Below are 576,716 nucleotides of genomic sequence, written 5' to 3' on the forward strand. Positions count from 1 at the left end.
TTTTCATGAGTAGCTGTAGTACATGTAAGCATCCTTTTCAAGGAATGACCTGCTTGTCTCATTATTAGGTTGTCGCCAGAGGGGAGCAATATGCAAACCGAGAGGGGGGGAAATGTAAAATGAATATATATAATGTCTAACTCATTACAAACACTCAGAGTTATGGTGCATTAAATCATGCTGCTCGAAAAGCACTTGAAGTCCTGAAAGGTAAGGATTTTAATTTGTAAATAAACAGTTGCTTCCGAAGAAACAAGGGCTCATTTATTTAATATTTTATAAGCCCTTTATGCCAGTCCATTCATGTAAAACTATTAGCCATTAATATAAAATATATTGTATATATATATTGTATATTAGGCTGGCATTTACTTTCGCACCTTATAATATACCATTCTAAACATCTGCTTTAGTACCTTTAATGCCCAGTAAACAGTACACTTAGTAGCTGGGGCAATGTTCAAAGAAGAACAAGTAAAAAGCACATCAATTAAAATAAAAAGCTAATACAGACAACAATGTTATTGATCCCACTGCCCTAGGAGCAGAAACCAGACGTTTGAGGGAGGTGCTGATGAGAAAACAAAAGAAGGCCTTAATTCCAGTTTTGTTGCTCCACTGCACCAGATTGAAGCCCAGAGAGCTTTCCTCCACTCCCCTGCTGAGACAGGCTGTGGCAGAATAGCTGGGGCTTTCAGTCAGGCTTCACTTCAGGCTCAGAAACAGGGGAGTTGTGAGCTGGTGGGGTTCCTCCTGGGCAGGGGGCGGATGATATTCCAGGACCCCTGTTCGGTTTCTGCTCCGGGTTACACTGGCGATAGTAGGGGGGTTCTTCATCTTTAAGTCCCTAAAGGGTGTCCTTACCCTCTGGTTGAACCTCAATTAAAAAGAGGCTGATATCAAACAGAACCATTCACCCCTTTAATCAGCCTTTAGAAGGACAATGGAGATGGAAAGAAAGAAAGAAAGAAAGAAAGAAAGAAAGAAAGAAAGAAAGAAAGAAAGAAAGAAAGAAAGAAAGAAAGAAAGAAAGAAAGAAAGAAAGAAAGAAAGAAAGAGAAAGAAAGAAAGAAAGAAAGAAAGAAAGAAAGAAAGAAAGAAAGAGAAAGAAAGAAAGAAAGAAAGAAAGAAAGAAAGAAAGAAAGAAAGAAAGAAAGAAAGAAAGAAAGAAAGAAATTTTGACTAATTTAGACTCAATATTAACTGATAGGAGAATTGAATCTATTTCTTTTTCTGACGTATGATATTTATCAAAGACGAAATGCATAAAATTACTTACTTTCTTTTTGAAAAAACATTTTCTGTTTTCTGTCTTACTGAGAAAACAGCCACAGCCAATTTTCAATTGCAAATAGAGCAACATCTTCTTGAAAAATCACATATTCTGAAACTGTAGATGAAAATAAATAAATGCAAATGTATCCTTGCTTGCAAGTTTGCCTGTCATTAACTTTCATTTCTTGACAGTCTGGAGTAAAATGAGAAACAACAACAAAATAAAGCAGTTTTAAACTTTGCTTTTGTCTCCCACACCTTTTTCTGCTCTTGGGGTTAGCTACCTTGTAGGTACAACACAAACACTGCTGGTCTCAATTACATCAACATTGTTGCTACACTTAAGTGCAGTAACCTAATCCCCTCTGAAACAGAAGGGTTTCAACCTTAGCCAGCGGGCTGGGAGGGGAGGAGAGAGCCGAGTACAAGTGGAGGAGGGTGTTGTCACCGCACTTTACACCATTATAGCATACTGTAGAAGTGGTGGGAGCTGGAGGGTCATTTAGATAGGGTTCCTCTACCCGAGGTGTTAAATTCAAAACCACATTTATTATGGCAAAAAAAATGCTTTTTCTTTCAGCATCTGCTCACTTAACTTTAATTATAGCTTCCTTTCAGGGAGCGTAGGCCATTAAGCTGGGCTTGGTCCTTAACTCTATTTCCTCTCAGCATATAGTGTGGAGCACTGTGTCATGGCTGGATACAGCTCTGATACGTGGAAAGGTAAAATTTATTCTTCCTCTTTTGCTGTGCCAGTAAACACTCCACTCGAGATCTACAATCTCATAGGACTGAGACAAACATTTTGAAGTAGATCTTTCAAAAAGGAAGAAAAAAACCAGCAGCAATATGAAAGCCTTGCTTGTAGTCACTGTAAACACAGTGGACTTATTTATGACTATGCCGCGTGTTTGAATGCCACTAAAGTACATACATGCACATTTGTTTGTGCACATATGTGTTTATCTTTCTATAGGCCTTGCACTTGGCCCATATTTTTCTTCATTGTGCTCCCAGTACCCCACTGGGGAGGAAGAAGAGGGAGATTAACTGTGTTTCCTGTTGGTGAGGCTTTGATGTTAAGTCCTGGGGGAAATGCTGTTCACTCACATTTTCCCTTCATCTACTGTGTGTCATTCAACGTGTACACCACCTCCAAAGTCACCAAGCCCTTCACGCTGTTAGCTACCTGCTTTTAGAGACATCAGTTGTGTTGTAAGCCATTACGTTTGACCTAAACTTGGGGGGAAAGTTTTTTTATTCTGCCTGAACTGTTTTCATTAAAAATAAGAGGGAGGTTTAAGGAAGAACAAACAATAAATGATGGCCTGTTGATAGATCTGTAGCACTTAATACACAACGCAGAAATGATCTATTATAAAATAGCCAAAGCTTATGACACAGCATTAATTAGTTGCTGTGAGGAGTGTTTGATGGACACTGGGTGTATTTATGGGTGTAGTTCAGGCAGCTTGGTGGTGCAGCACTCAGTACTGCCAACACATGGCAAGAAACTTACAGAGTTCAAGACATCCGTGTTATGTAAAGCACTTTTTCCCCACTACCCACACACAGGTCCACAACCAGGTTGTTTTGCAAAAACCAGGTTGGGCCCCCTTTGCCTCTAGATCTGCCTTAAATTCTTCATGGCATAGATTCAACAAGGTGCTGCTAAGATTTTGGACCATATTGACATGATAGGATCAAAACGTTGGTGATGCAAATTTCATATTTCACTGGATTTGAGTACAGTGAAATCATTGTCACGTTCAGGAAACCAGTGAGCATTGTGACATTATTCTGCTGGAAGCAGCCATCAGAGGGTCGATACACTGTGGCCATAAAAGGATGAACATGGTCAGCAACAACACTCAGGTAGGCTGTGATGATTATCAGCTGGTAGTAAGAGACCCAAGAAAATATCACCCACACCCTTACAACACCATCACAAGCCTGAACCTTTGATACAAGGCAGGAATGATCCATGGTTTCATGTTGTTAACACAGAATTCTGACCCTGTGTCACAGTTACCATGTGGATGTGGAGGAAGGGAAGAGAGGACCCAAACGCAGGACTTGCAGGCTGGTTGAAGATGAGCACAGTGTTTATTAACAGAACTGAACGTGAACAACTGGACTGACCGGAACTGGAAACACATGCAGAATAGCCGATGATGCGACCAGGAACCGAGGGAAACTCAGTTCCTGGTCGGCTTAAATACACCGGATAATGACAATAACAAGAAACAGTTGAGTACACAGCTGAACGTAATCTAACTAGTGACAGATAGGTAGTAGAACTGAACATAATGCACACAGACAGATGACTAACACAATAAGATGAGAAACAGGGATGGAAAAGTATACAGTGACAAAATCCAACTGAAAACACTGGACCCAGGAACCCTAACACCCTGTGATTCATATGTTGCACCAGAAATCGAGATCAGATAAGTTTTGGTAAGTCTTTGCAAATTGTAGCCAAAGTTCATGGTATTAGGTAGCACTAGCGGCATCTGTTGTGGCCTTTTAGCACTGAAGCCCACCTGCTTCAAGGGCTTGAGAAAGGTTTAATATGTTGTCCGATCAGAGATCATCTTCTGCATACTTTGCTTGTAATGAGTAGTTATTTGAGTTACTGTTGCCATCCAAACAGCCTGAAGCAGTCTGGCCAGTCTCATCTGACATCTAACATCAAAAAAAGGCATTTTTGCCCAGAGAACTGCCGCTCACTGGATATTTTCTCTTTTTCAGAGCACTCTCTCAACAACCGTGCCTCATTCAAAGTCACTTAAATCACCTTTCTTCCCTATTGTGGTGCTCAGCTTGAAATTCAGCAGGTTATCATGACCGTGTCTACATGCCTAAATGCACGTAGTTCCAGCAATGTGATTGACTGTTTAGATATCTGTATTAACATGAAGATGAACAGGTTTAACTTAAGAATGTAGGTAATGAGTGTATGTAAGGCTTATTGTGTTCAAGTGTAATGAAATTTGTTATAAATGACCAGAATAACACTGAAGCACAATAAAACACTTTCATCACACACATTATTCTTACCAAAACCTCAAAATGTTACTGTGACCATCATATAGTTAGCCCATCAGCAGCCCGTGACTGGATCATATTACATCAGTAGCAATCAGACCTCACTTCAAACTGTTGACCCATAAATTAATACTCCTCCTTAAGACTTGTAAACAGACTTTGATGTAAAATCAGTGGCTACACTTTTAATGCAAGGTCTAACCACATTTAGCTTAGGGGCACCTACCTACTGGTTCCCCATGAATTTTCAAGTTACTCAGGCATTTCTGTATGACTCTAGTGATAGTAATTCCATTACACAACCAAAACTTAATTCGTATAGATCTTTAAAAAAAAAAGGAAAAAAAAGTATATATATATATATATATATATATATATATATATATATATATATATATATATATATATATATATATATATGTGTGTGTGTGTGTGTGTGTGTGTGTGTGTGTGTGTGTGTGATACAATATATTCTTCTCATACTAAAGTAATTTCCCCAACAAATTTAATTATCAACTTGGCATTTGCGCATTTGCATTCAACAGCATTTCCTTGTCTTACTTCACCTTGATGACCAAGCGGCCTCTGGGTCCAATTTGTTGGGAGCATTTTTAAATATGCTGTTCTATCTGTTTAAGCAAATGTACTTCAAATAATGTGTTTTGACACTGCAGGATTTATGGTTTTGTGAAGCTACCGCATATCAGCTCTTGATATGCATACGCGGTATTACATCTGCAATCTTCTGAGGAACTTTTCTGCAAAGAGGGTATTTTAATACAGCATTTCAGCTTTTTGCACTCTGGTGATTAGGATGGGGACACTAGATGAGCTGCTGTTCTTTCATGTTGGAGACGACTGTGGAAAGCACAGTACTGCGGCTTTTATTATAAGCTCTGAATACTAGACCTGTCATGACACAGCATATTGAGATCAGAGTTTTAAGGTTAATATGGGAACCTCAAAAGCACAAAAAAGTGAGGAGACAGTTAACAATTTAGATGGTGGCACAGCTGCAAAGGCTTGGGACCAGGAATGATACATATATGCATACATGTCTGTGTTTTCTCTACTTTAGGAAATTCTTTCTTCACTGAAAACTGAAGATAATGTATATTCAAATTAAATAATATATCCATATAAAATACAAGTTAGTCATTTTAGTCATAGATCCAGCTTAATAGGAATGCCACTTATTCTAATTGAAGCACTGTTTAGTGTTATAGGCAAACTATTAAGCCTTTGGTCTCTGTGGCAGCTGGAGCGCTCTTTCGAGCTGTCAGTGAGATTGACGATTGAGACAGTACATGAATTTCAAATCCTAGAGGAACATAAGGGGCTGGCAACATAAACAGGTATGAAACTCCAGTAAAAGGACTCAGAAGAAGGCAATTAAGAGCTCTAAATGTAAATCAGCTGCATGCACCATACTCCCACTTTTCCAGTCTGTGGATCGTGGTGAACTGAAGAGGCCCCCTCCTCTCATTTGTCCAGCCCTCCTGCTCAGTCATCAGGGACTGGCTCAAGAAAAAACAGGGTTCCTGGGCCTTGGCAATCAATTACAGGTCCTCTAACCCCAAAGTAAGAATAGAGGATGCCAGGATGGGGGGTAAATGCAAACAGATAGACATAAGCACGCATACACAAACACAAACAATATTTGTATATCTGAGCATTGAAGTGAAGCCAAGCATGGCTGTGATGACCCCTTTTCACACATCAACAAACACCATTTATCTTGGATGAGTACTGGTCTCATGTTGAGGAGCTTTTGTTGCCTTAAATATCAGTTGTTTATTAAGCGTGAGCGTGTATTTAATAGAGTCCCCTCTCTGTTTATTCACAGAGAATGACAAAAAACCCCAAAGGAATTAGATTTTTTTTTAATGCTGTTAATTTTCTATATAAAAATTTTCCTACCCTCTGGTCTGGTCAAGCTAGTGTATTGATGTCTTTTTTTTGTTTTCCTTCTTTTGAGAGAGAAGGAGACTCCAGATTGGACAGGGTTGATGAGAGGACTACAATTTACCAGATGGCACATTGTGTGTTCTTGTTTCTTGGCAGTCTGACCCTACTGAATATTGAGATGAGACACCAGCTTGGGTTTTCAGGAAAAAAGTGTGAAATTTCTTGGAGTCAGTGTATTGATCTGTCACCTTCTGCATTGGATTGGAGGAACGGTCTTAAAAACTGTCAGGGGAAAAAAAATGTAATGAAGCAAATATGAAATCCTTACGATTAAAATAGGCTGTTGAACAGCTACACGGACACGATTTAATGATTTGCTAAGCTACAGGTCTAAAAAGAGTCACCGTTCTTTATTCATTCTGCATCTGCACATCAATCAAACACTTGCTGTTACTGAACTTTGTGTTTAAGGGGATAGTTTTGACTTCCTTCTCATACGCATTCCTCATTAAACAAAAAAACATATCTGGCTTGCAGACCTGCCTAAGGTTTTACAAAAGCTAACTTGAAAAGGCCTCGGCACAGGTCTTTTCATCAGGGGACCTGGACTCTTTCATTAACCTCTTACAACAGTGCAGGAGACAACAGGCAGCTGGACTGCATTTGGGCACAGATTGGGACCGACCATGTGTTTGGCTGGGAGCGCGGTGATGAGGTGAACTCGGATGTAGAAAAGGAAGTTTCCAAAAATAACGTCCTTGCCACTTAACTGGATCACTGACTCTCATTACAAAGCAAGGGATGCTATATTGTATTAAATAATAACTCATCTAGCTTATGCTTGAGGATAATATATCTTTCAAAATCAGAAAGAAGAATAGATTTGGTCATGGTCATAAATATATATACCCCAAAAGCCCTGGTTAATATCAATGATGCAGTGTGTGTTGGCTGATGACGACATGGCTGTTTATGAGATGCTCTCAGTGGGAAGTAAGGCAGTGGCTGGGGTGCCACCTTGAGGTTTACAAATGTACTCATATTTAGTTTTTCATGTCTGATTGAAGAGTGGAAAAAGCACAGACTGCTAACTGTATTTCAAAAAATGAAAGAAATATTCTTATTTTAAACAGGTTTTAAAATATATTTTTGATTTTTGCATTGCACTAGAAAGGACTGATAGTGGATTAAAAGTGGGATGACTGAGTGAAACCTTTCACTGGGAAATTCTTTGGAAAGTGTTTTCTCCTCAACTTTAGCAACTCGGTGACTTTCCTTATTAGGACTCAAGACCGAGAACACCCAACATCACCCTGCACTACACAGTAGACGTACTGCACCCTCATTCTGTGCCAGACAAAGAAACGGGTGAACTGGAGAGCGCCCCGGCTGTACGTCACAGTCGGAGACAGTGAAAGTGCATCGACAATTCAGCTTCCAACTGCAGGACACATGCTGGTAAATTTATAGAAGTATTAAACATTAAATGCTCTGATGCAATTGCGATTTCATGACAGGGAAATGGGATACTTAATAACTCTCTGAGTGAACAACTTTCAAGCTTGATATGAGCTACAATTAGGTCAAACTGGCTGGTGCATTAGCAGAAGGACAAGAGGCAGTTTTAGGACTTTTCTTCTCTGGGATGGGTGAAACGCAGCATTAATCACAGTAATGTTGCTGCAGTGGCGCAAGAGACAGCCCATGACGCCTTCTCTGCATAATTTTCTAAAGCGAACACTGTGCTCTCCTATTAATTTATGTACTGCTACCGGGGCTGTACAGTAAAGCCTTCTGAAGATGCTTATAGAGATGTGCTTCACAGGCTGGATGATAATACATTTGGCTCACTGCAGAAACTTTGCTGTAGTGCTGCCATATATATATTCACGGACTTTTGTAAAGTCTTCAGTGCACCCAACTTCTGAGAGCACGGGACAAAGAGGAGATTATCCTGTCCACAATAACTTCAGAATGAAGAAAGAGGCACCAAGCTGTCTTTCTGTTTCTGTTCTGCAGCATCTCCCAGCTCATTAATCACTGTAGCATTTCTGTTTATTCACAGTATTACTGCTCATTCCCTCATTTATTTCAGTACTATTTAACAAACTACATTAAATAATGAAGTGTGCCTTTTAAAAAGAAAATTAACTGTCAGAGCCATTCATTTAACTCCCAAATCCTTGTAACTCCAGTGTTATACTAGCTGGGAGTGAAATAATGTGCAAAGTCAGTTTTATGGTGTTTTTTTCAATGCTGAAATATTTTTAATGGACTTAAATCAGCTGTCTCGACATAATAAAATAATAATAAAAAGTTTATGAATGTAGCAGTCCATGATGAAAAACAAGCAAACAAAACTGCCCTTCTAGATAGATAGATAGATAGATAGATAGATAGATAGATAGATAGATAGATAGATAGATAGATAGATAGATAGATAGATAGATAGATAGATAGATAGATAGATAGATAGATAGATAGATAGATAGATAGATAGATAGATAGATAGATAGATAGATAGATAGATAGATAGATAGATAGATAGATAGATAGATGCATTTAAAAATATTGTATATTTTAAATATGGCAATCTACAGGGCTCACTTGACTAAAGATATTGCATAACTATAGTCTTATTGCACTACTATATTTGCACTCATGGATTATGAATGAGGTATCAGTGCAGCAGGATCAGTTCAAGTGCAGTCACTGCAGCACACTTCACAATGTGGTGATCCTATTCACATGTCCAGTGAAAACATTAATAAATAAAACAAAAGGAAGCACACTTTTTTACAACTAAGATTCCGTCAAAATTAAAACAATGTTTGCTTTTATTTCCTCGTTAATAATAAGTTCGGCAAAGTTTCCTCACTTCATTTCTAGCAATTAAAATAATATTACCAAATGTTTCGTTTCTAACAACATGTGTCAGCAGAACAGGACAAAATGAACACAAGACAACGTAGACTGAAATACTAAATCCAATAAGCCATTCTGCATGTTACACAGAACTGAGCAGTTTAGGAAATAGCACACTGACAAAGATGCTCTCCTCTTCTGCATGTCTGCAATGCAAAGGTCCATACAGTTTGTGCTATCCATCGGATCTGCTGAAACAGCAGTGTACCTCTCAGTGCTTCCCATCTTCTGACAGTCAGCCTGATATGGAAGGCAGCATGGAAGAGAGAATCAATTAGAGGCCCATGCACTGGAATGACAGCAGGGATGGAGTAGGTTTGGAGAGCAAGGACTGGAATACTCTCTGGAAATTGTCAGTTAAGCAAAAATAATGACAATCAGATGTATCTTTATCTCTCCTCCAATCAGTCTCGAGATTCTTTTAGAAGTGCACACACAGCAGACTCGCATGCACTGACACACACGCACACACTTTTTTAAGGTACATCAAGTAACAGCATAAACGTGAAAAGCTTTAGAGTAGAAAGGCATTAAGGATTAAATTACAATGTTTAACCAGAATTAAAATACTTCAAGTGTACAGTTACCTATTTCTTTCTTTTTTCTTTTTTTAAATTTACAAATGTGTATATTCATCGATGCAATGGTGCCACACAAAATGCAAACAAAAAGTCAACAGAAAGCAAAAACTACTTGAACTTCTGACCCGGTACCTTGCGCATCACTGGATCACTTCACCTACCACCCTCTTGCCATACTATATAGACAAAAGTGCTAAGCTACCTACACATTACACCAACAGGAGCTGCTGATCCATGAAAAAAATACATGCCATGAAGCTCCCGGTTCACAGGTTTTGTGCTGATGTTAATGTCAGCGAAGGTTTGGCGCTCTGCAGTAACTAAATCAGCAGAGAGTTGACAGTTAGTATGCACTATACACCTCAGCATTCAGTTACTCTGCTATGAAACTTTATGTGGTTTGTTACTTTATGGCTGATTTGCTGTGGTTCCTAAACACTTCCACTTTGTGATAATACCACTTGCACTTAATAGTGGAATATTTAGGTCGGAAGAAATTTAACAAGCTGACTTGTTAAAACAACTGTGGCGTCCTACATCCAACAGTGGTTGTAGGATGCTACTGATCTTTACACTGTGGGTCACATACAGCCCACTTTGATGTGAAGTGGACCAGACCAGAAAAAGGGAAATTATATACGTGTAAAGTTACAGAACTGTCCCCTAATTATACATTTAGAATATAAGTTTTCCAAGTTCACAGAGAATGTACTTGGACTTGATGGATGGATGGATGGATGGATGGATGGATGGATGGATGGATGGATGGATGGATAGCAGTGAAGGATGGGGGTCTTCATCAATAGGAAAAGCTGTCAAAAATATTTAATTACCATTAAAAGTTCAAAATCTATGCACTCTTTAACATTTTAACTGCTTTCTTCCATTTGCGCAACATCTCTAAAATTAGAAATATCCTGTCTCAGAGTGACACTGAAAAACTAGTTCATGCATTTATTACTTCCAGGCTGGACTACTGTAATTCATTATTATCAGGATGTCCAAAAAACTCGCTGAAAAGCCTTCAACTAATCCAAAATGCTGCAGCAAGAGTCCTGACAGGGACTAGAAAGAGAGAGCATATTTCTCCTGTTTTGGCTTCCCTTCATTGGCTTCCTGTTAAATCCAGAATTGAATTCAAAATCCTGCTCCTCACATACAAGGTCTTAAATAATCAGGCCCCATCTTATCTTAATGACCTTGTAGTACCATATCACCCTATTAGAGCACTTCGCTCTCGCTCTGCAGGCCTACTTGTTGTTCCTAGAGTATTTAAAAGTAGAATGGGAGGGAGAGCCTTCAGTTTTCAGGCCCCTCTTCTGTGGAACCAGCTTCCAGTTTGGATTCGGGAGACAGACACTATCTCTACTTTCAAGATTAGGCTTAAAACTTTACTTTTTGCTAAAGCATATAGTTAGGGCTGGACCAGGTGATCCTGAATCCTCCCTTAGTTATGCTGCAATAGACTTAGGCTGCCGGGGGATTCCCATGATGCATTGAGTTTTTCCTTTCCAGTCACCTTTCTCACTCACTATGTATTAACAGACCTCTCTGCATTGAATCATATCTGTTATTAACCTCTGTCTCTCTTCCACAGCATGTCTTTTATCCTGTCTTCCTTCTCTCACCCCAACCGGTCGCAGCAGATGGCCGCCCCTCCCTGAGCCTGGTTCTGCCGGAGGTTTCTTCCTGTTAAAAGGGAGTTTTTCCTTCCCACTGTCGCCAAAGTGCTTGCTCATAGGGGGTCATATGATTTTTGGGTTTTTCTCTGTATCTATGAAGCGCCTTGAGGCGACTTTTGTTGTGATTTGGCGCTATATAAATAAAATTGAATTGAATTGAATTGAATTTTCTAATGCTGCTGAGTGGTTCGGATTGGAGTTTTTGCCAGGGTAATTCTGGCCCCCAGGCCTAATGTTTGACACCCCTGTTTTAGCCCAACCCATTCTTTTGCAAAGTTTATACAGTAAAGACCAGTGTTGGGACTAACGCGTTATTAAGTAACGCGTTACAGTAACTACGTTATTATTGTGGTAACGAGCACGGTAACTAGTTATTATGCCAAAATCAGGAACGCGTTAGTCGTTACTGGGATTTAGATAGGGTCGTTACACGTTACTTCGTGTGGTGGCTATCGCGGAGCTTCCACAGATTCAGTAACATTAGCAAGTGGTGGAGGCCAGCAGGTGGATGAAGGAAAGGGGACGCAGAAGGAAAAGAGACCCGAGGCAGCCGCCGGTCCAAGTGTGAACTGAACTTCAGGTAAGAAGTTATGACCTGCAGTCTCTCTGGGTCAGATATAAACCAAGTTTAGGTGGAGTTTATTTTCGTTATTCTGACTTTTTCCGTACTGCGTGCTAGCTAGCATGACGGAGTTTCTATACAGCTGGGTGGTGCTATGAAGTTAATGATGTTTAACTTTATTTTTTTCATAAGTTATTAGAGTTGCCAACCGTCCCGTCTGGTATTCAGAGAAAATATTACGCGTTTCGTATTGAGGTGAAAAGGAACAGTTTGTCCCGTAATTCAGCTACAATGGAAAAGACACAAAGCTGGAGTTATTCTGTCTTTGCTGCACAGCTGCCTCTTCTTCTTTCATTCTCCCCCCTCCCTCTCCCGTTTCTACTTCAATCATGAAAACTGATCAATGATCAGCTGATCAGCTCTCTTGTTTGTTTATCGCCCACTTTGCGCCAGAAAGAGGAAACCAGCGGATGTCGCGCTAAACAACAGCAGCACGTTTAAGCTTGATCAGCTGTTGTTAGAATTTATTTAATATTAATTTCTAGTATCAGCTGATGTTTGCTGGAGCCACAGCTGTAAACCTGCGGGTCATGATATGGTTTGGTTATCTGGTGAGAGGGAAACATGAAGATGAAACCAGGAGATGTCCTTACTGGATCATCAGAGCTGTGATGGAGAAACAGGTTTACCTTTTAGGTGACATGAATGAGTTGAAGGGAAGTTATGAACTGTTTCTGAGAGACAAATAACACCAGGATCCTTTTTTAGGTAGCTGACAGCTGGTAACTGTGCAGGGGCGGGTCTAGCAAAGTGTTGCCAGGGGGCCAGGTAGGGCATTAACGGGGAAAGGGGGGCACAAAGAAATACTTTTCTTTCTTATTCTCATTTAAAATGTCTAGCTTTTAAAAAATAATTATCTGAATCTTACAACAAACGATTGATAGATTGATGCATATATACCATCAAAACAGTGTTCATCACTGTCACAACAGTGTTTATTTTCATTCAAAGGCTTTATGATTTTTCCTATAATGGTGGGACGGTCTCTAGTCAAAATGCCCGGGCCAATTTTTTGTCCCAGTCCAGCCCTGTATGCAGCTCATCTGCAGTCTGGTGTTACCTACATCTTCCTATTCAGAAGGCAGAATTTCCGAGTTCTGAGTACAATCGAAAGCACCACGACTGCAGTTTTTGTGTTGGATGTAAAAGGCGCACATGACGCTGTGACGTAGGCTAGAATCATGGCAGCAGTCAATGACAGTCCAGGCGTGGGATTTCTCTCGTGGAAATATGCACATTATCTTTTCCTTTCTATTGGTAGGTGGCACAGTGCACTTGTGGCAAGTAAGCAAGCTAGAAGACTGGCAAAGTTATGGGAGAAACACATTAACAAGAGAATTCTGAGTAAAACCAAAGTTACTTTCCCTAGTAACTAGTTACTTTGAAAGTAACGAGTAACTTGAAGTAACTGAGTTACTTTTGAGAGAAGTAACTAGTAATGTAACTAAGTTACTATTTTAAAGTAACTTACCCAACAATGGTAAAGACAGACTGCACGACTAGGCATTTGGTTTTGTACACCCGAGTCAATGGGACTGAAAACGCAAGAATTTTGGACGTGTGCAGTTAGTGCTTTTAGCTTGAATTTCATTTTGGGAATGATTCAGAGTTGCAGAGAGCCAAATCTGGCAAGTAGCCACATTGTTATTGAATAATGTGTTTGTGTGACTAAAAAAACGTATGATGTTCAAATGAGCTGTGAGAGTGTGCCAACACACATGCACCTGTTTGTGCATGTGTGTTGTTTGTGCCCTCAGACACTTCGGGGGCATGACAGTAGAGATCCTTGCTGACAGTTTTGGGGAATGAATTCTTGGTGCACAACCCTGTTAATGTTTTTTTTAGGTGATAAAAGTGCTCCTGTTTGTGCTTTTGACCTAATGCACCGCCTTTGGGTTTGGACACTCAGGACTATTCTGCTGGAGGCTGCTGATCTCTGGATCATAGCCAGTGAGACCCAGGTTTCACCACCAGTGGCTATCCTAAACTGAAAGGTTGGTCAGTTTGACCAAAAGGTTTGATGTCTGCTTTGTGCAACACTGAGATATATGGTAAAATCAAAGATGTGTACACAAAAGTGTTCTTTTAGAGAGTTCTCAAGGGGGGGAAACTGCTGAAAGTAATCCAGGGTGCACAAGGCGGTGAACAGTTCTACTTGTATATAATATATACATGCAGAAAAAGAGAGTTAACATTAAGTAAAAACAATTTAATAACCAATGTAACACCACAATCTAGAACACGATACATAAAGGCAACTTAATACATAGCAATTTATAATTTTTTTGTTAAGAAACTTACCTGCATAGCAAAACAACAGTTTTAGGAAACCTTTCTCATTCTGCTGAATTAAATAGATGCTGTGAGAACAATTCATTTATGTTACAATAACAGAAAATGCACTCAGTGGGTAAATTTTAAAAAACAAACAAATGAAATATAAAACCCTCTCTGACTTGCAGAAAAACAATTTATTTCATGACAAAGAGGGCGCTGAGATGGTACACAAGCCTTCAAAACCTATTTGTGTTGTACAAAAGGAGGCTAGAAGTCACTTCCCACACTCATTTAAATGGAAGTGAGTTCTGCTATAAGAATCTATCCAGTAAAAACAAGGCCATAGATGAACAGGCTTATTTGTGGCACTGAAATGCATACCTTCCACGTGGCACTGCTAAAGCACTCAATCACCTCCATGATTTTCTCTCTATTAGTCCCAAGTATAAGTCACTTAACCACTTTATATAAATTCAAACACTGTAACTTTTTATTTCCAAGTGATAAGAAAATACAGAAGTGTCGTCATACAATGCATTTAATGTTCTACCGCACAGGGCTCTAAAATGCATTTACTGCTCAGTAAATCTTTTTAATAAATGAAAAAGTAGGAAAAAATCAATACTAAACAAATAGAAATTAGAAAGCACCTGACAGCACACACACACACACACACACACACACACACACACACACACACACACACACACACACTGAATATTGTTCATAGCTCTTTTTATTTACTGGAGAATATAACTCATTAACGGACAAAAGCTTATAAGTCTGTACAAGTAAAGTGGCAGAGAATGAATCCATAATAAAATACACATTTTTTATGTTTAAAATGTATTTGCCCCTTTGCACCCAAACACATCCAAACAGCATGCAGACATGTGATATACAGCATGTGAGTGAGTGAAGTAAAACATTAATAGATGCTGGCAAAATTCACTAAAATATCAGTAAATAGCAGCGAGGCAGTGCACAGACAGTGTACAGGTGGGCTATAAAGATCTCTCAGCATGGGTGACATACAAAAGGCAGCAACGACATTCTCTGAAGTGTAGGAAATAACAAACATGTCTGCTTTTAAGTTACACTCAAAAAAACATCATGGCCCGTGACAATGACAGTTTAATTAATGAGTCGGGGTGCCAGTCAGATCCGATGAGTAAAATTAAACTTATACAAAAGAAACAAGATGATGAAAGTGATTTTTTCCTCTTTTTTGTGACTGGTTACAATAAAATGTAACGTTCATGTGGCTCAATAATATGAAATAAGTATCAAAGGTAACAACAAGACATTAACAGCATTTTTGTACACTTGTACATTTGCACATTACCCCCCAAAAAGCCCAAAAACGTCCGGCTGAATTGAGCTGGAGCATTACTGCCTGCATAACTAAGACACAGACCTCATGATGCACACAACACATAAGAGCAACTAAAACTGGGTCTATCAGTGCCGATCCTAGCTGCTCCCCTCAGATACACATTTTGAACTGTACTGATGCAGTTGTCTTTTGTGTTGTTTTCACAGTCACGGTCATTCAGACAGACACTCCTTTCTAGTCTGAGTCACAGACAAGATAAGGATGTTCTATTACAGTCATTTACTGACTTTCGACTCACCCCATCTTTTTTCCTTCTTTTTCTTTTTGCATTACTAAAATGAACAAATGCAACTCAGTTAAAATGAAGATGAAAGGAAATCACATTTAAAGAGAGAGAGTGAGTGTTTGTTCAGCTTGCTAATCATGAGGAAATAGCTGAGCATCATAAAGGGCCGTACCATTTACTACAACGTGCAGTAGCTTACATTCATTTCCACCATACGCATGAGAAGTTGAACATCACAAGTGATACATTTCTTTTTAAAACCTATGCAAAATATTAGTGTTTATTATAAAAGTATTTATCTGTGGTAATTGTGATCAGCTGTTGATTAACATTTGAAAAATCTACACCACACCTACACTGCACGGCAGTAATTTAACATGCAACAGTGAAGGTAATGATGTTCACAGTGATGAACTGTGAACCAGTTGTGGCAGTTCAATGAATGACTGACATATACTTTTATGTATTTAGTTGGGTTGATTAATTTCCCTCACTCATGGTTCCCTGTCAGAATCCACACATTCCCACACTGAGTGCTCGGGCTTTGGATTCCTCAAGAAAGTTCTTCTGGGAGCGAGGCAGCTCTACCAGGCTGGGGTGAAATCCACTAATCGGCTTTCGTGGTCAAACGTGATAAAGCTGCAGCCAGGATCAGGACAATTTGCAGTGCGCCAGTTTCTGCCTGTCCTGTGCGAGCTGCATATCCACAGAGCAGCAGCTCAGCATCTTCCTCTTTTACAAAAAAAAAAAAAGTAAAAAGATTTCATTATTACCAGGGCTGGATTGGCAGACTCTTGTGGAATAACCCTGTTGTGAAGAGCCCGCTTTGCTCATTTCTGCAGCTGGTGGCTCAGTGGAAGCGGAGAGCTAAGATGGAGCTTCTCAGTGTGGGGTCCTTCCAGCAGCTCCGCACACAAGAAAAGGCAGCTATTGCAGCACATCTGTGCAAACGGGGGTTTGTTATCATACAGACAACTGCGGATGGGAAAAGAAATGGTGTATATAAATTTTGAAGAAATGAGACACGAGTGAAACATATAAGTCGTGATATTAAGGCTTGAGTTATTTTTGTTAGCGTTATGATCACTTTCATGTTACTTTTTTATTTTTCCCCCCGAGAGCCAGGATACTGTGGCATTAACTTACAACAAAAATGTTGAAAATGCAAATTGAGTGACAGGAAATCTGACAGGAAGTCTTCTCAGGAACATCTCAAGCACTGATGAAAAAAAAGATAGAAATGGTCTCTTTCATTCAGGCCAAATGTTTTTATTACGGAGGAAATTTTGACGTGTCACGGTAGGGAAAGCAAAGTTTTAAATGGAAAATGGAAAAAAACAGGCTGACTTCGATTCTCTGTAACGGCTTCAGTTTCAACATGCGACTATTGTACATGATGGCTTTCGATAGACACCTGAAAAAACGAACTCATTAGAATGATGATCAAACTGTGCTTTTCTTTCCTTCTTTCCATCTTTCTCTTTTTTTCAGATTTACAGCTACAAACATTCGTTTTTGCAGCTTGCAGGTGTACTGAGCCAACTCTGGATCTGACTGAAATGCTCCAGCTTCTGTGTAACCTGAGATTTTATACAACTTTAGCCATGAAAGCAAAGACAGCTCTGAAGCCTTTCAAGTTTTTATTTTTGTAAAAGAAAAAAAATTTAATTAGACTTTGTACAATGTCAACAAAAGGTCTATTAAATACACAGCCCTTGCATGACCACAAACCTTCAATATTTGATCATTAACATTCCACATTCAGCCATCTCAGCTTTGTACAGACAAAGTTAGCCCGGCTTTGAAAAGACAGTGTCTGAATACCGTGCAGTATTCATTATTGAAATCAACCTCAGACCTGAAAGACTTTAAGTATTGACTTTCACTTTGGTTTAAAGCAGCTCTGGTGCAGCTTTTCCTCAACATCTCGATTAGTAATATGTTCTCCCTCTGAGGCTCATTATCAAGCCCAACACCTGACTTCCTTTTTGTACTTTAGGACCAGACGTGCCCCTTATCAAAGATACCACAAATGTTTCAGGCGCATTTTGTATCCTTATTTAATAAAAGGGAGAAATTTTGTCCAGTGCGGGGACACCTCGTGTTTTAATTAAGAAAGAACTTGTGGTTTAAAAAAATATATATTCACAAAACATAAACAGAGGGAAATTTAAATCCAGATTACAACAAATGAGTTTGTTACACTCTTGGGATCAGCAGCACAAGGTGCACATCAACAGAAAAAAGAGGGAGAAACACTTTATCTGGTTCTTAGACTGATTAATAGTTGCTGAATACTTCAACTCTGGACAGGTTTGCAGTGCAATTAATCACAAGTTTCATTGTAGGTCTTAAATCAAGAGGGGCAATTCTGGACTCAAGTAATTTTTAGAATATTGCTACCATTATTTTTGAACAGGTCCTACTTTCCCCAAAGCCCTTTCCTAGAGAGCAGTTATCTACTTATAGCAGCTGGAGTGTGCACTGAAGCATTTCTGGTGTTAGATCCAGGAAAAGGGAGAGTGCCTGCTCTGACTGTGACCAGAAGATGCTGTGACTCAGCTTGTTCAAAGACAATAAACTTGTGTCTCCAGTCAGTGTAAAATGCATAGAAATATACTTAATATTATTGTATTATTGTGTAGTTTTATTATCATAGGGTGGCAAAGTAAGTGGTCAGCACTGTCACCTCACAGCGAGACGCTCCCTGATTTATTCTGTTTTTCCCACTATGAAAACTGGGATAGGCTCCAGCCCCCCACAGCCTTATGGTGGATGGGCTTTTAGTAAGATGGATGGATTATTATTACAGCTGGTTTTAAAATACCCTTGATTTCTGCAAAGTCAAAGTGTTTTGTGCCCATAGGTGGATAATCTGGACATTATGTCAAAGTTCATAACAGCAGTGGACTAAACACAGTCAACGGTCACCACAGAAGTGAGGTGGGCAAACCGAATGGCTGGCAGCTGCTGGCCTAAATACCTAACCTTCACTGTTACTTTTAGGCTACCGTGAAAAATAAATCTTCAGCTCATACCTTTGGAAATCTATCACAGTATTGCCACGACTGTCATATTATATGATATAAATTTTTATGTTATATAATTTACAGGTTCAGGTCAATTCTTGTTTATACTCACAAAACTCACAACAGAAGTAATATCAGTGTTGTACACTACTGTCTAAAAGTCAGTCACCCTTCATATTTTGCTTCCAGACTTCCAGACTTCTTTTAAAGTGGTCCTGAGCAATAGTTCTCCAAGATTTCTTAAGGTCTTAAGGTAGCTGTCAAGAAGCCATCAAAAGTTATACTGAAAATGAATCCAAACTTGGAGGTTTTTGGTTCACAATAATGATCCAAAACACACTCGCAACGCAGTAAAAGCGTACTTGGATAGACAAACCCACAGTGGAACACTATCAGCCATGGATTGGCCTCCCCAGAGTCTGGACGACAACATTATTGAAGCAATGTGAGATCATCTTGACAGAGAATGGATAAAAAGCATCCAACACCGAAACAAGAGCTTTGAATATCCTTAAAGAAGCCTGCAGAAGTATTCCTGAAAACTGCTTAAGGAAATGACAAGAAAGCTCGTCTAAGAGAGTTCAGGCTGTGTTTAGGAAGGAAGGTGGTCAAAATGGACTTTGAATGTAAAGAGTGAGTATAAAATGTAAAGAGATGAGGAGTGACTAAAGACTGGAAAAGTACTGTATGTATCAGTTATGTTGTAAGGTGAAGACCCTACAAAATTATAGATAGCAGCTCAACAATCTGAAAATCACCTATGAGACCTCGCCAAAAGCAGGCTCACGGAGGGAAGCCATCTGCCATGCGTTGGGTAAGTGGAAAACAGGTGCAGCTTAGATTTTTAAAAGCGATTTTTTTAATAGCACAAAGTTCACACATTGTTGACAAACATGTAAAAATGTATTTTCTGCTTTTTTTAGCATGTTCTTTTTTCTTTTTTTTAAAACTTTTGACTGTTGTGGTTCAGAACAAGAAGAGAAAATGTAAAGAAAAGGGTGGGAGGAAGAAACTTTAAAAGCAGTAAAAACAATAAACATAAAGTAAAAAATAGTTATTTGTGGCAGCAGAGAGGTCGACAGGATCCAGACTGGAGAAGAAAGGTTAATCTAAAAGGTAGATAACTCAATTTAATTATGGTTTAAGGTTAGGCTATTTATCATTTATCAGAGATAATGGCATAAGTGCTACTAAACAATAACAGTGATATAAAAACATCTTTTAATAAGTAAAGGTCAGCTATTACGCTGACTGTTACTACTATGGATCTGTGAAGAAATACTCCAGGTTGAGCTCACTTGAAAAGTAATTTGCTTCATAAAGCCTTCATCTGTTGAAATGTATTTATTCCGGGGGAGTACGTACACTCTCTGTGTCTGAGTAAGTGTTATGCAGTAAAGGAAGAAAAAAGCACAGCATCAACCTGGCATCTCTGGCATTTATTATTCTATCACACTACTACATAAACATCTCTCTGCTTATGCAATTAGTCTTTTATCTGTGGCCAGTCTAATCTGCACAGAAATTATTTATTTAAAGCCACGTCAAAGAAAGAAGGGCTTTAATATTAAAACAAAAAGACAGAAGAAAGGGAATACAAGTGTTTCGAAAAAGAAGAAGACGTTATGGCTGTGTGTACAGTATATGTGAACAGAAGGGGAGCGCCACGATTCTGACATCATTTTCGGATAGTGTGCCAGCTCTGCAGCCAGGCACAGATTTCTTGCCACAGCCCTCACACATCACATGTGTAGACGCAAGGACCCCATGCCCTTTGGGTAAATACATCGCAAGACCAGACTGCACGTTAATATCCACAACACATCGGGTAATATCCGCTCTCTGGTCCACCGGGAAAATAGTACTGTTGACTCTCTGTTTTTGAACTGGCTGTGAACCTTTGCCTCTTATTTTTTCTTTCACTTGCTCCTCCCTAATGTATGAATTTAGGTTTGCAGCGTGGTGTAAAGGGGCAATAACTGTTACATGCTTGTTTAGCAAACACGTCAGCACAAAAAGAAGGGAATGACCGATCTGAGAAGATTTTTTTTCTTCATCTACTCTGTGGTGAGCAAAATGAAATAAACATGGGAGTTTGTTTGGGCTTTTTTTTTTCTGACTGGTTGCAGTTTTGAAGTAATGCTTCTTGGTCAGTGAGTCAGCTTTCTGCCTTTTAAAATGCAAACATCACAAATTTAATTACCCTAAATAAACACAAATTTCACATATTTGACACTCTGCAGTTAGCTGATGGCCATAACAATCAAATAAAAAGAAATTATGGTGGCCATAATAACTAGCCAAAATATTTCTGCTTCTTTTCTCCCCTCTGCTACTCATCCTGCTTAATGGAGTTAGTCCACTATTTTCCTTGTTTCTGTTAACTTCTTCACCGCTGTTGCTTCCTCATCACTAATTTTATTGCTCGTACTTTCTCCTTTGGTTTCATTGCCCCACGCCCTCTCTCGTGTCTACCTCCCCATTCAAAAAAGAAGAAGAAAGAAAACACGGGCTCCGAGGCGTCCTTTTTGTCATTGGCAGCGATGACCTCCATGTTCCCCCTGGCACAGGGTCAATTATTCACTGCTCGGGAAATACACCTGTGTCCCTCGTGAATCTCCCCGACAACCAGCCGCCAGAAAAAAATGAGTCTATTACCATGGTGGTGCCAGGTGATGGATTTCATGTTCACTAGTGGAGTGCAGGTAAAATCCTGGGGAAGCCACTCAAGGTGACCTTCACAGCTAAGGCAACTTTACTAGTCGTGTGTGCAGACATACAGACTCCCATAGGGAAGTATCAGAGGAGTGGATTGGCGCATGTGAGGCTTGTTTGTTTATTGTGGGCATGCTGTAAACCTGAACGACCTTGAGCTGTGAATTCCTCTATAAGACATTCCCTGGTGGACTATGATGCCTGCGTAATAGCTATTAGACCAATAAAACCATAGTCCACAAGCCTTTTGCACTGAGCTGTGACTTAATAAAACCTGTATCACTAAATCTTTGAATTATCCAGTATGAATGATTTCTGCTCCTTTTCAGCTCTAACTGTACAGCATCGCTCAGAATAATATGATAAAACTTTACGACTGCTGTAAAAGAGTATTGTGAAGTGTTAAAAAATGTATTCGAAAGCCGGGGTCTGCTAGGAGTAAAGTATCACCTTCGCTGCACATTCGCATTACCCACTAGTGAGGTGGCATCTGCAGTGCTCAAGGCAGGATGGCAGCAATGCAGGATAGCACCAAACCAAGCTGTTAGGCCTGCTGTCTGCTAATCCATTCCAGTGTGGCAGCACAGCCAGTGACCCCCCTCCCCATGCAAGCAGCACTTCAGGTCAACAGATATGGTCAATACATGTGGTCAGAACATGTGGTCAGGACAACAGTTGTATTGGACCATGTGAGACTCAGTAATAGGGTATTTGTTATGTGACCGCATATGTGTGTGTGTGTGTCATTTTTTGGCTTTGTGTTCTTTCCCTCCCTCCCCTGCCTTCATGTCAGCAGCTATACGCCTTCATGTGTACGTTTAAGGCCGTATGTCCTTTTGTCTTTGTGCACGTATGCATGTTCACATGGAGCATGTTTCCCGGGGGACTTGGCTGAATACATGGACAGGTGAGAGATGTAGGGGGAACAGGCAGGTTTTTGGAACAGCCTCGCCTCTCTGTAACTTTGGACTGTAGATGTGTCTGTCTTAATACCAGCGTGTGTCAGCTGTCCTCAGCATGCAGAGGCACTGGAGTGTACAGCTCCAGTCTGCTGCTCCTCGGCCTCACTTGTTTCCCAGTCGCTCCTGGGCCCGCCAACCAGGCCAGACATGGCACAGGCAGAATACAAACGCCACACGACTCAGGCTTGGTCACCCAACTCTTGCTTTTGTTCAAAAACTAATCCTGTTATAGTTTTTGCTCAAAAATTAAGCTATTTTCCTGGATATGTTCTTACCTTTTTTCACATAAGGGTATTTATGTCCGCGACCCGGCCCCGGACAAAGCGGATGAAGATGGATGGATGGATGGATGGATGGATGGTATTTAATTTATATGCAAAGCTTTCACAAAGCTTGAGAATAATAAAATAAGTTTGGCTTTTTATGGTCAAAATGCAGTTTACTCAATTTCTTCATTAGTTTGAGAGTTGATGTAAAAATGAGACCACCGAGTTTTGAACTACATACAGTGGAAGGGTTCAAGAAACACAAGTGTGAAACATTTATAGTACGCTTACAGTTTTATGGGAAGTTTTATTGCCCATCTGCCTTGGGCACAGCTGCAAGTGATTGAATTTACTCATACAGTATTTCTGAAATTCCTATAGAAAAATAATTAATTGCTCAGTTTATATATTTGAATACCTGCTTAATTTTAATCACCACAGAAATCAGAAGCATTAATGTGGTTTTAGCTTTAATCTATATTTTACCCATGATTATTTTATATCCCTTTCAAACAGGCTTATAAAAGCATGCATAAGTCTGGCTAATAAATTCTCTTATATACTGTTACAAAAACCTCTTTATCTTCTAATCTTGTCATGGGTAATGGTGTCTATGAACATGTTGCTCATCATGACTAATAGGCATGTCAGCTAATGAGATATGAGACAATACGCTTATGCAGCACACTTCAGTATCTGTCATCAATCACTCAGGCCAAGGTCATGTGATTTGGTTTTATACTGACAAAAAAAGGTCCACACAGAGCACATGGTCAGATGCTCAGACCTCCTCAAATACAGATCAGTGCATGTTGATTTCTGTCAGTGTTGTTTAGTAGTCCAAAAGTGGGCAGTTTTTAAATCCATGATAACAATACCAATGTTTTTTTTTCCAGCTAGGCCTAGCTGCAGTACAAATAGATGGATTATATTAAAATTTCATGGTTGCATGCATTTTTTTCTAATGAATGAAGCGCACATTTCTGAACTGCACTGGAGTCTGCTGTACTAGATTAGGGTGGATTTCGGACACAAAGCGAACAGCTCTCACTCGTGAGACTGCCAGGTTTGGATCCAGAGTCCCATCTGTGCTGGTTTGGAATGCATTTCCTATTGCAGCGCTGCTGCGTGAAACACACTGACTTTTCTAACATTTATACAATTCATTCAGATAAATAGTTTAAAAGATCTCTGCAGGAGGACGTGGAGGGGCACAAGTTAGGATTACAGAGTGATAGTGGCTAAAATAGCACCCCCTGAAGGCACGTGGATGAATTATGAATCTGCATGAAAAAGACAAAGCGTGTCTCCACACAAAAGCCCCTGCACACCCACCTACTGAGTATGATGAGCTCAAACAGCTGTTTATTGATTTATTGGGTGCTTAATGACAATAGCCATAATAATGTTGTTGTTATCACTCTTTTGGTAACGAAAAATAGATTTTAATCCAGTGTTTTGAGGGTTGGTAGCCAGGGGAGGAGGGGAGGGCTCCCCTTTTATTTACATTTGTAACACAGAAGGGCATTTAAGCCTCGTCCTCAGAGTTCTGATAATGAACTCGTGTGTTACGACATTTAAACAGGCAGGTCTGAGCAGCTTCTCATAACTCAGAAAGGTTATTCTCTGGCAGCAGATAGAGATAAATGTCAGCAACATTGGTGAGGCTTTATACTGAAATGGAGCAGATATGATGCTGCCTGCTGATATTTACAAAGCCCAGTCTAGTGAAGAATTGGGGGAGATTTGGTTTGGTTCTCACAGTAATTCTTGTCCAGCCCTGGAGCTGATTTAAAGAAGAGGCCGAATGATCCCCTCAAATGTCAATCAAGGTGGGTATTTCTTTCTGTACGGGATGTAAATAAACACAACAGATTTGCTAAATCGGACAAATACAACATTTTGAGGATTCGGTTCATGTATCTGTTGCATTTGGTTAGGTTGTGTCCCCTCTAAGTGACATGGCTTGTAGACCAAAATTCATCTCAGTCTAGTGCCATTAATCCGGGGAGAACCTGAGGCATGTCTCTGCAAGAGGTTAACCCCAGAACTCAAATGAGGGATTGCAGGAGGGAAAAGGAGGAGAGAACAGAGGAAGGCCAATTTGTGCGTTAGCCCAGCAGCAGGAGAGGCAGGCACTTAATTCTGTGGAAGCGCATCATTATATGCACCATTTACCAGATGCCTATTTAACATGCAATAATTAGATCACTCAGTTTGGAGAGAGAGAAAAAAAAGAAAAGCAAGACATGGACTACTTAAATAGGGTCCCTTGCCATAACATTAGCAACCCCCCACAGGGTCACTTGTCAAAACTGCTTGCGAGATTAATTCTTTGGAGTGTTGAGGAGAAAAATGTATAGGCAGGCTCCTTTTTTGTCCTTTGTTCTTTGTTCTAAAGTTATACAATCAAATGAAAAATATCACACGATATAAAGTTTTTACAGTATCACTGACCCATATTTTTAGAAAATGAAAGTGAATTGCATTCAACAATCAATGTACAGCCTTCATAACAAATATTTTATGGTAATGATTGACAAAATGGTGAATAATGATTAAGACTGGATTCCATTTTTAGGATTTATGTTGATCAAAGACGCAGCAGAGGGAGGGCTCTAGAAATGCTCATTTTCCCCCCTCTGTGATTCATTTAAAATGATTTCTTGGAGTCGGTTTATATATTTTTTTCTCAATCATTGCCAGCTGGGAAAGACTCCAGCACCCTACCCAGACCTTCTACAGGATAAAGCAGGTAAAGCTAATGGACAGATAGATCTTTGTGTGTGTTTAACAAATCCCATAATTAGATTTTTAAAGGGGACCTAATATGCTTATCTCCAGCTCCAGATTTTTATTCTGTCACTCCACTAAAGCAGCTCCAGTAAGTAACTGCTAAAGTTCAATTTTATCATAATCGCTCCTAATCTCTCGTGAGATGTCTGCGGCTTCTGCAAACAAAATTTGGTGCTTGTCAGCGCCTCCTTCTTGGCTTGGCATTGCAGTGGTTCTGAAAACAGATTTGAAACCTATTTTTAAAAAAAAACAACAACAACATCATTTCTTATTTTCAAAACAAAATGTATACTTTGATGTGCACACTGCACTCATTCCAATCCCTTTTTCCACCCAAATGAAGGATCTAAAAAATAATGACTTTCTTATTTTATATTCTAATAAGAATATTTGAAATCATGTGTGCCCAGTATGTTTATCGACCAGTACGGGCTGGGCATATGGTTATGTGATATATGACCAACTGGGGAGTGACACATCTAAACTTAGATGTTCTTGGTACCTAAACAGGAAGAGTCCAAATTTGGGGTGATGTTTCAAGTTTTTCATCATCCAGTGTCACAAACCACCACTATGAAAGACACAATAAAAGATTATCATAACAAATAAGTTTAAAACTAAAAGTTGGAAGAAATAAAAACCCACATGACAGTGATTGAACCATAACAATAAACTGCTTACTGACTCATGTAACACACAAATAAAATGTCATAAATAATTGGTGGTTTAAAGCCATAGAGAGCGGAAGCAAAGAAAAAATATGCATTATAAAATTGATTGGAATGAGAGAAAGCTTCCCTCTTCTTACTAAAAGAATTAACATTACCCCAGTCTCCTGGGGTGAGGGGTGGGGCTGTCTGTAGGGAAAAAATAGCTTGTTAGACATGAGCTAAAACCCTTTTAAGTATGCTAATATAACCTCATTAGCCTGCTGTTACTGTTGACCGCTTTTACACTTTAGCCATTAAGTCAACATTGTTGGGGGGGCAAATCTAGGTCTAGGTGTCAGGGTTGTGAGGTCTGCGCTAGAGATGGCACGATACCACTTTTTTATGTCCGATACCGATACCGATATCATAAATTTGGATATCTGCCGATACCGATATGAATCCGATATAGTGTTTTTTAATCAACAAAACTGTTTTTTAAATATCTTGCTGCATTTTGTATAAGTTCATACTCAAGTTTAAAACAACAACTACACTAAAGCTATTCTGTTATACCTGTATGCAAAAAAAAACATTTCATAGTTCAGCAATACTGATCAATCTAATAAACTTAAACCTACACCATCCTCCCTATTCTGGTATTTTAAAGAGTACTTAGCATATATATTAAGCAACCTAACTAATAGAGTTCCAACTCCCAGCAACAAAAATAAATAAATAAAAAATAGGGAACCACCCCTCACGCTCCACCTCATGATGCTTAATCGACGTAATCAACCTTAATTTGATGCAGTGTGAAAAAAAATGCACAGAAATCAATTATTTTTCAAGAAATATTAAATAGATTCAACATCTTTCTTCAACAAAATTGCAGACTGCACAGATGGTACCTTCCCAAAGGAAAAAGTACTATAGCTTACTAGGGTATATATATTAGACTTAATAGTTACTATATACAGTAATTGACTTCTATTCATTTTACATCAAATTAAAACTTTGGGTGTCAGATAATTATTTATTAAAAGCTAGACATTTTAAATGAGAATAAGAAAGAAAAGTATGTCTTTGTGCCCCCTTTTCCCTGTTCATGCCCTATCGGCCCCCCTGGCTAAACTTTGCTAGATCCGCCCCTGCACAGTTACCAGCGTCAGCTACGTAGAAAAAGATCCTGGAGTAGAAAGTAATATTAAATACATTCTAACAATAGCTGATCAAGCTTAAACGTGCTGCTGTTGTTCAGCCGCTGGTTTCCTCTTTCTGGTGCAAAGTGGGCCAAAAGCAAACTAGAGTCACGGACTCGACAGAAAAGCCGATCAGCTGATCGTTAAGCAGTTTCATGATTGAAGTAGCAGCAAGAAGAGGCAGTCGTTTGTTAAGCTTAACGCAGGAATGCTTTACAAACATTCAGAGATGGACTTACACACTTGCTTTACTTCTCTCGGGATAACTTTATCGGAGATGAAATGCCGGGTTGCTAGCGAAGCTCCACATGCTATCCAGACCACCGACAGGTCCCGCATGCCACAGCCGCTGTATCACGTGATGCATACTGCTCCAACGTGCTAACGTTCTGAGGTGAGTTACGGCGTGTTGCAAGTTTTGTGAGGTGCTTTCGTGATATTTAATGGATCGGATTACATTTTTTATTTTTCTCCGATATCCGATCCAGTAATTTAGGTCAGTATCGGACCGATACCGATACGTAATATCGGATCGGTCCATCTCTAGTCTGCGCTCAAGACCTGCTACAACTGATAATGAACAGTGAAGTGGAGAGCACTGATTTTTGGCTGTGTTTGGTTCCAAAAAATAGACTGTACTATTATTACGTTAAATTTATATTCCATGTCTTTTTTTTTCTTTTTTGCAACCAATAAAGCATTTTAAACAGCATTAAAACTTGAACACAGTCCTAAGCGGTGTCAAAATATTTGCAATTCCTGAAAAGTTGATTGATATCCATACATTACTTAAAAGCAGATTTCTGTTTGTGACTAAGATTTAAGGAAGATTCTGCCAGCCGTCGTGAATAGAGCTGGAAACACAGCAGACTAAAAATATGGAAACACATAAAAGGTCCACTCTGAACTCTTTCTGTTTTTGTTTTTTGTTTGTTTGTTGTTTTTTTGCCTGTCCCATTTGGTTCTTTTGCCATCAGAATTATTGTCTAAAGGCAAGGAAAGATGCCCAACGGATTTACTTTACCAAACTGACCATCCCAGCCTTGCCATAATGGTCTATTTGATTCACCTTTTATTGTTTATTTTATTTATTTTTTATTTTCACTTGCTAGATACGGGACAGACTTCAATGAGGAAAACAAAAGGGAGAAAGGAAGAGGGGGAAAACAGCGGAGAAGAGGGACGGGGATAAAGGGCAAAAAAACAAAAACCAACTAAATAAGCAGACAAAAAATACATATATTAATCACCTGGATCACCTGTTGAGAAAGAAAAAAGAAAACAAGCAGAAGAAAACAAGAGCAATACAATAAACAACATCACGATGATATATGGGAATATAACAGTAAATACTAAAAATTAAACATTATTGTGCAGCACGTAATATCGACAGCACACAGTGTGCTTTGAGGTAGGAGCCAAAAAGGGTGTCGTTTGTGTGTGTGAGCACCCGTGTGTACACCTGTGAGCGTGAGCGCGCTTGTTTTTAAAACTCTTTCTGTTTTATATGAATATTTAACTACGTACAGTCACAATTACCTGTTTTACCTCGAGCCTGTCGCTGAGTGCAATACTGTTACCTAACTAACACCTTACAACTTCCTACTGTTGTTATCGGCTTGTTTGTGTGACGTGTCGCGGTCCTCTTCATGTCTCCAATTTCCTCTTTTCCCCCTACCTTCTGTGCTCCCCTGTCTCAGTCTTATTTGTCTTGTAGTACTTCCTGTTTTGCTTTGCAGGTTAGTTGGGGTTTTTTGCCCTCCTTGTTCCTGATTGTATGTCCAGCTTTAAATTGTTTCTGCCTGTACTGTGTTTCCACCAGTGTCTCATTTCCTAATCCCTCTGTGCATATTTAGTCTTGTTTTTTATTTGTCGCTTTTGACATTGATCAGTTGCTTTTCCTTTGATGTCCATCAGCTGTGTTCCTGTGCTTCTCACTCTGTCCCCTGTGTTTAGGTTTAGTTTTTGCATTTTTAATGTCATTTTGTCAGGCTGTGGTAAATCAGCTTTAATTTTAAGAAGAAAGCTCACCTTGGCTGCTTTTCATTGAGTTTTTCATGTGCCTTTGGGTCCTATTCTGAGTAATACTTGATGAGCCAAAACTCGTGCTTTCTGCAAGTCCTAAGAAGCAGATGTTGAGTGCTGTGCCTTTATTGGTCCTGTTATGCAGACATTAATGAAGTAACCTATGGAAGGGAGAAGCCGAAATAGGTCATCATAAACTTTTAGCCCTTTTTGTGGGTGGTCTGTGCTTATTTTAGCCCAGGAGAGCCATGGAGTGCTAGGAACACCCCCTGGGCTGAGGAGAGTGAGTGATATCTGAGGAGGAAATGGCCTGAGGACGACAGTGTCCACCATGCCTATATTCTGTAAAGCTCTATAGAATAGACTAATGCATTAACAGAGGACGGGGCGCGCTTCATTTAGGAGCTGGAAAAGTGTAAAGTGAGCCTGTAGTCATTCACTGAAATCTGAGATGTACAGTAGTGTACATACAGTATATATTAAAATGAAAAACAGTTTTACATCATAAACCTCTGTAATGATCAAAGTAAGATGTTTGGGGGAAAGAATCAGCCAGCCTGAAACTTCACTTCTTTGTCCCAAAAGTCTGCAGTTGAACATTGGCTCCATACCACAACATAAAATATCACTAATTATAACGTGTGATTATAATGCCTAATAATAAATTCTAAGCGTTGCTGTTAGCAAAGTCAACAGACAACTTGATTACTTAAACAAATCCGGTTGTTTTCTGGAAACATCACCAAGCAGTAAGTCAACTCTTCTTTATGTAGAAGTTAAAGGTGTTTTGTTGTTAATGCAGCCATTGTCATCTGAACTGTCAGTGTCAACCTGAAAAGATTTACTCATTTAATAATAGAAAGAGCCTTTATATGACCGTGTCCCTGGGATTGGCCCACTTTGATTGGCCATTTCGCCTTGCAGATAAAATGAAACTACCTTCAACATAATTTATTGATGCAATTTTGTTGGACAGTCCAAAAGCTCATATTTGATTTGACAGTTTGATGTGGGTGTGTGCACGCGCATGTGTGCACATGTAAAAGTGTAATAAATACAGACATTACATTTGAAGCCAGCTGTAATTTGTACAGTTCCTGAAAGTCTGCTGACTTCAAACAAAGTGTTTCAAGCTGATAAAGTTACAATATTGTCACACAACAAAAACTACATCCCCATGAAGCGCTGCCTCGGGTTGTTTAATTTACCGACAACTGACATTAATAAGATTACATACCAAAAACAGACATTATTTAACAAATTAAAAATGGATTTTCCTATTTTCTTGTGACTTTTAGTACAACATTTTACCGTATGAGAGCTTCCCACATGTAGCAATAACAGCCACTTTTTTGTGTAAACCTTGCTAACATTGGGTTGGACTCAGTGTTACCTCAATTCTGCATGGCACAGATTCAACAATGTGCTGGAAATATTCCTCGGTTATTTTATCCCTTATTGACATGATAGCATCACACAGTTCCTGCAGATTTGCCGATTTCCATGAAGCGATTCCCAAAAGTGCACTATTGGAATTAGATCTGGTGATTGTGGAGACCATTTAAGTACAGTAAGGTCATTGTTGTGTTCAGGGAACAACTTCTGGGGTATTTTTAGCTCTGTGACATGGCGTATTATCCTGTTGGAAGCAGTTATCAGAATATGGTCAAAAAGGCAGTACATGGTCAGCAAGAACTGGTAATAAGAGACCTAAAGTGCGCCACACCCTTACATCTCCATCAGCCCGAGCTGTTATGACTCCAAGCTTTCATGTTGTTTACGCTGAATTCTACCTTACGATCTGAATGTTGCAGCAGATTTTGAGAATCCAAGTTTATCATCCAAGTTTGGTGAGCGCTTGTGGCCTCAGTTTCTTGTTCTTAGCTGACCGGAGAAGGTTTGAAGTGTTGTACTTTCAGACATGCCTTCATTGTAATGAACTTTTTTTTATTTTATTTTATTTTTTTTTTTGAGTTAATGTTGTCTTCCTGTCAGTTCAAATCAGTTTTTTCATTCTCCTCTGACCTCTGGGATCATTCAGAGAATTTTGGCTGCTGTTTCTGGACCCTTCTCTTAAACCCTAGAGATGGTTTTGTGGGAAAATCCCAGTAGATCAGCAGTTTCTGAAATATTCAGACCACAGCTTCTGACACCAACAACCACATTCAAAGTCACCTAAAATCACCTTTTTCTCCAGTTCCGATACCCAGTTTGAACTGCAGCAGGTTGTCTCAACCACATCACCATGTCTAAGTGTGCTGAGCTGCTACCATGTGAATAGCTGATCAGATATTTGGGGTGTACCTAATGAAGTGGCTGCAAGTGAATAAGGAAGAAACTGATGAAAACATCAGCGAATTTAAAAAAAATGTTTTCACCATCTAAGACATAATTATTTCAGTATTATCAGTGTCTTGTTCGCAGTACCATGGCTGCAGGTCACCGGAGTGATTAGCATGTGACCTCTCTATAATTCCACGCATCTTTATATAATCAGTACATTATGAAAAGGGCAATGCTGGCTTTTCAACTTGCAGAGACCTTGGAAAGTTAAACCGCTTTCTAGCATGTAAACAGAGTCTATAAATGATGAGCTATGTGAGCATTAAACAGAAAATTACATATATTTCACACCAACACGCTGCTCTTGGACGCGATGTGACAGCATGGTTTGCGCGGGGTTATCTTTACAGACCGAGGGGTCCTATTACTTAAATGAGCGCTATTAGTGTCTCTGTGGGGACTGCTGCATCCACCAAACTCGCAAACCTGCTCACAGACTGAAAAACAGCTTTTGTTATCCCACCCCTCTATTGCCCCGCAGTTTCTTACTGATTTACATACAAATTGATCTTGAGGTAAATCAGATGTCACTTTTCTCCGGGTCACAGAGAACACGCTGAGATAATGAAATCAGGGTCCGCTGAGTGCTACACTTGCACAAGCTACCAGATGGGACTCTCCTTTAATGCAATGCCTCGGTTTCGGTGTGTGCATATGGGTGAGTGCACACACATGTTGGTGCAAATGCACGTATATGCACGTGTGTTTGCTTAGGGAAGAAATTGTTTAACAAATTCTATTTATTTTGCCAATAAAAAGGAAATGTGTGTGCTCATGTGTGATCATTTCCTTGACAGCTCTGTATAGAATACATGCTTCCCCTGTGACTTTGAAGATTGCTCTGATTTGCTCCCTGATTAAATTCGGTGCTTTCTGTCTGCTCTTGCTTGAGATAAAAATTATAAAATCAAAACATTCTGTGATTTTTGTGCTGCTTGATGGCTCCTTTTTTAATATACAGCAGATGGATAGTGTAAAGTTCTTTTTTATCAGCACAGTTAATCGCCCCCTCAGTGGATTCCTCTAGGCTTACCTCAGAAAACTAAATGACAGACAGTCTTTTATGAAGATGGAAGGACCAATGAGGTGACAATTATAAGGAAAAGAACCTGACTAATCATCATACTGCATTAATGCAGAGATAGCAAAGAGCAAACCATTATGCCCCACGTTTTAGGAAATGATAAGTGTTGATAAAAGGCACTGTATCTCCTTAACACAACTTTGGCTCATTTTGGCTATAAATATGCTCAAAAAAATTTTAAAGGGAGGTTTGATCATCTCGGTTTAACACCAAATTAGTTAAATTCAAGGATACCAATTTGTCCAGTAAGGAAGTATTGTTTTTACTGTGAAGTCATTGCACCTGATGTATCTCCCAGCAGTGTCATGAGTGTGGAGGAGACGCCGGGAGACAGAGGTGTAGAAGGATGTCAACTTCAAAGCAGGACCAATATCTGTTCCTCTGTGCCAGGAGAAACAGGAGGAGCACCACCAGAGCCCTACAGCTAAACTGTCAAAATCAGACTCTGTGAGGGCCTGAGATCCTTCAGGGAGACTCATCACATTCTGTGATGATCAGTGTTAGGGCCATTACTCAAAACAAGTAATGCTTTACACATTAGGCTTCACTTTTCTGGAATGGAAAGCAGTGTATATATTTTATTTAATTAGAGTAATTAGAGACCTAAAACGCATTGTCGCATATTACCAATTAACAAGGCTAGATCCCATATGCCAATACTACTGTATCCTAACAAAGACACATAAAATCTTTCTAGTGTTTAAATTTGAAGACAAAGAAGCACAAAGAAGAACCATCAAGAGCATGTCCTACTGTAGTAACATTTACAGGTAGAAATTGAGGCTACGGTGCTTCAAGCCTGACTGCTCATCACTGCTCTCAATACCAGCTGAATTTCAGGTTGTAACTGCTGGGCTGCGCTCAGATTTATCGTCACTCTGGGCTCTTTGCTCATGTATTAGCATGCTGTCTGTACAAATGCTAGCAAAGTTGTGTTAGCAATGTTATTCAGTTACATTTGTCAGTTACTTTGGAACTTATTACCCCCACGATTGGTGTTAGCACATATGGGTGCCAACCTGGGCTGTCTGTGCAATCTGAATGGGCTGCAGGTACATTTTTTTTTTTTTTTGGAACCAGCAGCAACAACAATGCTAGCGAAAAGCAAAACTAGAGAAAACTCAGTAAGCAAGTAATAAGGAGTAACCAGTGGTCTGCAGCCACCACCTGTAAAAGCATTCTTTTTTGTGCTTTATTGCGCTGTTGCCTCTCCAGTTTACCTGTTCTCACTTTCATTCACACCAAAGCAGGTGAAACAGCTTCACGTGCTTGCTAACTGGACAGATTGGTATCCCTGAAGTTTAACTAACTTTTTGTTACACTTTGATGATCGAGTGTCCTCATAGATTTTTTTGACCAGTTTAGAATTTCTAACAACATTGGACAATATTTTTGATTAATGCACTCTTTTCAGCCTTCCAGCAACAAGCATCAGTTCATTTCTGTACGGTCAGAAAACTTGGTGAAACCCATTTGAGTTTTGTCATTTATCATAGTAGACACTATATATATATTACACCTGTCAAAGTTCTGTTTCTCTTATAATCACGTGAAGACTGGTTTCAAGACTTTCAATGCATTGTGTAAGCAATTTAAAACATATTCCCAAGGTTTTCTTTTTCCTCTTTAAAAACACTAAATGTTTGGGTTATTTTATCTAGGTCGCCATAGCTTTAAAAAAAAAAAAGCTCTTTAATAGACAAATCAAAGACTTCAGAGCTTCCAAAAGTGAATCCATTTCACTGCAAACCTTTATAATCAATGCATAGCCACACCGAGATAATGGACTTTTGAAAAAAAAAGGGGGTGAAAAAAGTAGAAGAAAAAAGGAAAAACTAGGCACAGTTCATTGGAATGGATTTAGCTATCTCAAGCAAGTTTCAAGTCTTTTGATTTCCATGCAGCATCTTTGCATGAAAAGCGTGAATAGCTGTCTGGAGGGCAGGGACCAAATTTAAAACACTGTGTGTGCTTTGAAAAATGGTTGAAAATTGCATTAAGCCTGCACAAAACAGGTTACTTCTATAGATCTTGTACATGTTTTCATATTGTTTAAATGCGTATGTCCTTTAGAGGAAAAAGTAACTACAGCTGCAGTTGACAGACAAATGAAGATTTAAAATAAATGAAGGGACTCTGCAGGCCTCCTGTGTTGTAATTCCTCTGCTTCAAATCATAAATACAATGAAAAGAAAGAGAGGAATGATGTAAGGCCTAGAAGTCATCAGTCAGACTGACAACCTTGAAATGGAACAATACCGTTGTCTCCACCCCTCCTGAGCTGCAGATTGTTTTAGTATTTGTTAAATAACTCTTGCATTCATGAGGCTGCTTCCGAGTGCTCGTATACTGTGGCAATCAGGGGAATGTTAAAAATGACTGTTAATCTGTTCGTTTCAGACCACAGCGCTCGCTCATTACAATCGAGGTTCCGAGTAGAATAAATGCAAAAAACAATGATGTGCCCTTTATGCTAATGCATCTTTATCTCACAGCAAAACAAATATTTAATGTTTGAGATATTATAATATAATGACTCATTATACCTGAAGTCATGCTAAAAATAAAGTACATCTTCTTTAAATTCTAGAGTTTTACTAATGAAGACATAATAAAAAGTTATATGTCCTTAGCAGCTCTTAATATGAGATAAATACAACCTCAGGTGGGCTACAACACTTGAAATATTATACTGTGTTGTTATTTACTAAACTGTGATTAAGCAAAAAGGGAGAAGTAATGAAGTGCAGCCTTAGTCCTTCCACAGGAAATAAAAGGGTAGGTAGCTAATCAAATGCACTTGATTCATTAACTGTCAGCAAGTATGTGGACTTCTATAATAACAGGAGTTTTGGCAGTTTTCTTTTCTCAATTATTCAGGGACCAGCAAACACCAGCAATCCGTTAACAGAATACCAGTTTTCCCAGGAGTGGACATCCCAGCTAGTTCATGTTAAGATCATAATGCTCAGAGGAACTGCAAAAACCCACAAGTTACATCTCACACTCTACATGCCTCAGTTAGTATGTTAAAAGTTAAAGGTTTTGGGCAGAACAATTCAAAATAAGACCAATGAAGTATGGCTTGTTTGAAAGGATGTTTCAGGACAGCTTAGCTTTGCTGCATTGCATCTGAATGAACAGCAAGACTTCTGGAACAATATCCTTTGGACAGATGAGGCCTGTCATGGTTACTGATGCTGGACTTATTAGGCAGGACTCTGTACTGTGCAGTCAAACAGTTTATGTACAGCACTGGTGGATAATATACATATATACAGTGATGAAGGGAGAAAAGGTGCCAGGGATTCCAAGGGCAAGTCCGGGGCGGAGAAAGAGGGGTTTGGGTTTGTTTTGCAGCCACAGCAAACTGGTCACCTTGCAGTCAATTCCTCTGGATACCAAAGTATTCTAGAGTTGAATGTGAGGTCATTTGACATCTGACAACTAAACCTTGGCCAAAATTGGGTCATGAAATAAGACTACGATCCCAAGTACACCAACAAGCCTGCAACAGAATGATTTAACAGGAAAAGAATGAATGTGTTGCAATGGCCCGGCCAAAGTTCAGACCCCAAACTGATTGAAATGCTGCGCAGGAGATGTGCATAAATTTACAAACCACAGTGAACTAATGCAATGTTGTAAATAAGTGTGAGCGGACCACAACAATGTGAGAGTGAAAAAGTCCTTCAAAAAATAGTTACTTCAAATCACTGCTACTGCTAAAAGTGGCTCTGCAAGACATCGAATCATGGGGTGTACTTACTTTTCACAGTTCTTTGGCTTTTTTTTTCATGTGTAGTTTGTCTCAGGTCCTGTTTACCTTATTTTAAAACCTGTTAAGGACTAGAGTTTTTTTTTTTAGTTTTTCCAGATATGTAAAACCTGAGAGTGTACTTTCATTTTACCATGGCTGTAACTGAGTTTAAAAAAATGTAATATTATTTAACGTGATGTCATGGTCAATTGGGATAAAATGTGATGAGCGAAGACATTTGAACGACTCAGCATTGATTCCCTCTACATACTGCTGCCAGTATATGAGTACAGTCTAGTATAAGAGAGTTCATAATGAAGCAGTAGTTTATTTTACTCTCAGTGGGCAGTGAGGGCAGTATCTGGCCAGTTTCTCTGCTATGAGGAAGATAAATCAAAGGAACAATAACAAAAATGACCACAGACCTCTCTGGGACCAGGCTGAACTGCTAAATGTGATAAAGGTGAGGCCTGACGAGCTCTGAGCCAATGGCAGTGCAGTTCTCGGCGTAATAAATTTAACACAAATTGCTTGCTTTAATTGGGTTCGTGATCTGTGGACTACAGTGTCAGGAGCCTCCAGTAAAAAGGGCTGACAAATGAGACACACCGATTTCTAGCACCGTTTAGTGTCGTTATAAAGACTGGGAAAATATTGGAGATGTCTGCAGAAAGAGAAAGGCTTTGTATCACCTGGATGGGGAAAACCGGGCAGGAAATACTTTGATTTGTAATAAAGACATGTGGACCCGGAAAAAGATCCTGAATTAGTCTAACAAACTTAACTAGCGGTAATAAAACTGTTTGTGTTCTCATTATCTGCAACATTATTGTATGTTGTAGATAATGATGTCAGCGAGAGACCAGAAATGCAATTAAGAGTTCTGCAAGCAAGTATAGTACAGTCATTCTTCTGGATCTTTTCTATTTAGCTGTGAGCAAGGCACCACAATAGAGCTTCCTGCACTCCATCCTTGTATTTTGAAGCACAGTTGATTATGTTATTGACTTCTTATATTACATCTTGAGCAGAGCTGATACTCAGTATGAGTTCTAGACATAATTTTAAGGTACTCTGTGAAGTTTCTGGCCTCTAGTAGAGATGTCAACCAAAGTTTTACGAAGATTTATATTTAGCCATTCGACTGTGCCGATGGTGTGAAGGCTTCAGACTATTCCTTTGATCTACAACTGAAGGTAATGTAGCAAGAAATATAGCAAGGAGTGAGCAAAGGCAATAAAAAGGAGGACTGCAAAGTCTAGTGCATAAATATGGAAGCAAACACTGCATGTAAAATAATGTTTTTGTAAAGATTTTACAAAGTTTCATGAAGAAAGAGTGCACAGTGCACCTTTGCCTTTAAGTCCAGTGATTGCTCTAAGCGATTATCAGCATTCAAAGCAGTTCAAACAAAGAACCTGTAATCCTGTAGATTAGTTTCATAAGATGTGGTAGATTATTTTTACAAGATGACGGTATAATCATAGTCTGAAAAAGTGCATAATTTTAGAAAAGCTTACTCTTTGTGTGTTTTTTTATGAAAGAAGAATGAAAACATTTCTGAAAAGTCAGTGTGGCGAGACCTAGAATAGCAAGCAGGAGCTACGTCGGGGACATAATGACACGCACCAGCTGGGGTTGCGGAAAACAGCTTGTACTCCTACATCCAGAATCAGCGCGGCCACAGTGTGACAGACACAGGATCACACAGATGAGAAATTCAGTCAGATGTTGAGGAAAGTTGTGAAACTTTTGTGTCATTTTGTGTCACTCCAGACTTTAAAAGTTTGTCTTTGGACACTTGCTGTGTTTTTTTTAATCATTTTCAGTTCAGTCCTAGTACCTGACTGTTTTAAGCCTCTTAAATCTTTTTTTTTTTTTAATCTATGAACAAAGAAAAAGCCTAGTTTGACAGGCATACTACAGCATAAAAATAATAGTGCTATTAGCAAAAAGCCTGACATATCTTGCATGGTGTGGAGCACATCCTTAAAAAATTTGACGAAAGTAGACAAGTGAAGGAAAAGCAAAAAATGTCAGACCTAAAACCTATCTACAGCAGATGAACAGTATCAGAAAGTCATGTTCATAAAAAATAGGGAAAAAATCCAACACGGGAGACCTGACACAGGACCTGAGAGAAGCCTCTGACCCTTCACGCATCTACTGTTCAGCAAAGCATAATCAGAAATGGTCTCAGTGGAGGGGTGTCTGTCAAGAAGCCACGTGTAGGGAATATGTCTGTGAAGGTTCTCAGTCATCCAGATCATCGTAGTCAAGGGAGCTTTCAACGAAAAGCGTCTGGACTTCTTTAAGTTGCTTGAAAACGTTTCACCTCTCATCCGAGAAGCTTCCGAACTGAAGAAGCTTCTTGGGCTGGGTTATGCCAAATTACACAAGAACTGGACCGAAAACCAGTGGCAGCAGATGGAGTGATGTGAAAATCTTAATCATCAAAATCATCATCAATACATATGCAGCACTGTGAAGCACTGTCAGGGTTTTGCTCTAGACTGGGTCTAAACTTCAGTAGTGATCGGGATCTTACTGGTAGAATCATGAAGCCAGCAAAGTAACCTCTGTGCAATGTTCCACCATGCAATACCATATGGGAAACATCTGATTGGAAATAAGGGGTGCCTTGAGACTGTTGCAAATGACCGTATGATATTTCTAGTCTTTGTGCACCAGATATGAAAGTGTATTCAGTGTATAGACCCTTTTTCCCCAAAACCCGTAAACCTGCATAAGCTGTATATAAAAATGTATGGTGATGATTTGTAAACTATATAAACCTTCCCTATGCTCAGCTGAAATTAAATAAGCCTAATGGAACTACTGTGGTGCTGTAGTAGCAGCAAAAGTGTCCAAACTTTCAATATGGCATGACGCACTGGGTCAAGTTAGTTTCATTCAGTCAATCATTCATTCATTGGTAGTAAAATAAAGGGGAAATAAAAGGTACTGGCCATTATTGTCCCAACACGAAGACATGGTATTACAAGCAAGACAGACCCACAAGTGGAACCAGCAAGTAAAAAGAAGTGTTCCTCCGCCCTGAGGCCCAGCTCAATGTCAGTTTTATACAACAACACACACTTGCACACCTGCACACAGACATGCATACGGAGTCTAGACTGGGTCCTGGGGCAACGAGGGATGCGATAAAGAAATCTCTGTCCAGTGATATCTTCCACTGATAACTATGTGTGAAGGTCATTTGTCCCCTGCGTTGGCAAGACTCTCAATAAATCACAGTGGAATTGGCATGATGGGTATTCGCGTAGGCAGCTACTGCCTCCCAGTCTTTCCACCCTTCCATCTTCTCCTTGTCGCCAGTAACCCAAGCAGATGTGTACGATAAATAATGACACATCTGGGCAATTTCATCTGTTACAGTATAGTTGGAGCAGACATTCCATGGTCACTATCCTGTGAGACGACTTCATTTTTTTCTGCCTTCCAGTATTTTGACATTTCAGTGTAGTGAGTTATGGGAACCTACCTTTATTCTGGCTACAGTTCTTTACTTGGCTTTTGACATTGTAGATAATAATAATTGTTCATTTGATGATTATTCCCACATTCACTTCTTATTCATGCTTGTTTAGAATCAATTGCAAAACGTTTGACTGTTTATAAATATTGCAGGGAAAAGTTAATACACCTAAAATGTATTTTAGACATCACTTGATAGCAATTTCTTGTATGTATACAGCACACATATGCCTTTCCTTCTATTTCTTGGCTACAGGCAGTTGCCAGGCAACCAGCAGAGACTCTGGGAGGTTACTGATGCCGGCCAAGAAAAAGTTGCACACTGAGCATTGGAGGTCCTACTAACCAGAATTTTGAAACTAAGCTAAACTAACTGGCTGCTTGCTGCAGCTCCGTTTTTTAACAGCCAGAGAGCAGTTAAGCATATTTCCCAAATGTCAAAGTATTTCATTAACAACTGATGTCAGATGCTTGCTAAAATTAATATGCTTCTCCACAAGTTGTCATGCCAAATGTGACATCTGTTATTGCAGTTTTGGAAACCAGTGGTGAGACATTTTTGTGCACCTTTTTTCGTGCGAACCAGGGGATATGATGCGTTTTGACAGCGAGCACTGATGTTAGGACTTACACTTCACTGAGCAGGCCAAAAAATAAAAAAATCACGATTCCAGGCTCAAGGATGATCTAAAACATTAATGCATTTCACTAAATGAGCTGCTCATTGTAAAGAATCGCTTTCTAGATTATCTATTAATAAGGTTGAATCTTAAATCAGTCCTTTATTTAACCTCTTCACTGTGATGCTTTTGCTGCGTTTCACATAGAGGACAAAGACACGCCAAAGGCATGAAACCAGGCTGAACCAAAATTGTTTTCTCACATTCTTATGCAGATTGCAGTTACATGCGTGTGTGTGTGTGCGTTGTGCATACACATGTGCACACATCTGCTTGTGCATGTGTGTATGAGTGTGTCCCTGTGCGCGCCCAGGCACAACACTCATAACAAGTGAGCGTGCGTGTGTGTGCATGGGGTGTACTTATAAGAGCAGCAGGTTTGGCCCCCGAGGCGATGACAAAGCGATCAAACTCTATGTGTCACATATAAATTGCTTTGACCTTTTTTTCCTCTCAGACTCATGGCTCGATGGCAACAAGGGACATTTTACCCAACTGGAAAGAGTGCTCAAGTCTGCAAAACATGAGGAAATGGCAAGCGAGGAAATTAACAGTGGTAAGTGTTTGTCCTCTACGGGGTCAAAACGCACCACTTTGTTCCCTTGTGTTTATGCTTTGCCAATTTTTCAAGAAGACATCTGAAAAAGCTTACACGTTGATTTCAACACTGTGTTCTGAGAGAAAATTAAATTAGTATACAGACTGCATGATTGTGGACAACAAAATGTTCCTCTGTATTTCAAACTCTTGCTGTTGCCAAGCAGACAGGTCAGCAGTGTTCATTCATTTGCAACAGAGCTGCCCACTTATGTAGCATTTGCTATTATACCACTTAAACCCATTAAGCAGAGTAGCCATTTTGTTTTGGAGCCCATGGTTGTCACACTCTTGACCACTTTCATACATTTCAATTCTTGATGGCCGCATAAGTAGCCTTCAGAAATGAACTTGTTGTCTATGGTGGCCATCTGGCCAAAAGTCATGTATATAAATGGACCTGGAGACACTTGACTTCTGTAGCTATCAGCCGTGATTACTCTCTTGGCCTAATACAATATTCATGCATTAGAGAGGGCTTGCATTACTTTCTTTCTCCTCCTCACGCTGCCATCGGTAATTGAAATTTCTGAAGTGCGGCATGTTTAATAATGGAATTAATTTCCCGTGCAATGTGTATGTGATTGGCCATGCACAAGGAGCTGGGAGAGCCGGCTCCATTTCAAGGAGAAAAAGGCAGACTGTGCCATATTGCTAGATTTATGAATTTATTATTCATTTATGATGATCATATTTAATTCTTTGCTATATAATACTGTCATGAGGACACACGTCTAATACAATTTGACTTTATTTTTTATTCCAGCAGCATAAACAGCTATTATAGGCAAAGGCAGCAGTGTGTGACCGCTGCTGTTTCGGACGGGTTTTGTTTTGGGGTTTTTTTGCTTTTTTTCACCCCCAATACAACAAACATCAATTGCGTGAGGAAAGAAAATGAAAAACAAGCTATAAAGGAGAACATGAAGAAACTAGAAGAAAGGCACAAAGTTATGAGGAGCACTTTAAAATAAATGTAGCAGATGTGGGCGAGAGACCGAGCCTCGTGTGAAGGCTAATGATCAAGCTGGTTTGACTTTTCAAGCAGTTAATGTGGAACAGACTGTTTCTGGCAAGACAAGTCCAAATGACAGGCCATCACAGCAAAAAGAACAAAGGAGGAGCTCTCCTAAGAAAAGTGTTCATGTGGGAATAGTCATGTTTGGAATCTGTTTGGAAGATTTTCTGGATACCTTTGTTCCCCACCCACACTCTGATTGGAAACCTCTTGTCCTTAAGGCAGCTCCTCCCTGTTTGCTAGTTAAACCACAAATAAGATGAGCGCTTCTAAATATCACAGTATAACATAATGATTTTCATGCATTGATTTGTTAGGAAAACACTGGACAAGCGCACAATTAATTTTCCTGCTTTACAGTTGACAGCAAGGGTTGAGGCTGGCACAAGGGGAGGGGTCAGTGCAATGAGAGTGTAATGGAAACCGTGTGCTCAGCACAATAATGCTGTATGTCCCGGCCTGGGCATATTAGACTAATGAAATGTTCACAGGCTGTAATTGGTGTAATGAGAGGGCAGACTGCGACGAAGGGTGAGAAACATAGGGCCGCAATTAAGGGCTGCAGAGCAGAAAGTAGAGAAGGTATAATTTAAGAAATTAGAAAAGTTGGAACTTTATATTTCCACAAAAGAAAATAGGTTCAGTAGCTGAGAAAAATAGTACAAAATGTCCTTTGGAGAACAATTTTGTACTTCAATCAATGATCAGACGTGAACATTACTCAAATTAGCCAGAGGTGATTATTCGATATGGGAACATCTGATAATTGAATTTTCCAAATTCCCACAAAAAACTGCTGCACTTCTTTATAATTTTGTCATTCAATGGCTTTCACTAAACATGTCCTGAGTACTTCATTAAAGCACGAAAATTATGGTTTTTGAGGCAAAAAACAAGACATTTCTGCTCGTGAAACAGAAAAAGTCATATGGTCGTACAGTCGTATTTAGCGACTTGAAGCTACAGCATAGTAATTTCCACCAAATAACCACAAATCTTGCAACTATAAAAGGTACTGCCCACACGCTCTCTGACAATTTCACAGTTCGGGAATGAACATAGACTACCAACAAACACTGACAAATCATAAAATGCAAGGATGCCGTGAGGAACACAAATAATTTAGTACCAGAATGAGTGGGAGGAGGAGAGCAAGAGCAAGAACAAAACGAGAAAGACAAAAGGTGAGAAAGCATCAAAGAATGATGAGACTGGGAGAGAGCGAGTTAAACCGAGACGTTTGTGGGCAAAGTGAGTTCAATTCAAATACCCAATGATTACGTCTCTTAACATGTCAAGTACATTTCCATTTAAAGTGCTTGCTTAAACACCCATGAAGAGGTGCTCTACGGGCGTGCCGCACACAGTAATAGCTGGAGGTCTCCTAAGACCCTGAAGCCTTGTAATGGCCATGTTCTTCCTCAGCACCTTGCCTCTCTGTCACAAACAAGCAGTGTTGGGACTAACGTGTTATTAAGTAACACGTTACAGTAACTACGTTATTATTGTGGTAACGAGCACGGTAACTAGTTATTATGCCAAAACCGTAATCCGATTATTTTTTTCAATTAACGAGTAAAGTAAGGGATTACTATTGCAAAAACAGTAATTAGATTACTGTTACTTTCCCGTAGGAACGCTGCGTTACTGCGTTACTAAAACCGTGATTTTTTTTGCGAGAATGTCTCATGACAGTGACGTAAGCAAGGAAAAGGGAGGCAAGAGGAGAGACCCGAAGCGGCCGCTGGTCCGAGAGTGTCAGGTGAACTGAACTTCAGGTAAGAAGTTATAACCTGCAGTCCATCTGGGTCAGATATGAACCAAGTTTAGGTGGAGTTTATTTTATGCTGACTTTTTCGTACTGCGTGCTAGCTAGCATGACGGAGTTTCTATACAGCTGGGTGGGTGCTATGTTACTGATGTTGAACTTTATTTTGTTCATAAGGTTAATTATTAGTTTCCAACCCTCCCGTAAAAAACGGAATCGTCTGGTATTCAGAGAAAATATTACGCGTTTCGTGTTGAGGTGAAAAGGAACAGTTTGTCCCGGACTTCAGCTACAATGAAAAAGACACAAAGCTGGAGTTATTCTGTGTTTACGCTGCACAGCAGCCTCTTCTTCTCTCATCCTCTCACCCTCCCTCTCCTGTTTCTACTTCAATCATGAAACTGATCAATGATCGGCTGATCGGCTTTTCTCTCTTGTTTATTTATCGCCCACTTTGCGCCAGAAAGAGGAAACCAGCGGATGTCGCGCTAAACAACAGCAGCACGTTTAAGCTTGATCAGCTGTTGTTAGAATTTATTTAATATTAATTCTAGTATCAGCTGATGTTTGCTGGAGCCACAGCTGTAAAGCTGCTGGTCATGATATCGGTTTGGTTATCTGGTGAGAGGGAAACATGAAGATGAAACCAGGAGATGTCCTTACTGGATCATCAGAGCTGTGATGGAGAAACAGGTTTACCTTTTAGTTAACATGAATGAGTTGAAGGGAAGTTATGAACTGTTTCTGAGAGACAAATAACACCAGGATCCTTTTTTAGGTAGCTGACAGCTGGTAACTGTGCAGGGGCGGGTCTAGCAAAGTGTTGCCAGGGGTCCATGTAGGGCATTAAAAGGGAAAGGGGGGCACAAAGAAATACTTTCTTATTCTCATTTAAAATGTCTCACTTTTAAAAAAATAATTATCTGAGTCTTGCAACAAATAATTGATAGATTGATACTAGGGGTGCAACGATACACAAAATTCACGGTTCGGTTCGATACTTTGGTGTCACGGTTCGATATTTTTTCCATACAAAAAAATGTTCATGCCTTTTTAATTTGTCATTTATTAAAATTATAAATATATATTTTAACTCAAAAGTACAGTTTTTAAATTTAACCCTAACCCTTGTGCGTGTTTTTTATTTTGACAGCGAATGCGCACCTGCGGACCACTTATGTGCAGCCCTGGTTATTTAGCTCGTCATATCGCAGCCACAGAAATTATTTTGTCCATGAAACCATAAAGCTGCACTTTCTTTTTGCCTTATAGTCTGATTTGTCATAACTTTTCCGTTTTGTGGTAAGCTTTTCTTTGGCTGTCACTTCTTCACCCTGGCCTCTCTTATTTGGCTCAGCAGAACTGAAATATAAATCCTGCTGCTTTTACACGCACTCACATAACGCTCAGCGATTCTCTGCGCGATCAACCTCTCACATGCTTAAGCTTGCTGCAGGAGATTTCACTTGTCATGTTTGTGTAGTAAGCTAACAATTAATAAGACGATGTCAGAGGAATTGGTGCGCAAATTATCATCACTCACCAATCAGTGCTGTCCGAGCGATTGAAAGCAAAAAACAAGCGCAAATTCAAACGCGATTTCAATATGTCACATATTGACAGTGGCTCACCGATGCCAATGACATAATTACCCAGCTACATTTCTGAAAGAATGCAAAAGCATTGACATATATTTTTCCTTCCTACGATAGCCCGACGGGCAGGGCAGAGATAGATTCTGGTAGCTCGACTGGAAAAATCGCTAGCTCCTGGACGTTGGGCTAGCGATATTGCGAGCCCTGTATCTGATTGAGGAATCATGCATCTTTGGAAAAGAGAGTTTATTACAGAGAAATGGCTCTTTCCAAAATAAAAGCTATACTATACACTTCTTCTGAGCTATATTCTCAGCAGCATATTAAACATATCAGGTCCCCATAAGGAGACTCATGTGCTAACGGCTGTCTAAATGACTCGGCTAAAGTTTGTAGCATGCATGCTTGTTGTTTTTGCACTAGGATGATGTCGGCGTAAATGTGCAGTCATATTCGTTGTGTTCCCACTAGTGCTTTCAAGTTAATCTCGTTGAAATGACGTTAACGCCACAACACGGCAAATCTCCGTTAACGAGCTACCCCTGATCGCCCCGTGCATGGGGCTAGACGGCCAACACGTTAACGAGCTAACTGCGCTAACACATTAGTTCCCACCCATGTAATTGAGCATTGCGTGGCACATCCAACATACTGTTTTACTTTAGTCCATGACTCGCTTACCTTCAGGGTCATACGTCACATGAAAACCAAAATAATTCCAAACGCCAGATCTGAATGAGGGTCAATTTGCCATGTTGCAAGGAGAGCTTAACTTCTGTCTCGCTAGCTTGCCCTGCGCTCTTCCTTCTGACGATGCTGTCTGTGTTGAGCGCTCAGTGGATCTGCGCTCGACAGTGTAGCCTAGGCGGAGTAGTCGAACGCAGATTCACTGAGCGCTCAACACAGACAGCATCGTCAGAAGGAAAATTGATGAAATAAATTACAAATTTTGTATTGTTCATACATATGCATACCGAACCGAAAGCACTGTATCGAACGGTTCAATATCGATACGAATATCGTTGCACCCCTAATTGATACATATATACCATCAGAACAGTGAACATCACTGTCACAACAGTGTTTATTTTCATTCAAAGGCTTTATGATTTTTCCTATAATGGTGGGCCGGTCTCTAGTCAAAATGCCCGGGACGATTTTTTTGTCCCAGTCCAGCTCTGTATGCAGCTCATCTGCAGTTTGGTGTTACCTACATCTTCCCATTCAGAAGACAGAATTTCAGAGTTCTGAGTACAATCGAAAGCACCACGACTGCAGTTTTTGTGTTGGATGTAAAAAGCAGGCTAGGATAGAATCAGGTGTGGGATTTCTCTCGTGGAAATGTGCACATTATTTTTTCCTTTCTATTGGTAGGTGGCACAGTGCACTTGTGGCAAGTAAGCAAGCTAGAAGATTGGCAATCTTGCTGGGTATCCAGTTACGGAAGCAACACATTAACAAGAGAATTCTGAGTAAAACCAAAGTTACTTTCCCTAGTAACTAGTTACTCTGAAAGTAATGAGTAACTTGAAGTAACTGAGTTACTTTTGATAGAAGTAACTAGTAATGTAACTAAGTTACTAATTTAAAGTAACTTACCCAACACTGCAAACAAGGATGCAGTGGACTCAAGAGCAGACTCAATTGCTCGAACTATGTACAATTTATTGAAAGGAAAAAGAACTTAAACAAGACTAGGTCTAACAGAAATCATTCGCAGGAGCTGAGGGAGGCCCGAGGGCGGAGAAACAGACGTTGAATACAAGGAGAACACGGGCGGGAACTTCTGCAAACACAGGAGAAGGGTGGGAAACAATTAAAGGGCAGAGGTGAGTGGTACTAGTGGAGAGTCTTGTGCTTACTTGAAAACACGGGCTAAGGGGTTGCCGTGGGAGCGTCCCAGGGATGGTTGAGAGTGTGGGGAAGCTGGTCCAAGTTCTAAGGTGTCCAGGGAAGTTGTAGTACGGGCTGGAGAGCAGGCTGAGGAGAAGGTGAGTGGGTGGTCCTAGGGTTCTAGGCAGACTGGAGAACAGGATGGAAACAGAACCAGCGCTGCTGATAACGGGTGATGAATCACGGGTGGTAGCAGGACGAACTGGCGAGGAGTGGCAGGCAGTGCCGGCTTAAAAACCCTCTAGATGGAGCCCCGGAAATTGGAAGCAAGTGATGAGCTGGCCAACTCCACCCCAGGGGACGGACAACAGGAACCTGGACCACACCCGACCAGACACTCCCACAGCATATGACACTCTCTAGCTCTGCTTTAAACAGTGTAATGTGTCTGTGCAAATGTAAGTCCAAAATTCCCTTTTCATTATCTTGGTTTAGTTCTCCATCATGCCCTTAAAGGCAAATGGAATAAAATCATCATTTTACTGAGCTCCCCCTTAAGGTGGTCTTCTTTAGCAGCACTGCAACGTTTCCAGTCATTGTTATTTTTTTGTGATTCATGAAAGTCCAGTTCTGACCACTTGCATTTGGGAGTCCATGATCCATGCCGGACCCCCTCTGCTGTGACAAACAGACAATGCCACCCTTCAAATCGCTGGGGTGAGCAAAGATTGTATTTGTGCGGCTTTTCAGCGTCAGCTTTTTTTTCTCTAAATGTACTTCGTCAGAAGCCTCATGGGGGAGATTTTGTGCAAACCACACTGTCACAGGCATTCATGTGCTTACACTAATGACCCAGTGCAATTTAACACTGCTGTTTGATCCATGGGTTGAAGCTACAGTTATGTTCCCCTAATGAAAGTTGGGTGAGTTTTATATTTGCTTGCTTTACTTATTCTCTGAGGAAGTTTGAGGTCCGTGCAAATGGTCAAAAAAGGAGTTTCAGTGACCCTGCTGGCCATCACAATATGCCTGATAGGCTGAGTCTTTATTGTTTCTGTTGTATCTGCTCCCTCTTCAGCACATTTTGAGCATTTTAAGGACATTTCCTATCACTGTTACACAGATGACATTCAGTTGTTTATCTCTTTTAAGTCCCAAGAGGTCACACATCCATGCATACTGTAGGTGCTTAGACTCAGTTAAAAAGTGGATGGCTGATAATATTCTCCAGTTTAATGAAAAGAAAAGAAAAGTCCTTGTTTGTGTCTCCAAAAGATTTCTGTCTGAGATCATAGAAAATCAAGGTCCCCTTGTCATGTTTTGGTAAATCTTCCATCAGCAACCTTGGAGTGACTCTTGATGCTGCTCTCACTTTAGATGCTCACATTAAACCTCTGGTTCACTCTTACTTTTATCACATAAGAAATATTGCCAAGTTGAGTTCCTCTGTGTCACACACCGACTTGGAGATTGTTATTCATGCCCCATCATGTCTGGATTACTGTAATTCATTGTTCACTTGTCTTAACAAAACCCCACTGGAATGTCTGCAGGTTGTTCAGAACTTCAATAATTCAGCGAGTAAATGGTAAAAAGGTAAATGGCCTGTATTTGTATAGCGCTTTACTTAGTCCCTAAGGACCCCAACGCGCTTTACACTACATTCAGTCATCCACCCATTCACACACACATTCACACACTGGTGATGGCAAGCTACATTGTAGCCACAGCTGCTAATCCAGCAGTAGCTAATCCAGTTTCACCGGCTCCCCATCAAGATCACTTTAAGATTCTGGTTTTGACTTTGAGAGCTCTGCATGGACAAGCACCAGCATACATCAGTGATCTTTTACATCCATACAGCCTGAGCAGGACCCTGAGGTCACATGATCAAGGCCTGCTGGCTGTGCATCATTCAAGGCTGAAAACTAAAGGACACTGAGCTTTAAAACTGGAAGAGTTCCAGGATTTCACAGGAGCATTACCCTGATGTGGGCATCAGCAAAATTCAAATCAGGTATGTTTTTTTTTATTTTTTTTAATGGAGAAGATGAGGAACTTAATGATTGAACCTTTTATATTTACTCCACTACAGTATGCTGACTAGCCATTTGCTGACTTTGTTTGTATTTGTTGTTGTTGTAAAGATTGTGTGAAGCAGATCAGAGCTTTTGTTCCCCAAACAGGTGAAAGTGATGCTGAACACAAACAGGAAAACTTGCAGACCATTAAACCAAAACAATGAGGCGAACGATACTAAAACAGAGGTAAAATGCAGTGTTAGGTACTATTTCTCTAATTAGATATATTACGCATAACCTGAGGAAAGGTGACACCAACATTAGCTGCTATTAGTGGTCACACCAGATCTAGTGAAAAAAACTGCATTAAAAAAAAGCAGAAAATGCCTTGTTAATTATCTTCTGGTGCATTATCCTTTCTTTTAAGAGAGGTTTATATGAAAATTATATAAGAAAAATTTGCAAAAATTAAAAACCATGAATTGCTTTATTTTCGATTTTTTTTTAACTGTACACAGGTGTGGAACCACTAAGTGGATTTACCTGACCAAGGATCTGCTTTATTGCCTAGATAAAGTTTCCATTTGCAGTGAAAAACATTACTTTTTTTAAAAAGTTGAGGGAAAAAAACCCAAAATAACCAAATTTACATTAGCATGCCACATTACTGTTCATTATTTATTTGTAAACTTAATGAAACATGAAAGTTTCTTAATCCTGAAGCACATTCACACCAGCGTTCCTGCTGGCTGCATTCAGCATTGATAATCCTGGCACTCCCTGCAGGTCCGTGTATTAAAATGCACCGCTGATGTTTGCCTTTGTGGAAAGGCCTTTATTATTAAAGTGCCCTCACCTGCTAACACATTACAGCCCGTAAACAACATGAATGATGTGCTGAGCACTGCAGCCTAACACACATTTATTAAATTACACTTTTCAGCCACACATCAGCTTTCTCCTTTGATTCATTTCCATTAATGAGTTTGCTGATGTAGACTGGCATGCTGTAATGAAAAGGTAAAGACAAGCAAGCAGGAGAGCCATAAATAAGTCTCAGAGCATGAGGAATAATGACAGGAGTTTAATGTCCAATTAGATTAAAAGGCTCTCTGACACAAAAGCGGGATGCTGAGTGCACTGCTCAATGAGCCTGTGAGCGACATTGATTAACGCTAAACGGATCTATTACTCTCATCCATGGACCTGATCAACAGCTCTACCTGGCACTTCTCTAACACTATAAATGTGTGTACAGTTGTACCTGCAGCTTCGTCTTCTGCTACCTCTTCTTCCTTTGGCTGCTTCCTTTAGGGGTCGCCACAGTAGACTGTCTGCCTCCATACGGGCCTTGTATGGATTATCCTGATCCACATGTTTGATTTAGTAAATATTTTATTCGAGATACACTTAGTGAGACAATTCTCCTTATTTATCCTGTTTCAGGACAACCAAGATGACAAGCTTCCTGTAATCTTGTAGCTGGGTTGTATACTTGTACCCATATATTTCTGCAGGAAAAGTTTTCTACCTATCAGTTGGGCAGATGAACTGGCAACTAATATAAAAAAAATTGTTTGTGCATTTTTCCAAAGACATGCGGGGGATTTTTTTCCCTTAATAATTCTGATGCTTGCAAAAGCAAGGTGGTTTTGGCGTCTATTTCTGCAGATATAAGAGGCAAGAGAGTTTTCTTCTTGTGAAGCCGAGCAGAGGCCTGATAACATTCCACTTTATTCTAGCTGAAAAAACATGATAGTCTGTCTATCATCATATTTGTTTTCAGACACTTGTCAGCCTCAGCTTGCATCTTCTGTTTGAGCTGAACATGAGAGAGAGGGTTGCAGAGGTGTTAAATCTGCTTTGCTGCAGGGGAAGAAAACTACCTTGTAGTTGTGGCTCCTCATTATTCTGCCAGCAGAGCTTTGCTCTGTTGAGGAGAGATAGATGGAAAGATGACAGATGCCCTCCTGTGGAGGAGTATGTCAGCACCTTTGACATAAAACACAGTCTGCATTAACATACACAGTTACCATTGTGTGATGTGCACTGCACCACGGAGATCAAAAAGGCAATATTATATAACAAAAGGCATTGTACGCGTCTAACGTTTGAGGTTTCTCTCTAGGATCTCTACAGTATTTATTATAGGTCAGAAACCATGTGTGAGTCATTAATAATATACTTGAGAGAATGTTAGATGCCTGCTGCCTGACTTTACTTTTTTATTACAATGCAAATGCGCTCTAAATCTTTTTAGAATGACATAATCATCATTGTTCTAAGGTTGATTTTCTAATAAATACAACATGTGTCATGTCCCATTTCCACAATTCATGCATTGTGGGATTATTTTTCCCCCTGCCTGCTGTTACACTAAACAGCAAGGAAGAAAAATTGCACTATGCTTGTGCCAAATTCAAAAAAACGAGGACTCGAAATAGAGAAGCAAAGTGATTCACAATGGGACGAACCACGCTGTGATGATAGAAAATTACAAGGAATAATATGAAGTCACTACAATGCAGACTTGCTGTTAGAGATTTTTCAGGCAACAAAACAAAACCATTTTATAAAATCACTGATTATAATTTCTAGCTCCTTGTTTTGTGTTTTGTTGGCTCGCAGCATCATTTGCAAGACTGTATTAACATTGCAATTTACAATATCATTTGTAACCATCAAATGTTTGGCATTCTGAGATGTTTTTTTCCAGTAATTGGTGGTCATATGTAAAAGGAAATATCTTCCTATTCAAATCAACATCATTAAGTGTGTTGCAGCACAGTGACAAAAAATGGTTGTTATCCGTGGAGGTTGGGAGACACTGACCCTAGTCTTCTCGGCAAGCATCTCATCAGTGATATTCCAGGTAAGTCAGAAATTCTTGTTACGTGGTTTGTAACTGTGAAAATCCATTTCACATTAAAAATGTATACAGAGTAGGCACGAACAAACCACCTCTCCGAGATAATTTATAATAAACACAGCCTGTATTCAAATTCAGATCATGTGCACTCATTTGCATATGTTATTGGTTAATTACAACATGCCAGTCACATAATGTTTTCATTACATATTTGTATCTGAAATTGCTGCTGCCACATTTTAGACTCAGAAGCCTGAAGTCATATTTGCATCAAACAGCACTGAAGAAAATTTTGTTTGGGGACAAAAATGCATTTTGTCTGGTGGTCCGTAGCACAGATAGTCTATCATACCTTTCTCCATTATTTGTGAACCAATCTAATGTCTTCATTTTTTTTAAAAATGCCCCAAGAATGTGTCTAAATTATTTTTCCTTTATAATGGCCAGCTTTGTCTTATTCCATTACACACTGCACAGCAGATAGGATTATGTCTCAGCCCAAAAGGATCCCTGTGCCTCCCCACCTCTGCCTGCAATATATTTAAGCACAGTAACATCCATTAGATTGCCGGGACCCTGAGTTTTCTAGCTGAACATTGTAGTGTAATCACATGGTCTCGTGACTCATTTCACCAGTGGTATTAATGTTGTGCCCCGTCGCTCTAGTTGCTGCAATAACTAGGGCAACTGAGACAAAGTAATCCATTTGTAACTAACAGCTACACAGTCCTAAAATATAAAAGTCTTATAAATAGCTTTGTCTAGTAAATACCTGGGTTATATTTTCACCTCCATCAGTTCTTCAGAAGGGACAATTTAGAGCTGGGAGACACAATCTCTCATCCTGGTCTACCCCGGGGTCTCATCTCAGTAGGACATGCCCTAGAAATCTCACCAAGGAGGTTTTCTAGAGGCGTCCAAGTCAAATGCCCTAACTACATCAAATGGCTCCTTTTGATGGAGAGGAGCTGTGACTTCTCCTCCTCACCCTATTTCTAAGTCTGAGCTCAGACACCTTTTGGAGGAAGTTCATTTCTGTCACTTGTATCTATAATGTTGTTCTTTTAGTCATTAGCCACAGTTCCTGGCCATAGGTAAGGGTGGGAACATAAATAAATCACTGCCTTCGCCTTAACACTCTGCTTCTTCTCCAGCACAGCAGATGGCCCAGCATCCATATCACTGCACATCCTGCACCAACTTGTCTGTCAATCTTTTGCTCCACTTTCCCCCCCCCACATGTGAACAAGGCCTGAAGATATTGAAACTCCTCCACCCACCTGGAGTAGGTGGGTGGAGGATACACGGTATCAGTTGTTTTGGGGTTTTTGTTACTTTCTCAGTGTCCTCTTTCCTGGTAATGGGACAAGTCATCCCCCTCCTCCCCAGACTCTGTGGAGATCATAAATGTATTCCCTCCAACCCCTGACTATGTCCCCAGCTGAGGTCAGCAACACTTCATTGTCACTGCATATACTATTCGGCAGAACACTGCTTCCCCCTCCTGAGTCATCAGACACTTTGCCAGAGTCATTTCAATGCCAGTAGAAAGTCTTTCTCCATGGTCTAGTGTTTTTGCATCAGCCATTGCCAAAGCCACACTCCACTTGGCCCGACTCTGTCAACTGTCTCCACAGTCTCACAAGCTAACCAAGTTTGAATTAATATTCGACCTCAGGCTCCCTTCACCTCTGGTGTCCACTCTGTGGTTCAGGGCGTGCTGACCATCTGCAGATCTGCGCAGCAACCCCAGCAGTACATCTGCAAAACTCAACGAACCAAATTTCACTCAAAATGCTTTTGAAATGATAGTAGTTGAAGATTTTTCAGACCACATTACACCCAAGCCCTAGGGCCCTTTCCATAGGTTGAACACAGACCCGTGTAGTGCTGTCCTTAGGGGATAAGACCAGCAAATAATCAACCATGAGCCCCTCCAGGCTTTGCTCTCAGCCTCTCATGGGCAAGGTGATGTGCTCTGTTAATTTTCTCTTTATAGGGGTCTCGTGGCCCCGCACCTAGAAGTAATTTGCCTTGGAAGACCCTACCAGGGGGGAACTGCCCCTAACGTCATAGTCACTGAGATCACTTGGACACAGAAACCCTTCAACTACAGTAAGATGGTAATTGGTGGAGGAGCACAGAGGGGTTTTTCAGGTCTTATTCTGAACATTCCTGATTTCTGTAGCCCCAAAAAACAGGTTGATAAATTCAGTAAAAGCTATTTATTAATGAGGAGAAAAAACAAGCTAAAATATTCCTGGCTTCAGAGGTTTGTGATAATTATACATCTTCTTGTATGTCTTACCTGGACATCAAATGTTGGAATGTCTTTAAAAAATGCCAAAAAAAAAATCATGAAATTTTAATGAATATAATTTGTGTTCTTCCTTATCCTATTAGTTTAGTTCATCTGAGAAAGCAACAAAACACTGCGGTTTAATGAGTTCTTAATGCTTTGAAAACATTTTGCAAGGCCATGCTTTTCACCTTCTGAAGACTAAATATTGAGCTTTTTTTTTTTTTTTTAAATCCCTTCCCTACCGTCTGCTCAAGGGGTGCAGAAAATAGTGCACTATTAGCACTGGTGGAGCAGAAAACCATTCAGCTGCACTTTTTCCACATAGGTTTGAATCAATTTGTTTTCTCACTCTTCATAAGTGCCTCACCTAGCCAATGTTATTGCTTAATTTATTTCTTGGCAGTGGATAAAGTCACATACACACCCACACGTTTCTATATCTGGAGCTTCCTTTCCACCTCTTCATAGCATTCAAACTTCATATCACCAAGACAACGCCACTGCATAGTTGTGTGTATCTAGCTATGTGCACATAGTGTACTCAGAGAAGTTTCTTTCACTTTCTTCAGTTTTTCTTCTGCTTTTGTTTTTGCAAGAATGTAAATCTCTGACTTAAGAAATATACAACTGAAGTAAGAGTTATATCTTGCACGTTATTGGCGTGTATCGAGTCACAACACAATGTTTTTGCTGGTGGTATATTCCACTTAAAGCATCGTTGCAGAGAAGACGTAACATCCATCAAGTCTTACCTCAGCAGCGGAAGAGAAGTGGCTTTGTGAAGCAGTAAAATTACAAGTTACATTGTTCTAATATCAGAAAAACTTAATTAACTAGGTGAGCCTTAGGGGATCATTCAAAATGCCTCCCCAAGCAACAGCAGAGAGCACGAATGACCCCAAGCTACGACAGACCTGCTTACTGATACAGAAAATGTGATTGCTTTTCATATTCCAGTGAATTTTCAACATTTCCCATTTTACCTCGGGATACTCAGACTCCAAACGCATCAGAATAGGTACGGTGCAGCACGAAGGGGCCGCACGCATGGGCGTTATTAGCTAAATGAATTTTAATAAATAACACCCGAGACATAATGAAACATAAGACAACATGAAAGATGAGATTAAATGCTTGTTGAAATATGTGAGACAGATAATGGGATACGGCGATGAAACAGATGAGTTTAAGGAGGTGCGTAATACTGCGTGTTCAATTTATATGTAAATCAAACCTCCTAATAGAATGACCTCGACCAGGTGCCAGAGGATAGGAAAACGATCCCACCCAAAAGCATTTCTGAATTTTGAAATCTCGTGAGCTTCCACTGGAACACGGTGTCAACCTGGTGCTACAATAACCCATTAGAGAGTAGGCTGATTAGATGATTTATTTTTGTTACCACACCGCACCTACAACAATCTGCACGACACATATCAGTGACAGTCTCTGCTGGGTGTACGTGTACAGGTACTTTCAGCGGGAAGCAGGTTGCTCTCTACACCTATATATGTGTATGTGTAAGGTGAATGGATATGTGACAGACATACCACCACTCTCTCCAAGTGATCTCTGTCACCTTTTTGTCCTGTGCTCATCTCAAACACAGATCATATATGTCTGTCATACCGACCCTCTTTGTTAAGGAGACGGGAGAGGATAATCAGGAGAGGACAAATGATGTGCTGCAAATCCCCTGCTGCGTGACATTTGACCGTGCATGCACTGTAGACAAGCTAGCCTGTCCTCAGACGCTGCATAGCTACAGCCTAAAATGAAAAATAGATCTGAAATTATCAGAAAAAATAGTATGCATATCTCAGCAATTTATTTAAATTAAGAGTTCTTTTAAATTATTTTATTGTGGGTGTTTTCTGTGAAGTCATTATAGTATCTCTGTCTATCAGTCACTAATGGCATGGAGCAGTGGGAGGCCAGGACACCTGCGTCTGCTGCCTGATAATGAATATGATGAAGATGGATAATACTTTACCCTGTCTGAAACCACGCTCTCAGCTAGGGAGTGATTACTCTAGTAATTGGGATCCGTGGTGGCTGCCACTGGAGATGCTTGTGATGAGGCTGTCTCAACTGCAATGTAGATAACATTTACATTATTAAAACCCAGAGACACAACACCACAAATCAGCGCTAACAACCTCAAAATCAGATTTGTGAACTTTCATTGTAGATTTATATGTATAGTATAAGAAATTCTTCCTAGAGTGAGCTTTCGGGGACTCGGTTAAGATATGTTCACATCAGGTTGAAAAAGCTTCAGAATTGATGGGCTCAGTGAAGCAAAAGAACCTAACTGATTCTGACATGCTTCACCTGGGATTTCTCTAAACTTCTCACACAGGAATCCTCTGCCACACCTGTCTGGACACAAGTGCATACTAAAAACAACACTGATATGCTAGTCATATAAAACAGACTGGAACAAAACAAAATACTTTTTTGGCCATTTGTATTAGTTGTGTTAGTCCAACCCGTTCTCACTCCCAAAGCGTTAGTCAGACAGATTGTACACGATAAACAGATATAGCCTCAATTTGATCAATTATGGGTTTGTGAAGTCTCATTTTGAGGCTCAAATCATTAGCTAATGCATCGTCAGCTAATGCTAGCAAGCCTGTTTAGCAAGCTATACACTACTAACTGGTGCAAAGTAACCTTTGAGTAAAATACAGTATTACACTCTAACAAACTAGTATAGATCTAATGGGCAGGCCCTTTTCTGTGACTCAAATTAACCGTGGTGAGCCGTGGTGAGACATATAACAGTTACAGCCACCTTTGACAGCACACCTGTCACTCACAGTGGCAATACTACTAATAATGCAAAACTTTAACTCCTGATCAAATTTGAATGGGTGAAAATCACCCCCTGTACAAATTTCATGTAGGGAGGAGTTACAGATGCTAGACTCAAAGTATGTTTATTTCTGCATTGCATTTTATATTTTAAAATATACCTTGTGAATAAGGGAGTCGTCGAAATTAGTTTCTTTTTTTTTAACTGCAGCTTTGGCTAACTTTTGGGGTTAGCCTCAGGTAGCCATTTGAGGAACTGCTATTAGTGCACTGCGTCATTGGCTTCATTTTATTCTTTGTTGTCTCAGAGTATGAGCTTCTAGTTCATCTAAGAAACCCAGAGACACAACAACACAAATCAGTGTTGACCAGTTTGTGACCTTTCATTGTGTATTTGTGTGACCGCTCCACCTTAGTTTACCACAGTGAACATTCAGCTACATTAGAGCTCCATGGGTATTCTGTTATTTCTGGGGTAAAAAAAAAAAGAGAGAGAGAGATTTATGAAGATCCCAGAGTGGTCATTACCAACTGGCACCACTTTTTTTTCCATTTTAGTGCAGTTTCCCATAATTCCCAAGAGACACTGGGTGCCCTCTAGGAAGTGTCCAAGTGCATAGTGGGTGCCGAGACTAAAGAGGGGGGTGCTGTTAATGACCATCTGCTCAGAGAGCAACCTTTTTAATGAAGACGGATGTTGGGAGGATCTGACCAGGGGGCTACAGGCAGGGGTCTAATGACACATCCTTCTATGTCTGGACCTTCTAGGTTGTCTTACATGACCTGACAGCCCTCACAATCACACTTGTACCAAAGACTTCAAACAAGCTTCCTGAAACTGCAAGTACTCACACACACTTACAAGCTTGCACTGTGTCACTTAATGGTGAATGGTGAGGACACACATCTTAAGCAGTTTAAAACTATAGTAAACTTAGACCCTATAAAGCATACATGATGAAAAAAACAACTGCTATTCAAAGCTTTTCAAAAGTAAAATGTGAGTAGAAATGCATGCTTGTATCTTGTTGTATGCTTAATTTTCATGCTGAGAAGATCAGAGGGGTCACTACAAATGTGCCCACATGAAGAGGCTCTAGGTCTGGTGCACAAAAGTATTACAAGTAAAAAGAAAGCATTAGGCTTTGTGAATGAGCCACATCATGTAATGGTTGACTAACACAGATTTAATTGGATTTCTGTTACTTAAATTAAATTCCTTTTCGCTTTTGATCCACAACTTCTGTTGCCTGATCTTCTTTTCACTCTTTGTGTTTGTATTGAAGCCTTGGGAAATGTTTCTGTTGATTGGGCAGTGTCAGAGTGAACCCTGTGATTGTGCTCGAAAGCTCAGGCCTCTTCGTCCTAGATGTGATTCCAGAGCTTCGGTGGTAATAACATCCAAAAAGGAAGGAGAGAGCTTATAGCACCAACACCCTTAGGCTTCACCCTGAATGTACGCTCAAATTAAAAACAAGCCCATGGCCTTAACAGCACTTCTAAACATGGGGGCTGATGTGTCAGCAGTCTTTTATTAGAGTCATCCTGTTCAGAAACACAGCAGGGAGGGAGGGAAAAAGATGGAGCCCGGCGGAGAAAACATGGAGGCCTACATTCCCTGCTGTCCTTTATTTTATTTCATCAGTCATCACTTTTCTGTAAAGATTATTAGACTAGTCAACTAAGATTGATGGATGGAGATGAAAGATGCTCAGAAGCCCATCTCTTTCACACTCATCTTCATCTGGGTGCTGGTTCTGACAGCAGAGGAGCAGAGGAGGAGATGGATGGATGGGTCTTATCTTCCTACTGTACTTCATGTGCAGCAAAAGGTGCTGCTGCTCTTAAGAGCACACTATTAATAGTTCTTTTTGTTGTTTAGACATCTAACAAAACATTAATTTAACACTTTTGGCTATATAACAACATAAATAATGCTAATTTTTATGGGAAACTTTTAACGCAGTCTCGGTTATGAATACTGTACTCAAGATTTAATATCCTGAGAGAAAGCATGTGAGGTGCCGCAGGCTAATAGGAGCCGTTATAATGAGGGATGATACCAATAAATTGATATCTCCTACACTCGCTACTGTACACCCTCCTGCTGCAGTTAAAAGGATTGACTCAGTCTTCACTAACCTTGTATTTGACTTGAACTGTCATTAGCGAATCAAAAGTAGATTAATTAATCGCGGGTCCACTGGGGTGTACATTACCTTAAGTGACTATTGTAATATAACTTAAAGAGAAATCACCCATGATTTCTCATCTTGACACCAGAATGAATGCTTTGCTACTTCCAGGAGTGCTGATGCTGTCATCAAGAGGCAGAAAATGGATTTTGTAAGTGGTGGAGAGTCTATTACTGCATTAATTCTGCAACAAATGGGAGCTCTTCAGAAATGGTCAACACTTAAATCTCATCAGACCTTTTTTTCATTGTATTGCATTAAGTCCCCTTTCCTTATTCTCCTCCTAACACTTTCTTAAAACCTCCAGAAAGATGTCATGTTTGACACAAGGTGCTCTAACCTGTAAATATCATCCATTATGTGCATATATCAGAGCACTTGTTGACTGCTCCAAGTGGCAGCATTTGGTGCTGAAAAGAACAGTAAGTGCATATCTCTGTTGTTTCTCTGCCTCTGGCTCAGGTGTTTTGCCATCCTGTTACACAATGACTTTTTGTAAACACACTGTGACTTGCTCACTCGAGAGAAGAATAAGCCAAATCGGTGCTCAAAGCAAACAAGATCCCTGAAAGACGGGTATATTTGATATAATTATGCAAAGAAGCAGCAGTCTCTTTCTTTGTGACCTTCGTAAACATCATTCTTTGTCCTTTGTTGCATGCCCTTTTTTCCCCCATATTCTTCTTACTGCATCTGAGAATCTGTGGAGCTATCATCACAACAAGATTTGATCCACTCATTAGTGTACTAACAGTATCCCCTGCTGGCAAAAGAGGGAACACATACACAGCGACCTGTTCTGCACTCACTGTTGTTATTGAAAAGATGGAAATAAAATGTTTGTGAAGGCATCGTGATGTGAAAAATATGTAAAGTGGTCGAGTAAAAGGCAACACTGTGATGAATACATGCAGGGCCTAGTTTGCTTTTACAGATTGAAGTGCAGCAATTAGATATTTTCCCTTTAGAGACCCTGAAGTTAGGCAGGCTACTCGAGTGATCAGCCTCATTCATCAACATCATCAACCAGTTCATAATCAGCTGCTTTCCTGGTGCAAACTTAAAAGTTTTGATGCATGCAGTTTAATTAAAATGAAAAAACTGAGAACAAAACAAAGACCAAGCAACATAGCCGCCTAATTGCTTTATTTGGATAATACAGTGAAAAGCTGATAAGACATAAGGAATTAATGGCTCTTATACAACCCACCATTCTGATCGATGGATTCACAGCAGTGATTATGAGTGACTGTCGACTCCAACTATTCAAGCAGCACTCAGTCTGTGTGCTGTATTTGCTCTTGCATTTTCAGTAAGTCCATGCTGTCTGTCTGACAATAAGTTCATCATTACTACAGATTGCGAATCAGACACCCCCCCACCTCTCAATTTATCTTCCCCTAAAGGGGGGGGGGGGGCAGCCACCTGCCCTCCTTCTATAAACATTCTGGTTTCCATGACAGCCTGGAGCAGGATCCACAGAGCAAACACTGCAGCAGCCAGCAGAAAAGAGCCCAACAATGTGGAGGACTGGAGAAGGAGAAGGAAGAGAAGGAAAGCGTAAGAGGGCGGGTGGGTGTGTGTTTGTGGGGGGGGGCAAGCAGGTACAGCAGGTCCATGCAACACAAAGCAACGTACAAATTATGACTTGTGCTGAATGGCAACCAAGCAAAGGATTTGTAGAGTCAAACTTATAATTAAATCAATATAATTAAATCTGGAGAGGTCCGTCAGCGATACAAAGGAGAAACGAACGAATTTCTGCAATTTGAATTGAGCAAAGTATGAGTTGCAGTAATTGCACTGGAAAAGATTTTTGATTGGATTTTCCTCCTTCCCGGAGCAAACTTAAAAGATTTTTTCAGATCCTCGGCGTAAGCGTGCAATAAAAACATAAATAAATCACCTTTAAAAATAAAAAAAGTAGGCCACTGAGCTGGCTCACACTCTTTCCCTTACTCACAGCTGATGATTTACCTCAAAGTCTTTCACATGACACCAAAGATTACCTGAAGCCATATTAAAATGTGAAATCGGTGCGCGAGGTGGATGTTTAAAAATCTTTCTGCGCTGAAAAAAAATTGAAACGACTTTAGAAAAATAAATACATAGTTGAGAGTTTTTCTGTAACAAGTACATATTTAAATATATATGTGATAAAGAATATGTGTTAAAACTTTATCACGGTGGCGCGTGCGCTCACCTGAACGCGTTGCCTCGCGTGCACGCTCACAAGCACATTAAGGGCTACAAAAAAAATTTAATTATTGACTCTTAAGGTGCACTCAGTCTGAAATGACGTCGCTGATATAATGCCGTGTCAAGGGCAAAAGAGTAATCGGGAAAGTTCCTGGAAACGGAGTGAGCTGGGACGCCGCGGATTCCGCAGAGGGTTCGCTGCCCTGCTCCGCGCACACCGATAGAAACGCGACAGTTGATCACCCGGTAGTTACCCGGATTACAGTCACAGCGGAGGACTGGAGGAGCCATTCATCCTGACATGAAACTTGAGGGGAAAGTATTTGCGACAACAACAACAGCAGCAGCCGCAGGTAAATTCATGCGTCATGAATTATAGCGAACCCAAAACTTCACTGCAGAGGTCATAGTTTTAACCAGTTTGAGCACTTTCTTAGATGAGTAGATGCTTTCAGTATAGAAAAGTGAAAACACTATAGGCTTACGTTACGTGTAAGAAAGTTCCTGTTTATGGTCCTGAATACATTAACACTTACTGATCATGTTTTTATTTGAATTCTAGGATAGCTTTGCTTGATGATCAATATGCTTTTAGGTTTTCAAGAGGAAACATTGTAATCTTATTACAAATATACAGAGCTAGTTATGGTTGAGTGGTTCTGTGCCAAAGTACACAGACTATACATTGTTGGTTTACTTTTAAAATGCTTTATTTAGATATGTTATTGCACACATACAGTATGTTTTATGTTTTGTTGTGCTTGGGTTATTTCCTAGGTGTGAGCCTTGGTTTACCGGTTTCTGTATAAAGCAAACACAACTACTTGAATCAGCTTCCTTCTGCACTCCAGACTTTTGGGAAATCTGTCATAGCCATGAGCGGGAAAGGGTGTCAGCTCCTGGTGTCACCTTGTAGTGTGTCCCCATCGCTAAGTGTGATCAGAGGACACCAGTCCCAGTCCATCAGGATGCCTGTATCTTCCTCTCAGCAGAGCAACCTTAGTTCCTCTTCTGGGAGAATGCAGAAAGTGAAAAGAGGGACGGTTCATTCCTTTGCCTCTGAAGAACAGGGTGAAACTCATGTTATGCTGCCAAGCCTGAGTCTTCGCAGACAGGTGTTGACCAATGGAAAACATCTCAACATGCCGAGTAGATCCCCACACCAGCAACCACCTACTCAACATCCTATAAACACAAAAGGGGCAACTGCCATACAGACAAGACTCTCTGACAGCTTTAAAGGTAAAAAAAAAAAAGTCTACCCAACTGTAACTAACCCACTTGTGTGAGGAAAATGTAAATGAGACTTTCTAGCTTTAAAACAGTGCAATACTCTGAAAGCCCAGCTCAGCACACAATCTGTCTCAATTTTAACTGAGAAATCAGGGTGCACATATCCCATAAAAAAATAAAAAATAAAACAATAGCAATAATGTTTTCAAACTTCTTCCCTTCCCTGGAGCCAAAGGTGTACTTTTCCTCTGCATTCTTGACATCTTCTGTATTTTTTTTCCTTTTGTTAGACATCTTGTTCTCATAATTACTAACAATTTACCAAGCACAGGGCCTAAAAGTGCAGTTTTCCACAGAAAAGTGCAAGCAGATGAAGAGCTCATTAGTGATTAACAGAGCAGATAGTGTCTCTGTCCTGGTTGGTGAGGGAAATAATCTGCTCTATAATATTAGTTAAAGAACAGCCCACTTAATGTGCGGTATTTCAGTTTGAATTATTGTTTTCAGTGGCTTTTCCTGACAGTGGCGTAATGTTATTGCAAAGCTTTAAACTGATTTGTGAACATTTGTTTTTGCTTAGCTTGCATATCCCTTGTGGATATTTTGCTTATTTAATTCTGGGCTTGTGTCCAGCAGATTGCTCTCTGTCTGGGCCTACCATGGATGTATTTGGTCAAGCAGCTGCTGTTAATGTAACAGTGACCAGCAGTCCCATGGCTCTTGTCAAAGGCCAGCCATATACTGCAGGACCCGCAGTGCCTCACCCTCCTCTGCAGTCTCACAGTGTGCCGGTTCCCTACTCTGACACCAGGTGAGTGATATCAGTAAATGTTATGTGCCGATAAAAGAGTTAAGAGTGTTGCTCAAGTGAATCACAACCGTTTTTTTCAGGTCCTTACTGTCCAGAGAATCCTTGGCATCCACCACCCTCAGTCTGTTTGAAACACAGTCAATGTTTAGTGGCAGACATGACTGGCCATATGGTTACCGTGTGCTTCCTCCTCTGGGATTACCTCAGTGCTCTGCCCAAGCCAGCGAGGGCGGCGAGCAGCTCAGCCTTTCTCCTGGCACAGCCATGTCGGGCACGACCATATCCGGTGGCACAAGCACTTCTGCCTCCTTGCCTTCATACCTCTTTGCAGGTGAGGCCGGAAGCCCCAGACAGACACGCGCTAAGAAGAGAGCACTCTCCATGTCGCCTTTGTCAGATGTCATGGGTATAGATTTTAACTCCATTATACGCACATCACCTACCTCACTTGTAGCATATATCAACGGTTATACCTCTCCAGCCTCCCACCCCACACTCTCACCTGTTCAGTCCGAGAGTTACGGTCACTTCCTGGGCGTGAGAGGCCGCTGCATCCCACAGAGCCATCTGTACAGCATGACAGGCTCTTCACAAGCTCTGGCCCCGCAGTCGACATGTGGAAATATGCAGATGCTTGAGGAGGGAATGGGCCTGGAAAGCCAGATGGCTAACATGGTGGTGGAACAGCAGTGCCTCCCAGATGAAGAAGGGGTGCTGGAGAAGACCTCAGACAGCTGCAGCCCAGCCGCCAATAAAATGCTGCTACCTCTACAGTTCAACCCATCGCTGTTGACTCCTGTCTCAGAATCCACTCCTCCACATGGGCCTCCACCACCCTACTACTCACACCAGCACATTCACCTCTCCAGACATCAGTGCAAAAAAAAGCCCCTTACTCAGGAGCCTGTCACAAAGGGTGCCATTCCCCCAGTCCATCCCAGGCACGGGGTCAGTTTTTTACCCCAGATTCCAATGCTGGAGGAAGAAGAAGGAGAACTGGAGGAGTATGGGGCTCACTGCTGCAGGTGGTTGGACTGCAATGCAGTTTATGACCAAAAGGAGGAGTTGGTAAGGCACATAGAAAAGCTGCATGTGGACCAGCGGAAGGCTGAGGATTTCACATGTTACTGGGCAGCCTGTCCACGCAACTTCAAGCCATTCAATGCACGATACAAGCTTCTTATCCACATGAGGGTCCATTCAGGAGAAAAACCCAACAAATGCTCGGTATATCTTGCAGACATTTCTATATTCATTCAAGTTTTCATGCAACTAAATTCAATATTTTACTTTTTTTTTTCATTGCCTTTTGAAAAAACAAAAATGCTGCACGCTATCTCACTTGAAACAACACGCAGATAGCAAAGCTTGCTTTTAATCAGATGAATATTTATTTTACTCAACTGGTGAAAAAAACTGAGTAAATACAGTCAAAGCAAGTAGACAATGAATGTCAAGGCTCGCTGCTTTCAGTTCGGATTGTTGCTTCAAAGCCACCGTGCCTAGTTTCCAGCAAATTCCTTCATGTGCTCTGAGTTTATAGCCAGTGTTTAGATCAGAAATATAGGGTCCCTCTCTTCTTCTAACTTAAGCCATGGAATAATTAGCACAGCTCTGTGATAATTGACATGGGAGTTAACTCCATTATATCCGTATTATATCAGCACAAAGGAGGCACAGAACAGAACTTTAGATCTGGCATGGCACCACAGCCCTCTCGTAGCGACTCTGCCTGTCAGCTGCCAGGAGTTTGCCAGGTCACCATCTGACAAACTTGGCGGTGGTTCTGGGGAGGTTGATGCCCTGTAGTCAGGAGCTGTTTGGCTAGTGAGACAGACTTTATCCATCCATGATTATTGATTGAAGATTTGTGTCTCCGAGATAAGTGATGTAATTCTCTTAGATCTGTTGCAGTTTAATAATCTATTTACTGGTTGTTTTTTTCCATCCTAGAGTCAAAATCCAATGTAAAAACAAGTCTATGAGTCCATATTCACATTGTTGCACCAAATTCCTTCTAGAAGTAAGTCACAAAACTTGGCAGCCATCATTTACCAGTAAAAAATTATACTTCTACCACCATCTTTGCCGTTGTTGTATTCACTCAGAGATTTCAATTCAGGCTGTGCTTTGAGCTAAATGATAACATGTAAATATTAAGCAGATATTATCTTTTCATAAGCTTTTAACAGAAAAATTGTAATACAAAAATTTGTGATAACATCTTCTAGTTTCTTCTAAATTGGCCTGTTGGGATAATGGTAGTTACAAGTCATCCTCATAAGACCACAAAACCCTCTGAAAATATTATAATAAGGTTAGGTCTAAAGATACTTTAAAATGTTTAATGTCTGGCAGTACAGGAGAAAAAGGTTGATGATCAATAACAATAGCCAATATGTCTAGTTATATCAAGTTTTATGTTGCCTTTTCAGTGGACAATTTCCTGTAGTAAACAGCTTGAGTCACCCTGCATTTCTTTATATTTTGCTTGGAAAATTGGAAACAGGCGCAGTGACTAATTTAAACATGCTCAGACATACATGGAAAATTAGTTCATGAGGCAAAAAGACAGTTTATACAATTCTGATGAGCTTGAAAATCAATATTTGGTATGATCGCTGTTATTCACCTTTATTCTTCATAATGGATTGAACTCTCTTAGGCAGCTTTCATGTGATTTATTTAAGTAGTCTTTGTAATAGTTCTACAGAGTTCTTGGAGGACGTTCAATGCGTTTTACTTTTTGTTCTGTTCACTTTCACAATGATCCCAAAGTGCTTCAATAATGTCGAGCTCCGGGCACTGCGGAGGCCAATCCATGACTGATAGTTTGGGCATGCATTCATTGAACTGGCAGTGTGTTTGCCATCAGAGTCATGCTGGAATATGAAGCCACTGGCAGTCAGTTCCTTTCCATATAGCACTGCATGGTGGATTAAAATCTGGTACTTGGTGATAGTATTTTTTGTGTTGACACTGTGACCATCACCAACACCATAACAGAGACAGATGACTATAGGCACTAACTGTTGTACCTGTCTCCTGACATTTTTCATATTGGTGAGGAAAATAATTTAATTTAAAGTATGGAGCAATTTCTTCACAAGACTTGTTGCTACTGATTTTCAGGCCAGTTCTTGTGTAATTTGGCATACTTCACCCTTTTCTCCCTTCCTTAAGAATTTCTGATCAGGCTTCAATGAACAGTAGATGGACCAACTGAAGGGCCAGATGGATCTCTTAGGTCCTATGCCCGGTTTTTGCTGGAAATTTTTTCTGTTTTTTAAGGACGTGACTTTTAGATACTGTTCTGCTTTAGAGTTTGGCCTTTTTTTTTTAAGTTTGCAACTTTTTCTTTTGTCCTTCACATCAGAAAAAAAATACAATTTTATTTTTTGGCATTTTCCATGGACTTATCTTTTTCAGTTATTCAGTTTTACTAAAGAAATGGGAACAAATTACATGTTTTTGTGACAGGCTGCTAGTAAAGAAGTTCACAAAGATACAATTTAAAATTTGTTCTTTGTTGAGTACAACCTGTTCATCCCTTGAGTAAGGTCGCTATTTAGTCTTGTATGATTCATAAATCGATGTCAAGTGGCTTAAGAAACAGGTACAAGGATTAAAACTGAAAATGAGTTTTTTAAAAAGCAATTAATGTCCAAAGAAAACTTTGAAAGCCTGGAGAACTATTACTCAAGACCACTTTAAAAAAAAATTACAACAAAGTCTGGCAAAATATAAAGAAATGAGGGTTGGTTCAAGGGGATCGCTGAAGTAGTGAGGACTCATTGCCTGGATAATGTGGCTCTCTTCAGCCACTATTTGTTGAGATGTTTTATGAAAAGACATAAATGTCAAACTACTAAAATCAGTAGAATATGTTACCTCGGACCATTAAATGTCTGGACCCAACACGTTTGGTAATTGTTGAAATATTAAATTTTAAACCAAAGTAATAAAAAGGTTGATACTATCAACACTTCTTCACTTTTACTTATAGTCAGGCAGGTAAAATAAAATGTTTGAATTGTATTATCTGCTTTGCTTTGTCATCACTCTCGCTGTGAAAATACCAAAGTAAGTTGATTAATTAACAAACCACCGGCCAAACATGCTTCATGTCGCTGCTTTCATCAAGTTAATTTTTAACAGCGTGCATGCCTGCTGTCGACCTTTTGATCCAAAATACTCACTTATTAGTTGAAACCAGGTCTGTTGCCATGGGGCTGCAATCATTGGATGGGTTTGCATTCCCTGTAATCATTCAATAATGATTCAATCCAGTGGGTACAGCCTACTTCCTAAAAGCAGAACTGATACGACGTCTGCAACAGAATAATTCTAAGAATATGGAGAAAACACATTTAAACGTATTGCGCATGTGCCTTAATAAGATATTTTTATTTAAGGTCATGGCTAAACATTATTGCTGTAATTCATTCTTTTTTTTCTCTGCTTATATGACCATATTCATTAACCAGAAAACAATTCAAAGGTTATTAATAAGGTTTTTGCTAGATATTAGAACAAAGTGAGAAAAGTTAGGAGAGCAACTGATACATTTATATTTAGAGAAACTGACATCCAGGATGTAGAGCCTTGCTTTTCTCAGGGAATTACTGGCAGGTAAAAAAAAATGCTTTATAGGTTTATGAAATGTTCAAGCCCGCACCACAACAAAGAGGTAGCTCTTGTTACACAGTAAAGATAGGGCAGGCCCAGACTTGCACCTGATATCTGACAGTCTGTTTAATGATGATTGATGAGTTTGTTAATGTATGCCTGGGTTTGTGCGTCTCTATGATTTAAGCATGTAAGATTTTAAAGGGATAGTTTGAGTCCAAACAACAGATTTTCACAGAAATGATGTGGCAGCAGGATTATTTTTATTTATTTGTTTTTTTATATATATTCTGTGCTGTTTGCACAGATTGCATGGCTCCTCAGGTGGTAGAGACATGCCTCGTTCTCTGGTATGAGTCGCTTGTACATTGTGGAAGCAGTGTTTTCTAATATCACCACAACTCTGAACGTAATAATTTAAAAAATATATCCATCTTACTTACCTTACCTAATTTTCATTAATCAGAATTTGAAATATGACAGACTGATAATAGTGTATATCAAGTAAAAAAAAAGAATTAATTTTTCTTGCTTTTCCTTCAATATCAGCCAGTGTCTTTTTTCGATGTATGATGATGAAATTGGAGTTTCTTCACTTTAAATGTCCTTACATGAGCCACTTGTAACCTGATCACTTGCCAATGCCACTAAAGGCATGCCTGATGAGATTTCAGGTCTGGCAACATTTTAAGAGCCATTTTTACAATAGTTCAGAGTGATCTAACTCAGTCATCACTTCAAAATAATTCATATTATTTTTGTTTGTTTGTGTTTTTCTGAGAGGCTGCAGAGTCTCACTTAAAATGTTAAATTCCATGTGAAATTTAGAAGTAAGTGACGGCAGAGAGAGAAAAAACAATAGTAGTCAATACGATCAAGAAAGGAGCAGAAATATCACTTGTGAAACAGCGAAGAGTGGATTCCAGAGTGAATTGACCTCAGAGTAACACTGGGCACCGGGCAGAGTCTGCTGGCACAGACTGGAGCTGTCATTGTTCAGCCAGGGCATTAGTACCTGCCAGGGCCTGTCAGAAGCTGGCTGTAACACTCATCAACACTGAGGAGCCATACTGCTTTCTTTTCAGGCCAAATGTCCCTTGTTACAGACTAAAAAGCCCCCTATGCTTTATGAGAGCTTCGTGAGACAGACAAGAAAGAAAGAGAGTTACACAGTTACCTTCCCTTCAGATAGTCCTGGAGTCCTGGCAGGGATTCAGCTGCATGCTGGTTCTCACTTGTCTGTCCACTGTGGCTCTGAGAGACTATTTATCTCTGTCTGTGCTGTTTTTTTTTCTAGAGGCAATTTGGTTTGGGGGTATTTTGTTAATTCTTTTCTTTACCGTGTATTTAGGATTGGTCTATTTTGCCAATGCAACCCTTTGTAAGGGAACAATCAGAATTGGAAAGAGTGCTCCATTATTCTCATGCACTGAAAGAGGTTATGTAAAGCATTTGATTGGTTGTTCCATTGTACCGTTTTGTTACGTTTTTAATGCAGTGAATTTGCCTGAAGAAATTATTACGAATTCTTTGTATCCGGTCTTCGGCAGCCTGGACCAAATGCGTTTTCCAGCTTCCGTGCAACGTGCAAAAAATGATCGGCATAACAGCGAGTTGGAACAATAGTTTTGCTGGAAACATTTAGCAAACTGTGATGTGAAAAATATGTTGTTGTGAGGTTAATTGCAAACAGTATGTGCTCGTTAGTGTTCTAGAGAATAGATGTTGATAATAATTAGCAGTCGTGATGAAAAAAGATTAGCAATTAATTTAGCCTCGGCAGTGATGACTGAGAGGTATCAGTATGTGAGGAATTCAGTGTTGGAGGAAAAATAACAATATCAGACATGGTCTATGTGTTTTGTCCATGAGGCTTACTAAAGACATTCAAAACCCCCTGTGAGCAGGAAGAAGGAGAGTAAGGTCCTGGCCTTACCAAAGACAAGCTTTGATGAGTCACATATTTCCACAATGAAGTCAGTGTGGTCACATTATACTGCAGAAGTAGTTGTTTTCTTCGTTGGAATTACCAGGGCATTAGTATTTTCCAGAAACTCCAGCCACTGAGCATGTGGGAGGTCATGTGTATGATGCTGTTGCAGTGTATTTCTTTAATTTTTAGTCATCAGATTTACAGTAAATCTATCAAGTCTACTAATAAGTCAACTTTTTTCTTTTACTTTTTTCTCTTTTTTTTGTTGCAACCAACTGCTGTCAAGGTGATACAAGGCAGAAGATTGAAAACACACAAGAACAAAAACAATAGATGTATGAGTGTAGAAACACTGACCCCTGCTGGTGTTGCTACCAGCATCAAAGGTATTAATTTACCTCAAATTTTGTATTTGTGAGAAATGTAAACCGGGGGGGGGGGGGGACTATGATGCAGAGCTTCAGAGGAGAAGGGTTTATTTAAAAAAAAAAAAAAGTTTATTTTGACAAAGAATGATCTTTTCAGGAGCTTTTACTGTTTCCCAAGGTTGAGCATAGAGAGCGAGGGCTTGTTGAATGGATTACCATTCTGTTATTATTATTAATTATATTTTTATATATAATTATATATAATTATTCCTCTTAATTTCTAGTACTTTTGCAAATTTGTCACACCTAAATATTTCAGATTATCTTAATATTAGGAAAGATTACCTGAGTAAATACAAAATGCTATATAAATCATGCTTTTATGATTTATTTTGTTAAGGAAAAAAGCTATCCAGGGCTACCAGGTCCTATATATGTGAAAAAGGTCACTATACTCAGCTTTCCCCCCAAAAAAATGTGGTTAAGCAGTTAACTCGGAGGGGAGGGGCAGTTACTTTTTCACACAGGGCCAGGTAGGTTTGGATAGTTTTTTTTCCCTTAATAACCAAAATCATTATTTAAAACCATTTTTATTCACTTGGGTTATATTTGTCTAATATTAAAATTTGTTTGATTATCTGAAACACTCAAGAGTGACAAATGTGCAAAAACTAAGAAATGAAAAAGGGATCAAATACTTTTTCAGTGGACTGTAGTTGTATGTGCCTTTTTTCCAACAAAAATAAATCCTAACGCTTTCCAAACACTCAAGACCATTTTTCAAAACATTTGATTTATATGTACAATTCCACACAATGATTACAACCTTTGTACGTAGATGACAGTGTTCTTGCATGATATTAAAAACTGAACTTGCTGTTCACTACAGCAAGTTCTAATTCTGATTACATAACAAACTTGCTGTAAAATCACCTCAGTCTCCCCCAAGTATTTGTCCATTCTGAGGTGTTACTGATTCAGAGCTCATCTCCAGTCATCCATGAAACTAGCAGTGAACAGTAAGGCTTACTTGAATGTCAGCTAAAAATAATGGACAGTAAATTTTCTGTTCAGTATTTCTTCGCTCTCTTAGGTCAGCTGCCTTTTGTCAGACACTGATATGCCAAACACATACTCAACAACACATTGGACTATTTTTTTTAAAGTGCTATTTAAAATGCTGCTAATCTGTGAAAACACTTTTACTGTATTTTCAGTTCGAAGGTTGCAACAAGGCTTTCTCTCGGCTCGAAAATCTAAAGATCCACCTGCGTAGCCACACGGGGGAAAAACCTTACCTTTGTCAGCACCCAGGCTGCCACAAGGCTTTCAGCAACTCGAGTGACAGAGCTAAGCACCAGCGTACACACCTGGACACAGTGAGTGGCAACCCAGCAACAACATATGTACAATTATGCATGGTATTTCAGTAATTTGCATCATCGCGGGCTTACGTGTGTGTTTATACGTGCTTGTGCAGAAGCCATATGCATGCCAGGTGCCTGGCTGTGCAAAGCGTTACACTGATCCCAGCTCCTTGAGGAAACATATGAAATCCCACTCAACAAAAGAACGACACTTACGAAAGAAGGCAAGTACCATGTCTCCATAACACTGCAAAGAGAGTTGTTCTTGCCAATACATTACCTACAATGCAGAGTATTAATACCCAGAAACATCACACTGAGTGAACAACGTACCGATCACTGACTGAAAAATTAAACTGGATTAATAAAAGACCTTATGTGAACCTCAGTGAGTGAGGACTACCACACTTTTTTTCAATTGTTAAATTATGAAGAGAGAAGAGACCACGTTAATGAGAGAGCTACACGTTTCATTTCATTGTGCTTTCTTTTATCTTAATTAACTCAATGTGAAGTGCCTTCCATCCCACTCTGTTTACTCTGCAACTTAAACGTACGCAGAAAAATGTACTTCACTTCAACTTGACTTTTATTAACTTACATGTAGGTGTGCAAGCTGTTAAATAAAAATAACTAGCAATATACTTATGTTAACATTGGCATAACGTGCACAAAAGCTACATGCAGTTTTGTAGTTTGTTCTATTTCGCAGCCTTTATTTTACACTTAAGGCCACTCCATTATATAGTTTCTCTTTAGAGCCCACAAGTGTTGCAGTTTGGATTTTGCCACAAATGGGAGCGATGCTCTTTAGCACCCAAAGATTCTGTCGCCATAGATACGGACAAAAGAAGATAAGTTGTTACTAAAAAAAGGTGACACTTTATAAAAGTCTTGCATCTTCTCAACTTTTTTCATTTAGAAGTTAAATAACGAATCTTTGTTGTACATGTGATTTTCAAGAACAGCTGGATTTTATATTTGTTTGAGATTAACGACACGTGCAGAATCTTTGCCATATACAATATAGCAACACTCACGAGGATCTTATAGCCTTTTTTTTCTCCGTCTTTGTGAATTTATGAAGGCCGTAAATGGGCTTGAGTCCAAAGTACAATTAAAAGGGCTTTCTCAGATACTGAAGTGATGAAACTAGGTCCAGAATGGTTTGGCATGCGTCATATCTTGGCCGGATTCCCACTGAAGATGCTTTGAATTAACCTTAATATAGCTTTTGTTTATTTTCATAGAAAATAATAGCTAAACTTCACTCTGTATGACTGACTTTCCATGTTAGCATTTAAACATTCAAAAAATAACAAGTGCTCAATGTGACCTGTCACATCAGGCATGAAAATAATGTCAAATATGAGAGACTTGAAGGTGTTTTACTCACACATAAAAAGAAAACTAAAGCTCATCACACATTATTTCATAACATTTCAAAACTATTCATTATAAATGTTTAATAGCTGTAGAACTAGACACTAACTATTACAACAATGCCAATACTGAACTGTTATCATCACTCCTTATGTTGTTTGTGTTTACTTTTTATTTGTATAGATAAAATCCACTGCTGATGTGACCCAGGACACCCTGACAGACTGTTTAACCATCCACCCTCTGCAGCCAAGCCTCTCTCCTCTCGCAAAGCTAGACAACAACTTGAGCCTATCGCCTGGTGCCTCCCATGAGTCATACTCCGGTATGTGTAAGCTGTAGCTCTTTGCATTAATGCAAAGTTATATATATATATATATCTCTATCTTTGCATTAAAGGGGGGGGGGGGGGGGGGGGGGTGTAAAGTAAGCATATGTCCCTGCAACCATGTGCACATAATAGGTTTATCCATTAGATTTAGGCTGTGGTGGACAGCCCTGAAGTGTCTGTCATCCCTGTTCCTCAGCTGCTCCACAGGGAGAAGACTCCTGCAGCAATCCTCACCTGGGTCTGTTGATCTCCTCCTCCTTGCAAGATAATTATAGGTACTGCTCCATCTAGATTTTGTTTAATGTCATTATAATCATCTCACTGTTATAGGAATAGCTTCATTTTCATGTTTTATATTTAATACTGTGAAATTAAAACACATTAGCTTCAGTATTGGTGTCGTCTTTTCATTTTGTATTCCCACTGGCACAGTTAGAAGTCTAACCATGACTGATTTAAATTCTTCACAAACCTTTCTCTCTCTCTGTTTCTCTCTCTTGATTAACTGAAACAGTCGACTTAAACATTGGTTGTCATGGATTCAAGACTCTAAGCTCATAATCAGAATAAGTTTAAAAGAAACCACCCTGATGAAGGAGTCCAAAGGCTAGTTGTTTTTTGTTCTTGTTGTTGCCGTTCTTTTTTTATTTGGTGTGTGGGTGGATCATATGGCAGAGGAGAGGCTTCTTTCTTTTTTTTCTTTTTTTCTTTTTTTTGGGGGGGGGGGGGGATGACCAGCAACTCATTTTACTTGTGGACCCATAGGAAAACATCCCTTCATCTATACACTTCAATGCATGTGATAAAGGATTTCTGTCGTCCCGAGCAGCCAGATGCTCACGACTCCTTGCTGGCATTTATTGTCCTAATATCAGCGGTAGGCCGAAGCATTCACTGCAGGACGCGGTGTGGACATTCAGCATGTGAAAGAAAACCTTACTTTGCCTCATTGGTCTCAACTGCTAGCATTAATGGATGCTATAGCCACCGACAAGAGTAGCTGAGGAATTCAATAAGTGAATCATAAAATCCCCAAAAATACAATTTAAGGTTGAATGGGAGGAGAGGGTGCTGTAATTACCTTTTAGACGTTAAATCAATTGTAAAATCCTGGTTGCCATTTTTGTACACTTTTCTGTGTTTCCTTTCAGTTTCCACTCAGTCTGTGGATTGTCTGCAAGCTTTGGCCTGTTTATACTTGATAAACTTGATAGACACAAGCAGACATGCTAATGTGTTACTTGGCCCAAATAAAAGCAGAGGAGTAGACTGCAGTGGGCCTTGGATGATATTTAAATGTACTCTTTCTGCAATTACAAAAAACCCTGTATATTTATAAAAGTAATGTTGATGACTATTTCTGACTGGTAGAAAGTAATATATGAAGATTAAAAGAAAATGCACGTTGCCTGGAGTAAAGCAGGCAGACTGTTTTGCTTACACTGTGATGGTTGATAATAGCATGAATGAGCTTGTGCTGCACAGATTGCAGTGTGTAGATGGCATGGTGTAATACATCATTAGGTACCGACAGAGTACATATGTTATGCTTAGACGAACTACCAATCACAGCGAATGAATCTGCATGAACTCTGTAACTTAAAAACCTGAGATTAGCAGCATTGCACATGCTTTTCCATTCAGAGCAGAAAATAAAGAGCGCACGTGTCTTCACTGGCGAACAAAAGTTATGTTAGGCAGAGAATTAAAAAGAGAAAAAGGTGAAGCCAGCTGCATGGGAAGTCGTGCCACATATGAAGTGAAAGCTGTAATTCTTCATTCATTACATGAATGTAGCAAAGATTGAGTTTGAGATGACAGCAGGAGATGTTCTCCATTCTTTTAAGTGGTTTGTAAAATACAAGCAATATATAAAAAAATAAAAATAAAAAAAGCTAAGCTAATTTATATAAAATGATCTTAATTCTACAAACAAGAGTATTCATTTTACTGTGAAATATTTCAGGTTTGTTGATCCTTCCCCTTGCCAGCTCTTCCCTGGGGACCAGTGCAGACCTTGTTCTTCCACCTGCCTCCCGCATCCTCCCTGTGGGACATCCCTGCAGAACAGCTGTGATTTGAAGCAGGTTAGCCAGCCTCCTGACATGGCAAATCGCAGCCCAGGTTTGAAATCACATTATTCTTCAAGTTTGTCAAAATACTCATGTAAACGCAGTTACGCCCGAAGGGAGGTTTTTTTTTGTTGTTGTTGTTTTTTCTGAGAATGTGAAGAGCCTATTAGCAAATGTGTGGGCGGTTTGACAGTCTGTTTAAATGGATTTTCTCACATGCACAATAATCGTGCAGTTTATCTTTATTTTTATGATGTGTAGCAGGTGGCTGGTGATTTTTCTAGTTAGACATAATCAGGCAGCTTCACTTTGTGTACCTTTAAATAGATATCACCTTACCTCTCCCCCCCTCCCAGTCTTAACAACGACGGTGTTGTTTACAAGGTGTTCAGAAACTGTTTTTTAGGTTTAATGCTGCTTTTCTATTGGATTATAGCATTATAGTATCTAAAAACTACATTCTTAAATTGTGCTCTTTGTCATAGTAAGAATGAAAGGGTGATGTGGCTTGTTCTCTAATGGAATATTTGCTTATGACCGTATGCACATTCATACCTTTAATGACGGCCTCTCTTCAGCTCGTAATCATCCTAACAATGTGAATCAAGCAAATCTTTAAATAACCTCTACATAAATGCATGTATTTTTATATTTCCGTGTGTGCGTGTGTGTGTGTGTGTGTGTGTGTGTGTGTGTGTGTGTGTGTGTGTGTGTGTGTGTGTGTGTGCAGGATTTGGTGTCCACTATCAAGCAGAAACTTTAGCTGCTAATCAAGAATTACATGGAGGGGATTTCTTCAGTGTGATGGACCAGGACACAAGTCACATCTCCTGCATCTATACAGAGGGATGATCTGGCTCACGTGTGGGTTCCTTTCCTTTTGAACCGCTCTGTGTTTAATGAGAAGAAGACATACGTGACACTGGAACCTGGAGGAAGCTTCTTTTACAAAAGAACATTGGATCATAAAACAGCTCCCCTAGTTAAGTCAAAATTGAGGAATTGACTCTTACACCCAACTGCGACTAAATTCCTGTAAATGTACCGTACTGTCTGACTCAACACCCAGGCTCCTATTCTCAGTAATCAATGTAAATTAATGTCTGTGCCTCGAAGATTTTTATGTTTAGAGTAATTTAGGTTATTTCCTCACTTGTGTGCAACAAGTAGTGAGCACTTTGAGTAGTTTATGTTGGCATTTTGCATAATATTGAACACTGCGATCAAAGTATGCAAGGAACCGTTTATTAAGGTTTTTTCTTAGAATCATGGCTGTGTAACTACGTAGCAAGAATGCCTTTGACTATGATGTTCATGAGCTGTTGTTTGAGCTGTGAGTGAACAATGATTTTAAATGTTTTTAAATATTTTTTATTAAGCTTTTTCCTTACTACAGTTTGTGTCCACACAGCAAGAAAATGACATTGTGGAACCCACAACTGGTAAATGAGCCTGTGTGCCAGAATTTGTGAAAATGATGACCTTACTATTTGTGATAAACCATGTGGATCACTTCAGAAGATTCTTTGGTGTGTATCAAACACTAACACCTTCATCTGCACCACTGATTTTAAATGGACATCTAAAAACATGTTGTTGGGTTTTTGTTTTTTTTTTGGGGGGGGGGGGGGGGGGGTTGCTTTGGGTTGAGCTGGTAGTGGAAGGGTTTTTAAGTTTTATTACCACGCAAACAAGCAAGCACAAAAATATATTGTATTCGCAATTGACATAAAGGTACTTTTTAAATCTGCAGCAACCCATATGATTTCAAAATCAGTTAACATCTTGCATGCAAAACCACCGACGTGGTGTTTATGTGTTTTGTTGTTTGGAGGATTGCTTGTTTTAGGAACAGTGGAGAGTAATTAACACGAGTGCTTGGGTCAAATGTGTAAATGATTTGAATGAACAGGCTAATTTTCATCTGCAGTCTAAGGCAGGTTTATGGCATGTATATACATTAAAAGAAAACTCAAAAACAAATGCATGCGAGCACAGATCAAACCTATAAGCATTTATATTATAGAACATGAAAGTGGCACACCAATGGAGAATTTAAAACATTGGTGGTTATGATAACTTACAAAAGCAATGGCACATAAATGCAATCATTACACTGGGAGCAGTTTGTGAAAGAGAAGGTAAATCAAACGTTCTCTTGCTAGGCAGCTCTCAAACACTGTGTGAGTCAGTTCATTCAAGTTTCTGACTGACTTTTTTTTTTTTTTGAAAACTTACCACACTGATCATTTACAAGGACACACGCTTGCTTTTACATATTCAATATCACAGTACTCATATAATACAAAATTAAAGGTACGAGTTGTTGAGTTTTTGTGGCTCACGAAACCATGTGAAAAATAGAAGAATAGTGAATTTATAAAACTGCTTTAAATAACAGCGATGAATCTTATTCAAAGGAAAACTCATGTAACAGTTCTTATGTGTTTGACTCTGTTAGATTATTAACTATACCTAGATTCATTTGCATTATGCAAAACAAGACAAAGTTAAAAGGAACAAGAGATCGACTCCTTTGTGATAAGTATTACAAGGAAATTATGAAGGCAATAAGCTAATGTAAATTACAAAAATAATTAACTGCCAACTGCCGTGCTTCAGTATAAAAAGCGTGCAAGGGTCCATTTGGCTACAGTCTTCACAGCAGTGCTTTCTTCTTGTTTGAAATTGAAAGAACAAACTGTTTTACTTGAAAATAATTTTTAGCAAGAGAGTCATGCTTCAGATGGGGGTTTCAGTAGTTGCTTAGCAACAACAACAACAGCTTTTCTAAAAAGCATCTGTTTAGTACTGTAAATCAAAAAAAAAAAGCAGTGCAGTGTGCAGTGGACACAGGTGGTTGGTTAAGCTTTCTACGCAGTAGGAAGCCTCTTAACAATGCTGTCTTTTGTTTGTTCACTTGTCCCAGTTTTAAACTTGTGCAGGTATTACCAAAATGCTCCTCGTAAAATTAAGGGAGCAATTAAATCAGAACACTTGAATCAAACATCTGATCTTAGTGAATAACATGTTTCAAGTTGAAAATTTTTACTAGCATAGGCCCTGTGATTTGTTGACGATAAAATAAAAAACAGCCTATGGCCTTTTAACTAAAACAACCAATTGTTTTGCAGCATGTCAGAAAGGTCATAACCAAAGACCACGAGGTAGCACAGTAACAATATGCATCACTACAACATATCTGTTCACAAAGTGAGATGCAATGGATAGTAAGAATTTTGGCAGAAATGCTAAATTGTGGTCAGTAAATAGTAAGGAGAACAGTGGAGAATGGCTGTCAAGTAGTGAGTAAGACACACAAAGCATCGACTGTGGACAATTATGAATACAAATCTGCACCCATTGCAGTTTATTAACAGGTTAATAAATTGAGTGATTCACTCAGTTTTAATTTTACAAAAAATCCCCCATTATATCCCAGCACTTGATTATCCTAACAAACACGTTTTATTATATTTTGTTAGTTTTGTTTTTGTTTTTGTTGTTTTGTCAGTATAAATGGTCCCAAAAGGATCATGGCCTGTTCTAAACATAAAACAGTGACAAGCATTTCTTCTCTAAATTCTGAGTCTGATTAAACACAATAGCAAAAGGAAAAACATGTATCTGTAGAAAACTAAACACATTCAATGAGAGAGAAAAGGACTCGAGCCCTTACGAGAGAACTTTGATTCTTGCTGTAACAAATAATAGTTACTGGGATTATTAAAATTTACAATTAACCATATATTAATCTATCTCTATCTTTGATCACAATGCAAATAATAACAATAATATCTTGCAAATTGCAAAATTGCTTACAACAGAATTACACGCTGGAATCACCATCAGCATATGGCCAGATCATAATTATGATAGTACAGAAACGAAGTAATGAAGTCACACTATTAGCGTTATTATGGAGGTCCTAAATCGTGGTTGGATATCCTCATAAAATTTGCCTGAGAGAAACAAAAATCTTAGTTAAAGACTTATATTAAAAGAATACAACATCGTCTTTGCACCTGAAACTAATTGTTAGTAATCTCTTGGTTTCTTTTTTTATTTAACATCCTTATATATAATATGAAGAAATAAATGATTAGATGGTTTTGTGTTTAATTAAGTTTTAGGTGCGCTATAATCTCCTCCCACCTGCCTGTAATGTTGCGCGCTGCAGTTTTATAGCAACTGTTGCCCAGTGAGGCAGCGCCATAGTCACCGTAGTCCTGGCGACTGTAACCCACCAACAACAACCTCTCTCTCCATCATTACCACCTCCTCCACCATCCTCATCTTCATCAACTAGTCCACAGCTCAGGTTTGCTTAAACTCTTTACTATTTTTAGCCAACGCACAGTTCTCTTCTGGCGTCACGTTGTAGTTTGTTTGGTTCTTTTGAAGAAAATATTATCGCTCGGGTTTATGTTTGTCTGCTGATGAATGAAGGCTCGATGAATCGCTGGGGTAGTTTGCTAGCGAGGGTGTTTCTTTGTAACGTGTTAGCCTGCTTGCTAACGTTGCCTGTAATGCCCACTGCTGTGAGAGGTCCTGTTCGCTACCGTTAGCTAGCTACGGCCTCTTACTGCGTTGTGTGAGGCTAAAACTGGCCGAAACGCGTCCAGCTGGACTGGAAATTGTGTTTTCTGCGTAACTTATTTGTTTAAACTTGTCATGCTGAATGGTAGCGTAGGTCTTGGCTAGTCAGTGATGCTAACTGGTCAGCTGGAGCAGGAGCAGGTGTCTGTTGCTAACGCCACCGATGCCTTCTGACAATGCCTGTTGGTATCTCTCTCTTTTTTTTTTTTTCTTTTTTTTTGGGGGGGGGGGAGAGGGTAACGTTATGGGGATATTGCAAGTTTGTGTTTCGGGTGGTTCAGCTGTTTGCTCATACAAGATCAGTGCGTCGATTAGCAATGGAAAGTGCTGTGAGCTAGCCTTCCACACACACACTTACTGCTATTGACAATAGCTAAGCCATTACTTTCCCTTTTGTCTTAGGGAGCAAGATAGCTTCGCTAGCTCTCCATCTGCCCTCTTTGTGGCATCAGATGGCAATGATAAGCTGACTGATAACGCAAGGCTAAGTTTTGCAGTGGGCAGCTTTGAGGAAAACAACACTTAACGGATTATCCTTTAAACAGCGTGATGTTTTCTTGACTCGTTTTGTTAATCTGTATTATTGATTCAGCAAATGGACCGGTAACAGTTAATACACCCCATCCTCACAATAAGAATAATGCAGAATTATTGATTCCGTGTTAAAGACAGAAATTCATTTTTGTATTTCTATAATTCATCTTTTTGTACCCTGAGTATCAAAGAATTGAAGGAGGGTTAAGTGTGTTGTTTTTATTATGGCACTCAACAGAAAGGAGGTTGTTTGGGGGTTTGTTTGTTTGTGGGCATTCCAGGCTGCTTTTGAGTTGAGTAAAACTATTCTGTTTTTGTATTTCATTCACGTTTTGAACATTCCTTAATCTGATTGCAGATTTTTCTTATAAAAAAGTAGGTTTCTTAACGTTGCATCACAATTACTCTCGAGTCCACCTGTTCACCTGCAACCTCTGATTTCCCTTAGGCAAAAGAACAGGTGTGTGTGTGTGTGTGTGTGTGTGTGTGTGTGTGTGTGTGTGTGTGTGTGTGCGCGCGCGCGCGCGTGCTGAGAAGGGAAAGATGGGCACATCTGCAGCATTGTGGGGACTCTTTACCATCTTCATTTATTTGTATGCATCCGTCATAGAGAGGGCATCCAGAAACAATACACAACAACTGTTGGTCATCTTTGGCTTTTTCACTGCGATTGCTTATGTATTTTGTACGAGAAACGCCTGTCTCTCACCTGCAGCTGGACCTCACTGCACCAGAGTAATTCATACCACCTGTAAAATAAAAGCTAAAGCTCAAAATAATGTTAATGTATTAATCTGTTTGCATATACAACCCAAAATAGGTCATCCCTCCCACCAAATGCACACACACATAAACAGGATGTTGGAGACTGCTAGTTATAAGATCATGTTACCACTTACCTGTAGTCCACTAGGGCAGAAATAGTACCATGCCACCTGCTGCCTGGATCCTGTTGCATTTCCAATCACTTAAAGAGGGGCTGATTAATTCAATTATTCAGTCAGCCATTTTCATCGCTCGGCAGCACGTTTGTTTTGTTATTTGCCACAGCTTTTCAATAGTAATGTAAAAAGGGGGACACGTAAAGATTATAAAGGATGCATTTAGATTTTAGATGACCATAGTTATCAGCACTTAATTTTCCAGCTATGCGTTTTTGGGCATATCAGTGTTTTAATGTTTAATGCTTGCCTTTTATTTATGCAGGTTTTTCACATCAAAATCAGAATCGGCAGTCCTTACAAACAACTCCTGCTTTACAATCTTAGAACACAGCTCCTAAACAAACGTGGTACTTTGCATACCCCCTACCCCCTCCCTTTTCAGCTCCCAATTACATCTCACAGGTGCTGTATGAGCGGTGATCGTGGTGCTGTGTTTGTGTGAGAAAGAGAAAGAGCGATAGAAAGCGAGACTTTGAGTGTGGTGTACTTTTCAAGCTTGTTCACCTGTTCTTATGTCTTGGCTTAATGCATAAGAACTCCAACTTTGTCATACATAATCATTAGAGAGGCAAATTATAGTTCTTTGTATTTTCTGGTAGCTGTGACTGTGAACCTTTCCTGCTTTACTATTTGTTGCCTGTGGCATTAGCGGGAGAAACTGAGGAGGGGAAAAAAACTCTGAGCAAAATGTTGCACTCCTTGGTGGCTTTTGTTCCTCTGAGTCTTTGTAGGGCTTGCACTTGCTCAGTGGAGCACAGCATTTAAGTGGGCCACAAGGGAGTGACTGAATGGTGTGGCAGGAGGTGTATGAATGTGTGTGTGTGTGTGTGTGTGTCTTTATGGAGGGGGCTGAGGTGAGGCAGCAAGAGTGTGCTGCGGTGCAGGGTCTATTTTCCTACGATTAGGTGGGATCAGTTGTACTTGAGATTTCCACCTGCATTGTGGAATATAACCCTACGTCCTCTCTCAAAGTAGTTCCTTTCTCAGCATTCATATGCAGATGGTTGACAGATTAAAGGAAAAACCTAAACCCTTGACCCTTGTTATGCTGTGGGGGACATTCTGCTGATGCGGTTTGGGTCCGCTTGCCCCCTTAGATGGAAAGGTCACTACAAATCAATACAAAGTTATTCCAAGTGGTCACCTTTATCTTATGATGAAACATTTCTATTTTGAAGGGAGTGGTGTTTTCTAATATCAGACTCCCCTTTGCACAAGGGCAAACAAGTTTACCAAATAGATCAGCGGGTATGAAAACAATGTGAATTATTAACTGCGGCTTGCCATAACCAGATCATTTGAACATCTATTGTAGATTTCTGATGGACAGTGTTAGACAGTCTGTGCCACCATGACCAAAACAGCAAATGAGGGAAGAATGCCAGTCCTAGAGATACAGAGTCTTGCAGGAATAAAATCAAGACACAATGAAGCCGTGTGAGGAAATGGTGGCTAAACACCTGTGATAGACACCATCATGGTTTTTCCTATGAACTCAAAGCTGAAGTTTGTGAGGTGTGGCCCTTTAATAGGGTTGGTAGCTTGGATTCACCGGCTTTTAAACCAAGTTACTGGTTTGTTGTAGCATGCATGTAAAGGTTTAATCCTGTTGTTAGAATGTCAGCGTATTGTCCTAACTTTCAGTGTCTTAAGGAGATTTTCCTTTTGCCCTGCTATTTCTTTCATTTTCATTGCACCTACTACTGTTGACTCTACCCGGTTGTTTTCATTTGAGGTTAGTCACCTCAACAAGAATCAAGTGATAATTTTTGTCTAAAGAGAGGAGCCAGTGTCAGGTGAAGGGACAGATCGAGCTGTCCCTGCAGAGATTTGAAGCTGTTGGGAGACCCAGCTTAATTAACCAAGAGAGGCTTGTTCATGGAAACTGTGGTGGGAAGGAGGTGGCCTTTCCCTAGAAAGGAAAGGAATGGAGCCGAGCGTAGCCATACTATTATTAACTCACAAACACAGGTTCACCATCGGGTTTGTTCTCCCTATTGTCCTTAATTTCACAAAGTCTGTCTTAGTAGGTATATAAATGCAGTCTTAAATTTAAGATGTAGAATATAGATGTAGAATATAGGTCTCTGGTTAGTACTAAACCCATCTGGTAAAGATCTGTAATGAGGTATTTTGTTCTTGGCAGTTTTTTTGTTTTGTTTTGTTTTGGGGGTTTTTGTTAATACTATTTCATGCAAGTCTTAAGTAACATAAACCTGTAAAAGTAGTGCCGGTTAGAGAAATGAGAAGCAGCATCTGTTTGGAGTTTGTTAAATATTAACTTGGTTTATGGCTGTGAACATGGAGACAGGATCATGCGTCACTGAAGCATGAGGCTCTCGGCACACTGAGTACCAGAGGGCAGAAACAGGTGTTTCCGTAGGATTGGTCTAGAGCTGTTTTATTAGCATTGATTTCAGTAGAACATACAAGGCTCTGTGATGGTACCTAAGGTTTCCTACATTTTATGTCGTGGCCTAACCAAATCATGTGGATTGGGTGGTGCATCAAAAGTATTTGCCTATTAGAACTGGTGTTCATTGATCTTTGATTGCACACTAGTATTAGCTGTGTGCTACACTGATAATTACAAGTAATATAAACCCCCTATTTAGCTGTGAATAGAGTATTACATTTTTTGTTTTTTCGGGGTGGGCAGAAGCATGATGAACACTAAGGTACAGTACCTTTTCTTTTAACAACAATCTATACATGTTGACTGAAAAGTCAGTCGTTAAATTTGAGGAGCAAGCAAAACAGGTATTCCATTCTTGATGTAGGCTTTTTTTTAGCTACTCAAACAGTTTGGGGCCTTATTTGTCATATTTTGCTTTCGTAATGGTCCAGATGATCGAGTCACCAGGTCCAGACTACAGACAGGCCAGTTTAGCAGATTTGAACTCATAACCATGCTATTATGATGCACAATGTGGTTAGGCAGGAAATAAACCCTTTTCTGTAAAAAGATTCCCCAAATCGCAACATATTTTCCCCTCAAAGTTATATATATCACTCAGCATTAATGTGTATTCCATAGATGTGCATTACACTGCCATATTGGCATGCTTGGCTTTTGAAGTGTTTGCATTTAAAAAGCTGAATGGTCTGTTTCTTTTTTTCACTCCAGAGGTGTTTGCTGTTTCCAAAAATCATTTTCCCTGGTCAAACCTCTTTCCACTTTACCTCAATCCGTCCTCCCATACAGAAAACACTATGATTATACAGGGTCTCTTGTTTGTTTTGTTCTTTTTTTATTTGTGTTTTTTTCTTTTTTAAATACATCAACAAACTGTGTTCAAGGACATTAAGTTTTCATGAGTCCATGATTTCATTTTCTCAACTGAGCTGTCCTGTCCTCAATGCAGTACTTCACAAGGCCTTGAAGGTCTTGTCTGTTCAGCCTTATATCACAGATGATGAAACTCCCCCCAGTTTCCTTGTACTTTTACATTGATGAGCTTTAACCTGTACCTATTTGTCCATAAAAGTCTTTCACGCTCAAGGATTCCTCTATGCTGCTGGTGAAGTGACACAATTCACCAGGTTTTATCTTTACATAACTTACCAAGTCTCTTGTTGCTCTGGTCGCAACTTTTTCTAAATGTGTTGCTGGTGCCAAATTCAAAATTTGCACACATTTTTGAGCATAGCTTTTCTTATATTCAGCACTATATTAGATTAAATACATTGTAATTAACAAAACGTTGTCCTGTGTTAATTTTAAACTTCTGTAAAAAGCTGCTTTACAGGTTAGACCATCTGGTCTACAATGATTTAGTGTTTTCCCTTTCTTATTTAGGCGCCATGCAGACCCCTGAAGCAGGCGCTGACTCCACCTCCACTGTCCCTCTTCAGACCACTGTGCCTGTCCAGCCTACTGGCTCCACCCAGCAGGTCCCCGTCCAGCAGCAGGTATGTCCAGCCTGCCTGGTGCCAGTGCACATGAAATGGATGTTTGTATTACTTAGTTCAATATAGAAGTGTAGTAAACAAGTTGATTAATTAATAACCTTTGCGATTTATCTTTCCAGGCCCAGACTGTTCAACAGGTTCAGCATGTTTACCCAGCACAGGTGCAGTATGTCGAGGAAAACAGTGGCGTCTTCACCAATGGCACCATGTGAGTCACTTAGCCAGACTTCTCATACACCACTCCACAGATATTAACGTAAAATCTCTGAAGCCTGTTCTTTCTCCTCCCTGGTCTCTTCACACCATCATTCATGTCACAAGCACATGATGTTGGTGGGAGTGCATGGTTGTTTTTGTGTTAGATTTCTTTTCTTTGTGGTGTGGAGACCTGTGTTTGATGGTGCTTAGTCACCTGAAAATGACCTGAAGTAGTCTTTTCTTTTAAATTGTGAGGCTTTCCAAGAGTCTCTTGAGTCTAGGGAATAGAGTTAGATCCACACTCAATAACAAGCCCAAGCCGATATGTGACGCAAACAAAATGCAGAAGTACGGCTATGCCGTGTTATATCAGCTGCGATAATACAGGATATAAAAGTGTCTTATCATGACATCGTCGCTGTAGCAACTACATGCTTTAATGTTCCCTAGCATGTACAGCAGTGACACAAGCACAGTCATGTCATTGCGTGAGGCCCACCTCAGCGTCCGATGTCGATTTATCTCTAACACAATACTTTGCAAAATATGCAAAAAAAACCTTTTCCACTCAAAGTTTAAACAACAAACATGATTCACCGTTTGACGGAAAAACATACTGTTGAGCACAACCAGGCTGTTCCAGAGGATGTTAGCAGCTGGTCATGTGCAACCCAAAAGTAAACAAATGACTCAAGAAAGCATCAGTATCTGCACTCTTTAGTTGCACTACATGGAACAGGAAGAACAAAGTGTGGATGGACATTATTGATTCGGTTTCATGGTAGAAAAGCATGACTTTAAGCGGCTGGTTAAAAAGCTCGACCCAAGATAGAACATCCCAAATAGAAAATATTTTTCAGTATATAATGTGACAATCAGTGTTGAGCCTTTTTTTCCTATTTTACTTCTAATGTCCAGGGAAAATCTTGCTTAGGCTACTTTTGTGCTTACTTGACTTATGCTATGTCACTGTATACAGTGGGGCAAAAAAGTATTTAGTCAGCCACCGATTGTGCAAGTTCCCCCACTTAAAATGATGACAGAGGTCAGTAATTTGCACCAGAGGTACACTTCAACTGTGAGAGACAGAATGTGAAAAAAAAATCCATGAATCCACATGGTAGGATTTGTAAAGAATTTATTCGTAAATCAGGGTGGAAAATAAGTATTTGGTCAATAACAAAAATACAACTCAATACTTTGTAACATAACCTTTGTTGGCAATAACAGAGGTCAAACGTTTACTATAGGTCTTTACCAGGTTTGCACACACAGTAGCTGGTATTTTGGCCCATTCCTCCATGCAGATCTTCTCGAGAGCAGTGATGTTTTGGGGCTGTCGCCGAGCAACACGGACTTTCAACTCCCGCCACAGATTTTCTATGGGGTTGAGGTCTGGAGACTGGCTAGGCCACTCCAGGACTTTCAAATGCTTCTTATGGAGCCACTCCTTTGTTGCCCGGGCGGTGTGTTTTGGATCATTGTCATGTTGGAAGACCCAGCCTCGTTTCATCTTCAAAGTTCTCACTGATGGAAGGAGGTTTTGGCTCAAAATCTCACGATACATGGCCCCATTCATTCTGTCCTTAACACGGATCAGTCGTCCTGTCCCCTTGGCAGAAAAACAGCCCCATAGCATGATGTTTCCACCCCCATGCTTCACAGTAGGTATGGTGTTCTTGGGATGCAACTGAGTATTCTTCTTCCTCCAAACACGACGAGTTGAGTTTATACCAAAAAGTTCTACTTTGGGAGAATGTCATGTGGTCAGATGAAACCAATCCTCTGCTGTATCATCCATGTGCTCTCTGGCAAACTTCAGACGGGCCTGGACATGCACTGGCTTCAGCAGCGGAACACGTCTGGCACTGCGGGATTTGATTCCCTGCCGTTGTAGTGTGTTACTGATGGTGACCTTTGTTACTTTGGTCCCAGCTCTCTGCAGGTCATTCACCAGGTCTCCCCGTGTGGTTCTGGGATCTTTGCTCACCGTTCTCATGATCATTTTGACCCCACGGGATGAGATCTTGCGTGGAGCCCCAGATCGAGGGAGATTATCAGTGGTCTTGTATGTCTTCCATTTTCTGATGATTGCTCCCACAGTTGATTTTTTCACACCAAGCTGCTTGCCTATTGTAGATTCACTCTTCCCAGTCTGGTGCAGGTCTACAATACTTTTCCTGGTGTCCTTCGAAAGCTCTTTGGTCTTGGCCATGGCGGAGTTTGGAGTCTGACTGTTTGAGGCTGTGGACAGGTGTCTTTTATACAGATGATGAGTTCAAACAGGTGCCATTCATACAGGTAACGAGTGGGGGACAGAAAAGCTTCTTACAGAAGACGTTACAGGTCTGTGAGAGCCAGAGATTTTCCTTGTTTGAGGTGACCAAATACTTATTTTCCACCCTGATTTACGAATAAATTCTTTACAAATCCTACCATGTGAATTCATGGATTTTTTTTTCACATTCTGTCTCTCACAGTTGAAGTGTACCTCTGGTGGAAATTACTGACCTCTGTCATCATTTTAAGTGGGGGAACTTGCACAATTGGTGGCTGACTAAATACTTTTTTGCCCCACTGTATCATGCTGGTGGTTGATGTTTCAATAGAGTCACATTTCAAATTAGGTAGTGTGTAGTGCTAACCAGTGCACCACTGTCGCACTTAATTATCTTAAAAGCACAAAATCCACAATAACACCTATTTTTAAATTGTCTGTTAAATAAATTTACCATGTATAAATGTTTGTAGTTTTTATATCCTTACTTTGGGCACACTGGCTGATTGTTGTCATCTCTTCTAAACAGAAGAACCTACTCCTACTCAGAGCCAGCGCTATACAGCCAGAACAGTGGAGGGAACTACTTTGACACACAGGGCAGCTCAGCACAGGTGTCCACTGTGGTGACGTCACATGGCATGACCAACAATGGAGGAGGGGGCACTGGAGGAATGAGCATGGGTCTGGCGGGGGGTCAGGTAATCAGCAGCAGTTCTGGGGCTTACCTCATGGACAGTGCTGGACCCCACCCTGCAACCCAGACCGCACGAGCTTCACCAGCTACTGTAAGTTGCATAGCATCGACTGTGTGGGTCCTCGGTCTACCTTTCCCTCTTTGCATTTGTGTGTTTGTTTCTTGATCTGAGTAGTGTTATGTAGTTTGTTGTGATTTGGTAACTTATAAATTTTGCCTGGTAAGATCCAGGCCAGTAATAGTTTGCTTGGAATCTCCCTATTAGCATAAATGCTGTTTCTGTCATGCTTCATCTATCTATGCACGAGTTTGATCCGAAATGTGGATCGGCCATTTCTTAATTAGAGTTCCAAATTTAAACTTTGAAGTTATGTCATGTGTGCAAAATTTTCATGTGTGCACATATTGTACCATATCATACATAGACAATTTTAGCGTGCTACTTTTCCTTCATTGTGTGGCGTGTGCTTTATCTCTGGTCATTATGTGGTGCTAATGTATGAAATGCACTGTGTAGGCTGGGAGTTTCTGGAGTGATGTAACTTCTACCGGCAGTGTTCACTATCATCTTTAATGTTATTTGAGCAATATAGGGGTTTGTTTTTATCCCTTATTTTATATGTCTACTATTCCCAATCTTTGAGGAAGAAGACAGGGAAGTGATAAGAGCTAAGAGACAGGTGCAGTAAGGAGGGGAAATTAGGGCATGCTTATGGAAAATCGTAGCCTTTTTATTTTGCTATGATGATCTGAATTCACTGTAAGAAAATATTTTGCATTTTAGAAAATATCTACTCATAAAACAACATGTGCAGTCAGGTTTCACAGGACTATGCAAGTCTATGAAGACCTGCGTGCACCCTTATTGCTTTGCATAGGAATTAAGAGGCTAAGTAGCAGCCAGGTGCCGCTAATTATACGTTATTAATTGATCATCAGCAAGTGTGAGCACCTCTATAAAAGCAGAAGTTTGCTGGTTTGGAGCATTCAGGTGTGGGTTAACACAATGTCACAATCTTTCCAGCAATTTACCCCAAGACTGTGCAATAATTGGAGAAATTGCAAAAAAGAAGAAGAAGAAAATTCATTACCACACAATTAGAAAAAGATTGAAGAAGTATGGTTTGTTGGGAAGGGTCGCCAGGAGAAAGCCTCTTCTCTTTAAAAAGAAGAACATGGTGGCTAGTTTTCAGTTTGCAAAGTTGTATCCGAACAAACCAGAAGACTTCTTCATCACTATCTTTTGGATGGACGATACCAGAGTGGAGATGTTTGACCATATAGCACAGCCCCACATCTGGCAAAAGCCAAACACAGCATATCAGCACAATCACCTCATACCAGCTGTTAGGCACGGTGGTGGAGGGCTGAGGATTCGGGCTTGTTTTGCAGTTTGTAGTGATCGACTTCACCATGAACTCCTCTGTAGACCAAAATACTCTAGAATCAAGTGTCAGGCCATCTGTCCAACAGCTAAAGCTTGCCCAAACTGAGTCATGCAACACAATGATGAGCCCAAGCCCAGCACCAGATCTATAACAGAATGGCTGAAAAAGAAAAGAATGGAGGTGTTACAGTGGCCTAGTCAAAGTCCAGCCCTCAGTCTAAATGAGATCTGGACTTTTATGCAAGAGAGCTGTGCATAACTAAATATCTGCAAACCAGAAAGAACTAAACCAACTCTGTACAGAAGAGTGTGCCAAAATTTTTCCATAACATTGAGAGACACTGATAGTCATACTGAAAAGCTGTTGCTGCTAAAAATGTTTCTACAAGGTGTTGAATCACTGGGTCTATTTACTTTTTTCCTGGACTGTTATGTACACTTCATCTAAATTATTAGCTTTCAAACAGTCTTTTAAGAGTCATATTTCCAACTACTGCATATCTCACTTTGGAAGTAAATGTTCTTGCACTACAATGACCTGCTGAGAACTAAGAGCCAGGCGTACATACTATGCAATCACCCTCACTTGAGCTAAGTGTTTGGTTTTTACTTTAATTTATACTATTGGAATCACGCTGAGACACAGCACATATTTACCAGAAGAGCACTAAATAGTTTTGAACTGAGAATGGTTAACTTTATGCCTCATGTTCATGCCTCCCCTCTCTGTAAAATAAGAGCCAGTCTGGTATTACAGAGTCATTGTCATCTCGAAAGGTTTTCCTGAATGACAGGTTGTCCTGCTCTGCTTGGGTTTAGCGGTGCTTGCTTTGGAGTCTTTTCTAGATTGCATTTTTTTTTTTTTCGCTTGTGGCCTATTCATGTGTGTACATCAACTCTTTATTTTTCTTGCTTTTGTTTTCATTTTCCCCTCTTACATTTTGTTGTCCTGTGCTTCGTGGTTTATCAGATTGAAATGGCGATTGAGACTCTCCAAAAATCTGAGGGTTTATCCAGTCAGAGAAGCTCGCTGCTCAACAGCCATGTAAGTTGCTTTTATGAACGCTCGCCCACGTCTAACCTTAACTTTTGCTAAACTCGCTCTCTTGCTGCCTCCCTCCAGTCTCTGTACATTTAAGTTCAGTGTGGTGCCTGCTATTTTCGTTGCTGGTTTTAATTATTACCGCTTTAAATTTTCTGGCTGCTATAGAAGCTTTTGCAGAGCAGTGATGGAGCAGTATTATATTTACTAACTGTTGGCCTAAGGTTTTTGTAAGGACCAACATGGAAGTCTATTAAGTTAAAAAGGAAGATAAAAAAAAAATGTCATGAAAAACAATTCTTTCTTGCTGTTGTAGCTCCAGTGGCTGTTGGACAACTACGAGACAGCAGAGGGAGTAAGTCTGCCACGATCTACTCTCTACAATCATTATCTGCGCCATTGCCAGGAGCAGAAATTGGACCCTGTAAATGCAGCTTCTTTTGGCAAACTCATCCGCTCCATCTTCATGGGTCTCCGTACAAGACGCCTCGGGACAAGGTTAGCGCCTTTTATCTTCTTAAGTAAAGAAAAGCTGTTACATTAGGGATTTGACATTTTAATCTATTAGAAATATGCCCGCCTCCTCACTGTGAGTCTATCAGTGTGTTTTAACTTTGGGGTTTGTGTTGCAGAGGGAACTCCAAATATCATTACTATGGTATACGTGTGAAACCAGATTCCCCACTCAACAGACTCCAAGAAGACATGCAGTACATGGCACTCAGACAGCAGCCTGTTCAGCAGAAACAGAGGTAGAGCACACACAGCCTGGACTGAAATATTAGCAAGTTGTAGTTTTAGTAGGTAGGAAGCAATGTGATTTTGGTATTGGGGGGTTTTTGTTATTGTTTTGTTTTTGTTTTGTTTTTTTAAGGTTCAAGCCAGTGCAGAAGTTTGATGGTGGCTCTGGGGAGAATTACTCAGGTGGAGGGCAGCACCATCCTGGTGCTGCAGAGCAGACAGTTATAGCACAGAGCCAGCACCACCAGCAGTTCCTAGGTCAGCGGCTTTTCTTTTTATCCAAAAGTCTGAACTGACATATACTGGCTATTATGTCTTTTAGATGATTCTGTTGTGTTCACTTCCAACAGATGCGTCGCGGGCACTCCCCGACTTTGTAGAGCTGGACCTTGGACAGAGCAATACAGAGAACATCAGCCTAGATGATGTGAAAGCTCTCCAGTCCCTTTACAGAGAGCACTGTGAGGTTAGACAAAGTGCTTTTTATATTCAATGCAGCGTCTCACACACACACGGCACACTGGGCACTTAAGTTGATGTCACAAAGGAAACGGGTCAGGATCCTCTTTCATGCTAAAAGATGGCTGAGTAATCCCTTTCAATGTTATCACCTTCATTGATGCGTCATCGTGTGTGTGTGTGTGTGTGTGTGTGTGTGTGTGTGTGTGTGTGTGTGTGTGTGTGTGTGTGTGTGTGTGTGTGTGTGTGTGTGTGTGTGTGTGTGTGTGTGTGTGTGTGTGTGTGTGTGTGTGTGACTATTAACCTGGGCTTAACTTAATTTCTGCAGGGCCCATATTATGTTTTCCACTTATTTTCTAATAAGACTGTTTTTCTCTGTCAAAGTAAGGTCAGTTTTGTTCTCTTTATCAATCATAACACCATCTTTTTTTCTTAATCAAGAACTACAGTAAATGGGCTCTTACTTACATGGTGCTTTTCTACTCACTTTGAGCAGCTAAAGCACTTTCTCACTACAAGTCTCATTCACCCAATCTCAGACACAATCATACAGTGCTTTTTTTTCTTCTTCTTCTTTCTTTCTTTCGATCTGTGTGTAAGCACTTTTTGAAATGTTTTTTTTTTTAAATCTGACATTTGCACTTACGCTCTGATGGATGTATCATGCCCAAGGATACTTCGACACACAGACTAGAGTAGCCAGGGATCGATCCACCAACCTTCAAATGTGTATACCTGCTCTCCCATCTGAGCCACGGCCGCCCCACAAAAAGCTGCTAATACTAAAAATACAGTAAAGTACAGTTTTGCTTAATTTAAAGAAGTCTGTGAATTTAAAGTTTTGTTGGGTTTTTTTGGATTGAGAGTGGGGGAACTTTCGAAAAGATCAGGTGTGACATTTTGAAACAGAACATTCTCCTCAACTCTGATAATGACCCAGAAATTAGGGATCAAATCATCCACAAGTGTTGACCACAGCTCTAACTTTTCATTTTATCCAAATTAAAAAAGTTAAACAAAAAAAAAAATGTCCTTACAAACCCATAGTAGTGTGTAACCTTGCAGATAGTTTGGTATTTTAATGTCCGTGTTAAAGGTTTCCGCTTGTTAATACAAAAGGAATGGAATTTCATTTTAGCACTAAGTGCAATGGAAAAAAAACTGACAATATAACAGAATTGACTAGCAATAGTTTTTAGAAGTCATTATTTTCAAAAGAACAAAGAAAGCAGTATCAGTCATGAATGTTCTCTTTTCATTTCAGGCTATCCTGGATGTGGTTGTCAACCTCCAGTTCAGTCTGATTGAGAAGCTGTGGCAGACATTCTGGCGTTATTCTCCCCCGGACACTGTAGAGGGTGCTACTGTCACAGAAAACAGGTGAGGTCAAGTAAATGATATACATGCAGTATGTTGTGTCTGAAGGATAAATATTAAAATATTTAATGTCAGAAATTTAAAAAAAACAACAACAAAAAAACAGGTTAATCTGGGGTTTTTTTTTTTTTTGTTTTGTTGTGTTTTGTTTTTCATTTTGTAGCAGCATAAGTGAGATTGAAGCGCGGCTCCCCAAATCACAGCTATTGGTGCTGTGCAGAAACGAAACTGTACTCAAGTGGATGAGCACCTGCGACCATTTAATGTACCAGGCCCTTGTGGAGATCCTTATTCCTGATGTCCTGAGACCCATTCCCAGTGAGCCACAGTCACACATGACTCATGCTTTATTTGTTTGTTTGTGTTAATGTTGATGACAGCTCAATCATTAATGCAGTGTTGTCAGATTTGCCTTTCTGTATCATTTGTCAGGTGCCTTGACTCAAGCCATTCGCAATTTTGCCAAAAGCCTGGAAAGTTGGCTCACTAATGCCATGAATGCCATTCCACAGAGAATGATCCAGACCAAGGTATGTTATTGCAGATGTTTGTATTTGGCTGTATGGCTTTCAGATCACATACTTAGAAAGCATGAGTGTGTTCCTCACCCTTAAGTATGCATACATCGAAACCTAAAGACTGAGATCAACAGCAAGGAGATGGTTTGTAAAGTGGCTTGCAGATGTATAGCAATTGTGTGCAGGCTAACTAAGGTGAAGTAGTTCTAACAAAGTAAGATTTGCAGTAGGATGCATTAAAGCTTATCAGGTACATAAATAAAACTTAATTGAATTATGGTGGCTGGCACTGAGCGTAACTTCAAGGCCTGGCTGTAATAACACTACGGTTTAATAATAGATAACATGAATACCTAGAGCAGACTAATGTGTTTACGATACGTATGCATGTGTACTTAAAAAAGATAACATCTGGGCTCTTGTTTCTTTTAACAGATTGCCGCTGTTAGTGCCTTTGCGCAAACATTGCGCAGATATACATCTCTGAACCACCTGGCTCAGGCGGCACGTGCTGTGTTGCAAAACACATCACAGATCAACCAGATGCTCAGCGATCTCAATCGTGTTGACTTTGCCAATGTACAGGTAAGAACTAAAGATCTTAACTACTGTGTCAAAGAATAGACACTTATTCATTTTTTTGTCGATTGTTTTCTGAAAATGTCCAAATACAACCCCTGTGTGACTGTTGCATAGGAGCAGGCATCGTGGGTGTGCCAGTGTGAGGAAGGAATGGTTCAGCACTTGGAGCAGGACTTCAAGGCCACATTACAGCAGCAAAGCTCTCTGGAGCAATGGGCAGCGTGGCTAGACAATGTGGTCACTCAGGTCCTCAAGCCCTACGAGCACCGGCCCAGCTTCCCCAGGGCAGCTCGACAGTTCCTGCTAAAATGGTCCTTCTACAGGTCTGTGGTAGAGGGTGGGAAATAAGTGTATTCTGAGACACACATGAGAGTGTGCAGCATTGTTTTGAAAAGACAAAAACACTTTGGTGTTTTATATTTCTGCAGCTCGATGGTGATCAGGGACCTGACCCTACGCAGTGCTGCCAGCTTTGGTTCCTTCCACCTGATTCGACTGCTGTATGACGAATACATGTTTTACCTGGTGGAACATCGTGTGGCTCAAGCTACTGGAGAGACACCTATTGGTGTCATGGGGGAGGTAAAGATGTTGCATATCTTGTTTTCTCTTTACTCTCTCTGACTTTTTAAAATGATGTTTCATAGTTAGTGCCGTTGTCATACACTATATTAAATAACAACCTGTAAAATCATAGAAAACAACTAAACAGAAAATTCTTTATGATAATTGTTTGTCTTTGCAGTTTGACAGTCTCAACACCTTATCCCTTACTAACATTGACAAAGGTATGTAAAATGATAATATTTGCTACAAATGTTGTGAGATTTTTTTATGTCATTGAATTGTGATGATTTCTGCATCTTCAGTCGTCTCTAAAGCTTCCTTTTAATGCTTGTTTGCTGTTTTCTCCTGTCTAGATGAAACAAGTGGGATGGACAGTGACTTAGAAGAGGACACGGAGGAGTCCGGGGAGCCTCTTGCCAAGCGGGAGAAGTCGGAGCACGAGGTAATCCAGGTGATCCAGGTCGGGGCACTAGAAGATGGGTCCCACCCTGTGGTGGGTGTTGTCCAGCCTGGTGTACTTCACTCTTTGCCGCAGCCCCCACAGGACCACACTGAGCACATCCTTACCCCCTCTGTTGGTACTCCGACCATCCGCCACTGCAGCACCACGGGCAACACCTATGCCTCTGTTTGAGGGTCTGGGGGCACAGCTGACCTTGTCTGGCCTCTTTTTGCCCTGTTACTCTTCACATATCTTTCTCTTTGTAAGTCTTGGTGTTTGTGTCCTTTTTCACACATTGTCTCTGTTTGCACCGGTGTGGATGTGCTCTCCTCTTCCAGCCGGGTCAGTGGAGGAGCAATGAAGTGCTGATACACCGGCCACGCTGTTCTGTCCTTGTCTTACTGCTTAGATTCTGGATGTGCTCGTTAAGTCTGTGCTCGGCAGCTGATGGAAGGGACCTGAAGGAAAAGGACTAATTCGACCCGTTAAATGTTTCCCGTTTCTGCCTCTGTCTGTGTATGCAGATGGGTTTTATCCCGAAGACAAATTACTACTGATAACTACTGATGTCTCAGAGCTCAAATCCATGTCACTAGTCCCAGTGGAGCAAAGGCATTGATTGACTCAAGACCTTACCTATTGTACATAATAGTTTTGCTATAATTTCAATTAATATTACATAAAAAAGAAATCATGGTGCTATCATTGTGTTTTGGGTTTTTGTTTAGTTTTTCCTTAATTTTCTAGTTAATCCTCCTAATTTTAGTATGATTTCATGTTGTCACACATTCCAACTGCTGATACACTTTTGGTTGAACAAAAATGTTTCTGTATGTAGCTAACAAAACTTTATATATGATTTTAAATTAAGGATCATGGGGCAGTTTTTTTCCGTTCCCTTTGAAAATGATTTAGTAGCCACTCAACGATAGACACTTATAGCTTTTAGCCACATAAAAACTAAGGAAAAAAAACCCTAAAGAGATGTCACTGCTGCTACTCTTGTATATAGGAAATTGAGAAGAAAGGCTGTTAAAAAGGAAAAAAAAAGTCTCTAATGCTAGCTTTTCTATGCACTCTGTGCATAACGCTTGCCTTCGTTAATTTTAGATGCTCTGTAATTCTGTTTATGTGACAAGCTGTAATCTTGAAAACAACTCACCCGACACGTTCCCCTGTTTTTGCAATTTCTGTCTTAATGAAATTCCTTAAGTTTGCAGTGGACCAAAAACTAACGCAAGGAAACTGAAGAGTGAGCCAACTGGGGCCGCACAGAAGTTGTTTCCTGTCCAACAGTGCCATGTTGCAGAGCAGAAGGAATGTCAGGGATTTAATGTACCTCGGCTTTATCATAGTGCCTTATCTTTAAATGCAGCTGCCCGTGTAGTCCTGACTGTGTGCTGTAGAGAGCCTACAGCCCTTCTGCATTGTCCAAGCCACAGATTTGGCTTTTCTGGTGACTCGTGGCTGGATTTGGGCTGGCTCATCAGTGTTGAGACCAAGGGATGCAGGCGCAGACACGCCCGTTGTTTCCTCCAGCTCAGCTCTACTTAGCCCGCTACTTATCTGAATCGTGGTCTGTAGCCTCTCCCCTGCCCTCACTCTGCCCTCTCAAGGCCTATTCTTGCATTATTAGCCTTCGTTTTTGTGTGAAGTGTGTGAACGTGCGTGTTTGTGAACATGGATGCTTATGTGTGCGCTGCGTTTTTATGTACGCATGTGTGTGTTTATGCCTGTGCGTCTGTGTGCTTGTGTGTATTTGTTGGAACACATCCATCAGTCACCCTACCTCAAACCAGTGGTGCCAGCCCTTTGACGCGTGCAGCACAGTCACCTAACCTTATTGCACACACACCACTGTACTGCACAAATCTCAACGCGATAGAGAAAGTCTGCATTGCTTTTCTCTCACCTCTGACACACGTTCCTTTCAATTTTTAGCCCGTGACATGCTTCATTCTTTGTTCCCTGTTTAAAGATCATCTTTGTACAGTGGACCAAAAGTAGATATTTTCTGATATTCAAAGAGATATAGAGAGATATATATGTATAGTATATATAATGATGATACACTACATATATTTGTTGTTGGAGTTTTTTTTGTTTTGTTTTGTTTTTTTAACGTGGTTGATCTGATTGTTTCTATGTGAATGTTTCTTATGGTAGCTCATCTGTAATTAGTTCATAGACTGTGAAATGGGAAAGGCATGGTGACTAACTTCTGATTCCTTAGACTACATCTATACTTGAACTGTTATAGCCTTCTATGTTGTGGAGAATATTGAGATTAATCCTCTAAATAGGAACATTTTGTTACTAAAATAAATCTGTTCTTATTTTTTCATGCTTGTTGAAATGCTCTGTACAATTTCTCTGCAAAAATGTTTATTTATTGATATTTATTGTGATTTTTTTTTTCTTTTTGTTAAATTGCTTATGCATATGTTATAATGGGTACTAATGATAACTCTTGATTATTCCGCTGAAAAAAGAGCAGACCTGTACAGAAAGGCTGGATTTTCTTTTCTTTTCTATTTTTTTTTTCTTTTTTTGTCATTTATGTTGATTTAAGGGTAAAGAAAAAAAAATGCTGTTATCACAGCCCTTCAGCGGCTATCTTTAGATGCTAGCAGTACACTGGTACTTTTTGTTTTTAGCCTTGCTTGTGTGCCTGTGTAGAAAACATGCTTAACATTAGGGAAGTGTGGGAAAGTGCAAATGTCTTTTCAGCTATTGGGTCAGTGGACTCTACTTGATGTTCAGCCTTTTGGGGATGAGGATATCTGAAAAGTAAATTCTGACATTTCCAAACCTAGCTTCCTCACCAATTAAACCTATGCTACATCTGTAACACTAGCCCTGCTTGCCCTGCCAACGTGTAACACTAGCCGCACTTGTCCTGCTGGCTTAAGAAAAAAAAAGTCACTGATCGTATTGTAGAACTAGGCTCACATAAATCCAAGATTTTAACTGTATTGAATAGGAACAGCTTGAAAAGTCTCCAAAAAGAGCCAAGCAAACAGAGCGTCGGACGAGACACTGACGCCCTGGCTCTCAATATTAAACTGAGTGCAACTTAAGAGAACAGAGAAAGTAATGAAAAATGTCCAATAAATGGAGAATTTATTAATCTCTTTTATATTGTGGAAATCCTTATATAAATATGTGTTCACGTAATTGAAAAAATGAAATGCACCATTCCCACAGGCTCCTTTCATGGGGTTGTGTCTATAAAATGTCCAAATTTGTTGTAAATCTGGGTGTACTGTTAGGAATAAAGGTTTTGCAGAATACTTTTCTTCTTTGCTTGGCAATGGCATTTTTACCTTTCTCCAGCTGGATTATGTTATCACTCAGAGATGAAAAGTTATTTTGTGCATTCGAAGTGAAAATGGCTTAAAATGAATTTACTGGTTTTCCTTTAGGATCAAAAGTGCTTTCTGGTCTTGCACACCCTGCCATGTGCTGCTAGAAGCTTCTTATTTTTGTATCTCTCTCACTAAGTTTAGCTCTTTACCCAGTTTACTTTTACCAGATTGTGCCAGATGCTGATTTGGCTTTCTCAATCTCAAAGCCTGCCTCTTTCCCAAAAGCTGGACCAATGTTAATGCAGCCAACACTATTATACTTTATTTCTGAGTGTCTTTGAGATTGATGAAGATTGTTTTTGTAACCACTGTTTGCAAATTTCCAAATAAGACCCTGGTGAAAGCTGAGAATTGCCTCTTCAGCTGAACAATATGGCAGCTTCACTGACCCATAGCGGACTCCAGTGCCTTTAATTTCACCCTGGCCAGAGCAGTGGACCTTGGTGACTATTGGGTCTCTGGTGGGCTACAGATAGAGGCTACAGAGCAGACATTTCCTTGCACAGGTGCTGCCACTAAGAATGCTGAGGAAGCATAAAGACGTCCTCAGACTGGACTCCTGATTATTTACTGGATTTGACACACACACACACGCGCGCGCTCATGTTGCTCATGGTAGATTGCCTGCATTTTATTGTACAGAACTGGTTAATGAACCATGATAAAAACTGTAAGTAAAATGCTCTCTCATTAATTTTTTTTTTTCTCATGATCGTGATTTGTTTTGAATATTTTCTGAATGCTGTGACCCGTTTTGAGATTTGTAATTTTCTTTTTTTTTTTTTCTTTCTAAGTGCCATTTGACAGTCTAGTGAGTCGTGGCCATCTGTAGCACCCTCTAATGCAAGCACAAGCATTTGGGAGTGGCGTTTAGGGAAGGTTTCTATTTGGCTTCACCCTAGACAAAAGTGTGTATATATCAAAAACAGAAAAAGTATATTTATTTGTGTCTTAACTATTTCATTTGTTCTTTTGGTGAACATTTTATCTGATATGTTGGCTCAAAGTGCTTTTGTGATTACTTTTCCCCCTTCTTTTTTTGGATAATGTATAGTATCTGATATAATATATACACACAAACTTCATGTGACTTTCCTTTTGTGTGCTGTTAAGTTTTCTTCATATAATGTATATTTTTCAAAATTGGCAAAGCAAACCAACATGTGTAGGATGATTTGTATCGTGTATTTTGCATTAAAAAAAAAAAAAAAAAGCAAAAAAAAAAAAAGGATGATTCGGGGGCTTTTATATTTACGACATTATCATTTAGTGTGTCGTATTGATGATCATAGAAACTATTAAAGACACATGTAGTTTGTTTTTCTGAATATTTCAGATCTCAGCTCAGGCTAGCTTTAGTGTTGTTTTTCTTAAAATTTGTGACTTGTCTTTGCAGTAATAAACGTTTTCTTGTTCAAAGCCGGCGTCCTTTTTAACAAGCTTGATCCACTCACCGAGCGATGCCCATTAAATTTTATTCAACCATATGCATACATATAAACATCAATAGCATTCGAACTCTGTATGTATTCAGATTGTATGGCAGAATTGTAAAGAAAAGCATGAAGTTGCATTTCTTGAAAATTGTACAGCATTTTTTTTTTTTTTTTTTTTTTTTTTTTTTTTTTTTTTTTTTTTTAGAACGGGTGGTTCATCACTGTAAAAGTAGCAAAAAGAGTATAAAATACTGCAACAGCTGTAGGTAAACAGAGCTCCAGATAAAAATATTGTTTGATCAATAATGCTGAACAAAACTAGACTGGTTCTGATAATTTAAACCGAGCTTGTACAAGCGACATAATACTGAAATGACTACGGTCCAATAACCTTTTCGCTTTTTGGCATCAATATGGCTTACACTTCCTCTCACAATTCACCCCTCAGTTACTCAGCTAGAATACGTTAAAATAATGGGTAATTGTGAGCCATCTTAAAGAAATACTCCACCTAAAGTGTCTCTAAAGTATTGAAGTCAGCCAAATACACCAGTCAAACCTGCTGCGGGTGAGTGTTTGAAAGTAAAAACAGATTTTGGGCAGATAGCACATAAACCGCAAGTAGTTTGAAATGAAAACCCTTCAGCTATGCTAACATTATATGATTACGACAAGTAACCACAAATGAGACTATGAAAAAGACAAATTAATTACAAATTAATAAAAGTGCTAAAAGACACTAAGCTAGTAAAAGAAATACAGTAACATATCAACACCGGCGTGAGATTTTTATTTTTACTATTTCCTAATTTCAATGAAAATTTGGCTTTTTCAGTCCAAGCCATTACTTTCTCAGGGTTAGAACAGCCTTGACTGGTTGTTAAAAAAAGGAAAGTTTTATGGCGTTGAAAGAGAAACAGAGTTCATCTAAGATGGGCTTTTCAAAATGCTCTGTTATTACAAAAAAAAAAAAAAATTCAAAAGGAGAATATAAATCATAGCACATCAAACAAGGACTGCCAGCACTGGAAAAATAAGCAAGATTACAGTTTACGAGAGCATGGGTAATGTAGAACATAATTTTACATTAATGTCCAGATCTGTGAGGGGGAAATAACTCCAGGTACATGAAGCCGTATAAGAGAGCCATAAGAGGAGGACTGGACCGGCCGTATACTCCAGCTGAAATCACATTTAGGATGAGTTGGGATCAAACACCTAAATTGTTTGAGAGCCGAATATTTCACTAAATAATTTACGCAAGAAAATGGATGGATTGGCTTCGCACAGCATCAACACTAAAGCTGCACTAATATTCTCAGTGAAAATATTTTCTTTAATTCTTATCATTGTACCTTGAGTGTTTTTGTAACCTCAGCCTTGAGGTTAGAGAGGCACAGGCCGTGTTCGTTTGATGTTAAGCAGCCTCACTTAGTAAACAATCAGCCTCCTTTTTCATGGCCGTCGTCTTCCACTGCGCTGCGAGTCCTCCCAGTGTGACTCACATGTTCCTCCAGCTGTTTGGAAGTCACTGAAACTGCAAACCTGGAGTCTCTCAGAATTCTGGAAACTGCTTGCAGTGCTGGATTTTAAAGAAGTGTGTTTTGGAGTATACTGCTGGCCTTCATGTCCTCCTTCCTACTCCTTTGCAGTCCTCCTTTGGCACTCCAGGCTTATAGTTGGAGTTTTTCTCTTAAGAGTAGAGTCAGATTTTTTTTTGTTCTGTTTTTAACTGTTATTTTTCATTTTTTTAGTTTTTTCCTAATACAGTTCTTATGCTTTAACTCAGTCAAGAGGTTGAGGGTCAGCTATGGGCATGGTGTGCAGAACTTCATCCAGTAGTTGCAGGGCTCGGTGTAAATGGATCTCAATCCAACAGGGTGTCTCTTTAATGCTTTGCCGTGGGTAGTCCGGCCCCCAGCCCTTCACGAAGCTCATCCGGAGGATGCACAGCCTGCGCAGGTCATCGACCCCAATGCCTGCAGCAGCTGACAGACCTGCAGGGGAAATTACAAGCGGCAATTTTTAGATCGACGTGGCACTACAGGCCAAACCAAAGCAGAGAAACGTGAGGCAACTGAATCCGTGTGTCTGTGTAGAACATACTAAGTAGGTACAGTTACCACACAGAGACTATTACTAATATACTCGTTCGTCCCACTCACATCAGGTTGCATATTGTACTGCATTTCCACTAAATTTAATTTAGCCTTCTAGCCTTACTGACTACTCAAAGCACTGCAGACTAAAGGTCATCCATTCATACAGTGCTTTACTCTACACCCTTCAAGCACTTTTTCTACCTTTCATCCATGCACAATTGAGCTAAATTTGCATGTAGCCAGATGAAGCCCACACAGGCACAGGAAGAACATGCAAGACGCACACAGAAAAGACTCAGTCTACCCACTGCACCACCGGTCAGCTATAAAGACGTTTCTTTCATTATCATCATTATCATTGACAGTTAAAGAAAATGAAGTTGTTTTTAAAAAGTCTCACAAAACAGTCTGACAAAACCAACAAATAAAGGAAGGAAAACATTGTTTGCTTTAATGCATAAAAAGACGAACTGTGCATAACAGGTTATGAATAAATACATTTTAGCTCAAAAGTGCTTTGGTCAGAGTTTCTTATCTGATATTTAACATTTACCAAACAAAAATAGAGCTTGTCATAAAAACACAAGTAATCATAACAATATACTTGTTCAAGGCTAAGAGTGGTAGTAAGAAGACTCACTGATTGCAGGGGCGATGCCTCCCACGGAGCCTGGACCTGGAATATTCCCAGCGACTGCAGCTGCTTGCGCTGCAGCTGCTGCCTGAGCCGTCGCTGCCTGCTGCTGCATCTGCCTGTGGCACTGACGCAAGTCAAACACCTGGCAGGGGACAAGGCAAATGCTAAAAATCTGTCTACAAATATTGAGAGACTCCGTGTATATATGGTTAAAATTCTCTACCAGTACAACGAAAAAGGGACACTTCACATAATCTACTGAGATTATCATTAGTCCAAATCTCATAATTATGCTATTCGCACCTTAATGTAAGCACTGGGGTAGATCTTGTGAACTGCGTCGCCAGGTGCACGTCCAGCCTCTCGGTCCAGATAATAGCTCTGCACAAACACTGCGTGATCACTCAGACAGCGCACCCAGACATCTCCTTCACCTTTGCACTCCAGCTGCACGCCTTTGCCGATGTGGAGCCTAACGACATGAAGGACAGGAAGTAAATAGTAACCATATTTGACATGAATTTCTTCACTAAACAATATCATGATATATTTTAAAGTGTGTGACATAGTACCTGGCTCTCTCTATGTTCTCCGTCCTGTGGACATTGCTCAGTTGACCCAAGCAGAAGCGATCCCCTCCTGATGGATCGACATAGCCATCCACAGTCACTATTGGACATGTGGATGGAACTTTAAACGTCTCCCCAACTTGGACATCCATCTCAAAGTATGCAATCGAACACCAGTATTCTGGAGCTGAAACAACCAGCAAGCAACCAGAGGTCAATCAAGTTCACTCATAGCACAATTAGGGATAAAAAAAAATTTAAAAAGCAAACTGTCTTTGATCTTCTTCTTAGTACTTACCAGGGTGGTTGGATATGGGTGGCTGGAATGCAATTTCATTGGTAACAGGCCCTGTAAATCATGTTGAAAATAATTACACGTGTATTTAAACAGAGACATTTTATTTAGAAATGAGTATTGAACACATAGCAGCTAGAAATGACCAAAAGAGGCTAACTCATAAACATAATGCACTGACCAGACATCGATGGTGAAGACTATTTTACTAATTTTCAAATCAACTTTTAAATTTGATAAGCTTAACTCCACTCACACAGAAGTATTATCTCTAATATCTTCAATAACTCATAAATAAACCATCACCTATTTGGCTTCACGTCTCTGTAGAATACTAATGTGTTCTGCTACAGCAGCCAGTCTTTAACTAAACTACTTAACAGGGTTAATTAGCCTAAAAGCACATTTGTCTCCACTGGCTTGAACGCAGAAAATTACAGATGAATTTATCAGATTTGACTTGTCCAAGCTGTGCAGAACTTGTGCATGTTTTATATTCACTCACAGTAATGCCCTGTGTGAGGCATGGGCGGATGATGCTGTAGGTGCCCATTCTGGTGCTGAGGCCCCGCTGGGGTGAAGCTGGGGTTTCTGTTCCAGTTCGGGGTAGGATCTGTAAGCATACATTTAAAACAGCTCCATTAATAAATAGCTTAAAACAAAAGACTAAATAAAAGTAACTTTGGCTAAATAAGTAATCAAATTAATTCATTTCCTTAAAAAATGCTTATTTAAATCTAACAAACCCCAAGTGTAAAACAGCAACATTTAGATTCACAGTGTTTTTAAAGTAGCTGCATTATTTTAATTTTGCAGAAGGTGCTGACACTGTTTCGTGACTTACTTGAGGGTCCGGCACTAATGGTCGAGAAAGCAGAAGTAGAAGCTGAACTGCTGCCCTCTGATGGGGGAAGTAGAGCAGGGCTGTTGAATGTTTCCTGTGGGCCCGGCCTCGACGGTGGATGCTGGATCGTCGGCAGGTGATTTTCAGAGCTGGAGTGAGATGGCTGGTTATCGTAGTCATACTCATCCTTTACTAAGAGTGGACCTAGCAGAACAGGACATGGTTAGAACTGAAGAACATTCACAGAAATCTATGTTGAGCAAACAGAAAATGCTCACCCTACCTGAACTTGAGAGGGTCAGTCCTGATAAGTCTGCAAACACATTTAACAGCGAGACATTTTAATCAGCATCACTCTAAGTGTGGCTTAATAATCAAGAGTAAAAATTAGGCAAGAAACTTGGATATTTTAACTAAATATTATGTATAAATATGAGATATGACATCAAAGAAAATGATCACGTTGAATAAACCGTAACATTCTTATATAAGCCCTTTATTAGTACTCTATATATATATTAATAACTCAAAAATTAAAATCTACTCACCAATTCCAGGAGAGACAACCCTCTCGTAGTGGTATGGGTTGACACAAACATTGTCACACTTCAGGTCAAACGCATACTGGCAATATTTCACGTGTTTTAACTCATTCTTGTGTAGATCAGGCCATCGCCATAATCTGGCATAGACAACGTGGGGAAACCCTTTCCGCCCCGCCACCTAGAGCAAAGAGGTGCATCACATTAGACAGGTCCTTAAGTTTTCCAATTTACAATCACAGGGTGTAACACCAACAAACACAGAAGTATGAATTTGCTACTTTACCTGTAGGCGTCCATCCAGAGTCCGCTGTATGGTGACACACTTGCTAGGATGAGCTCCATTTGTAGTGATGGCTGTAATAAGGGAATCCAGCTCATCTTTCTTCTCCTTGAGCTTCTTGACGAGGCTCTCGATAGCTCGCTTAGCGAAGCTTTCGCTCTCTCCTCCCTGACGGTGGCACATGAGGCTGTGCACAATGCTCAAGCAGGCATCATTACTCGTGGGGGTGCTTGTGATTGACATCTTGCTCCTTAGGTTTCAACCTTGGGGAGGCTTTCCAGCTGTATCCTCTTTACCTTTACCAGAAGAAATGAGAAGGTAAAATTACCGTCGAGTCACTGTTGCCCAAATTTAGCAACCTAAAGCAGGAGGAGAACTGTCTTCAGTGAGAGTTGAGATGATAATCAGGATTTCACACCACAATTCATAAAGTAAAAATCAATCTGTGAATCACCTCATGTGGGGAAGAAAACTAACTGACATAATACTCAATGTACTGGCCACAGAAAGAAGAGTTTTTCTGGCAACTTTTCCAAAGAAGACTGCTCAAGGTTGTCTCTGTATCTTTGATTCAAAACTTTATGCACATATGAACAGGTGCTGATAACAATGTTGTCATTCTGACATCTGAGTTGTAAGGCACATAATTAATTTGTAACCATTGCTTCAAAGTTCCCATTCATCCATTAGCAACACTGCATTGACAAATACAGTGTGTTGTACGGGGAGCAAAATAACTTCAATTTCTGAAAAAATAAATTGATACTCAGTTAAAGTTTTACTTATTACTACAGTCTCACAAAAAAAATGTAACTAGCCTTTGTCCTAATAAAGTCATTCCATCTTAAATCAGTGTAAACATTCTGATTGACCACTTTGTAAAATTTGAACTTAAATGTTTATATGTTTTTCTTTGAACTCTGGGGCCATGCTCGAGATACGAGCATGAAATTTTCTTACCATAAAAGCCAATCAGAGTCTGCAATTTGGGACTAAGATAAAAGAAAAGTTCACATTTCTAATTGTCTGTTTTTGGTATCGGTCACAAATTACAACCCCTAGTTCCCTATAACGCTAAAAGAGGCTAGTGATAATTTCAGGCTTTTATCTTTAATAGTTTTTGATATATTCGTGTTCAAACAAGGCCTCAAATTTCAAAGTGGGGAAAACGTGCTGAAAGTTGACAGATTTTTGAAAAATATGTGTCTTTAAAAGTATTACACATATTTAGCTAAAACTTCACACCCACAATTATACCTGTACAAACTATGGATCATTACATTTTTAGGCATATCGGAGAGGAATGAGCAAAAAAATGTTTTGTTTTGTTGTTGTTTTTAAAACTGGTGATTTAAGATGAAATCACCATATAGCTAATGGAAGCGGGTAACTTTATATTTCCTCTATCCCTTATACCCCAGTATGATGCAGCCCAACCTGGTCGGTACTACATTGCTCGTGATCATGAATAACTGTGTATTCATATTAATGCACGTTTAGCAAATGAACAATTAATGAACAGAATAAGGAGAGCCAGCAATTTCCAGTTCATCCTCTGTTAGCATTAGCTAACACTGGGTTACTCGTCAACTAATTCTATATATAAATCACAACACAAATCAAAGAGGAAATGTTGCGCACTTACAGTGATACCACCGAGCTGTAGCCTTGTTCCTGGATGCAGGAGATAATATATGGTTTACTTTATCTACGAAGTGGCAGCGTTAACTAGCTCGCCTTAGCGTTATTTCGGCTAGCTTGCTAGCACACGCTAACATTCATCAACTTCACGCCTAGCTCGCGAGGGTCTCCTGTGATGGACCCAAACCTAAAAACCTCGTCAAACGTTTCAGTGTAATACTCGCTAAACTCGCACTCGTTTATATGTTCGACTTCTTATACTTCACTGATAATGTGAGGGGGAATATATATGCTAACAACAACGCGTTTTACTAGCTAGTTAGCCACGAAAATAAACAAAAAAAATCTCCACCCACCACGCTCCATCTGCGCATGCCCACGCAGGAGACGACAGGCGTGCCGCTGCGGTGCTGTTTGTTTATTTTACAGTAAAGACAGTGAAAATCGCCGCGCTGCTGTGAGCTTAAAGCTCATATCTGAGAGCGAAAAGTGACTAAATTGTCACAGCGAACCTATTCATTTTTCAAGTATCAAAGTCTCAGTGAGTTCTAGGATATTCTACGTGTACACTGCACCAAATATTAAAAAAAAATTTAAAAAGAGATGTGTTCCTCTGTACTTGATCAGATATTATTTATGTTATTCATACCATGACTTCCTGTCATAAGGCTTTCTTTTGTTACCCCTAGCAAACCAATGTTTTGAACAGCATGGCTTTGTGATCAAAGCCACAATTAACTGTTCCTGAGAGATGCATAGAATACATATAAGCATAGAAAAAAACATTAGTCTTGGGGTTTATTTGTATGCTACATATGCTGGCTTTATTTTGTGAAATTGCTTTATGTTTAACATTAATATCTGTCATTGCTACATATATAAGTTTAAGTATTTAACATTTTTTCAGATGCAGAGTTAAACTGGAGACAATGAGTCATGTCTCAATCTGGGACTGTGATAAATGACCTTTGGTTGGGGGTAAATTAAATGGGCTACACAGAGAGATCATTTAATTGTATCTACTCACATTTACTTTATGTCTCCAGCTATTTTCAGTTATGGTGGATCAAACTATAATCATTAAACAAAAGCTATGATTTCAAATAATTGATTAAAAATAACTGGGACACTTAAACACTAGTTTTTCCAGGAAGATCTTTTCTGGTTCTGCATACAAATAAACATTTATTTCCTGTTGCATGCCACTAGTTTCTACCTTGCAGAGGCGACCGTGGCTCAGGGGGTTGGGAATCGCATCTGTAACCGGAAGGTCGCCGGTTCGATCCCTGGGCTCTCTGTCCTGGTCGTTGTGTCCTTGGGCAAGACCCTTTACCCTACTTGCCTACTGGTGTTGGCTAGAGGGGCCGATGGCGAGATATGGCAGCCTCGCTTCTGTCAGTCTGCCCCAGGGCAGCTGTGGCTACAACTGTAGCTGCCTCCACCAGTGTGTGAATGAATAGTGGCATTGTAAAGCGCTTTGGGTGCCTTGAAAAGCGCTATATAAATCCAATCCACTATTATTGTAAATGCATGACCAATCATGTCCCAGTCAGCTTTAACATGAAGCTAATTCCCACTATTAACAGAGCAGTGTTTTAGTGATGTTTTTCTCAGTTGTTTTGATTCATATGAATAGTTTTACCCTCCCAAATTAGACATCATCAATTGTGTAAGTCAGGTGATCTAAATGACAAAAATCAATCAATATGCTAACAACTCAAATGTGTATTGTAAAACATTTTACAGTAGTAACAATATACTTTTCCTAAAACAGCTCATACATGCAGCATAGCACTATGTATATATAAACTGCAAAAGACCATAACTCATCTCAAATCTGTGATTCATGTGCCAAAATCAAGATTTTTGCATGAGCGTATAAGTCTGTGCAGCCAAAATAAAAAATTCCTTTGGCACAGTGCAAACCAGGGGGGTGGGAACGGTTAGCTATTTTGTCACAATGACTCTTGAAGTGTGTTACTCATTGTCTAATTTCCTAAGAGTTTTGTTCTGCAACGCTTCACTGACATTGAACTCCTGCTGTGCCACACTATTAATTTTCTGAGTATAACAGACTGACATTTTGTAGTAGTTATGAAATGTTGCATTCAAAAGCAAGGTTGGAAAGGAAAAAAAAAATTAGCTTTCATGTCAAAAAGAACGTTTTCACAGGACTCAATGCAATTCTGTGAATAACTAAGGAGATTTTTATTGCTTCTTTTAGTGCTGCTAATCAAATACAAATACTGTACACTCTATGATCATCAGAAAGTGTGAGCATCTTTATAAAAGAAGAAGTTTGAGCACATTCAGCTGTGTGCTAACCCAAAGCCAAGGAGGAAAGAGATCAACAATGACCTTGGAGAAGCAGGAAGGGTTATTTATTATTATTATTATTATCATTATTATTATTATTATTATTATTATTAACCTTTATTTAACCGGGGGAAAAAACTCTTGAGACTAAAAATGTCCTGGCCAAGCAGGACAGCAGTGCCATCACAGTTTCCATAAATTAATAGCACATACACAAACAAATCCATACACCAGCTAAGTGTGTATGGATACATGATCCTAAACACACCAACAAATCTAACAAAGAAATCTGAAAAAGAAACAAATCAAGATGTCCCAGACAAGTCCTCAACCTGGCTGAAGTCCTGTGGCACAACCTTAAAGGAGCTGAGCATAAACAGTTGCCAAGAAAATCTTAATGAACTGAAGCAATATTAAAAATGATGTGGGCCAGAATTCCTCCATAACAGTGTGAAAATTGATACAGTCATACAGAAAACAATCATCTCGAGTTATTAATACTAAAGGTGGTTTTACAATAACAGGCCATACTTAGCTTTTCATAGAAATCCTGGTAAAACCTTTTTACATGGATGGAAACGACAGACACAGTAAGAAAAAGACAGAAATTGTACAGAGCACAGAACAAAATCCTAATGATCTGCAACATGTAAGGCATGGCTGTCGACACAAAGCCTACTGTGTACAATAGTACGTTATAGTAACAACTGGAAATTGAGGGTGATCCTGACGCTTGCCTGGGCAGCAGATTTTCATCCACGATCTTTTCTCCTACATCTTCCTTTATACTGTTGTGCTCTGTTTTTACTTTCCTTTACATTGCTATATCATCACATATCCTTATTCTTATGGGCAGGCTGTTGCCTGCATTAAATGTTTATCTTAGCAGCTCCTCCAACACCACAAATTACTGTAACTCTGCTGCGCTCAAGCTCTATAAAAATGCTTTACAGTCTTCATACTCATGACTTCTAATGTGCGTGTTTGGCAGGTTTTGACAAATAAACAGGCTATTCTGAATATGATGACTCACACAATGCGATAGTGCTGCATTAATTTGGACGATTAAAGTATTGAACTGATATAAATGTCTGTTTCGCTCACAGAGACATAAGCAGGCTGTAACTCTTCACACTGTAAACAATTGCACTTAGTCATTTGCCTTATTATTTATTATGAGCACATGTTTAGGGGGATTTTACATATTTTGAAAACTTCAGCAGAAATATTCGAAAGCAACTCGATCAAAAGAATATATAGAAACTTGCAGATGATGTTTGAAGCACACAGTGCTGTTAGGCCAGCATTACACTGAACGAGAGAACGATGTGTCCTTTACATTATATGCAAATATAATGGCAGAATAAAGCAGAATGCAGAACCACGTGTTCTTGAAGAGTATTTCTTTGAGTACAATACAATAAAAAACACAACAGCAGTCAGCTATCATCACAACATTAATAGTCTGTAATAGCAGCTACTCAGTGTCAGTCAACATATGCAGCACACAATTATTATGGAATTAGAAGGTGAAGAATACACCTACACAGTCCACTATTGTTCTGAAAGAATATGCATTTTTACAACCCTGGTTTTATACAGCATCAAAGTAATTCTGTGACTGAGCGGGTAAAATTTCACTTTGACAGTTAAAACATTTTGGAGGTTAATAGTGTTTTGTTTCATGAATGAACTGTTGTGGAAAGTGCATGTTCAGTACTGAGAAATCTAAAAAGGGGGCCAAGAAACGTGCCAAAGCAGCTGAGAGCAAACATAAAAGAAATGGTCTAACATGAACAGAAAGCTTTTCAAATGTCACGTTCTGTACCTTTAATCTGCAACTGCTGTAACAGCGAGCTTGACCTTTTATGGGTTTCGCTGCCTTGGAAGAAAGGAAAGCCTATTTAATGAATGTTTCGTAGATATTTTAGGCTGAGTAGAAAGTGTTTACATGTAAAATGTTTAACCTTAATGAGATTATGTTTATAATTTAAAAAAAAAACACTTTGCAGAAATGAAAGTTCTTAATGATAAGAAAAACAAACAGTAAGACTTTTTCTTGTCATGAATTTTCATTGAAGCTCTCCTGCTGGCTTCATTCTTGGTATATATTTGTGGCTCATGCTTTATGCTTACAGTTTTTCTCAGTCACTTTGGTGCTTTTCTCAGATCAAAATGAAAATTCTCAAAACTATTAATGCAACCTCCGCAACTTTTAGTCATTTGTGCAATTTCTCCTTCCTCTGAACAAATTGCAAATGCTCTTGGACATGTATCAGGTGCTTTCATACAATTCTCTGCCATCGACAACATTATCATTTGCTTATGTCATGTCAGTCAAAATGAACTATACTTTTGGATGCTAAATAGTAGTTTCCAATAAAACTAATAGTCTTTATTTCATTGCTTGAGTCATTACATATAAAATTGGTGAATTCGTTTTCAAATGCTGTCAAGCAAATGCTATACCTTTTTTTCATTATTTTTTCCTGTCCTTGAAATTGAACAATTTCTCTCATGCCATACTCCCTGAGAATGAGAGGGGTGGATGTCAACTCAACAAGTATTTTGTTGTGTGGGATAATGTCCCTTTTCACTACTCACATCTGGTCAGACAGTGGTTTGCAGCACATGACAGAATACCTGTTGAATATCTCCCTCCCTACTCCCCATTCCTTAATCCGACGGAGGAGTTTTTGTCTGCCTGGAGGTGGAAGGTTTATGACCGGCACTCACATGCACAAATGGCCATGGATGCAGCATGTGACGACATCACAGCAGAGTCATGCAGAGGGTGGATTCACCACTCCAGGAGATACTTTCCTCGCTGCATTGCAAGGGATGATATGCGTTGTGATGTAGATGAGAATATGTGGCCAGACAGACAGGAACGTCTGAATGTGCCAGAATGATTTACGTATGTTCAGTTACAATATGTACTGTTATATTGTTCGCATTTGTGCACAGCTCTACCAAAAGGGTGTTTCTCACGTTTTTTCTAAATACGTGACTGTAGAGTATTTTTCTTTTGCACAATGTTGTAGAATTACAAAAATCCTACACAGTAAAAATGTGAAACATACGTATTCAGTGTCTTGTACTCACTTACTTCCATAACTACAGGAATGTCTAACTTTACTGTATATTTTACTGTACATGGCTGTGCAAAAAATGTATAGTGCTCTCTTGAGCATTTTTAGGTAGTGTCACCGAGTTCTGACCTTTTTTTGCATTGGAAGACACTGAGAGACTACTGTACACTGTCCTAATGAAAACATGACAAAGCCATTTGATTATCTTGTTCATCAAGATGGTGTCAAGACTTCTCATTTTGATGACACTGACAGTTTCATCGACATGAATACTTGCTTTTGAGGAATGGATCATCGATTTTGAGCAAGTGACCTGCTTTTGCAGGTTATCCACTAGGTTTTGCAGTTTGCACTAATTGTTTTGAGAACTACACTAACTGCTGTGCAAATGTTAATAGTGATGTGAGAAAAGCACCAAAGCGACTGAGAAAAACTGTAAAATAAAATATTTCTCACATCCATTTTAAATACTGTAAGTTCCACAATGATAAATTAATCCATTCACTGCCGGTCCGTATCTCTGCCCTGCACACTTGGCCCATGTAAATCTGTTCATTGCGTGAGGATCCTATTAAGTTCCACAGTGTTATTCCATTATTGTTATCTACTTCCGACTGTTAACAGCAAAAGCTAGGTGATGATGTGACATGTATTTTTTCCATTTGTACCGTTGCCTTGGCCTTGATAAGAGTGTAAGCATGCCAGTGTCAAAAAAGGGAAGTGGGAGGGTTCAGAGGGCAGCAGGGAACCTGATGGCAGAATTGTCATTAGGACAAGCTGGCGCTCGAGACCAGGAATCTGACACCACCTTCTCACAAATGCTACCACTTGGAGTGGCGTCTCATCCTGAGTGATGGCCTACAAGACTCCAGGCTCTGACACCTCTTTATCACTCTGGTATGGAAGCAGGCAGAGTGAGGCCCGCCAGGCATGTGGCGCTAGAGGGACGGGGATTACGGCTGACTGATGGGGAGTGCGGTGATTACCTGACAATGAAATATGTTGCACAAGCTCAAAAACTGCTCAGTGAACATATTTGTTTTCAGATATTTTATTTATTTTTTCCCAACCGTATTAGCATTTATGTCGAAAGCCAAAGAGCAAGATATGAATGGTTGGTATAAAGCATGATTTCACAGCAGTCGACTGCAAGATTAAGCAAGAGAAATAACATTTTTCAGACAAGAAGCCCCCGAAGAGCTCCAACATACCGTAAAATCCTCTCCTGGTCAAAAGCCATCGAAAATACATTTTCTGCAAGTATGGCAAGCAAATAGGAGAAAAAATGCCAGTCTTTAAATCATCTGGCTGGCTCCAACATGCCACAGGGCAAAGAAGTAAATTATGTCATTTAGAAATTTGTGGCTGAATATCTCAATATAAAGCATTTCAGCAGGATTGCTATTCAAATAACACATAAGGCTTTTCATAATTTAAAAAAATACGCATTACAGTTTATGTAGTGCATAAAATATGTATAAATTATTGAAATAAATATAGATATTGAAGAAAATGTGGAGACTTACAAAGGAAGTTTTTTGTTTAATTTCTCTAAGAATCCCAAAATATTCAGAAGGTTATTGCTGTTATCTGCATTATTTAGCTTTTTGGCTCACTCCTCATGATGTGGCATGAGACGGGAACAACATTTATACTTTGATTTTCAGATATTTGCTGTCAGACAATCATTTCCTCTCTCTTGTTTTGACTAATAGATGTTTGTGGTTAATGATTTGCAGCATTATATCGAAAGGCTTATAGTCTACATTAATATAAGGATTATTGATTTATCTTTATACAATTGCAAATTTACATCATGTGTTCATTTCTAATTTACAACTAAGTCCTGACCTGTGCTTTTTACACACCAATGCATAAGATCTTAGATAGATAGATAGATAGATAGATAGATAGATAGATAGATAGATAGATAGATAGATAGATAGATAGATAGATAGATAGATAGATAGATAGATAGATAGATAGATAGATAGATAGATAGATAGATAGATAGATAGATAGATAGATAGATAGATAGATAGATAGATAGATAGATAGATAGATAGAGATGTTTCTAAGATGATGACTTTTAGATCCATCACAACACAGTCTTAGTAATAAGTAATACTCTGAGGACTATCTGCAGCCACACTCTGCCACCACCATTCCTTCATACTTGTGGTTGAAAGTAATCGCACCATTATCGTGATAAAGTAGTGAGATTGGCTCCAACTTTGTGGGTACACAGCAGGCACGCGGTGCTCTATCTGGATTCTTTATACTCAGCAGCGTCTGCACTATGGCATGTTTGGTGGGGGAGACCTCAGAAGTCATAGGCGGGTTGCATACGCCATTGCACTTGTACGCTTCGTAGCCCAGAGGTTGGATGATCCATGAATCCCAGCCAATGTCTTTAAAATCCACAAAGAGAGGTGTTCTTTTGCATGACTCGCTCTTAACATTGCGACGGATTCGAGGAGGTGCGTCATAGATAAGGTTGGACCGCGGTCGCATGAGAGACTGCTGGTTTAGCTCGTCCTGTTTAGCATGGCTGTTCTTGTGATTAACATGCTCCCAGAAGGGTTCTTGGCCCCTGCCCATGTTCTCAGGAAGGTCATTCTCGTGGTTAATCATTTGGATGAGCTCTTGTTTGTCCTGTTTGCGGTCTCTGCTCTGATCATCTGAGAACACAATCATTATTGTATTTTGTTTCCCGTCCAAGCTCCTGTCAATGTCCACCAAGGTTTCTGCCTCCTCTGTGGCCTCTTGTGTGGCCCCTTCATCCTCTGACCCCATACATGCAAGATGAACCTCGAGTCTGTGAGTTGCACACCCTGACTTCCACCAGAGTGTAACCACATGCGTCAGTTCAAATGACACCCAGCTATTATCTTTTGCATGGATATGCTTTGTCACCAGTTCCTCCAGATCCTTCATCTCCAACACCTCCTCTTTACCCCTCCTTCTTCCTTCTTTCCCCACCTCTTTAGTCCAAACAACTCCCTCATGTATTTTGTAAATTGTCACCTTGCAATCAAAGCCAGCAGATGGTCTTTGGGCCTTCCAGACCAAAGTGAAAAGTCGAAGTTCAGCTAATGTTATTCGTTCGTGGTGAGGCAAGGAGATATTAAACAGCAAGGGATATATCCTTATACCCCTGGGTGTTATACCGTAGGGGGATGAATCTGAAATTAAAGGATGAAAAAGCGTGCTTCAAACTTTTTGTATGAATGTGCGTGATCAGACTTAAGGCACTCTCACTCATAAACTGTCAGGATGAAATAAAACAATGATAATTAGCATTTACAGTACATCACTTTCTCCTCCATAAGTCAAACTGTTGAATAATTTAAATTCCTGAACACAACATTAAACGTGACAAGAGTGTGCAGAAAGAAAAAATGTAAGTGGTAATATTTAGAAGCTTGTACCTTCATTATTGAAGCTGCGCACAATGTTGGCTGATGGCACAGCAGTCCGGTCATTAGCAAATCGGTTGTACAGCTCAAGCATGTACTCTGGCGGCTCTTTGTGAGCAGCAATTTGCCGGGTCTGGGGCCTCAGCTTTGTGAGGTTCAGCGTAGACAGAAACTGGCTTAGAAAGTCCCGTGCATCAACCAGTGGATTATCAACCACAACACTACCAAGTGATGCCCTGTGATGGTTCTCAGCGGGGTTGATAGGACTGCTCAAGCTCAGATGAATGATCACCAGAAGCAAGTAGATAAACCCAAGGTTGGAGAAAAGTGAAGTGATCATGGCTGAATGGAGGAAATGCTTAATTCCAAAGAGTAGACATCAGAAAGGAAGATGAGAGCCTTTGGAGAAAACACCTTGTTCCAGAGGTTTCTCTGTTAAAGGCCAACAGGTTGCAGTTGGGGACAAAGGGAAAACAGCTTTGCCCTTGTTGAGCTGGTGGTTAGGTTCTGAGGGCAGGGCTGTGCTGACCAATGTGCTGTGCATGTTTGGAGATCGCTAAAGCATGGGCTGCCCTCTCTCTCTGCACAAGGATCTTATGACATTTAGTCCACTGATATTCTCATTTACATGCAGTGAATTTAGGCCAAAAAAAGTTGTAAAATCAGAGCAGAATGTTCCATTTTGAAATCAAATAATCTTCCGTGTGATTTGGGTGGTTTTGCATATTTTTTAACCACAAATTGAATTTTACATATAGCACATAGGCTTTCATATAACTGACGCAACCCATATTTATACTTGATACTTATTATAATCTCATAGATGTCTTGTATTTATTTATTCAAGCTTTACCCCCTGGGTTGCATGAAACATTTCAATTCGTTGTACATTCTGTACGTATTGCAGAAGTAAGAGAAAAGTGGAATTTGACTTTGACTGCACTTGCAAAACGAATTAAAAATAAAATATACTGGAAATGACTTCAGTTTTTGCCTTTGAGAGTTTTTATCCCCACTTCCTGCCTGATGTTGAGACTGATCTCAACATGACTGTGACCCACTAAATGCAGGTAATAGATTACAAATTGACTGATGTATTGACAGTTATTTTTATTGTGTCTTCCTACTGTTATTTTATCTGTGCTGTGATTTTGTTCTTGAAGTCCTTGTAAGGTGTCCTTGAGTGTGGTGAAAGGCACCTATATATAAATTCGATTATTGTTATTAATATTAAATAAAAAGTATCAGCATTTTATGGTTTGCAATCTTCACAAAATGTCTCAATTTTGATTTGCCCTTTTAAATAAGATTAAACATTTTTACAAGGGTGATGAAATCATAATCCTTTTTGTGCATGGTTTTATTTGATTTTTGTATCCACAGCGGAGTAGTTTTGTGAATTAGCCCTGCTCCGGAACACATGTGAAAAAATTCAAAATACTGTTTGTATGTAGGCTGGTTTATGAGATATTTTAAAGACTAATGTCTATATTATATATTACTTTCATCTGTTACCTGTCTAATACAGCTATTAATGGGCTTGTTTAAATAATCTTTGATGTCTTTGACACTATCTTTGAAACTATAGGCACTCTTTTCTTGCTTAAATTATTCTCCTAGCTTTCCTCAAGGAAAACCAAAGCCAAATGTCATTCCCATCATATGTAATGATATCTTGAGGCAGATTATAAGCGTCGCCTGGAGTGCTGCTGTGTTCAAAGTTCTGTAGAAAAGAGTGTCGCAAAATTGCAAACTGAGTGCAAAGCAGACAATGAGCATTCAGTTTCGGCATGCTTGGTAAACAAATTAGTGTCATAGTGTGAATGCTTTCAGAAAGACGGCTTCAATAATCACTGTTTAAGCATTCGGGAAAAAAATCTGTCTGACTAGTGGGAGGTGTTTAATCTAACAGGTGCACACTGATAAAACAGAACACGGCATAAACTTCAGTCTGGAAAATAAAAAGAAAAGCAGAAATGAGAAATTATGCACATAATTTATTTTCATTTTCATTCAACATCGCAATGCAAAAAGGAACACTGCAAAGCAGAGTTGTATTGAATGTAGGATCGCTTACTGGTCTTTGCTAATACACATAAATAACTTTTAATTAATAACATGAGTATTACAATAAACATTACAATATAAATGCCTAAATTTAGAATATTAACAGTCCTTTGTTACACATGTACAATCCCATTTTTCCTCTCATGAAACAAATGGAATAGAGACACAGAGATTGGCAAATAGCCATACAGTTTACTCAGATTAATCGAGAAAAACAAAATTCCAAGTATATTTTTGATGGTTAGGACAGTGATAGCCTTAATCCTCCTACATGTCTCAAACACTTAACAAAAATAGTTCGGAAATGAACTTAGATCAGAATCTATTGTAACCCCAAAACCTACTGATGTGAACAACATCAAATCCACATTATTTTAGAATTGAATAGCTTGAGAAACAAGAAGTATACTGTAGCTAAGGAGTAAAATACAAATTGCACATGTCATATTCTTTGGAGTTATGATTCACCGCAGTTTGCATATTTGGGCTATTTCATATGTCATACTTAATCCCTCGTAAATTTCAGGAATCCAGTACACCTATAGCATCCCGAAAAGCCATAAAATCTATCAGCAAATAAACAAGGATACATGTAGGCGTTTGGCACATCTTATTATTATTATGTAAACAAAGGAAATCATTTTTAAGTGGATCTGTTTGTTTCTCTGTACAAGAATGTTCAGGTGGCACGAGTCCAGGTATCCTCAGTGGAAAATGTCTCTGCAGGATTTGACTGGTTTGATTGGCCGTGCTGTTACGTTTACACCCAGGAGTCCAGTGGTGGAGGTTTGTTATCCATGAGGCCCACAGCAGGCCTGCCAGCTCTGATGAAGTGCTTTCTTTCACTTATCGCCTAGGCCGATTTGCATGAGAAAAACAAGCCACAAGAAAGAAATCCTTCAAAACAAAATTCTGTAACCAAGTTTCAATCTGCTAATCCTACATGCTGTAGCAGTTACTCTGTTAAATTACAGTAAAATGGCAGATATATTTGTCAGTTTTCAGCTGCAACCGTTTGTTTTGTTTTTTTCAGTGCACTGACTGCATAAAGCACCGTTCACACAAGTAGCCCAGCCCACAGCCCAGAAGGCTTCCAGGCATCACATGACAGAAAGTGCACACGAGAATGCAAATGTCTGGTGCTGAGATCTCAAACATTAGCACGTCTTTAACCTGTCAGCTACCTAATAATAAAAAATAATGTGATATTGGAGTGTGCCAATGTGCAATTACTGCAGACATATTTTATATTGTCACGTGGTCAGCCTCCTGAATGGTCTATGCAAACGGCCGATTGAGCACAAACAGCATTTCAAGGAGTATGAATGTCCATGAAGCTGTGTGTTACATGTGAGAAAGGACAACTATATAAACTATCCTGATGAGATTCTTCCTAAAATGTCCAAAGTGCATTTGTGAAAGTTTCTTACTGTAAAAGAAAAATGACTGCACTGTGCTCTGTTGAATACAAGATTTACTGTAAGGTGCTGTAAACTGGTTGGTTGTCATATATTGTTCCTACTGTAATCTCCATAAACAGTTTATCACAATAAAACTGACTGTGTGCACCTGACTCGAGTAACCTGAATTTATTTTCGTGTCTTTTTTCAAACTATGATGATATATCCTTCTCTTTTTCGCTTTATTAAACATTTCATCAGCTACCCTGAGAATGAGAGCAGGGCTCAAAGACATAACATTCGCATAACTGATTTAATAACTGATTAGTAACTACAGGACTCACATAGTTCTCAAAAAATGGAAAAACCGAACCTGCATCCAGAGCAAGGTTTTAATAATGCTTTTTTCTTTAAAGCATCAGAAAAGCATTAAATGAAAGCATTAAAATGAGTAGAACTTAAACATTTAGGCTTTGTGCACTGTTATCCTGTAAAGATGCACAGCCCAGTATCATTTAAAGCTCTTCTTCGGATGTTAGCTGCCTTTTGTTCTGTTCTCTGTCAGATAGATCAAACTTCAATAACGTTGATGTCGGGGCTCTGGGGTGGCCAATCCACGACTGATAGGGTGTCATTGTTGTTGTTTTTCTATGCACGTATGTGTTTTTACTGCGTTGCGAGTGTGTTGGCTAGATGAAACCGAAATTTCCAATTCAGAGTTGAGACTCCATAACTTCTGTTTCCACTGACTTTCAGGCAACTGTTTCTGTTTCCCCAACTACTTTTCTGTAGTTGGGAAATACTTCATTGTTTCCCTTCCTTAAGAAAAGCATCCTGACAGTTATCCTTCCATAGAGACCATTTCTGATGAAGGGCCAAATAAAAACCTTGTGAAAATGGTCAGGTACAAGGACTGGACTAGAAACGAGTGAGAAAGCAGCCAATGTCCAAAGAAAAACTATGAAGGCCCTTCGGAAAGCCCAGAGAACTATTGCTCAAGACCCCTGTGGCTCTTTGGAAGCAAAATATAATGAAATTAACAGGTTACTCAAGACTTCTGCACAATACTACATCTATTTAGCACCAGAAGGGTCCAAGCAAAGTCAGTGTTAAATGTTAAAAAGCCGGATTACCTGAAGAGTGTCTCTTTCCACAACAATGGGCGCCTTTCCATCTCCAATTCTATCATTTGGCTCCAAACTTGAATAAACATCTGCAAGAGAAAAATCCTATTATATCAATAGTATCATTTCTTGAAACTGATACTGATCAGCTTCGTTTTGCATCTCCAGTGACAGCTGTAATCATTATGGTGCTGTGAGCATTACAATAACACCATCTATCCATTTTATTCCACTCCAGGGTCACTGAGGGGCTCGAGCCTCTCCCAGTAGTAACAAGGACAAGGCTATTACACAAACACTAGAATTTAACCTCACCTTAGACATTTTGGGGGCCACTAAAGTGAAGATAATTGCACACTTAGACATGATGATGTGATAATAAGAGTTTATGAGTAGCCTAAAAATCTATAACCATTAATCAGACACGTTTTCAGTCAGTGTGTGGCAGTCTTAATCTAAAAAATCCCATCTTAAATGCATAAATCTTCACTCAACAGGATTTTTTTACTAATAAGCAATTAAGATAAACTATATTCATGTCAATTTCTATGCATGTTATTCATTTATTTAGTATGTGTTTGGGGGGGGGGGGGCACATACACGCTAAAAGGTGTGTAACTTTTACCTTACAAATTTGCTTTGTGCCATTTAAAACCAAAAAGCTCAGAGAAAAACATTTAAATGCAATCATTCACTGAGAAGATTGCCCAAAATCCTCCACCCTTCACCAACCCCTAAAGGATGTTTAAGTGGTGTTTATGTTTTGCAAAACAGCCCTGAGAGAGAACAGAGTAAACCTGTTTAAGGGGAAGCTAGAGGTCGCTCTTGACGTGGGAAAGTGGGTGTCCTTCTGAAATCAAATGTGACTGGTGATGCATGAGCCTGTCCTGCCTCCAGGAGAGACTGTTCAGGCTAATAAGCCGAGTCTGTGCACTGATAACCTTGGCGGCACATCACTGGTTTGGGGGCAGTGTTTAAGAAGAATGTAGTCCAGGACTGCGAATGTTATGTCTTTGTCCGTGACATGAGAAGAACCTCAGTGTGTTTGACAGCTTTTTTACTCCCAGAGCTAGAGGACACTTTTCTCATTTAGATGATGATTTAATAAAAATTCACTGAAGGAATGCACGCTGCAATTTTCTGACCTTGAGTTTTGTCCATGAGAGGCAAAGTGATGTCATCACTTCCTTGCTTTCCGCTCTTGGGTTTTTTTGGCACTCCGGTAGTTGTGGGCTTTGAAGGACGACAAACGTAACATTACTGGATGACAGATGGTTTGCTTTTTGTGATGTTCTAATTTTATAAAGTGGCACGACACTGAAATCCTCTGCTAAGTGGCTTAAAGCTTACTATAAACACTGCTTTTCTGCATATAAATCAAGGCCAAAAATACACTCTCAACCTTTCTTTCTTTACTTTTTTTCCACACAGATCTTCTTGTTTCTTCCTTATAACTATTTGGCAGCATGCATTGCCATGTGTAAAAAGGTCTGAATGATCATGCTTGTGATAAAATCAATCTTTTCTTGAAGTTTTAAATTGGCACAAAATCAACACAGATACCTTAAAGTGGCTCTTGTTCCAGCCGGCTTTGTTCAGAGTGTTTCTCAAGTCCTTGTAGGCCCATATTGTCTGAAGCACATGGGAGGCTGCCTTTGTCTCCCGCGCTGATTGGCTGACAACGGATCATATTAGATATTGTATAAAAAAAGCAGAGGAAATCTCTAAGACAGTAACGTCTCAATGATTAAACTCTAAATGCACTGGAACACGGCGAGACGATGCACTGAGGCAGAAGTCTATTACGGCCAATAAAACTACGATGATACTATCTTTTTTCTGTTTTATCTATAAAAATGTTAGTTGATCAGCCTTTTTTTATTATTTAAGCTTATATATTTAAAAATGTGTAGATGTATAAGATTCGGTTTTTAACCTTGACTTATTGATGGCCACCAGCTTCTGCACAGCATGACCCTGAATGAGCAGCCGCGCGTTCTCTGGGTTATCTGTGATGATCTCGTGAATCGTGTTCAGTATGGACACCACCGTATCCCCCTCGAGATTCTTCGCTGGATGCTGCTGCCCACACGGCAGATTACCGACGAGGTCCCTCAGAGCATAGTTCCCTGCAACCAGAGACAGACAAAGATGAAAATGTTAGCTCGGCTATGCGAATAGAGCCAAACGTATACAGGCGTTAGAAACCTGTACCTATTAAATCTTTGTTTCTTCTGTCCATAGCCAGGTTGCGAAGAGCAATGGCCACAGCTCGCACAGCTTTGTCCACGTCTGAGCGCAGGAGCTCGACCAGAATAGGCAGACCTTTCTCTTTTCTCACTGTCGCCCGGATATAGCTGGACCACTTCAGATGGAAACACAGAAATGAAAAATAGCAGAGGGAAGACGTCGTGGTTTTTGATTGTTTGGTCAGTCTTAATTCTTAGCCCTCATAAACATGAAGCAATATTTTCCAGTGAAATTCCACTGAAATATAAAAAATAAATGTTTGTTTATTCAAATAATGACTGAATAAGGAAAATATGCTTGGTATAAACTGAATGGGTTTAACCAGATTTTTAAGTGTATAAATTTTGAAACTGTAAGGTAGAATACAGCTTTGGCTGCTCCCTTCACAAGGGGGTCACCACAGCGGGTAGCTCCACATACATGATTTGGCAAATGTTTTACACTGGATGCCCTTCCTGAAGGGATTTGCATCTCCAGCTGGGATCAACATGGTTAGGCGAATGTGCCAACCACTACACTGGTAAAATCTAAAAATAAATACATAAATGAATAAGAAATCCAATTATGCACTTTTATCTGCTCTCTTTTGACATGATTAGCTGTAAAAAAAAAAAAAAAAAAAAGTCATTTTATTTTTGGAGCGGCCTTCTTCTTAAATGGTAGTGACATTCATGGTGCACTATATGTTACAAAGCACATTAGTTAGAAGACCTATGGACCCACTTGGGGGGGGGGGGGGGACACAGCGGCAAAAGCTATTTTGGATGCCGATGACACGGTCAGACTAGAGAGTAAGCTGCGTAATGATGTCGCCTGAAAAAACAAAGCCAACCAGTCAAGAAAAGAAAGCTTCGCATATTCCCAAGGAAGGACTTGAAGAGGTTGTCTCTTTTGATTGTGATTGCTGCAGTGATTGGAATAGAGGGTAAATCGATCGCTCCAGTTTAATTCACTTACGGTATTTCTTTAGGATAGAACTTTATTTTAAGCATCTTCTTCTCTTCTCCTAATACACGTGCATTTATTTAGTGACTTTGTAATCTTACTGACCACTCAAAGCATTTCAGACAGCAAGTCACGTTTGAAGCATTACAGTCACGCAGTACTTCATCTAACCCAGATCCACAGCACACAAATCAACCTAACATGCATGTCTTTGGAGCATGCACAATGGAGAGCAAACTCCACACAGAAAGGTTCCAGCTGGGATATGAACCAAGAGCTGTCTTGCTGCGAAGCGACAGTGCCAACCTCTTCAACACCCCTTTTTAAGGCTCTTCTTTAGCTATATTCTTTATAGCTTCTCTATAACAATAGAGAGTATAATCAAAGCAAGTGTCACATTAAAACTGCATTCATTTAAAGTTTAAACACTTCACAACAGCAACCCAGGTAGTTGTGCGTATAAGAGATAACTCTTCTATCTACTCACAGCCCAGTGTCCCGCAGCGAGGTTCTGCAGCGCTCCTGCAGCTGCCTCCAGGGTGTTGTGGTTGTGACTGCAGGTGAGAAGAGAGAGGTAAAGCCTCACCACCTCCGGCTGGTACAGCAGCTCCAACCCTTGAACACAAAGTCAGAGAAATATTACTCTAAAAAACAAAAAGAAGAAGAAGATCCTAAACCAGTTTGCAAATATATGTTTGTGTTCAAGACGTTTGTCTATGTAGGTCAGTTCAGGTCAGCAGGTTGGTAGGTCAGGGGCTAAATATATATTGTTTAATGGAAGAGTGTGGTAGAAAATTACTACTCCAGCTGACTCCCTACTGCAGAGACTTTTTTTTCTGTACTAAGCCAGGGGAGCGGAGGCTGCTGGATGCCTGACAAGTATAATAAAGCTGACCCTGAACCATAACATGCTTGTCATTCTGATTTGCATTCACAGACTGCAGCGTGGGAGGCATAAGCTGTTCTCTGATCTCTTTCCTAATGACAGCCAGATCCACATATACAGTATTCAAGCATACGGTACAATAGCGATTTCTGTTCTTTTCTCTTTTTTTTATCTTATACAATACCACATAAAGACATGTGGGTCATCCAGTGTTTTGAGCAAACGCCAGATAAAACGTTCAGTCTTTGAGTTGATGGGCTATTTTGTTTTAGTAATGAAATTTTCTACAAGTGGCAAAGGTGCTGATGTGTGGCTTTGCATTTCAATGAATTCTCTTTGAGGCCATGCCAAAATCATGCTCGCACAGCAAATAATGTAACGCAGAAAGCAGGTACTGATGACTGATAATAATGATAGACAGTGGAAGTCCTTCTCAATACAGTTACCTTTCAGCTATTTACAGTAAGCCTGATGCAAAGGTACTCTACTTTTGTTGTATTTAAAGTGCAGTGTGAGGCTTATTACTGTATTATTGGATACCTTTCATTAGCTCTGTACATTTTGGCAAATCCAATGTACTGTATTTTCTGTCCATAAATCCATTTTTCCAACCTGCACATCACAGATACACACATGCACACAAACACCGGTTTTTAGTCAGAGATAATGTCAACAAATTGATCATGGTATCACAACATCACCGCTACGGAAAGATTCTGGAGGAATAAGCAGACTGACCTTGATTGAACCACTCTTCTGATTAATGTGATTTGAAGGGAAAGAAGAAAGAACAATGTCAGAACAATGTAATTATGCCGCAAAAACGGACACATCAGCAGAAAACACATGGCTCCTCCGTGTAGCGAGACACTGAGCAACTCATCAGGCTAATGTTTTGCTCACAGGGGTATTTGTCAGCTTTAGCATTGCTGAGAACCATAAAACTTTAAATCACTGTTAACTCAAACCCTAATGGTTCCCCATTAAGTTGTTTCCTTCTCCACAGAGTGCTGCAGCCTATTAATTCTCAGCAACATGTCTAATTTTTATTTAGGTATATAATGTTAAAAATAATGGTCCAGCCTTTGCTGTCCTTATTGTTGCATCAGTGGCATGGTGCAAAAATTGCATAACTGATGTAACAAAACATATCTAGGCGTTTTCCAATTTCTGAACCTTGCATTCCAGCCAAAAAGTAAAATCTATTATCAGCTCCTCTGTCTGCAGGAATATGAAATATTCAGACTCTGAGAGGCATAAAGGGATAATAAAGAAATGTGAGGCCTAACAGCAAAAAAGGCAAAACGAACGATCTGGTCAGAGATTACAGCTGTAAAGTGTGAACAAACAAAATGTATCCCGCTGAATATTAGTACAGAAAATGTGTGCCAAGCACTGAAAAGGGAGGAAGAAGAGAATAAACATTTTGATAGTAAACTGTCCATCCCTCATAAAATTACTGCGGATATGTTTTAGACATTTTCACCTTGTATACAGCATATAGAGTCCTAGTTTTGAGTCACACATGCTATGATGTATCTTACCAACCTTTGGGTCTTTTTCCTGAAAAACAGTCCGTTTCATTTTTCTTTGGATGCCCGATGGATCTCATGAGATGATTTCCGTGGGGCTCCTGAAATCGCTCCACTCCGGGTATTTCTTTGTGAACGTGATAGGACAGGTTCCGAAGGATGCAGACGCAGTTCTCCACCGACTACGTGAAGAGCAGTGATGAAAGATTGCAGTTTAAAAAAGGATGTATAGAAAAATAATTCTTTAAATACCACATCAGAGACATTAGATTAGAGTCTCCTTATAAAAAGGAGAATTTTGAGAAAATCTCAAGAGCTTTGAAGAACCTCATCCATACCTAGATTTGATGACGTTTAATAACCGTCTGAATCTGGTGCTGTTTCCAATATTAACTTAAATTTGAGACTAAAGCAACTTGACTTTCAGTGGATTTTCTATTTCAAGTACTTTATAGTTAAAGTACTTCAATAAATATACTCACAAACCATCCCTAAACTCTAAAAGACAGAACATTTAAAAAAAATAAAATAAAAGCAGAACTTCCACTTAAACAGTAAGAGAGACTAAACACGGGTTTAATTAGAAAGACAGACACTAATAAAGCATTTTTTACCCCTAAACAATGAGCTCAAGTAATAAGCCAACATGACCGGGGTTTAAAGATTTTATGCTCCGGTCTCCCAATAGCAGGATCAGAGAAAAAAAAATCTGTGGCCCGGAGCAATACATCCCGATATACCCCATCCATCACCTGTCCACTGACACTGAAACGAACAAACTGAGAGCAACACAAACAGTTTTCCCTAAGTGGAATTTCTACAAACTGTTGTTTAGAGCAGCACTTGAAATCCCCCTTGTTAAGTTTTATGGGCATTTCATAAAGAGGGGTATTTATACCCATGGTGTACTTGTTGTGCTGTGCAGGTTCAAAATAACTCAAAATACTTTACTAACTGTAATAGTCAAGTAGTAGATAAATATTTTATAAATGAACACTATAGATAGCTATGTTTATTCTACTGCTAAAAGTCATGAAAAGTCGTTTTAAAAGGAAAAGGGCATAGAATTTAAAAGTCAAAATTATGCGGCTAAAACTGTACAAAGATTGGGAGAGCTGTGGAAAAAATAGTTCAATATTTAGTTACATTTCTTGGGTACATGGCTGAGACGTTTAGGTTCTGTGTCCAAATGGTGGAGTAAATGTGAAGTTTACCAAACTGGCCCAAGCACTGACAGGTCAGCTGGGTAAAATGAATTGCAACAATACTAAAGGCCATTTTAAATAAGTTTGGAGCATGACTCGTAGTGTTGAAGAGTTACTGAAGTTCATCTGTCGGGCACGTTTGTTGGGCATGTCCAGTACATCTTTTCATCCCAAGAGCGATACAAGCAATTAATCATTCCATCAAGTGACTCCCACAGACCTGTTTGGATTCACAATTATAAGTACCTCACTACTTTGTTAAAGGGTTGATAAACAGTGGTTGATAAAAATGTATATGACTGTATAGTAGAGGTGTAAGTAGCTATAGGGGTTATTAAGGTAAAAAACTATATGGTGTATAAACATGCAGTCAGTGATAATGTCACAAATATGCAGCTACACTGTTGTATATTAGGAGTCACCAGCATCACCAGTTATGATGTCACAATTTTAAGCATGGTTACATTTCTCTGCAGCTTTGAGAAATAATTGTCATCATTAGAAGCTACATTTAGATTTTTATTTATTCTTAAACTTGAAATAAGAGTAGTGACTGCAGCGACCTTATTGTCTGTGTCCTTGTTGACAACAGCTGACTGAAGGGCATGAAGGAGCGCAGCCACCAACCCCTCACACTCTCTCAGTCTCTGTCGAGCCTCGGCCCCATCTGAGCTGACGTTCCTGCAGAAACAACTTTGTTTGCAAAGCTGCACAAACTCCATCACAAGTGAGCTTTTACCGGCTGTTTGTCATATGTTCCACAACGGCCGGCAGGGTTACCTCAGACACCCAGAGGTGTTCTTGAAGACTGTGGTCCACTCGGCGCTCTGCAGTTTCGAGGGGTCTACTAAGTCTCTCTTCCAGCCTGAGTGTGGGATGATGATTTCATCAGTCAGTGTTTGAAGTCCGTGGTTGATTACCATCATCTTTAGTGGCTCGTGTGATGAGAGGTTCCACAGGGTGCCTGCAGTGATAGAATACAATTATGAATAAAGAATAAAGTTGAAGAAGTAGCTTTAAAAAAAATCAGCAATACCTGTCACTAACTCTTTGACCTCCATGCTGCTGGTCTTCCTCAACAGCCTAACTAAAGCTTGGATTCCATCACAGTTCTTGATGGCCATCTTATTATTGTGGTCTTTCCCGAAAGATATGTTGCGCAGTGCACCGCAGGCCTTGCGGTGGACTTCTGCCTTAGGATGGTCTAATAGTCCCACCAGAATTGGCACTCCATTCAGGTGGCGGACCTCTTGCTTTATTCGGTCATTCTCATAACACAGGTGCTGCAGATAGGCTGCTGCGTTGGACTTGACCGGGTCCATTGGGTGGCTGAGCATGGAGATCACCTCATGCAGGTTGGGATCTCTCCAACGCGGGTCTCTTCGGATACTGTCCAGGCTGACCATGCTGCTTCGTTTGTGGGGTAACTGCAGGGTCTGCGCTCGACACATGGCCTGAAAGAAAGGATTCAGGTTCCCCTCCAGCTGTGCCATGAAGGCGTCGTCGTAGCCACTTCTATAGAGACAGATTTACACACACACATTCATGTGTGTATCAGGATTGATAAAAAATACATCTCATTTATCAAGTCATCTGGAACATGTGTTTACTTCCTTGCTAAAAGTGGAGATTATTAATAAGCGTTTTTTTAGCTAGTACCAGTACCAAAATTAGCCAGTAGCTGCTTACCTCTTCCTCTGTAGCTTAATAAACAATGTGCCTAAATTTGCTTGTGCCTTTTGATTGTGTAGTGGTCACAAATTTAAAACTTTAGCTTTTTTTTTTCATCTTTGAACAAAAGCCAGGTTATCTCTTTGCTCCTGCATACAGAATTTATGCTTAGCTATGCTAACAATCACATAGCTTCAGACTCATAGTACTGTATGTGAGGTGCCATCTTTCGTCTGCATATTCTCAACAAGAAAGTGAACCATTTCCCAAAAAGTATCATATTCTTTAAAATTCAACAGCCTTAATTAAGCAGATTCACATTACAATCACTGTGTCTAATAGATTGAGCTTCAGTAAATTTACAAGTGTTGTATCTTTGGTAAACAGTTCTGTCTGTCTGCGCGAGCGAAGGAAAAGCTTCTGGCAGCCAATAACAGGTGAAACCTCCTTATTTATCAACTTTGCAGCAGGCTGCCATCACCGATTGATACCAGCTGCTACTTAACTGCTGTCCATCTGTCTTTCTATTATCCAGGCTGACTCGAGACTGGAGCAAAGACAGAATCTGGATGTTTGTGCAGGTAAATAATTTAGTATATAGTATTATCATTGATAAAAGATTAGACGTACATATTTAAAATGTTAGGTTGTGAGATTTATAATATTTTTTTCGGAAATTGTCAGGAATTTTTCTAGAAAACGTGTCAATAACCTTTTGCTTTAATCATGCTAGAAAAACTAATCAGTTGTAGTGTGGATATATGCTTGCTATGAATGTCAAAGGTCAACTGGCTTTTCAGATTAGCTTCAGTTTGTAGAGGCCATTTGTAAAAGGTGAACTCTTTACCAGAGACCTTCTTGATATTTCAATAAACCAAACTGCTCCTTCACCTCCGACTAGCCCCTCCTCAAAACACACACATAAATTGCCCTAAATAAACTCACTCCACACCAAACCCGCTCAACTGCTTCACTTAAGAATGTCCTGTTAAATCTTCACCTCTATAGTGTAGAGACTGACTGACAAACCAACACGAACATATTACAAATTACAAATTCTCCCCTCAAATTATCTACATAAGGACTGATCTGTATTTGTCCCCATCTGTAGGCCACAATGCAAAAATAGAAACACACTGTGGGATCCGTAACATGTCATCTAATGTATCATTACCTACCTGGTTCTCGAGGGCTCCCTGAGAAGCTCCATGGTGGTGATTGGCCTAAACTGGTGGATTCCCCCCAGTGTTGGGTAATTTAGAGGTGGGTGGTTGGTCTTCATATCCACAGGGTTTTCTCCCCGTTCACTGTGGCCGTCCTGTTCTGGCTGGCTGCTCAGGCCTGCAGAGGCGTAGCTGTCTCTGAGGAAGGGTAAGGTGTAGTGAGCCCCTGACTGGAAGTTTTTGGCGGACCAGTAGCCATGGAGGTTAATTCGGGACAGGCTTCCATATCCTGCACATAAGTCACCACCGATACCTCTGTAGGCATCAGGTAGGGCGTACACTGCGCTCTGACTGTCTGGGTTAGCTGACTGAGGCTCAGAAGGCTGCACTATCAGCTGGGGTTGTGGGGGTGCCATGGTAGTGCTGATGGTTGTTGTGGTTGGTGTAACAGCCTCAGAGGGCTGAGTGCTTGTTTCAGGAGTAGGTTGTTCAGTGGTAGCGTCATCTCGAACCACTGATGGTGATGTGAGATCAGGTGAGGCTGATGTCTGCAGGTTCTCCTGCTGTATCTCTGTAGATTCTTGGGTCTCACTCGTGGCCTTTTCACCCTCTTGTTCCACAGCCTTGGACTCCTACAAAGATAGACGCGGCTGTTATCCCAGTCTTTTCAGAATCTGTGTTAATCTTCCCACTTTTCTCTCTTTCCTTTTAATCCCAGAAAACTGATGTTTACAGTGACATCGGGAGGTATTTGGTCTGGATGTACTGCAGTTGCACAAAATTGTTTCTGTTACCTGCAGTGTGTTAATCATTTTGTTTTTAACTCTACGGCATATCCCATTTCTTATAGTGATGATCAATCATCATCTTTTTAGCACATCCCTGGCTTAGTGAGCCTACAGTAAATAATGACTTCTTTGTTTCTGCCAAAGGATAATGAATTCCCCTTATTTGAAAATGAGTTCAGATTGGAATCCAGCAAAAGAAGTTGAGGCCCAGCCACTGTTTGGAAGCAGAGTCAATTGCTGGAAATTTAATTGTCTGGTGTAGTAAATTGATTTTTACTTTAACTCTTGGATTGTACAGTGTACGATAACTTATTGTCAAATTAAACTAACCATATTCAATTCAATGACCAATGATTAATACACCTTTTAAGTCTGTGGACTTGCCAATCAATCAAAATCTACATTAACAAGGTGCATTAAGTTACCAGGTGGTGGCAAAGTGTGACCTTAAAGTCATTAACCTCAGTGTCTGTCTGCTGTGGGGTGTCGGTTTCTGTGGAGCTTTCATTGGTCGAGGTCATCACAGAGGCAATGGAAGTGGGCGTGTCCAGTTCGTCACTGGCTGATGGGTTATCCAGAGCTCCTTCTTTGGCTTCCTGGGACAAAGACAGTGGAGGAGGCCCCTCTGCACTCTGCTCCTAAATAATTTAAAAAAAAGAACCACGTAAAGCTTTGTCAGTGATCACATTAATGGTGTGTATTGTGTACAACCCGACCCAATCAATTAGTCAGCGTTACTAGGAAATGCATTGATTAATATGAAAAATGGGGGAAAAATACATAACATTATTCAGAAAAAGTAATTTAGAATAGGTTTTGTGAAACAGTTTGTCCAGCAGCACATGCAGCAGTGTATCAACACAGCTGAGCAGATGATGGTGGGGAGCCAGGCAGTGGCTGTTTTATGAATTGTTAAACAATTGCCCATCATTTTGCTTTGTCACTATACTAACTATAGCGCATTCTATCTTTATATATAGTTGTGGTCAAAAGCTTAAATACACTCATCATAGACAAATGTCATGCTAAAAAAACAAGAATTAAGTGCAGAAGTTTCTGTGGAATCCATAAAGCTTAAAATCATACATACTTGCCAATCAATCAAAAGTATGTACTACAGTGCAACTGTAGTACATCCAGACCAAATTGTCCTTAATAAGTTGCACTTCAACCAGATGCTTTTGGCAGCTAACGACAAGCTTCTGGGATCGTTCTAGGTGGATGTTTGATCACTCTCTTCTTGGCAGAATTGTGTTAGAATTCATTTACAGTGGGGCAAAAAAGTATTTAGTCAGCCACCGATTGTGCAAGTTCCCCCACTTGCTTTTAAGATAATTAAGTGCGACAGTGGTGCACTGGTTAGCACTACACACTACCTAATTTGAAATGTGACTCTATTGAAACATCAACCACCAGCATGATACAGTGGGGCAAAAAAGTATTTAGTCAGCCACCAATTGTGCAAGTTCCCCCACTTAAAATGATGACAGAGGTCAGTAATTTGCACCAGAGGTACACTTCAACTGTGAGAGACAGAATGTGAAAAAAAAATCCATGAATCCACATGGTAGGATTTGTAAAGAATTTATTCGTAAATCAGGGTGGAAAATAAGTATTTGGTCACCTCAAACAAGGAAAATCTCTGGCTCTCACAGACCTGTAACGTCTTCTGTAAGAAGCTTTTCTGTCCCCCACTCGTTACCTGTATGAATGGCACCTGTTTGAACTCATCATCTGTATAAAAGACACCTGTCCACAGCCTCAAACAGTCAGACTCCAAACTCCGCCATGGCCAAGACCAAAGAGCTTTCGAAGGACACCAGGAAAAGTATTGTAGACCTGCACCAGACTGGGAAGAGTGAATCTACAATAGGCAAGCAGCTTGGTGTGAAAAAAATCAACTGTGGGAGCAATCATCAGAAAATGGAAGACATACAAGACCACTGATAATCTCCCTCGATCTGGGGCTCCACGCAAGATCTCATCCCGTGGGGTCAAAATGATCATGAGAATGGTGAGCAAAGATCCCAGAACCACACGGGGGGACCTGGTGAATGACCTGCAGAGAGCTGGGACCAAAGTAACAAAGGTCACCATCAGTAACACACTACAACGGCAGGGAATCAAATCCCGCAGTGCCAGACGTGTTCCGCTGCTGAAGCCAGTGCATGTCCAGGCCCGTCTGAAGTTTGCCAGAGAGCACATGGATGATACAGCAGAGGATTGGGAGAATGTCATGTGGTCAGATGAAACCAAAGTAGAACTTTTTGGTATAAACTCAACTCGTCGTGTTTGGAGGAAGAAGAATACTGAGTTGCATCCCAAGAACACCATACCTACTGTGAAGCATGGGGGTGGAAACATCATGCTATGGGGCTGTTTTTCTGCCAAGGGGACAGGACGACTGATCCGTGTTAAGGACAGAATGAATGGGGCCATGTATCGTGAGATTTTGAGCCAAAACCTCCTTCCATCAGTGAGAACTTTGAAGATGAAACGAGGCTGGGTCTTCCAACATGACAATGATCCAAAACACACCGCCCGGGCAACAAAGGAGTGGCTCCGTAAGAAGCATTTGAAAGTCCTGGAGTGGCCTAGCCAGTCTCCAGACCTCAACCCCATAGAAAATCTGTGGCGGGAGTTGAAAGTCCGTGTTGCTCGGCGACAGCCCCAAAACATCACTGCTCTCGAGAAGATCTGCATGGAGGAATGGGCCAAAATACCAGCTACTCTGTGTGCAAACCTGGTAAAGATCCTGTTTTGGATTATGTGCTGGAGTTTATAGTTTGTTTGTTTTTTTGGAAGGTTATATTTTGGTTCTTGAGTTCTAATTATCATGTCTTTCCTATGTCTTTTTGTCAGCTCTCCATCTTTAATCACTTGGTGTTTAGTACTTACTGTGGTTGGGTCCCTGGGCCTAGGACCCAGTGTTTTCAATGTTATCTTGTTTGTGCATTTCCTGTCTTATCTTTATATTGCTGTACCACCTGATTCTGTTCACCTGTGTCTTCTTTTTCTCATCTGTGTCTTCTCTCCCTAATTACCTTGTGTGTGTATATAAGCCCTCAGTTTTCCTTAGTTCCTTGTCGTGTCATACTGTTGTGTGTCCTCCACATCATTATTCCAATATCTGGACTCTAGCCATGTGAATTTCCTGCCTCAGCCCCAATAAAAGCTCCACTTTGTTTTAGTTAAGTCCTCGAAGTCTGCTTTCTCCACCTTCACACTCCTTATGACAGGTTGAGGTCAAGACTTTGACAAGGCTATTCCAGAGCTTTATGCTAACCTGCTCTATCTATTCCAAAGCCTGTTTTTTGGGAGGATCGTTTCCTGCTGGAACACCAAACTAAAGTGCTATTAGCTATCTAGCTGTTGGTTTAAGGTGAAGTTGAAGAATTTGGAGATAGTCCTAGTCCACTGGGATCAAAACTGTCCAACAGTATAAGGCTCTCACCACCATGTTTGTCAGCTAGTATCGTGTTTTTAGGTTTGAAAGCTTCATCTGTACTCCTCCAAATATACGTCTTGTCAAATAGCTCATCCATTGTCTCTTGACCATAAAACTTCACTTGAGTCTTGGCTATTCCTGAACATCTAACCAATTTCCTTAGATGGGTCTTCTTCCAGACCTTGGGAAAGTGGTGACACATCCAAATGTTTTAAGTACAATTGTCTGCACTAACGATCTTGGAATAAGCAGTTTTTTAGAAATGGCTCCTTCCTAACTTGCATAAATCTCCAGTTTTTCATCTTAGATCTTCACTGAGTTCCTTGGGATTTCTCATTGTTCTGATTATTGGTCAGTCCAGTGAGAGCTATCAAACAAATCATTTTTATGCTGGCAAAGAGAAACTCACTCATGAAAATCATGATCACTAATGAGAATTTAATAAGCCCTGGCCTTGTCCATTTAAAAGACTTAGAACCTTGTGCACTTGTGCAGCCTATTCTTGTATTGTAAAGTGATTAAAGATATGTGCTGTCATTCCACCCTGGAAAAGGAACAACTTGAAGATATCATTTAACACCCCAAATTATCATGACACTCATGCCCATGACGACAGTGTGTAGACGTCTGACCAAAATTCAACCGTATGCATAAGAATATATAGGATATATTTACATATACATATTTGATAGTATATAATTAAATCCAACTGCCTAAAATTGAGAAATATATTGCTGTCCATGCTCTAATGTACATAATTCTTACAATACATTAAAAGGGACATTGCAATTTAGTAAACAACATTATGATAGCATACTGTGTCATTAAAGCAATTGCACATAATAAGGAAGCTGCACTTAATGTTGGGTTGTGAGCAGAGTCAGTGCTGAGAGCTCATCTCCTTTCAATTATCATGTAATTTATGTAATTCAAAACACAAACTGTGAATTCCTGATGAAAAATATACTCACTTTTTAAATTAGACTAATATAAATAATAATAATATAAGTCTGGAGGAAAAAAAACACAACAATCTCTCTGTGTATGAGCTTTTTTGTGAACTGTAATCTAATTGGGCAAAATGTCCACTGGGAAAACAATGACTCAAGCTGGTTCAGGGCAGTTCTGTCCATGATCATGCCCATCATGCACAAAAGAGAGAGAGAGAGAAAGTAAAAGAAACGTAGCGACATAATAAGGAACCCTAAAAGGAAGCCTTATATACATACTAGAGTGCACAATACAGAATCAGTTGGCTTGTTTCTGCCATCTTGTAATCTAATCAAAAATATCTAGAATCCCTGGATATATGCATAATTGCTTTCTTACTTATGTGCACTGGAGTGTGCTTCCATTTGTTTTAGCCGTAATAGGCAATTCCTGAACTTTCACACTCAATTCCTGTTAAAATTGAGAAACTATTCCCCTTATTTAAACTGATAAAGTTATCAGCCAACTTTCTCAGCACTTGTGAAAACTTAAAACATTATGACTTCAGGGAGCTAAATTATCTTTCAATATTAAAAAAATATATATTTGACAGTCATTTTACAAGGAAGCTTTCAAAGACTAAGCAAAGATAGAGTGCTGTGAAAAAGTATTTGCCCTTGATTTCTTAGTTTTTCGCATACTAGTCACACTCAAATGTTTCAGATCATCAGACTATTTTTATTATTAGACAAAGATAACCTGGGGAAACACAATCTAAAGAAACCAAAGAGCCGCTAGGAAACAAAGTCGTGACATCTATCAGTCTAGAAAGCGTTGCAAAGCCATTTCTAAGGCTTTGGGACTTCCCGAACCACCTAATCAAAGCCGTAATCAAAAAAATGGAAAAAACAAGTTGTGAACTTTTCTAGGAGTGGCCAGCCTACCAAAATGACTCCAGGACAGCTCATCCAGGAGGTCACAGAAGAACCCAGAATAACATCTAGGCCTCGCTCACATTGGCTAAGTTCAGAGTTAATGATTCAGCAATAAGAAAGAGACTGAGGAAAAGTGGGATCCATGGAAGAGTTTCAAGGAGAAACCACTGCTGACCAAAAAGATCACAAAGGTTTGTCCCAAATTTTCCAAAAAACATCTTGATGATCCCCAAGACTGATTTGAAAATATTAAAAATAATATACAGTGATGGTCTAGGGCTGTGTTGGTGCTTCAGGATCTGGATAATATACTATAATTGATGGACCCATGAATTTTTCTCTCTACCAGGAAATCCTGAAGGAGAATCACCAGCCATCAGTCCAAGAGCTTACTAAAGTTATTTTAGTCTAATGTTAATTAGACTAAATGTATTCTTAACTATTTTTTCTATGATATTCTGAATCTTGAAAGTGTGAGAAATATGCAGCAAATAAATAAATCAGAAAATGAGGAAGGGGGCAAAAAGCTTTTTTACAGCACTGTATATTTATTACTGCCCCATCTTCGGTGCTTGCAAACTGAAGTGGATGGGATAATGCTGAGTTCCCCAGAATTAAGTATGCATCAGATCAGCTCCACTGGCTGAAACATCATGCAGGTAATACTGGTTCCTCTGTGTTGTTAAAAACTGTATCTACCTTATTCACAATGTGTTAAGTAAGAATTTCTTGAAATGGCCCATTAGCAAAACTCTGAGCAGAGCGACACTGTAATGGCACTGTACGAGTCTCAGACAGTTAATTACTTAAAACAAATCGGTGAAACGTGGTTTAGCATCTCTGAGCCCTGAGCTGTGCTACTGCTCTGGTACAAAATGTGGATATTTCCATAATTTAATCTTGTTTATTTCAGGCAGAAGTTAAATTTCCTCTCCAATTTAACAAAACTGGTTTCATTAAGCAGAGTGGATTAATTATTGAACATCTTGGTCTGAGAAATAACTGGAGGAACTTTTTGACTGTAAACACATTTTCAGCTGACTTTAAACTTCACATTTATTTCAGTATGTGTCTGCAGAAATTTGATTAACGGCTCTGCTCATTGTAATAAATGGCTAATGTACATCCTTGAGTCTTCAAGACCCTCTGAGTGAAGAGTTAAAATTATACAGGCAATAATGAAAGTGCCCAATCAAAACAGTAGAGTACAATTAAAATCTTTTATAATGAAAAAAATCATTCAACTGCATCATCAGTGAACCATCCTCAACAAGTCCTCCGACTAATCGAAATCAATTTTCCCCGTGATCACTCAACGGCACATGCACAATATACTGAGATAAAACAAAATAAACTGTTAAATCTCCCCAAGCTTTCCTCTTTCTGAGGCTGCGGCATTAAACTGAACAAGAGGCGAGAACTAAAACCCACTGCATTAAATCAGGCTGCAGTGAGCAGCTAACTGAATGTGTGGAGAGGGCGAAAGAGAGCCTGATTCGCTTTCAAACACCTCACCTCACAAGAGCCCCTCATATCCATGTGCAAAATGTGTCAGTGGGGAGTGGAGATGAAAGGGTCACCCAGGAGAAACTGGCAGTGAGGGGATGATCCTAGCCTGAACACCTCTGGGGGAGGCTGATTGGATATTGTTAGGCAGCATTAAATGAAGGCCTGGCCAAAAGACAGAAGGGGTACTACTGTCCTCTACAGAAGGCTTGATTAAGGATTTGCAGGATGTTAATAGGCTGGACAGTGGCCTGTGTGCTGTCTCTGTCTGATTCAAGCTCCAGGGAAGGCCAGGCCCCTGTGAGTCAAAGCTCATTTAAATAACTCACTGCACCATCACTAAGTATGCTCGCAGAACCAAATAGGTCAAGATGATGATTCTGAATCCGACTGAGATTTAAAGGGGGAAAAAACGAGTTATAGTATATAGATGTTAGGTGCAGTGGTGCAGGGACAGAATGACATGATTAGAATCTTGTTCCCATCAACTCTCAGAATCGAGGCCAGCAGCAGCAGCAGCACTCAGGGTTTTATTTTGGGAGGAAGAGGCTGATCTAATGCTGACTAAGTTCAGATTTTGGTGACCAGCTCAAGGGCATGACAGACACAAGCCATGATTCAATCTGGTCTCAGGTCTATTTCAAAAAAAGAACAACAGGCATTCTTGATTGCATTTACATGTGAGGGTCAAAGTCATTTAGGAGTGATCAAACTGAGGTATAAATTTGCTTAAACAGACAGCTTGTCTTTATCCGAACGGAGGATTGAAACAGTAATGCTGCCACGGGATAATAAAACATGACATCAGCCTGCTGATGTCAGAAGACATTAGTCACAACTTTGTCACAACTCATCTGCCCTCTACTATCTGTTGAATCAGTGATGCTTAAGCGCAAATGTGCAGAATAATTGCACTGAAATGGCAGACGCTTTAATAAACTCCTCTTATTTGTGGCCAGTTTCCTGCAGAAGGGCCATTATGCAATGCATCATGTTTAAGCTTGATGTAGCCACGCTTCTCTGTTTGAAAGAAATACTGATTCAAAATGACAATCCAGAGTGAAAAAAATGGGGAGAGGAAATTCTTCCTCAACATTTCCATCAGAAGCCAGATTTCACTCCTGATCACAGGCTGATCCTCAAATAGTTAAATGCTGCATGGTCAGATTTAATGTCTCACTGATACAGTACATCATGGCAATGCACTTAGCAGAGTGTGTCCAGCATCACTCCCCCCCCCCCCCCCCCCCCCCCCCCGCCACCCCCCACACCCCTCAAGAGGAACAACCTTTCCTCTTAATGCAATCAGATATGATCCTCCTCATGATATTGCCTACAACAACAAAAAAAAGCATGCATGTTCACACGAGCACACTCACAAACATGCGCACACTTGATGAAGACCTTAGCGTCATGTCCCCATGCACGCAAGGAGACCGCACCGACCAGCAGCGAGAGGTAAGGAGGTGAAGCTACTGATGCCTCTTTCATTCATCATGACAGAGGCAGAATGCAAAGCTGTGGATTGCTACAGTTTTCTCTCTGCAGGAAGAAAAAAAACTGATGGGCCAAAAAAAAAAAAGAGGGAGGGTACAGAGCAAATAGAGCCATTCCACCACACACACTTACCTCTTTCACTTCAGCAGGCATTGCCAAACCTTTTCTGCTTCCCCACAAATGATGAACAAGATGCGTCCCCCAGTGAGACTTCTGTTTCTCTGCCTCTGCTGAATATTGCCTTGACTCTCTTTCAGCATCTGAGGCAGTTCAGACATGAGCAGCCATCCTTCCTCCCTGCTTGCACTAACACACGTCCGCGCGCTCTCTCTCTCTCTCTCTCCCTCTCTCCCTCCCGCTCTCCCTCTCTCTGCCTCTATTACTCTTTCTCTCACAAACACACACTAGACGCACCATGCACACATTTGCTCAACACAGACGTTCCCTCGCATGCGCTCTCTCTCTCACACACACACACACAAATGCACGCACACATGCTCTGAGCGAGAATGAACGCGGGGCTCTCTCTCATTACTGCACTCCTCCTCTGATCTGTACTGCAGTTAATGTGTGTGCTATTAGCGAGGTGCTGAATCAACTGTGTGATGCCGAGCTTAGGTAAGTGCAGAGCCCCGCAATCCCTGTGCTCTCCCCAATATTTTCTGCCAGCTCTGGTCCAAGGAAACACGTGTACACACATGCACTCACACTTACAAGTGTGTATTATGCACACACATGCAGCTACACACCATTCCCTGTGGGCTCACAAGCTGATGCAGCTGGAGCAGAGCAGCCCGCACTAGTTCAGTACTATGTCACCCATGTGCAGCATAACAAGGAACAAGGGGGATTTGAGCAGTGGAGGGATGGTAGCATGGCTAAACACTGCATGCAGCACTGGACAGAGGAACAGGCTCCGTGATTAGTGAACTAAAAGATTAGCTCAGAAAAGTGAAACAAACAAATCAAGCCCCTTTTCACAGCCTATCACTGTCTGCCAGCAAAGCCACCCCATTCTTTACCTGCTCAATTCATTATCATTTAGTTTATATGCCCCCCCCCCCCTCCCCCCCACAAAAAAAAAGAAAAAGCACACTAAAACAGCAGGTGAGGTAAATGCTGCACCTTTTTTAGGTGTCATCGCCATAAAATTTTGAGTTACTCATTGCAGATGTCCTTTGTGAATATCACAGCTGATCTGAGGCATAATCCACCACTCGACTAGATCATGATAAAGTCCTCTGTCTTACTTACTTTCTCAGATGAAAAAAAAAAAAAAGCAGTCCAGGACATCTTCCAATTTTCCACCAGACCACTTGTACTGAGACAGCAGTAATTCACATAAAAAATGATTTGCTATCATCCACAGACCAGTGCTCTCCAGCTGTCTGTCTTATTGATTTAAGAGAACCCCTCGCTATCATTGATCTTTCATATTGCATAGTCTTTCACAGTCTACAGCTTGTCCTTCTCTAATCTAACACATCTGCATCTTTGAAGTGTGTTTCTTTTAACAGTAAGGCAATCATCCTTGCCTCGTTGTCATTTCACGTAATCCTTTGTTAGTGAAAAACCTGTCGTGTGCAATTTCATTTAAAATATACACATCAGTGGAGTATCTACTGAAATCACTCATGTGGCTCTTCCAGAGGAGCCTTCGTTTTTATGTCTCAGAGATCAACAGATTATGCTTAATACAACATTTTCATGAAATTTAAAAAAAAAAAAAGCAAAAGAAAATCAAAGCAACATCCATATATATATATATATATATATATATATATATATATATATATATATATATATATATATACATACACGTACATACATATATCCCTCTCATTTTTGTAAATATTTTGTTATATCTTTTAATGGGACAATATTGAATATATGACACTTTGATACAATGTAAAGCAGTCAGTGTGCAGCTTGTTTAACAGTGTAAATTTGGTGTCCCCTCTAAATAACTCAACACACAGCCATTACTGCCTAAACCGCTGTCAACAAAAGTGAGTACACCCCTTAGTGAAAATGCCCAAATTGTGCCCAATTAGCCATTTTCCCTCCTTCGTGTCATGTGACAAGTTAGTTTTACAAGGTCTCAGGTGTAAATGGGGAACAGGTGTGTTGAATTTGGTGTTATTGCTCTCACACACTCTCATACTGGTCTCTGGAAGTCTAACATGGCACATCATGGCAAAGAATTCTCAGAGGATCTGAAAAAAACAGAATTGTTACTCTACATAAAGATGGCCTAGGCTATAAGAAGTTTGCCAACACCCTGAAACTGAGCTGCAGCACGGTGGTCGAGACCATACAGCAGTTTAACAGGACAGGTTCCACTCAGAATAAACCTCGCCATGATCGACCAAAGAAGTTGAGTGCACGTGCTCAGTGTCATATCCAGAGGTTGTGTTTTGAAAATAGATGTATGAGTGCTGCCAGCATTGCTGCAGAGGTTGAAGATGTGGAGGGTCAGCCTGTCAGTGCTCAGACCGTACGCCACTCACTGCATCACATGGCTGTCCTCCAAGAAGGAAGCCTCTTCTAAAGATAATGCATAAGAAAGCCTGCAAACAGTTTGCTGAAGACAAGCAGACTAAGGACATGGATTACCTGTGGTCTGATGAGACCAAGACAAACCTATTTGGTTCAGATGGGTCAGGGGTGTGTGGCAGCAACCAGGTGAGGAGTACAAAGACAAGTGTGTCTTGCCTACAGTCAAGCACGGTGGTAGGATGTCATTGTTTGGGCTGCATGAGTGCTGCTGGCACTGGGGAGCTACAGTAAATTGAGGGAATGGATTTGTGGATGGCAACATGTACTGTGACATATTGAAGCAGAGCATGATCCCCTCCCTTCAGAAACCTGGCCACAGGACAGTATTCCAACATGATAACGACCCGAAACACGCCTCCATAAAGACCAGTGTCTTGCTAAATAAACTGAGGGTAAAGGTACTTGACTGCCCAAGCATGTCTCCAGACTTAAACCCTATTGAGCATCTGTGGGGCATCCTCAAATGGAAAGTGGGGGAGCGCAAGGTCTCTAACATCCACCAGCTCCATGATGTCATCAGGGAGGAGTGGAAGAGGATTCCAGTGGCACCCTGTGAAACTCTAGTGAACTCCATGCCCTTGTTGCCAATTTTTTTCCCCCTAAAATAATCTTCACTATCACTATCCACTGTAGATATGAAAACTATTACAGCTGTTGAGTCTGGATAGGAGTGCAAAGAGGCAGACTGATATAAACGTACAAGTCAATCAATGTGGATTTTGCAAAATCCATGAACAAAACTAATGAAGTCCTACACACAGTTTAATAAAGTAAAGAACATAAAACCAAGTAAGCAAACAGAATGGTAACCATATGACAAGACAAATTCTCGGGGGAAGGACTATTTATACACATGAGATAATCAAGGAATTGAAATACTAAGGAATGAATGAGAATCAGAATCAAAATATTAAACAAAACTAAGAACCAAATAGTAAACAAAAATTCAAGCCATAAAAACACAAGATCCTGGTACCACGTCAGGGATCATGACAAAGAAAAGTATGGTGCAGGATTTCAGAGAGGGTTTGGTCACAAATCCAAACATGATTATTAGTCAGTTAGCAGATGGCGCAAAACTTTGTGAATGGGACGGAGATGGATTTTTTTAAAAGCTCACAAACCTAGAGAGTGCTCTTTAAACCAAACACCTATTAAATCTTAATCTTACATCTTGACCAAACCTTGTCTCAATTTGTTCCAGTTTGTTTAAAAAAAAACATGAATATATGCAGGCCTATTTCAAGTTATAAGTGACCAGATTTAATATTTGATACTGACAGATGAATTTGAGTTAGTGTGAGAGAATGACGCTGCTGAGCTCTTTAAATGTGAATTATGATGGATGAGGCCTTTTAATGTTTAAAATGAATTTGATGACATTTATTGACATTTACAAGGTTGTGAATTTTGGGAAATTACTTTGACTTTACTACACTTAAGGGTACAGAATGCCAGCTGTATTAATCTGTGAGCCAATCTGTCTTTTTCTGTGGGCTTCTTTCCATATTTCAGATCTTAAACTTGCAACAGATTGCACATAAGCATTAAATAAGTCTAAACCGCAAATTTCACTCAAGGAGTTTTTTCTGTATTTTGTCTACAGGCTGAATAGAGAAATTGCTTCACTGCTGAATGACAGTAAGAGCTGCTGTGGCACAAAGAGTCTGTACCCACCTGATATACACACATCTTTTCAGTGTGACAGCATGTGTTGCCTGCAGGCTCCTTCATTTTTACTGAACTGCTTTTAACTTCCAGCCGTTAACTTCAGCCTGAATTAACCCTCCTACAGTGAACTCATTACTCAGTCCGTCCACTTAAGTGGCCTTTCTGGATTCAAACCCCAAGTGACCATTTACCCTCTCTCACCCATTTGAGCCTCAGCACACCAACTACCATAGACATTTTCAGTGTTTGGAGACCTTCCTCCGCTGGGTTTGCCACATGTTTAATCATCAGGTGTCATTCATCTACCATGACATTCATTTGAAAATAAGCACCAAATAAATATCCAGTACTACAGCAAAACATAATGACAGTAGCAGCAAAAGAAAAAAAAAGAGGATGAGGATGTAATAAATAAGCCACATCAGCTAAATAAATTACTTTTCTCTGCTTTGACCCAGACAGCAAAGTCCAGCTCAAACATGTGCAGACGTCAATACTTCAGCAGCTGTTGATAAAACAGCACGTGGGGGTGTGAAATGGTGTTGCTGAAAGATTTCATGTGTAGGAAATAAATCACCTACTTAAGAATAACATCAAAATAAAAGTATTTCCTGTAGTCCAGGTACACTGAAAAGGGACATGAATTTATTGATTCTAAAAGAAATATTACCAAATTCCTCGATAACATCAGCAAAGTCTTGATGCTGCTCTGCATTTTTATTTGTTTAATCAATTAGTGAACAGATCATAAACGCTGTAGAGTGCCATTAAATATTAGAGAGTGCGGGGGTGTGGGGACATTAACATTCAGGAATTTTCCATGATGTTGCTGCTGTAATCACTGCAAAATGCGTGCAACACACCTAAGACTGCTTGCAGATTTTTGAAGAAAATACTTTCAATTTGTCAGTTTTTAAAGAAATTTTATATTAATATTATGTTTTTTCTTGGATACTTTTATTCAAGACTTTTATTTGTGACAAGAAAAAAAGAAATCAAGGTCTGATCAACAGGGGAACAGGTGCATGAAGATGGGGTGTGACACCATCAAAGGAGACTGTACTGTCAAAAATGACATCAAGACTTACAATTTGCTTGAAAACAGCTGGTAGAGAGAGGAGAGCAGCATTTGGCTTTAAATGGATATAAACCTGGGTGTCATCAGCATAGCAGAGCTGCCCCTAATTAGTGCCTCACTCTGGCCAGCTTGGACTGATCATTTTTTGCTTAAATAAACATTTTTCATTTAATCAGAGAGGACGTGAACCAGTTAAGCACAACCTGAATCAACAGCTTACTAGTGTTGTTTCCATTCCTGTTACTTATTTGGTATTATTTTTGAAAAGCATTAATAATATACAATCCTGCATCTCATGATTTGAGAGATGATTCATTGTTTTACTTATTATTCAATAGATATACAGTACCGTCAAGGGTTTTAAACACACCCATCAATGGGTGGGTTTGTTTTGTGTTGTGTGGTAAAACCACCGCCTGGATTTAACTAAGTAACTGAAAGTATACCACTGAATAATGACTGGAGTTATTAATATACATTGCTGACAACAGATTATTTAATTATGTTTGAATGCATACCTGGTGGGTTGAAAAAGATTTTACTCGATTTCAGGAGGGCCACATTATTAGCCTGCATCAAGTAAATGGAAAATCGAAGGAGGGTGCTGAACTAAATATTGGATTAAGAGCTTATCAGTGCATTATTAAAACTTGGAAGAATCATTTTGAACTGGCAGATTCAAAGAAGAGATGTGCTCTGGAAAAAAATCTTGAAATTGTAAAAAGTCAACTGTAAAAATCACAGCGAAGTCACAGCCAAGCGAAGAGACTCAGAGGATTGGAAATTTGAGAATATCTGGGATGTGCTGGAGAAGACTTTACACAGCGGCCCAATTCTCCAATCGCGATGGCAGATCTTGGTGAAACAAGCTTGTGACATTGCATCAGCTAATTGAAACGATGCCACAGCGAATGTGTGCCACCATGAAAGCTAAAGTCTGTCTAATGAAATATTCAAGTGTACAACTTTTATTGACAGGTCAGTGTATTTATATTAGATATTATGCAAATAAAAAGTCAAAAAAGGAGGGAAAAGTAGGTTATTGTGCCATGCTAAAATAAAATTATAAGTACAATCCCCCATTTTCCATAGACTTCCATAAACATTGCATATGCCTTACACAAGTATATATTTATATACATAAAAATTGAATACTGTGTTAGTCCATGGACTAGATATAAATTTTCACTGTCCTCCCTCGCCATATTTATTCATGTGTCTTTGGTACTTTGCAAACGCTTTTTGCATTTTTTCCCATGTTTTATGTTTATACTTCTTTATTCAGTGACCCTGATTAATGCAATAACAGCCGCATTATTTTAACGTTCATCAACCTGTCTCGCAGTATCCCCTCAGGGTCTGTGGATCATGGTGGAAAACTGCACCATGCATCTAGACAAGAATTCAGCTATCAGTGTGGTTTTGTATTCAGTGACTCTACTTTAGTTTCCAAGGGATACACTGCTCTTAAACCTGAAGCACATCTCAGATCATAATAGCAAGACTACAGTACATTTATGAGAGTTTAAATAATCCATCATTTTGCTGTGTTGTTTAGAAATACGAGAACGGACTTTCTGAGATAAATAGGAGATTTCTCTCTTCTTTGTTTCCATGGTCTCCAATATTTCTTTATTCAATGAGTGCAATTGGGAACAGAATGTAAAACTGGACTCTATCGTTGCTAAAAATACAACAGCCAGCACTATATGCAGAAATTTGTATCCAGTTTGCACATCTATCAGACAAAGACAAATCACTGAAAACTGGGGCAATCTGTGTTTATAGGTAAATGCGTTATTTTACATACTCGGGTCAGATAAATAGATGTTTCTACTGAGCTGCATTGTTTTATAACACTACCACTGCACTATGACAAATCAGAAACCTTTTTAATTCTACCCGTTGCAGCTTTGTGCACAAACAGGCCATTCAAACAAGTCCCTCTTTGAGAATCGCAACATGAAAGGGTTAAAACTTTCCACAGATTCAAGGTTTAACGATTTTTTTTTCACGCCTTTTATGATAGTTTAATAGTCTAACAAGTGCAATTTATTCTTTTGTCACAAACTGATGAATTACAAGACTTTCCTTGAAACTCAGAAAGCCGGGACCCTTTGTGGCGAATACAAAGTATCAGTTAAGGTCATTGTTGAGTGCTTAGAATCTATTTAATATATGAGCATTTGCCAAGACTCTGACCAACTGTTATACCAGGAAATATCTTCATCTCATAGATTTTCTCACATCTTTTATTAATTTCCCACACCTTTACACAAATATGCACATGAAACTATGTTTTCTAAAGTAAAGAGTGAATAGTAACCCTGTTCTGCACTGTTTATTACTTCATCTGAAACACACACGCACACTTCTGCGGTCACACACACCACCTTTAAGTGCATGTGATGAAGGCTACTAAATTGCTTCTACAGTATGGCAGAGATGAATGTAATTATTGCTGCCCATAATCTATACACACAAACACACTGAGGCTGAGCAGTACAGTGCAGCAAGAAGGGTCTGCTGACAAACACCCACAGAGAAGAAAACATATTACATTACATTGTGTATTGTGATACATTAATTGCAATGAAATGCCCACACAGTCTTTGGTGCTCAGCGGGGCATTTCACAACCTTTTCCTGCAGCCGCACAGAGGCACACGTTCAACGCAGACTTCTGTCCTAATTAAACCCCCGCACTACCCACCTCTGCTCTGTTCAGCTGGCATGTGCAGCTGAGGCTAATTCATTTCAATACCGAGACAAAACATCTATAAGAGTTTACAAAAAAGAAAAAAAAAAGCACAGGAAATTGGTGCCAGCAGTGTTGAATGCTGCTCATATTTCAGATGGTGGTGCCACCCAGAGCGCATAATAACGCTGGAAATACCAGAAAAGGTCACCGATTCGGCTCCAGGAGAGAAAGGTCAGCTTTCATATTTTCATATTCAAATATTTAAAGATGATCTACACATTTATTTTCAGCGAGTGAAACTTAAGAAGAAGAAAAAATCTGTGCAAATCCTGCTGCTTCTAGAGGGGCTCCTGTCAGACTGAGAGTCTGTCTTCAGACTATAGATGGCAAAGCTTTACCTTGTGTCCTGACTTTTCACTTTGACTAAATGCTGCGCCCCGTTGGCAGCCTGTAGAAACAGCAATAGCTGCCTCCCAGCATCACCTGCACGGAGAGCAACTTTGCTTCAAGCGGTGCTACGTGGCATCCCCTTCCCAGTGACTTTATAAATAATGTAAATATTATAAAATGTGCCCCCGTCTGACAAAGAAAAAGAGCAAGTGCTGCTATTAATCCAAATCCTCCTTGTCGAGTGTCACTGCAGCGACTTCTTAATCACACCAACAGAGAGCCCGGGGAGGGAAATGAAATGCATCAGTGCCACTGCAGCTGAAAATGACAATCAGCTAGTTCAGCGATGCCTCTGATCATCAGGCATATCAATGAGGTGGAAAGAAATAGAGAGAGAGGGAGGAAGATACCGCTCCACAGTCATTGGCACGAATGTAGGTCAGTCAGCTGCAATTGAAGAAGTTTCATCAAAGATTTAGGCGACTTCCGGATTGATTGGGATCAAATCAGATCATGTAAAGAGGTTAGCACGAGTCCCCATAACATGTATGTGAGAAGACCAGCAGCACTGCAGAAAAGAAGCATTTATCCAGAGGCACAAAGCATATATTACAGAGTACAGCTCAATAGTTTAAGTACTGAATATTAATTGTTATATAATTAGGGTTTTTCTTTTGATTTACACAGAAGCGGTGCTCGGGACACTAAAAAGTGAAGCTACTGCTGCTTTGACTGACACAAAAATAAGACCGAAACATTTCTGATAAGAAAGCCGAGGAAGCACAAAGGAGAAAAAGCCTGCGCTCAAAAACCCGGCGTGGTGGGTTGTGCGTCTCTTCACTCTACAGGGGAAACAATTACAGAAACAAATAACTCTTTCAACGCGCACACAAACCCTTAATGACTGTTTAAAGTTGGATGTGTCATTTAAATCCGCCAGCATGCATATTTGGGGTTTATGTTTTTATTTTTTTGCACAGCAACCAAGCTGCAATAGTTTCGCACTTTGAGATTAAAGCTGAGACAATGTAGATTAGACAGACATGTTTGTAATGGACGGTAAAAATAGCATGATGTAAGATGGAGGGCTTTCCAGACAACACAGCCTGCACAGAATACTTTTGATCCCTTTCCTCTAACTCAACAACCTGCAATCCCGTCTTTGCACAGCATCCCTGTCATTACCGTCATTATCACTTTACCCCCGGCTAGAAAAAAAAAGGAGGCTGGAGATGGGGAGACGGGGGAGGAGGGCGAGACAGCAAGAAAACAACAGAGCGAAGGAGGAAAAAACATCACATCATGGCATCCAAATGCATTTCATTAAAGTGAGTGATTTCTACAGCACACGCATGAGTAAGATTTGAAGTCGAAAGGGTGAAAAGTGGAAAATATGAAAACCACAAGAATGATGTATGCTTCTGGATATGTAGCCTCAAATGAAATGCATAGCACATGCATGTGATGTGATGTGTGGGTTTCTGCTACTGTGTTGTGTGCTCATCTGTCACAATGGGATTGTGATGCTTCATTGTGTCCCTGATGTACATTTGAACAAGTACAAGGCATTAGCGCTTTAAATTAAACCACCCTTGAGAAGAAAACCTGACCAAGTGTGAAAATCGTCGCCGAGATTTGTTCGTGTGTTGATTGATGCCATTGTTTTAAGTTTCAATGGAGCAGAAACAGAAACGTTTTCTCCCTTTTAAGCCCGTGGCATCCGTCTCAGCGCTGAGCTGTCTTATTTTTTAAAAACATGTGATGTTTGCCCACGCTGTTTCCCAGACATTTTCATAACGACATCTGTCCAGAGTGGAAAGAAAAATCTCAATTCAGCCACAAAAATTTTATTTGTTTTCTTTTTCATCTTCTTTGCATTTGGCAAACAAAACTATGCATCACAGCCTACATCTGCCGAGTGGAACAGACAAGGCAGCAACTCAATTACTGTCATTTTAAAAATCTTGACATTATCCAATTAAAGTCTACACTCACTGGCCACTTTATTAGGTACAACTTGTACCTTACTTTTTGGCTAATTTTTCATGGGACCGATTCAACAAGGTGCTAAAAACATTCCTCAACCAACTGTTGTCATAAAAGGATGGACGTGGTCAGCAACAACACTCAGGTAGGCTGTGCATGGCATTAAAACGAGGCTCAGTTGGGCCCAAAGTGTTACAAGAAACTATCCTCCGTACCATTACGCCACCAGCAACCTGAAATTTGTGTGGTTGATACAAGGCAGGATGGATCCATGCTTTGATGTTGTTTACACCAGATTCTGGCCCTATGATCCAAATATCACAGCAGAAACCAAGTCTTAGCTGAACAATTGTCCAATTTTGGTGAACCGGCGCAAATTGTAGCCTCTGTTTCCTGTTCTTAGCTGACATCAGTGGGATCTGTGTGGTCTTTGCTTGCTGTAGCCTTCAAGATGCTTCAAGAGATGCTCTTCTGCATGCTGTGATTGTAACACGTGGTTACCTGATTTACTGCTCCCTTCCTTATGCTCAAAGCAGTCTGATCGTTTTCCTCTGCTATCAGCAAGACATTTTCACCCAGAGGACTGCTGCTCGCTGGATATTTTCTCTTTTTCAGATCATTCTCTGTAAACCCTAGAGGTGGTTGTGTGGTGAAAATCTGAAACACTCACACCAGCCCGTCTGACATCAACAACTATGCTATGTTCAAAATCACTTAAACCATATTTCTTCCCCATTCTGATGCTCTGTTTGAACTTCAGCAGGTCGTCTTGATCATGTCTGCATCTTTAACTGCTTTGAGGTGCTGCCAAGGAAGCTCTTTTTTTCCTACTGCTACACATCCAACCAGTCCTCACTGGGTTGTTTTACTTTACGTACTCTGAAGCTTCACCTTTTTAAACTTTAGCCAGCTCAGTGTTTACATATTAAAAGAGCGCTGCCTACTAGCTCTTACATTAGTAGCCAAGGAAACAGCAAGTATAAACCTGAATCAGAGCTTTAGAGAAGAAATGTGCCTGTTATCTTAAAAAAGTGATATTTAATAACCCGATCCTTTTACATTTAAGCTGAAAAGGCTTTTAAAGAGGAATTGGAAATGCCTCGTCACGATTGACCCGATTGAGTCTTTTATGGCTTTTTACGACTGTAGTGTTGGGCTTTGCAACGTTTCACTGCTGCACATTTGTTGCTACTGCAAATAAATAAAAGCGCACTTCTAAAAAAGTGGCATGGAGCACTGGTTCGCAGCTCCTTGACAAGAATATGTCAGTGACTCGTATAATTTGCAGCTTATTCATATTCCTCCTGGATTCTCGCATTGCTTTTAAGGTCCCGACATTGTCTGTCATCCTCCCCCCTCTGAGTTTCTCACTGTCATCTTCACAGTCTTCACAGAAAAGGCTGTGTAATGCAATCTGTAAACGTGTTAGACATTTTTGCCAATAACAAGCACTCTGATGACTGCCTAACAATGTTGTTTACATTTTAATTGTTGCACTCTGGCACCGTAATGGAGAGGCTTCCTTTTTGTGTGTGTATGTGTCATGTTTCACGTCTTTTGTTGTCAGGTCTTTAACTAAGCTGCGAAGCGTGAGCTTTTTTGAATTTACCACACTGGTGAGAGATCTGTCAGCAGTGCTGGAAGTTCCTGCCAGCACTTTAAATCATTCAAGCCTTTCAAGACTTTCTGTCATCTTTGCACTTCTGTCCGCCCTGAGGTCAAACGCAACAATAACTCACCTGCAAACTTGGCCTCAGAGCGTTGAATCTTGTCATTTATTGCCTAAACAAAGACAGTCTATCCGGGCTCGACGTAGTAAAAGTTCCTGTTATCAGAAATATTTCTGCCAGAAACACTGAGTTAGTCATAAGTTTGCTCTGGCGCTGAAGGTCGACCAGAAGAACGGACCCGTTTAAGCTGTCGGAAGCAGAAAAAAATAGAAAAATCTGTCACTTGATTCTTCATCTGATGCTTGTGAAGCATTAACACCACCTCTTGTAGATGAATGAAGTCTTGGTGACATTTCTTTTTTCTTTCTAATTAACTTAATGTGACCCACTCGTACTATGTAATAAAACTGCATTTGAGCTAGAGCCTCCTATGGTCTTTTCCATTACTCGTAGCCCCTGACATAGACATCATCATGCTGTTTTCTGGCATTTTACCCAAAACTGCATCATCTGCTGGATCATGCTGCTCTAGCTGAACATTATGCCTCCTTCTGAAATTGTTCACTAGAGGGTGCCGTGCACAAATTTGGTGCAGAGAGTGGCAGTATGGAGCCACTACCCTAATATACCTATCGCACTCCTTACGGACTCATGATATAAATATTTTTATCCACTTGTATTATCATCATTGCTAAACAAATATGTGTTCTAGCAATTTCTATTAAAGCCTGAGGTTTTTTATTATTATTATCTTTATTTATTTTGCCTTTTTCAGTTTTATTACACACTCTGCAGGCTTTCATTTATAGCAGGTGTGGTTAAACTTTACATAGAAGGGAAGTAAAGCACTTTATTCTCACGTCCTGCTGGAAATACTGTTATTTTGCTTGTGACGTGATGTGTCGCAGTCATATCAGAGTTTCGATTGGCCCAAACATGGCTGGCAGTAGAGACACAACTGCTCATTTTATAGGTTCCTATGAGTATATCCACAGTTTGTTTGTTTTTTGGTATTATAGAAGAATTTTATAATTTATAGCGAAATATTATTGTGAGACCCTTTATACTGAATGAACTGCTGGAACCCTGGATGGTGTTTTAGTGGCAATTCACATCACAAATAAATAACATAAGTGGAAATTACAAAATAGGTTTATTCATATAAACAGCTACAAAATTCTACTAAACAGGGAGTTTTCTTTTTTTGTTGTTCAGGAGGAGGCAAAGTGTATTGTTACACTGTTTCACAAAAGTATTATCAAATGACATACAAACAAATAAGTTAATCTGTATTCTTCACAAAGCTCTTCTGAGTTTATAGAGCTCCCTCTGTCTGTAAGAGGAGGCACAGCTATCCTGAGATTCACAGGGTTGTTTTTTTTTTTATTTGTTCAAACTTACATGACCTTCCAAGAATATAGTTTCTATGTGTATCCATCATTGTGTATTTATTTGTCCCACACCCTCCTACAAAGGGAAGTCCCAAATGGCTTCTTATTTACACGCTGCGGAGCTGTGAAGACTGAGACTAACGCTGCATAGATGAGTCATTCACACCACCAGAAACATGACTCTTTCCTTCTTTTCTTTTTTCATTTCAGGGCTCCCAAAGTGACAGAGTCTTTCCCCTCGCCGGAGTATGGGAGAGAGGAACGTTTCGTGTTGGCATAGGAGGCGTACAGGGGGGCAGAGGAGGTTGAGGAAGAGGAAAAGCGGGGCAGGGTGGACGTAGAGGAAGGGAAGCCTGGGGCCGGCCTCTCGGGAGGGTAACAGGCCGGAGAGGAAGACCTGCCCCTGCTTTGTAGGCTGCTGCTGCTATTCTGCAGAGGAGAGCTGGAGGTTTTTGGACCATGTGTGAGAGAAGATGTTGACGAGCTGGAGAGAGGTGAGGTCCTGATGTTGTAACCTAGGACGCCCGTACTCATGAGAAACTCCCTGGAGCCGTAGGCTGGCGGAGTTGGTCCCCGGGAGCCCAGAGGTCGAATGTTGTCCGGTGGTAAACTTCTCCTGCTTGGGATGTCATAGATCCCCATATCAGGGCTGAAGAGCGCCTGGGTCCTCACCTGGCGACGGAGCATCCTCTCCCGCTCCTCCAGCTCCCGTCTCTCATGAATAGAAGCCATGATGGCTTTTGAAAAGTTATCATAGCGCGCAGCAGCAGACAGCGGAGGTGTCATGTCTGGAGGAATGAGATCCCGAAGACTACCTCGAGGACTCTGAGAAGCAGCATCTCGCATCGCCAAACCCAAAGGTGGGACATCTCGCGACATTACGCTTTGGGATGCAAGGTCTCTTGGCAACAGCCCTTGGAAAGCAGGAGAAGGGACTCTTTGAATAAAACCTTGGAAAGAAGGCGAGGCATCCCTGGAGGTTAGACCCTGCAAAGAAGGTGAGGGATCTCGAGGCTGAGGAGACTGTCTGCTGATGCCCATAAACACGGGACTGTATGTGCGAGGATGCGACCGCTGCAGGTTCCCGTCTGTGCCCAGGGTCATAAAGTGATGGGGGTAGCTGACTGGAGGGGCCCCTCTCTGAGCCATGGCCTGAGGGTCTGTAGGAATGACATTATCATAGGAGATGCTGCTGCTGCTGGTGTTGTGGTTGGCCAGCAGGCTGGAAGAGGACAGGATGCCAGGCCGGGGACTGGATTCCAAATTGTCAGCATGCATGGCTGGCAGCTGGGATTTGCTGCCACTGCGACTGGTGTGTTTCAGGGTGAGAGAACGGGAGTTCAGCGGCAGAGAGTTGAGCTGCAGCGAGCTGGAGACAGCGCTGGTCTGGAGGGAAGGCTGGACAGGCAGGCTGGCCTGTTGGCTGCATCTCACAGGGCTTCCTTTAGACTCAGAGTGGAGGTCAGGACCTTTGTTGCTCCCTTGCTGATCTGACGTCTTCAGCAACTTAAGCACAACAATACAAAACAGACAGCAGAGTCTTTCAGACACAAATCAAAACCAAAACTTATATACTGAGGAATAAACTCTGAAAGTCACCTGTTCTGGAGGAACAGGCGATGATCCTCTGGATATAGCCTCAAGGACAGGTCGTAGCTGTGGCACGGTGGGAATAGATGCAGGAAGGACGGTTTTATTATGATGCCCCGGATCTAAAAAAGAAGTCAGCTTCAGATTAATGGCATGCAACAGCAAACGTATGGAATAAAACCGCCAATGCATCTGAGCAAAGATGGCTTAAAGGAGTTCTTGGTTTTTCATCATCAACAAATCCCATGGAAAAAAATAAAAAACAAACCAACAGTGCATTAGTTTGTCTCTAAATACTTTCCATAATCTCTCTAAAGCACACACGCCAAAAGCCCTCTGATAGATAATATAGATGTAAACCTATGAAAAGTGGGTCACAAGTTTCCATTTTACCGATTTCGAAAACCAAAAGTACTTCCAATAACAGAAGATGTATCTTTTTAAAAAAGACTTGATAAAAAAAAAACCTTTTAAGATGTAATTATTGCACATTTGGTGCAGTAATCATTGCAGTTTGCACAGGAAGAAGAGTATGAGCCCACAATCCAACAGTACATGTTTATTTATCAAATTATAATTAAGTCCTCAAAGTGTCCCTCTTTTCTCTTACTTAATTAAAAAAAATGTTACAAAAAATGTGGCCGCTTCACTTTACAGATGCATGCTTATCACAGGATATAAGCATATGTGTCATTTTAAATTACCATCCATGGCAGCTACTTGGCTCTTCAACAGACCGTGGTCTGGTTTCGGAGGCAGCGGCGGTGGAGTTTTCGGTTGTTTGATGTCTGACAGCTTGACAGCTCCGGTTGAGGTTTGCTGGCAGAAGAAAAAAAAAGCCAGAGACATGAGAGATATAGCTCATACATCATATATCACTTGATAAGTGTGTGAAAATATTAAGCTCTTCGTGCTTACCTTATTCTGGAGACTCTGTATCCCGTTGCCTCTGACTTTCACTGGCATCTGCCTTTCAATTTCTGGCCTCAAAAACGGAGGCTGAATGTGGATGACTGCTTTCCTACAGGGCCTTGCTGTGTACCTGGTGTCCCAGGACAAAGACAGACAGCAAAACAAAGTTAGTTTAAAGGTTTAAATTAAGCAGAAGATGTAGGAGGAGAACGTTTCTTACTTTGGAGAAATGGGACTGCAAACTAGATGCTCCAAGTTGTTACAGCAGCCACGTGTAAAAGGGTTTACTCCTCCCTGAAACTTTCCAGTTACCTGTGAAAATATGAGGAAGTATATTAGAGTTTTTACGTGTATACATACAGTACTGTGCAAAAGTCATACATTTTGCTATGAAAATGGGAAATAGCTGCAGTGATTTATTGAAATGTGCAAACCTACATGGAAGCACAGTCTTCAGTAATAGTTCCCCAGGACTCTGAAGGACATCAAAGCTTTTGTTCTGCTCTCTGTCAACATGATCCCACACTGCTTCAGTAATGTTGAGGTCCACTGAAGAGGCCGATCCATAACTGATAGCGTTCAGTTGTGTGCTTTTATATCAAGCTATACTTTTATAGTAATAGCAGTGTGTTTTTGTCATGCTGAACAGTAAAGATTATTCCCAACACCAGCAACTGAAATACAGCCCAAACCATGACAGAGCCTCCACCGTGTTTTGCAGACAGCTGTAGACACTCAGTCTTGTTCCTCTCTCCTGACCTCCACACATATTGACAATTTAAACAACTTCTCATGTGGATTCATCACTCCATCAGCCACTGATTTCTAGTCTAGTTCTTGTGTAATTTGGCATACCTCAGCCTTTTCACCTTGTTTCTCTTCCTTAAGAATGGCTTCTTGAAAGCCAGCCTTGCACTGAGACCATTTCTGATGAGGCTTCAGTGAACAGCAAATGGATCAGCTGAAGGGTCAGATGCATCTCTCAGGTCCTGTGTCAGTGCTTTGCTATATTTTCACCTATTTCATACGGACCTGACTTTATGATACTTAATACTCCATCTGCTGTAAGTAGTTTTTAGACTTGCCTCTTCTGTACTTCTATACTATTTTATGCTTGTCAAACTGTGTTATCTTTGGCATTTTTCATAGACTCGGCTAAAGAAATGGGAACAAATGATGTGCATTTGCCACAAGCTGCTAGTAACAAAGCACAGATACAGTTTAAAACTGATTCTTTGCCAAGTTGTCTGTCTTATGTAGATAGTTAGGTGCTTTTTTACACTTGGACAATTTATAGGTCATTGTTCAGTGGCTTAACAATATTTTTTAAAAGAAACATTCCTCTGGAAATAGTCAGTTAAAAGCCCTGGACTGAAAATAATTGAAGACAATCAGCCCTTGTCCAAAGGGAAAGTTTGAAAGACCCTCAGAAAACATGGAGAACTATTGCTTCAAGACAACTTTAAAAATTAAAATTCTGGCTCCTTGGAAGTAAATGACTTTTGCACAGAATTGTACAATACAACATCATTAAGTCCTTCAGTTTCATTCATATGCTTCTATGTTCCCAACAGTAATGTACATGTATGGAAAAAACTGACTTGTTCATTGGTGGTTCGTCCTCTGGATACCAGATACAAGTGGAATCCAGTGAGACCGAGGACAGGGATCAGAAACAGCCCCGATATACTGATCACTACCAAACTGGGAAAAGCAATGATAAGGAAAACTACTTCTAGTTAGAATCAGTTAGACAAAATAGTCAAAATATGCAAGCAAAGATAGCTGCACACATATATTGAGTGTGCATAAGGATACGTGACAGTGCAGTGCAGCTTCCATAATTCATCCATGTGGTGCAGCACGTATATGAGGCCAAAAGTGAAGACACCAATCATGTGAAAAGTCAGTGACAAGAGAAACAGAAAGAAGTAGCGGTAGTTTCGCCTCCCGATGCAGTTGTTCACCCAGGGACAGTGATGATCAAAGTCCTGAAAGATTGAGAAAGGGGGAAAAATACTAAAAATCAGTTTTTCGCTGGTATGGTGTAGAACAGTTTGTATGTATGTATGTAGCATGAAACAGTATCCCGTACTGCAGCATTTATGGCTTAAGCTAATTTGCGATGCTGATTCAAAACAGGGCCTTTAAAATGCAAAAAGCACACAAGTACACCGAAAATTCTATAAAACACGAGCTACACAACAGAAATATAAAGACACAAAGCTCACAGCACAATAAAAACACAGAAAATGAGAGAAAAAATAAAAAAGGCAGCTATAGAACAGTAATACCTGCTGTGCTTTGTAAACACATACTTTTCAGTAGATGCTGTCTGAGCCCGTTTTTCAAATTGTATTTCTACTGAGTCCACAAAGGATCTGAGGAAAGGATTAACCTGATTAATGAGATCTCTCCCTCTCTCTCTCCAACACCCTCTGGCCATCATTCACCCTGCAGAAATCCCCCTTATTGACTTTCCTCCCGACACACTGCTACACTCACTCAGAAGCAACAACTCATTTTCCCTCTTGATCTGTCCCTCCGTGCCTTCCACACCCTTATCACACAATTCCTCCATTTCAATTTCCCACCGCATTTGTTTTTGTGTTTTTTGGTTTTTTACCCTCTCAATCATCTAGTTTTTCTTCCGCTCACCTCCACACAGTGATCACAGATGCTGCAGTGGGAGCAGCGTGGAGGTCTGTAGAAATGGCAGGACGCGCACCACTTCATCCGCACCTGGACGCCCTTCACGTTCACGTTCTTGTACAGCGGAGCGCGGAACTCATCATCCTTGTCTTCATCCTCGCTGGCTGGGAAACAAGATGTGAAGTTGCTAAAATAAAACTCCCAAATAAACTAGTGATCTAGTCTGCTGTAAACATAATAAACATGACCCCTTCGCTTTGATTACTAACCCACTGGGAGCACGCCGGCATCCATAAAGGTTGCCATGGTAAAGTTGGCCAGCACGAAAAGGAAAAGGACGGCACAGCATGGCGGCACCGCAGGGCAGATGGTCAGAGCCAGCCACGGGCACCTGAACACAAACACACACATGAGAATATTCATAAACACAATTTCCTGCAGTTGCACTTATGCAAATCCAAATTCCAGCTGTAATAACTGGATGGGTGTTTTTGAGCCCTGCAAGCATGCAACACTTAGAGGTTAATTTTAACGCAGCTATCAAAATTTTAAAAAAAAGAAAACGATTGTAAGGGATCATCTTCATCCCATTTATTGTGATGAGAGCTGTGGATTCCAAAAGTAATTGTTTACAGTGACAGATAAGCATGTATTAGCGTGTGCTCAGCAGTGCCCACAACAGGAGATTAAACGATGGAGGTCTCTCCTTGCACAGAATCCTTCTGCACCTTGTGCCTCGTTACACAGCAGGGTTTGAACGATAGATAACTTTCATTACCGAATAATCTGTCGATGACTTTTGAATCGTTTACTCTTTAAAAAGTCAGAAAATAGAACGACAGCCACCGCGACATCCCTGATCCCAGCACAATGATGTGAAAGTTAGTGTCTATGTGATGAGGCAAAACAAAAAAAGCTGCAGATAATTACCCTACTAACTCATTAAATGTTCAGCCCTCTAACAACAGCCTGCACACTGCTACTAGACAGAGAACTACAATAAAGGGTGGCTCATATGGATATAACTATTAATATTATAACTATAATAAGCAATTAAATGGACAGAAAAAATGTCAAAAGAAGATTTGGCGGATTTAACGTTAAGTTGGATTTTGATCTGTTTAATTGCATAAAATGTTGCAAACTATGAGCGCTACTAACTAATTAAAACCGTTGTGAATGATTCTACTCTACTGCATGAGATTAGAGCGAGAGAGAGACTAATATCCACTGGATTATGTTAGCAGTGTTTGATTGAACATCAGTTGATTGGACTATCTACTCTATGAGTCTTTTGCTTATGGATTTATCAGTATGGGTTCAGATCAATAATAAAATACTATAACATGATGTATCTTTTAGGACTGAAAGGGAAAACGTGTCAAAACAGGTTACGTGATTTATTTATTTATTTCGAACATGACTTCATGGAACATAGTTGATTAAAAACGAAGTCTGATTTAAAGTGAAAACGCCACAAAATTAAGAGTCCTCCAATCCCCAAACCCCCCTCTCAAACCTACCCACCAAACCCACACCCAGGCTGGTTTTAGGGCAGGGGTGGGGGAGGGGTCTCGCCCCGCAGGAGGAATGCCTGCTGATGCCATGCCAGCTGCAAACACAGTAATCCCTGGATTATGAACTCTGGATTACAGACAATTTCTGTCAGTCCAGTTCATTGTGGATTCCTCACATCAGATGCTTAACACACAGAATACGCAGTCAAGGCGACCATATATCACACAACATGATACTATATATTCTATAACATGGCATAAAGCCACTACATTTATTGTTGTGAGGGAACTTCTCACAAAACTTGCAATCCTTGTTCAGCGCTTTCAGAGCAAAACACGTCTTTTGAGATATGAAAAAATGCCGCACAATGAAAAGATTTGAATCTTAAAATATAAAAATATGTGAGAAAAACATTAAGGAGCAGAATACGAGCCTCCAGCCCACATAGTTTTTTAGGGATTTGTGTCCAAGTTCTTCTCACATAGTGTGGTCATGTTTCACGTCCTTAAACTGTCATAGTTTATTGGTTACGTTAAGCAGAGTAACACTGCTCATTGTCATTTGCAGTTATCTCTTAAATTACAAGCACAAACCACGTTTTAACCGAAGAGAAGCTAGATATGGACCAGACTGTAATGTGGATGCATCCACCAATTGATCTGAGACCATCTGGACCGCAGGGAGGGACAGTTCATTACGCCGCAGGCCCTACCTAATGAAACAGTCTGGGCAGGGGCGCTATTAAATCACGCAGAACAGTAAGCTGCTCTGCAATCTGCACACTGCGCTCATCCCTGCAGTGGGTCAGTGGCACGGCAGACACCACTCAGTCGGTCAAGCTGCAATTTCACTACTGCCAGTAGCCAGGGCTCCTTTTGTGAGCGCTGCAGTTACATAAATGACATCATAATCTGTCAGATTTCTAGAGACAATAGCCGTGCAGAAAATGCCGCTCGTGAATACATTCTCCACACGCAGTGTGAATGCATTTTTGCACCTTTAGCTTGGTGTTTTGAATTTCAGTGAAAAACTTAAAATAGCAATTTATCAATAAAATGTCAGATTAATGGGATCAGTACACTCAAAGGTTTTGGTAGTGCAGCATAAACTTGGTCTAGTATGACCGTGAGAGGCTGAAGGTGATCAGCCAACTTTGAAAAGTCTTTACTGTGTAAGTTATTTAAGCGTTAAGCATATTATAACTGTCTTCGTTTGACTATTGTGAAATAGTCAACTGCTGCTAATAAGCAGATCACATGCAAGATCTTGAGAAATTTAAAACCAGGATTTTTGGAGTTAGGGGCCCATTTAAGCAACTGTAGCTTTTTTAAATGTCAGTATTTGTCAATGCAAAAATGCTTGCATCCTAGCAGACTGGAACACAGCACAAGGGGGATTTCTGCTGCTCTTTCTCATTTCTGCTCTTTGTTGGTGGTCTGGCAGTGTTCAACAATGCACCACACCTTAAACACTGACCCAAACAAAAGTTCACGGTCAGAGGAACAAAAGCAGGAAACCGGTTAACTGGTGAATTTTATCAGGCAAAGGAAGACAAAGGAGCCGCCACGGATATAAAGGTCGTCCTCTGACACTCCCAAAGCCCGACTGGAAACAGAAATGAATGTATGCATGCTGGTACTGCTAATGCTCATAGAGAGCTGCTGACGCTGATAATTGCATGAATATTAGCAGATGAAAGGAGATGTGGCTGCAGGGTAACTGCGATTTCTGGAGAGGAATTTTCATGTCACCTTGCTCTGGTTTAAAAGCTAAAAACACTTTAAAAACATGAACAATGATACTGTGAATGTGCACGTGAGCACACACAAAGGACATAACTTCAAGGGTGCAAGGCCGTCCTGGCTGGTATTCTCTAACTACTGTGTGTTTCCATGATTCACAGGAACCAAAACGATGATGTTATGGCAGATGACAACGATGTCCCTTTGATTCAGTGTTACAGGGGACGGGCTGAACAGAGTGCAGCACCTGTCCATCTCTGCTTTTCGAGGAAAAAATATATGATAAACAAGCTATTTAACCGGCAGTCCACAAAACTCAGTGTCTGCTGTTTATTCCTCAAACAAGATGTTTCTGCTTAAGGCAGTTGTGAGTGACCTTTAAGTCTGCTTTAGCTGCATGCAGTATGTACGACCGCACAGCTAGAAGAGCATTTTAGACACTTACATTAAATTGCACAAATAATAACAAAATGTTATACTGTTGGTCGGTAAGACAGACATATTGTTTTGTTGTTTATCTAAAGATTGGGATACAGTCTGTGGGATTCAGAGGTCCTGTGGTCAGAATATGTCGATCTCTGTTCTGCAGAAATGTGATAATTAATTAAAAGTGTATGTTATAAGGTCGCTTCAGCTGACTTGCACTCACTTTCAATCACTTGCAGTGTCCTAGTTTTGCTGGTTTGGCATTGCAGTCCCAATTAAGCAGTCTCTTTTCAATCTATCATGTCAGGAGTTCATCGACTTCTTTTTTCTCTCATAGGATATAGATGGTCTGCAGGGATGCTCAAGAGTTTCTGGCCTATGAGCTCTATGTCTCTATACGTCTCAGGCCTGAAGAGTTTTCCCCGTTTGCAACATCTCTGTATTCTAACATTTAAAAACTTCTGAATAAAGGAAATCATTCCACATTAAAACACTCCATAATAAGAATGCAATACAGAGACAATGATCAGCCCCAGCATCAAAAAACACTGAGCATTGCAGTTGATTTTACTTTGATATGCAGCACCCACTTAAACACTGTTGCACCCCACCCACCAATGGGAATGATGCTCCAACAGCACCAACCTCACACAGCTGTACAATGTGACCATAGACTGTATATAAAAGAAGGACATGGCTTCCGTGTGTGAGAGGTGAAGCCAATGCATTTCCCACATCCCATGATGCACTGAATGTTTCTTCTTCACTCAGCTCTTTTCACTGTGTGTGTGTTAATAAAAAACTTTGCATTTAATCATTAGTTATTATTAATCTCTGACTCTCTTCCACAGTGTGTCTTTTGTCCTGTTTTCCTCCCCTCACCCCCAGATGGGAGAGTTGAGGCTGAAATTTATGGTTTTCGGGGGGGTTTTATGGTTAACTCAGTCTTTTCCCGTGTTGTAGTTGTGTGTCTTATTTTGAAAGAAATATTTACACGTTACCATAGCGACCAGAGAGCATTAAGGGGCAGAGAGGAGGATGTTACTCTCAATGTTGTTGGTGCATTTCAGGAGGACGCTGCTAATAAAGTTACACAATTACACAGTGAATTTGCATTTACTATTATATTTACAAAATACCACAGTGTTTGTCTAGGTCGTATCATTTTATTTAGTTCTATTTATCCGCGACACCTTAATCACCAGTCCGTGAAAATTTTGTCGGACATTAAACCACTCCACGGTGCAAAAAAGGTTGGGGACCGCTGCTTTAAAGAGGGCCTAACTTGTGGGTGACATGGTGCCACTGTATGCCCCTTGTTTTTTAAGTTAGATCTGAGCTAACACACCAAGGCCAAAATGCTCGGCTTGAGGCTTAAAAGCTGGACTTCACAAACCAGTGGGTGGCCTAATGGCAGCTGTGTCTATGTATGTGTATAGACAAATCTCAAAAATTACTCAAGAGCAGAGCCCAGTCTCCTCAACCTCCAACAATCCCAAATCCAATCCAACTGACCATCCACAAGGTGTACCAAAACAAACCAGAGACTCCACTCCTCAACACACATGACCCAAAGGTTCAGCTGTCAATGTTCTGGTGCCAGCACCACAGGATACCCCTAAAGGTCACTTATTCATGCCCTAAATAATTAGATCTCCTTCAGAAGTACAGGAAGAACCGAAAATATTAGGCAGATGGTTTTAATGTTGTGGCTGATCCACCCACACGGATTTCTACAGCTACATCTCTGCAGATTAACCAGATTAAAGGTGCATAGTTTTAAACAGGAGAGCAAGAATTTAATTTTCACATTCTTCTAAAGCAAGGATATTTAAAACATTTCAGTCACATACACAGGAAAAATATTGCAGGAAACTATCAAAGAAAAAGGAATTGCAAAACTATCCCTTCGCATTTACAGTAAACATTTTCACTTATTCGGACTCTTATCTCCAAATAACCTATTGTGAACTCAAAGATTGCAGACTTGGTTTTCCCAGATGGGGGATGACATGACATCAACCAGAGGAATCTAATCCCATACCCCCAATCTGGTGTCAGATTCCAGTGGAAACAGTGCACAGCCTGAGAATAGAGAGAAAAACTAGGGCAGATATGGCTACAGAGATTGAGGGGTCAGAAGGCTGACATATAGCCTATGATGTGGGAGCCTGCAGAAAGTCAATGATGAATATGGAAAAGCTTTATTATTTAGTGCATTAGTATTACTTTGTAGTTCTCTGTGTAGCTTTGAAATGTTTGGACAAATTACACAAATTTATAGTCATCGTTTAAATTGGATTCTCAGGGTATTATAGAATATTATATTCAAATTTGGCTTGGGTGGAGTCTTTTCAGTCTTGGACATAACCTCAATTTCCTCACAAATAGGTCAAAGCCAGTATGACTGAAACATCATCTCTAACATCTCTATTGCATATTTAAAACTATATTTTCTTTAGTTTGTCACATATTGCGAGAAACCTTGCAGTGAATTTCCAGGGCTTTTGCAAGAGGGGTAGCCTCTTTTGATTTCCTTTAGCTAAATTTATGACACATATGGGTCACGGTGACACACTGAGACATGCTGATTGTGGGTGGCTTATCCCGTAAAGTAACTGTGCTCACACTTGGGTCCTTAGGGTGCACCGGGCAGGCGCCCAGACCCAAGTCCAAACTGCCAGCTAACCAGGTCAGATGTTAGCAGCCCCGGCGGGTCTGCCAGCAGAGTGAAGACAGTGCAAAGGAGAGGAAATTTTGCTCTTTTTTTAACAGCTTCTTGGATTTTCAAAATAAAATGTTAATTTAAAAACGGGAGAATAAAAGTGGAGTAAATTGCATTCAGTTTAATAATCTTTAGCTGTGCCAGAGAGGACACTGGGGGTATGTGTGATATTTTTCTAACGCTTAAACAGATCTATTTGATATTTAGTAGCTGTGGATGACAGGTGTCTGAATGCATGGCTCAGCTGAATGATCCGTGCAGTAAAACACCAGTTTCCCGTGACTCTTTCGTACTTACGTGAAGACGAAGAACAGGGAGGAAGAGCCGACCAGGAGGCAGGCGGCCGTGCACACCGGGATGAAGGCGCTGGGTTTCAGCGAGTCGGCGCCGCTGGCGGGCATCCTGTCCTCTCCACGCTCATCAGTGTCTCATACCGACGAAACGCACGGCGAATACACCGCAAAAGTCCCTGCTGGTTTGTTTGCAAAGCCCTTCATAAATCGACAATCAACGACAATCATAGTTAAGGGGTGAGGAAGAAGAAAAAAAGCCCGAAAGCTCAAAAAAACAAAATACAAATAAAAGCCCGCAGAGCCGCTCCTCACTCCTGCGTCCCGGTTGGTCTGTCCCGGCCGCCAGCAGCGCACAGATGCCGCCTCTCGTCTGTCCCAAAGGTGGTGCTTTTACTCATCAATGACGTGAAGCACTACTACACTTGGCCGACTGAGACCCCCTGCTGTGATCTCATGAACTACTTCTTTTCCTCCAGTTCTCCCACCATTGTTGCACATGACCACTGCTGCTCATACCAGTGCTTAATAACACCACTGAAATAAGATCGGTGAAGGGTTTGCAGTGATGAAGTTAGTAAGTTATTTACTGGTGCGTGTAAGAAATTCGTTCATTTTCACTTAAAAAATTCACTAAAAAATTCTTTGCCTTGTCTTGAAGGCTTTTCAGGGGTGTTTCCACTAGGCAGGAGAGGGCGTGAGGGAGGGGGTCCCGGAAATCGCAATAATCAGAAATTAATTGTGCCCTGTGTCCTTTTACAGATTTATTACGTTAAAGTGGCAATCATTTTGTATTGATTTGTAAAGTGAAAAAAACAGCATTTAGTCGTTATATCTACGATAAAAATTTGTTTAAAGGACCACATGCGCAAAAGTGTCATTCCACATAATGAGTATGTGTAGGGGCAATTTTCAAAATCGTGCACACTGTATTATTTTAGCTTTGTAACCAATTATCTTAGTTTCTTGCTGAGTAATTTGAGCTATAATAATGCAATTTATCAGCAGATTAATAAAAAAAATACATCTTTAAAAACTGGGGGGAGGGGCTGGTGCCACCTCTACCCCACCAGACACGCCCCTGCTGTGGTTTAACCAGGAAGACCAAGGGATTAGAAGATTTAAGGATGCACAACAGTTATATTTTCAAGATTTAGCAGGCAGAGGCAGAAACTTTGTAAAATTAAAAGGACAATGTTCCTTCTCTAATCGTTAAAAAAAATCATGGAGAAAATCACAAAGTCTAGCTACAGTACAAAAGATGATAATTAGGACACTTTTGTCATGATTTCCTACGCACCAAAGATTAGTGCCGATAAACTCTCAACTGCTGGCAGGAATTCGTTCGGTCAGAGCTCCATTCACATGTCTTTGAACAAGCTTTACTTGGATTGTTGGGAAATTATGCATTTGGTGCCCGGGGATGACTGAGTGTTTCTGTTCTTTGTCTCCATATGATGTCAATTATCAGAGGACTCACAGCTTTGGCTGCTGGCCCTTTAATCTCACTGTTTGTTCACTGAACTTTCAGATTTGGCTTTGGATTTACCTCTTTCTGTGTTTTACTCAGATGGCAGTTTCTATAATCTACCAGGGGAAGTTTCCTGGGAAGGCATGACATGAGAAACACACGTCCATCTCAGTGGGACTGCACAATGAAAGCTCCATGGGGTTGGGCCATTTCTCCCCTCCTCTATAAATGTCTAAAGCTAACAGCATCCTCCTCAGATTATATAAAGGTTGTGAAGCTCCCACACTGATCTAAAGGCTGACAAGTTGTTGCCTGATCTTGTGAAACAATGGAAGAGTTGATTGAAGCCATCATCAGAGCACTCATGTTTATTGCAGGGATCCTGGGAAACAACTGGCTGGCTATATGCTCCCTGCCCAGGCACAAATCCAGCATCCGCACAAACGAGGTCCTTTTCATCAATCTGGCCATCTCCAACCTCATCACCAACTACCTGGTGGACCTGCCTGACACCATGGCAGATTTTGCTGGGCGGTGGTTCCTGGGGAAGACCTACTGTGGAGTGTTTTGCTTCTGTGCTGGCCTCTCTGAAACCAGCAGCATCTTTACAACCTTCTTCATCAGTGTTTTCTGGCACCAGAAGCTGGTCGGCTCCCTGAAACGAGGCGGCGCACCGGTGCAGATGGACAGCCTGTGTCTCGTGGGCTGTCTGCTTGCTGGGAGCTGGATGGTGGCTGTGGTCTTCAGCGTCCCACACTTCTTCTTCTTCACACTGGAGGTGGCAAATGACAGCCACGAAGATTGCATAGAGATCTTCCCTAATCCAAATGCTAGGCAAATATATGAAGCAATTTATTTAACCCTGGCTAACGCTTTACCTATGGCTGGGATTGTATTCGCCAGTGCCCAGATTGTCATCACTCTGCTTCAAAACCACCAACGTATAAGGAGTCATAACTCTGATCAAACCAAGGAGATGGTTAAAGAGGAACGAAAGAGATTTGAGAGCAAACGCAACAAGGCATCGGTCAGCATCATCTCTGGTCCAACCACCTCAAAAGATCTCAGAGATTCTACATCTACAAACCACATTTATACAGGTGTGCCTGCTCCTTCCTCTCCAAACCGACAGCCATCGGGCCATAGTCTCCACAATGCTCCCCAGAACTGCAGCGTTGGAGCTCAGCCAAATCTCTCGAGGCCCTCTCAGATACCATCTAAACCCCATCCGAACTCAAGCACTCAGGTGAGAGCGGCCAAGAGCGTGGTGGCTGTAGCCAGCGTGGTGCTGGTATGCTGGCTGACTCATTTGCTTCTGCACATTACTAACAACATCCACACTTCATCAATAGTAGTGGAGGTGTCCAGCTACATCGCAGCCTCCTACACGTGCATCATTCCCTACATCTTCCTGCACGGAGTGAAAAAACTCACTTGCTCATCCAAAAGATAAAAAAGACACCCAGCTCTTTCTCTTGAGCCTCAGTGTACTCTCTTTTTACTCAGCTGTCCAACACATTATATCAAACCGCTTCACTGTTTATTCATCTGCATTTATTTATACATTTTATTTCTCCTGCACTATAAAAGGCTAGATCCAAATCGGTCAGCACACTGTTTTACAAAGAGGACAGAGGAGTCAGAACTCAGACCTATTTTAAGCAAATTTTTCGAAGGCTTTGCAATGCCCACAGTTGCCTCTAAACCTCTGAGAGAAGCACGATATCTTCAAGACCTCCTGACTATCATTTAAAGAGCAGAAAATTCAATATGACAAGTGGCCCTCACCTACTTAGAACAAGCTCTCTGGTCATTTCAGAGTGACAGAGTGTGAATAGTTTCACTGTGACTGGTTGTACGCTTAACAGAAGGTACTGTCATCTTTATTGTATCTGAGATTACATCGTCACAAATAAAAGATGGCTTTTTGCTTGTACCAACAGTTTGCCATATGTTCAGTTTGCTACTTTTCAGCTATAAAAACACATATCTGACAATCATGGGTCTAAAACAATCAAATGGAAAATGTTTACACATACTCCAGGAAAACCCTGTATTTGTTCTGGCTTAGGTTTCTACAAAAACATTCAAGCATTAGGAAAACAGATGCAAACCTTCAGACATTTTCCCTCACAGACATTATGCATGGCTTACTATACTGGAGCGTGTGCAAGTATACCAACAAAAATAAACCCAACATCAGGTCAAAATCTGTTTATTTCTCATGAGGCTAAGAATCAAAACACAATTGTGTACTCCAACACACAGCTAATTGTAATTTAGCAATTACTGCCTTGTAGGGTTGATGTTTCTAAGAAAGCATGAGTGAGGGAGTCAATTAAAGATAATTATGTAAACAGTGTCACATCCACCCAAAGCAATTAAATGCCCCTTTCTGCTGATCATTTGTAGAGTTTCACACAGATATATCTCAACCAAGAACACGTGTGTGTCTAGTTCACAGACAACACCTAGTTTCTGTGTAGTGTTTTGAAAACATCCTCAAAAGTTCTGTTTTATTTCATTAAAAATGAGTTTTATTTATTTTTCTTCCAAGTGGGCCAAAGTTTGCAGAGTTAAAAAATCGTTCTGCTTTCAAAACAATCACAAAAAAAGCACTCACACACAATGGCACCATTAAATCTAACGCCCAAGCAGACAAAACATTCATTGTAAATAATAAAATGAAATGTGTAAATGACTTGTGGCAGAAACGACGGCATTATGGACAAGTTATGTACATAATTACAACATATAAAACTAAACTGTTTGCAGACAGGCAATAGAACAATCAAAATCATTCCCCTGTGAAGAAATGGCTTCAGTTGGGGACATTTTACCAGAAAAATCAACCATCACATAACTGCATTTCCACTATAACCAATAAGCTGTAAAATTTAAAGGGATTTCATATTTGTGATGAAAAAAGTGTCTTCTCATCTTTAGATATATGACTGTTATTTGCACACAATGCAAATAACAGTCATTCTTTCCAAGGTTGTATTTCTGCATAATGTTTAAACTAACAAAATGTATCAAATAAGTTATAAAAACCTGTCTCTCCAAGCTGCAAAACAAACTGGAGGGGAAAAAAGAGCCAAACTCTACTTTGTAATACAAACGTCATCATCATATTGTCCTTTGCTGACAATGTAAACACACTTTAAATCAGCAGTTTTCACTTAAGGCCAACAGGGCAACACCAACAAGTCACCCGTCTCTTGACCACAGTTACATCAGTGGAGTTTCTCCAGCTTTGCCTGCAGGGACTTGAAGTTGCCGATGGTTTGTTGAAGGACAGAGTTTGGGCTCAGGGACTGCAGCTCCACGAGGTAACCGCAGATGTTGTCAAGACACACGTTAGTGAAGCGACGTCTGCAAAAAACAAAACAAAAACAACTTTGCAATGTTTGGAAATGGGATGCTTCATATAGTCTTAGTGAACTCTGACCTGAATAAATCACAGAGAAATGATCAAAGTGCAAACTAAACATCACATGTGGCCAAACGAGGTGAGGTTTTACATGTTTGTCCACGGTATCTGACTGCCTGCTGGGAGCTGGCATGATGGGCATGATCTGTTGCTTAGAAACAGCAAAAATGCATCACACTGAAGAGGGGGGGGGGGGGTACAAAAAACACTAGTGTGATCAAGATAAGACCTGTATTTAAAGCGTGATCATTTTGCTCCTTTTATGGAACATTTAATACATTTTCTATTTTTGGTGTAAAATTAGAAAATGTATTCACTTACTTAAAAAAAAAAGTTCAGCGTCATTACTCTCTGTTACGCTTTTTAAGTACTTTCTTCCTGTGCTCACAGCATTTAAAATTTAGCTTAAGATTTTATCTAAAGTCTTGAAAATAAACCAAGATCATACTTTCCGGTGTAAATGTCTCGCCAGACTCGTCCCTGGAGAATTTATATTTTAACGTACCAACTACACATGTGCATAGCCAGCAGACTACCAGAAGGAAGACTACAGGAATGCCTGCTCGTGCATTGGATCTGCAGCTGTCCTTGTCCAAAATGGAGAATAATCTGGGCCTGAGAGGTTCTCAGTTCTGATCTTCACCCCCAATGAGTAAACAAAAGCATGCCTCTTATGACTTCTTTGTATGTAATCTCGGTTAAAGTTTCACAGGTTCATCTGTAGTACAAGAGAGATTAAGGGATTGTGTTTTAACTGCCTCTGCGCAAACTTAAACTCCCTATTCCAGTACTATTTAATATTAGTGGTTTTTATTGTATATGGTTCATTTTCATGGACTTTTAAATGGCTTTAAACAGTGTGCTCTTTTTCCTTTCAACATCTGTCCAGGGGACAAAAGTTCAACAGAGATTTAACCAACACTGGCACATGTACAGTAATGTTGATGAATGTGTATCGTCTCTAAAAGAAATAAAATAATCAGCTTACACACTGACTGATGGCAACAGTTGTGATAGTAATGCTCACTGGGGACCTTAGGTTAATGCTGTGAACACTACCGCAGCCACTACAGGCCAGGAGCTGAACAGACCGTAATTACCTGTCATAAGTTGGTACCCTGCTGGGGTCTTCTACATATCCTGAGAGAAGTACATGGATACACTCCACTAAATGAAGCGGTTTCCTCAGACGTTGCCAGCAAGGATCCTATGAAAAATTTAGAAACAAACAAACAAAGGGTTGGTTTTTTTGATTCATTGAGATAGGTGGATCATTACTGAACAGACTAAAAGAAAGTTCAGCTTAAAAAGTCACAGGGTACTGCATGTACCCGAGTTTTGAAGAGCTGGTCATAGACTTCCAACAGACGTGGCAACTGCACTCCAATCTCCTGCATAGTGGATGTAACGAATCCCACATCCCAGTTGAGCCGGCAAACCTCCTGCTCCAGGAACTTTACTAGAAACTCTGCAATCACAGGATACATCAGCTCCTTAGCATCGCATACTCAGCAATATGTTCACTCCCGGGTACGTAATTGATTATGTGCATGCATGCAAGTACCGATGATTTATATAAAATTAATAAATGCCTCCATAGGCATGACAAGCTTGAACATGCTGGTTATAAAAAGGAGGATAATTAAACAATTGCCTTAATCACCAACATGACCCTACAGACCTGCACACCAGAGACATGCTGACATAAATGATGCTAAAGGGAACTCCAATTATATTACTGTTGACAAAATTTTAAAGTGCAAGCTGGCAAATTTTAATCAGACTAAAACTCAATGTAATTACAGCTTACCCAAAGGGAAATATCTCGGTGTTCCAGCATAAATCTTTCCAAGCGATACCAGCTTCAGATTAAGAGACCTCATTCTATCTACTGGACTCATGGCCACAGTATCTTCCAGTTCTGAAAGAGAGAAGAGGTATAAGTGAGATATAAAGCATGCAAAAAAATACATAAATATAAAGCAGAAAGGGTGTGTGTGGGTGTGAGAGAGGGGGGGGGGGGGGGGGGGGGGTGTCCCAGGTTGCATTTTTGCAGGATCTTGACATTTCGCTCACCTTTCTCCAAAATCTCCTGCCACAGCGAGTGCACCAGGATCGGGTCAGAGTGTCCAGCGCAGTGAATGATGGCCAGTTTGCATTCAGACAATTTGAAATGATCGGCAAACTCTCCATAGAGCTATGCAACAAAAACAGTTCCACAAACAAATTTCTATTCACTGTAAAAACAAAACTCTTTATCCATCACCTTTAAATTAGGGCTAGCGTGTTAAAATACTCCTAAAAACACTCTTCTCTGTTCCACAGTTGCACGTTACCTTTGTGATGTCCATTAGTTCCGAGTCCAACTGAGAGATGACATTTTTCACAGAGGGATGATGGGAGTACTGTCTGATCAAGGTTTCCTGTATCTGTACTTGGATACGCACAAGCTATGGCAGACAGGAAGTAGACAGAGCGTGAGCAGAATGTGCTGAATTTCAGGCTAGGATTTCTTTCACTGTAAGCGTTACAACGTCAGGGTTACCTCCATCTTCTCCTCCAGCTCATGGAGGAACTCTCCGTCAGATGCCTGAGCTGAGATAGAGGATGAACTCTTCGCAGACAGGATGGCTCGAGCGATGTACTCCAAACGCTGCTTCAGTGAGATCTCCGTGCTACATGATCAGAGTGCAAACATCAAGGTACTTTTTCTAAATTGTTTTTTAATAAGTTGAATATAACGTATACACTTGCTGAAGGAGTCAGTGTTGGAGGTGGCCAATTTTCCATGTAAATGTGTTGCATGTTGTGGCGTTGGCATTGTACTGCTGTGTCCGAACCTGTGCATGTCGGCGAGGCGGGCCAGTACGTGGGCAGCTTTGCCAAAGTTACGATTCTTCTCGTAGTAGCGCCACAGGAGGTCCATATTATGAACTTTACTCTGGTCCTGCTTGATCATATGCATCAGATGTTCTTCCAAGTATGGAGAATTCACCTGGACCGCAGAGCACAGGGACAAACACGGGTATCATATACTGGTGTGCAATCACCATGACAATGCCAAAAGGCATCTTCAATTTGTTCATACACAAATGTGTGGAGGTGTAAAAAATAAAACTGCAAGAATCAGAGTAAAACAACACTGAATATGCAGTAAAATGTTAGATTTAAACATTTTTTTATTCATTTTTTTATTATTTTAGGGGAGTTTTTACGTCAAGTGAAAGACATTTTAGGAATCAAACATTTTTTATTTTTTTTAAAAAAAATGTAGTTTCAACTTGCCTTGATAAGTATTTAAATCGGTTTTAATTCTCCTAGTTTTTTTACACACCAGTTCATTTATATATTTTTTTCATAAAAAATTTCTTTGAATGAAATTGAGGTGCAAAAGCTTTGGATGAATCAATAAAAAGGAGATGTGAAACATTCATGAATAAATAGAAAGGTCATTTGGGAAAGCAAATAAATGAGGAGCTTTATTTAAAAATCTAAATAATAATCTACAAACAAATTAAAACTAGAAATTAATTCATTACTTGATTAATTTGAATTTAAAGAAACTATTTTTTCCTTTCATTTGTTCCCTTATAAATTTCAGATTTTCTCAGCACCTGTCTTCCATGTATATTAGCTGTTATGTTTGGGGCAATAAAATCTGGTTGAAAATAGAATCTAAACCATGGGTGGGCAACTCCAGGCCTCGAGGGCCGGTGTCCCAGCAGGTTTTAGATGTGTCCTTGAACCAACACAGCTGATTTAAATGGCTAAATTAGCTCCTGAGGTTCTCCAGAGGCCTGGTAATGAACTAATCATGTGATTCAGGTGTGTTGACCCAAGGTGAGATCTAAAACCTGCAGGACACCGGCCCTCGAGGCCTGGAATTGCCCACCCCTGATCTAAACTGATGTAAGAACCGATGTCTGCCAACTAAAAAGAGAAAGAAAAATGAAAAGGTAAAACAAGCTTTACTGAAACAAAACATTTACGAGCAAGCAGACAGTACCTCGAGCAGCTTGTCAGTCAGGTCGGCCTGAATCAGCCAGTTGTAGAGCGCGATGTGAAACAGCTCGTCCTGAGACCTCTGGGCCAAACCCAGCATCTGCTCAAACTACACAGGAACAGATTTTTATTAGAAATGAAGATGATACACAGTGCAGCAGAAAGAAATGAGAGAAACTCCTACTCACATGAGCTGTCGCTTCCTCATTGCTGAGCATGTTGGGGTCAGAGGTCATGACAGGAGGACCGGGCTGTTTAGGGACACTGGGGGACTGTGGGGCAGCTTTGCTCTGGTTCACCAGCTCCTGCATGGTGTCTGTGATGCACTTATAACATGAAAGTCTGGAGGTTTAAAAAGCAAAGATAAAGAACGGTGATGACTACATCTCTGATGTGGGTGATTTGTTTAAGGCTTCTTCTACCTTTCCTGGAAGGCCTGCTGTCCCACTCTGTCCTGCTCAGGTTCTCCATTCTTGTAGAAATGAGGCCCTAGCCTCTGTGGATCCTTCTTCTCTGCCGCAGTGAGACACAACTCCAGGATTCCCTCGTAGAAACGCACTGAGAAGATAAGCAGCGTTAGAAAATAAATCTCACGAACAGTATATATATATATATATATATAAATATAAACAGAGATAGTGGAGATGTCTTGCATCTCCTTACCCTGTCTGTACTGGGAGCAAACAAGTGGGAGGTCTGTGTGCTGGCTGATCTGTTGGTAGAGCCGTAAAGACTCTCTCAGTGTTCTCTCTTTATCTGCTTTATTCTGGATCTGCTTGGAGCTCTGCAGCAACTCATTAGCCTGAGTGGGGGACAAGAGCAAATTCAGTGCTGAGACACATGAATCGATGTGGATAAATCAATAACCTCTTAGTACAAGACCTCATTGCCTTAAAAAATACCATGATTATAAGAAATGTGAAAACAAGACGCACACATCAATAAAGTAAGAATGTGATACCCCTGAAGCAGCAATAATTGTAACTATACTTAACACAGAGGTGGAAAAAAAAAAAGGTGTGTGTACGAACCTTGGAGCAAACGCTGTCATCGCTGCTGTACAGCAGCGGACAGATGTCGCGCAGGTGATTGCTGATAGCATCCACGGAGGCGTTATCTTTGATATAGACATTAATGAGTCCTGTGATGAGCGCTCCAGATAACTCCTTGCCCCTTATCACAACATCTTTAAAACTTGCTCCCTTCATCTGCTCTTGAAACTCCTGCAAATAACAAGAAATGGCAGAATGACAAAGGAGCACTCCAAAAACAACGGGGAGCTTCAATTGAATACCAGGTTTTACTGCAGGGGTATGAGCATCTGTTTGCAGTGCACATATGCACCTTTGGCAGCTCAGACATAATGAGGCTGAACTGATGATCACAGAGAAGCTTCCAGAGGGCCAGAGTCTGATATGAGCGATGCACTAACTGCTGGATGGCCTGCAGGGACACTTTCTCATAGACTTGAGCCTTGGCTGGAAACGGAAATGACAAAGGAAAAAAAAAAAAAAAACTTACACTGTGTTTCCTTTCCCACATTTATATATAGTGTAATAAAAAAAATATTCAGGGGAAAAAATGAAGCCTGTATTCATGACTCACTGTGATATTTCCTCTGGAGTTCCTGCTGAACCTGCTGAGAGCTGGCTCCATCAGGACGCATGAATCCCAGCAGCCTTTGCTGCAGGTTGGCAGGGGAGCTGAAGATAAGAGGAAACAACACAGATGTTATACAAGAGAGATAGGAAACAAGAGTCTGTTGAAGTATATTTTTATCTTTTTAGCATCTACAGATCCTGTTTTGTGCATTAACATCAAAAAGGAAAGTGTTTTGGTTTTTTGAGGGTTTTGAACAGAAGCTAGTTTGAGGGGACGTCTCATCTAAACAGAACTTCATTTGATACCTTTTTCAGTCCTTAATCACCTGAGCTGAACTGTTCTCCGCACACTAAAACATTCAGCAAAGTTAAACCATCTGTTCATATCCCAGCTGGTGTTACATCATGTATTCTGCTCACTGAACTGAAGGAAATCTTTAATTCTTTTTACATTTATATTATTCTACTCCTTTAATTTGAAGGCAATGTTGCAAAAGATCTAACAACTTTCTGAGGTATCAATACAGCTATTAACTCAAAATAAGAATAAACAAATCTGTAAGGAGCTTCACCTTGCAGCACCGAGAGAGGAGGGACTGAACTGAGAGTTTTTATCCAGAAACTCCTGCAAGCCGCAGAGCTCGTGAAGGACTGACTCCACATCAAATGAATTAACACTGCTTTCCAACTGTGGGGGTAAAGGATGAAAGCTAGTGTTAATTATTAACAACATGTAAGAGATAGGAATAGTTTTATTTACTTAGCGCCATTCAAAATAAAAATCACAAGGAGCTTCACATCAAATAAAAACCACAAAAGAAGGACAATAAGGACAAATAAAATGCTAAATGAATCCACTGAGCTCACAGATTGAATTCTAAACTTGATTGGGAGCAATGAGATCAGTAGAGGTATGACATGGGAACGTTTGGGAGGATCTTCTGTAGATCATCCAAACTGCAGACGATCTACCTGCCTCAGTAAAAGCTCGTTAAAGAGTGAATTACAGGACAGATTTAGAAATAAAACTAATATTTCTCAGCTGACGAAAGCAAGAACAAACCAGGTCCTTAACATGCAAATCCAGTGGCAAGCACCAATCAAGTGTCAAAGACAAGATCTCTAATAAAAGGAAAGCTAATCCAGATTTCGAATGAACCAGGGGGACGGGCTGACAGGGGCACAAATTTTATTTCCATTCAACCGGAGAAAATTATCTTGACATCCAAGATTTTTTTTACAATCCAAACAATTCTGCTGTGAGTAAATGTAACTGTAATGTTACTTACAATACTGACAGTCTGATTCCCTTTGCTGATAGTTTTCTCGACAGCAAGGCTGCCATCCCAAATATTTCTGTTCAGAGTCAGCAGGAAAACAGGAGAGGAAGACATGTGACTCAGCAGTTTAAGGACAACATCAACACACATCAGCAACCAAAGCTTTGAATCAGAGGCTGAGTATTTAAGCTGTGACCCAGAAAAATGTGACAAATGATAACAGGCTTTACTAACCCGAGAATGCGTGCAAAGTAGATGCAAATGCCGTTGTGCTTCCCGGAGAAAATCACCTCAGGGCCAGCTGACATAGGTGTGATGGGGGCAGAGCCAGACTGCATTGATGCAAAGGGTGTGGCCAGTGCTGGGGGTATAATACCTGAAGGGGGCATTAATAATGCACGATGGTAAATATTATAGTTAGCGATTAAAATGATTGTTTTCTTCACGTACAGATCTTGTTTTGCATGATTTGGTCACATCCCACCAGCCAGGTGGACACAGCAAAATGTTTGTTCATTTACCCGGTGCTGGAGAGCTCATCACAGGCCCAACAGTACTGGGTGACGCCAAGGCTGCAGGAAATCTCATCTGTGCTTCTCCTCCATATCTGATCAAAATAGTAAAAAACAGCACTGACTTTAGTTTGTGCACACTGTGAACGACTGGAAATATTTACATATATCAAACCATTAACTGACCTGAAGAAGGCTCTGGTAGCCCATTGTGAAACCTCTCTGTCGCAAGCAGCACTGGAGCAAGCGAGGATTAAGGCTGTGGCACAAGCCTGCTCCTCCTGTACAGAAAACAGTAATGATTCAAAAATATGTTGCATGTGATGAAGGTGTCTGTGTGTCACAAAGGCTGCTAGCTAGTCACATGCATAGGCTTACTGCTACATGGTATGATAAGGGGATTATAAAACATTACACAGTGATTGTCATTGTGATTTTACCCGGTGGAGCTTGAAGAAGCGTTCAATTTCTTCACTTTCCCCTCCAGCACAGCTCACCAGGAGGTGACGGAGCTGATCTACTGGTCTCAGCTTTTGAAAAATATGACTCCCCTGAAGGAGATTTGACACTTTTAGTTGTACAGTTATGATAATGTCTTGTCACACTGTAACAAGATTAAGTTTACGTATGCAACATGAAGCATCATGACAACAATTTTAACCTTTGCAGAGAGGAGGACAAACTTCTGTGGAGGGATGTTGTGCTGCTGGACCACCACAGGAGAACTGGTGATGGGGATATGGTCCTTGTTCAGCGGAGTAAAAAAATTGGCCGGTCGCTCCTCATTAATGGCACAAAGAGCCCAAGAGTGTCCATCTACATTAGACATCATCTGCAATGCAACATGTGCAGCGAACATGACAGATAAACTGATCAGTATCTAACAAAGTGCCAAAGAAAGGGAAAACATACATTTAATTTATTCATTGCATGACTTTTTTTGTGCTAACCTGCGTCTCCATTAAGGGCTTCTTGAATGGAAAGGAGTCGTGATTGATGCACCACAGAATGTCACTGTCCTCTGTCTCAGAAGCAGCCATAAGAAGAACACCTGATAGATTTCAAATGTATTAAAGACAGATGTGGTTCCTTGCCAACAAAGCCCCGGTACGTTACTGAACGAACAAATAAATGATTCAGGATCTGAGTGCCATTTGCTTATTACCTTTGCTGTGTAGTGCCTTATGTACTTTGGAGGGTTTCTGGAGGGTAGAGGAGGCAGAAAAACCTGGAGGAAGGCGAACGTGTACCATAGCTAGTAGGCTAGGTCGCACTGCAACGTTCTTCTGGTGCGGAGGTGCAAAAGGTGTAGTGCTGAAGTAGAGACGCACACCTGCAGAAACACAGTATCAGTACAGACCGATACATAATGCACGTATTCTAGTATTTCATCTCATACTGATTAATATTTCATAACATACCTGCGTGGGTGACGGCAAGAAGATGGCAATCTGAGGACTCTGATCTGTCAATCACAGAGATCTGTACGATGGGTTTGAAGACCGAACGATCTATTGTCCTGAAAATGGAAAAACTGAATTTTTCAAATAGGCAGAGAAAAAAAAGAAATACTCTCCTCTGAGCGGATAACAACACAAAAAGAAGCTTGATTGATGTTTATTAAACTAAAACATGCCTCGCAATGTTTCCAGCAGCCGCAACAATTGAACTCTGTGACATTGTTGCCACGCGACTCATTCCTTGCCCGTCAGCACCCAGGTCATACACCTGAAAAATATGAAAGTATTTCATTATTTAAAACGACAGGTGATTACTGCACATTTATTGCTTTCCGGGCCGATCAGAAAGATATGTACGCACAAAATGTGCCTCATACCTGAAGGACACCTTTTTCTGAGCGTGTGAAAAGTGTGTTACGAGAGTTATCTATTGCAATCTGCACAATGGGATCTGTGGAGAGAAGCAACAAAATGTTCCAGTCAGCTTTAATCAGGCAGATATATTTCACTCCACCTGGAAACGTGAACCTGCTCCTTACCATCTTCAGAGAAGGAGAACTGAAGAACAGAAGGGATTAGGAAGGACAGAGAGCTCTTAGAGTGGTTGATTTTTCTGCAGCGTTGGCTCAGCCAGCCTGCCTCAGCCTGGTAAGCGATCTCATAGAGGCAGCCGTCCTTCCCCGCCATAAAGATGCGTCCCAGATCTGTGGAGGTGATGGATAGGATGTAGGTGTTGTCTGTGGGGATTGAGAACAGAGGGTCTGGTAGCAGCTGCATCCCACCAGACATGCTGTCATTCAACCCTGAAACAAGAGAGAGACACAAATATGACCCAGATAAACCAGCATAAGCACATCATGATATCATAGGCACTACTCCCATTACCCAACTCTGACATCCATACAAATATCCTCACACCGATTCTTAAAAGTGTGCTTGTCTGGCATTTGTTGTTATATAGCTGACAATGTAAATGGTAACAAACTGAATACATGCCTTTAAAACAGCTGGATATAATTTAATGTACTGCTGCTTAATACCAGGGTTGCTGCAGGATTTGAGATGGAATGTGTAACTATTAATGTTAAAAGGAAAACCTTTTCTTTTACCTACAAAATATTACAAAAATTCTGATGAGGAATCACTTACCAGCTTGACCTTTGGGGAAACTGAGCCCAAGGATGACCACGTCCACAGAAGTGGCCAATACTAAGAGGTAGTGAATGTGTGGCTGTAAAATCCCTGAGAAAAGAAAAACAGAACCCATAAGAATTACTCAAACAAAAGATGACAAATGCTTTGCGAGTGCCTAGGCGTACCTTGTTTTGGTTTTACTAGGCCGACTGCCAAAATAGTTTCAATCAGGCCATCAAAATAGGCCACGTCTCCTCTGCAAGGAATAAAAAAAGAGAAAAAAAATGCCTCAACTCCTGGTTTTATCATCAATAAAGACTCTCAACAAAAATATTATTACTAATAATATTAGCAGAGTTTGTGCACTCGACTTGGTTTGTAAAAGTCAGTCAGTCCTGTTTTATCCAAGAGGTACGCACCCATCTTCGTAATTCCACAAAAAGATGTCATTGTCGATTGTAAGCCACGCTCGAGAAATTTCAGGGAAAACTCCCATCATGCAGTTGAACTGCATGTCTACAAGTTGGTTAAGCTGAAACTCGTATTACTTGTGGAACAAACACAAGTGCAATGAACATATTTTCTACTCGATATGTCAGATGAAAATCATTGCATTTGTTTTTCCTGAATGAACGAAAGGATACGGCTGAATTGCTCCACGAGCTCAGGTGGCAGAGGGACTCGGCGGACTGCACTGAGCTCTGGCAGGTTAGGCACACTGAGTAAACCAGGCCCCTGGAGTGGGTAGTCCATATCTGACACCCCGGAGAGGGACGGCATATCTGTGAAGAACAACAGGAAGTCTGTTTATAGTATTAAGTTTTTCTCCATCACTGTAAAATAAGGTAAGCAATATAGTTGTTGAAATATATAAAGATGTTACACTGAAAGGTGTTAAGACAATGGTTCATTCTATATCAACTGACCAAATGCATCAAGCTTGGCCGTCTCTGGTTTTCCTGAAGAAAATTCCAGGACTACACTTCCAAATAAGGAAGCTGACAGGCTTTAGCTTTTAGCCTAGTGCATGACACTCACATTGTGAAATTTAAGCTCTCTTAAATACCATCTGTAAAAATATATATTTTTTAAAAGTCATGCTGAGAAAGTGAGGCTGAAGTTATAAACAAAGACACCAAATCTTTGCAAAAAAAAGAAAAAAGAAGAAGAAGTAACAATTAAGTTGTTACGGTGATGTTTTGGCGGGTTTTCTGGGGGGGCGGGTCTGGAATATCAACGAACCATTCATCTGATATGAGTAATTTGGTAGTACAGAAAACACCTCATATATGGAAATCTGTGTTCCAAAAACTATTAAAATTTTCATCAAAATTCACGCTGTCAGAAATATATGTTGAACTTCAGCTACACTTTTGAAATTCCATATTCCTTCAGTCACATCAGCAGATATTTGGCCTAAAATATTTGAACGACTACTTAGCTACTAGGAGAACTACCTACAATATATGAAAATGGCTCCACAGAAAATGGTGTCTTAAAAATGCCCCCTAAACACAAAAACAAACTGATAATAAGGAGCGCAGTTAGCACTGTTGTCTCACAGCAAGAAGGCACCGGGTTCAAATCCAGTGTGGCGTTTGCATGTTCTCCCAGTGTCCCCTGGTACTCCAGCTTCCTCCCACAGTCCAAAGACATGCATGGGGTTAGGTTAATAGGTGATTGCCTAAACTTCTAAAGGTGTAAATGTGAGAGTTAATGGTTGCCTGTCACTATCTGCTAGCCCTTCAACAGACTGGAAACATGTCAAAGGTGTACCCTGGCTTTCGAATTTTTGTCAGGAAAATCAGAGATGGTTAGGCTGAGAATTTTATCCAAAACTTGGTCAAGTGATATGAAATAATTCCAATGTGAACTTTGCATTTCCCTTATCTATCTTTTTAACTACTGAGCAACAGAATAATTTAGCCCCTTAAAATAAAATACCATGATGCAAGCGTAACATAGAGATGCTTCATTTGCTTATAAATCTGTGGAGCAGATTTCGCTTTCCTCCTTTTACAGTTAAATAAAATAATAATAATAACCAAACAAAAAAAGAATCACATATGGAGAATACATTCTTACAATGAGATGATCTACGGGAGTTTAACCAAATATTTTGATAAAGCTTTTTGCCTTAAATCATTTAATTAAAAAAAAACCCCTAAGTGCTAAACCTTCACATTTTCATGCTTTTCAACACATCACCCTGAACTTTTTAAACTGTCTCTCTTCACCCAAACACATCCATATTTCCCACAGTCACTCCTGAAATCTGTATTTTACACACACATGAGCAACAACTGCTGCTCAGATCCTCTGTAGGAAAGTTTTGTCCAAAACCTCCTGCAACATTTGCTTTCACCGACATTATCCATCCCAGTTTTTCCTCTACTCTTAGTGTTGCATGAGCTGTAAACAAACAGCTATCATTAGGTCTTTCCTTCGCCTTAGCTTACTGTGTGAGGGGACTCCGAGCAGTTCTGACAGGTCGGGAAAGCATCGGTCATCCTGCAGGTGTCTGTCGATGAGCCGTGAGGAGTTCTCCAGGGCTTCAGCGAGCGCAGCGGCGGGGCTGCTGGGTCCAGCGGGGGACGGCATGGCTGGGCAACCACCGCTCACCTATCCTATCTGCACAAAAAGCAGTTCACAATTAATCGACTGCACAATTTGGCCAGATGCCCTCCGTAAATACCCGAGAGAAATAATCAAGCGATACACCAAAAACTTTAACTTTTTTTTTTTTCCAGTTGCTGCTAGCTAATGTTAGCTAGTTGACAGAACACCGGTTAGCTTTCTGCTGCCACTAAGAACCTATTATTTAGCATACAGATAACTGCCAGCTAAGAGTGAAATAAAGCATTTAAAAGTGCGGTCATTGCTTTACCCAAATGAAACGATTCCGCGTGTTTCTGGTGTGTTAGGTCAACGAGTTGAGCTGATCAGTTGAGCAGCAAAATTCAAAGAATTACCCCCAATACACATATACAGCTAGCAGCCCGCCAACCTCATGCACAGGAGTAGAGAAAGGGTTATTTCCGGTGTAACTTCTTCTTCGTCTCCTTCAGAGTGTGTTGTACTGCCATCCACCAAAGATACACAAGAAGAGCTGTAAAATATTCCGCAAAATAACCACTTAAACCATTGAAAGACGTGCTGTATTCTGTTTCATCTGCAGTGCTGTTTCAAATAACGATGTTTTCAAATCTACGTATTCAATTGTTCTTGTAAATTTGATTTTTTTTTTAAACGTGAGACGCTCATTCTACAAAGGTCAGCAGTTTTAGTTTCTCAAGCAGAAACGCAACTTTTATGTTTTATTATGCATTCAAAAAAGGTTTGCAATCAAAAATTAAACCTTCGAGTGTAACATAATGTTTTATTGCAAAAAATAGTGATTAATTATGAATATGTGTAATGTGTGCTGAATCTCATGATACAACGATAAACTAATGACAGATACTAAGTATGGTTTTATTTCAAACAGATCAACATCACTGGCATTATTAAACTAAACACGTCACAAACTCCCTAGACAAAACAAACAAACAAAAAAAAACCCAGTGTGTTTGGGCTATCAAGAAAGGCGTTTTATACAATAGATCATGATATTTTAATAACAAATAATTGATTCAGTGGCATTACGGTGTAGTTTTAAATTTGGTTGGGAGTTAGTTAAGAAACAAACAATAGTTTGTGAAGTTAAATGATTGTTACTCCGTATGTATGGACATTGCTTGTGGCCTCCCCCAGGGGTCAGTGTTGGGCCCCAATTGTTGTTCAAAAGTTACACAGTACATCAATGTGAGGTGTCCACCGTGTTAAAAATGCTAGTTTTTGTTGATGACACTAATATGTTCTTCTCTTGTATTGATTTGTAATATGTACTGGATGAGATGATGATAAATATTTGATCTGAAGATCTGGCTTGATTAAAAACAAATTATCATTCAATTTGATCAAAACTAAATTAATGTGATTTGGAAATAGTAGATTCAATACAAATGTAAAGATTCAGAAAAATTGGGCTGATTGTAAGAGTCAAAAACAGATTGCTTGGGATAACAATGTTATTGTACAGTACGATCTACTGTACAATATAAAGCGCCTTGAGGCGACTGCTGTTGTGATTTGGCGCTATATAAATAAAATTGAATTGAATTGAATTGACACATGGCATGTATCTCATGCATGGATTTTGTGGGATTTTCCCACACAACCATCTCTAGGGTTTACAGAGAATGGTCCAAAAAAGACAAAAAAAATCCAGCAAGCGGCAGTTCTTGGGGCAAAAATGCCTTGTTGATCCCAGAGGTCAGATGACAGGCTAGACTGCTTTGAGTCGAAAACAAGGCAACAGTCACCGTAATAGCAACTCCTTACAACCAAGCTGTGCAGAAGAAGATCTCTGAATTCACTGAAATCTGAAGCAGATGAACAGTGGCAGAAGATCACACCAGGTGCCACTCCTGCCAGCTAAACACAGAAAACTGATACTACACTTCACCACAACTCGACAAAAGAAGACTGAAAACATGTTACCTGGTCTGATTAGTTTCAATTTCTTATGGTAAGAATTTAGGGTAAACAACATAAATAAACACCCATCCTGCACTGTATCAACAGTTCAGCCTGCTGGTGCTGTAATGGTGTGAGGGATATTTTCTTGGTACACTTTAGGTCCCTTAGTATCAACTGAGCATAATTTAAGCACCACAGCCTACCTGATTATTGTTGCTGACCATCTATCTCTTTATTATCACAGTGTACCCATCTTTTGATGGCTGCTTTCGCCAGAATAACACAACAGGCCACAAAGCTCAAATAATCTCAAACTGGTTTCTTGAACATGACAGTGAGTTTACTGTACTAAAACGGCCTTCACAGTCACCAGATCTCAATCCAATAGGGCACCTTTGGGATGCAGTGCCAAGAAATCTTCAGCAACTGTGTGACACTGTCAATACGGATCAAAATATCTGAGGAATGTTTCCAGCTCCTTGTTGAATCTTTGCCCCCCCCCAAATTAAAGCACTTCTGAAGGCAAAAAGGGGGTAAACTCAGTGGTAGAAAGGTGTACGTAAAAAAACTGCATATACCTATTAGTATGATTATATTTACACTAATACTTATAAAACACACAAGCTCGTTAGACAGGAACAAAGTGCCCACAGCAGATTAAAAATTCGTACCTTTTATGACAAATTTTGCTCAATAAATTGAACGTGGTAACATATTATGAATCATTGACAGATGAGTTTAATCTTTCTGTCACATGGGCTTATGTGCCTTTTTGAAATTAACTTCATAGAATCACTTCTATTTATCTGTGTCAAACACACAGTGGGAAAATAAAAACCAAGCACATTACACGGTCTGATGCCTGCAGGAGAAAAAAACGCAAACAAGGAACAAAGATGTAAGAAAAATTTATTGCAGTATTTATTCCATCAGAAGAGCAGGCGCTCACTCTTTTTTGTTCCTCTGTGCTCTATAACATCAAAAATCTATATTAAAAACAATAATGGCACAGATACTGCACTTGTCTGAACATAAATAAATTATATCAAAGATAGTCCATTATAGAATGAAGGTAATAAACAAAAATGTCTAAACAGGAGAAAAACGAAAGTTAGAAGTTGTGGAAGTTCAGGTCAAGTGAATAAATCCATCTGGTGCTAGTTTAAATTCAAAAACCACTTTATTAAGAACATCATCAATACACTAATTTCCAACATTCACTTTGTTTTTTTTTTTTTACAGAATTATGTTCAGATATAAACACGTTTTTTTAGTTCATCTATAATACAGTGGGAGTAAAAATCAAACAACCAAGTTGCTGCACAACAGCGAAGGAACTCCCACACAATGTTTTCCTAAACATTTCCTTCTTGTCTTTTTCTTGCCTTTGAACACGTGTGTATTTAGACAGACGTGTTTACAACACTCTTCCACCACCAGGACGTTAATCTAACTTCTGTGTATGTAACATATTGGATCCATAGTGTTGAGCTGTGCAAGATGTTTCACTAATCTCTTTGATTAACTCTTAGTCCCCTCCTTGGCAGCATACAGCGCCCGTAACGTCTGTGCCACTTTGTTCGTGAGCTTCTGTCCGCTTGTCAAAGAGATTTTCTTGCAAATAATGTCCGACTCCTTGATATTGTCAACCCAAGGCACCTTTTTGCGGCCGTCCCGTTTCTTTGCGACAGCCCAGGATCCAGAGTAAGATCCAGTCATCCAGTGTATACTGTAGCCATTTCTGGTCTTCTGGACGACCCTGGCAATCTGCGGTCTGTCTTTGTATTTGCGACAGTAGATGGCTACGATGTCCATTACCTCTACTGTCTCGTTCATGTTACCTGAATCCTCTGCACAGTCTCCACCTTTCCTTGGCTTTCGCTGTGAATGACAGGCAGTGTCAGAAACTCTTATTTATGTGGGGATAATACGTTAATGGATATGCTGTAGATACAATGCACTGTTAAACACTGAAAATCATTCTTCACGTCTGTTGTTTGTAAACATTAATATAAATGTACAGTACAACTTTGTAATATTGGCGGTGTTGAAGTAATCTACTGTAATTTATTTGGTTATGCTTTGCAGGGTTTAAGTACAGTGATCTGCCCTGTGGCTAAGTTCCTGCTGTATAAGTATGCTGCTAATCGAATGCACTTTAAAGCTGATCGTCAGCAAATTTGAGCACCTTTGTAAAAGCAGAGGTTTTAGCTGTTTTCTGCTCTAGAGCATTCAGATGTGTGTTAACATAGCGTCACATAGTGCCATGGACATTCCAGCAAAATCACCCCAAGGTCAGATTGTGCAATCCTTAAGAGAAACTGCAAAAAAATCCAAAAGCTACATCTCAGACTCTACAGGCCAGTAGAAAGTTAAATGTTAAAGTTCATTAGCCAAAAGACTAAACAAGTACTGCTTGTTTAGAAGGGTTCCCAGAAGAAAGCCTCATCTCTCTAAAAAGAACACGGCCGCAGGGCTTAGATTTGCAAAACTGCATCTGAACAAACCACAAGACTCCTGGAACAATGTCCTTTGGACAGATGATGCCAAAGTGGAGATATTTGTTCATAATGCACAGCACCATGTTTGATGAAAACTAAGTGAGGATTTAGGTTTTGCAGCTACAGGATCTGGACACCTTGCCGTCGACAATGAACTCTTCTTTATAACAAAGTATTCTAGAGTCAAATGTGAGGTTGTCTGTCTGGCAGCTGACAGCAGCTTGGCTCAAACTGGGTCATACAACAGGGCGATGATCCTGAGCACGTTAGTAGAAAAAGAATGAAAAAGAAAAGAATCGCGGTGCTGTAACGGTCCAGTCAAATTGCAGACCTCAGCCTGACTGAAATGCTGTGCCGGGACCTTAAAAGAGCTGCGTCTAAATGAATGCCTGCAAACCTCAATGAACTGAAGTAATGTTTGGGCCAAAACTCTTCCATAAAAATGTAAGAGGCTGATAAAATCACACAGAGTTATTGCTGTGTTATTGCTAAGTTATTGCTGCTAAAGGTGGTTCTACAAGGTGTTGAATCATGGGGTGTTTTTCACAGGACTCCAGTCTGCTGAAAGCCCTCTTTTACACATGATTTTTATATCTATAATATTTGTCTGACCTCTGTAGAAGTGCTCAAATCATAACACTGTACATACTAACATTACCATAAGCCCCTCTCTACAGAGGAAAATCCAATAAATGTTCAATGGTGTGGGCGTCTTTATGTGTATGCATGCAATAAAAGTCAGTTTGCTTCAATCTGTCATTTTCTGGCACCTTTAACCCAGCATAACAAACACCACCACATATTTCCAGCATTGTAGCAGATACCATGAGGAAAACAAATAAAGTTCTTACAGCAGGGGGATCTTCATCCTCGCTCTCCTCATCATCTGTCTCCACTGGAGCTGCATGATTACTGTGGTTGTGGTTTCGGGGTTTTGGACCCCTCAGCAGTGAAGTAATGGCTTTGTTTCTGGCATTGGCATTTGCTTCACCGTCCTCGTCCTCTTCATCCCGATCCAAATGATCCATTAGAACCTTGAACTAAGAAATTGAAGGCAGAAAAAATGTAATAATGATCATTTCTACCCTGCACGTGTTTTACAAACAAGGACAAACAGTTTCTCGGACAGAAAACCAATAAGACTTCCCGTCATTATTACATGCAGACTAACGGACACAGCTACTGCTTATGTTTCCAAACGGAGACACGAGTATATTGAAAGCTTACATCCAAATACTGTTTTGCAATGTTCTTCTTGGCCTCGTAGCTGAGATCTGTGTTGGCCAGATCACTCCTTAGGTAATCCAGTGTCTGACTAGGGTTGAAGTGCACCTTAGATTTCCTGTTCACTGTCTTGTCATATACTTTGGCAGACTCTGTCGGTGAATACTTCTGGATTTTGCTGTAACACAAACAAAATTGCTCAGTAAAGTGATTTGCATTGCTCACAAAGAGATAATAAAAGATTAACATTTTCTCCGAGGCCCACCTGTCCGAGAAGCCGTACAGATTCTTCAAATGCTGTTTGAGCACCAGCACCAGCAAAATGCCCTGTGACGCACTAGCAAACTCCAGCAGAGGTTTGGTGTTTTCAGGCAGACGGTCCATCACTGCGTCCTCATCGTCCAGGTCAGAGTCGGAATCGGAACCCTTTTTCCTCTGCACTACATCTTCCTCCTCGTCACTGCTGCTGGATGTGCTGCTGCTTTCATCATCCTTTTCATCATCGTCGTCGTCATCAGAGCTGTAGCTCTTTCTGCGAGAATGCTTCTTCTTTTTCTTTTTCTTATTCATCTTCATCTTCTTTTCATGCCTTATAGGCTCTTTCTGTAAACACTGCACAAATGACAAAAGAAAGGTCAGATATGCATCTTCTCTTGAGCACAGCGACCAAGCATAACAACTGATAAACAAAACTAGACAAAGCTTTGCACCTCTTTAAATGACTGGAGCAAGTTGCTACCAGAGACAGACAGGGTAATGTCTATATGATGCATGATGAAAAGAGGTTCCTCCTGGGTCTGATAAGGGAAGCAGGCCAAGTTATCTGCTATGAACAGCAGCATGTTCACCTCTGTTTTCTGCAGGAGACAAAGTCAAAAACGCACATTTTTAAATAACAAACAGGTGTAATTGCTCTTCTGAGGGCAAATACAGCAACCTAAATATCTCCTGACAAAGGCCAATCGTGCCAAAGTAAAGAGATGAACTTACAGAGCTGTCGTCAAACAGGTTGAGCAGGGAAATTAGAAAAGCCCGTCTATGTTGGCGGTTCCCACGGACCATGGTGTAGAGATGAGAGCAGAGAGCCGAGTCGGAGTCGTCGTGACGGAAACCACGAATGACAGCGTGTTTGGATCCATTTATGGCCTGTTGCACCTGATAAGACATCTTCAGCCCTGCGACAGCCTTCATCTGCAAACCCCCCCCCCAAAAAACAGTGAGATAACTCATTAGGTGGGCACGTTAAATGATGACATTTGAAATACAATTTATTTTTAAAGCCTGAGTTTTTTAAGTAAGGTGTGAGTTAAAAAAACAAAAACAAATTGCAGAATGTAATAATAATATAAAAGTATTAGATGTAAATACATTTATTACACAGAAAGTTCTATTTTCCCACCTTTTTTTACACTTTCACATTTTTCCAGTTGTCAAAAACCACAAGCCAACTCACATGAATAAAGCCTGAGTATTTTTTGTCGATCTCCACCAGCTGCTGATCGGCCTTGTTCTTCATTGTTGGCTCCGGGTCTGTTCCCATAGCGATCAAGTAGGGCACACACTGAAACAACAATTTACAATTTACGAGTATGCAAACTGCAAAACATAAAAAATAAATTTCAAAAACCCACCTAAAAAAATATTCAGAAAATGTAAATAAACCTTATCAGGCTATACTGATGTAAGACTGTGAACACACCTGTACAGGGTGAATGAGGCCCTGACTAAGAGTCAGGGTGATGACACTCAAGGCAAAGTGCCGAACTGTGGACTGCGAGTGGAAGAAGGACTCCAGAACCTGCTTTAAATAAATCTGCATTATGGAGCTGCTCATGCCCGATGAGATGTCCCCCATTTCCTTGAGATCCTCTTGCTTGGCTTTATTCTTCCCTGAAGAAGCAAAAACATCAGCCTGGTGAGTGCGCAGGTGTCACGTTAAGTGGCTGCCATGTTTCACTGCATGTGCATGGATAACAATGGACGTGAGCTGGAACTGTTAAACTCACATTCACGGTCAGCCTCCTGCATTCGAGAGTCCTCCTCCTGCAGGTATGTCTGCAGGTTTTTGAGGACCTGGATCTTCAAATTGACTGAACTGTTCTCGTCCGACAGGATGCTGTTATAAAGAACCTTCAACTCCTGCACAAACATGAGCTCTGGGTGCATGATGAACTGAAACCCTTGGAAGAGAGGAATTGATTTAAAATACAGATTTACAAAGAAAACAAAAGTCAAAGTTAAAGGAAAGCTGTAAACATTAAGTGACACTATAAACACATCTATACGAGCCTTTTCTGAGGTGTAGGATATATACCTAAACCTATGATTGCCTTGATCTGGACCTCCTCCTCTTCGTGAGTAGTGAAATACAGCAGAAGCTCCAACACTTTGTCTTTGATGACAATCTAAGAAACAAAGAGACCCAGCAATCAAAATAGCTCTTGCAGTCTTCATTCACATTCATTCATGCTGGGTACCCTTCATGCTGAAACTCTGCCTCCCAGTCTCAAAACAGGTCGATCTTTCATGAGTTAAGAGAATTTCTTAACAACAACTCCATGGAGCCACTACAACATTCAAGCGAAGGGCCAGGGTTTACCTTGTTAGCACCTTTGAACTCTTCTTGATCGAAATCAAAGTGTCGACACAGAGCCCCCACAGTGAAGAGCGAGCGCAGAAGAGTGGGTTTGTTAGCAGCCAGGGTGGAGCTGGTGGGATCCTCTTGGTGCTGTGTCTTGAGTTTTGCTAACGCTCCTATAAGATAACACAAACAGTCAAGTGAGCTTTAATGTGAAGTAATAAGTCGAACGACTGCATTTCCTGACCTGCGCTTATATAGTTTAGGTTTTCACAGAGCTTTTCATTTCAGGAGAATTTTTATTATCCACCAATTTGTACCTTTTCTGCTTTATTTCACAGTAGAAATGCCTTTGAAACAAAAAACTCAAGCATTAAGTGACAGTTCAGCATAAAGTGGAACACATCACGGTGAGGTTCTCAGAGACAAAAACAAAGACATGAAACAAGTAGGCAACGATTCCTTAGTAACAGTTCACAGACTAGCAACAACCCTTTTAAACCTGTAAAAAGGAGCTCACAACTAACTAGCTTTTGAGAGGAGAAAAAAAATCATAATATCAGCCATCATCCTTTTTCTTTCTGGCTGCTTATGGATCCACAGCGACAGAGGAAAGGCTGTGATCTACTGACTGAAATCATAACATTGTGTTTTGTGCATCAGCTTGGCACAAACTCATAACTGGCTTAAAGTACTGGCTCTATTAATACCTGATATTGATAATTTGTCGATATTTTGTTACTAACATTTATAACAGCCGATGACTGACAATTTAAAAGCAAGCAGGAGAGAGAACAAACACATTTTAACCATGTTGATGTTGGATAGTTTGCCCACCAGAGGGCACTCTGCAACTTCCCTATTGGCAAAGGTTTTCTGAGTCACAAAGAAAACAACCAGCTCGTCTGAGAGTGTGTGTTTGTTTTTAAACTCCACTGTCATATTAGATTAGTAAGGACTCTTAAATAACTAAACACAACAAATGTTTGGGAAATGTGGTTGTGTTTTGTCTTAAAAAAAGAAGAAATCCTTACCATAGTACCGATTAAAACAAGCCCAAACAAACTTGTAGTTGTGTGTGACCTTGTTCACGATAGCACCAAGACAGCTCACACAGTGTTGCACAACCTGGGGAGCACAAAAGGATGTATCAGAACAACTGTCTCCCACGCTGTTTGTGGTTTTTAAAGCTACCTCTGAAAGCAGCGAGCTGCAAACGAGACCTACCGTCATGCCGTATTTGATGATAAGCTTCATTAGGTCTTCTTCGATGGTAGTGAGGAAAGTCGCACTCGGGTGTTCCATCAGAGGCACGACCAGCTCCAGGATCTTAGCCACGTTGCATATCACCATGAAGTCGTTCTGACTCTGACAGATGACAGCACAAAAACACATGGCAGCTTCACTGTCCAGGTCCATGTTTAGCTTGCCTGTGAGTATCTCAAACATTCGAAAAATAAAAAAAAACTATCACAGTACTTACATTGCACTTGGTGGTCAGGTAGGGCTGCATAGTCATGGCATGCTTAACCATTAACTCTGCCCTGATTTTACTAAACAGGTAGAGAGTGGTGATGCACGCTACCAGACGACCTGAGCTGACCCCTTTGTCCTCACAATCTGAGACACAAACACAACAGGGTTATTATCTGTAATAAGACTTTTAGAAGCAAATACACACCTATGTTTGTTCTTTTTTTAGCAAAATACATTTACCCGCAAGAGACTCCTCATATTTTAGTATATGTTCCACTAGATTGTCCACTAGCTGAACACAAGCCTTCCCTGCAGGTTTGTACGAAGCATCCTCCTCTGATTTCAGCAGCTAAAAAGAAAAAAAAAAAGAAAAATGACCCAACACAGTAATTAAAAAGAGTGCCAAATGAAAAAATGCAGACAAGCAGCTTCTGAGACAGCAACAAAGTCAACTAACATTTTGGAGAAGCTGCTCAAACCAGTCGTAGCCTGAGTCTTTACATGCCAACACCTGGAATAAAAAAAAAACAAAAAAAAACAAACACACAAGTTAGTTCATTTTACTTATTTAAATAAGATCACTTTTTGTTTTTTTGTTTCTCCCTTTTGTCCTGATAATACACACCACGTCTGTGATGTTCAGGATCTTTCTGGTCATGGCTTCTTTGTCGTGGCTCGGCGTCGGGGAGAACCAGAGTTTCTGGAATGTCTCATTCACCAGTTTCTGCAGAGGAAAAGATGTTTAGTTAGACACACTGTATATGAACGCTACTTCCAACAGTCGACTGTAAAAATGTACATTAAACAAAAACAACAACAAAAACACCAGCCTTGATCCCTTCCTCATCGTTGACCCTCCGGATCATCTTCACGCACATCTCGGTGATCTTGTGGAAGTCTGGCTGCTCTAGACAAATATCCCTCATGATCTTAATGACTCTTTTTCTCACACTGATGCCTGTGTCCTGACAAAGACGAAGGAACAACTGAACATTAGTTTCCTTTTGTTGTGACTTATGGAGTAAATCCAAAAGTATTACTTATCCAGTGTGTGTGTGTGTGTGTGTGTGTGTGTGTGTGTGTACATATATACATATATATATATACATATATATATATATATATATATATATATATATATATATATATATATATATATATATATATATATATATATATATATATATATATATATATATATATATATATATATAACACTGAAAATGATAGATAAATATAATGGCAAACAGGAAGAATAAGAGAAAATAATAACAGAAATATATTCCTGCAGTTCTTCACTTGATCTTTAGGTGGCACTGTAGGAAAAAAATGTTTTAAACTCTTATGAACTTTTGTATTTTGAATTAAACTTTCCAGGACAAATTTCTCTTTACAAACCCATAAAAGAACACATGTTGTGATTAAAGTAAATCTAGACTTTAGCACATCAATAGGTTAACACTCATGTAGTTAAAGGACTGGAGGAAAGAAGAAGAAGTTACCAGTATCCTTTCAATGAGCATGTCATAGTACTGCTCAATGAGCTCAGGTCGACTTAGCACAAAACGGCCGAGGAGCTCCACAGCAGCCTCTCGCACACTGGTGGAGTTGTCCATGAGGCGACAATGAACCCCACGTTGCATGTCCAGCTTAAAAAAATAAAGAAGGAAAATTAGTTTAGGACAGTGACAGGACAGAACTATAGCTATCAATCTCTGTGGCATCGAGCCATGAGCAGCACGTTAGCAAGGCAGCATTTACAGCTCTGGTGCTCAGTTGCGGACAAATCTGCACAGTCACAACAGCTGAAACACGTTCTGTGTCAGACAAGCTGCAAGAGCCAAGTAGCAGTCGATACTGAATGACCTACCCGTGCCAGGATACTTGGATCTACAGCCACTACTTCAGAGAGACACTTCATAGCTTTAGTTCTGACTGCAATAGCACTCTCTCCCAGCACTCTCAGGATCTAGTTTGAAGCCATAGAGAGAAAAAAATTAATGACAGCTGACACAATATAAACAGTCACTGGTGTTTAAGCTAATTCAAGCTAATGATCATCTTACCTGTGATAAATAAATATCAAAGCTTTGTGCAAACGGCCTCATGGAGGCCAGATATCTAACAATCAGACAGGAGTCGTTGTAGTTTATTGTGTCAGAGTTCATCCTGAAAGAAAAGTCGAGAGGATCGTTTACTATAAGGATGAGAGGACAAACGAGCAATGTGGCGAAGTAGTGTCGTGAGTGAAGCACTATTTACCTTAGGGAACTGAAATGCGATGTTGACGTCTTGACGGCCTTGCGGAGGAATTTCTTCCTTGCCTCCGCCTTCTGCATGATCTCGGCGGTCGAGTCAACATCCCTGGAATGATGGTGACCTTTCAAGTCCTCGTCGTCCTCACTTTGAGACTTCATTGCCTTTTCTGCCTCACTTGTAATGTCCCTGAACCACTGGGCAATATAAAACTTCCTAGCAAACTGGATGAAACAAACACATAAATATATAAGGGCAGAGTATAATACATCTTTTTAAAACACAAAAGCAGTTCCGTAGATTTTAGTTCATGAAAAATCTAGTTAAAAACACACCACCAATGATGGATCCGTCTCAATGTTCTCATCTAGGTAGCCGAGCAAAGCCTTCTGTAGTTTTGGTATCTCGTTGCTGCCTTCAGTCTGTGAAAAAATGCCAAAAGCATTTTAAAAGCAGATCGACATCTTGGTTGGTTTTTTATCTGTTAAACAAATTCTGTTAGTCTACCTCTCTGAGGATGCGGTCAATAGCCTTTTGGTCCATCTTGCTAGTGACAGCATCTTTACGCAGACGGGAAGCGACAGTGCCAAGGTAGTCCAGCGATGCCACCCTAAGTGCCATTTCTGTCTGCTTGTTACTGAACTGGTGCACCTGGAACACAAGACAAGGAGGAGAAATGTCATAAGAAAACCAAACATCTGCAACTTTTTCCTAGTGGGCAGATGACGAGTGGTGACACTCACCAGCAACCGGCCCAGTAAACTCAGGAGCAGCTCAGCAGCAGGCCACTCAGGCTTGTTAACTGTAGACAGCAGGTCATGAACAAAGTTCTCAAACAGCGGCCTGTAATCCTCCTCTCCCTGTTTACTGCCACACCTGAAACATGCAGAGTACTTACAGAATAGCAACACATGCAGTGCAGCTTATTCCACAGAAAAAGATACAACATATAAGGAGTCACAGTCACACAGACATGACAGGTTATAGCAAGAGTAGGAACAATGACTTACTTCTTGAGGAACACAGATAAGAAGTTCTGAGCTGTCCTCATGGCAGTTTCATAAGAGTTTGTAATAAGAACATCTTTATCCACCTAGACAATAAATACCCAATAAAAAACAGTTTTAGCATTTCTTAAAATACATGTTTTGGGTATTTATTGAAGGCAAATATGGTTTTAAAAAATCTATTAAAACCTTAATGTCACCTTCTTATTGTGCTCATCCTCTGTCTCTTTCTCAGAGGGAAGGTGGACCACACACTGGATGAGCTGAAGAACAAGGGCTGTGACCATCTGGATATACAAAGGTTCTCCATCTGAGTCACTGCTGTTCAGCCTGGGGAGTATGAGACATCAGTGTCCTTATGTTACACTGGGGGCCTCAATAAACATCTGATATTGAGCAAATATTTACTCTGGTTGTAGTTACCTGAAATTCCTCAGGCTGCGTTTACTAGTCGGCAGTCTGGCCAGGGAGGTGAAAATCTCTTCAAGAATGAGCTGCCTGTGCTTCTTGTAATGAGAAAACACCTACACGAGAGTCAAACAAGAAACAACCGCATCAAAATACACCAGTCCAGACGTCACACTGAAGCATCCCATCAAAAACTTAATCCAAATCAATTTCAGAAGCACCTATAGTAATACTCACCGCAGTCACTAGTGTGATGGCACATAACTGCAGTTCACTAACATTCTCCACAAAAAATGGTGTAATGCCAAGGGTGGACACCTAAAAGATGGGCACAAAAGCAGTGAGATATGAGTTAACTCAACAGCCAAGGTGACATGAGGACACAAATCTGAGTGATGTGAAGGCAGATTCAAAACTGCACCTGCAGAATTGTGGTGTCAGTAAGCAGCTGGATTTCAAGGAGCTCAGAGATGCTGCTGATGATATCGCACACTTTGTTGTAGAGCAGGACTACCACCTTCTGTTTGTGGGTAGAACATTTGGCTCTCTTGGACTTTGAAGTATGCATGCCACCTGGGTGAGGAAGATCCGATAAATAAACAAGAATAAATTATTTAAACAAAAAACCCCAGAAGTAATATGTTAGAATTTCTCAGATATTCTGACACAATCTTTAGATTCAAATCCAGGGTCTTAACATCAGCTGATAAGAAATACTTGATGTTACAGCCCACAATGTACCGTATGTTACATGGGAGGAACTTTGGTAAAGGTAAATGCATTAGTTTTAGATTTAAAATGATTTGTGGCCAAAAGGAGGACAAGAGAATTTGAAATGTATAAAAAAACTTCTATTAGTCACACCAAAAGTCACTGGCTTTATTATCAAGCACTACCAAAATACCGTAAGAAATTCAAGTAAGTAAAGTTTTAAAAACTCCTAAATGCTAAAATACACACATTTTTTTAATCTCTTGGAAATCATGATTATTGCTGTACGTGTTAAAACAGCTAAAAAGAACGTAATAAAACTGTGGCTGACCTCCGTGGGGATCCACTCTGTAGACTGGGTCATACTGAGGGTACAAAGAGTTTTGCAGATGGAACTTGGTGTACTGCAGCACCCTCTCAATCACATCTTCTATATAAACAGCCTTTGGCATGTGCGGAGACGTCATTATGTTGAGTGCAGTCAAACAAGCATCGGCCGACTTGGTCACTCGCTCCATGATGAGGTTGCGCCACAACCGCTCCTCATCCATGGAGTCATTACCCTATGATTCAGTTTTTTAAAAAAGGAAATAAATTTCACATTTTGTGCCTGAACAGCATAACTAAGATCAGGCTGAGAACTTACATGGTTCATTAGTGTAGAAAGTTTGACGCTGTCCTGAATGTTCCTCTCCAAAATATTCAAAAACTTCACCAGTTTACTAGAAGAAAACTGCAGAAAAAAATAATTGGTTACTTTAACCGTACAGTAGGTGTCATTTAAGGTTGTTTACAATGACAAAATGCTGTCACCATGAGTGTAACAATTTAACACTGCAAGAACATGTCCTTCTCACCTTGTTAGAGATGCCCATAGCTTTAATCTTAGCAGAATCGCTGCCCAGCTCACTCAGCTGCTGCTTTCCAAGTAAGAGCTCTTGAGGTATTTCATCATCATCTGGCACAGAGTTACAATGTCACTATTTTTTAATGTGACACTCGATAAATGTCAAAGAGTCTGAAAACAGCAGAGTAAATCATAACTACCTGCGGCAGTGAGGTCCACGTCTTCGAGATTCTCAAGAACGCTGTCAATATTCGATGCAAATCTCTTAAATGTGGAGGAGTCCATCATCTCTGTTAGATTAACGTCATTGAGAACTGATTAATACAAATACATTATGTTTTAATAAAATTAATTATGAATTAATTATAAAAGAATTCAAAGTGCCAGGTCAATACCCTCTGGTGTCAACTTGGAATCATAAATCTTCCTGTTTTTCAGTTTATCCTTTTTCTTCTGCTTTCTGGCAACTAAACACACACACACACACAATAGTACCCAAATCAGCAGCAGCAACAACCAACCCTCAAGCCATCAACAGAGAAACAAATTGATGTTGTATTCTACACACCCCAGGAACTGGAATGACCAATTATTTTAAATAACGATAATCTGAATGACAGGACAGCTGTAATCTAATCAAAAAGTGAAAGCACGGGCTTCACTGGCCACCACATTATTTGATTATCCACTTATCCACTGGTAAGCGTATGCAAAAAAAATAAAAATAAAAATCTGACCATCACTCAGGCTCGGTGGGAGAGAGCCTTCATCTGAATCTTCATCTCTCCAGTCGCGCTGACGGCTACCAGACCCTCGGCGAGCGTTATGAAAACCTCCACTTCGACGGTGTTCTCCAGAACCTCTTCTCTCTTCATGCTTCCACGTCTTATCGTGGTCTTTCTTTTTCTTTTTCCTTGCATCTAAAAAAACAACAACAGAGAAGAGTACACGTTGAGACAGCATCTGCATTGTAAAGTTACTGCTTTACATGCAATTAGGGCTATAATTTATAATTAGGTCTAATTTTTAGGAAAAAGTTACATTTTTGTAATTTTGCTTTTGCACACCAACACTGGTGACTTTAACTCAAACAGTCAAGGTGTGACTGAAGTGCACACTTTGAGCTGTAATCCAAGAGGTTTTGTAAAAGTACTGCATTAACTCCATTGTTAGAGGGTCAAAAGTTATTGGACAAACTAATACAAATGTAAAAATAAGGATTGTTTTTAATACTTGAAAAGACTCTGCAGTCTAAAGGTTTTATTGTCATTCTGACAGGTTTTGTTTTGTTTTTCCCGCCTAATGATGGCGTCTTTCTCTCATTACTCTTTGGACCTCATGCTAAGTTCCAATTAAAAGCTACCAAATTCAAGTTAAGTACTTGGGAGTTAGACATTTTATCTGATTCATCTGTCATTAAATAACAAGGGAACTGGCTTCTTCTGGCCACGAACCTGCTTTTATTTCAACTGTCCACTTGCTTTTGAGCCTCTGAAAATAGAGGACTATGTATAAAAATGGCCATAATTCCTAAAAAATTCATGTAATACTTTTGTTAAATACTGGTTTGACTTAAAATGCACAATAGTGGTGCACAAAGAAAACAAAAAAAATGCATCACTGTCAAAATACTGTAAATAAATAAAAGGAAATTCCATCAGAAGTAGAGACAGTAAAGCACTTTGGTAGATTTTACAGAATTCCCATGTGCTCTTCTAAAAACTTGCAATTTTTAAGGCCTAACATTATCACTAATTTAACTGTAATTGAGATTAAACATGCTTCAATAGTGGCCTGGACAAGTGGGCAGCAGACACTTTAACAATATTAAACAAAAACAGATAGAAAAGCAAGTGTAACACACTACAAAAGGATGAACACAATTGCCAGAACACATGCAATGCTCAAGGTCAAAACAGGAACAATTTCAATTAAATTTCTGTGCAACTTTAAGAGGAAGCACATCCACCAGGAGTAATATTTTCTCTTGAACTGAACCATAGCAACAGGTACTGACTATTTCAGGTCCTTATGCAGATCGTGGAAAAAATGAGCAGCATTTTTAGAAGCTACTGTGGGAGCAGAGGCGATACATGATTTCAGTTTTTACACGACTGAGAACATGAGATTATAAAAGGCAGCGATACTCACGCTCATTGTCAGAGTCTTCATCGTCATCCTTGTCTTGGTCATCATCCGAGGCCAACTCAGCATATTTGGATCTCTTGCTAATCATACTGTGGCTTCGCTTGTTTGTCCTCTCACAAAATGACCAGTTCCTGGATCTGGAGCCGTGCGCGTTCCTGCTTTCCTTAATGATCTTTTTCACCTCATCAACGCTGAGTTTTTTAACCACGACAACGGGTTTAGCTCCTTTGTTTAAGTTATCTACCAATGAGACTCTCTCCAGCCTTACTCGCGGTTCGCTCCAGCCTTCTACTAGTTTATTTGGGGGATCTTTATCTTTTCCATCTCGTTTCAATTTAGGAATCACAAAGTTCTTCAGGGTCCCTGACTTGCCACCCAGCAGGTACGAGGGGAATTCGCTCGGTTTGGCCTCAAAGGACTGACGTTTGTCTCCAGCTTGGCACTTAATGTTGCCGTCCTCGCTTGTCTTTTGGTCCTTATTTTGGGGATTTTTAAGGCTGGAATTGCCTGTCCTCTGTCGACTATTGGGGTCAGCTGATTTTTTGCTTCCATCGTGCTTTAGTCTGGTGCTGTCAGGTTTAGTATGCGGGTCAGCTAAGTTTCGACTGCAGTTTTCTCTTAACATCTTCTGTTTCCTGTCCCTGTCCTTGGCTTTGTCTCTCTCTTTCTCTTTTTCTATGTGTCTGTCTTTGTCCCTGTCTCTCTCTTTTTCTATGTTTTTTTCTTTGTCCCTGTCTCTCTCTTTTTCTATGTTTTTTTCTTTGTCCCTGTCTCTCTCTTTCTCTTTGTGTCTGTCTTTGTCCCTGTCTCTCTCCTTCTCTTTTTCTATGTTTCTCTCTTTGTCCCTGTCTCTTGCTCTATCTCTATCCTTGTGTCTTTCTCTGTCCTTATCCCTGTCTCTATCCCTGCCTTTGTCTTCTCCATGTCTCGAGCGCTCTGTCTTGCTCGTGTTTTTTGGGGTGTCGGGTCGGTTTTCAAGCATTCGGTGGCTGTTGTGATTCTTTTCCTCTTTGTGGCGTGACTTTGAATGCTTGTCAAGTTTCTGCCGTGAGGGGTCTGGCCTTCTGTCATCTGACGGTCCCTTGCTGCTGTCACTTTTGTCGTCATGTCTGTGTTTTGATTCACGCTGGCTTTCCTGCTTCTGTTTATACATTTCCGGTTGTCCATCTGAGCCAGACTTCTGGAGAGTGTCAGCATGCTGCTTGATGATCCCAGGTCTGTCATCACCAACCCTTTTGACCTTTCCATCGGGGTTTGACTTCAGACGACGTAGGTGATCCTCACACAGCGGCTGTGATTCCAAGACCACTACAGGCTGTCCTATTACTCTGCCAGCTTGCTGTAGATCGATACTGACCATCAAAGCAGGCCGACTGGCACCATTACTTGCAGCATTCGTCTTCTTGGGTGTCATCTTGCTGACACTGTTGCCCCCATGAATGGCAGCCCCATCATTTGACTCTGTCCCGGGTTCCTGGGGATAGGAGTCTTGTTTCCGTTTCTTCAGCGGCTTGTCTGAAAGAAAGAACACTACAACTTAGCACCTCTACACAAACAACCTAACAGATGAGAAAAACATGCTAAGAAGCACAGGGGAAAAACAAACACAGATTTTCACCTTTGTCCTGAACTTCTTTAGACCATCGTTCTCGGTCACTGGCTGACTCGCGTTCTATCCTCTCAATCTCTGCAAGTGTGTCTATCTCTGTATCATCAAAGGAAACTCTGCCAGTGACACCAGTTTCAATGGTATTTGACCGCACAGCAGCCTGTTGACAGTTTGCTTGATCGTCAGCTCCTAACTTGTTTGGAACTTCCTGGGCAGGTTTTGATAACTGGTTATTATTATTATTATTGATCATAACTGTTTCATGGTCCAATTCCATATGTGCCTCAGGGGGAAGCTCCTCAGATTGATCCACGTCTTGAACCTTTACTCTGGACAGTTTTAAGGTCAGCTTGGTCGAGTCTTTTGGTGAACTAACTATATCGTACAAGGCATTTTTTTCCATCGGATCACTTTCTTCTTTACTCCTCTCCTTATGTTTCTTCTTGCGATCAGACGAGGTGAGGATTTGGTCAGGCGGTGCACCTTGTGGCACATCAGCTGGAGGCGACTGCATTATGAGGGAAGGCCTAGACCCTGCAGAAACACAAAGTATTTGATGGAATTGTGAAGACCACAGATTTAAGCCAAACGTGATTTCTGTAGCAGTGTATTAGGTTTTTTTGCGAAGACACAAAAATGAAGAATTAACTTGTTGCTAAGGCAGCATACTTTGTACAGTCTCTTCACTCCCAGCTGGAGAACATGCCGACTGTGGGGATCTCACTGAAAATGCAGCAGCCTTCATTGGAGAATCATGCTCCTATTGAAACACAAGACATTTCTTATTATTTTAACAGTCAGCTAGATGTAAGAGTCACCAGACACGATACAATATTTTTCTGATTTTTTATATTTTGGGATATCCCGAGTATTGCAATAACACATATTGTGATTTATCACCTTTTTCAACTGCAAATTACATCCTCAAAGTTAACCTTTGTCAATATCTGCTTTATCCAATAATTTACCTTACTTTAGTTGTGACAAAATTAGATTGTTAAGCACACACTGCCATAAATGTTGCCATAAGATGGGCTCAGTCTGCTTTCAGTCTGTGACTGAATGGGATCAAGTTAACTGTCCTGTTTTTACTCATTAGTTGACCCATTAGCTTGCTCTGAATTAGTCGGTAGCGTTGTCAAGCTAAATGTGTCTAGTGCTGGGTAGTTTTTTGGTTGAGCTGATTTAATTGAAGTTTGCTCAGCTAGCATCATCTCATCTGCATGAGACGAACCATTTTGTTTATAGTATTTCCAGAGTATTTTAATTTATTAAGTCAAATATCAATATTTGGTCTCCCTGTATTGATGCAATAATGCCATGTAAAATATCCCAACACTGTGCTCTATTTATTTTTTCACCCACGCCTAGTTTGAGCTGAGGTCCAGTTCATGATATCTTGAATTTCCACATTACCTCATTTCCCAGTCTGTGAGCCACGTTCATGTAGTCTTCATCTGAGCCCAGTCTTGCATTGTGATTCGATAAATCAGTTGATAGATGTCCAGAGACTTTGCTGTCATGGATATTTCTCAAGCCACTCGTAACTGAAACGAAAATGAAATTAAAATTCTAGTTAGATATTTGCTCATTTTCTCACCACTTAACGGTGTATATAAGTTAGTAATGTTATTAGGGATCAGTTAAGTAATTTGCATACAACCAGCTAGGTCTATCCAAGTCACCATGTGCACTGTTACTGGTTGCTGAAGTACACAAATGCACATAAAACTTCAGTTTGCTATTTTCTGTCGTTACTAAAAGCAATTCGACATGCAGCTTATGTGATACTTTTCTCTTGACCAAACATTACACTCACCTTGCTGAGCGTGTTGGTGTTGGGAATAACTGGGTGGATTGTACTGCATGTAGTCCGCGGGACTCTGGGGTGTGTAGGGACTAGGTATAGGGCTGTTCTGCTGGGGTACAAAGCGTGGCCCTGAACCAGACTGCGGTGATGTAAAGCATCTGCAGATGAGGAAAGCAAAGGAAAAGAAGCCTTAGCTGAGGAATACATGCCTCTGATTTTCATCATCAGACAATACGGTGGCACTGCTTTACCCAGAGGGGCTCTGAGGGACAGTGGTTTGCTGATAGTTTGAGGCTGGACTCCCATGGACCTGATTCTGAGTAATCTTATACTGCTGCACTATTGGCTGCAGCATTACACCTATGAGATAAAGACAACAACAAAAATTAGACACATATCAAACAAGAAGCTCAGCATGTGCATTTCTCCAGCTAAACCAAGCCTGCCTACTGAGTAGGAATACTGGGTTCACTATATTATAATATAAAGCAGGTTATTTTTCTCATTCCAGGATATTAAGTCTATAATAAGTCTTAGCAAATAAGTATTTTATAAATTATCCTGATCCTGTTTAAACATAATAATATATATTTTCTCTACCACTGAGGCATGAGGAAGAAAGTTGCAACATTAAATATGCAGGATGAAAAACTGTGTTAAAGACAACATTTCAGATGCAAAATAAAGTGAACACTTAATACAACAGGTCTGCTACAATCTTGCCCATCCTTTTCCATTAACCATGCAGGAAAGGTGTCCATTCCAGTCTGCGATCATTTTGAGGGCATGTTTAGTGATGGTGGTTGCATTACACAAAACATGGTTTCACAGTCCTAACAGTGGGGTGATTGTCTCATAATGCAAGTTTGTTTGCAATGTCAGAGCGTTTGGTACTAAACTGCAGGAGCAGCATTATATTTTCAAGTAATGAAAATAAAATCTGACAAAGTGAATTTCAGAGTGACGAAGAAAGAGGTTAGTATGGCGAGAATAAACCAAAGCGGGAGGCTATGTACATTATCATCCATTAGCATTAAATGATGCTTGACTCCACATTTTTACGGGCCGTGAGTGTGGTCATTACCACAAACACTTGTTTACTTTTTCTTGTTTTCATTTTGCATTTGCCACTGTCCTCAATAATGATGCCTAAATGTTTGCTTTAATATTATTATAATATTATTAATAATTGCTACAATTACCACCTGTGACTGTGAGATATTGCGGCTGTTCCTATAATAATAAAACTTTCCCAAGCTAAAGCCAAAGCCAAATATGAAAATGTCTATGGCAATGAGCAATCTAGCCGATGACAACAAAACAAACAGAGCTAGGCTGTTTCTCTCTCTGGCTGTAAATTTTTTTGACAGATCCTATTTATTATTAATTCCAGAGACCCGAATTATATTAGGGTGAATAAACATCAACAGGTATTTTTTAACCTAATGAAGACATCAAAAAATAGTGTTCTGTTTTTGTTTGTTTTTTTAATTATCTGAGTTTATAACCAATATGAAGATAGATTTAAAGGGCTTTTTCACACAAGTCCCAACGAAGAGCTTAACCTCTAATGGGAAGCCAGATTTTGAGACATTTGTCTACCAGATTTATACAGCTACTGCAATCCACTAGAAACAAATGAAAAGATAAAAATTCCCTACTTTAAATAATCAACAGACCTGGATAGAAGAAACAGTCTCTGTAAAAAAAAAAAACTAATTAAAGGATGTGCTAAACAATAAAATTGTATAAAAGATATTTCTTTGGTCCTATAGCTTAGACCTTTAATGTAGTTTCACTTGACAAGCTAAAGATTCCTGGTTTGACCCCAGAAGGAGACACAAAACCCTTTGAGGTTTGCATCTGGCAAATAAAAACAATCAAAAAATTCTGCCAAATTAAACATCCGGAGCTACCCACTGTGGTGAGCCCTTGCAAATAAGGGAACATAGCTTCATTTAAAGACTAGGACTTTAAAGACTAAAGTCTTTAAAGACTTTAAAGACTAGGAGATAAAAGAGCCAGGATCTGTCCAAACAACTAGGTGAAGATGCCTTGTGACTGCCGAAACTGATTTAAGACAATTATTTTATGCACGCTGTAGGCAATTGACTAGAAAGCTGGTCACCAAAACAAAGAATAGCCCTGTTTTTGTTGTTAGTTACGAGACAGCGCAAACCTGGCCATCCCACGACAAACACAAAACTTACTGGACCATTACTGTTGTTGATCAAGTGATTAAGATAACTTCTTCAAATTCCATACAGGGGCTGTTTTTCACTTTCTACAGGCTGATCTATCGGTGCAAAGGGCAAATACACAAGTATCTGTAGTTAACATTAGCATTTGTCCTCACCTTTTGTGCTGAAACAATGTAACCGCCAATGCTCACCCATTAAAACTAAACCTGCATTTATACAAAAACTCGGCAACACACTTGCCAGTGGTTTCCATATTTGTCTTGCCACTCCCTAGTATGTCTTACAAGGGGGGAAAAAACAAAACAAAAAACATCAATGACAGCTCAGTTCTTGTAATCAGCGCGATGCAATCCAGCAGTAACAGTGTGAATAGTTGCACTTTCCTGTAACAGGCTAAAATGCTTATTCTGTGTGGTGTGGTGATTCCAGAGTTTCCTCCTGTGGTGACAATGACTGCAGTGTGGGAATCACACAGGATGAAACAAGGCCTAAGTAGCACATCCAGCAAAAGATATGCTCAGGTGAATAATTAAGCTAAACTAAGGTACCCGCAGAGAGAAAGCATGCAGCAAGATCAACTGCAGAGTCAACAGCAATGTCTCAGTGTCTCCTCCTTACCACCCAGAACCTTGTGCTGGGTTTGCATACTTTTGTCCCTGAAGATTTTGGGATTCCTGGACAGCAAAGTTTGTAGGAGCATTGGCATGTCGCCCTCGGGTTCATCGTTGCCCAAGTTGTCCTTCAACTCTCTGGAAAATAAACATAAGAACAATCTATGTTACAGGTAAGAGCCACCTATTCCCAAAAGCCAGCTACTGTAATGTGCTCACTGGCATTAAATTGGCAATACCCGACTATAGTACTGAGCTAAACAGTCATTACTCTGAAATAACACACTGTCAGGGCAATAGTTTATGTGCAATTCAAAAATAATTTAAGAGTTAAAAAAACAAAAAAACAAAACAGTACTGCAGCGAGGTATGAAAGATCAGCGAGTGAAACTTACATGTGTTCGGTGGAAACCTGGTTAAGGCTATGCGCCAGCTGAGTCACTAGACTCTCGTCTCGACACACCAGCAGGCTGCTGACCTCTTCTGAGATCCTTCCATTGTAGAGGAGGCTCTTAGCAGTGGTGGCAGGTAGGGGAGAAGGCAAAGGAAGCTGGTTCAACACTGAAAGGACAGTTAAAAGAAAATCATGGCATAAAACTGTACAGGGAAACGCCTGTAAGGATGCCCAACTTACATGCACTATGTAGAAGTAATGTAAAAGTAACACTTTGTTTGGCAATGCACTATTTAAATTTGCAGCAACATTCTAATCTGGATAAACAATCCAAAGGTTTCAGAATGTGTATTAAATGCAATGATGCACACAATATATTTTACATATGTTTCTTTTTTTCATTTCTGAAACTGATATAGGGCACATAAATCTATAACCTCTGAATTGACAATAACTAGTATTCAGGCGTTCTTATAACTACATGCCCAGTTAATTTCGGCCTGCTTGGCATTCAAGTAATCACTAGTCTTGCCTCATTTTAGTCTGAATTCTAGTGTTTAAGCTGTGATGATGTTGCACTTACAGTCTGTTAGGCTAGCAATTCCAGCAAGAGTAGTGATGGGAACATGAGGCATGTCACCATTCATGCTGAAGATGAGGTCAAGAGGTCGTGTCAATGCACAGGTTGGTCAATATCACCAATCGTCCTATATGTCACATCGCCAAAGTGCTGCAAAAGACAGAAAAAAAAGTGGCAACAAGACTGAATTAAGAAATGGCCCATTATTTTTACAGACAGCTATAGTGTACTTGCTCTGGGATGGGGATTAGAAATGGTATGAGTTCACGAGTGGGCATTATTACAGTGCCAGCATAACTGAATCTCTGAGGTACACGAGTCACACAGGCCCCACAACAAGCCTGGGCATGGCTTTATCAGTTATTGATTTAAGGCTCTGTTGGAAATGCTACCTTGCTCCCCGGTACAATTTCCCCTTATATATATACACAACTTGAGGATATGCAATCCAGTTGCGAAATTTCAACCTGCTCTAAATCGAAAATACAGTGAGAGCGGAAACACACCGGCAATCAACTACATTAGATCTCAAACGCACGTCGTGCACTGGCAAGTAGACTCGAGTGGTGACAGCTCTCATTTAATCACTCATTTAAAAAAAACACAATAAAGTGACACCGATTGTGTTTCTGTGTGTTGTTTTTGTGTCTCTGGCATCTTGAGCTTGCTTGTCCGTGTTTATACTTTCAGTTTCGCCGACGGAACATACAAAACAAAATCCAAAGGCGATTTAAAAAGAAAAAGCCACTGTTAGCTAATTATGTCTCAAAATTCTTCTTTTGTTTCAGAGCCAGTTAAGATTCCCGGGACTGCCCGGAAACAAAACAGAGACATTAGCTCGTCTTGACAACACTTATAACTACATTAATACTCTGTTGTTATTATTTTTGTTGTTTCATACCCTTGCTATGAGGAAGAGCGGAGCGACGACGTCTGTGAAAGTGACAAAAATGAACTCGCGGTTAGCCGGCTAGCAACAACTGAAGATGTAGCTAATGTATGCTAACTGGCTAGGTGTAGCCTTATCTGTAACTTGCATTAGCTAGCATCACCGGGAGTGCATCAAACCCGGTTAGCCGTGTGCTGCTTATTCGATATCGCTCTTTTTACCGCACGGGTCGCGTATCGCTTTAGATTAGCACTTCGCACTTGCTGTGGCCTTCATCGTCGCATCTCCAGCTATGAAAGTGGACCTCGGACTTGCCTAAGGAAGCGTAACCCCGACCCGACGCCAAGGAGGCAGGGGTACAAAGCACAGACCCCCCATCACAAATCAGAATTACCCCCTCGGCTGATTTCTGTAACGGCTCCCGGTGGCTGTCTGACGGCGGAAAACGCGCAGGGAGGTAAACAATCTGCCCGAAAAGAGGCTGTAACAGTTGAACCTAGCTTATTTACCTCTGGATGTGATGAGAAAGAGAAGTGGTTCTGGTGGAGAGGAGGAGGAGGAGGAGGGGGAGGAGCAGGAGTAGGATGGCAGCTGGAGCAGGAGAAGAGTCTCTAGCTCCCTCTCCGTCCCACTGTTCAAACAGCTCCCTCGGAACTGACACATAATCCCTGGCTGGCTTTTCTTTTTTTTTACCCCTTCTTTCTCACGGCGGACATATCTGCCGTGAGGGGAGAGGAGCTTGGTTAGAGGCGATGCTAACGAGTATCAGGTCATTTTTCAGGACAAAAAATAAAAAAGGCTGATGGAGGGGAAATCAACAATTTACCCCCTACAGAGTGACCCTTAAGAAAAAGCCTTGAACTAACGCACTGTGTAACCTGTGTTTCATTATTGCTATCACAGAGCTTGTTATAATAATAATAATGTCTAGAGTTTTTTTTTAAGCTTTCCCCATTATGCTGCACTTGTTTAAATATATATATATATATATATATATATATATATATATATATATATATATATATATATATATATATATATATATATATATATCAGTCAATCAACTGACTGCCTCCCACTAAAAATTTAACCACAGCTTGCCCAAAGCTACAAAATTCACTGCCCCCTCTTTAAAATGTTCTCACATGACCCAAACTAATTAGGACTGTAGCGGTTTGGGGACACGTGAGTATATTAAAACATTTATTCACACTACATTACAACGCTACATAATAGGCCAGCAGTAAACCATTTAGCTTCGGTTTGAGACACATTAAGATTTCGTTTCATAAACAGGATTTGGTCTCCCTCTTGTGGAGGAAAAGTCAAGTTATCCCAGATTAAAACAAACAGCCTCCCCTGCGTCACTCCCCACAACCTCTCTGTCTCTCTCTAAAACTATCAAAGTTTCTGTTTTCATTTAGTGAGACAAAAAAAAAGATCCCTCCAGCAGCAGTTTGACTTATGAAAACAAACCCAAAACAGTAACAACTACTGTATAATTGAGAATGGGCCAGTGGAATGAGTCCTCTTTTATTTTCCATCTTATTTTCTGTAAAAACAATAAGAAAAAAAAGAAGTTTTAAAATACATTTTATCATAATTACAAAGCAGGAAGAACATATTTACTATCCATCCATCTATTTATTCCACTCCAGGGACAAGTGTGCCAGTCAGACAACCATTCACACTCACATTTGCACCCATATGAGCAATTTAGGATCACCATTTAGCCTAACCCCACTTTGGACTGTGGGAGGAAGCCAGAATACCCAGAGAGAACTCACACAGACACAGAAAGAACGTAGAAAACACAGAAAGCGTTTAGCTCACATTTTACCTTTAATTATATATCTTTAAAAAAATTACTTTTTAGATTTAAACTGTGAAGGGTTTTTTTTTAGCCAACCATCATTTCTTTATATTTTGTTAGGAAAATTTGATATATTTTCACCAGTTTATTGAAATATGCTAACATATATTAGGCAAAATTAATTCACCACTGGCCAAAATGCAGACCTAAACCATGACAGAGCATCCACTGTGTTTTACAGATGGCTGCAAACACTCACTATTGTACCTCTCTTCTAACCTTACATATTGATGACTATTTGAAACAAAGGTTTCACATTTGGATTCATCACTCCATGAGACCTGCTGTCACTGATTTTTCAGTCCTGTTCTTGTGTAATTTGGCATACTTCAGCCTTTTCTCCCTAGCTCACTTCTTGAATGCCTTCTTGACAGCCACCCTTCACCTGAGACCATTTCTGATGAGGTTTCAGTGAACAGTAGATGGGTCAACTGAAGGACCAGATGCATCATCAGGTCCTGTCTCAAGTCTTTGCTGGATTTTTCCCATTTCTCAAGGACATACCTTTCAAATACTGCTCATCTGCTGTAGATAGCTTTTCAGGCCGATCAATTCTTCATTTGTCCTGCACACCACACTGAGATGTGCCAAGCTTTTAGCTAAGAGCTCTTTGGGAGTCCCCTTTTTAATGCAAAAATGCTGTTTTGCGGCTGTCACACTGTGTTATCTTTGGTGTTTGTTTGGGGGTTTTTTTTAGATTCATTTGTTTTTAGAAATGAGAACAAGTTATGTGCTTTTGTGACAGGCTGCAAGTAAAAAAGTGCACAAAAAGGTACAATTTAAAATTGGTTGTCTGTAACATGTCCACACAAAATTGGTTCATTGGCATAGGTGCCTTTTTTACACTTGATGATTTGTAGGTTAAAGAAAAAAACATTCCTATTTAAATTGTTAGGTACAAAGACTAAACTAAAAATAAGTCAAAACACCTTCAGAAAACTGGAGAACTATTCTTTAAGAGTACTTCTTTGAAAATCGCAAGAAAGTCTGGAAGCAAAACATTAAAAAGAAAAAGAAAAGAGTAATAGCTCAAGACTTTTGCATAATATTGTATCTTTGCACTATAGCAGATGAAGAAATTACTTGAGCAGAAGTTTTGTTTTGTTTAGGAGCTGAGATAATCCAGGCAAATACTCCTCACAAATCTAAAACAGTGATACTGGGATCAGAAATGTTTCCTTTTGTTGTTTGTTTGTTTGTTTGTTAGACTTTATGACTGAAATTACTGTTTAGGTTTATAGTATTTATGAAATTCTTATATTACATTGTGGTAATTTGAAGGTATTTTATCTTTTATGATAAAGGCGTGATATCATTGAGATACTTAGCCTGGTATTGTATTGAATTTTTGTATTCCTTTCCTTATATCTATATAATTTCATTAGGATATTTATCAATAATAATGAAGTTGGTATACACACACAAACACACACACAGTCATATGAAAGGCCAGCAGCTGACGCCTGTAGTTTCACGAGTGGATAATAATGTTGCCGTAGGGTTTCACAGTAATTACTCCGCTTCAATGGGTTTAACCATGAGTCTCTAACCCGTGACGGTCATGAGGGGTTTTTGCCCCTCTCTGCTCTCCAGCACACTGAGTTAAGATATTTGAGGAGTGAAGAAACACAGCGCTCTGTGGACCCAATCTTTCTGAGAAGCCAAACCGACCAGAAGAGCTGCTTTCTGAATCCTTTCTCTCAAACTCGGTAAGGTAGCTGGTTTTTCTGTTTGTCTTACTTTTCTATAAAAAGAAGGCTTGTTAAAGGCATGTGGGGCATTGCGCTTTTATGAAAGGCTCAATTTGACATGACATTAATGTGAATTAAGGAAATGCTAATTAGGGTCTTCTTGATAAGGTTCATTTCACTGCACAGATGTAGGATGCTCAAAGACAACCTTAGTAGCAGTCGATTTCCATTGTATCTACATAATATATATGTGATTTGTATTGATGTGCACTTGAAGTCTGTAAGATAGCATCAGTCAACACAAAGACAGAGAGAATAGACAGATAGAAGAGATGCAGCTAAGTCCGGTGTATACACTGGACAGACACAGAGTGGAAAAAGTAAGTGGTCCAAAGCTTGGAACCCCTACACAGTTACACTTTTGTGTTATTTTAAAAGTTTTAATAATTGTATCAAGACATACTGGCTTTACATTACAGGCTATTAAAGAGTGAGGACTATCTGAACTTAATTTTACCTTATCAAGATTAGGTACAATATAATATTTTCACTTAAAAAATTTGCATGCGGGTAGATAATAATGATTTCACAGTGCAGAGCTAAGCTTTATGGCATTTAATTGTGTCCAGACTATTTGTTTGGCAGTTTATGGACCTCCCTCTGGGATAATATTAGACTACTGCAATTCATTGTATTATGGTCTAGATCAGGCCACCATCCATCGTCTTCAGATGGTTCAAACTGCAGCTGCTCGCCTGCTAACTGGTACCAAACGGAGAGAGCATATAACCCCAGTTTTAGCTTCTTTACACTGGCTTCCTGTCTCCTACAGGATCCAATTTAAACTTTTACTTTTTGTTTTTAAGTCACTTCATGCCCGAGCCCCTCCTTACCTGTCTGAGCTCCTCTCTGCCTATGCTCCAGGAAAAACCACGAGGTCTAGCTCAAAACTAATGTTGGCCATCCCACGGACTAATCTCAAATCCCGTGGTAATAGATCCTTCTCTGTAGCAGGTCCCAGACTTTGGAATAGTCTCCCCTTAAATATTAGATCTGCACAAACACTTGAGCAATTTAAATCATTACTAAAGACACATTTCTATGCCCTGGCTTTTAACACACTATGACCCAAGCATTTTGGTCTTATTTGAATTAGTTTAGTTATTGTTTTAATTCTTTTATTGTCCTATTATTGTTTTTTATTGTTATTATTGTATTACATTGTTGCTTTTTAATGCCATTTTTATATTGTTAAGCACTTTGTGCAGCATCGGCTGTTTGAAACGTGCTATATAAATAAATTTGACCTTGACCTTGACCTTAATATCAAAGCAGTACCTCACATCATAGTCCATTTTCAATTATTATATGGCTATATAGGCTACAATGGGTTTAAATAGTTAGTCATGTGAGCGTATTGTCTATTTGTTCCTTATAAAATTATCCCTTGTTGACTTTCAGCTTGATGTTGTGTAATCGTACACACGGCATGCCTCGTGGGGACTTCAACGTTTATTTTGCCAGCAGCAGGCGAGGAAACGTCAGAGCTGAGGAGTATGTGTCTATTGTCATCTTAAAATCATTGCTATTAAGCTACTGCTGTGCCCAAATTTGTATTGTTGTGAACACTTTAAAACCCATGTGCAAAGAAAAGTTTTTCTCAATTTGAATTGTGTTGTGGACCACAGGGCAGTGGGCATAGCTCTGCTGGTTGTCATCCTTGCAGCACTTCTCATCCTGGGCTGCTGGTACTTCAAGAAAAGGAGTGGCTACAAACTTATCAGAGTGAGACCATCACACTTTATAACTGATTTATGTTATTCTGATTTGTTGTTGGTGAACATCTGTAAAATGTCAAAATGAAAATTCAGTTCACCCTATTTCAAAGAGCATCATGTGTTCAGTTTGTACCCATCTTTTCCCAGCCTGTATCACTATGTTCTCATTTTGTTTCATCACAATGTTCTCATTTTGTTTCATCACAAACCCTCGTACACATTTCTGTAACTTGCAGAGCCCCAGATCAGGATCATCAGGTTATACAGGAAGCCAGTACTCGGAGGCAGGATCTCCAGCAGAAAACAAGATGGCTCTTACTGATTTTGGCAGCTTCCAATCTGTGGTGAGACAATTACTTCAGAAATAATAGCCACATATACAGGATATAGTAATGCCCCGCCCCAAAAAAAAAATCACAAATCAGTAGGTATTTCATTTAAATTTTGTGCAACCTGATATTCCACACAGAGCCTCAGAGCTTTGAAACATGATGTAGAGCACGTGAAAGCAAAAGCTGTGGATGCCTGAAGCAAGGATTATGTCACCAGACTGGAGGGAGGTATAAAAATGTTTAGTTCCCAGAGATGATGTGTGTATGGTGGAAAAGTGAAAGGAGGATCAGAGCAGCAGTCTTTCAAATATCATGTGGAATCCCGTGTGTGAAAAATTGACATTTTGCATTTGTTGTTATGACACGTCCCTAGGGAAATAAACTTTGGCTTCACTTTTCAACGCTGCATAAACATGTTATTCACATATAACTGAACTGTAGCTTTCATTTTTGTTGTTGTTCCACTTCTCTACAGGTTCCTAATGCACCTCCAGCCTATGAGAAGATTTCCTCTGGGCCTTTGCCACCTCCGTATTCCCCCTGAAGCACTGTGGCTGAAGATGGAAGAGGCAAAGAAAGACAATGAAGAAGGAACTCCAAGCTCACCTTGCTGTTTGAAAATATATAATCTTATGTCCCTAGCAATATAGTGCATTGTAGCCAAATATAGGTGAAACTACTGTATCTCCCACTTTGTAAAATTAAAAACGACAAAAATGAACACAGCTTTAATACTATAGCTTGTTTCAATAAACAGTAAAACACTATTATTGCACATTTCTGAGGATAAGAAAGCAGACACGCTTGTTTGGGACAGTTGCATTGTTTATTTCCATGCAGTATCGTCCAGAATTGTTCCATGAAAATGTACCTAGTAATTTTTTTTATTTTTTGGGGGGGAAAAAAATCTATATGGTAAAAATAAATAAATGTGACTTTAAAACATTTATATTGGCTCAAATATGTAGTACAAATTTCTCTAGTAGTTTATTTCTAAAAAGTAAAATGCCTCTTTCAAATAGTTACTAGTTGAAAATAAGGACATGACAGACTGGATGCTGATGGATTTTTCCTTTCTTTTCTTTCCAACCTGACAGACAAAAGTAGAGCAAGTTGTAATGATAAATCGTAAACAATACTGGGACTGAAATGCTAAACTGCTAAAGCTCAACTTGAAATCTATTTCATCTACCTTCCTGTTGTATCAATTGGTTATAACACTTGCAATTACTCAAGGAAGGGTCTACACATTTGAAATCAGGGCAACCTTAGTAGTGTCCCCCTCCAGAAACTCTTCACAGTATACATTTTTCACCATGTCTGACTGAGCAGGTTTACATGTAAGACAATTAAATCAGAGGATGAAACCTAATGTAGCATAAGTTTAAGTTAGGAGTCAAACTAAAGCTGAAAATGTAGTTCTTTAACCAGGATTAAAACAAGCAAAAATATGTGAACCCTGCTAAAACTAAGCAGCTGAAAAGTGGTGTCTGAGCTTTCACACTCCACTTTAATTGGTTCACTTTGTGTCTGCCGTTGAAGGCTGTAAAGAGGAATCATGTGTTTGTAGTGCTCCAGTGGAACTGTTGGTACAAATCACCAGTGCATCCCGAGGTTCAGTCAGCTCTGCTGAACTGACCGGCCGCTGAACAGTGCTCAAAACAGCCCCATCGGGACTAATGAGCATCTTGGAAGCTACACTTGTATGCAGACCCAGGGCTGAGGTCTCCACAGAGTGTTTTCCAAGTGTCTGATTGGTCAGTACAACAGGTGGATGGATGGTGGTGTTCGTTTTACTCGATGGGATTGTTTGACCTGGAGTGATTATTACAGTTGTGCTGGATGAAGATGTGGTCTCCACAGTTGCTGTTTCAAATGTGTTGACAGTGCTTCCGATGGGTGGAACAGTAGCAACAGGCAGTGCCTGCATTCTAGAGACTCCACTGATGATTGGTGGAACAGCCACAGTTGGCAAAACCTGTGTCCGTGTGCCAGCAGGCACTGTTTGCACGAGTGGGGTCTGTTTTTTGATTGATGTGTTGCTCAGCCCTGAATGCATTAAAACCTGTGGTTGAGCGGTGGTCGGTGCTGCAAATCGGACAGCTGTCTGCTGAGGCTGTATGCCTAGGGTTGTCACTGCAATCACATGCTGGGTAGGAAGAGAACCATGCAAAGCTGGTGTGTCTGCTATTACTGGTGCTACTGGCGAAGAGAGGGGTGCAGGAACTGGTATAACAGGGCTGGGTAGGGTAACAGCTGATGGCCTGGGTACTACAGGCAATGACAGAGGTCCCGACAATCTGGCCAAGGGGGGTGCTACTACAGGTGAAATGGTTGATAAACATTTTGCTTGCGTAGTGGCAGCTAGTCTGACTGTGCCCTGTGCTGATCCAAGACAAGGGGCACTTGTTAACACTGGTACAGTTGGTACACTGTCTAACCTTGCTGTAGGGGAGACCAGAGTGGATGTACCTACTGGAGGTAACGCAAAGTTACCCACGTGTGCAGTTGGCAACCTAGGAAGTGCCGATACTACATTTGTTTTACTGGGTAACAAATTTGAGCCCAGGCCAGGTGTTCCTGTTAGTTTTAGTGACAAGACATTAGGAGTGGTTGCCAGCAACGGTGGAACGACAGCAGGGGTGCTTGCCACAAAGGGAGAACTTACAGCTGTGACACCAGGCAGCCTGGCTGGGGGTTGGGGTAAAACTGGCGCCCTGGGGGCTACCATGGCATGGCTTGCACCTTGAGAAGGTACTGATGGTCCAGTGCTTGTAGGACTGGCAGGAGGCACTTGTTGTGCAGGGCTAGAGATGATAAGGACGTGGCTGCCTGGAGCCAAACCCTGGGGAGGGACTACAAAGCGTGCATTGTTGAGGAGAATTTGTGTGCCAGCAGCAAGTGGCGTAGAGGTGTTAATGACTATTCTCTGCTGGATTGTGCTGGTTGCAGAGGTGGTGAATGGGGTACAGGTGGTTGTTGCAGAGGAGAGAGGGAGTTGGGTTTTATTGCGAGCAAACTGAGATGAAGAGAAGGAGGAGGAGGAAGTGGTTTCTTCACCGATACTCCTCTGACAATCAAGAGTGAGTGTGGAAGTTCGGTCTGGCCTACTCTCCACAGTAGTAGCTGTCTGAACAGGAGTGGTGATGGACACTACGCTTCCTGGGATATTAACATCATTCTTTATCATGTTTCCCTTTGGCTGAGCAGCAGCAGTGTTTATGGATGTATAACAGCCTGTTTGTGACATCAAGGAGGATGCTGGGATTCCCTGGAGGTGAGAGCTGGTGCTGACTGATCCATGAGAGACAAGCTGGGAAGAACTAGTGATGGCATTTAAACTTGTTGCTGGGACCAGTCCAGTGGTAGTGGTGAAGGTTGTTGGACCACATGCATTTGAAACAGACCCTGGTGTGAACTTGGAAGCAGACTGTGACAGGGCATAAGTAGTCTGTCCAGTAGTTGCTTTCCCTGGTAACTGGATTTGAACACCTGGTGAAATATAAAGATGAGAAAAATATTTATTAAATTTGTGGTGGAAAAGGTTTCTTTGATTCCAGCAAATCAAGCACTACAGCGAAGTAGTCAACAATGCGAGTCCAACACATCAGTCTTTTTTCCAAGCCAAACCAACTGTGAAGATGACATCATCATATAGCCATGCTGTCTCTCTCTCTCTCTCTCACTCACTCACTCACTCACTCACTCACTCACTCGCTCACTCTCTCTGAGTAAGAAGGCAGCATGACCAAGACGTGTTGTCCTCAGTTGTTCTGCAAGATAATGCTTTCTACAGAAGACAAGAGCAGCACACATTCCTGTAATCACTATCAAAATCACAGGTAAGTCATTTATCAAACCATCTTCTCTTCTTCTTTTGCCTGCATCCTTTTAAGGCTGCCATAACGAATGATCTTCTTCCCATTCTTTCAAATCAACCCTCTCCGTGCCCTTCTTCACTGCATACATGAACCTTCTCTGTGGTCTTCCTTGTTTTCTCCTGTCCACATGGCAACTCAATCTTGAACATCCTTCGTCCAGTAAATCCACTATCCCTCCTTTGCACATGTCCAAACCATGACCTCAAGTTAATCTGTCTATCACCACTGCAACCAAGAAGGGGTTCAGAGCAGATCCCTGCTCACCAACTTCACTGCTTAAAAAGCTTCACCTGCTCTGCTACATTCGATTTACTTATATGCCAACATTGGATAGTGTGGCATTTCTCCCACTATGAGATACATGTTATACACATAAACTTTACAAAGTTTTCAAAATTGAGCCAACCCAAGACAAACAACAAATAATAATAATAATAAAAAAACAAAAACTCACCTTGGGGCAGGGTGATGTTTTTGCCCTTGGACAATGGCTCCAAGCTGATACTTCTAGCAGGTTTTCCTGGTTTTAATCCCACCTTCAGAGTCTGACTTGATAATGAAGTGGTTGCTCCCTGTCCACTTGCACACGTTGCCATCGCCGGTGCTGAAAGGCTTCCAATGACGGTGGCTGATGATGTCAATGCGGGCTGAGTGACAAACATGAGTCTTGAACTAGGACCTGGCTTCGGGGAGGAGGGTGTCCCTTTGGATGCAGCTACATTTGAGGATGAGGATGAAGATGGAGTAACCAGGATGAATTTGGTAACTTGGGATCCTTCATCTGTAGTGGTGCGTTTCATACCAGTCTTGCTGGTGGCTGCTTGGGAAAACCCTGAGCCACTTTGTAGTGGCACGGCAACACTGCTATTAGCTACTGAAGCTTGAAAATGAGAACCAGCAGCAGGTGTGTGGACTGGCTGAGAAATGTTTGTCACAACTGTAGAACCAGTTGAGCTACTGAGGCCCTGACTTACAGCAACAGCACTGGCTGTAGTTTGACTTTTTGGGCATGTTATACCACTACCAGTGGTTGCAGTGAGCATGGTATTTTTGAGAGAGGAAGGGGTTTTTAACACAGGATGGATCTGCTGCTGGGGTTGGGAAATTGTCATTGCTTGGACAACAGAAGGTGCGGTCTGAGTGGGAGCAGAAGTAGACTGTGTGGCCTTGGACAGAAGGAAGGCTTTAAACTGAGGCGAGATAGTGATGACTGGACTGGTATGTACAGAGCCAAGTGTGTTTTGGTCCGAGGATGTCTGGACCTTGACAATGCCCGTGTTGCCACATCTAGTTGTTACCAGGATTGACTGTGAGTCACGGATGCACACAGTCTTCAGCTCCTGTTTCGGGTCTGTAGGTTTCTCAGGCTCAGTACAAACTGCATTTGAAACTGCTGTGATGGAGGTTGTGTTTGGTGTGGTATCGTGTGAAGCACTAGCTTGGACACTGCATAACTGTGTCTCTTTAGATCCTGCTCTGTTTAGAGCCCCGTGTTGAAGACGAGGTGAAACCGAAGGAGAAGGGGTCTTCACTGTCCTGGCATCTTTTAGGGGCGCCACTTGTTGAACAGGAATTCTGTTTTCAGGAATCCTGAACCCAGGCACATCGGTAGACATACAAAAAGAGCTGGCCACTTTGGAAACTATTGCCTGAAAGTCTTTAGTCTGTTGTTGAGCTAAAGAGCAAGACTTTGCTTCAGTTTTATGAACGAGAAGGTTAGAAGGCAGAATCACTACTTGCTGGACAGTCTTTTCTCTAGTGTCTTGGCCCAGGACGGGCTGAACTGAGATCTTTATTGGGCTATTGTTGTCTTTCCTTACAAGGTGACCCAGTCCCTCAGGCACCTTGTACACCACTTGGACTGGATTTTTAAGTGCAGTCTGTGTTGGTTTGCCTTGTGGAGATTTAGGAAGAACTGCTGCCACAGTGGCCACTTCTGACTGCTCAGGGGCTTTTGTCTGCTGTGGTCCTCGTACCTCAATCTGTTGCTTGTTCTGTTGGGAACTGGATGGAGAACTTTGTGCTTTTGAAAGTTTGGTGTTAGCTACTGCAGTTGTAGGCAGCGAGACCAAAGACCTCTTGCTCGGTTCATCTTCACTGTTAACACCTGGGCAATCAGCAGGTCGATTCATTAAGGTCACTTTGTTTCCCACACTCTTAGCCAGCAGGGTGGGGATGGGCGTGTAGCCCTTAGGTAGTCCAATGGTTGGGTGAAGGATGGGGGATCTGGGAGGCGCTGAAGCATGGGCTGTTACCCTTTCTGCCCATGCTGAATCCCTGGATTTATTTGCTGGGTTCAGGTCAGATCTCGACTGTGACCTGGAGTCGGCATAAGCAATTATGCTGCTTACAGTCTGATCTTTTTGCCACAGACCAATTCCTTTCTCTGCACTGGCTTGAGGGTGTTTTAGGTGGTTTGGAGGTACACATGTCACCGTTTTTTCTCCAGTAGACTCAGCCTTAATGTCTCTAGTGCTTTCTGAGAAGAAAATAGAAAAGTCTATTAGAGATATATTGATTTATAAGCTTTACAATTGCCTATGAAGGTTCAATAGGCAGTGACTTTCATGTAGTACAGTCAAATAAGCTAAGAACAGTGTAAACTGACTGCACTACTGCCTACAGAATGGGGAAAATCTTACATTTCAGTAAACAAAACAACAACGTTAGATTCAAGCGCAATTACCTCCACTCCAGAGACCTCTGGGAACTCTGTTTTCCATGTCTTCCTCGTCTGATCTCCCATAATGATCTGACAGTGAAGGAACCTCCTTCCCTAAATCCCTTTCTTCATCATCATCAGATGATGATGATGATAAATTGCTCTCTTCGCGCTCAAAGTTACTGTACTCTGGGTGCTTCTTGAAATCATCAAATTCCTTCTTCAAACGAAGCCTGACAATAGAAAAACAATGAAAAAAATCAAGACTTCAGTAATGATGCTATATTACAATGAGCTGTTTAAATAAAGTTGTCATCACTATACTTTGTTCTGGACAGACGACCACCAAATGAGCAAACATACCATTAAGACCAGCAATACAAATTAAACAGAAGACAACACCAACAAAACTCAATCATGGTAAACCTTAAATTCAATTTGAATGTATTTGAATAAACACTCACTGGCCAATTTATTAATTGCAGTAGGTTAACTGCTTGTCATCATAAATGGCTAACAAGCCTATCACATGCTTCCAACTCAAAGCATTTAGGCACGTAGACTGAGACAAGATGACCTCTTGAAGTTCAAAAGGAGCATCAGCATAAAGATAAGTCAGGTAAGATTTTTCAGCACAACCCTCTCTAGGGCTTACAAAGAACAGACTAAAAAAGACAAGAGAAAATATCCAGTGAGCAGCAGCTTTCTGATTAATAATGCCTTGTTAATACCAGAAGTCAGAAAACAATTTCCAGATTACTTCAAGATGATAGAAAGGCAACAGTACCTCAAATGGCCATGCCTTACAGCCGAAGTATGAAAAAAAGCATATCTGACTGTAGGGTTTTGCGATATGACGAAATATATTCGACGACGAAATTAAAACATTTATCGTTTCATATTATACCCTACTGTTTGTTTCATGGTGTCGCAAAATACACTGTTTACAGCAATCTGTTTTCATCGTTTGGATGGTCACCGTGTGGATGCAGGCACAGAGAATACCAGCATGGCCAGTCAAGATGGGGCAGAACCAGGCAGCTCCAAACAGAAGGACCTCTGTAGCATGGACATGGTTTGGTTATGAAAAGTCTGACACAGACCAGAAAACTGTACTATTCAAATTATGCCCCACCACAGGCTCAAACACGACAAACCTCTTCTACCACCTACGCAAGAATCATGTGAAAGAGTACGGAGAGAGTTTACGGATGAGAAGCCTACAAATGATACAGGCTCACCAAAATCGACAATAGGTGATTGGAAAAACATTGCCTGATCTGACAATTATTGATTTCTGCTATAAAATATATTATTTCTTATATTATTTTCCTGACACACTTTGAGCCCCTCAGTATCAGTTGAGCATCATTTTAACACCACAGCCCACCTGAATATTATTGCAAACCATCCTTGTATGACCACAGTGATGGTGATGGTTGACAAGTGCTTTCAGAAGAATAACACACCAACTACAGAATTCAAATGATCTAACACTGGTTTCCTGAACATGACAGTGAGTTCTCTCTGTACTCAAATGCTTCCACAGTCACCAGATCTCAATCCAACAGAGCACCTGTGGGATGTGGCGGAAAGCGAGATTCACACCATGGACGTGCAACCAACAAGTGTGCAGCAACCGTGTGATGCTATTTCGTCATAACGCCCAAAATCTCTGAGCAATGTTTATAGCACCTTGTTGCCTTGTTGAAGCTGTGCGATGAAGAATTAAGGAAGCTCTAAAGACAAAAGGGGGTCAAACCTACCTACTGTTGTACCTAATAAAGTGTCCAGTGAGCTTGCATAAATATGAATGAAGAATAAATCCAATTATTGTGTAAGCGTCAAACCTGTTCCTTTGGTGTGCTTTGACAAGCTTGGGTTCCCAGGGTGAGAGCTCATTCAGTAGTCTGATTAGTGTGCTATGGAGGTCTTTCACTGCTTCTCTCCTATAGTACCACCGACCCTGCGAGTTCAAACGTGTAAAGGAAAACTTAAGTGAGTGGGCAACACTGAAATGTGAGGAAACAAACTTTTTTCCCTCTGCTTAATAAAAATGACTGTAACCTACCAATCTCTTTTTAGTGCTCTCCAGGTCATCAAGCTCATCTTCAGTCTTACCGATCAGCTCGCGTAATTCCTCGAGACTGGTGCAGACCAACTATACAAGAGGAAAAAAAGGGCACAGAAAACTGTCAAGGACTAAATCAGGTTTAAAATTAAAATAGGAAAAAACAGACTAACAAAGGAACAAGATCAGAGTGTACAGTGAATCTGACTACCTTGAATGAGGGCTCAGCTGAAAGTTCCTCTTTGATTTTCTTTGAACATTCAGGTTTTTTACCTGTCAGAAATAATTAATACACAAATGATTTTGATGTAATACTGACGGAAGCCACAGGAGCGACATCATTACCAATCTTTTTTCCCCTCACCTGTTTTATGTTTCTTTTTCTTGTCTTTTCTCTTGATTGTTGTGCCAACTTTCCGCAGTGTAGACTTGGCAGCCTCAGCTGGGGACAGCCTCATCCTGTCCACATGCGGTAGCTGCTTGTGCTCTCCTTTTACCCTCAGCAGCTGTTCCCTCCCTCGCTTTTTCTTCCGCTTTTTTTTTTTAGTCCATATTTTGTCATTCGCCCTCTCTTCAGTCGAGTTTTGAGTGCTCTCAGAAGACAGCTGTGTGGCCAGCTCTGATGGACCACAACAGAAGCCACACTCCTCAGATTTAACACTGCTAGTTTTCTTTTTACAACATTCAAAACACGAAGATCTTTGGTGTCCCTGAGTGGGACTTCCTCCCTCCATTTTGACTCCCAACGGTTTAGTTGGAGAGGCCAGATTCACAGATCGAGCTGGAGACCTGCCTGTGTAGCTGTGCTCCCCTACATTCAGACAAGGCTCTTGTGTTTCTGCTTTAATAGTGCGAACCGCACCCAGTGTCAAGCCCGGCTCCTGTTTTATTGTGATTCTCTTTGCTTGTTGCTCCACATCTAAAGTCTCTTGCTTTAAATGAATTCTTACACTACCTCCTTCACTGGGACTGATGTGTGTGTGGCGCAGTGAGTTTGTGTGTATTTTTAAGTCCAGTTTAGAGTCTTCACAAGAGTCTCCATCAGAGGACGCTAATTCAGAAATCTGCTCCAGCGACCACAACTTTAACTTTTTTTGATCTTCTTCTTTCTCGTTTTCCTTTTTGAAAACACTAAATGTCTCTCTTTTCCGTTTTCCCAAATTACCGGTCTCTACAGTGTCCATGGAGACTCCAAAACACCCCCTATCACTTTTATTGCCCTCATCCCGCATGCCATCTGACTCATCCTCCGTACCTGGCTTAAAATCAACTTTTTTCACCCATACCGAAGGAAATGGGAATGCTGGGGGTGTGCTGGGGCTCTGGCGATAGATCCTCAGGTCTGCGCCACAGAAATGTGGGAAATGTATATAGGTATTCTCCTTGCTGTCATAGCCCAAGATAGACTCCCTACATTCGTGGATGGGCTGGGCGAGCACAGCATCCTGTACATCCTTCTGTGTTTCATACACATGATCACATAGCCCCTTCAGAAGCCATACTCGCTGATAGAAGGGCAACAAGTGGAAGGGTTTCTCTTCTAAAGGGCTAACCTCCCCTAGGGTGCTAAAAAACTGGTGGCAAAGTCCCAGCTGTTCAGCGCGACCTGGCTGATCACGGGAGGCACCAATGGTTCGATACCAGCCTAAAACACGCTGCCTTAGCTCCGACTCCCATCGCCTGTAAGGCAACGTAGGCCGGCGGTGCAGTGTGGCCCTCCTCTGTGGAGGCGAGAGCAGGGAAGACATTATTTTGGAGAGGAGCAGGCTGCAACGGGGCATCAGCAAACAACGTTCCAGCTCAAAAAATATGATCTCAGGGAGGTTGAGGGCAGTCTGAGCTAGGCAGAGAAAGTGTCCTATAGCAGGGAGTTCCCAGAGGGTCTGCACAGTGTGGGGAAAAGCCAGTGAAAGCAAGCTCTGCTCCCACTCTTCCACCTCCTTAGCTGACATTTCTTCAGCCTCTTTCTTCTCAAGCTCACGTTGCCTGCAAATGCAAAGGTATAGTTGTGGTTTTAAACTCTGCTTTACTTTTGCACTAAATCATCACAAAACTCAACACGCAACGGAGACTTTTAGTCTTTCCTTTCAGCAATTCACTCACCTCTTCTCCTCCTTGGCCCTCTGTTGCTCCTCTAGCCGCAGGGTCTGCACCATGATCGACTCGTGCCCACCGACAGTGATCGTAGCAAGGCTACGAGGTGTGGATCGCCGCCGCGTGGAGGTGCCCCCCGTGCCCCGTTCCTCCTCTGCCCCAAAACGTCCTTTAGAAGTAACTGCCAAAGTTGTTTTCTCTCGCAGCGTTCTAGTTTGACAAATGGAGAAAGAAAAAAGGAAAACAAAAAGCCGGGTACACCAAAACGAATAAAGTTACTTTGTAAAACCAAATGAACATGGAGTATAATGACACTACTAATGTGATCAAACAGACAAATAATTATTTAAAATGGGATAACTGTAACATGCAAGTACATTTTGTTATTAATAAGCAAATAAATACTAAATAAGATGGTTGAGACATAATTTGCTGTCTCGTTACTTTATAAACATTACTTTTTATTATTATTATTAATTTTAGTTTAGTTTAAAATAATATAAACATTACTATTATTATAAATTACTGACTGGAAACTTGTGAAACACCAACTTGTTGAGAATCCAAGTGACAGAAAACACCTTTGGTATGATCGTGATTGCAACTTTACAATACTTTGGACATTTCTCTCCGCAGCAATCTGTTCAAGAGTGTAGTTTCATTATCTTTACCTGGACAGCAGCGTCAGCTTCTGCTCCAGCATAATTTCCAGCTTTTGTGCCTGTTTGGAGATCCAGTGGTCCACACCATGGTAGCGATAACAGTTCTCCAACATCAGTCTGAAGTCCGCAACAAACTCTGTTATGGTCTCGTATTCCTGGCTGACAAACTTCTCCTCCATCCTCCGCAAGCACATCGACTGCCTGAGCTGTGACTGCACCCGACCCTTGACCCCTCCGATACCATGCTGGGCCTCCTGGTAGCCAATGGGATAGAGGAATGGGCTGGTGATCCCTTTGTGCTTATCCAAAAGAAAGCCAGTAAATATCCTATAAGCTTGCTGGACCTCATAGTTCATGTCCTCTTCGAAGGTATTGCTGTTGGTGGAAATGCAGACTTCAGGCAGTGAGAGGTCACTGTTGGAAAACTCTGACATACCATCATTGCTCAGAGCCAGGTGGTCACCTTCTGCAGTGAGATCTCCACTGTCACCAGGGCAGCACAACGCCACCACTGTATCAACGTCACAGGTGCCATTACTGAGCCCCGCTTCTGTTATAACCAAGCCGGTGTTTTCAGCGTTGCTGCGCACCCATTTTTGACTTTGTGAAGACATGACGATGTCAGAGGCGAGCTGCTGAGGTGCGGAGTCTCGGTCAGTCACATCTGCTGTGATTTCCTCGGTCATGTCCTCCTGATCCATAGCACTGACGCCTGAAGAGGGTGACAGGTGTCACCTATGGCGACTTCTTATTTTACAAATAACACTCAGTGATGAAAGAATAGACTTGGTCAAATATACAATGCATTTATACAGCCCCCAAAAACCGCAAAAAGGGAAAACTGTAAATTAATTTGATGCCCAACATCGCTGAGCTAAGTTTGCTTTCATTTTAAGCGATGTCATGAACAGTGAACACATTATCAGAGACACATGATAAAACGCGGGGGTGTTTACCTCGTAGAATTAGCGGGGTGACTTATCTTACCCTAAATGCCCCATCTTTCAAAACTTTCCCTGCATCAGTGTCTAGCTAACTCGAAGTTAGCTGTTCACACGCTAGCGCAAAATCAAGTCAGAATAACGGTAAGCAAACAAAAGTTTGCTCTGCCTGTTCTTCAACAAAAACTAAAGGGCACCCCCTTATCGCTCCTCGCATCCTGACCACGTGCAAAATAACAACAAAACGAAGTGACCACAGACAGAATTTGGTTGGTTCAACGACATACCTCGCCGTTTTCAGCTCGGCTCCTCAGACGCACCAGGCAGGGCAAGCTTAGCAGCCACGAAGGCTTGCTAGTTCTGCTAGCTTTGCTATTGTTTCCAGCCTAGGGCCTGCAATTGCTGCGTTTGCTCTCCATGGTGAAAATGTTGCAGCGGTTACATGTCCAGGTAAAAAAGTTAAGCGGGCGTATCATGTCGCCATCGCACGGAATGATGTCAGTGACAACTGGACGGCTAACGGAGCATTAGCCGATTGTTTCAAAACGCATAACAGTTCATTGTCACTAGCTACCCAGCTAACCAGCTAGGTTTTCAACTTGACAGCTACTTTATGGCGGGTAAAAATGTACACATTCACTTCAGAGTCAAATATACACCGTGTGGCAGGTATACTATGAACGCTGAGCGCTTACAAAAAGCTAGTAACTGACTCCTCTGGGTTGTTTGAAGACAACTGAAGTGTCCATTTCGCTTCCACCCTGCGTGCCCTCGATGCAAATGTGCGCAGCTTGACGCAGCTAGCATGTTCCGTGTCACGCCGAACCGTTGTTTTGTTTTGTTTATTTCTTACGAGGGGGGGTAAAGGCGGGCACACACATACATTACACACACTCGATGCTGTATCATTGAGCTTTTTAAAAGTATGTCTCTTATCGTCGTGCAAAATGCGAACGCGCTGAGACACTTATCATTACACAAATTAATACACGCGTAAAAATCCACCAACTGATAAAGCCACAATGCACAGAATGACACTGTTTAAAGTTCATTTACACTTAAGGGCTTAAGCGCCTTAAAATAAGTTAGATGAGATATAAAAGAATGTTCGTGTACGACGTAAAGTTCTGCAACGCACACGTCTCACGTTTGGCCGGTAGATGTCGCTAGAGATCAATGTACGGCAGATGAGCGTCACACGCCTGTGATTAGAGTAAATTTCCCTTCTTTTAATCTCTCAGGTCGTCCCTTAACCTCTTTATTAATTACCCCAAATCACATTGTGGCTATACTTGTAATTAGAGTGTGATTTAGCACAACATGTAATACAACTCATAGGTTTACATTAACAAAGCACGTGACATGGAGCCGCAGTAAAATGAGCAACTCTGACAACGAGGAGGTCTCCTGCTGGGACAACTGTTAATTAAGCAATTATGCCACCAGGGAACCGTGCTGCACAGAGACTTCAGCGCAGCTAAAAGGTGGGTTTTCAGTCCAGTATGGGCCCTCATTTTGGCGCAAAATAATGGATGATTATGAGTTATATGACACTTAAGAAATACATTAAGAAAATCCGACTAATATATAAAGCACAAAATACGAAAATATGTGTACTTTCTCCAGTAAATCGTAAAAGGGATATCCAGAAGGTTGGAAATACTGAAGATGGTCAAGAAATTGCTTCCATATGTCTGCAGCATAGTTGCGATACTATGACTGCATTTTAAGTGCCCCGCATGCTTTTGTAGAACATAATGCATGTATTTGATCCCATGTGTCATTAAGTGAAAATATAAATGAAAAAAGAAGAGCAATTGGTTTCCTTGCTGGAGCAAGAGCAGCATCTTTCTCAAAGTGATGCAGCTGTAGGCCTTCTTGTGAGAAGGTGGAAGGTTTGACTAAAATTCAATACTGTGAAAAACTCTTGAGTCACCCTTATTTCTTTATATTTTTAAGATGAAACTTAGAATAGGTGCCAAAGTTAACTGGTACATATGCAAACATTAATGGAAATTCAGTATGCAAGACAAAAACAGTTGATACAATTCTAAAGAGCTTGAAAGTCAGTATTTTCGTATGACCACCTTTGTTCTTCAGCACAGCAAGAAGCTTTCTTGTCATTTCTTTAAATATTCTTCAGGAATAGTTCTCTAGATTTTTTGAAGACATCTAAAACTCTGTTCTGTCAAGATGGTCCCACTGCTTCAATAATGTTAAAGTCTGGCCTCTGGGGAGGCCAATCTATGACTGATATCGTACCACTGTTTGTTTTTCCAAATATGCTTTTACTGCATTGCTAGTCTGTTTGAGATCATTGTTATGCTCTTGTCAGTCAGTCTTTCTAGACAATATTGTATTGTGGATCAAAATCTGATGGTACTTTTCTGGCTTAATAAATCCATATTAACAAGATCCCCCAAGACCACTGACTGAACTGTGGGCCCAAACACGATAGAACCTCTGCTGTGTTTTAGGTCTTTCCTAATATTGACAACAATTTAAACCACAAATGTCAAATTTGGATTCATCACTCCATGAAACCTGTTGCCACTGACTTTCAGTGCAGTTATTGTGTAATTTGGCATACCTCATCCTTTTCTCCCTGTTTTCCTTATGTAAGAATCATTTCTTGACAGCCACCCTTCCACTGAAAAAATTTCTGATGAAACTTTGGCAAACATGGATCAATTGAAGAGCAAAATGTATACTGCACTGCACAAAGTCTGTGCAGGCCAGTCAAGTTCTTCCAGAACTCGCTCATCTCTGTCTTTATGGACCTTGCTTTGTGTGCAACACGAAGAGGCCATCTTCAAACTGTTCTGTCGGCATTGTTTTGGCACAATGCAGAGAGACAAGTACCGCTCTCCTGGCAACTGCCAAACCCAGACTTTTCCATCGGCATGCCAGATGAAGAACCAGGATTTGTCACCCCAGAACATACTGAACAAAAAGAACACACTGTTCTTGAGCCAATCTGAAGGCCATGTGAAGTTTGGAGCTCTGACTCTGCAGAAAGTTGTTGACCTCTGTGCACTATATGCCTCAACATGCACTGACCCCGCTCTGTGATTTTTCATGGCCTACCACGTCATGACTCAGTTGCTGTAGTTCCCAATTGCTTCCGCTTTGTTACATTACCACTAACAGTTGTCTGTGAAATATTCAGATAGAGGAAATTTCATGACTGGACTTGTTGCACAGGTGGCGTCCTATCACAGTGCCATGCTGGAATTCACTGAGCTCTTGAGAGCGACCCATTCTTTCACAAGAAACAGTAGAAGCAGTCTGCATGCCTACGTGCTTCATTATATACACCCGTGACCGTGGAAGTGATTGGAACACCTGAACTCAATGATTTGGATGAGTGAATACTTTTGGGAATTGAATGTATCTCTCAGGTCCTGTGTCAGGTCTTTGCTGGATTTTTTCCCGTTTTTATGGACATGACTTTCATATACTGCTTACCCGCTTTAGATAGTTTCTCACACCTGCTACATCTTCTTTTGTCCTGCACACCATGCTGAGATATGTCAAATTTTCAGCTAATAGCACTCTGGCAAACCCCTTGTTGGTGCAAAAATATAAATTTATGTCTGTCAAGCTGTGCTGTCTTTAGTATTTGTTAATACTTACTAAAAAAGTACAAACAAATGGTGTGTTTTTGTGATAGTCTCCTAGTAACAAAGTGCCTAAAAATTTAAAAAGGGTTCTTTGGTAAGTTGTCTGTTATGTGTAGACACAACACTGGTTCAGCCCTTAAACTAGGCTCAGTATATATAGGGCCTTGGTGGTCGGCACACTGAACGGCATCCAGAGGACGGTCTGTTTATTCAGCCTCACCTCTGGTGCCGGTGCCCACTTCTCAATTTTAAATCGCACATAGACATTGAGGGTTCCTGGGAGGGGCCGAGCTGTCACCAGCTGAAATCAAGAGAGGGTTGTTGGGACCGTACCTCTCTTTTAAATGCACTCAAGAACAGCACCCATCAAGACCACACATGAGCGGAGTGAGGCATGGAGTCTTCTCACACCCACTTCTCTGTTTGCCGTCTGGGGCAGGGGGCTGGGAAGAGGAACTGGCCGTCTGGTTGGGGTCTGGGCTTCAGGTCTCTGGGCCTGGGTCTGCTCTGGCTTAGCCAGCTGCTGATGGAACCTGTGGGCTCATCACCGGCTGCTGAGTGACCCCCGTTCCAGGGCTCTCCTCACCTTTTTTCTAGGCGTTTGCCCCTGCAGTGGTCCTGCAGACACACGCAGGTGCGCACACAATATTGTATGCTGCTCAATAAAATTTAATATTTCTTATTTACTGTTAGCAATGCATATGTTGGTTGTTGCTGTGGTTTCCAAACTGTGTTTTTGCTTGTTTTTTTTCAGCAGGTGGTGAAGCAGATTTTCAGTGTTTTTTCTCTCTCTATCCCTCTTCTTCTCTATTTTCTCTCCCTTTCCTCTGTTAACTTTCTCCCCCCCACTTCTCTTTCTTCTTCTTTTTCTTTTCTGTCCCCCGGTCTTGTCTGGTCTGATTGTAAAAACTCAAAATAAAAACAAACAAACAAACAATATATTTATTAAGCTTTATATTACAGAACAAGCAAACGATAATCGTACAGTTAACATAAGATTTACATTAAACAACATAGTCCCCAAAATAAACAAATATAGATAAAAATAAAATAAAATAAAACCAAATCAAGCATGGGTAAAACAAACAAAACAAGAGCAAATAATAAATACAAAAAAAATACAAAACAACTCAGCACCAAGTATCATTTTCTAAGTTAATTCCCTTCATAATGTCTCAGAAACTCAATTAAAGGTAACCATATTTCTTCAAATATACTCCCTTTGCTCTGACAATATGAGTAAGTCGTTCCAAATCAACACTTGATGCCATCTCCTTCACCCAATCTAATAAAAATCTAATAAAATATGACTATCAAATGGACCAGTATAGCAAAAGCTATAATGGTCCACTTGGAAATATAAATATGTTGGACATCAGTTGTGACTGCTAAAAAAGAAAGAAAAAGAAAACAAAATTAGGCTAAGTTTTTAATTTTTAGATTGGTGTTAAGTGGTTTACTGGGTCATTATAGTTAAATTAAAAAAAATAGAGAGGTAATATGCTAAAATTCTATTACAGCCTGCCCGATGTGGTATTGATGAGCATACTTCTTGAGACTTTGGCTGTCTAAAAATCTTTGAGTAAACTGTTTTCAAAAAGTTCAGTGTTTTTATGGTAATATCTGCACTGATTTGCCCAAATCTTTTCTCTGATATATGCCCTCCATACACCAAAAAAGAAAAAGATGAAAACAAACTATGAAACTAACTAAAACAAAACCTTTTGAATAAAAACTAAACTGAATTTAAAAAAAAAAAAGTCAAAACAACCTACAAACACATCCCTATGAAAATGGTCAGGTACAAGGAGTGGACTGAAAATGAGTGGAAAAAGCACCGAGTGGCCTCAAGAAAGACCTCTAGACAGCCTGAAGAACTCTTTGCAGTATGGCTCATTGAAGTCTTCAGCGCTGTAGACTTCTTTATAGGACCCTGGTTTAGGCCGAGGAGCATACGTCACACATAGTAACATATAGCCCCCACGTGTTGTTGCTAAACATACCATAAGCTTGTTCGGTGGTCTGTACTTGTGTTATACTGCAAAGGGCCTTTTATGTCACTCCTAAGTCCCTGCTGCGTTATTACGTATTTAAGCCTTTCACGCAAACCCCGCAGTATTATTGTAAGACAGCCAACTTGACCTCGTAAGTACACAATAAGAAGTCAAATTCAAATGGTCCCCCCATTATTTTTAGACTAAAAGGGGGAGCTGTGCCTTTAAAACTGCACACTGTGCTTAACGTTACTTCGCGAGATTTGCTTGGCGCCGCGACCTCATGTGAGGCACCTCCTGCGCGAGCCAGTCAGACGTTACCTCTGCAGAGGAAAACGCAATGAAGCCCTAAAAAACACTGACCATTTAAAAAAAAATCTTTAACCCTGGGGCGGGGGAAAACAATTTGTTGCCCCGAATTACCGTTGTAACTTGTTTATCTGAGGCGTAAGACGGCGGCGCAACGATGTGGATCCAGGTTCGTACTATAGACGGGAAGGAGACACGAACCGTTGATGATCTTTCTAGATTGACAAAAATTGAGTCCTTACGCCTGAAAATACAAGACATCTTCAATGTAAGCCCGCAACAGCAGCGCCTCTTCTACCGAGGGAAACAGGTAAAGCCGTGTTTTTGTTTCACCCCGTCACGCAACAGTCAGTTTTTTGACGCTTGGCGAGAGGGTTACGGGTTGCTCGTTGGAGAGTGAGCGGTCCTCCTCTGAGTGTTGTAGCCGTTTCGGACCCTTGCGAGCTTCCTGTTTTGATAGGAATTCGCCAATAGTTCTTGCGCAAGAGAACCGGGGGTACACCGTGTGCAGCAGTCCTCTGGGACGGCACGGATGCGTGTGCCTCCCCATTTTTGTCCCCCCTCCCCACATTGTTTAGGTTGGTGCTGTGGAGAGCTGCATGCAACAAATGTCCCACCACAGTAGACATGTTTGTTTACATTGCCGCGCGAGAGAATAGGGAAGCTCGCGCTCTGTATCCACATGTAGAACGAAAGTAGTGCTGTGCAAACAAAACAGCCCACATCCCTCACAGATGTGCACCCCATTAACAGTTTTTTTCTTTTCTTTCTTTCTTTTTTGTACATTTAAGTATCCTGAAAACACGCTCACGTATATCTGCACTGTATTTCTAACTTGGGTGAGTCGTTTTTTCAAGCTTTTATTGATCCTGTGTTGTGTTTGCGCTCGTGGTGGGTTTTAAGGAAGTACAACACGTGCCCTGACATCTAAAAGCAAGTGTAGTGTTTACAATGTGGCGTCACCACGGTACTCTCACTGTACAGTTAGGACAGTGAGGGCTGTCTACTGTAAACATGCCTGCCTGCCTGCCCTGTCTGCCTTGCCTGACACTGTTGTGCACACACTGCGCTCTGTAACATCCAGATTCACACGGAATACAGGCATGTTTTGCATTAGACACAGAACTGGGGTCCAGACTCTGAGCCTGTCCTCAATGCCATATGATTCTGCTTTGCAAGGCATTGATCCAGTATTTATTTAGCCGCTATAAAAGTCTAATACTTATATTATAAATGCACAGTTAATATGGTATATATAGAAATCTGTGTTGGAGTTCATATTAAACAAAGTCTCTTTTATGTGCCCCTTATTACTTCAGCAGTCCAGGCTCTAGAACAAGAGTTTATACCTAAGCTACTAAAATGTTATCTTTTATTATAATTGCACCATTACTTATTTATTACATTAAGACTTTGCTAAATGAATGATAGTAACTGTTTTCTGTAGCGCATGATATGTCAAATGTTAAAGAAAAGCATTAATGTGTATTCTTAAATATTCTCAGGTAAATAAATATGACTTTAACCTTTTAGTGTGTGCTTTTAAATACTATTACAAGTATTATGTAAACAATCTAACATTTACATTGTATGTAATTTAATCTGCCCGCATAGACCACTTTGGCTTTTTATATTGCTTTCATAAAAAAAGGCAAAATGTAACATTTTTTGAGATATAAGTGGAAGCATGGTAATGTAGTATGTCACACCTGATAGCAGCAGTGTTCAAGGGGAAGTGTTACAAAAATAAAGAGCTCAAGACTAATTTGAGATTAAGACAATATCTGATTGGTTTTCAGGCTAGAATATGGCAAGAATATGTGGTAATTGGCTTCGGCTTGCAAGATTTTAGTGCACAATTTATCTATCTTTCATATTAATGAAAAAAAAAGCTCATCATCATCATCACTAGCTTTCCATGAAGACGATCGTGAAAGCTGTAATCAGCTTCCATGAGACAGGCGTGCACATTTGTGTGTGTCATGGCGGACGGTCGCATGCAGCTAGCAGCCTCACAGCCTCACAGCCTGTGCTTATTTCTTTATTTTAATGCATGCTGGCGCATTTTACGATCTACCACACACACGCATGCATGCAGACTTTTTGTAGCTGTTGAAGGAGTCTATGCAAAAAGCATTAGGAAAATCTATGACTATCACCTGCGTTTCAAGTCCTGCACGTTTGAGTTCAGGGTCTTAATTATTCTGTCTTGCTTCAAATATATGTGCATAAGACATGAAAGAATCCAAATATAACAGCGTGACCTGCGATATCTGAAGGTGTGTAATGCGTGAAAGATCACTGGCTGTAACTATCAGTAATAAGCAGAGGATGCTTGCTGCTGGCAGGACACTGGTGCCTTGATTTATACTGAGTTTTAGCATAACATTACAAAGCTGATATTAACACAGTGTGAGTCAGCCAGCCGAAAAAGCCCCGAGGAAGCAGGCAGCCTACATGATATGTTGATCTCACTTTGTTTACATTCGTTTTTGCTTCCTTCTTCACATGTGTCAGGCTGTATTATAGGCCGAGGCATTCCTCTGCAAAATGGTCCTCTGTAGTTTCAAGCGGGCCTAACTTTCTTCTTCTTTGTCTAATTAAATGATAACAGGCGCTCGATTCTGACTCATGCGTGTCACAATGGGTTGATTTTATTGTGTCTTTTTTTTGTTGCCGCATATACTGCACGACAGAGTGAAAGGAAACTTTGAGAACTGTAGGCAGATTTTTACAGCCTAGCTCGCCGTTGCGCACTCATTACGGCAGATCAAAGAAGAACAAACTGTTGTGATGGAAAGCGATGGTTGAGTAGTTGCTTTTACACCTCTGCACCTCTCTGGCTAGTAAACTAATTTCAGTGCTCTTAGCACCTTTTTTCTTTATAAAATCCATAATAGCTACCAAGCACAAAGCAAACTGCTCCTCTTTAAACTGTTTGTGATTTAATCAGGGGTAGTAGATAAAGTATAGTAGTGCTATTTGCTCGATGAACAATTAATGAGCTGTTACATTGCAGTTGTTATGTACTGTCGTAGCTGTGGCTGCAAAAGCTAGGCCTGTGTATTAAATCTGATGCTATGCTTCCTTTATTTCACTGGAAAATAAGTGGAGAGCGTTGATTGGGGGATTTCCATGTGTTAAGTAATGCATGGAATGAGCCAGTGACACGCAACATGCACTGGCTAGTGCCCTTACACGCACAGTGGTGCCTGCGCTCTGTGTTAGGATTTAGACTTGTAGCAGAGCAACTCGGTCTAATTCTCTTTTCAAAATGGCGTCTTGTTTTTCCCTCCAGCTCAGCGCTCACGCTGCCTCACCAGTTCAGACTCAAGCTTGCCCTTGAGTCGGAAGGGTCTCAAGCCAGAAGCTGTGCAACTTTGCCACGGTGTTTTGATGTTTCTTTGTTTGTTTGCATTTTCGCCGAGCGGTCCTAGTGTCTCTGTTTCACTTTGAACGTCTCTAGTCAGTCACATTCGCGAGCAGGCTCACACACACCTTCCACTGGCCGTGCGGCCTTTCTGCTCAGCGCCTACACTCATTTTGCAGCAGGCTTCACATTTACTTAGAGGTTTGACTTTTTCCTCAAGTGGTTTCAAGCTCAGCTTGCATTGCACTTATTTGATTTAAGTATGAAGCTTGTTTTTTTTTTTTTTTTAAATTTAATACCAAAGCAGCAACATGTTTTATGCGCAAAGAGTCGGGATGTCTTCCACTGTTGCTCTTGCCCTGTTGTCGGGCTATGGTTATTGGCTTGCTCCCATTCACACAGGCGCTCGCCGTGACCTAGATATGGTTACTCTTTGATTACACATGGATTGATGTTTTGCCTGCTCACTTGATGGGTTTTCTTTTGTTATTATTAAGTTGTAGATTTCATAGAAAATTTCAAGGGAAGCTGAGTTTTCTGCAGCCTTGAGTGCACACAGTCACACCCTTCTCCAACTGATAGACTGGACAAAGGGCAAATACAAAGGGAGCCATTAAACTACAACCATAGGCTTTCATGTTTTCACAGCTCTACATCTCCACCTCATGGCACTAAAAAAAGCCTGCTTGGTGAGATCAGATTTCCTACCTGTTTAACGCTGCAATGCAAGCTCTGTTACTTTCAAATAGAGTAATACGTTATTTGAATATGTAGACTAATTTAAAGGCCATTAAACTCTTAACTATGCACAGATGCTTTCTGATAACCACAAAAGATTGTTTTAAAAATGTTTGAAAACACAGAAAAGGCAAAAAACCCCAACAACTTTTGAATTGTAATCAAAGGAGCAACAAGCAAAGAGATTTTCATGTTTATGCAAACTTGTTTAATTTGAATGAATGTGGCCAAAGAGGACTGGTCCTCTTTATAATTTAATGATTAAGTAATTGACCTGCTTTATATAAACGATGCAAAACAGCACAGTGTGACATCTGTTACCTTGCCGGCACACTTCTCGTTAAAACCCGCCGTGCGAGCAGTCACCAGGTTATGAAAAGAGCTGCAAGTGGAAGTAACCTTTGTCACCTTTCTAGGTAATTTGTGCTGGCGAGCAGGGGATTTTTGGTAAATAGATTGGATGACTGTGGGCGGGTTGAAGAATATAAAAGAGCCAAGATGGAAGCCTTTATGTTGCAGGGAAGCAGACACACCCCGTGTCATTGTTTTTGGTAATTTGACCTATTTTGCTCAACTCCTTGCCATCATGGGGCGTGGGTGAAGAAAAAGAAGAAATTGTGCCGGAGCAGGGTGGTCTGCCCGAGCAAGGAGGCTATTTTCTGCCTCATTCTCACCGTCACTTCAGACCTTCTGGTGCTGGTATTAAATGCGCTGCGTTGCTTTCTTGGTCTGTTTATTTGATTCCACCTTTTCATCGTTACACTAAGCAGGTTGCCTAGTTACTTTAATGGCAGAGTGATTCGTGTATTAAAAGCCTTTAAAGTCATACATTGTGATACTGTGTGACAGTACGCTGGTAGAAAAGCGAACGATGGAGTTACCAAATCACTCTCCACCACCACCCCCACACACACCCCGGTTTTTGCTCTTTTATAGGTATTATTGGGTGTATATTCAAAACAATATAAACAGATTAGTTTCACAATGGGAGGTCTGAAACAGAAAAGGGATTGTGGTTTAATATCTCAAGAGTAATGTGAAGAGTGTAGATGTTCAGCATGTTTTTACAGCAGCTACAGGTCTTTGTCTTATCTCGGTTTGATTTTTTCTTTCTTTCTGACATTATACTTTGTGTTTTCTTTGGTATGATAAGCCATTAGTCTTTTAAAGGGCTGTCGAAATTCAGCAGAGAATTTAGCCTTGTTCGTTCGTAGCTGTTAATTTTATTCCATTCGACATTGTGATACACTCACAGGCGAGGGCGCGCGCACGTACACACACACTCTCGTGCAACATCGCCATGCCAAGGATATTTATTATTTTCGACTCTTCGAGCCTTTTGAGAAATCTTCAAGTCAAATGTTTCGGGTTAATCTAAAGCTTTGCCGTGATGTGCGGTCGTGACTAAAGTCAGTCTCCCCCTGGAACAGTAAATGACATTTCAGTGAGTCACACAATGAAGATATCAGAAGCAAGTGTTTTTAAATACTGCCGCGGTTATTGTGGGGAATAAAATGTCATGTCCTTAGTCAACGTTAACGGCATGCTGTCAAATACATCTCGTCCTCCTTGAATGTATAAAGCCCTTTTTCTTTCACCCCCAACATTTGCTGGGTTAGTTGCTTGTTCTTTGTTTTGGGGATTATTCATGTGAGTATGACTGAAGTCAGGACTGTAACATCTCGCAGCGAGAGGCTGATCACACTAATAGTAATGAAGCCGCTGTGGAAAGCAGGTAGAAGCAGCCCAGATATCATTTGTGCGTTTGGTGCAGTGCAATTCTGCTGTATGTTGTTCTCCTTCTCTGTCTGTCTGTCTGTCTGGGTGATTTTCCATCTCTCTGCCCCGCACTTCTCAGCAGTGAGGCTGCCTCTTTGCAGGTTCTGCCTGCAGTCCTAATGCATATTTTTTGGGGGGAGGTTTTTCTGTTTGTTTTGTGTACTTTTCTTGGTTTAATGCAGTATCAAGTCGCAAAAGATGGACAGACAGACAGACAAGGCAGCGGACGATAGGCAATTACTGAGGCTAAATCGAAGACCGAGCTTAGGCAGGGAGACAGAGAAAATGCTGATATAGACTACCACAGAAAGATAGACAGGTAAGCATAACAACCACTGTATGGCTGTATTTGCACCACTGCTTCTCTGATCTAAATTTCATGAGACTATTAAAAAAAAAACCACACAAAAAAAAAAAGCATGCACGGATGGGGAAATTGTGATTGCTCCCTCTACTGCTCGGCTGCTACACGTCCAAGCGTTCTCCACCTCATTGTCAAATAACGAAAACGAGAGAGCAAAGGAGAGAGAGAGTGGCGGCCATGCTTGTCTCCCCGGCACAATGGGCTTGTGGGGTTGAGCGCTGAAATGAATAGCTGATGTCTGCAATGAGTTGGCGTGTCCACCATAAGCTTCACTCCTAAGGCAGTGGCTGCACTGTATGCTTAACAGTAGATCGTATGTGGTAGAAGAGTGTATTTGGATTTGTAATGGGCCCTCATGTGTTTTTTTTTGTTACTTGTGTTTTTTTGTTACTTGTCCCCCCTCCCAGAGGGGAGGGAAAAACATTTGCTGAAGCTCATATGCCACATTGCCTGTTAGGGCCATGCTGGTGATGATGATGATGATGATGGTGGTGGCGCTAGTTGTAGGTTGGTTGACAGTAATTTTATATATGATTCAGAGTCATCGGGGTGGGGTGGGGTAGGGGGTGCTCTCTTTCGGTTGTCATGGCAACCCAGTCATTTCTTTCCCCCCAGCTACATCTGCTATCACTTTAATTCATGCACCCAGATCTCTTATTTATTTTTTCTTGAGAAAAACCGCTGCGGATGCTAGAGAGCGGCGCCCGCATTTCAGCACATATCCCATTGTCATCGTCAGCAGCGATAGGTGCTAATTGTTACAAATGTATTTTTTTTTTCCTTTTCCTCTACGCTCAGAACAATCAGTGAAACACTTAACTTGTACGTGTAGCTAATTGCATTCAATCAGTAGCAGAAAATTGCCCAATTTAAGAACAGAGAGTAAATGTTGTTGCTGCGTCTTTGAGCACCGCGTGCTTTTTGAATTTAAAAGCACGTGAACGTATCGGAAGTGCCGCGTGTGTTTTAATTTCCTCTCTCGAGTGCCGTAACAGTGTGTGTTCTACTCACTGTGCTCAGTGTTGTATTCTGGTGTTGTTTGTCCTTGACAAGCAGCCTCTTGTATTTGTCTGAGGGCACTCTGCAGTGCAGCGGTGGTTATTTCATTTTACACAGATGTCCATTTAGAAAGAAATGTAGAACAAAAGTAAAAAAGTGATGGTTTGTTATGGATTTAAAATGAGCTACAGTATTGCTAATGCACAGTTTAGTAGTGGTTGGAATAATCCTATTTATAAAAGTTAAAATATGTTGGTAAACTATTATTATTTCAAATGTATTATTGTCTTAGCAACATTTTAATAGCTTGTGTTTATTTATAGGCAGTGAAAATGATTGATTGCAGTGTTGTATACAGCAGTGGTTTTCTGCGTCTGTACATCTTTGCCTGTTAATGTTAAAGAGTGAGATTTTCATTTGTATTCATTTAGATGGAGGATGGCCAGACACTGTTTGACTACAACGTGGGTCTCAATGACATTGTTCAGCTGCTGATTCGCTCACAGACCGACCATCCAGACAGCCCTGCCACCAAGGACTCCTCGGGTGTTGGATGTAGTTCCATTTCTCCCCCCGATTCTAAGTGTGAAAGCCACAACTCCTCGGCTCTCGTCTCCCCCGCTGCTATGGAAACCACCAGTATAGACAATGACAGCAGCTTCAGTACCAGCACTGTTAATGAAACCAAGCCAGACGCCAGCATTACCAGTAACGCAACCAAAAATGGGTTCAAGTCCTGCAGCCCTGCGCAGGACACTCAGTCACCCACGTCCAGCAGGAACACACTAGTCGATCCAGGAATTGGCATGTACAAGGTGAGGATGACGGATGTAAATATTTTGGAAATGTTTGCATGGTTTTGTATTTGAGTGGCTGTTCTGGCTCTAGGCCAGCTTACAGAGAGTTTAGTGCCCTATAAGCTAACTCACTGCCAGAGACACTTGGGCAGGTTCTCCTGTTTATGTGGTTGTCAAATCAAATTAGAGACTAAATGTGTCTCTGCTCTTTCACTGCTGCTGAAAACGTCAGATTGCATGGCAATGATGACGTCAGTGTCATTTTGAGCATTAAATGTTGGCCGGTTGCAGTCATGTAATTAAGCCTGCCTGATGAAAGTAACCTGAAGAAAAATGGGTAGAAACATTTGATTTAAGCACTCCTTTTTTCTTACCAGTCATCTTTTACATTCCCTATTGTCTTATGTATTAGCACATCTGCTTAGATATAATATTCCAGCCACAAATTACCCTAAACTTTCTCATATGTAACCATATTCTGGTGTGTTGACACTTAGTTTTTTCCTCGCTCTTCAAGTGTTTGTAGGTCTGATACCCTAATTGCTTTGGGTATAAGCTTCACGTCGCTTACCTTGTCAGGATAGCAACCACACATAAGAAACAGGTTTATACAACTGGGTCACTAACCAGCTTAAAAATTATAAATAGAAAGTCAAAGCCCATACTGGGTATGGATGAGTCTGGCTGAGAATTATATCTGTGGGACTGGACTGAGTTTGATGCGTACAGTCCCGTCCAGCATGCAGGAAAATCAATAATCAAGTAGATGAGCTGCAAATTGTGCTACTGACTTGACTGGATTTTAAGGCCACGTGCATTCACAGTCTCTAAGCATTCAGCACAGACATGGTGTTGACAAATAAACACGAGTAGAATAAATTAATGAATACTTGTGAAATATTTCTGCACAAAAGCATTAAAAATAAACAAAATTAGCACGAACGTGACACACAGGTATAAGTGGTTTGCATGTTTAAACTCATTCAATATGGAAAATTTCAAATCTTTTGTCTTCTTGGACTGTTGTGCAATTTTAAGGTTTAATATGTGACATTTCCAGATTAAGATATCAAGTAATTACTAGACCAGAGTTTTTTCAATTCAACATAGTCAGGTTTTCTTTGTGTTAGCTGGCTTGACAGACCCTAAAACCCCAGTTTAATGGGTATCACAATGATAGTTATCAACTTTCTTTGTTAAACCAGGCTTTCTGCTTCAAGCTCCCATTTTTTTCAGTGTATTTGGATCAACTAAGCACTGCCTAGTCCAATCACAGATGTCATCAGAGGAATAGGTGATAGAGATCTATGAAGAATATAAAAAATATGACAGTAAAATGCAAGATTGGTGCTGTAACTGAGGCATGATGGTAGGCCTAATACTGCAGAAAATTGTTTATTTGATCATTACAAGCTTACATAGTGGTGAAATAAATATATTAATATATTCATTTTTCCACTCATGGAACTCATGAGTGCTGTTTATTTCTAACGTGACAGCTGCACATTAAACTGCAAACTAAGGTTGGGCGATTGGACGAATATATTGAATATCGATTGTTTTTACAAGCGCGGTTTATTTATTTATTTATCCATGGGTAAGTTTGCTAATGATGTCAGTTGAAGCTAACAGAAGCATTCAACAGAAATAATTTTTTAATGGCACCCTCCTTCAGCTGCGAGCAGATGCACACCTCAGAGTGCACCCAAATGCAGCAGCGATTCGTTTACTCAAACTCATAAGAAAAAGAAAGCACGGCAGTAGCCCATGTTCAGAAAAAAGAAAAGCATTTTATTTAAATAGAAAAACAGATTGGTGGGGAGAGAAACAAAGAGAAAATGGCTTCTTTTTTCCACTATAACCGTGTTTACAGGCTGTTCCAGTGTTTATCTGTCTTACATACTTGACCAAACAACATATAAGTTAAAAATCAAAATGTCTCTTCCAGTGAACAAAAAAAACCCCTCAGACGTAAAGTTAAGTCTTTTGTGCGATTTGACGCATCTCAAATAAATAAATAAATACATGAATAATCTAAAAAGTAGCTATATTAATACTGAAATAAACAAGAAAAGAAGGTAAAATATTCCCTCCAAACAAAACTTATAAATTCTTTGACAGGAAAACAAGCATGTTTACTTTATCAGGTTTTAGCAGCGGTTAACAATATTACCAGCAGTGTTGAAGACAGTGCTTGTGGCTGGTATACACAGATATTTCCGTGTCATGTGTGATATCAATGGGAAACGTATTTCATGCATTTTCCACCAAGCCAGTGGATCGTCTTCGACTTCCTCGCTGAGGTAACAGTCCGTTATCTGCGCCTTCTCCTCCAGTGTGCAATTTGGCAATTAGCTTGTCCATGTTTGGACTTCTTCTGTGTTCTAAACGCGCAAATCAAAAAGTCTGCACATGCGCGAATATATCACCTATCGTTGGTTATTGAACTGACGATTGTTGGTTGGAAAATTTGTACATATCGTCCAACCTTACTGCTTACAATTAATAGTTACGTAGCGTAATGAAAAGGAGACATGGGAATTGCTTCATTTTTTCCTAGATAAAATAAATTTTATTTGACTGAAAGGCCACCAGTCAAATAAAATTGGAGATAAATAGCCTAAAAATATAATTAATCAACTCCAGTAGTGTTCTAAAAAAGCCAGACACAGTTTGTACCACTCTTAACTTTACTGCTGGACGTTATTCCATGGTGCTAAATGTGGGATACAGCCACTAGGAAAAATGTATATTCCCCCAACTGGTTGGTGAATGGTTGTTAGCGGTTGCTGGCTGTCGCCACACGAAATTCGTTGCAGAGGTTGCTGCATAAACAGCCTTCATCTGACTGCTTTAACTGCTTTGGCACTGTGAGGGACCAAGCAGCCAAGGCATAGAGGACACAGGCAAAAAATATCTTCAAAAAGGGTTTTCTTTAATTTAACCTAGAGCTGGGCGATATGAGATTTTTTCATATCACGATATGTTTTTTTCATTTCAGGCGATAATGATATCTATCACGATATAAGCCAAATAACTATATTTGTAAGATTTAAATGTGCCGTTGCTCACAAGTAAAATGTGAAATAATCAGCAGCTTGTTTTTAAATATTTATTTCCCATAATAAGTTCAACAGGGTAGATGTACTTAAGGAACATGAGACTTTTTCAGATAAATAAAGGCAAATATTGCAAACTACACAAAAGGCAGCCGCTAAAGCGTTTAAGTTTCAAAATAGAACAAATGAAACAGACTAAATTGTCAATTCCACTTAGAAACAAAATATTAATTCTAAAAATAAATCTTAGTTTGTTTTACAGAAGAACAGACAAAACTGACTAACTTTTGTCAATATCAAATAAACTGAGAACTAAAAGGAAATTCTCAATCTCTCCTTGTTGTATAGCTGAGCTTTTCAAACAGTTTTAACAGTTACTTTAGTCTGACAAAAGCCGAATGACGAATTAGCGCTTCCAGTCAGAGACTGAGGCTACGTCCACACGTACACGGGTATTTTTGAAAACGGAGATTTTCCGTTTTCGTTTTAAAAAATAATCCCGTTCACACGTAAAGGCAGAAATGAAGGAAAACGCTGCTATGAACATGCCAAAGCAGCAGGTGGCGCTAGATTCCTAACCGTGCAGAAATGTTGGCCAATCAGAAGTCTAGAAGCCTCGGTGGGAAAAAGTAAACAAAGCTGCGGCATAGAAGCAGAACCGAGTCGTATGTGTGGAGGGACAGTAACTGTGTGTATATGTAAGCATTTAAACACTGCAGAGAGTAGAATTAACAGTATTGTAGAAATTCATTTCACCGAAACAATAACGTGGCGCACAGTGTGACGCATGCACCAGTTTATTGTATTTCCAGACTTGCTTTCGGCACAATTTACAGTGCACGCTACTCTGTTTTTTGTCAGACTTGAAATAGCCGAAATACCTTCACACTACGGAACTTCTATGGCTCTTCCGTTCGACAATCTCTCCGGCATTGGAACCATCATCGGTTTTCTCTTCGGTCACGCTCATTTCCTCCATTATGCGCTGGCTCCATTACCCGCTGGCTGCTTCCCAAACAAACACACGTGCAGCTTGGCACTTGTTCTGTACTTAGCAAGTCACGCGACGTGACTGCGGCTGTGATTGGTTCAGCTCTGCGCTACTGAATTTGGATCGGCTGACCTTTTTTTTTCTTTTTTTTTTTTTTAAGAGGACAAGAGCGGCGAGGTCTATCGCGATAGCTTAATTTCTCTATCGAGTAAAAGTTATATCGCGATACATATCGTTATCGTTCTATCGCCCAGCTCTAATTTAACCCTCAAAAAAGTTAAAAAATGACAAAATTCAAAAACATAATTAGCAGGCCCATAAAAGAGGTCAACTAAATATAACTCCACGAAAAGTAATTTCCAGAAACTTAAACAAACAAAGTGAGACACAACTTAACTCGCAAACTGACCTAATTACAAAGACACATGAGGGTAGCTTTTATAATGGTTTGGCAAAACCATTTACACATAGTAGGGGGAAACAAAAACACACACTAATATTAACTAAGCACAGAATAACCTAACTAAACCTAAAACACCCCTACTCCTGGTAAGCCCATGGTTGGTCCTGCTGAGCAGGCATTTTGTTCCCGGAGTCCTCAGCCATGCCTTTTGCCCAGACAGGAAACAGCCACCGCCCAAACCCAGGGAACTCAAAGAAAGAGAAACATAATTAATATAACAAAACATTTTAGAAAAACCACACAATGCTACTATGTGCGCGCCTCGTAATATCAGTGTTAGGTTTAACCAAATGATTAATGAATTATATTAATGAAGAAAACTGCAAAGCAAACTAATAAAGTGAACAAATGGACTAATTTACCCCTGTGTGGCTGATGCCATCACAGGCACACAAGTAAACATCACATGGTAAGCAGCCAAGTGTCTGCATATCTCAATTGTAAGGTAAAGATCCCTACAATCTTAGAAGAACAACCCCACAGACTTGGCGACAGTGGGCAGGAAAAACTCCCTTTTATAGCTGGAAGAGATCGGAACTAGGCAGCAATCTGCCTCAGACAGTTGGGGAGTGAGGGGAAAGAGAAGAGAAAAAAGTGAGCTTAGAGATATATGACAAAAAAGAGACGTTGAAACAATCATGCAATCATTCAGTGTGGTTATACTTGTTTTAATGTAAATGTTTTGACAGCAAAGCTAGGCTAATCCAGAGTTGGATTTGCAATGAAGGAGTGGTTGAGTCTTATTACGTTTCATTTTCAGTTAATTAGCTTGGCATATATTAGCATTATGCTGTTTCTGGCTATTCTTTTAGCCTAAAAACTGTAAAAACATTTAAATTCAGCCCATGAAAACCTCAAAATACATTAGCAAACATGCATGTGCTTTTACAGAGGATATCCCAAAAGAGTCATCACTTTTGAAATATTTTTTTTCTTTCACTAAAAGCTACTTTCAGCTGCTTCTTTATTCATAAGGGATTTCCACAGTGGGTAGCTCCGTATGTTTGATTTGGCAGATTTTATTTATTTATTTATCTTTTACGCTGGATGCTCTTCCTGATGCAACCCCAAAAGGATTTGTGTCTTTTTTTGTCTTTCAATATATAATGTTATTCTTTCCAATCAAAGGTTTTGTTTTTTATCCGTTCCACTGAATAACATTCACTCTGTGATGGTTTGTTTTTTGTATTTACTAAGTGAAAAAGATAATAACAGGGTTATTGCTGTTTTAGAATTTTGACTCTGGCATGTGCTGTATTAGTCTTTGACACTGGATGTTATAATCCCCCTACACATCAGCTCCTCAAAAAAAAAAGACGATATTTGTGTGCGGGGTTCGAACAGGACCGGGTGTTACTTTAGTCATTTTCTCTCCTCAGATTAACGAGCTGGTGGACTGCAGAGACGTCAGCATCGGTGCCTGGTTTGAGGCCTGCATTGAAAATGTGACACGCGCTCCCAAAGGACAGATAACGCCCACAAAGGGCAAGGTGGGCCGGCCCCCAAAAAGGACTAATGGAAAACTGGAGGCCGAGCAGGGACAGGCCCACGGCCACGGTCAAAACACGGACAGTAACAGGACTAATGTTGTGTTAAACTCTGAGAGTAACGGAGCCTCCACCTCTCAGACAGACTCTACAGCAGCGTCGGAGAGCAAGGAGAGAGAAGAGGACGTAATTTACCACATTAAATATGAAGAGTAAGTAGTGGCCCATTCTACTGATGCAGCCTAGCAGTGATAACAAACGCGGCACATCGGTGCGGCGGCATTTTGTTCTGGTGAAAGAAAATCATTCTAGACGCTCAAATCCTGCCCGATCGAAATTTTTTAGCGCCAATGCAAAATGTTTGCCTTCCTCACAGCAGAAAGTACGGTTTCATATCCCAGGTATTAAAAACATTTTTGTTCATGCAGCCAGTGCGTTCACCACTAAACATAAATGTGCTGTGTGCTTGTTTATGGTACTGCTGGCTGCAAGCATCACTAACCGCTGGGAATAGCAGCCTGTTTTCTCCTGGCAGTCCGGGGGATGGAGAAAGGGGGTTTGTGTAGTAGATACTACAATTTGGACTCTATCTCGCGCATACCCCTTTTCCAGCAAATTCATTCAAAAGCCGATGTTTCCATGGCAACTCATGAGTTCTCAGGAGCATTACCTCTTTGCTTGCCTTCTTCAGCTTTGTCTGTAATTGCTGTGAACATGCCACCGGTGAGACATAGCCTCCTCGCCGTGTCTATCGTAGTGTGCATGTGTTTCTGTCAAGGGATGCTGCGCCAGAGAAATGGTATCGGGGGTTTGTTGAGCAGTCATTGCGTTTTCTTTTATGTGGGCTTCATTCCCATTTGGCATCCCCCAGTTTACCAAATCTCCAGTATTCAGCTTTGATTCAGTTTTGTATCATTTGCAGCGGGATAAGAATGCTCCTGTAAGGGGAATTAACAAATCTACATCGTTTTTTCCCCCCTTTTCATTAAAACATATAAAATATCATTCTTATGAATCACATATGCTTCTGTTTATTTAGTTTGCTTTAGTCTCAGGTTCCTTATTTGGATTATTCCATTGTTGAAAGTCAGGAGAGACAGAAAAGGGAGAGAAAGGGAGAAACCAGTTAGAACAGCTTTAAACGCAGGATGTTACCATAATATTTGATTTGCATCTTTACCAGCCAAGAATATGATCGCAGTTAATGTTCTTCCCACTATCCGCAATTATTAGCTTTCGTTTTCAGTACGAGCTTATCCAGTATATTCTTTTGCCTCCTACTAAGTGCATATTTACCTCTCTGTCCTGAGCACCATTCCAGGTTTTTTCCATCATTTTGTTTGCCAGAGAAAATTCGAGGGTGGTTAAGATTCCTCTTCCTTCCCACGCACACGCACTCCCCCTCAAACACCTGCCTGTACAGTCTGAGAAAGACAACCAGCCCTACGAAATGAACCGCCATGTTTTTGCATGCAATGTTTGGGGCAGTATTGCGACAGAACATAATGAGCCGCAAAAATGGAAACGGGGCTAAATGTTGGGACAATCTCCTCTTGGCTGCTCTGAGGAACTGAGCGTGTGCGCTAGACTGTTACATTTTTGCTGAACCCGACATAAGTGTAAGATTCTCGTAATCATTAAGGACATCACAGGCAAATCTAAATTACAGTTGGAGGTTTTCTGCATTGACTACCCCCTAAATTTTGGGCTGATATTTATCTAAACTACAATTAGGCTATTCATAGGCAATTCATAGTAAGTGAACTTCTCCAAAACATGCCTGGAGAATTTAACCAATAAAAATCACTTATATAGTTTATTCAATCCTCTTCTTAAGAAGGATTGGATCTTCTTAAGAAGTGTGGACCACTTGAATTGAGCTTTGAATATAAATTAAACTTTTAATTCATCTTTCCTTTGACCTTAGAAGAAGCTGTATAGTTACGTGTTACATTAAAGACCCAGATGTTATTCAGTCCATTGTAAGATAAAGTTAATACAAATAGAGAAAAATTCAGGGGTCTTCCGAGGAGTAAGAGAATTCCCTACAAGTTGATAAAATCTTTGTTAGATGTCTAAAAGACTATAAGAAAAAATAAACATGAAAACAGAAGATTTATTTATAAGAATAGGAAAGCCACTTTCAAAAGATTTCAAAGCGACCAGTTAGGCTACGTCTACACTTAGCTGGATAAATTTGAAAACGGCGTTTTCGTCTAAAAACGCTCCGCGTCCACACTATTGTTTTCAAACTGTACGTTTCTGTACTGCACATGCATGAAATGTAAGACGATTCGACATGCGTCATTCCCATCTGCCGTTTATTTACTTTCCGGCTCTTTGAAACGTTGCAGCAAAGCGTCGACTTTTACAAGTTTTATCTGGAGCTATCTGGAGCACGTACAAACTGATATTAATCTTTAATAGGGCTGTCAAAATTGAGAGCAAACAAAACAACTGCTGGACAACGCCGTCCGCCATCTTAGTTGAATTGGCCACATGACTGCATAATATGACTAAAATGCGTTTTCGAAAGCCAGCGTTTTCACAGTCCACACTGTGACGCGAAAACGGCATTTTCCATTTTATCCACTTTGGAGAGCGTTTTCAAAAAGCTCAGTTTTCCTTGACCATAAGCGCCGTCTCAGTGTGGATGGAAGGCCAAAACGGAGAGAAAAAGATGTGTCTTCAAACCAAAATGTATTAGTGTGGACATGGCCTTAGATACTTGACAAAAGCCCAAAATAAAACCCTGCATACCAACATTCAGACCTCATGTGTAAAGCATGGTGGAGGTGGCATCATGATTTCAAGTTGCTTTGCTACACTATGGTCAGGTCATCTTAAATAACCCTGTAGAAAAGAACAAATTCAAAATTAGGGTTGTGCGATATGACCAAAATCTCATATCCCGCTATGAGACATTTATCGTCCTGACAACGATATATATCACAAAAATCTTCTGTAAATTCTGTGAATCTCGGGCATTTTTCAGGGCAGCCATTTTTTTGTGAGTATTTATTACACGGCGTGCTGCGGGGAAAAGCCTGTTCTAACGTTTGAGTTTAAGGTTTGTTTTGAGCACCTGACGGCTCTTCTTTTGCTTCTCGTCCCTAAACTCTCTCCATACTCTTTCATGTGATTCTTGCATAGGTGGTAGAAGAGGTTTGCCATGTTTGAGTCTGTGGTGGGGTTATTTTAAATATAAGAGAAAGAGAGAACTTTAAGAAATGAATAAACAGTTTCTTTTGTAAAACCACGAAAACAAACGATAGCGTAATATGAAACGATAGACGTTTTCATATCGTCGTCCGATATATATTGTTATATCGAACAGCCCTATTCAAAATTGTGTAAGGAAACATTATAGGGGAATTTTGGGGCAGCAGTCCATGATCTGAACCTTGGGTCATGTAACAAGACAATGACACAAAATCCACAAATTGAAAACAGGTTTTAGGATGACCTGGACATAACTTGAAGTGGGGTGGTATGACATTTAAAGTGCTTTTCAGTCAGTATATCGACGTGTTATTAATGATTAATTATTATTCTTTGGTCTTTTAAGTGCCACAAGAAGCTACAGAAAATAGCTTAAGGAAATTTTGTTTAAAGAATAGCGATATATAACGATATTACAAGGAAATGTGGAATGGAGGCAACAGCATTCAATGCAAACAAAATCAAAGGCATTTTCCAGCCTTCTATTTCAATCAGCTACTCTCATTGGTGACACATACCTCATTCAAAGTGTGAATCAGTTGCCATAATGTGCCAGGAGTAATATTGTAGTGGAATAGTAGTGACACAGTGTAAGTAAAACATGAGCACAAAAGTAGCACAAATGTTGTTTTCTGCCCTGAAAGGCAATGGCTGTACTAAAACTATGATGTTTTATGATGTTTTTATTACAATGTGATGAGGTCAGCCTGTTAGGACGTCATTGTGACGTCATAGGGTGTCATATCGAAAAAAAAATCCCAACATGTTTTTTCATATGATGATTACTTGATGTGGTTTCTTGACATTTTTTTCAACATCAACTTAATCAAAATTAAATCAGCTCGAGTTGTTTGTTCTATCTACTAGGGCTGCCACAAACGATTATTTTGATAGTCGACTAGTCACCGATTATTTTTGCGATTAGTTGACTAATCAGATCATCATCCATTGGACGTAAAACGTACAGCTTATTGCACCAGCATGAATCTGCTCTTATATAACTATCATTAGCTTACAGCTTTAAGTGTTTAAAGTATGTGCTAACTAAAAATAAAGACTAGATGGTAGTTTATTAAATTTTAATGAAATTTGCAGATTGTTTCGGTGAAGTTTAATAAACTCCTTGCTATCTAAAATATAACAGGACACGGGAGTATATTCTCCAGCATCTCACACTTCTGATGATCAGTTGTCTGCTTGACGTTTATTCAGCTGTGTAAAAACTATAACTTTAATCTCAGCCAAACCGATTTACTCAGGAACAAATAAAATACTAAAAAAGCCAAACAATAACATTTTTAAGTTATCTAAGTGACTTATATATGTTTAACCTGAGTAGTGAAAGACAGCGGTGGGTTTGAAAACGATTTGCCGGGAGTCTGGGATTCTCATGGGCTCTAGTTAGCTTTGCCCCCGGCTAACTATCGAGCTAGTGGGGAACAGATATCGGAGCGCTTTTCAAAATATGTGGTGTCTTGATAAACTAAGCAGATATTTGAGGTTTACACATTCTCGCCTGAAAATATGTTAAACATTTATTTTGTGACCCAGAAAGAATAATAAGAGTAATATTAAAACTAACTAGCTGCCGCCATTGTTGGAAACTGAGCAGGGCTGCGCTATGAATTCTGGGACAAAGCTACTTCTTCGTCTTCGGGGTTTAACGGCAGCTGGCATCTTTGTACATGCAGTGCTGCCATCTTCTGTTTCAGTCCGTTATTACACTCTTAAATCCTACTACTTATTCTTGCGTCTTTTGTGATCTTACAAAGCTTCAAACGACGCATCGACTATTAAATCAGTCGTCGACGTAATCGTGACTAGGCGACTAATCGTGGCAGCCCTACTATCTATCATCAGGCAAAATTTGAAAAATATTTTGAAAACTGGCTGCTAGTCTGGTAACAAACAAACAGAACCAGTTACATACTCCCTCCCTTTGAAGGAGAGATATTTAATACTTTAGTTGAATAAAAAAGTAATTAAAGTAAATTGTAACTCTTCAGGAGCCTGCACACATAATAAAATAGGACTTGAAAAATATTTCCTGCCTGAGATGTTATGAGATGCTAGCTAACACTTGCATTTTTTGCAAAGTATTGTGCTTTTCTGGAGATCTGGCGTTTAGTAGGCAAGCCACTTCTTGCTATTGAATTATCTCCCTCTTTAGGTGTTAAATTGTCATCTGAGACTGACACGCTGCTTTCGCTTTCAGACATGCTTGGGCTTCTGTCATTATTATGCGAGCTGGGGAACATATACCTACGGTGTCACTGTGTCATTGATATTGTGAGAGAATACTTTTTATGATATGGCATAGGAGCTCAAAGAAGTGTTTTAATTTTAGTATCCTGTTATTTAGCATCCTGGCTCTCTTTTTTGTATTCTTTACTGGGGCACTTATTTATCATTGCAGATACTTTACCTGCAATGAGAAGTCAAAACTTCTGTTGTAAAAAGTTTCTGCTACTATCAGGAGTTCTGCACCTCATGTGAGGAACTGAGATGTGTTTTTAATCCCACTCGATATTTACGTTTTTAAGCTAAAAGGGGTGTTTTTTTGGTCAGTTTAACTCAAAGTGAAGCTTTAGTGGGTCTCGTCTTCTAATTAACGTAGATCCATGTATGCTGAAGAGAAGGGCTTATTAATATCTAAAGTGCTGGCGGTTAGCCTGCCATTATCTGAGCACGAGAGTATCGCTAAGGAAGTTTTATCTCCTTTCATTCCTAGTTTAGTAAGTGCCAAGGAAATAAGGATGAAACAAAGTTTAGTTTCAGTTCTCTTTCTCACTCTTCACCCACTCTGTTTCCTTTTCTGCAACAGAGCCGTTATTGTTTAACTTTTGAGTTGCAGCACCATATTACTACATGGCTTTTATTGGCTTTGTACAGTTGTAGTGAGAATATCCACCGGCATTATGTAGCTTACTAAATTTAAGATCATGTTTAGTATGACCATGAGCTCTGACAGGCTGGTTTATGGCCTCTTTTCCTATTTTATATTACACACATATAAATTATAATCTAATTCAGTTTAGCTATGTCAGTTGTAGTGCCTGCATGCATGCTGTGGCTGTCCCATGGCTTAGTGGGATACCAGAGTAGGTCAAAACCATTACCATTACCATGTCTGTACCTTAGCATGCTACTCATTTGGTCAAATTATTCAATCACTGTAGTCACTATTTCAGTGTTTTTCTTTTAGAAGTTAAACAGTGTTGCTTTAACATTTTATAGTTGTCCAGACATTTGTGAGCCATGCAGGTAAAATGGGAGCATTAGAGTGGCTGCAAGACAGTACTCTGTTGGATTGTACTTGAAAGCAGAATCTAAAGAGAATAGCCTCCACCCATTAACCATGCCTGTTGTATGGAGTACTGATGTCTTTGCTGAATAGCTGCCAAAAAGTCTGGCAGCTGTTGTCGGTGCTTAAACGGTCCAACAAAACAATGCCTACGATTTTCTGTTCTTTGGGTCATTGTTCTGTATCCCCAAACAAAAATGATTGCTGTAAGTTTTAAGAGGTATTAGAAGATGTTTTGTTTGCAGCTGTAGCGGTGCAGTTTTAAAGAGTTTGTAATTGTACAGTGTGCACCAGTAATGGCAGCAGAACCTATGATTTCTGCAACTGTGAGGGTCAGTGTGACCCCCGTGCAGACGTCTGAGCAGCCTGAAATATGTAACTATGCGGTTACATCACAAATCACTCTGAGACCAAACTGAACAGAATCACACAAAAAATGAATTCATATATCTAAAAAAAATGCATCTGCTGTCCATATACAAATCTGGAGCTGTCTGCATTTGTGCACCATCTTCAGTCTGTGTGAATAAACTTAATAACCAATCCTGTCTGACCCCAGAAATAGAAAAAAAAACAAACAAACAAAAATAATAGCAAAGTCTTTCTGAAGCTTTTAACACAATGGAATGCAGAGACAGTGGCCTTGTTTTAATTCATTTGAGGCAGCGTGCAGTCATGTTTCCTATTAAATTAATTGTAGTGCACCCATGATGTAATTCTACTACCGTTTACAAGCGTATGAAAATAACTGAATCGTATTAGACTGTTGACGTCACTGTTAATCAGATTGTCTGTCCTCAAAAGTTGTTGTTGTTTATATTTACATGCAGAGGACTGAGTTACAATTTATGGTACTTCTGCCTCTGCTTCCTGTTTAAACCCCATTGAGAGCCAAAGACGATATTCCTCTCTCACATGTGTGTTTGTAACGCATGTGCATGTTGATGTTTGTCTGGGGGTGGGTGTTATTGCTTGTATTCACCCCACTCTTTCTAAAACCACAGTAATCCCCTGGGCCTAAAAGAGGAAATCCCATAAATGAGCCTCAGCCTCCACTTCCTGGGAGCACACTAGCTGTGCCACAGCTTACATTTTGGTCTCTGTGGGCTCTCTCCAGTCAGTTTAAAATGCCTTCAAATAGGCCCCAAAGGCTTATCAATAGACAGTAAAGCAAGAAGTAAGTAAAGCAGCATAAAATCTTCCACAATAAATTTGTAATATGTTGGGTGTTCTTGGCATTTTTAGCTGAGCACAACGGGGCATTGTTGATTTCTGAGTCAGTGGTCAGTTTTAGGCTCAGCTTTCCAGAGAAACACACGCATGCACTGCTCGTTCATGCACACAGTTCTCTACTTCTTCCAACATGAGCCCCCCCACACACACACAGTTTGTGAACGGACCGAGTCTGTGGGCCATTATGCCGTTAAACACATTGTTCATCTGTACGCATAATCCCAGCTATTGGCAAGCAAGCAAACAAGCTGTCAGTTTATCCTGAGTTAGGTCTGATCCTTACAGCTTGATGATGATTGGCATGCAGAGAACCTGCACAATTAACCTCCCTATAGTCACCGGGAGTTTGCTAGACAAGAAGCCATTTCTCACTTGTTTAAATCGCCATTTGGCAACAGAGGTAGATTTAAAATTATACAGGATGTGCTAATGTTTTTCCTCTTGGCCAAAAATGGTTTTCACCACAAGCACATCTGGAAAGAAATATATATAATAAATATAAAACTGTTGTATTCGACTTAAGCGTTTTTTGTGTTCAGTCGTCCATTTTGAGGATTTTAAATGAACATTTAAACACAACCCTAAAGAAAATATTTGATTAAGTTAATTTTAAATACTTTGTAAAGACTACTTTGCAGACAATGACCGTCTAAAATTCAAAGACGTCCATATTAAGTTAAATAATTAATCCAAGTATACAGCGAATAAAGCACTGATTACCTTAGCTTTCAAACTGTAAGGTGCACTTAAAATCTTTTAATTTTCTCAAAATCGACAGTGCGCCTTATGTATCAATTCTGGTTGTGCTTACTGATCTCGAACCGATTTCATGTGGTACACGGCGCTCAAAAATTTGTCAAAATGTTTTTGCGCGACTTTGGTAAGCTACGAACCCGCGCCGCTTGATGGATTGTTGGAGCATTACGGCTACCGTAGCCATAATGCCGTTCAGGAGCCTCGCGGAGTAACACGTACTGTGATTCAACATAAAGGTGTGTGGACCCCAAAATGGCACGTGTTAAGAGATATGCTTACGAAGCGAGTTTAAAACTCAAGGCTATCAGTCGCGCAATTCAACTTGGGAATAGAGCAGCTTCAAGAGAATTCCGAATTAATGAATCAATGGTACGGAAATGGAGGAAGCAAGAAGATGAACTGCGCCAAGTAGAGGAGACCAGACAGAGTTTCCGAGGGAACAAAGAGAGATGGCCACAATTAGAGGACACGATTGAACAGTGGGTTATTGAACAGAGAACAGCAGGTAGACACGTCTCTACAGCCTCTATTCGACAAAAGGCAACAGCAATAGCACGAGACATGAAGCTCGACGACTTTCAAGGAGGTCCTTCTTGGTGCTTCCGTTTTATGAAAAGGCGTAATTTCTCCATCTCCACAAATACTACTATCTCGCAGCAACTGCCAGAGGATCACGACGAACAGCGGGTCATTTCTCGCGTCTGCTGCAAGAATAAGATCACTGAAAAGAAGATCCAGAAGAATTTGGATTCGCGGAAGAGGAATGAACGGGAAAAGTGAGTGCATTGTTCTGTATTTTATGTGTTACAACTTTTGAGAGTTATTGTGAATGGGTTGAATAAAGTTTGACTTATCTATTTTGTTTCGCTTAATGCCCCTTCTAATCCGGTGCGCTTTATGTATAAAAATATACCCGTTCATTGAAAAATACAGAACGTATTAACTGGCCACTTCATTAGTACACATGTTCAGGGCAAATCTGGCAGCAAATTAGTGAATGTAGGTATGATCAAGGCAAATTGCTTGAGATCAAAATAAACATACACTGGGACTATGTGCACGTTAGCATATGCTACTTCCGGTGCGGGAACTCCTGTGGGGAGCTTTGTTTCCGGTGTCCTATTCGCGCCTTGTTTACGGTGTTGTGCCAAAAAGTGATTGTCTGCCAAAAACTGATTTCCGGTATTTGCCAAAAAGCGATTGCTCATATTTAAAGTGCTATAAGTAACTTGTTGGGCTATAATATGTTAAACATATGTCAAATGCATTCCTTATGGATGACATAAAGTCATCTTGAGCCACAAACAACATTCGTGTAGCAAGATACAAGCCGCAATCAGTTTTTGGCAGCGACTTTTATATAACCTTTATTTATGCAGTAAAAAAAATCTCATTAACATTAAAAATGTATTTTGTAAGAGTAAGTTGGCCAAGAGCACAGCAGAAATGGCAGCAAATATTACAATAGTTCTGTAAAAATATTTTAAGTGGGGATAAAGGACCGGATTGGTTATAATGTAAGTACAAGTTGTAAAGATACTTAAAAAACAGATAATTTTTTAATTCTTTATGTAACCCCTTTGTATCCCCTGTTCACCGAAGTCTATTTACGAACATACGTAAAGATATTACACATAAAAAATACACAGAAACACTGGAAATCACTTTTTGGCAGACAATCACTTTTTGGCACAACAACGGTCCAAAACAAGTTAAGCAAATGAATGAATCAAGCAGCGATTTACATTTCTATAGATGTCTTGGGCATTTACCCAATATATCTGTAAATGATGTTCATCGACTTTTCGATATTTTTCCCCCGCCTCAGAGCAAAGGAGAAAAGGGATTCAAATGTTATAGTTCTCAGTATCTGTAAACAGTGGTCCCTCGTTTATCGCGGGTGTTATGTTCTAAAAATAACCAGCGATAGGTGAAATCAAGTAGCCAATTTTATTTTTTGACGGTGCAAAAGTTTCGTGGACATCATGGACATACAGTACTGCTCGTCAGAGTCACACTGCTAGCATCGATGCAGCGATTCCGTACTGTACAGGAGAGACGTCAGGGAGGAGATCGTCTGCAGCGATCAGGACGCAGGACACAATGTGACGTAAAAATAAGCATGCAAACTTGCACTACAAAATCCGCGAAAAAGCGAGGTGAAAGGTGAACCGCGTTATAGCGAGGGACCACTGTAATTTTGAAGGTAAGTCACAACATACCCTTCGTAAATACTAATGTATAGAAACCCTTATCAGCAATCATTAATTTTTTCTGTGGCTTTTTCCAGAGGTGGGACCAAGTCATTGTTTTGCAAGTCTCAAGTAAGTCTCAAGTCTTTATCCTCAAGTCTCAAGTCAAGTCTCAAGTAATGTCAGGCAAGTCAGAGTCGAGTCTCAAGTCACTGGTGTAAAAGTCCGAGTCAAGTCACAAGTCTGAAACTTTGAATTTCAAGTCCTTTCGAATCTTTAAAAAAAATATGAAAAAAGCATGTTGCAGTTATGCTAAATGTAAATATTAGACCATGTAATTTTAAAATCTGTTTTTCTCAACACGTGACAAAATAGTGAACTTAGAAAATATACACAAATTGTGAAATTGCACCTCTTTAAAATGCAGCTCAATTAAACCTATCTCCAAGAATAATTTTCACCGACAGTTCTGAGATAAGCTGCATGTTATTCTTGGATGCGGTTGTAGGACCGGCTTTAAAATCGCATGACAAAAATATCATACACATTAAAAAAAACTGTATCACCAACGTAGCCTGGAAAACATTTGCTAGTTAGATGAAGTCAGCTATCTCATCGTAGCATATTTATATGCATATTTATAATTATACGGTTCTTGGAGTGAGTGCATACACTCATGAAGTTTAGTAACTTCAGGTCACTGCAACAAGCCCAGGTACAGTTTACCGCCGGATGGGTGCAGGACCTTGAAATGTACCGTGTAGAACGAAAGACCATCGTACCTATCATAAGTTTACCAGTCTCACAAATTGTCTTCATAAATACACATTCCTTAACCGTTTATTAATAGGACCTTTGAGCTCAACGGTAATTAATTAGTAGTGGAAATAATTTCTGGTACCCATCACAGAAATGTAGCAGTGACAACAATATTGGATGCTGTAATCGTACTGGGCAATTAGTGATACAAAAAACCTGTTTTATCCTGTGAATAAAAGTATATGTTTTTGTCAATGTACCATAATAACAGAAGCGAAACGCAATATTGTGTCAGGACAATTCACTATTTATGCACAATAAATAAAGGAGCATAGCGCGACAATTTCTGTTCAGCGCCAGACTTGCTTGTAACCTATATCACCAATTATGTTATGAAAATGACGTATTAACTACTAAAAAACACTGACCTTCGTGTAAATGCTTGGAGCAGACTAACCTGTGAGCTGGAGTGTTCTGGGACGTTATATTTGATCTTTGAATGGCTGCAATCCAGGCCACCCGTCGCCTCTTTGTTACTTCGGAAACATGGCTCGAACAATTTCTCTTCAACGACGTAATCCGATAACAACCGATCTCTTTACCTGTCGGCTTCCCGTGGCTGTCATGCGACCGGCTATTGCAGTTAATAATACAACAGCTTCTTGACATTTTTGTGTTTCTTTTTATCGCTGTGTGACTGATTTCAATTGAAAGCCTGCTTGCGCTAGTACCTCTTGCCACGAGTTCCCAGAATCCTTTGCGGTTCTACCCCTGAATGACGTCACATTTTCAATCTCTATATAATATGCATGTTAAATTTTATATTTGGGGTGAAATATCAAGTCTTTTCAAGTAAACCGGTTCAAGTCCAATTCAAGTCCCAGGTCATTGGTGTAAAAGTCCAAGTCAAGTCACAAGTCTTAGAACATTTTTTCTTAAATTAATGACTCGAGTCTGACTCGAGTCCAAGTCATGTGACTCGAGTCCACACCTCTGGCTTTTTCTCACGGTTTGTTAACATGCTGTGCGGGTCTGCACTTGACTAGCTGATATCGAGATAACGGGAAACATCTAGTTTGACTATTCTTCACCTGTAGTTTGAATGCTGAACATTTGCCTGTTTAAATCATAAGACCAGTTACTATACAGAGATGTGCTTCTGAATGTGGACGATGTGTCTTCTGCATGCAGTAATGCAGTTCTGCTTGTGTTGAGTGATGAAAAAAAACTGATCAATCTAAACTCTTTAAACGTCAAAATTGATCATTAGATTTTTTTTATGACACAACAGTGGTGAGTGTTTCCACCTTCTGCTCTTCTGCTCTCGGTCTGATTGACCGCAAAGTAAAGCTACCGGAAATGTACAATCCCACATCCGGTCTCAAACCAGGAAGTTAGCATTTTCTCGTGCACGAGGTCTATTAGCTCAAGAGTAGTGTTTAGAGAGCTTCATGGAATGGTTTCAGTGGCTGAGCACTTGCATTACCTTACATCCCCAAATGAGATGCAGTGGTTTAAAGTGTGCCGCCACTGGACTGCTGATTTGTCACTCTCTAGAGTGATGTATCACACTTCTCCAGCTGGCTAGCTGATGGACAGATTTGGTTTGGTAGTTGCCAGGTGAACGGTACTTGTCTGACTGCATTTCAGACAAGTGTAGTTTGGTGGAGGGGGAATATGGTGTAGGTTTCTTCTTCAAGAGTTGGCGTTTGAAGCAGGAACTCTCAATGTTTCAGCATACCGAGCAATTTTGGACAATTTCATTCTCCCAACTTTGTGGCAAGAGTTTGGGAATGGTGTCTTCCTGTTCCAACATGACTGCATACCAGTTTACAAACCAAGGTCCAAAATACATGGATGAGTAAGTTTTGTGTGGAAGAACCTGACTGGCCTGCACAGGGTCCTGAACTCAACGCGATAGAAGACCTTTGGGATGAATTAGAGCGGAGATTACGAGCCAGGCCTTCTCGCCCAACATCATTGTCTGACCTCACAATTGCGCTTCTGGAAGAATGGTCAAAAATCCCCATAAACACACTCCTACACCTTTGTACCAACTTGGATTGGTTGTGGTTGAGGCACCACAGCCTACAGGAGTATTAATGCTGACCATCCCTTTATGACCACAGTATATCCGTCATCCTCCACCAATATAGCGCGCCATGTCATAAAATTCACATCATTTTAAACTGGTTTATTGATCATGACCATGAGTTTACAGTTGAAGTTGGCTGCATAAAATATTGCAGGGAAGTCAACCATCACGGTCCTGACGGACATGGGCATTCAAGGCAAGCTCAGTGGCAAGTTCTTAAAGCTCTGACTAGCACTGCAGAACAGGCTAGTCGTTGACTTTGAATCAACATTAGAGACACTATTTTAACTCTAAAGTAAAAGCGGTAACTGCAGCAATAAGGTAAATTAAGGGAGGTAATGCAGAGGGACACACACCCGAGATGGCAGATGTTGCTGGTTACACTTAGCTCCACATTCATACCATGAATGTGGCTAACAAATCTGCAGCATCTGTGTGACGCTATCATGTCAATACGGACCAAAATCTCTGAGGAATGTTTCCAGCCGCTTGTTGAAACTGTGCCATGAAGAATTAAAACAGTTCTGAAGGCAAAAGCAGTTCTAATCCAGCACAACTGAGATTTATCTAATGAAGTGGCTGATGAGAGTATGTCAAAGGGTAAAATCTGCAAAGTGCTTTGAGTGGTGAGTAGCAAAAGAAAAGTGCTATATAAATGCCAGTCTATTCCATCTCATGAATCAGTGTGTGCTTGTGTCTATTCCAAAAATGTGGTCCTGGAAACTTCTCGTACCTGGAACTAACACAAAGACGGGTTTAAGAATTTTGGTAGATGTTTATCACCTTGTGAGGTAGCTGGATTCTCCTCAGAATCGTGATAATGAGCAAACCTTTTTTGCCAAATTTCCAGCTTTGCGCTTGTAGCCCAACCACAGTTGGCTTGAAAAGGTCAGTGTCTTGCGAGGATCTATTGGACGTGTTTAAGATGCGACAAAGTGTTTATATTGCTTGGTAAAATAAATGTAGTTTAATAAAGTATTCTGATTCTGATTGATTCTGTTTTATTTAGCCTAATCCTGCCATAACTATGAATTTTGCTTTTGTCTGCTGTTGCTGACTGTAGCAAAAGGTGGAGTGCTTCCCAGAAACTGTGCTGTGTTGATAGATGACTAAAGCTCAGTCCAACCACACTAGTTTTCTTGTTATGTTAAGTGTATGACTTGGTTAAATGAGCCCAGAGAATATAATAAAGCTGCTGTAGAGAGTAATGGACATTTTCTTTTCTGAAAACAACACGTCAAGTGGAGGTCTTCTGAAAATATCTGAAAAGTATAATGTGTAATTTGTCAGTCACACATGAGCTCTTGGAAATAAAACAGTCCAGTTGTTAAGTGGTAAGAGGTTATTCCAATTGCAGTTCCAAGGTTGCTGAATTGAATTGATTTTCTGTGCAGATGTGCCACGAGATCATGGTGGTAAGAATCTATTATGATCCTTCTCTCAAATCACCAGTCAGAAAGATGTTGTGGGCAAATGGTCTCCTATAGAAATGTTTCTCTGAAAAGCTACAATATATGAATAGATTTGATTTTAAATTAGTAGACCTGTGGTGTCACAAGGACATCATAAATTACAAAAACTGCACAATTTGTGACTACTGTATTTTCTCCCTGGACACAAAGACGGTTAAATTCACATGTAAAGAAAAAAGTAGAATTAAGATTTTCTGCAACAAAAAAGAATGTGAATTGTGCAGTATTATCTGTATTTGACTTTCAGTATTCGGAGGCTCATGTAGACTTTAGATCTGCGCGTTCTTTCATAGGAATAGTTTTATTTGTTATCAGTGGAGCAGTCTGTGACTTAACCCATTGTGCTTTGAAATACTTGGAGTGCTTGTCCATCAGCTTGTACCAAAAACATGGCTGCATATTCCATCTTTTCTTTCCTCTGGGGATTCTACGTTTTTCTCAAAGGTACATCACAACTGTGATTATTTTAAGTTTAAGATTTCAAGTGAAGACCTTTTCTGTTTGTATAGAGAAGTTTCCCATTTTAATTTAACCTATGGGTTTATATTGTAGTTGTACGTTAACTGCTCACTTCACAAGCACTATATTCAGTATTTGTAGTAGCTTACATACAGCATTGAGACAAATTGGGTTATATAACTGTTACAAAGATTCCATGCTCTTAATCTGTCTCTCCTCAGCTACCCAGAGAATGGTGTGGTGGAAATGCGACCGGTGGATGTGCGACCACGTGCCAGGACACTGCTGCGGTGGGACCAGCTTGAGGTGGGCATGCATGTGATGGTCAACTACAACATGGAGACACCAGATGAAAGGGGCTTCTGGTTCGACGCAGAGATTGTGTCCCTCAAGCAAACCTCCCGCACTAATAAAGAGCTCAGAGTCAATATCCTCCTCGGGTGAGCATCTTCCTTCAAGATTTCAGGGTGATGCTTTCAGGTGTGAAGGCATTAGTGCTAGTTTTATTTTCTTTATCAGAATATCAGTTTGGCAAATCTTGTGTTTTTTTTCTCTCTCTCTCTCTCTCTCTCTCTCTCTCTCTTTTTTTTTTTTTTCCTTTCCATGTCACATGCTCTCCATTTAGGGGTCCTGGAGATGTGATTGGGGATTGTAAAATTCACTTTCTGGATGAAATCTACCAAGTTGAGAAACCAGGAGCTCGTGCACTATCGGCTGCAGACGGACAGTTTAAACGTATGAACGAGCTCAATCCTGAGCACTGAAAATAATACCAAACTTGCCGTTAATAGTTTGCGCACCAGTATTCAGAAGGCATACATTTGTTCCCAAAGTTAACAAATTAAAAAAAGCTGAGGAATTAGTTAGAAAAAAGAAGAAATAAAAACATTTTCTATAGTGGGTCTTTATTCTTAGTCAACATGTTTTGGTTTTTTTTCCTCACAACATGAAAAATGTTTGTAGAGCCACTGTATCACCAACAGTTATTAGTGTCAGTCAGAAGAAAAAAAGGAAGACTGATGTTAAATTATTGTTATTTTGCTAAAAAGCCTGAAAACCAACCAAGTTGTCAGCCACTGTTTTTTGAGTTTAGATGTGCTGTTGCTAGTTTCCTCAGGTCTAGAGATTGCCTACCAACCACCAGTCACCATGGAAGAGTATCCCCCAACTGGTTGCAAGTGGTTGTTAGGTGAAATCGGTCACAAAGAAGATTACAGTATGTCAATGAAAACATCTTTGCCATCGCTTTGATTGCCAGCAGTTTGCCACGGTTGCCTGTAATTTGTCTGGAATGCGCCAACTTGTCTGCAGACATTTGCCAACTACTCTGTAAGCAGTAGTGAAACTTTGAAGAGTGCAACACAGCTCAAAGTAAAAGTTGTGCCTTTTAGAACTCGGTTTCAGTGGTAATGAGCCATTTTTTACCTTGAAAGGGAACATTCTGTGTTCCTGGTTTGTTGCACTTTTTTTTCAGGTTTCACGCACAGTGGTCAGTTAGCAAGTGTTTGCAGACAGCCTCTGTGCAGAAGCCTCTTTGTGACCGATTTCACCCACCGACAGTTAGTAAACTCTTACCAGCCAGCCAAGGAATACATACATATTTTTCGACCAGAGGTTGCCAGGTGGTTGCTGACTGTGTGATTGATGCCCAACTCGTCTTATAACAGTGCAGCCCATCCTTCTTGTTTTCAGTCTGCTTCAATAGCACAGTTGGCATAAAAAAACGTCCCAGAAAACAAATTCTCGTTTGGGAAATGAGCAGATATCAAGCTGAAACACTAATAGCTGTTATTCAAAATAAATGAATGTATTATTGATTTGAACATGTGACAAATACACATTATAGTTAGGTTACTTGAACAAAATGAAGTCTGACAACTTAAGACTGAAGAGTAAATTATGTCTGTGTGTGGATTGACCTAGCATTTGTAATATTAAATAAAAACAGTTGGGAATAAGTTGCCCTAATAACCATAATGCAGAAAATCATGTGTCTCATGCTTAACATGTCCCCTTGCAGTGCTCCTACAAAACCTACGCCTGCCAATCCTTTGTCGTTATGTAGTGCAGGAATACCATGATATTATCATTCTGTTCATACATGTGTTTGCATTTATGAATGCTGCAGGAAAGAGTGGTCCGGAGTGTAAGCACTGCAAGGCCGACCCTGACGCAGAGTGCCGTTTCTGCTCCTGCTGCGTGTGCGGGGGGAAGCAGGACGCTCACATGCAGCTGCTGTGTGATGAGTGCAACATGGCGTTCCACATCTACTGCCTCAACCCACCGCTGGCCACCATCCCAGATGACGAGGACTGGTGAGAGAGAGCGCCACTCGACATTTTGCTGCGAGATTTTGAGCCTCGCAGTCATTTAACCAGGAAAAAAGGCTGATGAGTGCTGTTTAAATGTGGGCTGAAATGTATTAGTGTAGTAATTAAGCGGTGATTGAGGGTAAAATCAATATATAGTAATGAAACCATGCGCTCACAGGTGGGAGTTAATCTAATCTTTGAAAGACTTTCTGCCAAACAGATCTCCACGCCTTCTTGGCATCATTTTCTAAAACGGCGCAAAGCTTCATTATCTTGCGTTCTGGGTTCTGTCTGTTTCTCCCACAGTATTGCAACGAAGTCAGAGAGATTATTGGAAAAACAGTTCAGGTACTGATTGTATCTGGTGCGGAGAGAAGATAATACTAATGGCTTTGAAAATAAACATTTTTAATTTTTTGTCAGTGTGGGAATTTAGAAAAAAGCTTAAGAAAGATTAAATCATGGAAATTCTTAATAATTAAGGTTTACAAAGAGCTCTGGTAAGGCATGCTTTGAGAACAGCTCGGCCTGCTTTTCTGTTGTTCTTTGTATAAGTAAACGACAATAAAACAAGACCCCTTCATCTATCGTTTTTAACTTTTTGATGCATTTTCGTAACGTCCACAAAAATTTCATTCTTTTACGTTATGTTTCCTAAACCTAAAAAAAACTTGTAGCTCAGGGATGTCAAACGCATTTTACATTATGGGCCACATACAGTTCACTTGGATGTTTGTAGGTCAGATCAGTGATTAGATCAGATCCCTGAGATACCACAATATAAGAAAGAAAAGTGCAATTTCAACAATATATCTGTTTTTATACATGATAAAGAAATGCTGCTTTAGTTAATGAAAGAAATGTCAGTACGACTCTTGTGCTTAAATTTTAAGAAATAAAATATGTAAATAATTTTATAACTGGAAAAAGATCTGGTAACCATTGCTTATTGACCGTCCTGTAGTTATGAAACATGAACTTTGTGTTAAATAACAGAAAATGTCCCCTTTTTTGTGTGTGTGGACCCATTGTTTAAAAACACAACAAAACAAAAAAATCAGAATTTTTTTCATTATTAGCACCTTTTTTTTTTTTTTTTAAATTTTACATGACTGTCAAATTCTGTTCATATAATTCAGGGCTCTCTCTCTCATTTTAGATCCCGGGGAGCATAAAGGCTAATTTGATCTTAAATTGGCTGGGCCACTAAATCTATGGGATTAAAGTCCTAAAAAAAACCCACCCCAATATTGTTGCTTTTTCTTTTAGTGTAAAACTGTTCAAGGAAATTTTGTTCGCATATCACGAACTACTTATGTCTGTTTTTTTTCTTCTCTACATTACAAAGCAGTGCTGCTGTTGTAAATCAAAGAAACCCATTAGTACTGCTTCTTGGGCTCACACTTTGAGAAATTAAGTGCTGGCAGCTCATTATCCAGACATTTTCTTATAATTAGAAAACAGAAATTATGTTGTTTTTATTTTTTCTGTAGGAGGAAGACATACTAACAGTACATTTAAAAAAAAAAAAACACCTTGTTTTAAGTCAGATAATCAGCCAATAGTAGCTATTTGTGGATATATTGGTATTAATATTTACAGCAGCTGATCAATTATAATTTTATAAGTAAAGAAGAGGCGGGACAGATATTCTTTAACTGTGTTGTAAGTGTTGATGATGCATACTTTCCTCATCAGAGGGCACAGTTTCCATGTTGGCAACACTTGTTGAAGCTGATCAAAGCAGAGTTGGGCAGAACGTGAATGTGTAAGCCACGCATATATCATAAAATAATATCAATGACAAATGTTATGAAAATCTAATTAAGTTTTGCGTGTCTGAAAGACAAAAATATCGGCGGATATATCACAATTTTAAAATCCCCAAATATTGGTGTTGCTATCAGTCTTAAAAATCCCATATATGTTAAGTTGTAACATTGTTGCTGCAGTTTTTTGATTTTACAAAGCCAGAGTAGAGGCATTTGTAGGCTGGCCTAAAATTTTAGGAAGCACTGACGGAAATTGTTTCCTTCTTATTTTGCCAGGTACTGTCCAACCTGTAAGAATGACACCAGTGAGGTTGTCAAGGCAGGCGAGAAGCTTAAAGCCAGCAAGAAGAAAGCCAAAATGCCTTCTGCAACCACCGAGAGTCAAAGAGACTGGGGAAAGGTGAGACCCAAGGGCACCCTAAAGCACACATACAGCAAAGGTGGACTGACAGCTGCTCTGTAAGAATGAAAGTGAATTTCAATAGAAAGCTGGAGGGAAGAGTTCATATTGTCCTGAAGAAGCAAAGGCCATGTAGACAAATACAAATAAAACAATAACAAAGCAGGGGGTTTTTTTCTCGAAGGGCTTTTCTCTGTTTTATTATCAAAACACTAAAAAGTGCTTCACTCCATCATATTGGCTATGAGAGACAGAAGAGGCGTTTTACATCTCAAAACCTGAATAACCAGATCACTGAAGGAACTAACTGTAGAGGCTAAGCCTACGCTTGAAGCCACTGAGGTGGTCGTTAACGGGGGTGACGCGATGTCACTGGTATGCATGAATTAAGTTCACAGTCCAATAAATCCAGCAGTATGTATCTTGTCCTTTTTGGTCTTTATTCTGTATCGACTTAGCATAACAGCGCAACGGTCACAAACTGTTTGCCTTCTCAATGACACACCTGACGCCGATTACGTGCGTCTACCTTAAATACCTTTACATTACATAATCAAAACAGAAAAAGGTGACCTCTAGTGACCACATAAGGTATTAACCCAAGAATGGCTCCTACACTAACGGTGAACATTTATGCTTCCAGTGTAGTACATTTTATAATGGAAACAGTATATTTACATAGAAATGTTCATAATGTTTTAACATGACTTACTTTACTTTAATGTTTGTTTCCTTACAGTTCATTTCTGTTGTGAGTTTGATAGTTTGTTTAGTCTTTGAAGTCTGAAAAAAAATTAGTTTTAGTTTAGTAGCTTCGGTGTTAGCTTAAATTTTTTATTCATTATTATAATAGCTGTGATCTTTGTCATAAGTGAGATAGAAGAAATTAACAAAGCAAAACACTTTAGACACTCTGAGTTTCTGTAAGCATGTGCATGAAAGTCTCACCAGACAGGCCATGAGGTCTGCGGCGCTCCAGACTAAAATTAAATATATTTACAGTATAGTTTTATGTTGTTTTACGTAGTTTTGTGCAGTAGCTTTCACGTTTTTAAGGTGAAGGTTTTATTTTTGTTTTAGTGAGACACAATTGTTTTTTTTCTTCACACCGTTTCAGTTTACTCAATGACCTTACGACAAACTGCTATAAGAAGAAAGCTAAGGCCATGCAAGCAAACATCGTTGTATTTCATTCACTTAATCCAAGCTGCCTTTTCTTCAGTTTACTTTTTACATGTTTGCTGTCAGTTATTGTCTGTTGTGTATGTTGCATTATGTTTGATCAGAGACAAAGTAGCTTGTTTCAAATTAAGTTTTCACGTAACAGACATACTCCATTTATAAGGTTTTATTGAACGTCTCATACATGTGGCTCCATAGTGTTGTGGTTAACACAATCACCTTACACACCAAAGATTCCTGGTTTGAGACACACACATAGCCTCAGTGGGGCTCACAAGCTAGCTTACACAGTGCTGTTCCTACGCCCGGATAAATGGGAGCATTTCATCGGGAAGAACATCCGGTGTAAAACCTGTGCCACATCAAACATGCAGATCCATCTGCTGGGGGAGACCCCTTGGGATAAAAGGGAGCAGCCAAAAGTAGCCTTTTAATAAGCAGTAGATATAATGTATTATAAGTTAAGCATTTATTAAGCTTTATGCCGCCATCCCAAAGTGACTTTATAAATTCAGTCTTTCAGTCACAATATACTGATTTTGTCTCTAATATTGAATTTAAAATTTATTGTCATGTCAAAAACAGGCAGATGATAATACTGTAAATGGCCAAGCGGTCTAAACAGACATGATTGGTTTCACTTGAAAGTTTATCACAGCTTTTTCACTATTAGCAACAACTACACTGCAGCGTGGTTACACACTTTACAGCTGAGAAAATAAAGGTTACTGCTGCTAAAGGCATTAATTTTTATGCTACTGTGGTTACTCCTCTCGTACACCAAAAGACTCTCATTCCACACCAAACCCGCTGAGTTGGGGTGAGTCACTGATGCAACAATAGTCACACTCTTCAAAGATGGGGACCGGGTCTGCCACCACTCACGGACGGTCAGCTACCGTCTTCAAAGCAACTTCGGTGCAAAGCAGCAATGAAACGACAATAACATGGTGTCAGGCAATTTTGAATGGGGTTAAATTGCACGCAATCTGTTTGTGGTAATGTGATTAGTAGCTGAGAGAAACTGGTGAAAATTTCAAGTCTGTTACTGTCAACATACACAGAACTGTGCATTAAGCAGAAATTCACATTCATTATTTACAATCTGAGACTCTCTCAGACTGTGTGTTGGCAGTCTGTCTTTGTGTAGAAATGACAATTACTTGTAAACCTTCGCAGATCTGTGTGAGAGTGATTTTAGTCAATCCAACAGAATAGAAATTCAATCCAATCACAGAGCAGTCACTGACTTTTTAGTAGTGGCAAGGAGGTCTTATTTCTACTCTGGTGTGACGGAGCACAGGTGCAGATACGCTGTGGTTACCTTACAGACGGTGAACTGTTGAACGTTTAATCCTCAATCCTAATCAACGATCTGTTTGTTTTTTGCCGCTGCTCCTCCACACTCTGTGATTTACCGGCGCTCTGAGCTAACGCTAGCTGTTGTTTGGCTGGTCTGATGAGTCACTGCAGTTTGGTGCACTGCATATATCAGCGACATTTGTTCATGTTTTTGTCTTTTTTTTAAATATTTGCCTATTAGTCAGTTGTTATTAGTCAATTATTAGTATTTTTGGATGCCTTAATGTCCTGGTTTATAATGCCACTTTGTCAAAGGTGTTGATTCACAAAACACTTCAATAAATAAAGTGAAGGATCTTTTTTTTTTTTTTTTACAATATGGCCAATTGAGTTGTGTATATAGTCAACTTGCACATTAGTATATATGCACAAATTTGGCTTCATAGTCAGAAAATAATAATCTGCTTTACTATATTTTTGCTTTTTTTTTTTTTTTAGTGCAGTAAATTTGTATATGCAACCAGAACTACATATATAATATCTAAAATATATAAATTTATCATATGTCAGCTAAAACTAGCATTTTGATTAAAAGGTTTGCACATTCTGGTGCATTAACCATTACAGAAACATTAAAAAGAAATTTTTTTTGGTAATTACCAGTAGGCCTACTGTTAAATTTAGGGCAGCTGTGGCACAAACCTTACACTATGTGAAGGTCTAATAAATTTGTTAAGTGCTGTGGATATATAAATATGTATGAGTAGAATATGTAATTATATATTCTGAGCAGCGTTTGGTAGCTGCGGCTCAAGTGAAGGACAAAAAGTTAGCAGTGATGCTCTGTGCTATAGATTTATTTTCCAAATCACACCGCTTTGCTTCACAATTTAATCTAAAACAACAGAAAAAAATGGCACCATTGTGTAAATGAGAGGTAAAAAAAAAAAGTGAATGAAGTGTCAGACATCATTTTCTCATCACAGGCTAGACGATCGCCTATTGATGTGTTATTGATTATGAAGGGTTTTGATTATTATAATGAGTGTGAACTTGCTCCATTCACTTTTTCAAGGCGTTAGAAGGTCGCATTTAAACTTCCTACTTGGCAAAGCAACAACTGCATCCTTGTATCTGCTGAAACAGAAAATGAGACAGGGAGACTTCTCCCGCTCACTTAGTTGCTTATTTAATTTGAATCTGATCTAAGCATGCTGTTAAATATTTTCCTCAAATTCCCTTCAGATTCTTCTCATGGCCTGTTTCCATCCTGGCCTTGCTGTCTCTCTGACGCTCTGCTCCGCGGTGTGTGTAATGTGAACAATGCCATTAAGCATGACTTAGCCACTTTCCTGGAACTGCCAGTGGAAAATAACTCCTTTCTTTACCAGAATGCTCCCTTTCTCGGTGGACTAATTGAAAACAGCCTGGCTTGTGTGTTTGGGCACATTTATGCGCCCTGAGTCATGCAGCATTTATACTTGACTTTTCTTATTAACACGATTTTAGAACCCTTAAAATAAAACGCTTTTCCTCGCAAAAGCTGTCTTGCATTCTGACTTTCAAGAACCGTATATGCCACCTAAATGGGATGCTGATCGCTGTTAAAATATAACTGCTGATTAAGCTACTGTACATTTGATATTTGCATGACCGCTGTGCTAAACGAATGCAATATAAAGGCATTTGTGCTCATTTTGGTATTTTTTTTTGTGCACATCTTTGTTCTTTCTTCATATAATTGCAGGGTATGGCCTGTGTGGGGCGTACTAAAGAATGCACTATTGTTCCTTCAAACCACTATGGACCCATTCCTGGTGTTCCTGTTGGTACCACTTGGAAGTTTAGAGTTCAGGTTAGCTGGCGTTATTGTTTTTTTAACATTGCATGATAATCAGATATATTTTGAACATTTAAAGAAAAATCATGCCTCACTCTGCACTTCTGTTTCTCCTTCCGTGTATCCCCCTCAGGTGAGCGAGGCAGGGGTTCACAGGCCACATGTCGGCGGCATCCACGGGCGCAGTAACGATGGCTCCTATTCGCTGGTGCTGGCTGGAGGCTTTGAAGATGAAGTGGTGGGTCCTATAATGTTTCTCTCCCCGTGCTAGTTTATTGTGAATCTTGCACGTTTGCCTGCTGTTCGTGATGTTATGGTCACTGTGATCTGTGGTAGGACCGGGGAGACGAGTTCACCTACACGGGCAGCGGGGGTCGTGACCTCTCAGGAAACAAACGGATCGGAGAGCACTCTTTTGACCAGACGCTGACTCACATGAACAGGTGGGGCACTTGGTTGTTTCTGATGTCCATGCTTCTTAATATGAAAGCTGCCTCGCTTCAGGTTTATTTGCTTTAATCTCTTGATTTAAATAACAACATGAAGTATAGCCTTCACATTCATTGTCTCGATTTTTAATTAGTAAATAAATCTTTATTTCTGTACTGAAATAAGGATTTCTCAACCATTAAGCCATCATTTCTTGTAATTCTCACATGTAATAAAGATAATTCTGTTTTGCCCGACCCCTTCAGGGCACTGGCCTTAAACTGCGATGCACCTCTGAATGACAAAGACGGAGCAGAGTCCAGGAACTGGCGAGCAGGAAAACCTGTACGAGTGGTCCGCAGCTCCAAAGGTCGCCGCATTAGCAAGTATGCTCCCGAAGAAGGAAACCGCTACGATGGCATTTACAAGGTATCGCCAAATCTTGTCCACCAGAAATACATCTGCTTACTGCAAGCAGCACTGCATAAAATAGTGTCGATATAGAGTGCAGGTTGTGTACAAACTTACAGAATGATTGAAGTTTTAAAAGCTGCCTTTCAAGCTATATGGGATCCTATTACAGCCGTGTTTCTATAACTAACACTGCGCTTCTAAATCTTCATCTTCTTCTGTCTTAGAAACCGTTTGTCACCAGTCTTAAGTCAGAGCTGCTTCAAAACTTCAGTTCACTTTTTTTTTTGAATGAAATTTGCTGTGGTTGATGGCGGCTCGTAGGTGGTAAAGTACTGGCCAGAGATCGGGAAGTGCGGTTACTTGGTGTGGAGGTACCTGCTGAGACGAGATGATCAGGAGCCAGCGCCTTGGACCCCTGAAGGTGTGGAGAGGATCAAGAAACTGGGCCTTGCTGTTCAGGTTAGATATGTGTCTTAAATCAGGCACGTGTGCCTTTGTTGGTGCACTTCATTTCTACTTTTCAAAATTAGGTTCAATCTTCTTTGTCTCTCCTTGTGCGTCTGCAGTACCCCCCAGGCTACTTGGCGGCCATGGCCAACAAATCAAAGAAGGAGGCTTGTGCTCGACCCGGTCGGGGCGGCCGCAGTAAGCACTATCCCGGGAGGGGGCGGCCACGGAGGCAACGCAAGATTAAGGAGAAAGAGGAGAGCGATGACAAGGAGGAGGAGGACGAGCATCCAGTGGCCAATGTGGAAGAGGAGTCTCCACAAAGTAACGGAGTGCAGAAGACAACAAGAGATAGTGGTGGGTGCTTTTAGAAGCTCAAAGCAGGTCAGACAAGGTATTGTGAGACAAGGACAGGTGAGACCAGTGTGATCACTGAAACAGTTTTGAAGATGGGAAATGAATATTTAAAAGCACAAACTCCACTAGGATATTTTTTTTACCTAGCCATACACCACTGTAAATATATATATATATTTTTTTAGTCTCCGAGGATAGATCCTTCTGTTTCTGAAGTCTTAGTTTGTTTTCTCAGCAGAGTCAAAACCGGTGGAAGAGCCTCCTTCTAAACGGGTGAAGATAGAGGAAACCTTCCAGCTGTCAGAGCAGCAGCAGCAGTTGATCCAAGAGGACACAGCCAACAAGAAACTCTGGGATGAAGCCATGGAGCACCTTAAAGAGGGACCGGTATAAAATTTAGTATACCACAATACACATCTCTGGTTTATGTTTATAAAAAATGTTAAGTATCTCACAGCAACTCGCTCCATGTGCTCTAAATAATAAATCTTCTCGATGTAAGAAGATTTACTGACTGAGATTTACAGCCTGTCTGTTGCTGTTGATTTATAAGTAAAGCAGGTTAAAAAGGCAGCAACATCGCCATAATTCAAAATTGCTACAACTTTAGTGTGTTTGTTTCTTTCCCACCTTCATTCCTTTGACGTTTCTTTTTGAAGAATTTCCTTCGCAAGATGGAGCAGATCTTCATGTGTGTGTGCTGCCAGGAGTTGGCCTTCCAGCCCATCACCACTGTCTGCTCACACAATGTTTGCAAGGTATAGGATTTGTTTTCTAACTATTATGTGGACATGCTGCGGTTATTGTTTGTTGATTATTATTTCATTTTGACTTTTTGTTTCACTAGGTTTCCACATTAGGTGTGCTTGTTTCAGTTTAGCTTTTTATTGTTTGAAATGTTTAGTTTGTTTAAGTCTCAGTGTTTTAATCTTTTTAAGTATTATGCCAGAGGGAATGATTTTAGCAAGTACGTCAGTACAGGTATAAACATGTTGATCAAAGCTTCATCGGACTTCAAGTATTAAACAAATACTTAAAATAAGAAAATGTTACCTGTATTTTATATTGTATATTTTAGTTTTTTGTCCACATTCACAAAATCACATATTACTTTTAATATTTTTCAAGAATCTAGTTTATTACTTTATTATTTTTGTTAAAAAATTGTTTGGTTTTTTTTCACATTTTGTTTCAGTTTTTTGTTTGTGATGCCCATTATATGGTGTTTTAGGGTGTGTGAAAGCAAAAAAAAAAAGTTCGTTTTAGCCTGTTGTTAGGTGGTTGCCAGGCAACTTGACAGCATAATATGTCACGCACAATTGAAGTCTTGCGAATATAAATTAGATTTTATTTTTGAGAAATAAAAATGTTTGATGCAGTGTTATAGGTGCATAATTTTAAAAAAACAGTTTATTTAAGCCTGTTGCTCTGTGGTTGCTTGGCAACATGATCACATCAGAATATATGATGAGGATGAGAACCTTCAGGGGCTCAGGTGTACATGTGTACCAAGTTTGCTTAGTCAGCTCCTGATTGTGTAGGGGGAGAACAAACACACAGTCTTCATGTATTACAGTAACGTTCACCCTTCTCTTCACAGACCTGTCTCCAACGGTCGTTTCGGGCAAAGGTGTACACCTGCCCCGCCTGCCGCCACGACTTGGGCAAGGACTACGTTATGACCCAAAACAAGACGCTTCAGATGCTGCTCGACCAGTTCTTTCCCGGCTACAGCAAGGGCCGATGAGGTCGAAATCACATTTATAAGTAGGATACACGCACATAAGCACCCATTCTGTGCACCCTCGTATACTGTCAAGTACCTAGAGCTCCACTTTAAAATGCATTGCACACTCATAATGTACTTACCCACGGGCTAATGTATATTGCATATACAGCCATTTATGTATACAATCATTCATACACAAACAACCTCAGTAGGGACTGACCTCATCTGTTGAACTTGGACTGTCTCCATCAGCATCACCAGCCTGAAAAATCAACCGAGGACATTTTTTAAAACTTCCTGCCACACGAACGCACACGAAAACCAATGCACAAAAAAAAAAAAAAAAGAGTCCCCAAACTCACGCTCACACTAGCCATCTCAACAGTTTTTCCCTTTCCACCGTGTTGTCCACCGGTTCAATTAATTGCGTTATGCCGTCAGAGTGCAAATTCTCCCCCGGCAACATCACAAGCGCAGCAGTTAAGAGTTTAGTTTCCTGCCACCCTGTTTGCATTTTGTGTACCATGCATGCAGCTTTACACCAAAGCACTGAGCCAATCGGAGCCGTTTCTGAGCTGGCTAATAAAAAGTGGCCGGTGCTAGGAGGCGGCGGAGGTGAGTAGGTCGTTTGACTGAGAGGGTGCCCACAGAGTTGATCTGTTGTTAACGTGCATTTATAATGAAGCACACTATGTCTTATTCCCATGAAGCACTTTATTACCGACATGTGGAGCAGGCTTGTTTTGTAGGTTAATCAGGAGCAAGTGCTAACATCCTGCTCCTCATGTCACTTGGAATAATGCCATTGCTTTGCCTTGAGCTAACGGGAATAGCAGATGTCTCACCAGGGGTAACTTTCCTTGTATTGGCAGGGAACACAAATTGGCAACTGCATCCAGTTTGTTTAGAGTGCTGGAAAATTTATGGTTCCAACAAAGCTGCAAATTTTACATACTGATGAGACGCACCAGTGAGTCCCCTCTTTACGTTTTACGTCGAGTCAGAAAAGCCATTTGCTTTAATAAAGACACAAGGCCACAGGGCCGATTATGGGCAAAGATTGCAGGAGTCTGCTTTTAAAAAGTAACCTCGGCTGGTGATTTGTGCCTGAACACGAGATAGAACAAACACACTGTTGAAACTTCTTCAGAAGCACCAAAAAGTCCAGCAGTGTCAGAAATGTGTTAAACGTCACACACGGAGGATTATAAATATAGTTCTGGTTCACGGTTGTACTTATTAAGTCAGATGACATCGACAAAACTGTCCTGGTATGTCAGGTCCATATGTTCTGGTGTTTTTCAACGAATGCTTTGATGTTACAGGAATAAAAGACTAAAGAGTTTTTAGATGCACTTCTGTTTCAGTGACTGGTGTCCCTGCACTCAAGAAGGCCTTCACATAAAGCTGGCTGGTCTTTATTGTTCATCTGCTGCTGTTCTACCTGTTAGTTAATGGTCGGTGGAGAGCTCTGGAGGTGTCCAGCATGATGTTATTCTCCTCTATTTTGGAAAACTACTTTTTTAAAATGCTTTTTTTAAATAAAAAAAAAAAGTTTTTTTTTTTTAAATATATATTTAGCGACCCATCCCTGATGTTAAACTAGACTACTAAAAGCACTTGGAGTGCACTGCATAAATCATTAGCTTCTTTGAGTTTGAGACACTATAACAATACCTAGTCCAGGATACTACTGACACTCAAAAATATTCTTACTTATAAGTTGTTTGGGTTTTTTTCTTTCTTTCATTGTTTGACCATAAATCACATTAATCCCCAATTGTTATTGAACTTCTTGTTCTTTATTTGTATGTTTGGCTGCATAGTAACACGTGGTAACAGTCCTGTCATCACCTGTTGGACCCAAAAACAGCACATCCTCACCCCCATGTTCACTTACCTTGTGTTATTTTTTTCTGCTGTTGCCTTTCATCAGATATTTTGTTGACATTGAATTCAGAAGCCTCTGTGCCCTCTGACAGTATCATACTTTAAAAAGGTGTTGCTTTAATTGTGAGCGCAGGAGGCAGATTCGCACCTCTTTCCAGTGCTGATATGGTACTTTAAAATGTCCAGGGTTGGCAGGTCTGATAGCAGCTTTAACAAACGCCTCACGGAGAGCAGCAGCGGCGCAGTCTCGGACAGAGGTCACCTGGAGCGCTGACGTTCGGTTCGTGCATCCGAGTCGGCTTTGTGGGAAAAATGTAGCCCTTAAGGTGCAAAGGCCTTCGAGGCACAGACGTGTTTTGCGTAAAGCTGAGACGAGGGCAGCCTCAGCTTTTTTCTTTTTTTAAAACTCTGCTGACATTCAGATCAGAGGTGAACGCTGTCTTCTTGTCTGACCCCTCCCCCTCGAACCCCCCCTTCATTGGCAGGCTGTTTGTATGTGGTGATGTCCTTGTTTCTGCTCAATCATTCAGGATTTTCTTTTTTTGTTGGGTTTTTTTTTTTTTGTTTATTTTTTTCTCTTTTTTATTAACATGCAAGTACAGATGCTACTATGGTCTTTAAAGCTAACTGTGATGTGCATTACTTCCACTGTTGCTTAATATTGTTCAGATTTATTTCTTCTTGCATTGACTGGCAAGCTGATACCCCTCCTTTCTTTCTCTGCCGTGACCTTTGCTTCCTCCTCCTCTCACTCCACTGTCTCCTGCCCTCCGTGAACCTACAGTACTAACAACTTTTAGACGTCTTGTGGACGCTTGGCTTCAGTGCTGTGTTTTTTTTGTTTCGTTTCTTTATTGCACTCTGTTGAAGAGAAAAAAAGTTTAAGAAGTCACATTTGATTTTCCTAGAATGCTTACTATTATCTGTGTCTGCACACCTTTTTTTTTTTTTTTTTTTTTTACTCAGCCATTTTAGTTGCTTCTGTTTTAATCATTAGTCATTTTTTTTATGTTGGCGACTTCAAACATTTGCAGCAAACGCCAGTCTGAGGAGTTTTATTGCTTCATATTGTGATCTGAAATTTTATACATGTCATGATATTACTTGATATGTACCTATTAAATATTTGGATTCAAGAAAGCAATGCTTTGTAATAGTATTTTTTTTTTTTTTTTTGTATTAACGAGGTAGGATAAACACAGTGTAAACTTCATCCTATTCTTCTTCAAGCTCTGCTTTTTACTGCTTATAATGTATTTTGTTATTATAGTTAGATTTATATATTCAAAATAAAACGGTCAGTAAATCCATCTGACTGTTTTGCAGGTAAAACAAATATCCAATCAGTCTCCTTGTTGAGGTCAGAGGAAAATGGCCAGATTGCTTTGAGCTGAAGGCTCGAAGCTCAACAGTAACTCAAATAATTAGTCATTACAACCAAGGTAAGGAGACCAGCATCTCTGAATGCATGTCAAACCTTGAAGCAGATGAGCTACAGCAGCAGAAAAGTCACAGCAGGTGCCGTTCCTGTCAGGTAAGAACAGGAAACTGAGGGTACAGTTCACACATGCTCACCAAAATTGGAAAAATGTTGCAGGTCTGATGATTTTCTATCTCTGCTGCCACAGACAGTAGGGTCAGAAATTTTCAGTAACTAAATAAAAGTATGGATCTGTTCTGCTTTTGTGTAAACAGTTCAGGCTGGTGGTGATGATGTAATGAATTGGGGGATATTTTCTCAGCTTTGGGCCCCTTAGTATCAGCTCGATTCAGTTCAGTTTTGTTTTTATAACACCAAATCACAACAACAGTCGTCTCAAGGTGCTTTCTATATTATAAAGCAGAATCTCTATAATAATACAGAGAAAACTCCAAGAATCAGATGAACTCCTTTGAACAAGCACTTGGTGACAGCGGGAAAGAAAAACTCCCTTTTAACAGGAAGAAAGCTCCAGCAGAACCAGGCTCAGGGAGAGGCGGCTGTCTGGCGTGCCTGTTGGGGCTGAGGAGAGGAGGACTGGACAACAGACACACTGTGGAAGAGAGCCAGAGATTAATAACTAATGATTAAATGCAGAGTGGTGTGTAAACAGAAAAGCTGAGCCTCGTTTAAACCACAGCATTTCTGAGTACTCTTACTGGCCGTGCCCATCCCTTTATGACCACAGTGTACCCACTGTCTGATGGCTGCTCTCAGCAGGATCATAGTTTCTTAAACATTACAGTGAAATTTCCTCTACAGTCATAAGATCTCAATGCATATGAGCACCTTTGGGATGTGGAGGAATGGGAGATCTTTGCCATAGAGAATTAAAGCAGTTCTGAAGTCAAAGGGAGTCCATTTTAGTACATAATAAAGTGGCAAGTGAGTGTAAATCCTATGACACTCTATAGATGTCTTGACAACCGAATGTATTTAATTATTTAACAATGTAGGGCACCAATAGAGGAAATTACTGGTTTCCTGTCAAATTGAAGATTATACTAGAGTTCAAAAGCTCTAATACAGATAAGACTTGAAATTTCACTACAGCATTTCATACTTGATACAATTCCAATTAATGCAAGCTACCCTTAGGAAGACTGGCCATCTGAATATTAGCACCTACTCCCATTTGAGCCATTTTTGCCACATTTCAGGGGTTAAAATGTAGTTTAGTCATTTCTGATTTTAGAAATGTTTGCTGTGATCACTTAATGGGTCTTCATCAAAATTGTGCTTGTCAGTTTATGGGCAATAATCTGTAAATTGTGATTGATTGTCAGCTGGATGAGGTACTATGTCACCTGGTTATTTTTCTTTCTTTCTTTCTTCCAGAATAAAATCTGAAAAGGCAGTCTTCTCTTTGCCATATTGAAAAGGAATTATGTAACTTAAATCAACACTTTATCACCATTTTCTACTGTTAACAAGAAACAGGAAAAAGAGATGATTTAAGCTTTGTGTCTACAAATTTTTAGCACTAAATCTTTAAGTTTGCCTTTAAGTGATGGTTTGGTCCAGATCTGAGCCAGGGCATCACTGAGCTCCTGGACAGTCTAGAGGTGCAGCCTGGTGCGTCAGGTGGACCAAAACATAACCTCCCAGATGTGTTCTGTTGGGTTTAGGTCAGGTGAGTGTGGGGGGCCAGTCAATGGTATCTGTTCTTTTATCCTCTGGGAACTGCCTGCATAATCTCACCACATGAGAGCGGTCATTGTCGTGCATCAGGAGGAACCCAGGACACAATGCACTGGCAGGGACTGGCAGTGGGTAACGTTAACGTTTTCCACAACTTCTGCAGACACGTTCACACTTATCACACGTGCTCAGGGTGAACCTGCACTCATCAGTGAAAAGCACATGGCACCAGTGATGGAACTGCCAATTCTGGTATTCTATGGCAAATCCCAATCAGACTCCGCGGTGCTGGGCAGTGAGCACAGGGCCCGCTAGAGGACATCGTGAAGTCTGTTTCATACCAGTTGTGTGCTGGAGGTCATTTTATGGGGCTCTGGCTTTGCTTGTCCTGTTGTTCCTTGGATAAAGGGGCAGATAGCAGTACTGCTGATGGGTTCAGGGCCTTCTACAGCCCCATCTAGCTCTTTTAGAGTAACTGGCTGATTCCTGGAATCTGCTCCATGATCTTGAGACTGTGCTGGGAGACAGCAAACCTTCTGCCAATCTGCACATGTTATTGTGCCATCCTGGAGGAGTGCGACTATGTGCAACATCTGTAGGGTCCTGGTATCACCTCATGCCACCAGTAGTGATACTGACCCTAGTCAAATGCAAAATATGTGGGGAAAAAAAACAAAAGGTGAAGAGTGTGAGTAGCTTCCACCTTTAAAATGATTCCTGTTTTGGAGGTTGTCTCATTGTTAGCCCTTTAGTGCACCTGTTGTTAACTTCATTAACCCTAAAGCGGCTGAATCTGATTAAGAACCAGCAGACCAGATCAATATCCTACAAGTTTAATTGACTTGATGCTGTACTCTGACTAAAACGTTTTTAATTTTTTAGCAGTATATATTTTACAATTTGCCATTTAAAAACAGATTACACCTTTGTAGAAATTTTATTCTATAGTACTGAAAGGATTTGTAAATGCAAACATTTACAAATTCCATTAGTTTGTCTCGTTCACGACTAAGGGTCATAAATGATAAGTTGTTTTTTTTATCCATACCTTTTATACATGCATTCAGAAAAACAATGGTAGGCCTGCAGGGTCCTGTTTTTGCACTCCAAGTAGAGTCACACAAATAAAAGAGAATTCAAGTGAAATATCCAACAATAAAATACATTACAGACCACAAACCTGAGATTACAGGTATGATAATGTTAATCAAGAACAGTGCAATCACCTGTGGGTGTACCATGGGAGTCCATGGCCTTGAAGCTAATTTTAGTAAACCACACACTGTGAACACTTAACATGCAAATGGTTCCTCTGCAAGGTAACAGTACAGAGTACACACGTGTGAGTCAACCCAAGTTCATCACACCATCTTACTGAAATGAAGGTGTGACGGAAATAAAGGCGATAAGGACGTAACCTTCAGAAGGGTTTAGCAACTGCACGTCTCACACGTGCAATTGCTAAACTTTAAAATTACTGTTGACTAAGATTAAAACTCAGACGGAAAGTGCATCATTACAGGGTTACAGAAGAAATACACAATTCAGTATAATAATTGTCATAGGAAACTTACGCACATTAAAATCGGATACATAATAGAAACCCAACTTATGAAACGCAAACTACTTGAAGGCCGTTCTACAAAATTGTAAGGAAAACCTGGCTGATCTGTGGAGCCATCTAACGGGCTAAAAATCACATCGAGTGCCGTGGAGCCTCCTGGTGGTACAAGTGTATTTCACAGTCTCAATGTCTTCATCGCTGCATATATATTTGTGCGAGCAGCACAAATTGCATTATGATGTAGCCTAGTTTTAACATGACTAGGTCAAACAAAGGTATATGATATTTAAAATGTACAGAAACATTAAAGCATCTCCCACAATCATATTTGGCATAAAAATTACCTACAAAATACAGCTGCTAAAAACTCAAGACACCACAGCTGAATTTAAAAGCATTGGATAAACAAATACAAAGGCCAATGATCAGTTTTGTTGTTTTATTATCACAGAAGCACAACAGGTACCACTATGCAGGTGAACAACAAATTCAATACTATCATGAAAATAAAGTAGTTAAAAAGGAATGCTTATCTGAGAAAAAGAAAAATCCAAACATTACATCCTTCAAAAACAAACTTTCACAATATTGTCAGATCTACATGGCAGAAAGAAGCAAAAGCACTTTGGATTATTCACTTTCCTTTTTGCGTTTTGTACCAATATGCTCCACAAGATGTTTAACTTGAAACTGAAGCACTTACATCAGACACATGCAGTAGCTTTCATCTTTTTTCGCTCCACTTCTACTTGAAATGGATTCATTATCCAGCTCTAAAGTACCAATTATCAGGAGTGTGGCTTAAAAGTTTCCAAATCCACAATATTACCAGAAGGATATTGGTGCTGCAAAATGAAACTGGTCCTGCTGAAAGGTGTTTTTTTTTTTCAAATCAATTCAGAGAGGGGGGGTGGACATAGAGATATGGGGAGAAGTTTAATGTATTTTTTTTTTAGCCAATCAAAAGAAAGCTGGAGTACCCGAGTGTAAACCTGATGACTTTTTTTGTTGTACATTCAACAAAAGACTGCTCCAACTCAATTGTGAAAGGAAATAAAGACTTTAACCTAAAAGCCATGACAACTGCATTAAGTCAAAAAAGAAAATCCCTCCTTTTAAAACGACTAAATGGAAAACACTATGAAAAAACATAAAACAAAAAAACCCCTCAAAGGATAGATGCTGAAAACAGAAGACACACAGCTTACAATTTATTCCCTTAAACACAAAAAGCATTGGGAGGTGAGTACTTGCATACAGAGCTACAGCCCAGGGTTTAACACAGACAGTATGTGAGTAAGCTGCGACTGAATGGGGGAAACCATACAATAGTAAGGAAAACAAAAGACGTAAGCAGGGGAGGTTGTCCGGCGGGCTACTCCTCGTCTGAGGAGTCCCTGTCAAAGTTGTAGGCCATGAAGAAAACGTCGGGTCGAGGTGGGACGAGGGCATGGCCTGGTTTCACAATCTCAAAGCCCAGGAAACTGAAGGTACGCACCAGTTTAGCTGGAATGAGAAGGTGGACACATTAAAATGATTGAAAATACATAAGTCCAAATTAACATTGTCTTACAGGGTGGACACAGAGTCAAATAGGTGAAGAAAAAGAAAAAACGCTGTTGGCACATACCACGATCATCTCTGTTCTTGTAAAAGCAGACAAACACGCTAACGACTTTCAGATGTTCTTCAGCATACTCCAAGAGAGCTGCGAAACTGCAGGGAGAAAAATAGGGCAGCTTAGCTTAGAAAATGGAAAACAAGCCTGCAAGAAGCACGCTCAACCACAATTGACTTTCTCACTGAATCTGGAGCTTATCCTCAGAGGATTAGATGAGTTTTCCTGATTTCTGTATACGCTGTGCTTTTGGTTTCGCCTGCTATGTTTCATGGTCAGCAAAAATGTGATTTTACAACAGATCAAAGTTTAAAGCGTGCAAAGGCGCCAGGGTCCAATCATAATCATAAAATGCACACACCAATTATTCTAACTTTAATTGCTTGTGACTGCTCATGAGGCACCTCACATCTGCCAACCTGGAGATCTGCAGGTATTTTCTGCATATTGCTGCTAATCAGGCCTCACCTCTCCTTGCTGCCATCAGGAAGAGGGTCCAGAGGTATCTCCACGTAGAGTGCACTGCTGCTTAGGACAGCATCCCACTGTATTGTCTTGGTAACGGTAGGACGACTTTGGAAGTGGAGTATCCCAGGGCGACCGTTCCCTGGCGGTTCCTCCGTTACAGTCAACTTTCGATCCTGGAATTTAGAAACACCACACGTGAAAACAGCAGTCTGTGACATCACATTATTATATTAACCCCTGAAAACACTGCACAAAGTGGCATTTCTTCCAACTTACTGAGTAGAGCAGTCGAGCTGAAGGAGTGTGATCCCGTGTGCCATTCCCTCGCCCACCTGGGATCTTCAGGGGTGGGAGAGGGGCATCAGGAGCACCACAGAGGCCCCGGGCCGCGGGTACTACTACAGTGCAGGGAAAGGCTGCAGGCAGAGCAGACAAAGAAAATGTAGTCACACAAACTGCACCCTTACTTTGTGAGGGATCTTTCGTGCAAGTACAGGCACATACATGTCACAGGACTGCAGAAAAACACATACTCGGCCTGTGTGTTCAAAGAAGAGGAGCAGAAATTCATTTCCTGGAATTTTTTCTTTTTGAGGATTTTGTGAAGCATTTCACATTGTGCGCTACTGAAAACTACCTGCAGGCTCTTATTCCTACCAATGAATTATAGAGGATGTTTATGGCACACAGCGGAGCCAACAAAACCCCGATGGGTCACGTGCAACTGTTTTGTTTGAACTGTGAAGCAGCTGCTGTGTCTACACCTTAACACCCTAGGATACAGATAACCCAAACCACTGTTGCACTGGGCACACTCATCTCAAAGGAAGTTCTTGTTCTTACAGTGTTTGATCACACTGATATGCTGATTTTTTTTTTTTTTTTTTTAATATTGTGAAGTTTAATTATCTTAAAAACAAACACAAGATTAGAAATTATGCTTACCAAAAAGGTTTTGACAAACTAAACTAGCAAAGGCTACAAACAAACACCAGCAGGTCTGGTCTTTTAAATAATTTACAGTTTCAGTTCCCACAACAATGGCACTATGTTTACAAAGCATCTAAAGGAGCCAGCACACCAAAGCAGAAGGATGAAGTGGGAGGCAAACAGCCACAAGCGTTTGCTTTTAAAAGTGCAAACGTGCATTTGTACTCTCAAGCTCCAGTTTGAGTGTGGTTAATTCACCTAGTTTAAATTAACAGCTTAATACAGTCAAACGGCCAAATCCACAAACTAAACCTTTACGTGCTGTGATGCAAACTCATAGATTAACACCATCTTGTGGTGTGTTACACTGACAGGTCAAACTTCTTTGAGAACAAAGCATTGATCAAAGTAGGCCTTTTGTTATAGATGATTGTGTAACATGACTGCCTATCAATACAATAACTTAGTGATCACTAGTAAGCTGAGCCTGATTACTTTTCACAATATTGATTAAATCATCTGCTCCTTATTATTTGTTCCCCCCAATTAAATAGCACTTTTCTACCAACTTTGAACACAGTAAGGGCTTTCCTATAACAAGCATCTTTGTCTAGCTCACACTACAATACAGGCACCATGGGAAACTGGTGTTCGGGATCTTGCCCAAGGACACTTCAACATGTAAGACTAGAGGAGCAGAGGGCTGACCTCCTGACCTTGTGGCTAAACTTAAATCTGATGTTAGATAAAGCACTGCTTTATTCACACTCTACTCTGCTTAGTGTGAATACAAAAGTAGCATCACATCCACACAATTAAGGAGCAGGAACTGAAGAAAAACTAAGGAAATTCTGACTCTTTATTTTACTTAAAAAAAAAAAAAAAGTAAAAGAACAATCTCAAATTGAGAGTGATTAGACAAAAAGGAACGATTTAATAAGAATTTTAAATATTTCAGAGATATTTCAGTAGTACGTACAGTAGCTGTGACATAAATTAATACTCTAATGACTACTTAATAGAACTTCTATCCTATATTTTGTCTGTCATTTAGAAATTTGACACCAAATGATAAAAACCACCCCAAAAAGTCTTTAGTATTGAGCGTCCTCTTCGGTTACAGTGTTATACGTGTGCGCATTTATAATGGTACGTCCATCATTGTGTACAGTAATCTTCTCACGTCACCTTCAGTAAAATGGCAGTTGCGTAATAATTTACCGAGTCAGCTCACGATGGCAAAGTCAGCAAAACGTGTTCACCTTTTTAAAATCAGTCTAGTGGTATCATACCTCTCGCTTCCGTCCTTTATTTATCTGGGGCCACCAAATGTTTACGGGAACAGCGGGACTAGCGTTGTTTCCCTGTTTCAATGCGCACAGCCCGATGAGGCGAGTTTTAAGCATTAACAATGTCACACGACAGCTGCCGTATAAAGATCTGCTTCATTCAAGAAGGATATCAGTTTACGTTGTCGGCACGTATTTCACAACATGATGTATTAAATTGCGTGTTTTCTTTTTACTTTCTTTGACAAAGCGATTAACTGTTAAATGCTGCCTACTTGCTAACTGCAGTGACGCAACTCAAGTTCAACGACGTCTGCGGCTAACGTTAACTAATGCTGGTTAAACTGCTTCTCGGGGTCACACAACAAGCCTACGTACTTTCAATATAAGAGTTTTTAAAAGAATATTAAAAACACAACAGACAAAAAAGTGTGACCTAAAGGGTATTTGATGATACTGCGTTCTACTTAAATGCTATTTACTTCCGCTTTTCTGGTGGGCCGCTAGCTTAGCCACCCCTCCCCCCACATCGCGATTAGCCGTTAGCTTAGGCGAGGTGATGGTACTTACTTCCCAATCATGTCACAAATACCGCTACTCAAATTCGCCATGATAGTAAGAGGCTGCGTTTTTCCTTCTTTCTCGCGAGCAAAGCAATGACTGTTTAGGATCCGCTGGAGGTTGGATTTTACCATCCGGCCTCGGGTAGAGACACGACGGGCTGACTGCTCTCTGCTGCGCTCCACTCGGTAGTGAACGTTCACGGAGCTGAGAGCTGGTTAAAAAAAAGAAAATCAAGCGACACAAAACGACACAAAACACCACTTCCTATTTTCAAAAGAGTTGTGAGGACGTTGCGTCTTATGCAACACATTATTTACACGATATTTTTCTTTTAGCTTTTGGAAAAACACTTTATTACATGTTCTTCTTATTTACAAAATAAACTAAACTGATCTGGACTAAGATTACATTGCTGCCCGCAACAATGAGAAAGTCGAAACAGATTATTTTTAATATAACAAGAATTTAGTATTCTAGCAATACATCAATGATTTGTCTGAATAACTATATGTCATAAATTTACCTTATTCTCTGTATATTTTATTAATTTCAAATTAAAAATATTAACGGGGACTATTACTGTGAAAGAGGAAAACGCATTAAAACAGCTATGCCTATTTAGAGCTAACTTTACATTACTAAGCTAATGCTAACCGTGTTAAAAATGCTAACGGAAAAGATATTTTAGGGTGCTAATGTAAAATCTCACATTTACCAATATCTGAGAAAACTGACTCTCCCTGATATGTGACTGGAAAATAGTAAATGTGATCTATGACAATGTCTCCTCAAAGCATAGAAACATTTATTTAAAACTGCGATTTCTTCTGTTTATATTCTTTAGCTTGTTTTATGCTAGCACACACCAGTAGAGGGGGGGGGGGGGGGGGGGCTGTGTTTACTGGGCCCGGAGGCACCTAGAGAGAAAAACTTAGAACAAAGGACTGTATATGAGGCCTATATGGTATCTGAACTCGTACATGAAAAATACCACCTTTAAACTTGTGCTTATACGTTTCTTGCTAGATTTAGATAGATGTTAGGTGGTTTGGTTTACAGCATTTTTTATCTAAGTTTAATCAGATCTATGAAAATTACATCTAAGTTAATATAACAAAAAGAGTCAATTTTCATTGGAAAATGAACACATTCTGTGCTATAGCAATCACATGATGGCAAGAATGGCATTCAGTGACTTCGTGCGACGCTCCCTCTGTCCACCAGGTGGCGACAACATTCTAAAATTTCGTTTTAGTTCAATGATAATTGTTATAGGTTGAAATAAAAAAAAAGTTCATTGTAAGCTGCATGGAGAAGACCCCACTGATGTTGTAGTGGTAGTAGTAGTAGTAGGTGAGACAGCATAATCAAGTGTATCTTTTCAGATGAAAAAAATAAATTGTGTTTGTGAATCTTCTTTCAGTTCCATCTGCACTACAACACGCCTCATAACAGCCTCAAAAACACAGTGAAGCTATACTCCCAAAACACAAGAATGACCACACCTAATTTTCACACACTGAACTTAGTTATAAAACATATTTGCAGCACTTAGGAAATTTATTAGAACACCTGTTAAAAACATGAATTTTTATCATAATGTTGTGAACTTTCAACCACTAAAAACAAAGTTTTCTGTTCATGAAGTATACAACTTCAATTTATAATCTTAAAATTTGAAAATTCACGGGTGACAATCAAAATATTTTAGCAATAAAATAGAAATATTAATATTTAAATAGAGATCTAGTGCATACTTGTGTATTAACCATTACAGAAACATAAAATATGATTTTAGTGATTAGCAATACTGTTAATATTAGGGCAACTCTCACGTAAACTTTACTCTGGGTGGTATAGTCTAATAAATCTGTTAACCACTGTAGTTTATTGTAAGGGTAATCCCCTTACAATAAACTACAATGGTAAGAGAGACAATGTATTTAATTGACACTTTTTTATTTTCAGTATTTTATGGAATAATATTTTAGATTAAAAAACAGAAAACAACAACAATTAAACAGAAAAATGAACTGAAAATAAATCTGGTCTACGTCAGAGGTCTACGTCTACGTATCTATCTATCTGTCTATCTATTTTTTTTCTTCAGGAAATTATACTTAAATATTTTAGTCTCATAAATGTTAACTGAACTGAAGTGTATATAAAGCTTTACCTTGCACAGGGGGTTCATTGAGTTCATTTTAAAGGAATAATTCACGTTTTTTTGTCTTTCCCCGATATCTCTTTTATATTAGTAATTTTAAGAAAAAGATATGGTACTCTGAGAATCTTTAATCGAATCCTGGGAAATTTAAACAACCGAGATGGAGGTGGTAGAAGCATAACTTCAAAGGGGGGAATAAAAGCTTTATGAAACCTTATTTTCGGACGAAGTCAGTAAAAAAAGAAAACGTTTTTAAATCAAATATAAATAAATATATATTTATGTGGTTTTTAAGTCCTAGTAAGCACAGAAATGTAACTTAATTTGCATAACGTTTCGACAAATCTCTTCTGATTTCCCTCCTCCTCCCGCCCTCTCATTCAAGTTTGTCCCTCTGCGCGATCCGTTTGTCGTCCGAAGAGAGGAGGAAAAAAAGAAAAAGAAAAAGGCGAAGACCGAGAGCGACGCTTGCAGCTGATGTACCGCTGGCTTAGAAATGGAGGGCGACACCACTGTCCGGAGAATAAAACCCTTCGGGACTCAACAATACGTCGCTCAGGATAATAACGGAGCTCAGGACCGCTGCGAGAACAACGGCTACAACGGTGAGCCGAAGAGGAAGCCCGAAGTGAACCTTTACCTGCTGCGAGAAGGGCTCGCAGCTTCCCTGGTCTCTGTGTTTATTTTGGTGTTGTGGGCACTCGTTCACTTGTCTTTGCAGCAGCTTGTCATTGGAAAACCGACGGGCGAGTTCAACGCAGTGAGAGCCAGGTGAGTTTTACGATAAGACCAGTTTTATTCTCTAGGTGTTGGCCCGGTTAATCTTTCTTTTGTTGAGAAAGAGACCTGCCCAGAAACCACTGCCTGTTCCGCTCCATCTCCACCTTTACCTTCAACCTAAGCCGCGAAGTGGACAGGTGCCAGTCTCAGGAGAGGATAGGTGCAGCGACTATTAGGACTAATCTGATGTAGTTAACCATTATTCCTCCCCTAAGCCTTTTAAAACCATCCCTGGGTAGATGAATAACAAATTTACTGTCTAAGTCCTAATTCTGAAAGCCGTCAGATGTTAAAAAAGTAGGTGTTTATTTATATACGGTAGCACACAGTAAGTTTTTTATTTGGTGCATTTCCAATGCAAATACACGACAAAGGGTTTTAAAGGACCGGTTGAGAAACAGGAAATGCGGATTTAAAGCACGTGAGCATAGCGGTAGCATGTACATGTAGTTAGTTCTCTTATTGTAGTGGGAGACAGAAAAGACACCTTTGGGAGCAGGGCTTTTGTTAGATTACATTATTAACAAACAGGAGGAGGAGAAGAAGAAGAAATCACCATATTGATCAGTGACAGTAAGCATCAGGAGCTATCCTACTTATCAACCCTGACATTTTATAAAACACAGAAAAAAATCGAATAAATGTTCAAATACAGTAAGAGGGATCATAATAAACATCACACATCTTGTCCCTGTAAAAGACTGTAGAAATTTCAGATTAAAAGTTCATTCAGTTTCATGGCGTAACAGAGGGCTGCAGGGATTATAGCATTGAATCTGAGGTCTGCTGAGCTGCTGAAAGTGCAGAGCAGCTGGATTTGCCATCTTTTGGCTCATTGCTCTATAAATGAGTGAGACAAGCTGCATTTGAACTGATTAGAGCTCTGAGCTCTGTGTCTGTCGCCCACAAATCCAGACTTTGCAGTAGGTCATTGAAAAATTGAGTGAAAGCAGCACTTTAGATTTCTGAAATATCATGTGGTGCCACACTGGCTACAAGAAAACCAAATTGAGCAGGAGATTGGTTTTTAATCTATACGGATAACAGCTGGACTACAACACATGACTTTAGAGGTCGTGGTTTGATATCAGGCACAGTTCATTTGTTTTAAGTATCAGTAACCACTGCTGTATTTTAGTATCTCTAAAAGCAAACAGCAGTTTTCTTCTAAAGAGAAAGAAAGGGAGTAAGCACCTCCTAAGGCAATATCACTGTTCTCCAATCCCCAGACCTCACTCTTAAGCTTTGATCAATTGTCTTGCTTCCTTAAAAATGTCTTGTGTACAATGCTTCAGGAAATACTGAAGATTGCTCAATTCAGTTTCCAAGTCTTGTTCTGCATGTATTCAATCACTTTTCAGTAGAAAGCAAGACAAGAAGGGTGAAACTTGTAATCTTTTACAGTTAAATTTGTAGGTTTAAAGCAGTCCCCCCCCCCATATATGTTATGAAAAGCTGCCTCTTTGGAGACACAATTACAGTAAAGTATGATCTAACATTGTTTGTCATATACAACCTTGTTTAGCCCCACAACACTTGGGTTAAAGTACTTGTACAAATATTTTGTTAATCAGCAAAGCCAGCAGCCAGTTCACTGTCTAACACAAAAAAGTTTAAGCCTCGTTGTTTCTCTTACAGGCCATGTCAGTGAGTTCACTCATGTCTTCAGGACATGCATTTAATATATTTTAAGTTTTTTGAAACTTTGTTGATGCTTTGTCTACACATGCACAGTGGCATTCAATCAGACTCTGTAATTACATGACTGAACTGTTAAATTGATGAGCTATGCTCAGATCTGTTGGGACAAGTCACCTTGATTTACTGATGTTTCACAGTAAACATGGCAGGTTATTTTTCTTTCTCTCTTTGTCCTTTTCTCTCACCTCTCAATCTAGGCAGCACTTGGAGCAGATTACTAGTGCTGGCCCTCGGCCTGTGGGCAGCCAGGAGAATGAGGTCCTGACAGTGGGATACCTGTTGAAGCAAATCGAGGACATCCAGGTCGAGACCGCCGCAGGCCCTCATCAACTCTCGATTGATATTCAGCGTCCCACTGGGACCTTCTCCATTGATTTCCTCGGAGGCTTCACTAGCTTCTATGATCACATCACCAACATTGCCGTTAGGCTGGAGCCCAAGGGTGGCGCGCAGCACCTCATGCTCGCCAACTGCCACTTTGACACAGTGGCCAACAGTCCAGGTAAAAACAAATTAATTACTCATTTGAACAGACATGCCTCCGTGAGGGTGAAACCCTGAGTGTGGTGGTGTTTGTTTTATTTATAGTCCACACCTTGCAAATTAACACCTGGAGACCATGTCAACAGCAAATTCTGTGCATTTTATAAAAACATCTTCTTAAATCTGTTGTTGTACTGCAAGTGCTCTTTTGTACTATTTATGGTCTCCAGAGGATGGAGCTCATCAGACTGACTTTGATCACCTTGAGTTGCTGTCATTTGTAGTTAGAGTGACACATTTAGAAAACCACTTGGTGTTTTTAATTTTTTTGAGTGACATTTGGTTAAAAAAACCAGTCATTGCAGTGGAGCTTTTGCACGCCTGAGTTGCATGCAAGAACATGTGCATGAGAGCTTTATTTCTACTCCGTTTTAAAACTGTGTCATAAAATAGTTTCTTTGATACTTAAAATTTAGTTAAACACCCCCTCCCCCTCCCCGCCCCAATTGTAAAAGTGGCACAGATATATCTATAAAGAATCTGATCTATAAACACATTAAATAATGTCGCTGATGTACATAAACTCTTAACAACAATCATCATTATTTATAGTCCCTACAGGATGAATTGTAAACTTTTCTTTTCCCTGCTTGGTTTAAATATGTAGCACATTGCAGTGTGCAGCCATTGTGCTTTAGTCTGGTTTTAATTCAGCAGTTTTTTTTGTTGTTGTTTTTTTTTTTAACTCTACACCCTCGAGCCTTGTGGGTAGGCATGTTTTCCCAGCTCTCATTCTCACACACACATATGCGTTACACACAGCTACACTGGTAAAAGGAAATTGATCCAAAAGGTGTGGACCAGGAAGATACACATATATTTTCACATCCCCCGGTGCTTGCCAAGCCTTTGATTTCTTGGAATTCTTAACGTTTGTTTATGGAAAAACAAAGAATAAAAGCAGGCAGGACTTGGTAAGAAACTCATAAGTTAATTCAAAATACTTTTTTCCTGTTTAAAGCTAACCTGCACAGATGCATGCATTCTGAAGTCTTATGGTGAGAGAAAACTATTAATATGCTACTGTCATATGTGGATGGTATGCAGACACAGGGTGAACAAGCCCCCACCCCTACCTCATGAACTCACTGAGTGTAGAAAGCCAGAGCACATGATGTCTGAGTTTGCCCCTCTGATCTGCAGGTCATATTTTCCTTACTTTGGTATATTTTCACTGCTGAGCTGTGTAATCTTTCTGTATCACATGCTCCTTTCTTTTCGTCTCATTGGTGCCCCTTTTTCTTTATTCTCTCACCAGGAGTGGTGGAAGTTTTTTTTTTTTTGGTAATCAAGTAGTCACATGTTCCTTCACACAGGGCCTATTCTCTACACTTCATAATTTAGAGCTTTATTTCTACCATCTGTGTTTTGTTATCTCGCATTATTTTGCTAGGTAAGGACAGATGGATGTTAATTGCATTTCTCTGAATGTAAATAGCAGGTTAAGACTGATTTCTGTTGCTCTCACTAATGTTTTAGTAAACTAGAAGCCCACGATTGGTATTCGTGACACACTGCTCTCTGTCTAAGACAGTTTCTCTGTCTTAGGTGCCAGTGATGATGCAGTGAGCTGTGCAGTGATGCTGGAAGTCCTCCATTCTCTGGCCAACCAGTCAACTCCTCTTAACCACGGCGTCATCTTCCTGTTTAACGGGGCAGAGGAAAATGTACTGCAGGTAAAAAGAACATTTGGTGGGATGTTAAACTAGCCTGTAAGGAGAATTGGTGTCATTTTGTTTAATTTGTATCTCTTTTTGTTGTTTCTCTCTTTGTCTCTCTGGATCCCCACGCTCTCCTTTAGGCCAGTCATGGTTTCATTACCCAGCACCCATGGGCCAAGCAGGTGCGAGCCTTCATTAATTTGGAGGCTGCAGGTGTTGGTGGCAAGGAGGTTGTTTTCCAGACAGGTACTGTAACGTACTACTTTGAGGAATTAACCTTGTTTGTTTGTTATGATGCCTTTTTTTTGGTGTTTGTGTGTGCAGCCTACCATCTATAGCATGCAAAAAAGCATTGCAGGTTCTCCAGTTAAAGCAGTCAACTACTGTTCCTTTGTTTAGTACTTTAAAGAGACTTAAATGTTTACAATACCAAAATACAAGCAGGCAGGTTTAAAAATGGTGGAGGCGAGGGGATAAATAACTTTGATGATATATCTTTGTCTACAAAAGGATGAATCTGTATGACAAAATTTAGGAATCAAGGCTAATTGTCAGGTATCTAAAATATTTCAGCAGCCTCTTCTCCCTTAAAGGTCCAGAGAACCCGTGGCTGGTCCAAGCCTACGTGCATGCAGCCAAACACCCCTTCGCCTCTGTGGTCGGCCAGGAGGTCTTTCAGAGTGGTGTCATTCCCTCAGATACGGACTTCCGCATATTTAGGGACTTTGGTAACATCCCAGGTAAGTCCACCGATTCTTACACTACATAACAGAAGCCAATAAGGAAAATATGCAAGTTTTCTTTGCAGAATATGTTTATAGCTAAACATTACTTTATTATGCTTTTTTAAAAGAATGTTAGGAAGGATGTGCTTCCTGACCCGCTGCTCTGGTCAGAATTTAGTGTAGCTTGCACACAATGATCCACTCAATTGGTCTTCACCTAAATTATGCTTAAGGTCATATTTCCTGTGTTATGAGTTTTCAAAATAATCCCTATTCTTCTTGAAATCAGATTTTTGGGATGTGAGTTTTCGAGCCTCCTTGACTTCTCTGAGAATTTTAATACTTGCTAGTTTGCGTAGTAGAACCACTGACAATGAAATGTATCACTTTTTTTTCTGTGCTTCACACGTTACAGTAACCTGTGAATTGGATGAGCTTTTCCATTACTGGCGTTCTGGTTTAATATATTTTTTTGCAGGCATTGATCTGGCTTTCATTGAAAACGGCTTCATCTACCACACCAAGTACGATACAGCTAACAGGATCCTAACAGACTCGATACAGAGAGCGGGTAAGCAGCGGACCTCATATGCTTCCATGCTCAAATATTTATTACGCTTTTATTCAAGACTCATTGCAAATATGTGAGAGCTGTCACTCCAGCACCATTTTTCTGTTACAGACACCTGCTGTGCATTTGTCCTTTGTCCACCAGTCTGTCTGAGGACTTAAATATGCACACATACAGCGGCAGTCACAGACTGCTGCCCCTTGTGCTTCTGCGTTGCTGAATAATTTTGCTTAGCTTAGCAGAGAATCCAGTCAGACAGCACTAAAAACCTTGGCATCAGTTGGCATCTTTCCTCTCTCCCTCAGGAACTACTGGACATCACCCTTCTGTTCTTCTGTGTGCAGCAACTCCCCATTAAAGGCATGAATTATTAGAGAGAGAAAGTGAGATTTCAGACGGAGGCAGAAGGTATTTTTAGGCTGTAAAGAAGAGGGCAGAAAAGTGCTGTAAGGTGGAGAGTAGGACACAGCACGGAAGGCGAGGATCTATCAGCAGTTCTGCTCTTTTGAAGCTTGTGATGAATACACCCTTTGGCCTCTGCGTAAAAATCTATGTCTCTCGGTTTGGTCTAAGCGGAGCAAGCGATTCACTTTTGTTAAAAGCAAACGCAGCGTGGATCTCTTGTAGAGATTATATGTGAAATGTTTTTCTAAAAAGAGCATGTTGCCATGTTTATAAAATGGATCTTATCATTACCATCAGTGTTGGCTTCGTGATAGAAACAGAAAATAGAAAGATGTGAGCAAATTGCAAGCAGTGAACTTTGTACAAAATCTTGATTGTGCAGTGTTGTTTTGGCCACAGCAAAGCTACCAGGCGGAAGAACAATGGAGCTTTGTCTTGCCTTGTGTTTTTGTGCCATTAACTGTGCAGATATGGAGGTAGTATAGTACAGTAGTACAGAGGAAAAAAAACAAAACTGTTTTTGTTTTTTTGTTTTGCTGCAGTGGATTGAAAACAAGTTTACACACCCCTGTAAAAATGCCAAGTTTTTGTGATGTTAAAATACGGGACGACAGTGAGTCATTTCAAAACGTTTCCCGCTTTTTATGTGACCTACAACCTGTGAAAATGAGTGCATTCAGTATTCTTGAGTAGGACTCTACTAGCAGAATAGAATAATCCTTTAATTGTCCACAAGGGGAGATTTGGGTAGCATGGCACATCTTGACTTGATTTGCCCACTCTTCCTCAGACAAGTGCTGCAAATCTATCAGATAGCACTTGTGCACAGCTCCCTTCAGGTCATCCCACACATTTTTAAGGATTTACATCTGGACTCTTGTTGGGCTATTCCAGATTGAACTGGGGCTTTCGTAAAGGTGGAGGGACAAGCATACATCCAAATCAACAAAATAATGGATTCAACAGAAGCAAATTAAAGTTTGGGGTTTTTTAGGTTTTCAGTAGAATATTTGTGGGGTGACCTGAAGAGGGCTGTGTAGAACAACTCAGATCTGACACATTTGGAGTGTGTTTGCAAGGAAGCATAGGCAACTGTTCCCAAGTCAAGACATGCCATGTTGACGAATGGTATGCTGTGATAAAATCAAAAGGTGCTTCAATAAAGTCTTAGTTTAAGGCTGTGCTCATAAGGCAACAGGATTTTTAAATTGATACCATAGGTGTATCTACTACGAGGCTGATGGGTAGCGCTGGCAGTATTTTTTTTTTTATATCCACTGTATAGCTCGCTCTTGCTGTTCCTTCCTGTAATCAGATTTCTGATCTGAGCTGAACTTCATATTTGGAGTCAATTTAAACAGAAAGCCCTTGGTGCCCCGTAAACTTGTGTACAGCTGTAAATAAGATTTGTACACACACACACACACACCACTGAGTACTGTCCTTATCTGTCAGATCCTATCATCCTCTCTTACATGTCCTGTCATGGGGGGAAAACTCTTCTGTGAGTAAAACAGTATATGTGTGTTTAATAGGTTTTTACAATATTATTGTTTGTGTAAGAGGTCGCAGTAGTCATCTGCATGTGTTGGGGGCTGTAATTTACCAATATAGTGCCATTTAACAGGCCACCCTCTTTGTAGCCTTTTCTGCTCAGTCAACAGTAACAGGTGTAATGCATGTGACATGTCAGCTCTGTAAAGGATGATCCTTTTAGTCATATGAGGTTATCACTTTCATATTCAGTCATATAATCTGTTTACTTCCCCGTATGTAGGATAAAATCACAAGTGGTGGAAACTCTAAACCTCTATTGACTAAACCTCCCAGTTCCTCTTATTCTGTTGTCATTTACTGTCTGGATAACTTGATTGTATATGGCAGGCTGCCCAGATGATGCACACTGTTCTTTATGGAGTAAATGCACTGAAGCTTTGACTGTCTTTAACTCCTTATTTACGTCCTGTTTTCAGGTGACAACATCCTGGCCGTTCTGAAGTATCTGGCAATGTCAGAAAAGTTGGCTGATTCCTCAGAGTACCGCCATGGCAATATGGTGTTTTTTGACCTGCTAGGTGTAATTGTGGTAGCTTACCCAGCTCGTGTTGGCACTATCCTCAACTACATGGTGGCCACAGCTACGTTCCTCTACCTGGCCAAGAAAGCCTCAATGCCTGGCCATGGAGGTAGGTCACCATTTCCTGCACTTAATCCTTGTTACTGATTGGTCCTTAAATCAAGGATTCTGACTAGGGGGCAAGGTAGTCCTTGAAGAGGTCATTTTCTAAGAAATTGATCATTAAGGTTTGGGGTTACATCACTTACCAGAAAAGTAATGAACATGAAATGCTTTCATTCATTTGCATTAATAGCCCCAAGCTGCGTATATTTTAATGATATGTTGCAGTTTTAATATTTAGAACAAATAGCTTTGATGAGCTCTTGTGGATCTGCAGAATAAATTGGTAAAATCCTAATTTATTGGCTTAATTGGTCACTTGTCTCTGTGTCTCCAAGGTGGGCGCTATGTTCGAGACCTGGCCTGCGCCACAGGTGTAGCATTGCTCAGCTGGTTTGTCACCCTGTTGTCGGTGCTGATTGTGGCCCTGCTTGTCACTCTGTTGGGCCGCTCCATGTTTTGGTACAACCACTTCTATGCCTCAGTCTGCCTGTATGGAGCTGCAGCCACTGGCAAGATGATACTTATACACACACTGGCCAAGAACCTGTACTACGGGGTGAGTGAGTGGAGTTTTAAATATAGAGCTTCCAGTAAATTTCAAGCAGAGACCGAGTGGCCGGACATGATTAACAGTAGCAGTAACACTGAATGTGAAATGTACTGTTAAACCTTTTAGGAGCATTGTCTGATTGTATGGTAAAAGTGACTTTATGCATCACTGTCAAAGATGTGGCTTCTTTCTAAAACCCACTTATATTTGATGAATAGGAAAAATGAATTGTCACAGACAAATTTTGGACTATTTGTTGTGTTAAAGTTGGAAAAAGTATCTTTATTCTTTAAATTTGTTAGTTGCACCTGTTCAACTGCTTATTAAGGCAAATGTCTAATCAGCCAACCATATTGCAGACAACATGCTAATGTTCAAAGTGAGCCTCAGAATGGGGAAGAAGGGTGATTTATGTGACCTTGGATGTGGCACAGTTGCCGGCAGTCTGATCTACTGGGATCTCCAGAGTTTAGAGAGAATGGTCAGAAGTCACTCCTCTCAGTTTAGAACAGAAAACTGAGGCTACAGTTCAAAACTGGACAGCAGAAGGTTGGGAAAAATGTTGAATAGGCTGATTAGCCTAAATTTCCCATGTAACTTTCAGATAGTAGAGTTTGAATTTGGTATGAAAGCATCCATCTAGTCTTGGATGAACATTTCAGGCAGGTGGCAGTGAAATTGTCTGGAGTATATTTTATTGGCACACTATGTGCTCCTTAGTACCAACTGAGCACATGCGGGGTATGGTGGAATGGGAGATTGACATTATGGATGAAAGGCTGACTAATCTGCAGCAACTGTGTGATGCTGTCATGTCAGTATGGACCAAAATCTGTGTTTCCAGCACATTGTTCAATTTGTTCTACAAAGAATTAAGAGAAAAGGGTCTAACCCAGTCCTAGCAAAGTCTACCTAAAAATTGGACGGTGATTGTAGAGTTCAAATCGGTCTTAAATTATTCTTATTGATTGTTTTCTGATTGTAGTAAAGTGGATATTACAGTATTTCACTGTGACTGATGCGTCATGATGGCTCGGTAAACTGCTGACAGTCGCCTGTGTGTGGTTATAAAACTGTAGAAATGTGAGACAGACTGTCCTTTGTGCCTCACATGTACATTTACCAGATTTGATCTCTCTCACTGTGGTTTTCAATAGGCTTTCATTCAGCTCTTAGATGTTAGCACCTCTGTCATAAAAGCAAAATCCATTTCTCACATGCTTTAAAAGAGAGTGTTATAGGTTTCTTTGGTAAGTCGTTGAATACTTTGTAGAAACAGATGGTTGAAATTGAATGGGCGTATTGTATGTGTGATATTTATAAAATACGAGCACTAATTTAAAGCTGAAAGAGCTGCACTGAATTGATTTAGATCTGGAGCCTCAGCTTACCACAATGTGAACTGCATCTTATCATGGCCATTTTCCAGTAAGGACACAGACTAACCTTTGTCCCAGATTACATAACGCTTCAGTGAAACAACATGACTATTGAGAGAACGGCATGTTTCCTTACTCTAATCCTGAATGGTATATTCTGCAAGAAAAATGTCTTGCTCCAAGGACAGAGAGTAAAGAAATTATTAGTCCTCAAATTAAACTTATACAAGTTATAGTTGTAGTGATTGTCATTTTCTTAAGTTGTTTTATCCTCCTTTTAGTTTACAGTTGTGATTTCGGGATAAAGCCGTGGAAGTTATTTCTTGTTTTTTATCCACATAGATGAGTTGATGATCTTATTTGCAGTTTATGTAAGAAGAGCCCAGCACTCACATTTCACCCAAATAAGAACCCCTATGTACTATTTCACCATTAAATCGTGTGAACTGAAACTTGACAGCAGACCAAAAGCCTCGGCAGTCAGTTGTTTGCAGTTTGAAAGTTTGACACTTTTAAATGAATCCATTGATTGTTATGCCTAATCTATGGGGCAGGTGAGTATATTAGTGACATTAATTTGTTACTGATATCCCCCCAAAAGTTCTGATTAGTATGATGAACTTCTCTGTATTTGTTTTGGTGTTGTTGTGGTTGTTTTGCAAAACAACAATTAGATTTTCATACTTACAGGTTAAATCCTCATCTGTCAAAGCATCACACACCTTCCCCTGCACATTCCCTGTATGTTGAGTATGTATGTTTTCCTCACAGGGCGTCCGCCTGGTAGAGCTGGGTGACCTTTACTTTGACGTGAGCTTGCTGCTGTGGTGTTGCAGCCTGGTGTGGTTGACCCAACATGGCCTGTGTTCGGCCTACGCGCCCATGCTAATGGTGGCTTTCCCCCTGGCCACCAGACTGCTGCTGGCAAAAGAATTCAAACACAGAGGTAAAGACTTGATCTCAAAGTCGACCTTGTTTACCATGATTGAATGAAGCACAGGGTACTAAAAACTGTTGAAAGTAAGGACGGTTGGTTAATTATTAATACTTTTTCTAGAGTCACAAGAGTAAATTATGTATATGCTCATACCTGCTCTTTATAAGCTCTCTTAGCAGTAAGATGAAGCTAGCATCCTCTCATTGTACTCTAATCTTATCAGGCTATTTTAGACGATTGTGTTATCACAGAAATAGTCAAAGTAACTCCAAGTAACTGCATGAAATAAAGGTGAACCCTCTTCCTTTCTAGCTCCTATTGTGCTCTTGACCAAAGGCCTGTGTATGCTTAAAGTTCTTATCAGACTATCTTATGTCTTTTGAAAAATACACACAAAAGATAGATATGTATCAAAGAGGTGTTTTTTGTTGTTGTTGTTGTTGTTTTTTTGCCCCCAAGTGATCAAAAGGGTTCCGGATTGGATCCTAAATGATTAAGTCGCTGGATAAATAGTAACAATATGATGGATGGATCATGCAGCAACAGACAAATCTTAAGTAGCAGCAGCAGAGTTCAGCGAAATGTTTTTCTAAATATATTGTAGGCAGGAAATAAGGCACACATTCACTGAATCTGCAAAACTCACTGCAAAGCATGTTGTTTTCTTCTGCTTGCACAGCAGAAAACAGGACTGGAATCACATTTGAGTTGTAGTGTTTAGATGTTAAACTTTGAAGACTGTATAAACGCTTTTCTCTTTAAGATGGATTTGGGGGCAGCTACGAGAATCCAGTGTGTGTGTGTGTGTGTGTGTGTGTGTGTGTGTGTGTCTCTCTGGCTCAGTTATACCTGACAAAGATTTCTTTTTTTCTCCAGGAGCATCAGCGAAGTACTGCGTGCTGTACCTGCTGGGCCTGGCGTTGCCATATGTGCACTTCATGTTTCTCATCTGGGTGGTGTTTGAGATTTTCACTCCCATCATGGGGCGGAGTGGCACAGAGATACCCCCCGAGGTGGTGCTGGCCTCCTTAGTCACTCTGGCAACCATCTTCCTCTCCTCCTTTTTTGTGAGTATTTCTACATTATATATAGGAGTGAGAAGAAAATCAGGATTTTTATTAAGCAGAAGAAACAGAGAAATCCCATTTTGAATTAGACAGAATATACTTGACTAAAGAATTGTTTTGATTAATCTGGTAGTAGTAGTGAGTTTATTTTCAAACCAGATACAGAAGGAAATATACGTATAGTATGGAGTATAATTGGCAGAAGTGAATTTAATTTAGAAAATGTGTTGGAGAATCAGGTATTTTGTGCCACCTTAGTTGTATTTTCAAATGCCCGTTCCTTCTGCTGTTTAGTAACACATGCTCATGTCTTTGTCAGCTGCATTTTATCTACTTGGTGCGTAGCACTAAGCGGATCATGGCAGGTCTTGGGTTCGTCTTCACCATCATGTTCCTGTTGGTGTCCTGTGGCCTCTTCTTTCCTTACTCGGGCGATCTAGACAGTCCGCGACCAAAGAGAGTTTTCCTGCAGGTTGAAATTCATAACATGCACACAAAAACACAAATATACACAAAAATGATACAGATACAGTATGTAAGAAAAAGAGAAACTGGATCTGCAAGAAGTCAAAACCAGTAAATGTATTCATAACGGCCAAAACCTAAAGCTCTGACCTGTCCATTGCATGACGTTTGAGGTCTGAGTGACTCGGTTTGAAATGAAAATGATGCGAGAAGACATTTCTAAATGAGTGGCAGGAGCTTGAAACCCTTGAATTAAAGTACGGTCTGATCAGTTTTGCAGCATTTGGCTGAATCTGAGCTGAGCTCATAGTCCCGTACACTGCACAATTCATTCTGCTGCTTCTATCAGCAGTCACACCCTCAAGAAACCAATGTCCACTGGCTGCAATACCTGCTTATGCCATAGTGTTACCTCCACCACAGTTAAATGATAACGTGGTATGATTCAGATCATGAGCTGTTTCTCTTCTCCATAATATTCTCCGCTATTCATTCCAGCACATGTCCATTTTGGTTTCATCTGTCCCAATAATTTTTCCAGAACTGTGCAGCCTCTTTTAGATCTTGTATGACAGTCTAATCTGGCCTTCCTGTTCTTGAGTGCAACCTGCCCGTTTGCACCTCGGTGTAAATCCTTCGAGTTGTAAACAGTCTCGAGGAGCCTAACTCCTCGAGTGTTCTTGACGTGTTAAATTGTGTTTCTTAAACATGAAAATAATTCTGTCATCTTTTATTATTATATTTCCCTCCTTGATGTGCTCACGTATGTAATTTACATTGAGTCATTCCAGCTAAACAGATGTAGCACAAAGCACGTGAAAGAAAAGAGAACATGTTAACATCAAAGAACTTCGTTGTTTTTCTTTTCCTGTTACTCTCCCTGCAGCATACAACACGGACCTTCCACAATCTCCAGGGAGAAGTGGAGAGCCGAGACTCAGGTCTGTGGATAAACAGCTTTGACTACACGGGCATGCAGCACATCACACCCCACATCCCCGAGATCAACGAAACGGTTCGGACCCGCTGCAGAGAGGACCGACCTTTCTGTGGTTATCCCTGGTTCCTGCCTGTCAAGTTCCTCAGCAGGTCAGCCTTGTAGCTTTGATGCCTCTGGTGTCATAATAAATGCTTGTTTCAGTCATGCTTTGAACTTCACAAGTGCTCCCGTGTGTTTGCAGGAAGAACTGGTACCTCCCCGCTCCGGAAGTGTCTCCGAGCTCTCCGGTGGAGTTCAGCCTGCTGTCCAAAGAAGAGACGAGCTGGGGAACGATCAAGATGACATTCAGTGTGAAAGGTCAGGAGCAGCTAATAGAGGGTTAAGATTTTGGGGATCTAAAGAAGTACCAAGTGATAGCAGAAGGAGCAAACCCAAAACATGGACCAGGTGTAAATCAGAAAATTGATGACCATTTTTAAAGAGCATGTGATCACATGTGCAGGATGTGTGAAGAATGTGAGAGTGTTGTGCGTTGATTTGTAGCTGTAGGTATCACTTTGTGTTTCACCCTTGACCTTCCTGTCTCATGCAGGCCCGAGCCACATGTCTTTGTATCTAATGCCTCATCGAGGAGCCAGCCTCTCTACCTGGTCCTTCGGTGACGGGACGCCTCGATTTGACCTGAGCGGAGAATATTTTATCTTCTATTCACATGGCCTTGACGCCCCCACATGGACCTTCTGGTTTGAAATACAGGTACTGACCTTTTCTTCTTATTTACATTTCCTATTTCCATCTTCATAGTGACTTTGGCGCATCAAGCAGTCTGTACCGAAAATTACCTGCAATAGTTTTGCAAATTACAGTAATTAACTGTGATAAACAGGCAAATATCATGTACCTGTTGCCATCTACACACACAGGAATTCACATTAACTTGTTAGATTCAGAGTCCAGCCACAGCCACATGGATTTGACACAGAAATGTCTCCACGAATAGTTGCTGCAGGATGGCAATTTGAGTGCAAAATAACACATGACTGGAAACTTTATTTTTAGTAAAGTTTAATACAAGCACAATATAACCAGTTGAGCCAATCCCAGGATTGCAAATAAATTTGTCACAGATGACTAACTGTTTAATTGCAACATGTTGTCAATTTGTCTTCATTTATAAATTCGATGGTAATTATTTGTAAACCTGAGTGACTGCAGTCAGTCCAGCAGTGAGACCCATGATTATTTGGAGACAACCTGTGCAGTTGCCATCTGAAGCTGGTCACCCCACTATTTGCAGTTGTTTGCTGAAAGTGAAAAACACTGCTGGGAAACCACAGATTTTTCCTAGTCACGAGGTTTTTGTCCTATTATTACGGCCAAACATAAGGCCTGGGGGCCAGAATCAGAAAAATGTAGAATTTTGGACTTTGAACTATGTTTTCATCAGTTTTACTTTTGCAGCTATAACGAGCCCCCCTGCTTTACTGATCAGCTTCACTGATTCCGCTTGCTTAAGATCAAAGTCGGCTGCATGTGGCCCATGTTTTAAAATGAGTGGGACTGAGCCACGATTTGCAATGAATGCTGCACGTAACCCCTCGTGGCTCAGACAAACTCCTCATGCAGCATAATCAGACTTAATACATTGCTAATCTTATTTGGTTCTTCTGCTGTTTTATTTCTGTCCCTCTGTTTGTCAGCCTCCCGCAGACCCTGACCCATCTGGCCCCGAGGGGATCGTCTCAGTCGCCATCTCCTCCCACTATTTCTTTGGGAAAGACCAGAGGACTGCTCGGTTGGAGGAAATGCTTCACAGGTTCCCCACGTGGGCTTTTCCCTCTTCCTGGGTCAGTACCTATGACATGTACCGATACTGAGGATGTCACACATCCCACGAGGCTGCTGCAGAGGAGAGCTTTGGCCTACAGGGCTCCACAAGACAGATGTAGAAGAGATTACAAGGAAGAATACAGAGGAGTGACCCCACTGCCTTTTCACTCAAACTGTAACACACACAACACATGCGAGCTCCACCCCAGCCAGCCTGAGAGACCCCCACCACTGTGTCAATAGGCACTGTAGTTAACCAAGGAGAGATGCTTGGTGCTGTGCTCACTCCTGGCTTAGTGAAAGGAAGGGGTTAGTTTTTTTTTTTTCTTCTGTTCTCTACTTGTTCGATCGTGCCTTTTGCTTTACTTGCTGTAACTCGCTTTTCCTTTCGCTCACATCCACCCTCGCTCTTCCTCACTAACGCCAGTGTTCCTCCCGAACAACTAACACCGCACGGCTACCTCCACTGCTCTTTATCAGCAAAACCACTCTGAACGTTGTCATATTAAATGTGTCTACCAACCGCGCTGTGCATCGCAGGGTGCAATAACACATGATGGATGAGTTCAACCTGTTCTCTCCTCCTCTGAATTTAACCGGATACTTTGAAAGTCACTTGTCATTAACCTGCACTTGTTTTAATAGTTTGATTTACTGACTTGCCCTTCTTTACTAAGACCACTCATTTTTATTTTTTTTTATTTTTGGAGCCACACGTTTTAACGAGGAATGTAACGCCTGCTTAAACTATCAGAGGACATGGCGTGCAGACAGAAAACTGTTAAATGAAAACAGATGTCTGAATTCAAGCTGTTCTGGAAGTGGTGGTTAAATCCGGAGGGCAGTGTAATTTCACTTCACGTGTTTATGCAGTTTAATTTTGTTTTAGGGTTTAAAATTGTTCAGGATTACCCCCCCAGTCCACAGGGGGGTGTACCTTTGCATCCGTTTCACATTTGTTCCTACTGTAGTAATAACTGCACTTTTTTTTTTCTTCTTCTTTTTTAAGAGCAAGGGGGGGAAAAAAGGAAAACTTGACTATGCTTCCAGCCGTCTCCAGCAGTGACTTTAACAAATCTTTTGCTTCATTGATTTTCAAATGTGATCCTCTGCTTTTGTTTATTGCATCTGTAAGCAAAAGAAATGCCTTCCCGGGTCGTGGGTCAGACAATATAAGGCGTCTGAAAACCTCGGGAATCTGGGATTGGCTTTTATTCCCACTTTTTGATTTTCCCTTTCTTGAATGTAAAATCAGCTGCTGGAGAGGGCTCAGTTTTATTTGTGCTGTTGTTTTTTCTGTAGCTCACATCTACAGTCTGCTTCACATGGTACTACCACTACCTCCGGACTGATCAAACTCAACACCGAGATAAGTTTCAGATTGAATGTTACTGTGGGAAAGCTTTAGAGGAGGTTTAGCTAACAAAAGTTAACTAATGTTGAAAAGAGAGATTATTTAAATGGTTTATAAAGTGTCACCATTCTTATCTGTGGGCTACATCCATTTATAGATGTCCATATCTGTGTTTTCAGAAAGTCTGACTTCCCTGCATCCCCAGGTTTGACTCCTCTTTAAAGGAGTCAAAGGTGGAATCGGGTTGTTGACTAATGAAACAAGTCTTTCGTCTGCCTCGAGTCTACCTAGCGAGGTGTCACCGTGAACCATGTTGTCTGTTTGCCACAAAACGAGAAATCACAATGAAAGGAGGCCTTAAAGTTTTGCTTCCAAAGACGCACAAAACGTTTACTGTTGTGGACACAAACATCTCAGTGGTCTTAAAAGCTATCAAGTGCCACACTGCAAAGCGTTTTCATGCCCGTGGATTGCTAACATCCATCACAGCCTTCAGCAGATTGTCCCACTGTGCTCTTTTTTTTGAAAGTCAAACTATTTTAAAGTCATAAAATTCACATTGAGCCACTCTGTAGCTATTCTGGAGTTGTATCTCAGCACGTGAGTGGAGTTTGTGTTCGTGTCGCCTCACGGGTCAGATCAAATGATAAAGGATACTTCTTTTTACTGGTTTCATAGCAATGAAAAAAAATTTCAGTCTTAACTTTGACGACAGGCACTTGAAGCGCTTCGACTCCACCCGCTGAGGAAGCCCGTGTGATGCAGGCGAAAGCGCCTGCTTGGACTTTTTCATCTCATCAGCTGATTCCTGCAAAGATCAGCGAGACCTCGGTGCTCCTTCAAAAGGACAAAGATTTAAACAAATTAGATTTTTGCTTGGTGGTGATGTAGTTTTTGCTCTCACTAAAGTACCATGCCTATATACATTTAGTTTTTTTTGCCATTTACCTCATGATAACGTTCATCACCTCACCCGTGTTCACGTTTCGGGTGTCTGCAGTTTGAGTGCGGCACTAAAACCTGGGAGGAAAAAAAAAGTCCAGTCTTTTCTGATCTGTCCACTGACGGCCGACTCTGTACTTGATCCTGCTGCTCCAGACTGAAAGATGGATTTTTTTTCTTTACTAAGACCAGTAAAAAGTCTCATTTTGTCCCGAGCAGGTACTGCTGTAATAGAGGGGCAGAGCGGGGAAAGGCTGAGAAATGGCTCACCCTACACTGCTGTTACTCCCAGTGTTCGAGAGCTTCATACACACTCCTTTTCAGATGTGAGTGATTTGCATTACTAATGTGTTAGTGTGAGCTAGTGTAGGCTGAGAGGCTGACGGGCACTTCACTGAACGTTTTTGTTGAGCGTGAGTTCAGATTTTGGACTTTATCTTCTTCACACATAACAGTCTAGAAGTCCATATCAAGTCAAGAAATACGTTCTTTAACTGTGGGATACTTTTAAATATCTTAATGTGATATCTAAAAATATTACATTTGAAGTTTTGGGGTTTTTCTTTCTTTAAATTGACCTTTCATCCACATCTGTAACTGCTAGTTTTGTTCTTAGAGTTGATTTCTAACAAGACAGATTTTTTTTTCTTTCTTTCTAACGACCGTCAAATAACCGTTAACCTTCTTCCTTGAAGTTTTGTTTTCTTAGTTGGAACTGTTGACTGTTGAGCTTTGGATTATTGGGTCTGGTTAACAGGGTATCCATGTATTCAATTTACGGGATGATTTCACATTATGCAAAAAGTTTGAATTAATTTAACACTTGTACAGCAATTAAAAAGCTTCTTACGTTTAATCTTGGCAAGTGTCACTTCTTCAGACGTGGACACTAACATCATCAGCTATATCAGCTACATGGTGAGGCGGGGTTTCATGTTCACCCAGGTAACTTCAGGGTTAAGTCTGGTTTTTCTTTGATACATCGGCATGGTAACTGGCTACTGACCAATCAGTGTCACTTTATGTCGAGTGAATATGTCCATTTTCTGCCTGTAAAGTATATCACCAATACAAACAAAATCCCTGCCGTTCTGTTACAGCTGACCCTGACATGGCAACCATTTGACACTTGTTTAACTAAAAATTACATTTTGGCCATGAGAATTTTTGCATAAGTAAAATAACTCTGCTCTCTTTCTACAGGCAGAGGAAATGCAACCACTCCTGCTTGCTGATCTTACTTCAAAACTGCATGTACAGATATCAATTATGTTTTAATATAAACACTGCAAGGGCACCACAGCTCGAAGAATAAAACCCAGAACAGTCTTTTAAACGTGAATTTAACAAAACAGTCAATTTAAAGCCAGCAGATTCCCCCGTGTGATATTCATGGAGTTGTAATGTTAATATGTCAGTTAACTCTGTTTTTTCTGGTGTCAAACATTAATATAAGAGCTCTTTTCTAGAGTATGTAAAGCCAAACACACACACGTTGCTGCTTTGTCTGCAGCTGCTGCGTTGCTTTAAAAATAAGGAGGTCAAAGAGGCAGACAAACCTTTTAAAAATAATTTATTGGTCTATATGTACAAGGGGGGGGAAAATGAAGTAGAAAACCAAATATAAGTAGAAAAGGCGAATGTACAAGAGAGTATCTTTACACTGCATTGAGGATGTCTGCTGCCCCAGAAATAAATCTCGACTCTGAGGAAACGAGCAATACTTTTAAACTGTACACAGGTGGGAGGGAGCTGCTGTCCACGTTTTACTGAGCGAGCGAACGACACTCCTCCCTCACAGAGAAGGAAACCATAAAAGAGCTGAAATATTCATTTCCGTAGGAAATTGTCTCGCATACCGTCAGCATTAGTTTTGAGCGATGATGTTTCTGATGAGAGGGCTGGGATGTGCGCGAGTGAGATTCTCCTCCCTCTGCATGAGGACTTGAACGTTCAAATCGGGGTTAAAACAGAAGGCCTCTGGACGTAAAGTCTTTGGTTCATCAAGGGTCCGTGTTCAAGTAAAGCTTGTAGTGGAGCTGTAGGCTTGTTCAGAGCGGAAGGAGGGTCGAAGTAGACGATACAGAGCCGCTCGGGCCGTCTCAACCTTTTTGTGTATAGTGACGGGCAGCTCGTAGAAGAGAAACCATTCAAGAATCTAAACAGATAAACACACCCAACTATAACTTATCATTTTGGTCTAGGATGAGAAGCGCACAGCTGGGGGGGAATGAAAGAAAAAACAAACCCAAAAGCAGTAGTAAGCATAAAAAAATAAAGCTGAGTAACATTTCAATACATTGCACAATATAATACTGACGCATTGTTTTTCTTTTAGTGCTTGTAGTTGAGCCAATGCATGACTTTGATAACTAAAGAGGAGGGAGAAGGAGTTTTGTTATCAGTCATTAAAAACAAAGCAGGAATGATCTCTCAGCTAATAATCCCAATAAATAATAGTAATGACGAGGACTAATACGATAAAAATCAATTCCACGTGATCAGAGTCACCAATCATGTCAACATGGTGTGAACACGGCCCTGCACACGCGCTCAGATTTCCACTCGGAAGCACGAGAACACGGCGATCGGCCTCCCGCTCGTCTCGCGGGTGGTCCGGACGAACTGCGAGAGGGTGAGGGTCAAAAACTACACGGCGACTTATCTATTGCACAACAATCAATCCCTCAAACTAAAACAATACTAACGCGTCGCTCCTAACACTGCTGACAAGCCAACGATCCACCTGATGGCTTTTAAAAACTCACTAATGATGTGCCTTTGGCGTGATGGGAAACAAAGCCTTTTTTGAATTTATATAAAAAAAAAAAAAAGCATCTTGTGATTTTTTATTTTTTTTTGTTCAGCGCAGGAAGTGTTGAGAAGGATCAACACAGATCTGCTTTGCTTTGTGTGAAAACCCACACGGGGAAGGGCGAGGCAGCTGATTCTGTACTTTAGCATCACTAGGGAGGGGGTGGGCAGCGGGCGGGCGAGGTGCTGATCAGTGGTAAGAAACTAGTCTGCACTCAGAACAGTGGGATTCTACTCACAGATCATTTTCTTAGAAACCTTAAATTCAACTGTTTTAAAGAATCGCACAGAATCATCTGCTGAGGGTGTTTTTTCTTTTTTTTTGGTCACAGGGTGACTGCAGAGGGATAGAAAAATAATGTCATCCTGTACACTGTTACATTATAGAAAAAAGGTATCACAAAATATTTTAAAATTATACTGAGGTATGAAAGTATGAAACACCTCTTGTGCACACAGACAGAACGGCACGCTTCACGTACTGTAGGCTCAGACGCACTTCAGCGAGTCCCGTAAAAGGTTCTCGAGCTTTTTCTTTGTTCTACGTTATGCTCCGCGGTTAGCGCAAAGATCCGGACAGACCCTTCGAACTGATTCTATCGCTCTACCCAAGCTTTCGCGTGCTGCTCTACAGCTTCCAAAACAACACAAGTGGAAAACAACTGACATGAGTAACCCTCCTCTCTAATCTACCAGCACAATCTGCTGAAATGAGCTCTGTTAAAAAGGAACCGTTTGTGCTGTGATGTCTTTGTGCCTGTCGGGCTGATAGCGATCTAAAGAGTGGGTAATACTGACTGAAGTAGGAACCGACAAAGAGGCGCACAAACGCAGGCACGCACACGCTCGCTCACACAAATGAAGTCTTTTTCCAGTCAGCCAATGCTGCAGCTTTCTCCACTCCGGCCCTTGAAGGGTTCACAGGTTAAAAAGTCCAGAAGAGGCTTCAGGACAAGGTGCAGTCGTAGGTTCCCTCCTCCTCCCCCTGCTCCTCCGTTTGTTCGGGAGGACAGTCCTCAGAGGGGGGACGGGGGAAAACTCCTGCGGGTTCGAGAGAGGGCAGGGCCAGGCCCAGCGGGGTCACCACTCCTCTGCTGTCTTCTGCCCGAGGTACCGCGGCTCCTCCCAGACCTTCAGAGCCACTGAGCTTGGAGCATTGGGTGGCAGGCTGGAAGGCTTCAGGCTGCACCTGCTCCGACGTCGACTCCATCAGCCGCTGCAGCTGCGGCTGGATCAGGCTGAGGAATGGTTTGTAACCCAGGCTACGGGAAGAAGACAAAACATTTATTGTAATAAAAAAGGTAAAGAAATCTCTCTATACGAGTTGTTATATCCATCAGTAGAGTTGGATAGGTCAATCCAAATACTGATAGCATAGTTATCAATACTGGTATCGGTATCTGATTGTTACTGATCGTGACTTTTGATAATAGGATCGATAACAACGCCGGCACTGGTATCGGCTCTATACTAGTGTATTAGGACTGATGGTACTGCTGGAAGGTGTGGTTTGTATTTATTGCGTAATATCCATCCACGCATTCGCATCCGCTTATCCTTATCCCAGCTGTCATAGGGCGAGAGGCGGGGTACGCCCTGGACAGGTCGCCAGTCTGTCGCAGGGCTAACACACAGGGAAAAACAACCAGTCGCACTCACTCCCGCATTCACACCTATGGGCAATTTAGATTTTTCAATTAACCTATCCCCACAAAGTGCATGTCTTTGGACTGTGGGAGGAAGCTGGAGTACCGTGGCTCAGGGGGTTGGGAAGCGTATCTGTAACCGGAAGGTCGCCGGTTCGATCCCCGGGCTCTCTGTCCTGGTCGTTGTGTCCTTGGGCAAGACACTTTACCCTACCGCCTACTGGTGTTGGCTAGAGGGGCCGATGGCGCGATATGGCAGCCTCGCTTCTGTCAGTCTGCCCCAGGGCAGCTGTGGCTACAACTGTAGCTGCTTCCACCAGTGTGTGAATGTGAGAGTGAATGAATAGTGGCATTGTAAAGCACTTTGGGTGCCTTGAAAAGCGCTATATAAATCCAATCCATTATTATTATTATTATTATTATCCGAGGAGAACCCACACAAACATGCAAACTCCACACTCCAATTCCTGATGGTGGAATTGAACTCAGGACCTTCTTGCTGTGAGGCAACAGTGCTAACCACTGTGCTGCCCTATTGTGTAATATAAAAAAAATAAAAAAAATCACAGTGATTTAGTGGTCATTAAAAATGTGTCACAATTTCCAAACTAAAGATGACATCTCATAAATCAGAACACACTGCTCTCCCCTACATAACGTGTTTTTATAGATTAAAAATATCGGTACCAGCACAGAACTACCCACCAGTCTGTGGAGGCCCACGCATCGACTGCTAATAATCCGTTTCGGACACTCTGCACATTTTCCGCAGGAACCTCTGGGTTGTCCAGGAAACTGATCACCTGCTTGATGACATTTGCATCCCGCAGGATCAAACCAATCACCACACACCACTCCAGGCAGCCCGCCTCCATGAACACATGGAGAAGATATCTGATAGACACACAGAAGGCGCAGCTTAAATATACGTGTTGATTTTGCATTGAATTAAACGACCATAGTTTGAATGGGGTCCCACCTGAGCTGCACCTGGGACTTGTGCGGGCCTTTGTTGGCCAGCTCCATGGAGATGTGCTCCAGCTCGGCCTGACTCAGGCTCAAAGTGGACGAGTTCTCGTCCACCATTGTCCAGTCGCCATCCACCACTGAGCTGGTCTCTGTGAGGTCTGTGGCCGAGCCGATGCTGTACTCCTCGACTAGAAAGCGCAGTGAGTGAAAGATGAAGTTCAGCTTAAGCGGATGAAAACAAAAGAAGGGAATAACTGTTAAAGTTGTATTACCTTTGTTGGTGAGCAGTGACAGGAAGGCCTCATGAGTCTGTGGTGAGTGCTGGTTCGAGTGAGCAGAAGAGGCTGTGTCCATGTCTTTGGGTCTCTGCTCAAGCCCGTCCATCCAGGTGTGGTTGTCAGGAGCTGTCGGAGGCGGTGCCGTGTCCATGTCGTTGTTCAGCAGGCTGTCTGCTGACTGTGACTTCAACAACCGTGGGCTCAGCACTGAAAACAACAACGAAAAACAGCAAGAATTACAGCGATGAAGCCAGTGATGGCATGTAAGGATTAAATTGTCAGTAGTATGCAAACTGGGGCACCATACTGGATGGCTATTCAACCATCACCTTTAAATATTTAAAGTAATAATTGATTTCTCTGTAAACCTTCCTGTTCTTCACTCACCTGTACGGCACCGTCCATTCTTCAGTGGTGAGCTGAGGTTTCCCACAGGAATGACAGGGAACGGCCAGAGGAAGTCCTTATGGAGCTTCTTCAGCGCCAATACAAAATCATCAACTCGGGCCACGCGGTTTCGCTCGCGACATAACCAGCCGATGAGTTCGAAGCCCAGCTGAGCGGAAAAGCATCCCAGATCACGAAGGCGCACCTGCTCCAGGAGGTGACGGGCATGGCGCCACAGCATCATGTCGATATACATGTTCTCTGCACACTCCACATCCCGACTGGCGGGAGGATGCAACAGAGGGAAAAGACAGGAATAGTTAGATGAGCAGAGCACATTCTGAACAAACTGCAGTACTAGTGTCCACTTTTATGCAAAATAATGTGCAGGTACCCTTTAGCAGAAGATCCAGAAGGCATACTGAAGGTCTTCTGCAGGTTGAACTTTCCTGCGGTGACCGAGTCGGCCGACTGAGACAAGCTGATGCTGCGATTTCTAAAGAACTCGAAACCTCCAGTTGAGCTGGGTTCCTGAACACAGAAACACGTTTGAAGGTTACCAGTTTAAAGTTTATAAAAAGTGCTTTTCATGGGCATGTAGTCAGAAAGAGCTGTGCAATAACACAGAATAAAACAAATAAATAAAACAGGAAGAGACAATAAAAGATCATTAAAGGACAGTCAGTGAATTTAAGACAGAATAAAGATAAAACCGTACGAGGTTGGTGCCCTTGCTTGAAGCCAGACTGACAGTCACTGTAACATTTTCAGCTCCTCACCTGAGTAGTGGGTGTTGGGGGCGGAGTCTCCATCTCCCCTGAACCAATGGCTTTGAGGAATCTGATCATGTGCCGGCAAAGGTCCCACTTGCCCTGCTCGAGAGCCGTGTTGAAGAGAAGAGTGGCGTGCTGTCTGCTCACTGCTGGAACCTCCATATTCTTTATGGAGGAGGAGAAAAAGAGGAACGCCTGAGACTTTGAGGATCTTTTTAAGGATCTTGGAAAAATAAATTAGACTCTTTTCCAAAGATTTTCAAGGGTGAAAATGCAAATAATCTCTGCCATTATAAAGTTAACTGAAGTGGGGAATGTAGAATATGGTAATATGAGCTGTTGACTCCGCTCGTTACCTGCAGTATAATCAAATAGGAGGCCGCTGTGTCCAGATCCTGAGCCATGAGACACTCCTCAAACAGATCTTTGGGGTTTCCCACGGCTGCAAACAGGTAGTTCCACAGGGCGTACTCTGTCTTCCTGGCGCAGTGGACGATGGTCTGGAGGAACAGGGGGAACTCTGTGATGAACTTTGCAACGGTGGGAAGCAGCGGGTCGGGTATGGGCTCCCGCGACGTTGCCTCTTCTTCCAGCACTACATGAACCATCAGCTCCATGACATGGGGGAAGTAGGGGAGGGAGGCACATGACTGAGCCAGCATCAAAGCCTTGAAAGGAAACAGTAAAGAAAGGAATAAATTCTCTCATATACTAACATCGCACACACTATCAATATTTTCATACCTGAATTTCTTGGTAATTCAAACAAATTCATACAAATTTGAAAAGAAAGTTTCTCAGAGCTTTGTCATCATCATGCCCTGATCATCATCGTGATCAGTGCCTTTTGGTCTTTATTTAAAGTTTTCCTAAACAAAATTGCAAACGGAAAAAAAGTAGGGTTTAACCTTTTCATTTAAAAGTATTCCAGTATCAAATATCTCATCTTAAATTGCCTTATGTGCTCTTAAAAATGCAGTGCTGGAAGCCTCATTTCTTTTCTGGCTTCCTCTTTGGCGACAAGTATCTCAGTTTCTTCGGACTTGGATTTCGAGGTTCTTTTTGCTCAGGGTAAGAACATTACGAGGCTAATGTGATTACAGTATGGACCTGTGTTATCGCTTACAAAGAATGTAGTCAAAACTACTCCAAGCAAAGCAAAACCCTTATAAAAATAAGCAGATATGTTGAGCCAGGCTGCTCCAAGTACCTGTTCACCCAGGTTGCGAACCAGCAGCTGTCTCAGTATGTGGTGGAGGTAGATCTGTGAGGTCCTCTCTACTGTGCAGTAGGGAAACAGTGCCTCCAGTGGCTCTGAGGATCCCTGCATCCCGTCGTAGAGCACAGTCTCATTGGTTGCCCCCAGTACGAGGGCATCCTCGAACAGCACGGCCAAAGGGTAGATGTTGATGTGGAAGGGCAGCATTATGCGTCTGGAGAGGAAGGAGTGGGGTTTGCGATGGTCTCGGGGGAAAAGTGGCAGCCACACTTTCATGCCCGCTTCTCCACAGGACAACCAAAGAGCCTCCAGCAGATGGCGCTTTTTCTTGTTGGATCGACAGGTGGTCCAAACATTCTCCACACACTGGGCCAACACGACAGGGGGACAAAATGGGAGCTAGTGGGGGAAAAAAAAGCAAAGCTGTTATGAGCGGATGCCTAAAATTTAAAATTCAGTTTTAGTGGTGTGAGGTCTGATTTCTGTTTGCACGGACATCAGTATTATTAGAACATTTTGCATGCAAAGATATCAGTGTGAACTCACCAGCTTCTTGTTGACAGCAGCCGTGTCTTTCTCTCGCACTTGCGGTCCTGAACGGTCCCGCTGTAGCATGATCAACTGGCCAGCCAGATTTAACATAATGCTCTCTGCCATGCAGGCCTGACACACACACACACACACACACACACACACACACACACACACACACACACACACACACACACACACACACACACACACACACACACACGAGGCATTATTAAAACACCTGTAGTTACAGATCGGCAGTTGCTGTATGCTACTGTGTTCCTGCACTACCTGCTGCGGGGCTTTTAATGTGATGCCAGTCTCGGTGCGCACAGACGTGAGAGTGACAGACACCACAAGGGCTGGATGAGGGATGTAACGGGACATCGACACCTCCTGCAGCAGCTCCACACTGGCTGTCGGGTTTGGACTGGAATGATAATAATAATCAGGAGCTTAATGAAAGAAGACTAATGCACGGGAAAGAAAATAATCCAAGAATGCAAAGAAAAGAGCTGAAAACCATACAACGATTCTACATTTTCTACTGTGACAGCTTCACGTTAAAAGGATTTTTCTGTTTAACCAGTTCAAGGCCGGCAGTCATGAAGTGGTCACAGGAAAGCAACATCTCAAGAATCATTCATTATAGTTTTTTGTTTCATTTGTAAGAATAATTTTCATCATATTTGACATTTTTATAAAATTTTGTTAAGACTCGCATATAATTTCCTGAATAAGAGCCGAGCAACCTTGACTCTGACCACTGTATTCCAAACAAATTCTGAAATCCAAATAAACCGACGTATCAAATCTGTGGGAATTCTCTCAAGGCGTTCCAGATATATAACCTTCATGAAAAGTGATGAATGAACAGCTGAAAGCAGGACCCAACAACATAAGGCCCTCCATCCATAATGGTCACTGGCACAAAAACTGATAAAACCTGCCCAGCGTAACACCAACAGATGACGTTCTTCTCCGGAAACGGTTAATTTGTGATGTAAAGACTGGATTCGTGTGTGTATAGAAGCCCACCTGTCGTTCTTCCTCTCTATACTATAAAGACAGATGGAGCAGTCGGCTCTGAAGAGTATGACCATGTCTCTGAAGACATTGAGCAGCAGAGTGTCAGAATGTAGCTTAGTAACTGAAGCAAAGGCATTGTCCAGGTTGGATGAGCGTTGATAGAGTCTCAACTACAGAGAGACCACAGACGGAGACATCAAAATTAAAGACAGGCATTAGATCAGACAAAAAAACCAAAGGGATTTTTGACACGGCGGTATTATAGGTGGTGCTTCAGTCTCACCTGCTCCTGCTGGTCTATAAAATTGTAACAGGCCACCACCACAAAGTCATTCCACCAAGCCAGACCTCCTGTGACTGTCATGTTCTGCTCCTGCAGAAAAAAGCAACAACACATTTATCAGGTACTGTCCAACAAAAACACTTTTGTGTACAAATTCATTTTTTAAACAGACTGTTATTCTAATTGTATTTTCAACTGCATTTTTAGAGCTTTTGCATGGAATAGCTTTCTCCACGCACATACGCACAAACAATATATGGACAAAAGTACTGAAGCACCAATAAACACACTTATAGAAGCTGTCTGGATCTGGAAACCCACACTGTGAAGCTCCTGACACACAGTTTTTGTGCTGATGTTAATGTCAGAGGAGGTTTGCAGCTCTGCAGTTATTGAGTCAGCAGAGTGGCTTTTACACACTATGCGTCTAGGCAGCACTTAGCGACCCTGCTCTATGACTTCATGTGGTCTGTCACTTTGTGGTTGAGTTGCTGTGGTTCCTAAATGCTTCCGCCTTTCAGTAACACCACTTACTGTGGATATGCGCGTTGGAGGAAATGTCACAAACTGGCTTATTACATCAGTGGCATCCTATTACAGCCCCACACTGAAATTCAGTGAACTATTTAGGACGACCCATTCTCTCACAAATGCTCGTGAAGGCAGACTGCATGGCTAGGTGTGTATTCATATTCACAAAAAAAAATGAAGTTACAAGTTATTCCTGGCACATTTGTCTTTGTTACAGTGGCAGTATTTTCAACGTGTGGACAAAATAAAAGTATCTTAGAGCTCAGATGAGGTTTTTCCGTCATTGACCACCTATTGATCGCTGCACCAAAGTCATCTATTAAGGTGTCAACATACCTGAGTGATATTCCCAAACAACTTCCATTTCCTTGTAAACAAGGAGTAGTGTGCAAAGCCTCGCCTCCCTGCTACAGCCATGCACTGGCCTGCTGTGTCTATGGCTGCAAACTTTACAAACATACACAGACGTCGGTAAGATACACCAAACACCAATTTCAAGTGTTGACACAGAAAACGAGCAACTCCATAAAACTAAAAACAGCTCTCACTGGTTTTGCTACCAGTGTGATGACATTTTTTTAAAGTTAAGTTGAGCTTGTTTATAGAGCTTTACATCATATAAAAATGAGCTTTGGAGGCCAGAGGCAACCAAGCCAAAACTTTCCACATAAAAAGAGGACTATACTTCACATTTATCTTCTTCTGCATGTAAAACAAGCTTACTTTATAAAAACTGAATGCATGCATTTATTTATCAAACATCACTGAGATCAACATTAAAGTCAAACACACACACACACACACACTTACCCGTATAGGCCAGTTGCTCTCTAGGTATGTGCTGTGAATCTAGAGGACAAATAAAATTCAATTTTAAAAAAATGAAATGACAATGAGCTAAATTTTAGATTTACTGACACACACAGGCCACTTCAAGCTACTCAGTTTATTTGCGTCTGTCTTTCATAATTCATAATCCAGAAATGACTGCAGTTTCTGTGCACTAACTTATTCTTGATAATGACATACAGGAAGTTTGCAGAGCAGCAGGAGGAAGCACATCCTTACCTGGACCACGTGCCAGTGCTTGTGTCCCAGTAAAGTGCTGAGTCCCTGAGAGAGAGAGGAGTCGGGGTTGGGGGGCGGGTGCAGCGGGCTGCCGTCGCGCGGGTGTAAGTGTGTGTGTGGGTGTGTGTCAGAGTTGCTATGGATCTGTGTGGGGTCACCGCAGGTCAGGTAGAGGCGGTCTTCACCGTGGAGTAACACCTGCTCCTGGTTACTCTGCAACAGCCAAGAAAGGAGCAAACCGAGCATAAATGCAGGGCATGGCGCGTGTGTGCGGTGATGCTTCCATCAGCACCGTGCATCTTCTCACCGTGCAGGGGTTGACTGTGAGGGCGCTCTTAATGAAGTGGAACTGCAGTATGCCAGCCTGCAAAGCGCTGGAGTTAGGAGGTGCAACCATCTCCACATCCTGCTCCTGCTCCTCTTGTCTTCTCCTCTCCTGTTTGTGAGGGAGCACCCATAGGTGGTAGCCTTCTGCACCCCAGCTCTAGAAAGGGGCAAAGTGCAAGATTCAGCATACAAAAAAAGTTTTCACCTCTATCACAAATAAAGACTTTTATTTGGATTTTTTCACTCTTAAAACAAATGTCTACATACCATAGAGCTGATTTTAAGGGGGTCTTTCTTGGTACCATCAGATCGATGTCTAAAGGGAGCAAACACACAAAAATCATTACAAACGAACACGCTGTATGAATGTAGCAGGGCCGCATCTGTGCCTTCACTCACATGAAGTCCTCTCCCAGAGTGCAGATGAGGTGAGCTCCGAAGACGCTCCACAGCGACAGGCCGCCGCACTCCCACGTAACCATGACAACGCTGCAGTCAGGTGACCAGCAGATTAGTTTGACAGGGCCCGTCTTGTTGTAGATGTCTGAAAAGGCAAAGAGTGCACAGAAATTACAACACTTCTGTTTTACTGTTGTATTGGACTTTTTCTTTTTCTATTTTATTTATGCACCAAGTTCTGTTGTGTTTTCATTTTTATACATAATGACGAGCAAAATCTGTGAATGGCATCACGTTGGGTGACATCAAAAGAGCAATACTGTTGATTCTGCACAAACACTTTGTGCTTTTCTAGATTCACTGGGATTTTAACAAACATGTAATGACAGTCGACTGAATGTGCAGAAAGGCCACTGCAGGTAAAACTGTGCCACATTTGGCTCTTGTAGATAAAAACATTTATATAAAATCAGAATGATATTACCTAATGGTAACCTAATGAGGGCTTAGTTTGTAGAATGTGATGCAACTGGGATAATATTACAGGAGCTGCTATTTAATTAAAGAGGAGGAGAATTGCATGACACACCTTGCCTCAAACTCTGCGGGAGTTTAAAGTAAGGTGTCTTTACGCTAAGCTCTTAACTACAAAGCAAGAGGAAGACACCAGCCATTTTCATTGTTTAAACAGCCATGGGTCTATAAGGCAGTTCAGCCACTAGGGTGAGCTATGGCTTTGGACCACAAATCCAACAAAAGTGATGAAGGAATGTACATTACAACCTGTAAAAGGATGCTAAGTGGAGCTAAGCTAAGATGAAAAAGGAGTAAAAAAAAAGCAAGACACAAGAATTGAGGGTAAAATGAGGATACCTGGGTAGTGTTTTGGAGTGAGCTCCAGTTTGTGGGAGAGCTGCATCGACCCTGTTGTGGTGTCGATCATGTACACCAGCACCGAGCCGCTGCAATGACAACACACGCATTTCAACCAGCGTAACATGCTGTGTAAGATGAGAGGAACTGCATGAAACGTCACGGCCTAGCTACAATTCTGTGCTGTGAGCTTCCCCCAGCATGTTTGTGCATCTCTTTGCACGTTAACATGAGACAAACATACATGAAAACAATTAAAACAGCAACACAAGCTCAGCATCTGTACTGTATGTGAATGCCATTAAACACAGATGCTTAAAAATCGGATGTCTGCAGTTGCTCCCTGCCGATATTTTGCTTAAGCTTGTTTTCAAATATGTGAAGACTTTAGTAAAACATTTGTACTTTATACATTTCCAATGTTTTGAAAAATATAGTACAAAACAGTGTAGAAAATAGTGTCCGAAACATGGTGAAGGGGAAAAGGAAGCAGCATGGAGAGAAATTCCTGCCAACCTGGCGTTATTGCTCTGCGTGAGGAGTTCCTGACGAGTACATACTACTTAGCCTCAGCAAACACAAACTGACAGATTCTCACACTGGACACACACACACACCACACTGACAACAACCTCTCTGTACCACACACACACACATTCAACAAACACACCCAAGATCGCTTTCCAGCACTGCCCTGTAAACGATGTAGGGAGACGGCGAGAGAGGGAGACGTTTGCAGAGACATGTACCTGGCGCAGCCAAAGGCCATCAGCCTGTACTTGTTGTTGACAGCCACACAGGTGCCATCAGTCACATCCGCTGCCCAGACACCCTGCAACTGCTGGACAAACACAAGAAGCCTTCTTGAATAACAGGTAACAGTAAAATGATGCAGACTGTCAAAAAAAGAAAAGATAAATCTGAGAGTAAAGCACATCATCACTCGATTGGTCACAATTTGTATCTGACATTTATGTCTTGATGTTAAAAATCAACACCCACTGTCTATTTTCCAGCCAAAATATTAACTGTAAACTGAGATGCAAGAAAATGTTTTTCCTGATGGTCATTTCGGTCTTCACCGTGCCAAGAACACTAAAAGCCGCAAGCTCTGTAACTGAGTCATTACCGCAATATTATTAATAACATTTTGTTCTGGCTTTGTGTGTACTTGAACATGTTGCATTATTAGTGTGCATAATTGCTCTCTGGAAGTACTGCTGTGCATCTCCTGCATGGTGAAAAAGCAAGTATATCGGAGTTTCTGACAGTAAATCAGGAAGGGACCAATTCCTGCCACTATTAAAAATGTATATCTTGGAAAATAAATAAATAAATAACTAAAATGATAAAAATAAATGGTATTCAAAACTTTCCACACAAACAAATTAGGTCCATAATCAGACACTTTTTGTGGCTTTGCCTCTGTACATCACCACCACAATCAATATGTGATTAAAGTGCAGATTTTAAGCTTTAATTCAAAGAGTTTCACAGAAATTTTGCATTTGTTCAAAATTAGTGAAAAGCAGTTTTTAAACCAGGTTCTTATTCAAAACAAAGCAGACAAAGGAGAGAAGAGTGTGAGATGGTGATCCATCAGCTCACATCATTTTAAATGTGGTGGCTACAGTGTTACAGCATGTATGGGAGCCAGTGGAGCGGGCTCACTATTTATTGATGATGTAACGGTTTATAGAAGTAGCAGGAAGAACTCTGAAGTGTACATGGCTATACTCTCTGCTCAGATTCAGCCAAATGCTGCAAAACAGACAAAGCTTCACAGTGCACATGGATAATGACCCAAAGAATATTGTAAAAGTTAAGGCAAAGAAATGGGATATTCTTCAATGGCCAAGTCTGTCACCTGATCTCACTCGAGTATAGCAGCTTTTCAGTTACTGAAGATAAAACTGAACGCAGGGAGCTTCACAAACACCTGAAGGTGACTGCAGAAAAGGCCAAGCAGAGCATCTCCAGGGAGCAAACAACACTTTCTATGTCCATGTTTTCGAGACTTTAGGCAGTCATTGACTGAAAATGATTTTCATCCAAGTAATAACACAACCTCTATTTAAAATTACGCTAGTTTGTCCAATAAACTCGAATGTGTAAATGTGTATAAAAAATGGCCATAATTGCTAAATAGTCAATATAAAGGTTTCGTAAAACCCTTTGAATTGAAGCTGAAAGTGTGCACTTCAATCACATAGTGACTGTCTGATTGAAAAGCTACAGAAGCAAAACTACAAAAAAAAAAAAAAAAAAAGAAGAAGAAGAAATTCTGAACTTTATACCCTGAAACAAGCTGTTCTAGTCTACTAAAAGCCAACCAGAGCACTCAATTGATTTGCAGAATAAAAAGCATGGTTATCTTCACGAAACAGAGAAATCATTATGCTGTTAGTGATTTGGCTGCATGAAATAGGGCTTATAGTGTTCCTATCATCGTGGTGTCAGGTGTCCTGTAATAATAAATTGGCTATTTAATGCCATAACAACAGCAGTTTTCACACATGCACTGCAGCCTTGAGCATTTCTGAGTGGAACGCTATGTGAGAAAGCAAAGGTCTGACTCTGTCGTCTTGGACATTTAATGGCCCTTACGCTGCCAGCTCCCTACTATAAGGTCTGTGTAATGTAATTTTGCCCATGTGAAAATAGAGCAGGTAATTATTCAAGAATTCACTGCGGACGGCTGGATGGCATGTGGCCGGCCTGCAGCACCCTCGCTTAAACCAAACATAGTTTGAGCAGTGAGAACAGATCTGACACAAACCGCCTCCTGCTGTGTACTGCACATAAACAAAGGGCCAACTGCGCACAATGTCTCGACTACGATTATTACGCCGTTGTGGAAAATGACTAATTCAACTGTTTTGACCGTCTGTGTGCTTTAACGTGACCAGTGCGTGTCTGTGAGCATCCTTACGTCTGCAGTGATGGTGTTGCTCAGTGGGGTGATAAAGCCCAGGCGTCCGTCACTCAGTACGACAGCAAAGCCATCCAGGGTCACACAGTACTCCATACAGCGGATATGAACCCCCTCCAGGTCCAGAGAAGGGCCACCTAAATACACAGGGAGGGAGAACTTCTTTTATAAGATAACATTTTCCCGGCTGAAAAGCTACTGTAGGCTGATTTTGTTTTAATGTTACTCTGTTGTATTTGAGCAGAGTGCATTGATCTTTTAACCTCGAGCAGACTGCAGGTCCAATGAGAAGGGGATTGTAGTAAGGCAGATGGCCTTGCGTCCATTGCTGCCGAGCCCATCCCAATGCAGCACATGGAGATAACCGTCTGCGGTACACACCAGCAAATCCTCCTGGAGGGACTGCAGGCTAGTGGGAAGAAGTTTTTTAAAAAAGTAAATATTAATCAAAGGAACAGGGAAAAAAAAAAGAAGTTAGTAAAAGAAAGCGGGGGGAGCTAGGTAGGCAGGGTAGAAACAACATAACAAGACAGAAAACAGTGGGCTATTCATCATCCAGCTGTGCCCCGTGTGAAGACTGAAAGTTTTACTGGGCAGCTGTGATGAGGCCATGTAGCTGCTAGTGCCAAGTCTCCCTATCTTTTAACACACAAGAGAACAAACAACAGTGTGTTTGTGTGGGTAAAGTACTTCATTGTATCCTAAAAATAAAAAAAAATAAAAAAGGGGTAAGAGGTTTAACACAGAGGAAGGCACGACGACAACAGCCGAGAGTGAGCAAGTGGAAAAATGAAGGGAAGCAAAGGCTTTAAGCACAGTGGACTGACACTGTGGAGGAGGCAACGTCTTTTACTGCAGCTTCACGCAGCAGGAGACACCCACTCATCTCCTGCACAATCAAGCTGTGCCTGTGAAATGCCAACAGAGCGCTCTAATTCAGATGACTACCCCGTAATCTCTGTCGAGCACAGACAGCGGAGGAGAAATGGCAGATGAACACGGAACAATACAAACAAAAACAAAAAGGCGGACAAAACGAAACAGTAAAAGTTCTTGTCACTCATTAAACGTCAAACACGTCAAGCTCCAGGACATGTGGGTTATAGCTGGAACAAAGACAGAAACTAAAACAACACAAAACTCAAACCACCATAGAGCAGAAAGCAATTGTATTAGACTGGCTCCATCGTTCTAGTGCCTCCCCTCACTTTGCGTGTCCAGGGAGCTACACTAACTATACATTTTGGAAAATAGTCTTGAGCAATATTTCTCTGCGATTTCTGAAGATCAAAGTTCTTCTTTTTACATTGGCTGCTTTTTCACTCATTTTCAGTCCACTCCTTACCTGATCAGTGTTACAGGAATGTTTCTTTATTTGTTGTTGTTCATTAAGCCGCTCAACACTGACCTATCTATCATTTAAGCATAAATGGCCTCTAACTGAAAGGATAAACCAGTGTTGTTTCTCCACAAACAACTGAGCAAAGAACTCATTTTCGATTTTAACACGTTGACACGCATAAAATCTCATTTTTCCACCAACAAGAGAATTTGCAAGCGCCATTAACCGCAAAGTTGGCATATCTTGAAGTGGTTTGCAGAACGTGCCCTTTGGTTGGTCCATCTACTGTTCACTGAAGCCTCATTGGAAATGGGTGGTTACCAGGAAAACATTCTTAAGGAAGAGAAACAGGAAGAAAGGCTGAAGTATGCCAAGTTACACAAGAACTGGACATGAACTGAAAATGAATGGCACCAGGTCTTTTTTGGGTGATTAATCCTAATTTGAAATTTTTTGGTTCAGATCATCACCAATATTTACAGATGAGGTCAGGAGAGAGTGCATCTACAGTCATGGTTTGGGGCTGCATTTCAGTCAGTGCTGTTGGAGATTTAGTCTAAATTGATAGAAGAATAAAAATACCATCAGATATTGATCCACCATGCAATTGCCATCTGGAATGCTTCTGATTAGCAACTGTTCATATGTAAAAACATACTTAAATGGAAAAAACAAACAAAAAAAAACACACACTGTGGATCATTCTAAGTCATAGGTCGGCCTCCCCAGAGCCCAGACCTTAAGATTACTGAAGTAGTGTCAGGTCATCTTGACAGAGAACAGAACAAAAAGGCAGCCAACATCCAACGAAGAGATTTGAATGTCCTTCAAGAAGCCTGGAGAACTATTCCTGAAGACAACTTAAAGAAATTACAAGAAAGCTTGACTAAGAGAGTTCAGACTACGTTGAAGAATAAAGGAGGTCACACCAAATACTGACATACAGTCTGAGGAGAACTCTACAAACCACATTTTTGTACTTGTTTTAAACAATCACAGCACCCATTTCCCCCAAGAGTTTTGCCCAGTACTCTAAACGTGCTGGCCATTTCATTAATATATACTAAAAGCTTTTACAGTAACATTGATGAAATCATGTGCTTTGGTCACTGAACTTTCACTGTATAGTGTAAATTCAGTCACACTTTTTAATCAATTAATTTGTTGATTGTTTTCTTAATTTATTCATTGCATCACAAAGTCCTGATGATTTATTGATTAGACTTTAACATTTTAAACGTGAAAGATTTACATTTGTTTTTCTACAAATATAGTGAGGTCATTAGGTAATTGTCCCTGTTATTCGAGGCTAACACAGAGTACAATGACTGGAAATGGATCCGTCTTCACACTGATATAAACATGTAAAAAATAAAAAAAATTTACAAGCCCTATTTGCCTAATTTTTACAAATGAGTTTGAGCCATTTAAATGAACTTCAGGTTGTCTGACATAATTAAAGACCTAATTAATGGAATAAAAACAGTTCACACTCGTTAAAATGCAACAGGCAAAACAGAAACGTTACATCTGGAGAGAAAGCACAGTCAACAAACCTATAATGGAAAAAACAAACCAAAAAAGCTAATGATGGATTCTCATCAGCCAATTTGCATCTTTAAAACACCCTGTGATGATCTGAATACAAACTATCCAGAAAACAAGAGTCTGATTTGAATTAATTATGTCTTCTTTGCTTTAATCAGTTAGCTCATCTGTCACTCACTCCTCCCTCTCATTCATTTTTGCCAATTCATGCATTTCCTCTCTGTGGGCCTCTGCCGTTAAAAATCCACATCAGAGGACTTTAGCTTCTCTTTGCACCTGAGCCGTCTCTCACTGCCAACACTGTCTTTCCATCAGAGGAAGAGATGTTTTCGAGCCATTACCGTGAGCCAAATGGCTGACAAAGAGCTACATTTGTTAAAAAAATGTTTTAACCTTTAAATAGCTGCTGATAAACTACCTGAGAAGCATTTGTGCACAGCTTAAATCTTTAAAATGTTTCAAATCCAACACTATAGTTAGCGCTCACACAGAACAACAGTGATTCTGATTCTGTTGTGCAGGTTTTATGGAAGCTATCCTGCCTGTGTTTAATTTACGACATTTTAAATCACTGTTTTGAAAGTAACAAGAACATTTATACCCAGGTAAATATTTGTAGGTTCAAGAAAGAGTTATTTACATGGAAACATAAACAGATAATGATGAAGCTAAGCTCAAGGGGTGGCCATAAACATTGTTGAGAGTTTACAGTGAGTGCTTGAATGGAGACAGAGTGTGAGTAAACCTTGAGTGTGTGTGTTTGTGCAGGAGAATTTGCCTGTGTAAATGTGAGCTTGATGACACATCAAAGACCGAGAGGGAGTGAGCTGATGCCTGTGTGAGGCTGAGGCAGACAGGTAGACACAACAGAAAGAAAGTATGTATGAGAGAGCACCTACCTGGTGATGGGGGCCTCCAGATCCACAGGCTTCTTCATCTCCAGAGAGAGAGCGGGTGCACATTGCTCCTCCTTAAAACCAGGGGTCACCTTCACACGAGGGCTTCCTCTGTGCAACCACATCATTCCAAACACACATTTTACTCCCAGTTACGTGAAAGTAAACCCAGTGAAATGCTAAAATTGCAAAGTCACAGAGCTGACAATGAACACTGAATATGTCCTAACTTGCTCAAACGCTGCTGGTGTGCTCTAAAGGAATGTGAAGTACAGCTTTGAGCCGCATTTCAATCAAACAAATGCTTTATATGGTGAACAAACATGGGAGAATTAGCAAGAGAAGAGAGCAAACATCCCTAAGCAGACGGAAAAGTATTCACTTTGCTAAACTTCATGGATATTTTATTGTGTTTTAGATTTTGAATGTTTAAATTATCTTACGGTCCTATTAATCAACACTTCATGGCAAAAAAAGAAAGAAAAAGGAAAACGTGTTTTTTTCAGTTATAAAAAGCTAAATGCTGCAAAAAAGAAATAAATGAAAAATCTGAATGTGCTCTGAATATTTCTAATCCTCCGAGGATCAGCTATGGAGGTAATGGAGAAACTGCAGCTATAATTTCACCGCCTGCTCTAATGACGCAAATGCAATCATGAGCAAACAGAGTGTTTACTAGTAAACTGCACCTGTATACCTGCTACTGCTTTCCTCCCCCCACACATGTTGATAGTCATAATGATACCACACCCATAACATTACATAACCACCTTTCACTGTCAAAGTCTGCATCACAGACACAGTAAAAGATTAAACTGGCAACTGCAGTTGCCAGAGTGAATAAGTTAAGAGTTTTACTTCAAGGCAGCGTTTCCTGTTCTCTCTCTTATGGTTGACTGTATATGTAGACACAGGTGATGGAGACACAGCAGTTTAGCGAGGCAAACATCACTGACAGAAGAGGTAACCAGTGCAATCTGGGCCCTGTTCAACTAATCACTGCATATGTATATAAAGGATGAAAGTACCGACTGTAAAATCAAGAGAAAGGTTAGTGTCCTCCTGGTAAACACCAGCTTACACAGTGTATTTCTCAACCAGTTGCAGAGTGGTTGCAGGAGGGTACTTGCTGGTCACACAGAGGTACAGTGGGGCAAAAAAGTATTTAGTCAGCCACCAATTGTGCAAGTTCCCCCACTTAAAATGATGACAGAGGTCAGTAATTGGCACCACAGGTACACTTCAACTGTGAGAGACAGAATGTGAAAAAAAAAATCCATGAATCCACATGGTAGGATTTGTAAAGAATTTATTCGTAAATTAGGGTGGAAAATAAGTATTCGGTCACCTCAAACAAGGAAAATCTCTGGCTCTCACAGACCTGTAACGTCTTCTGTAAGAAGCTTTTCTGTCCCCCACTCGTTACCTGTATGAATGGCACCTGTTTGAACTCATCATCTGTATAAAAGACACCTGTCCACAGCCTCAAACAGTCAGACTCCAAACTCCGCCATGGCCAAGACCAAAGAGCTTTCGAAGGACACCAGGAAAAGTATTGTAGACCTGCACCAGACTGGGAAGAGTGAATCTACAATAGGCAAGCAGCTTGGTGTGAAAAAATCAACTGTGGGAGCAATCATCAGAAAATGGAAGACATACAAGACCACTGATAATCTCCCTCGATCTGGGGCTCCACGCAAGATCTCATCCCGTGGGGTCAAAATGATCATGAGAACGGTGAGCAAAGATCCCAGAACCACACGGGGGGACCTGGTGAATGACCTGCAGAGAGCTGGGACCAAAGTAACAAAGGTCACCATCAGTAACACACTACAACGGCAGGGAATCAAATCCCGCAGTGCCAGACGTGTTCCGCTGCTGAAGCCAGCGCATGTCCAGGCCCGTCTGAAGTTTGCCAGAGAGCACATGGATGATACAGCAGAGGATTGGGAGAATGTCATGTGGTCAGATGAAACCAAAGTAGAACTTTTTGGTATAAACTCAACTCGTCGTGTTTGGAGGAAGAAGAATACTGAGTTGCATCCCAAGAACACCATACCTACTGTGAAGCATGGGGGTGGAAACATCATGCTATGGGGCTGTTTTTCTGCCAAGGGGACAGGACGACTGATCCGTGTTAAGGACAGAATGAATGGGGCCATGTATCGTGAGATTTTGAGCCAAAACCTCCTTCCATCAGTGAGAACTTTGAAGATGAAACGAGGCTGGGTCTTCCAACATGACAATGATCCAAAACACACCGCCCGGGCAACAAAGGAGTGGCTCCGTAAGAAGCATTTGAAAGTCCTGGAGTGGCCTAGCCAGTCTCCAGACCTCAACCCCATAGAAAATCTGTGGCGGGAGTTGAAAGTCCGTGTTGCTCGGCGACAGCCCCAAAACATCACTGCTCTCGAGAAGATCTGCATGGAGGAATGGGCCAAAATACCAGCTACTGTGTGTGCAAACCTGGTAAAGACCTATAGTAAACGTTTGACCTCTGTTATTGCCAACAAAGGTTATGTTACAAAGTATTGAGTTGTATTTTTGTTATTGACCAAATACTTATTTTCCACCCTGATTTACGAATAAATTCTTTACAAATCCTACCATGTGGATTCATGGATTTGTTTTTCACATTCTGTCTCTCACAGTTGAAGTGTACCTCTGGTGCAAATTACTGACCTCTGTCATCATTTTAGGTGGGGGAACTTGCACAATCGGTGGCTGACTAAATACTTTTTTGCCCCACTGTATATGATGATGTACTGATAATGTCCTTGTGACTGATTTGGTAGCGCCTAGTTTGCATGGAAGACACTGACATGCCTTAAAAAAACAAACAAAAAAACCCACTCCAACGACTTGCTAAACAAAAGTGAAACTGTGAAGAAACCTGAAACACAAACTGTTTGCCTTTAAACTCACAGCTGTGGCCTTTATAACATGATGCTTGAAGCAGCAAGGTACAGCTTTTTCATTGAAGCAGAGGCTCTCCGATTGTAGTTTTTACCTGGTACAAGGTACTACCACCTAATTGAAACCCCACAAAAATGAGTCGCAAAAGCAATTACAAGGAGATTTTTTGTGATCTTTGTTACAGATTTCACTCAGCAGCAGGCAGCAACCACTTGCCAACAGCGAATCAGGGAATACAGATTTGGTTAGTGACCAGTCTCTAAGGCCTGTGTGGCTCATACTTCTGTTACTGCAAACCTGTTATGAAGAGTGAGGGGTGGATCTGCCTAAAACACCTAGCACAGTTGTGCAGATGGTCATTTGTGTTTCTCATGAGTGTCTTTTGATCTCAATTTTTTCCCCGGCTTCTATTTGTTGTGAGCGTTGCTGTTGTTCCCTTTTCTTTTCTGTGTCAACAGACTGTAGACAAGCCCACAAAATTCCCACCGTTCCTCTTTCTGTGTACCCAAAGACACAAATGGAGTGATGCTGCTTAAACCGCAGCAAAATGTCAATCACAAGGTAGGCTCGTCTTCAAGCACGCACTGTTTATAACCCTCTTTGATACTAATGGGGATCTTAAACACATTTATCAAACAATGGTTCGATAGCTCTTTAAAAGTAGTCTGAATGTGTGGCGCACTCACTTTGGATAGACAGGCTCATAGAGGTACTTGTCATCCCCTCCACCAAGCACATCAAACAAAAGGATGTAGCCTTTGGCAGTCTGAAAACAGAGAGGGGGGGAAAAGTCATTAAAACATCATAAACATAACTGTTGACAGGAAAAATTAGGAAAAGGTGCGAGACAATAAGATGAGTGCCTTTTCAGACAACAACAGAAACTATAACAGATTAAGTCTGAAGCCCTTGTCAGTGACAGGTTTCTAATTTAGCACAGATAAAGTCTGACTAAGTAGCCTTTTTGCACATTTCTGTGAGTATATATGGACTTTACACAGTTTCTGCTCGTAATGTCTCACCATAATTTGGCTACAGTAAGAATCGAGCACTGTTGTTGTTGTTGTTGTTGTTACAGTGAAACTGTTTCCATAGCTGGGCGCTCCTTTTCATGTGCCATCAGATCATGTCAATTAATAAAGAACACTTTATGAAGACTAGATAATGGAAGGAACAGAGAAAGAAAAGCCCACATCACAGCAGGAGGGTGGAGGAGGAAGCAAGGAAGGGAGGAAGCTTAAAATCACAGAACGGAAAACACTGAAGCTGCAGGTCTGGAACAACAGGTCTGCAATGACAATCACTGCAGAAGTGGATAATTGTGATAAGTTTAAAGGCCTTTTATAATTAACGTTATTATGTTTTTATAATCATAGTGGTTATCTTAAGAAAAATGACGCAACTAGACCATCTGATGTGGTGTTCGGCTACAAGTATTACCTACACAAACATGCTAGAAAAAAAATTTTTTGATCAGGTTTTTCGGGTATTTAATTAATGCCCAAGTTGTTTTCCATATCTATATTTGTAACACCATCACAGACACAATAGAACAATAAACATCCAACTGCACACATCTGTGCCGCGACCCTTCATGGCACAAGCTTGAACCGTCTCAACTGTTGAGACAGTTCAAAGTTATATAGGCTAAGAAAAAACTGACAATCACAATTTTGTTAGCATTTCAAAACAGCCCATTTACACCGAAAGCTCTGTACAGCATTTTCTTGTACTTTTTCCACAACACACACGCAAAGAGCTCTGTAGGAAACGGCTGAAACTGAGAGCTTGTGGAATGAAACATGACACGAAACCTGATCTTGACTCCAGTGTCTGCGTTAACGATCCAAGGTTTGCATATAAAGACTGCTGCGGTGCTCGAATATGACCAAACTAAACTCAAATTCTTCTGCTTATGGTCTCCTGAGCTGAGCTCCAGTGTAGGGCAGTATTTTGCTCTGACTATGGCAGTAACCCTTTACGGTTTTACTAGTGTGGTGACAGTGCTGTTACTACAGCTTTAAGAAAAGCCAAGAGGAAGAAGAAAAGGTAATTTCCAGAAACCGACAAAGAGAGCCAGACTGAGGCCTGTTAAAGCCATCAGCAGCCTTGGATCTTGAAAATCTTAGTGATGGGTAAAAATAAGAAAAACTGCAAACCAACAGCACTGCAAAATGCATTAACTCTAAAAAAAGATCAGAATACAGTAACAAAAAAGGTCTGCTTCATACGCTCACTTCTCAAGACTCGCTCACAGAGACCTGAATGTGAAAACTAGAGATTTAAAGTATCATTTACAGGGTTCATTAATTAATGGATAACGTTAAAACCAGAATGTTTCATAGCTTATAACCCATAAAACAACAAATCTGACTTTGACATCAAGCACAGTTTGTGTGCAGACCTGATTAGGTAATCACGGTATGCAAGTTTGATTAATTCTAGAGGATTACCAGCTATTCCTGTGAACTTACTGTGGCATAAGCTCGCCAGTCCTGTGCCTGGATGAGTTAAAAACAGATCCCCTGGCGATGGGATTACAGCAGCCTCATCACAGGTCTTTTCTTGACCTTCCTACTTCTGCAGTACTATATTCACTACTTCTTGAGCTGATAATCTGCAAGTCTTCCAACAAGTCCTTCATTTTGATCTCAACTACACAGCTGTAAAGATTCATCTTGCACAGTGGGGATGCTACCACACGGAGAATCCAGACACACAAAACACCTGCCAACGTACTCAAAACCACCACTGTGGTAGTTACCCGTAAAACAGATGTTTCTCACGGCACCACATTTACCCTTGAAGACTGATTAAGGAATGAAGTGATGCTGCATTAAACATAACCTTCATAGATTACATTTTCATGTCTAAACAGTATGAGATAATCATCACTAATAAAAGTAAAAAGGCTGCACATGTGCACATGAAATCACCACACAAAGATGTTTACTTGAATCACAAAATACTCTACAAAAATGTAATGAATTGCTGAATCACCTGCACTTCATTTCCCCTCTATCATCATGATCTTCCCTTTAAGAGTGTATCAAGAGTCTAATTTACTGTGTAAGTGAATTAAAGAGGGATGAGTGGGCTTGGAGAATTCTCTGTTAGTCTGCTGAGGAAAATCATTGTGCATTCAGGCTACAGAGACAAAACAGCCTCTTCATCATTTTCATTTTAGCACTATATATAGTTTAGATGAACAGTAGTCTCATCACAATGACCTAGTTAGTTATAACATGCTTGTGTGATCCACATACAAATACAAGCATTTACAGAGTTCACCCTCCAGCAAAGGATGCACAATTCTTCACATCTACTATTGTAACAGCAGAAAATGTTTGGAATTTGTTAAACCGCTTGAGTTTTCAGACTTGTGGCAAAGCCTTCTGTTAAAGACTATAATTTTATCATCGAGAGCCATAAATTTAAATATAGTTATGTGGCTCAGTTACAAAAACCTTCTGCAGCATTGGGGAAGGCGCAAATCAAGCAGGAATAGAAACGGACAGTGTGGAGGGCAATGAGAAATATGGCACACAGCCAGTTATAACATGGAGTAAACAAACAAGGCTTTCTCCCCCCGAGGAAATTTATAAAAATGGAAATGCGAGGGACACTAGCATGTGAACTGCAGGGAATCTCGCTGAAATATCAAAGATGGGAGGGAAGCTGCAGAAGCAGAAAAACTTGGCAACTCATGATGAACTTCAGTAGTGTCCCCCACTCTTATCATCTCCTCCCTTTAACCTGTAGTTTTGATCACACTAACACATAAAAGCGCTCAGACATCCATTCATCCATTCATGGGCCTTTGATTAGCTTTATTTCAACCTGTCCTATCTGATAAGTGAGCGCTCGTGATGAAAGCAATTGCAGACGAAGGCCTCAACTGGGATGCATCCCGTGTTTCTAGGACTCTTGGTGGGTTCACACATGCACATATAACAGTACAGGAAGAGGCAGGATGCCAGTCATTCTCAGCTGAAACCCAATAAACAAGCAGGCACTGCAATTCAAAGGCAGTCAGTGACCCAGGGCAGGGGAAGTTGCTAGTCACTTTTGTTTTTTCCATCTATGCCGTCTCACTAATAGCAGTCACAAACTCAAGCTGCAGCATTTATGGACAATAGTGAGGCCCTGAAATGTTTTTAAACAGGCCTGTAAAACAGGATGCATCTAAAGAAACCTCAGAGTAACATGTTTGGTATCCTATTGTGCTCATGTTGTGATCAGTAGAGTCTTATGAAAAAGTGAATCACGTGAGAGAAATCTATCATTTATTATCAAATGACTTCAGTGCACTGGTGTGTTGCTTTCACTTTTGTCACTTAAATCGTCCTCTTCTTCAGCTTGATAGCACAAGCTGTGACTTAGCATTGTATTTAAAAAAGACAAGAAAAAGAGGAAGATCAGAAAGGACAGACTAAAGGACAAAAAAGTCAAATAAAGAGAGGAAGAAACCCACTCAAACACTGAAAATAAAAGTGGGAAATAGCTGACTGCTAAGTGCTCCAGTTCAGTGTTGCAAGCGGAACGAAAGACTTTGAAAGTTGTTGCTGCAAAAGTAACAAGTCAGCAGAAAGAGTGTACACAGAAAGCACGATGAGCTGCTCTTCTGCATGTCTGAACAGGCTCCACAAGTACACAGGAACATAAACTCGAGGGAACACCGCAGTGTTAAGTGCATTATAACAAAAAAAGAGAAGAAAAAAAAATGGATGCAAACTATTACGATCTGCAAATATTAGATACCTTTCAGTTTGGATTACAAACAAGTATAAATAATGCAATAGCAGAGCACAGATGTGTAAAGTTGATCTACAGCTCTTGCGTGTTAAGTCTTACCGAGTGTGGTTTCAAGGTACACACAGATGTTAACAGTCCTAAATGAACCATGGCAAGTCTAGCTATCTGAACGGCAATCAGTGTGCTGCTCTTGATGAACAACTACAAGACTGGTGACGATAACAGACCTAAATCGCCATTATTTTCGTGGCAGATAAGGAAATATGTGCGGTAGGTAAATCTTGTGTATCTCTGAGTTTAACACTCAGAAGAGTAGAAGTGCCAGGTGAACGGAGGCAAAATGGGCGCTGTTTAAATGTGGAAATTCATATTGATTTAATCATTAGCATCGTAAACAGTAAGCACATTTCTTTTTTAATAAACCATTGGAAATAAATCAAAATGCAACATTTCTTTGTGATCAAGGAGTGGCCACAACAAAAAGCAAAATCTGATACAACCTGCAGTCTCAGAACAAAACATGAAGTGGCTGGAAAAACCAAAAAAAAAAAACCTGTCCATTTCTTTCTGTCACGTTTTGTTTTGAGAGTTTTTTGTGTCAGTGAACACTGACAGCTTGAAAGGAATGCATTTCAATAGGAAGTAGATTTCATGTCAGGAGCAGGTATTTTGTCCAGAGAAAGCGGGTAGGTGTCACCATGGCAACCCAGAAAATAAAGCTTTAAAAGAAGTGGAACCTGATCTTTTTTTTCTAAGCTAAATACTGGCGTGTTTTAGAGTGATACGAACGAACGTCTGTGACGTGCATCACTCAAACCTGGGTCTTCGTGAGTGGTGGCAAAATGATTTGCTCCACCTCCACCCTCCAAATGCCTTTTAAAAGTGGAAAGCATTTCATGTCTATGGACATGAATTTGTACATATAAAAAGAGACAGATGAAAAGTCATGTTCAAGGACACAAATATAAGACTGGAAATTTGTTATGCGGAACATGAATCACTAGATTAAATGTTGTGGCAATTTCATAAACTGTCGTGAGACTGGGTTGTTACAGCAAAGAGAGCTCTCTGGTACTGGTATGATACTAAATTTTATAATCTGGTTTTTACTTAAAGAAATATGAAGATTTATTGTCTCAGAAAATTAAGATATGTTTAACAGTAGTGAGTTACTAAGGTCATACACAGGGTGCATTTCTCTAAGTCTAGACTTTCTGAATTGTATCCAGAAGTGGAAAATAAATGCGATAAATGCCATCGTTCTCCTTGTCACCTTAGCCACATGTTTTTTCTGTGTCCTGAGCTACAAGGTTTCTGGACAGGGTATTTTGCTATTATGTCAACTGTTCTTGGGGTAGCTCTTCATCCTTGTCCTCTGATTGCTGTATTTGGGATTCCTGTTCGCTCACTTACACTTGATTCCACACAAAAGGATATTATAGCTTTCACATCCCTATTAGCGAGACGTCTAATATTGTTGCATTGGAAGTCTGTTCAGTATCCTACTATTTCCCGGTGGCTTAAAGATGTCATGTTTTTTTTTTTAAAACTTGAAAAATTAAATATACGTTGAGAGGTTGCACAGCCAAATTTTTTCACAAGTGGCAACCCTTTATCTCTTATTTTGCTAGTCTAGAGGAATTGCCTGTTTAAATGCACTTCTGTTACTGTTATATTCCTCTCACATGTTTGATGGCTGTGTTTTAGAATGCGTTGTTTTATATAAGTTTATTTACTTAGGAAAATGAAGAAGGGTTGATTGTATTTCGGTAACCGCAAGTACTGTTGTTTTCTTTTTTCAATAAAAATATTTTCAAAAAAACAGTAGTGAGTTACATCAACTTATTATGGATGTCTAAAGAAGCTAAAATCACATAATCTTAATTCACACTGCTAAAAAAATTAAAGAAACTTTGAAAACACATCAGACCTCAGGAGGAAAAAACCTGTGCTGGGATATTTACACTGATATGGACTGGTAAAGATGTCAGAAATAAGAGGATGCGCCATCGTTTGATGGTAATAAAAATGATCATCTTATAGAGGGCTGAGTTTAAAGCAACTCTAAAAATCAAAGTGACATAAATTAGGAAAAAAATAATAATAATAATAATAAAAAATAAAAAAAACGCAAACTCTGATTGCAAAAACTCAAAATGGAATTCAGTAGTTCCCCTTCAGTCGATTCACTCGGTACAACACGTAAGAATGGGATATCATGCCCTCGCGTGTCCTGGCTGAAGAAACCTTTATTCACGCCTTTAAGGCAGATGACGTGTGATGACACGCGCACGGCCCCGCCTGCACATATAGCATCACAGTCATCCCTCAGTTCTTACGCTCTTCACCTCGCTGAATCCGCGCTTTCCAGCCACGCACGTTTGTCAGAGCACAGAGTGGCCGCGTTTCATCGCTGCCTCGCTCAGTTTAATCACCCACCCACCCAAACCTGGGGCCGGACCTTCTCTCCAGGGGGGGTCCTCTGGTGAGAGAACGGAGGTTACACCCTTTAATAGTGGCTCAGATTTGGGACCTAGATACCCTGGAAGCAAATAGATATTTTTGCTTCCAGGGTAAATACTCACTGCCCCCTGTTCTTCTCCATAATTGACCATGATGCACCCTTGGGCTTGGATGCGCTAGCGCACCAATAGCCAGACGTGCTCCTGTATGCATTTCCCCCAGTAGAAATTATATCTCCAGTTCTAGAGAGAGCGCGTCGGCATTCCCTCTCTCTGATTCTAGTGGCCCCTTGGTGGCCCACAAGGTCGTGGTATGCAGAGATAATCAGCCTGCTAGCAGCGAGTCCTTGGCAGCTTCCTCTCCACAGGGATCTCCCCTCTCAGGCTTGTGCAGAAGTGTTTCATCCGTGCCCAGACCTGTGGCGCCTTCATGCTTACCTGCTGAGAGGTTAAACTTGATTGCTAAGGGTTTGCCACCTAGTGTGATAGCGACAATTCAGAGCGCTAGGGCCTCATCTACTAGAGGCTTGTACGCTTACAAATGGCGAGCCTTCGAGCAATGGTGCCAGGACCGCCACACTCCCATTTCAGTGCTCTATTGTGGATGTTTTGACATTCCTGCAGGAGCTGCTGGATAAGGGCCTTTCATTTTCGACAATTAAGGTTTATTTAGCAGCTATATCTGCTTGTCATATTGGCTTTGACGGGGTGACACTAGGTGCACATCCCCTCGCCATACGTTTTCTGAAAGGAGTTCACCGGCTGAGGCCCGTGCTTAAGTCCAGTGTCCCTGCTTGGGACTTGTCTTTGGTGCTGGAGGCCCTTTGTAGCCCCCGTTTGAACCCATTGAGTCTGTGGATATGAAATTTCTTTCATATAAGACTGCATTACTTCTCGCTTTGGCTTTGGCAAAGCGAGTGGGTGACCTTCATGCGCTGTCTGTGCATCCCTCCTGCACACAGTTCTCTCCTGATGGCCACGAGGTCGTATTGCGTCCAAATGCTGCCTATTTTCCCAAGATCATGCCTGCATTTTATAGCTCAATGGAGTTTGAGTTGCTGAGCTTTTGCTCCCCTCCTTTTGCATCTGAGGAGCAGAGGAGGATGCATTCTCTTTGTCCAGTGCATGTGCTACGCACCTACATTGAGCGCACTCAGAATGTGCGTTTATGTGACCAGCTGTTTGTCTGCTTCGCTAATCCAAATAGAGGTAGAGCTCTGTCGAAACCGAGGCTGTCCCACTGGATTATAGAAGCTATCTCACTGGCATACGGCACCAGAGGTCTTGCTTTGCCCCACGGGGTGAGAGCTCATTCCACCAGGGGGATGGCGACCTCATGAGCTCTTTTTAAAGGGGTGCCTGTAGCTGATATTTGTGCGGCAGCTAGTTGGGCATCACCACACACTTTTGTGCGGTTTTATCGGTTGGACGTTACAGCCCCTTCGGTGGCTCATGCTGTCCTTTCCGCTGGGTCTACCACTCACTAAAGATGTGGTGGTCCGATTCCGGTTCGGTGGCTGCTCTGCAGGGCATGTATATATGTCCCATACTTATGTGTTGTACCGAGTGAATCGACTGAAAGGGAACGAATAGTTATGTCTATAACTTCTGTTCCCTGAAGGAGAGGAATGAGGTACAACACAAGGTGGCCCCACTGAGCAGTTTGGCTCGGTGAAGAGCGGCTATCAAACTGAGGGATGACTGTGATGACAGCGGCTATATATGCAGGCGGAACCGTGCGCGTGTCATCACACGTCATCTGCCTTAAAGGCGTGAATAAAGGTTTCTTCAGCCAAGACACGCGAGGGCGTGATATCCCATACTTATGTGTTGTACCTCTTTCCTCTCCTTCAGGGAACAGAAGTTATAGACATAACTATTCATTTGTATGGGGCTTATATGCTTGAGTGCTTGCTTTACAGCATCGGGGCATGCGCCTAATGAGACGATGGATGGCATCCTGGGGCATCTCCTCCCAGATCGGGACTAGAGCATAATTAAGCTCCTGGACAGTCTCACACTGAACCTGGCAGCATCAGGTGGGTCAAAACATAACAATACACAGTCCCATGCGAGCCCAACTAAACCGGTCATGCTGACCAATGTTCCAGGCAGCACAACATTCTCCACGGCTTCTCCAGACTCAAGGTTAATCTGCTCTCGTCTGTGATAAGCGCAGAGCGTGAGTGGTGGACCTGCCAATCCTGGTATTTTATGGCAAGCTGGCTCCACAGTGCCGCACAGGGAGCACAGAAGCCACTAGAGGACGTCAGGCCCTCAGGCCACCCTCATCAAGTCTGTTTCTGATTGTTTGGTTTGTTTTTTGTTGCATTCCTGTGCCCAGTACACTTACACACTGACCCGACTGGGAAACAGTCATCGCTATGAGAGTCTCACTCTTAGGGCCTGTAACAGCCCAACACCGGAAACCACTACTTACATCCACTAGTATAAACACCTAAACAACACATAACTGAAATCAAGATCACAGCACCAGTCACATGACTCTTTGTGCAGAGGAGTTCATTACTTCAAAAATAAAGCTCAAATTATTAACTGCAACAAGTGTACCAAACTACACTTGACAAAAAGTAACAGTAACTCAATATAAGTTGTAAACTAAATGCACCAACAATATATAGTTATAGGATGTTATCATATATGATATAGTTTTATAGTTATAATTATGTAGTTATGTAATAACTACATAACGGGGCGACGGTGGCTCAGGGGGTTGGGAATCGCATCTGTAACCGGAAGGTCGCCAGTTCGATCCCTGGGCTCTCTGTCCTGGTCGTTGTGTCCTTGGGCAAGACACTTTACCCTACTTGCCTACTGGTGTTGGCCAGAGGGGCCGATGGCGCGATATGGCAGCCTCGCTTCTGTCAGTCTGCCCCAGGGCAGCTGTGGCTACAACTGTAGCTGCCTCCACCAGTGTATGAATGTGAGAGTGAATGAATAGTGGTATTGTAAAGCACTTTGGGTGCCTAGAAAAGCGCTATATAAATCGAATCCATTATTATTATTATTATATTAATTATATAGGACATAATCACATTTATATATAGCTATATTACAGCTATATTTTAGTTATAGGACATAGTTTACGGTTACTTTTATATAGCGCTTTTCCGCATTAACTGAGCATCTAAAGCACTTTTTATAACAAGCCACATTATCCCATAGACACGAACATGCACAATCGCACACGCATTATATAAACACACAGAATGTTAAAGATAAAACAGGAATGAGCGCTGCCTGTGTTTACAAAATATGATACAGTGCTGAAACTGCTGACTCTTTACTTTTAGCTTTCAGTTCCTTCTTTAAAAACCAAAATAAAACGAAACCCTTTTGACCCTAATCCTTTTTCATTTTAGAATGTGTTTATAAATGTATGCTAGTAATATAACTATGTATGTTGTGCATCTGTGTGATAGAAAATTGCACCGTATTCTTGGTCAGTCTTTGGTGAAAACACTTTCCTGAGTGCTGCAGTGTGAGAGACTAAAAACAGAGAGGGAACACGTTGGCCTCGGAAAGATCCCAAAACACACACACGAGAAAAGCTAAATGGTAAGAAGTATTTCCCGTGTCTGAAGAACGTCATCCTTTCTTGACGCCAACCACACGCAGAAGTCCATCCCTCTCCCTGCTCTGTCAGTTGCTTTACTTATTTCTCTGTCATTCTCATACTCACAGACACACACTGAGCTAAAGATAGTCATAGCTATGGTTTAGTTAGCCTCAAGGCCTGCAGTCAAACATCTGGAAAACAGCTGGTAGCTGAATTAAGGACTACTGCCTGGGCAATGGTGGCTTTTATTGTTCTGCAGTCCAAATCTGTTCCCTCTATAATTACACTGCAGTGCTAATGAAGGTGTGAGGATTTATGGCATTGTGAATAAGCAGCTTGTCAAGACACCACAAATCCTGTGAATGCTTCAAGCAAACTTGAGACCTGTAAGCCTCGATGACTTCTTATGGTTGCATCATCTTTGCCAAACAAATGAAGTGCATGAACATAACTCCTTTCAGCAGTAAGTAAACCCAGGAAGTGAGTGGTGTGTGGGCCCTAGTATTTTTAACTTCTGCACCTGCTCCCTGTTGTGCCGACAGACCGAGCCTGGGACTTACTGCTTTCTCAGACACGTTCATAACATTCATTCATGTATACTTTGGCACTCTTGCAGCAAGGAAAAAAGGTGAGTGAGAAAGAGAGGTGAGATTATTGCACTAATATTTGTTCCACTGTCTTTTGGAACATATTCCCCATATTCCCCATATTTTCTAGCTCGGAAGATGTAAAAGCCAATCAGAAAATAGCATCTGCTGAATAAGCGTATCTGCTTTGCACACTGCAGTATTTGTACACTGGAGCAGCTTCTTTAACACCTGATTCTGCAGAACGGATTCAAGAACAAGAGGTAGTGTTTTGGGACAAACGAGCACACTGCCACACCTCTGAACAATGTATTGTGCCCTTGACAGTTTTTTTACATGGAAATGCAAGGGAATCTAACTAAGGTATACCAAACTCCACAAAACACAAACAGGGGATATTCTGCCATTTATAGCCAAGTGGCAAAGTGACCATACATAGCATTATTTGAGACAGATTTTACAGAAATTTTACAGACGTGAGCATCAGAATGGAGAAGAAAGAAAACTTTGAATGTGGTTGCTGGTGGACTGAGTATTTCAGAAACTGCTGGGACTTTCCTGCACAACCATCTCTAGAGCTTACAGAGAATGGTTGGAACAAGAGAAAATGTCCAGTTAGCAGCAGCTCTCTGGGTGAAAAATGTCTTGTTAACACCACAGGTCGAAGGAGAATAGCCAAACTACTTCAACATCCATCCCTACGTGACCACAATGATGGTGCCTTCCAGCAGATTAACAAACCATGTCATGATGTTCAGATCATCTCAAATTGTTTTCTTGACATCAAAACGAGTTTTCTGCACTCAAATGACCTCCACAGTCTCCACATGTCAATACAAAAGAGCACCTTTGGCATGTTGTGAAATTAGAGAATTGCATCATGTATCACCTAACAAATCTGCATCAAGCCCGTGATGCTGCGTGATGCCTTCATTTCAATGTGGACCAAAATCTCATAGGAATTTTTCCAGCACCTTCTTGAATATATGCTGTGAAGAATAAAGGCAGTTCTGAAGGCAAAAGTGGGTCCAACCCAGAACTAGCAAGGTGTAACTAATAAAGTGGCCAGTTAGTGTATATATTAAGAAAAAACTCAAAGTACATATAAAAATGACACAATTAAAACTCCTCATCCTCTGGCTGCATGCCTCTGCAAGCATGGATACTAGCACACCCAAACACAAAGCAGTGGATTTTTTGGAGCAGACACTAATGATCCTAATGAATCAATGCTCTGTGTGCCGGTTGTTTTGATGCCTATCCTTTTGTTTTCTGTCTTGGCAGTCGTGCTATGTGTTGCTGATCACATGGCCTTTAGAACCCGCTTGACTCATCTTCTGACTTAGACACTTGTTTTGTGAGGTTACTCAACCTGACACTTCCATCAGACAGTTATCCCAGTAGCTCAGCTAACAATCATGACCAACTGTAACCAATGACTTCCTGTATGTACAGTAGGCATTCCTGCTCAGGTATCAAGGTAGGAAATTTTGAATGGAACTAGATGATAATATATGAGATGAGCTCCTATCAAACATTTATCCCCACAAGCTCTATCTTATCTTGCATGCAAAAAGAGAAACAGCCCGATTCCACTAACACTGCTCATCCTTCTTTATGTGCATCAGTATGTTTGATAGAACAGATGCAACGTCTGTCTGTTACGTTGCTGAAGAAGACATTAGTTCAACACAGAGAGGGGTCACAGGCAACATGTACCAGTGATTACAATTGAAAATGTATACTTTACAGCGTGCAGATGTACACACACACACACACACACACACACACACACACACACACACACACACACACACACACACACACACACACACACACACACACACACACACACACACACACACACACACACACACACACACACACACACACTTAAGATGTGGAGATGTGACAGTAAAGGAAATATCTGTCTAAACTAATATCAATAAGCATGTGTGCTTAAATGCTAACAGATGGTGGAAGAACATTTCATCTCCGCAGACATTACCATGTTTTCTACGTCCTATCTGACAGGGGAGTAACATGGTAAGATCCTCTGGACAATTATAACATCTCTACAAACGTGATATCATTTTGTACAACTTCTAATCTACTTATTAGTGCTCTTTAACATAAAATTTCTTTTTTTTTTTGGTCACCAAAATGATTTTTGTCCTAATAGTGAAACCCCACTCCCAAACAAATCCAAATTTGAAGGCTTGAGTGGTGGGGTGGGGGAGTGAATCACTCCACCATTCCCAAATTATCATTAAAATGGTTACATTTAAGCAACAAAAACTCACACAAAAATATGGTTTGAGTTGCCATTTCTTTAAAGCTTTATCGTCTCTGTTACCATAATAAAGCATGGCCACTGAAGAATCTAGACAACGTGCTACAGACACAAAATATACTTCCTCTTGATATACGTTAGTTATAAAGTCGTCCCTGATGTCCATAAAAAGAGTCAAATAAATCGATATTTTTTGTGACCATTTAATTTTTATTTTTATTTTTTTGCAATGAGGCCAGGCTGGTTTGGCAGGGCATTACAGTTCCACTTTGGCAGAGAACAATTTGCTTCACTTCAAGCCAACTGCATACTTAATCAGTGTTCAGCAAAGGATAAAGTATGACACTATAGATTAGGAGCAAAGTGTAACCACAGCACAGACATTGTTGCGTCACTGTAAAATCCTTTCTGTTCTTCCGCAACTAGTCCCCCTTCGACATTCCCTGTGCTTTTCAGCACGCTGAGCCCCTCTCAAGTTAATCTTGTCTAAATTATCTCTAACTGTCGACACTTTTACAATTCTTCGCGTCGTTGTTGATGTTTTGCCGTTATTTACTTAAACAGCTGCAGTAGACTTTTTGAATGCTGCAGGCTATTCCGTTCGTGCAGCATTAAACCCGGAGCTGCTTGTGGCCTTTTGAAAGTTGTAGACCTGACACAAGTCAAAGCGTGTTTAGCTTCAAACTTGCTTTTTTGAAACACGTGGACATGACAGTATGTCAAGAGTTCATGTTTTTCAATCAAAAACGCCAGAATTGTGAACACTGATGTACAAATACTCACAACAGGTACCCAAAATGATCTTTAAAATATCTATTATTGAATAGCGAGGCCATATGGTTTATGTCGCTTGTGCGATTCTGCCTTATTTTTATCCACAAAGTGTTATTTTTCTTGACTTAATGTTATATTTACTGTTATATTATAGACCTTAAACATGCAAACTTCACAGTAATATCACACCATAGTTAACGCTGCAGTATGTGTGACTGAAAGTGATGTCTGATGACGTGGACTGCTCAGCAACTGTGTTTCAGTGCTATTGCCGTCATTCACCTCCTACATCGTTCCCTCGCTCACCTGGAGACCGCTGGGAGCACTGTGAGAATCATGTTCTTTGATTTCTCCAGTGCCTTCAACACTATTCTTCCCACGGTCCTGAAGGACAAGTTGGAGAACTCTGGAGTGGACCATCACCTCACTACCTGAATTTTGGACTACCTCACCGACTGACCACAGTATGTGAGGACTCAGGGCTGTGTGTCGGACAGGGTCGTCTGCAGTACGGGGGGCCCCACAGGGAACGGTTCTGGCTCCGTTCCTCTTCACCATCTACACTGCAGACTTCTCCCACAACTCCACCCAGTGTTTTCTGCATAAGTTCTCTGATGACTCTGCAATAGTCGGCCTCATCACTGATGGGGACGACAAGGAGTACAGAGGACTGACTCAAGACTTTGTGGACTGGTGCCAGCTGAACTACCTACAGATCAACACCAGTAAAACCAAGGAGCTGGTGGTAGACTTCCGCAGGCACAAACATCCTCCACTGCAACCACTGAACATCCAAGGTATGGACAAGCTGTGGACAGCTACAGGTACCTTGGTGTTCATCTGAACAACAAACTGGACTGGACTCATAATTCAGACGCCCTCTACAGGAAAGGTCAGAGCAGGCTGTACCTGCTGCGGAGGTCTTTTGGAGTGGAGGGCCCACTCCTGAAGACCTTCTATGACTCTGTGGTGGCCTCAGCCATCTTTTATGGTGTGGTCTGCTGGGGTGGCAACATCTCTGCTGGGGACAGGAAGAGACTGAACAGGCTGATCCGCAGGGCCATCTCTGTTCTAGGATGCCCTCTGGACCCAGTGAAGGTGGTGAGTGACAGGAGAATGGTGGCTAAGCTTTCATCCCTGTTGGACAACATCTCCCACCCCATGCAGGAGACTCTGACAGCACTGAGCAGCTCCTTCAGTGGCAGGCTGAAGGAGACAGAGACGGAGAGATTTCGCAGGTCTTTCCTCCCCACTGCTGTCAGACTCCACAACAAAGACTTCAACTGATCAAACACATTATTAGTCATACTAATATTATTGTAAAAGTGCTACATCCACAAGCATCTTAGAACCACTAATTAAATCTCCATATGTAACAAATCCCAACAGTCATCATCTGTGTCTATCAAATATTGAGATTCACTGGTAAGAAAAGTGATTAATGTTGCACAAACTAACCATAATACACATAAAGATGTTATTAGCGATTTCAGACAGTCATGTAAAACACCGATCCCAGCATAAACTTTTACTTCAACCGCGCATGTACAGTGGGGCAAAAAAGTATTTAGTCAGCCACCGATTGTGCAAGTTCCCCCACCTAAAATGATGACAGAGGTCAGTAATTTGCACCACAGGTACACTTCAACTGTGAGAGACAGAATGTGAAAAAAAAATCCATGAATCCACATGGTAGGATTTGTAAAGAATTTATTCGTAAATCAGGGTGGAAAATAAGTATTTGGTCAATAACAAAAATACAACTCAATACTTTGTAACATAACCTTTGTTGGCAATAACAGAGGTCAAACGTTTACTATAGGTCTTTACCAGGTTTGCACACACAGTAGCTGGTATTTTGGCCCATTCCTCCATGCAGATCTTCTCGAGAGCAGTGATGTTTTGGGGCTGTCGTCGAGCAACACGGACTTTCAACTCCCGCCACAGATTTTCTATGGGGTTGAGGTCTGGAGACTGGCTAGGCCACTCCAGGACTTTCAAATGCTTCTTACGGAGCCACTCCTTTGTTGCCCGGGCGGTGTGTTTTGGATCATTGTCATGTTGGAAGACCCAGCTTCGTTTCATCTTCAAAGTTCTCACTGATGGAAGGAGGTTTTGGCTCAAAATCTCACGATACATGGCCCCATTCATTCTGTCCTTAACACGGATCAGTCGTCCTGTCCCCTTGGCAGAAAAACAGCCCCATAGCATGATGTTTCCACCCCCATGCTTCACAGTAGGTATGGTGTTCTTGGGATGCAACTCAGTATTCTTCTTCCTCCAAACACAACGAGTTGAGTTTATACCAAAAAGTTCTACTTTGGTTTCATCTGACCACATGACATTCTCCCAATCCTCTGCTGTATCATCCATGTGCTCTCTGGCAAACTTCAGACGGGCCTGGACATGCACTGGCTTCAGCAGCGGAACACGTCTGGCACTGCGGGATTTGATTCCCTGCCGTTGTAGTGTGTTACTGATGGTGACCTTTGTTACTTTGGTCCCAGCTCTCTGCAGGTCATTCACCAGGTCCCCCCGTGTGGTTCTGGGATCTTTGCTCACCGTTCTCATGATCATTTTGACCCCACGGGATGAGATCTTGCGTGGAGCCCCAGATCGAGGGAGATTATCAGTGGTCTTGTATGTCTTCCATTTTCTGATGATTGCTCCCACAGTTGATTTTTTCACACCAAGCTGCTTGCCTATTGTAGATTCACTCTTCCCAGTCTGGTGCAGGTCTACAATACTTTTCCTGGTGTCCTTCGAAAGCTCTTTGGTCTTGGCCATGGCGGAGTTTGGAGTCTGACTGTTTGAGGCTGTGGACAGGTGTCTTTTATACAGATGATGAGTTCAAACAGGTGCCATTCATACAGGTAACGAGTGGGGGACAGAAAAGCTTCTTACAGAAGACGTTACAGGTCTGTGAGAGCCAGAGATTTTCCTTGTTTGAGGTGACCAAATACTTATTTTCCACCCTAATTTACGAATAAATTCTTTACAAATCCTACTATGTGAATTCATGGATTTTTTTTTCACATTCTGTCTCTCACAGTTGAAGTGTACCTCTGGTGCAAATTACTGACCTCTGTCATCATTTTAAGGGGGGGAACTTGCACAATCGGTGGCTGACTAAATACTTTTTTGCCCCACTGTATGTTCCCTAGTGTGTCCAACCAGGCAAGTCTGACAGCAAGAGCCGTGTGTCAGCCTCTGATGACACTTTAGTAAACTAAAAAGGGAGCTACTTCAATAACCTCCAACAAAGCACTGCTCCCACTAAAGATGGAAACAACTAACGTGTTTCATCACTTGAGGCAAAAAACATACAGTTGAGCACAATCAGGCTGTAAATGACGAGATGCTAGCAGCTGGTGACGTGCAACCAAAAAGTAAACAAATGATCCCCCCACCATGACATGAAGAGCAAACAGTGGATGGAAATTATTGATTTGGTTACGTAGTGGAAAAGCAGGGCTTTAAGGAGCTAGTTATAAAACTCGATCGAAGACAAACCAATAGAGGAAGGAAGATACATTTCAGCATTAGTTATTTTTAAACTAAGATGTTACGCAGTCATGTTATACTTTTCCTTAAATTTCAAGGAAAGATAACGAGGCTACGTTTGTGTCAACTTTTGACTTACGTTGTGTCACAACTAGAGCACCATAACGCTCCTGCTGCTGCTGGTGGCACCTTTTTCAATCGACTCGCTCTTCAAAGTAGGAAGTGGCTCAGTGCAAAAGGAGGATGGAAAACACCCATTTATTTACACTCATAAATGCTGCTACTTGTGGGCATCCAAAACAAAAACAAACAAAAAAAACCACTGTTCACAAAATTTTTTTCTATGTAGTCAAAAAAATGTATTGCACATTTCCTTTAAATATTGTGATATACTTCTGAAGCTGTATCACCCACTCCTGGGTGCAACATGTTATATCTAACACCAGCGGTCCCCAACCTTTTTTGCGCCATGCACTAGTTTTGTCTGACAATGTTTTCACAGACCGGCCTTTAAGGTGTCATGGACAAATACAACAAAATAAAACCAAGACTGGTACCAAAAAAAAGAAAAAAAAGAAGGTTTATTCATAACACACGGGAAAAGACCCAGGGAAACAGAGTTAACAATAAAAACGACAAAAAAAATAAAAATAACGATAAAAACCTTAAATTCCACACCCAAGGCTCAACTCTCACGGCCCGGTAGCAAATGACTCACGGGCTGTGGCCCAGAGGGTTGGGGACCGCTGTCTTACACAACATGAATTTGCTTTTGACCTTTTTTAACTGGGGTTTTTTCTGCACACTGAAGAAGTTTTGATCTTGCAACCAATTCTGACTTTTAACTTGTTTCTTAAGGTTGGGTTTAATTTACTCACACCTAAAATCAAATGGCCTATTAAAAAAAAAAAAAAAAAAAAAAAAAAGGAGAAGAAGAAACAGGCAGAGTTCTTGTAAGAAGGCAGCACAGACTCTTTGCCTTAACTGCATGCGAACCAATCGTGCTTATGTGAGCAGTCAGCCCTCAAAGACATATGTTTGTGTATGCCAGAAAAGGCTGCTTAACCAGGACATAATTGTGATATATGATTGTTTGATAGCACTTGAAAAGAAAAAAAAAATCTCAAAAATATGTGTTGATGTTTACTCTAATATGCGACACAATTTGTCCCAGGGAAACTCAGTCAAAACTACATTTCTGCAGTTGGTATCAACTTTAGTGTTTTGCAGTAACAGAGCTTGGGGGAGAACGTAAGCTGATCAGTCAAACTGCAAATATGATATGACATTGCCAAAGGGTGTACTTACCGCCACAGCTATCATTGAGTCGTCTGGTTTCCATTCTGCTTTCTGGTAGAAGCCAAACTGAGCCGCTGCCTTTGCAGACTCGATATAGCTGACTATCAAAACACTGGGCTGTGGGTGGGAAACAGAAATATGGGAAAGAAAGTGAGCTCTGGAGGTCAAAATCATCTGATTTGATATTAAACAAATAACACTGGAGCTACAAAAGAAAACAGCATACCTCTTGTATCAAGTAATTAATATAGAAATATTTAAAAAATGCTTAAAAAAAACATGCTGTGTGACAGCTAGTAACTCATCTATCTACGAAAAAATAAAAATGAAATAAATCCCAGGCAGCAGCCCAGTAAACAATGTCAGTGTGATATTATGACAGCAGCTTTATTTCTAGTGTTGGTTGTGATTGACAGAGATAATCTATAAAGATATTTGTCAGCCAATGTGCTGGAAGGGGATTTGTCGGGAATGATTTATTGCCTCAAATGGTGGGTATTTGGCAAAGAAGAAATACAGATTTGATTTCAAATTCTTTTCCAAAAATGGGATGACTATAATACCTCAGTGATGCCAAAAATCTCCTACCTAGTGAGGCCCATGGACTGTGAAAAATCTATTTTTACTGAGAAAACAAAAGCATGTTGAGGCTTCTCTTTCTATCACGCAAAATGGATAAACTACAGGTGTGTTGCGAAGTTCTCATACAGCCATCATGGGCATAGATGTCATGGCAATTACCGGTATGTGGGTTTTCATGACTTTCATGAACTGTTCTTTTTCCAGGGCTGAATGACTGTACAGCATACATCTATAATGACTTTAAAAAAACAAGAACTGGGTGCACAAGGTTCTACAATATCTTTTAAATTGGCAAGACCAAGGCCTATTAAATTCTTTTAGTGATCATGACTACAACTGGTGGTTTTTCTTTGGCAGCATAAAAATGATTTGTTTGATAGCACTCATTGGACTGACCAATACTCAGAACAATGGGGAATTCCAAGGAACTCAGTGATGACCTAACATTTACACAAGTTGACACAAGGAGCCATTGCTAAACAAATACATCTTTCAAAAAAAATGTACACAAATCCAAGTTACTTGAATGTGTCACCACTTTTCCAAAGGGACAGTTTAACCCCAATGACCTGAAAAATGCTGGAACACCAGCATCACTGTCCATAGTGAAGCAGGATTACATCAATGTGGACGACCAAGAAAGAAGCCCTTGATCCAAAATCGACACCTTCAAACTCTACTTAAATTTGCCTTCAGGAGCCAAACGCCTTCTGAAGAAAGTTTTATGTTCAGATGAGACACAATTATTTGGTTGCAATGACAACAGTTATGGTTGGAGGAGTAAAGGTGAAGCTTTCAAACCTGAGGACACTGTACCAACTATCAAAGATGGTGGTGGTAGCATCACGCTCTTGGGCTGTTTTGCTGCCCTTGGCAGATTGCACAAAGTGGATGGAATAACAAAGGAGGACTACCTCCAAATTCTTCAACTTCACTTTAACTCAAGAGTTAGACGGTCGAACTTTGGACACAGTTGGATGTTCCATTGTTCCAGGAAGACAATGATCCCAAACACACATCAAAATTGGTTTTGGAACAGATAAAAAAAGGCTAATATTAAATTTTTGGAATGGTCTTACCAAAGCCTTAACGTCGACCTTATAAACAATTTGTGAACTATGATTAAAAGCCATGGTTTGTACCTGGAAAATGATCAAAAAATAAAATAAAAAAACAAACAAAAAAAACAGTTCAGAGAAATCACTGCAAGCCCAAAGTTAACATGACATTCATGCCTGATATCTGCATGTATACTTATAACCACAACTGTATGCTTGAGGCTACCACCCTTAGTTTACCTCACCTTATTCTCTCTACAGCAAAATAAGAACTAGCCTACAGCTTCAAAAAGAAAACCTGTATGTCCAACCAATAAATTTTCAAGTTTTAAAACAGCTGCTGAAGAGGAAAAAAAATGTGAAAAGATTTGGTTTCTTAAGATCAAGCATCTGGCACAGTATAATTCAACATTCAACAATAACAGTACAGAGCATCAACAATAATGGACGCTTGAGACTTGCTACAAAAGTATGACTGCCAATTGATTTTACTGCCAATTGAAGTGGTAATCAAGCTTTTTCATGTGTGGGCTTCACTCTGGTGACCTCTCTTGATTCAGTTAATCCTGTCCTTCCACTTACACAATTAGCACCACAATCATTGAAAACATTTTAAAAGTATGTATGGCATCCCAGAGTGTTAAAGTAAGGCTGTTGAATCAGTTTTCAGTGAGATATAACAAGGATCATTATTACAGTAAAAACAGGACACTGGCTATGGTGAGGTAAAGCAGTAATGTAATTCCAGCTGTGCAACTTTAATGCTGGTATCTACTCACTGTAATGAGACAACGGGCTTAACCATTCCTAACCTATTGTGTCGCTTTCGTAGAATTAAAATTTAATAATGCCAATGATACCTGAACCTGATGGAAACAGAAACCTATCTCCTCATTAGGAAAAGCAAAACTTACTTAAATAGAAGTAGCACACTGACATGTTGGAAGCTCAATAGCTTACTTTTGTCTTTCTACATCAACACACTGGATTTGAAAGGAAACCATCACAGTGAGGTTAGTCTTTACTTTTGGTACTTTCTGTCAGTCACCTGGCAAGACTGAAAACTACTAAGCCAAATTTTTGGTGCCATTTATTTGGTAGAATAATGATTCTATGAAAATGCTGACTTCTCCTTGGGAAAAACCCCTAATTTGCTCATTGCTAATCACAATATTGACAACATTAACAATACCAAAAAAGGATCCAAGTTAAATTGTATGGAAATAAAAGTTTGTGAACTTTTGTTTCCTTATTTTGTTTAAAAATCAAAATTATTTCTTCCTCTGGTAGCCCTGCAGTAGCCTAATGTTAGCCATCTGATAACCCCTAAGCTATACAGAAAAGTTGAAGGACACAATGGACTTAGTAGGGGTGACCAGCACATGTCAAGAGGAAGAAGTTCCTCCAATCGACATTCCTTTTCCTGGATGCCCCACGGATACTTGCAGGCACTCAGAACTCTTAAGAAAGGAGGGGAAACAAAACAAGGTCGCATCCTGTGCAGGTCTCTGGAAATTAACTGTAACCCTGATCCATTGTTGCCACAACTCAATAATATTCAGACTGTGTGCATGTATCACAGACCGTTATAAAGAATGTACACAAGAGCAGGTTATAAAAATCAATTATATGCTCCCTTTCGATGTCACCATGGCAAAAACGTTCAAATAAACAAGGCCAACAGAGAAGAATTCAAAATACTCTGTATGATGTTGATAAAGATACTGAAGAAGTACTAAAATGGAGGCACACCAAACAATTCATGACCCATTCCGCATTTCTATGGTATTGAAAGCTGAGCTTAGTGGGTAGAGAAGTTCCCTGGAAACAGTGAAAGAGAAACCACATCTACTCTCTGCATTTTTTTTAATTTTAGATTTAAAAAAAAAAAAACAGTGTGAAAAACAGGAATTAATATGATGAAGCTGCCACCATGTCCAGCATCACCTGAATCCCACATGCAGTGACTCAAAATATATATCGAAATATACGTATTTTTTCTTATGCTGTTAGACTTCTTCAATTAACCCTTGTTTCAACAACTTATCAAGAAAGTCCTTGATGTTTTTATTTGCATTTCTTGGGAAGAAGAGATTGCCAATAAAGCATTCATGTGTTTGACAAGCTACTGACCTACCACTAATTTCTACAGTCTGTCCTTCCAAGTTCCATTTTGAATGTCACATCACTGGCATCACTATCTGTTCAGCCCTGTTTATGTTGTTACCACGCACCTCAAAGTCACTGCTCCCTTGGCTCTATACCAGCAGGTTCAGGAGTCAATTAAGCCAGATGTTTTAGATGTTGCAGTGCTCAGAGTTTGGTGTTTTGTTAAGAAACCAGCTGCAGCACAGCATGTTGGCACTTTTATAAACTTATTGGACCGCACCAATAAGTTTATAAATAGACAGAATTAACATTGACTGATTGGTTTAAGTCACTGTGAAATGTTCCTGTCATGTGACGCATTTGTGGCCTTGACATACAAAATAAACACCGCGATTATTGTGCTGAGATAAGTGTTGACATTTATTTTGTAACTGCGCTGCCTAAATTCCTGAAAACTACTGGTAAGCAAAACATGTCATGGCATGTTTTGAACACTATTACAAATGTTTTGTTGACAGTAACTTAACCTTTGACCTGTATGTTGCTGGGTAAAACTGATGAGTAGAGCGGATGTAGCTGTACATGGCTTAGGTGGTAGCGTAGGTGGTCTACCAATCTAAAGGTAGTGGACTGCTCCCTGACTCCTCCAAAGGTACTGACCCCCGCTATGTAGGCATCTGTATGAATGTGTGTAACACTTATAGTAAGAAAGTGTTTTGAATGCTCAACTGAGCAGAAAGGCACTATATAAGTACCAGTCCACCTACCAAAATATACAATTTACTAACATTTGGGCAACTTTAAACTGAACTGCTATAAAGCGTCTATCAGGTGAACACCAATCCACTGTGGTTGAGTTTTGCTGTCAAATTATTGTTTTAACTTAAGTAATGAATGACACATCCACGTGTAATGATGTGTAACGAGTTCACCTGCCGTCTGATATCTGTGTACGTGGAACCCTCTGCCAACACATGAAGGTTAAAAAAAAGAAAGAAGACGTAGTAGTTTGAGTTACTCATATGGGGACACCACAGTTTCTCCCCGTGTTTATTTACGGCACTTAATAAAACATGAAGGGCAGCCGGCCAGGTTATCACCCTCTGCTGCAATGCGTTTGAAATGAAAACGGCACCAGATCACATCTTAGCTAGCGTTTTTTTGTTTTTGTTTTGTCAGCTGATTTCAAGACCGATCAGAGTTTCAACTCACCCGACTAAACCAAACGCTGAGCTGCGTCTCTGACAGCAGAGCGAAGTAAAAGCGCTGGGAGCTGGGCTGGATGTAGAAGGGCTCTTCTTCGCTCCTCAGCGGACAAAGCAGCCTCCGTGGCCAGCCGGTTAGAAAATACATGACGGCAAACTCACTCCGCCTCGGCGCAGCAGTGCCAAATAGTTTGTGGTCCCCTGTTCCTCCTTAAGTGCAATATTTAATCCAGGTGACTCATGAGCGGCTCCGGAAATACAAAAAAAATTATAAGGTATATACAAGCCAGTGTTGACACCGGTTAAGGGTACCATACAGCTTCCAAACAGCCGAGTGAGGCTACACAGCTAGCCCGGGCTAGCGCTGGCTTTTCAACTTAAAGCTAATGAGAAGTCCAAGTGTAACCGAAAACAACAGCGCGCAAACCCGCAGCGTCACCATACGGCCCCAAACGGCGGGTTCAGACTCAAGAGCGGACCGATTAACTTCCACACCCGGTGCCGTGTGGGTTCTAGCGAAGTGTGGATCTGCGGTGTTTAGTAACAGCAAAGCGTCCAGTTTTCACTCCTCTGTGCCTCACCGTCGCCATCTTTCCAAGAGTCTGTCTGACCAAAAGCTGATTGGCTGCAATAGTGGAAGTTTGCGTCCTGTTGACATCTGACGTCACCGCTCCGTTGTGCGAATCCAGGTGGCGGTGTCGGCAGCTTGGCTCGATGCTGCCACCTGGTGGTGAAAATGGAAATGCCTGGGAAAAACAATTTTATAGGGGTGTGACTTAACTGCAGTCTATCTGACATCTTTTAATTGTAATACATTCTTTTTCTTCTACTTTTAATTCTTCTTTTCATTATTATTATTTGCAACCATTGCACTGAATCCTGCAACCATAATCCACATTAGATTTGCTATGTTCTTTTTAAATCAACATATATCAACACAAGCTTTTAACCTAATTATTTAGAGCCTGTGCATCAGTTTTATCTTTTATATCCAGCTCATAAATCCATCCATGAAATGGCGCGCTATTTAGCAGAATAAAAGTATTATTGAAATAACATGGAATTTTAATCATGTTAGTGTATCATTCTTCCCATAATAATAAAATAAAATAAAGTTTGTGGAACAGGACTATGCTGAAGCACTCAGTGAGTGTTGATGGACAAGTAGAGAGAAGGTCAGGAGGAGTTGCACTGGGTCTTTGTGGAGCCAGAGAAAGGGTAGGTTTACAAGATGGATATATGACCTGCTGTGTTGTATGGTTTGGAGATCACAGTGTCAACATAAAGACGGGAGACTGATCTGGAGGTGGCAGAGCTGAAGATAATGAGATTACCACTGGGAGTCCACCAAGATTAGAAATGAGTATATCAGAGAAATAGCTCAGGCTGAGTGGTTTGAAAAATAAGTCAAGAGAGGCAAGGCTGAGATGGTTTGGAGCGAAGGATAGCAGATATACGGGACAAAGGATGGAGCTGCCAGGCAGGAGGAAAACAGGAAGACCACAGAGAAGATTCATTCATGTAGTAAAGGAGGATGTGCAGTTGTTGTGACAGAGGAGGATGCTAGAGAGATGCAGGGAAGCAGCTAGATGTTGTCAGCGGCTAAAGAAGGAAAAGAAGCAGTGTTTGTGAGTTTTCCTCCCCATAAACATTTACTGTTTATATATATATATCACTAACGCCACAGATATAAGACATGTATTTAATTTTTTTTTTACTTTATTTATTTATTTATTTACATTTTATTAGACTAGGTGCTTTTTAAAAGTAAATAAATACAACTAACGCGTCAGTAGGTGGCGGTAAAACTCTTATAAGTTCCGCAAACCGCCAAAAAAGTGAAGAGAAGAAGAAGCAAAGGAAGAAGCATGGCTGCAGATATGAGATTACCGACCATTAGAAAACCCGTGTCGCTATCAGCGTCTGCTTTTGACCGAAAAGATCTGGTCGTACCGGGGGATGTTATTACTTCAGACACTGGGTTCATGAGGTAGGTGTTGGTTTTATTTGAGTTATTATGGGAAATCAACCAAACACAGGAGTGTGCTGCTGTTCGGGTCTGTTTCAGGTATCTGGCTTGTAAAGGTAAATAAATAAAAGCTCCAGATGACAGCCAGTGCCATACTGAATTAGCAGGTGAGCATAAAGTCAGCCGGTCTCATTTGCAACCTTCTACACTGATACACAGTAAGTAAGGATAAGGACTCTAATCGGATAAACTGCCGCATTGTGTTGTGTGACCTCTGAATGCTGCACTTTACCCTTGTTTCTTTTTCTTTCTTTTTTTTTGGCTGTTCTCTTCAGAACTAATGTTTGATACCGTCTGTCCGCAGGGGTCATGGCACCTACGTTGATGACGACAAGTTGACAGCTTCAGTCGCAGGAGAGGTGCAGAGGGTGGACAAACTCATCTGTGTCAGGCCACTTAAGACCAGGTGAGTGACTGAACTCTTAAACGGTCAAAGACTTAGATAGGCCTGTCATCTATATACTCATTCTTACATTGTAAAGTGTGCTTTGATTGCAGGTTTAATGGTGAGGTTGGAGATGTTGTGGTTGGCAGAATTACAGAGGTAATTCCTAGTATTTGTTCTCATATACAACCACTTTAGTTATAAGAAAAGACAGTGATTGCAGAAACTTGTTTTCATTTTGGTTCATTTTGGGTTTTTTTTTTTAAATTTTCTTCTTCTTCTTCTTTAAAATGTATAGGTGCAGCAGAAAAGATGGAAGGTGCAGACAAACTCCCGACTGGACTCTGTCCTCTTGTTGTCTTCTGTAAACCTGCCAGGAGGAGAGTTGGTGAGATGGTAGAAAGTGTGATTCACTGGGAGAAGACAGCTTTGGCTGACGTATTAAAATTAATATTTGATCATCTCCTTTCTTTCTGTCTTTCTTTCTGTCTTTCTTTCTTTCTGTCTTACTTACTTAGAGGAGAAGATCAGCAGAAGATGAGCTGACCATGAGAGAATATCTTCAGGAGGGAGATCTCATCAGTGTAAGTCAGACTTCTCTATTATAATTTCTCACTGGCTTTCCAGTGATTTTATTCCCGGTTACATAATCTGTGTTGAACCTTTCTTGTGGTTTCAGGCAGAGGTGCAGTCTGTCTTCTTGGATGGAGCTCTTTCACTTCACACCCGTAGTTTAAAGTATGGAAAAGTAAGTTATTCCAGTGTACACAAAGATATGTGAAAAGGTAAAGGGCAAGTTTATTTATATAGCACATTACAAATGACCAGAGTTGATCAAAGTACTTCACAAGTAAGATGTCAGGGTTTTTTTAAAGGCCGGAAAGTAGAAACTGAGCAAAGAAAAGTAAAAAGATCTATTATGGCAGATCTATTATGAAATAGAAACACATTCAAGAGACTCAGGGCAACAACTGAAAAGCTCTATGACCCCTATTTTTTTTTTTTTTTTTTTTTTTTTTTTTGATTAGCAGACCTCAGAGCTCCGAAAGGAGTGTGGACATTAATAAGAGCAGACAAATACGGGGGGCAGGCCAACCTATTTAGTATCCTAAAAACAATCAATAAAATATTCAAATTAACCCTAAAACTGACAGGATGCCAGTGAAGTCAAGCTAAAACTGGAGTAACTGTGTTAGTTCAATAATAAGAGTAACGATCGTTATTTTCATTTAAACTAACACCCTGTCTCTGCTTCCTCTGACTATCAGTTGGGTCAAGGAGTACTGGTCCAGCTTTCCCCTTCTCTGATCAAGAGGCAGAAAACGCATTTCCACAACCTGCCGTGTGGCGCATCCATTATCCTGGGGAATAATGGCTTTGTGTGGTTGTATCCCACACCGGGCCAACAAGAGGAGGAAGCTGGGGGTTTCTACACCAGCCTTGAGGTAGGACACCACAAAAAACTGTATTCCATATTTTTATTACTGATCAATGGGCATATGAATTTGGAAAACAATTTCTTGTTGTTTTAGGAAATGTAGGAATTTCAAATTGATACAATCGGTGCATTCACTAAAAATGTTGGTTGACTTCAAATCTCAGTGGAATTGACCTCAAGGTCAAAGGTCAAGTTCTCTGAAAGGTTTGTCTACTCAGAAGCTGAGGGGTAGCACTGGTGGTTGCCCACATTTTTCCTTCTGCTTTCCCAAGTTTGGAAAAGTAATGGATACTAATTTAATGTTTGAGTATTGATTTAAGTACATTTACATCAAGATTGAAAGAACTATGTGTCAGTTTTCTCTGCACACAAATCGCAATAGTAGTTTTCAGCTTGGCTGCTAAAAGTTCACTGAGAGTATTGAGCTGTTCTTGTCTATCAGTAGGAGGATTCAACACACAGCCATGCTTATAAAGAAAGTAACAAGAGACAGAAAAGCAAAAATGTATCAAAATATAGTTAATATATTGTATGTTATATATCAAAAGGTAGTAAATTTAAAAATGTAATTTAAAATAAAGGTGTGCACTGAAAAACTAAGTAGAGAAAACATGTAGAGAACCTAAGCATTCAGCACAAGGAACATTTTTTATTTTTTTCTAAATGGAAAGGCCTGGTTGTAGTTTGCAAAATCAGTGAGAGTTCTGGAACAAATTTTTATGGACTGATGAACTAAAACTTGGAAAGAGGCTCGGGCATGCATGGCTGTCAATGGAACGGGAACGCTGCCATCCATTAATGATTTTTACTGCTCACACAAGTAGTGTTTTGTGTGCTTAGCTTCAACCAAATGCACAAACTTTCATCATTCAACCTAAAGGCAAGGCCAGAGCAACCAACTATTCCATCAAGTTGGGGCATCCTTGACTGTTTGAGTCAATCACCTTCGTGTGCCACACTCGGCTTGGTAAAAAAGCACCTTCAGCAACACGGGCTGAAGGCAGCTTCAGTCTGAAGGAGCATTAGAAAGACGTTTAAAAAAAAATGTTTGCAAGTTGAAGACTTGCAAGAGTATGTAATGATGCTCCGGATGCTTGTGGTTTACACCGTACACACAGAGCTTATTCGTTTGTGCATCTCTCATCTCTGGTTCCTCAGCCTGTCAGCCTGTCGGATCGAGAGGTCATTTCACGGTTGAGAAACTGCCTGCTGGCTTTGGCTGCGCACAAAGTCCTCCTGTATGACACCAGTGTTCTCTACTGCTACGAATCATCACTTCAGCACCAGGTAAGAATCACTCCAGTAAAAACCAGCCTTTGAAACTAAATTATTGACATTACTACAATTTACAGTCATTTTTTGTTATAATGACACCTGTTGTTTCATGTTTGTAAACAATATGATTACAAAACTATTGCAACACCAGAAAACCCCCAATTCTTTTCTGTGTCATATTGTGCCATCTAGTGGTCATACTGTAATTCTCCAGCTCCTGGGCACCACTAGTGGAAAAAATACTGTGCAGTTCTCAACTTTGACTCGGCTGTTTTTGCAGTGTGGAACAGTCACGGTTGATTTCATTGCCCTTTGGGGTGGGGAACAAATGACTTAATCGCCCATGCGTCTCGCAAACACTACTCTTGCAATGATATCAGCATATCCACTATGTGGCACATTTTTCTTCTGTATTATATTTACAATCGAGCCAACCCATATAAAGTGTTACTGTGCACTCGCGCTCAAGCTGCAACTCGATAAAAACACTTTCTGTTACCATAAACACAGACTGAAAACATGTACATCCATGGGTGTATGTGGTTATGCTTTTGATTTATGTTGTCTCTGTAGGTGAAGGACCTCTTAAAACCAGAGGTGATGGAGGAGATTGTAATGTTGACACAACAGAAGCTCTTGGAACAGGAGGGTTAAAGAGCCCAAAGCCTTGTCACAAGTCAAAATCACATCAGGCCAGCTGTGGACCCGACCACTGATCTGAAAGCTGAATTAGCTTTATTTTCTTAGAGATATAATTAAATTGTCAAAGTCCAACGTGTTTTATTAAAGGAAACCAGTATTATTGTTGGGTTGTTTTTAATAGCAAACGCAAGCGAAGTGTAACTCGTTCAATGTGTGCAGCATTCCAGCTATTCTAAAGTTTTACAAAATAATAGTCAATCTTTTTTTTTTTTTTTTTTTTCCATGTGAGATATATACTGTATACAATAAATTTTGTGATTTCTATAAATTTTCACTGCATCTCAGTGTGGTCTGTCTGTGAACAAGGAAAAAACGTATCTGGGAATCTTTATTGTTTGGGCTCTAGTTCTTACAGGATTTTTTTTTTTTTTTTAATTTAAATATCAATATTGGGCAATTTTAAAAATCTGACATAGTAGCCAATATTTTTTTGTCTTCTTTCAGATAGATGAAAAAGATTTCTTGAAATTTTCCGTGTAGTTACTAATGACCCTTTACTAAGATTATGTGACGGTGCTGTTTAAAATGATATTTTTGTATCGTTGCAACAAGTTACACATTATTTATTTACACTCTTTAAAAGTTTTGTTGGATCAGCTGGTTGTTCTGTTTGTGGTGTGCCAAACACATGTTGGCAATAGGAAAGTTTCAGAGTTGTGGAGCTCTTTCAGTCATGTTAAGGTTAATTTATTAGACATTAATCTGATATATTGGTTAAGCTGATAAGAACAAACTTCTCACGTCAGCAGTAAAGGTTACGTATAATCACCATTTTAGTGGTTTTAATGGTGTCTGGAAATTGGTAGTTTTTAGTTATTATTTTAGGTTTGAGGGTATTCTTGCATAATCCATCCACTTTAAACGGCTCAATAATGGTGAAATGGGACTTTTCTTGAATAGATTGCTCCATAACCTCCTTTTCTTCTGTTTTACACATCCTTTGGTGGATTTGCTAATGTGCTAGGGGTCACTAGCTTGTAAAAATGTTTGAGCAGCTGGAACTCTATGATAAAATTCAGAAGTCATAGTTGACTCAGTAACTGCCCAAAGTGCCCAGTCACTGAGACAGTGGAAAAGCTAAAGCAAACCCAAACCATAATGTTTCCACCACCATGATTCACAGTATGAGTATGGCTTTGGTATTTGCCACTTCACTGGTACTGTAAACTGTAGGTTTTTTTTGTTTTTTTTAAACTTTCTTTTTATTGTTTTTCTTTAAACACTATACAACAAAACAACAACAACAAAAAGATAAATACAACAAGTAGGATAACAAACAAAAAAAAACATGTTGGATCTCTTTGTTTCTAGTTTGTGGTAATGAGGTATGTTTGTTCTTAATTTTGGGTGTTATAAAAAATCTAATTACATTTTCCAGCAGTGCAGTCTCCAGGCACGTGATGATGTTGTTGACTGCTGTATTTTCCAGGTTTGTGACCATTCCTCATCAGATATGTTCACTCCCACTGTAGTTTTATTCTAATTTTCCTCCTGGACAATAAATGCTTTCCCTTGACACCTCTCATGTAGGTTAGATTTGTATAATATCTTTCTTGCGGTTGCAAGAATCCCTTGCTAACCCTGTGAAGAAAGTTTTCTTTTCTCTGCTTTTAGTGTCTTTAAGTTCCCTTAAAGTGGATAATTACAACACACCAGAACACAACAATATATATGTTAGAGATTTAAATTAGGTAAATTCCTTTAGATCGTGTAAAATATATATTTATATACAATCATAGGTTCACTCCCTACAGATATCCTGATAACATGCCACCCCTGATTCTAATAAGTATCTCAAAGTGGGATAAATGTTGAGTTAGATGCTTTAAAACTGAGTAAAGTAACCAAATAGGGCGAAAGGCGGGGTACACCCTGGACAGGTCGCCAGTCTGTCGCAGGGCCAACACACAGGGACAGACAACCATTCACACTCACATTCACTCCTAGTGACAATTTGGATTAATCAATTAACCTATCCCCACAAGCTGCATGTCTTTGGACGGTGGGAGGAAGCCGGAGTACCCGGAGAGAACCCACGCAAACACGGGGAGAACATGCAAACTCCACACAGAAAGACCCCGGCCTGATGGTGGAATTGAACTCAGGACCTTCTTGCTGTGCGGCAACAGTGCTAACCACCATGCCACCGTGCTGCCCAAGTTTGATATGCCAAAAATCATATATCCATACATATATCCTGAAGACAATTAGGCCTGGGCTAGATCATATTCTTGAGCAGTGAGTTCTTTATGGCTTTGATCAAATCCACCATTATATGTGTGGGTGGATGAACCTTTAACCTGTGTACCTTCAGCTTTTCTCCCCTGTGTGAGCGTACTCTCTCTGCCTCAGCGTGGCTGCAGTGTTGCTGCTCTCCCAGCACAACAAACCTTTGCTCTAGTCCTCCTGTGCTAGTCCACGCACGTACGTGACGTCGTACGTCGCCCCACCCACCCAGTAAACCACCTTGCGTATGGAAGTATGGCGGCCCCAGCTACAGAACTACTACTCGGCCAAAGTTTACTGCTGCGATTTTCACGTGAAAGCTATGAATAAGTACGAGAGCCAGGGGTTCGGTAACGAAGAGCTCGGCGACTGTGAACAGAGGAAAGGACTTGTAAAAAGAGTCGTCGCTCTCTGCCCGGCTGAGTTGCCTCGATTTGCCTTGATTAAAGTGCCTTTTAGTCCGGGTACCGCAGGGGAAGAAACTCCGCAAGACGAAAAAGTGGACACGGAAGTTTGAAACCAACTGTGGCTTTGGAAAGACCAGCTGCAAAGTGTTGAAAGGGTGGCGGTCAAATCATGTTTTTGTGAGACGTTTAAGTGCACTTGTCGGCGGTTTCCCTACCAGCGAGCCAGCGACAGCCAACTGTTGCCTGCTTGGTGTGCATTTAAGGGTCTGGCGCTGCATACCACCAGCAGTTGGTTAGCTTTCATGGCTATCTCCAACATTAGCTTAAGGTCGCCAGCTAACAAATCATATATATGTTTCTGTGACCGTGTAAGTTTCTGTAAACACTTGTTTTTACTCCCCACGGCGTTCGTAACTAGAGCAAAAGTTTGCTTTATCTGGCACATTTACTTCAGTGCCTGTTACTGATGATTAAATGATCTTTTTTTTCATTATTATTTTTTTTAACTTTGGTATTCCAATAAAATAAGGGCAGTATTGTTATGGCTATCAATACTTGCTACTTTTCTTGCTTTTTCTCTCCGTGACTAGTTTTTAAATCTAACACTTGGCAGTTTTTTTTGCATATCTATAATAGAATAAAATAGAATAGCCCTTTATTGTCATTGTACAACTAAATTATGGGTGCTCCACACCAACTGTGCGGAATAAAATGTAAATGGTAGATAGCAGGAATAAATATGAGTGTATCTTAACCTAGATTAGGGGTTTTAATAGCTATCTTTTTTATTTAAAGAGCCTTGAGGCAACTGATATTGTGTTTGGCGCTATATAGATAAAACTGAATTGAATAGACGGGCATTAAAATTAGAAAATTTAGCTGACGTTTAGGTTATAGGGAACAAGGGAAAACTAATTTGTATAGAAAAGGAAACACCTGACATCACAATTAAAGTGGAACACAATAAAACTAAATGAGCAGTTAAGATTAGCTTGTGGTTTGTTATTTGGCACATAAACTACCAGTCAAATTAGTTCTTGTTTTATTTTGACTTTAGGGTCATATATCTTTGTGTTAAATGAAATCATCACTGAATCTTGTTTTATTTGTCTCTAGATCGCTGTGAAATGTCCTGTAAAGCACTCACACTCCATTAATGCATGATAAACAGAGACATACTGGAGCATCACTGATTTGTGCTGGTGACCTCCATCACCTAAATTCTGGGAGGGGAGTGCCCGAGCCAGGGGAACGGATTCTTTTCTTTTCCCAATCTCCTCTTTTCCTGGTGGGCAACTGAGTCCAGCTTGGAGAGTCCCGGCTGCGGCCTGGCACCCTGCCCTTATGGGGCAGCAGCCGGGGAAGCTTGTAGGGGACCAGAGGAGACCCAGTTTGCCGGCCTTCATCAAGGGCTCGAAGAAGGAATCATCACGCCATGGGAACCAGCCCTGTAATGTTTTTGCTGTGCACGGTAAGATCAAATGTTTTTGTCACTTATTACGTTGACAGCAAATGGATTTCCTAAAGTATAATAAATTTGCTCAGTAGGGGAAATTCTTGATTGTTGAAGTGTGCATGTGTGCATTTTGAAGCTTTTTTTTGTTTGTTTTTTTGAATATCTTGTGTGGGCATTGGCCTGAAATCAAGCACAAAAAAATTCATTGTTATTTTTGACTCTCCCTGTGACAAACATTTTTTCAGCAGAATAAATCCCACAGTGAAAATGCACTTACTGGAGCAACCACTGTACATATTAGCCAAAGCTAAACATCGATTATGATCTGACTAATTAATCAATGAAGATAAAATAAATTGCTGTCCAGCTGCTATATTTATGTTCTTTTTAAATTTTACACACTTTGTGCATAAAAAACAGTATATTTTTAAAGCTCATTTTTAAGAAAAACGATGACATGTAGCTTGTATTTGATGGAAATCTATTAGTAAACATTACCAAATTAACTGTTTACTAATAGATTGAGGAGATGAGTTTACACTTGACCCTTTACAAGATGTAACTTAGTTTATTAAATGTGTGTTTATTATAATAATGACCTCCACAGATGGAAGCAATGTTCTAATGTAATGTCATAAAAGTTTTTTGAGCTTCTTGGGCACAGAAATGCCTTTAAACCTTCAACACAGTCTTTAAAATATTTTTAGCAAATGTGTGCAGTATGCTGAGGGTTTTTCTGACTTTACACTGTCAGACACACGAGATAAACTTTGAGTGACTGCTCATTGTCAACATGTCAAATCTTAACATGAGTGATCAGTCCAGGAATGTTTGGTAGTTTGGTTTAAAAATATACTTCAATGATTAATGGAATATCAGAATAGTTGCATTGTTTCTCCACACCTTTGCCTCTGGGTAAGACTGGCATACTGTTGGTGCAGAGCTTCACCACGTGTGAGAGAGAAGTCTTACCTGGGTGTGTGTCGTCTTTGTGGTTGGCGGGAAGTGCATCGTTTATGTCCATTTAAAGCCGTCTGATTTTGTTTCTGTTTTTCTGCTGGTTTGAGTCTCTTGTTTTTTGTCCACATATTCGATCAGAGCAGACTTCCATAGTTTTAAACATTGCTTATGAAACACTGTCATGTCATGTATTACTTTGCCTCATGTTTCTGTCATTGCTAGCTTATTATTTTCTAGTTTGACTAGTAAAACTGTCTTTGTCTAAATGTGTTGCCCAGAATAGTTAAACCTAAAAAATAAAAAGGTGCAGGAAGGCTTGCACTCTGTTCTAGATCAAAAAAGAAATGTATGATAGTAGGATTTTTAATTTGCCCCTGTAAACTTTTTTAATTGGTCTTAAATTTTCTGCAGTGAGGGGTTCAGATCAAACAGGAAGTAGATTATTACTGCATTAAGCATTTCTGTCTAAAGACCAGACATGCACCGATTGTGAAATTCATGGGTAATATCAGTGTTTAGAATATGGCTGAGTGTCGATTCTGATGGGTTTTTTTGTGTTATGTTTCCTGTGTTTACAAAATCTACAGAGGTATAAATGTTTTTGAAACCTTTCAGCTCTGCACACGTTCTTTTAACATTTATACACCAGTGCAAAGTTATTAATCACTGGCATCTGTAAATGTCATTTTAGTGGTGAACTTTTGCAGTATTGATACTGGCTGATTCCTGGGTGCACCCCTATGTGAGGCATCAGTGGAAAGAGAGGTAAACAGATATTATCAATGTAGAAGACAATTTTTCAAAGTAATGGAAGGGCTGCAGAAAAAAGATACTCATTATTATCAGAGATGCATCTTTTTTTAATTTAATTTTTAATATGATTTTTAATTAGTGGATGTGAATCATGCATCTAGCTAACTGATAGGTTAACCGAATGTGTCTTTAGCGTTGTGATTGCCTTGGCAGGATTGCTTTCCACTGACTCTAAAGCTTGCTTAACACAGTGGGGAACAGGACATCGAAGGTCATGCAAACAGAATGAAATTGTGTGCTGGTAAATGGATCGAATTTTGTAAAGGGTTACTGACATGGGATGCATTTGCTTTTCCTTTCTATCCCTTTCCTCTTGTGATGTGCAGGTTAGACCGTAAGAGGGGATGTGAGTCACAGTGCAAGAGGAGGGCAAGATCAACACATGATTTTATGTTTTGTTTTTTTCTTCAAACTAGTTAAAACTAGGATCTTTAGAACCATGCTGCTTCTCAGCAGGCAGGTTCAGACCTCTGCATGCAGCTGCTTGGGAAAGAGACAGAGGTAGTGAGGGGCAAGCAAAGACCTGTTTCTGTTCTTGGCACTTCTGCATGCTGTGTGTGTAGGTATGTACTGTGTTTAGGCATGGTTAGCTTGTACAGAACTATTCCATTTTTAGCTTTCACCATGTGTGTTTCAAATTGCAGTGTGTGCGTGCTTAAGTTAATCATACAACTGTGTAGTTCAATAGTTAAAGTACATAGTTAGTTAACTGAAATGAATCTTAAAAACCAGAATATGGGGGAATTAACTGAAAAAATGCAAAATGTTTCATTGACATTGTTGCGTTTGTTGGGGAGAAAACTTACAGACATACAGTACAGGACTTCAGAGTCACACTGCTAGCGATCAAAGATTTATGTAAATTTGACAAGCTGAACGCATTCTGTAATGCACAGGAGATACGGCATGAGATCGGCTGTAGACCATTGTCAGTCAATCAGGACGCAGATCACAATACATTATGGGAAAAAAAAAAAAGCAAAGAAATTAGCGAAACAGCGAGGCCACGAAAGGTGAACTGCATTATAGCGAGGGACCACTGTACTGCAGTTTGTGTTGTGTTTCTATCCATCTATCCATTTTCTCCTGGTGATCCTTTTCAGGGTTGCGGGAGGCAAATCCCAGCTACCACAGGGTACATCCTGGACAGGTCGCCAGTCTGTCGCAGGACTAACACATAGAGACAAACAACCATTTGCACTCACATTCACACCTATAGGCAATTTAGAACGACCAATTAACTTAACCCCACTAACTGCATGTCTTTGGACTGTGGGAGGAAGCCGGAGTACCCGGAGAGAACCTACGCAAACACAGGGAGAACATACAAACTACACACAGAAAGTGCTTCCATTTGGTTGAATAAGTTGTTACTTTGTAGCGCAGAGACAACTTTACAACACCCTTCATGTGTCATTTATTCTTGGTTAACATCACTTGTTCTAAACTGATGATTTCCTTACTAAAAATGATGAGGGTGAAGAACATTGATTTCTGTCTTTTAATGTAGTGTTATGGTGCCATTACACCCACCGTTCTTGGCCTTGCGAAGGGTGCAACACTCCAAAAGTGACATGCATTTGCTGGGTCAAGCCACGCTTTGGTTTCATTTTGGCCAGTGGTGCACCTCTTGACTTTTGTAACCTTGTGTGGGTGCCGCAGCTGATGTCACAGAGTTAAAGCCACTACAGAGATTCAGAGGTTATACACAAAGAGATTTTTAAAAAGTTAGTGCCTGTGACAGCACCGATAGGCTCCAGTGGGCCCGAAATTCTGAATAAGTGCTTATAAAAATGATGGATGATTTTTTTGTTTTGTTTTATACTTCAGCACAACTAGCCAGAGAAAAAATATCTGTTTATGGAAAGTGGGATGTGTATGTGACTGCGAGTCATGTATTTGTATTGTAAAACCCATTGTGGACTTAAATTATCCTCTGACAAATGAAACACATAAAAGGAAGTAAAACTATTAAAAAGTAAAAATCACAGCAAACTAGAATTGAGCAGACAAACCCTGGAAAGTGAAACTAAAATGAATCTGGAAGAATTCACCAGATTTTCAGTCAATGTGTCCGTAGAGCTGGGCGATAGAACGATAACGATATGTATCGCGATATAACTTTTACTCGATAGAGAAATTAAGCTATCGCGATAGACTTCGCCGCTCTTGTCCTCTTAAAATAAAAATTTTTTTTAAAAAAAAGGTCAGCCAATCCAAACTAAGTAGCGCAGAGCCGAACCAATCACAGCCGCAGCGTCACGTCGCGTGACTTGTTACATACAGCACAAGTGCCAAGCCGCACGTGTGTTTGTTTGGGAAGCAGGCAGTGGGGGGTAATAATAATAATAATAATAATGGATTGGATTTATATAGCGCTTTTCAAGGCACCCAAAGCGCTTTACAATGCCACTATTCATTCACTCTCACATTCATACACTGGTGGAGGCAAGCTACGGTTGTAGCCACAGCTGCCCTGGGTAATGGAGCCAGCGCGTAATGGAGGAAATGAGTGTGCCGACTAGAAAAATCTACCGAGCGTGACCGAAGAGAAAACAGATGACGGTTCCAATGCCGGAGAGATTGTCGAACGGAAGAGCCATAGAAGTTCCGTAGTGTGAAGGTATTTCGGCTATTTCAAGTCTGACAAAAAACAGAGTAGCGTGCACTGTAAATTGTGCCGAAAGCAAGTCTGGAAATACAATAAACTGGTGCATGCGTCACACTGTGCGCCACGTTATTGTTTCGGTGAAATGAATTTCTACAATACTGTTACTGTTAATTCTACTCTCTGCAGTGTTTAAATGCTTACATATACACACAGTTACTGTCCCTCCACACATACGACTCGGTTCTGCTTCTATGCCCCAGCTTTGTTTACTTTTTCCCACCGAGGCTTCTAGACTTCTGATTGGCCAACATTTCTGCACGGTTAGGAATCTAGCGCCACCTGCTGCTTTGGCATGTTCATAGCAGCGTTTTCCTTCATTTCTGCCTTTATGTGTGGACGGGATTATTTTTTAAAACGAAAACGGAAAATCTCCGTTTTCAAAAACACCCGTGTACGTGTGGACGTAGCCTCAGTCTCTGACTGGAAGCGCTAATTCGTCATTCGGCTTTTGTCAGACTAAAGTAACTGTTAAAACTGTTTGAAAAGCTAAGCTATACAACAAGGAGAGATTGAGAATTTCCTTTTAGTTCTCAGTTTATTTGATACTGACAAAAGTTAGTTTTGTCTGTTCTTCTGTAAAACAAACTAAGATTTATTTTTAGAATTAATATTTTGTTTCTAAGTGGAATTGACAATTTAGTCTGTTTTTGTTTGTTCTGTTTTGAAACTTAAACGCTTTAGCGGCTGCCTTTTGTGTAGTTTGCAATATTTGCCTTTATTTATCTGAAAAAGTCTCATGTTCCTTAAGTACATCTACCCTGTTGAACTTCCATCCATCCATCCATTCGCTTCCGCTTATCCTTTTCAGGGTCGCGGGGGGCGCTGGAGCCTATCCCAGCTGTCATAGGGCGAGAGGCGGGGTACACCCTGGACAGGTCACCAGTCTGTCGCAGGGCCAACACACAGGGACAGACAACCATTCGCACTCACATTCACTCACACATTCACACCTAGTGACAATTTGGATTATCCAATTAACCTATCCCCACAAGCTGCATGTCTTTGGACGGTGGGAGGAAGCCGGAGTACCCGGAGGGAACCCACGCAAACACGGGGAGAACATGCAAACTCCACACAGAAAGACCCCGGCCTGATGTTGGAATTGAACTCAGGACCTTCTTGCTGTGCGGCAACAGTGCTAACCACCGTGCCACCGTGCTGCCTACCTGTTGAACTTATTATGGGAAATAAATATTTAAATAAAAACAAGCTGCTGATTATTTCACATTTTACTTGTGAGCAACGGCACATTTAAATCTTACAAATATAGTTATTTGGCTTATATCGTGATAGATATCGTTATCGCCTGAAATGAAAAAAACATATCGTGATATGAAAAAATCTCATATCGCCCAGCTCTATGTGTCCGTGGTTGGTGTCAGCATAAAATTTTCTTTAGTTAGATATCTTCTCTTTAGATGTTCCAGCAACCGCTTTAAAGTGCACCACTTGCAAGCTGTAAGAAATTAAATGGCTGCATAGAAAGACTTAAAATAATTCTTTTCCTTTGTTTTCATTCCCTGAAATGGGCTGACGCTGGAAACAGGACAGCTGTGAACGTTTTGGAGAAAAGAAAAGACTTTCTATCTTTTTTTTAAGGCTTGCAACAATATTATCTGACTGTGCTTTAATATTTGAAGTACCCAAATGTTGGTGGTATAAAAAGGGAAATTCGCCCCCTGGTGGTCACATTTATTTATGGGGTTGTGTTTTAGTACAGTGAAGTGGTGACCCAGATACCATTTCATATAAAAAGTGTGCTTAATAACCTAGGATTTAGGTTTCTGTGGGGTTTTTTCACATCAGCAGTTAAAGCAACACCTGCAAACCACAGGACAAACTGTAAACCAATGCCATCACAATGTTATTACGTGGATATTGTGGCCCAAGTGCAAGCAGTTCCTATTAGCAATAATTTGGTGCGTTTATTGTGAAATTATGTAAAACAAACAACCATAATGTAAGGATGGGAGTGTTTGTAACCACCACTGTACAAAAACATACAAGAGAATGCACTTAATCACAAATACAAAAGTGCAGTTTCAAAGCAAATGTAAAGATTTTAGTGTAAAATGATACATTTAAATATTGCAGGTTTGTGGTTGTACAATGCTTCTTTGGAAACAGAAAACACAGATTGATTGTAATTGCAGATAATTTTAGTTTGTAGGCAACAAAAAGCGACCATTGCTAACCTGCGGTCATCAGCCATGTGAGGTGGGTTGCAGAAAACCTCTTGCATGTAGATACTTGCTTGGATATTTGTCAGCATGAGCACAACAGGACTTTTCTTCATCCTGCACTTTTTCATTATTTGATGCCCTGAAGAAAGCCTGGCAGGGCTTGAAAGTATGTTCAGGGCACAGAGAGGGAGATGATTCCTGTTTCTATTTGCTAATTTCTATTTTGGGTTTTTGGATATTAGAGCAACACAATATTCTGGTTAACATAGAAAAGTTGTCACGTATATCAGTGGTTAAATTAATAAGCCAACTGACTTGCATGTTTATGAGGGACTGGTAAATCTTGATGGTGGGAATCACCGGAGACCCCGTGATATAATTGTTATCATGATACTTAAATCCCACTATGATATCTTTGCGTTTTTAAACATTCTGTAAAATGCTTGGTAGTGCAGTAAGGTATATCATGATATATTACAATTTATGACCTTTAAACTTTAAATTCTAATCTGTCTATATTGCCCTATGTTCCCCTCATTTCAGTCATTTTGATTGCTGGAAAATGGCTCAACACTGTCATAAATGCTACATGCACCTGACAAACTGAACTGTTTGTATTACAGTCCAACTTAACTGAATGCAAACATGTGGGCTGCTGTGCTTTTACAGGTATTTTGAATGTGAGCCAGCAGCTGCCAGTCCTCAGTGAGATAGTCAGCTGTTACAGACACAGGAATATGCAGGCCGTGACGATCACGCGTCGCAAGTTAATGCAACCCTTTCTGCTGTAGCCTACCTTTCGTCAACTTCACGCTTCGCTTCTGTCTCGGTGCAGCTGCGTCTGTTGAAGCTGCATGTGGGAATATCTGGCTGTTTTGAGCATGTAAACAAAAGCTGTCGTTTTCCACAATGTTGCATGGACACGGGTCTTTGCACTTAAAGTAGGTGATTGATTGATTTTTGTCCTTTTGGCTTTGTCAACTTAAGAGTGAGCTGATGTAAGGTTAGCTTTGTAGTCCTTGGATAATGTTATGTGAGGATGGTGGCGTGTTAGATGAGCCCTCATGTCGTAGTATTCCTGGAGTGTTTTACTTTCGTGTGACACTCTTGCATATCCCAGCAGCAAACAGTGTTCTCTTTATTTATTTTTTTCTCTGATGCCACTCTCTTTCTTCCTGCACGCTGACCATCACCTCTTTGACCCCTTAAAAAATAAAAATAAAAAACCCCTCAACAACACTACCCAATGGACTGAAAAGCAATTGATTTTTACTATTAGAGCTCTAAAAAGTTCAATTAGTATTTATAGTTCATGTAACAAGATAAACTTTTGTCCCTTGCAAAATGTTATGCTATAGAGAGCCTAAAGTTGTAGCGCTAAATGAAGCAGCAGTAAAACTGGTCACGTGCAGGAAGTATACCTGATTTCGAAAACATGGTCATTTATAGTGGTGATAGATGGTCATAACTACTGGAGATGCCATGCTCCAGAATGCAAACTTGGGTATTTGTAAAACATTTAGTTTTTGCTGGATCTACTTCAGATTTTATTAATTAGAGAAAAAAATCGTAACTGTGCAAATGAGGATTCTTTGAGCTTTGGAGTGATTTAAGCAAGTTAACATTGCCTTTATAAAGTTGTCCTAGAGAGCAGACAGTGACATCATTTGATATCTGTGTATTTTCCTGCAGCAGCTGCATTTAGCATGTATCCAGTGAGGGAATCCGTTTCTCTTGTAGTCAGTAACTGACTCTTTTTTGGCTGGAACTTGAGGAATCTATACAGTCTAGACACCAAATCTCCTCCCACGATCCCCGTGGGTCCTGAAGATGGAAGGAGGGGGGTCTGTGTGTGTCCGTGTGTACGTCTGTGTGTACATACGCACCCACATACATACCCACAGAGCAGGCGCCTCATAGTAATACTCATTCAGGCCAGCTGTTAGGCCACTGGTGGCTTTTCCCTTACCGTGGCAGACCCTGTCTCTACACTAATGGACACAAAGGTCTTCTGCAACTCCCAACCAAGGGGACTTTTCTTTTATCTAATGTTTAGTTCCTAATCTCGACAGTGGTTGGTTAGTCTTTGGTGATGCTGTCATGTTGTCATACTGTGTTGGGAAATGTGAGTAAAATAAATTTGCCCCTGTCTGGATGACACATTGCTGATTAGTAAGCATTTCCTCTCTCATTAGGTCTTGACCACCTGGAAAAGAGTCTGCTTGCAGCCACAGTAGCCAAAACGGCTGTCTGTATAAATCAAGGTAGTCTATGCCTTACTAGTTTTCGTCTGTTGCACTGAAGAGACACTATTTTGGTTTTAAACCTTCTTTAATGAGCAGGCTTACATTGTCGAGGGATTTAGACAGTAGACAGTATTGAGCAGTTATTAAAACCTGCTGTAAATGGGCTTTTCCCCATTTTAACATGCCTGTAGAAAAGAGCACAGATTCAACTCTTAATGATATTGTCACGCTAAGCTGCGATTAATCAGTATGCACAACAGCGGAACAAAGCACCTAAATAAATAATTCAGCTGTCATTAATGCTGTTGTTTTTACCCGTAGTCTTTCTTTACCGTGACATGTCCAAATGTTTTCCTTCAGAAAGGCCTATTGTGTAACTGTTATCTGACCAGTATGATGATATCGTCAATGGGTTCCGGCCAAGGCCTCTTCATCCTCCACTCCGTTTCCTGGGGAATAACATATGTTTATATGTGATCTGTTGCTCCAGGCTCCGTTGAGTGATATTGTCTATTATTCACAGTTAAAAAAACAAAACAAACAAACAAAATAGAAAAAAACAAAAGAGAGAGAGAGATGCACACACACACCACTACAGCAGTGGAGAGAAGAATGCAACCTCTTATGCATTCCTCTCTCAAATAACTGGTGCAATCCCCCTTTCTGTTTTGCAAGTTGTTTTCCATTCAGATCATGCCGTATATCACATTCTTAAAGGAGACATATTATTATGTTCTTTTCTGACTTCATTATTTTATTGTTGGACACTACTTGAGTAACTTTGCATGAATTGGGACTTAGTTCAGCTGCTCTTTGAACGAATCTGTTTTTAGCTCTATCACTTTGTCTTTTAACCCACTTTCCTTCTACCTGGCTTTCCTGAGATGATTATATTATGGATATTTGCTCTGTTTGACATCACGCATAGCCGACAGTAAGAAAAAAAACAACAACTCTCAAATGGAGTGTGCAGAGCAGTCCAAAGCCCAAATTTTTGGCTCACAGGTATTTTTTGCAGACATTATTTTAAACAATGGCCATGTTTCATATGAGCCGATTAAACAGTGCAGCAGTACGTACATGAAAGAAAGTAATAGGTTCCCTTTTAAAGAGCTGTAAATTGAGCTGCACGCATGCCTACATGTAATTACGTTAACCTGAAGTAAAGAGATCCCAAATGGCAGCAAAGAAAGGAAAAAAGTGACACTAGGGCTAAACCAAAGCGTAAACCAAAGCCTTTTCGATATACGTAGGGCACACAATGTTTTAAACAAAACAATTGAAAGTGTATGCATGTGGATTTAGGACAAACAGTCCTGTTGAGTCACTGACTCTCACCCTGGTTTTTGTTATTTGAAATCACTTCAGCATCAGAAACACTGTGTTATGAAATCTCAGCTTGTGATTGCGCCGTTTCTGACTAGAAAATAAGTATTTACTGAACCATCTGTGTTTGTTTAAAGCTTTTGTAGCCAAGTTAGACTGTCTTTGTTGATAGATTGCTCAAACTTGAATCGGCTTCTTTTATGTTGGCATCACTACAGTTTTCGTTGTCTCAGTGCAACATGTGGGATCTTCCAACTTATCTCCCCATCGCACATACAGACTTGTGTGCTTACAGAGAACTTCCAAGTTGAGTTAGGAATGCAGCATGGGAGCTTGTCACCACCTGGTTCCATAACAAAAGCCCACACTCTGTCACACGCTCACCCTGTTCTCCACTCCGTACCCAAGCAGGCAGTCCCAGCTGTTGTTTTCTTTGCAGACAACCTGCTACCTAGCGTGCCAGCTCTTTCTTTTGGTAAACAGTTCAGCTTTACAGTTCAGAAATTCCCCCTCTTACAGATGATATGATCAAAGGCAGACATGAGGGCAGCACAAGCTGACGTTAGGGCATTTATATGTGGTCGGTGCGCCTCTGTTTGTCTTCAAAAAGTTCCAGTGTCATTTCAGTTAAGCGGGAATAAGCAACCATTCTTTGATTTGTTTTCTTTTTCCCCTTCCTGTCCAGTTTATTATGAAGTACTGTCATGCCGTCCTGTCCCTTAATGCTGTAGTAAGCTCCTCTTCATAGAGCTTTAAGAGGGGGCCTGCAATGCTCGCTCCATCTGGATCCACTTAGACTCTAAGAAGAGCATAAGCACTTCCACTGCTGCAGCCTGAGAGTCTCATAGCCTGAGTGGCTTGCTTGTGTATCTGTTGCTGTTTTTACTCCAGTGGGCATTCAGACAAATGGGTCTTTCCCCAGGCATTTAGATGTCTCTAAGACATGTAATGTTGATAGCAGGAAAACTGTGCACAAAGACTGTTTCTTTCTTTACTTTTATTTTGTTTGTCTGTGCTGTCTTGTCACTGTGTGGTCATTGTGTTACCCACTGATTTACATCCAAAAGTAGTAATAGAAGTTTTTGTGCTAACACTCTTTTCTTAATTTCTGTAGCACTGCAATCCATCTACTCACATGCAACCTTTTCTGTGCAGCTTTCTTTTTCCCTCCCGAAAGTTTGCCTTTCCTATTCTGAATCTGCATACTCATAAAATAATGTGATATATGTTTGAAATAAGCTGTTTAATGCCAGCACTCTGGGTAAACTTTCAGAGTTTTGTTAAAATCTGAAACAATACTGGATTAGCACCTATTTCTGAGCCCATTTGCTTGGCCTTTCTTCTATCCTGCTAACTTTCAGGCGTTCGCAACACAGATGATTATGTTGTCATTTTAAACATGACAAGTGACGGATTGTTGTGTATATTCGACACCGTCTGTCTTGTTTGCTCGGTATATGAAATTTTAACCCTAGGCTATCACCCATATGTTCCAGTACTCTGCAGGTTTGCATAATTATGACTTTTATGCAAGGTTTGCATCTTTCTGGCACACGCTGGACAGGCCACAACACTCCATCATGTGGAAAAATTATGTTGTGCTTAGTCACTTGATACGAGTTGCCCTATTTTTCATCTGTCATCATGATAAAATGGTTCCCTCATTCCTTTTCCAATAGGTCGGCGGGGTTTTGCTGCCAGACCGTCTGTACTAAAGATTGCTGCAAAGCTGAGCTGTTAGTATACTCTTGTCCAATCACATGGCGAGGATTAAACTATACACATGAATGTACTTGTATGGTTAGCTTCCCTTCCATCAACATTAGTAACTTATTACCACCTGCAGCTACACTTCTACAACATTAACCTTGAACTAGACCAGCAACTGTTTTCTTCTTAAGTGTCTCCCTGTGGAGAATTACGTGGAAATCTAAACCCCCTAACCTCAAGTGCAGGTCTGCATGCCTCCGACACTCTGCCTGCATTCTCTAGAGGGTCCTGGATAAACAGCCATATGTGTACCCACATGTATACATGAAACCTGATTCTTGAGTGTCTGTTCAATCAACAGATTAAGGACAACTGACAGATGCGGATTACCTTTGGTGCTAAATTGTGTACAATAAAAATTAATGTGAAATTGCTAAGCAGAGCCCACATAGCTTTGTGCCAATCGCTACACCCCATCTTGTTGTACTCTGAAAGTTTATTCAGTTTAAATGTATATTCATTATTTTTCCATAATGTAGATCTATGGAATTTATAGCATTTTTATGCACTGTGGATATGCTGGACTCTGTGCTCTTTTATGTGCGGGACAGAAATCAGGCTGATGACAACTGTAGTTTTTCATCAACTTCTAATTTTCTTCTTTGTTCCTGTTTTTATTTATCATGCAAGTCAATTGTATACCTCTGCCTTCGTTGCCTTAACACGTCATCATATGAATATGTTCCTAGCGGGTCTTTTTAATTTTGTTCGTGTTTTGGGAAGAGAAATCTGAGTCTGGGTCATGTCAGTGTTACCTGAACATCTTTGCACAAATAGTTTGAGTCTTATTATGAGCGCTCATCCCATACTTCAAGTTTTGGACAAAGAAATCAGGAAGGCAAGAGGGGGGGGGCATAGGAAATGGAGAGAGAGAGAGGGAGAGAGAGGGCTAAAAGCCACCTCGTGGGTGGATGTATGTCAGCTAACTGTTAACACACTAGGTTCAGATTATAAAACGCGAGCGAATGATTCTCCTATGATCTCACTTCCAAACAATGTGCTTCATGTTTCTCCATCTGCAACCTTTTTTCCTTTTTCCTCCATTTTTATAGCCCCTCTCCTCTTCCCCTCATCCTCATCTCCCCAACACTTTGTGACTGCGGTAAGTTAATGGGCCCTTCTCGGAGTCGGAGGGAGCCTGCATTTCTTCTTAATTGGTGTTTGGGGTGGTGCATGAGAGGAACACAAATGTTTGCCATACCAGCACTGAAGCAATGATGTAGGGCCTAGTGGCATGTGACTGAATGTTCAGGGTATTGAGTTTGTTGCTCAAAGCCAGTGAGACTTTGCCATATTGAACAATTCCCATAATTACTAATGAGACTAACAGACAAGCATACAATAGTGTGCTAAAGTACTGAGAGTATCATGGATATGTTGTTTTAGGCCCACCCATGCCAGTGCTGTTATTTGTATAGAGTCACCTCATCCTCTTGGCGGGATTCCTCTTAGTTTGAGATTTTAAAAAGCCAATCTGAGTTTGGCCGACACTTGCAGCCTCCAGAATACCCGTCAAATAAAAAAATAAAGGAAGAAAAACCCCATCACTACAGTTTAAGCTGCATCGTTCTATGTATTCATTTTCACCCTTTCCCCAGCATTGAATAAAACTTTTCCCTTAAGCTTCATCTCGTAGACAAAATAAAACAGACATACCCAATGTGACATCACTCGTCGGATTTGGAATCCATATTTTTTTATTTTTCTTAAGCAGGAGGAAAATCCCGTTTTTAATTTGTAAATCTGGAGGTGAGTTGGAACAAAGAAAGGGTGCTTTTCTGCCTGGGCAAGGAAGAGAAAAAGTTATGAAACACATCAAACAAATCTGCAATGCCTGGAGCAAAATGTACAGCGGCCAGGTGCTAACTGGTAAAACTAAATAACACTAATCAAAACTGTCAAGACAAAGAATTTGGGGTATTTTTACTCTTACAGTTAATTTTCTCTGGTCAGAATCAGTTGATGAATTGAACTTGTACCTTTTCCCCATTGTTTGATTTGTCTCACACAAAGAAAATTCCAAGCAAACCACAGTGCGTCCCTTTTGGACTAGTGGATAACATGGAGAATTTCTCTAATTATCACTTCACTTTACGACTAGTTGGTGCAGTTTGTATATTCAGGATGTCTGCGTTAGTCTGCCACATCCCTGAAATCAAAATATACCTGGCTACAGGAAGGTGTTCAGCTCAAACTTGGAGCGTAGACATGGAAGTTGGGTTGGATCAAGGTTAAATTTAGATCATTTGGAACTGTAGCGAGACCACCTACTTCAAAGGGTCTCTTTGTAGCTGATTTGGTTTTTACTCTGTTCACATCTGCACAAGCAAACTGCACCAAAGGGAAAAAAACACCAACCAGAGTTTTATTTAAGCAGACTAAACAGCGCAGGGGTGAAAGCACCCTTAGACTATAGAGTACCAAAAGTGGATACCAACACCGAAATACCTTAAGCTACACTTATAAAAAAAAAAAAAAAAAGAGAGAGACCAAAAATAGAAACGAGGTCATAGAGGTCTATGGGAAAATGGCCCTTTCTCTGTTACCTAAGTAAACACTTTCCCCACTGATTTTACAGGCTTAGTGGTTAGTTTAATCTCAAGTTGAATAAAACATGGGGCTCATTTTGTAAATTATCACAAGTGAGCAGATTGATTAGTCATTGGCCATTAAGTTTGTGGACCCTCTGATTTGGAAAGTGGAAACGTTCACCTCGAGCCTTTGTAACGGGGCTTCAGTGATGTATAGGTGAATTCACAGTGGCTATGTCCAACTGTTATACTGCCTATGATTTAAACAGAGTAATATTTTATGGACAACCTTTATTGCACACATAGGAACATAAGTTGTCATCAACCTGAGCAATGTTATTCTTACTTCCTCTGCTCTTTGCAATGTAGACTCACACTGAGCTAAAACAACACAAATGGAGGTACATGACAGAGCCTGCTACTCGACTGTGATATGAAAGAGCTAATAGTAATGAACTAGGTGCAGTGTAGACTCACATGCATTGGAAAGGGCTTTGGAGATGTTAACAAGAACTTGATTTTTAAAAAAAATATAAATCTGAGTGAGTTTTTTTTAAATAACCTTCATGCTTTCTCCTCTCTTTGTCCTTGACTGCATCAATCTACACATTAAATGAGCCACACACGAAGCCAATTATAGGTTGGACAATCATTCTAATGCTCAGTAATCAGTAATCTTTTACTAAGATGTATATACAGTCATGCGAAGAAGAATGTTTTCACAGGACTCAATGTATTTTGTTAAAAACTAAGTACACCCTTACTGGCATCCATAGGAATTAAGAGGGTAAGTAGCAGCCAGGTGCTGCTAGTCCACTTGATTAACATTCACACGTTTGCCACAGTCTTCTCAGGAATCCCTGCAAGTTCACCCCAAGGGCAGACCATGCAATGCTCAGAGAAACTGCAAAACATCTCAGACTATACAAGCCTGAGGTATCATGTTAAATTTAAATGACATCTCAATTAGATAAAAATGGAACAAGTATGGCTTGTTTGGAAGTGTTGCCAGGAGAAAGCCTCTTCTCTCTAAAACAGTGGTTTAGGTTGGTAGAATTGCATCTGAACAAAAGATTTCTGGAATAATGTCCTTTGGACCATGTACCACAGTACCATGTTTGGTGAAAGCCAAACACACACTCACCACAAACATGCTATCACTCTATAAACCAAAGAATTCTAGAGTCAGATGTGAGGCCATGTGAGGCCATTCGTCCAACAGCTTGGCTGAAATTGGGTCATGAAACAGGAGGTGTTACCTAGTCAAAGTCCAGACCTCAATCTGATTGAAATGCTCTGATGGTATCTTAAGAGAGCTTTGCATGAGAAATTGCCTGTAAACCTCAGTGAACTGAAGCAACCTAAAGAAGAGTGGGCCAAAATTCCTCCAAAAATGTGCAAGAGTCATACAAAAAATGATTTCATGTTATTGCTGTTGAAGCAGTTTCTACAGTTTCTACATGAGTCTGTAGAATCCCATGTGAAAATATTATTTTAACCAGTAGTTGATAAAGTTTACATCAGTCAACAATGTCACTGCATTCCCATTGTGTTTCAAAGATAAGTCACTGTCATCAGTATGCTTTCCTGTGTAGGGTGTATGTTTAGTCCTTGCTTTTGAAATGAAATTCCAATGAAAAGGTCAACCAGCAAACTAGCCTGACACTCCTTCTATGCATTATGGTGTCCACCCAGTCAGCTTCCCAACAACACCTACATGACTGGACTTCTGATCTCTGTATTCAACCGCATACACACAGTGAAATGTAAGTCATTTATGTGGAAAATATTTGCCAGGGGTAGTCAGAAGCATGTTAAATGCTGTGGTTTTCAAAGCAGTTTCAGGATTCAGTGTATTGATGACCAAAGGTCTTTCATATAGCATGGTGGGACAAAATAAGATGATTGAAGACTCCGTACTTTCTCACTTGTGTATTCCTGTTATGATGAATGGGGAGAACTTCTTCTTTTCTTTTCCTTTCTTTTCTTTTTTTCCTCTCTGTCTTCTAGAATATATGGTAATTTGCTTTGATGTAGGTTTTTGTAGCTATGCAGGTTGTGTAGTAATTGTTTTTCTTTGTCCTGTTGGACTACTTGATAAGTCAAGCACTGTATGTATGAAAAGATAGGCTGGTTGAAGTCTGGTCTCATCTTCCAGTTATTTTGCATTATACCTTTGTGTCTTAATATTTGTGTCTTTAAATAAAACACACACACACTCACACATATAATATAATGGTCAGTTGGGGCACAGGAGGGTGCATCTTGCATATGTTTTTAGGAATGGATTTTTAAATTTTGCTAAGAAGCTTTCGTCAAATAGTTTAGAGTTTTTGAAGTTTTTTGACAAATGCCATTGGCAGCTTTAGTAACATTCCAGACTTTGTTGCTTTTAATAATAATTTTGACTTTTTTCATGTGATTTAATTCAGTAGATTTAGTACGCTAGTGTGTTGCAACCTCCGCTTTAGTGATTAATACAGAGATAGCTGGGGGAAAGAGAGAGTTGTGAAGTTGTCCAGCAACTTCTGCCAAGGGTTATTTATTTTTCTAGTTATGGTCAAGGCAGAGACCCTGCCTCAAAACCACAGAGCCACGTATGTTTCTTGTAAAGTAAAACAAATACAAGAGACGGTGACAGGCCCTCATTTTGATTAATTTCAATATGTTGCTCACTTAATTCCCATTTCAAATGACCTGTGGTAAATGAGTGTGAAGTCCAGAGCACACAATGGCAGAAGTTATACTTTTCCCCTGTTGATTGAGCACTTTAGCTATGCCTCTAACAACCTGTTTCCAGAACAGATTCCTCAACCTGTAAACATTTCAGACGGCAGGGAGAGAGAGGAAAAACCGAGAGAGAGGGTATAGTGGCAGAAAGATGAAGGGGGGAGGGGATTTAAGCATTTTAGGAGGAGGAGTGTCTTGTAATTATCCTATGACTTCAGCAGAAAGAAAGGAGGAATTTTTTAGAAGTATACACCATCTGAGCTCTTTTCATAGTTTGAAATTAGAGCGTTTGACTCACATGTTGGCATGGGTTTTGGGATACTGGTGGGGTGTTGTTTGTATTCTTCTCGGAGAGTGTGTGTGTGGTAGTGGTCTCTCCCTCCTACTTTTGAGGTGGGAGGGCTGAGCTGATGTCATTGAGTGCAGCAAACTGAGCCTGAAAGAGGCTCTTTGTTGGCAGCTGCAGCACGAGTAGTCCCTGTGCCTCGGATACTCACTCACACAGGGGGACGGAGAGAGGAATGGCACCGCACAGACGGCCCTAGTGTGTACTCAACTGATAAATCTACAAGGCGATAAACGTTTGGACAAAATCTGCGCTATTTTGTTGGGGTTTTTTTGGTGATTGTTTAACTGTGGAGGCAACCTAAAGCCAAAGAGGGGGGAAAAAAACATGGAGACGCTCATAAGGAAAAGTTGGTAGACTTTGCCGGACAGCGGACTCTTTCTGTTTCGGAAAGGAGTGAGAACAATAATAAAAGGATACATTTCAGTTGGAAGGACTCCAGGAAAAACAAACCAATATCTATTTCTTCTTTACTTGGTGTTCTTTCCACTTTTGTCAGCTTCTTTTGGATTTTTTTATTATTCTTTTGTTGGACACATGTAGACGAGAAACGTTCAAGGGACATCTGGTTTGAACAAGCAACAATATTTTCAGCGTGAAGGGAAAGAAAGCAAATGAAAATGTTGGAGATATGCCTAAAATTGGTGGGGTGTAAATCTAAGAAAGGCCTCACGTCGTCCTCCAGCTGTTATTTGCCAGGTAAAGAAATCTAGTTTTCTGTTTCTTTTGATTTTTACAGTTTGCCATAAGAGGAACAGTCACAGGAGAGATGTGAGAAATGGAGAAAAAGTAAAGGCTTATGAGCACAGAGGAAAGAAAGAAAAGGTTGAAGTATCCACCGTGTAAAATCTCAACAATCATTTCTGGGTTCTGGAAAGTGAAGAATGGGGAGGGGAAAGCGGAGATCAAGCTCAGGGGAGGGTTGGGGAGCCCAGACACACTGGCTAGCTGGAGAGGAAAAAAGTGGAAAATGAGACGGAGAAGAGAATACAAGGAAATCTGACTCCTGCCCATGTCCCACTTAACTCTTGTTTATGTGGAGAGGGGATCTAATCTCAGTCTGCGCTCCCTTTTTCTTCTCTGCTGTATTACACTACTTCAATCTTGTTTAGTGCTCCCATAATGAAGTTAGTAGATAATGAAAGAGGGAGAGGGGGTTGTGAACTTTTTTCCTAGCGTCACGCACAGTTGATTTCCGGATTATCTATGCAACACAAGGGGAATTCAACGAAGTCCAGGACATATTGGGTCTGTGCATAGTAAAAGATTAGTACTGGGAGACTGAGTGAAGTCTTGTGTGTTCTGTAGATTGCACAACCAAATGATTTAATAGAGTTAATAGTACTTGTACGGCCCCATTGAAGTAAGTGACAGTGATAAAGAGCCTCTAACTCTTAGATCTTATTGTAGAAGGCACAACAAATCTCCTGATTATGCCTCAGGGAGGCTGTGTTTGTCTTTGATCCATGAACAAAGCAAGCTTTTTGACATTGTTGGAATAATTATATTCCATGGGCATAATAGCAGGAAGATTGTGGATATTTTCAGAGAGCTTGGGGTTTAAATGGTGTTTCTTTCATGCATAGTTGCCTACTTTTTCACCTGGTTCCTTGCTATCTCCCACGAACATCTTGCAAACATATCTACAGTCAGTAGAAGTACATCACCACTTCCTACTTCAGTCATAGCATCTTAAGCAAAAGGAATATATTAGGGTAGAAGTTTTCCCCTTTTCATTACTCATAAATATGTAATTTTGTACTAAGTGTGTTCCATCTGCAATAAATCAGCCTTTTTTTCTCTTTACCAGTTGATGGGAACTAATTGATGGGAACTAACAGCTGTACCAGCTGGTTAGTTGCATTTGTAAACTGGTTCATTAGAGATAAGTAGAATCACCAGGATGACACAGCTCCTAGTTTTTTGCAGAAATTTTCTTTCTTGCATCAGTGTTTGACTTCCAGTGCATTCCTAATGCTGATAGAAGTGCAGTCATGGCTGTAAATTCTTTAGGAGTTCCTCACATATTTAATCATTTTGACTGTCATCTCACTAATGCAGCCAGGACATGCTGTAATTTCTCCCACTCCATGACTGGGGAGAGCTGCGGTCTGATACGAGGGCTGCTCCCATTCTTTGCTTCTTTCTTTCATTTACCTCCTTTTTTCTGTTTTCATATGACTTTTCATTTCCCCCCTCTTTCTCTCTCTCTGTTGACACATGTGTCAGCATGCTGTCATCATCTCACAAATAGCTGCAGTATTTCTGGCCTGTTAAGTGGGCATGTGTGGCACGGGCTGTTAAAATCGCTGCCCACACACTGTATGACCAGCCCAAACTGTATGCAGCCCCCCGCCCCATTTGAGCCGGTTTCCTATCTTGCTCGATCTCTGGTCTTATCTGTTTGAATTTGGGTTGTTTTTGTTGCTAAAATTAAGCTTGGTACTTATGAATGAATGGCTGGCTGTGCTTTTGAAGGTTTACACCTTGGACAAAAGGACAGGAGAAATATAGAAATGTAGGTATGAGCCAGATCTATCCTGTGTGTCATCAGCAGCTCAGCCATCAGGTCCTTTAGCTACAAAAAAAAAAAAAAAGCAGCACATTTAGTTATGATAGTCTCACTGTGAGTAGGCTGGTGAGCCTAGCTTGCCAGAAGAGTTGGTGTGAAAGGATTTCATTAGCCTCCAAATACATTGATGCCTGGAACTTGTCAACAATGTCATGTGACAAGTTGTGGGCCTGTTTACTTTGTATAGGGTTATATTAGTTTACTGCTGTATGTTAAATCTTTGAAATACTTTAGGTTGTGAGGAATTTGGAAGTCATATCATCTCCCACTGTGACTAGAAAGTCCATTACACAATGGCCCTTTAAGCTCATGTTGAAATGAACCCATTTGTTGCTGCTGTTATTGAATAACAGCCACTGCTTTTTCCACAAACTGTTATCTTTGCAATATGGTTATTCACCCATCCAAGTATTAATGCATTAAATCAAATTGTGTTATCAATCTTCAAAACGTTGGCGTGAGTTGCCAGTTTTGGAGATATCCACTTTAAAAATGTATTCAGTATAGGGAAACTAGGGTAATATCTTTTTATACTCATCACGAGGCAGTTACAAAAAATGGAGTAGAAACTGTTTTCTTTGTACAAAACAAGCAAAAACCTGTGATTGGAGGTTTGTACTAGTGACAGCGTGACTGGACGAACCATTAATGGCACACCCCTTGGGGTACATGCTTGTTTTGGTTGGTGAATTTAGAGTGGATAAGAACATGCTCTTCTTTAATTGCAAATAGGCATTGTAATGATAAATGCATATGCAAATGCATAATTAGCTATATTTTATTGACTTTTGCCTTTAGGTTACATTATTGGCTTGAGGTAGAGCTATCTTGTTCTATGAACGAGCCCAACTTCCTCCTCTGAAGCTGTAAGTTGTCCTTAGTCCATTGTTAGTCTTGGAATAGGTTATTTATTTCTGTTACAGGATTTTCATAGATGCACTAATGGAAAATTGTCTAGTTTCTTTTTCATTGGGTCAATTAATCACATGTGTTTAGCTGAGTCTTGATTTGTCTGTAGTTTTTCAGTTGGGTCAGAGGCACAACTGTTGAGCATAATTGCTAAATTACTAAATAAACACAGTTACAAGTCAGAATATTTTATCTGCTGTTACCAAATCAGATGTTTTCTTAATCATTCACCCTTTCAGTCAAACCATTTGGCTTTGTTTCTGAGAACGACTAGAACACACAAATGCTGCAGTTGCACAGCAACTAAGATATGTGTGGTGGTATGTGTTGTAATCCATGCAAGACTTTTACATAAAACAAAAGGAGCAGTGAGCACTAAGAGCACAGCAAGGAATGTGGTGATAACCAAAGGAAAGTGATGCAAGATGAATGTCAGCTGTTGTAAGGGAGAGAGAAAAGTGAGCACATGGGTAAGTTTTATAGCCTGTGATGCCCAGGTGACCCAGATCAGCTGACAGCGTTCCTGAGTCAAGAAGTTTCCTGCTGAGCTCGCAGATAAAATGGATGTAAAATGGCCTAAAGCCGTTAAATGATAAAATCTGCACTGCTGTGCTTTGCCGGTAAAACTTAATTTGTCACATGCTAGTAGCTAGCCATTTGTTTTTTGGGAATGCTTGGAAGAATGAAATGCAAGATGGGTCCAAAACATGTGTGACAACAGCTGAGAAAACCGCACAGTCGAGCTCATTTTATAGGCCAAACTGCGTTTAAATAGTTTCTCCTCTTTTTTTTTTCTTGCTCTTCACTGTAAACAAAATCCTTCTTTTTTTTTCTGTGTATTATTTTATTTTGTCACATTTTGAATGTTATCAATCAGGTTTACTTCTTATGCTTTGTTATAATTTAAGACATATATAACAAAATTTTAAATTAAACTACTTTGAACTTATCTATTTTATATTTACAGACAAGATCAGTGGTGAAACATATTCTCATGGCCTAACTTGGGGGGAGGGTGATTGTCTAGGTATTTAGGAAAATTAAATCTAAACAGGGATAATCCAGGAAATGAAAAGTTGTAGAAGCTTGAGGTACAATTTAGATCACATGATTGGCCTCTTTACTCTTGATTTCATGGTGGGATCACAACTGCTGAAGCAAAACATGGGCTGAAAGTGATATAAAAAAGTATAAAATGACAGATGGAGAGGTTAGTGTTCTGAATCATCCAACTTGTGTGTGAAAATGCTTCACAGGGTCAGTGTTGTGGTGTCTCTTCCGGACTTCATAATTAATATTTTTGCTCATATTGAAGTTTCATACTTGTATTCTGACAGGCTTGTTGTTGTTGTTCTTCCAGAAGCTCTCCAGAAGCCAGAAATTGAGGGTCAGGGTCTGACAGAAGCAGCCCGCTGGAACTCCAAAGAGAACCTTTTGGCTGGACCCAGTGAGAATGACCCCAACCTGTTTGTTGCCCTCTATGATTTTGTGGCCAGTGGTGACAACACTTTAAGCATTACTAAAGGTAAGAGGGTGGGGGCAATAAATGAAGGATTTATAAAAATATTTATATATAAGTTTTTTTGTTTGTTTTTTGTTTTGTTTTGTTTTTTTTTGGGGGGGGGGGGGGGTCCATTTAGCAAATAGTAATAATTACAAAGCAGTATTTGTGAAGGTAGAAAGAAAAGGATTTCATACAAAAGTATGCTAGTGGAAATGAACCAGGCAAGCTAAGCACCTTATTAAACTCCAGGTCACAAGGGCACTACAAGGAAGGAAATAATCCTGACCATTACCCAATTTTTGTAAGAGTAACTCTAGTTTAGAATGAGTCAGATCAGTTTCTGAAAAAGGCTTGGTTGAGTTTGTAATCTAAACCAACACACATCTATTAAATTTGAGTGGGATGTAACTTACAAAATGATCTCTACTGGAGATTGCTGAAGTCTTTATACGATTCTTACCATTGCTGGGAATCCACTTATTAGTGTCCCGTCTCCTTCCCGTTCTGCCTTCGCTCCCATCTGACTCTCACTTCCTGACAATGGCCTCACACGTGGGTCGTTTTCCACTGAAGCGATTGTAAAACAATGCTGCAGACACAGACAAACAGAGGAAGGAAGAATGGATCTTAAGCACAGGAATAAACAAGAAAATGTCCTCTACAGTGCTGCCTTCCAGCTTGTTATAATGGTGCAAAGATTAGGTCTGTTTACTTTGGCTGTTTATTGCCAAATAACAAAGATTACACAATTATTTAATTTAAAAGCAAAAATAGGCCACCATCATTATTTAATTGTGTATGTTTTTTTTATGTCTTTTATGTTGTGTATATGAATAGTTTATTCTCAAAATGTTTTCATATTATGGTGTCTTCAGGATAAGTTGCATTTTATTTGGATAGCACCTTTCAAGATAAACATCACAAAGTGCTTCACAACTAAATGCCAGGTCATGAGAACAAAAGTTAACCAAACCCAAGTCTTAAAAGATGAGTTTTTAGCTGGTTTTTGAATGAGATTAGCAAATCCACAGATCTCAGGGTCGCAGGGAGAGTCTGGGTGGCCACTTTTGCAAAAGCTCTGTCTATGAATGTAAAAGTCAAATAAAGCTCTAAAAGTCAAAATCAGAATCTTAAAATGGACTCTGAGGTTAATAGAGAGTCAGTGTGAGTGAATTGGCAACAGTGTGATCGGAGTACTTAGAAGACTCAACCAGAAGTCTTGTAGGGGTGTTCCAAACAACTTTGAGACATTCCGAGGAGTTTTTGCAACTACTGAATAATTAATTACAATATTCCAGACATGATATAATAATGTTGACTTTCTATGTTGACTAGGGGAGAAGCTGCGTGTGCTGGGTTACAATCATAACGGCGAGTGGTGTGAAGCACAGACCAAGAATGGCCAAGGTTGGGTGCCGTCCAACTACATCACCCCAGTCAACAGCCTGGAGAAGCACAGCTGGTACCATGGACCCGTGTCACGGAACGCGGCAGAGTATCTGCTCAGCTCGGGCATCAACGGGAGCTTTCTGGTCCGTGAAAGCGAAAGCAGCCCCGGTCAGAGGTCCATTTCTCTGCGGTATGAGGGGAGAGTGTACCATTACAGGATTAACACTGCGTCTGATGGCAAGGTGGGTATCAGCGGTGAGAAAGAGTCACACGATAAGAAAGTATTTATGTTTTTGTCTTTTTTTTGTTTTTTTTAAATGGGTTCTTTACAAGCACTTTTCCAACTTACTCCACGTCTCTAAGTGGTTGTTTTCTCACATGCTTTCACAATAGTTGGTACTTGGATGGTTCATCTGTATCTGACTGGCCAGCACGTCTTGGTAATCAGGTAGTGCTAACAGTGTGTTCATGATAGTTTTTAAATGTGTGTTCTTGCAACACATTCAAAACTCTAGCTCAGTGTTTTTAAGTAATTTAATTAATTAACGACACACACACACACACACACACACACACACACACACACCAGCAAGCCACAATAGGCCAAGTGTATTTTTATAGTGTGCTGCGTTCTTGCCAAAAATATCTATAGGAAGTAATCGTTTAACTTACTTGCACATATTGTTCATATTGTTGTCTCCTTGAGTATCACAGCATTACCAACTCACATACACTCACTCTAATACGCACTAAATGCTGCCTTCCTGTCTTGCCTTACGGGCACTGTACAAGTCAAATTAAATCAAATATTTTTAATGGCATATTTAAAACCACACAAAATACAATTGTATAATTTAATACCATTTCCACCGTCATTCCGGCCGAAGAATGATGGAAAACCAGTGGGGACAAGAAGGCCTATTATTTATATTGGCTAGCAGTGGCAACAGTGCTGCAGGTATAATTGCACCAGCACAAAGAAAGGATTAAACAACCTCCTGCTTGCACAATCCACTGTCACACTAGTCTTACTCTTAAGTTTTAAATGTGGAGTGTCTCTAGAGGGGAAAAAAAGATGAAAGAGATTTGTTTTAATTCGTGCTTGATTTAATTTTATTCAAGACTAAAGACCTACAAGTTTTACATGTTTCTGTACTTCTAATTGTAACATTTTGCTTAAATCCTTTGGAGTTGAGGCTGGCCAACAACTTAAAAGAGGTTTATTTTAAGAACTTTAAAAATGCAGACTACCAGTATTTAATGTTCATGGCAGATCCACGTAGGTGGCTGAATTTCTTGAGTGGGATTCCCCCCTCCTCCCCTTAAAGGCTATATCGGTCGAGAAGCCACTTTTGGCCGTGTCACCCTGCTGTTTGTGATGGAGCGAGGTGAACTAGGTTTAGGAACGCCAGCTATGAGAAGAATGCCTCTAACTGCCACTGTGCTTCTCATAATGACCAGCAGACGCAAGGCCTGGCCAGACACTGACGCCCATGCAAAGACATGCATTAGCACAGATGCAGCCAAGTATGCACACACATACAAAGAAGCGAATGGACAAACACAGACGCTCTCTCTCACACACACACACACACACACATACATACACTTGGTTCCCCATCGCATATTGTTTTCCATCCTCCCACTGAGCTACAAGTCAAGCGTCTGGTATGATAGAGTTCGCCAATAATTTGAAATTACCTCAGCACTCCCTGGAGCTGCAGGTTTTGTTGCACATTGGCTCTGTTATTAACACTGCTCTGAATAGAGAAAAAAAAAGAAAAAAGATTTTCATGTTGGTAAGCTCTTTTTTTTCTTCCCCCTCCTAGATTTAGTAAATGGTCATGGTTTAAACCATTAAATCGTCTTGAGGTTTCTGCGGACTCTTCACCGCAGTCAAGGTTGTTCTCTTTCTTTCCTTTTTTCCTCCCTCCACAGGCCTTAGGCAAAGAGCGTATTCACAAGAATAAAAGAAGGCAGAAGTCACATTCTGGAACAAAAATCAGTTTTTGTTCCGAAAAGGCTAGAAAATCTGTCCACTTTGTTCTGTCCAGTATCCTTCCACCTGCCAAATACTGTACGAGCCTCTGATAGGCTAAGAAAATCTGATCTCTAATCTCTTGCATCCACTCAAATATAGAATCTCCCCCCCCCCCCCCCCCCCCCCCCCCCCTCTCTACAGCTTTACGTCTCATCTGACAGCCGTTTCAACACACTGGCCGAGCTGGTGCACCACCATTCCACCGTGGCCGACGGCCTCATCACGACACTGCACTACCCAGCGCCGAAGCGTAACAAGCCCACCATCTATGGAGTTTCTCCCAACTACGATAAGTGGGAGATGGAGCGCACTGACATTACCATGAAGCACAAACTAGGAGGGGGCCAGTATGGGGAAGTGTACGAAGGCGTTTGGAAGAAGTACAACCTCACCGTGGCAGTCAAGACGTTAAAGGTACGGAGACAGAGAAGATTAGCATCGACCTACTCATGTGGAAACATTTTGACAACTACTGGTGTTACATATTAACATTCCAAGCTATGGTTTTAATTTGGCTGAATAATGCTACCATCTGGTGTAGCACAGATGCAACTGCACCCAGCCATCCTTTGCTGTCCTCACTTTCTTTTTTCTTTCTTTCCATAAACTGTGTAGGAGGATACGATGGAGGTGGAGGAGTTTCTGAAGGAGGCTGCGGTTATGAAAGAGATCAAACACCCTAACCTGGTGCAGCTGTTAGGTATGTGACTAAAAACAACAATCATTGCTTTAATGTGGGGGTTTTACATAAACACTGTTTAAATGTAACACATGTACGCAAAATCTTCTGCTAGAAATGATGTATTTTGTTTTTAGTGGCTCCATAGTGTAGATGTGTACACGTGTTTGCCTAACAAGCCAGGAGGAGAAATGGTTCACTTTGGGGTTGCATCTGGAATAAAAACTGCACCCAAGAAAAGCTGTGAGATGATGATTTGTGTTGCGGGACTTGTGTTTTTGGCAGGCGTGTGCACACGGGAGCCCCCGTTCTACATCATCACAGAGTTCATGACCCACGGTAACCTGCTGGACTACCTGAGGGAGTGCAACAGAGAGGAGGTCAATGCTGTGGTGCTGCTACACATGGCCACACAGATCTCCTCTGCCATGGAATACCTGGAGAAAAAAAACTTTATACACAGGTGGGTTTGAAGGCCTAAAAAGCAAACTTGCTAACCTGTCCTGGGTTTATAAGACAGATGTTTTTTTATTGGTTTTTTTTTGCCCATCTTCAGTTTTAAGCTGGAAGGGACAAAAAACACCTTTGACCTCATATCTCATTTTCTCTTATTTTTCTTTTTTTTCTCCCCTCTCCTTCCTGAGCAGTGCTCCTCTCACACTCTCATTGTATCACAGACAAGTCGATCTTGTAGCAAAGCTTGTTTGTTCTGGCACGTCCAGCCGTATCTTTTGGAAGCGATTATATGACTTATGACTTACATATTTGTGAAACTGGATTTTAATTTTTAAGCCTGACACGACTCAGCTTGCAATTGTAAATTTATTCTTTTTTTTTCTTTTTTTTTTTTTTACCCCACAACTCATCTGTAGAAATATGGCACCTGAGAGGATTCTCTAACAAAACACACCGCTGTTCTGTTGTTTCTTTTCTTTTGGGTTCATATCAGCTTAATAAATTCTCATTTCTCATTTTCAAAGTCAGCATTTCTATACAGCTTCCCATTCATCACTTCCTCTCATAACTGCTTTTTCTTCTGTAGGGACTTGGCAGCCCGTAACTGTCTCGTTGGGGAGAACCACCTGGTGAAGGTTGCAGATTTTGGCCTGAGCAGGCTGATGATTGGAGATACCTACACGGCTCATGCCGGGGCCAAGTTCCCGATCAAGTGGACAGCTCCAGAGAGTCTGGCTTACAACAAGTTCTCGATTAAGTCTGATGTCTGGGGTGAGCTCCTGTCTTTTACTCTGCTGTTAAACAATGTGAAACAAATTTAATTTCCCTCATTCTAATTTGCACATATTCCTCACATGATCTCAATTCGTAGTCTTTGACTTTGTTCTTTTTTGATTTATTGTCTTGTTCAACTTGTTCCTGCAGCATTTGGTGTGCTGCTGTGGGAGATTGCCACATATGGCATGTCTCCTTACCCTGGCATCGACCTGTCCCAGGTCTATGAACTGTTAGAAAAAGACTATCGTATGGATCGACCAGAGGGCTGCCCCGAGAAGGTCTATGAGCTCATGATGGCCTGTGAGTACCACAACCCATCTTGTAAAAACATGATTAAAGGCACGCTTCTGTTTTGGAATAACTTTTTGTTTTCCTTTTCTTTTTGTCAGGTTGGAAGTGGAACCCTTCAGAACGTCCAACTTTTGCTGAAACCCACCAAGCCTTTGAGACCATGTTCCAGGAATCCAGCATCTCTGATGGTCAGTGTCCATTTCTTTTCTGTCTAAAACCTCTTCAGTTTGGGGCAAACTGTTCTGATACTCCTCAGGCTTGAGTGTGTTACATAGATATCCTGATGTAAACACACTCAAGCCTGTTGTTTGTTGCTAATATGTCCAAACCTTCTTGTATTTGTGATTTTAGAGGTGGAAAAGGAGTTGGGAAAGAAAGGAAAGAAGACATTAGGCTCCATCCAGCAGGCTCCGGAGCTGCCCACCAAGACCAGACCTCGCAAGAGCAACATAGACAGCCGAGATACAGAGAGCCCAGGTGACATGAACTTAAAGAGTATGCCTGGTGCCTTTATTGCTAGTTGTTAAATATACCTTCACACTTTATTTACATTACCCTGAAATAAGTAGTGCAGTATTTGATGCTCACATTCATAATCTTAATAATCGGTAAGAATTAAAGACCACAAAACGTTCTGTGGGTAAAATGAAACAATGTCTCACCACCAATTTCCCTTTGAAGTAAAGACACTCTGAGCTTTTGACAACCTGCAAGATCAAGTTCTTACTGAATTGTTTGGCTGTAACCACATAATAAGGATTGTTCCCACCAAAGCATTTTTTCTCCAGCTGTGAGGACTTAATTATACATGATCTGCTGTCCTGCCCTTCTCTTTGCCCTGACATTGCTCTAAATATGTTTGGCAGACACACTGGTGGAGCTTGCTTTTACGCTTTCTTGAAAAATTTTTTTTTTAGAAAAAAATACAAATAAAAATCTATAGTTGTTTGATTTCCTTTGCTGATAGTCCCCTGGTTCTTTTATGCTCTTCCACAGATCTGTTGGAAACGGAGGGGGCTGTGTCGTCATCCATGCTCCCCAGGAAAGAGCGCCCCCCCCTGGACAGCAACCTGAATGAGGACGATCGCTTGCTGCCCAAGGACAAGGACAAGACGCGTGGCTTTCTCAGCCTCATCAAGAAAAAGAAAAAGAGTGCGCCAACTCCTCCCACACGCAGCTCCTCTTTTAAAGGAGACTGCCTCTCTGACAGGAGGTGCGTTACTCAAGATCCTCGAGACAGTGACATCTTTAACAACGGGGCATCATTGGGCATTAATGACGCCATACATGGCCTCCACAGTACGAATAATAATGGAGCAGCAGGTATAACTAATGGGGCTCCTACCTACCCAGTACCTTCTTGCCCTAGAAAGAAGTTACCTCTTGTAGTGACTAGCCCAGGTGGAAAGGGAGCAACAACTCCACCTAGTGAGGAGGAACCCTTTTCTAACTCTAGGTTTTTCTGGTCCATGCCCACTGGCTCAGATGGCACAGAATGTAAGTCTGTCACACTGCCGCGAGATCTGAGCCATCGCCGCTTCGACACAGGCACCGTCGGGGGCAAGCCAGCTCTGCCACGAAAGCAGCAGAAAGGAGAGAATGCGCCACGGATGGGCACCCTGACTCCCCCACCACGCCTGAATACATCTCCAGATATTTCATCCACCTTCTTAGGCAGAGATAATGATCTCAGTCCTGGTTCCAGTCCCAAGGCTTTGACACCTAAGGTGGTGAAGAGACCCAGTGTGTCAGGGCCAGAAAGCTCCAAGACCAGCGCTCTGCATGCCGAGCTTCTGAAGCCCAATGTGTTCCCTCCTATGGGAGCAGCTGGAGAAGAATGCAGGGCTCGCAGAAACAAGCACACGGAGTTCTCCTCCAGCAGGGATCGAGTAAAAATACAGAAACCCAAGCCAGCCCCACCTCCACCACCCACTAATGCAAAAACGGGCAAGGTCTCCCGCAGCCCCACTCAAGAGCTCCCCTCCCCGACTGCTTCAGAAATCAAAGCTAAGTGCCTCCCTTCCATCTCAGATCCCCACCACACAGCCACTCCCAGTGACCAAGCCCGCTTACCCCTGAGTGAGGCCTCCAAGAAGCTGCCCTTGGGCTCCACCTCTAAACCTCAACCGTTAAAGACCTCCGCCTCTTCCACTTCAGTAACCAGCTCCCCCTCCAGCCAGAGCCTTGGAGGTTTGTCTTCTCCCCTCACCTCCCCCAACGATCCAAATTCACCTACTGCATTCACCCCTCTAGCGAAAACCCGATCCTCCCTCCGCAAGACTGCACCCCGCCAGGCCTCCGAGCGCACTCCAAACTCAGCCGTGACACGCGAAATGGTGCTGGAGGGCACCGAGCTGCTCCGCGCCGCCATTTCCCGCAACTCCGAGCAAACGGGTAGCCACAGCGCCGTGCTGGAGGCCGGCAAGAACCTGTCAAAGTACTGCGTGAGCTATGTTGACTCCATTCAGCAGATGAGGAACAAGTTTGCCTTTCGCGAGGCCATCAACAAGCTTGAGAGCAGCTTGCGAGAGCTTCAGATCTGCCCCAATGCCACGGGGGGCTCGAGTGCACAGCAGGACTTCAGCAAGCTGCTGTCCTCCGTCAAAGAGATCAGTGACATTGTTCAGAGGTAGCGCCTAGAATATGACACTATCAGACATAAAAATGATAACATTTTATGTTACACTACCCTTCCCCCCCCCCTCTCCATGCATGTGGGCCAACTGTTACCCAGGCCCAGCTCATGCTGGAGAGCAGCAGAGGTGGAGGTTCACACATACTCTAGTATGTTCTGAAACACTTAAGCATGTGGTTACTCCGGACTGAATCAAAGAAAGCTTTATGTAGATGCCATCAGACAGTCTGTAACATTGAAAAGCCTTAACTATGAATAAACACTGTCATTTGGCCTTCACATGAGGCGAGGGGCCAAATCTTTCATCAACGTAACCTTTCATGGTTGATTTTTCTTTTTGAAATGATCATGTCTTATGTTTTTGGTTTCTTCCCTTTATCACTGACTCGAGTATTAAAAGAAAAGACCTGTGATAATTGTTTCCATCACTGTTAGTGTTTCATTTTTTTAAATCATTAATGCTGACAACAGTGAACAAAAACAAAAATGCTTAACCTCATCTTGTAGTTTGCCTTTGTAACACAAATGCCATTTTTAAATGTAAGCGTTAAGGAACTTTTCTCACAGTGTTTGTAAGACTCTGTGTTTTGTCCCACATGCCCCTACATTTTCTTGTTTTTTTTTAATGCCATCAATGTCTGGTTGTGTGCTGAGTGATGGAATTGTGTCAGTGTTTTTGTATGAATGCTCTTCTGCAGTATTTGCAACCACGTGCCATAATGTTATAATGGGAGCGAGCAAATGAGGCAGGATGAGCCTCTAGCCTTCACAGTTCTGCTTTTCTGCACACTTGGGTAACAATTAGTGCCTTAAACACTTACCGGCAGAGCTGTTCTTACTCTTGACACTTTACAAGTGCAGAAACATGCTTTTATCAAGTGGTTGAGAATGGCTGTTTTTAGGCGTGTTTCTTGGATTTCCATGTCTGCCATACCAAAAAAAAAAAACCTTTGTTTCCAGTCTATACTGGGAGAGGGACCAGGGTTCTCAGTGGATCTGTTGATTTGCATTGTCCTTAGACTGGACTTCTTTTTACTAAACAAGTTTGATTCAACTTTCACTACATGTCATAAAAGCCATCAGTAGCAGACTGGCCCCGCAGCAGCACGCCGTCTGATCTGTTAGGAGGGGGTAACAGACTGAAACAGCGTTTCCGACTCTGACGGGCCTTCCTCGCATGTTCGAATGGTCTGAATGCTGTTTTGAGGCCTTTTCACCCCAGAGGAAAAAAAATCCTGGGGGAAACACTGGACTAAAATGTTTATGGAGCTATCACTTGCTGTGCTACAAAATGATGTGAGGTGACCAATACGGACTGAAAGAACTCGTCAGATTTCACTTTCACCACGTTCTTTCCTCACTTGCATCTCTCGCACAGTGTCAGTATTTGTGTTGTCGTGTCATCCCCGTGTGCCCCGTCTGACTGCGATGCCTGAGGACAAAAATCAACTGCTAGTTGCCTTGACTTCAACATGGTACTGTCAGTGTTGGCTTCTTTAAAAAAAAAAAAAAGACGAAAAACTTCCTGTACCAACCATACCACTACTCGAATTTTGTGTCCAAGCCTCCTCGCCAATTTTGTACACAAACTTTCACTTGTAAATGTCGCCGCCCCCCCCCCCCCTTTCTCCCCTCTACCCTTGGTGCAATTTTCGTTGCAATAAAAAACAAAGCAGTTGTGCTACTTGAAATACATTTTGTGTACGGCTTATTTGGTCATTTTGGCTGTGAAGTGAAAGAAATGATCTTTCAGAAACCATTTGACTTTTCTCTCCCACCTAAAATGGTTAGAGTATGATAACATCTAGGTAGAGCTTTTTCTTCTCACTGCAAAATTTCAGACAGTGTCTTGTGCCAACACGATACCTCCAGCACAAACTGGAACGGTGTGATGCTCTTCGCTTGTAGTAGACAGGATATTAAAAGTGCTCTTCTCATTTGCCGCCACAGATTTTTTTTTAAAAAAAAAGGACACAGCAACAGGTTATGTATAATTTATTTTTTTCTGTCTAGAGTATTTTTTTCATTAAAATCAAAATGTCAACATTTTAAAATCATATACACGCAAGAGAACGCATTTAAATGTTAGCACAGCTCCTTAAAAATTTATACATATGTACGTTTCTTTTTGTACTTAGACAAAAGCAGGAAGTGGTCACTCAAACTGCAGAACAGGTGGGGGACACAGGAAAAAAAAAAAATAAAAGGAAGACCCGGCCGGCCCACTTCCCACGATAACAAAGCAATCCCCCACTCCCCAAAAGAGTTAAGACAGCGATGCAGCCCCTCCCATACAGAGGAGCGACGAAGGGGTGGAAAAAGAAAACAGAATATAAACAGAGTGCCCCACTCTCCGCTCCGTTACAGATATAAGAATCAAGGCAGACATAAATAGTTTGCGCATCATCTCAATCCGCTTCCTCACCCCTCAACCACTCGGCAGGTTCAGTAGTGTGCAGACGGGGTGATGGGGGAGGGTGTCTAGTTATCTGTCCTTTACATACATTTATTAATAGAAACTATGTTACAGAATTTTTCCCAAGCATGAATTACAGGCAACCCACTAGCACACCAACTGTACAGAAATTGGCAGAGCGACCAAATAAATTTCTAAATTCAAAGTACAGTAGCGAGGTCATCACCAGTAGTTAAGAAGCAATATATACAGCTGTCCAATCGGGGAAACACTATGGTACAAATATTCGTACTTGAAAAAGGAGACAGATTTTTTTTCTTTTGTCATGTTTCGGGGGGCACACTGCTTGGTGTCGCTTTATAGGAGGCAGAAAAAATGGGCTCTTTAGTGCGGCTTTGTTGATTATACAGGAGGGACGAGTATATTTTTCCACTTAAACAGTTGGGACTTTGCTCCTAATACTTGGCCATTTAAGATACTGTGACCGTGCCGACTACCTCAAGTACTTCAGTTATTTGTTTCAGTAAAATGTGACAATGAATCTAAAAGAGCTGATTTATTGAATCGAATTGAATTCAGAGAGCAGTGTGAAGAGCAAGTGCAGCAAAACAAAGATTCCAGAGTAATAACATTAATAATAAGGCAACAAACAATGACAAAGAAAATGCTGGTAAAGACAATCTTGTTATACGTGACGTGAGGGAGAGTTTGGGTGTGAAATGGGAGATAAAGAAGAAGAGCTGGTGCAAAATAAAAAAAATCTTTGTGTGACAAAAACAAACAAAAAAGTCACAGGGTGGCTGTTGTTGTTAAAGTGTCATTTTAGCTCAGTCTATACAAACACAGACAAGCTGGAAAACACCCAATATTCCATGTAATAACTCAGTGGAGAGGCCCGGGGAATAATCCACAAAGAATTTCTGGGTAATTCCTAGTTTTCTAGACCCCCCCCCCCCCCTCCTTCTTTCTGAGAATATCAGCATTGCCACATCTGGCAAAGGACTGTGCCAAAGCAGAGAAAGCAGAATTTAAAAGACACAGGCAGGTTTGAATCGAGACCGCTGGAAAAAGCTCCCTCAACTACACATTCCTGGACATGTGCTTAAGAGCGTCTACCCGTGTGGCTGCTTGATACATGACTTCATCACCATTGCGTTCTGCTCCCAAGCAAATAAGCACGAGTGAGATATCACATTTGCGTGTGCTGATAAAATACAGGAAATGTAACCCATGCAGGGGAGGCGGACTCTGGGAATATAATTTAGTTCCAACTGATTGGTGGTGGATGAAACTTAACGCAGTGTTTACATTTCGCATATAGCTATAAAATCCAACATAAAAAAACAGTCTTGCTTTATCATTATCGTATGAACATTACATCTATCTAAAGTGTCAGTGACCTGTGTAATGTGTGGTGGATTCTATGATACTATGATGGAGGGAACTAGGCTGAATGGTGTGAGAGGTTTGTGGGGGGGTGGAAGAAGAAGAGTTATCGGATGACAATACACTGATCGAGATTAAAGAGGAGGAGGAAGAGGAGGAGGAGAAGGGGGAGATGTAGTCCACAAAGCCCAGCTCAGCCTGGCCCAAGTCGATATTCACCCCCCTCTGTTCCTTCCCTCCGCAGCCCTGCTCTCACGCAGCACCTGGTGCAGTGGGATGGGGTGTGAATGCACGGAGGTGGTGGATGGAATGGAGGGGATTGGCAGGACAGGAAAGGGGGTGGGGGGTGGGACAGACAGACAGTGGGAGAAATGGGGCAAAGGGGCTTTTTGCTTGGTCATTAGCAGCCGCAGCCTTCCCTCTGGGGCTGTGGTTCGTTTGTTATCCGGCCGCCCTGAGGGGCCGAGGGCTTATGCTGAACCCCCGACTCGGCAGCATTCAGGTCCAGGCTGCCATCTTGGATATTCTGGTAGATCTTCTTAGCAGCTTCCAGGAAGGCGTCCTCAACGTTTTCACCTCTGAACAGACAGGGCATACACACAAATGTGAGCTACACAGAAGACGGCTGATCGGATCTTGTTCTGCAGGAACTGGAAAGCTGAAGTTGTGCAGACTTACGTTTTTGCGCTGGCTTCCAAGAACAACAAACCTGTTCAACATAAAACAGACACAATGACTGAGTCACTAAAACACAGCGCCAAGTGTGCATACCTCAAATACCAAGTCATCATTCACCCCCTCTTTTAATTAATATTGCTCCATTTCTCCTAGAATTTACTGTCCCACCAAAGTAAACTGAAAGATGTTAATCTTGGCTTTGCCCCCCCCCCCCCCCCTTTTTTTTTTTTTTTTTTTTTTTTTTAAAATAGAGTTCAAATCAAAACCATCTTAGAGACAGATCACAGAAAACTCATTTTAGTGTCAATATTTGTGGACATTTTGTTAAGAATCCCGTGAATATTATCCTGTTGAAAGTTATTCTTAGACAGATGTAAATGGCTAAAATTGCCTCCCACTGAAACCTTTTTCCACCTTAACCTCCCAGCATGCACCGGTTGACGTCTCGCTCACCGTTCTCCTCGGCAAACTGCTTCGCTTCCTCATACGTAACATCCCTCTGGGCCTCCAAGTCGGCTTTATTTCCTATGAGAATGATCACCTAATGATAAACACAAGGGAAGAGAGTGTGAGACGATCCCCTGGACACTTTGTCTGGGAGAAATTTGCTGTCTAATCCTTTGAGAGATAATAAAGCCAAGGGCAATCCAGGAAGACTCCACTACGTTGCTGAGCTAATTTTAAGATATTGATTGAGAGAACGTGTGCTCAACAGGATCCTTAGCAACTGCGATGTAATTAGAGATTTACTGAACTTCTTTCTAAAAGAGTGACAAAATGACTAAACCAAAACTGCTGTACACCACCTTTTACATGCCAATTTCTTTTGCTTTTACTGCAGAATTGTTCAGCACTAGGGCTAATACCGGCAATATTAGGCAATGATAAGAAAATGAAATATCGCGATAGAATATGGCTAAAATGCGCATGCGCAGTGCCTTTGTTTTCATACACACGTGGGAGGGAAAAGCGGATCGTTGAATGAAACAGCTGAACCACAATTGGTTTTTAAAAATGCTGCAACTTCAGTGGTTATGAACTAGTTTGGGTTTCGTCCGTCAGATACACACCAAAGCACGGCTAGCGGGCCGTCGTTATTACCGTGTTTTTCGGAAAACAAGGCACACTTAAAACCAATCCTTTGATTTTCTGAAAAATCGGCAGTGCCCCTTATAATCCGGTGCACCTTATGTATGAATTCTGGTTGTGCTTACTGACCTCGAACCAATTTTATGTGGTACACGGCGCTCAACAATCTGTCAAAAAATGTTTTAGTACGACTTTCGTAAGCTACTAAGCCGCACCGCTTGATGGATTGTCGGAGCATTAAGGCTATCGTAGGCAGGAGCCTCGCCGAGTGATACGTACGGTGCTTCAACATAATATTACCGTACTGTGTGTGTATAACTTTAAGTGAAAATACATTGATGGGGGGTTTTTTGCACTAATAAAGTTGTGGAGTTGTAAAGTATTTTGTCTCGCGTCAATTATATCGTCTAAAACCAAGGCAGGCAGATGTTGGGAGTTGGGGCAGATGCTGTGACAACACCAACAGTGCCACCACTTTGTGCTAAAGTATTTAAAATTGGCAAACAGCAGTTCTATTTCACAGCTCAGCGTAGTTTTGGCTTTTGCTTTTGGAAGATGTACAGTCATCACTGCCCACAGTGCTATGTGCACTGAACACTCATTTGTGATTTGACGCTCTCCTCTCTGGTATGCATGCAAACAAGATCAGAAACCACCTGTCAGTGGAGTCAGATCTGCCCGTTTCACAACATTAACACAAGTTTAGAAGAATCCTCATCTTTACAGCTCAGATGAAACACATTTAACCTATTAGACTGATCAAAATTATTCTAATCTGTTATAAATATATTAAGGATAGCTGTATATACTGTTTAGGGACATGAAAACAAATTATTTGATTTCTTTCCCTCAACCTGAGGCACATTCTGTTTCATAGTAAAGGCCTCAGGTTTATCTCCAGTCTTTTTAGTGTTTAGAAGTGGGGTCACTTCCCAGGATACATCACCATGGTAACTTATGCTGAAGTTTATATTAGATAAGAGATCAACTTGTACAGAAATCAGCACCTGCTCACCAATCAGTCCTCTGAAAAAAAAAATACATTATAATTCCTAGAAGATCCGGTGGATCTTTGTAAGAAAGTGAGTTTTTGGGTTGTTTTTTTTCTTAGGGACCGTCTAAAGATTTTGTCTCTTTGTGACAAGCATCAAAATAAATAAAAAAATAATAAAAAATGGATGGCTGCAAGCAATGTTACACATGCAAGAAACTCTTAATTTTTTTTTTTTTTAAAACATGTATTAGTATAGCAATATCACCCCTAACCCTTCAACTTGTTGATTGCATATAAAATTAATTATGAATAATAATTATTATTGATTTATAGGATTTTATTTCTTCTTTACTTGCCATCTTCTTTCACACTGGCTCTAAAAGAGCCTAGTCACACTGAATTTAATTATAAATACTGTCAGATGTTCCGATGAGTTAAAGATGGGGGATTACTCAAACGTATGTAACTAAAACATTTTGGGGGGCAATTTCCATGCTGGCTTTAAATAAGTTATGTAGCACACTGTCACTAACTGCAGTGCTGTATGGCACTTTAATACTCCTATTCATACTGTATTCTTTCACACACTGGCTGCAGAAGCTCTGCTCAGAACATTGAGCATCATGTGTTTAACTTCTTCAGATTTATCTAACATTACAGTTTGCTCTCTGTTAGTAAAATAATTCAGCTATGATACCAGTAAACCTCTGTGTTTGTGACTGATCACATGCTGCCAACACTGCCTCTATGTTTGTGTTCACAACTAAACTAGGTAAAAGTCTATGTTGACTTTAAGTTGATAACCACCTTTGTGTAAATGTTTAGCAGGATTAATAATATTGGTGTAGCTTGATGGATTCACTTCATAGTAAAAGTCCCAGATTTAACAACTTCAAAGTGTTCAGATTCTGTAAAAGTGGACTGTGCCAGAAAGAAACCAAAAACTTAATACTGTTCATATTAGCTTAGTAAAGTTTACTTGTACTCGTCATTAAAATGAGCAGTGGATAACACAGCTCCATACAAAGCCTGTGTATAGTTGTGACTGGATATACAGAAACATCCCTTTTTGCTTTCTGCCATCTAAAATGTGAACAGGAAGTGTCATGTTGCACAAACACACTTCCCTGATGGAACACAGACCTCTGAGAGTGAGAGCAGGAAGGTTTAGAGCTAATCATATTTACCAAGAAAAACCTATTTAAGAAATGGACAGGGCTGAGTGGCTCCAAAAAGACTAACAGGGGGGTGACAAAGGGATAAACAGCATAGCGACAACTTAAAGCAATTAAAAGAAGAGAAATCAATGCAGAAAGAGAGTGCAGAGACGAGGCTGTGGAGACACGTGTGCAGCTTAAGACAATCATTAATTTCAGTGCGTGTACTCACAGTATTGGGGTTGGTGAGGTTTCTGGCATCAGTCAGCCAGCTGCTGAGATGGTTGTACGTGCTTCTCCTGTTTGACATCAGAGGGACAGAGGTTACTATGACGACAAGCAAAGACATAACATCCTGCCATCTCTGAGGATGGATTTGAAAAGAGGCAGCAGCTGCCATATAATACAGGCAACAATAACCATGGAGGAAATCATCTGGGAGTTATGGATACATCTGGAAGTGATACTGCTTTCTCCAGATCATAAGTATAAACTTTATTTATATCAACAGCTTCCTGTGCCTGACGATGCAGCTACCAACTCCAATGCCACATTATCCAAGTTACAGCCTCATTTCCATTTTCCAATAAATGAACCAGTCCTCAAAATTTTATTTTGAGCCATCAAGTTAACAAATTCAGACGCCCTGAAGTCTGCTCACAAGATTTCAGGCAGGTTACGAGACAGACAATTCTGCATTGGTTTCTTGACCTCCAGAGACCCGAGCTCTTGTTCCTGGTACATTTTTAATTTCTCCTAGATAGTGGTTAACACATTTGTCTTGCATGCAAAAGATTTGGGCACAAATGTAGCCCAGCGGTGACAAGCTACTCCATGTGGATAAATAGGTGGGTTGCATCAGAAAGGGCATCCGGCGTAAATTTAGATATCTGTGCCAAATCAAATATGTGAATCCATCCACTAGTGGTGAGCCTTTGGGAAATAAGTGAGCAGCTCAGGGTAACTCAGTCAAAGTAACTCTTTTTGGCTGTGATTAGTTGGACTGATAAGTATATAAACTAAACTTTGCCTTCAAAAGGGAAGTGATCACTTTGTTACAGAGTAATTACAAAGAAAAACATGTCTTCATATGGTAAATGGACTGGTTCTGATATAGCAGTTTTTGACTGAGCACTCAGAGCACATTATACAACGCTCCTAATTCACCCATTTACACCTATTCATGTAATAATGAATGCATCCATCTAACCTGGATATTGCACACCAAAGGATATTTGCCTTGCAGCAGTGATCGAACCACCAACCTTCAGATTAGCAGATGACCTGCTCTACCTCCTGAGCTAGAGCCACCCCATGTAGGGACAATGAGTTTATTCAACAGCATAACACAGTGAACTGAACAGTGCTTAAAGTACTGAGCAGAAAAAAGGGGAAAGTGCAGGAAAGCTCAAATATAATGAGTCCCTATGAACACACAGGGTCTCTGGAGGTTAAAAGAAATAATTTGAATGTTACTTATCCAACACAACCTACTGTCTACACTGGTGTGGCCCATGTTAATAACAAATGTATACATAAAAACAGAAGAATGCAAATGAAAGCCACATCTTTTCATTAAAGGATATGGTTATAGTTAGGTGTATAGTCACAGCAACCATAGATGACAAAGAAAACACTGCGTTGGCACTCATTTAGCCCTAGAGGCCATACTGGAGGTGGTTGCAGTTTGGACAGACATTCCACATGTTCAGCTGTGTTTGGGTAAGAAGGTCAGTCGCATGCAGTAACACAAACTATTTGTATTTGTTCAGGAGTAGGTGTGCTGGGCTGAACGGTGCGGTTATCAAATGTTCATGCTTTCCTTTAACTTCCTCTTTCTGCACAATGCACTATATGGCTATTGTGTACACTAGGGCTGCACGATTTTGCATAAAATGAGAATCACGATTTTTTTGCTTAGAATTGAGATCACGATTCTCTCACGCTTTTCTTTTCCAGTATAAATATTTATTGCGCTTATTAACTGCACATCAACTTCGTAACAGTTGAGACTGAACATAAAAACAATAAACATAAAAACAACAAATGTCTCACATTTTGTTGTTGTCGCAAAATGTACTGCTTGAAATTCCGTCTCCACCGTTGCTCGACGCTGCGTGTATAGAGCAGGTAGTGCAACAATAGAAAAATAGTTGCGGGATGGCACTGTGTAGCGTTTGTTTAGGGTGTTGATGATTTTCCTAAATCCCTCGTTTTGCACAGTGTTGATGGGAGCCATATCTTTGGTCAGGTGATAAGTGATAGCCTCCGTAATTTCTTTGTGCCTGCGGGAGTTCGACGTGTATAGGGAAGCGCTGTATAAGGATCCCGTTGTTGATGTTTGGGTGGTTGACCGGGACGATTTTCTCCTGTCACTTTCTTGTCATCCCTGACGTGCTCTCCGTTGTTTTTTCCCTGCCAATTTTAGCAGCCAGCTCCTGTATTACGTGGTATAAGGCTCCGCTCTTGTCATTTGTTGAGCAGGAAGAGTGAGCGCTTGTTTTCATGCAGATTACGTCCCGGATCAAAATGCGGTACAATCGTCGTCGTCTCTCGTTTTTTTTTTTTTTTTTTTTTTTAAATCGTTGTCATTTGGAAATGAGATCGCACATAAGTATGAATTGAGATCGCGATTTTCTAATGATTAATCGTGCAGCTCTAGTGTACACTGTCAAAGTTTCTGTGTTAAGCAGTGACCATGACTGCATCAATACATAACAAGCACGCTCTACCTGGTGATGTCGTAGACCATAAGCGCCCCTGCGGCCCCGCGGTAGTAGGAGCGGGTGACGGCCCTGAAGCGCTCTTGTCCTGCTGTGTCCCAGATCTGGAGCTTGATCTTCTGCCCACTTACTTCGATTATCCTCGTACCAAACTCCACGCCAATAGTATGAGGGCAGTCAGCCATGACTGGGGAGAATAAGTATGTCAATGAATTCTACTGTTGCCCTTACTAATGTTTTTGTATTTCAAGTCTTTCTTCTGTCATCCGTTTTGTGAACTTTAACAAAACACGTGCCTAGTTTGAACTTAAAATTACGTAGTAACAAACATTATTCAATATGTATAGGTCACACATAGCCAACTTGTTCCTACTGTACGGCAGCAGCAGTTGCATCAATAATTAATCGCAGTCTTTAAAGTCATCACTTTGTCTAAACTGCAAACACTCTTGATGTATCAATTTGTTTGAAACTGCCACTGAAACCCTCTTCTACATCACTCCAGTGTGTGTATGCATGTGTGCACTGGTGTATGGGTGCAGGCAGGATGCGATTGTGGACAAGTGAATGAGTAACACAGCATCTGGCTTGTTAATAGTAGCACTAAACAACTGAGCTGAATGGTAATGGGAGGCTGCAGCTGGCTCATACACAGAAGAAGAGACTCTCACTGTTGAGCTCACACTCCACATCTATGCTGCTGACTTCCGCTGGTGTATAAAAGAAATCCAAAGAGATTTAGCCACTCCAGTTAAACCTGGCAAATCTCACATGCACTGGGGCACACGCAGAGATGAAAAGGAGTCAAAAGAAAAAAAAAAAAAAAAAAAAGCAGGGCAGCACTTACATTTCTTTTCTGTGAACTGGTGAAGCAAACATGACTTCCCTACCCCCATGTCCCCTGTGGAGAGAAACTCAGGTCAACCAAGGAAATAACAGAAGAACAACAGTTCTCTATTCAAGCCTGAAGTGTTGCCCCCATGCATGATGCAGCAGACCCTCAGTGACAGTCAGCAACTACACTTAAAATTTCATGTGGACTTAATGAGAGAGACAGACGGGGATAGATGCACTTGAGTGTATGTGGTCCTGCAGATTTTGACAATAAATGTTTTTTATTGTCGAAAAACATTTTCTCACTAATGGTACATCTATATTATGCTTTGATTAAGTCTGAAGTACTTTTGCACTTCAAAATACCCCCAATAAATTTGCTGTGAACAATATCATACACCTAAGTCATATAAAACTTACTAAAAATACTTAATTTCCAGCTGCGCGTCATGTAGCTGGAGTTGAGTGTTTTAACCGATGCATGAAACTATACATTTTTAGACATAAGTTGTAACAGCCGCCGTTTTCTTTGTGAGTATTTATTACACAGCGTGTAAGCCTGTTCTAACGTTTGCGTCTAAGGTTTATTTTTTAGCACCTGACGGCTCTTTTTTTACTTCTCATCCGTAAATAATCTGCTCTTTCACGTGATTCAGTTTATTTTGAAAAGTCTCAACAGGATCTTGAGCTTTATTGTGAAAGGTGTATGTGGAACATAAACAAGCGGACACGCAATGCTGTTACCGTCGTTATTGCTAACCACAACGCATAAAAACAGGCGCTTGTCCATCCGTAGTGTGGTTATATAAAATACAAGAGAAAGAGAGAACTTTAAGAAATTAATATAGCCACTACAGTGACCATCAAAACGATGAAAAATATTGACGTAAACAGTTTATTTTGCGACACCACAAAACAAATGATAGCGTAAAATGAAACGATAGATGTTTTTATATCGTCATCCGATATATATCGTTATATCGAACAGCCCTATGCCAGAACACCCCCTTGTTAGAAGTACTCAGTTATGTTACCTTCAAAAATGGACTAATATGACATACGCTGGACCCACTCAAAGCCACCATGTAATGGAAGTACAATAAATGTGCAGTTTGTGAGAAGTGCCATCAATATTAGTCACTAGAGAGCCTCCAAACTGCTGGCAATTGGTACTGATCACTTACCGATAATGATGTATTTGAAAATGTAGGAGTAGTTGTACGGTGCGGTGGCCATTGTGGCTCTGAAAGAGGAAAAACAGAAGAACAGTTTAGCCACTTAAACCTTTAACAGAGAAAAGCAACTTTTACAGTCAGTTTCCCTGAACACTTCCACTAATCTTCCACTCAGATCAGCAAGAGGTTTACTAATCTGGTAAGGTTTTGACTCCATATAAATAAACTGCACATGATGCAATGAATAAGAAAAGACAAAGACAATTAAGCATGGACAGCTCTTTCTCACACCTTCTGCACTTTATGCAAAAACAACACGATGTGTGGATATAAATAAAACAACAAGTCCTGTAGTAACAGTAATGGAGCCGCTTACTGTTTAATGACTGTGTTACAGGTGTGATTACTGATCTCCAGTAAAAGCTGTACAAATTCCAGCGAGTAGTTACAGGATTAGCATAGTCCTGAAGTGAAGGTTCAGACAGCTGAGAAGGCTGATTACATTCATGACCAAAAGGACTAACTACACAAAAGCTTCAAGAACACAAATAAATTTAACTCATCAGCAATTGAACGTGGATTTTTTTTCAATGTTGTTTTTTGTTTCTAATATGAAGGGAAAAACCTGCCAAACACAATTTTGGCGCCAAGCATAAAAGTAAATTTACCAGAACTGTGATTTACATTAAATTGGTTTAGGTTCATTCAAAATACTTTAAATAATAAATGCTATAAATAATGCTTTGAATAAATTGTGTTTATCAAATGGACAAACATAACATGAAAATCCCTATACTTTAATTGTACATAAAGCAACCAGAGGGTACATTTCCATGCATGAACTATCCAACAATACTTTTTACTAGATGGAGGGATATTAAACTAGCAGGTGATATGATTCAAATACTTTGCAAAAGTCTTGTACCACTGCTCATTTCCTTTATATTAACTTTTCAAGGAAGTTTCCAGTGTTATTTTTTTTATTTTTTTTAAGTAGTGTTAAGCAGTAGTTCTGCAGGCTTTCTGAAGGTCTTTTAAAGTTTTTCTTTGGACACTTGCTGCCGAGGCCTGGTCATGTTTGAGGCTTCATTATAGCCAGTGGTGCTGGTGATCTTGCCCAAATTGACAGAATTATGAATGCAGAAAAGTACTGTCACATTTAATAAATAAATAAATAAATAAATAAATAAATAAATAAATAAATAAATAATACGGTCTGCGCCACTCTACAACACCCTTACTACAGAAAATCACAAATATACTTCAGAGTACTCATATCTACGACAACCTTTGAAGGGTGAGACCAGAGAGGTGATGGATCTTTTTTAACAGTGTTAGAGCTTTTCAGTTATTAGAAAGACTTTCAAGAAGGAATCCCATTACCTTCCTGTCTCAATCTCACTTCTGAGAAGGCTCTTTCAGACTTTCACTCCTTTCCATTAATCTGACAACATCACACATGCACACACCTCTTAGCAGAAATGATGCCGAGAACTAAAGGTGTGGTCGTTTGATTCCACAGTTGCTGCTGACAGTGCTCATTTCCAACAGCGCAAAAGACCTGCTGCATGGGAGGCATAGCACTGAAGCAACTGCGGATGCTTCAGTGTTCACAATCAAACCAGAATTACAACAATTATATTACAACTAGGTCCATTAATAGGCATTGTTAGGATCTATAAATACCAAATACTGATAACAGTAATTACCGCTTATCAACACTACTCACCATATTGCGGTAAAATAAAGAAATACCAGCAGCTGGCTTACCAGTGATTTTTAAAATCTTAATTACTAGTAAGTAAAGTAGTAAGAAGGTATGAGGGTGTCAGTCTGTAATTTTTTTTTTTTTTTAAACAATCAATTTTGGTATAAAATTCCTTTAACACTAAGGCTAGGCAAGAAAAGAGAAAAAACCAACAACCTTGCCACGCTATTTTTTTTCTTTTCACCAGATTATATTCATGATTATTGATATCAACCACAATATAAATGAAATCACTGTTTTTCAAGCTTAATTTTAATTAATTTAGATGTAAACACTTTTTTTGTCAAAACTTCAACAAATTCACTGTAGAATGTTATACGGGTGTCTGTGTTTATGAATAATATTAAACAAACAAAAAAGGCACGAGAGTATAGTACTGCCTCTGAGGGGCAGCAAGACTCGTACATGGATCAGATGTGCGACTTGACCCCAAATGTGATGTGGTCACCAAGCTGTGTCTCTACGCTCTGTGTGTGGTTGGCAAAGCGAGAACTGTTTATGCCCAGGGAGTTGGTGACAAGGGTCAATTACTTGAATCAGTTGGTTACATCTGAAAATTTCAACTGTGCTTACTGGCATCATGACTTTTACAACACAGGTTGGTTGTTGCATCAGTGACGTCTGCGTTACTCTGTATTTTGTCGTAAGGCGTGGTATAGGAGAAAGTTCTGGGACTGTCGTCTTGTGCTGTGCAGGTAAATGGTCAACTGTGCACGTGGCAAAACGATACTTGCCTTTGTAAAAACATGTTTTTGACACATTTTCCAGTGTATGCTACTTTTCTTTCTTGTCAAACTTTAAAAAGCCAAAAATAAATAGCCAACCTCCACACCACTGAACTCTTTGGACCCTCAAATATACATCCTATCCTATATCATATCCTCATCTTTTGGGCCTTGGGCCAAGTCTGTCAGGTTGTTATGTTCTATAACGCTATTACTCAAGTTTGAACATTTTGTGTTGTCATTTTGTCTCATCTCATTTACAAACCTAATGTACTGTTGTGTACTTCTCATATGCTATTTGCATGAACCTAACGTGATGCGGCTGTTCCAACCACACAACTGGCTCAGCGCAGTGATATTCTCATTCTCACCTTTCGTGTTATCTGTCAAAACATGGATGGAATGAATTCTATACTGATCTCGTATTTCTATGAAGGAAAATTATTTTGTGATAGTTACCTTAATTACTGCTGCACAGTATTAAATCGAGATGCTGCTGTACACGATTGACTGCTGTAGGAGTAGTAAATAATTCAGACTTAATCAAAAGAATAATCATTCAGCAGACAAATGATTTCTCTGTAACTTGAAAAGATAATCTGCCTTAAACCAGTGTCATTCTCACATGAAGTTCAAAGGAAACTATACTGCAGTCAGAGCAGTTCCTAGAAACCGAAATCACAGTGCCCGAGCACAACACAATGCTGGTTTTACGCACGTACTTCTACATCTGCAGATTGGTGACCAAATTTGATTGGTCAGCTTAATTTAAACTCAATCGTTAGAAATGCATGTAGCAAGAGAAAAAGTGGAAATAGAAAAAGCAAATAAATGGAAAAATACAGACAGCAAAAGAAGAAAAAAGTGCAAGAAACAGAATAAAAAAAATTGAGTACATGGTTGAAATAAAGACATAAGACGCTGCAGGCTACTTAACTGAGGTTGAATCAGATAAAGATATCAATTAAACTTTAGCTTTTATAACAGTAAAAACAATGTTGGGTCACAAACCCTCATGTTTACACATACTCATATTGACTCGAGCTTTGACTGAGGAAAAAAACTAGAAATGTGACAACTGAAAACAAGACAGAAATATAGGTGTACAAAGACAAATTAAAACTAGACAGCTAACAATGTAGTAGTTGTATTTTTCTTAATTAATAAGAGCAAAAGTTCCTGAGTGTTATATTTTCAAGAGATGTAAACAACTCTTAGCGCTAGCAGTGCCTTTGTGACTGTGTTTCTGTGGGTGGTCCAAGAAAAGATTTGGCACAGTCTTCTGCAACTTGACCTGTGCTTTAGTGTTTAATCACACCACCAACAAGCAGCTAACTACAGCAAAAAAAATAATATATATAAAAAAAAATGTATGCATAAACTTCCTATTTATAAATGCCCGTATTCTATCCAGGTACCAGACTTGGGGTTGCTCCATAGAAGTAATAAATTACACAGTACCTTTTCATTCGCTCACTATTCACATAAGTGAAGAACCTTTGTAATGAAATTAACAATATAACTGTAACTGTAAAGTGATTACTGAATTTAGTACAATAACACATTATGTTACTACATTACCAAAAACGTAATCTGTAATCACTGGTGGATACCTACATTATTTCTACATTGTGGTGCATTATCAAGTCTGAAATCATCGTGAAAAATCACAAACACAGTAGACACAATGTATGTTTACATTTCATTAATCCCTACAGTGTGATTCATGTGGGTAAAGACAAAACATAACATTGCACTTATGCTCCACACCATGATTTAGTATAGGACCTTGAAGCTGTCACACCTCACTACCATCCTTTTAACTCCCAACATATTGTTTCACACACTCTTTTTCTAGGCTCTCTGCTGTCACATGACCCTCATGTGGTCTCTCTAGCTCCAAAGTGATGGCCTGTTGATTTTGCACAATCCCCAGAAAGAGCAAAAGTAAAATGTGACTTGGCTGTGACATTCGACTTCATTTTACACCTTTTTTTCCTCCCACCGCTACACATGGCATAGAAATAAACCCCATGAGTATCAGTCAAGGAGAAGGCGAGTCAAGACCATGTGACCAGACTGCAGCCTCAGCACTTCTCCTTTCCTGAAGCTTTCTCTAGAGAAACAGGGACACTGCCTTTCTTCCTCTCAACAGACATTCCTCATAGAGGCAAAGAGATGATGTGATTTCAGGAAATCATGACACATATAGTCACACTGTCTCCGTGATGTTCAGACCCACCACTCAAATCACGTGACTAAAAAGAACGTGATACCCCATAGCTATTATATACACTCTTGAAGGACGCTACCGCGATACAAAAATGAGTGACGTGTTTACATGCTTACAGTAAAACAAAAAACTAAATATTAAGTAACGCGGTAATAATTTAAGATAATGTCCACTAACACACAGTGCACTAACACCAGAAACAGAAATGATGCAGCACTTTAAATGTCGACGAAGGCAAAGCTATCCAAATTTCGACCATACAAAAGTTACCATCGTTAACTCAATGACCAATTTTATTTATTTATTTATTTTAAATCGTGTATGCCTGCTCTTTGGAAAAAGGACACCCAAATAAGAAGCTAATACACTACCGGCTAAGGGATTAGCATTGCAGTACAGGAAAAAAAATCGCTTTGTTACAGTTATTCCTACACAAAAACAAGGAATTAGACGGGCCAGTCAAATCCATCGTCAAACCCGACTTGGATATCGGAGGTTGACCCTTCAATATGGAACCCTAACGAAATGCCTGTTTCTTACCGACGGCGACTAGCTTAACGTTAGCTTGACAACCGGCAAAAATGACAGCGTCGCTATGACTAAATCTCTGAGATTAGATTCCATGCGTGAAAAAAAGAGTGCTGCTACGAAGCGGAAATGGATATAAAACCTGATACTGACTTGAACAGACATTTAGATGGCAAATTCAGATAAATATACGGCCTTAAATTGGATGTTTTGACAAACAAGTTTGCGTTAGCTAGTCACTTGCTAGCTGACAGAGACGGATAACAACAAATCCCATAAATCAAAGCACATAAGCCACCTGCCCTCATCGCCACACAAACAGCTGATTTAAATGCATTATTGAGTAAAAACAGGTTCAGAAACGCAACCTGGCCTGAGCCCAATTTCATGAAAAATGCCTCAATACACTAAACTAACGAAAGCTAGCGACAGTTTTAGCAGGCTAGTTTGTCAGCTAATGGCAAACACGTAACGCGTTATCTTGTTATTTCAAGAAAACCAAGCCCTTTGTCGTAAACAGTAGCATTTTTTCCATAACCGTTTAATATGTGATGCCTCACAATATTGGACTTAGAACCCAACCTTGCATTAGTCATCTGTTAGCTACCATCGTTAGCTTTCCACCTAGCTGACTCCTGGAAAACACAAGAAAGCTTAACACTTCCAAGGGTTTCTTCGTTTAAATATCAGTTTCTCTACATTTATTACACATTACACGGGCGTCTATGAGTGCAATCAAATACCCCCCTTCTGCTGTCCTTACCAGATATTAAGTCTTTTGCGCTTTGAGCTGTTCACAGGAGGTATGCAGGTTATCCTGGCTCAAGTATGATCTGTCTATCCAAGATGGCTGCTCACGGCACAGGGTTTCCTCTGCTCTATACAATGGGCTTCTGGGACAAAGAGCCTCGTATGCGGCGATTTGCAACTTATGCACTGCCTCCTCGAAGGTAATCACCTTCACAGGTGTATTCTTGCAAAGGTTACTACTCTCGTAAACTGCTTAACAGGGAGCAATCGTCATGTCACACTATGAAATAATCACTTTGGTGAAATCATGAGCCACTATAAGAGGGAAAGTTCAAAATTTTAGCAAGCTTCATCTGCCACCTGAGAGGTTTAGGCTTGTGGAGTACGCTCAAATGCATCTGGTCAGCAGATGTTAAAAGAGTTACAACAGCACCATCAGCACACAGCAACACAAAACAATACTAGAACTCCATCGAGGGGCATCGCTAAGATCTTGAAACACTGTGAACTTAGCCCAACCATGAAATCATTTGATTTTCACTGGAAACAGTGGCTTAAATATATTCTTACAATATGATTACTATATATTTTATAGTAAAGTTAATATAAAATGTCAGACACTGTGCTTCACCCTTATAACAATTGGCAATGTTACCAGCGAATGGCCTCCAAAACCCTAAAACTGCACAACACAGGCCTTCACATCCTTTCACAGCAGAGTTTGCAAGCCTATCCAAATCTATCTATTTAGACATATAACACTGGCCTCAAAAATGTACCATAAGTAGGGGCTCTAAAAATACATAATTTTGATAGATGCACAAAAAATAGAAGAGTAAAATAAATTAAAAATTGGATAAGAAAATAATTCAGCAAGATGCATGTTTTTCTTCTTTCATGTGATCTTTGCTCTGATTTTTTTTGTTTTGTAGATGACAGTTTGTGTCAAATAAAACATGTGCTATAATTATATATTATCACAATATATGTAAACATATAACTCTCCTACCTGAGCATCCTTCAGTTTTTTTAAGACAGTTGTCAATATACTAGGTGAACTGTTTTGTTGTTTGCGCTGGGTATGGTAAATGGACAGGTTCTTAAGCACGTCATACAACATGCCTAATTCACTCATTCATTCAAGCACTTTTTTTGCTATGCGTAAGTGCTTCTGTCTAACATTCTGACACATTCACACTCTGATGGATGCATCAGAGAGCAAGTTGTGGTTCGTCTCTTGCCCAAGGATATTTGGCATGCAGACTGGAGGGATCAAACCACCAAACTTCCCATTAGTAAATGACCTGCTCTACCTCCTTTTTTGCTCTTTTAATTTTTGCTCTGATTATTCTGATCAGCACAATGGTGCAGTGGATGGCACTGTGGCATCACAGCAAGAAGGTCCTGCGTTTGAATCCAGCAGCTGACTTGGGCCTTTCAGTGAGGAGTTTGCATGTTCTCACCTTGCTTCCGTGGGTTCTCTTTGGGTACGTCGACTTCCTCCCACAGTCCAAAGACAGGGTGAATGTAACAAGTAGAAGAAAATGATTTGACGCAAGTTCAGACTATATACACAAAAATAAACTACCAAAGTTCAAACCCATTTTCTTTTGAAAAATATCAAACATTTTAATATGTTTTCCACAATATTACATGCTGTCACTGAACAATGTTTTTTTTTACAAACATAGACAGAAGAACCACATGCAGTGTGCGTTCCCAACTAATAATAACATTATAAAACAATTCAATATGAATAGCCTGTGAGTTCACAGAGGACACCACACAAAAATGTTATCTTAAAAATGATAGTGAACACTTTAACCAAGGAAGGAAATGACTGTCTTCCTGTACAAGTGAATTCAACTGAAGTCAGTGTGTTACTGCTTTGCTCATACAAAGTGTCATTACTCACTTCCATAATATTCCATACTTTAAGGTTCAGTAAGTGGATGTGGACATAAATTCACTGATGGCTGCAAGCTGCTTCACCATTATTTTTTATTTACAAGGTTATTTTTGCCACCCCTCTGACTGTAAGTCCAAGCAATGTGAACACCACAATTTAAAGGTGCATACCAATAAAGCCATACTGAGCAAAAATCCCCCAATTCAGTCATACACATGAGCAGCTATGAAAAGAGGCCACTGATTTTATGTTTCTCTTGAGAGTTATTTCACATCACAACCACATCCTTAGCAGTAACAGGGTGAGCAGTGCACAGATATAGTGGAGTGTGCTGGGATGCCAGAAGGGGGTGCTGTTACATAGGTCTGAGCCACAACAGTGGATTCGCACCCCTGGCAGTTCTTGTTGCTGGCAGTGTCTGGATGTAGCGCAACCACTTGTCAGGACGATACCCAGGGCCGCTGCAGGGACAGAAGGGAGAGACAGTCAGTCAGTCAGTCAGTCAGATAAGAGTGATTAGCTGGTGTTTGGCTCAGCAGGAAAAAAAGCAAAAGTAAGCATTAAATACTGCAAGTGTATAATGAGGAAGACATTTAGAGATCTCCACGGGATATGCCTACACAGCTGAGAAAGAGTACATTTTGTAGTCGTGAATAAAAACATCATCACAGTTTGGAATCTGGCATATATGTGGTGTATTATTTGATAATAACTAAGAAAAGACTTATGTTCTTAAATATGCACAAATACTCCAAGATGTTTGCCCCAAAATTCTGACTATAACTAATTTAGTAGCGTTACACAATTAAAATGTAAAATGTTACATTTGATGGAATCTGGTCAAGTGAAATTTACTTGACTCGTATTACATTGTCATGGTTCCTGGGTCGACGATCCAGTGCTTTGAGATTTGTGGAGTCAAGATTTATTTTGAGGATTTAAGAAGTGATTTAAGTTAGAGGTCTATATTATTTCTTCCTTTGTTTTGTTTCCCAGCACTTTTGAGTTTTGTTATGTTTCTAGTTCTGTTCCTTGGTTGATGTTAGTAGCCTACCTCTGTGTGTCTCTGTCTGGTCTCCCTCTTTACTTGTGTCAAGTTAGTCTTTCATCCCAGTTAGTCACGTCTCTGTGTTTGTTTACCTGTGTCAAGTTTGTATGTCTTTGTCTCTGTCTCATTGTTATGTTTCCTGTTTTATTTTGACAGTCCCTCGTTTTGCTTCCTCCTATCTCAGATTCAGTTCAGCTGTGTCACCTGGTGTCTCCACTTTGCCTTATTACTGCCTGTGTGTACTTAAGTGCTCCGTTTTCATCATTTCCCTATCTTGTTGTTGTCAGTCCTCTGCATTTTGGTCTGTTCCCAGCCTACCGCACAGCTACCCTTTGGCATATATTCAGTTTATACCAAGCACATTTTCCTTAAAGATTAAATATTTGAATGAATAAGCCTTTGATTCAAGATTCAAGATTCAAGGTTCTTTATTCGTCACATGCATAGTTATACAAGTATAACATGCAGTGAAATGTAACCTAAATGTAACTGAAATTTTATATATTTCAGTTTCATTTTACTCAAAGTGTTTGCTTTATCTATTTTGAAGGTGAAAAAAATTCCTTCTTGAAAGCGTCAAACAAAAAATTGTAAGCTGTCAGGATTTTTGTTACTTGTAATCTGCTCAGGGACTTTATTTGGTATGCACCTCAACCACTTTGCCTTGAGGGTCCCAAAGGTTTTTTTTTTAGGCATTTTATATATGTTTTTAATTCAAAATGTATTGATGCATATTTTTAGTTTGCTAGTTCTTCTGATCAGCAATGCATTTTCAGCATTTCTTTCATTTCCTCACTCATCACCTTCTTGATTAGCACCAGTCAACATCTCTTAAAAGACAAACAGCAAACTAACTTCCCCAGATGGCGAAGCAGTTGTTATTTATCTAAACGCAAACAGAGTGATCACGTCGGAGATCAGTCGGGGCAGCATGAAAAGATTAACCTGGCTAATAGTCAATCTGCTGTTTATATGAAATACTTTAAATACTAAAACATGCTTCAACTAGGGGTTAACTGTCTTTGCATATGTTGAATGCTAATTAATAACACGCATTACGGTGTCTCCTGAAAGTTGTGGCTTACAGTAAGTGAGCACTATCAAATTTTGGCAACGATGATGTTTTTTAACAGTTAAATTACCTCAGCACTCATTTTAATATCACACAATAACAATATTGGATATTTTCCTCTTCTTTATTTCTGTTATAACTCAGAGGAAGGAACACCGAACTTGTTGGGGGTTAAGGGCAGATGTCTTGGGGATATGAGGATAAAGGGCACCAAAAAATCTAAGACTCTTACAGAACTTCAGGAGCATCTGTTTGATTTGCTTTGGACGGGGTCACAGGAAGATTAGCAGCCTGTCCAGCCCCAGTTTACTACCAAGACACAGCTACAAGATTCTGACAAAATGCCTGTCATACTGTGTCTGTCAGGCTGTTATCAGAGCTTGTCTGAGCTTGCTGTTTCTCTGAGCCAATGGAAAAAGGTGCCTCATCAGGCTTTTGGGTAGGAGAGGTTTCTTCAGATGTCAAGCAAAAAACAAAAAATCAAAAACGGAACAAAACAAAAAAGGTCTGAATTGCCCACACTTCTACGAATGTATCCATTTTACCATCAACACCCAGTTTGCCTTAACATGAAACAATGAATGAGTTACAATTTGGTCAGCAAAGCACACTACAGCAGAGTTATGTAACTATCCTCTGCGCTGGGACAAGTCAAATATTCACATCAGCGAACAAAGAACATTTACATGAAAGTATGATTAAAAACGATTACGCCAATGTCCAGCGGTACGCCAGAGTCAATTCGTCATGATTTTATAATCTGCTACCCCATAAATATTCTCCAAAGAAATATCACGCACAAGCGCATTAACTCACTGTGTTAAAGGATAAAGAGAAAAGGAAGATAATCATTAAGCACTCACTGCTCTCTGTCTTGATGCAGAAACGATGTTTGAAGCCTTTGTGAGAGTGGGGGCAGGTGATGACCTCTGGGTTGGAGCAGCCCACGTCAACATACCTCTGGCCCTGGATGATGTTACAGCCATAGCACTGCAGACTATGGACTGCAAGGAAAGCATAGAACAATAAATACAGTGTTTGAGTGCTTTACTAGTACTGAGATCATGGGGAAAATGTACTGATAGAAGAGCTATTATTATGGAATTAAATTGCTTAGATGATGGAAGAGCGTATTAGTCTTATCAGCTCACACATATTGTGTGTGTGGCATCCAGAGAACCCAGTGTTTTTACTGGTAGACCTACTTAGCACCATCACCATATGCTCTTATTGTTGTTTTTGTGGTTTCAAAATGTCACTTATATATAAAAAGGAAGATGTGAATAGATTTGAAAATAATATACTTATCTGTCTAAATTATACTCCTGTACTGTACTGTGTGGAAAACAGTACAGAAGTGGAAGAAAGGTGGACAGTATTACTTTTCATGGTAGTTACATGCATTTGTCAACCCTTTGATTATCATAACACAGTTTCATCCCTGAGAGAATTCAGATTTATGAATGTCTGACACATTTAACTTTGCTCTTGGTGCATGACGTCATTGGATTTCTTGGCTTCCTGTTGTTTACTAATCTATTATAAACTAAGTCCGCTGAGTTGGTTTGAATATTAGCTAAACATAACTGCCAGGCCTTTTTATTTTAAAGGCTGTTCGATCCTGAATGCATAAACCACCTTCAGTGTTAGCAGTGGTGATATTTTTACTTTAACTAGCATCCAAATCTACACAAGTGACATCTTCACTGACTCTGATTTGTATGTTCTATCTTTATGGGAGTTGTAATGATGCATTTGCATTCATTTAAACTGAAAATGAGCAAAATTTAAACCAATTCTTCACTTCAAGCACTAGCTAACGTGTTATTTCATGAGATGCATGCGACCAAGATTCCTACGTAACGCTTGTGATCTCTTAGTCAAGTTTACCATTCAACTGACTAAAAGTAGTGGAAGTTATAACAAAGAAGGCATGGGGTAAAAACATGGCATGGGGTAAAACAACATTAGGTTGTGCTATTTATTTTGCATTTTTAACTGACACATAAGAATGAGAGATTTATCAGTAAACATAATCAGCTTTCAGAATGAGTTCACATACTAAAGGGTGGAGCTGGTGGGTGGGGCTCACTGAAGTGTAACAAATAGCAAGGCCCTTTAGTTTGACACACACAGAAGTTACATCCAGTAACCTTTTGTGGGAACATTTCTCCACAGTTGTTGCTCCCACACTGAGACATTTTAATAATTAATTGTACTTTATCCATGATTAATAAGAAATTATTTTTTACAGGTATTGCAGTTTTTTTTTTTTTAATCAACTGAGGGTTATATAAAAAATGCTCTGGCCCCACCACCACTTATGTTACTAAAAGAGAAGCTGCCACTGATTTTATCGAGCTTGTCCAGGATTCTGCTGCAAGGATATTAATGAAAATCAATAACAGGGAGCACATCAGTCCAGTCATAGCAAAGCCACACCGACTCCCAGTATCCTATGGAGCTGATTTTAGAATACTCGTACTTGTATGTAAAATCTTTAATGGTCTTGGATCATCTTACATGTCTGACACTTTATGTCCCAACTTGCCCTCCTAGATCCTCCTCTGTTAAATTGTTAGGTATCCAACTCTTCAAAGAGAAAAGTTTAAGCCCTAAACTCTTGATCAGCCTACCTCAAAATACAGGGAGTGCAGAATTATTAGGCAAGTTGTATTTTTGAGGAATAATTTTATTATTGAACAACAACCATGTTCTCAATGAACCCAAAAAAACTCATTAATATCAAAGCTGAATGTTTTTGGAAGTAGATTTTAGTTTGTTTTTAGTTTTAGCTATTTTAGGGGGATATCTGTGTGTGCAGGTGACTATTACTGTGCATAATTATTAGGCAACTTAACAAAAAACAAATATATACCCATTTCAATTATTTATTTTTACCAGTGAAACCAATATAACATCTCCACATTCACAAATATACATTTCTGACATTCAAAAACAAAACAAAAACAAATCAGCGACCAATATAGCCACCTTTCTTTGCAAGGACACTCAAAAGCCTGCCATCCATGGATTCTGTCAGTGTTTTGATCTGTTCACCATCAACATTACGTGCAGCAGCAACCACAGCCTCCCAGACACTGTTCAGAGAGGTGTACTGTTTTCCCTCCTTGCAAATCTCACATTTGATGATGGACCACAGGTTCTCAATGGGGTTCAGATCAGGTGAACAAGGTGGCCATGTCATTAGTTTTTCTTCTTTTATACCCTTTCTTGCCAGCCACGCTGTGGAGTACTTGGACGCGTGTGATGGAGCATTGTCCTGCATGAAAATCATGTTTTTCTTGAAGGATGCAGACTTCTTCCTGTACCACTGCTTGAAGAAGGTGTCTTCCAGAAACTGGCAGTAGGACTGGGAGTTGAGCTTGACTCCATCCTCAACCCGAAAACGCCCCACAAGCTCATCTTTGATGATACCAGCCCAAACCAGTACTCCACCTCCACCTTGCTGGCGTCTGAGTCAGACTGGAGCTCTCTGCCCTTTACCAATCCAGCCACCGGCCCATCCATCTGGCCCATCAAGACTCACTCTCATTTCATCAGTCCATAAAACCTTAGAAAAACCAGTCTTGAGATATTTCTTGGCCCAGTCTTGACGTTTCAGCTTGTGTGTCTTGTTCAGTGGTGGTCGTCTTTCAGCCTTTCTTACCTTGGCCATGTCTCTGAGTATTGCACACCTTGTGCTTTTGGGCACTCCAGTGATGTTGCAGCTCTGAAATATGGCCAAACTGGTGGCAAGTGGCATCTTGGCAGCTGCACGCTTGGCTTTTCTCAGTTCATGGGCAGTTATTTTGCGCCTTGGTTTTTCCACACGCTTCTTGCGACCCTGTTGACTATTTTGAATGAAACGCTTGATTGTTCGATGATCACGCTTCAGAAGCTTTGCAATTTTGAGACTGCTGCATCCCTCTGCAAGATATCTCACTATTTTTGACTTTTCTGAGCCTGTCTAGTCCTTCTTTTGACCCATTTTGCCAAAGGAAAGGACGTTGCCTAATAATTATGCACACCTGATATAGGGTGTTGATGTCATTAGACCACACCCCTTCTCATTACAGAGATGCACATCACCTAATATGCTTAATTGGTAGTAGGCTTTCGAGCCTATACAGCTTGGAGTAAGACAACATACATGAAGAGGATGATGTGGACAAAATACTCATTTGCCTAATAATTCTGCACTCCCTGTATTAGGGAGACAAACTCTGGATATTTTCAAGAAAATCTTCTAAACACACCTTTTTAAATCTGGCATTTAACAACAGCTTCCTCTTAATAATAATACCACTCCACAGCCATGCCTTCAGTAATCTGGCAGATACAGAGTTTTTTTTCCTCTCCACAGTTTTCATATCTTATTGGCCCTTTACTTCCAAGTTTGAATCTTTTTCACATTTCTCTGTTTTATGGGATTTCATGTATTATTTATTTTTTATATATGGACTGTTTAAATAATAGTGTGTGTGTGTGTGTGTCTGTGGGTTGGGGGCATGTTTATATTTATGACGGGTTGTTTATTTGTTAAAATGTCTTTTTTAATATTTAGACAGAGCCACCTATTTTTCTTGCATGTTTTTTATGCCTGTGAAGCCCTTTGGATTTCCATGTGTAATATTGGGCCATACAAATACATTTCAGTTGAACTGATTGCAATAGAGTGGAATTTATAGAAGTATTTCTTTGAATAAATAAAGCTCCTCAACCAATTCTTTCATCTTTAACGTCCTCCCTTTCCCGTGTAATTGTCTCTCATCAGAAATGCCTAACTCTTCTAAGAAAGTGAGGCTAAGCCTAACCAGAACAAATCCACCAGAGCTTAAAGGGATTGCCCATGAATTCAGACCCCTCACATACCTGCGCCTGACCTCCCAAATCCTGTACACACAAGATGGAAGATCAGCTTTGGCTGAAACCAATCCTCTCTCTTTATCTGTGCAGCCCTGTGGACTCAGAGTGGGCAGAGAGCGGACGCCAGCCTCTTGCTGCCCTGTGCCGTTAAATAGCCCACCAAAAGCTCTCATGGAGCTTTCAGGAGTAAACTAATCCCAGGCAAATGCTCTTACAAAAATCACTTTAGAAATCTGCTGGAATCAATGTAAAGCCTCGCAGGGACACAGAGCATGTGCCAGTCTGTAGGGGATGTGTCATATTCCCCTGTTGGTGGTAGTGAAAGCTCACATAAATACTGCAGTATTTCATTAGAGTGAAGTAATGGCTGTGGAAATGAAAGCAATGAAATAGTCATTTACATCTGGCAAATAACCTGATTTAACTGTCCAATGTGCTGAGATGTTACACACAGCTCTCATGAAACATTAAAAAGCTGCCCTATATGAGCATTTGTCAGCATAATGAGGCCATATTAGAACGACATTCAGCTCCCACGATACGGTGCAGTTTATTATATGAGTATACACACGCTCCTCTCCCAGTATGCATTGCAAATGCTGATTAACTCTGAATCTTTTGTGACCCGAATCCAATTTTATTCATTCATTAGTTTCAAGCACATGCAAGCACCACATTTGTTATCTGTCATCATGTAAAAACTCAGCCATGTTGTTGCCATAGTATTACTATGAGCTTCATGGATTTTATATAAGAATTAGTTTAATAAGAAAGAGACACAGGGATTAAAAGCAGTAGAGACTATTGCCTCTCTGTCTCATTATGTGGAGTTGTTTTTTTTCCCTTTCTCAGCAGCTCTGAGATAAAGGAGTGCTCAAAATGATCTTTTAATGCACTGTAAACACATTAAAAAGAACTAAGTGAAGGATGATGGCTATAGTCAAGCATTATAATACACAATAGGTGATAAATGGTGTGCTTTTGTGGTTTTATATTCCAGAAATGCTATCATTTATAAGTGGAAGTGTGCATATGCAGTTGTTTTGACATATCTGTGCATTTCACGGATGCCAATATTGATAAACAACAACTCAATAATCTGCACAGGAGGTGAATTCAACCCTGCGTCTGAAGTTGATAGCGGCATATGTCTTACTTGGATAAAACAAAGCAAAACGATGTCTCAGAGCGCTACACTTTCTGTTTGCCTGGCAGTCACTGACACAAAGGTTCTTGCCAAACTGAGTCAGGTCAATTGCTATTGCTCTACAGGGAAATTCATTTAGCCTTTTATGGATGTTACCTATTGTTTGGAGGCATAGATTTTAACTCCCAGGTCAATTACGAGCAGAACAAATTTATATTAACTGGAATCAGCTCGAAACACACTTGTTCACCATATTAATGTGATGTGCTCTGCTTTCGGTCTAAATTTTGATCGAGCTGTTTGTTTTATTATTATTGCTGTTTGTGTTATTTTAATGTTTTGCAGATGCATAAAATTAATATTAACAATACTTTTGCTGTATTTATTAAATCCTGCAGTATATATAGAGGATTTTTTCTATCACTGGCAATCATGTCTTTGATTACTTTGAATGGAAAAGACTGTTTTAAGTGAAGATTATTGTATCTGGGCTATTACTAGGACTTAGGGCATGCCCCCCCCCCCCCCCCAACCACACACACACACACACACACAAACACACACCTCCACCCCCACCTCTATCTCAACCCACAGACACAAGCACACATTGCTCATTTGGTCCTTTTCTCTAAAAGACCCACAACACATATTTTCATACCAAAGAATACATCCTACCTACCTCGTGCAAAGCAGAGTGTCCAAACCAATATAAATCCAAACCCATACACCAGCCAGGTATGTAAAGTCATGGATGCAGCACAGTAGTGACAGTCAGTGGTCTGCGCTGAAGGACAGGTAGGCACAGATTTTCCCTGCTCTCATCTAATACTCCACCAAACCAGGCACAAAGAGAAATCTAGCAAAGATCCCACTTTCCAAACACGGAGCAGCCCAGCTGTCTCTCTCCACCCCTGCCTCAGCGAAGCTCGCGCAGCGTGTGAGCGAACTGCCAGTGAGAGTCCAGTGAGAAAGGGAGCCAACCATCCAGGGAGTCAAGTCAGCTCAGCAGCCAGTCAGGCAAAGAGACGAAGGAGAGGAAGATGATTGAATGAATTAGCTAGACAGACCAGTGCCTCCCTCAGCGAGCGCCTCGTGTCCTGAGAAGCAGGAGCTGGCAAAAGTTTGAGCACAAAACAGAAAAAAACATCTCATCTCTCTTGTCAGCTCCTGAAGAAAACAAATGAGAACACAGATGAACAGTGAAGCAACGAGTGTGGTCCTTTTCCAGTTGGGTCAAGCACATCAGTCAGGATTAATTCCTGATTGATAATCCATTGCTCCTAATAATAGCTCTATCACAATGTGTTAAAAGCCCAGCAGCTAAATGGGATGGCACGCAGGGGTCCTGGGTTGATGTGTGTCTAAGTGTGCATGTGTGTGTCTCTCAGAGAGGGAACAATGCCAGAGGACTTGCAAACACACTTTCCCAATTGGGCAGGTTATCTGAGCTTGGTGTATCACTGCACTTGCACACTGTGGAGAAAATTCTATCTAATCAAGAATTAAAGACTAAATCCTTTCTTAGAGACTGTAATACCAGCGGATAAGGCAGGCTTTGTGGTAAGCCCTCATTCCCTCCCCACCCAAAGCTACATATGGTCTGGCCTGATAGATGGCTGCCAATGATTGCTATCATTCATATTAAGACATATTAACAGGGTCAAAACCAGATTTTGCCACATATGTTTGTATGTTTTCAACACAGATGAATGCAGATACGGAATAATTTCATTAGAGAGCATATTTAGAAATTAAATAGATAATCATATCCTGCAGTTCTTCTCTTTTGTTTTGTGTTACACTTGCGCGCACGTGCCTGTTGTTATTAGTGCAGCAGCGTGTCAGTTGTCTCACTTTTTTGTGTTTTTATCCATGAGTCATTGTTTGTGAGAGTGTGAGAGAACGACAAACAGAGCAAGGACAAAAGAAGTGAAAGCAGTGTCTTAGTGAGGTAGAAAGGTTTATGTGGACAGTTGTTGTGGGCCTAAGGAGAATATATCCATGTGGGGAGAGAATACACATTATTCAGCTAACTGTGGAAGTAATACTGCCCATGCTTGCACACATGGAAACACAGCTCAGCGTGCCACAGTTCTGATTCGTCATGGTCAGGGCTGATGAATCTGTAATGTGAAATTTTCTTCCACGTCTTACCAAAGCAAATAAAAGAGCAGTGCTTGTGAAAGTCCCCATGCTGATGTGCACATGCCGTTTTAGTCACAACCTTTTTCTTCTCTCACCATCTCACAGCTCTTATTCATTTACATTCTGCTGAGCTGCTTGAGTCTTTGAGTGATAAAGCCATGAAAAAGAGAGTGAGAGAAGGATCGACTCCAAGGGGGGAAGAGGAGGTCCAGCAGTACAATGATGAAAGTAAGTCTTTCCCAAGCCGCTTCTGATACACAATAGCCGCTTAAAATACCCTTGAAGTCCCTGCCGGTGGCTAGTTTAGAGTGACAGTGACAAGAATAGGGAAGGCTACATGGCTTTAAATTCTTGATGAAATTGCAATTAAGACACCAGAGGAAGAACTGAGCCCGAGGCTGTGCAAGCAGCAACTTAAACACACATTGTGGAGGAGATGAAACTGAAAATGCCCATTAAGTCCTAACCACAGCCTTGTGGGTTCTCTGCTGTGTTAATGAGCAGTAATCCAGTGTTTGATCACATTGCTTCACAACATGTAAGGACACTCTGGGGGAGCTTATGCAGAGCAAAATCAAAACAAAAACTTTAGAAGCTGCATGAGAAGCAGTGAGGTCTGAGGTCGTCTCAGGAACCACCAGTTTGCCTGGTTGTAGAAATACTCGCAGGTCTCTTTTACTCCCCTTTAGGGAGCATTTTTGCACATTTGTCACATGTCTTAAGATTATTGGTTTAATGCTGGCACAAGCTGTAAGATTAACCATGGGAGCCCAGAAGGGGAAGCTGCCTTTTAGTACCCACAATACATATGTAATTGAAAGTTTGACCAAATGTACATACCTCTGCAGTTTTACACTGAAGGCAGTGAAAAGCCGGATTCTCCTTATACAGCAAAGGAGATCTCTAAGAAAAAGGCTTAGAATCAGCTCGAGGTACGTAAGCGCTTCTGCGTTTTGATTTATTGCTCTGAAACAGCTCACATCGTTCTTATGGATTTATGTGCATTTCCTCTTGAGTCCTTGCAGTTACAATGAAACATTTTCCCTGTTTCTCATGAAATAGTACTTCATGCATGTGCTGTAATGTATAAAAAGCATGCTTCCAAAAGTTGCAGAATTAAAAGGTATATCTAAATAAAAAAGTTTGCAGAGACAAAATATCAGAGGTTTGGATTTGAAAGTTGACACAGGGGCATGTTTACCACCACGTTGCATCACTTCTTCTTTTACCAACACTAAGCGTTTGAGAAGTGAGGAGGCCAATTACTGTATTTTCTAAAATGTTTTTCCCCACATTTATTCATGAGGTAAGATTTCAGCTGCTAAGAGTTCAGGGCTTCCTGTGTCAACTTCGCTGTGTCAGAATAAATCAGACGTTCTGAATGGTCAGCAGGCAGCTCAGTTTAGCAGCTAGAATCCTTAAAGACATTTTGGAATAAGCAATGACTTCATGTTCTCTAAGGCACCTTCATAGCATTCCAGACACTGGTTTACACTGTGCTCTGGTAATAAGCCAGACAATCCTTCTCCCATTTGGCTCAGTGGATGCCACATCCCCATTTCTAATTTCTTTTTAAATTTCTTGATCTGTTAGACCGCCGAACCCTTTTCCATTTTCCCTCAGTCCTTAAATGAGCAGCATTTCCGGATCTTGCTTGTATTTGGTTTTTGTATTCTTTGTCGCATGGTAACCTAATGGTTTTCAGAAGTGCTTCTGAGCAATGAATTACACCACAGAGTCAGTCTGCTTTTCTAAATCCCCAAAACGCCAAATCCCAAATTCTCAACATCCTAAACTTTTTTTTTCTTAATTGTCACTGATTTGGCATCAGTTTCCAACCTAGACACATTTCCCAGGCCCCACTGAGAATTTTTACTAAACTCTAAAGACATTAACAGTCACCAGAACACATTCTTCACAGTGATTCACCACCGGAGGCAGATGTTAAAACACGTTTCCAGAAAATGAAATCATCAAAACTCTCAACACAATCGGAAAAGAGTTCACCACTTTGTCAAAACTCCACACTTCTCTTGCAAAATGAAACACAGCACTTAAAACCACGCTCTCTCATCTGAAAAACAACTCCTTCCACTAAAACATTCTATGTACACACAGTACTACATCACCTATTTTAAGTAGTAAATAGCAAAACTAATCATTTCTCTTACATAATGCATTGGCAATATGAGAAATACTATAAAGAAAAACCAGTGTGCAGATGCAAAAGGTAACAAAGGCACTACAAAAAAAAGTAAATTTGCCTTCTGCTCTCTGGGGGGCCTCCTCTTAACCTTCCCCTGTGTTCTTGCTGCACCATCGTCTTGCCTAACGCCTGTACAAGTCAGTTGAAGTTACTTGAGGGCTGTTTCATACTCTGATGCAGGATTAAGATAAGATAATAAGATAAGATAAGATAACCTTTATTAGTCCCACACGTGGGAAATTTGTTTTGTCACAGCAGGAAGTGGACAGTGCAAAAGTTATGACGCAAAAATTAGAATACAATAAGAATAAATACAGTACACAGCTGTACAGAATAGAATAAAATAATATACTATATACAGTAGAATAAAATAGAATAAAAATATACAATAAGATAAAAATAGAATACGAATGCTATATACAACTGAGTAAAAATACAACGATGCCAGAAAAGATTATTGCACTTAGTGTTATTGCACATGTGTGGATGTGTGTGTTTGTTCAGTTAAAGTCTTTGTTGTGGAGTCTGACAGCAGTGGGGAGGAAAGACCTGCGAAATCTCTCCGTCCCACACCGTGGGTGCCGCAGTCTCCCACTGAAGGAGCTGCTCAGTGCTGTCACAGTCTGCTGCATGGGGTGGGAGACGTTGTCCAACAGGGATGACAGCTTAGCCGCCATTCTCCTGTCACTCACCACCTCCACTGGGTCCAGAGGGCATCCTAGAACAGAGCTGGAATTAAATTGTTATTCCAGTTGAGTTATCAATACAAAGTGTGCTAAATGCTTAAATGATGCAATTTGTGTTGAGAGATTTCCAAAACTGTGATTTCAAATTACATTTAAATGAGCCAGATGGAACTGTGCTCAGAGTTTAGCAGTTTGGAGTCACGTTGTTGACACACAAGCTTCATGATATTAGAAATGTCTGCAAATTTCTATTTTTTTGGGTTAAATAATGAGGAAAACTGTAAACACAGCATGAGACGTATAGTTAGTCCTATGAGCTATATCGTACACGTAAAGCATAAACGCTTATCATATCGTTTGTTCTTTGTTTTAGTTTCTTTTGTGAATAAAACAAGTAGGACACATTGAATAACCTACCTCAGTAGAGATCCTCTGTTGCTGCCATAATCTTGGCTATTTACTGTATAGTCATGTTGCAGGAGATCCAGGAAGACGGGGGGGTTGCGTTCAATCCCTGTGTGCTACATATTTGGCAACTTGTGTAGAATTGCAAGACAGCCTCAGGAGGCTGGAAAAACCCTCCCATACAATTTTCTGATGTAGCATGTAATGAAGCCTCAGTAGAGTCATTACTTTGTGTCTTGTGCATGATGGCGCTGTATGGTTTCAAGCATAAATAAAACTGTTTTGATCCGATTGTGAGATACTGCCACAAGAGAACGAAGTTTAGTGAGAGTTCTGAGAAAAGAGTGAGCGCTTCCAAGAACTGTAATGCAAACACAAGCTTAGTTTTGGGCCTTGATCCTTGCATAAAGAGCTTTCTCTCTGGATTCCCTGAATCTTTTAATAATATTACAGTAGATGATGACATGACTAAATTCTTTGCAATCCTACGTTCAGAAAAGTCATTCTTAAATTGGTGAACCTTTTATCTTCTCTGTCTTTTACAAAGTGGCGAGCCCATGCCCATTTTTACATCTGATAGGATCAGTTTCTCCGACACGCTTTTTTAAAAACACCTAACCTAACCTAAAGAGCTTTTTATTACGTGAATACACAGCATTCCATACTTCTGAAAACATGCTGCTAGTGACAAATTCAAAGTTAAGACATATTATTAAAAAACAGGACAAATATAAAAGTTCCATTTCAACATTTCAATGTGTCTGTGTTTTATTTTCAGTTGAATTTGATCAAATACCACAAAACTTTTCAACAGTCAAAATCACCTATTGAGAGTTGGCCTCAGAGGTTACAACGTCGATCATGATGGGTTAAGTCGGGGTCCAGAGAAATCACCAGGTTAACATACTTGTAAGTCTACTTGAGCATGTGAGTGCTGCTCCTCTGAGCGTCTTATCAGCCTGTGGCACTAAGCGTGGCAGGGTCCAGTCAGTGGCCAGATATTTTGTGCATGGCTGCTCTGTCTTCTTGCCCAGGAGCTTGGGGGGGGTGGGGGTGGCAGTTAAAGCCCAGGGGCCTCTCACCATCTGCTGCTCTCACTAGGGGTGGGACAATTACACTCACTGTGCAGAACATCCTCTCTGCTCGGGCTCTGAGACTTTTATCTACCTCACCAGGTTATTCACATCAGCATGATTCACTCTGCCTGTTGGCATATTGAGCAGAACGTATAAATAAGGACTACAGAGTTAAATAAATATACAACTTAAATAGACGTCCAAATGTTTCAGGCGTTCTTCATATTTTCCAAACTGCTGTACTTGACTGATTTTAAAATTATGGAATTGTAAGTTTTCTTTAAGGGCTGAAAGAGTTTGCTGTAATAATAATAATAATAATATAAAAAATGCATCTTTTTAGGTCATCACTCAGTGTAATTCTTGCATTTGACAACTTGGATAGAATTTTCTTTCATGAAACAAAAATCCAAAGCAGATATTTCCTCCCATACGGCCATTTAAAACTATCTGAGGAGCTGTTATCAGATTTCCGAGATTAATGTGCCCCTTGGATGTACTGCGTCTGGCATGAAAAATCAAACCAGTGTTTGAAGGCTTGCTGCAGGGATTTGAACGCCTGATATGCTACAGTGCATCAGTCGCAACACTAATTGGATGTTTGGACTATTTTTAAAAGGTCCACTGAACCCACGGCCAGCTTTTTGAAGAGTGCTGTGATAAATTATTGAGTCGACACAGATATGGAAGAATATTTCACTTCTACCCCCATTTAAAAGCTAAGCTTTACGAACCATAAGCTCAATAATCTCTTAATTTAAACATTCCCCTCAATCTCCAAGGCTTAGAGGCAGCATCTGCCACATACAGAAACATCTTTAGAAAAATCCAACCTGACACATGTTGACATCTGTTTCCCTAATGACTTTCATTCAGCGTTCACTCGCTCACAGACTGAATGGCAGACTAGTGTATTTGTGCACTCACTAAAACACACACTGCAGAGTTTTTAGAGGTTTTAGCTTCTATGCAAGTCTCCTACAACCAAAAATACATTTGCATTTTAAAGATCTTATGATCACACTTAGAGAAAGATGGGTTGTTCTGCAGCCACGTCCCAAATTGGAAAATTAAAACATGCTACTGTAGCTTTGTTTTTTTCCCCTCTGTAGCCCAAGATGCACATCAACAAAAACATTAAAAGCCCTGCCTGATGAATAATAAATAACCCCAGAAAAGAAACTGCCAGAGTCACATGATGTGGAGATGAAGGAGTTATTCAGGAGGGCTCTGCAAAGTAGGAAAACTGAGAGTTAAGATACTGCCAAGAGCTTTGGAGGCTGACCCGAAGGCATGCTGATGCCAAAATCCCGGTTTTATTTGAATGCTTAGTTGAAACCACCACAACTTTCCCGCTGCTGCCAGCTTCATATCTTAATCCCCCCAGGCTTTATCACTTAAATCACCCATAAGGACAAAAGCGGAATCCTATCCTGGCGACTCGCTGCACCTATTGCCTGTGTGTAAGCCCTCTCAGCTCCCTGAACAGATTTGGGTGCAGGCCACCAAAGTCAGGCTATGTCTGTGTGTGTGGAGGGGGAATATGAATGGCATTAGCTCCAGGCTGTTGCCATGGTGTTGACTTATTTACTGTACGTCAGCCCACTGACTTCAAGCAGCACAGTACATATTTTTTTTTGGCTGTCAGTGTCAGTGTTATCATCCAAAGGACACATTTCCACTGGGTGATTTAAAAAATTCAACTGTGGCTGGCTGTGAACAAGTGAAGTTTATGAGCAGGGGCACAATGTGCTCTGAGCTGGAGATACACCTACCCAACAGAAAACGCGTTGTTAGTTTTAATTCATGATATACTTATAATAAAAAGAGTTCCCTTGAGAGGGAAACAAAAAAGTAGTTCATCAAAAAGGTGTGAAAAAGCACAAGGGAGTGATTGTGAACGGACAGCACGGCTACACCATGACAGTTGGGGGGTGGGGAGGTGATATCTTGGACAGCTGTTTTCTTGAGCAACACGACGACTTGCATTTTAATGAAACCACAAAGGACATTTTATTTTGTGCAAAAATCAATACATGGATGAGTGGATTACAAGAGACTACCAGAGGCAAATATTGCCAAAATGTCTTATGTGAAACCATTTTAGCATAAAATGAAATAAGACCACAAGACAAAAAATAAAAAAAGCTCAGATTTGATCCTAATATTTGATCCCTTCATTTATCCGGTTGTGTAAGATTTGAATTTGAATTTCAAAGATTTGTTCTGTATATCTTTGACACTGCGCATTTAAAGAGTAGAGGGAGCACTCTGTTTAGTAATACCATCAATGATAGTGTGATAACGAATGATAAAATACTTTTTTTCTGCTTAATGTGCTCATAAGGTGGCATTTAAAAGGAATAATCCTAAATTTAGCACTGCAAGTAATTAACAAGGAAACTTTGAGATTCTGTCCCCCAAGCCTGTGTTTGTGCCAGCAACTAAAACTGTTTTTTTGGAGCATATTTCAGGGTTGTATATAGGACAGTTGTGGCGTGGATGGGTAGACTTTCCCTGCCAAAATGTGCTGTGCACTCACAAAAAGTTATGCAACTGAAAGAATTTGTCTTCCACGAGTTTTTGAGTCATATAAAAACACAGTCATCAGAATGAAAGCATATTTGGGTAACGCTCTTTTGCATGCTTGAAGAATATTTTTTATCTCTTTAGTTGTTTCCTGGGGCTAAGCTATACCCAGCACCAAGGAAAAGAAAAAAGAAAAAAAGAACACAGCTTTGTTACTTTGATTTTTTTATCAGTCAGATAAGAGAGATTATATTTGCAAAAATGTGCAACCTTAGTGATCTTAATGTGAATTTGTCTGGATACACTGGAGCTGCAAGATACGGGAACTGTCTGTGACTGTGAATAATACATCGTAGAGATTCAAACTATGACTCAGCAATGAGACATCTGTGCCAGCTTTTATATGTATATAGAAACACTAAAACAATAGGGCAAATGGGTGAGGATGCTTCGTATCAAAAAGAAATGAAAAGCAGCGTTCCTGTTTGATTCCATTTGTACAATACACTGATTAAAATAGATGAATACATTAAGAAATGAATGTTACCCCACCACTGTGAGAGGCCAAGTGGCAAATGTTGTGCTGCTTTTAACAGAATTTAAATAGTCCGGCAAGATATATAAAAAAACATAATGTGACATCTTGGGTGCAGGCATATAAAGATTAACCCAAAGAGCTCAAAATCTGCACACCAGCATTCAGATTAATCTTTAAAAGCTTTCAGATTTTAAACTATATATCAGTGCTTTCTTTTAAAAAAATCCAATTTTACTTTTAGGGTGAGTGAACAAATTAATTCTAGAAATTTAAGAAACGTAGTCACAGACTTATTAAAAGAAACAGTCTTTAAATCCTGCATGTAAATGAAATATTGTTGTAGCTTGTAACGCGTTTCACACTCCCTGGCAGTAGGGGGCAGCGTTGAGTTTCAAGCCACGCGACTGCACTTGGAGGTAGAAGAAGAAAATGAAGCTCACACGTGTTTTCAACATGTCTGCGTGCTGTGTCTTTTGATGGGGTGTTTTGAAAACTTGATGCCATTTCGATAATTCAGAAATCTGCAGAGAAAAACAAATTTCCTGCCGCGGGCTGAAAGGACACTAAAGTGACAGGATGGCTCAGAGAAAGAAGAAGCTGACGAAGAAGAAGAGACACACAGCCAACAGAGAGCCGGAGACCGACTCTGACGGAGACTTCGAGCTGGCTGTTGAAATTAAAGACGATGATTCGGTAAGTTTTAAATGATTAAAACCTTCTTACACGTCCTCTCGAGTCTCTTAATCATCTGATCGTCGATCTGCGCGATTCATCGATGTCTAATGTCGCTGTTTTGAGCCCGCAGCTCTGTCAGCTACTCATGGTTTTGCTGAGCCAGTAGAAGGCAGAGGGGGTATAGCTCAGTGGTAGAGCATTTGACTGCAGATCAAGAGGTCTCCGGTTCAAATCCGGATGCCCCCTGAAAAAACAGTTTCTTCTCATATACTCTGAATTATTTGTTAGTACCATTGCAAAAACAGTTTGTTTCCTTCCGCTCTAGTTTTAAACTAAACTAAACCCTGAAAGTAGAATGAAAAACTAGTCTCTAGAATAAGAAAAAGGTTAAACTAATTGAAAATGTTGCCTTTAGAACTGCCCTAATTTCTCCAGATATTTTTGTCCATAATATTTGTCAGAGATGCTCTTGTGCATACATTAACTGTACCCAGTGGTTATTTAGGTACAATTTTGATGTTACCTTCAGATCCAAGTCGTCTGGCCATTCTCCTCTGGCATTAACAAGGCATTTTTACCAAGAGAACTGCCACTCACTGGATATTTCCTCGTTTTTTTGCATCATTCTCCGTAAACCCTAGAGATGGTTGTATAGTAGATCAGCAGGTTTTGAAATGGTAAAAATTTGTAAATAACAAAGTGGCATCTGTGGATATTTAGCGTTTTGCTGCACCAGAGATGTAGGTCTCCCACTCTTACATCACAGCAACAACCCTTGACCATAAGATTTTTATTAATTCATTCTCAGTATAAGGAATATTGAAATCTTTCACTGTATAACGTTTTGATCAGTTTTTTAGACGTCTTGAAGGTTTCATTTTGCTAAGAAGTAGTGCTCGTGTTTCTTTATTTGTCTCACAGCCAGGGCGGAAACTGCCGCGCTTCCCTGCAGCATCAGAGTGCTTGTCAGATGTGGAGCCAGACACCAGGGAGCTGGTCAGAGCTCAAAACAAGAAGAAAAAGAAATCTGGAGGGTTTCAGTCCATGGGTAGGTTTTCCACTATCTGCCTACTTGGATGTGTCCATTTGAGCTGAAACAAAGCTAGATGACCTGTCTGATGTCTGATTTCAGGTCTCAGTTACCCTGTTTTTAAAGGCGTCATGAAGAAGGGTTACAAAATTCCTACTCCCATCCAAAGAAAGGTTTGTTGGTGCTGCTTCGAGGTTATGTGTCATGTTACACTGTGATGTAAATATGTGACTTATTACCCTCTTCTTTTCACCACTTCAGACTGTACCTGTAATTTTGGATGGAAAAGATGTTGTAGCCATGGCTCGGACTGGCAGCGGTAAGACTGCTGCCTTCCTGATTCCCATGTTTGAGAAGCTAAAGGCCCCTCAGGCCCAAACAGGAGCCAGGGCCCTCATTCTGACCCCCACCAGAGAGTTGGCCCTACAGACCATGAAGTTCACGAAAGAGGTGAGTGGAAATTACCGTTCATGTAGGTCTTGCAGGTGAAAAGTGTGAAATAAAGCCGTTAACTACATCTTTAGGTGTGTCATTAATGTACTACCTGTTTTCCTTTCTCTATCGGGGTCTCGCAGCTGGGAAAATTCACCGGTCTCAAGACTGCTTTGATCCTTGGTGGAGACAGGTGCGTGACTACTTAGCTGTCTTGTTACTTTGTTCTTCTTGTTGCTCTTTGATGTCGTCTGTTAATGTAAATGCCTCTGCTGTTTTTCAGGATGGAAGATCAGTTTGCTGCTCTCCATGAAAACCCTGACATGTGAGTGCTTTTATATATTTATTTATTTAACCTCCCACCAACCCCCAACGTGGAGACCTAAGTTAATGAATATGATAACAAAGACATGTAGAAGTTTCAAATTGATACCATAGTTGTGTCTACTGCAAATAGGTATCAAATCCCACCGATCTTGACCTTAAGGTTAGAATTCAGAGGTCAAGTTTTTTGAAAGTCACATGATAACTTAAGAAAAAGGGTACATAGGATTTTATGGATTTTTATGCTGAAATGCTAAGCTCAGTTCTCCCCCTTCAGTATCATCGGTACCCCTGGTCGTCTTATGCACGTTGTCATGGAGATGAACCTGAAGTTGCACAGTGTGGAGTATGTGGTGTTTGACGAGGCTGACAGGTGAGAAATTGCATTTTTCATGTTTTTTTTGTTTTTTATTTATTGCTCTAATTTTCCAAATTGAATTCTGAAATGTTTTCCTGAATCAGGTTGTTCGAAATGGGCTTTGCTGAGCAGCTTCAGGAGATCATCCGCAGACTTCCAGACACTAGACAGACTCTGCTGTTTTCTGCCACCCTGCCTAAACTGTTGGTGGAGTTTGCCAGAGCTGGTAAGATTAACCGTTTCATTTCTACTCTGTTAGGTTTAATTCAGTTGAGTCCAAGTCACAATATTGAAACTCTGTGATGTAAGTAAACAGCCTAAATTATAGATAGAGACAGAGTTGATTTGTTTCATCTGAATGTAGTTGACATCTTCTGCATATTAGAGAAAATGCATAAACTGTCTTCTAATGTTTTCCCATAGCTGCTGTTTTTAACTGTCGTCTGGCCTTTCTCACCTTCATGCCCCACTTCCCTCAGTTTTTGTTAATCATGAAAAAAAAGAAAGTTAGCATCTTTTTTTTCTTGGGAAATGAAAGTTAGCAGAATCTATTGATATACACTTGTTACCTTTTCACTACAAAAATCACATTCAAAGTCATATCCATTTGAGTCCCAGTCACACAGATCTAGAGAACAGTTGGTAAACACCTGCCAACCACTGGTTGGTAGCACAAAATGTGTATTCCCTGACCAGTTGGTGGGTGCTAGAGGTTGCTGGTGTTTGCAGGGTTAAATTGGTTACATGTAGGTTGCAAACACTTGCCAATTACTCCACAAGCAGCGGTGAAACTGTGAAATGGCAACACTAACTGTGCCTTTTTCAAATGTGTTAGCCACGTTGGTGAGGCATAACTTTAACTTTGAAGGTGAATGGTTTCCACTTCCAGTTTGTATCGTTCTTCAAGTTTTACTGCTGATCAGCTGGTAAGTTAGTGAGTGCTTGGAGACAAGTTGGCATTTTCTATACAAACCTCTACAGTTGTTACCTGGATCCTCACTGGAGAGGGACATGTGACCAGAGACCATAGAGAGTGAATGATATTCTTTGACTTCAGGGGATTATGGGAAATAACTGCTGACAACGAGAAGTGGGCGTAACCTGAACTGAAGATCAAGTTTTTCTGGCTTATTTTCTCATCATAAAGCATATTCATTCAACTTAGCTTCCATATTTTTTCGCATCTAAAGGCAAATGAACCTAATTATATTCACACCGGTGTATACAAACTTTTTTCTCAGGCCTGACAGAACCTGTACTGATTCGTTTGGATGTGGATTCCAAGCTCAGTGATCAGATCAAGGTAAAAAGGCAGAATTTGCTTTTGTTTTATTTACATTTTGGTTAATCTGAGAAATTAGATGGAAGGTTTTACATTATTTATTACAACCTGAGTACAGGATTATTGCATCTACTCTACATGCTAACTTATGTTAAATCAGCTACTCTGTCAGTGTCTTGGTCTTTCTACTTGTTGCTCTGTCTTCAGACACTTGCTATTCAAACATTTTGTATTCTTCTCCCAGAAATGTTGAAAGATTTAAATGTAAAGCCCAAAGCAAAAGTCCTTACAGTCACCTGATGTTTCCATGGCTTTGAGCATGTTTTAATTTCTTCTAACTTTCATCAGCTGTCATTCTTCCACCTGCGTGTGGATGACAAGCCGGCTCTGCTGCTCCACCTCCTGAGGAACGTAGTGAAGCCTCAGGAACAGACAGTGGTCTTTGCTGCCACCAAACACCATGTGGAGTACCTAAAGGAGGTAAGATAACAGTGTAGCCTAAATTTGTGAGAATGTTAAATATTGTTTTAAAAACTAGAGCTTTAGTTGACTTCTTTTTTTCCCCTGATGTCCAGCTGCTGTCGTCAGAAGGTTTAGAGTGTGCCTACATCTACAGTGCCCTTGATCAGACTGCCAGGAAGATCAACATTGGGAAATTTGTGCATCGGAAAGCCATGGTGCTTCTGGTGACTGATGTTGCTGCTCGTGGTATAGACATCCCCCTGCTGGATAATGTCATCAATTACAACTTCCCCTCCAAGGCCAAACTTTTCTTGCACAGAGTTGGTGAGCAGCTGTATGCAGAAGGAACAAAGTGATTGAGCCTCTTTAATTTGAAATGATTAGGCCAGCATTACGTGTATTTTCCCCTGTCTTTTCCCATCAGGGCGTGTGGGACGAGCGGGCCGAAGTGGCACAGCCTATAGTCTGATTTGTCCTGATGAAATGCCTTATGTCTACGACCTCCACCTCTTCCTAGGGCGACCAGTTCAGTTTGCTTCACCTGAACACACACAAGGTAGACTCCACTGCATGCCTGTCAGGTTTTAAAGTGATAGATGAACTGTTTAACTGATGTGCTACACATTTGAGGTTGCTAATAAACTTTATTTAGTGCTCTTTTTATCTGTCACTGTATTGAAATGTCTGCATTTCTTTTCGTACTCCAGATTCAGAAGGTGTGTTTGGTCGAGTCCCTCAAAGCATCTTGGATGATGAAAGTGCTCATCTGATCACGTCTCACGAAAACTCCCTGGACCTGCAAAATCTGCTCCGTGTCTCAGAGAACGCCTACAAGCAGTACCTCAAGTCGCGGCCAAACCCCTCGCCGGAGTCCATCAGACGGGTTAAAAACACAGATGTGTCCAGCATGGGTGTCCATCCAGTACTTGGTAAGTTCAAAGGAGGATAAAGTATAAAAAGAAGAGAGAAGTTATGAAAATAATCAAAAGGAGTAGTGAGGAACTGATGGCAGTTAAGTAAGACAGTTTGATTTGTTTCAGGGTGTGGTCTGGAAAAAATGGAACTGGAGTGCCTTCAAATAGTCGATGCCATCAAGAGCTACAAATCCAAAGCGGTGAGTTTGATGCAGACTAGAGCTGGGCGATATGAGATTTTTTCATATCACGATATGTTTTTTTCATTTCAGGCGATAACGATATCTATCACGATATAAGCCAAATAACTATATTTGTAAGATTTAAATGTGCCGTTGCTCACAAGTAAAATGTGAAATAATGAGCAGCTTGTTTTTATTTAAATATTTATTCCCCATAATAAGTTCAACAGGGTAGATGTACTTAAGGAACATGAGACTTTTTCAGATAAATAAAGGCAAATATTGCAAACTACACAAAAGGCAGCCGCTAAAGCGTTTAAGTTTCAAAACAGAACAAACAAAAACAGACTAAATTGTCAATTCCACTTAGAAACAAAATATTAATTCTAAAAATAAATCTTAGTTTGTTTTACAGAAGAACAGACAAAACTGACTAACTTTTGTCAATATCAAATAAACTGAGAACTAAAAGGAAATTCTCAATCTCTCCTTGTTGTATAGCTTAGCTTTTCAAACAGTTTTAACAGTTACTTTAGTCTGACAAAAGCCGAATGACGAATTAGCGCTTCCAGTCAGAGACTGAGGCTACGTCCACACGTACACGGGTGTTTTTGAAAACGGAGATTTTCCGTTTTCGTTTTAAAAAATAATCCCGTCCACACATAAAGGCAGAAATGAAGGAAAACGCTGCTATGAACATGCCAAAGCAGCAGGTGGCGCTAGATTCCTAACCGTACAGAAATGTTGGCCAATCAGAAGTCTAGAAGCCTCGGTGGGAAAAAGTAAACAAAGCTGCGGCATAGAAGCAGAACCGAGTCGTATGTGTGGACGGACAGTAACTGTGTGTATATGTAAGCATTTAAACACTGCAGAGAGTAGAATTAACAGTAACAGTATTGTAGAAATTCATTTCACTGAAACAATAACGTGGCGCACAGTGTGACGTCAAAAAATGCGCACATCTTTGACGCTGCGTTTTCTCCGTTTTTCTCGCCCACACGTAAATGCAAAAACTGAGTTTTCAAAAATATCCACCCTGGCCGGAGTTTTTAAAAATCTTCGTTTTCAGTGACCAAAAACGCCGTTTACGTGTGGACGAAAGGTGCAAACGCATATAAAAATCTGCGTTTTCAAGAATGCCCAGGTACGTGTGGACGTAGCGCATGCACCAGTTTATTGTATTTCCAGACTTGCTTTCGGCACAATTTACAGTGCATGCTACTCTGTTTTTTGTCAGACTTGAAATAGCCGAAATACCTTCACACTACGGAACTTCTCTGGCTCTTCCGTTCGACAATCTCTCCGGCATTGGAACCATCATCTGTTTTCTCTTCGGTAACCTTCGGTCACGCTCTGTTGATTTTTCTAGTCGGCACACTCATTTCCTCCATTACCCGGGCGGTACGGTGGCTGGCTGCTTCCCAAACAAATACACATGTGCGGCTTGGCACTTGTGCTGTACGTAACAAGTCACGTGACGTGACGCTGCGGCTGTGATTGGTTCGGCTCTGCGCTACTTAATTTGGATTGGCTGTTCCTTTTTTTTTTTTTTTTTTTTTTTTTAAGAGGACAAGAGCGACGAGGTCTATCGCAATAGTTAAATTTTTCTATCGAGAAAAAGTTACATCGCGATACATATCGTTATCGTTCTATCGCCCAGCTCTAATGCAGACACATCGCAGCGCTGCATTTTCTGGTAAAAAGTGTTCTAGTAAGCAAAAAAACATATAATTGTCTCCTGAAATAGACCATCTTCGAAATCAACTCCAGTAGTAAGACACCAGCCAGTGAGGTGATGCGGGCCAAACGCTCTAAAGACACTCGGCTAGTGGACAAATTCAGCAAGCAGAGAGAAGACCGAGCTGCAGAAAGCAGGCTGCAGCAGCCAACCAACCCCACCACTACTGCTGACTGTGACATCACCGAAAAGGATGAGAGTGATTTAAAAGTAAGCATGGGTGAAGTATTGCTTCTTTCTTTCTTCCCTGGATTGCTGTAGTTGCAGGTTTACATCAGTTTCATTAAGGATTAAGCACACATTGAACTCCAGGAAATCATAAATGAAAGTGTGGATATTACCTGTCCACAGATTCATGGTGACTAACTGCTCTTTTAACTGTTTGGTGACTTTGCTTTGTTTGGCGATTGTAGAAATGGTTTACATGAGCTTATAGCTGAGATTCAGAGGTTTCTGCAGCTCTTATATTTCTGACCTCTTGTTATAACCGATTAAATGCGATCTCCTCCCTTTTGCCCCCATTTTTGGTGGTGTGGGTGCAAATGATCAGGCATGACATTCTCAAAATAAATCAGATAAGATACTGCAAATAATTATTTCTGCATTTGTGCGATTGAAATGAATTGAAAATGTGTATGCAATGATACAGTTTTAAAGATTTGGCCTAAATAATTTTTCGAGTGAATGAGCCTAAACATGATGACCTAACCAGTGACACCGTGTCACCGGTGACACACACACACACACACACACACACACACACACACACACACACACACACACACACACACACACACACACACGTATGACTTTGCCGGTTTCAGCTGAAACAATTTCAGTGTTTCAAACCATGTTCCAGGATTTTTCCTTCACCATTTATGAGGTTTCAAGAAGAAGATAAACGACAGATATGAATGTTTGAAAAAGTTATAGATGAAAAGATTCGATGAAAAATACTCAAAGGATAAATTCAATTGTTTATTGTTTTATGAATAAGTTGAAAAAGAAAAAGTTAAACAAGTAAATAAAGAAACAAGGTAAAATGAAGTAAGAACAAAACGTTAACAAGTAAATAAAGAAACAAGGTAAAATGAAGTAAGCACAAAAAGTTAAGTAAATAATGAAACAAGGTAAAATGAAGTAAGAACAAAACGTTAACAAGTAAATAATGAAACAAGGTAAAATGAAGTAAGAACAAAACGTTAACAAGTAAATAATGAAACAAGGTAAAATGAAGTAAGAACAAAACGTTAACAAGTAAATAAAGAAACAAGGTAAAATGAAGTAAGCACAAAAAGTTAAGTAAATAATGAAACAAGGTAAAATGAAGTAAGAACAAAACGTTAAGAAGTAAATAACAAAACAAGGTAAAATGAAGTAAGCACAAAACGTTAACAAGTAAATAAAGAAACAAGGTAAAATGAAGTAAGCACAAAACGTTAACAAGTAAATAAAGAAACAAGGTAAAATGAAGTAAGAACAAAACGTTAACAAGTAAATAAAGAAACAAGGTAAAATGAAGTAAGCACAAAAAGTTAAGTAAATAAAGAAACAAGGTAAAATGAAGTAAGCACAAAAAGTTAAGTAAATAATGAAACAAGGTAAAATGAAGTAAGAACAAAACGTTAACAAGTAAATAAAGAAACAAGGTAAAATGAAGCAAGCACAAAAAGTTAAGTAAATAAAGAAACAAGGTAAAATGAAGTAAGCACAAAAAGTTAAGTAAATAATGAAACAAGGTAAAATGAAGTAAGCACAAAAAGTTAAGTAAATAATGAAACAAGGTAGAGGAGAGAAAACCCCAACAATCCCCTCTGAGCACGCACTAGGCGACAGTGGGGAGGAAAAACTGCCTTTAAACGGGCAGAAACCTCCGGCAGAACCAGGCTCAGGAGGGGACAGTCAACTGCCGGGACTGGTTGGGGAGGTGAACAGAGGTGGAGCAAGACGAGGCTACACCTGCTGAGGAAGCAGTAGAGTTCCTCCTCCAGGGCCAGCGGAAGCGTTTGTTCTTCTTTTTCATGCAGTTTTCTACAAGAGCTTTTTTTTCCAGGATGAGGGTTCTCAACTCATCGATGGTTTCTTTGTTTTGTTTCTCAAGCTTCTTGCACGTTTTCTCCACCTCTTCCAAGGTTGCTTGTTTTTCTTCAAGCTTTTCCCTGAGCTCTTTGGATGTTTCCTCCTGCATTATCTTGTCCTTGTGCATGTCTGCGTTTCTTTGTTGTACTTCTTTGTACATGTCTTGTAGCTCCTCATTTCTTCTGTGGATATCTTGGAGCGTACGCTGCAGGTCGTCATGTATGTTGTCTTGTTCTTGCTTTTGCGCCTGCATTTCAGTGTGTTTGCGCTTCAAGTTGTTGTATTCCAACAATATCCCCTTAGTGAGCTCGGAGTTGTTTCTTGCCATTTGCTCCATCCTTTTCTGCATGTGCGAGCATTGTTTGTCCAGTTTTTCTTTTTCCCCTTCTAGTTGCTTTTTCTCTTGAAGAAGGTCTTTGTTTTGGCGCAGAGTATCATCCACCTTCTCTTTCAGCATTCTGTATTTTTCCTCCGTGACTTTGAGTTTGTGCTCCATGTCTCTTTGCCTTTTCTCCTGTTCTTCCTTCTGTTGGAGGATTTCTTCATTTTTTTTCACAGCTTCATCGAAGTTTGTTTGGAGCAGCCGATTCCTTTGGTCCATATATTGGAGATCCCATTCTGTCTTCTCAACCGTAGCTTTGCTGTCTTTAAGCTGGTTGGACATCTCCTTTAGTTCCACGCTCTTTTGCTTGTTTTCCTTAATTAGGAAGACAATCTGCTCTCGGGCTTGTCCAAACTTGATTCCCCAACCCTCATTAATAATATTTATGTCGGGCTGGCGTTTTTGTCTTTCTTCCAGGTTCTTATTTTGCGCTTCCATCTGTCTACACTTCTCCTCCAGTTGAAGTTTCTCTTCTTCAATCTGTTGAATTTTATTCTGGAGATGGTAGTTTTCCTTCTTACTGTCATGTAATGCCCTTTGGACGGCTAAGAGGTCACTTGGCTGGCCACGACAGGAAGGAGAAGCGGCGTAATCTTTTTGCCTTGGTTGGTGTCTTGTTGGATACATGTTGAAGGTTGTACACGACAACTCTGAAAAGGTTTCCAAAAGTTTCTGTGGTGAACGCGTGAAGGCTGCAAACACAAATGCTGCGAGGACACGAACTAAAAAACTGCTGTGTGTCACCCCTGTTTAAGGACAAACTTCAAAGGATCGTGTAGTGACATCATAACTCCGTGAGCCAATGAGATTGTCATGTGACATTTTGGAATGGAGATATTTTTTTTTAAACCGTTTTCAAATGTAACTTAATATTTGACTGTTTCTTAACTGACCTGTTTAGCTGATTAAGAAATGAATTGAAACGAGCATCACTAACGTTATATAACAGACAACAGAAAAAAAACAGTTTTTTTTCTAAGTAATAGAGGTATAATACATTTTTTAAATTTTTTTTTTAAAATTATCCTACTTTTTATAAGAGGGAACATTATTTAAAGAATATGTATTTAATTGGAAAACTCTCTATTCATCTAAAGGCTATAACAAAAAAGGTGAGCTTCCTGCTCAAAAATGAAATGACCAAAATAAATGGAGCATTTCTCTGCAATTACAAACTCTGTGTAAACAATCTTGGTTTCAAAATAAGGCTAATGCTGGTGAGATGTCATCACAGGTGTAAATATTACTGCAGATGTTACTATGTCAAAGTCTCACAACTGTCTTATGTTTATTTATGTAGGCAAGACCTACTTCTCACTTCTTTCCTTTGCTATATGTTCTTGAGTGTATTAGTTTGCCAGCAGCACGAACATGTACTAGTGTCAATAATAATCGTACGGTGGATTAGAAAACCTGCTCACAAGTTGAATAAACACCCAGGATTGTTTCATCATTTTCATTCAAAACCAATATTTGAGTCAAAATGAGAAAGTTGTTTGTGCTGTCTGATGAAGAAGAAGCAAAATAAAGTGCAGTTTTGATGTAGATGATGTTGTATACAAACTAGAAGAGGAAGATAGTAGGATCTCTGTATCATGCTTTGTCACTTTGTGCCATGTAATTCTTTCTATTTCCACCAGGGGGTGTTTTCAGAGGTGGTAGGTGGTAAAAGAAGAGGTCAGCAGGAAGATGGCGAAGAGCGACCAAAGACCAAGAAAAAGAGGCAGTCAGGCAAAGATGAAGAGTATTATATCCCTTACAGACCTAAAGACTTTGACTCTGAGAGAGGGTGAGGCATTAAACTGTTGCATCTGTTTCTTTAAAAAATGTGAATGGCTTTGTGTTTTATGCTGTTTTGTCCTGTGTTATGCGTCGACAGGTTGAGTCTCGGTGGAGAGGGCAGTGCTTTTGAACAGCAGGCCTCTTCAGCTGTCCTTGATCTCATGGGAGATGAAGGCGATCGCCTTAACCAGCAGAAGAAAATGATGAAATGGTACAAATTTCCCTATGTTTGACTCAGTATCCACCAAATGGTCATTTCAAACTATAATTTAAAGTCTTTTTTCCCCCTTCTTTTTTTAGGGACCGTAAGAGGAAGCGTTTTGTGAGAGAAACGGGAAAAGAAGACCAGAAGAAGAAGATCAAAACAGACAGCGGTCAGGTTATCAGTAACAAGAAGAACAGGAAGAACTTGTATCCTTCCAACAAAAAGCTTCTCTGTGTGCTGCTCTCAATGACTCTCTTCTCTACTCCTATGACAATATTAAGCTGTACTGTGAAGATGTTGTATCACTTGACAACATGTCAGTTATGAGGAGTGGAAGAAAAAATACAAGATTGATGATACAGGATCTGGATCAGATGGAGAAACAGGCGGAGGAGGCAGGAAGCCAGCAAGAGGTAGGAAGGCATCAAAATGAATAGCACAAACATGTCTGCCTGTTAAATATAGACCATCAGCCACCATGTTTTAACTCAACTCTAAAGGTAAATACTTCAAGTCCCTCTTCCAGCCTTGCGAGCTATAACCTCCAACCTCTTTGTTGTGTCGTGCTTCTCCCAGGTCGTGGCCGTGGCCGACGAGGTCCAAACGTACAGAGCTCCGGTGACCACAAAGCACGCTCGGAGCTGAAAACAAAGGATCAGATCATGAAGCAGCGCAAGAAAAAGCAGAAGCACCAGTTCCTGCAGGGCGGGGGGATGAGGAAGCTCCGCTCCAAGAACAAAAAGTGGCTCGGAGAAGTTAAAAAGTCAGGTTTTGGAAGGGGTGGCCATAAGAAAGGCAAGCTGAGGAAGAAACTGTGAGGAGGACAGAGGGTTGATGGTGTGGAGGACATCACGAGGAACTGGGTGATAAGCATCAGAATCATCTGAGCTCATCACCAAAGATTTTCCTGGTGCTTCGTGTGACTGTAGATTAAGGAGAAAATGATTTGTGCATCTTTACACTGCAGAAATGCACGTCACTTCTTCCTTGATGGCCTGCTGAACTCTGCGTTTGCCACAGAGTGATGTTTAATTATGATCCACTAACCTGGATTTACTACTTGTAAGCATGTTGGCAGTCTAATAAAAGTGTTTTGGAGTACTGAAATATGTCTTATCAAAATGGTAAAATACAGATATTAAATATTGTGTGCTTAATTTGCAGTTAGTTTCAAAAATCGTCTCGCCCATCTTTTCTTAAAATAAGAGGTGCTCTATAAAAATGACATTAAATTCTGTAAACATGCTCTATTTGCAATTATTTATCATTACTGTTGTCCAAGTGGTCTCATTTCAAAGTTGAAAGCGAGCATCGGAACGGGCAAGAAAGGCGACTTTTAATTGACTTTGAATGTGTTGTGATTACTGATATCAGATGGGCTGGGTTGAGAAACTGGCTTAGAATTCCTCTTGCCTTCAGCATGGCCACGCCCCTCTGACTTCTGCAATCAACAAGGCATTTTTACCCAGGGAAATGTTTATTTCGCTTTTCAGTTTGGACTGTTCTCTGTAAATTCCTGAGAAAATTTGAGAAGATCAGGAGTGTCTGAAAAACGTAAAACAGTCCATCTGTCACCAACAGCAATGCTGCCTTCAAAGTCACTTAAATCACCTTTTTTTTTTTGGCATGTGATTTGCTGATTAGATATTTGCATTCAGAAGCAGCTGAATAGGTTCGTGGATAGTGGGTCTGTATTGTGTTATTGTATATTGTTTTTTCCAGTTATTGCTCTGGTATAGAAGTTTTTTTTCTTTAAGTAATTTAGTAATTCTAACATCTCCGCTTATGTGAAGTGTAGACCTAATAGTAAACATCATTTACATGTCCAGTTTTCAAACATTTTTAATCTTGTCTGGTAAAGTTTTCTTTTTTTTGTAATTCACTTACATTTAGGGAAGGAAAGTTTGAAGAAAGGAAATTTGACGTGTATGTTCTAAGATAACGGTGACATTGACGACCTTTATTATAACTGTATTGGGCATGTTCACTTAACCAACAAAAATAACAAACCAACAAAATAAGAAAGAGAATTAATGTTTTATAAAAAGAAACAATGACCAAGCCATCAGTTACTTTATATGCCTACAATATCCACATCCCGTTCCCAAAAAGTCAGTGGTCTCCTGTCTGAATGACTACCGTCCTGTTGCACTGACATCCGTCATCATGAAGTGCCTGGAGCGGCTGGTCAAAGGTCACATCTGCTCCTCCCTCCCTGACACACTGGACCCTCTTCAGTTTGCCTATCGGACAAACAGAGCCACAGAGGATGCCATCGCCCTGGCAACGCACACCACCCTCACTCACCTGGAGAAAGGGAATACATATGCAAGGATGCTCTTCATCGACTACAGCTCGGCATTTAACACCATCATCCCCTCAAAACTTGCCGCGGAGCTCGTCGACCTTGGGCTGGAAACACCTATCTGCAGATGGATTCTAAACTTCCTCACAAACAGGCCCCAGGTGGTGAAAGTTGGTAAGCACACCTCCTCACCACTCATCCTAAACACAGGTACGCCACAGGGTTGTGTGCTTAGCCCCCTCCTATATTCCCTGACTGTGTTGCTAAACACGAGTCCAACATCATCATCAAGTTTGCGGATGACACAACCATCATAAGCCTCATCACAGGCAATGATGAGACGGCCTATAGAGAGGAGGTGATGGCACTGTACGAGTGGTGTCTGGAAAATAACCTGACTCTCAACATCAGCAAAACTAGAGAAATGATAGTGGACTACCGGAAACGACCAGTCAGAGAACACCAGCCCAGCCACATCAACGGTGTCAAGGTCGAAAGGGTCAGCAGCTTCAAGTTCCTTGGAGTCAACATCACAGAGGACTTCTCCTGGACCCTTCACACAGACACTGCTATCAGGAAAGCTCGCCAGCGGCTTTATTTCCTGAGGAGGCTGAGGAAGTTTGGCATGAACGCCAACATCACCTCAAATTTTTACAGGTGTGCAATTGAGAGCTTGCTGACCAGCTGCATCACAGTTTGGTACAAAAGCTGCTCTGCCAGCAGCCGTAAATCACTACAGAGGGTGGTGAAGACAGCAGAGCACATCACTGGCACGAGGCTTCCTGCCATTCAGGACATTTATCTTCAGCGATGCCTCCGTAAAGCACACAGCATCATCAAGGACCACAGCCACCCAGCACATCAGCTGGCGTTACAGACGTTACAGGAGTCTGTCTGCTCGGACTACAAGACTACAAAACAGTTTTTACCACCAAGCCATACGACACCTCAACCACAACACTTAAACCCACACAACACAGTCCACAGGACGCACTCAGAAGCTACCCTACAGCTTCACAAGTACTCTGTTTAATCTGCACTGGTCACTCCACTTTATTGTTATTGACATTTATATTTAAAAGTGCAATACTGTGATTTTCTGCTGCTCATTCCTGTGCAATATCCCATCTGCCCTCCCGTCATATTTCTTTTCAAGATTTTCTTATTTAATCACTAGTGTACATATATTTATATTTATAGATACATATATATTTAGTCATCTTTTCTCTTTTACCATGTCTCTCTAATATTTTGCTCCTTACTATTTTTCTATTTTTTTTTATTATTTTATTATATTTTCTTATACTGTACCATGCTGCTGAGTGACTGCTGCTCGTCAAACACATTTCATTGCAATGTTGACCCTGTGCTAACTTGCATATGACAAATAAAACTGAAAACTGAACTAAAACGGATTTATTTTTATTAATAAAATTGGAAATGTAAGATATTACTAGATAAATTTACAAAAGAAATTTTAACAGTGTGGATTTTAGTATCTGCTTTTTCTCTATTATTTATTGTATATATATTTTTTTACATTAAGTCAATTGATTAAAAAAAGGTTTATTTTTTCAATTTCTCTATTGTCCCACAAGGGAAAATTAGTTTAGCAGCAGGATATAAATAAACAGAACAATACTATAAAATAATAATGACAATAATAGTGATAGAAAGTCCAAGGACAGTTATTTGCCATTGAGGAGACAAGATGCAGTGGGGATAAAAGAGACCTGGAGTCTTTTAGTCTTCCTCACAGGTACGCTAAAACGGCGGCCGGAAGGCAACAACTCAAACTCACTGTGAAGTGGATGGTTCAAACAATTAATAATAGAATGAGCCTTTCTAAGCACATTTCTATTGTAAATGGCCAAAAGTCCATCTTGCCAGCGCCCTGAAATTTTGCTAACAGTTTTTACCAGAAGTCCCAACCGATTCTTATTCTTCACCGTCAGGTTACCAAACCAGGCAGCGATACAAAAAGACATCACAGATTCGATAAAACGTCTATAAAACAAAGACAACATCTCAGATGAGACATTAAAAGATCTCATTTTCCTTAAAAAGAACAGTCTTTGTTGAACTTTTTTAGTAGTGGCATCAGCATGAGATTCAAAACACAGTTTATGGTCAAGTACCACACCTAGATATTTATAACTCTCAACGATCCCAATATCAGCAGTTTTAATGATAGTGGGTGATGAGCTATAAAAGGACTTCCTAAAATCAGTAATCATGTCTTTAGTTTTTGACACATTAAGTGAAAGGAAGGACTCATCACACCAATTCACAAAATCATCTACAACCTGTCCATGGCCTGACTCGTCCCCCACTAGAAGACTGACGATCAGTGTGTCGTCAGCAAACTTCAGGATGTGTCTGTTCGTGAAATTGCTGCGACACTCATTCGTGTACAGAATGGACAGAAGGGGAGAGAGGCAGCAACCCTGGGGTGATCCAGTAGAGGAGGTGAGCACATCAGAAAATACATGATTCACCCTCACGCATTGTGACCTATTAGTCAGAAAGTCTGTCACCCAGCCGACCAGACTAGTGTCAAGCTTGAAATGATTGTAAAGCCTGTCAGCAAGTAAGAAGGGTTGAATTGTATTGAATGAAAGTCAGCAAATAATAATCTTGCATGGGTGTGGGGGGCCTCAAGATGCTTATACAAGAGATGCAGGAGTGTGACAACAGCGTCCTCCACACCTCTCCCTGCTCTATAGGCGAACTGCAAGGGGTCAAGATGGTGTTCAACATGCATTAAAATCTCCTTCTTAATTATCTTCTCAAATGACTTCATCACTAAAGAAGTCAGAGCCACAGGCCTATAATCATTCAGCACCTTAGGAGAACTGCCCTTAGCAACAGGAACAATGACAGCATGTTTCCAAATCTTAGGTACTGTCTGTAGCTCTAAAGAAAGTGAGAAGATATGGTGAAAAATCCCACTCAGCTGATCAGTACCTGTCCACAGATGTTGTCAGGTCCAGACTCTTGCTTTTAGTGTGTCTAAAAAGATTAGCTAGCCCCCTCTCATCAATACAAATTGATGGGGGAGTGACAGTCTTTTCCCTCAGTGTGCTGGTCTGCCTAGAACAGTCAAAGTTCTCAAAACGAAGGTAAAAACTGTTAAGACTGTCTGCCAGATGTTTGTCAGCGGTAAACCCCTCTAAGGTAATATTACTTTTACCTTTCGTCTGTAGCCCTGCCATTGTTTTCATACCAAGCCAAGCTCTTTTGAGGTTTTTACTGCTGAGTTCTGTCTCAATCTTATTTCTATACCTCATCTTGGCAATCTTTATTGCAGCCCTCACCTCCTTCCTCAATATTCTCATAGTGGGAACGTCTCCCTCGTTAAAAGTAATTTTCCTTTTAAGAATCAGATCCTTAATATCTTTAGAGAGCCACGGTTTGTTATTAGGGAAAGTCTTAAATTCTCTGACTGGAATCACAGAGTCTTTGCTACACACCACATCAGTGAGTTCATCCAAATCAGAAGTGCTCTCTTGAAACAAGGACCAATCAGTGCAATCAAAACACCCCTGAAGGGCAACACAACTGTCTTTTGTCCAGACATTAGTCCGCTTCACACAGGCCTTCTCCCTCCTAATCACAGATCTGTAAGCAGGGAGGAGAAGAATAACATTGTGATCCGAAGAACCTAGCGCAGGTCCGGCCACAGACTTATATGCCCCCTTAATTGGTCCATAACACAAATCCAGCGTTTTGTTATGCCTTGTAGGACAAGTGACATATTGAAAGAAATTGTTCAGTAATTTCTTAAGATTACAAATGTTAAAATCACCAAGAATAAAATTAGGAGCATCCGGTGAGAGAGTCTGCAGATCGTGTACCACTTTAAAAATGGCATCGGCAGCAACTTTAACGTCAGCTTTAGGATGAATGTAAACAACAGTGACAAAAATTTGAGGGAATTCCCTCGGTAAGTAAAAAGGCCTGACAGATACTGACAGGAGCTCGATGTCAGGAAGACACAACCGCTCCCGCACAGTAAAGTTATTACACCAGCCCTGGTTGATATACAAACATACCCTTCCTCCGTGAGATTTGCATGTTACTCCACAGTTCCGATCCAATCTGACAGGGGTCCTAAAGCCGCTGATTTGCAGTGAAGTATCACTGTCCATATCGGTCAGCCATGTCTCGGTAAGTGCCATCAGACAAGCCTCCCTGTATTCCCATAGATGAAGCACATTTCCTTGTAATTCATCCGTTTTGTTCCTAAGAGATTGGACATTGGCCAGAATCATAGAAGGCAGAGGAACACGATTCTTCCTCCGAAGTTTTCTTACACGCTGATGCACGCCACCTTTCTTTCCACATTTTCTCAAGCGGCGGGGCTTTCCAAAATTTGTCTTTGACCGGGCAAATAAATCCTCACCAAGAATCACATCTGTCCGAGCATTAGAAGAGTCGTACATAGACAAACAGGACCACTATAATCCAAGTAGTTCCTCGCGTGTATAAGTGATTGTCAGTGAGAGTGAATGACTCCAGGTGAATATCGCCAACAACAATAAAACTAAGGTGTAGAAGTTCTCCATCTCGGCAAAAAAAAAAAAAAAACAAACTCATAAAAAGTTAAAACCACGGTTAAGAACAGAGTTAAAACAAAGTTAAAAACAAAAAGAAAAAGCCAGTAAACACCTGCTGCAGGTCGCCACAAGAGCAGCCCATCAGAGCCTCATGAGTGAAAAAAGTCTGCTACATAATAGTATGTAGTATCTGATCCAGTAATTTGGGTCAGTATCGGACTGATACCGATACGTAATATCGGATCGGTCCATCTCGGCTAGTGACACTCGGCTAGTGGACAAATTCAGCAAGCAGAGAGAAGACCGAGCTGCAGAAAGCAGGCTGCAGCAGCCAACCAACCCCACCACTACTGCTGACTGCGACATTACAGAAAAGGTTGAGAGTGATTTAAAAGTAAGCATGGGTGAAGTATTGCTTCTTTCTTTCTTCCCTGGATTGCTGTAGTTGCAGGTTTACATCAGTTTCATTAAGGATTAAGCACACATTGAACTCCAGGAAATAATAAATGAAAGTGTGGATATTACCTGTCCACAGATTCATGGTGACGTAACTGCTCTTTTAACTGTTTGGTGACTTTGCTTTGTTTGGCGATTGTAGAAATGGTTTACATGAGCTTATAGCTGAGATTCAGAGGTTTCTGCAGCTCTTATATTTCTGACCTCTTGTTATAACCGATTAAATGCGATCTCCTCCCTTTTGCCCCCATTTTTGGTGGTGTGGGTGCAAATGATCAGGCATGACATTCTCAAAATAAATCAGATAAGATACTGCAAATAATTATTTCTGGATTTGTGCGATTGAAATGAATTGAAAATGTGTATGCAATGATACAGTTTTAAAGATTTGGCCTAAATAATTTTTCGAGTGAATGAGCCTAAACATGATGACCTAACCAGTGACACCGTGTCACCTGTGACACACACACACACACACACACACACACACACACACACACACACACACACACACACACACACACACACACACACACACACATGTATGACTTTGCCGGTCTCAGCTGAAACAATTTCAGTGTTTCAAACCATGTTCCAGGATTTTTCCTTCACCGTTTATGAGGTTTCAAGAAGAAGATAAACGACAGATATGAATGTTTGAAAAGGTTATAGATGAAAAGATTCGATGAAAAATACTCAAAGGATAAATTCAATTGTTTATTGTTTTATGAATAAGTTGAAAAAGAAAAAGTTAAACAAGTAAATAAAGAAACAAGGTAAAATGAAGTAAGAACAAAACGTTAAGTAAATAATGAAACAAGGTAAAATGAAGTAAGAACAAAACGTAAACAAGTAAATAATGAAACAAGGTAAAATGAAGTAAGAACAAAACGTAAACAAGTAAATAATGAAACAAGGTAAAATGAAGTAAGAACAAAACGTAAACAAGTAAATAATGAAACAAGGTAAAATGAAGTAAGAACAAAACGTAAACAAGTAAATAATGAAACAAGGTAAAATGAAGTAAGAACAAAACGTTAAGTAAATAATGAAACAAGGTAAAATGAAGTAAGAACAAAACGTAAACAAGTAAATAATGAAACAAGGTAAAATGAAGTAAGAACAAAACGTTAAGTAAATAATGAAACAAGGTAAAATGAAGTAAGAACAAAACGTAAACAAGTAAATAATGAAACAAGGTAAAATGAAGTAAGAACAAAACGTAAACAAGTAAATAATGAAACAAGGTAAAATGAAGTAAGAACAAAACGTTAAGTAAATAATGAAACAAGGTAAAATGAAGTAAGAACAAAACGTTAAGTAAATAATGAAACAAGGTAAAATGAAGTAAGAACAAAAAGTTAAGTAAATAACAAAACAAGGTAAAATGAAGCAAGCACAAAAAGTTAAGTAAATAATGAAACAAGGTAAAATGAAGCAAGCACAAAAAGTTAAGTAAATAATGAAACAAGGTAAAATGAAGCAAGCACAAAAAGTTAAGTAAATAATGAAACAAGGTAAAATGAAGTAAGCACAAAAAGTTAAGTAAATAATGAAACAAGGTAGAGGAGAGAAAACCCCAACAATCCCCTCTGAGCACGCACTAGGCGACAGTGGGGAGGAAAAACTGCCTTTAAACGGGCAGAAACCTCCGGCAGAACCAGGCTCAGGAGGGGACAGTCAACTGCCGGGACTGGTTGGGGAGGTGAACAGAGGTGGAGCAAGACGAGGCTACACCTGCTGAGGAAGCAGTAGAGTTCCTCCTCCAGGGCCAGCGGAAGCGTTTGTTCTTCTTTTTCATGCAGTTTTCTACAAGAGCTTTTTTTTCCAGGATGAGGGTTCTCAACTCATCGATGGTTTCTTTGTTTTGTTTCTCAAGCTTCTTGCACGTTTTCTCCACCTCTTCCAAGGTTGCTTGTTTTTCTTCAAGCTTTTCCCTGAGCTCTTTGGATGTTTCCTCCTGCATTATCTTGTCCTTGTGCATGTCTGCGTTTCTTTGTTGTACTTCTTTGTACATGTCTTGTAGCTCCTCATTTCTTCTGTGGATATCTTGGAGCGTACGCTGCAGGTCGTCATGTATGTTGTCTTGTTCTTGCTTTTGCGCCTGCATTTCAGTGTGTTTGCGCTTCAAGTTGTTGTATTCCAACAATATCCCCTTAGTGAGCTCGGAGTTGTTTCTCGCCATTTGCTCCATCCTTTTCTGCATGTGCGAGCATTGTTTGTCCAGTTTTTCTTTTTCACCTTCTAGTTGCTTTTTCTCTTGAAGAAGGTCTTTGTTTTGGCGCAGAGTATCATCCACCTTCTCTTTCAGCGTTCTGTATTTTTCCTCCGTGACTTTGAGTTTGTGCTCCATGTCTCTTTGCTTTTTCTCCTGTTCTTCCTTCTGTTGGAGGATTTCTTTATTTTTTTTCACAGCTTCATCGAAGTTTGTTTGGAGCAGCCGATTCCTTTGGTCCATATATTGGAGATCCCATTCTGTCTTCTCAACAGTAGCTTTGCTGTCTTTAAGCTGGTTGGACATCTCCTTTAGTTCCACGCTCTTTTGCTTGTTTTCCTTAATTAGGAAGACAATCTGCTCTCGGGCTTGTCCAAACTTGATTCCCCAACCCTCATTAATAATATTTATGTCGGGCTGGCGTTTTTGTCTTTCTTCCAGGTTCTTATTTTGCGCTTCCATCTGTCTACACTTCTCCTCCAGTTGAAGTTTCTCTTCTTCAATCTGTTGAATTTTATTCTGGAGATGGTAGTTTTCCTTCTTACTGTCATGTAATGCCCTTTGGACGGCTAAGAGGTCATTTGGGGAAATTGGCCGGCCACGACAGGAAGGAGAAGCGGCGTAATCTTTTTGCCTTGGTTGGTGTCTTGTTGGATACATGTTGAAGGTTGTACACGACAACAACGAAAAGGTTTCCAAAAGTTTCTGTGGTGAACGCGTGAAGGCTGCAAACACAAATGCTGCGAGGACACGAACTAAAAAACTGCTGTTTCTCACCCCTGTTTAAGGACAAACTTCAAAGGATCGTGTAGTGACATCATAACTCCGTGAGCCAATGAGATTGTCATGTGACATTTTGGAATGGGGATATTTTGTTTTAAACCGTTTTCAAATTTAACTTAATATTTGACTGTTTCTTAACTGACCTGTTTAGCTGATTAAGAAATGAATTGAAACGAGCATCACTAACGTTATATAACAGACAACAGAAAAAAAACAGTTTTTTTCTAAGTAATAGAGGTATAATACATTTTTTAAATTTTTTTAAAAAATTATCCTACTTTTTATAAGAGGGAACATTATTTAAAGAATATGTATTTAATTGGAAAACCCTCTATTCGTCTAAAGGCTATAACAAGAAAGGTGAGCTTCCTGCTCAAAAATGAAATGACCAAAATAAATGGAGCATTTCTCTGCAATTACAAACTCTGTGTAAACAATCTTGGTTTCAAAATAAGGCTAATGCTGGTGAGATGTCATCACAGGTGTAAATATTACTGCAGATGTTACTATGTCAAAGTTTCACAACTGTCTTATGTTTATTTATGTAGGCAAGACCTACTTTTCACTTCTTTGCTTTGCTATATGTTCTTGAGTGTATTAGTTTGCCAGCAGCACGAACATGTACTAGTGTCAATAATAATCGTACGGTGGATTAGAAAACCTGCTCACAAGTTGAATAAACACCCAGGATTGTTTCATCATTTTCATTCAAAACCAATATTTGAGTCAAAATGAGAAAGTTGTTTGTGCTGTCTGATGAAGAAGAAGCAAAATAAAGTGCAGTTTTGATGTAGATGATGTTGTATACAAACTAGAAGAGGAAGATAGTAGGATCTCTGTATCATGCTTTGTCACTTTGTGCCATGTAATTCTTTCTATTTCCACCAGGGGGTGTTTTCAGAGGTGGTAGGTGGTAAAAGAAGAGGTCAGCAGGAAGATGGCGAAGAGCGACCAAAGACCAAGAAAAAGAGGCAGTCAGGCAAAGATGAAGAGTATTATATCCCTTACAGACCTAAAGACTTTGACTCTGAGAGAGGGTGAGGCATTAAACTGTTGCATCTGTTTCTTTAAAAAATGGGAATGGCTTTGTGTTTTATGCTGTTTTGTCCTGTGTTATGCGTCGACAGGTTGAGTCTCGGTGGAGAGGGCAGTGCTTTTGAACAGCAGGCCTCTTCAGCTGTCCTTGATCTCATGGGAGATGAAGGCGATCGCCTTAACCAGCAGAAGAAAATGATGAAATGGTACAAATTTCCCTATGTTTGACTCAGTATCCACCAAATGGTCATTTCAAACTATAATTTAAAGTCTTTTTTCCCCCTTCTTTTTTTAGGGACCGTAAGAGGAAGCGTTTTGTGAGAGAAACGGGAAAAGAAGACCAGAAGAAGAAGATCAAAACAGACAGCGGTCAGGTTATCAGTAACAAGAAGAACAGGAAGAACTTGTATCCTTCCAACAAAAAGCTTCTCTGTGTGCTGCTCTCAATGACCCTCTTCTCTACTCCTATGACAATATTAAGCTGTACTGTGAAGATGTTGTATCACTTGACAACATGTCAGTTATGAGGAGTGAAGGAAAAAATACAAGATTGATGATACAGGATCTGGATCAGATGGAGAAACAGGCGGAGGAGGCAGGAAGCCAGCAAGAGGTAGGAAGGCATCAAAATGAATAGCACAAACATGTCTGCCTGTTAAATATAGACCATCAGCCACCATGTTTTAACTCAACTCTAAAGGTAAATACTTCAAGTCCCTCTTCCAGCCTTGCGAGCTATAACCTCCAACCTCTTTGTTGTGTCGTGCCTCTCCCAGGTCGTGGCCGTGGCCGACGAGGTCCAAACGTACAGAGCTCCGGTGACCACAAAGCACGCTCGGAGCTGAAAACAAAGGATCAGATCATGAAGCAGCGCAAGAAAAAGCAGAAGCACCAGTTCCTGCAGGGCGGGGGGATGAGGAAGCTCCGCTCCAAGAACAAAAAGTGGCTCGGAGAAGTTAAAAAGTCAGGTTTTGGAAGGGGTGGCCATAAGAAAGGCAAGCTGAGGAAGAAACTGTGAGGAGGACAGAGGGTTGATGGTGTGGAGGACATCACGAGGAACTGGGTGATAAGCGTCAGAATCATCTGAGATCATCACCAAAGATTTTCCTGGTGCTTTGTGTGACTGTAGATTAAGGAGAAAATGATTTGTGCATCTTTACACTGCAGAAATGCACGTCACTTCTTCCTTGATGGCCTGCTGAACTCTGCGTTTGCCACAGAGTGATGTTTAATTATGATCCACTAACCTGGATTTACTACTTGTAAGCATGTTGGCTGTCTAATAAAAGTGTTTTGGAGTACTGAAATATGTCTTATCAAAATGGTAAAATACAGATATTAAATATTGTGTGCTTAATTTGCAGTTAGTTTCAAAAATCGTCTCACCCATCTTTTCTTAAAATAAGAGGTGCTCTATAAAAATGACATTAAATTCTGTAAACGTGCTCTATTTGCAATTATTTATCATTACTGTTGTCCAAGTGGTCTCATTTCAAAGTTGAAAGCGAGCATCGGAACGGGCAAGAAAGGCGACTTTTAATTGACTTTGAATGTGTTGTGGTTACTGATATCAGATGGGCTGGGTTGAGAAACTGGCTTAGAATTCCTCTTGCCTTCAGCATGGCCACGCCCCTCTGACTTCTGCAATCAACAAGGCATTTTTACCCAGGGAAATGTTTATTTCGCTTTTCAGTTTGGACTGTTCTCTGTAAATTCCTGAGAAAATTTGAGAAGATCAGGAGTGTCTGAAAAACGTAAAACAGTCCATCTGTCACCAACAGCAATGCTGCCTTCAAAGTCACTTAAATCACCTTTTTTTTTTTGGCATGTGATTGGCTGATTAGATATTTGCATTCAGAAGCAGCTGAATAGGTTCGTGGATAGTGGGTCTGTATTGTGTTATTGTATATTGTTTTTTTCAGTTATTGCTCTGGTATAGAAGTTTTTTTTCTTTAAGTAATTTAGTAATTCTAACATCTCCGCTTATGTGAAGTGTAGACCTAATAGTAAACATCATTTACATGTCCAGTTTTCAAATATTTTTAATCTTGTCTGGTAAAGTTTTCTTTTTTTTGTAATTCACTTACATTTAGGGAAGGAAAGTTTGAAGAAAGGAAATTTGACGTGTATGTTCTAAGATAACGGTGACATTGACGACCTTTATTATAACTGTATTGGGCATGTTCACTTAACCAACAAAAATAACAAACCAACAAAATAAGAAAGAGAATTAATGTTTTATAAAAAGAAACGATGACCAAGCCATCAGTTACTTTATATGCCTACAATATCCACATTTATTTTTATTAATAAAATTGGAAATGTAAGATATTACTAGATAAATTTACAAAAGAAATTTTAACTTAGTGTGGATTTTAGTATCTGCTTTTTCTCTAATATTTATTGTATTTTTTTTTTACATTAAGTCAATTGATTAAAAAAAGGTTTATTTATTTGTTTTTAAAAAGCACTAATCTTCGGGGGTTATATTCATAACTAATAGTATATAGCAGACTTTTTTCACTCATCAGTGATGCGCTGGCTCTGTCACATGTGAGTGTTTTTTTTTTACTGTATTTCAATACATCATGTAATTTATTTCCTGCAGAAGATCCAACAGTCAATCATCCGACCAAAGAGACTTCTGTCATTCCTTCAGCTGCTTGGCAGGTGCAAAATATGACCACATGCGCAGCACAAGAAAGAGCAACACAACACTATCGAAGAGCAGGAGTCCATCTGGATGTGATTATAATGCTCCTGTTGTTTCGGGATGATATGGATACATACCATAATAAGTTACCCATTTATTCATTGCTGCTGGCTCCTGACTCATGAAGACTTGAGGCTTTCAGTTGTCTGTGTGAAAGCAGCTGAAGATGAAGAACAATTGATTGGTACAAACACAACAGAGTAACCATGGAGATGGAGCACTGTCATAGTTCCCAGTAGTGGGCTCTTTATATCACACCCGTTTATAGATCTTTGTGTTTAATGCACTTTTTATAACAGAAGCCAAAACTGAACTTGGCACTCGTGTTGTGATTTAAATCCTGAATGCATTTAATTTGTTAGTAAAACTTTTAGGCTCAGTTACTTGAGAGAGAGAGAAAATAAGGCTGCATATAATTTACCAACTAAAGCAGTGCATACAATATAAAATCTAGCTAAACAATTAACTCAAATAAAATGCATTATATGTCTACATTGAATGTAGCATGTACAAACGTGATTATGCAATATGAAGAAAATATAAGCAATTGTCCATTAACCTTATTTTTACATGCACACACATCTACAAATATTTATTTTGGGCTTTGCAACATGATCATATTCTAGAAAATGTAGATGTATTTGCAGATATTATTATTCATTGTATGTGTATACTTACATGTATATGCACAATAACCATGTACACTGTGTGGAATTTATCTTGTCTATTCAACTCACAATCAGCACATCATAGATATAACGGGGCATAAAAGCCATTCATGCACTTACATACAAAAAGGGGACTTTTAGAATTAAATAAGATCTTTATATTTGTATTAAAAGAACGATTAAAATGAGGCTTACAAAAGTGTGTCACTGGGCAAACTTAATCAATGTGTTATTAAAATTTTGCAGTCCACTGTTTACAGACCAATATTAAGTACCGAATAAAATGTACAGGCAGACAAACTAAACAATGAAGCAATTTAGAAAAAAAAAGTCAAGCTAACTAATCTCCACTTGCTCATAACCAGGAATATGTCTTACTGCATGGAGAATAACATCCAGACAAGGAATTTGAACTGTCTGTCTCCAAAGTATCTGGACTGGAGGAGAGAATGTTGCCTATGATATCAGTTAATCCCCATGCACAGATACTGAACCACAGCCTACCTTTTCTTCATATCCGCATCCTCTGTGAAACCATCCCTCACCCACCTTGTCTATCTCAAGTCCCCACTCCCCGTCCTGGCACTCTCTAGTGCTACAGCGGCTCTCCAGTCATCAGGAACGGCAGCTTTATCTTTGTTTAGAGTTCCCAGGACTAACACAGCATCCACTTGAGATATGACAAGAGCTTGAGCATCAGAGTGCTGCAAGTCATATAACACTAGGATGCATATGTTACACAGTTATACATATATGTGTTTAATTATAGAATTTGACATGCTGCTTTATTAAGCGTAGTTGATTTAAAGCTGCAATTTCTTTTTTTACATTTGTAGTTAGCTCTGCAAACTTTGAAGCAGTGCTGCTTATTATTTTGGCACTCAATCTGTTGCGTTCTGTCCTTCTTGATACTGTAAAGGATAGTCTGACTATTGTATTGTATTGTATTGTATTGTATTGTATTGTAAACTGTTCTATTGTAAAATACCCTAATAATAAATAAACAAATAAATAAATAAATAAATAAATATTAATGTTAATAAATGCAGTCTATTTAATTTAATCTATTTTTAATTAATATCTTAATTATTATATACAATTATTTTTATGTTACTTTAGTAATACTTTAAATGCATAGATGATGTGCAAAAGTAAAATAAATAACATATACAGAAATAAATGAGGTTAGGGAAACAAAATAGGCTAAATAAATAGAAAAAATATATATATAACATTTTGTAAAGTAATACCTACCTTTATTTTGATTATATTATTTGTTGTATTTAATGGCATAATATTTTACACATTGACTAATTTGGTTAGTTCTTTACTTATTTGTGATCTTGGCAGTTTTGGTCCTCCATATTTGATATCAGAACAATATATTTAGATTTTCTTTCCCCCATAGTTATCTCATTAATCTTAATCTTTTATCAGTGTAATTATCTCTTTGCAGATGTGTGTGTGTTTCATTCCTTCCCAAGCAGCCTTCTTTGCATGCAGTCTGGCTCTCTTCTCTATGTGCTCTCTCCAGTGATAAGATTGCTGCCCTTTCTCAGGCTATCGCTTACAAGGCAAAAGGCCACTTGTGGAATGACAGGGCCAACAGGACTGACATTAACCGCTCTCAGTAATTTTATTTTTCTATGGGGGGAAAAATGCCAACAACTCGTTAAAAGTATAACAACATGAATACCTTCAATGGGGAATTTTCTGTGAGTGTGTGTGACTGTTGTTGTTGTGTTCTTGTTTTATACAGCTTTCAGGGTCTGGCCTGGCAGACTGGGTGGAGCTGAGATGTTGTTGGGTCAAATGCTGGTTAGCTTGGTTTATTGTCAAATTATAATTACAGTGCTGTGGCTTTGTTTTGGAAACAGGCAGCCTATGAAGATGTTTGGAACAACCTGCTATGCAGATGCTTAAAGGGAACCTAAAATTAGCTTGATCACAAGGGAAGGACTGCAGGCTGTCTCGAGCCAGAAATGTCCTAATTAAAATAGAAAGGTCTGTTGGGATTGTGTGCCTGTAAGCCTTTTACTAAGACAAATAGGAACCAGATTGGCATCAAACCAATCTGAATGTCAAAAATCTGAAAGGACTGTGATGAAGTGTTACAAGCTGAAGTTCAGAAATGCGCTGCAGCAGTACCTATTGCAAGCATATTGTGAAAGGAAATACACTTCTTCAGATGCATCTAAAATCTGTTTACACTTGCATCATATCAAATTGTGTAACAACAAATAAATGAGTTAAACAGCTTAGAATCCTTCAGTCCTGATAATGGAAAACGTCTGAGCCCAATCACACTCGTAGCCCGGCTACAAACTGCACGTGCACTGTCTGACATGTCCTCTGCTTATCTTCAGATTATTAATCGTTATTTGGAAATATTTGAATGAAATGTCAGGAAAACAATTTGTCATCACCGCAGCAATGATTACTTTAATATGTCAGTGACTTTGTGGATTTGAAACATTAAACATTAACTGATGTATGACATAAGCTGTCTAAGCTGAACCCCTTCTCAAATTGCCTCAGTATATGCTCTCTGGAAAGACATGCCGTCTAAAATTCACGATCTTCCAATTGTTATGTACAGAAAATCTGTCACTGCCACAGAGCTGTGTCTCTGCTATGATCTGTTACTGCTGACAAGCTGTAAATCTGGGTGCACCCTCTGCAAAAAGGAAAGAGGCTTTCCAGCTAGGACAATTACATCTACAGCAAGCTGCTAGATGGTGTTTCCACTGCTCGCCTGTGTGCTATTATAGTAAAATGCAGCCAGTATGCAAAGCCTTTTCCCTGATTTGGATTTCTTTTTTTTTTTTTTTATTACCCTCAGCATCTTCCAACATTCTCTTTATTTTGTGTCACTTTGACCACAAACGCTGAATATAGAGGTTGTTGGGTTGGTTGTGCGTGTTCCAACGTTGAATAGTTAGTTAAATATACAGTTGTAGGCCTTTGGAAATTAACAACACACGTCTGCTGCGAACACATACGTTTAGTTTGTGCACAATTAAGAGCATCTGCATTTTGATTTTTAGACCACTGTGCTTTGGAGAGGGGAAACATGCTGGCACGGAGCCACAGCTCATCATCCCATTGGATTAGGACTCAGAGAGGGTTATTTTTGGGGATGTTCAGGTGCCTGGGTCCCCGTCAGAAAGCCCTTATAAAGAGGTCCTCTCTGGGTGGGTGGAAAGTGAGTTATCAACTCCACTGTCGCTTCTAGATGGGGCCGACTCGTTTGCATCTAGTCAACACCTTCCACCCCTCTCTGGCACAGAACCCGGCTCCCTAAAGTGACCAATGGCCCTGCACCTTTTTCCTTGCATACAATATCCCTCCCCATACCATCATTCATCTGTGGGTAAGCATTAAAAAAACTGCTTACCTACATTAGTTCAGAAGAGCCATTGTGGATTTGATTTCTTTAACTGCAGACTGTCAGTTTGTGCATTTGTATCCCTTTCAACAGTTAACTTCACGTCTATGCATCCTGATCCAGGTCATAAAGCCTTTTGCATTTGACTTAACATGTTGAAGAATAGCATAACCACATCTTTCCATCCTTTCCTCCCCCCTCTACCCTCCTCTCCTTTCCTTGTCTAAGGAATGTTTTCCTAGACTCTCTTTTCACCCTCTGTGAGCTGTCTGTCTCTCTGTGGTTCCACACTTCATTTGTCTTCCACAGGATCAGAGAAACAGTGAAAATCAAAATAATCACTGGACATTGAAGCAGTAGGATGCTTAAAGCAAACCATGGATAACAAGATGACAAAGTTTGTTAAGACAGAGGCTCTCGAGAATCTGGACAGTCCAGACAGTTGTTGTATCTGTTATCCATATTTATCAAGTTCTCGGTTTCTTTGTAAACGCTGAGCACATTCTCTTATATTCACATCATGAATATCTTGTGGTTCATGTTGTAGAGCTTCAAAACATTTGACTTGTGTAATTGTGTTTAGAGTTTTTGCACATTTTATTAAGTGATGAACATGAATTTGATACACATTTAACTTTTTAAAAAATTGAACTTTTTCTACATTTGTCTCTCTAATATTGCATATTATGAACTATAAAAAAAAGATTTTCAAGAAGTTTCTTTATATATTATATATATATCTTGAGATATTTTTAACCCCACCTTATAATAATATGATGTAAGACTAAACTAATACACTCAAGCTCTAGTATATGTTTTTACTTTACATTACTTTTTTGTGGTTAATGTTTTACAGGAAAGGATATCCACACATGCACATACACTCCTGCTATTACCTTAGTCACCAAAAGATGGCGGTATTACCATTGATGGCAGGTCAGACTCAGATGACTGAAAGTCATTTCTGTGAACCCCCACCGTGGCACAAGTTCTGGTTGTTTGTGAGTGATTTTAAAATGAGCACACGTTCAGGCACTGTCCAGTGTGGAAAGGTTTGTGTGTGAGGCCATTCATCAGGGATCCCTGAGAGCTAACAATATTTTGAAAAGTGGCCCCCAACTGTTCATTTGCAGTATGCACTTTGGGGTGTTTGCAGGAGTCTCCTGAAGCCTAATATTTGTACAGCCAGGTGCAGAGTTAAAAGGTTATATTCTTTACATCTGGTGTGTTGAGTAATATAGATGTAAAAGACAGAATGACTTAAAATTACAGTTATGGTGCCTGGAGAGGGGATGAGGAGTGCTGTAACCTTTTCCATAAGTTGAACTAAGGATTGTGATTGGTTAAAGACTATTTTCACATCTCTCACTCCCCCTTGCTTCCTCCCCTCGCCGTCACACCAGACCCTGGATGGCATGCAAGGCCCTGACCACCGCTGCAGCTTGGCGCCAAGAGGGTACAGTGTATGTGTGTATGTGGGTGTGTATGTGTGTGTGCTTGCGCGCATGCGTTGTATGCATGAGTCAGTTTTGAGGGCCGAGACCCCGGATATGTTGTGGAAGTGTCCAGTGGACAGGGGCCAGACAGGACACGACCTCCTGGAGGAAGCTCAGCCGACCCTATAGGCCAAATAACTATCAATCAACCCAATTTGTCCCGCCCCCAGCTGACCACTTCAAACGCACGGCAGGATCACACCCGTGGTCAGCTTTTTTTAATCTCTTGTATAAATGACCTCATTTTGTTTAGATCACTTCGTCAAATTTGGCGCTAGTAGAGCTCTAAATATTTAAAAATGGGCAGATTACAGGCAGTTATGTGTTGATTCACCAGAATTCAAGCTTTCTATGTAAAAGCAGAGTATGACATACGTCTGTATCAGTCACCTGTAACTGTTGGACACGATTATTTATTATTATTTTGAACTCCACTGTAATTTAGCAGGGGAACTTTCATTACTCCCAATTCACAGCAACTGCAGATCAAAGATTCTCCTCCTCTGCAGGCTGTCCAGGGTTGAGCCTACGCTTCGGACAAATGACCACCAGGTCAGAAACTCAGTTCCGCTGAGGGTAGAGGCCACGGGCCTGTACTGACCCTGGACTGATGCCACTGTGCTATGAACTGCTTCTTATGGCTTTCATTTTCAAACAAAGCAGTTTGGGTTACTCTGGGTTACGTTTTTGTTCTGCGGTGGCTGCACTGCTATGACAGCTTGGTAAAAAGTCAGCTTTTTATTATTTTCCTTATGCCACAGTTTTTACCCAATACTTTATATTTTATATTAATTGATGTTAATTTTGACATAAAAGTTAAAATAAAAACTTTGCTGCAAGATGTGGCCCACAGGTTTAGCACTATTCCTTCATTCAGGTAATTACAGCAGTCATCTGGATTTTAATTTTCATTTGTAAGTGTTGCTGTGCATTTGTTATCTTCAAACTCAGATTTACTTGTTTGTGCAACACTTTTGTTGCCTGTAGGATGATGTTGCTTTGCTCCACATATACAACCTAAAACAAAGAAACAGGCTAAAGATGCAGAACGAGGACCAGAGTTAGCAGACATATGGATGTCTTACTGTTGTCTGTGTCTGGAGGGAAAGGGCTAAAGGTGCTAATTAACAGGGCTGTCAGTGGTTCCTTGAAGTGAAGTGAACTTGCCGATAACCAGAGTGGCTTGTGGAGGAAAACTGACGGGGCCCTCAAACCATCTGGATCTTGTTCTCCCAAAAACGCCAGGCTGTGGCACAAAATTGTGTATTAGCAATGAAATCTAAAGATGGATATAAAGGCTAATGGGACTTCACTGTGTTTTCTAAGGTAGAAAGTCAGTGTAAGGTAGCAGTGTTGACAGGTGCTGTAGATAAACAAGTAATAAGGTTTGTACAATATAAACTTGAGATTTTTGTCAATTTCATTTGCTTACAACACATTTCTGCCAAAACACAAAGCAAGAAACACAACCGTTACAGCATATGAAATGTGTGAGACCTTATATTCTTGCTGATATTCAAAAATAGCAACAAAAACAGCAACACCCCCCCCCCCCCCCAAATGGTTTGATTTTCCCCCTTTATGTTTCCTTGATGTCTTCAGCGATGGAGCTCGGCTGTGACAGCGTGCTATCCTGTGACTCTGGAGGGTCTGTGTAGCTCATCTCCTGCAGGTAATCAACCATCATTCTTTCATGAGGCTCTGAGTGTTCAGGAGAGACTCTGGATCTCCCCTGCTGCTTCTGCCAGCAATACATCCTGCTACACGTTAGGAAACATGACAACTGCACTCCCTCCCAGTTCAATGCACCTGAACACACTCCTGTATCTCATGACATGATAGGTCAAGTCAGAGCTCTTTTTGCTGGAGTCCGCTTCAGGGGAGCTGAGAAAGGAGTGGTATAGATTAGGATCTTTACAAAAAACACGATTCTGTTTGGTGAAGCTGAACCGTACTGTAATTAAAATGTACTGTAGAAAAAAAAAGGAAAAATAATCCTTAAAGTTTTGTTTTTTCTTTGTCACCTACTCCTCTTATTTATATCAGAAGGCAATAAAATGTACAGAATGAATGTCACTACTTTCAGATTTAGAGAGATCGCTGTAAATATAAGTGACTGGAACTTAAAGGTCTTACACAAAGTAGTGCTGGAGCAGCAGACTGCTCACAATCTAATTTCTGGTGTAAAGCATTTAGCCCATTACATTAACAGGCAGCAAATTCTACAGTGTTGGTTGTTTAAAGTTCAACACCAATGGCTAAAAATGGCTAACATGGTTGCACCATATTGAACACACATATAAATCTGGCTCATTAATGCATACTCATACTTAACTTCATTGTGAAAAATTAGCTTGACACAATGTGGGATTCAATATGCATCTTTAAACATTTTGAATGAGTTGACTTTAAATGTGCATTAAGGGATTTTAATAGAAGCAACTACACAATGCTTCATTTAATTTTACCATAAGCAGCACCTCTGTCTTTGCATTTAATGTAACAGTAATCTACTCTAATCTAATAAAACTATAAACCAGTTATAGGTGGCAAAATGTTACTGGAGATTTATTATTATTATTATTAACTAAGAAATTGTCACATTCAAAAATACATTCTCAAGTATATATATATATATACATATATATATATATATATATATATATATATATATATATATATATATATATATATATATATGAATATGAAATATGATTGAACCGATAAGTTAGAGGGGTTAGAGAAATGAACAAACAGCATTTGCTATGTCCCTGCTGTTCACTGCTGCATACATAAAATGATTAAAGTAAAAATAAAGAAGTCTTATGTTAATGTGTCACCCTCACTCTCAGAAGCACTCCCTGTGGGTGCCTGTTTAGCTTACAGGGGGAGCAGGCAGCCATTTGCCCCAAGGCTGAATGCCGCAGGCCAGGTTTGACTCTGACTCCTTTGCTGCATGTGTTAATCCATTTCCCTGGCTACTTTTCACTATGCTATTTAATAAAGTCAAAAAGGCCAAAAAAAAAAAACTATGTTAAAAAAAGCTCTGCCCTCTTCTTGCACCTTTTATGTTGTCACGAGTGATTATATTGCTGCAACTTTTCAGCATTTACAGGCTTTGTTGTGCCTTCACTTTGAGATTCTGCTTTTAAACGTGATCTCTGACTTTATAAACTGGTCTTTTTGGATAAACTGCAATTCTTGGATTTATTCAAAAGTCTGGTCTAGATGAACCAATTAAAGTGATCAGAAGATGAGACACATAAATCATCAGTTCAAGTTAGTATTCTGGAAAGTGCACACGCATAACAAAGCACACCTTACTTCTCTGATTGGCAAGTTATTGCTTTTGTTCCTCTTTATGCTGTCAGAAGCAAATTCATTGCATAAAGATTAATTTACATTTTTTCCCCCCTCAATGACTGACTTACAACTGACAACCAGCACACAGCACGTCCACTTTATTGGCTCTTCCATGAACCAAGAACTGTCCAGAATGGCAAATCTTTTTACAGGACGCCTGCTGTTTTCACGCTTGCTGTATGCTTGAAGACTTACTGCAGTCTCTTTTTCTTTTCTCTCAACTTATCTCATCGCTTCCATATATTTTTAGGATTAGGTGTGGGTATATTGTGCCTGTGTGTGTTTGCGTGCACACATCATTTGTGCGCCTTTGTTCGTGAGACATGGTTTTATCAGTGTAGCTCAGTGGTTAAACAAAAATGGTTGAAATGATATCCAGAGCTCAGACATCAAACACCAGAGGCCAGTTGAGTTATGGCGCATCGATCGACTGCAAGAACAAAGGGAGGGGGGGAGGGGGGGGGGGGGGGGGGGGGGGGTTTAACGGGATGGAAATCGTGGAAGAAAGAGATAGATGAAGTAGACAGAAGACAAGCAGCCCAGTCTGCAGGCAGATTCTGTTTGGGGTCTGAGGCTCTGGGGTTTATGTCAGTCAGGATCTGGAGGAAAAGTTGCTCCCTTGAGAAAAAGAATGGAAAGAAAAAGAGAGAGAGGGATGCAAGCGGATGTGTGGGGCACTAAGAGTCTAGATGACAGGTGACATTAACCAGGTGCCCTCCTGGCCCAGCTGTCAATTCATCACTTTCCCTTCTTCTCCTCAACAATAAAACTTTAAGAATGTTTAAAAAAAAAAAAACATGGGCCAAAGTCAGGTGCTGCATTCGAGCATGCACGGCTGCTGAGTTTCTGTCTGCCTGTGTCTGTTTTTCTAAGCTGTTACAGTCGGGTATGGGCACATGTCTGGATGTTGATGAATAACCAGACCCTCTTTAGTTATCTTCACTTCCTTTCAGAGTTTCAAGTGAGAGCCAGATGTAGCTATTTATCTTAATCTTACCTCTCATTCAGATGAAGTTTGATGCCATTTCTCTTTTCATTAAATTATCAAGCATTAGGACAAGTTGTTATTAGGTGAAAAAAAAAATCGGGACGTTCTGAGTACATTTTCACCATATGTTTAAAATGCCAAAGCAAAAGACAAATGCCCGCAAAAAAAAAAAAATTGCGGTAGACTTAAATAATCTGGACGCTGTATGACAAAAGATGTGTGACCCCAGGAAGCTGCTTCATGTACACATAAAGATTTAATTTACTGTAGTAATATTCAAGCTAATGCATTTAAGATGTACTTGAGAAAAACCTTTTGAGACAAAGACAGCCTGAGTGTTGAGTCAGAGGAGATGGGACTCCTCACACCATTGTAAATAGACGACTGTATAATACATCATAAATCATTCAACACGCACCACATTTGACTAATTCATTGTCTGCCCTAGTCTTATGTGAGTTTTTAAATACAGATCTATAATAATACTTACAATAATACCAATACTACTATTAAAAATAATAATGGTAATACTAATGAACAGTGTTGGTACTGGGCAATTTTAGGAAGTAGAACGCAGTAAAAACACAGCAAACTTCAGTTCCTCCAAGACGTTATTAATTTGTCTCTAGCACCACATATTGACAGCATGCACTCTTGTTGTGTGCAATTAACAGAGTTTACATGGTGTCATCCTCAGTGATGACAGACCACAGGCTATGAAAGCTCTCTGACAAGGAGCATGGCTCATATATGTGGATCGTTCAGGACGTGTGAGTGTTGCAAAAAGATGATCAAAACCACATTTTATTAAAAAAATTGGTGAGGGAGTGTCAAAGACGCTCACGTGTCCGTGAGTCATCTCTCAGAGCAGGCTCTTCTCTCCCTTCCCTAACCGCTTGGAAGGGAGAGAATGGGCCCATTAAAGAAAAACGATAAAAACATGGAAATGAACTAATGACACAGGCTTTTGTTATGTTTTTGTTATGTTGCTGCATGTTATATCTACTCCGTTTGATTTCATCTCTCTCTCCTTTAACTTAGAGGCTAAAATGTAAAAACATGACTTTGGAGTTTCAGCACCTTTATGAAATTATGTTGTTCATCACTTTTGTGGATGTTTCCTCTTCTTCATACACTAGTAATTAAAACCATGAGGTCTTGGATATTGTTCTTCACACGGTTGCGTCTCACAGCACATTAAACATTGAAGAACGCAGCTGAAAAGGTTTGTGGTGTGTTCAGACAGCGGTAATGACCTGGGCGAGTGAAGAAGAGAGGACTCCTGTGTGCACAAGTCTGTGCAGAAAGGCGCATGGCTAAAGCACATGTACGTGTGCTCACAAGGTGGCTGTATTGTGCTGCAGTAATTGATAATAAACAGGTCTCATAGAGGGCATTTTTATTACTTTTCCAGTCTTGTTAATTCAGAAAAGAAATGTTTGGTTCTTTCCTCCCTCTTTTTAACTGAGGTTCTTGTTGGCCAGCTCCATGAACGTACCTTTATTATGGGCACCGGTGGTCAGGCTGCTTTAACTGGCTCTGTCAATAACAGAGGCGGAAATCTGGTGGCTGCCATGTCAGGTCCAACACTGCACAGAGTGTTCAATAGGGAATAGTGCGCCTTAAATGAGAACTGTGCAGGAGTTTTTCTTTTCCGCCAGCTGTTGTTTATTTTACAAAATATACAGAAATAAAATAGAATTTTACTCTAATGACAAAGTAAGATGAGTTTGTGAGCCGGCTAGGATAGATAATAGATTTGCAGTCCAAAAAAACAAACATTACATAACTGAAGGTTTCTGTGAATTGTCCCATTTCATGCAAATGAACAACTGAGTTTTGTATTCTTTCAGTTAAGCATGTAACAACCATTATCATATAGTTTCCAGCTGAATGGGTTTGGCTGTATGCATGAATACATTAAAACAATTCACTGCAATCACACACATTTTCAAGTAGTATTTCTTACACCCACCATTATTCATGTTGTTTGTGTTGGCTGTGGGGGTGGAATTAAAAAAAAGTTTTTATAGTACTTTATAAATCAGCTATAGCCAGTCAACACTGGTGTTTGTTGTCAGTATTTTCTGTGAAATCAACCGTCCAGATTGCCGCCCTTTGTGTTGGGGATTGAGGTTGAACGGTGGGTGGGGGGTGGCAGGAAGAGCGGAGGGCTGGGAGCGAATTCTTGTCCAAACATTCTGCACGCGGATTTGTATTCATTGCACCCCTGCTGCTATTGATATCATTACGCAGGGTGCTCATGCTGCGAGGAGGGGCCTGGGACTGGCAACGGGGAGGTCATGGAGCTGCAGGCCCTAACGAGAAGTGACACTGGCTCCAGGTCGGCCAAGCATCTACCGGATTTCAATGGGAGCCGCACTTTCCCAGTCAGCGCATTAGATCAAAGATCATTACCTGCTAATCAAAACACATGAACATAAGGGGCTTCCCTTCTTCCAGCCTTTCTTTGGAGGAGATGTGCTGGTAAACGAAGGAGGAGACAGGAGCAGCTACTAGACTGGATGGAGCTCCATGGCCCCATGAAAATGGACACTGCACTGAGCCTATTACTTCCTGGACTCATTCAGGTGCCTTGGCTGACCAGCTTTAAACTAATGGTTTAAAGAAACATTGCCACAAAATCAGATTAGGTTACATTTCATTGCTATTAAAGCTTAAACAAAATTCACTGAGTTCTTTATGAATGAGATGCATCATCAGTAGCTTCCATCATACTTGAGACGGACTCACGTGGGATATATTGGGATGTGTGCGTCTGTTTGCATCTGTGTGGCTATTTTTAAACCTTTTGTCTCTGTACTTGCTTCATCACTATCATTACAGACTGCGTTCAGTGAGCTGCTCTTTGCCGTAAGACTTGATTGCAGCACTTGTCCCGATAGGAACAGACCTTTTTGCTTCTTTAGATAGCTTTGCAGCCAAAGAATGCCTTTGTTTCAAATCATAGAACCAACATCTGATTAAAGACAGTACAGAAAAAGTTAGGCAATATTTCTGTCTTACACTCTCCTTTAGTGCACGAGATCCCTCTGGGATGTTCACAATATTAAGTTGTGTTGTCCGCTTACATCGCTTGAAGTGTCTCAGCAGAACTGGAGTAAAGGGGTGGCAGAAAATACGTCGCTTCTGGGTAGAGGCCTGGGTTTTTAAATGTCAATCCCCCCTTGGTCAACATGGGACAGAACAAGAACAAGTGACTACAGAGAGGGGGAGCAGTGGAGGATATTTTGCTGCCGTACTAAAGGCTCCATGGCCCATTAATCGTTTGTTTGAGTTTCCGCCCCGGCGAGCATGTCATGTCTCTATTAGAGAGGGTTTGTTTCTTCTTCCTGTCCGTCTCTTGGCAGCAGGGGGCTCTCATACATCTCATTTGGCCACGTACTGCTGTCTGGTGCCAGGCAGGCTGCCCTGCATTGTGTACGTGTGTGCACAAATTTGTATATATGTGTGTATTTGTGTGTCCAAATGTACGCTGTGAATTTCATGTTTTTAGACTACTCATTCATTGAGGTGAACTTTAATGCTATTTGAGCTAGTAGGGTATGTTTCCAATGTGATCTGCTGCACACAGCAAATCCCTCCTAAATACTGTTGTCAGTTACTTAATCCTTCCGACTACTGCAATTCATGGATTACTCATAATTGGATTACTTTTGTTATTTTATTGCCTTTGTTTGCTCCGGTAATATGCAAAACAAATTATTATATATCCATATAAATTTTCTCTAACTTCAGCGTCCATGCTGCTAAATGTTGAAGTTGCAAAGGGCTTTTTGATAGTAATAGCTGAAAACACTTAAACTGGGGCAATAAAAATGAAAGAACACTTATTCACTGAGCGTCATACTTTTAGACTTATTGTGAGCTATGGTGGACGTAATACTATGTTGAAAGTTGCAGTTAAAAATCCACAGTTTTAAACTTAAGGAGAGTGATGATTGAAGGACGACTTCATTAATTCAAGAACTGGATACAAAGTCAGTTATTGGCAATTGCTGTTGCTTAATTTGGCAGTTGTTTTACTTCTTAGATTACATGCTGTATGAATTTTCCTTGGAGCAACCAAAGTCACAGGAGCAAAAGCTCAGTATAATTTTTTTGAAATATGGTATTTCTTCTGCAGACATATTCTGGGTGGAATGCTGAGAAACAACATTCCAGTGAGTCTGCTGACTTCCTTACTGAGTCTTCAGTGCAGGAGCCAAGCGACTCTGCTGCTGCCTATCTTGATGTTAGTTTGACCGTTGACCTAAGACTATGCTGCAGACATCAGACTGGTGACCTGTCAAGCAGGCCCCTTTATTCCCGTGACCTGCGAAGCTTTCCCCTTTAAACTGAAATATGGCTGCCAAGCCTGCAGAAGCCGGCCAATTAGAAAGTGGAAAGAAATCAGAGTGGCACAATGAGCCGAGACTAATAGAGTCCTCTTTATCTGCCGCCTGCCCGTCTGAATGCCTCCCTGCTCTCTTAATGCCCTCAACACTCCTGCTGCCATTCTACTGATTGCCTCTGTGCACAATTGGAAAAATGTCAATAAGATCTGTTCATTGTGATTGATTATTCCTGCTTTTCTTTAAAACAATGCTCAGCAGCTCTATGTACAGTGCCACAAAAAAGCATTTGCCCCTTCTCGATTTATCTTTTTTTTCTTTTTGCATGTTTGTCAGACTTACATGTTTTAGAGCATCAGACAAAGTTTAATATTAGACACCAGTAAACCAAGTAAATACAGTAGAGTTTTAAAATTATTTCATTTATTAGGCTTAACATTTTTGGGAAACCCCCTTTTTTCACTTGTCACACTTGTTGATTCAAGAAATCACTAAAATTGAACCTGTCTGACAAAGTGGAGTAGGCTAAAAGATTTTAAAATGATAGACATGATGTCACAAGCCAAAGTCATTGACATATATTAGTCTGAAAAAGGTTACAAAGCCATTTCTAATCTTTTGCTATTGTCCACAATTGGACAAAACACAAATGGAATAGTGGCGATCCTTCCCCGGACTAACCACCCACAAAAATTTCTCCAAGAGCACATCAACGATTCATCCAGAGGGTCACAAAATAACCCACAACAATATCTAAAGAACATCAGACCTGAAGAACTCCAGGTCTCACTATTCTCAGTTAAGGTTCATGATTCAACAATAAGAAAGACACTGGGAAAAATGGCATCCATTGGAGAGATCCAAGGTGAAAACAGTCCTGACCACAAAAAAGGCAATGCCTTATTTTTTGCCAGAAAACACATCTTGATGATCCACAAGACCGCAAAATGAGTCAAAAGCTGAACATCTTGGAAGGTTTGAGCCCCGTTACATCCGGTGTAAAACTAACACAGCATTTTATAAAAAGAACATCACACCATTGCTCAAACATGGTGGTGGTAGTGTGATGGTCTGGGGCTCGTTTGCTGCTTCAGGACCTGCATGATTTGCTGTAATTGTTGGAACTATGAATTCTGCCCAGTTCACGCCCTGAAACTCAAGCTCCCTTTGGTTATGCAGCAGGACAATGATCTGAAATGCACCAGCAAGTCCAGCTCTGAATGGCTCAGAAACAAAATAAAGGTTTTGGAGTGGACTAGTCAAAATCCTGTTTGATTAAGATGCAGATCTTAAACAGGCCCTTCATGCTTGACAACCCAACAATGTGGCTGCATTAAAACAATTCTGCAAGGAAGAGTGAGCCAAAATTCCTCCACAGCAATGTTAAAGACTCATTACCAGTTATTGCAAACGCTTGATTGCAGTTCTTGCTGCCAAGGGTAACACAACCAGTTATTAGGTTTAGGGGCAATACATTTTTTCTTTCTTTCTTATATTTAGCAGGGACAACACATGTTAATGAGCATCAACATACCAAGCGTATAAAGTGTAAACATGCCAGATTATAGCAAAACTACTAATTTACATCTATAGTCCCAGGACAGGTCACATAAAACCTTTTCATATGCCGCAGTTCCTTTAATACATGAAGTCATCACTTAAAAACTGCACTTTTATATTCACTCAGGTTATCTTTGTCTAGTATATACAAACAATATTTGTTTGATGATCTGAAACATGTTCATGTTTCAGACTAACACTGTATATCACAAACATAGAGTAACACAGGTAGCAGAGATTGTCTAAATCATGGATAATGTCAAAGAGATTGGCCTGGGGGGGGGAACAAGACCAAATGTTACAGAAGAAACTTCTGTAACACTCTTGTGTTAATCTATGCACGGTCTGAAGCATGTGTGTGGGAATGTATGTGAATGTTTTACTGTTATATCTTATTAGTATTTTAAGTATTCTATCTATTTTATTTATTGAATTTTATTGTTTTATTTATATTTTGATATTGCTAGGGATGATGCAATGATCGGGGACCATTCTTAATTTCGTTGTTCTCATGACAATGACAATAAAGTTTCTGATTCTGATTCTGATTCTGAAAATGAAATAAGAATGTTAGAAACTGACAAATGCAATAACTTGTTGGCATCCAGTCAGGCAAACCGCGGAGGCAGCGGTTGAAATGATTATGTTCCTTTAGTATTCCCCTTCATTAAGTAACTTCATCATGATCATATGCTTGTCAGCCATCCAGTTGCCACAATATACTATACTGTGATGAAAAACACAAAACTGTATAACACAATAAAGCTCATTGAAAATAATATGAGGGTTTGTAATCTTGTTTTCATCTAGAAATCTGAGATAATCCAAAATGCATTTTTTATTGTTTCTTTAATGGAGTACTTGAACAACCTCAATACCCACAACAATGCTGTATGACTCAGGATTTTGTTTTTAATGATTCAAATTCAAATATAAACTAAAACTGAGTGTGGTAATTCATTAACAACATCATATTTTTACATTTTTGTCTGTAAGTTTAAAAGCCTATCCAAATGTCTATTTTTTGTTTTGGAAAAAAGTCAAACCCCTTACAAAACTATGAAAGAATTTTTATTATTATTATTTTAATATTCACTATTTGAATAAACTCTGCATATATTAAGGGCATATTATTAATGATGGATTTAAACTTTCACTTGTTTTATAAATTATCTGTTCAAGCCACGAATTTATATGAATCGTTAAAAGTTTTTAAAACTGTGACACTCCTGCAGCTGAAATATCTTTTATTGCTGGAAGTTGTCTGTGTGGTCCTTGTTTTTCTGTTTGAGGTGGCCAGTCCCAGTTCCTCGTGTCTTTACTCTTCCTTGAATGTCACCGATTTTTCCTGATGCGTTAGCAAAGACAAACAAGGTCTACTTGCACATGCATTTTTATTTTCTCCCCTCTGATCTTATTTACTTCCAGGACTTTTCCTCTTTCTTTTTGCACTTAAAGCAAGTTTGCATCCTTAAGCAGCTTAGGGATGCTGCAGTCAGCAAGGACAATTGTCTCAGTTTAAAAACAAGGACACTCATCTCTGGAGGTGTTTTCCTGAATGACCTGGTACACATTTGAGTAACTTGTTCAGTGGCGGTGTCCTTTTATCACAATTCCCACAGGAGAATGAAAGAGTGCCACCAAAGGCAGCAGAGTGTCCAGAGCTTAGGAAAACTAGGGACAAAATCAATTGCTTACTAGAGTGGAAGTATTGTAGACTGTAAGCTGAAATTTCTCACCTTGTTCTGAAACCCAGCTAACCTTGCCCCCATCTCCACCATGTGCTGGATTGATATCTGTTGCGCTTGTAGATGTAGATGTTGTTTTTCGATTGCAAACCTAAATTAAGGAGTGTCTTGACTTTAAAGTTTCTGTCCCGGCTTGCCCATCATGCAAAACTGAAAAACACCAGCAAAAAGTTACAAATTTATTGAAAGGCCAAAGAAAAGTATCCATATTGTGTAACTGCATTTATTGTACTTATTACAGATTGCTATTGTGGTTGTAACAAGTATTACAAAAGCAAAGAGGCAAAAGAGCTATGTTAAACCTTGTAGGCCATAAATGTGCATTTAGACTGGGTGTTTCACAATTTATGGAGAGTGACTTGCTTCAGCCTAATGTGGCCATTCTCATTTCATCCTTAGTTAAATTTTTCTATGGATCCCACGCTCTGCCTGTGAGTACAGTATTATGCAAAAGTCTTGAGCCACACCTGATTTCATGAAATTTAGCTAGGAAAATGGCAGATAGGTACAATGATTTTTTGAAATGTGCAAACATGGCAATTAATTAAGCATATGAAGCTGTGCATAATGAACTCTCTTAGACAAACGTGTTTGTAATTTCTTTGAGTAGTCTTCAGGAATAGTTCTCCAGGCTTCTTTTACAGACATTCAAAACTCTTCTTTTGATGTTGGCCTCCTTTTTATTCATTCTCTGTGAAGATGATCCTCACTGCTTTAATAATGTTGAGGTCCAGGCGCTGGGGAGGCCAATCCATGGTCTATTCAGGTATGCTTTTATGGGGTTGACAATAAGTTTAAAATTGCCATTATTCTGAAAAACGAAGCCAATCAAACACTTTCCAGATGATATTGCATGGTGGATCAAAATCTGGTGGTATTTTTCTCTGTTTGTAATTTCATCAGTTTTGACTATGGCAGAGGATCCACCGTGTTTCACAGATGGCTGTAGACACCAGTAGCTGTATTTCTCTCCTGACCTCCTCCATATTAATTAATGACATTTTAAACCAAAACATTTTATTTCAGTTTAATCACTTCATAAAACCTGTTGCAATTCATTTCTCAGGTCTGGTCTTTGCTGGATTTTTATGTATATTTTAAAGACTGGTACAAGGACTGAAATCAGGATGAGTAAAAAAAAAAAAGCAGCCAATATCCAAAGAAAGACTTTGAAAGACATTCAGGAAGTCTGAAGAACCATTGCTCAAGACTACTTAAAAAAATGACACCAGTCTGGCTCCTTTTAGAATATATAAAGAAATGCTTGGTGACTCAAGACTTTTGCACAGTACTGTATGTATACACACTTCTCCTGCTGAATGTATTTCACATGTCAGATAAGTGCATCACATTGATGGAAAGCAGGCTGGGGTATTTTTACCTCAGGATCCACTTCTGTCTGCTGACCAAGATAATAAAGATGGACTCAAGCAAAGATTACGAGCGAGCTCTCCCAGTTCACTCTTAGTTTTCATTGCATCCTCATTAACTTGAAGGCACTTTGTTAGCTACTTGTAAAGTGCTATTCTTTAAACACATATATATCACCTCGGTAATCACACAGCACTCGAAGGTTTTGTTGCCATGTTAATTTGCTCTATGTTGCACCTTTTTCATGCATTGAACTTAGTTTGTTCATCGCTGTTGGCGATCTAATTGAAGGACATAAAATCATTTGAATTTTGGTTCCCTGGATTTAAAACAATGTATAGTTAAGTTAGATCTCAAATAAACTAAGAGTATTATAATATATTGGGTTACAGTGAAGCTTGTCTGTTTCTTTTCTATTAAAAAAAAAAATTCACAGTCATTTACCTACATCACCTGAAATGATCTAATACAGGGGTGGGCAATTCCAGGCCTCGAGGGCCGGTGTCCCTGCAGGTTTTAGATGTGTCCTTGAACCAACACAGCTGATTTAAATGGATAAATTACCTTCTCAACATGTCTTGAAGTTCTCCAGAGGCCTGGTAATGAACTGATCATGTGATTCAGGTTTGTTGACCCAAGGTGAGATCTAAAACCTGCAGGACACTGGCCCTCGAGGCCTGGAATTGCCCACCCCTGATCTAATACCATACACCTTTGAGCATTAAACTGTTGCCATATTGTGGGTGCTCAAGTAGCCATTTATGCTCTAAGTTCATATTTGTGCTTGCTGTTCTTTGCAGTTGTTAGCAAGATCTGCACTCCAACTAACCAACTTCCTCTTAGCTATCAGGTTTGTAAAATCTTCAAGTGAAGGCTGCACTTTAACAGTGGAAATTGCTTTTGATAAATATATTTTACTACTAAAAAACCCCCAAAACTCTAAAACAGCTCCAAAAACGTTTGATTAATTTACTTCATACATTTCTTATCTTAATCTACCTAAAACCTAAATACACATGCATTTGTTTTAAAGGTCCATATTCTTCCATTTTTGTTCCATGTTTTAAATGATAAACCCCCTAACCCTTGTCAGAGTTTTTTTTTCCTCAAAACGTGAGAGCCAGCGATATCACTATTCTCTCACACCAGCACTCTACACATTGTCACTGTTTTTCTTTTGTCAAGGTGGCCCATGTTTCAGCACCCAATCTCCAGAGCAGATCCAACAACAAGAAGGAGGGTCAAGAGGGAAAGTGAGTCTTGAAAGAGTGCATCGCTTAACCTTGACATTGGGATTGCATTTCTCTAAATGTGTGTGTGCAACTACAGCTGCTCCGCTTGCCACTTCAGAGAGTGTTTACATTTTTGGAGAGGTCTTTATCTCCCCCAAGCCTGGGGTCGCTCTGGGTGAGTTTATACAGCAAGTACACACACGTGCACACACAGACGAGCACGCACACACACACACACACACACATACACATTTTGTAGTTCATCGTGAGCCTCCCATAGAGTGACTAAAGGGAGAGTGCTGTCACACACTCATCCATCTCAGCTATATACTGGGCCAATGCCGGGTTTAGAAGTTCGCTCTCTGAGAGCCCAAACAGAGCAGAAGTAGGTTACCTACAGTCTGGATAATAGAGGGTAAAAAAAAAAGATTGTATAACCTACACTAGTAAGAGTATTCATAGACATAACAGGGAATTTCGACTTTCTACTTAGACTTTAATGATGGTAGCAGACCTCATAAATCACCAGATTTTCTAAAAAAAAAAATAAAAAAAAAATAATCAGAAGCCCATCATTTTTCAGATTTCTTCCAAAAAAGCTTTCATTAGCTACTCTGGTCACTTATAGCACATGCATCACCAAGACCAAACAAGTATAATCTAAATGGCACGTAGAGATTAGCGTGTGTTTGCGTGCAGCATTTAAAGGCCTATTTATCATAAGTAGTGTCTGTCGGTTGTCCTATCAGTGAGTTTAGCCATTTATTGTCCTTTCAGAGCCATCTGTCTTGATAGGCTGCTTCTTTAAGATATGGAACCGTGGGGTGTCTTCCATACTGTTACTGTCAGCTGTCAAGTACCTAACCATCAACCAATGCTTTCAATATGCAAATGAAATTCTAGTAGTGGGTGCAAAGTTATTTAAGTAATAACTTCATGCTTGATCTGAGGAGTTACTAAAGAAATGAGTATTTACCAAGCATTTAGCCAACAGGCCAGCTTGTTAGCAAAGAACGGGAATAAAAAAGACCACCAACATGATATCAAAGAAGACTCTCTCTCTTTCTCTCTCTCTCTCTCTAGCTCGCCACACACACATACACACTCATACGTTAACAAATGTGTGACCTTTTCCACTTGCATAGATAATAAGCTGTTACAAAAACCAAACAACCTGTCAGTGATAAGATAAAAACAGAACAGCTGATTCACAGACACACAAAAGGCTTGGCAATCATTAGCGCTGTAACCTAGCCTTCAGTTTTACAGTGGTGTTAAATTACACCGCGAACCAAATCAGCAGCCCTGAGGAGCTCAGCTTTCTTTTTCAGAAGCTTTCAGATCGAGCAATCTCTCTTCTTAACTTTTTGTGCCATTCCTCTACTGCTCACTTTGAACCCACACTACTTTTTAACCCAGCACTCTTTTATCTGGTGAATGTTGCTGCTGACTAACTGAGAACCCTCAAGACTTGGCGTACAAAGCAGAAAAACAGACAAAAACAGAAACACAAACTGGTATGGATCCAAGGGAACCTACTGGTGAGATATTGAGTGTTTGTCTCCTCAAGGGCCCGCCTCTATCAAGGTGATTCATCGCAGAGGACCTGACTAACTGTGAGGGGTGCGATGAAAGTCCATCTCAGATGATGGTTTTATTGATGGCATCAAGTCACACGTCGGCCTCTGTGGAGGTGCTACGCTGGCTGCTTTGCCTGGCTGGTGGGAGAGGGAGACACAGAGTCAAAGCAAAGGCAAAAGGGGAAGGGTGTGCTTGGCGGTGCATGGCACACAGACGGGCCATATTGTCTCTCCAAGCGCAACATGCAGACACTTGCATTTAGGGAGATCAATACCTTGCCACAAGAAGCTAAGAGTGCCTCTGGAGGATAAAATGCATCGATTTGCAGCTGGTGTTAATAGAGAGGGGCGATGTATTTGGTATTCTCTGTTATCTTTTTGGTTTTTAAAGCAAAATTGACCCAGTCCCATAAGAGACTGGTCCATTCTTGCCACCTTGTAATGTAGTTACAATATTAAAAACGTAAAAGATAATACAATTATCTCGAAAGACTTTATAGTAGTTGTTTGTAACCATTTTAGAAAAAAACTCATCATAAATTAAATAAAACAGTGAATCTAAATATAAAATAAAACCCAGACTTCAGCAAACTATAAACATGAAAAGCCACAATATTTACATTTGTTTACAGATTTAACTTAATTTAAATGAACTACTTTCACAAGGATGTGGCACACTTGATAAACCAGCTTACCGTCCCAAACTGTGATGGCCCCATACTGCTTCCTCTAGACTTATTGACCTGCTTTGCTGGCACACTGTCTCTCAAGACATAGATGGGTCAGACAGTGTTGTTGCCTGAGTACCCTTAGGTTCAGTTACTCTGTGGGCACAGTATTGATCCCCCAGCAGTTACGGAGCTCCCTGTTGAGTATTTCTATAGATGAATGGCAGCAATCTTGTAGTGTCCCATAGTTAGCACAGAGTGCGGCAGGGTTTTCGTGCCAGGGTGTGGTACATTGTTGTCGCTGTGATGATTAATCGACAGATTTTTATGATCAAATTATTTATACTCAGTGTGTCCTGCTGCCTCTGCATTAGGTGTGACATGTTCACAATCCTTGCTTTAACATAGACCACCAGTCAATTTAACCCTTTAAGACCTACCATAGAACCAAGTCCGCCAGAGCTTATATTATATTTTTACATGCTGTAGTGTCATTTTTGGGAGCATTTCAAGTTGCTATACATCAATACAACCATTATAGCCCAAATTTTAATAATATGCATGCATTAAGTGCATAGAAATTACATAAATTGCAAAAAAAGTGCAATAAACTACAAATTTTTTTTTAAATCATTTTTGTTTTTTTTAACATATATTTCTAGTTAGAGAAATTTAAGAGGCTTATCCCTCAAAACTGTAAATACAAAAAAGTTGCACAAAATAGTTTCCCATCACAGGAAATTTATTTTGAGTGTCTTCATAGTTTTATTTTTGAAATACACCAATTTTTATATACTGCAGGAAAAACGAAAATAAATACAGGGAGTGCAGAATTATTAGGCAAATGAATATTTTGTCCACATCATCCTCTTCATGCATGTTGTCTTACTCCAAGCTGTATAACCTCGAAAGCCTACTACCAATTAAGCATATTAGGTGATGTGTATCTCTGTAATGAGAAGGGGTGTGGTCTAATGACATCAACACCGTATATCAGGTGTGCATAATTATTAGGCAACTTCCTTTCCTTTGGCAAAATGGGTCAAAAGATGGACTTGACAGGCTCAGAAAAGTCAAAAATAGTGAGATATCTTGCAGAGGGATGCAGCAGTCTCAAAATTGCAAAGCTTCTGAAGCGTGATCATCGAACAATCAAGTGTTTCATTCAAAATAGTCAACAGGGTCGCAAGAAGCGTGTGGAAAAACCAAGGCGCAAAATAACTGCCCATGAACTGAGAAAAGTCAAGCGTGCAGCTGCCAAGATGCCACTTGCCACCAGTTTGGCCATATTTCAGAGCTGCAACATCACTGGAGTGCCCAAGAGCACAAGGTGTGCAATACTCAGAGACATGGCCAAGGTAAGAAAGGCTGAAAGACGACCACCACTGAACAAGACACACAAGCTGAAACGTCAAGACTGGGCCAAGAAATATCTCAAGACTGGTTTTTCTAAGGTTTTATGGACTGATGAAATGAGAGTGAGTCTTGATGGGCCAGATGGATGGGCCGGTGGCTGGATTGGTAAAGGGCAGAGAGCTCCAGTCCGACTCAGACGCCAGCAAGGTGGAGGTGGAGTACTGGTTTGGGCTGGTATCATCAAAGATGAAAAAAAAAACCGCATATGCATCAAAATAAACTATTTCCAGCAGTGCAATTTTAATTCTAAGCATCCCAGAAATGACACAGAAAGTCATAAACTCAAACATAACTTTTAAAAACACCAGTATAGGCTCATGAGGCCCTGATGGTAAAAAACTACATTTCCGCGAAAACGACGTCACTTCCGGTTTTGGGCAGGTAATGGCGGACATGCGATAGTTCACGCTGACGTCTATTCTAACGTGTTATGATCAGCTGATCGGATCGGCAAAGCCTGTTTCTGGAATATTATGTTTTTGTTTCTGCAAGCGCTTTTTATGCAGTTTTTGCAAAGCTATATGTGGAAGGAAACTGTGACCTAGGACAAGCTGATGGCACAAGATGTAAGTACAACTCTTCCGGTTTCATATGCAAAAAAAATTCTTGCGCTAGCTTATGTGGTTGCAGTTCTACAAGGATTTAAAAGTAGTTGCGCAAAACGGAGCGTGCTGCTCTGACCGGTTTTAAAGGGTTAAACATTTACAGTGTGGCTGTTTTCTTCACTTGATTCTATTGGATAACTCAAAGCGACACAGTGTGCGGGAACCTTTGGTTCCTTCCTGTTTATTTTTCATTTTTATTCTCATTTGATAGTTCTGTGGTAAATGCAACACTTTCTGGTTTTAAAAAGAAAACCACAACAGCAAACAACAGAAAAAACATGCTTGTATGGATGCCTAACAATGTCGGGGCGCGCTCCTAATAAGATGGTGAATCTCCTTCCAGATCTGGACCAAGGCATCACTGCGCTCCTGGAGAGTCTGGGTGGACCGAAACATAATGTCCCAGAGATTCAGATTCAGGACAAGTGAGCATATTGGCCAATGATATTTTGGAAGAAGGTCAATGATATAATATCCTTCATTCTCTAGGAACTGCTTTCATACTTTTACCACATGAGGCCACGCACTGTCATGCACCAGGAGGAACCCAAGGCCTATTTTACCAGTGCAGAGTCTGACGATGGGTCCAAGAATTTCATTCCAGCATGCCACCCTGACTAATGGCAGTCAGGGTGGCAGTGCCTAGCCTGTGGAGGTTTTTGCTTCCCTCCAGGGATATGTCTTCACAGACCCTCACTGTCCCACCACCAACCAGTCATGCTGAATGATATTACCGTACAGGGAGCAAAATTTTCTCACAGTCATCACATGTGCTCAGGGTGACCCTGCTGTCATTTGTGAAAAGCACAGAGCACAGAGTGCCAGTGGTGGAACTGCCAGTTCTAGTATTCTATGGCAAAAATGCAAGTCGGGCTCCACAGTGCTGGGAGTGAGCACAGGGCCCGCCATTGCTACCCTCATCAGGTCTGTTTCTAATTTTATGGTCAGAAAGATTCACACCATTGGCCTGTTGGAGGTATTTTGTAGGGATTTGGCTCTGGCAGTGCTAATCCTCTTCCTTCTTGAACAAAGTAAAAGATACTAGTCCGGTTGATGGATTAAGGACATTCTACGACCCTGTCCAGCTCTCCTAGAGTAATTTGCTGTCTCCTGAAATCTCCTCCATACTCTTGAGACTGTGTTGGAAAACCTTTTTGCCTTTGCACGCATTAATGCGCCACCTTGGAGGAATTCGACTAGCTGTGCAACCTCTATAGGGTCTAGGTATCGCCTTATGCCAGCAGTAGTGACACTAGTCAAATGCAAAATGATTGATAAAAGAGTCAGAAAAGATGAGGAGGGAACAAATGCCAGTAGCCTCTACCTGTAAAACCATTCCTGTTGCCTCATTGCGGTCCCTCTGGTACACTAGTTGTTAATTTCATTAATACCAACGCAGCTGATACTAGTCAACTGACCAGATCCAAATCCAGAAGCTTAATTGACTTGTTACTAATTCTGTACTATAAAAAGTCTTCATTTAATTTTTTTGAGCAATATATTGTTTTTGGTAAGTGGATCTAATCACTACCTGTCCAACATAGTGTATCACTGTAAATGCCTCACAGTACAGCAGTGGGGCATTTACAGGCAGCTTAGCCTGTTCTGTTAACTGTACCAGTCTGCATGGTCTTGATGCATGCTCAATCGTCCAGGTAAGTAAATCTCCAAAAGTTGATTCTGTTCATCTGGTCGTTTTGTTTTGTGGGAGAAACGTTTCGTCGCTCATCCAAGTGACTTCTTCAGTCTCAGCTGACTGCAGGTTTCCCCAATCTTATAAACAGACTTACAAACAGACTTACAAACAGACTTACAAACAGACTTACAAACTGTTTATAAGATTGGGGAGTGACTAAATGTTTCTCCCACAAAACGCTACGTCCAGATGAACAGAATCAACTTTTGGAAACCTGCATAGTATTTTCATGCAACCAAAACTCTAAAATAAATTATAAATTTAAACGTACAAGTTCATAAAACTGCACTTGAGAGAAGTCCTTACATTTACATTTGTCCTTGCATATTCTCTGATCTTCCTCTCGTTTCCTGTCTTTCTTAAATCCTTCTCTATCTCTCACTGTTCTTCCTTCCCTGGAAAATACAATCACAAACTGCACAGAAAGTTTGCCTGTTTGCTGATATACTGAAATGTTTAAAAAATTCAATCTGAAAATACCTGATTTTTTTTTAAAGTTACTCTTCATTTAAGCTTGCTCCTTTGCTTGCTAGACGCTGAGTACCACAACCACAACTTTATTTACATCTACGCCATGAAGTCATAAAATAGATGAGAAGAAAAAAGGAATGTGTTGAGGGTGTAAGCAATCCTTAGGATGACATTACTTTCTTATTACTGACCAAGTACCAAGTATACCATGCCTGTGCAAGAAGAAAGGTTGCAGTACATATAAAAGTGACATTCAGTCAGTCCTGTTTACCTCAGCTGTCAATGCCGGGTGAGAAGCATCCACCTTTATTTACTCTGGAAGAGGCTGTAAAACTTTGTGAATGGAGTTAAATATAGGTCAGTGACTCAAAGACGCCCACTTCTGACTGATGACAGTAATAATGATGTAAGTTCCACAAACCTCAAACCTGCTCTGATGTATTTTTAATAGATTAATTCTAAGTTTATGAGAATGTAAAAATTGGTTGGAAGACATAATTAAACACAAACTGTCTAAATTTGCAAGTACAATATGCTTTTTGTCTATTAAATAACCTTAAAAAATGTACAGTCCAGAAGACTGTTTCTCAGAAGGCTACAGTAAGAATAAAAATGTTTGAAAGAAACAAAGCATGATTCCCAAGCTCTCAGAGACTGAGAGAGCTTGGGAATCCTAGTCTAAATGTGTTCCATATGGAGAAACTATGACCCAGGTGTGTGAGAAAATGGGTTGTTTTTTTCCAGTACTTAAAGCCTCTACCTGTAATTCCCATAGACTGAAAGAGGCATGCAGGGATCCTGGCCCTGGTGCCTTATCAGCTCTAATGATGAGACAGCTGGAGGCCATTTTTCAGTTGGACTCAGTTTTGACATTGAAACACTTATGATCTACCTGGTCTGGTCTCTCTGTGATGGGGATGGATGGGACTTCTGCAGTGTTATCAAATGATATGACGATGTTTCACTCAGTTGTTGCTTGCAACCAAGGAGGGATATGGTTGGTTGAATAAAAACAAAAAAACAAAAAACTGCTGTCATTGGAGGGGAGTAAATAGTTCTTGTTTGATGAAACATAATGGTAAAAGCAAATCCTGATTGATGCAGGCAATGATTAAAAAGAGTTGCCAAGATGTCACTGTGTAGTTTATGAACAGATGTGTGTTCTTTGTGCTAAACTGGATAGCATGACTGGTACAGCAATAATTCACTAATGTCCACAGGCTTTTGGGATTGGACTTGTTGCAAAGTCATATTTTACCTGGCATGAAAAGATCTCTCATCAGCTACTATAAATTGATTTGGCCCTAGATTCAGTAGGGGTTTCTCAATATTCTTTTACACAAAACAATTTTTCTCAAAAAAGTATTGCAATCTCCTTCTTGAAAGATCAAAGTCATCAAGATTATTCCCTCCTCTTGCCTTTCTGACTTTCTACATGTTGTTTTTAATATATTGGTCTCCAAACTATTGGAAACTAGTTCTTCCCATGTCTGACTTGTTTTTTTAAATCTAACTAATCCTGTCATCTGGTGTCATGTTAACGTCGAAAAGCCATGAAATATGTTGAAAATATTGACAGAACACATGAATGCTGATAGATATCAGAGACAGAGATGACCATTCAGTCTTTTTCAAATCTTTTTAACTCATAGCGGTAAATTACTTTAAGAATGAGCTGGCTTGAGTATAATAAGCAGCTTCTGGTTTAAATTTATTGGCCTCTACATAAGCATGAGACAGCTCCATTGTAAATAAATTGTAAATAGTAGAACAATGTTGCATGTGTAAACAAATTAATAACAGTCCTGCAATGTTTAGAAATAACTATTTGAAAGCATCTGAAAAAAGATTTATAGAGCATATATTGAAACCATAGATGTTTTTAGGCTATCTGGAGTTTGTTAAAATTACTGTTTATTTATTTTGTGATTGGACACAAAAACCCATGAAAAGGAAATGAAAAAAAGTGATGGTTTATCCTGCCTGCGCCAACAAGTTTGCCTATCTACATATTTTCATTAAATCATTTGATTATTGTGTCACCACTGCATTAAATAAGAAGCTGAGGGCTTTTTATTGATACCAACTAGACTCCGAGGCCGTGGCATCTACAACATAGGTCAGAACCAGCGGTTCTGAAATGAGAATAATCAGAATCAAATTTATGTACCAAACTAAGCACAGCAGTAAACCCTGAAACAAATCTTCCACAATGTGGTATTTTATGACGCATAAAACTAACATTTCTACGCTTTACAAAGAGTTATGACTTGACGGATGATTCTAGGACAGCTTAGATAGTTTTAGATTGTTTTCTGATGTGCAAAATAGCACGTAGGAAGTTCCACTCTAGTGCATGGACATAGCTTAACAGCTTTTGCACTGCTCTCTGGCTCCAAGTCACTCTCTGGTTCTCACCCTTTCAACACTGCAACATCCCTGTCTGCCTCTCTTGGAGGACGCTCCCAGCCCTCCCCATTTGCCTGTTGGCTCTCCCCAGGATTCTGGCCAGGAGTGGTGCTGAAAGACTGAATGGTGGGAGGTGGAAGGGTCTGTTCTCCCATGTCAGCACTTGGTTGCCAGGACTTGTCTTAGCTAACTGTTAAGGCAAAAACGGCTGTTGTGCACAGATGCACACTGCACATCTCGTTGATGCATATCTTTGTTGATACACTGAACATCTTTACATGAACCAGAAAATGTGTTATCTGATGGAGGACTCTACTCCATCCAGACTGACCACAACTGCTACCCCACCACAAACTTCAAGCTAGGCATAAATATCAGCTCTGGATATGTGCCAGGATATTTGTGCTAGACTTTGCTTGATTTGCCAGAAAGAACAATATTAGCATTTACTCCTTAAGTGGATGGTCCAGATGCTCTGTCGATTGAAGCCCACATGGGTTCATCTTTATTAGAACTGCACAGAGAGGCACAAAGTTCAAGCTAATTTCCTTGCCCCCTCCTCTTTTTGTTCATTTAGACTTCATTTAAATGTTGACTTCTACAGATTTCAAAAGTGGAGCTACACTGTTTTAAGAAAAAGACAAAGAGTTGCATCAGTATGACTTTTCAAACAGATGTTTGCAACTCCTGCAAGAGATGGATTTGATTCTCTGAAACCCCTCTTTGTGCGAGGTGCTCATCCATCTGTGGTTATCTGTGTTTCAGTACATCTTAATAAAGTAATCCCCCCCCTTCCATCCCTCGTTTTTCTGCTCCTAGGAATGCTCTTGTTCTTGCACTCTTCTCCTTTGTCATGCGTGGCACCCAGACTGTGATTTGTTTAGGTTTAAGTTTTAAGGTTGACTGAGGCCATGACTCATCATTACTCTGAGATGACTTGTTTTAATTTTCTCTCTCCAGAAGCAACAAAATGAATTAGGGTCAACTGAAAGATACTTAAATAGGAATTCAGTGATGTTTTAATGTACTTGCACTCATCTAAGCTTGACGGTATTATAATAAATACATCTCATCATGCATGCATCATCTTCATTTCATCATATTCAATCAGCATAAAAGTGTTGTTTCTTTTCATCCTACCAACCCCGTCAGTCCCAGTATGGCAAAGATATACACTCATAATCGAAATAAACCAGTGATTTTCCAGCATGAAGTTTCATTTATTATCCAGGCTTTCCATTCATTAGACATTCATTTGTTTTCCTCCTGACATATCTCCAGACTTTCAACTGCTGACCATGATAACTGAAGCAGTGGCCAAAGGTTTCAAGTCCTCCCTTTGAAAAGCTGACCCGTTCTTTAAATGTTTAAAGAGCCTATTGCATCATCGGCCCTCGCCCACACATGCATGTTTGGGTGAATCTTGGGGGGATGTGTGGGGGTGGGTGTTGCGATACATCATGTGTTTAAGCGGTGGAGGAGAGGCCTGGGTTGTATGGGGTTAATGACTGGCCCTCTCCGTGGGCTGTGCCGGCTCTCTGAGAGGATAAGACTGGCGGTGTAGGGGCAACTGGAGTGCAGGGGTCACATCACTCACATCAAAGGAGGCTGGGAGTCTAGGTCAGTGTGTTTGGCCATGGGGTTGTGGAGAGAGTGGTGGCGTAGTTAGAGGGATTGGGAGCAGGATCAGAGGGAGTTAATGGAGATGAAGAAGCACAAGGATGGGCAGAGACAGAAACAAAGACAAATAGAGCAGCGATAGAACAGGATAAGGAGGGTAAAGTGATGGAACAAGGTTTGGTATTTTCTAGTTTCCTGTAAACATGTCATTTTCATAAGTGAGCTGTCTCATTTGTTCATGTTCACTTCCACATCCATGTTCACTTTCTCTTAATGTAAGCACCTCAGGTTTTCTTTTAGGTCTAAAATAGCAACGTTTCCAAATAGACCCTTCTCACAGCAAACGTTTTGACACATATGTAATTGTTAACATTAAAAATGACTGCATTCCATCTAGGTGAGCCCCTTTCGCAGTCCAGGGATTCTGCATCCTGGCCCACTGTCATGGCTTACTTGCGCACTTTTGTTAACAAACTATGTATCTACTGAGTATGAAAGATTTGGAAACATTGTTGGGTTGTGTCACATCAGTAATTAATTATGAGTGAGATCCATTCTCCTGTGATTCCCGTTAGCTGTGGCCTGCTAGTCTCCAGTTAGTACATCTCTAAGACTTATGATAAGATCCTGTTCTGTTCAGCTACTAAAATGGTCTGAATGTCAAAAAAGCAAAATGAACAAAAATAATGTGACACAAATCCTAATAAAGAACTACCATTCAAGGGCAAAATTTGATGAAATGGTAAAAATGTTTACCATTCGAGGGTAAAAGAAGAATAAGAATAAGGAACAATGAAGGCAGAAATGGTGCAGAACTGCATTACTGTGTGACAGACTTGTGAGACAAGGATAGCTTCTTGCTATGGATGGAGATTGTGGCACAACAAAAGGACAGTGGATGGAGCTGGAGGTGGCAGACATGAAGATATTAAAATTTTTGTTGGGAGTAACAAAGAGGGACAGGATTAGAAGTAAGTCTATTGAGATCTAGCCTCTTAGGGGCCAATCCATGACTGATAGGGTTCCATTGTATGTTTTTCTATCCAGATTTGCCTTTACTATATTGGCAGTGTGTTTGGTATCTTTGTCACAGGGAAAAATGAAGCCACTCAGATGCTTTCCAGATGGTACTGCATGGTGGACCAAAATCTGATGGTACTTTTCTGCTTTCATAATTCCATCATTTTTGACAAGATCTAACACCACGGCTGAAATGCAGCCCCAAACCATGACAGAGCCATGTTTTGCAGATGGCTGCAGAAACTCGCTATTGCACGTCTCTCCTGACCTCCTCCATGCATATTGTTGATGATTTTAACCAAAAAATTATAAATTTGGATTCATCATTCCACTGATTTTCAGTCCAGTGTAATTTTGCATGCACCAGTCTTTTTCCCCGTTTCCCTTTCTTCAAAATGGCTTCTTGACCAATATTATTCCTTTTCTGATGAGGCTCAAGTCTTGTGTGAGGTCTTTGCTAGATTTTTATCTTATTTCTTTGAGGACATGATTTTCAGAAACAGTCCATCAACTGTGTTGGATGTAGTGGTGTAAAACACAGAGCCACTGGACTCTAGAGCAGTGGAGACGTGTTTTTTGGAGCGACAAAATACGCTTCTATAGTAATCCAATGGATGAGTCTGGGTTTGGTGGTTGCCAGGAGAATGGTACTTGTCTGACTGCACTGTGCCAAATGTAAAGTTTGGTGGATGGGGGAGTGTGGTGTGGGATATTTTTTCAGGAGGAAAGGAACCGTTGATGCATACTGAAACATTTGGACATTTTCATGCTTCCTACTCTTTGGTAACAGTGCACAGTCATGTTGGAAGCAAGGTCCATAAAGGCATAAGTGGGTTTGGTGTGAGAGAACTTGATTGACTCAACCCAACAGAACACCTTTGGGATAAATCATCAATATCAATATTATGGATGGATGGTCAGAAATTCCCATAAACAAACTCCTAAACCTCATGGAAAACCTTCCCAGTTTTTATAGCTACAAAGTGTGGGCTAATGTTATAATAAACCCCTATGGATTAAAAATGGGATCTCACTAAAGTTCATGTCCGTGAAGGCAGACAAGCAAAAACTTTGGCAATATTTATTAAGCACAGACACTACACTGTTCATCCCTATTCGATTATTAAGTGATGACGTGACGAATCCTACTTCGGGGCCTAAAGTAGTCTGCATTTAATATGGCTTTTGTGTTGTTAACATGTTTAATGCTTTGTATTTTCTTCTATTTTATCTCAAAAAGCTCCTAAAAAAAGTCAGTGATCACCGTTGACCTCCCTCGGCTTTTATTACCACTAATCATTTATTTAAGCTCAGTTTTTAAAACCTTAGGATGTAACTACAGCCCAGCCCATGCAGCAGTATATGAATGACTAACCTCGTATTGTGGATGGATTATCTCAGTTGTTCTCCTGGCTGAAGTTTGGTCCTTTTACAGCATCCTGCCATGCGATTACATTTGTTCCTGACCACTGAGAACACTCACGTTAACTTTTATCGAGTGAAAAAAAAGTTAGCTTGTTTATATTATGCTAACATAGCTGTGTCGCTAGTGGTCACGTAGCACATCATTATATACAAGCTCGCCAAACTTCAGTAACCCTACAAACATCACTGCTGTTTAGTTTTCTGTCTTCATTTATGTTGGAAGTGATAAGAAAGCTGTACGTTTTAATTTGTTTCCAAAACCCGCAGTCAGGACATGCTATATTGTATTTAGATGGAAGCTAGCGAGCTAACTTCCTGCTAACTTCTAACTCCGTTAAATGTCATAAATTCCGTTTTCATGGATGCCTGGATGTTAAACTCAGTTGTTACACCTGGTAGAGCAGAACGCTGATCATTTTATTAAAGATGAAAGACTTAAGACAGTGTTTTAACTCTCAGTAATGCCACAGTGATCATTTGATTTATGGACCAGCAGCAGAGTTTAGGCCCAGACACGGCTAGTGACGTCAGACTGAACAATCGGATAGTTAGATGCTATTTATGTTTGAATAACTCACAGGCCAATGTTAAGTAGTTCAACAGAGAAAAAAACATTTCTCTGAAAATGGTCAGGTAAAAGAACCGGACTGAAAATGAGTGAAAAAGCAGTTAATGTCCAAAAGAAAAACCTTTAAAGACCTTCAGAAACCCTGGCAAACTATTTCTCATGACTGGCTGCTTGGAAGGAAAATATAAGGAAAAAAAGAGTGGCTCAACTTTTGGGTAGTCCTGTACATCCTAACTGGCCACGCATCGCTGAAATAAAAATTACTTTCTATTTCTACAACTTAAGTGTCTGAAAATCCCCTGCTTTACTTGAAAGCAGAAATGTACAAATGTGTCTGTGTCGGAGTAGAAAAACCCTTTATTGTCACTGTACATGTACAATAAAAATGTGAGTGCTCCACACCAGCTGTGCAGGAAAAATAAATAGTAGGATAATAGGGAAAAATAAAAAACAAGAGAATGTATACAAAACAAGAGAGAGGGACACATTAAAAGGACAAGTTGCAAAATGCTTGAATTTGGTGCAAAGGACTTGGTCTGAATATAGAGTCTTTGTGTGAGTAGCCTGAGGGATGAGAGTTACTCAGACCATAGCTTAGATTTGTAGGCGGGGGTGGAGCAATGGCCCGTTAGAAGAAGCTGTGAAGAAGATGCAAATAAACGCAATCAAACAGCGATCAATTTCAGACTAAGCTCAGTCTAGCCAGCTAAAATGAATTCAGTCAGTTTGAGGTTTGGACTCAAAATGGCTCATTGCAACACCTTGATTCATTGTGCTGTAAATTTACTGTGCTGCTTGGGATCATTGTCTTGTTACAAGAGGGACTTGGGAATACTATGGTATACAGAGGAATTCATTGTTGGCTCAGTGCAAGGTACCCAGGTCCTGTGACTGTCCTTTTTTCTCTGCCAACCCTTCAAAACAAGCCAAACTTGTTCGCTCTTTTTCTACTTTAATCTTTAATTTGCTAACCGAGGTCTGTAGAAAGATTTTGCATGGTCTGATCTTGTGGTGAATTTTCTGGGAGGTCCACTCATGGGAAGATTGTGACATGGGGCACAAAAACAATGTTGCAGTCTGAAAGTGCCTTTTGACTTAAGTGAGTCCCTGACTTTAATCAGATATTTATGAAAAGTCTTTACAACTATTGGATGGATTTATAATGTAAAGACTGGTATGTCTGTGAAGGTTCTCAGTCATCCAGGTCATCGTAGTCAAAGGAGCTTGCAAAGAAAAGCATCTGGACTTCTTTAAGTTGCTTGAAGACGTTTCACCAGTAAAGACTGGTACAATATATTCCATATAATGAATTCTAATTACATCAATCATCTTCTGACAGTTTTTCTGTAGCGTTATCAGAAGGTCTCAGACATTCTTCCATTATTTGGTAAAGACAAGCAATGTTTTATGTTGATGGGTGACTTTATCTTTACTATCACTAAGAAGTTCACATTTCTGTTTTATCAGAATTATTTGCCATGCCATTTGCTTCAGGCATTCATGTTCCCCTCAGGATGTGATGCAATCAGCTGGGATGACCCTTTGACTTTTCTCTGTCAGGTTAATAAAAGTTCAATACTTTATGATGAAATTTGCAAAAGAAATTACCTTTCTTGAGGACTCAGTGATAACAAGTGTTTCCTGCTAATGATATAATTTTGGAAATGCTTTGCAAATTTGAAATAAAAGAACTGTTCTGTCTTTGTCAGGTAAATCAACCAATCTGCTTGTTTGATAGTAATCTCACCAGGACATGCAGTTTCTTCCCCCATTCTTTGTTTGGGATTTCTGTTTCATTTATTTTAAAGGCAGACAGAATAGGTAAGCCATGTATGTACTTCTTAGACCAATAAAGCATATGTTAATATACCCTTCTCTTTGGAGATTTACATGGATAGGTATATGACTCTTTGCACATTTTTGTCACCAGCCAGAAGTCAACCACAATAAAATCACTATACATGGAAACTGCAGAAAATGTACATAGAGGAAACCTACACTTTGACTTACATTAAACATAACCGGTAAGTGAAAGAGCAAATCCCTAAAAAACTAACAACAAAATACCATTTGATTGGATAGTTTATATACCAAAATTTATGAAAATGGACTGACATTTATAAAGTGCTTTCCTAGTCATACTTACCAAGCAAAGTGCTCAAGTCACGTTTAACCAAACACTCGTACAGCATTTGATTCTATGAATCTTAAATGCTTAAACTACATTACATACTCAGTCAGGAGGCACAGGAAAGACCATGCAAAATCTTACACAAAAAGGCCATCCCCTTAATACGAACAGAGCATCATTTAAACATCTAATCTACCCACATAACTGCTTCCCGTAGGATATGGTGCCATGTCACAAAGCTCAAATCCTCTCAAACTGGGTTCTTGAACATGGCAGTGAGTTGACTGTACTCAAATGACCTCCACACTCATCAGATCTCTATCCAATAGAGCACCTTTAGGATGTGGTGGAACAGGCATCTATCCACAGCAACTGTGTGATGCTATCAAGTCAATCTGGACCAAAATCCCAGAGGAATGTTTCTGGCACCTTGTTTAATCTGTGCCATGAAGGCAGAAAAGCTGTATAACCCAATACTAGCAAACTGTACCGAATAAAGTGGCCAGTGAATCCATACGGTGGCCCCTAAATCCACACCTGAAACAAAATGCAACCAAAAAATTTAAAAACAATCCAGCAAGTTTCTTTTTTTTTTTTTTTTTAAATTTATTGCAGGTATTCTGTTATGTACATGTTTATTTACAAAGATATCCACATTTTCATGTTTTCCATTCTTGTTTTGATACTTTTTGACAGCTGTATAGTAATCTCCTGTTTTCTATAGAAGCATGATTAGAAAATCCTATACAATCATAAAAAGCCGGCTATAAAAAGAAATTGAACCATCTATCTTTGATACATGCAGGAGCAAGCTGATTTCCATAGTTGTTAAATAAATACTATTGACAAATAACATTCTATCGACTACAAGCACTTAAAAATTAGCCTTTGTCCACATGTGAAACAGGCCGCTAACCCACGGTCATTTTTATGATGGAACTGACATTTGCTTCATAATGAAATCAAGTATATTTTATCTGCATTCTCAGATTTACATTCCATTTGATGTCTAACTGCTACTTTACCTGTCTCCTTGTCACACGTTAAGCGCTTACCAGATAATGGTGTTGACTGTGCATTAAAACACACAATCAAAATTTGACCCCCCCCCCCCCCCCCCCCCCCCCCCCCCAAAAAAAAAGATTTGATGGTGTTGCAGTTACAAAAAGCTTTGTCAAATTATCTGATGTTGTAGTGCTTACTACAGTAAGTTTCAACATATTCAGATGATTGTGATGGATGTGAGTGAGGCACAACAGTTCACCATCAACCAAGAACCTTATTTTTTGTAGTGTAGCTTACGCCAAGTATAGGCTCCACAGTCCAAATAAATAATGAGCTCTTCCTCCATGAGTACGTAGACTGTGGCATGGGTTTGGCAGCATAACAAAGTGCTGTGGAATGAGCCATTCTTGACTGTCAGGTAACAAATGGGTAAAATATCAAACACTTGAGTGGAGAAAATGTTTACATTTTTTGATTTCTTGACAATGTAAATAAAAAATAGTATGATTTAACATATAGAGAACATACAAACACATTCAGTGGAGTGAGTTCCACTATAATATTGTGTGTCCGGAGCACTGGAAAGACATTTTGGACATTCTTTACTGATGGCAGAATGTTAGCCCTCTGCAACAGGGATTATAACTCATAATGATTTTCCTGAAAGTTGTAATAATGTAGTTATAATAGTGTGTAGGTCCAGAAGAACACTTTAATTGCATCAGTCATAATATTGCTGTTGTAATAATACATTTGGTGGAGAAAGAATGCTGTTTTTGTCTGAAGTTGTGAGTTTGCGTATTGTAGAGCTAACTACATCTCGATCTCCAACTGTTAAATAGCTGTAATCAAACATTTAACACATTCAACGATGCATTAATGAGGCTGAGGCAAGAAGAACTCCACAAAAAAGGCCACAAACACACAGCATGAATGAAAAATGATACTGTAGGGTTGTGTTATGGCCATGTGATTACTCGGGGTCAAATTCTTTTAATTATATTATGTAACCTACATTTATCATTAACAAAAATGTATATTTATTAGTGGATGCTGACACAGAATTTTGGATTTCTTATCATTGTTCTGTTTTTGCTAGTTTTTCGATCATGCCACGTGGGAAAAACAGGATGATATGTTGATACATTTTCATTGTCTTTTGCGAGTGGAGTTTATAGTAGTGAGTACACGCCTGTGGGCAATGTGGGTGTAAAGATTTTTTAGGGCTTTTCCTGAATTCTCAACACTGGAGTGCTGTGCACATTGCAATGAAATTATACAAGTTCCTGATTAAATCTTGATTTAATTAGCTACCAAGGTCAATCACAATCATTACCAGAGTAAGTTCTGCGGTTCTGCTTCTCAACATGGTCAGTATCAGTTTTTCAGTACTGCTGCTTGGTTGTAACACCGTTGCATGTGGTGAGGGCAGTTTCTGCCTGAAACGTCTGGGCACGAATGAACAATTATTCTGTCACGTTTCACATCATTAAATTAATATAAGGTTTTTGAAGTGCATGTAAATATGCGAAAACGAAAAAACAAAGCAAAACAAAGCAAAAAACACAAAAACAAAACAAAAAAAAAAAACCCTTTTGACAGATTTAAGAGTAAGCAAGAGCTACAACAAAGGCTCACACTTGCTTATTCATGGTTTAAGTTATAACAATTTTACAATGTAACTTGTTAACTACAAAAACTATTTTAAAAATGAGAACTTGGGCTAATATAACAGAAGACAAGTGTCCTTTTTTTGTTTTGTTTTTTTACACAAATTTGTTATATAGTCCAAAAAGAGCTTTGTACTTGTGGTTGCAAACACATTTAATGGTCTGACTAAAAATCCGGACATCCAAGAAAAAGCACCGCCACACGAGTTCGCAGTCGACCTGCGGACCACATGCTTCTGAAGCATTTCTGACCTTCGCTTTTGTGTCTGCGTGCTCTGCTCTTGAGCAGTCTTTGCTTCTGCTTTTGTCCAGCTCCTCTTTGTTTGTTTGTTTGTTTATAAGTGCACATGCTGTCACAACAAGGTAAGTGATAAGATGCCTTCTCTTCTAGTCAGCACCATCCTACTATGCACATCCACTGTGAACCAACACTGGTCTCTTTAGGATGAACAGCAAGACCTTTTAAAAAAATATAAATATAAATTCATCTACACACTGCCTTGTTTTGGTCCTTTGTTGTGTTTTTTTTTTGTACCGTATTTATAGAGTGGGGGGGGGGGGGGGGGGGGAGGGGGGGGAGAGAAACAACTTCTTTAGCTGTTCTCACTCCACTCTGGCATGATGCTTACACTATGTACAGAGTGGTACTGGTGTGGTGATAGTGTACGTGGTATGCCATGTGTATACAGGTACTCATTTCCCTGCAGACTGGCTGCTGGTGATTGGATCCCAGCCCCGGGACTGCATTGGCGGCCCAGAGTCTGATGGGTCATAGAGCTCTGGTACATTGCAGCGTGGTGGCCATCACCCAGCTGTGGAGAGGCGTGGCCTCCCACCCCACCTAGTCTGGACACCAGAGACCCTGAGGTGAAGTGAGCGGAGAAGTGTTGGTAGGGCAGTCGATCCATGGGCTGCATGGTGGTGACAGAACAGCTACCATAGGGTGATACACTGGCCCAAGTGTTGCAGCTGATGTCTTCCAAACTGGGAACAGGCTCAGCGCTTTGCGAGGCACTGGCATACATACAGGCCTGCCGCTGGCTAGACTCGCTGCGGTAAGGCCCACCGGAGAGACTGAGGCTCTGAGCGTAGCCAACAGGGCGGTAGTAATGGTCCTCCTCACTCGATGAGCTCTCCAGATATGCTTTCTTGTAGCTGTGATCTCCTGAGTGACAGTCATCATCCACTGCAGGTGGAATTAGAAAGGTGAGCAATTGTGTTATTCAGGAGATGGAAAATACAAACTGTTATCAAACAGAATGCAATGATTTGCAGATCTCATAAACTGGTATTTAATTTACAGTAGAACACAGAAAACATATCAAATGATTAATTGAGAACATGTGCCACATTAAGAAAACTATTAAGAAAAGCTCATTTTGAATTTGATGGCAGCAACATGTTTCACAAAAGTTGGGACAGGGCTATGTGTACCACTGTGTAGCATCCCCTCTTCTTTAACGACAGTCTGTACATATGAGGGAATTCAGGAGATCAGCTGCTGAACAAGCCCGGTTGAGCAGCCGGACTCTTGTTCTATGAAGCCATACTGTTGCAATAGATGCAGTTCGGGTTTAGCATTGTTGTGCTAAATATATTGGAGCATAATTGCTGTAAAACCTGTATCTACCTTTCAGTACTGATGGTGCCATTCCAGATGTGCAAGCTGCCAATTATAGGCAGTGATGCATGTCCATACGATGATAGATGAAGGCTTCTGAGATTTGTACCGTGCTTAACACCTAGGCTTTGCCTCTACAGCCACTCTCCACCTTCATTCACAGTATTTGACGTCCATGTTTTCCAAAAAGAATTTCAAATTTGGATTCATCTGCCCACAGAACACTTTTCCATTTTGCCTGGGTCCATTTTAAATGAACCTTGGCTCAGAGAAGACAGCAATGCTTCTGGATCATGTTCACATATGGGTACTTCTTTCCATGATAGACCTTTAACTCTGGATGGTGCAATGAACTCTTTTCACAGAAAATGATTTCTAGAAGTGCAATTTTTTCCATGACTGAATCACGCCTGTTTTAATGCAGTGCTGCCTGATGGCCCGGAGATCACAGGCATCCAATTGATCTTCTGCCTTGTTGCTTGCACACAGAGATTTCTTCAGATTCTACGGATCTTTTGATTCAGTAGGGCTGTAGATGATGAGACTTTTAAAGTCTTTGTAGCCTTACATTCAGGAACACTATTCTGAAATTGCTCCTAATTTGTACATGCATTTTGTTGCTGATGTGGCTTCTCTGCCTCTCTTGGATGCTCTTTTATTTTTTTAATCTCCACTCATGTTACTGACCTCTGGCAATTAGCCTAATTAGGATCTTATGTAAAATTTTCCTCATTTTCCTTTCCAGCTGTTTCTTTTTTGTAACACTTCCATTTCCAGCCTTTTGTTGTCCCATCCCAACTTTTTAGAGAGATGTTTCTGCCATCAAATTCATAATGAGCTTGTATTTTTCCATGAAATGTTGAAATGTCTCAGTTTAAACATCTGACATGTTTCCTATGTTCTACTGTGAAGAAAATGTAGCTTTATTAGACTTTCCAATAAAAGCATTTTGTGTTTATTTGCATGGCATTCCAGATTTTCTAGAACTGGGGTTGTACATGACATATAGCAATATTAAATAGCAGACACTATATTTTAAATTACTCTTTGTTTAACGTAACACATCTCACGTCATTTGTTTTAGTTTACAAATTTTCATGTACACACATGATGTGTTCAAGAATAAACATTTATTTAAAAAAAAATATTATAAATAAAAGATTCACCTACCTTTCCTCTTGATACAGTGGTACTCTTGGCCATGCTCATGAGGCAGGGGGTAGGAACCCGACTGGGGCAGCATGTCCTGTGAACTGCTTGTGACACCATTTTCACACTGGGAGTACTGGGAGCTCAGGCTGTTTGGTGTGGCCAGGCCTTGGACCTCCCCGCTAAATGGACTCTGGCTGGAGCCCACTCTCTGCCGCACTGTACTGCGAGGCACTACTGGATACTCCTTGGTACTACGTGCACACACAAACGATCACAGTTGTTAGTTATTATCTTCAACTATAATTTGCTGTCAACAAAGCAGAACTATTTTAATCTTCCGCATTTCATCATAAGATCATTTGTCAAAGACAACCAACGAGGATCACCATCAGTGATTTACTTCCACTTAGGACACAGAGAAAAACGTCTGGGGGGTGGGGGGGATATTCAGTCCAAAATATTTTGCCCCTATAAATCCTCAGGATCCATCAATAGATCATTTTGCTACTTCTAGTTCTTTGATATCAGGGGTGGATTCAGTTGAAAACCTGACCTGGTTTTGCAATAAGCTCTCCCCTTGATATTGTAACCAAGAGCAGACGTGCATTGCTTACTGTCCTCTGCAGGATTGGACAAAGGCATGAAAGATTGATAGTGTGGTTTGGACTCTCACCAGCTTCTATAGATTTACAAGTTTTGATAGCTGAAATGCATTTCACTTGAAACGTTTCATTAGCTCGTGGAACGCACCTACTTAAAGAAATTTAACGTGCGTCTAGTACAATCAGGCATGCGGTTTTTTATAAAGCTACTTCTTTTTTTACTGCAACACGGATTGTGAGGTACTTGATCATTATTCTGTGCATCAGAGTAAAGGTTTTAGAGTGGATGCATTCTTCTAACACCTTATGGAAATGCCAAACAACCTTTCCTGTTTGGTCTGATTTGGGATTTTTTTTCCCTCCTCATTTGAATTCACATAGAGTCTGAACTGGCTGCCCAAAGGGGGTTGTTTTTTTTCAAAACCAGATTTTCTCCTTTGAAAAAGTGTTTTCCACGCAGTACGGACTCATACTCCATTCCTCATCTGGACTGAATAATAGAGCGAGGGAGGGGAGAGATCAATGTGGTCGTGTAGTGCCTTGGCTGCCTGACCAAGAGACACCACCAGTTCAGCACAAATGCGTGCCCCCCCCCCCCCCCCCCACACACACACACACACCACCAACACACACATATATACACTGCACACACACACACACACAGCACAGTCCACATAAGGAGTTGGAACATCCTGGTAGAAAGAGCTCTATGGAAGAGAGATGTTACATTTGTGTTTCAGAGGTTCTGCCAGATCAGCCATAAAAGTCTTCAGCATGAAAACTGGCTGACTATCAAGAACTACACTTACATCATTGAAAATAACACTCACTGAAAATAACACATATGACTGGTTTGCATTTGGGTGATTGAGGGATTAAAGTGGGGCTCGTTAAGTGACAGTGTGACCAGGATGTCAGTAATCCCTGCCTAATTGAGGTAACATTTATCTACTCATTTCACAACATTTAGTATGGGTCAGTATTTCCATATATCAGAAGCAAGATCTATGAAAAAAAAAAAAGAAAAGAAAAAGAAAAGCAAGCAAGAATAACGTGTATTTTGATTGTTTTTTTTCCCACATTTACCTTTGCATTCTGGACATCCGGTGTAATTCCATGTCATCGCTACCACGGAATCCTTTTGCAAATGGGTTGTTCTCGATCTTCAGCTGGGTTATCTGTAAGAGCAAACACACGAAGTGTCAGTAACATACACTGTTGCAGTAAGAGTCAATTGTTGTGCTGCTTATGTCATTTCATTGTCAGCTGCGTTTAAAAGCACCCAATTACAGCCAACCCACACATGCATTGAAATAGCAGCTATTTAAAAGCAGCATTTCGCCGTGTGCCAGACTGTCAGACAAGACAAGTCCTCTTCAACTCAGGGGCTTTATGATGACAATATTAAACATATATTTTTGGAGAAAACCGGGGCTTTACAGGGTTTTTTTGGATGCATGTAAGTGTTCACAAGTTACCCAAGAGTGAAATAACAGATCATATTTCCAGAAACCTGAGATACTTTCTGAGCTGAGTTCCTGAGTGCAATAGTTCAATAAAAACATGTCTATATAAATCATCTTTCATTGCTTAATTTATGATGTTACATTAGATGATGTCTAGCTTAGGAGATAGCTGGCTCGTGCATGACAGATACAAATCATAAGACTTATTCTATGACTTAATGTTTTGGTAAAAAACGTCTCTATCAATACCAAACAAATAGAAGCAGAAATTACTTTCAGAGCCACCCATAAACAATAAGTTAATCCCAGAGTGGTTTAACCCAGTCCCGGGATATCCCTCTCGTGAGCAGTGGTTTCTGGCAGGTAATTAGCTGGCAGCTCTCGTGTGCTTCCAGCTTTTTGACAAGACTGGAAGTTTGTGTGCACGCTGGCTGACACTTTCAGCAAACTTTGTAAAATCTCTCATGTGACACTTCGCTAGCTTCTTGTTAATACGAGCTGTCTGTCAGATCATTTATACACTGTCTCATCATTTTAAAAGTTTGGCATTAAAAATTCAGAGTCTATTTCGCCCTTTTTATCCCCCTGCATGTCTTCCAAAAATACACCTAGACCAATAATTATCCAGTCCAACAATCTTATTCTCAGCTGAGTTTACAGAGAGAAAATTAAATATTTTACAAAAGATTTTGTTCTGACTAGAATTAGCAGATAGGAGGAAAAAAGGAAAAAATAATTTGAGAGTCGAAATTCAAAGGCTGTAGTTTGACTAGGCTGTGTCCAAACTGTTCTCATTAAAATAACTGAGGCTGACATAAACACATTTCCAGATGCAAAATGAAGTGAAGTAGTTCAAGTAAGATTTTTTTTTTTTTTAAAAAAGAAAAGAACAAAAATATGAGCTGGTCTTAATTCATCTTCCCAGTTTCACAAAAATCTTAAGAAAACATACCACTCCAGAAACCTCAGTTTCTGGAGAAAATGCTTTAATTACAGCTACGACAGGAAAGAGCTGAAACCAAAGACTTTGACCATTTCATTAGCTGAGAGTCTAACAGGTGAATTGGACAGATGCCTGCAGCTCGTAGCCCACTCCTTTTGGCAGGCTTAAAACTGTTTGATTAGACAAATGTGGCAAGAAAAAAAAAGAGCCTCGAAACCCGAAATGCCCCTTTCTTTCCTGCAGGTCTGGAAAGCCCTAATAATTAGCCCGCAGTTACGATCTCAGCCCCTAGTAACAGGCTCAAAAATAATGAATGGTTTCTACAGAATGTTGGTCATTTGTGCTTCCTGTTCCCAGAAGCCCGGAGACCTGGATTGGCTGCGGGGACATTATGAGCTTTCGCCCCTTTCTCCCATATTCCCCAAACTAAAAACATATAGGCCTGCATGGTTAAAGGATGTTAAACAGATGCTGTTTGCAAATATTTGTATTCCCAAGATTTTTTTCCCCTCGCCCAGAAATGTGGACAGTGTAAATATTGAATTTTATTCCTGCTACTTTCACAAGTCTGAACACGCAATGGCGACTTAAAAAAAACAAAACAAAAAGAAAATACGAGGCTGTGCGGCTCAAGAAATCACATCTTTAACTCTAATCTGATGTTATAAGTTTCCAGATTCCAGATACGTGAAAAACAAGGGTGATTCCAAGGTTTTCTGTTTCCAATTAAACACGGTAAGAAACTTAATTTATAACTCAATAATGTTAATTAAAGCTCCGTCGTTAACCGAGAAAGAGAAGCTTAGAAAATAAATGGAAAAAGGCAAACATTTGAATAGCATATGTAAAATCTGGTTTCCCTTGTGCGGGTATATGTAATTAAATCTTCAAAGTTTTTAGACTGAGATCTGTTTTTTGCGCGTCTATATACGAGCAATGCGTAAGGAGAGCTTCGAAATAAAGCATGCAGTGATAGTCTCATCTACACTGAAATAGACTGAAAATCAAACACCAACAAATGAATTTAAAAAATAATTACTAGAACTGTTTCAAAGTAGGTAGTTATTTATCTCCAACAAAAGCCTTAATAATAAAATCATGCCACGGACTTGGGTCTGTGAAACGTGTTCTAGTCAGGAATCTGAAGTTTTCCTGCGAGCAGCTGAGTTTAATATCAACGATTTTTAGTGAAAAACTTTAAACTCTCAAAGAGCTATTATTTCCCCTCTCCTTTAATCCAACAGAAGACCAAGAGCTGCATAAAAAATTGACAAAAAAATTATTATTAAAAAATAATTTGTGCAAAAATTATAAACACATTTTAAAAAATAACTTCAATGTGAAATCGACCTTTGCGCAATCCTGCATTTGCACCGGGGGCATTTTTGAGAGTGCAACAGACTGCATGGTTCTGTTTGCACAACTGATTTTTTCCCTCTTTATATTTACCTCCGTTTGAAACACTGTGTAATTTTAACCACCCCATAAAATACGTAAACCTAAAGCTGCCCCTTTCGCGACAATAAATGAATAAAAATATCCAAAAATACCCCAAGGTTTTACCTTATGGTTCTGATAGGATGTCACCGCAATGAAAGATGTTTCCGGAAAGACGTGAGTGCAGAAGGCCGTGTTTTTGGAACCAAAGCCATTATTTTCATCCGCTTTCACGATGTGAATCCTTGGTTGATACTTGTGCATCGAATTGAGGATGATCTGCAATAAAGAGAAAGTGGCGTTACACACATATATTTGGCGTCATTTCTAAAAATAAAATTAAACAAAATGAGATACATTCTACCAGTCCTCAAATGTGGGTTTTTTTTGAGTGCGCTTTTTTTTAAAGATTAAAAATCTCCTTTTGTAAGAAAACACTTTACCATATATTTGTTATAATAAAAATAATAAAAATAATAAATGTTAGTAAGACATTAGCCATTTTTACGCATGAGCAACATGCTGACATGATAAGATTACAGTCTATTTTGCAAAAGGTCTATTTCAGTACTTTCACCAACGCACTGGTCTGCTTATACTTCTCAATAAAAAATTTTTGTCCCTGTAATTTTACGAATTCTGTCTACTTTGTAATGGAATCCACTTTTCCTCTCAAAACGTCTAAGCTGAGCTATAGTTTCTGAAAAACACTTGTTTGGCTAAAACACTTTCATTGAACAACAAATTGTAATGAAAGTTTTATTTTTACCTTTTTATAGATATTTAAAATAAAGTCGACCAATTTGCATTCTTCTTCTTCTTGTTTTTTTTTTTTTTTACAGCACAGTCATTTAAACATTCCTCGTGTTTTAAATAGAATAAAGATTTTAAATGTTCTAATTAAACCCTTTAAAAATATAAATTGTCTCTCACTGTAATTATTACTGCAGTGACAGTGATTTACCGTGTTATTTATACAGCACTTCTCATGACAGTCACACAGATAAATGCAGGAGATAGACATATGCATGCCCTCTTCCTTTATATTCTGTTACCTTACTAAACCAGCCTATGAGAACTACAGTGAATAGAATGAACCTGTCTTTTGTTAGTCAATGCCATCAATCTTGAAGAAATATTATTTATTTATTTTATTTTAATTCCCATTAAATTCTTCTAATAAAAACGACGGCAATTGCTTTTTAATTGACTTATCCCTGCATTCGGTGCCATACCCATTCCTTCTATACTTTATCTGAAAGAGTGTTTTTGAACCTGCGTCTCAGTGCTAGCATGAGAAGAGCCGGGGGATTGCCCTGACCTCCAGTACCTATGGGGGCATCCTGCAGTATTACACAGACATAACCCAGAGTCTTTTCTCAGAGGCGAATGAACCATAGAGACCTACATAGATAATACAATAGTCATCCATTATTAATTCCCAGTTGAACTTGATCTCATTTCATGCTGGAATAGGTTTTTGTAATGGGCAGGAGAAAGTGTTTTTCAGCTGCCTGCCATGCACCTTGTAGATGCAAACTATTTAATGGAAGTAAGTGACAGAAAACATCAGTCAGGATTTGTTTAGTGGATCACTTCAGTTACATAAGCAGGCGCAGCTTTTTGTTTTTGTGGATTTTTGCAGTATTGCAGTTTTGTCATGGTGTATTTGAAAAACAAAAAATAAGCAAACAAAAAAACTTCTTTCACGTGTCTGTTAAGCAGCAGTCCCTATGTCTTAATATTTAGAATCATTAATGAGGCTTCAAAACACGACTCGAAACTATGTAAACTGTGCAAAGAAAAAGCAGGGTAAATGGCAGATTTTCTCATGCATTCATTGCCTGCTTATTTCTTAGTTTGCATATATGTCCAAGATTGGAACAAACCACAACAACTAGTCCACTGATGCAAACATGTCATACAGCACCCTGTATGGTTTAAGAGGCTAAAAATGTCTGTCATGAAGACATATTAGAAGTTGCATAGATGTCTAAATGCACATTTCACCATGGAAAATAGCATGGCCCACTAACCGTGGGTTCCTAAAGTCCAGTAATTGTGCTATTAGGATGGGATGTGGTAGTGAGGAGGGGGTAGCTGTAGACCACCCACTGGGGACTCAGCATACACCTCAACTCCGTGGCCCAGTCACTGCCCTGCCTGGTTCCCTGTATCTCTGCCTCAACCCCCCCTAGCTTCTGGATGATCGCATGTAATGATAGTGAAGGATCACTTTGGGTCCCGGGCTGCTGCCCTTTTACTTTCAAGTTCCTCCACATCAGAGAGTTTCCCCAAGCTTCAGGATTAGCAGTCTTTGTACACCACCATCTATTGCTCATCACACACTGCCATTCAAATATAAACAGTGTGATCCTCACACTCCACCCTCATGCACAAAACATGTGTGGGAAGACTGGGAGACGAGTGCAGCAGCAAACTGATGGGTAAGACAAATAACACTGAGAAATATTCTGGGAGTTGAGACAGACATCAGAGCAAAAACTACAGATTGGTATGAAACAGAAACAAAAACAAACTATTCAGGAATTCAGATACAGAAAAAACACCACTTAATTCTGTAATTTTGTGACCAAACTAGTGCTGTTGTGGAGGTTTTGATATGTATCGACAGATATGAATAACAAGCAACAAAGCAAATACACTTTGTTAAAGCCAAAGTACAGAGGGATTAAATTTAAGATACTTGAATCACAAATAAAATTACTTACAACAAAATAGCACTTGTTACTAAATATGCTATATACAAAAATTATAATGTTGCAGATTGCAAAGTTTAACCTTTAACTAATAAGAATACAGAATTTTTACATTTTGGGGCAGTTTAATGTATAACTTTTTTTTTTAAAGAAGATATTTATGTAAGTAGAATCTCATGGAAACTAAAAACCAAATAGCTAGCCAAAACTGTTACCCTGTAATATAACTAAAGTCAGTGAGTATATATACTTAGTTACTTCACAAAATTAGAACATTATGATTAATAATTGTATCTTTAAATAAATCTCTTTTAAGATACACACTTCTTTAAAATGCATTACCTAGCTTCGGTACAACTAAAACACATTACCATTGAAATAAACTGCTTAGTGAAACAGACCTCAGCCTCAACACTTTCATACGACGAATATGTAAAATATCAGAAAAATGACTTATGTGTGTGTAACCTATACATACTGTGTATAATTTAAAAATCCTGTTCCTTGCAAATATCCTTCTGCCCACTTCAAACCACTATTCTTCACTATATTTCTACACAAAACTTAATAAAATAGCATATCTACAAGATTTTCTCATAACATTTCCAAAGCTCCTTAAACTACCTTCTTTCATGATTCGCACTAAAATGTTTGTTATAACAAATTTGTTTTAAGAGTGAGGGTTACACTCCACGGTTATGCAATACAGTTCAATGGGTTATAAAACTGTCACAAACCAAAAACAGAACAATTAACCTTGCATTAAGACAAAGGCACCACATCCTCTGAGATTAATTCCTAAGCTGAGCTCAGTCCTGCCCGGCCCCCTGACGTGTATGTTTTACAGACATTTCTAGAAGAAAACCTCAGGCCAGTCCTGTATTGGTTTAATCGGCATCAGTAATATGTTTTAGTCTCATGTCTCACTGCTAGTAATTATAAATCATCTACAAGTTATTTCAACCAGCTGGACCAACAAGCTGATGGAGTATATTTCTGGACAGCCACCAGTGCTTCATTTATGAATCCCATGGAGCTCTCTCCCAGCACGAAAGAGGCCGAGCCAGGAACCACTGCAACCAATCAAACTTTACTTTAACCCAAAATTCACAGTGCTGCTCACATTCCGACTGAGACTCAGTTTCATCTCACCGGCTGTGCTTTGGCAAGGGAGCAGTTCCTTTAGGTGCCATGTGGACAGATAGTAGCTTGTGTGTGCTAGAATTCATATTAATTTTTCCGTGGGTAACTTTGAAAGCTGAAACCAGCTTCACTTTGATTCATTACCACACTGAAACCAACACCTTAAGTGGATGCAGAAGTATACATAAGAATATAGTATAATGGCAACAATAATATATAGTATAATAATTGGTGTGTGGTCATAATAATAATTGGTCATATGCAATGAGATCGTGTTTTTTGTGGACTATCGAGCATTGTGGAGTAATACGTCTCTAAAAGCAAAACCAAACAAACACAGCTTGCGTTAAGGAATGTTTTCTCATGAAAGCAAACCAGCTGTTGAGGTAACCTTTGCCAAATTTATAATTGTATTTTCCTTTAATGGCTAAGCCTGTTAGTAAGAAAGTTTCTACAAAAAGACATCTAATTAGGCCTAAATGTACCCATCGAGATACCTTTCTTCATGAAAACCTGCTGCCAAAGGGCCCATTTGTTGATGAAGTAAGTGATGTTTGTACTTTCTGCTTTGGGTAAGACAGGAATCACAAAAGCCTGAGGCCAGATAGGGAGTTTAGAATAATGAGGAGTTAAAGCTAGGAAATAGGTACCATACAGCCTCTTACTGCTGAGAAGGGTGAAGGAGATGGTGGGTGGTGGTGCAATTGCCCTTTTCCTTTTTCCTAAAAAAGTTCCCAGTTGATCTCTTCTACTCATGCAAGCTGAATTCCAGGAGGTCCATGGCTAATGCACCTAGGGGGTGCTATAATAACACTGTGCTACAAAAGGTATGTTACTAACACCTTCATAGCAAACATATTACATATTAAAGAATAAGATGATGGCACGATAAGAAAGAAATATTTGTCTCAATCTGGAATATTTATCTAAAGATCACAGCGACTCTTCAAAACATTACCTTTACATCATTATGTTCAATAGTAAAAACAGAATATCACCAAACTTTTTTGTAATCTCAGGAGATTCCACTTTGGAAAAGTAAAGTAGAAAAAACCTTCATATGGCAAAAAATTTCCTCTATATTTCTTTTTTTGTGTTTAAAGTATATCAGGCTTACTATTATTATTATTGCTATTATTATTATTATTATTATTATTATTATTATTATTGTTTTTGTTGTTGTTGTCATTATTATAGCAGTAGTATAGTAGTGGTAGAAGTATTTGCATCTAATTGAACACCACAACTATTTCACTATTTAAAATTAATTTTGTGACGTTTTCAACATCAGAATGCATTTCATTACTTACTATTTTCGTATTCATTTTAACACTGCAAGTTACATTTAACAAAAAATGGAAAAAAAAGGACAAAACATAAAAAATATAAACGTATCTATATAATAAAACGTATACCCTCCACCAAAGCGATGGATGGATGGTTAGATGGAATTTATCAAACGATTTACTTTCACTAAAACACATCTTTACAGAAGCAACTTAATAAAGTTTGGGCTCCACAGGTGCAGTGAAAGAATGACTGAAAGATTATGTTTAAGTTTTAATGCACATTTAACAGATCAAATGCAAAGTTTTAAGCAAATAAATAAATCAATAAACTGGTTGCCTCTCTTTAAAAAATATGACCAGGCAGGAGCATTATCTTTAATCAATTTAAAATGTGTGTAAAATATTTAACCTCAAGAAAACAATAAAACGTACTTTTAATTAGCTGCGAGTAGCAACAACAACAACAACAACAACAACAACAACAACAACAACAACAACAACAACAATAATAATAATAATAATAATAATAATAATAATAATAATAATATGTTAGGGATTTTTATATAAATGGCGATGCAGAGACCTGCAGATAAGCATTTAGTGCCATCATGTAACACGTCGGGCCTTAACGGATTCTCGGGATTTGGGTCAGTGCAACACCAGGTTAGCAATCATGTGGTTAAATAGTATTGATGACAGGCAGGCACCTACGTGTCCGAACGGGTCCAGGTGGTTGTTGGTCAATTTCAGCTTCTGGAAGGAGACGAGCTGCCTCATCCAATGAGCCCCCGTGGCGGGAGAGTCCGGGTGAACGTAGAGTCTCCCGGGCATGGCAGGCTCTGCCTTCCCAGTCACAGACCTGATACACAGCAACACAGTCACACGCTTTGAAACTTGCTGGACTAACACTCACATGCTAGCCGCAACTGAGTCGGTCCTAACAAGTCGAAAGAAGCAGAAGATAATGACTGTGGATAAAATGTAATAATAAATTAAATTTTTATCATAAACGGAAAACTTAAATTAGTGGGGCACTGTTTCTAATTATTACGCACAAAATGGCGCAATATGGGACTTTCTGCACTTAAAGTTCTAAACTATGGGTGATTACGTCTTTTTCAAAACTTTGCTTTATTAACTTTAAACTTCAGTACATAAGGAAGCCTTCTGTATCGTGCCATTGTCGGATATTGATTGCTTCTAGTCACGTTAGACGTTAAAGGCACTGTTTTGCAACATATGTGGAACGAGGGGAGAATTAGTTTTAGGCCGTGCTTAATGCGTCTTCAGTGGCATCATTGGCATGTAGCTAGCAATATTAAAGGCTCTGACACAAAGAAGAAAGACCCGCTTGGAGAACGACTCTAGACAAACAGCCGTGTGAAAAAAATCTTTGATGCAGTGCAAGGAAAAGTTTATCTCGTTGCTTTCAGCGCAGAAAACTCAGCACTGACAGAAACATTTCTGCCTGCTGACTTCATTTCTTGGCAAATATTAGAAAAAACACAGTTAATAATTCTCCCGGAAATAATATATTCACTTCCGATTCCCGTCCATCACGACAATATAACGCTCCCCGCTGCAAATAACTCCAGAGAGAGCGAGAAAGCGAGAGACTAGCTGAGATCCCCCTCCCCCACCCCCCCCCCCCCCCCCCCCCAAAAAAAACAAAAAAAACAAAATCAAAAACTAAAAAAACACACACACCAAAAAAACAAAACAAAAAACAAAACAATGACCCGGATTTTCATCGGTGCTTAAAAGTATATGTTGGCAAGGCAAATCCTTTTAGAGAAGCGTTGCTGTGTTATGTTTTTACGTACCATTTATTATCGGCGAATTTGTATCGATGGTCGTCAGCTGGAACAACGTCCATAAGTAGAATGTATTTCGTTTTAGGGTTTAATCCTGTGACCTTCACTTTGAAGCTGGGAAACATTCTCCTGTACAGGAAAATAAAGTGTTGTGGACACGCGAGAAAAAAACAAGTACATGACTACTCACACCTATTAACACACACACACACACACACACACACACACACACACACACACACACACACACACACACACACACACACACATATATATGTATGTATATATGAAATCAAATGCTTTCGTAATAAAGCCTGTGCCATTCACTCTTTAATAAGCAAACCAAAAGTAAATAATATTTTTAAGCATAGAGAAAGGTTAAGTGGGAGGATTTAAAACATATAAATATCCGTCTTTGGTGTTTGGAGAGGAAAATCTTACTTTCAAGGCAGGGCGTTGGATCTGAGAAGAGCCATTATAAAAAAAGTTTTTCAATATGTTCCAGACCTTTTTTTCATACGTGCAACATCCCTCTAGTAAATCTTTTGGATATTTGGTAGCTGTCATATTGCAGAAAACACACACATACACGGAGAGAAACACTAAGCTCTCCCACGAGTGAAAGGGAAGGGCTAACGGACGAGGATGGATGCTGTGTAATATCATCTCTTGCCAAAAACAGGAGTGAAATGATTGACGGGAATATAATGGAGACTTTTTGCAGCTGTAAGAAAACAACTGCCTTCTGCCCGCGCTGGAGAGCATATCGAAATGCAGCAATATTCAACTGTAAATATTCCTCATTTGTAGGAGCCTGTGCAAGCGGTGCTCCGAAGCTATTTGACATAAAAAGTCATGGGCGCATATAAAAGTTCACACGCAGGCGACATGAGCTGTTTTGAATGGATACAGTCTGAGGGCGACCGTGGAGCTGACAGCAGGACACATTCACTCACGCGGTCCCTGCACAACATGCTGTTGCACACGTGTTGGATCACAAGAAGTGTCTGCACGCAGTTACACACACACACACACACACACACACACACACACACACACACACACACACACACACACACACACACACACACACACACACACCTGCAGCGGATACAGAGAAAACGGCGCAAAAGGCAGCCCTTATGCTCTTTAATGTCTTTATTTCAACGCAAAGAAACAATCGGTAACATTTTACACAAGGGGGCACGTTTTGCACGTTGGCTCTCTCGCTGTATCGCATTTCCCAACAAGGCCACCCAGACTAAAATATGGACCGGTAGTGCTGCAGAACACTAAAGCGTCCACCAGATGCTCTTGTGTTTTCTCTGTGGTTCTGTACGGTTCCAGATCCCCACGCAAGAAAATTCCAGTCTGGTTTATAGTTTATATTTAAGCTCGAAAATCGGCCAACATAACTAAAAGCCTCATCAACAAGCAGACACGCAGTCAATGAACCCATTAGTTCTACTGAAATCTTTCTAATCGCGATAATAATAATAATGAAAATGTTTTAGATGCTCCTACCGTCCCGCTTTGGTGATGATCATCTCCGTCCCCACCTCGTGAAACTTCGTCCATAGTTCCCTTTCGTGCAGGTAGACCTTTATTCCCTCCATTCCCTTCAAAGTAAAACATTCTAGTGTGTATGGTTTTTCTAAAGTTGCATTATAGATAGAGGTGTCATGCACTAGTCTGCATGCATTTAAGGCCTTCTGAGTTCAGAGGTTGTAAAAAATCAAAACTGTAGGTCTAATATTTAGTGTTTGATTAAAACACTTTAAAAAATAAAATGCAAATACTTTGGACAACCGAGTTGTACGCTGAGGGCTAAGCTGTAAATAATGCAGAGGATAATAAGCTTATGAATTAACAGTTTAAACCAGCCATAATACCGTAGCCTTTAACTTGTTCAGCCTTTGCCGTGAGAACTGAAGCAGCAAACACGATTTTATAATAGTCAAAGCTAATGTGCAATGAACATAAACCCACACAGAATTGATCTGTATCCCCTATATGACTATAAACTATAACACACACAGTTACGCTATGAAGCTTAACAGAAACGAAAAATTTGCTGAGACTTTGCTGAAGTTGTTTCATTTCACAAATTAAAAAAAAAAATCACTAGTGGACTAAATATCAGATCCAATCACATTTCTATCTCCAAACAGCGTAAATATATACGCCGAAAGAACTAAAATTAGCAGAAATACTCCATTCACTGTGCGGATATTTGTTTTTAAGTCATGATTTATATTTTATATTTTTAACGCCAAGAACAACAGGGTATCTGCCTGCTTCTGACAAAAACGCCTAGGCTATTTTTTTCCTGCAAATGAGTGAAAGTGACCCCTAAATCCGCAGCTTCCAGCCTGAAGCAGTGAGTGTGAGGCCTGCAAGCCGGCACTGACCTGCTGGATGTAAGTTGTCTGTGATGACGGGGATTTGCTTGAGGTCCCGTTCTGTTTCTCTGATTTATTATCGCTCTGTAATTCTCTCGAATCCGAGCCACCTGGAGAGTTTTGGAGGACAAAAGTCTCCTCTTGGTCCGCCATGACCGGAGCTCCGAAAACTACACGTCGCTGCTGGGAGACGGAAACAGAGATGTCAGTGTGTGCAGCCCGACCTTCTTAACTAACCGGATAACTGAAGACAGACTTTCAGGACATTGTGTTAATATGAATTTAGAGACACACAAATAAGCTTCATTTGCACTGTGTAATCACATTTATTGTTCTTGCTGTTACTATTTTGTCAAGTGAAAATACTTTTTTGATAGCTCAGAAATGAAAGCATAACATATGTAAATATAACACACATGATAGAAAGCCTTCATGTTAATGGCATGAGCTAAACGTTTAAACCCAAAGCATTTTAATACTCTTAATAATTGCTTAGTGCAATGTGTTTTTCACAAATACAGGTCATTTTATTCTGCATATGTTATTCTTAGGAGAATAACTTCAATATTCACAACATTACTAAACTATTAGGACTTTTATTGTGACACACTGAAGCAGGCCCTCGCCTTTTTCCCCCTGCATGCTCCCAGAACTAAACACATGAGCTGTATTGCCCTGCGAGGCGGCGATCGAAGCAAAAATAAATCGCAGAGGTGCCTCCTAAAGAAAAGAAAAAAAAATCATTTACACTCAGACGGTGTCACTTCAGCAGACAGCTGCGATTCCTGCAACGTGGAGTAGCATTTACTACGATGTGGGCGAGTTATGAAATGCAGTCACGGTGGGTACACGCAGTCGGTTCAGATCAGCATCAGCTTACCTAAAAACCAAAAACAGGTCGCAGGCTGCAGCTGGCCCAGCAGAGAAACGCAGTGTCGCCTTGAAACGTCCAAAAAAATAAGAAATCAATCAAAAATCAGATAATCCAGGCGTTTTTCTCGAAGAAGCTGCACAAACTCCCCATGAATCCCCACTGTTTCTCCCCTCAGTTAGTTCCTACACAGCGGAGTCAAAACCACGCAGATCCTCGCGGAGCTCGCTGACAGCTACACGGCGCTGCTCTGTGCCTTATTGTTGCATTTTACAGCGGAGGTGCGTTTTGTGAGCCTACTCTGCCGATGGCACTTAGCAGTAAGCTGTAGCCTATTCCCAGCGGAGCAGGTCTGTCACCTCCTCCGTCCCTCCTCTCTCTCCCAGCCTCTGGTTTTTCAGGAGCTCCCTCTCCAACTCTCCGCTGCGAGTCGCTGACCAACCGTGCGAAGCGGAAACTGAGTCCGCTACGTAGAAGTGCCGGTGTGGGGCTATGAGGGAGGAGGATGGGGAGGTGGGGAGGTGTTGCCTTTGCAGGAAGAGCATTGGTTTATGTCCGCGGCAATAATTCCTTACTGGTACACACCCCAGTTCTTCTTATTTATCCACTCCAAACCTCTTCTTGATCCCAGTCTCCAGCCTCTAATTCATTTGATATTGACATATTCGTGCGCCGTTAAGCACCAGTCTCTTCTCCGTAGATCTACACACAATAGAATCAAGTTCATCAAGCGTGACGCTCAGTCATGCATGCATTAGTAGGCACAGGCCAACAGGTTGCCCTTCTTTATTATTACAACTGACTAATAAAAGGATCATAAGCTATGTTTTGTCTGTGCTTGCACTGATGTCTGGGCAATTAACAATATCAATTTACCGACCGAATTTTGTCTCTGGGTAGGGGAGACCGGGGATAGTTGTAACGTGGGTCAGTTGTAACACTTCCAATTTCTCCAATCAGGGCTAAGTTTCAAATGATGTGACTCATCCTGTGCATGCCCAATTCAGTTCTGCTATCACATGTGAAAAATCAGCACATTTTGTCAAACACAGACAATTTAACACGAAAAAAAGTAATTTGTATGCCAAAAAGTAAGTTTTTCTACTTTATTTCAATTTCTAATAGCATTATCTGCTTTGCAGTTAAACTCATCAAACTTAAATTATGTTATTTGTATGTCTATGGGGATATATTCTGTGTAGGTCTTTAGTGCTAATGTTTTAGCCGTTGGCTGTAATGTTAGCTAGTTCATGGCTATAGGAGTCTGGGTCAGTTGTAACAGCAACAGTCTGGGTTAGTTGTAACAATAATGCAGATGTTACAACTTACCACACTATTACTTTAACTTATATTAAACAAGTTGGGGCAACGACATCAGCAGAGAGAGATTCACTGGTCACATTTATATATGTGGTTAATGCCATTGGCAACACAATTCCTCCACTGTTTGTGTTCCCACACATACATTATGCAGACCTCTGTGTCAGAGATGGACCAGTAGGAAGTACTGGTAGTGGAAATAAATCAGGATGGGTGCAAGAAACAGATTCCCTCATCTTTCTGAAGCACTTTGCAAACCACACCAAGGTAAGCCATGATAAAAAGTAATGGAATTGCGATGCTGGTGAACAACTACATTTTTTCAGCTTCATTGTTATGTTCAAAATTGGTGCAAGAGTTGTAGGTTATAATGCCCACTGAGCCAATGAGGCCAAACTCAAGGAAGACCAACCAAAATTAATGAAATATTCAGTTGCAGAAAATTCCATAACTTGTCTTTTTTGGGGGGTTGGAATATGTTCAAAAGCTAGATTTCTGCATTCTGTCACACACACACAGAGCTACATAAATGGATGTAAGTGCATTCATGTGTTGAATAAACAAAGATTACATGTTAATGTTTTGTTAGTACCCTTATTTCATTGTGTTACATTTTACCCCAGGATATGTTACAACTAACCCAGACTATGGGGTTAATTGTAACATTTCACTCTTCGTGTTTGAGACCATACCAGGCAATGGGTAATTGTGCTGCAGAGAAAATAGCTGCACTATTTAATAGCCGAGACATGTAAATACTTTGCATTACATTTTGAATCCACTACCTTAAAAGAGCTCCAATTTACAGACAGAAATGTCAAAAATGTTACAACTATCCCCGGTCTCCCCTACTTTAAACCATTATTTTACTATTCAGTTAATTATTCAAGAAGAACAAGGAACCAAGCTGGGTTCATAGAACCGAGGAAAAAAATAAATACATTTGGGATATAGTTATCTCTCTTTCTCTCTCTCCCTCTGTGTGTGTGTGTGTGTGTGTGCATGTTGGGGGGCGAACATGAGGAAGTCTAGGCCTTTGGCTTCACACAGGTTTACCCCGCACACCACAGAGGGATTAGATGGTAAAAAAACAGCATTTTCCCCCTATATTACATCAAATTGTATTGCACCATGTATACATAATACTGTACATCACCCTAATGCGTATCTATCTGACTTTATAATGGCTTTGCAAGTACACAACAAACTTACAGTGCCAAACTAGTAACTTTTAAGCGTGAATTTTGCAGATGAAATCCCTCTATTCTCATGTTCCTCCTGAAATAAGACCAAAGAAGAAGAAGAAGAAGAAGAAGAAGAAAAGAATAACGATTTAACTCGACCATTAAGGACAAAATTTAGTTCTGAAGAAACACGGGAGCAGTAATCTGCAACTTTCCAAACGCATCATTTTTTGCAGTGTGCCCACTTAAATGTCTCATTTGCATTTCAGGCTGTTATCTCATTACGTAGTCACCCCCAGGGTGACTTTCCTCACCAGTCAGTGTTGCACACGGACACCACTCGAGCTATGTGTTTGTTCCGTAGCGACTCGGCGATATTTGCACTACTTTAGCAGTGCTCACAGAGGCCTTTGAAAAAGCCATAAACATAATTAATTTGAATTTGTTCCTGATAAAAGCGAAGGTGGGCCTATGTGCTCACTTACCCCCATTTTTTTGACTGAAAAAAGTGCTAAATTTGGTTCGTCTTTGCCATATGATAAAATAATATACACATATTTTTGGGATGTAGTCTTATGCCATAGCCTTTGTGTAACAACATTTTCCCGCGGAGAAAAAACGAATCGTCTAAACTTTGTAATCATAATTTTCCAGTTTTCAAATGTATTTCTGTGAAGTTTTTGCAGATTTCGTGAAGCTGTTTATTTGTTTACATTTTAAAGACAAAACAACCCGGCAAAGAAATGTAAAATAAACAAAACATTTTGGGAAGCTGCCACACATTTTTTCGCCTCGAAGTTGAATTTTTTGCTTGGTCGAGTGGGTGCAGGTAACTTTTAACACAGCAGGTGTGCACACAAACAGCGAGCAGGCGAAACGAAGAGTTTGCAGAAGACCGGACAGCACTTTTAAATGACACGGACGCTGTTGTCAGTGCAGACATGACTATCAGGCAGCGTTACTGCATAACTGATAAATGATAAAGACGGAAATTTATTCAGGGATACTCCACGAGTTTACAAGCCACGTGTGAGAGTGAAAAAATAAAACAAATATATATATATATTTATTTATTTTATTGGCCTCGTCCACAGAGAAGTCTGCGCGCTGATGCTGACAAATACAAGTAACTGAAATGCAGTCTAACAAAAATCCATTAAAACAGTCTTAGAATTAAAATGTCAGCAATGGGAATACAACCCAGCAGTGTGAGGTTGTGCATATCATTCTGCAAAGTGAAACGTTTTTTGGTTGTTTATTTACTTTTTAATGAGCACTTGAAACGATAGGTACTGATACAGGAGCTGCAGGTAGATGAAACCCAAATTTTAAAGCCTGTGTGAAAGAGAAAAAAAGCTATAATCTTACGTTCTTATGTTTTAGGCTATTTATGAAACGTAAAAACACTTCGAAGCTCGGTCCTGGAGAACCTGGAGTCCGCGGTAATCATTAGATAATTAATAAAGCAAACTAATCATGAATTTAAAGTTTAAAGGCAGCCATCTCAAACAACGCGGATAAAGACGTATTTTTTAAGCCTACAGAAATCAAAATTAGAACGAAAGCGTCTTTAAACAGTCTTTGATTTTTACTTTATTTTTAATTGTATTTTTTAGTAGCCCACTCAAGGAAAAAAACGTGTATATTAACGAGTTTATCCTTAAAAAGTAAGCATCGCAGATGGGCTAAAGTTCCGCTTGTCTTGCCTTTGCGCACATATATAAATGATAGGCTGATACTTACATACATGCATTTAAAGGTTAAATGGTCTATGAAATATAAAAATAAAACTTTTATTTTGTAATTATTCCGTTTAAAATAACATAAAAACTGAACAGTGATATATTAAAATATTAGTATTTGTCATCATATTGGCAGAATTTCGAAAACAATACAGTCATTGCTTATCATAAGAATATCACTTTAAGTCACATTGGTTGGCTTGCCTCAAAATGCCTCAGTTTTAGATCACGTGGTAAAAGGTGAGTTTAGAGTTTCTTGTTAACCACTACAGAGCTAACTACAAAAATAACTGTAATGATTTTCTGCAATAATAATAATAATAATAATAATAATTATTATTATTATTATTATTATTCTTATTATTATTATTCTTATTATAAAATTTATCGAGCACTCTGGGGAACAGAGACAGGACACGGAACAGAAACATACACAATTTTTCTTACATATTTACATTAAGGACAATGGTTACTTAAATAAAAATAATTACAGGTAAGAGGCAAACCAGGTTGTAGTGCGAATTGGTTAATTAACTAACTTATTGCAGTTACAGCATTGATGTAAACATCAATCAACATAAATGTGCTATAAAAATGAAATGTCCTTACTTACATTATAAGATGTGCAACATTTTCTTACAAACGTCCAAAATTTAGACAAACATTGCATATAAATGTAATTGTAACAAAATACATCCCATCAGCAACCGAAATTATTTAGAGAGACTAATCGTCACGTCTACATTAAAATAAAATTAAGAATTCAAAAATCGAAATTAATACAATGCATTTGAAATCCGAAATTGCATACACAGCGACGAGTACTTTGTTGAGCATGACAGAACACGTGAAAAGTCCGGGAAGATAAAGTTATTTTTCATCAAGAGAAACAGGAAATAATATTCATATAGCTGATGAAAATGCAAGACAGAGGACACTCTGAGCTTTTCACAGTATGTTAGTGTATTCTTTAAAGCACGAAAAAAAAACTCTCCTCGCAGACAAACAAAAAACAAAACTAAAGTCTAAATAAGCTCGGTGACCATGTTGGATAATTAGTGTTTACTCTGCAACTTAAACTCTTAATACACCCCGAAAGAAATCCGAGCAACAATATACTGACCACCACCTCACTCCTCTCCTTATAGACTCAGAATGTGGAGTGTTTAGGGTCCACAAAGACCTTAATATTATGTATGAGAAAAAAATCCTGTTCAGAAACTACAAATCCCACTCATCCAGGTGCAAATGAAAAAGTGCCAAACAAATCAGAGCGACACACCCTACCTTCCTCCTGACTGTCCCAAGCTGCTTGAGTGTGTGAGCTGATGTTGCCACTTGTTTGGAGCCGTTTAAAGTCTGGTAAGACTTAAGCAGTCAGGCAGGTGAAAGCGCTGGTGTGGCTAACCACCAGTCCAACCAGGAACTCCTGGATCACGGAAAAGTGCTGCCCAGATGCTCAGCGCCAAAAACCGTCTGTGAGGTTTGTGGCTGAAAACCCATCCACAGTTTGGCTATCATGAGCTGAGCCAGGAGGAGAGGAGACAGAAGGAAAACAAAAGTTTTCATGTTTAAGGCGCAATCTTTTCCAAGATCTGAAGGACCAAACTAGCGGCGCTTTAAATGTGATTAAACAATGATGAATCCACACACACACACACACACACACACACACACACACACACACACACACACACACACGCACGCACGCGCGCGCGCGCTATTTCACCTTCATTTAGAATGTTAGTGCTTATGTTTACACACCTCTTCCCTATCTGCAGATTTAACGGGCCTCACAGAAGCATGGGATGGATTTTATGACTAATTTATGACCAAACACAAACAACTGAATATCATGACACCTTCTTATTAATCCTCCGCACTCAGCTGTTGGTTTATTCGGCAGAAATTTCACCATCACAGGAGAAAACTGTTACTTCATAATAAAAGAAGAGAGTATATTTTTTTCTGACTGCTCCTTTAAAACCCAAACCCTTGAAAAACCTCGTTCGAAGCCAGGGAGCCAAGGCAGTATCAGTACCTAACCTTAAAGACTATAAGTACTAATTTGTGGCAGCATCGTGATGAAAAGCTTCATGAGAGCAAAATGTGTGTCAGAACTGCTGATTGCGTTGTTTGAGTGACCGGACTTAAGTTTCACCGACTGATGACTCATTTGCTGCTGAGTAACGTCCACATCCTCACTCAGCCACCACTAGCCTCCCATGTCTTTCAGTTTCTTGCATAAGGATGAAGAGTTACAAACTCTAGCCTAATCCACTATGGTTTCACCCTCCATAGCCACACATGGGCCTGTGGTCTGCCACCCGCTCTGAGTCTTTTTTGGCTGTCTTGTTATCCACTCCCCTCCTCACCGTCGACCTCGTGAATGAGTTTACCCTTGTTCCACTAGAAGAAACGAAGATAAGGTATCCGAGCCTCCATGGCAACGCTGGGCTGAGCGGTATATTGTGTATATATATATACGTGTGTGTGTGTGTGCGCGCGCGAAGGCATGCATGTTCATGTACAGGGCTCTACTTTTACAACCTGAGCGGAGCTGCGCGCACAGGAGTGCTGGTTGGTGGTGGTGTGATGGTGGCGGTGAGCTTGGGGCTGACACATTTCTGCTAACAATCACATCACACACAAGGACCCACATTCCAACTTCCTGATCAACAGTCGTCGTCCTCCTCCCCCCACAGGCACAGCGCTGGGGGCAGCAGTGCAGCAGACTGTATTCAGATCTAGGAGAGCTAAGATTTTATGTTTTTTTTATGAGGATGTTTACTCAAAACCATACTGACTGTGAGTTTTACTTTTGGAAACCTCTCTTAAATTGAACACATATATTAAAGCAGGTAAGGATTGACAGTTAGATCGAATATTGGAATAATTTAGATTAACGTGACTGGAAATAAATCGATTGCAGCACATCTGGATCTAGTTCATCTTCACGTGTAGCTGGGCTGTAATCTTATGTGCGCCTCTGTAGCGGCTATACTTCATGTCGTGTATTCTACTGCCCCCTAGTGATCCTTTTATGAGTTCACCATAATAGGTTTTGATGCTGAAATTTATTAACTCACGAAGATTGTTCTGAAAAAGAGAAAATTATTTGATGAGCAACAGTTCTGTGGGCAGAAGTATCTTGTTGACATTAGAGGTCAGATGAGAATGGCTAGACAACCAAAATATGCAGAAGAGCATCTCTGATTGCACAACACTGAAATCTGCAGCAGCGGAAGATCACATCTGCTGTCAGCTAAAAACAGGAAACGTAGTTTTTATCAATTCATGAAATTGAATATTAGACAATTAAAAAAAAAAAAACGTTGCATGATCTGATGGATCTCAATTTCTGCTGTGACATTTGGATATTTGGACCATAATTTGGCATCAGCAACATGAAAGTGTGGATCCTGCTTTGTATTAGATGTTCAGGCTCCTGCTTGTGGTGACCTTAATAGCATTTGGCCCATGTTTAAACATGGATTTCTGAATACTGTTGCTGACCATGTCCATACTTTTATGACCAGATGTACCCATCTTCATATGAGTGTTTCCAGCAGAATGATACACCATGTCACAAACCTCAGCTCTTCTCAGACTGGTGTGTTTGAACATGATAATGAATTCCCTGTACTCAAACAACCTCCACAGTCTCCAGATCTCGATCCAGTAGATCTCCTTTGGGATGTGGTGGAACCAGAGATTTGTATCATGGGTCTTGCAGCCAAAAATTTTTTAAAAAGTGTGTGATGCTGTTATGTCATTAATCTCTGAGGAGAGTGTGTTCACCACCTTGTTGAATACACTAGTAAGGTGGGCATTGACCTGAATGTAAAGTTTAAGTACAGAAAATACTAAATGTATTCAGTTTCATAATTTAATTGATGATTTAATTTAGCAGCAATAGTTAGCAATAGGCCACACAATGTGTTAGGAAGTGAATAAAATGAAGCACGCACATAGGAAACTCATATTTTTAATCAAATATGTACGTATCCATGTAGTTAGTATAAAAATATTCTGAATAGTTATACAAATTACATTTAAAGTGTTGCATCAGAACATAGTGAAGACTGTTGATAGGCTGTGTGATCTTGTGAACTTACAAATTAATAATAATAATAATGGATTGCATTTATATAGCACTTTTTGGGACCCTCAAAGTGCTTTACAATTCCACTATTCATTCACACACTGGTGGAGGCAAGCTACAATTGTAGCCACAGCTGCCCAGGGGCAGACTGACAGAAGCGAGGCTGCCGTATCGCACCATCAGCCCCTCTGGCAATCACCAGTAGGCGGTAGGTGAAGTGTCTTGCCCAAGGACACAACGACCGAGACTGTTCAAACCAGCAACCTTCCGATTACAAGACAAACTGCCAGCTCTTGAGCCACGATCGGCAAATTAAAGAAAAGGGCAATAAAGAAAAGCTTTAAGGTTTTATAGCAACAAAGCAAATATGCACAGTGCAACTTCAGATTAACTTGTGATTAAAGTTACATCCTTAAACCTGGTGTGCATTATACTGCTTTGAATCTGAGTTGTCAAGATATTTGTCACACACACACACACACACACACACACACACACACACACACACACACACACACACACACACACACACATGTATATATTCAAATACGGACCAGACACAGTCATCTGACTGCCTACAAATCTGCGGTAATGAGAATAGGAGTCGTGTAGGGTGGTCTGCTCCAACATGGGCGCATTGACAAACCTGGAGGTCTGTTGGCCATCACGTCTCACTTCGGTGAGGTCAAAGCACCTTCAATTCTGACACGTTCAAATGCACAAATTATGACTGTCAAATCCACAAGTTGTGCATTAGGTACTTCCTTTGGCCTGTCTGAACCCTTGGTATGTCCAAGAATGGTCTGAAATACTGGTAAGTTATTTTCAAGCCCACAAGAGGGATAAAATATACCATTGAAAAAAAAACAAACCCCGAAACACTGCTGCATATTAAATGCATGTGTTGTGTTTAAGGTTTCTTACTCTGAGTGTGACTGGGCTGACAATTGCACCAAATCTATCCCCATAGGATGTCCATTTCACACTTTGCCTCTCCAAAACATGAAATGGACACGTATGCAGAAGTTGCATTACTCCATGCAGTAAACTGCAGTAACAGCAGGGTGGAGATAATATATTTAAAGCAATGAAGTTGGTAGTAAGCAAAAAATGTATGTAATACATTCCAGGGTCCTTAATCATCAGAAACCATTAAGCTAGGTGGCAAATGTGCATATACATGTAAATGTGTTACAGTTTTTTACAGACGCTAGGACACATTTCTCAATACTTAGGTCACGTTTGCAAAACTCCTCACACAGTGAGCACAACAGAAGTCTATGTGGGCTAAACTGAGGATCAGTTATCATTGTTTTGGCACAAAATGCATTCAATGACTACATCTCTCAAATTTCATGAATTATCTTCTCACTCAGACACAACAACTGCCAAAAATCTTTGTACGGACAGGACATTTTGCATGTGCTTACACACTGTTTTCAAAACTGTTAAACTTATGGCCAAAACAATAACACAATGCAAAACTTGAAAAGACAGCAAAATTCAACAACAATATTTTATTGAAACATATTTTAAATCTAAAAATGCAGTTTAACCAGCCACAGCTGATTCTCATTGTAGATGAACATCTACACAGGTGTTACTCCTTCAATTTTTCAACTCCTTCAATTCTGGCATGCCAGAAGATTCTTTCCTAGGTGTGTTGCCCTAGATGACATAAGATGTGATGTGGATGAGAACCTGTGGCCAAATGGAGAAGACCGAGTAGATTAGCATTACTATTGTATGTGTATCAGTGGATGGTGTGTATACAAATTCTTGTATTTTGGGATTACTTAGTGCAAAAAAAATAAAAAATTACATAAACAAATATTAACTAATTCTGCATGATGTCTGATTCATTCCAGTAACATATATTGAAATTATAAACAGAGATGTGTCCTTGTTTTACACAAGAAAACACTGTGTAATGCTACATGTTGTTAGTGTTTTTTAGGTCATTGTTTTGTGGGTGACAAAGTGTGTTTGTCGGCTGTCAACCTTTGCTAGTGTTCTGGAAGAATGAGTTTATTTGAGACCTGAATGAAGTGTTTTGGTAGTTGTAGTGCATTTTGAATGTGAAATGAACTGCTTTGCCAAGCTGACGGTCAGTTAGGAGGATTGTGTGAAGAGTTTTGCAAAAGTGACCTAAGTATTGAGAAATGTGTCCTAGCGTCTGTAAAAAACTGTAAAAGTGTCGGTTTAAATGCTTCCCTGTGTTTATTTTCATGTTGGTTTAAAAAATATATCTCCCTCTGCTGTTACTGCAACTTACTGCAACTTTTTCATGCATGTCCATTTCACGTTTTTTAGAGGCAAAGTGTGAAATGGACACGGTGGACCGGCATGTCTATTATATGCCTTGCTGTGATATTGGGTTGCTCATTCATACAACATCAAAGTAACAGATGAGCATTCAAACGACAGAAAAGTTTCACCTTTTTCAGTAGAAATTTCTTCATTTTTTATTTTTATTTATTTATTTTTACAGCTGGTCCATATAGTTTAAAAAACAAAAAACAAAAAAGGAAGAAAATAATTTTAAAAAAGGAAAAGCTAAGCAAAAACTTTCTTTTATTATTAGAGCACAGTGAGCTACTTTTTCACACTTTTACACATTTCTTACCTACAATTTAGTCCCAAAGAGTCGTGCTGTCAGACTTCTTCTTCTTCATCATATAGAAAAACTGAGACGAGCTGCTGAAATAGAACCTTTTTCTTATATGAAGATAATTAAGGGATTTAATGTGTAGTTAAACTTCTTTACACTGGCAGAAAGGGGCATTTCACTAGTCTGGCCCACTTAAGGTCAAAGTGAGCTGTATGTGGCCCATGATGTAAAATGAGTTTGACATCCCTGGTGTAGAGTCTTTATATGCCAGTATAAAGTACACTGAGATGACTATTGTGAACGTGCTATATAAATGAGATACATATCAAAGTTTAATCTGAGATAATCTACAAGGAGAATCTGACGATTTTACAAGCACTCCAGTTATTCACAGCACATACAGTATGCACATAGATAATAGAAACACTCTGTATGCAGCACAAAGACAGGTCGCAGAGTCAAAGCAACAGAAAGCAGAACAAGTAAGAAAATGTTGCAAGTTAAAAACAACGTTGGTGTTAAGGGGTCATATAGCACAGGGCACTTTTTAAAAAATAATATATATATATTTTTAAAATAATCAAAGGTAATTTGGAAAATAATACGGTAATCATTCTTTCCACGAGGGGGTGGTAAAGACACCTAAATGCTGTGAAGAAGAAAAAGAAGAAGAAGAAGAAGAACTGATGATACTGGTGGGAGAAGAAGTGTGGGATACAAGAGCATGAGTTTGAACTCTGCAGGGAGCACAAAGTCAACTTGTTTCTTCTTTTGGAAGACTCTTGTTTACTTTGAATCTAATACTAGAATCACAAGACATTTTTATGCTATGTTGATTCATCATAGGGTACTTTTTTCATATTAACAGTTATTGTGAAATTGCAGATAAATAAGTATCAGTATCAGATTATGTTCTAACTCTTTCCCTCTGGTACGGGCCACAAGCACAGTTTCTAGCCATAGGTCGTCACCCTGATGAACACTTAGGACACTCACATTTGCTGTATATTCTGCTTGCACATATATATATATATATATATATATATATATATATATATATATATATATATATATATTAGGGGTGCAACGATACACAAAATTCACGGTTCGGTTCGGTTCGATACTTTGGTGTCACGGTTCGATATTTTTTCGATACAAAAAAATGTTCATGCATTTTTAATTTGTCATTTATTAAAATTATAAATATATATTTTAACTCAAAAGTACAGTTTTTAAATTTAACCCTAACCCTTGTGCGTGTTTTTTATTTTGACAGCGAATGCGCACCTGCGGACCACTTATGTGCAGCCCTGGTTATTTAGCTCATCATATCGCAGCCACAGAAATTCTTTTGTCCATGAAACCATAAAGCTGCACTTTCTTTTTGCCTTATAGTCTGATTTGTCATAACTTCTCCGTTTTGTGGTAAGCTTTTCTTTGGCTGTCACTTCTTCACCCTGACCTGTCTTATTTGGCTCAGCAGAACTGAAATGCTTTTACACACGCACTCACATAAGCTCAGCGATTCTCTGCGCGATCAACCTCTCACATGTTTAAGCTGCGGGAGATTTCACTTGTCATGTTTGCATAGTAAGCTAACGATTAATAAGACGATGTCAGAGGAATTGGTGCACAAATTATCATCACTCACAGATCAGTGCTGTCGCTCTCTATACACAGTTCGCACGATTGCAAAGTGAAAGCAAAAAAACAAGCGCAAATTCAAACGCGACTTCAATATGTCACATATTGACAGTGGCTCACCGATGCCAATGACATAATTACCCAGCTACATTTCTGAAAGAATGCAAAAGCATTGACATATATTTTTCCTACAATAGCCCGACGGGCAGGGCAGAGATAGATTTTGGTAGCCCGACTGAAAAAAATCGCTAGCTCCAGGACGTCGGGCTAGCGATATTGCGAGCCCTGTATCTGATTGAGGAATCACTCATCTTTGGAAAAGAGAGTTTATTACAGAGAAATGTCTCTTTCCAAAATAAAAGCTATACTATCCGCTTCTTCTGATTTTATCTGTTTTGATTTTATATACTGTTGTTTGTTTGTTTGTTTGTTAATTAGTTAGTTAGTTTATTTGCTTGTTTTATTCAATTTTAAATCATGCTTTTTATTTGTTCTTGTTTCTAATGTCTCTGTAAAGCACTTTGAATCACCTTGTTGTTGAATTGTGCTATACAAATAAACTTGCCTTGCCTTGCCTTCTTCTGGGCTATATTCTCAGCAGCATAAGGAGAATCATGTGCTAACTGTCTAAATGACTCGGCTAAAGTTAGTAGCATGCTTGTTGTTTTGGTCTTTGCACTAGGATGATGTCGGTGTAAATGTGCAGTCATATTCGTTGTGTTCCCACTAGTGCTTTCAGGTTAATCTCGTTGAAATGACCTTAACGCCACAACACGGCAAATCTCCGTTAACGAGCTACCGCCGATCACTCCGTGCATGGGGCTAGATGGCCAACACGTTAACGAGCTAACTGCGCTAACACACTAGTTCACACCAATGTAATTGAGCATTGCATGGCACATCCAACATACTGTTTTACTTTAGTCCATGACTCGCTTACCTTCAGGGTCATACGTCACATGAAAACCAAAATAATTCCAAACGCCAGATCTGAATGAGGTTCAATTTGCCTGTTGCAAGGAGAGCTTAACTTCTGTCTCGCTAGCTTGCCCTGCGCTCTTCCTTCTGACTATGCTGTCTGTGTTGAGCGCTCAGTGGATCTGCGCTCGACAGTGCAGCCTAGGCGGAGTAGTCGAACGCAGATTCACTGAGCGCTCCACACAGACAGCATCGTCAGAAGGAAAATTGATAAAATAAATTACAAATGTTGTATTGTTCGATACATATGCGTACCGAACCGAAAGCACTGTATTGAACGGTTCAATATCGATACGAATATCGTTGCACCCCTAATATATATATATATATATATATTTGCTGACAGGACTATTGTAGTCAACAGGGCAGATAATGGCCACTATCGATGTTTGACCGATATACTTTTGCATCATTATGTTCCTTCATTACAAAAATGTCTATAGGGCTAAATATTGAAAACACTGTAACAAAAATGATTAGAGGAAGCTAAGCAAATATAATAATAAATTATCATGCCATATTTGACCTCTGACCTCTGCTTCATGGTCAGTAGATTGATATGAATGTCAAATAGCTATATAGAGATAATTAAAATGACAATAAGGTTTCAGACTGACAAGAACATGTTGGCATGGGGTATTTTTTCGGTATAGTTAAATAATTTTATTATGATTTTGTTATTTGTGTTACAGTAACTGGATTTAACAATTTCAATATATGTACAGTGTTCCAAGTATATATATTTTTGGGAACAAAATAAACTTGAAATAAAAACAAATAAAAAGAATTGTGCTTAAAATTATGTCAAGTATAGTAAAAACGATTTTAACAGGGCAAATAACAAAAGCCTGCATTTTGCACCCATTTTTATTGCGATACAAACTGTGTATGTTAAAAACAAATAAACCCAGAAAAAAAATGAATATATACAAAATACAACACTATTCCTTTAAAAGTAAATTCTACCCAGAGAGTGAGCTGCGTTGGTAGAGGTTTCTGTCTATGTGTTCATGCTCTCTGTTAGATCATCTGATGCTCACCCTTTTTGCTTTTTTTGTTGCTCCAGTTTTTCCACCTCATGTTTGATCTTTTACCATGTTTGCTTCTTTGTACTTCAGTTTAATTTCTACAAAACTGGTTTTTATCCTCTCATGGGTTTTCCTGTCAGTTCTTTTTAAAAAAAAAAAAATTTTGATTGCTTAATAAAGTTCCATTCTGGGGTTGTGTGGGGATTTTAAAGAAAGCTCACACCCAGCTTAGAATTTTTTTTTCTTTTTATTTGCAAGTCATGTATCATATAGTGGAATTTGTAAAAGCCCCTGAGACTTATTCTCACTCCTCATCCAGGTGCAGTGGAAGCACATATGAAATCTGAAGTATTTTGACTTGGAAAACAACTTGGAAGCATTTAATTATACAACTGGCCACTAACAGTGTCATTTCCTAATATTTAGCATGTAATTATTCTGAATTTATTAAGTTATTAGGGGTATGGTCTATGTTGTAGAGCATATTTTGAGGTGCAGGCTTTAGTCTTAGGACATGCTATATAATAATAAAGCCTGGATCCTTAATACAGTAACCTGTAGTTACAATATGAGAAGGGGAACATTGTTTTTCTTTAAAAGATAATCAATACATAAAGAATGCTTAAAATGTTTACAGTTCGAGATCCTACGTTTGCTGACATTGAGTTTGTACAATTCTTTCTTCAGTGTTTCCTGGATCAGTGATTGTTCCACAGCTTCAGTGGAGATTATTTCCAGTCACTTGTTTTAATAAAAGGTGTTTTCCCCTGGATTCAGTTCACTGTCTTCCACCAATTTACACATGATACTCCATGACAAAAAAGAAATATGTTTTTGGAGTGTTTTATAAACTGATGAGGGCTAATGTGCTCTTGGGCACTTTTGGTATTTGACCAGTTTTCTTGTAGATCTGTGCATAAACACTGTCCTTGCTTCAAGATCTAACCACAGTTTTCTCAGACTTGTGGCTTAAATTCCAATGATCACACCTTCAACTGTGAAGTCTGCCTAATTATGTCTGGTGATTTCAGCTGGTCACTGGCCTACAGACCATTAATAGGCTCTCTTCTGAATGCTTTCAATCTTTCAGTTTTAATAAATCCATAAAACATATTTTTGTTTAAACGTTCTTTATAGATTGATGAGAAAAAAAGGACCTCAAAACTTTCTGAATGAACTTTCCTTTTTGGTGATTGTGGATGAAGGGCTAGTTTTACTTTCATCTCTGCAGCGTTTTTTTTTCCAAGTCAGCTCTGGCTTATCCAGATGTTTTGCTCTGCAGTCACTGACCTCTGTGATGAGTCATAGGTTTCCTTCTAGACTGTGTCAATGCACAGTAGAACAGTGCTTTTGTGTGGTTTTGCCTTGCATTTCTGGTCAGCCAATGTTCACTTTCATGTGCAGGTATTTCATTGTATTGTTAGTTAGCAAGAACTGTAGCTCTGACTTTGACATTTAAATGTTATGGACAACTATTCCTTCACAAATGAAACACTCTGCTGTAGCATCTTCATATTACCTTGATTATGTTTTTCAGGATATTCCCAGTACTTATGTATGTCTCTATGTGGCCTTTAGTGAGTGTACTAAAAGAGTACTTAAGTATATGGGTGCTCCGTTGTTTACATATTGAAACAGCTCTTAGTTAAGTTGAGCAGGGGGCTTGTGCTTGAAAAAACGACCAGAAATCCCTTGGGAGATATTGACACAGAGATGGGAGTGCAGAGCAAGAATCAGATTATGCAAACAGGAGACAGTGCAAGCTTCTTTTTTTTTGTCTTCCATCATTACACTGTAGGTAATGGATGGGTTTGCAGTGCTGACAAAGAACCCAAGTCTATTTTGGAAGTGCTGCATGTTAAACTTTATGGAGGCATAGCAGAGAAGACTCATTCTGCATTCCTTTTTAACTAACAAGGAAATGTTGTCATAAGCAAGGTGAGAACAAAAAAAAATCTATGCCACTGTTGCACACGCAGTTTCTGGGTGTATGACAAGTGTTCGCAAAGACGTAACAGGTGCTAGAATAAGGTTTTGCTCATTGAGTTTTTATATTAAATTCCACACTCAGCATCAAGATCTGTGTTACCTTCTTACAGAATGAAGCTGAAGCAAAAGTCTGTGTGCATCTCTACCAACAGGCTTCTGATGTCCAACCTTTCTGTCAAGGATCACTGGTGATGAGTGTTGTGTTTAGAACTCTATCCAAGAGACCGAAAAGCTGATTTTTACAGTGGAAGAGCCTCTATAGTCTCCAAGACCTTAGAAGATGGGTCAGGTTAGGAGTGTTACCAGGAGCATTGCTCTTGTTTTGTTTGGCATTCACAGAGTTTGTGCAAAGTGAATGCACTCCCAAAGGACAGACTGCCAGCACTAAGTAATGCCTTTAGACATCCGAGGAAGAACATTCAGTAAAAAAAAGCCTGAATTGCTCAGTGCACAAAACCTCCATCATAAAAACTTGCTCTTTCACAGTATGTTGAAAACATGCAAGTTTCTTTTGTTCCTCCAACATAATGGTGGCTCCTACCAACTTTATTTTGCAGTTTTGGGTCCAGGCAACTTCATCTTCTTCATTAAAGGGAAATTCAAGTTGAAGAATTGCTATTTTAACATGTGAAAGAAATTGAACATGCATTGCAAATGCTTACAAAACAGAACTTCCAGGGAATGTTCCAAGTGTGGGAGGAGCACTGGGAGCTGTGTATTTGTGCAAAGAGGGAGACTACATCAAATGAGCGGCCGAATTTAATTCCACTGTGGTTTTTGCTTTTTATGTGTGCAGGCACATAGATTTTAAAATATTACCAAAAATAAAGAACAGTGCCACTATAGGTGTGGTGTCTCAGTCTTGTAAAAGATGACACGCATCCTGGCAAAAAGAAAATACAAATGAACCCATGTGTCAAAAAATACTGATACTGAAATGCTGATATGACAGAAACACATTTTAAAAAAAAAAACTAGGATAAAATGATAAATAAAAAAAAGAAATTAATCTTTTAAATTAAGGAAAAAATGACTTTGGAAACACTCATACAGCACACATAAACACTGAACTCTGCAAATGATAAGAAGTGGGAATAGCTATAAAAGATCAGCTATTAAATAAAAGCTTGCAATTGTTTGCAGCAGTTCAGTCTGCAAACACCCTCAGAATGATGGTTGTGGGAATGTGACAGTGCACTCTAGTGGCTTAGTACCTGAAATACAAGCAGAGGGCAAAGTGGAATGAAGGTGATACAGTGCCACGAATGTGACAACAAGAAATTTGGGTTAATGAATGGGACTGATAAAATATTCATTATTAATATTGCATTTACAACTGTAATCGTGACAGCCGGTGTCATCTAACCCCAACGAAGCAGAGATCCGATTTTAACTTCTGATTTTAAGCCAGAGTTGTTTGATGCCAGACCCTAATTAAACATTCACCACAGTATTGTCACACACTGAAAGTGTGTGTGATTTATGTCTAGTTTACCTGTGACACATTTCTGGCTACCAGTATGCTCAGATTATGCCATGATCAGTTTCTAATGAGGAATATGTGTTTACAATCAAGAATCGTTGCAGGGAGTTGTCCTGGGTGTTCCTGTTTTTTGTTTAGTGTGCGGGCCCTCAGACAGCATTGAGGAAATATTTTTCTGTGATGTGGGTTTCAGTGATACGCCCTGAGGCAACTGCGCAGGCAAAAAAAATACGGAATGAGGCAACTGTGGGTTAGACTATCACTTCATTTCAAAGTGCTACAAGATCATACAATAAAATATACAGACCAGCCCAGCACACTAGTCACGCATGTTTTTCTTTCAGCCTTTGCACACTCAATAAGAAATAAAATACCAAGTCTCACCTTTAATTAGAGTCAGCCTAAATCAGGGGTGTCAAACTCACGTTAGAGATGTGGTCCAAGTCAATAAAACAGTTGCTCAATAACCTAAAGGAAACTTCTTTGGGTTTAATGAAACCACTCATTTACGAAACAGGTGATGAACAGCTCGTGATCACTTAAGAAATTGGAATGCGCTTTAAACAGTGCACATGTATATTACAATTTTCACATCACAGCAAAGCTGCAAAAGCCAAAAGAGAAAGAAAGAAAGAAAAGAGAAAGACAGAATAAAAGTACAAGTACTTGCGATTCAAACAACTCTTCAAGATCTAAAAATGCTGACCTTTAGATACATTTCCACCCCTGTGTAGTAACACTGGAGTCCTCAAACGAGGAATGGGAGTCTATTTTATTGAAAAATTTAATATTACGGACTTCTCTGTTAATATGACAATTTGAAAAACCACCCAGAGAGCTGGACTGGACCTTTGAGTTGGCCCACATGCCATATGTTTGACAACATCCTTTTTAGGTGTGTGTGGGTTATAACTCTCTTAGGGAAATGTCAATAGTTGCTGACTGGCCAAAAATTGGGTTTATTTAAAGAAAAACTAGAAACTGACAAATGAGGTAGTCCTGTACATGATCAAAAAATCCATCAAAGATAACTGTGGTTTATTTATAGCTTGGGTATATATGGATTCAAATAGAACTGACACACTGCTGTTTACTGATGTTGGGAACAAACGGAATGAATGGAGAGATGTATGGGAGGCAGCCTGTGTGTTCAAATTAGCTACATTCATCAAAGCCTGACAGAGACAAAACCAAACATGTTTGTAGAGTGAAGACGGGGAACATCCCAAGATCCTAAAAAAAGAAAGAAGAACAGATGAAACAGTAAAGTGCAGAAAATGAATCTTTGGGTATGTGTAGCTGTAAAGCACTTCACCTTGTTTCCAGAGTAAAGAGAGTTGGGTGGTTTCAGCAGCGTTCAGATGCAAACGATCACTGGTGTTACTACTCAGAATCAATGTGGCTGCTTTAAGAAGATGTGCACGTCTTCTCTGTCACAGCCTTCATCTTATAGATAGATGATGGGTAAGAATATGAAAGAGCCACAAATCTCCAAAAAGGAGAACCTGGAAATGTGATATCAATTTACAAAGATGGAGTGAAAAAAGCTGCTGTCACGCAGCCACCAACATTCAACACAAATGAAGTGCATGTGTGTTTGTGTGTATGTTTCCGTGTGGGTGGATAGCTGCGTTACTCACAAGAAGGTCATCACATGTAAAATCACATGCAAATGTGTATTTGTTTAAATGCTATACTCTGTATATTTACTCTGTATACGTGGGATTCAGGCTTGTGCATATACTGTGACTCCACTCCTGTATTTACTAGTGTGTGTGTGTGTGTGTGTGTGTGTGTGTGTGTGTGTGTGTGTGTGTGTCTGTGCATGTGGTGAACCTTCTTTTTAATCTGCCAGCCAGTGGTTGTGTATGAAGTGCTGCTGACGGTGGAGACTATTAGGTCTGTGAAAGGAGAGTTTTCTGTCTTCTCCTGTTCCCCACAGCTCATTTAAACTTCCATCTCACGGTGGAGATTAAACGTCTTCTCTTAGAAGGAGGGATTCTGTGGCGAGATTTCGGCTCCATTTAAGAAACTCGAATGAGTGAAAAGCATGTAAAGAACCCATTTAGTAAAAGACAAGAGAGCGGCAGTGGGTTTGCATGTGCAAACAATGTATCATGCCTCACACGACATACAGTACCACACATATGGCCTGGTTTTCCTATTGATTTGGAAATCCACTTTTAGGGTTTGCAGATGCCATGTACACATACCACAGAGTAAAAAAAGTTTGTCTTATATGTTATTAATTAAAAGAAAAAAAGTTTGTAATTTTTCATATTTCTACATAAAACATAATAGGAAAAGACCGGGTAAAACCAGTTAAAGAAATCAAACTATTTAGCAATTTACTTATGAACACTAAGTTCATTTGAAGGTAGAAATAATTGTCCTTTAATGCATGACATTAATATCAGACATGAGTGAGTGCTCTAAAGAACAGAAATCTTGTTAAAAGTCTAAACTTCACAACACACTGAGCGAGTCTGGTATTTATTTCTATTGGAAAGGTTTACAAACCTTTTCCTGCATCTGTAAATCTTGTAATGCTCAACAATTAATTTATGTTCATTAGAAACATTCAGTTGATAAAAAATAATTTTCTGGATTTTCCAAACTTAAAATTAGGAAATTAAGCCAGAATAAAGAATGGTGTAGTTTCTTCTTAATTTAATAACATGCACACATTATACTCTGGAATGTTTATATGCATCCTTACATTTATCTTCAAGAAATCAGCTTTAAAATGATACACAAATACAGCAGATCGAAATACAATGTATTAATGTTAAGTTGAATACTTTAAAACAATTAAGTCACTAAGACATTTCGAATCACTTAGAATCCAACGGGAGGAACCATTATTATGATTAATATTTAGTTATTTAGTCCTTTGCATGAACACTACATTTGAATGTGATGATAACATGAGCATAATTGTTAACTCATGTTCCATGATAAGTTGTTCACTTCAAATGTTGACTTAATCAAAGTATTATGTTGCGTTAAGGCAAGCATTATATACTTGTAATGTGACAAATGAGGATTTGCCTACAACTGGTTTAATCTATTTTCTATACTTACTTACAGGCTTGTATTTCAGTAATTGAACATTTCTGACAATTTGATGGCTTATGTAAAACCTTTTTGCTACTTTAAGTAAACAAAAACTGAATAACTATTTCATAGAAAGTTTTTAAAAAATTGTTTATAGCTTCACAAAATCCCACAAAAGCCAGGAAAATCTTATCTATGTGCCTTTATAGTGAAAGGTAAACTTACTGAATCTCAGTGACATGGCATACCTACTGGTATTATCCGAGAAAAGGAAGTTGCCTTGCACATTGTGTAATATGATCTGACCAGATTCAACTGCAGATTCTTGCACTATCATGTTCTTGAGCGAGCCATGACACACCTCCACAGCCCCGGGGTAACACATTGTGATGGAGTAGACAGCAATAGACATGGAGAATTTCACTGACTGACAGGTAGGCAAATTTAGAAAGCTGCAAAAGTCTCAGATCAATGCAACTTGATCCTCAGAGGTGAGATTATGAGCAACATCTTCTCACAACAAAAGTCCAGTGCACTCCTCCCGGGCTTGTTCCTTTAAAACAAGCAATCACGCAGCTAGGTCTCAGTCTTTCATCCCACAACCGCTCTGGAACGTTTCAGTATCGTCTTCTTTTCAATATTTGTTTAAGCCTGACACGCAGTGTTATTATTTTTTCCTTCAGGCAACAACTTACATAACAACACAAAGATCATCTAGAATACTTTCTATTCATCAGTTATACCAAATGTAGTTGTCCACATTTTCAGTGACACCATAAATTGCATGCATCTACAGATTTAGTTGCCCGTAAGACAGAAAATAGACTATGGGTGTGACGTGCAAGGCCAAACCCTTCAAGAGTCAAACCACTGAAGGTATTTTCCTTCCCTGCATCTAACCACTTTGCCACTAGATTGCCCACAATGGTTTTTGCACTTTCTTTCCATCTATTTTAAAATAATGTGTCCAATCTCAGTTGCCCCTTTGTCTTAAGCTGTCTATAGAAATAAATTTTTTGTACCTCTCTCTGTAAACCAATACAGTGAACACAGGAGAAATATAATTCTATTCCTCGAGAACAAGATTGTGAGCAAAAGATGTTTAAGTGAAATTCACACTCCAGGTCTGTTTTGCATGTTTTGCCAGAAATCAAGCAGGAGACTGCAGGTTGAGAATAGTGTGTCACTGTATTTGATAACTTAAAATACTAAAGTGCTACAAGTAATTCTTGAAAAACGGCATTATCTGAAATTAAAAGAAAAAAGAAACACCATTTAATAATTTTGTTTGTATCAAAACTGTAACTGCAGTAACGTTCCTTGGACACTAGAGTGCAGTGCCACCACATGAAAAAAAAGGGAAGTGGACATGAAAAATCAACTTATTTAGGAAAATTTAAAAGAAAAAATATACGTTTTTGTTTATTTTTACATGAGAGGAACACACAGATCTTTCCTTTTCGTGGCAATGCAAGTTACTAAGTTTAAACATTTTTCCCAATTCACTCATACCATTTGAGGTGCTTCAAGAATGACACGGAGGAGGGTGTAGATCCACTAACATCATGTTCATTAATGTTGATGTGACGAACAACCAAAGTGTATCAAATGTAACTGAGTTGTATAGTACATCAAATATATGTACTATTTTGGGATTCAAACTACAATAATACTCTTCAGTGTTTGCAAAAATAAATAGAAAGGAAGCTTCTGTCCACCATTGATTTTTTTCCCCATGTCATTCATAAGTCAAACCTTTGGGTTATTATCTCAAATTTTTGACTTAATAACTCAAAATTTCAAGTTATTTTCTGAGAAGTGTATTTTTTGTGGTGTTTCCATAGAAGCACATTTGTGAACACGATTTTTATCATTTCAAAAATTAGTATTTGCGCAAAATATTCAGGTGGTACTAGACTGCACCAACTTGCAATTAGATTAGTTGTGATGTTTCTTTTTCTTTTTACAATTTCCCTTTGCATGTATACTCAAAGTCATACACATATTACACATATACTCATAAATCATCACAGACCCCTCACACCCTGCACACAGACCTTTTGATCTGCTGCCCTCTGGCAGACGGTACAGAAGCCTGCAGACCAGGACCACCCGACACAGGAACAGTTTCTTTCCCCTCGTCATCTCCCCCCTCTTACAGTTTTTACCGAATGCCTAAACACTAACTGTGATTCCTGTAGCACAATTTCTAAAACTAGTCAGACGTATAGCAAAACCACTCACTGAGTGTGCAAAACTAAAAGCACAAAAACTGCTTTGCACTCAGTTTGCAATTTTGTAACACACACTTTGCAAGACTGTAGGCACAATTCACTGCACAACACTCAATTTCCAAATTTCCAACACACTCCTAGCAAAAGTATACACATGTATGGCTATCATTAACACTAATTTGCCAACTGTCTGGCACACTTTCACATGTGAAAACTTTCTTAGATAATTCGTTCACTTTGCAATCAGCCTAAGCACTATAATACAGGTAAGCTGTGTGTGCGGAGTACAATGGAGGGAGCAGGAAGAGTGAGAAGTAGAGGAGGCCGAGGAAGAGGACGTGGAGGTGAAGAAGTAGGATGAAGAGGACGACAAGGACAAGGAGGAGCAAGAGGAAGACGAGGAGGGGGCAGAGGAAGCATGTTCACTGCAGACCACGTAACCCATATAGTCATTATGGCGATTGCAAATAATCCTATACTTGGAAATAAACACTTGTGTTTGTTTTGATGTGTTTGAATAAACACCAGTACTTGAAGTTTGGATCCCTCCATGCTTATGGATCTATGACAGAAGTATGAGCTCAAACTGACATAGCCTACCTTGTGCACAGGGAAGGCAAACGCCAGATGTGTTTTGTATTCATACCATCGGTGTGCAGTTGGCGCATTGTGTGCTTAGTAGATGATGGCTTGTGTGTACTGTTTGATACGGAAACACCATTTTTACAAAGGTGTGAAGAGTTAATCTAGCTGTGTTTGCTTTTGCAAGAGAACTAAAATGTTTGGATAATTGGGTGACAGGTTTTCTTATTTGTGTGAAGAGTTTTGCTAAATTAGCCAATAGTTACATAACATGTGCTTAAGCAATCAGAAAAAACTGTAACAGTTGACCTGTCACACTGCTCCCACTGCCAGACTGCAACTGCACCTTATGTACATTTTGTAGTATTCATTCCACCTCATTCATTTCTGTATTTTATGTATATAAGTTAGATTCATTATTTATAGTTGGTTTACACAGCTTTGTGTACGCATGTGTAATGTGTATATATAGACACGTGTGTGTGTGTGTGTGTGTGTGTGTGTGTGTGTGTGTGTGTGTGTGTGTGTGTGTGTGTGTGTGTGTGTGTGTGTGTGTGTGTGTGTGTGTGTTTTACATTGCTGTGCTTGAGAGCCACCATCTACCGGAACCAAATTCCCTGTATGTGTCTGCACATATACTTGGCCAATAAACACGATTCTGATTCTGATTCTGATTCTGAAATACATGTAGAACTGTGAAACGGCAAGAATCTAGTCTCGAGAGAAAGGTGTAACTCAAAGCAAGCCACTATTTCTCTGTTTCTCTCTGGGTGTGTGTGTGGAGAACAATGCGTTATTAACAGACTCCTGGGCTTTTAAAAGAAGACCAAAATTACAACAGCAGATATAAAACCTTTATGATGCAAATAACATCAACAACGAAAGATTTAAAAGCTAGTTTTTCTTGTTTAACTCCACGTAGGCCACAAGTTAGACTATAGTGTGACTGGACCACTTACTGCTGAAAAAATATATGCAGATTTAAAGATTCAGTTCGCAGTTTGCTCTTCCATAAGTGTGGATTATGTGCAGTCATAAACCTTTACAGTCAAAATGTATATTAATATACTGGTTATAGTGCTAATTATTACAAATGATTACAGTGATATTGTGAATACTGAGTCCTTGGACATGATGTGAAAGATTTGATCAACTGTACTATATGATAAAAAAAAATATTTTTCATGAAATGTTATACAAAAAAGCAAAGAGTTTAGCATTAATTTCTAATTGTATACACAAACATACCTATTCTGCAAATTCAAAGATCAAGCTGAAATTCATTCTCTGAATTATTATTGTTGTAATTCAACTTAAGCATGTTTTTTCGTTTAAGTGTGGTTCAAAAATTTCTTTGGCAGTGGACACTGAAGGTTTTCAAGTGACTCGTGACTTCCTGCCACTAGATGGCATAACTGGCTCGTACATAAAAGCGACCTGTTGAGCCTCTTCACTAAAGGCAACTCTAGGAAACTTCTAATACTTCTAATACCGTCTTGTAATACCAAACTGTTATAAGTTCAGGCTATAATATAGGCATTTGAGCAAACCGGTACAAACTAAATAAATACATAAAAATAAGGGAACATTTAAATCATACATCATATCGCGATGAATGAAATGTTAGAAATAAGTTCTATTAACAGCCAAATTCAGTAATAACAAAATGACTTTACAAAGGTTAATGTAAACGAAAAGCATCATTCCAGAAAGAGATGCATAAATAGAGTGCTCCCTAAATATTTTTTATTTCTGCACTTTATTAAAAGAAAAACTTCTGTCTGTCGGTCTGTCTGTCTCTCTCTTATATATATATATATATATATATATATATATATATATATATATATATATATATATATATATATATATATATATATATATATATAGTAGTTTAGTATAGTAGTTTACATGCGGTACTTTTGTTACTGTCACTGTTTATTGTTCATCATCATGCACCGTTATATTGTTATATTGTTATATGTCCCTTACAGTATCTGTGGTCGTTCACGTGGGATGGGGCTATCAAGCGCACAGCTTTTATTTCAGTGTGTTTGTGTGCTACTTTTGTTGTATTAAACAAAGTCATTACACACTCCTTTATTAGCTATTAAATGTCACAAATTATTGAAATTACAGTAGCTGTATGTTCAAGTCAAACAATCGTTATCACTTTATCACTGGCCCCTCAGAGAGCTCTCACGCAAGATTTGTCATTTGGCCTAGTGTGCAGTTAATAAACCTGCGCTGTAGCCGCTTGGGGGCGTCGTATCTCGGTACTATTACAGACGCATTGTCGCCTTCCGTGCAATAAAATGGCAGATATGCCCATCGAAGGCGCCAGGTGAGCAATAAGACAGGCCAATTGAGACAGTTTGTATGATGTCTACACCTATTCACTAGCGCCAGGTTTGCTACATATTAACCAGACAACATACGACTCTTCGTGTCGCTGATAAATTCACGACACGAAGAGCAATATAGAGGGTAATCAAGGGATGTCGTAGTCTTAGTCTCTGTCCGAAAGTAACACACCTTCACCACGCTGCCTCATCAGCAGTGTCAGTTTCATGTGGCTCCTCTGATGCTGTCCTTTTCCTTTTCTTTTCTTTTACTAAACCGAAACTAAATTGCGGACCTGTTTGGCCAAAAAGGAACTTTTTCAAGATGCGATATTAAATCCAAAAATTGCTGGCCTGAAAACCCCCAAATTCTCATAGCTTGTAAAATTATTTCAAGATTTTCTTTTAAACTGCACCACCTTTCTTTCAGATTTCCACAAAAAGATTAATTCATAGTATATTTGTAAAACTCTAGCTTGCATTAGACGTCAAGTGAGACCCATAAAAACGGCGCTGAATTACACCGTGAGGCCTCTTATCCAGGTAGCCATCCCAGGTTCTGACTTATCTTAATTTGACTTTTTGAACACAGCCTAGAGAGACTTCACTCACCTTCACAAAGTAATCAAAAACATGGTGGCAGAATTTTTTGGGACTGTATCGCACAATCCCAGCCTTCTACAGGCCGGTATGCGAATTTAATTGCGTATTGTAGTTTAAAATAGTTCTCCGCTGTATTGGATAAAACGAGAAAAAAAGAAGAAAGAAAAGAAAAGAAAAGAAAGGCATTTCGACATTTTATTGAAACTTTCAAGAACACGATGTCGATGTTGTAAACTAGACATAACTCCAATACAACATAACCCACTGACAACTTAAGAAACACAAAAAGAAACCTTCATTTTTTCGAGTATGCGGCACTTTTAAGATCAGACTCGCAAAGTATGTTAATAACAGAAAGATTGTCCACTTTTTTCACACTTCAACAGCACTTTTTTTCTTTTAAAAACCCTTCTCCAAAAATAATATATACGTTTTTTCAAGCCATTGGTGCAGTGCGTTGTCGTTTTTTCATTCGTCTTAAACAGTAGGACTTCACACACGAGGACAGGTGAAAATACAATGGCACATGAGTGTGAATAACTAGCTCAGTGGATATTTGGGAAGGGGGTAAATTCCATATTTTAAATGGGGTATAAATGCAGATGGCAACAAAAAAGGATAATAGTCCACAAACTATCTTTACACAGGTATATCGACAATAAATTAAGAACAGATCCCTAAAAACAAACTACTCAGTTGTATTTACAAGCAATAACAATATGAAATAATTACATAAATATTTTATATATTCCTATTTACAGCGATGATCAATACGACCTTTCATTTTCATTTCTTTTTTCTTTTATATTTACTTTAAATTCCTGCTTCCCTTTGCCTGCATGCCTGGGTCACACACTTGTCTCGGAGCACCAGTCATTTTAGAATCGGCCTAATCTCATTAAAAAAACGCATGAAGAAAAACAAATTTCTTTCTTTCTTTCTTTCTTTCTTTCTTTCTTTCTTTCTTTCTTTCTTTCTTTCTTTCTTTCTTTCTTTCTTTTTTTACAGTTCATAACCTAATTGAAAAGAAAATTAAATGAATACCTGATAATTATATTCAAATGGAATATCTTCCCACAATTTTTCGTTTAACTTTTTTTAGTGTTGAAACGACATTCGGTTTCTTTTAGAGGGCATGCAACGTTTTCAATGAATTAAGAGCTACAACAAAATACAGCAGTCTTTCAAAGGTAGGTCAAACGGTAGTGAATGCAGATAAGTCAAATCAAATCAGAGTGCATATTGAAAAAAAAAAACACTTCACCCCCCGTGTGTACAATAACGTTAGGAGACAGGACACAGCAGCAACTTCTCCTAAATCTGTAAGTCACACCCATGCCAGCGATTCAGTTTCAATACTTGTACGGTATTCATATGACAGGATACGAGTGATGTTTAATTTAACAAAAAAAAGAAGAGCAAGAGAAAGAAATATACAGATCAGATGATTATTAAACAAAGTGCATTTCAGAAACGAAAAAGGTCCAACAGTTCACGGTTTGAGCTTTTCTTTAAAAAAACAACAACCCTGCATTAGTCTACGAGGGTCAGTGATGGCATCACCTTCAATGTGTCGATGTGTTTCTCTTTTCAAGACAACAAAACACCCCATAAGAAGCAGATTTGAAAACAAACAAAAAGAAATCCTAGGGGGACCCGCTCCGTGGCCTGTCTTGGTTTGAGTCGAGTCCACTGACCAGGCGCTGAATGCTCTGAAGCTCGTTGGCCGCGTCTTTCTCCGTGCAAGTCTTTGGGGACATGGAGACCGATCCGGAGGATATTGTGGACGAATGACTGGTAACTTCCGACGTGGAATCCAGGGTGACAGCGGACACTGGGCTCGCTGGTACGATGCCTTCCCCTTTCAGCTCGGCCCCGCCGCTGGCCATGCTGGGCATGGCAGTGGTGAGCAGCGTGCTGTCCGGTAACGTCATCGGGAGAGAGTAGGGGCTGTACCTGAGTCGGGGACGGACTGCGTTCAGGAAAGGGTGTCGGTGCACTGTGGAGGAGGCAGCAGACGAGGCTGCCGCGGCTGCTGCCATGTACGTGTACGGATAAGGGAATAAATTGCCAAAGGGAGACATGGCAATGCCCTGCGGGTAAATAGGAGAAACTGAGAGTGAGCCACATATCACACCGCTGATCACACCATTCAAACACTTCTAACAGAGTAAAACAACACGTGAGCCTCCCAAAAAAGAAGGGGAAAGGCAAGAGAAATGCATTTGAGTTATGATTTTCCCAAAATTTAAAAGCTTCATTTTATCACACTTCATCGAATCTGCTTGGAGATTTTACGTTCACTGATCCAGAACGAGGATTTGACTTGTAAAGATCGTAGTAACTTCCATGCATTACAAAATATTCAGCCGGAAAGCTTTACGATCCACTCTAAAAACACATTTTGCACTTGTTTAAGAATTAAGAAAAATCGGGTTCCCTGATACTTCCGCTAAAGAAACCATAAGGCTTGCTTTGATAATAAATAGGGGGAAATAGACACTTTGTTGTCTATTAAAACATAATGATCTTTCCTTATTTGAGTCATACGGTTTTTTATTACTCACCATTGTGGCTCTAAAATACTAAAATTATAATAATAATGACCTTTTATGAAAACAAAACTAGCAGAAGAAATGATAAAAAGCTTTTTGTAAGGTTGCCTCAAATCCAGCCTTTTTTAACCAGACATAGTTACTCCAGAATTAACAACAAGAGTCCAAAGTGAAATCTAGTAAAACCATGCCCACGACACCGTGCTCAGTCAAAATACAGCTGCATGACTTCACTTCGAATATTAGCCCATTTGGCCTTAAAACAAAATAAACAAACCCCCGCAAGAACAATACAGCCGCACACGCACAACCACACGCACACTTTCTCAAATCGTGTTCACGCTAACTTGTGAGCATTAAATGCATAGAATTATCTCACACGATATTAAATCTGGGCCTAGTCGGCTGTGTTGAAATGCCAATCACATGTTTGCGCAAAGCTGGCGGTAGGCCCACAGGCCAGAGAAAACGGGTTTTACCTGTGATGCCAAGACGTGTTGCTGCAGATGAAAGGGCAGACCTGGCGCCCCCGTCAAGCTTTGCGGAGGTGATGCCATACTAGCTGTGTCCATGGTGCTCACCCCTCCCGTGGACACGGCTGTCAATAGTGGTCCCATGCCTGCGGCCATGTTTGAGAATGCGCCCCCCATGTTGAACTGACTGGGGTGCAAGAGAAACGGATGCGCGCTCCCTAGGTGATTAAAAAACTGTTGTCCTGTTAGGCCTGTAGGAAATCCAAAATTATGCAGGTGGCTGTGACCTATGTGTGCGCTGTCAGTCTGAACGGTCAAAGGCATGAAACTGTCCTTGCTTATTGACCTACATTCGTCCGTTTTGGGATGGTCCTGGTTCGGGCTCTTGAGTTCTTCTCCAGAGCGGGTGGTACTGGAGATAACAGTGATGGGGCTCTGCCGTGAGTCTGCCTGGCTTTTCTCAGTCCTGGGACCGCTTTCGCGGGTCCTACTAGTAGAGTCACTGCTACTGAACGGATGCCCTTTAGCTGGACTCGCTTCGTGATCCTTCCCGTCCTCTGTGGTGGTGGAAATCTTGCTGGAGTCCGGACCATCTTTATTGTGTCCATCTTTGCTCTCGTCGTCGCTATCCTCATCGCTGTCGCAGAAGTCTGTAAGTAGGAGGAGTAGAATATCAGTTTCCCTTTCGCACATGGGTGAATCATGGCAATAATAATAATAACTCCTACTATCTGAGGTAGCCCGCTACAGCTGACCCTCAGAGGTCGAATAGAAAACAAACACGCAGGACATTTATTGCACAATAGGAATCCACACCGATGAGGTTTATTTGCATTGCTTCCAATAATAGATGGCGGTGTGTTACACATTCTCACATGGCCTTTTTTGAGTATTTTAATGTATTTTTGCAAATTGCTCCAAAACAGCTGTAGCAGACACAACAGCACCAACTATACTGAGGCTAATCCTTGTTTAATTGTTTATTGTTAATCTGAACGAGACGGTAATTGTAGAGACTTTCCCTATCAATTTTCCTCATGTAAATGATCAACTATTCATTCATAGCTTGGCTTCGCAGATTTAATTGAACACATTACGTTCAGCTACCCTGAAAAAGTCTTGGCATAGTGGAAATTTTACGAGTTGACACATAACTTGTGATCAGAGCTGTGACTAGTGGTGGGGTCTGTCAGCCTACCTTTCAGGTGTGGGGGGCCCACTGTAGACACGGCAGGGGACGAGGCCTGGCCGAAACACTTAAAAGAAGGCTGCTCTCCAGAGGAGTCGTCTGAAGCCCCGTTTTCCTTTTTCTGATGCTCCTCGTAGGAACGCATGGATTGCAGGGCCAGCTGTTTCCTGCGCGCAAGTAGCTAGGTTATTATAGGTGGTAGCCACAGTTCAGGTTAAAAAACATAACAAATAATGCAGAAGCTTAGTAAGATTATTTTTATTCAAAAGATTTATGACTTTAGAATTAGCCTATAGATTTAGAGTAATCTTGTGAAGAGTCGGACCCCCTGCGGTTAATGTGGAAGCTTAGACGTAGTTTTAATCCAGCAAGATCACTGTCTGTCTACATGTAGCCTAAATGCAGTAAGTCTTTTCGCCCTTTATTTTCACGTATATTCCCGTTTTTCCCTCTAGCTTACCTCTTTTCCCTTCTCCCATTGCCCGTGTCACGGAATCCTTTAGCAAATGGATTATGGTCGATTTTCAGCTGCGTTATCTGAAATAATTGAAACTGTGTGTAAATAACAGTAAATAGGAAAGGAAACATCCCTGAAAGTCATTCAGTGCCGCTTTAAGCCAGTTATTGTTCCAACTTTACAAGACACAATGATCACTGGTCCCAAAGGCCAAAGTTTTGTGGAACTTCTCTTTGGGGGTTTTAGAGGTAAAACACGCGATAAACAAAAAGACGCATGAACACAAAGGAAGCAGCAATCCTACTATTGGCACGTTTCTCCACGAGTGTGAAGTATGCAGCGTTGTTTGTGATTTTTGAAAACTTTATTCACTCACCACTTCCCCTCCAGCTGGCAGTGATAGAACTGCAGATGGGAGGGCAGATGTGGTGCCAAGGGGTTTCCAGCTCTTCCAAAGAGCCACTGAGACGATTTTGATTTTTATTTTAATTTATTCTTTTTCTTACAAAAAATAAAACGCTACCATGCACTACAGTCTGAAGCAATTTCCCTCTTTCCCCCCTTTACGTTTCTTCGCCCCCCTGTACACACACTGTAGCTGTACACACACACACACACACACACACACACACACACACACACACACACACACACACACACACACACACACACACACACACAGCCTGCAATCACAAATGCAAAGACAGGGAGAACGAGAGCGGGTCTGGGTCTGAGCCAAATCCCTTCCACGTGATTAAATAAAAGAAAGATAACCTGCACAACATTCCTCTGAATTATGACTTTCCTACCACAAACTGGTGAATGTGGCACTTAGTCGCAACCCCCCACCCCTCACTCGCCAAACCCTGACCCACGCTATGATACTACAAACTCCCAGCCTCAAACAAATATGACGTCTTTCATATTTTATGACAACAAAAAGGTGCAGAGCAGAAAGGAAAGCGCGTCTGGCACGGCTAGGGAGGCTACATTTGAGAAAAAAAATTTCAGAATATAAGTTTAGCAGACCTCTGGGCAATAATTGCGCTTACCTTGTCATTTTGATAAGCGGTCACAGCAATGAAATCCGTTTCAGGAAAAACATAAGTCCTGAAGGTACTGTACGGGAGTTTGAGAATATCGTTGGCCCTCACAATGTGAAACCGGGGCTGATATTTGTGCATCGAGTTAAGAATGGTCTGCAACACACACACAGTCACAAACATGAGCAATTATAAAAGGCTCACAATACAAAGAGATTTGTTTATTCTGTGTTACTTTTTAGGATCGCTAGTTTGTTAAAACATAAGCTCTCTTCGTATTAAAATAGACAAATCGAGCCATATCTGCACTAAAACAAGTTTAAATGTCAAGCTTAATATTTGCAATAAATAAAAAAATAACTCTTACAAAATATCTCAACATGACCACGTTTGACATTTTTATTTTTGTAAACGGGTCTTTTAGGTGTTCATTTAAAAAAAACAAACAAACTGTACTAAAATAAAACAATCAATTTTAAATCATGACGACATGTGTTTACTAAAGCGGTAAGTTGATAAATAGGGAAATTGACATACATTAGTTGAACTTACAAATCCATGCTTGTCAGAGATGTTATTTGTCAGCTTGAGTTTGTGAAAATTGACGACTTTTGACATCCACTGTTCACCAGTAGCCGGACTGTCCGGGTGAATGTACATCCTCTTTGGCATTTCGGGGTCGGCCTTTCCTGCCACCATCCAGCGGGAGTTATGAAATTTGTACCTGCAGTCGTCGGCTGCAACTATATCCATCAAGAGTATGTACTTTGCCTTCTTGTCCAGACCAGTGCACCTCACTTTGAACGGAGGGAACATCCGCCTGTGAAAGAACAAAAATATATTATGAACACGAATGCGTTACAAAATAAATCACGGGGTAACATTTCCAACGATATTTTAAAAAACACAATGTTTTTTAGGTGCACGTAAATAAACTAAGGTCTAGATTTTAAGAAGTGTATTACACCGCTATAATCTCAGTGTGGCAGCCTGCTATTAATTAATGTAAGTATGTGTTGGTAAACAAATATATTATGAGTATGTACTCTCCAATAAATAAATGATGTCTTGATTCTTAATGTCACGAAAGGCCTACACACACACACACACACACACACACACACACACACACACACACACACACACACACACACACACACACACACACACACACACACACACACAATAAGATTACCGTGATGATAAAATTAATTTAGTCAGAGCTCTATGAGCCACTTTAATAGAGTATTCTGACAACAGAAAATTTAGATAAAAAGGGCAGTGGGTAAAAAAAATATTATCAAGCTGTATTTTATATCATAAGCTGTGTATAGATCTTTCAAGTGAAAACTAATGAAAGACAAGGTTTAATATTAATAATTCATGAGTTGCATGCATAATCCCTTTTATTTTATGCGAGTGTATGCTGTTTTCCACCAATAAACACGTCCTAGGAAAGTGTCTTTGCAGGCTGTGTGAACACGAAAATTTACACTGTAACTACAGATGGTCTCTTTATTTTCCAAGCGAGAAATAGATATCAGAAATGGCCGATCTTTGCTGTTTTACTCTATAACTAAAAAAATGCAGTTTCAGCGTTATATTTGTGGCATATTTAGACTGAAATGTCAACGTAACCAGTTGAACTTAGAGGAATGTAAAGGCTTTTTTATTTAATTTAATAACTGTACAGTACTCTCTGTATATAGTAACCATTGTCCTTAATGTAAATATCTAAGAAAAATTGTGTATGTTTCTGTTCTGTGTCCTGTGTACTGTTTGCTTGTATATGTGTCTTTTTGGCTGCTGTTACAACCAAATTTCCCCTTGTGGGACAATTAAAGGATTATTCTATACTTGTTCTTCTAAAGCAATTGTAGTAATTGTAATCTATCTGTATGTGTGCAGGCTATGACATAACATCCCACATTTTGATCACACACAACAGGATTCTGCGTTGTTGTTGTTTTTTAAATTATTTGAATAAACACAAAAACATGTTTCACCTTCCGGATTTTGTGATCACCATCTCAGTGCCCTTCTTGTGGAAGAGTTCCCAAAGCTCCTTGGCTTCCAAGTGAACTTTTGGGTCGTCCTCCACCTCTTCCTCAGGCTCCAAAGTCTTCAGAGGCCTGAGGTGGGCGGCAGCAGCCTGATGTCCCAGCGAGGAGAAGTGGAGGCCGGTCTCCGCGGCTCCCATCAGCTGGTCCATGATCGGCTTTCCAAGGGCGCCCGGCAAAGAGAGGGAGCCGCTGGGAGGGAGAGCCAGGGCCGGGAAGAAGGGAGGCTGGTGACCCAGCATCGCACTCATGGCAAATTCCGGACCCCGGTGAGGTATAAACGGATGATATGCCATACTTGATCCTTGTATGACTGGATCTCTCATCAGGAAGTTCATCCAAGAGCAGGCAACAAACGTAGACGACTGGCTGGATTGAAAGCAATACTTCTTAGAACACTAAGGCTCGCGTATGACAGAGCCAAATGATGGCAAAATAAGAAGCAAAAATCAAAACAAATCTGGAGTTGGAAAGCTTTTTGGAAATTCCTCCTTGAACTCGACGGGAACAAGCATCCACTATTTTTTCCCAAGTTGCCGGGAAATCTCTGCAGTCATTTGCCGAATCGTTGGTCAAAAGTCTGCAAAGTGAAATGTATAAGTGCTCTCCATTAATCTTCAAGAGTGCTGCCAGGCCGATTTTCTTCGGAGGTTAACGCGCATCGGACAACTTTCTGCGTCTTTCGGACATTAGTCGAATTAAACCGAGTGAGGTGAGTCACTTAATTGACTGCGGTGCATTCCTTCTCTTCTGCTGCTGTTTACAATATCGGCATTCCTGTTAAAATGGGTTCCCTCTTATTGGCTTCAGTCCTGCAGCGAAAGCGACGTGTTGAAATATTTCGATAGCGCCGAATAATCCCCCTGCCTTTACTCGCTCCGGACATGTACCCTCACACGCGCGCACACACTTTATTCCTCCTCTCCCTTTCACGCACACACACATTTCAGGGAAAGACGTGTGCAAAAGAAAGGAGTCCGCTGACGGCCAGCGAGAGAGAGAGAGAGAGAAAGAGAGGTGGTAAGGTCCCAGCTCCGTGATTTTCCTAGCGCCTCTGTGGCCCATAGGGCTTCATACTGTATGGATGTGTATGCAACAGAGAGTAGCAGCGCTCGGTTTGATTGGCTCTTTGACGCTTTCGGACCAATTGTGTGGCTGCGTGGGCGTGGTTTTAACAGGTCGGGTGGAGGGGACAGACTTCAGACTTATAAAAAGGTGTTTGGAAACTAAAAAGGGCTTTGCCGTGAAACACCACCCTGCCTCAGCCAGTGTTGTGTGAATATGTCAACATCGTTATAGAACTTGCGCTATTGGTCGGTGTGTGAGACCCAGCGAAAGGGAGAGAGCAGACAAGCCAAGCCGGGAGACCGGCTCGCTTTGTCGGCCGGTTGTTGTGTTGCGCTGCTGAATTCCTTCTCTGTCCCATTCCCCACCGCATCACCGTGTTTTCTTTTTTCTTTTTGGTTTGAATACCACGAAGACTGTCCTGCTGGGTTATAATCAGATTTATGTCATAATTTAATATAACAATTAAATTTTTTCACTTCGCAGTTTACAGAGTCTGCGAGCACAGATTTATCAGCACCGGAAAACAGAGGAACATTTCCAGTAACGACCTCCTTTGAAATCAAAGTTCAGGAAAATATGACCGGGTTACGGATGAAGCGCTCTATGATAAGTTCCTGACAGTAATGTAACGTTAGGCGAATATTATGACACCTTTGAGGCTTTCGCTAACAGTTATTTTAACTTGAATTAGTTTATTAGGCTATTTATTTTATTTTGATTTTTAAAAATTTGAAAGCTCACGGGTGTAAGGTGTGTTCATTTTTTTTTCATTTATTATCTTCCTAGATTATACTCCCTACAGTGAGGTCTTCACTTCCACTTTTCCTCATCAAGCCATGTTTGGATTTGACTCGGTGTGAGAGAAGCGTGCTGTACATATGATGTGGAAATACATTATTTTGATGAGCCAGTGAATATAAATATTTTCATTTCGACTTGAAATGGGTTTTATTTAACAGCCAAGTTCATCTTTGCTGAGGCTCATCCCGTATCACAAGTTTGCGCACAAATACCCAGAGGAGCACAGTTCGGGGAGGATGTGCTCACTTGTGCTACTGCATTATCACTTCCCCAACAAAACGTCTATGTTTTGAATCATAGCCTACCAATCAATTCTCTTGTTAAATATAGCACACTTTCCCGGCACAACTGTCTCTGGGAAACAATTCCGTTATAGCCTGCCTCTGCAAAATGACAGTTGCTCACGCTGGATAACCAACTAGGTGTTATTGATAATGCACGGGTATTTTTTTAAGCTATCTGAGCCAGTGTTGTTCCTGTTACACCCGTACAAGCTGTCATAACCTATTTTCCATAACCGCTATAGCCTAAGGTCCACAGTGCACTTCCATAACGGTAACATGCAGTATGCGCCTATTAACAATGCTGATATACTTATAAGATGCTTAAAAACGCCAATTAGAAGCAGCTCATTAGTCGGTGCAGTGACAGTTTTTTCTGCACAGCGTCGAAGTGAACCCAAGACAAAGCCACGCTAGTGCTCTCCAAAATGCAATTTAACCACTAATTCACAAGTAAACTAGAGTGCAGTGGCCAGTCAGCAGCCTTGGGCAAACATTGACCATCAATTCTCAGTCATTTGTCTGTTACCATGGATCCAGGCGGGGACCGCGTGGATCTGAGAGTCCTTGAGGGAATGAGCAAATTCTTACAAAAATCAACAGGGATGTAGTGAATTATGATGATTCTGCATGCAGCATTCTGAATAGTTTGACAACGTGGAAATGTGGCCTGTTTGTCGCACACTGGTTGTTAGAATTTGTAAAAGCTTGCACTGAATTGAAAACAAAAGCGCTCGTGCTCGCAAGTATCAGTGTGAGACCACCGCGCGCATGTTGTGCAGGTTTTTGTTTATTGTCGGTCGGATGTCCTCTTCATCATAATTATTGTTAGGCGCTGTCTTAGAAACCTGCCCCTCTTGCCTGTGTAGATACTGTATACAAGTACGTAAACTGGAGTGCATGCATATATACCCCCAGGAGATGTACTCGGATGTGGCGTATTTTCTCTGTTATTGATTTGCTATAGAAAACAAATGCGCCACTATTGATAAGCTCCAGCAACTTCTGACTGAATGGAGATCTTACAGAACACCTGGAGCTAAGTAGCTAAACAGTGCGTGCAATGTCCAGCATTAAGGTGCTGTTTTCTATATGAGAGCTTGCAGTCATCTCTTTGTGTAAGAGAGGTCAGGTCTGTGTCAGTTACTGGGGCTTATTCTTCTTTAAACACTTGCCCCCATTAGCGGCACATTTCAATTTAGCGCAGGGTGTCATCAAATAGGAAGCAGTGTTGACACTGTGGCAGCCTTCCAGGCTATGTGGCCAAGCTGCCTTCATTAGCTAAGCAAGTAGGGAATGGTCAATACTTATAAACTTTTACAGGGTTAGGGCTCTCAGGGACTTCAGGAGGCTATAAAAAGGACTGAGCTGACACAACTGATTGATGAAGCCAACTTTGTCAGCGCTTCCCTTTTGTACAGAGATCATGCATATCAAAATCAGAAGGGGTAGTATATTTGACTGGACAGCCTCTAAAATTTCTCACTCCACGTGTGTGGGTGGGTGTGTGGTTTGCGTGATTTTGGGCAGCTTCGGGGATGGCTTGTGTTTTAAAGCTGTCATGCTGTACTGTCCACACAGTTTACGGAAATGATCCTTGAACGATGTGACTTAAGATTCTTGGAAAAAAGGTAGAGAAGAAGAAGAGAAAACTACAACCACTCTGTGTTTTTATTACTTTATTTTATTTTTGTTTATATTCCTTTGCAAGCCTTAAAATATTATCAGGGATGAAAAAACCTGCACTGATGTCATGGGTTATGAAGCTTTCATTGCTTAACTACACAGAGCAGCTACACTGTGTAGGTTCATTAAGCAAAGCTTCAAAGACATTCCTGGAATTGATCATGGAGCTGCAAGTGATGTAATGTATGCTGTCCTGTTTATTTGCAGATTGTTAATGATAAGCAAGGACAGACTTGGTGGCACCACTCCTGGATAGAGGAGATTGTCTGGTGAGAATCATCAGCCTTAACAGAACATGATAGGAAAAGGAAACATCACAAGATTGGTGTATCCAAGAAGTATAATGACCCCAAACTTCATTATGTGCACCCCAACAACAAGCAGGGGGGGGGGGGGGGGGGGGGGGGGGGGGGGTCAATTAACAGCATAATGACTCTCTGAATACAAACCATTTACCTCAGACATTTAGGTGGGGCTAAAATTGATTAACCAAGACCATATTGCCTCCCAAAAAGAGTGCAGACTCTAAATTGCATAGCCAGAATAACACAAATGTTTTAGTCAATTGGCTGGAAGATTGATAAGCTCTTTACCTGTTGATGAAATGTCCATGTCAATCATTTTTTGTCAAGTCAACCCTTGCTCTCATCAATTCTTCCAATGGCCAGTTATGGGTATTGATTGAATACTATTTTAGTTAATTAGAAGATGTACCTATTGATAGCAAAGCATTTACTACAGGCTGACTAAGGAAAATGTTATTTTTGAAATTTTATCTTAGGGAGATATTTGCTGTTTTTGGTTAAGGTTGTTAATCAGCAGTGATGCAGGCTCATAACATTTACCTTATTGCCACACAGTTAACGATGAAGCAGCTGGAAGATTGGGGTGGGGGGGGCATAAAGCTTTATATTCATAAGTTAAACAGGGCATGCTTTTTTTCTTTTGCACCTCTGGGGTGCAAAGAAAAAATAAAGCAAAAAACCCAAACAAATCTGACACAAGGTATAAAAACCAAATGGATTAATTTATACATTTATTGATTACGTGAAAGGAATGAAATCAGTGTCGCCAGTTTAGATATTGAGAAACTTTACATGCAAACATTTCAGTATAATCGTGTTTAGATCAAGAAATCACAGGAGTTTGTGTTTTGTTTAAAATGGCTTGTGTTTTCCAAAGGAGCCCACAAAAAAAGTTTGTGAAATGTTTCCTATTTACATAAACCAGGCCATGCCTATTATTCCTGTTGCTGCAGAAAAGAGTAAGAACTGACAGCTGCGTTTTGAAAGTGCAATGTACACAACGCTATTAGAACAAAACCAGTCCAGTGGCATGCATCACCTGTAGAGTATAATGCGAGGGATTTGTCTGTTCAACCCCATAAACAGCCGTCAGGCTTTCTCTGTAGCTACACGCTGTGTGATCAAGACACTCATGGCAAATGCCTCAGATGTGGACCATGTGTCAAAAGTCTTCAGCTTGCTTTACGTGCCACCACTCGCCAACGTGGGAGATAAGCATCTTTCCCGCTGTATCCTGAGCAATGGGAATTCTACTGGAACTAGTTTTGCATGCTAAAAAGCAAACAATAGTAAATGGGGAACAGAAAATTCCTCAGGTTATTTGTCATCAAGTTAGCACAGTATAAATATGCTCCTGCTATGTTCATGAGATGTAACTGTTAGGGACTATTTTGGGTTTAAATCAAAAAGTATTTGGTTTTGGGCAGAACGGTGGCCAGGGAAGGCCCCAATGTTGGTATCTGCTGTCCATTTATCTTCCTCACCATTGGCATCCACTCTCTGCTGCTTTGGGTTTATGGTCTCACAAAGTTAGAAGGTTTTGCCATTGAGTGCAACCTCGAGACATGGTGCTTTTAAGAGCAGAGTGGTATAAAGCAGTGCATTCCTCAACCAAGGGAATCTTGGACTAAGGGGTTAGGGTGGCTTCTCTCTAGAGGTTAAGTGGGATAAGTGTGTGGCTCATGTCAACCCCACTACCCCCCAATAGTTTCTGGAAAATTTGCAATGGGGTCAGATTGGATTACTGTGTTTTTGTATTTACATGGAGACACAGGGCTTTGAAATGGAAAACCATAGGCGGAAAAGCAAGTGCCATGCAGTCTGGAAAGCTTGGTAAAAGAAACCAGCACTGATTTCCACTGACGGGATGGTTGAATACATGTCTTTTATGTCTTTCTGTCCCACAATCAGATATTTGCTTACCAAAAATGGTGATTGAGGTAACTGGATCAAGTGTAATACCAATCTTTAAAGTAAATCCATGGTAAGTACTGTGATAGACATTCAATAAGAAATAAGGAGGCTTCAGGCTCAGAGACAGACCACATCAAGGCTGTGAGTATGACTTAAAGGGAGCTGCTTAAATGCAGTAAAAAATTTGCAGCCCAGTTATGCTACATAAACAGCAGTGCACCCCATCCCTAAATGACCTTATAAAACTATCTTAGGTGCCAGTACCCTCAAGGTAAGCCAGGTCTTCCTGGATTTGTGCCTCAGGTGGTCTGTCATATTTCCTGTTGAACCTCGCTGCAACCTGCTGGGATAAGTTTTGTGAGTTATTTTGAGAAGGTTTCTCCAGCCACTCCCTACAGGTGCTGTGTGTAGGCCTGAGCCTATAATCCACCCTTTTCACTGCGGATTTCACTGCAGCTCATCCCATTAGTTTTTTGTTTTACTCAACAGAAGAGAGGCACTAGCAAACAGAAATAAAGCAGCACAGGCTTGTGTAACACGTATAGATTTTTCTTTCTCACATAGGATAGCAGTAAAATGTCGAGCTTTAATGAGATACATAATGATATCACTCAGGAAATGACGAGATCCAAATAAAAAAAGATGCCTCTGACCCCAAGCTTTGTTTTAAATACAGCGAATCCAGTGTTTAAGTCTTAAATAATTATGACAAAAACTGCTCCAAAACGAACTGAAAATGTCCAGATTTGTTGTCAGATCGTTCACAGGATTCACAGAATTTATTCATATTTATATACCCTTCTTCTTAAACACACCTGCTAAATTTGAGCTGAGTGAACTCACTCTTGACTTCACATTTTTCAAACATATAGATAGAAGCAACAAGTGTCATAATAACGCTCGACGGATAATTTTAGGAAAGCCCAGGGCATACTGGAGCTCTTTGTACACAGAAACCTTTGCGGTCTTACACAAATGTTCCTGTGAGATGTCGCCCATCTTTTTTTCTGCTTTTGCTGAAACTTGACCTCCCGTTTCTGGGTGAATTAACGGTTTTGTCAGTAGCGGGAACAAAAATTTGAAGTGTATGCTGCAAGCTCAAACGGCGGCAAAGTTGAGTGCGGTCAATTGAATCTCCTACATGCTTCTCCGTGCTTTGGATGCATCCCTGCAGTAACTTCTGAAACTATAATACCTTGTAAATGTTTGCGGAAACCTCCTCTGGGTATTTGGAGCCTTGCATTAAGTTGCTTGCAGTTGAAACGTTTTCTCTTCTGAGAAATCAACAACAGACAGCAACATATGTTCATATTCTCCCGAAAATCTTTATATTGTTTAGAAGCAGAATAGAGTTTTATTATTATTATTATTATTATTATTATTATTATTTTATGTTGTAAAGTTATGGCAAGTGCAGCGCTTAAAAACGGTGCGGATGTGTGGATAATCCATAATAAGTATTTACATTTCTCAGATGGGTTACAATCATAAATTAACTGGGTCATTTAAAGGACTTTAAAATTATCTATGTGCTCATATTAAAAACTAACTAAACGACTTCTGTGGCAACTGAATGTGAAGCTTCATCTGGCTGGGCAAAGTTATGAACTGAAACATCAACTTTATGAACAATTCTCTCTCTCCCTCTCTATACATATATAGGAAGGAAGGAACTTTTAAAAAAAATTTTTTTCAAATACATCTGTTCAAAAGTAAATGCGAATGTAATAGGTTTCAGAGCCACCTTTTCCCTTTTTCTTTTTACTAGCTGTCTGCCGTTGCTGCTTTTTCATGTTCAAATTGCAAGTCGTCAGAGAATTGTGACATTTGAAATATGAGACTGGCCGTATTTACTGAGTTAGACAATACACGAAAACCACATGAAAATCTAAAAGAAGTAGGATGCGGTTTGGAGCCGTGCTTTCATTTATTGTACTCCCCCACAGATGTTTTGTATAAAGACATTTTTTGGGGTAATGAGGGGGAGTATTTTGAACGTAAGCTAAACCTGCTTGGCTTAACTTATAGAAGTCTAGAGTGACCTCTAATAAGCGCAGGCTAGGCTCAGTACGCGCAACTGCTGCAAAAAATAGCACATTTACCGGGGCAAAAATAAATAAATAAATGTAACTGTGCCCCCTTCGTGGATCTATGTGCTGGACTGATGGTCATTGTGGTCACGTCCGCCTTTATAGCTATATGTTAGGATATTGGATCTCACTGTGAAGTAGACAGAGAGGGGGGTTTAAATTAAAGTATCAGTGCTCTGTGCAGAAACAGTTATAACTGCGTCACTTTCAGTACAGATTCTGTTTACACCTGTTGATTTCAGCCCTGTATATAAAACCTCGGGTTTCTCTTCAATTAAATAAAAATAATTCTGATTGTAAATTAAAATTATAATTTCATCTAATACATCAAGGTCACGATTTCATATGTTTGCGGATCGGCGCAGAAATACAAACTCATCCCACTGCGAACACTGAGAGGACACGAATCAGCCACTCAACCAAGCAATTAAAATCCGATTAGGAAACATCTTAGTTTTCCAGCGACGACAGTGAAAAAGCCTCTAACCTTTCCTCGCTGGGGTCATTCACCTAATAAGATCCATAGCCTATTGTGACGCCGCAGACCTTCACAAATGTTCCTGGCGACCGACTGTGGCCCCAGAGACCTTTGGCAAACACGGCTGTTTAATTGGTCACTGTATTTAAGAATAAGGTGGGAGTCCAGTTAATTAGTGGAGAAGTGAATACGATTGAACATTATATGATTTGCTCCCGGTCCTTGGTTTGTTAGTGCGGATTTGGGGCGGATCAGCTTTTGTGCTCGACAAATGAGAAGTGAGTAGCGTGGTGCCGAAGCACAGTGTCGTTTTGTGGACTGGCGACAGTCTCGTTTCATGGGAAAAACTTAAAGGAGGCCCGCGTTATCACAGGACCTCATTATCTCATGTCTGCAACCATCTTTTGGGAACAATCCCTAATCAAGAATGGCACAGACCTACTTTGCAGAACTTTGGTATAATAGTTCCCCTCTCTCTCTTTTGGTCTCTCTCTCTCTCTTGCTCTGTCTCAACACACACACACACACACACACACACACACACACACACACACACTACGGGTGCCAATGACAGCATAGCAAAGCGATCCAGGGACACTGAGATTATTTTGAGTATCAATCCATTTAAAATAACGGTGTCTAAAAGTATTCACACACACAGTCAAACGAATCCGCCAGTAAATATAGTGCTGCCCCATAAGCGAAATAGAGCTATCTATGCGCATATTTTCTGAAAATATTTTAGCTAACAGTAATTGATTTTTCTGCGTTATATTTGTATCAAGTTTACATGACCACTACTCAGCTTTGGATACTTCTGATTGGATTAAAAAGCAGCTATTTAGAAACATTCTGTAAACTGAACTTTATTTCTTCATTTTCTTTAAAAAAAAAAAAGCTTAATAAAGATGTCTTATGGCTAAATTATGAATAAATGCCGTCTTTCCCGTCCCGATAGATACACAAATCGATATATTAATATTTCCCTCCCTACGTATCTACCACACACTGTCCATTTTCCTTTTTCGGTTCAATTGATGACAATGACATCTGAGGCTGTTCTTCTTTTTTCGGTGCACAAGCCCACAAAGCAGGAGAGGTGGTTCATTTACTTGGCCATAAACCATTTATTTACCTTCAGGTGAGTGAGGCGCAGAGTGCAGAGTAAAGATCGCAGGAGAGATTTACACCTGTCTCTCGGCTCAAATAGAGAAGCCTATAGGCTACAGAGATGGCCACTGGAGCCAGTTTGTCTGGGGCTCTGCTACACAGCCCACCCTTTACTCCACTGTGGATTAAACAACATCATAAAAAATGGCCATCAACGCACACATTGTAAACAGATTATTCTCCTCGGCGCCTGGCGCACAAACTAACTCCACGCTGAAGGCAAGACGCGTCCGGCCAAGCAGCGCTTGGTCATCATTTTTCAGTCGTTTCCAAACACATTTCTCGGGACATTTCCTGGTCATGTAAATACTGATGATGTTTGATGTCATGTCTCCAGGTTTGCTCCACAGTGGGGACTACTGATGGATATTAGTAAGAAACAAAATTGCAACATATCCTGATATAAAGAACTGCATATGTTTTAAAACTATTTTTTGAAGACAATATGGTTTGATAATAAAAAAATAATCAGATCAGTATCACAGCAATGGATTTCAAAATGACCACTAAAATTGACAATGTCCATTTTTAATAATACATAGGCTACACCCAGTTTATTTATTTTTATTTATTTGCTATTTTTCTACTTCTGTTTTACCTGCTATTTTACTCCTGTATTAGGTTTGGAGGTTTTGATACAGTGACTATTGTTGCAACATGTTAAAGTAGCTTAAGATACTCCGTTCTCTAAAGGTTCACACACAGAAGCACATTAGAAACTGATTCACACCTTGATTTTCATTTCTTTCTCTAGCATTCAGTGCAGTCCTTTTAAGCCCTTTACAAGACTGAAGACATGCTCACATTTTCTGCTTCATATCATCCCTCCCACCACACCACATCACCTGGTGTCTGATTGCAGGCTGGCACAAACAGTGTGATAAGGATTACTCTGAAAATATACTCTGTGTGTGTGTGCGTGTGTGTCAGAACTTGAGTGTTTTGATTCAGGTGTGAAAAATGGAGGTCATTTGTGGATTAATATTCAACCTTGTGACAAGGACAAGGTAGAAGTCACACAATTCAAAACTCCACGCTGTTTGACATTCTTAGGCAGAGGGTTAAAACTCCTCAAAAACATCCCTCGATCGCAAAAGCACACACTCGCAAAAGCACACACACACACACACACACACACACACACACACACACACACACACACACACACACACACACACACACACACACACACACACGCACACACACACACCGGTGCATAAAGTCAGCGGTTATTTTGTGTCCAGTGGTGATGCCAGTGAATTTCATTCCGTTTCAGCAGTTCCATTGGTAGCTTAGATTTTATGTAGTTATATGTAGTTATATGTAGTTATCACGCTTGCACTGTTGTTATTTTTTTAAATAGTTGGGGCGAGGAACATTTTCCTTTTCTGTTTTTTTTCTCTCTGTTGTTTTCTTTTTTCTTTCAGTGAAGATGATGCTGGGGCTCACTGGTGTTTATTCTTGAAATATGGGCCAAGACTCAAAATGGGTCATGGATCCCTTTTAGTGGCTCTTTGTGAGACTGCTTGGATGTCCCTGGGTCATAGGGCTAGGCTAATTTTATTCAGATTGGATCTGAAGTTTACAAATGTCACATTGACTAGAATTATATACTAAATTTTACTTGATTTAGGACTAAAAGGTGCCTCTGTGTAAACCGTCCTAGTATCTTCATGTGAATTTTCAATTAGTGCTTAATCAGCTTTATATAGTTATCCTGTTGTCAACTGAACTGCCAGGATTTTTCCTTTTTTTTGCTTGCAAGATTGACTCATTCAGTCATTTTATATGTGCCTGTTTCTCTAAGAAAGAAGGGGATTGGCGGTGTACGTGTATCTTGGAAATCATAAAGGGAAGCCTTCCATCTAGTGTGCCATAAGGAAATAGAGAGCGGGAGGCAGCAGGAACAAAAAGAGAAGGGTGATTTCCAAAATGGCTCAGCCATTGAATGACAATTGCCAGACCCCTCTGCCCTTTTTCTTTCACTGCTGAGACTACTAGAACTAGCATAATAAAGGGGCAGAGAAAAGGACCAAAATGTGATTTAGTCTTATTTGAACAAATCATTTGTGATTTAAATTTGTCAGGAAAGATGTCAATAGTAACAGACTTTTTCCTCACACAAAGACCTGTGTCTATCCTTTGCTTCCATTTTATTAGATAAACTGAAATAGTAGTCGGGGTTCCACCGAGTTGATATTTTGCAAGCACTGCTTCTCTCCTGTGGAATTCTTGATGCTCTTGTCAGTGGAAGCAGACAGCACATGCTGCTGTTGATCACACTTATTCTGTTTCTTTTTGTTTTAAATATGCATCATTCAAACATTTTAATGAGGCACTGAAAGGCTGACAGCTTTTTGGGAGTTTTGAAATAAAGAGCTGAAACAAAAAAGCACAAAAACAACATGTAAAAAATTAAAAAACCTTTAATCACTTAAATTAGAAATGTTAATTTATATAGTAGTGAAATTCAGTTATCAAATACACATTTTAAATCTCCTTTGAAAAAATAGACATCCCGCAAGCAGTGTACTGTGGCAAATTTATTACCAGATCATCTGTTTGCAATTTTATTACTGCAGTTATTGTCCTCTAAATAAATATTCTCACACCTTTTTTTCTCCCCAAACTCAGCATCAGTGTATAGTTTTTAACAATGTTTTCATCCTGCTTGTTAATACAAGGCAGAGTCAGTGAGCAGTCCTACATATTCCCTCATCCATCAAGGAAAGGAAGATTTTTTGCAATAAATAATTCACCACTGATAGCCAGCCCTAATGCCTACATGAACAAATCTCTCAGTTACAGCCATCTTGGGAGTGAGCCAGTCCAGTAGAATACTTAATAAACAAATACAGAGCATGACAAGCTCTGGTTTCATTGATGTCTTTCTGAGAGGAAAGTACTTGAAGACAGTTGGTGAAACAACATCCTTTCCATGCACGAAGGTTTAGGGGTCAGGTGTGGGTTATTGCTCTAAGAGTGTGTTACCCCCTTTGCATTGTTACTGCTGAGAGTCCTGATAGATTTACGGTCTGCTTTACACAGCATGTAATTTAAGTTTTTCTTTAGCGATGAGACATTCGTGTTAGGATCTTACACAATTCAGACAGAATTAAGCAGACAAGTGAATCAAATGCGCTCATGCACTCACACGCAGGCATATCTGTTAAATCTATATCACAGGCTTTTTAAGGAGGTTGTCTTTTGTGTCCACTTTTAAGAACCAGGGCGGAGTCACTATCTGAGCCTTATATCAGCCACATGTTTGCTGGGACTAGAAACATAATCCAGACATGATTCCCCTAACTCGGCCCTTTGGGTGAAGGGGCCATGTGTGTTTGCGTGTCTCTGCGTCTGGGCATCATCTTCTCAGAGTGATCTTTCTGAGCTGTGCAATAAATTTCCTTTCACCGGAATCTATTAATGCAGTCAATGTGTTTTTTCTTCTTTCAGTAGGGCTTTGTCTTCTGATGTCCAAGCCTTTTTGTAGTTCATGAAGGATTAAAAACACCATATTTATGTTCATGTTCATGTTCATGTTTTTTTTTTTTTTTGGTTGAGATTACACAACCTGATGTATGTTTGTGATGGGATGGGGTTGTTGTTATTTAGCCTATTCGTGTATCTGTTGCAAGACTCCATGAAATATTCAAAGTCCAGTGAAAATTGATCTGGTGATCTGAAGTCTCTCTCTCTCGCTCTCTTTCTCACTCAACCCCCACCTCTCTCGCTCTCTCTCTCCCTCTGACCAGATCCCTGTGGAGCTTCCTCGAAGAAGGATCCTAATATCACATATCAGTTAGATGACCAATTTAGGGCCTACATGACTGCTGCAGCTCAGCGCTGGAGCTCAGATCAATGGAATACTGTTGGGGATACAACGGACCACACCCACATACTGATTAGACCCTCTGATTGGATGTCACGTGGATGTCTTGACCACTACCATGGCTTTCATGCAAATTGAACAAGGTAATTTTAGCCCCTCAAGTGAAACTTGAGTTGTTAAGACCTCTTATAGTTGTTCATAATCTAAAATGGCTTTGACTAATAGAAATATTATCAAGTGAAGCAATTTAATATGCTATATCATCTCCCACTAAATTAGTGGTACTCTAGTGTGTCATCTAAGATTACTGCTGCTCTAGTAATGATATCTAAAATAGAGCTTTATAAGATTATAGAGTCAAAGACAGTTGAATGGACTCTTACGATAATCGCTCATAAGGCTATGAGGTTATCATCTACTACAAAGCCCTTCAGCCTGTAGGTCATTTTCATACAGAGAAAACCTCATGGTTAAAGTAGCACATATGTCCAGATACTCAAACACACGCACACAGACACATAGAAGCTAAAATGCTATCAGCAAAGCAGTTGTGCTATACTATTGTATCCACCTACCCAGACTGTAGCTGTTACGTGCTCCCCTAAATGTCTGTGACACTCCACCTCACCTCTTCAGAGCAGCACGGCGCTGCAGCCTGACTAAATGAAAAACAATTTGAGGAAACAGGGAACAATCTGAGGCAGGCTCCAGCAGGCTGCCATAAAAAGAGGGACAGCCTCTCCAGCCTTTCCCTCCTGCCTTCAACTTTAACTCTATGGGCTGATGAAAGATCAATGGGCCGGCTGGGAAGCCGCTCCTGTGCCTGCTGTCTCCCAGTGCACCAGGAAGTGAGCCAATTAGAAAACACCAAGAAAAAAAGAGAAAAAAAAAGAAGAATGACAAACCCCTCAATCCTCATGGATAAAACTGAGTGATTAGTGAAATGGTTTTGTATGTGTCTCCATGTGAATGTGTGTGCTTGTTTTCTTTTCTTTCTTTCTTACAGGCAGCTGCAGCTTGACTTACTTTAAAAATGCTGAATGCTTCCATTATGTGACTTTTCAAACCCCTGTGCATCTCTAGCCGTTCTTACCTCAGCCTCTTTAACACCCCTTTAACCCTCCACATCCAGCCTCTGGCGGCCTCGCTTCTGATCTGCACTAGCTAACCAGCCCTCTGGATCTCTGACAGGAGTAATGGAGGTTGGTGCTAGGGCTTGGTGCAAACACACAGCAGCAGACAAACAAATCATGTTAAGTCTCTGCTGCCAGCCAAGGCAGCACACTCAAAGGGGAGCCGGTGCCCTGCCAGGGAGGAGGGTACACCCATTTTCCCAGGGAGGGGGTGAGGACTAGGGTGAACACGAGGGAGGGTAGCGTGGAGGCGAGGTCTGGTCCTTATCGAGGCCGGATCACAGACACCTCCGCCCCTCTTGGCAGGAATGCATACAACCCCTGTGGGAGGAGAAAGGGCAGAAGAAAGAAGGAGGAGGAGGAGGAAACAAGCAGACATAAAGAGGGGAAGTAGAAAGGGAAAGAAAAGAGCGAGTGAGGGAAAGTGAGTTACTGAATGAAGCTGGGAGACAGACACATGAAGAGGGAGAAAAAGGCCTGCCCAGATTAAGAGAGGGAGTGTCTCCGAACATGTACACAGACAAAAACACACCAATCATGACACTCTTGCTGGGTTGAGAGCACCTCTGAGAGAACACATAGGAAAACAAACAGGACATTAGGCTTCTTAAATACCATCGTAACCATGCAACTGTGGTTATCATTACCACAGTTCAGTCCCAGTCTAATGTGATGTGTCACTGAGAGCAGCTGATGAGAGATCAGAAAACCAGCAATGTAGTTACACGCCACAACGCTGTCAAACTTGTAGCTGTTTCGACAGTGTGGATGTTTTGCTGAGGTAATTGTAACCAAGATTTTAATCAGTAGTTATATTTTTTTCTTTACATTTTTTTCTTTACAAATATCTATCTATCTATCTATCTATCTATCTATCTATCTATCTATCTATCTATCTATCTATCTATCTATCTATATATATATATATATATATATATATATATATATATATATTAATCACATCTAATCTCAAACTGTCAGTACACATCACAACCTAAAGTTAAAGTACTGAGCAAAGATCTTTTACCTGGGAAGGAAATATATATGTTTAAAGCCTATAAACATCTCGACCTAGCATTCCTGCATGATGGCTGTAAGCGCTTTGCGGTCATGTGTAACGACGAAGAATAGATTTTGTTGGCGTTTAGGGGTTCACGTACAGTTTAATTTAAGTGTTCCAAGCAGTCTTTACATTTTCATTCACCCTCTGCTCTCCCTCACTCTTTTCCTCCCTCCTTCTCCTTTCGTGTAGCACTTTCTGCAGTCTTTTTGTGAATGCTAATATATTCAAACTGTTATTTTTTTACTGTAAAAAACGCCTTACAGTTAAAATTGTGGAGATCTTTGGCATACTGTATGTTATGCATGCTCTGCTGAATGCCCTGGAGGGATACCGCTGCGACAGAGACGTGAGTCACACTACAGTGTACATACTGTCTTCTGTACACATATGCCTAATTACTCTGCGTACCTTTGAAGTGCACTAGTATCTTTGATGGTATGATCAAATCATAGACGAAAAACAAGTCTTGTAGCAATACCAGTGCAGCTCTACTTTAAAACTCCTTTCTGAAATCTCTCTGCTGTTTTAAAGGTGTAGAAAAGGAAACACCCAAGAGTCTCCTACACAGAGATACATGAGTCTAGGTCTTCCTTATAAGACTTTCATTAATGTAGGTAATATTGCAGAATTTTGCAACTAATGATAATAATAACAATTAAAGTCACAAAGCAATTTGCAGCCATATATGTACTGATTTACTGTTCTCCATACTGACACCGGCCCATTTATGCTAAAACGAAACATCTCTTTTTCTAATTATCAGATACATTTAGTTTTAAATTAGCAAAATTAATATAGATGAAAATAACATTACAACTTAAAAGACAGACATAGTAAATTAAGTTGGATATTAACCTTGATCTACATCATTATTTTATTCCACCAGAATAAAAAACACAAAATAGCTGTGAGCATTGTGGTAATGATACTTAATGGCACACACTAAATGTATGTTTGAATTATATTAGGATAAATTATTCGCAGCACTTTAAAATTATTGTGTTTTATCACCAAAGTTTTTATAACTAAAAGAGACATTTTTGTTTTTAAACTTGCCACAAAAAAAGCTTTTATACAATACAATGTTCTGTGCTAAGTACTAGTTTTGCTTTCATTGAATGTATCATTGTCCAGATAAAAACTAATAGACACTATGGTTTATTTTTCCCATTTAAAAGCTATTATTATTATTATTACTATAAAAAGTGGCACTGCATCACTTGAAAAGACTGTTTTAGGGCCCAGTATGTAAGTTTAATATATTTGTGCTAAATATAAATCAGCTCCTTTACTTACAGATTACACAATGTATGCTGCATTTCAGCAGTGTATGCTCTTTCTCCCATATGCTTTTATTTCTCATCTCTGTGAAAAAACTCAGACAAATCTCACCCGTATCCCATCTGTTTGATTGAACAGAGTGGCAGCAAGTCTAACTTATTGCTAGCACATGTGACCAGGTGAGTGAGTGTATGCGCAATGGCCTATCACACGGCATCCTGTTGCCTATCAGCACCCTTAGATGAATCTCTGCCTTCATTAATGCAGGTCCACAGCAAGCGTGGTTTTCCACATCTGGCTTACTTTGAGTGTTGTGAGTCCCCTTTCGCCCCTTTAACCTTCTCCTGCTCTTTTTCGATTGCCTAAATGTTGCGACTCACATTTTTGTACTTTTCAAGAAAAGGAAGTGGAGCTGGTGTTGTTGTGGTGAGGGACATCAAAGAGGTTTGGACGTCACTCACGAGCAAGCAGAGGGCAGAACCTGGTCAATAGCAAGGATTTGTCATCTAATAGCCCCTCTGGGGCGACTTTAGGTTTAATTTCAGAGGTGCTGAAAGTAAGGTTTTATGGAGTATGCCATGTCCAAAGGTCCCTTTGTTTCACATATTCTTTTCATTACACAGATGCTAATTTCACAGATAATGGTGAAGCAAATGCTAGTTAGTTTTTTCATTTTTCCAAACAATCTGATTTTCCAGTGCTTCAGTGGATTCAGCCGCATCAAATCATATTCTTACCTTTTTAATTTATACTTAAGTAGAGTATAGTAAGTACAGTAAAACCGAAGAATCTTAAAATCTTGACTATATTCATTAAAAGTTTATTTAGATGTTTTATCCTTGACTTGCTTTTTCTATTAACCGATTTCTGATTTTGAATTTTGAATTCACTGCTTACTTTTTAGTTTTTATCTGACCTGGTCATGATGTCACCAGGGATAGCCTGTCATGTAACACAGGCGGCAGTAACTCCAATTCCCTTTAATATTGATGTTTCTCTCCCCTTGTCTCTCCATCAGCAATATATTTAATGGTCACATTCTGTGCCTATTCAGCACAAGAAAAACGAGACCAAAGTAAACATGCCAACTTGAGAGCAAAAGGCATTAGTCTTGAAATAACTGGATTGCATTTAATGAGACATGCGTAAATTGAGAGGGAAGGCATTTGTTTTGCTCCTGACTACATGTGGCGAATTAACTGACAAACAGTGAACTTCTCAGACTTTCGGTCTGCGCAGTTGCATCAGCCATCAATACAAGCTAATGATCTGTAGGCAGTGTCAGTCTGAGGGTTGTTTAGAAAAAAAAAGATGCAAATTTAATGGCTTTATCCATTATGATTGGAGTGGTTAACTGATGATTGGTTGTAAATTTCTGTCTCATGGCTGTCACTGTCTCTCCTCCCCTTCTTTCATCGTTCCTTCTGTTTATCCCTCGTTGACTCTTCGTTTTACTGAGCCCCGTGCTCTTCCTGTTTTGTGACTTGCATCTGTGTTTCTTCTGTTCCCTTAATCTGTCACTTTACTTACAGATTGGAAATGCATGGCACTTTTTAAAAAAAATATTCACAGCTGAAATCCATCTAATTGTCCAGTTGAAATCCATCTCATAAAATTATTCGCAGTTGTGCAGTGGAAACTGTTTGCGTTGGCTGACAACCAACGGCAAGCTCAACAAATGCCAAAATTCAAGTTTCTGGGGGGATGCTAGGGTGCTGCTTCTGCTGCTGTTGCTTCTGCTGCTGCTGGAGCAGATGTGCTGCCTAATTGCAGAATCCAGCATGCGGAAACTATTCTTCTCAACCATTTCAAACCATCCGCAATAGGTGTCACTGCAAGGTTAAACCAACTTCAAAATGCAAGCCGTGTTTCCATTCCTCAATTGATTGTGTGGTGCTGTGCCCTTAGAAAAGAGGGGGAGAGAAGGGTGGGTGGAATAGTGAAAGAAGGGGATTTGGTTATGCTTTATATTACTTTGAAAGTGTCTGCCAGTTGTGCACAGTGTGCTTTTAACATTAAAGTGATGGAAAGTTTTCAGTGTTTACACGGAAAATATGTTTTCCCCATGCATCTCAAACATTTGAACCGGTGCTTTGAGAACAGGAAAGTTTTAATTTTGACTATGGGACTAAATGTAAGACATTTTATTTTCACATGCTCTCAAAAATATTCCCAGTGTAGCTACAGAATATAGCTTATTAAAAAAAGAGCAGAATGCTTTAAATACTTTCTTGAAAGATACTAATTTAGTTAATCAGTAAATTGGAGCAGTTACCCGATAATTATTGTTGATAATAATTGAAACCCATAAAACAAAGCATAAGACTTCATATTATTGTGCCAAATATCACAGAAACAAAATAGAAGGAAATTAACACATACTTGGTGATGTCAAATGTTTGATGGAACAACTGCTGCACTATCAGTGTGTATCGGGACACTGATAGTGCACCTTTTCTGTTCTTGAAAGCGTATCAGCAGGTTTTTAAGCTGAAATCTTGAGATGATGACATCATGGTAAAACATATGCAGGAATAAATGGTTGACAGATGAATAAAATACATAGAGGACATATCACTAGACTGACAGATCAAAGGCAGAAAACAATGATTGAAAACTTATAGATTCTAGTGTATCAGTAGAAGCGCCTGATATGACATTGTGAAGGAGTTCCAGATAAATTAATCTTTGCACAGCTGCTTAATATCTTGCTCACGCGGACATAGTTGAACTTGTTGTGAACTTGTGTTTTGTCTCTTTTATTTTCTCATGAGTAATTTTGCAGATTTTAGCAAAACATCTGCAATTACTGTCAGTTCTCTTATGTTATTTCTGTGCTCAATTTTTAGAGGACTAGAAAAGAGAGTAAAAGACAGCTGGCGACTTCATACATGTGAAGATGCATTTGTGCGCCCCTATGTGTATCCGAGTGTCTCGTCCTATGTCTGGCCAGCCGATGCCACATCTGTTTGTCATGTTAGCACTTAAGCGCCTGCAGGAGCCATGATGCTAAGTGGAGACAGAGTCCTCTCTCCCACTCTCTCCATCCACCCTTTCTCCTAATTACATTTGTTCATTAATCCATTTTCTGCCCACTTCTCTTTCTTGTTTATGTTCTTGCATCAGTGGGCTTTTGCCTCCTCCGACCAGCAGACAGTGACCTTTAAGGAGATGCCAGAAGACTCTGTAAGACAATGTTACCCCTTCATCCTCTCGCTAAATGCACACACACACACACACACACACACACACACACACACACACACACACACACACACACACACACACACACACACACACACACACTTACCCAGTCCCATCCTTGGCCCCTCAGTATCCCCTCAGGCCATCTCCAAGAGGCTAATGGAGTTAGCCTAATGTCTGCGCAGCGCCAGTCATAAAACTGATTTGAGGCTAAAGGCTTGGTGCCGAGACCACCACTCTGCCTACAAAAAAAAAAGAGAGATGTGAGAGAGACGTTAAAAGAGCGCGAGTGTATGTTTAGAGGGAAAGATGTTGGGGTGGCGGCAATGGTGTGTGGGGCAGGCTAGCGTAACTACGGCAACTGCAGACAATCTAATTGGTATTGACATCCTTGTCTCGGAGGAAATTTGACATCTAAGGGCAAATCATTCTATTTAGTCGCCTGAATAGTCTCCAAGGCGGGGCCTGAGGAGCACAATCACGTTGTAGCGTTGTTCTGGTCCTTCTGTCTGGGCAAGCTCTGCTACGCAGCAATCGATCCTAATCTGATCGGGGGTGGGGAGGAGGATAAGCGGCATGTGGAGAAAAAAAATGAAAATAAAATCAAAAGCTCTGTTGGGGTAATACTTAACAAGAGGGAGTACAATTGGGTCCTGCTGGGGCGGCTGTCTGTAATGCACTTGTGCTGCTGTAGCATGGTTAATGTATAGAAAAACCTGGGAGTAATGGCTCTTCAGCAATGGTGGCCAGGCTTCAAAGAAATCTGCTTGCTTTAGCTAAAAGACTGCCAGGATGGGCCGCCAAAGACCTTCATTTTGTTAGAGCATCAAATATTGCCCCCTCTCAGGACACACAGACACTCTGATTTTATTATCCTCACTCCCCTGAGAAACTCATCTCATCCCTCTTTTTGTTTGTTTGACTGACCATCATTGTGAAAGACTGAAGTAAGGCTGTCTATCAAATGGCACACACACCCCTGTTTCTTAGGTCAAAGAGGAGTAAAAGCGCTTGGTGGTGTCTCAATAAGCTGACACAAGTGACAGCAGTGGTTTAGGTGGGGCTTTATTAACTGGATGCAACAGATTTACAGCACAGTTCATAGTACAACTTAAGGAGCACTTCAGTTTGCGAAAAGTGCATTTTTGAGATCGAATTTGCTGTTTTGCAGTGTCTACAACAACCAGTCACTCACAAATGAAATGCAACGGTCAAAAAAGAGAGAAGTAAGTCCAGTCTAAATGATTATTTAAGCAACACAACTACTTTTCCTGTGTGCACATACAGAGAGGGGCCAATTAAACATGTATTGAAGGTTTTAGACTGATATGTTAGACTGACAGTCTCCATCCCAATCATTAAAACATTATTATTATTATTACTGACAATAAAGTCCTTCTCCCCATAATACTCATCAATGAATCCTTTTATGCTAGCTTTGGTTCTGTCTCTTTTTCAAATGCTACAGATTCAGAGTTCTATCATATTGTGCATCTGAAAATCTCATTAAACTCACAACCTTGGTGATGTATGTCACACATATACATTGTAGTTGTTGGTATAGTCAGTAATTTCAGTTTCCCCAACGATGTGGCATTACAAACTGGTTAGTCATAATAAGATAAACAAACAAAATCAATATTAGGATTTTTCTATTTAAAATCTCTGTTGTAGTTTGGCAAGGTTTGCAAGTTTTCAGCATTCAAACATTCGAAAAAACATCGGCATGTTTCGAGGCTAAAATTAAGGTTAGGCAAGTAATACTTATGGTTAAAGTTAGACTAAATTTCTAGAAAATTAATATTAGTCAAAGAAATGTCCTTTGAAGTTGTGTGTGTGTGTTTATCTGTTGGAAAGACAGAGAGCGTCTCACTATCTGTCTAAGTATGTGATGAGGGTGTATAGCACTGATTGCAGTAGATATCAGCCCCAGATACTTAAGTCATAAAAGTGTGTCTCGGAGCCCTGTGGCTGTGCAGGCCCCGGTGCCTGATGTTATCAGAGTTAAACAGTGGCCACTCTATCATGACAGAAGTGGACAGAGACATTCCTGTATTACTAGCTTGAGTCAGGCCTGCTGCTGTAACTGGGGGGGCTGGAACGGTGGCTTACAGAGTACTGCAGGAGTGCAACAGACAGTTTGGGAGTGGTGTGGGAGGTAGCCACATTACTGGACTGGCTCCTAGATTATTTACAGCAGGGTGTTGTTAGGGCTTTGCTGTACTTTCTTGTCAGTTGCGTAACTAGACTAACAGGACAACAAAAGGAAACGGAAATGCCCAAATGGAGTTTTGTCTTTTATTATAGCCTCATCCATCTTCCTGACCTATAACAAAGGCACGATTAACTTCTTACCTATTTCATTTTTGTTAATAACTGTGAGTACTTTGGATTATTCACACGCTCATGCCCAGTATTTAGGAAGGCAACACCTGCAGAAAGCAGGATCATATATTATGTTGTCAATGCTTGATGTATGATTTCAGATTGTTCGCATTAAGTTCTCTTGTGTGTGTGTGTGTGTGTGTGGGGGGGGGGGGGGGGGGGGGGGGGGGGGGTTGCGGGTGTCTGTGTGGTACGCCTAATTCCCTCCAATTTATTCCTGACTTTAATGAACCTGTTATTATATATAACAGTAAAAGTATTGTAAATGCTTACTTATTTTTATAATCAAAGGAAATGTCAACTAAATTTAGCCAAGTATTGAAAATACTCAGAGTGCTGAGTAGAGTGATCTTTTTTTGTAGTAAAAAGAAGCATCATCATTTTGGCTGTATATACATGCAAACATAGAATTAACAATGTAGCTGTTTCATGTGGATGTCATTTTTAAAGATTTTTTGTTTGTTTATATCAACCAGTCATATTTTAGAAGCTTATTTTTTTCCCTCCTTCTAAAATAATTTAAAGCAGCTAATTAATCTCGTTCTACAAATGCTAAAAAAAAACCCTTAAAGTAGTGTAAAATGCAGAATCTAATTCGTACACCTGAAAAGTAGAGGTGTAGTGGTATTTGTTAATATAAAGTGCAAATGAAAGAGGGGTAAAATTAGCTTTATAGTCCTTCAGCTTTGTAACTTTCATTGTACCTGTGACAACTGGAGAGAAGGGATGTTTAAAGAAGCAAATGGTCTCTCCATGACTAAGGATGGCTTGACAGGTTATATCTTAATCGTCCACTTTCCTTCATGTCCTCACTCATTCCTCTTGTCTCTTTGTCTCTGACCAGTAGCACAGAGCAGGGCTTCAGAAGTCAGAAGTCACAGGTCCCATAACAGAGACGGCATATCATCAGATAGGGGTATCACCACCTCTAGGGCCTCTGTGTGCCAGCAATTGTCTCTGGTCTGGATTAGTTTTTGTATCTAGTTACAGACTTTTATTCCCGTGGAGTCAAGTTCAGCATGGCAATGAGGGCCAGCAGTGCTGCTGAGAGCCCAGTGATTTATGTGTTGCTGAGTGAGAGCAGCAGGTTCAAGTCAGAGGTCTCTGGGCAGGATAGCTGCCATATATGTTTGTGTATGTGTGTGTGTGTGTGTGTGTGTGTGTTAGGATGTGTGAGAGAGAAAGTGTGTACTTTTCACAGCCTCACGCTATAAACTTGAATGTGTGTATATGTGTGAGACGCTGCATGAGGGCCAGTCCAAAGTTCTCGGCAGGGTGCCCTAGTCTATTTGACTTGGAGTGGCTCCATTCGTTTGACTGTGGGCATGCTTGGAAGGCTTTTGGTGCTGTAAAAATAATGACTAGCTCTCAGAGGTGGAGTCATCTGTGTATGAGCTGTGCTGATTGGTTGACGTGAGACACTGAATGAGGAGTTTTGATGGCAGAGAAATTTGGAGAAAAATTATGCATGAATTTGTTCTGGCAGCTTTAAAATCACCCTTCAATGTCCTTACAACATTAATCATGTGGCTTTGGAAATCATGTGACATATTCTTGCAAAAGTGGAAGAATGCATATGTCCTCCAAGGCCCTGTGATTTAATTACTTAGACACACAAGTGAGGTCACCACCTTGTGTTAAGGTTTCTGCGTTTTTTCTCTCTGAACATTTAGTGATTGTTTATTGAAAACAGCAGCAACCTTGTCTGCGTTTTGATTTTAATCAGAGCTGAAAAATATTTAAAATTTTCTCACTATGTGATGATACTGTAAACATCTATAGGTGGGATTTTTTTTTTGGTTTCATTTTTGGTTTAATCCTGGACAAATCAAGAAAAGTACTGAAGATATTTAACACATCTGATTTGTGTTTTTTTTAAATGAGATCCCAAATTTCCAATTTCTCCCACCTTTCTTTCATGTTCTTTCTTCCATGTTTCCCCTCCAAACATTAAATGTAAGAAAACTTATAAAATTTAAACACATAGTGAATAGAGCAACCTGTTGCAGTCATACCAAGATTCGGCAAAGATCTAGTTAACGCAGTTTGAGTGCAGGCGATCTCCATCCACCCATATCCATATTCCTTTGAAATATGATGTCCTAAAAATGAAGCCATATTTATTCTCGATGGTACGTTTTGGATCCCTAAGATATTTTAAAATGGGGCATCTGTCCTCTGGCCTGGTTAGCCATCTGGATAAGATGGGACAGGGAGAAGATGTTAATGCACTTCATGATGAGAAAGGAGGACGACACCTTTGACCTTCCCTAGCCTTTGACCTCTGCAGCCAATACGAAGCCACTGATGCTATGGGTTTCCTATATCCAGCATATGCTGGCCAAGCCGATTCCCGATAAAGAAATTCTTCATTTGCCACACGTGGTTTATATAGCCACTCTCCCCTGTTGTAAACAGCCAGGCAGTAAGAAAATAGATATTTACTTCACAGGCTTTCTATTTGATTGGAGAGAGAAAAATTGACATGCATATTGGATATGTTGCTTTTGTATTTCCACAAATGCTAATGCAGAACTGGTTGTAGAGACCAAAACAATTCATACATATAACACAGATGTTGAGATGGGATATGTCTGTGTATCCTACAGTAGTTTCTGTTACCATTCCCTTACATGTGTAGAGGTGCATGAACAAGCAGCAAAGATTGAGCGTGCACATTTTGCCAACCGACCACAGTTTCAGTTTCCTGTCACAGAAGCTCACATCCACTGCTATGTAAGAGGATCTGTCCCTAAATCACAGCTGCACTTCCAGGAACCACCACTAGAGTGACAGGAAGAAAATCTCCTGTGCTTCCCCCTTTATGGCTGTGACAGTTACAGTAGTCAGTACATTGACATTTATATAGTGTTTCCTTTGGGGTGCAGCCCAGGATCACAAGGTGTCCAGAGATGGTGGCTGGGTGAAGTATGAAGGTGGAGGGCTGATACCTTCATGTGCAATGCTGTGTTATTTGAGACCTTGTCAATAATAACCTACAGGCAATGACAAATATCTAACTATCTATCTATCTATCTATAACTGATGTCCTTCCTTTTGTGTGACCTTCTGGTCTTGAACCTAGGAGCCTTGGGTGGGCAAAGGTGACAACTACTACACTATAGTGCCTCACTTAATAAATTTTGTACACTGATTTAAGAAGTGCTGTATAAATGTAATTTTCAGTTGTTGATTAGAATAGAAAAAGTACAGTATTAAACTCACATGATAGTTTGACAGAAATGAAAGAAACGTTAGCTGTCATTCAACAACAAGTGTGTCCTCATTTTCTTCACACATCCAGTCATACGTGTGATAGGTGGCTGTTCAGGATGCATTTCCAGTCATCTGGCCAGTCCTGTGTGCTAAACATTGACCTTGTGACCTCTGCTCATGACCCCTGACCTGTGATGTTGACCCCTTGTACAGGGGGATGGGTTTCTTATATATCTCGACTGGTCGTCTCCATTGACTACCTGCCAGGCACCTGCTCTGAGAAATGAAGCCAAGGCGAATGCCTCTCTTGGGAGTCTTTTGGGCTCACCCGACAACAAGGCCTGGCTTCAGCCCTGCATTTGAAAAGGCTTTGAGTGGCCCTGGTAAACCAATCTCCCTAATTATCTATTGAAAGAACATTCCTTTTCCTTGCCCAGTCATTACCTTGATTTCAATTGCTGAAAAGTAACGTGGAGGAGCTAAAAAGAAAAGAGGAGAAGGATAGAATGTGGAAAAACATACATGCATGCGTGTGTACATACACAGAGACATATAGAAATGAAAGAAAAGATCATACATCTTGCTGATTTAATTAAGGTTGATTGTAGGTCAGAGGGAGCAGATTTGGGATATAAATCCAGGATACCGTGCAGGTCAAGGCAATGAAGAGAAACTAAACATGAAAATATTGCCTTTAGCTCGATTGTGCAGCAACAGTAATTGCTATTAGGGCAGGGAGCTAGGGCATGTGGCCACAAATCATTACTAGTGTGAAACTATAATATTTTTAACTGTCAGTGATAATTGCAAGAATGTAGTGATGGCTAACCATCAGTCATAAAAAGCTAAATAAGGCCTTTATTTCATAGACAGAAACAACTCAGTCTTCCAAAGGCAGGGGGGAAAACATATTCTAATAAAAAGTGAAATTTACAAGAACACAACGAATACATTGTAGAGGAAATACAGTCCAATTTTTATAACTAGGTGTATCAGAAAGTTTACAATCCCTTTCAATAACAGGCTTGGGGTATCATACATGGTTCTTGCATATTGCATCATGTGATACACTGATGATGCGAACCTGGATATAATTGGCAGTTTTGCATTAAGAGTTATGCACCCCTGAAATGACATAGTGGGATCATGTCTCTCAGAGGTGCTAAAACAGATGCACCCTTTTAGTGTCTACTTATCAGACCCTGGTTCTGTACATTTTGCTAATTAGTTCCTGTAGTTTTTTTTAAACAGTGCTGTTTATTATGCTTCACAATTTAATTAAAAATTTTTTTAAAAGAAACAATCATCCAAATATCCGCAGATCCCATAACAACCCACTTTAAAACCAGAACAGAGCATGAGCCTGTTAGTTAAGAAGGAATTTTAACAAAATGGATGTTGTTGCTGTGCATTAGGTGCCTTTGTTAGGGGTATCTACACGTTGTACGGCTGGGTCAAGAGCTTGGAGACACTCACTCAAGAGCAGGCTCTCGGGGCTCTAGGGCTGTTCTCAGGAAGCACTAAAGGCTTGCATGCAGTTACCATGTAGTGGATGAGATAAGGGGGCACAGAGTTGCACTTTGAAACTAAATATAGGTTATGACAAGCAGTATTTTGTCCTTCATTCTCATAATGCCGCAGTCTCAGACTTATTATTTTTCTAATGTTGTGCAGTTAAGTTGGTACTCTAGTAAGCATAAGTGCTTTGACATCTCTTACTGAAAATAAAGAGTTAAAGAGGTCCAGTAACACGGGTTTGCATTGTTCCCGTGGGTTTACATATACATACAGAAAGCTCAGTCTTGGGTGCTAAAATTTTCTCAACAAACAAGAAAAATGAATATAAAACGGTTAACGATGTACAAGCAAATTTGCTTCTGTATCTTTAAGGTGATGTGGTGGTTAGTGCTGGAGACAGGCTTTCTTTAACACCCCCCCCCCCCCCCCCCACACACACACACACAAAAGTCCAGCCTTTGAACTGCCCTGAACGACTGTCTGCCTTAAGTTCTTTAATCTCCAGCGGCCTGTCTCTTCAACATCAGCACCTCTAAATGTCTTCCTACTTTCAGACATCTTAACTGTCTACACCCTCTGATCTCAGAACACATGCGCACACACACACACACACACACACACACACACACACACACACACACACACACACACACACACACACACACACACACACCATTTTATTTTTCTGCTTTTCCTTAGACATCACACCACGTTCTGTTTTTTTCTTTACACTTTTAAAATTTGTGCATTTCAAGCATTCAAAAATAAAAGTCTTTACTACATGCTATGAATTTCTTTTTGCCACATTATTATTAAAATTTTCACTCTTACTTGCAAGTGAACAACAGCAATTATCCTCTTCTGTGAAGATTAAGTCATTATCAAATTTTACGACTCATGCTTTGGTAAAACCCAACAAACAGTTATTTTAGGATTCTATATTTGGTTTAGTGGATTTTGAGTCATTTCATAGCGAGTTTAAGTGCATAAGCACATTGTTTTGTGTGAAGTCAGTCTGCTCTGTAAAACACATACAATGTCCAGTTTTTCTGAATAAACAATTATCTTACAAAATACTCTGTCTCTATAAATTCTTTTCACAATACCTCAAAGTATGATAAATATTTGAATGTTTTTCTAAATCACTGAATTACCTCAAAAATACCAAGAAATGCTGAGATTTACCTGAAAGACTGATTTCATGGAAATAAAAAAATACGACCCGTGTCTTTGGGATCCTCTTGTTTTTTTGTCCTCTTGTTTTTTATTGAAAGATACTAATCATT

General features: G+C 40.2%; 23 protein-coding genes, 1 long non-coding RNA gene and 1 other non-coding gene across 46 annotated transcripts; 12 read left to right on the forward strand and 13 right to left on the reverse strand.

Annotated features, from left to right (window-relative positions):
• Window positions 1–40,564: 40,564 nt before the first annotated feature.
• On the forward strand, window positions 40,565–49,635 carry LOC143419307 (uncharacterized). Its single transcript, XR_013099249.1, has 3 exons — window positions 40,565–40,605; window positions 41,408–41,506; window positions 49,625–49,635. It is a non-coding gene; the product is annotated as an uncharacterized LOC143419307 (long non-coding RNA).
• A 12,694-nt stretch (window positions 49,636–62,329) lies between these two features.
• Window positions 62,330–77,900, forward strand: glis3 (GLIS family zinc finger 3). 6 transcript variants are annotated; one of them, XM_012917999.4, is made up of 10 exons: window positions 62,330–62,517; window positions 62,942–63,406; window positions 64,031–64,208; window positions 64,289–65,435; window positions 72,356–72,517; window positions 72,619–72,729; window positions 74,072–74,213; window positions 74,416–74,494; window positions 76,186–76,343; window positions 77,022–77,900. In XM_012917999.4, the coding sequence occupies exons 2-10, from the start codon at window positions 63,040–63,042 to the stop codon at window positions 77,141–77,143; spliced, it is 2,466 nt and encodes an 821-aa protein (XP_012773453.3). In that variant the 5' UTR covers window positions 62,330–62,517; window positions 62,942–63,039; the 3' UTR covers window positions 77,144–77,900. The 6 variants fall into 6 exon arrangements, with proteins under 6 accessions (XP_012773453.3, XP_004538132.3, XP_014264451.3 ...); XM_004538075.5 differs by having other exon boundaries at window positions 64,034–64,208; XM_014408965.4 differs by having other exon boundaries at window positions 76,186–76,306; window positions 77,022–77,150.
• Window positions 77,901–80,478: 2,578 nt separating this feature from the next.
• rfx3 (regulatory factor X, 3 (influences HLA class II expression)) lies at window positions 80,479–97,273 on the forward strand. Its single transcript, XM_004538071.5, has 17 exons — window positions 80,479–80,612; window positions 86,168–86,280; window positions 86,400–86,488; window positions 89,286–89,544; window positions 91,811–91,885; window positions 92,199–92,380; window positions 92,515–92,634; window positions 92,757–92,881; window positions 92,974–93,089; window positions 94,347–94,462; window positions 94,623–94,777; window positions 94,892–94,989; window positions 95,413–95,562; window positions 95,674–95,882; window positions 95,988–96,141; window positions 96,305–96,347; window positions 96,480–97,273. Exons 2-17 carry the CDS (start codon window positions 86,173–86,175, stop codon window positions 96,758–96,760), a joined length of 2,280 nt encoding a protein of 759 aa, XP_004538128.1. The 5' UTR covers window positions 80,479–80,612; window positions 86,168–86,172; the 3' UTR covers window positions 96,761–97,273.
• A 4,880-nt stretch (window positions 97,274–102,153) lies between these two features.
• smad4a (SMAD family member 4a) lies at window positions 102,154–108,651 on the reverse strand. The gene is made up of 11 exons (XM_004538074.5): window positions 108,290–108,651; window positions 106,648–106,940; window positions 106,368–106,542; window positions 106,103–106,132; window positions 105,820–106,023; window positions 105,481–105,588; window positions 104,979–105,029; window positions 104,684–104,867; window positions 104,415–104,583; window positions 104,115–104,253; window positions 102,154–103,369 (listed from the first exon to the last, which is right to left on the reverse strand). Exons 2-11 carry the CDS (start codon window positions 106,885–106,887, stop codon window positions 103,158–103,160), a joined length of 1,512 nt encoding a protein of 503 aa, XP_004538131.1. The 5' UTR covers window positions 106,888–106,940; window positions 108,290–108,651; the 3' UTR covers window positions 102,154–103,157.
• Window positions 108,652–114,728: 6,077 nt separating this feature from the next.
• Window positions 114,729–117,584, reverse strand: LOC101480225 (bone morphogenetic protein 10-like). The gene is made up of 2 exons (XM_004538070.4): window positions 117,125–117,584; window positions 114,729–116,878 (listed from the first exon to the last, which is right to left on the reverse strand). Exons 1-2 carry the CDS (start codon window positions 117,450–117,452, stop codon window positions 115,830–115,832), a joined length of 1,377 nt encoding a protein of 458 aa, XP_004538127.1. The 5' UTR covers window positions 117,453–117,584; the 3' UTR covers window positions 114,729–115,829.
• A 1,513-nt stretch (window positions 117,585–119,097) lies between these two features.
• arvcfa (ARVCF delta catenin family member a) lies at window positions 119,098–140,864 on the reverse strand. Of its 3 annotated transcripts, none has more exons than XM_004538067.5 (16): window positions 140,592–140,864; window positions 132,605–132,781; window positions 131,371–131,987; window positions 129,558–130,036; window positions 129,302–129,485; window positions 129,085–129,202; window positions 127,333–127,498; window positions 126,523–126,540; window positions 126,325–126,396; window positions 125,386–125,513; window positions 123,918–124,068; window positions 123,640–123,832; window positions 123,267–123,378; window positions 122,849–122,936; window positions 121,713–121,792; window positions 119,098–120,032 (listed from the first exon to the last, which is right to left on the reverse strand). In XM_004538067.5, the coding sequence occupies exons 1-16, from the start codon at window positions 140,610–140,612 to the stop codon at window positions 119,940–119,942; spliced, it is 2,697 nt and encodes an 898-aa protein (XP_004538124.1). In that variant the 5' UTR covers window positions 140,613–140,864; the 3' UTR covers window positions 119,098–119,939. The 3 variants fall into 3 exon arrangements, with proteins under 3 accessions (XP_004538124.1, XP_012774421.1, XP_004538125.1); XM_012918967.3 differs by lacking the exon at window positions 140,592–140,864 and adding an exon at window positions 140,342–140,483; XM_004538068.4 differs by lacking the exons at window positions 126,325–126,396; window positions 140,592–140,864 and adding an exon at window positions 140,342–140,482.
• A 12,783-nt stretch (window positions 140,865–153,647) lies between these two features.
• zdhhc8a (zDHHC palmitoyltransferase 8a) lies at window positions 153,648–166,175 on the reverse strand. 2 transcript variants are annotated; one of them, XM_076886503.1, is made up of 10 exons: window positions 165,767–166,175; window positions 159,328–159,449; window positions 159,065–159,218; window positions 158,225–158,397; window positions 158,008–158,110; window positions 156,627–156,718; window positions 156,413–156,536; window positions 156,199–156,313; window positions 155,504–155,616; window positions 153,648–155,410 (listed from the first exon to the last, which is right to left on the reverse strand). In XM_076886503.1, exons 2-10 carry the CDS (start codon window positions 159,405–159,407, stop codon window positions 154,106–154,108), a joined length of 2,259 nt encoding a protein of 752 aa, XP_076742618.1. In that variant the 5' UTR covers window positions 159,408–159,449; window positions 165,767–166,175; the 3' UTR covers window positions 153,648–154,105. The 2 variants fall into 2 exon arrangements, with proteins under 2 accessions (XP_076742618.1, XP_004538123.1); XM_004538066.4 differs by having other exon boundaries at window positions 159,065–159,222; window positions 165,767–166,172.
• A 1,340-nt stretch (window positions 166,176–167,515) lies between these two features.
• On the forward strand, window positions 167,516–169,020 carry ora5 (olfactory receptor class A related 5). Its single transcript, XM_004538065.2, has one exon. It carries the CDS (start codon window positions 167,559–167,561, stop codon window positions 168,681–168,683), a length of 1,125 nt encoding a protein of 374 aa, XP_004538122.1. The 5' UTR covers window positions 167,516–167,558; the 3' UTR covers window positions 168,684–169,020.
• Window positions 169,021–169,429: 409 nt separating this feature from the next.
• Window positions 169,430–183,709, reverse strand: nup155 (nucleoporin 155). Its single transcript, XM_004538063.5, has 34 exons — window positions 183,540–183,709; window positions 183,112–183,283; window positions 181,297–181,434; window positions 181,072–181,168; window positions 180,838–180,908; window positions 180,668–180,760; window positions 180,058–180,321; window positions 179,896–179,969; window positions 179,695–179,786; window positions 179,480–179,577; window positions 179,224–179,391; window positions 179,009–179,109; window positions 178,720–178,890; window positions 178,499–178,609; window positions 178,245–178,339; window positions 178,068–178,153; window positions 177,781–177,922; window positions 177,556–177,622; window positions 176,839–176,954; window positions 176,271–176,368; window positions 176,010–176,143; window positions 175,697–175,888; window positions 175,329–175,467; window positions 175,088–175,223; window positions 174,854–175,007; window positions 174,670–174,774; window positions 173,504–173,658; window positions 173,209–173,338; window positions 173,000–173,113; window positions 172,740–172,860; window positions 172,474–172,584; window positions 171,995–172,131; window positions 171,764–171,870; window positions 169,430–170,605 (listed from the first exon to the last, which is right to left on the reverse strand). The coding sequence occupies exons 2-34, from the start codon at window positions 183,251–183,253 to the stop codon at window positions 170,467–170,469; spliced, it is 4,098 nt and encodes a 1,365-aa protein (XP_004538120.3). The 5' UTR covers window positions 183,254–183,283; window positions 183,540–183,709; the 3' UTR covers window positions 169,430–170,466.
• A 2,622-nt stretch (window positions 183,710–186,331) lies between these two features.
• On the reverse strand, window positions 186,332–209,068 carry LOC101478247 (nipped-B-like protein B). 4 transcript variants are annotated; one of them, XM_076886507.1, is made up of 46 exons: window positions 208,933–209,068; window positions 207,538–207,684; window positions 206,956–207,121; window positions 206,598–206,698; window positions 204,000–204,108; window positions 203,758–203,906; window positions 203,355–203,485; window positions 202,608–202,698; window positions 201,948–202,472; window positions 200,333–201,844; window positions 198,919–199,101; window positions 198,577–198,648; window positions 198,382–198,471; window positions 198,192–198,292; window positions 197,981–198,067; window positions 197,666–197,897; window positions 197,045–197,196; window positions 196,861–196,941; window positions 196,639–196,739; window positions 196,416–196,545; window positions 196,219–196,301; window positions 195,952–196,084; window positions 195,716–195,859; window positions 195,544–195,630; window positions 195,215–195,432; window positions 195,019–195,121; window positions 194,823–194,921; window positions 194,455–194,601; window positions 193,783–193,917; window positions 193,578–193,676; window positions 193,410–193,463; window positions 193,193–193,301; window positions 192,960–193,096; window positions 192,704–192,844; window positions 192,511–192,604; window positions 191,498–191,652; window positions 191,213–191,303; window positions 190,905–191,078; window positions 190,598–190,788; window positions 190,352–190,459; window positions 189,889–190,089; window positions 189,609–189,755; window positions 189,164–189,510; window positions 188,902–189,076; window positions 188,526–188,714; window positions 186,332–187,054 (listed from the first exon to the last, which is right to left on the reverse strand). In XM_076886507.1, the coding sequence occupies exons 2-46, from the start codon at window positions 207,599–207,601 to the stop codon at window positions 186,695–186,697; spliced, it is 7,998 nt and encodes a 2,665-aa protein (XP_076742622.1). In that variant the 5' UTR covers window positions 207,602–207,684; window positions 208,933–209,068; the 3' UTR covers window positions 186,332–186,694. The 4 variants fall into 4 exon arrangements, with proteins under 4 accessions (XP_076742622.1, XP_076742619.1, XP_076742620.1 ...); XM_076886504.1 differs by having other exon boundaries at window positions 206,568–206,698; XM_076886505.1 differs by having other exon boundaries at window positions 206,568–206,698; window positions 208,818–208,940.
• Window positions 209,069–211,889: 2,821 nt separating this feature from the next.
• mlana (melan-A) lies at window positions 211,890–214,864 on the forward strand. The gene is made up of 5 exons (XM_004538061.3): window positions 211,890–212,005; window positions 213,449–213,541; window positions 213,676–213,772; window positions 214,002–214,109; window positions 214,573–214,864. The coding sequence occupies exons 2-5, from the start codon at window positions 213,453–213,455 to the stop codon at window positions 214,639–214,641; spliced, it is 363 nt and encodes a 120-aa protein (XP_004538118.3). The 5' UTR covers window positions 211,890–212,005; window positions 213,449–213,452; the 3' UTR covers window positions 214,642–214,864.
• Window positions 214,865–214,901: 37 nt separating this feature from the next.
• On the reverse strand, window positions 214,902–227,552 carry brd10 (bromodomain containing 10). The gene is made up of 10 exons (XM_004538060.3): window positions 226,696–227,552; window positions 225,477–226,179; window positions 224,815–225,015; window positions 223,076–224,697; window positions 222,923–222,984; window positions 222,712–222,801; window positions 222,491–222,606; window positions 220,665–220,873; window positions 218,433–220,457; window positions 214,902–217,589 (listed from the first exon to the last, which is right to left on the reverse strand). Exons 2-10 carry the CDS (start codon window positions 226,166–226,168, stop codon window positions 215,617–215,619), a joined length of 6,990 nt encoding a protein of 2,329 aa, XP_004538117.3. The 5' UTR covers window positions 226,169–226,179; window positions 226,696–227,552; the 3' UTR covers window positions 214,902–215,616.
• Window positions 227,553–232,295: 4,743 nt separating this feature from the next.
• Window positions 232,296–277,087, forward strand: uhrf2 (ubiquitin like with PHD and ring finger domains 2). 3 transcript variants are annotated; one of them, XM_004538057.6, is made up of 16 exons: window positions 232,296–232,644; window positions 240,016–240,399; window positions 246,274–246,593; window positions 262,095–262,313; window positions 262,499–262,608; window positions 264,002–264,188; window positions 266,234–266,357; window positions 270,589–270,696; window positions 270,815–270,919; window positions 271,018–271,124; window positions 271,377–271,539; window positions 271,846–271,983; window positions 272,091–272,328; window positions 272,564–272,715; window positions 272,988–273,086; window positions 273,929–277,087. In XM_004538057.6, exons 1-16 carry the CDS (start codon window positions 232,492–232,494, stop codon window positions 274,073–274,075), a joined length of 2,754 nt encoding a protein of 917 aa, XP_004538114.2. In that variant the 5' UTR covers window positions 232,296–232,491; the 3' UTR covers window positions 274,076–277,087. The 3 variants fall into 3 exon arrangements, with proteins under 3 accessions (XP_004538114.2, XP_023008873.2, XP_076742623.1); XM_023153105.3 differs by having other exon boundaries at window positions 272,567–272,715; XM_076886508.1 differs by lacking the exons at window positions 232,296–232,644; window positions 240,016–240,399; window positions 246,274–246,593 and adding an exon at window positions 255,066–255,672.
• Window positions 277,088–281,057: 3,970 nt separating this feature from the next.
• oaz1b (ornithine decarboxylase antizyme 1b) lies at window positions 281,058–285,709 on the reverse strand. Its single transcript, XM_012915604.4, is given in 6 exon segments — window positions 281,058–282,138; window positions 282,263–282,348; window positions 282,719–282,891; window positions 282,995–283,081; window positions 283,083–283,134; window positions 285,508–285,709. Coding segments are annotated over 6 exon segments (654 nt in total). The 5' UTR covers window positions 285,633–285,709; the 3' UTR covers window positions 281,058–282,007.
• A 2,348-nt stretch (window positions 285,710–288,057) lies between these two features.
• On the forward strand, window positions 288,058–306,556 carry ermp1 (endoplasmic reticulum metallopeptidase 1). The gene is made up of 15 exons (XM_004538056.5): window positions 288,058–288,439; window positions 290,347–290,651; window positions 292,241–292,368; window positions 292,494–292,599; window positions 292,947–293,093; window positions 293,557–293,649; window positions 296,028–296,240; window positions 296,572–296,792; window positions 298,937–299,111; window positions 299,979–300,169; window positions 300,489–300,641; window positions 301,521–301,723; window positions 301,816–301,931; window positions 302,167–302,330; window positions 303,275–306,556. Exons 1-15 carry the CDS (start codon window positions 288,165–288,167, stop codon window positions 303,449–303,451), a joined length of 2,667 nt encoding a protein of 888 aa, XP_004538113.3. The 5' UTR covers window positions 288,058–288,164; the 3' UTR covers window positions 303,452–306,556.
• Window positions 306,557–307,256: 700 nt separating this feature from the next.
• Window positions 307,257–353,288, reverse strand: ric1 (RIC1 homolog, RAB6A GEF complex partner 1). Of its 2 annotated transcripts, none has more exons than XM_076886509.1 (27): window positions 352,677–353,288; window positions 347,725–347,832; window positions 329,148–329,227; window positions 325,549–325,656; window positions 322,023–322,168; window positions 321,760–321,896; window positions 319,577–319,665; window positions 318,828–318,916; window positions 317,955–318,099; window positions 317,823–317,871; window positions 317,536–317,712; window positions 317,229–317,441; window positions 316,971–317,009; window positions 316,497–316,607; window positions 315,630–315,719; window positions 315,356–315,516; window positions 314,609–314,747; window positions 314,333–314,449; window positions 313,778–314,185; window positions 312,924–313,235; window positions 312,574–312,732; window positions 312,189–312,325; window positions 311,795–312,075; window positions 311,402–311,614; window positions 311,140–311,317; window positions 310,866–311,054; window positions 307,257–309,776 (listed from the first exon to the last, which is right to left on the reverse strand). In XM_076886509.1, the coding sequence occupies exons 1-27, from the start codon at window positions 352,815–352,817 to the stop codon at window positions 309,461–309,463; spliced, it is 4,332 nt and encodes a 1,443-aa protein (XP_076742624.1). In that variant the 5' UTR covers window positions 352,818–353,288; the 3' UTR covers window positions 307,257–309,460. The 2 variants fall into 2 exon arrangements, with proteins under 2 accessions (XP_076742624.1, XP_004538111.3); XM_004538054.4 differs by having other exon boundaries at window positions 319,577–319,668.
• Window positions 353,289–354,500: 1,212 nt separating this feature from the next.
• Window positions 354,501–358,772, forward strand: exosc2 (exosome component 2). Its single transcript, XM_004538053.5, has 9 exons — window positions 354,501–354,659; window positions 355,003–355,104; window positions 355,197–355,242; window positions 355,382–355,471; window positions 355,602–355,667; window positions 355,763–355,831; window positions 356,352–356,528; window positions 357,680–357,808; window positions 358,370–358,772. The coding sequence occupies exons 1-9, from the start codon at window positions 354,538–354,540 to the stop codon at window positions 358,448–358,450; spliced, it is 882 nt and encodes a 293-aa protein (XP_004538110.3). The 5' UTR covers window positions 354,501–354,537; the 3' UTR covers window positions 358,451–358,772.
• Window positions 358,773–360,945: 2,173 nt separating this feature from the next.
• abl1 (c-abl oncogene 1, non-receptor tyrosine kinase) lies at window positions 360,946–395,111 on the forward strand. 5 transcript variants are annotated; one of them, XM_012916721.5, is made up of 12 exons: window positions 360,946–361,499; window positions 362,248–362,602; window positions 385,005–385,169; window positions 386,484–386,779; window positions 388,720–388,992; window positions 389,194–389,278; window positions 389,543–389,720; window positions 390,300–390,484; window positions 390,638–390,790; window positions 390,880–390,969; window positions 391,133–391,258; window positions 391,778–395,111. In XM_012916721.5, the coding sequence occupies exons 2-12, from the start codon at window positions 362,476–362,478 to the stop codon at window positions 393,412–393,414; spliced, it is 3,315 nt and encodes a 1,104-aa protein (XP_012772175.2). In that variant the 5' UTR covers window positions 360,946–361,499; window positions 362,248–362,475; the 3' UTR covers window positions 393,415–395,111. The 5 variants fall into 5 exon arrangements, with proteins under 5 accessions (XP_012772175.2, XP_012772176.2, XP_076742626.1 ...); XM_012916722.5 differs by having other exon boundaries at window positions 360,946–361,459; XM_076886511.1 differs by lacking the exon at window positions 360,946–361,499 and having other exon boundaries at window positions 361,514–362,602.
• Window positions 395,112–395,394: 283 nt separating this feature from the next.
• Window positions 395,395–412,034, reverse strand: rab14l (RAB14, member RAS oncogene family, like). The gene is made up of 8 exons (XM_004538051.5): window positions 411,886–412,034; window positions 405,878–405,936; window positions 404,707–404,760; window positions 403,869–404,046; window positions 401,369–401,435; window positions 398,350–398,437; window positions 397,897–397,927; window positions 395,395–397,796 (listed from the first exon to the last, which is right to left on the reverse strand). Exons 2-8 carry the CDS (start codon window positions 405,927–405,929, stop codon window positions 397,619–397,621), a joined length of 648 nt encoding a protein of 215 aa, XP_004538108.1. The 5' UTR covers window positions 405,930–405,936; window positions 411,886–412,034; the 3' UTR covers window positions 395,395–397,618.
• Window positions 412,035–413,475: 1,441 nt separating this feature from the next.
• Window positions 413,476–423,275, reverse strand: LOC143419510 (uncharacterized). Its single transcript, XM_076886513.1, has 3 exons — window positions 422,597–423,275; window positions 416,765–416,905; window positions 413,476–414,242 (listed from the first exon to the last, which is right to left on the reverse strand). The coding sequence occupies exons 1-3, from the start codon at window positions 422,664–422,666 to the stop codon at window positions 414,055–414,057; spliced, it is 399 nt and encodes a 132-aa protein (XP_076742628.1). The 5' UTR covers window positions 422,667–423,275; the 3' UTR covers window positions 413,476–414,054.
• An 8,637-nt stretch (window positions 423,276–431,912) lies between these two features.
• On the forward strand, window positions 431,913–444,592 carry ddx54 (DEAD (Asp-Glu-Ala-Asp) box polypeptide 54). The gene is made up of 20 exons (XM_076886514.1): window positions 431,913–432,195; window positions 433,099–433,225; window positions 433,310–433,380; window positions 433,469–433,657; window positions 433,783–433,832; window positions 433,923–433,964; window positions 434,241–434,336; window positions 434,426–434,547; window positions 435,563–435,624; window positions 435,952–436,083; window positions 436,179–436,389; window positions 436,490–436,621; window positions 436,773–436,994; window positions 437,106–437,179; window positions 438,909–439,109; window positions 443,001–443,149; window positions 443,240–443,353; window positions 443,443–443,553; window positions 443,669–443,760; window positions 443,924–444,592. Exons 1-20 carry the CDS (start codon window positions 432,079–432,081, stop codon window positions 444,163–444,165), a joined length of 2,556 nt encoding a protein of 851 aa, XP_076742629.1. The 5' UTR covers window positions 431,913–432,078; the 3' UTR covers window positions 444,166–444,592.
• On the forward strand, window positions 432,352–432,423 carry trnac-gca (transfer RNA cysteine (anticodon GCA)). Its single transcript has one exon. It is a non-coding gene; the product is annotated as a tRNA-Cys (tRNA).
• Window positions 444,593–445,681: 1,089 nt separating the features above from the next.
• On the forward strand, window positions 445,682–455,615 carry LOC143419298 (uncharacterized). Its single transcript, XM_076885501.1, has 8 exons — window positions 445,682–445,862; window positions 445,982–446,165; window positions 450,473–450,605; window positions 454,554–454,702; window positions 454,793–454,906; window positions 454,996–455,106; window positions 455,222–455,313; window positions 455,477–455,615. Exons 1-7 carry the CDS (start codon window positions 445,682–445,684, stop codon window positions 455,232–455,234), a joined length of 885 nt encoding a protein of 294 aa, XP_076741616.1. The 3' UTR covers window positions 455,235–455,313; window positions 455,477–455,615.
• Window positions 455,616–496,421: 40,806 nt separating this feature from the next.
• On the reverse strand, window positions 496,422–519,016 carry tbx5a (T-box transcription factor 5a). Of its 3 annotated transcripts, none has more exons than XM_004538050.4 (9): window positions 518,860–519,016; window positions 512,465–512,638; window positions 511,578–511,672; window positions 510,063–510,182; window positions 508,951–509,098; window positions 503,214–503,366; window positions 500,328–500,419; window positions 498,658–498,890; window positions 496,422–497,052 (listed from the first exon to the last, which is right to left on the reverse strand). In XM_004538050.4, the coding sequence occupies exons 2-9, from the start codon at window positions 512,606–512,608 to the stop codon at window positions 496,460–496,462; spliced, it is 1,578 nt and encodes a 525-aa protein (XP_004538107.1). In that variant the 5' UTR covers window positions 512,609–512,638; window positions 518,860–519,016; the 3' UTR covers window positions 496,422–496,459. The 3 variants fall into 3 exon arrangements, with proteins under 3 accessions (XP_004538107.1, XP_004538106.1, XP_004538105.1); XM_004538049.4 differs by lacking the exon at window positions 518,860–519,016 and adding an exon at window positions 513,336–513,767 and having other exon boundaries at window positions 512,465–512,635; XM_004538048.4 differs by lacking the exon at window positions 518,860–519,016 and adding an exon at window positions 513,336–513,767.
• Window positions 519,017–540,409: 21,393 nt separating this feature from the next.
• tbx3a (T-box transcription factor 3a) lies at window positions 540,410–549,081 on the reverse strand. Of its 2 annotated transcripts, none has more exons than XM_004538047.4 (7): window positions 547,952–549,081; window positions 546,498–546,765; window positions 545,955–546,101; window positions 544,906–544,982; window positions 544,455–544,612; window positions 543,263–543,906; window positions 540,410–542,321 (listed from the first exon to the last, which is right to left on the reverse strand). In XM_004538047.4, the coding sequence occupies exons 1-7, from the start codon at window positions 548,341–548,343 to the stop codon at window positions 541,875–541,877; spliced, it is 2,133 nt and encodes a 710-aa protein (XP_004538104.2). In that variant the 5' UTR covers window positions 548,344–549,081; the 3' UTR covers window positions 540,410–541,874. The 2 variants fall into 2 exon arrangements, with proteins under 2 accessions (XP_004538104.2, XP_004538103.2); XM_004538046.4 differs by having other exon boundaries at window positions 546,483–546,765.
• Window positions 549,082–576,716: the final 27,635 nt, after the last annotated feature.

Source organism: Maylandia zebra, linkage group LG7 (assembly GCF_041146795.1).
Source record: "Maylandia zebra isolate NMK-2024a linkage group LG7, Mzebra_GT3a, whole genome shotgun sequence".
Taxonomy (NCBI): Eukaryota; Metazoa; Chordata; class Actinopteri; order Cichliformes; family Cichlidae; genus Maylandia; species Maylandia zebra.

What these genes read in the sequence shown, in the direction of transcription:
- glis3 (XM_012917999.4), top strand. Translation starts at nt 63,040, where the DNA reads ATGAGCGGGAAAGGGTGTCAGCTCCTGGTGTCACCTTGTAGTGTGTCC. An exon ending in ACTCTCTGACAGCTTTAAAG is followed by an intron (nt 63,407 to 64,030) that starts GTAAAAAAAAAA and finishes GCTTGTGTCCAG; the next exon opens with CAGATTGCTCTCTGTCTGGG. An exon ending in AGCGTACACACCTGGACACA is followed by an intron (nt 72,518 to 72,618) that starts GTGAGTGGCAAC and finishes GTGCTTGTGCAG; the next exon opens with AAGCCATATGCATGCCAGGT.
- rfx3 (XM_004538071.5), top strand. Translation starts at nt 86,173, where the DNA reads ATGCAGACCCCTGAAGCAGGCGCTGACTCCACCTCCACTGTCCCTCTT. An exon ending in TTTACAGAGAGCACTGTGAG is followed by an intron (nt 93,090 to 94,346) that starts GTTAGACAAAGT and finishes TTTTCATTTCAG; the next exon opens with GCTATCCTGGATGTGGTTGT. An exon ending in TTGACTTTGCCAATGTACAG is followed by an intron (nt 95,563 to 95,673) that starts GTAAGAACTAAA and finishes ACTGTTGCATAG; the next exon opens with GAGCAGGCATCGTGGGTGTG.
- smad4a (XM_004538074.5), bottom strand. Translation starts at nt 106,887, where the DNA reads ATGTCAATCACAAGCACCCCCACGAGTAATGATGCCTGCTTGAGCATT. An exon ending in CATTAGTGCCGGACCCTCAA is followed by an intron (nt 105,589 to 105,819) that starts GTAAGTCACGAA and finishes GTATGCTTACAG; the next exon opens with ATCCTACCCCGAACTGGAAC. An exon ending in GAGAACATAGAGAGAGCCAG is followed by an intron (nt 104,584 to 104,683) that starts GTACTATGTCAC and finishes TCATGTCGTTAG; the next exon opens with GCTCCACATCGGCAAAGGCG.
- LOC101480225 (XM_004538070.4), bottom strand. Translation starts at nt 117,452, where the DNA reads ATGATCACTTCACTTTTCTCCAACCTTGGGTTTATCTACTTGCTTCTG. An exon ending in GCGCAGCTTCAATAATGAAG is followed by an intron (nt 116,879 to 117,124) that starts GTACAAGCTTCT and finishes CTTTAATTTCAG; the next exon opens with ATTCATCCCCCTACGGTATA.
- arvcfa (XM_012918967.3), bottom strand. Translation starts at nt 140,377, where the DNA reads ATGACGCTAAGGTCTTCATCAAGTGTGCGCATGTTT. An exon ending in CACAGCAGACAGACACTGAG is followed by an intron (nt 131,988 to 132,604) that starts GTTAATGACTTT and finishes CTATCTTTGTAG; the next exon opens with GAGTCCAAGGCTGTGGAACA. An exon ending in AAGAAACAAAGATTTAATAG is followed by an intron (nt 123,833 to 123,917) that starts GTACAGGTTTCT and finishes CTCTGGTTGCAG; the next exon opens with GGAACTATGCTCTGAGGGAC.
- zdhhc8a (XM_004538066.4), bottom strand. Translation starts at nt 165,870, where the DNA reads ATGCCCGCCAGCGGCGCCGACTCGCTGAAACCCAGCGCCTTCATCCCG. An exon ending in TGCCGGCGTGCTCCCAGTGG is followed by an intron (nt 159,223 to 159,327) that starts GTTAGTAATCAA and finishes CTTGTTTCCCAG; the next exon opens with CCAGCGAGGATGAAGACAAG. An exon ending in AAGCTGCACTGCACTGTCAC is followed by an intron (nt 158,111 to 158,224) that starts GTATCCTTATGC and finishes TGCTTTTCCCAG; the next exon opens with TTTGGTAGTGATCAGTATAT.
- ora5 (XM_004538065.2), top strand. Translation starts at nt 167,559, where the DNA reads ATGGAAGAGTTGATTGAAGCCATCATCAGAGCACTCATGTTTATTGCA.
- nup155 (XM_004538063.5), bottom strand. Translation starts at nt 183,253, where the DNA reads ATGCCGTCCCCCGCTGGACCCAGCAGCCCCGCCGCTGCGCTCGCTGAA. An exon ending in CCTAGTAAAACCAAAACAAG is followed by an intron (nt 180,761 to 180,837) that starts GTACGCCTAGGC and finishes TTCTTTTCTCAG; the next exon opens with GGATTTTACAGCCACACATT. An exon ending in TACTTTGCACGCATTCTCGG is followed by an intron (nt 177,623 to 177,780) that starts GTTAGTAAAGCC and finishes GACTCTGAACAG; the next exon opens with AAATATTTGGGATGGCAGCC.
- LOC101478247 (XM_076886504.1), bottom strand. Translation starts at nt 207,601, where the DNA reads ATGAATGGTGACATGCCTCATGTTCCCATCACTACTCTTGCTGGAATT. An exon ending in CTCACAGACTGGGAAATGAG is followed by an intron (nt 202,699 to 203,354) that starts GTAATGTGGAAA and finishes GTGTTTCAATAG; the next exon opens with GAGCATGATTCTCCAATGAA. An exon ending in AGGATGAAGATCCCCCTGCT is followed by an intron (nt 187,055 to 188,525) that starts GTAAGAACTTTA and finishes TGTCATTCACAG; the next exon opens with CGAAAGCCAAGGAAAGGTGG.
- mlana (XM_004538061.3), top strand. Translation starts at nt 213,453, where the DNA reads ATGTTGTGTAATCGTACACACGGCATGCCTCGTGGGGACTTCAACGTT. An exon ending in GTGGCTACAAACTTATCAGA is followed by an intron (nt 213,773 to 214,001) that starts GTGAGACCATCA and finishes TGTAACTTGCAG; the next exon opens with AGCCCCAGATCAGGATCATC. An exon ending in TTGGCAGCTTCCAATCTGTG is followed by an intron (nt 214,110 to 214,572) that starts GTGAGACAATTA and finishes ACTTCTCTACAG; the next exon opens with GTTCCTAATGCACCTCCAGC.
- brd10 (XM_004538060.3), bottom strand. Translation starts at nt 226,168, where the DNA reads ATGGATCAGGAGGACATGACCGAGGAAATCACAGCAGATGTGACTGAC. An exon ending in GAAAAAGAAACATAAAACAG is followed by an intron (nt 222,985 to 223,075) that starts GTGAGGGGAAAA and finishes TATTTCTGACAG; the next exon opens with GTAAAAAACCTGAATGTTCA. An exon ending in CAGAGGTCTCTGGAGTGGAG is followed by an intron (nt 220,458 to 220,664) that starts GTAATTGCGCTT and finishes TTTTCTTCTCAG; the next exon opens with AAAGCACTAGAGACATTAAG.
- uhrf2 (XM_004538057.6), top strand. Translation starts at nt 232,492, where the DNA reads ATGTGGATCCAGGTTCGTACTATAGACGGGAAGGAGACACGAACCGTT. An exon ending in ATCCCAGATGACGAGGACTG is followed by an intron (nt 264,189 to 266,233) that starts GTGAGAGAGAGC and finishes TTATTTTGCCAG; the next exon opens with GTACTGTCCAACCTGTAAGA. An exon ending in CTTGGAAGTTTAGAGTTCAG is followed by an intron (nt 270,697 to 270,814) that starts GTTAGCTGGCGT and finishes TATCCCCCTCAG; the next exon opens with GTGAGCGAGGCAGGGGTTCA.
- ermp1 (XM_004538056.5), top strand. Translation starts at nt 288,165, where the DNA reads ATGGAGGGCGACACCACTGTCCGGAGAATAAAACCCTTCGGGACTCAA. An exon ending in GGACTTTGGTAACATCCCAG is followed by an intron (nt 293,094 to 293,556) that starts GTAAGTCCACCG and finishes ATTTTTTTGCAG; the next exon opens with GCATTGATCTGGCTTTCATT. An exon ending in CCTGTCAAGTTCCTCAGCAG is followed by an intron (nt 301,724 to 301,815) that starts GTCAGCCTTGTA and finishes GTGTGTTTGCAG; the next exon opens with GAAGAACTGGTACCTCCCCG.
- ric1 (XM_004538054.4), bottom strand. Translation starts at nt 352,817, where the DNA reads ATGTATTTTCTAACCGGCTGGCCACGGAGGCTGCTTTGTCCGCTGAGG. An exon ending in CTGGAGGCCCCCATCACCAG is followed by an intron (nt 322,169 to 325,548) that starts GTAGGTGCTCTC and finishes TCTTCCCACTAG; the next exon opens with CCTGCAGTCCCTCCAGGAGG. An exon ending in ATAGAGAGGAAGAACGACAG is followed by an intron (nt 314,748 to 315,355) that starts GTGGGCTTCTAT and finishes TTATCATTCCAG; the next exon opens with TCCAAACCCGACAGCCAGTG.
- exosc2 (XM_004538053.5), top strand. Translation starts at nt 354,538, where the DNA reads ATGGCTGCAGATATGAGATTACCGACCATTAGAAAACCCGTGTCGCTA. An exon ending in GTAGTTTAAAGTATGGAAAA is followed by an intron (nt 355,832 to 356,351) that starts GTAAGTTATTCC and finishes TCTGACTATCAG; the next exon opens with TTGGGTCAAGGAGTACTGGT. An exon ending in GTTTCTACACCAGCCTTGAG is followed by an intron (nt 356,529 to 357,679) that starts GTAGGACACCAC and finishes CTGGTTCCTCAG; the next exon opens with CCTGTCAGCCTGTCGGATCG.
- abl1 (XM_012916721.5), top strand. Translation starts at nt 362,476, where the DNA reads ATGGGGCAGCAGCCGGGGAAGCTTGTAGGGGACCAGAGGAGACCCAGT. An exon ending in TAATGTTTTTGCTGTGCACG is followed by an intron (nt 362,603 to 385,004) that starts GTAAGATCAAAT and finishes TTGTTCTTCCAG; the next exon opens with AAGCTCTCCAGAAGCCAGAA. An exon ending in TAACCTGGTGCAGCTGTTAG is followed by an intron (nt 389,279 to 389,542) that starts GTATGTGACTAA and finishes TGTTTTTGGCAG; the next exon opens with GCGTGTGCACACGGGAGCCC.
- rab14l (XM_004538051.5), bottom strand. Translation starts at nt 405,929, where the DNA reads ATGGCCACCGCACCGTACAACTACTCCTACATTTTCAAATACATCATT. An exon ending in ATGGTCTACGACATCACCAG is followed by an intron (nt 401,436 to 403,868) that starts GTAGAGCGTGCT and finishes GATGTCAAACAG; the next exon opens with GAGAAGCACGTACAACCATC. An exon ending in ACCTCACCAACCCCAATACT is followed by an intron (nt 398,438 to 401,368) that starts GTGAGTACACGC and finishes GTTTATCATTAG; the next exon opens with GTGATCATTCTCATAGGAAA.
- LOC143419510 (XM_076886513.1), bottom strand. Translation starts at nt 422,666, where the DNA reads ATGACTTTACATACCTGGCTGGTGTATGGGTTTGGATTTATATTGGTT. An exon ending in GACACTCTGCTTTGCACGAG is followed by an intron (nt 416,906 to 422,596) that starts GTAGGTAGGATG and finishes CTTTCCTTGCAG; the next exon opens with TCCATAGTCTGCAGTGCTAT. An exon ending in CTGCATCAAGACAGAGAGCA is followed by an intron (nt 414,243 to 416,764) that starts GTGAGTGCTTAA and finishes CTGTCCCTGCAG; the next exon opens with CGGCCCTGGGTATCGTCCTG.
- ddx54 (XM_076886514.1), top strand. Translation starts at nt 432,079, where the DNA reads ATGGCTCAGAGAAAGAAGAAGCTGACGAAGAAGAAGAGACACACAGCC. An exon ending in ACTTTTCTTGCACAGAGTTG is followed by an intron (nt 436,390 to 436,489) that starts GTGAGCAGCTGT and finishes TTTTCCCATCAG; the next exon opens with GGCGTGTGGGACGAGCGGGC. An exon ending in CAGAAGAAAATGATGAAATG is followed by an intron (nt 443,354 to 443,442) that starts GTACAAATTTCC and finishes TTCTTTTTTTAG; the next exon opens with GGACCGTAAGAGGAAGCGTT.
- LOC143419298 (XM_076885501.1), top strand. Translation starts at nt 445,682, where the DNA reads ATGCTCTTCATCGACTACAGCTCGGCATTTAACACCATCATCCCCTCA. An exon ending in AGGTTGAGAGTGATTTAAAA is followed by an intron (nt 450,606 to 454,553) that starts GTAAGCATGGGT and finishes TATTTCCACCAG; the next exon opens with GGGGTGTTTTCAGAGGTGGT. An exon ending in GACTTTGACTCTGAGAGAGG is followed by an intron (nt 454,703 to 454,792) that starts GTGAGGCATTAA and finishes ATGCGTCGACAG; the next exon opens with GTTGAGTCTCGGTGGAGAGG.
- tbx5a (XM_004538050.4), bottom strand. Translation starts at nt 512,608, where the DNA reads ATGGCGGACCAAGAGGAGACTTTTGTCCTCCAAAACTCTCCAGGTGGC. An exon ending in AAATTCGCCGATAATAAATG is followed by an intron (nt 509,099 to 510,062) that starts GTACGTAAAAAC and finishes GCTGTGTATCAG; the next exon opens with GTCTGTGACTGGGAAGGCAG. An exon ending in CGGATGTCCAGAATGCAAAG is followed by an intron (nt 498,891 to 500,327) that starts GTAAATGTGGGA and finishes GTGTGCACGTAG; the next exon opens with TACCAAGGAGTATCCAGTAG.
- tbx3a (XM_004538046.4), bottom strand. Translation starts at nt 548,343, where the DNA reads ATGAACTTCCTGATGAGAGATCCAGTCATACAAGGATCAAGTATGGCA. An exon ending in GATTTGTAAGTTCAACTAAT is followed by an intron (nt 546,102 to 546,482) that starts GTATGTCAATTT and finishes TGTGTGTTGCAG; the next exon opens with ACCATTCTTAACTCGATGCA. An exon ending in AATGGGAGAAGGGAAAAGAG is followed by an intron (nt 544,613 to 544,905) that starts GTAAGCTAGAGG and finishes ACTTGCGCGCAG; the next exon opens with GAAACAGCTGGCCCTGCAAT.